This window comes from Bombus fervidus, chromosome 10 (assembly GCF_041682495.2).
Source record: "Bombus fervidus isolate BK054 chromosome 10, iyBomFerv1, whole genome shotgun sequence".
In the NCBI taxonomy this organism is placed as follows: domain Eukaryota; kingdom Metazoa; phylum Arthropoda; class Insecta; order Hymenoptera; family Apidae; genus Bombus; species Bombus fervidus.
The window spans coordinates 5799603-6376318 of record NC_091526.1 but is presented as its reverse complement, the minus strand read 5'-3'; the positions used below and the strand labels follow the sequence as shown (position 1 = coordinate 6376318).

At 34.1% G+C, this 576716-nt stretch overlaps 18 protein-coding genes and 6 long non-coding RNA genes across 53 annotated transcripts; 9 read left to right on the top strand and 15 right to left on the bottom strand.

Annotated features, from left to right (window-relative positions):
* Positions 1-85604: 85604 nt before the first annotated feature.
* On the bottom strand, positions 85605-89277 carry LOC139991657 (uncharacterized). The gene is made up of 5 exons (XM_072011919.1): positions 88053-89277; positions 86841-87707; positions 86631-86756; positions 86323-86532; positions 85605-85753 (listed from the first exon to the last, which is right to left on the bottom strand). Exons 1-5 carry the CDS (start codon positions 89275-89277, stop codon positions 85605-85607), a joined length of 2577 nt encoding a protein of 858 aa, XP_071868020.1.
* Positions 89278-99144: 9867 nt separating this feature from the next.
* Positions 99145-138575, bottom strand: LOC139991318 (uncharacterized). The gene is made up of 12 exons (XM_072011278.1): positions 137930-138575; positions 110498-110603; positions 110154-110379; positions 109095-109583; positions 106829-107741; positions 106148-106261; positions 104880-105278; positions 103968-104314; positions 103350-103865; positions 102804-102916; positions 102501-102708; positions 99145-102407 (listed from the first exon to the last, which is right to left on the bottom strand). Exons 2-12 carry the CDS (start codon positions 110586-110588, stop codon positions 101843-101845), a joined length of 3981 nt encoding a protein of 1326 aa, XP_071867379.1. The 5' UTR covers positions 110589-110603; positions 137930-138575; the 3' UTR covers positions 99145-101842.
* Positions 138576-144379: 5804 nt separating this feature from the next.
* On the bottom strand, positions 144380-145376 carry LOC139991656 (uncharacterized). The gene is made up of 2 exons (XM_072011918.1): positions 144696-145376; positions 144380-144604 (listed from the first exon to the last, which is right to left on the bottom strand). The coding sequence occupies exons 1-2, from the start codon at positions 145371-145373 to the stop codon at positions 144380-144382; spliced, it is 903 nt and encodes a 300-aa protein (XP_071868019.1). The 5' UTR covers positions 145374-145376.
* Positions 145377-148668: 3292 nt separating this feature from the next.
* Positions 148669-149409, bottom strand: LOC139991655 (uncharacterized). The gene is made up of 2 exons (XM_072011917.1): positions 148945-149409; positions 148669-148859 (listed from the first exon to the last, which is right to left on the bottom strand). Exons 1-2 carry the CDS (start codon positions 149299-149301, stop codon positions 148758-148760), a joined length of 459 nt encoding a protein of 152 aa, XP_071868018.1. The 5' UTR covers positions 149302-149409; the 3' UTR covers positions 148669-148757.
* Positions 149410-149448: 39 nt separating this feature from the next.
* Positions 149449-153319, bottom strand: LOC139991403 (uncharacterized). Its single transcript, XM_072011432.1, has 4 exons — positions 153197-153319; positions 151664-153142; positions 151266-151352; positions 149449-150892 (listed from the first exon to the last, which is right to left on the bottom strand). Exons 2-4 carry the CDS (start codon positions 152702-152704, stop codon positions 150812-150814), a joined length of 1209 nt encoding a protein of 402 aa, XP_071867533.1. The 5' UTR covers positions 152705-153142; positions 153197-153319; the 3' UTR covers positions 149449-150811.
* Positions 153320-155106: 1787 nt separating this feature from the next.
* On the top strand, positions 155107-161196 carry Smc5 (structural maintenance of chromosomes 5). 3 transcript variants are annotated; one of them, XM_072011418.1, is made up of 15 exons: positions 155107-155428; positions 155882-155959; positions 156040-156367; positions 156428-156766; positions 156891-157019; positions 157083-157290; positions 157376-157507; positions 157585-158109; positions 158185-158314; positions 158384-158630; positions 158759-159166; positions 159252-159479; positions 159552-159731; positions 159792-159887; positions 159966-161196. In XM_072011418.1, exons 2-15 carry the CDS (start codon positions 155901-155903, stop codon positions 160107-160109), a joined length of 3153 nt encoding a protein of 1050 aa, XP_071867519.1. In that variant the 5' UTR covers positions 155107-155428; positions 155882-155900; the 3' UTR covers positions 160110-161196. The 3 variants fall into 3 exon arrangements, with proteins under 3 accessions (XP_071867519.1, XP_071867517.1, XP_071867520.1); XM_072011419.1 differs by lacking the exon at positions 155107-155428 and adding an exon at positions 155694-155740; XM_072011416.1 differs by lacking the exon at positions 155107-155428 and having other exon boundaries at positions 155654-155959.
* Positions 160312-160596, bottom strand: LOC141445838 (uncharacterized). The gene has a single exon (XM_074111920.1). The coding sequence runs from the start codon at positions 160594-160596 to the stop codon at positions 160312-160314; it is 285 nt and encodes a 94-aa protein (XP_073968021.1).
* Positions 161197-162558: 1362 nt separating the features above from the next.
* Positions 162559-171426, top strand: Hydr2 (abhydrolase domain-containing protein 2). Its single transcript, XM_072011433.1, has 7 exons — positions 162559-163282; positions 168675-168847; positions 169733-169900; positions 170421-170607; positions 170713-170911; positions 170999-171149; positions 171226-171426. Exons 1-7 carry the CDS (start codon positions 163128-163130, stop codon positions 171393-171395), a joined length of 1203 nt encoding a protein of 400 aa, XP_071867534.1. The 5' UTR covers positions 162559-163127; the 3' UTR covers positions 171396-171426.
* LOC139991407 (uncharacterized) lies at positions 165284-175487 on the bottom strand. Of its 7 annotated transcripts, none has more exons than XR_011800833.1 (3): positions 175356-175487; positions 166823-167803; positions 165284-166750 (listed from the first exon to the last, which is right to left on the bottom strand). It is a non-coding gene; the product is annotated as an uncharacterized lncRNA (long non-coding RNA). The 7 variants fall into 7 exon arrangements; XR_011800834.1 differs by lacking the exon at positions 175356-175487 and having other exon boundaries at positions 165284-166400; positions 166551-166750; positions 166823-168255; XR_011800831.1 differs by lacking the exon at positions 175356-175487 and having other exon boundaries at positions 166823-167040; positions 167315-168255.
* LOC139991410 (uncharacterized) lies at positions 168855-169607 on the top strand. Its single transcript, XR_011800836.1, has 2 exons — positions 168855-169442; positions 169477-169607. It is a non-coding gene; the product is annotated as an uncharacterized lncRNA (long non-coding RNA).
* Positions 175438-178195, top strand: LOC139991402 (adenosine deaminase). Its single transcript, XM_072011430.1, has 4 exons — positions 175438-175798; positions 176146-176737; positions 176940-177263; positions 177664-178195. Exons 1-4 carry the CDS (start codon positions 175591-175593, stop codon positions 178049-178051), a joined length of 1512 nt encoding a protein of 503 aa, XP_071867531.1. The 5' UTR covers positions 175438-175590; the 3' UTR covers positions 178052-178195.
* Positions 178196-179464: 1269 nt separating this feature from the next.
* Dsh (Segment polarity protein dishevelled) lies at positions 179465-189174 on the top strand. Of its 4 annotated transcripts, XR_011800827.1 has the most exons (11): positions 179465-180137; positions 180651-180720; positions 181121-181373; positions 181485-181667; positions 181751-181961; positions 182105-182233; positions 182318-182532; positions 182606-183097; positions 183173-183421; positions 187006-187935; positions 188135-189174. XR_011800827.1 is itself a non-coding variant. In XM_072011428.1 (10 exons), exons 1-10 carry the CDS (start codon positions 179977-179979, stop codon positions 187044-187046), a joined length of 2004 nt encoding a protein of 667 aa, XP_071867529.1. In that variant the 5' UTR covers positions 179465-179976; the 3' UTR covers positions 187047-189174. The 4 variants fall into 4 exon arrangements, 3 of the variants coding, with proteins under 3 accessions (XP_071867529.1, XP_071867528.1, XP_071867530.1); XM_072011428.1 differs by having other exon boundaries at positions 187006-189174; XM_072011429.1 differs by lacking the exons at positions 187006-187935; positions 188135-189174 and adding an exon at positions 184562-185919 and having other exon boundaries at positions 179467-180137.
* Positions 185017-187023, bottom strand: LOC139991409 (uncharacterized). Its single transcript, XR_011800835.1, has 2 exons — positions 186072-187023; positions 185017-185652 (listed from the first exon to the last, which is right to left on the bottom strand). It is a non-coding gene; the product is annotated as an uncharacterized lncRNA (long non-coding RNA).
* LOC139991399 (neprilysin-4) lies at positions 189156-196701 on the bottom strand. 7 transcript variants are annotated; one of them, XM_072011422.1, is made up of 15 exons: positions 196170-196695; positions 195885-196078; positions 195189-195337; positions 193980-194125; positions 193194-193447; positions 192855-193112; positions 192575-192777; positions 192169-192348; positions 191876-192087; positions 191525-191747; positions 191104-191280; positions 190840-191002; positions 190484-190693; positions 190298-190404; positions 189156-190022 (listed from the first exon to the last, which is right to left on the bottom strand). In XM_072011422.1, the coding sequence occupies exons 2-15, from the start codon at positions 196069-196071 to the stop codon at positions 189747-189749; spliced, it is 2745 nt and encodes a 914-aa protein (XP_071867523.1). In that variant the 5' UTR covers positions 196072-196078; positions 196170-196695; the 3' UTR covers positions 189156-189746. The 7 variants fall into 7 exon arrangements, with proteins under 7 accessions (XP_071867523.1, XP_071867521.1, XP_071867522.1 ...); XM_072011420.1 differs by having other exon boundaries at positions 196174-196694; XM_072011421.1 differs by having other exon boundaries at positions 195189-195334; positions 196174-196693.
* A 1133-nt stretch (positions 196702-197834) lies between these two features.
* LOC139991405 (mitochondrial tRNA-specific 2-thiouridylase 1) lies at positions 197835-200280 on the bottom strand. 4 transcript variants are annotated; one of them, XM_072011435.1, is made up of 8 exons: positions 200180-200280; positions 199518-199711; positions 199273-199449; positions 199023-199207; positions 198713-198939; positions 198476-198643; positions 198174-198398; positions 197835-198090 (listed from the first exon to the last, which is right to left on the bottom strand). In XM_072011435.1, exons 3-8 carry the CDS (start codon positions 199413-199415, stop codon positions 197938-197940), a joined length of 1101 nt encoding a protein of 366 aa, XP_071867536.1. In that variant the 5' UTR covers positions 199416-199449; positions 199518-199711; positions 200180-200280; the 3' UTR covers positions 197835-197937. The 4 variants fall into 4 exon arrangements, with proteins under 4 accessions (XP_071867536.1, XP_071867538.1, XP_071867535.1 ...); XM_072011437.1 differs by having other exon boundaries at positions 199344-199449; XM_072011434.1 differs by having other exon boundaries at positions 199273-199438.
* Positions 200281-202638: 2358 nt separating this feature from the next.
* Sin3a (SIN3 transcription regulator family member A) lies at positions 202639-219544 on the top strand. Of its 2 annotated transcripts, none has more exons than XM_072011415.1 (18): positions 202639-202778; positions 205273-205556; positions 206252-206425; positions 206626-206778; positions 206852-207186; positions 207277-207514; positions 207582-207836; positions 207922-208320; positions 208414-208865; positions 208946-209420; positions 209488-209734; positions 209810-210184; positions 210265-210434; positions 210528-210722; positions 210996-211205; positions 216617-216768; positions 216861-217071; positions 217158-219544. In XM_072011415.1, the coding sequence occupies exons 2-18, from the start codon at positions 205293-205295 to the stop codon at positions 217407-217409; spliced, it is 4557 nt and encodes a 1518-aa protein (XP_071867516.1). In that variant the 5' UTR covers positions 202639-202778; positions 205273-205292; the 3' UTR covers positions 217410-219544. The 2 variants fall into 2 exon arrangements, with proteins under 2 accessions (XP_071867516.1, XP_071867515.1); XM_072011414.1 differs by having other exon boundaries at positions 210996-211274.
* A 131-nt stretch (positions 219545-219675) lies between these two features.
* Positions 219676-225218, bottom strand: LOC139991406 (uncharacterized). Its single transcript, XM_072011438.1, has 3 exons — positions 224605-225218; positions 223200-223378; positions 219676-222309 (listed from the first exon to the last, which is right to left on the bottom strand). Exons 1-3 carry the CDS (start codon positions 224683-224685, stop codon positions 222165-222167), a joined length of 405 nt encoding a protein of 134 aa, XP_071867539.1. The 5' UTR covers positions 224686-225218; the 3' UTR covers positions 219676-222164.
* Positions 225219-231006: 5788 nt separating this feature from the next.
* LOC139991613 (uncharacterized) lies at positions 231007-249101 on the bottom strand. Of its 2 annotated transcripts, XR_011800883.1 has the most exons (3): positions 248358-249101; positions 232808-233539; positions 231007-232452 (listed from the first exon to the last, which is right to left on the bottom strand). It is a non-coding gene; the product is annotated as an uncharacterized lncRNA (long non-coding RNA). The 2 variants fall into 2 exon arrangements; XR_011800882.1 differs by lacking the exon at positions 248358-249101 and having other exon boundaries at positions 232808-235742.
* Positions 247252-260832, top strand: Csn7 (COP9 signalosome subunit 7). Of its 5 annotated transcripts, none has more exons than XM_072011863.1 (4): positions 247252-247270; positions 257776-258430; positions 258500-258674; positions 260625-260832. In XM_072011863.1, the coding sequence occupies exons 2-4, from the start codon at positions 257783-257785 to the stop codon at positions 260672-260674; spliced, it is 873 nt and encodes a 290-aa protein (XP_071867964.1). In that variant the 5' UTR covers positions 247252-247270; positions 257776-257782; the 3' UTR covers positions 260675-260832. The 5 variants fall into 5 exon arrangements, with proteins under 5 accessions (XP_071867964.1, XP_071867962.1, XP_071867963.1 ...); XM_072011861.1 differs by lacking the exon at positions 247252-247270 and adding an exon at positions 253903-254042; XM_072011862.1 differs by lacking the exon at positions 247252-247270 and adding an exon at positions 254926-255064.
* Positions 250061-257191, bottom strand: Cenb1a (Centaurin beta 1A). Of its 3 annotated transcripts, XM_072011856.1 has the most exons (12): positions 256907-257187; positions 256675-256732; positions 256294-256352; positions 255609-255782; positions 254842-255486; positions 254525-254704; positions 254335-254441; positions 254076-254259; positions 253096-253978; positions 252940-253039; positions 252740-252860; positions 250061-252672 (listed from the first exon to the last, which is right to left on the bottom strand). In XM_072011856.1, the coding sequence occupies exons 1-12, from the start codon at positions 256957-256959 to the stop codon at positions 252504-252506; spliced, it is 2733 nt and encodes a 910-aa protein (XP_071867957.1). In that variant the 5' UTR covers positions 256960-257187; the 3' UTR covers positions 250061-252503. The 3 variants fall into 3 exon arrangements, with proteins under 3 accessions (XP_071867957.1, XP_071867956.1, XP_071867959.1); XM_072011855.1 differs by having other exon boundaries at positions 254076-254441; positions 256907-257191; XM_072011858.1 differs by lacking the exon at positions 256907-257187 and having other exon boundaries at positions 254076-254441; positions 255609-256144; positions 256675-256738.
* Positions 260833-261469: 637 nt separating the features above from the next.
* On the bottom strand, positions 261470-568375 carry Glurb (metabotropic glutamate receptor B). The gene is made up of 16 exons (XM_072011854.1): positions 567582-568375; positions 430059-433916; positions 307200-307342; positions 288128-288298; positions 277666-277810; positions 271979-272230; positions 270896-271070; positions 270551-270657; positions 270282-270431; positions 270053-270186; positions 269313-269471; positions 268195-268361; positions 266907-267283; positions 265898-266049; positions 265607-265814; positions 261470-263896 (listed from the first exon to the last, which is right to left on the bottom strand). The coding sequence occupies exons 2-16, from the start codon at positions 433882-433884 to the stop codon at positions 263691-263693; spliced, it is 6372 nt and encodes a 2123-aa protein (XP_071867955.1). The 5' UTR covers positions 433885-433916; positions 567582-568375; the 3' UTR covers positions 261470-263690.
* Positions 279476-281526, top strand: LOC139991614 (uncharacterized). Its single transcript, XR_011800884.1, has 2 exons — positions 279476-280754; positions 280821-281526. It is a non-coding gene; the product is annotated as an uncharacterized lncRNA (long non-coding RNA).
* Positions 358578-361174, bottom strand: LOC141445844 (uncharacterized). Its single transcript, XM_074111935.1, has 5 exons — positions 360841-361174; positions 359538-360098; positions 359319-359449; positions 359149-359250; positions 358578-358991 (listed from the first exon to the last, which is right to left on the bottom strand). Exons 1-5 carry the CDS (start codon positions 361172-361174, stop codon positions 358578-358580), a joined length of 1542 nt encoding a protein of 513 aa, XP_073968036.1.
* On the top strand, positions 546124-554990 carry LOC139991420 (uncharacterized). Of its 2 annotated transcripts, none has more exons than XR_011800839.1 (3): positions 546124-546443; positions 547255-547508; positions 548226-548399. It is a non-coding gene; the product is annotated as an uncharacterized lncRNA (long non-coding RNA). The 2 variants fall into 2 exon arrangements; XR_011800838.1 differs by lacking the exon at positions 548226-548399 and adding an exon at positions 554685-554990 and having other exon boundaries at positions 546125-546443.
* Positions 568376-576716: the final 8341 nt, after the last annotated feature.

Here is a 576716-nt window from a genome sequence, read left to right as displayed (position 1 = left end):
CGACTTAAGGCCATTCGAAACGGCGATTCATGTAACAAGGAAAAAGTTCTTTGTGTAATGAACCCAGTTGATGGGAGTAAAAATGTGCACGATGGTATCTTGACGTACGACAATTAATTAGAACGAACAGCCGCGGTGCACTAATGACGCGTGAATGATTCGGACCAATCAGTAGTTCAGAATCGCATCCGCGATGGTCGATGATTAATAGTTCGCGATGCGGAAATCGTGGCTCGAGGAGTTTGCGAAAGAATCCCATCTACGAAACAGTATAGTTTATATCCTGGCGTTTCATCACTTCCTTCGGCATGGTGAGTGAAACGCTATGTAACAAGGTAATCGAAGGAATTAGTTGACCAGGATCATTTCGAGGATCATCTCTTTCGAAGTTAAACGCGAGATGAAGTCAAAGGTATTAAAAATGATCGGAGATCATCTAGAGGTCAGAGATCAGAGATCTCCATCTCTGGAAAATGTCCATCGAATCGAGCTTGCCCACTAATTAGTCCTATTGTCGTTTAGATCACCCGTAGAATTATTTTTTGCATATTTAAAAATTAAGTAGAATTAGAAGTTAAATAGGTGCCATTTATTTTGAATAGATCAGATCATTTGTTTGTTACTTAATCTAATCTGGTAACCAGGTCAGCTTTTAATTAGAAACTCTCGTGAAATTGGAAGTCAATAAAGAAAGATTAATTTTAATTAGATTGATTTTAGTCCCTGTAAATGTAAATATGATATAATTTATTCGTAGCAAAAATATATCAACATATTTGAAACTAGATGCATACTGTAAAGAATTGGAAATTTGAGAACTCGCAGGACGAATTAATTTGTTTTTTCCTCTTAACAAATTAATAAAGGAATGGAAGGATTGCAAACTAATAAATACCATTCTTTAACTATCTGAGATTTAAAGATAAGTACTACCCACGCACAGGATCATCCTGGAAATCTTATGTTTAAAAAAATCGAATAAAGATTGATAGATCCATCCTTCTTCGGTAGAATGTTCGAAAGTGACAGCCAGTATGAATACAGCTTCACTCTCTTCTTCTTTGATCTTGCGTCAGCGGCTGCTAATGCGAATAAGCTCTTTTAAATTCGATTAAACAAGTCGGAGCCCCGACGTTAAAGAAACGAACGATCGGCCGAGAAAAATCGCCGTAACGAGGAGCCATTTATCCCATTCATCAGGACACCTTTTGACTTTCATTAAGCTCTACCCCTTTAGAAAATAAACGCGCAATTGAACAAAAATTAACAACAATTAATTGCGGCCGTGTTTAGCGCAGCTGTTTCATGCCGATTGTTGTCGACGGTTTAATTTAGTGGTTCGTAACATTCCCGAGTAAATTTCCTCTGACATCGCACTCTATAATTTATTGCAGCTTTTATTCATTCCGTTTCAAAGAATTTAATCGATAAACGCGGCACATCCCACCCGTATGTTAATCGTGGAATTTTCCACCTGACGACGTTACTACGATGACTCGTGTTATCTTGCAATCGTGTGAAAAAAAGAAAAGAAAAAAAAGATGAACCGTAACGTGTATCCAGGATGCACGCAGTATTTTCTAATGTAACACTCCCACGCACGAAACGCGTGCATCTCGAGCGGGGTGCATTCGATTCATCATTGTCGGTAGCAGACGAGCGTTTCACATCGTTCCTGCTCCAGGCTTCTCTAAACGCGATGACGCCGCGACGAATTCGTTCGAAACGGTTCATTCGACATCACGGTATAGTTACGCCGTTGCTCGATTGTCAAACCAGGAAAGAGTTCACCTTATATACATATGTAAGATAGGAAAGAACGTGCAGCGATTATTTTGACGTTTGATGGAGATGTTTGATGGCTGCGGTTTGGGCTTGATTAATTGGACGCTTGATGGAGATGAATCTTATCTTGTATGAAGATTTTTATTCAGACTGGTATTTCGTTTTCCCTGAAGCTTTTAGCGCACTACGGGCTTATTGTATCCTCCGTTTCGTATCACTTTTATATTGCTTTGTGAAAAACTTTTCATTAAGTTTTGATGGCTTTCATCATATACGTCCAAGGTGTCTTTTTTTTTTGTGATTTTAGCAAAGAATGGAATGAATCAAAATATTCTCTCCTTGCTATATATATTAAAATGTTCTCTTGCGCTCGCAATTCGCCACAGTTAAACTTCAACATTCTGAACGCCTTATCGTAATTGTTTTTATGAATTTCAAGAGATGATCGTTGATTCACTTTGTAAAGTAGAAAGTTAGATTCACTGCACTAGCCTACGATAGAAAAAGCTATATGTATTCCGCGGAGAAGCTGGCAATTTTTCTGTCGCAATATTAACGTGGTGAACGCGTGGCTATTGTATCATCGCGCATGTATGTACTAGCACGATGCACAATAGCGTCCAGAGTACCCTAATAAGTTGGCGGCGCAGTCCGCGCGACTGGCAGGCCACCATATTCGCGCGAGTTCTTAATTACGTGTTTCAACACCGGCCTATGGCCGGTTGATATACGGCCGCGGCGTCGTGCACAGTAATATCGGAAGAAAAATATCGTTGGAAGCGGCGGTAAAACATGTAGGTACGACCGCCGGTTCACCTGAAATACTTAATTGCAACGATAATTATTGGGACCGGTAGAACGTTACCAACGTGTTCATGAACGAACGAAGATTGGACCGGACGAAGGGAAAAAAAATACATCACTTAAGAGGACAGTGGAAGACACGTGTATTATTAAAGATAAAATTCTTTTGTCATCGATTTAACGATTGTCAGATGTAACGGTACAATCGTACAATACGACCAGCTAATAATAACGACGATATTGTCTTTATTATTGCTCGTGAGCACATGAAAGAACGGCAAGAATAAAATGTGTCTCGGTATCAATCATGATCTGTAATTATTTTTTAACGAAGGACGACCCAGTATACATGTGCAGAATTCTTTGTAACCATGTGTCCCCTTCCTCTTTTTCTTCGTATTCTTCTTTCACTTTGTCTTATTTGGTGCCGGTTGAAAGAACCATAAGGGATCGATTGTTTTCTGATCGAGTTGATACATATGTAGCGTAAAAAGAATGATTGTTTGAATCTTACGAGCCGTGCAAGAATTATGTATGTTCCAAGCTTTCGTAGATCAGCTACTCGTAATGAATACAGTTCATTATGTATTATTATCGACATTAATGTCGTTAATTGATAATATTTATGGAGATAAGAGGATGTCTTAAGAATTTTAATCTGCTCTTTCTTATTTGAAAGTTAAATAATTGATCAAGGATCATTGAAATGATCAAAGTCCGTCATATAAGTCACCGACTATCTGTACATGGAGCTTCCTCTCCATAAATTTCAAACCTAACCACAAATATAATTAATAATCGGCATACTTCGTTCTTCGATACAGTGACAGTAGATTAATTCTGGGATTAGAAATGCCGTAAAAAGATTTTTATCTTCGTCCGTGTCTCACTGTAGAAAGCTACGAAAAGGAAATCGAGGATTACATGGAATTCATTGTTAAATTCCAGGATGTGAAATGGAAACATTGGAAGAACAATTCTACCGTAATTCCAAGCAATCTTAACCTACATCACGAAACTTCTATGTAAGTCACGTACTTCTACGTTCTAATCGAAGTTGCGGAGGTGTGGAATGAAATTTATCGTCCGATTCTAGGACGTAAAATAAAAACATAGGAAAAATATTTTTACTATGATTCCAAGCAATCTTAACCTAAATCACGAAATTTCTATGCAAAGCAACTTGTCGTTGAATTCCAAGATATAAAACGTAACCATTAAAAAGTAATTCTATTACGATTCTAAGCAGTCTTCGTTTAGATCAGGAAATTTATATACAATTAAACTAGATGGTATGAAATGGAATTTAGAATTAACGATACGAAACGAGAACATTACAGAAATTTTCCAATTTTTAATACAACCTGGGATTCTATGGAAGATGTGCCAGAAATGCCATGATGGTAGGCGCTTTAACATACAAAGTGCATGTGACCTAAATATACGTTCGATAGTACGCTCAATTTTCTATCAAACACAGCGAGCACAGGTGGAACAAAGGAATAATAGCCGCATTCTCAAGGCCAAGTACGATTATCTTTCGATATGGGTATCGATTTCAGATGACTACCGAGCTGTGTCCGAGCTAGTCCTCCTTTAATAGGATTAACGGTACTTACGGTGTCACTTGTCGGCTCCCCATAAACGAGTTCGCTGTACGTTCAGAAGATATACGATGGCTATTCGTTACGAGGGGACTGAGCGTCAAAATTAACGATTTGAAAAGTCAAGCTTAGCGCCGCTTCTGTTGCAATTCCATAACTCATGCGCGGCGGTCGTATGCGCGCCCGTCAAACAAAGCTTTCAGCGTTTGTCAGCCACATCTCGATAAATTAATGACAAGACATCGATAATCGCCAGCGTTGGTCACGACAACGAGCGACGAAGATGCTTGCAAAATGGAAATTTTCACGAGAAAGTAGTAAGGCTCGGCGTAGACTGTGTTCAGTAGAAATGGATGCGGTGGTCGGACATACACAAACGCGACTATAACGATGAAAGGTACTGAAATTTTTAGGGTCTTCGATGATTTTAAGAATTTGAAAGGCAATAATAATAAAATAACAGAGGATGTAAATACTGCTTTTATCGTGATTTTTATCCTGACTCTGAAAAATGGAGATCTTCAGAGTGCAAAGGTGATAAATGGCAAAATTGAATGCGACCTTTTCTTAGATGAAGAAATTGTAAGATTATCTTCGTTTACAGTGGCTTCTACAAAAAGTAATGCCACATTGGGTTTATTCTACTCCAAGTATATTAAATTTCATATCATTTAACAGTAAAATTTGATCAAAAAATGCTTCGATGGAAGCTGGAAAATAACGATATGTGCCAATATTTTCCGTAGCCAGTGTAGAATAAGTAGTAGGATAATCAAACGAAATAAGAATTTATCACATAATAGACTAATAAAATCCAAATCTCCTGATTGAACTGTCACAAATTTGATACTCTGGTCTACATTTGAAGCAGATAAGAAACCTCGTCCATTTGTCACTTGCAAGAATTAGTATCTGCTTCCATTGACAAAATTTCCAGAGTCAGTATGTCACAGTAGCATGATCGTTATTCTTCTCACGCGAAATAGGTCTGTTGGTTCGTTATCTGGTTGAGATAAGTGGCCAGTACTTAGCAGGTAACGATCTTTATTATCGGCTCTGTTGGAGAGGCAGGCACGAAATTAGAGGACAGTTCGACAGGCCTGTTGGTGGTACTTAATTAACGGCGTGGTAATCGGCTGCACGGCTTAATTGATTTACAAACGTCGTCGGCACCGTGCCGTCACGATCACGATCTCGATCGCTCGGCCGACGGGATCGTGCGCCGACAATTTGTCTTGCTCCTCTCATGACCGGAATCCCTTAACAACGATAGGCGCCTCGTATGCAAAACAAATGCTTGCCAAAGGTTCATCATAAACCAGATCGACAGAGCTTCAACTATTAGAATCTAAATTTCTAGTAAAGCAAATTAAAATCTAAATTTCCATAATTTTCTAAACATCGATAATCCAGTCTTTACTCCGAAATTTTTTTCGGAATTTCGATATTTAAATTTATTAAGAGTTCATGAATTCTTCGTCAAAATTCCTTTCGATTCAATTCAAAGAGCCAATTTTATTCGTTAATTATCATCGATTAATTTAAAATAGAAAAGATTTTCTTCGAGTGCAAGTCGACTACACGCCTGCTATCTGACGAATACTCAATCTCGATTTTCTCGAAAACGAAGCTTAGTAGAAACTTTGTTTTCTATTTTCGAGTTACTTGTGCATGAGCAATCGCCTCCTCTCCTTTTTTACCACGGTTTTGGAAACACGTTCAGAGAATATTGAATGTGGGATGTTAGTAGTTATTATAAGAGCGTAACATATAAGGAAGAACGGCTAAGTGCATTTCTATCAGCGCTCATTACTTTCTCAGAGGAGTGTCAGATCGCGAGTTGAGTACGATAAGCGAGCAATGCATGTCCTATCCTTTTCCTTTCCTCGCGTGGCTTCGAATCGGTACACCAATCTTGCCGACACACGCAGGTTGTCTCGGTCCTCGTTCCACGCGACGATCGTCGGTAATCCTTTGTCGCTCTCGTTGGCCTCCGATCGGCGACGTGTAAACGGCGCCACGGTTAAGGGTCGGTTACACAAGGAGTACTAGAGTTACACTTGGAAATCGAGCGTCTAGCGGCACGCTCGCGCCGCGCGCGTGGGCGTGGATCGCGCGATCTTTGCGCTAGAAAGTCGCGTTTCTTGTGAAGTCTTCGCGTGCGGGGGTGTAGAGCCTTTCTTTGAAGGAAATCATGGTGGTAGAAATTCTCGAAAATTGCCTGTTACAGGTTTAAGGGTAAATTGGAATTTTTAAAGTGATCGTTAGAAATTATCTTTTTATAGGGTCAATGAGAATAAAATTTGTTATTTGTAGGTAGGAAATCATTAAATTCCTTTTTACGACACTGCAATTTCTAAATTGTGTGTTGGATAGGAATTTTCGAAGCAGCCCTTTGAAATCGGATTGATCTTTTTCTTTTTGCGATGTTCGTTGAAACTTTGCACTTTTCTGATAGGAATCGTCGAAACTCTTCGACTGTACGAAAGAATTCCACAAAAAGGGAAAGTTAGAAATTCGGCACAGTTAATCGCTAAACTTAAAGGATGTAAAGGATTCCTTTTAGCTTGAAACACGTAGCATCGGAGCAATCGATTAACTTACCACTCGTAGAAGCATCAACGTCGAGACGCTCGTCGGTGAATGGTCCCTCTCTTTCTCTCTAGAGAAACAGAGTAGAATAGAGGAGGTAATAAGTTAATGGGCAAGTTTCACAGGGTGTATTTTGAGGTGAATGAGGAGGAAATTAGCGGCTCGCCTCGAACGAGTCAAAATGACTTATAAGACGTTCGTGGAATAGACAACGCGCGCGCCTAACGTTGCACCGGGTCCCATTTAGGTTGAAAAGAGATGGAAAGAAGCGATGCCACGAGTGCATCGACGACACGTGGTGGGCGTCGAGAAGATTCAGTGCCGGACGAACGCGCCAAGCCCAAACGGCATTTCATTCGATTCCTACCGCCGCCGGCGGACATTAAACTCAACCTGTTTCAGTTCGATCTTAGCCATGTTACAACTGAGATACTTCCTCTCTTATACGCGGTCTTTACCAAGAAAAAGATTGCCGATCTCTCAATTACTTCGTTATTCAAAGTATTACATATTAAATGTAACATCATATGTGAGCAACAATAGAAGTATTATATGTTAAACGCATGACTCTTCGTGTGTTGAAGCTTCGAGAATCTTGTAATATGGAAATTTTGTAACCTTTGGAATGAATGGTGGAGGGTGAGGGGTCTAAAGAAAGTCGTGATTATATTTGTTCGTCCATTTCATGTTAAATGGTGCATTAAATGGCATTAAAGGTAATTCAATGACTGTCATAGTTTAAAATGGCAAGAGTGTACCGGGGTTTTGTTTGTTGAAGTTTTGAATGTAATAGATATTGCATAGAATAAATGTTACGGGATCGAAGAAAGTCCTGATTGTATTTCATCGCGCAAACCGTTCTCGTTGATTACGTTGGCGATTCAATGGCTTAAAATTGCGAAACTTTATTTTCATTTGTTAAAATCCTCTCTATATATAAATATAATATTATATTATACAAGTTTGTAGAATCTTTTGGAATAAATACAGGAAGATTAAAGAAAGTGGTGGTTATGTTTGTTCATTGGTACCATGCTAAATGCTCGATTAAGGATGATTCAATGGCTGCTACGATTTAAAACAGCATAACTATGGAGACTTCGTTTACTGAAATTATACAATCTTATAAATTATAATCTTATAGCTTGCAATCTTATAAGATGCAAAGTAGGATTATAGGCTTTCGAATAAATGTTGGGAGATTAAGAAAAATTGATTATTCCGTTTGTTCATCCATTCCATGTACAATGGTCGATCCAAAGACTACTTTGGTTTAGAATGACACGATTCTATCGAGACTTCGTCTATTGGAGTTTCGAACGTAATCTTATGTTAAATAGCTGATTCAAAAGCTATGCTGGTTTAGTATAACAGGATTTTATCGAGACTTAGATTGTTGAAATTTCAAACGTAATCTTATTGGATTGAAATTTACAGAAATGTAAATTTGTACCTTCGAGGTAGATACATATAAAAGAATCAACGGAGGTTGTGATTCTCTTTGTTCCCTTACTGCAAGAATGCGATGAAAAGTAAGAAAATTTGCACTTGAATAGAGTCAGAACGTACGGAAGCCGTAAAATGTCACTATAGCGTGCGAAACAAGAGAACTTTGCAGTTTAACGTTGCTACTGCACTAAATTTTGTTCGATCCTATCTCGTCTCTGTATCTTCCACTTACAACAACTAACAACTTCACAACCTGATTGAAATTTTCATTGTCTTCTTCGAATCAAATCGAATACATGTTCATTGGTAGTTACTTTCTTGCTGTATAAAAATTTGCAAAATTTAGAAAAATCCACATTCTAACAAAACACACTATTTTTATCCAGGGACCTCAGTTTATTTCATTTTATAGTTCTTTTGTATAGTAGTCGATAATCGGAACAAAAATTTCTCGTCGTATCTTTGCGAAACATTCAAAATTTAGAACTGTCTATAATTCAACAAATCACTTTGCTCGTGAACGTCAATTATAAATACAAAATGACTCACGACGTCAAATTTTTAATAACGTACAGCCATAGAAAAAATACAGAAACGAGTGATTTCATTGGCGCAACAATGGGTAAAGGGCCTCGTGTAAACAGAAAAGGTTTCCCCACAACGCTGGATATCATTAGCCGTATCCGCGAGCGCGGCAATTTATTCGATAGCCGATCGACTTTTCAGATAGTCGATACTACCGAGCGAACGTGATTTACACGTGATAGAAATAAGAGCGTTACCTGGCGTACTCACACCCAACCATATACAAACACACGTACAGATACTCAATTTGACACAATCTGTTAAGCGGTACGCTAAAGAATTGTGATTTGCTGTTAGCCGTTGTTGTTTAACGGGTGCACGAGCAGAAAGTTTATCCATCTAGCTATTTCGGAATTTTACCACGATGTCCGAATGAGCAATTATTTACGTAGAATTCTGTACCACACTGTAGAGGATTATGAGAACTGTGACACGGGTTTATAAGTTATGAGTGAATATGTTGCTCAACGATCATTCGTGGAAAATTATCCTGCATTGTGGAAAGGGCACGTTACTTGCAGACTGTACACGTTTCTTGCCTGATATTTTAATTATTTATTATATAAGCTAACGCATTGGCAATATCGCATATTAGTTCTATTCGATTAGGTTCTCGAAATTGGATGATATAAAACTGTAAATTAATTACGATTATATCTACGTAAATATATTAATGAGGATATTAAGGCAGATATAGCAGGATTCCTACAATTAGAGTGGAAAAATAATGGTTTCCAGAAGTTTCTAATCAATTTATCGTATTGTCAAAATATAAAAAAAGAAAATAAAGGCATAGTTTGATCGGAAATTTTTGACAACCACCATGTGAAGACTAGATATTATTCCTTAGGAAAAATAGATTTAGAAGAAATACCCAAAGTACAGGGTATTTCAAAAGTACTTTAATAGACAGCTAATTATTTATCCATTATCGACGCAGAATAGAAATTGATCAGAGATAGTATCAAAGGCTCTAAGTAAAATATTTCTCCACCTGTATGTTATTATTACAGGTAATTGCCAAAACAATTTAAAGTTTATTTCCAAAGTAGTTTCTTTCCGCTACTGACAGTGCATCATGCATGAAGATTTGAAACACTTTCATACCAACACTTTCCCTCGACATCACCCTTCTCAAACTTCAATCTAAAATATCCGAGCATACTTGAATCGCAAATTTCACGCACCACGTGATATTATCCTACGATCGTCATCTACGAGGTACAAGAGCACATAGTATATTTCTAGCGGCACGTAAGCAACGTTAAAAAAGGAAGAAAAGAAGAAGAAAAAATGATCGAACGCCTGTGGCGCGTGCATTGTACGTTAGCAGGCCGACGATGGTTTTTTAATTCGAACGATCAAGGTTCGGTCCGAGGGGCTCGATCATTTTTCGAATTCACTTACCGTGAAACACGGCATTACTGTTCCGCTCTCGGGCCTCGCTGCGCGCAACGTATTACCGGTGTTCTCCCCTGGCGAAGATAAATCAGTCGCAATTCCCTCCGTAACTATCGCGCCGCGCGGCTTGATTGTTTCATAATATTTTTCATCGAGGACACGCGGCCCTCTCCAGCCGTCTATTCTAACGGGTATATACAGAGAACACGTGTAGACGATCGAGCATAAAACACTTTGTTCCGTTACCATTTTCCTCCCTGTTTCTCCCCCCGATCAAATTAATTTATTCTACTCGCGGCTACTCGCGTGTCCATTAAAGCTTCACGTTCACGATACTACCAATCGATCGTCGATAAATCGTCGTCTGTTATCTTTGTTTACATCTGCTTTATACGAGCCTTTCGCGGAAGCTGACTGGATCCCGGAGGATCGATGATCGACCGGGCTGGATCGATCGATTCTATTCAGAAACGATCGCTTTTATCGTTCCGCTGCTTGCGATAAGAGACGCAACGATGCGTTCATGGGGACTATCCACGCCTACGAGCTGCCACGAGGCAATTCGTCATGCGCGAGTAACGGCGATCTTTCGAACGCTGAAATTATCTTGATAAGGAAGAGGGTGGTGGTTTGCGTGGCCATTGGGGACGTAAAATGTCGAGAAAGACGTTGAGAGATTTCGTTTAGATGGTTTAAGCTATTATAGGAATTAATAATTATCTTTGGATGAAATCTTATTTCTTAGAGTGGAGGATAGGTATAATTGTATTAATATAATATAATTTCAGGGAAATCGGAAGATCTATTTTAAAGAGACTAAGATTTCATAGAAGATATTTGAGAGAAATTTTCTCCTTACGATACAGAATATACAATAATACACTAATATGCATATAATATAAATAGAGAGTTTAAGGAGCCTGAGATTTGTTAGAGAAAAAGCAGAGACAAATATTCTTGAGAAAAGTTTTATTCTTCGGATTAAGCAGAGATTATGGGGAATATTAGACACGAAAGTGAATTTTATACAAAAACGTGTAACTTGTATCGGATAAAATGTGAAATTGCAAATTGAAAATTCTCTTCTTAAAATGTTTTTGCTAACAAATTAGAAATTCTTCTTATTATATGAGCTGGAAGAAGATTTACATTTCAAGTTTTATTTCCTAAATTTCTTTCAACCCAGAATAATTATATATTCATCTATCTCTCTAGACACACCGACCCCAACATCGTATCCCCAAAATTCGCTATTAAAAACACTTTGCACAAAGTTCTTCGGAGCCGTTAAGTATAAATTCCTCGCGTCGTATGATTCGTCAAAGTCACGTCGATGAAAAATCAGGGGACGTAGGAAGTAAGTACGCGATCGATTGTCCACGAACAGCCACGCTTCAACATCGATACGATATAAATTTAATTACCGGACCCGTTCATGCTCGAGGGAGCAGACCCCGGTGGCCCGAACCAAACAATCACTTTACGTGAAAGTATGAAAATAATTCCAGGACGGAGGAAGCGGACCGGTAGGCGGTATCCCCGGCGTGTGTGCACGTATACGATTTCTCTCTTTCTCTCTCTCTCTCTCTCTCTCTCTCTCTCTCTCTCTCTCTCTCTCTCTCTCTCTCTTTCTCTTTCCCTGTGTGTTTCACCGGCGGCGATCCAACGTGCACGCGTGCCTATTGCAAAGATCGTGGAACGATCCTCCTCTCTCGAGGCTCAGGTGTCTCTTTCACCTGTTCCAAATTCCAGCGATGCAATTTCACGGCGATCGTGCACGCCATTGTGCCGCTCGTATCCGCCATTGACCATTACGTGCTTACGTGTCGCGGATATTTCTATTATTAAATTAATTACACGATCCAGCCGCGGAGTCAAGGATAACGTGGTTGCCCCGCGAACGTGTCTACCGCGGAAGAAATCGTTCCTACGATTACAACGCGCGAATTTTCGATAATGTAAATCCTGTATCTGCCGGTCTCATTGGTAAAATACTATTTTTTAGAGGAATAAGTACACGATTTAGAATCGTCAGTGAAATAACGTATTACGAAGAACGTTAATGGGTATTAAGCGTATTAGAAAAGATTTTTCATAATTTAATACTAGAACTACCGATAGTTGACACGCTATTTCTACCAAAACCAGTCAAAATGGCCGGCCTTTAAAAAATACGTAATAATAGAATATTTTTATATTTATTGATTTATTATTTTCTTACAGAAGCAATTCCATGTTATGTAGTACATTTTTGGTATTATTAATCCATCTGGGACCATGATTCCTAAACGAGGGTTAACACATTTATAAAATTGTCGAAACAGTCGTTTTGACTGGTGTTGTATTTCTAATGTTAGCATCTAGCGATCTAGCGATCAATCCGGAATTTTCCTGATATTTGATATCATAATATTGAATGATACGCAGTAAAAATTGTAAAAACGTGTGGGAAGTTGTAGAAAACGAGGAAACTGGTTAATTGGGGTTCGATAAACAGATTACAGGACCCTTTTACATTTTCACAAGTACCATCCATTTTGACTATTGGTATAAGTAGCCTTGATACAAAATTATTTTAAGTTTGAATACATAAAAAACAAAATAAAATTCATTACATTATTCTTCTAGTTATCGTTGCGAAAGACATTACATCATTGCGGAAAAAAACTATAACATGAAGTAGGAATTTGAAAATAAAATTATAAAACCAGTCGATTTGGCTGGTAGTTCTAGTGTTAAAAGAACGATGATTTATCATAGTAGTATAATTATTTCAAGTTCTTCAAACTTCATTAAATAATTGGATTTGGAGAAAATAATGACGATAAAGGTATTAAACGAGTCCTTGGAATTCCCTATTGTACCAAAAATTATGGAAAAAGATTCAACAAAATAAATTAATTGGAAAATGATTATAAAAGGAATGTTACGATAACGATTATTAATGAATTAAATTATAAATCTATTTATAAAATTCGTGTGGAAGAGTGCTTCGAAAAATTTTAATAATTAGCACGGGTGCGAAAGGGTTAATAAAACTGTTATCCAATGGCCCTTAATGAGGCGCTGGAACGAGCAGCTCGATAAAAAAGAAATCGTCTCCAATTTCATCCACATAATATTGAACCGATACACGAATATCGCCAGCTCATTAAGAATCGGCCAGCCGATATCCCGCAATGATTTACCGGCCAGTACGATGGTAGTATTTCACGCGTTAAATTGATAATCCTCGCACGGGCCGAAGATTACCGGTATCCACCGGCATACTAATTAATTGCGGTTCAATCATTATACCCGGCACTTAATTTTACACGTGGCTCACTCGAATCGAATGCCTGCACTCGATAAACACCCACGATCGTAAAATATATTACAAATAAAAAATAAAAAAATAAAAGAAGCAATGAAAAGGAAATAGTACGATGCAAATAGAATTTTCTGCTTTTTCCTTTAGCTCGAAGCGGGTTTAGCGGTGGTGGATTTGAATTTACAGGCCAGATATATGCGAGCTACTCTTCCTGGATTTTCCTGGCAACGTTAGGCAAGCGTTAAGGTTTATAGAGGATTCTTGGCTTAGCGCTATCTCATTGGTTAATTGCGACTGTCAACCGGGCTTCGTGATTTACGAGACCGTGAGCAACGATATCGTTTCGTCCTTCTCCGGCCACGGCCATCCTAGATTATCGATTCTTCTCGTAGAACCAGTTGGTTAACATGGCCACGAACGCTCCAGCACCGCGATCCCCGTGTCGGGGCTATTTCGCCAACGTAACAAATGTGTAATAATGATTCATATTCGTAGCTCTTGGAAGTCGTGTCACATTATTTCTACTTACTATTATGCGTCGCGGATTTTTGGCGTGCTATGGTCAGCTTAAAGGTTAGAGAAAATGACATTCTATGAATAGGACAGGTAGTAGAAGAGGTAAGAATCAGAAGACAGATATCGTGGATGTATGAAATAAAAGTAAAATTTTATTCACGTTCAAAGAAAAAATACGTGAATTCTAATTCGATTATCCGCTCTCTAAATTAATAATATCCGCCTTGAATCTTCGAAACTTGTGTCAATTAGTCTCCGACCGTAAATGGTATTATTGATATTGAGAAAAAGAAGAAAGAATTATAACTCGATATAAATGGAGAATATTTGACACGAGGAAGGCTTATGACAAATAGCTACGACTCTCCAATAGAAGGTACTAATATCTCCATTTATTTTAAATTTTAAATTGTCCCTTCTCATTGACGTTGGTGAACATCTTTAGCTTAGCTACAAGTGTCTAAGGATTATACTACGTTTAAAATTCCGTCAGTGGATGAGCTTTGAAACGACTGTCCAATAAAATACACGAAATTAATTAATGGAAATACGTATGAAATGGAAGAATTATGCAAATGGAAGTAGTATAATCGGGAATTACGAGGCGGTCTAATATTTCTCAAGGACGATTGTCCGGGCCAAACGAAACTCTTTCGTTTCGTGTTCCGAGACACGAAATAACATAATGGACGTAATATCTTGTGGTGATTGTACGCGTCTGCGGCTCGTACGTCCGTTAAGATGATCGCGTATTACCGGTGAACCCCCGTGGAGTGAAATGGGTCCATTCAAGGGGCATTCTGGAACGGCGATACTGGCAAGGGACTTTCGAGTATCAAAGAGCGCTGTGTTCTTGCATAGTATTCTCATCGGGGTGCATAGACGCTACATAACGAGCCTGTTCAACGAATCCAATGCCTGCCTTTCGACGTATCCCGCTAAACAAATGTTCCACATCGTCGTAATAAAATCGTTTATGCGCCCGCTATTGATCGCGCCGTTTGCCAACGTGTTACGAATCGTGTTCGCGGTTTAACTTCTTTTATTATCTACGTTTTACCGATACTGTACTTCCAGGATATTGACTCCTTTAATTTAAAAGATAATGGAAAATTAAAAGGATCATCTAAGATGCTTCTTCGTTTGCCTAAGCAATCTTTTACATTACTAAAGGGATCACTGAGAATTTTTTATCTTATTTGCTGAACTAATTCTCAATAAAGATGCAATACGAAACTGCGATTATAGGAATTATTATGTAATAGGTGTTACATCTCCAAAATTTATTCGATTTATCTGATGCGTTGTACAGTGACTTTTATCGTCATCTATGAATATCGGCGCAATTTCCTACACGCTTAAGATTCCTTAACATTTTACTTAGAAATTAAAAATTCTTCGCAGTATCAACAGATCAATTAAAAAGTAAAAGTTCTATGTTAGCTCATCTATACGTCGAGGAGCAAGGACAGGATAATTTGAGCGTCTATGACTACTACGTGCGGTCAGAACGTAACGCAACAGAATTTGCACGTTTCATTGGGAGGGGGGGGGGGTGGCGGCGGCACTTAAACCGCGGGTGGGCCCATGTTTCTCATTGTCCGCATGTCGTTCGTAAGAGGCAGAATAATGGGCGCTATCTGCAGCAGCAGTACACCGGCGTTGCAGCATAGTAAAAAAATATAAGGTCCCGGGCCAGATACCACACACTGAGCACTGTCAAACTTTTTTCTCTTATTTTCGCCGCCCCCGCCCCCTCCACTCACTCGTTCCCCTCTCTTTACCCTCGTTTTTGCCCCCGAGAGGCGGCCCTCGTTGTAGCGAAAGAACGTATTACCGGATACCGATCGGAGTAAGATATTGCAGGACAATCGCGGATTGCTTCTTTCATTCGTCCTCCCCCGGGCAATATTTCTCTCGAAATGAAATTTAATAAAGGGCCAGATCAGGCCGGACGATCTGCTACGCGTACCAACGGACGCTCTTTCTCGTTTATTCCTCTCTTTTTCTCATTTATTCCTCTCTTTTTCTCGTTTATTCCTCTCTTTCTCTGCATTTCTCCAGCCAGTTGCTTCCCTTCGACCGGCAGAATATGTTTTTGGCTGTTCCTTGACTCGTCTCCGTTAGCCGGTTGCTGCAGGCGACAGCCGTTTGGGATGTTACACTTAAGAGGATGGAATATCCGTCAACGTACTTGGATAACTTAATTTCTCAGGAACTGGAGTTAATCCAGGAGCAAGTGTTGAAATCTCGATTGGGAATCAAGTAGATTTGTAGATTAGAAATTTAAGAAAAATCTATAGACACTTCCTCAAGGATGAAGAATTCTCTAAAGATGATTAAGCAGAGAATTTCAAAAAACTGTTCAATATATTTTTTAAATAATTGTATTAATCATGATTTCACGTATTGATCAATGTGCCTTCTGAATTTTTCCCCTCCTCGTTTTTTTCCATATTCACATAAACGGTAACAAAACAATCTTTTATTAGCCACGCCTATCAGCAAGAAATTCTAAGTGTTCGGAAAATCTCGTCCCAATGAAATTCTTCTCTTCGTTCATCATTCTTCACGTATCAAACACTTTCTGATCAAGTTATCCTTATTTGTCTCTATTTCTAATTCACAACGAACACACTAGCTACTTCTAACAAAACACAAACTCATCAAGTTCTCTTCTAAGAAGACTATTTCCTCCTCCCTCTCCATATGCCATCTTTTCTTTTAACTCTTCTTAACCGGCAAACATAAGTATCAGAGGAAACGGTTTTGCCACGTAATCCGCGTATCGTGTCGTAACGGATAGAGAATAATGGTCCCTATCTGCCGGCAGTGAGTGTACTTTAATATGACGAGAAAATATAAGCTTGCCGGTCTCGATATGATACCGCACGCTGAGTAAGACCGGCGCTTTTTTCACCGTGCACCCATACATCTCGGTTCCTGTCCATGGTGCACCCGTATTGTGGCCCGACAAAAATCCCTGATTACCCTCTTTGTAGTCCGGGCGAAATTAACAGAGATAAGCTTACAGGGTTTATTTATCGTTATTGTATCACTATTTTACTTTCACACTTCGGTGGCGAGCCGCCGCCGTCGCAACTGTGACCAGTGGATACCGATTAACCCAGATACCCACATAAGAAAATATTTCCTCCTCGAGAGTGGTCCAAGTTTCTTTTTGAAGTATTATTCCTTTATTCCTACTGTTCTAGCTCGCCGCTGATATTGATCCCGCTTTGATCGTTTGTTGCCAATTGTCGGAGAATTGTAAGAGGCTTTGCGAATCGACACGGAGGGTTTTGAATGCACAGAAACGTAATTTTGTAATTTCCAAAGAGTATCGTGAAGCATCGTAGAGAAAATTAGAACACACGATTATGTTTGACAAATACTATGGAATGTTGTAAAATATCGTTATAGTAGAATATCTTAGAATTCTAAATTCGTTCTAATTTTACAACTTTTATTAGCCTCTATACGATACAGAGAAAGTGGGATTTCATTAAGTGCAATTTCTTTTCTCAGAATTTTTGTTCTCATCGGAAAACGATGTAAGAATCTGATTGAACGAACGATTGTATAATGCAATAGAGACGTTGGCAAGTGTCCGAAAATTATAAATTTCAGAAGAATGTTTTAGAATATTTTAGAAGCCTAAAGTAATAAAAAAAGGTTGGACTTAAACGTAAACGACTTATTTAATCAATGAATTCTGAAGAAATATGTTTGTCCACAAATGATTAAGCGAGAATTTTGTAAAAGTCGAGAGAATCGAATAAAGTTCCTATGATTGAAGATGAAAGCTGTAATCGGAGTAACTTACGGTATGCAAAACAGAAACCTCGACAACAAATTATAGCTGCAGGTGCATTCACGCATCACATCAAAGACCTCAACCGCCTCGAGGTATCGCACATCGATTACGAAGGCTTTTCCGCCTGCAGCTCTTAAAAGTTGCCTTCTCGATACCTCCCTCTCACCTCGGATATTAACTTTCCAACTTAGTATTTTTATCGCCACCTGTTTAGCATATAAGTGGCAAGTGGTGTCTATTATCATCGACTAGGCCAGGATTGGCATCTTAACGGTGCCAGAAAATCACTGGTAACGCGGCGCACAGCAGAAAATTCCTCTGTTTTACTATGTTACGACGATAAGTCGCGCCGATAGAGACATTAGGTAGATTACAATGCGAAATCCGTGGCTGGCTCGGTCGATTATTTTTCTCGGGTTCAACAGTCCGCCCAGGGTATCTTTCAGCGATATCTCGCACGCACGAGGTGTCGCAAGAGATGAATAATAACGACCATAATATTGAGAGCGGGTCGTTGGATTTCGACTATGCCTTTAGCGTACGCCATATAAGAGATCGGGAATGGGGTAATTCATTACGAGTCGTATTAATTGGAAAAGCTTTGAACTGGTCTAATAAAAGAGACCATGTTCAGATTTTATTTCCTTTCAGGTTTATCTGTACATAATTTCGTTAAAGTTATTTGACAGACATATTGTATCTGCAGCTTTAGGGAGTGATTTGCTATTAGAGGTTAACGAAATGAGAATAGGTAGAGTTATTTAGCTTAAGAGTTAATTAGGCAGAGTGACGTTGTAACTTACAAATTGGCTATTTATAATTGATACTATTTAGAATCTCAAATCGAAAAATAATTTCGACATGAAACAGTGTCGAATGCAGTGCATTGCAGCAAAGAAAATTTCCAAGTCATATATATTAAAATTTTCTATTAAACTGTATTTACAGCTACTTTATTATACAAATGAGAAAAACGCTTGAACTAAGAAAAATGAATAGATTAAGAGAGCAAAACCTCCGCCGCTTAAACTGAAACTTTGAACGCTGTTAAATTTCGTCGTTCTATTATTATATAAGATCAAATACGTAAAGTTTTCCTGACAATAATGATAGCAATGATTATAAGAAGCTGGGGCACTGATCGCCTCATTAATTTGAAGAAGATAAAAAATTTTCTAAATTGCAACTACAGACTGTCAATGACATGTAATTTGCGACTTGTAAATTTTCACTTGCGACATTAAAATTATTATATCAATTATGCGACGGAACACAGGAAAGAAAAATTATAATAACTCTTATGAAATAGTGTCGCGTCAGTCCCAAAAGCGTTGAAACATCGATCTTGAAAATCGCTCGCGATATTATTATTATATTTTGATATCGCTTATCTTTGACGACTTTGATATAATATCAACTTTGATCGATTTCCCAGCAAGCAGTCTAGTTCGATAGTGCGTCTGTTCGACTGGCTGGCATTTCAACCGCATTTTTTTTTTTTTTTTGTTTCCCCCCTCCTTGGAAAGGTCTCTCACGGTACGACCACGCGTTCGTCTCGCGATTCTTGGAATATCGGACGTCGATTAACCGGGCCGAGCTTGGCGAGTCTCATAAATCGTGGTACGCACGACGCAATGCGTTTACGCAAGAAAGCGCAACGCGCGCGCCATGGCACACGCAGAAAACGTGCACTACGCGTCGGCGTTGCAACTGCGGGCATTGAAACGGGCCAGCTCGACAAATCGGTCGATAATACGATTAGACCGATAATTAATCTGATCGCGATTTTCGATCGATATCGAAAACCGCCCACGCTCGGCCTCGGGGCAAAATCGAGTCGCGTGACGAAACGCCGATGATGCGATAATCATTGTAATCCGCCCAGTTATCTTCGTCATCGGGAAATTATGTCAGGCGCCGATATTAACTGTGACGCGATCTTGATTATTCCGTTAAATGTTGTTTGCACAAGGAACTAAAGTACTACGAAATATGATACCTTTTGTTCAAAGGCACCTTGAAGAATACGTTAGAATCGAAATTTGAAAATTATTTCGTCTGTTGCAATTATAAGTGATGTAAAATGTGGTTGTAAATTTGAAAGGCAGAATATAAGTCATACAATCTGACAATGTTCTTTGTTTTATTTCCATAAAGCTGGTTTAATAAGGAATTTAAGGAAATTGATCACCACTCAACATAAAATCTTAACTTTATGAAACAGATATCGGAGCATATTTTCATGTATAGATACTATTTTCTTGAAAGATGTAATTTCTAGATTTAAGCTTTCAACAACTGGCGTTTAAAATCTCGTATACCTGTAACAATAGTAAATTTATAATGTAAGAACCTTATGTAAATCTAATTTAAATCTATATATCTCTTTACGAGGAGCTTTCTCTAGATTGTAAAGCAAAATTTCTATCCTCTTTTATATTCCACAAAAGATACAAATCAACGAATCTTTCCTCTAGCCGATGTAAATGTTATCTTTCGTTGCAATTTAGCTGCGCACGTCGAATAAATTTTCCAAAGGTTACCGGCAATAGAAAAGAAACACTTAAAATACGCCGCCCGTTAAATGTCTTCATCAAAGACCCCTTCGCAGACAGGTTTAGCGAGAAATTCCACGCACGCGGAACAATCTCGCTTGGAAATCCAACGACAGTGGAACAAACGTTAAGTAGCAATGACATTCGAACAACTCGTGAGCTGCATCGAGTCTGATTCGACGGTTGGGCCGACTTTCTATGTCTGCCAGCTCTGTTATAATTGATTTGTCACGGGTCGCTCGTCTATTGGTTAAAAGTTAATCGACAACGAAAAGTCGAGGTGCGTTCAATACCCGGCGTTTCGATTATTTTCGAAACGATACCGAGAGAGTTAGTACACGCAACGGATGTGTATACCACGACCAGAGTCCAGTGCAGCGTGGACGTTATTATTGCTCGTGTTTCGCAAAAGATCGATCTGCGTGCACGCGTGCGTGTGTGGGTTAATCTGAGGAACCCGTTTCGCCAGAAGGCGATATTTTCCGCCTCCGCATGGCGCCTCCCTCTCTGTCTCTGTCTGTCTCTGTTGCTTTTCTGTTCGCTCGCGTGTATACCATTCCTGCCGCCTGTCCCCGTGGAAAACCGATCGCTGTACAGTTACCGCGATCCTAGAAAATTAATTAAACCCCGCTAGAGATAATCAACCGTTCCCCTCTGCGCTGATAATCGATCAACATTCTGCAAATCTGTGGCTACGCGTCGTAGAACACGCGGCGGTCACGTGTTGTTATTTGCATGGGTCATAAACGATCCGTTTTTCGACCGGAGTCGGCAAAATTTCGTATGAAAATTACAGGACGGCGGGACGGTTATTAAGTGGGGAGAGTGGAGAGATCGATGGCGGCGATTAGAAGGTGAATTAGCCCTTAATAGCCGGCAACGGTCTTCTGGGTCACGTAGTTGATTTTTGTGTTCTCGTTACGATTTCTCAGAAATCACGTTTTAGTAGGGAAAGTGGAACCTTGTAAATGATCTTGTTAATTCGAAAATTTGCCAGTTTTATCGGCGGATAAATTGTCGATAAGAAAAGGATCCAGAATAAAAATTACAACCTATATAGTAGTTATTAGTAAGGTTAGAAATTATGATATCATAGCAGAAAATTTAGGAAAGTAAAACTCTTTTTAATCGACGAATGTTTTTTAGGAAAACAATTTTAATAATAGCAACACACTTTTCACATTTTTCTATTAGAATACATTGAAACTAGGACCAGACACTTTTTCCGAAAATAAATACAATGTTTGTCGTTTAATTCGTTGGTAGCTTGTTGAAACAGGTACATATAATGTTACATGTACGCAACGCCGAGCATGAAAGGATTATAAAATAAAGAAATCAGACTACAATTACGCAACGTAATCTCCGGTTATCTATTTCAGTCCGTAATAATCAGTTGCAAATTATTATTACACTGTGAAAATATCTCGAGTAAATTACCCGAACAATCACTATTACTAACAAATGCGAACAATTCACCTGTCTCAGAAACTGAACGGCATTCCACCGATTATCCCATAAAATACAATACGTGTTGGTATTCAATTTTTAAGTTCCCATGATACCCTTCGATCAAAATCAACGCGATCACAATCATGAGTGTGTCTATTTCAGATTCCATCATTTCGTTGGCTATTATCATTGGATTGCAAATAAGCAAATTGACTTAGACTTAGAACCGATATTAGATCCACTTAGCAATAGAGATCGTATCGGTCGAAGGGGTGGCGAAATTTCTTGGCCGCGAAATCAAACGAATCGTAGCTGTACATTCCTGTGAGATAGAATTTTTATATCTTATTTTACTATTCGATTGTAAATCTCATTTATCGAAAAGTCAATCAAAGCATCTAATCTAGTTCGAAGTTTCTTATGAATTTTTACATACCGAAGCAATTCAATTTTTCAATCGATCGAACCAAGTATTACATTTTTTCCATTTCTAATGTGCCTACAGAAAAAATTGATTTAGGTTAATCTAGTTTTCGTAAGTGCAGAATTACACTGCATAGCTAATTATTATAAAAAGATATATCTTTCATTATTCACATTTTCTTTCAACTAGCTAACTTAAAGTTGGGTAATATTTTCTAGAACAGCCTAGTAATTATACAAGAAAAAGAAGGAAAATTATATCTAAAATATATCTAACACGACTTAACAATTATAAAAAGAAGGCAAAGAAGATTCTAAAATATACTATTAGGATAACAAAATAGAAATAGAAAAAAGTTAAGAAAATTGTATCGAAACAATGACGAAAAGACTATGATTTAGTAAAGAATTTCACTGCTATTAAATCCAATCCCATAGTCTTTATTATTATTGCGGAACGATCGGGGCACACACCGTCACGCGCTTTTCACGCCACATAAAGGCGATCGTTACACGCGCACCGCGTACCTAACGAACAGGCCGGCTGCCAATGATAAAAGTAATCCCCGATCTAGATTACGAGCACAATGGAGACCTCCGGGCGTCTTTCCACGCCGTACGCGTTCGAGCGTGCGCGACCACCGCTTCGTATTGTAACCACAGCGAAGAAACGCGATGGAGACGAGCACGAGCAAATGAAACTAGCGAAAGAGTAGTTGAATCATTTCTAAAGAGATTTCGAAGCTTCCTATGTCGAGATTTCTACGATTAAACGAGAAGAACCGATTTCGTAGCGACCGAAGGGCTGCATCAAAAATAGATTTCAACGCCTCAAGGCCTGCGCAAACGGTGTTCTCTCACATTGCGTAAGGTTCTACTATGCACAACATCGGAAAACAAAGTGATGGAAAGTTGGTGATAATGAATTACATGTTCGATAAAATTTAATTTATGCAAGTAGGATGTTGAATTTTTATTTAAACGGGCCTTTAAAAGTGTGTAGTGCAAAACAAGGTGTAATTTATTTAGGAATCCTTTGTTCATATTTCATACTGATCTATCTGTTTCGTATATGAACTGCTCAGAAGCTGATAATTTATCAGTGTTTTTATAAATTGACAAATGGATAGAAAGTGACGATGTTTAAGTTTATTTTGAAATTTATAATTATTTAGACATATCGTCATTTTGCTATGAACAAACTTATACAAATAAGTTAGTTGTCTTTGAAAAGTTGAACACTAATCACGTACTCGAATGATAAAATTGAAAAATTTACAAGATGTGGAGCTGATCAGCTTTTTTTCAGAGAATTTATCTCGAAATCTATAATTATTTATGTTATCTCCTTGCAACGATCAAACTTGTGCAGTGTAAGTTATTTGTCTTTAAGAAGTTGAACATTAATCACGTACTCGAATGATAAAATTGAAAAATTTGCAAGATGTGGAGCAGATCAGCCTGACTTCCGAGAAATTCACCTGCTGACAAAATAAACATATTTTAATTCACTAACAAGGAACAAACTGATAAGATACGCTTCGAATGACTAATGAACATTAAGAAACTCCTCTCTGCTTTCACACAAAGTAACAAGAATCCATGTCTCTACCAAGGAAACGAATAATAATTTTTTGCAACAATTCTTCTACGAATCCATCATAACGCATATAATTAACGACATCATCACGCATTGCAGAACTAGATATCCTTTTCAACGTATACGTACATTCATGATCGCGTTATCGCGGCTGGAAATCGACTGACTGCAACTTGTCCATCCGATTGCCGGTTATATCGTTTCGGTGCATCGATCGTTAGTCGAACTTTTTGCCACTCGAGCACCGGACTGTCGTCGATTTCCGTGGTCCGGTTGAAGTGCAGCGTGTTTACTTCCTACGTGCGCGCACCGGCTACCTTTTTCCCGGCACAACAGGATCGTGTACAGGTCGCTCGTGCGGAACGACGCTGAAACACCATCGTGGAACACGGGATTACGAACGTAGGAGTTTCCAACAACGCTCGATACACCGTTGTCGCCGCTACGGGAGAATTAGAAATCCAGGGGGATCTGCTCGGTGCACCGTGTTGAATCGATGATGTATTGATATCTCGTTATCCGTGCAGCGTTGATTTCTTTTTTTTTTTTCCTCTTCTCCGCGAACGGTGAAGCGTGGATTTCGTGGCCGGATGCCTGGACGCGATTCTGAAATGGCCATTGTGCGACTCTTCACGGTTTTTCACGGAACGACTAGAGTGACGAACGGTTTCACGAATCGTTTGTTCGAGCGAAGGTGGCAGTGTTCTCAAAGTCGATTCCTTTGCTGCACGTTTCTTGATTGGGCTGTCTATCGAGGTGGATTCGTCAGGCTCATTGTACGATATTGAAGAAGAAGGGTACTTTTGTACAGCGTGATGGCATCGGTGTTTCAAACGTTTCGATCGATACCTATTTTCATGGAGACCTTATAAATTTAGCGCCAAAGATTGAGCACCGCAAATTACGATTCGTGAAATATTAGCTCTGTTAGACCTTGTCCGATTTATTTTTTGTTAGACATATGAATCGTAGGGAGAATGATATACTCTGTATAAGATAAGATCCAACCGGATGTTTTGATTGAAACCTGTTCTTTAATTAAATTTAGCGTCGAAACTTGAGCATTGCAAATTGTAGTTCGCAAGATATTGATTTTCTTCTCGTTGAGATTATGAGTCATAGAGAATAAGATCGGAGGTCTCTTCAAGGTAGTTAGAAATCAATCTCCATTTTTTTCAGTAGTCACTGTGTAATGATTAGCCCCTGACCCTTTAATTATTGCGTGGGTGGTTCGTTTGTTACGCTTCAGTGGAAATTGGTCCACGTTTCTTTCCTCAAGTTGCGATTGTTTTCCTTTCGAGAAGAACTCCTGTCTATTCGAGAGTACCAGAAGCGGGTTAAGCAAACGTTGCTCGGAACATAATGGAAACCTAATGACTTGATAAGCACTCTCGGACAGCCCATTGCAATAATCGTGCAGAAAGTTAAGCTTCACGATCTCTTAAAAATACTCTAACATATTGTAGGATCTTTACTACAATTAGTTTATTTACAATAAATGGATTAAACAGATGTTGATTAAACAGGAAACGATGGTTGTTTAATGTGAACTAATCACAATAACGTATTATAATTAAGACAACTAGATGGTTAATTTGCAACTCTCGTTACTGCGGGTCCAACGCTCTCTCACGCAGATCACACTTTCTCGACAACGCTAGCAGCACACTCTCGACAACGCAATTCGCACTCCCTGACTTCTCGATTTACACTCTCTGACTTCTCAACTAACACTAACTGTTAATTCGTTTATCGTCCCTTAGCAAACCCTTGTCTTTTGTCTTAGCCTCACGTCTTTTGTCTTAGCACCACCACGCACATGTTCCGTAACCGCTTGTTTATAATTCGCCTGACACCCACCAGGCCCCTCGTCCACGATACTACAATATCGTATTCGAAGAGGGATCTTTCTTACAAATTGTTGAGGTTATTAGATGTATGTGAATACAAAGGAACGCGTGGATAAATTGTAAGGTAGGAAATATATATTTTAAATACTGAAGTGTAAATACAAAGTTCGGAATATAATATGAGCTGATACAGATCCGCACGCTAGCAGTGTTACCCTATGACTGACAACCCTGAAGCCAACGTCGCCTATCTACTGTTTATGGTTTGCCTTCGACACGGTTTTTTGTCTATACGCTGTCGATGGCTTCAGTGCTTGAGAAAACTAAAGACCAGATGTAGACTTTTCTTAGAAGTGATGACCACTTCAACACAAATTAAACTCGAAATCCAAAATTAAGCAGCGATCAATGTGCATAACCAATTAAAAAAAAAATTTTAGAACCAATAAACAGAAAGAAATCAATCTATATACTTTCAAATAGAAGAAGGAAAAAAGTGTATAATATTAATGTGAGGCCATTAAAATGGAAATAACTTACAAATTGAGACGTAGCCAGGATTGCACAAGAAAAGGAAAGGAACAAGTAGAACACCGAAATATCGGCCACGAGCGAGTGGCTTGACTCCACTTGCTGGATCGTGGCTATTGCTTCTATATGATTAACTAATTCAATAAACACCGTAACAGTGACAGCGGTGCCTGTACGCAACCGCTCAACCTGTCATTACACGGACGATTATGTCGTTAGGGCATGGAAGATTTTAAACGTGCAATTAGCGAATATCACCCGGACGACATCGTAAGGCCAGCTTCGAAGACAGTAATAAAAATGTCGCTTGAAGGGTTAGTGATTATCGGGCGAACATCTACTCGAAAGATAAATTCTCGGGTAACTTCGTAAAGATTGAAATTTTTCTTTCATCTCTCTGTGATTTTACAAATTTTTACAACACTGTATCTTGTAAAATTTTATCAGAGAACAATATCTGCTCAAAGCATAAACTCTTAGGACAAACTTCATGGAAGTAGACAATTGTTTCTCCTTTCTCTATTACTTCACAAATCAACGACATTGTATGTAAAATGTTTTCAAAAAACTCGTTTCAAGTAAATAAAAATTGGATATCCTTGTGAAGTTCGATTTTATTAATTGCAGGGTTGAACAGCCAGAGAGTGAGAACCGTAAAATAAAGTTCTCTGCGAAGTTTCATTCCACTTGACAGGAGGATTGAGTTATATCAGTTGAAGGAAAATTACAAGGTAGAGAATCGCTCATGTGAACTGATGCCAGGTGGCAAAAATGCGACTGCACTTTAGAGACCAATTAGGAAGCCGCATCTACGCCCGAAGCTTCAACTTCTTTTTAGTTTTGTCTTCTATAGTGTTAAGTGTTAATTAGTGCTAACTTCTTAACCTATGTTAAGCACATCCTTTTTTCTGTCTTTCGTGCTGTCTTTAACGTTACAATTTTATCTTCTCTTTTTCATTGTTGACGCTTAAATTAAACTCGTGGACGTAGTGTTCGTCGAAACGAGGCCTCATTAAATATAGGCTGAAAAATCGGCCGTTGTAAAATTACAAGGTGTTCACACGTCGCTGCAGGCATCGAGTGTTATTTCTAGAATACTCGTTCACGCTCCACGAACTAAAGAAGTAGCGATCAGGAAAGTCCTGTCGACAAATGAAGCTCTAAAGCGGCCTTCTAGATAACAGCTCGTAAAAATAACAAGATCACTCTACGTCTACCCTACATTCCTTATATGTATTCCTTATGTATGTACAAACGCACACTCATATAAGACCAATAAAACGCTCTTTCCATGTACAATGACAAAGCAACGTAAAAGTATCTGAACTCTGAATCGATTTCCTTTTATAGCATCGTATCTATTTTCATGAATTTATTTATCCCAAGGAGGTGATATAAAAAATCTTAGAAAATAATATTTTTAATCGCCGTTTTTCTCTGCATTTCAATTTATGGAGTCGAACAGAAGGGCCTCTGAGAGGCTCGTAAATTGCTAGTAACAAACATATTAAAATATCAAGATTTTTGTAAGCAACGGCATAATCGTCATGCTTTTAGCGTGAAACAGTTTCATTCGTGCCCTGAACAAGCGAACTATAATGTCTACGTAGACGCGGAAGTGCAGCTCATCGCACGATTTCCCGAAAAACTAAACGCATGACGTTCATCGATCATCATGGCAGCTTAACATCTAAAATAACACAATTAGGTCATTTTCATCTTAGAAGCTTTATTGAAACCCGCCAATTCCATCGAACTTTCCAACGATTAATATTAATAAAAATATTTATTCGGTCTTTTATCAGAATTCCTTTCATTTTCAACACCTGTGCTCACATCGTCCATCATCGTCGGAAGGTCCGCAAAGTCCGACGCGGTAAAAGCGGAATCCCGAAGCGGTGATTTATTTGCGGCGAGTGAAATCGTTCCAGCGGGGTTTCGTCACTTTCGCGGCGCAAAGTGAAACGGTACCGGCCGCGTCCCGGGCAAAACAAATTGAAAGGCACGGCCGGCAAATAATAATTAATACTTTCGTCGTCGATGGTTATCGGCGAGGGCCGCGTTCCGGTCATGGCCGACCGCTGATCGACAGTTCGACCGCGGAATGGATCGTCCATAGATCCTCCTCGCGCCGCGATCCAGTGATTTATCGCGCCACCGCCCGCCATCTATCATGCCTGATAGAGCACCGATAACAGACCTCTAGCCAGACCTTGTAAAGCTAGGACTTTTCCCATCGGCGCCGACTGCTAGGGACTCTGCCCTTTATTGTTCTGATAAAACGGAATGGAAACGAACATTTGAAAATTTATGATAAAGTAAAATAGACAGAAAGTTCTTAACTCTAATTCTCAGGTATTCTCTTCTTTGTCGCTTTGGCAAAATAGAAAATTTGGTAGAATGGAAATTTTGTAAATTGGAAAATTTATGACAGAGTAAGATACGTAGGAAAGTGTTAAATTCAATTTTTGGGGGTTTGCCCCTTATTATTTTAACAAGGCGTACTGGAAACCTGTAAATTTATAATAAAATAAAATAGAAACGTATTAGGTCTATTCCTTGTTGATTAGAAGAGACGGTTTTTGTTCGAAGAAGTTTAAAATTGATTTAACAATGAAGATTTTTGATATTACTGGAGTAGTAGACATTGTGAGAAAAAAAGTATGTTTGAGATGCTGTGAAAATACTTATCTCAAGTTCAATTTAAGTGAACTGTTTTTGGTAGATGAATTGGAAGATTAAGAAAGTTGTGTTTTTACACGAAGAAATTATATTGCCGCCTATGTATGATAGAAGCACAATGCTGGTGTGCTCTTATTACCACTCATGCCGATAATCGCAAGCCCATAACGCGCCAAGGTTAAGGACTCTAGGGCATTGCGGTACTGCAGAGATACACGATCGCGATACGTAACTTATTATCTTTTATACGATGTGTCCTCTTTCTATACAGACATTCGCTGGCTATGCGCAAGCGCGAAGAAAAATATGTTGAATTAAATCTCTGTCTCCGATTAAACTATAAAAATGTCTATGTCACTTGAGATATAAAGAGTTTCTTCTAACATTTAAATTTTCAAGTATCGAAAGTTTTCGCTACCCAAATTCTTCGTTAGATCTTTGTATCTTCAAATCTTCGTACCCTTAATTCTAAATCTAAGATATCGTACAAACTATCCGCTTATTCGACTTTGGCCAATTATTTAAGAATACCTCGCTTTATACTCTACAATCAACTTCTCAGCAACAAAGCATCGAAATTAAGTCACCACCAACGGTAAACGACTGGGCAGACCCAACAATCGTCCCACGCGTTCTGTTCATTCAGAGAGACGATATCTACGATAGAGAAACACAGAGAATACATCGTGTCTCTTGATCGCCGGTATTCTTTTTAAAAGGCATCTCGTGGTGTCTGGGCGGTCAACTTTTGCGCCGGCATATATTATCATCGTTCGCGAGTTACCTTTCCAAAGCGCCATAGCTTCGTGACCCCAGGTGTCTCCTCGTGTGCAACACACATTCGCAACAACGTAGCATGCTACAATGTAGTATATCCGAGGTGGAATTACCGTGCGTGAAACGTGCGTGTTCACCGTTTTACTCCCACCTATTGCCGCGATGCATGTAACGTGGCGCCAGAGAATTGAACTTTTCCACGAGATGCCTATCGAACGGATCGATGACTTTCTCGATCACACCTGCGACCTGAGCGAAGCGAGGGAATGCTGTGCAAATAAATCTGCGAAACGATCGCCGTTTTGACCTGCCAACTATCCCGATGATTGGATAATGTGATAATTAATAGGGAATTCTACGCGCGTTATTCGCGATTATTATCATCGTTCGAATTTCTTGAATGAAATCGATAACTATAATAGAAAGTGCAATTATCTATCTTATCTATTTGAACGTTTGAGCAGTCCCTGTCTTTATTGTTCTGATATTTAGAATTTAGAAGCTTCCAGCTCTAATAACATTTCCATTTTTTTCAATTATCACTGAACACCTTTGGGTAGTTGATTTTCGAATATTCGAAACTTTTAACATTCTTCTGAAATCGATAATCATCTTGTTTCAATAAATACATCACGGATTCTGTCTTTGTATGTCTGACGAAGTTATTTGGAAGATGGTTGATCTTCAAAATTTCTCTGGAATGAACTCGATTATATAGGTTTAATCATTCTAATCGTCCAACGCTCCGTGTTCATAAGATATGCCATAACGGATACGAACTCGTCGCAAAATAAATTCATTGCACTATCTAATAATTTACAAAAATCATGTTTGCAAAGACCCGTTCAGACGAATTGTTTCTTGATCTGTTAACTGTAGACGACATAACTCGTCGCTTAGACTGTCAATTTCTTCAGCATAAACATTTCTTTACTGGAATATCGTTCGTCGTTTTATTTCTTTTAAAAATGAGTCGCATCACGTTTGCAAAGACCAACAGTGATTTAACTGAAATTGATACGTCTCTATTAACCTTTAATTCCGTGATAGAAATTTCTACTTAAGAAGACACTTAGCGTACATAATGCGTGGTTAATACGATGTGCAACCCTCTATCAGTTTACCCTGTTGTTTATTTTAATTGTATATGACTAGGCAAAATAACTGACAGCACGCAATTGACTTCCATCGTAGACTTTACGAGGCAGAACGAACAGATAGAGGCGTTACGGAGTGAACGGTGTACGAAACGCTTTTCCTCGCTTCGCGGCAAACGCTTAAGCCAGCGATTTGCCGGTAATTTATTCGCCGGTGCGAAAGGTGAAGCTTTCAAAACGCGTGCATGGTGTTCCACCAGTGGGGAACAAAGCGAAATATCAGCAGTGTCCCAGGAATCTTCGTTTCTTTCGATAGACGACCCCTTGTGGCGGAACGAACTGGACGTTGGCTTATTAAAAAGAAGGTAATCATAGGATTTTCCACATTGTAACTTGCTGAATAGATTGCGAAAGGTGTATATTCAGCGTCGTTTCCGGTTATTAAGATTATATAAGGTATATACAATCATATTTGAAAAAATAACGACACTTCTAAGAACATTGTTCAATTCAAATGAACTACGTTCGATTTGAATCTGAAGTTGTTCTGAGCTAAGTTTCTATTTACCAAAATTAAAATTTATTGGTTTTGTAAAATAATCCTAGTTAATACAATCCTAACTTATTTACTTTTAAAGTATTGTCTAAGCTCTCTAATTTATAAAAACTAGTATATGGCTTTAAAAAATAATCCTAACTTATTTGCAAAATAATCCCAGCTAATGTAATTCTAACTTAATTCCAAAGTACTTTCTAGATATTATCCTACGAATCTAAAGCTATTCCATTTTCTCCTTGAAATACCCTTAGCTTTGCATTCATACGGTTCATTCAGTAAAATTTCATTCTTGTTTTCCTTCACTCTCTTTGGCGAGAAGAGACGAGAGAGGAAAAGAACTATCGCGAACGATCGATCTACGAGCATCCGAGGTATCGACTAGCAACACGGTGCAAAAGATCATGGGTGTTGCACCATGCACGCAGCAAGGTCCACCATAACTTAATCCACGTAAGTCGCCTACACGCCGATGTTGGCGATGCCTGACCCGCGGATCGTTTATTTCGCATATCCACGAGCACGATGGTGCAGCGTGTATTACGAGGCTGTCTCGTTTATTCAAACTCGCTTTCTGCCTCGATTTATCGAACCACGACAGATAAGCCCTGGCTCTGGAAACGCATCAGACGATGCCTTGCGCTGCGATTTACCTTGCCCCGGATCAATGAATCCCAAAAATTAAATAATAAAATCCTAATGGAATATTTGTAGCATTTCTGGTTCTTTCATTTTTACATCATGTTCCTTATATTAGACTATATTTTAAAACTTGGTTCTTATTAAAATACATATACACGTGTATGATTCATTTTGTACAAAACTTGGTAGATTTATCATCGATCGTTGCATTTTATATAGATTTTATTATATACATATTTTATTACATATTCTTTTATATAAGTTCGCATCAACCATAATTGATATGAAAATTAGAAAATCAACAGACATGGACTTATCATATTTCAGTATTCCCTTCTTTGGTATTAAATTGCCTTACATTCTAATATATCCAATAAGACAAATTTCAATTTTTCAAGAATTAAGATTGACTGAAATTTACACAACTCCATCTCCAATCTATCATATTCCAATTTTCTACCTTCTACCTTAATTTACCACCTTTCTTCCCGAACTTCTTCCCAATTCCAAATACTTGTGAAAACAAGTCTCATATTAACACTTCGTTGTATATTGAAATCGCGTTCGTATTAAATTGCTCAAGGGGACACCGTTATCAAAGAAAAGGTGAACCGGAAGGAAGGCGGTAGTTTCGAAACGAGAGTCACGTGACGTTGTAAGAGCTACGAGTCCCGTATTATGCGACATCGCATCGCAGATAGTTTTAGCCCACGCGGTGATCGCGCGACATAGCTGCGAGTGTGAGGTCCTCTCGTGAGCATGGTAATGACGTGACATACACGCACGCGACGAGAAGAAAATGCGTACGTATTAAACGCAGGCACTCTGAGAGGGCACCGCGATGTCACCTGTACATTATGCAATAACTATGGTTGACCCGATCGGGGGCCGGATTAAATGTCGCTCTGCTAAATGCATGCCGCGAATAACTGTACGTGGGACGTTCATTTCGTAAGAGGAAATCACCCACATTCGTGATTCACGGTGTATCGTAAGGACGAAAGTATAACGAACAAGTTGAATTTCTATCGAAGTCTAAGAGTCTGTGATTCTTGGAAAACGGAACTACGATTGAAATCTCTTTCTGTAATTGTGGGAAGATGAAGCTTCATTTAAAATCTCTTTAATGGAACAGAACGCGGATCATCTGTTTGTTGAAGAACTTGAATGCGTTAAAAGTTTCAGAAATGGCAGTTGGAGTATTCTGAATTGAAATGAGAAATGTTCAATTTTTAAATAGAAGCAAGAGTTTGTATTAGAACGTTCGTTAGTATTTTTAAATTTTTATCTGAGAGTCTGTAAGAAGATCTAAGTATAATACGTATGTTGTACACCTGACACAGGGATGATTGATGTTGAACTAGTACTAAACACTTCTGACTTGAAATTGATATACTTGTGTTGCAATAATTACACAAACGTAAAATACTTGTTTTCGACGTCTTCAAAAGTAAAACCATCTCTAAGGGACAAAAACGAACCACAGAGCAAGACACGATCGCACAACATCTAAAGCACGTTCAATTCCCGGTGCGACTTTAATTAACTGAAAGCCCACAAACGACTGAAAAATGAAAGAGCCGCAAAAATTTTATTAGCCTTTAGTCGGGGGCGCGGGAAACTTTAAAGTCTTGGCCCGGCACGATGGCGGAAGAGACGAACGATCGCTTTTTCTTGGCTGCGTGCGATCAGGCAACGAGATTTCGTTCGGTCGATCCCGTAATGCGGTAGCTGGATTCATGGCGCTCCGTGCCGGCGTAATTGCGTGTTTGCCGAGAGGCAAGCGGCGTGCCGGTGTTATTAGTTTCACCTTTGCGGCGCACGCAATCCTCCGGTTCTTTGCCAGCGCCTCTGTGACCACGGCCATGCCAGGAAGATCCTCCCGTGGAACAATAAGGAAACGAAGGGAAGGTGGAGCTGACAGGGAACCGAGATACCAATCCGCTTACCGGTAGGTGTAACGGCTCTTCGACTTTTTATCGATTTCGTACGGACCGAACGGGTCTTTTACAGTGAACCGTTCGAACGTACCTACCGTCGCGACTCATCGCCAAGGTTCATGAGTCGAATTAGGCTTGCTGTTGTTGATCCAGATGCGGCAGGAATTTGTGATACGGTGTTTGGATTACGAAAGATAAATTTAGAATAATTTAAAGAATATCGAAGAAGATAGTTCGTATGTATTATAAGTGAAACATTGTCAAGTTTTTTTACAGAGACGATGGAATTACCTACATAAATTGTAAACATTCTAAAATCGTGGAGTAAATGTTATGATCCAAGTACTATCAAAGTACGACGTTTGTGATATGACGTTAAATTGGAAGTGGCACATCTAATTTTATGGTGATATAAATGTTAGAAAACACGTATTTTAAACATCTAGGATTTCCTGAGATATAATGATGAAAAATAGATTCGATATATAAAATGTTCGGTGTATACAAAATATATCACAGAATCACACACGATGTATATATGGAGCAAAATATAGATCTGTTAAACTAATTTAACATCTTTTCCATATTTGTTGAGAAGATCTGCCACGATCATTCCGTACAACAACCCACGAACACAGCCTTTCGCGATGATATTAATCACGTGTCTAACGACACGATGATGAACGGTTGAATTAACATGCAAATCATTTCGCTGTTAGAACGTGAAAGAAATCCTGGAACCGACGATTTCCTCCGGTTGTCGTCGTGAAAAAATCCAACAAAGAACGGCCGATCGAAGATGCACCTGCGCGAGTCCCACGCAACATCGGCGGGCGACGAGTCATCGCGGAAAAATCCGCTTCACCGCACGTGCACACGTGTGCACGCGGTGGTTATCCCGGAGAAAGGTAAAACGCAGGCGTAACGATCCCACAGTTTTAATTACGCCAACGTGGCCCAGGGACGCGCCCCTGTGGTTCGACACGAAAGCATCCGTCGAATATTTTCCAATTATTCCGCGGCTTAATTAAATATCATTCCTAATGATGCACGTGTCGCGGACCCAGAAAACTAATGGACTCCGCTCGGCGAGCGGCTAATGAAGACGTGGGTCGAACAGACGAAGGTGTTGCGCTTATTAATGACGGTGGCTATCCTTTTTCCTGCCTCGAGATTTTGTCGTCGATTCGCTGCAGAAGGGGAAAAGATAAGAATAATAGACGAGGAAGTCGTAAAGCTTTACTGTTTGCGATTAAATATTGGATAGAAAGTTCTGCCTAAGGTGTGATTATTCTATCTGTACAATTAAGTGGAGATTATATCACCGAAAGTGATTAATAACTGTATTTGTCTAATATCTTTTGCGCCGAGAGAATTTATTGAATGTATTAGTATCGTTTACTTCTAGAGATCCTTTGTTTGTTTCTCAAATTTATTTGTTTATATTCTGAGTTCATTTTGTCTATGTTTCGCGTTTGTTTGTTTACGCTTCGAGCTTCTTTACCTATTTTCTGAATTTTTCTTACAATACATAAACTTGTAATGAAGACTTGACTGAAGATAAGGAAATAATAGGGATCTTGATGGTAAACCTCATCTAACTTAAACACCTAGTGCTTAAAAACAGCTAAATTTCTACACACTGCACTCTGAAATCAATTACGATCACGTGTACTATTTGAGAAATTACTCTGTACATCGCTATATACTTACACCTTTGGTAAAAAGTTTCATAGAACAAAAAGAAAAGAAAAAAACGAAAGATTGAACTGGTCGATAATGAAAACGTTCGAACCTTCCTCGACGGTTGAGACATGCACGTACACTACGAGGCTATTTCCTTCGACAGACGCGTCTTAACCACCGTTCTCTTAAGTCTTAACCATCGTTAATAATTATCGGTGTCGGATGCAGCGTGGCCTTCTTTTCGAAGATCCAAATTCGAAAGGGGTTGGCGGCGCGAAGCCGCGTTCGAGTTATCGGCGCATCTGTCCCGTAAATGGGCTCAGAATTTATGGTCTGGCCTACACGCGCCCGAAATCATTACCTCGACTCGGGCCAGGATATTTATATGTACGACCTTGCCAGCTCTCCACACCCTGTCATTACCTACGCATGTTCAAAGGTTGCCGAGATGCACGCGTTAGTTTTCATGGTTCTGTTCTGTCTCGGACTCGTCTTTTTAAGAATTCTTTTAGATAAATCTCTTAAAAACAGAAATAGTGGACAGATTGTTTAGTAACAGCAAATGTGCATATTTTCAAAGTAAATTTGATTATCATGCATTAAGATATGATATTGATCTTCAATCTTGATTTTATTGAGATTTTTCATTTAAACGCATTTCATGTTATTTTATCATAATAAACTTTTGTTCCATCCCTCTTTTTAAATCTCGGTTTCGCTGATTATGAATATAATTAAATAGATGTTAAAAATTTGTATTGGATTTTAAACATAATAAAACGAAAAATGGAGAGGAATCGTGAGAGAATTAATAAGCTAACGAATGAGCGGATGAATATAAAATTCCACTATTTCTTGTAGCCAACAGGTTACACGCGTGTCATTGATTGAATGAATGAATAAAGGAACAACATAATGCTACATCACATCCCAATGAAAGACGTAGTAGTTATTGTTCTCGGGAAACAATGAATATCAATAGTTTATTACTGCAACTAGGAAATTAATTTTGTAATACATACTCACAATATACCGTTTTTCGTCTCGATGTCAATTTTCTGAAATATTCCTCAACCATCCTGAACCATTGAAAACCATACTCAAATTAATACTCTAGTCCTCCCAGAAGTGTTTCAAATTCCGCAGATACCACGAATTCGCGTGTACATTCTGTGGTGAACGGTGAGACGTTTGTTGGTTAAATTAATAACGAAATGAGTTGATTTCGTTAACTATAGTTGCTCGCTAGACTGATTCGTTATCGCTCGACTGATGATCTCGATGATTCGATACTGATATTGATTCGCGCGACTGACTATGTCTGAAGAACATGATCGTCTATTTATACGACGAGGTCAAGGGAGAGAGGGGTTTAACCGGAAGGTTTGAACTTGTCGCCGGTTGTCGGTTACACGTAGCAGCGAAATTGCTTTGTCCAGAGTTGGTTTATTACATTATGTGCGTCGTACAGTGTTAATCCTCTGTGGCAAAACAACTACGCGAGGCATCTTCGAATCTAAATGTCCTAAGACGCATATGCCGCTACAATTCTAATCCAATCCTGCTCCTACTTTATCATTTCTCCTTTCGGAATAGAGAAGCGAGAATATCGAAGATGTATCCGGGTAGACAACCCCTTAGGATGAATAATAGCCGCCATAATGCGGCGTGCGATCTTGGACAAAGCGCGGCCAACAAGTGTAACGCGTCTTCTGAATACCCCATAAGGTCCGTCTGTCCATCTTTCTCGTGCCTGGCTCTGCTAGAAGCAGCCGTACAGTGACTGTTCGAAAAAAAGTAGTCGCAGTTCTCTGAACAGCGTATAATAGTCGGTTAATGATCATCGTTGAATACACATGCCGTGAATCGCCGTGTGATCATCGTCTCTCGCGAAAGAGAAGGAACGATTTCACTCCTTTTCTCCACGTTACGCTCCAAGAATCTCTCTCTCTCTCTCTTTCTCTCTCGTTCTTTCTTCTCTTTGCTCCGCGTAACCTGATCATCGCGTTTCTTCCTTGTCCGTGTTCTGCAGGCCTCCTACGGTTCTCCAGTTCTTTTTTTTCTTCTCCTTTTTTACCTGGTCTTCTGCTTTAAAAACCGTGTGATTTATTATCGGGCGCCAGACAGGTGGACCGTTCCTATCCGGTCGCGTAAGCACGCGCATAATGGACACCTTGAAGAGGATGAAACGCGAGAGATTCCACTCATCTTAGAGCCGCTAATCGGTCGACAATCAGCTCACCACGGAAGACCACTCGACCGTGCGAATAATCGGCTAGTGTAATCGATGTTCCTTCCATTGGATCATCGCGTAATCTCCGGACAGAGAGGAGAGTTTGATAGACCCGAGGATGTAGATCTGTCTGGAGGAGCGATTTAAAAGGAAAAGAACGGCTTGTTTCGTGAAATTAATAGTAGCTTACTCATTGGACAAATCACCTGGCGTGGCTCGATGTCTTTGTACTCTCGCATGTTCCGATCATTTTTCAAGCTTTCTTAAGGATTAAGGATTTTTTGTATTATTTGTAACATTGATTGTGTTAAGTATGCGATCGCGTTATTCAAATTCCGAATGTTTAACAAATGGCAATTATAATATAAAGCAATGGAATTTTAATTAAATATAAGTGGAAGTGGCATTGGAATTTCAGTTATAATTATATTCATTTCATTCGTATGAAATAGGATTATAATTAAAATATGAACCATGTGCATATGTTTGTTTAAAATATGAAAATAGCTAGGATGAACATTTTGTTTTCCATGTTCTTTATTTTAAATATATTTCCAATGGATACGAATGGGTATGTACGGAGCGTTTGTCATTTGAAACAAGAGATATTAAAATTCCTGAGAAAGATCGGTCGACGTCGACGCCAGACCGATGTCTCAATCATCAAAACCAGTCGTACCGACGTTCTTTCCTCTTTTTCTCTCGCCGATCCTCCGCGTTTTCTTCAACTTTGTAATAATTACAACCTGTGTCGGGCACGATGATGTCGTGAGCGGCACGAACAAAGAGGCCTCGCGGCCGACACGTAAGAAATGCCTCTCATTACGGAGAACCACCGACCCTACGCGTCGTTCCATTAAATAGCACGCGTGCACGTGCTCGTAATTAACTCGTTACTAGCGCCACGGAACCGCTAAACTTTAGAGTTACCATTGAATTAGCATAACCACATAGCTCACAATAGAATTGAATAAAATGACAAAATTGATAATTGAAAGATAAGCACATCAGAATGATAAAATAATTTACTAAATGTTTTACGTAAACAGAAATTATAAATTGTATACGGGGTTGATTAAAAAGAAAAGAAAGAAAAATGAGTAAATTTCCTACTTTTAAAAAGTTCAATGGACGTAAAAATCTACTATAATTGTTCCCTTCTATGTTAAGAAATTTTTCATAAAATTTTACAGTTAGAAGAAATCATACATTTCAATATCTTCACATGCCAAATACCCACATTGCACGCAGTTACGATAATTAATTTAATTTAATAAACCCTCAAAAATGAAATATTATAATCCCGAATCTTTCCTAAATAATTTTAGAATTTGGATGCAATAATTTTTAATTTCAAATAATATTAAAAAGTTGCAATTTCGACTGATACCATTTTTACTAAAAATCACAGACGCTTTGAGAGAGAATTTTTATTCGAGCGCGAGATCTCCCGAGGGCGATTTTATTGAAAATCATTGGTACCCTTCTCTTATCCTATGGGGTCATCGGTCGGCGCGAATCCCTTGGCAGTTAATTCACGATTTACGCAATCCGCTTTCGTAACGGTGCCCCGTACATCTGCCACCCACACGCCTTGGGACAGAAATTATCCTAATGACGGTCGAGGGCTGTTTATAACCGCGTAAATTGATTCCAGCGCCTTGTGGTTTCGGCCCGCTTACACCTTCGAGCAGTCAATCACTATGTCGACTTCCCTTGAAAATCCCACCTCCCAGTTACCGCAAAACACCGACCAGTACCATAACTCCCTTCGGATACACCTCTAGTCGCGGCTAGGAAGGGTAAACGAATTGCAATTCCCACTAGTAGAATTTCCGCTACTGCCTCTTCAGCTTTACTTTTGTAGCAACTACCTTCAGGTGGTTGAAGCATGATAGAACATTTAAAAAATATTCCAATAAAAATCTATGTCTATTTCTACAACACTTGATCATAGAATTAAAATCATATGTAGAAATTTCGTTCCTGTAATTACAATACTATTAATACTATGTCAGATAAATGAATTGTTACTAAATATGTAGGCAGGCATACATATGTAGGAATTATTTAATTGAAAAATATTCCCATGGTCAGGAAACTCTATGCCTTAAAAGATACCTGCAGCTGGATCATATCATCTGATCATATCCACTCTCGCTACCGCTACTTATAAGACTTGTAGAACTTATTAACAAGAAAAATACTTAATAGCGAGAATCAAATTACAGAGATGCTAGAAAAATATTTTTCTAGCAAAATACAATCACAAATAACAATGCATATTAGCCAATAACAACAATTTCAGTTGAAGCGATTCATTTCTTTCTTCGCAAGCGGCGAAAACAACACATCTTTCCTTTGCATCTTTCTCTATTTGAATTTCTATAAAAACCTAAGCCGAAAAATTCAAATCCAGCAACAGTAATATCAGGAAATTTGAAAGATCAGGATCGATATCACGCGAAAGAATATTAAACGGTTCAACTGACAGAACAATAGGTAGGACAGCGAAACAGATCCGGCTTCAAAACCAGAAACCTTTTCTCCGTTGTAACGCAACATTGTTTCATAATTAAGACGCCAAGCCGGTATCTCCAAATCCGTGTACCCCCAGGTACCCCCCGGTTTCTTACGCTGGAAAATTTCGCAACGCAGTGTGTTACGATCGCGAGGCGATCGACTTTCCATGAAACCCGCGGAAAAGAAAATCGAACGGGGAACAACTGTGACCTTTTTGGTGGTAGCACGTCGACAAGCAAGGCTGGATAATTAAATCGCGTACACCAATGTGCGAGACGGTATCGGGCACCGGTATCTCCAATGCCAATACGCTCGGGTTAAGTGGACCGTTCAACGTGGCAACAATTGCCGCGAGACACGCGCGTTGCCTCGGCCTGTGCGTTTCAATCGTTGCTCTCGATCGTTCGGTAGATCCGTTGGCGATCGATACCCGGCGAGACCACGATCGATCAACTTCACCGGTGGCGATTGAAAATTCAAACACATACAACGTGTGTGTTCAACCCTGTACGGTTCAACTAAATCGATCCGAGCATCGATTAACCCTCCGCAGATTTATCGCGGGTAGGGAGAAGTTAGAAAGTGTTTAGAATGTTTCATTAACGTCGATGGTAATAATTTCGTATTCGATGGCACGCGTTGATTTCTTTTGCGGGTTTTACGATTTTGATCTATTGCAGGTTTTACGATTTTTATCTTTTGCGGGAAGGATATGTTTGTTTACGTTTTTGTAGGCAAATTAAGTAGTTCTTTTTACCATTTTCTGTTCTTAGAAATTTTTAACGACAGAAAGACAGGTAGCTTCTTGTCGTGTAATTTCATCTTCTTATTACATCAATTTGAGAATCAGAAAATGTGGGTGTAAATTTATTTTTATTAATATGCAGTCTTGGTAACAGTTATAATATCATAGAAAGTTAAATAAAAATTGGCACGCGTGCTCGCACATAGATCCGGGCTAAATGGAGCGTTCAGAGAGCTGCCTCTCTCGAGTCTCGACTCGGTGGCTACGCGAACTCGTGCGCGAGATGTCGAATGATCGATCAATTCTATGGCGCCGTACCTGTTTCTGCCGTACAAAGAAAAGCCGGCTTATCGCCACGACACGACACAATGACCCGGTGACAGCGGCCGATTTTAGCTGAACACTATTTATACTGTAGTACTGTATCTGATATCATTTCCCTTTCTTCCTATTCTTCGTCAAACGAATATAGCAACCTTCTCTTTATAGACCGTTGTGTGTTTCCATCTTTTTGCTAGGACGTTTCAGTGGGAAGTTATCTTATTGTGTGCACAGTAAATTGAGGTGAAATCACAATTTCTGGAATAAATGGCCATGAGTGATATTTAAGACTTGAAATTTTAGTTGGTGAATATTTTATACATTAGAATTTTGTTCGGTGGAATATTTCGTAAATTCGAAATTTATTCGTTGGGATGTTATGTAAAGTTTTAATTTTGCTTCATAGAATATTTTGTTAAATTGCGATTTTGTTGACATACATTTTTCTTTGGAAGGATATCTTGCAAAGTAACATGTTTCTTCCTTTACGAATACAACTTGCAAACTTACTCTTTACAATAATTAATTTTATACAACGATCCAAGAATGATTAATTATCCTTCTTAATTTATTTCTCGGCAAAAACAATGCTTCCAATAAAAGGACCCTTGAAAACGACAAAACCAACACGACGATATTATTATCGTGTCGTTTGCTCACCATACGAATTACTTGCCGGAGCATTCACGGTACAGCATAAAACACGCGACTCGCATAAACGCTTCCACTCGGTCCACGTCGTATCGATACGCAGAGATATCGAAAAAGATATTCGAATATGTGTATGATATATTGCACGGTTGTCGCGGCTGTACACGGGCCTTGTATTCAGATAAATAAGACACGTTTAACCGGCTGAGACGAGTTGACTCGTGTTTCGCGCGTGTGATGTCTGTAGTTTCGCCGGACTGCTGTTTCAACGAGCCGTCGTTGATGGGTTCATTTGCAATTCTCCGACTTTTTCGACCCAGATCAGGGTGGTGCTGTTTTATCCCGTGGACACGGGTACAACTTGTGTACGACTTTACGAAGTATTTTACTTTTATGTTAAGACGTTTCTTTCTCTGCTTTCGGACTGGTTCAGACTAGCGAAAGACCATTGCTGCTTATGCAGAACTGTGTTACGACTGTTATCGATTTAACATGACCCATGGAGTTCAACGCGGCAGTAACAGATAATAAGGTTAAAGTAACTATTTTATATGACACAATATATTATGTGTTAAGTATTAGATCTGATTTGGGCAACATATTACATTTGGAGCTTAAGGAAAAAGTAGTATTGTGCAAGTAACAGTCTCTAATTTAAGGAAACAAAGCTGTACTATTTCGAACATTGAATAATGTTAGTACACACAACCAATAAATGGATTGAAAATTCATTAAAAAAATTATATTTTCTAATCAGTTCGCTTTTGGACAAAATTGCACGTGTATCATTTTTCCACCCATCCCGTCATTTAACTTTGCTGCGACTGAATTTTTCTATCCCAATCTCGTTCTTATTTTAATAAACCACTTCTGCTGTTCGAAAAAAATCTTTCAGCTCAACATTTGTATTAAAGTTAGTACAAATTGAAATGCAAAATCATTCATATTAGCAAGGATTCTTCCACATTTCTCTTCAACTTGAGAAACTTTTAATTATAGAAAAACACGAATAGTTTGAAAATAATCCAAACAATATTATTCGCTGTCTAATTTCTTTATTATTCACTTGCTTAAAGAAGTCTCTATGGAAATTTATAGCGCGTTTATGCTGACCTATTTTTTTTATTTTTCTCCAAGACAGGAAGACCATCATCCCGTAAGGAGTACCGCTAAGGAGCACATCCGCCCTGCAAAAAAGATCCTACGTTTAGTTTGTATTCCGTAAAACTCGGTCAAATTCAAGGTACGTTATACGAGGGGAAGAAATATTAATAAAAATGATGTGGGACGAGCTTCCTGGGTGCTTAAATGCAGGATATCGACAGTTATGGGTGGAGCGAACCGTTAACCATCGATGTCAATAATTGACATCTAAGATTTGATCGCCCTTTATGGTATTATACGCTTCCACAAAAGGGTGGCCTTATTCCTTTCGAGCATACGTTAGATTCTCATCTCGTATCCGGTTTAATATTTACAAATCTCTGAAAAATCTCTGTCTTCCATGCACAAACGTATTAAAAAAATTTCAAACAATTAGAACTACTGAATTGTTCAGATAGTTCATGACGCTTTTTTTTATTATTAACGATTAATGTATTCGAATTAAAAGAAATTAATTTTATTATCGTTTTCAATTTCAAACATTATAAATTTCATCAAAAGTACTAGCTAAGTATTAACAAATTTTATTGTTAATTAGATGCTAAAGAAAATTCAGAAGAATCCTTTGGAATTGTAGTGCAACGATATAATTCCAAAGGATTAATGCAATAATATTACTGTAACTTTTGATTATAAAGAAAATTTCGTTCGAAAGCTTCTAAATACGATCTTTAAAATATTACGAAAACAGGGGCGATAGATATAATTTTCCTTTGATTATTTTCTACTCCGAATTCCAACACGATCAATCGTATAACAAATCCACCCACGAGCAGCCGATTCCAGATTTCAATACCCATGCAGCTATAAATACCAACATTTCAATCGACATTTTGCCAAACTCTTAACCATCAAACGAAACAAAATTTCTACAGCCATTTCAACGTTTTAGTACCCCAATATTAACACACGTAAGCATACTTATCGTAGTGTCTGAAGGAAGTTTGAATAAAAACAATTTGAATATACAATCCGCCGAATATACAAACGACGTTGCAAGATTACGATCCCGTTGTTACTGCGCAGCTCGTTGAATACATCATGGATTATTATGCGCGATATACAACCGTTCATGTTATGCACCTTGTGCAATGACGCTCGACGATAACGGTTCGAGCAACATTTCTAAAATCACCGTATGAATCAGCAAGGAGGACGACTTCCCTTGAAATCTCCTCGTTATACACTTGCTATTGTGTTTGTATTTTGCTTTTTTACTTCACGTTACTTTAAAATAATGTAAATTTTGGAGGAAATGCTCTTGTCTTATGACGGAATTTCGCTGAGAAATTTTAATAATTGGCTGAATAAATTGTCCTGGCCGGTCAGTTTGTCCCGTATCTTGCAACGCTATAGTAAGATTCCACGAATTTCATGGTTTCGTTGACACTTGCAGAGGACTCTTCTATTTTTTCAATTTTGCCATTATGGAAAATTAAGATAAATTTAGATACATGGATATGAAATTCTATCAGCAATTAATGCATTAATAATTAACAACCATTTTGATATAATTTCATAATTCACTTTTCAATATTTCTATTTTTTAATCGATATTAATTCTCCTTTGCCAACCAAGAATTCAAAAACTTACCACATATTATGCTATCAAAATTATTCCATATCCCAATCACTTCGCTCGTAGATACACGAGCCGATTATTAAATATGTTTACACTTATTCATCGCAATTATCGCAAAACTCAAATGAACCTTACTTTATTTATTATTTTACGTTACAAGGTGCACACGATACGAATGAATTAACAGATCTATAACAGGATAATTAAAAAATAAAAGCAATAGGAAGCAATTAATCGAAGTTTAACATCAACCAAGTGTCCAAACACTTATGGCCACCAGTGTAGATATATCTGCAGATAAACTAAGTTAACAAAGCCATCGAGAAAGCTGGTGCAAAACCAACTTGTTCTCAGCACGCAGGGCACGCCAATTACTCCGAAACGAAAACTACTTATCTCGTACGACTGCCCCATGGACACCATTCTAACCAGGCAATGATCTATCGAGCGAGGCATTTCGTTTTCCCTTCGTCGAGATTCCTCGGGTGTACGGTTTCTCGGTAGCCAGCCACTCGCCGCGCCGGGTCCTGGCGACGTTATAAATCGATAAAGTTCAGATCGGTGCGACGTATCTCGACCGGTTCGAGCCATTGGAGCGCCTCGATTGGTCGGCGCGAAATCCCGCAGACCGGATAGCCGTCCGGGGACAGGTTTCACGCGATGGGTGACACACCGGGCTAATTTATCGCACCTGGATAATTATCTCGCTGTCTACCGGCTCTGGTGCACCCTGGCTAACCAATCAGCAACCGAGCAAGCACCGTTCGCTCCTCCCAGCTGTCGCGGGTCACCAGAGAGCCCGACCGACAAGAATGTGCACCGACGAAGACTCTCGTCTCGCGATTGCGACACCTTACCCAACCCCGTAAATCGCTCGCCCCCGTGTGGTTACGTTTCAAATTGATGTATCGATCCAACGCTACGGGATTAAGCGATTCGTGACGATTAATCGATCGAGATCCCCGTGGATCTACCGCTAGCACGCAAGTCACCAACGCGTGCCGCGGCGATTTCGCAGGTGAACCGGAGGACAGCGTGATGAGGATTGGATCGGCGAGGTGAAAGGGAATTTGGTGAGCTTCGAGCGGGTGTTTTGAGTTTTTTCTTAATTTTTTGCTCTCTTTGTGGTCTTATTGATTTACAGTTGGAATTGACGAGGTTTGAGAACTTTTCTATGGTGCACCTAGGCTACAATTAGAACTAGTAAGGTATCATTAGATTTTTTTAGAATCTCGTGAATCATTTGATAGATTTCAAAAGAACGTTTGAGGAATTCCTTAAAAATCTTTCTTAGTAATGGAAAATTATTAATTAACTAGTAATTTGCTGTTTTTGCCATTACGATTAAATTTCAGCAGTATTAAATATCATTATATTTTAGATTCTTGGATCCATTCCAACAACATTCCAACACTTATATAGAGTAAACAAAACATAGCTAGTAATTTAAAAACGTTATCACAAAACTTTAGGTAAAATTGATAATAAATTTTCGAAATTTATTTAGGCCACTGTATTACATACGAAAAAGAGCAAACTTCTATTGTTTCTTATTATTCTCATAAATTCGCCACTTACAAAAGTATCTACCTATTTAATTTTTATCGCGTAAGCGTTAATTCTCATTTACTGTTAATTCCATTAATCGTAATATTCTGTTCAGATAAGAAGATACTTTTGTAAACGTGAAAATTCCTCCTATGCAACTTGTATTATCTCAATAGATGAATAATTCACGATAAAAGCATCGGATATAAATTCTTGTTCGCGGATCGACCGGATCGACGATAAAAATATCGACGTTCCTCCTGAACGTTTATCTGCATGGTGAAATTAACTCGATTCTCCTGTTAACCAGAGGAGCATTATAATGCATTATACTGCAATGAGGTCCTATCTGGTCGCGGACAGGGAACGTCGATGGTTTAATGTCACAATAGGAATTTCGAGTCACCGGCTTATGCCTCAGACGTCGCCAGCTATGACATAACCAGTACTTTTCTATTAACATCTAAACGAGCTATTCACACGAGCGAACTTCGAGATTCTCGCGACAGAGGAATCGGTTTTATGTTCAGGACAAGATTACGAGGGAGAATTCTCGCTGCTCAGGGCCGGTTTCATCGTCTTTCACGTTTCTTCAAACTCTTCTTACCATATCTTATTAGATTATTTACGAAATCACAAAAAACTAAATTTTTAATATTCCTAACACTGTGAATATTACATTTTAATCTTCTGAGTTTAACGATTTTTGATTGTCAGATTTAATTCTTAGACAGTTCGAACGCTATCTTTAATATCAAAATGATGGTCGTTGATATTAAGAGAAAATATAATTCTTTCCACTGTCAAAAATACGATGTACATTCTCGTCAAATTAGAATTTCTCCAAAATTCTGTCCAGGATGTACGTCTACATTATCGAAATCTTTCCCCAATTTCACTTTATTACCAAATCTTCAACTGTAACTTTATCATTTCTTCAAAACTAATACCGGAAATACCAATAGACGTTTTCTTTGCTTTGACAGATCTTTGACTAAAGACTTCCCCAAGATATCCGAGTTCCAAATACACTGTTTCTGAAAACTCATAGATTCTACAAAACACATAACGATTCCAAATCCTAAACTAGACCATCGGCGGCGTATCTCCTTATCCTTATCAACCCGAGACCTAAACCAACTAACTTAACAAAGCATCGCAAACATTCGCTGCCAAACATAAGCTACATTTACCCCAAGAAACAGCCATTCCAAAAGCCACATGTTAACAATAAACAGCCACGAAATTTACTCTAGGAAGATACTCGAAAACTCGTAGATTCCCCAAGGAAGATTGGAGGACCGTCCCTGTTCCCTATCCCCGTGCTCGTAGCGCTCGTTCTCGATAGCGAATCTAGTATGTAAATATCCGCGAGGCTCGGCTTTTCGCCTGCCCGTGTCGTCCGATCGACCGGCCGAATGGTAAATGTTAGGCTACACGTAAACTCGGGTTGGCTTGTGCGCGAGACCGCACGAGAGCGTTCATATGGCGCGGATCTATGCAAATAACGACACGTGGGCGGGCGGCGTACGAGCTTGAATGAACCCTTGCGCCACGCGGAGTGAATGGATTTGCGTGGCGTTTAACGACCGCGACGAGTTTCGCTTGTATCGTTTGCCGCCACTACCGGAAGTCTTCCGTCTCTCCGCGTGTACAGGTGTGGCTGTCGGTCGTTAAGTGACGGACGAGGGTGGCCTGTGTGTGTCGCCGGTGAGAACGTTCGTAGCGAACTCGGTAGGAACCTCGACCTGTGTTTCTTATTAGCCATAGCATGGCTTTACGACCGTATCTGTGAAATTGAATCGGCCCAAGCAATTTTCAGTCATGAGTACATAGAATCTTCTCGGTTTAGAGAAGATGACTTAACGGGGATGGATTTTGGAAGAAGAGCTGGGAAGAGATTACGAGGGATTCTTGGGAAAATTAATTTGTTTCTTGATTTTACATCGGTGCGAATTTTCTTTCAGTATTATTAACCCTTAATGGTGTCATAATTTTATTTAGAGATTCTGGGGATTTATGAATATTTACATGTTTGGGAAGAAACTGAATCGAACTGGATAAATAGATATCAGTCGTTAAAGAAAAGATTCATGTATTATGCATTATTAAATGATGCATTTACTTCCACCTACTTGATTACAGAATTTGTTAAAGACGCGTTACAGACTGAAGAGTTGGAATACAACGAGAAAACACTTAGGAATAATTTAAATTGAAAATTCAAAGTATAAGAGGATACTAGTGGGAAACATTTTCAAATGTAAATTTGATTGAACTGCAAAAGAATTACACACATTTAAATTGAATACATATCGCGCTAATAATTTCCAATATCTCTTCGTTCTACAAAATAGGAAGCTAATAACACAAGAAGCTGCATCATCCGCTAATCCGACCTATTCACTACCAATTGACCGTACCAAATAACCCAACCGATTTAAAAAAAGAAAACTACCCTCTTACCTCTTCCTCTCAGATCACACTCATCACGGTGAATTAATCCGACGCTAAAGAGACGAGCAGCGGTCAAAATATGCCCCACGAAACAGGTAGCCCTGAAGGCTTTCACGCGTCGCGACTTCATTCTTGACGCGATAGCGGCGAGGATTAAAAGTATAAGGCCGGCCAATCGGTTCGGTTCACCGATTTCGAACCGGTGCTAATCAGTGTCCCTTCACCAACCAAAGGGATATATACCTGCTGCCGTGGTATTCACCAATCGTGACTTTGAACATTTTTCACCTATGCTCGTCTTGGTCACTGGCACCTGCCACGTCGACTCGAGGAGGATCGTCTCGTTGCACGCGATCGGGATTGAAAGAGGATGATCGAGGCTCGAGCGAGTACAATGGCAACGGTGAATCGACGGATCGATCCTCGATCGTACCTTGGAAAGGACAAGGATGTAAAGAGCGGGAAGAGATAGAAGAGAAACGAGGAGATCCGCGGAGGGAGGAGAGACGCGTGGGCGACGGCTTTTGTAACGGTAAATTACCGCACGAAAAGGTGGTAAAAAGGGGACGTATAGTGGCGGGAAGGAAAGGACAGGGTGGAGGAGGCGCTGATTTGAATATCGACGTTGAAGAACAGTGAAGGATCACGAGGCGTGGGCAAGCACGCTGCGCTATAAGGCTGCACCTTACGATCTGTCTTCCTTCTCCTACCCTTCTTGTACAGACTCCATGGGCTCGCGCGACCGCGAGATTTAATGCAGTCACACGTGCTTTCGTAACGGTAAATCCCAGCGCACGCCGCCTGGAAAACGATACCGGAGCCGGAGAATGTCCGTCCGCGCTGTCGGCGGACAAGAAAAAGCCGGATAATACGGGAGGTAATTTGCGATGAGGGAACACGGTGGACAATATTAAAACCGCGCGGTGAAACGGCCTTTCTACGGGGCCGTAAAACCTGTATACACGTTACTTCTCCCTCGCTCTAAACGCGAGAGGCTGCCGGTTTAATTAATTGATCAATAATTTCATTATTTATCGCTGGCTCCGAGCTTCCGCCGTTCGAGGAAATTGCTTCATTCACCGTGTTCCAAGGGCTGTAAAGTAACCTCCTCGATGGCTACTTGCCGCTTTACCTCAAGCTTCACAAAAACACGAGTAAACTAATGGTTTATCGCGGGAAATAACGTGCTTCCGCGAACTGTGATTGCCTCGCTGCAGTTTCTATGCGGGAAATCAATTTCTAATCGTTATCTACGTCCCCCTTGTTCAACGGTCGTGATAACTTTAGATAAGGATATTAATACGATGTTCCGGGCTTAAATTGCTTGTTGCGAGTATATTACTAAGTAATAATTTTCCCTGCATACTAGAAAAATTCACTAATTCTCGGTTTCAATTAACGGTATCAAATCAATTAATAGCATCAGAGTATCAGCATGAATCATAAGGGAATTTTTCAAGAATCTAACAGAAACAGCATGACTGAAAATACAACTATTAAAACCAAATACAGAAAAATTTAACTCAATCCTCGATCCTCAAATTAAACAACAATTAATAACAATAGTAAGTAACTTTTCCTTAAAAACTTCCGAATATTTCCATAAATATTTCTGTTCGTAGAAAAATTTGGGAACGATTCGGCAAACAAAACATGTGGCATCGCGATAAATTCAATAGCCAGCTGATTGTCGTTCGGTCAGGTGTTAACAGCGCTTACTTATGAGTATGGAATCCACGATATCCAACGTTTACATACTGGAGAGTGTAGGATTCGCCTGCGATGGAACCAGCCACGCGAGATATTCCGCGCGCACCGCGTGCTCGCATCTGAATGCAAGCAACCAGTAAGCGCGCATACATTAGAAGGCGCGTTGGTAGGCAGAGAAAGAGGAACAGAGAGACACACGAAGAGTGACTAACAACATTGGTGTTTCCTACGACGGTAATCTAATCTATATATTACGAATTGACCACGATGCTCTCCGCTTTCGAAACGTAGGTATTACTCATAAAACAGCGTAAAAGATGAAAACGAAGCGCGTCAAAAGTTCGAGAATAGGAGATCCCTTTTTGAAGCAATGCCTTTGAACAATAGCGTGTAAAATTCTCTAGATAACTGCAACAACATTTTCCGCTTCATTGTTTGATAATAATTGTTATACTGATCGATAAGCACGAATTTGGCTAAAAAAAGTCGTTACACAGATTTATATAAAGTCGTGCTATGATGATGAAGATGTTATAAGAAAAGTTTTTAGAGTTTTTTATAGCATGGACGTAGATGTAGTTCTCTTCTCGGCAGAAGAATCTTAGATTTGAAAAGGTGCTGGTTTGATTCAAAGTTTAATATATCCAAAGTTTCTTATCTGAAATAATTATCAGTGACCAAAATCACTTAATCTTCCCATCTCTCAGCAGATATCCACGTTCTACATCGATTCCAAAATTTGTTATAAGCCACATTTTAAATCTGTAGTCGTCCAAACAACGAGTAACAATTATCGAACCTACGAAATAAACTAAAAATACACCTCAACACGTAACAAAGAATATTTCAGCCGTAAACGTTAAGAGAAATTAAAGGAACTTGGAGAATCCGATCGGTACATGAATCACTAAAAATCACCGTATCCATGCATCGACATATCCATGAGTTTATCCGAATTTCACGCGGCACGTAACGACGAAATACGAATAAACAACGAAGAAAGCTGATCAACGCATAGATCAGCATAAATTCGAATGATAATGCGCGCTTCCACCGATACACAGGGTAGATAAGCTGGTGGTGTGCATACGTGTTAAATGCGCGATGGCTACGGGTCCAGGTCCAGGTCCAGGTGTCATTCGAGCCGGTATTCGTCGGTGTCCGCGGGACCATCCTCTCTCTCACCTTCCTCTCTTCGCCATCTGCCTTTTTTCTCTTTCTACTGCACTGTGTTTACAACGGCGACGACACCTCTGGTTTGCGCCTTGGTGCATCGTCTCGGGTTACGTTCGCGCGTGCTCCAGCCCGCGAAATATTCGCGACACGTGCAGATTATCGCCACCTTCCTGGCACCGTTTTTCCCTCCAGCGGGAATGTATCCGACGAGGCATTGAAGATTGGATCGAATGTCCTCGACGAAGCATTCTCGGTACGCGCGATTCCCGCTCCTCTTATCTGGAGCTCTTTCTACCTGCAGTCCAGGGCTGGATCGGTGCATTTCAGATGCATTTATGCGCGCATGCACCGCGTCCACCGATCCACCCGCCACTCTGACAGGACTAGATCGTTATATCGGATCAATTACAATGTACACCGTTCGAGAACATGCATCGCTATTCGTTCGATGCGTGTATCCTACCCGGGCAGCTTTGGTTCAATTATCTCTCGGAAGGAAAAGCATAATGGACGTGGGACTCGAACGAAGAACGGGGCTGAACGGTCGCGTGTCTGTCGCACGGTGCAAGATTTTGAAACTAGATCGTTAGATGCGGGATATTTGAGATAAAGTTGAGACAACGTTCCTTTAGATGTTGCATGCTACACGATGGTTATCTCACGACAGGGATAGAATTAAGGCAACGTTGTAGGAAGTCTCAGTTCGAATATCGTTACGGTGCTTGAGATTCGATCCAAATCAACTTTAAGGAAGTACGAAATATTTGACGAACGTTTGAACTTCATTGGGATAGGTTCATTGTTAGTGAAATTTGAGTTGCGTTTGAACCAAATTAAAATACGAGTTTGAATCAAGGCGTGAGCCAAGTTTCCTTAAGTCTGAATCAGGATATGAACGAAGTGTGAATTAGTTTGAACCAGAATATGAACCAGGATTCTACAAATAGCACGTTTTGTATCAAGTTTGGAACTGATTTGAAATTATGAGCCGAATATCGTTATGAAGTACGAACGGAGATACTTATTCTGCTCGTTCAGAATAATATTCTAAATGTTACTACTATGTATCCTTCTAATCTATCTTTCGCATTCCTCTTTCTTTTTGCATCTTACCTTAACGAAATGAGACGGATACTACGATGCAATCACGAGAATATGCAACCAGCTCTGCGTGCAACTTTGCAAGTTTGCATATCGTCGAGACGGCGACGATGACGTCGAGAACGCCGTGAAATCGAGAAGGGATCGCCCGAGCACGTACTTACGCATATCAGCAGATTAAATTCCTCGGGAATCTTCAACGTTGCTGGACATCAGTTTCAGGGGATCGTTCCAGTGACGTTCTTCGTCTCTGACTAATATCCTGATAGACTGTTAGCTTACGACAAACAACACGTATCGTTCATCATTCACCTGCACAGTCCGAATAGCCTAATCGATCACCCGATACTTGACATAAGTCTCAAGCGATCCTTAATCATAATCGTACAAAGTAAAAACTTCTAAGCTTCGTAATTTTAAACAAAACATAAGATTCAGATCAATTCTTATTTTATGAAAGATTTTGAGCAAAACTTGAAGAAGATAAATAAATATGTCAAACTATGGATCCAAACTTCTCAAATATACCTAATTGTCTTTGAAATCTGAAATAAGGGAGAAACTGAATAAATATTTTAGTTTATGAACCTTAGAAAATCAGAAGCCAGAAAGCTCGCCAATCGAGATGGTCTTACGAAACCACAGCTGATAACGATCCTATGCAGCGAATTATATACGATAATAACATAATAGGAAACGGTATCGGTAACACGGCGATCGCTACTCGTTACCGGCTGTTTTTACGAACAAATTTACGACACCGGTAAAAAGAAGAATTTCGAAAGTTCCGAGCCGGGTGACCGGGTTCGACAACGCATTTAAATCGGTTCACAGCCGAAGAAAAGACCGGCGCGTGAAGCATAAATCGCACTCTTCATTGCGCCTTAGTTTATTAGAAATTCAATTTCATCCAGGTTGAATTGGTCGATCGTGTAAAATGATCGGTCGACACACGGGCGCGCGTATCAACCGCGTTTATATAGCTTCTGAAACCACACTCAACGGCTGATTTCTATGCAACGATCGATAGATAACAAAACGATGTAATAACAGCCATATTGTCGGGATCGTTCGACCGTATCCTTCGCATTCTTTTCTCTGTTGCGACCGCGTGTGTAACTACGTAGCACGTGGAAAATTATGATCGATCTCTTCAAAGCTGTTTCAAAGCAATATTATCGTCGTCCAATCGAAAACAATAGTATAGTTACGACAATGGTGACGGCGCGTTTAAAACGCGTTGCTCCCCTTAAAAAGATACGGTGGAATCGGGTCTGGGTCAACGGTGCTTCAATCCCTTCCTGTTTTCGTGCCTTATCGGACCGGAGTCAAGGCTGACACGCTACCCGGAAACCCGAACCCGAACCGCACACGATCGGCAAGATATCGCGGTCGTCGTATTTCGTATTATTGGTGCGACGGACACTGCCTGTAGGACAAGGTCCTCTGCTCCAAAAATAGCGTTTCACTTATGTACTGACTCCAAAATTTTTAATCAGATCCTTCTGAAAGGTTCTTCTTAAAATTTTTAATTTAAATTATTGGGTACAGAGAACTTTTGCTTTAGAATATTGATTGAAAAATTTAACGATTTGTTTGCTACCATTTTGAAAAGTATTCTTTCTCCTTTTTCTTTCTTTTCTTGTGGATACAATTGAGAAAAATTACGGCGATCTCATAAGTTATTAAATTGTACGAAACACAATTTTCTTACGTAAAATTTTAGTTACATTTAATTTCTTTGAAATATCACATGATATTTATCACGTATCTAGCTAAAATAATCTTTACTAACTAACTTCTACTAACTAACTTCGTTATCTTTAGGTTTATAGAAATATTTACTTTTAAAATTCAAGGATTCAAATTCCACAGAAACAAAATTTCATATGCATCAATCTGATAGTTTCTTGAGAATTTTCTCAAATGTGAAAATTGATAAAGAAGAGGTACAGTGTTCTATCAAGGATCTACGCTTGGAGACCTTGGACAGGCTCGAACGCAATACTGCAACTCTGTTATTATTATCACACAATTGTCGCGTCTGAACAAAAGCTAACTAGCGATTGTGAAACAAGTTTGCAAATCGAGGGTCGAGACATAAAGGTTGCTCTATCATCTCGACGAGGAACTTGAATTTCACGTAAAAACGAACCTTGAAATCGGTTATCCTTTGCAACAGGATGAGAAGATCGGTCCTTGACAGAAGGATTTCACGCATGTCTCGTCGGTCCTGCGGGATAACCTACCACATCTTCGAGATCATGAAACAGGAAGGAAATGAATGCGCAGTTCACGCGTGACTCGTCGAAATTATCAATTTCCAGTTTCTAAACCTTGTCGTGTAACAAATTAGTTGGAGCAACAAGCAAAAACAATGCTGCAGCCATGAGCTAACAAGATTTCTTGCTGGCGATGATTCTCCTTCTTAATTTCTTTGGAGAAAGAAATTTAGAAGTTTATAAAACATCAATGGCGTTCAGAGAAAAAATCTTTATTGCAATAAGATTCCTTTCAAGATACTTCTATACATTCTTCTTCAGAAAGTTTCTCCGTGATGCTTGAATTTAGTTTAGTATCTAAATCTTACACCATTGAATTAACAAGATTTTTTATTGCTAATAATTTCTTTCTAGAGTTCTCCAACTTTCTTTAATTTTTCTTTAAAAAAGCTACACAAATTTAATCTTTGGTACAGAAAATTTAAAATTTTTATAAAATATGACGTTGGAAAGAAAATTCTTTTCTCTTTGAAGAGACTTATCTTCTTCACATATTCTTTATAGTCCTTCAATTCAACGTTATTATTTAAAAAATAGATTTAAAAAGTCAGAAGTAAATATTCAGTGATATCATCATCATCATCATCATCATCATCATCATGGAAGCCTTCTCCAGTAGTCAAAGAGCAGCTAGACAGTCGCTAGCCTCTTTGTATATAAAATCGGTGTTGTGTTCAACGAATGAATGCATCATGGCGCATAATGGGCGAGGCTCGCGTGCTATTGCCATAAACCATGATCGTCCTACACGTCCCCACCTGTCGAGGAGACCCAGTGCCGAGGGCGATCGAAGATCAGTTGCAAAATAGCCGGCCCTGAAGCCCGACAAAAATTGAAAACGAAAGGCGAGCGAGGCAAGGCTTTCTTCTACGGACACCAGCGCGCCACGTTCTAAGGTTTCTTCGTTACACCTGAATCATTTGCCTTTTTTCCATCGTTCTCGCGCTCTAGCATAACGGATACGAGTACAGTTAAGAGCGAAAAGTCAACGAGCTCGTTAATTTAATTTACTTCGACGTCTGACTATTCCATCACCGTTCTAAATTGGAATAATTTACACGCCTTATAGTTATTTTATTGCAGCTGTTAATGCTTGCGCGAATTTCGAAAGAGCGCTGCTTAAGACCGATTAGCTTTTTCATGGGAGAATTTTTACATAATTGAAATTTGATTGCTAAAGACGATTCGAGTCGCTTCTAGGAAAATCTTTAATCCTGGCATCCACTTCACTAGCATCGCTGCAATAATATTGGTAGCGTGAAAATTATTTCTCGTATCGTTTTCACAAATAAAAATGGGAAAAGAGGCTATTATTCAATTATAAATATTCATTAAAATTTTCAGAATTTATCTGTGAAATAATTTAAAGAAATAATTAAAGTTTACTTTCAGAGGAGTCTTTAAAAATAATTAAAACATCAACTGAACATGCAAAACACTAAGAGTCCTGAAAGATGGTCCTATCAGAGTGACAATTCGAAACCCACCGCCAATCATTCTGACCTCATAAGGCGCCGTGAGGAAACTTTACACCTCTGTCACATTTTCCACCATACGACCATAAATCTGTGGTCCAGGTTCTTGAAATTCTAATGGACCGGCGAATTTTTGCCACTCGCTGCGCCTCGAAGAAGCCCATTAGTCTTTCAATTATTTTCGCTGCCCACTTCCACCGAAGCAACGTTATGCAATTTAATTCGAATTCTTTCTCTCTCTCTCTCTGCCTCTCCTCTCTCGTTCTTCGCACATACGTTGAACCACCGACTATCGACGAGCGCACACGTTCCATCAACATATTCAATGGTCTATTAGCTGCGCGCGAAAGACAGACGAACCGAGGTCACGGTTCGAGTATAGAGGCCAAAGAAGACGGGGCACCCACACTCCATTATCGATATATCGATAAGCGTATAACCTGCAGAGACGACGGGGCGCCGGAGCCGGTCGACTCGCAAAAACAATAGCCCTGGAAATCGGCCGCAAAGTCATCTTCCGAAATTGGCAGGTGCCTCCAAGCGTCTTCTCTCTTCAGGATCCCGCTGTTACCCTTCCCCTCTTCGCTTCCCCTTGGATTCCACTGTTCTAGCTAAAATCAATATTTAATCGGGCTTCCAGCCAGCTCATACCTGTCAGCCAGGTGCGAAAATCACCGAGCATTGTTTTAACCGATACGATGGATATAATGATCCTCCGCCATGGGGTATCTTACTCTTCTTTTGTTCCGTCTTTTTACGTTGGATATTCTTAGGATCGAGTTGGATAACGATCACGTTGGAAGAACGTGGAAACAGGTAATTGGCTGTGTATCTTCCGGGGATCTAGAACACGTTGACTTCCTGAAATTCGGCGCCTCCCTTTTTTCGCACCCTTAAGATACTCTCCCGTAATTAAGGTGGATCTTTGGAAGTTGATAGAATTTTTATGCGAAGAATCTAGAAAGATTATTGTCACACTATAGCCTTTTTGACGTATTATTCTTTGTATATTTTTATCTTTAAACGAACGCACAGGGAATGGTTAAAACACTGATTTTAGGCTAGTCTTAACTTTGGAGATTTAACACTTTTTCCGCGATGTTATTGTAAATGGGACATATTCGAATGTTCTTCTAACGTTCTTCAAAATAATCCATTGATTTTCTAAAAAATGGTCATCTTTCCAAGATGATATCGGAACATTATAGGAGTATTTGAAAACATTAGAAGCATATTTAGGTAAATTAAATCATCATCCAATATAAATTCCATGAACAAACAACAATAAATAGATAACTTATTGATCCATCGCTACAAGTTTCTATTCTAAAACTCCAATTTCAAATTATCATAATCCAACTTACCAACATCTTCGAATGCTCTACTCAAATTTCTCATCTGCGACATCGGTTTCCGTGCTACCCTCTCGAGCCAATCAGCATAACAAAAGTATCTTCATACCGTTAGACACGTCTCACAGAACGTAATTAGAAGTCGCGTCTCGCGTACGTGTCCCATAAATATGTTAATCATTCATTAAACAAAGTTGATGAATTCTTGCTTTGGTCGGTGGCCATGCAATTTCGTTCGACTCGATATTGCGTCCCCAAAAAGATCTCTGCTTTAATTGGTCAACGAAGAGGCGCCGCTCTTAACCAGAAATCGTGTTGGCGAAAATTAATAAAAAAAAAAGACTGAGGGTGCCACGGTAGCCGTACACGGTATTGCAGCGGCGTACACTTAGCTGCACATTAGTCAAACAATTAAGAGTTTATAATGACACGTCACATAAATAACACGGTGCAACGGAGCTAGGGAGGCGAGGGATGCGTTTGGATCGCGTTAATGGAATACACGCGTACTCCGTGCCCATACATATATGTATGTACACGAATTCGCAATGTAGCACGCGTTCATGGAGTTCAATTCACGGGGCGACCGTGCTAATATCGCGTGGGCGTTCCCATTTCCGTCCACCAGGACGCTTTCCAATCACACCGACCGTGACAGTGGCTCACAGTAATCGTCCTGCGTGTCCGTCCTTCCTTTCCGCTCGAAAATTTAACGTAGAGTAAGGTTCTAGCAGATTTAGTGCAGGCTTATTCGAGTCAGTAGAATATCTAAGTCAAAGTAACATACGTAATTTGTTTCATAATTCGTTAAAATCGATTATGGATAATTTTCCAGTAATGTATATTTGAAAACAAATTAATTAACTCGATATGAGTGAGAAACAGTGAAATATATCGTACATCGACACCTTCACGGTTATAGATCTCCGCGAGAATATAACTTCTACTTGTCGGAAGAAAAGAAATTCTTTAATTGACGTGCGATATTCTCAGTTGCAATTATCGTAAATTAATAACGCGTGTATATTACTTAAATTTTACAAGTTATTCTATTAGTCGAAATACATAAAATCCTAAGAATTTGTATGTACATATATCGGATTGCTTTCTCGAATTTGACAGAACACGCAATCACCGTAACTTAAAAATTCTTCACAGAATAAGCTACTTCAAATCAACACCTACCTCTAAGTTTGACTTCCTAAAGAAAATTCCCAGAATAAACCACAGGTTTCTGCAGAATGAGTTACACGCCCAATCAAACAACACGCAACACTCAAACGTCTCGCGTGAAATCTACGATACACCTTTCAGATGAAAAGAACCATAGCATACCTCGTCTGTGAATCAGTCGAATACCGGGAACGCTCAGCAGTCGTTGTTAAAACAATTTCGAGATAAACGGTGTCCGAAAAGAGCAATTGGTGGCGGGAGAGAAGTAGGAAGTCTCGTTGGCTGGATTCCATCCGCGTTGGCTCGCGGGCCCCATTTCATCAGGGTTCGTTGACCCTCGGTGCGCGCTTGCCTTCCAAAAAACCGGTAATCACAGAGATTATAGGGACTCTCGTTTCATCCCGTGATCGTGATCGATGAATTACGATTTTCGATGATTCCCAGTAATCCGTGCACGGGCTCGTCATCATCCTTTCGGAATTTTAACCCGGAATTCTTTTAGACGGGGGAAGCAACCTTTTCTTTCGCCGATCACGAGACAACCCCTCTCGAATAATTATGTACGTCGGCTAGTGTGTGTAACAACGACAATTATCACGCGCGCGTTCCAATCGTGTGTCCACGATATAAATTGTCAGCGGGAGTAATTAGTGTCCGAGCCTGTTGCGCCCTTGAGTAATTAGCAATTAAGCGGCGCGTAATTGCCTAATTCCTGCCCGTCATCCGACCACGGGCCCGTCGTCGATAAGATCGCCGACCAGCCTCCTCCAGGCAATCGTTAAATGTGTATATGTATATCTGGCTGGTCGATTTCACCGCCCCCCTCCCATCTGTGGGGCTACTACCTACTTCAGCAGGTAGCTGAGTTTTATTTTTTGAAACACCACCGACCGAGTGATGGTTGGTCGATATCGTCCCTCATGCTGTTTATTGGTCTTTGAAGAAGATTAGTTTTTGAGATATATTTATCTTGTTCTTCAGGAACGATATACGTACATATAAGCATCTCAGTTGATAAACCGATTAACTTTATTCTTGTGGATTTTGCAATTTTTGTTACGCAGAAATGTCACAGTTCAACTTTATGATTATAGAATTTACTGATCAGAGAATGATCCGGTTAACAGGCTAATGAAATTCTACATGAAACTTATCAAAGATACTTATTTGTTTTTAATTATTAAGAAATATAGGAGATTTTAGAGTAGTAGTGTTAAACGAATCTTCTTATTAATAATCGACACTTATTTTTCCCAGATAAAATTTAACATTATATTAGCTTAGCCTTCGTATGAAAAAGGTAGTATATAAGAAACAGCATGTGAGATTAGTTGATACATTTGTTGTATTCATCGATCTGATAAATTTTCCTGTCTTCTCTTGATGACTTTATGTAGTCTATTTATTTATAGCGACGTTCATTAGCGGACAGGATAGGTTATAATTCTTACCATACAACTGTTCCTCGCATAATGACCAGTACAGGTTATTTATCGAATTATGCAGATCTCGGCGTCATTCGCGATAGAAAATCACAGCTACACAAATAGAGACTTTATAATCAAGAATAGTAAGAAAATGCCCTATCATACATACTTAAGCCTACTCCACTTGTCTCAAGCATTTTTTCCCAATATCATTCCTTTTCATCCGAGACTCAATTATTACCTACCACTCGATCATGTCAATATCTAATCAATCAACAAGCACACCTGATAGTCCCTTAACCACTAGTACAAACGCTATCATTAGTATTCCCGCTAATAGCAACGCAACACACCTAACACTGTCATTACTATCGCCACTAATATACGGTACACTCGATAACGCTTTAATCGTGGCGATTTACAAGGAACAGCTATCGTGAAAAACAGTCGAGAGTGGGATTAGGTAAACAGGGAATCACGAACGAAACCATACACACCCCCATGTATAATCCATGTGTAACAAGCCCGGCACGGAGAGTCTCGGAACACCGTCGCGGATAATTAGCTCGCGATCGTTCGCGAACCGTGCGTGACAATGAGCCATGAATCAATTTGGTCACGTCACATCAAAGTTGCTCGACCGCTTTGGTGCCGTAGATATCGACCGGTTGGCATTTCGCCTGCCACGATACCGTGGTTGTCGCTTGCAGCGATCGACTATCACGATTAAGGAGTCGTCGAACGCGTTCGCCAGGGAATCGAACGGATTTAATAACCGATAATCGCGTCGATAAGTCGTAGGGTCCAAACGAATAGCCAATATCGAATTTGTATTCGCATATGGGATAAGAAGTAATAACTTTGGAATTGAATAACGAAAAGATCGACCAGCCGGAGAAATATTTGAACACGACGAAATTTATTGAGAGAATTATTAACAAGCTTCGATGTAGGTACGCCGAGGTGGATTAATGAGCGACAACGGAGGCGTACTGTTAAAGTGCGTGCAAATTAATCAACGATCCTCGCAAGGATCGCTGGCCATACGTACACTGTCGCTCGTAAGTATGTAGACAATTTGGTCAATTTGTATTAACACGAATGTTAGTAAAATATATGAATTGGTAATAAAGCGATGATTAAAAGTACTATTCATATTACTCTCTCAAAAAACAAAATCAGAGAAATTGAGAAAAAGAAATCAACAAATCCATATACATATTATACGAAATTTAAATTGTTTATTTAGAATCTTTTCAGGGGTATATCAAAATAAACGATTCGTCGAAGCATTAACCGGTTTTAAATATTATTACTAGGATTAATCACGAATTATTTCTCAATCGATTTAAAGGAACCTTTATGCTATATCGTGATTGGTAACATTCATACTAAAAATTTGTATCATCTTGGTTGACACTCGACTATTCTGTGCCATATATTATATTTATTCGTTGTTCTTACTAGAAATAAATCCATTTTATAAAGTTATCATATCTTTTCATGCTTCTTATTTTATAAATTTTCTTCTATCCATCACTGTAGCTTGAGAACGAAACAAGCTGCGAATCAGTGTCTTTAAATAATAAAATGATTTCACAACGCTTAACATTTATAAATATCTTTTTATCGCATAGTAACTTTTAAAAATAAATCTTATCCTGGCTCAATATTCTACGGCAGCTATAATGAAAAATAAAGTCGCCCTGGGTCTACCTAAATTACATTCTGTCAAAAATAAGCAAGTGTGCGTATTCTTTCGAAGAGTAGCGTAAATACGCGTGCACGCGACTGAGCTCAGGACCTCATTGTATGGTGCGTAGGCACGTTGAAACAGACGCACTCCATTCACTTGGCGCCACATTCATTCATGGCTAGAGCAACCGTGGATATCGTTCGACGAACTGGCCGCGACATTACGTCGTCGACGTAATGATCGTCGATTGACAATGCGTATGTATGTATATGTCACGATCGCTACCGGAATTGCGGGCTTTATTCTTGTCTCTGATAGCTGATTGCGTAGCTGCGGTGAGTACTTGCCGCGATTCAACGCCTGGCTAATGCAACATGCTCTCCCACTTAGTTAGAACAGGGACACTTAATCATAACACTGTGCAAGTATTTAATTATCTAACATCGCAGCTTGTAGAAATTTGTGTCGTTAAAATGTAGCGACAAGGTGTTAAGTAAGGGTAAGTAAATGTTAGAGATATGAGATACTATTAATATTATTAGTATCGTACCCAAGGTAATATTGCAATACATATTTGATAATTTGTACAATTGCTAACTTTATTGTACAACATTATACTATAATATAATTTATAAGTTTACTAATTGTTTCCTTGGATACTATCCTTTTTTCTGTTTATAGAGGTATGCAGATGAAAAGGTATGTTGCAACTCCATTTATCCAAATTCATCGAGAAACAAACAGTTCATAGAACTATCAGGAGTTCTATTGATTATAACTTTTCGTCTACATAAGAGAATTTTACGTCCAAATAAATGAATTCGATCGGGAACTACAATTTTGTTCCAATAAATGAAATTCCGATAAATGGAATTCTAGCGTAGAGTTATCGTATCGAGCACTTCTATTTATACAATTGTTATTTTATGTACAGTATAGTGTTCTTATACTATATTATAATATCCTGCTTTATAATACTATATATCATTATCTTTTTCTCCTACTTCCGAGCTACTTAGCTCAGTCTCTAAAAAAAAAGCGTGTAAAGTCAAGAGAAAAAAACCAACGTGAGTCACTTTATCCTACAATCCGCGGCTTGATATCGTCCGTATAATTCCATTAAACTCCTCCGTCTCGCGTAACTCGTACATCAAGCTTAGAGGTCTATTTCAATAGCCTTATCCGGCTGGCATTATCAATTAACCGAGCCGAGAGCTCGCATAATGCTTGAAATGCTTCAGGTATGACCAGTCTAATTCCTTATCACGCAGAAGTTGACGCCTGTAAAACGGAGCCTGCTGAACGCGTTACCCAGCGCCGTCTCCCTTTCCCTGTCGGTGAATTAAGCAAATTATGTCACCTCGATTTATATGCATCCTTGCGCCCCGGTGCAGCGCGACGATCCGGTTGCTCGTGTGTATTATTACACGTTTACCCGGGCCACGGTCGCATGAAACGCAAGTGGGTGTCAACCGTCTCCGTTTCTTTCTGCGTCACTTTCTCCTCTCTTTTCCACTAACGTTCCTTAGAGGCGACATATCCCTGTTTTCCTCGCAGTTTTATCCTCCTTTTCTACTGGATCAGTGCTCGCAAGGGAATTCAGAACGCCAGTGCGCCCGATCCATGGCACGGATAACCTCGCGCACCCGGACACTAACGGCTATCGACGACCTTTCCTTTCGAGATCCTTATTATTTGAACGCAGGTGCTTTGTTCGCCGGATGGTACCGCGGTGATAGGAATATTCCGCAGTACAATGAGGCCCAAGGGCAAGTTCCCTCTAACGAATCGAATTCGAGATTTCGTTCGATTAGTCCCGGGGTTTTCAGCAAATTGGTCGTGTCTTGTTAACCGAGATTTGGTTGCAGATTAAGAAGCTTTGGGTAATTGATTGCGCTTTAATGCTCCTCTGTATACGAGATGTTGTTAACCACGTACTATTTTTCGAACGATGTGCTTGAGAATAATTTCGAATGATGCAGCATGCATTTTAAGGTTTAAGAAAAAGAATAGCGAATATTTTCAATTTGTAGCTCTTTAAGCGATTGCGACAGAAACTACATAAACCTCAAAGAAAAAAAAAAAAAAGAAACTATCTTCACAAAAAAATTTTTAATTTACCCTCACAGTCCAACAGAAATTGAAATATTCAACCTCTCAAATTAATTACGGTAAAAACTACGCAAATATCCAAAAACCTACATTTACCCTTATCACGTTTCAAATTATTCTCAAAAATTCTAACGTGGCGAAAAAAAAAGCAAATCCAGTCGTCAAAACGAAGAACCATAGTTTAATGAAGCACTTCGCCTATTCGATCGTCAGTGGCCAGTCAGTTAAACGCAGCACTCATTAATTAATTACCAGGATGTCGTCGAGCGTGAATCGAACCAGCCCACTTGTTGCGTTCGGCGCCGAGGGACAAAACGCGTGGAATAAATCGCGGCTGGCTCACGCATCGATGCCGTTGCGTGTCACCTACGTGGATACCTATAATTTAACGTTATAATAACTAGTTGCCGGGGCGCCGCGTGATGCACGTGCATTGTGCACCGCGACAGAGAGGCGAGGGCAAAGCGGCCAGGTAGGTGAGCCACGGAGAAAGACGGAATAGAAGAGAGAAACTCTCGTGGCCGAGCCAACCGATGATTCACACTTCTCCAGTCGAGGAAGGTGTCACTGCTTGTATGCATAAGCGCGATTCATTATTGCGGCCTCACCGTGGCCCACGTGCCACCTCGAACGCAGAATGCAAATCGAGAAAGTCGAGAGCGTCTTTTTCTGCCTTGTGCTTCTCCACTTTGCCCTTATCGACCTCGAAATCGTCGGAAACGACGAAGGGGGTCAAATGTCTTGTCGAGAAACGAGAAATTCAGTTCTGTAAATTTATTTCTAGTGAGTAGATTGTTTGGGGTATTCTATTTGCAGAGTTTAGGAACTCCTCTTGAAATTTTGATTAGTGATTCGGAGAATAGTCATTTGATAGTAAATGATTCTTTTCAATTTTCTTGTTTGGGTAAATACACGTAACTTTGATGGAAAATAATTTCTAGAAATGAATTCAACTCAACTCTTTCAGATGCAGAGTAAATGTTCGACGACAGATAGATACTTTACTCAAGAACAATTTCCACGAATGAAATTTTGTAAAGATAAATTTGGAAATGTATTAGTTTCGTTTTAGGAGGTGTTATGAAAATGTGCAAGTGATTGGAAGCCATAGTTGATGATTGAATTAAAAAGCACGCTCATAACCAACATACGTGGTTCCAAGCTGGATCGAATGATTTGATATAGTTTTATTCTACGAACAATTTTGACATAGTTTCTTTGAATTTCAAAATAATCATAGCGGACAATTCAAACAAAAAATCTTCACGTTTTCTCAATATAAAGTAGACTGTTTGAAATTTAGTCAAGTGAACGAAAGAAACAGAAATACTATTGAATAAATCTATCATGAAATCGCTAATATAATCGTCATGGTATGTCATGGATCGGCGTGTAAATCGGAGATCGGTAGAAATTCATGACTCGACCGGCTCGAGATTTGCGAAGGTGGCGGGAGTCACACCGTAAACCGTACTCCGTAAACTACTCATCATAGTTACTCTGTGTAGGTTGTCGAGCCATTGTCATTATGAAAATGACGGCGTGGTCCGGAGTCAAAGAGTGGTAGTCCCGCACGAACACCTTACCAGATATACTTCAGCGTACGGTACAGCCATAGAATCAACGTGCCAACGATCTCACACGAATTTTCCTGAACAATGATCCGTGAAGAGATCACGACTCAACGTCTAATTCTGTATAATTAAAAATGATTCACTCTGACGTTGATATAATTTTTCTAACAGAGTTCTCGATATAACGAAGATTAGTAAGAAAATAAACTTAGCAATGCATTAAGAAATTCCCTCGCTCATTGGTCACAAAATCTAAATTTGATTTCGAAGGCAAAAATTCCGTGGTTCTTAAAAATCAGAATTACCCAATTTTCAAAGACTAAATTTTATTTTCAATTATCCCTTGATATACACGTATGTATATACTATCATTGTAAAGCTGAATAGAAAAATCGAAGTTAAACAAAACAAAGGTAAATTAAACGAAATTTCTTTCTTTCAATCTTTCAAGAGAAATTGCTAAAACGGAAACCTGATTCAACTCGCGAATAAATCAGATGCAAACTAAATATAATCTACTGAACCTTTGAGAAGAATCCACAAAAAATTAATTGAAGATGAAAAAGAGCGACTTCTACGATCCTATGATCAGACAGTGGTTAATGAGAATGACATTTCGGGATTATCGTCGTAAAGATCACCGAATTACAACGTCTAGCAGAGCATACACGTGGGAAATGTCAGACGTCAATGTTACTCATCAACATTAAAGTCTATTCGCCGGATTGTATATATTAATAAGGAGTTATGGCCAAGCCGCCGTGGAGCACAATTGCGGATCGTGATTCGATACTAGACATATACTTATCACTATTGTTATCCCCCATGGAGGATGTCATCAGGGTCTATCTACGGTATCACGATCGGTAGCTATACGTGTATCGCGAATAAACGATTACGATAACTCGGGATCGATAACGATCTCGTTTATGAGCGACTCCCGGACAGGATCGGCTTATGCGATCCGATCGAGCTTATACAATCGAGGCAAAAGTCGTGGATCCCCGTGGAAATAAAGGTATTTCACGATCGTGAACCGCCTGGATCGGCGAGCTCGCAATCTAATCTCTTCGAACTAACGGCGGGGACAATCGTTTCGCGTTCTCGAATCGTTCCGCGGGACACTTGTCGCGATCGATGCTCATGAAGATCGGTAATCTTAATGGGAACACCCACGTTCGTGTATACGAAGGACCAAGGATCCTGTCTTCGCGAAGAAATTTAGAATGCATATACCATACGATCCGATAGGGCAGGATCGGAATAGCTAATTGCAAATTTACGACTGACTTCGCCAAATTCAATGGTAAAACTGGCACGTTATCGGAGATAAACTGTGCTTTATTCGTCTCTGCTACGCTATTTCACGAGTTTTCTTTGATTTGCTCTGCTCGTTCGGTTCTCGGTTTATCGTTTATTTTAATCTTTTTGAATTTTTAATTCATAGAGAAATAAGTCTTGTGACTTGTCTTTACAGGAATATTAGCACCGTATTATTGTATTTTATATATATATATATATATATATATATATATATATATAATTTGAATATGCGGTAGGAATATCATTCTTGAATATTTTCTTGAAATTTTAGTTGATGATTCGAACGAAGGATAGTTATTTCACATGAATTCCAGCTTCGTTAGACAAATAAAGATATAATTACTGAAAATATGTATGTGCGTAATACATTTCTGTGACGTTTACTGCACTGCATTTATTAAATCGATTTGCAGATAAATTTATTTAAAACGTTTAAGATTATTTCCATTCGTGCTTTCTTTTTAGTTTATTTTCCCTTTGTCCATTTTTTCTTTTCCCATTTTGACTAGATCGAAAGGAAGATCAGTGTAAATCACCCAGAATGCGATCTCCATTGGATCGAAGAAACTGTCAGCGATCTAAGATACGCGATCAATAATAACGTGTAAGTAGTAAGTACTTAGAATGCCGGTATAAAAGGAGAGGTGGCAATGTCGACAGTGTGGCGTATGTCTACTACCGCGGAGGTGGTTTCAAACGTGAAATAATCACGCGTGGTCGAGCAAGAGAAGTCGAATGAGTCACGCCTTGCAATACTGTAAGCGAGTCGCGCGCGCATTTTGTCATCGTGAGGACTGTTAACAGGGAAAAGAACGGTTGATTGCAGAGGAAAAGCAAAATTAATCGATCAAACGAGATACGACAGTATCGTAAGCTACATGGTATGCCATTATCGTGACGTTTGAATCGTTGATTAACATTTTTAGTATCACGACATTGTCGTGTCCGCATACATAATTTAATACGAAAAGCGATATCCTCCGTGACATACAATATATCTCAATTTTAGGTCCTTTCGCTAATAATTTTGGTCACAGTTCTTCCTAAAATGTGATAAAATGTGATATTTCCTAAAATTTAGATTTTCATTTGTTAAGAAGCAAAAAGAGAAATTACTGATAGTATAGAAAAAAAGAAATTCTACTTTAATATATGGGAAAAGTCTCATCTATAAAAGGATTATGCTGATGATCCAATTAAAGAAACCAAAGACAATTTCCATTATCGAAAATAGTTATGGGCAACTGAAAAGCTTTTATCCATTTGTAATGGTTACTCCTGATCAAAATTATTTAAATCTATATATTAATTCTCATACTGTCACATTTTTTAATTTGCTCTTCATCTCTGGGATCATCTAGACGCAAAATACCAAAGAAATCAGTTTCAAGCTGTAAGACTTCTTACACTCTAATTAAAGAGACAAAACATCTTCTTAAAAATATCTATTCGCAACGCGAGTTCATCTGCCAGAAAACGTTCATTGTGTGATGATCGATGCCCCATTTAGGAACAACAGAGCTATCACGTAGAATTGAATCGTTCGCCTAGGAATTCGTAAATCAAGAAGCAAAACATAGAAAAGTCCGGTTTTACTGCTTCCTGGCGCCTCAGTTAGTCCAGACAATGCGTCACACACTTGCAACTGCTGAACAAACGTCGAACAATGCTCCGCGCGTTAAAACAATGCGTCGTTAATGCTTCCCTTGTGTTCGTGACAAGATTTTTCGCTGGTATCTACCGGTAAAACCGGGATTCAAACGAAGACGATGGCGAACCCGAGTTTCTAGGCCGATGCACGTCTCGATCTTCTGTGGAAAGGAAAAATCTCGAGATTCTTTGCGCAGGAGGAGCACTTCCGTAATTGTATCGTATAATTAGGAAGCTTAATGAGCTACTTGCCTCTTCGTGAACTTGTCAAGGAATTGATAGACATTTACACGCGATAAAACGAAGTGTTTCGTCGATCAATGATTTGCAGTTTGAAAGAAAATTTATGCTAATGGTAAAGAATTTCAAGAGCAGGATTAAGAAATTTTTTACTTTAAAAGCTTGAAATCACGCTGAAAATATAAAAATTAGAATACAAGATGCAATTCTCATTATTTATTTCCTGAATAGAGATCATTTTTGACAAAATCGACCACTTACACATATCTGTTGTGACTTAATCTGTATATTCGATGTTTTATTTAAATTGATCTAGCGTATTGTTCGAACTGGACTATGTTGTAATCCATACAAAAATAGGAGAAGTCACCACTTTGCTAGTTTCGAAATAAAAGTTGCCAGTCTTTGCTGATCTTTATAGAAACTACATATCTTCGCAAAAGAATCTACCTACAAACCTTGTAATCTACACCTTCCTCTGAAATATTTGATTAGAGTTGCAAACCACGAATTCACAACCAATCTCAGGTTTCAGAATCTCCGTTTTGACTACGAATCAAAATTTTCTTGCCAGTTGTTCAACATCAGCAATGTATGAAATTGAACGCTACTTTGAAGTCGCACGAAAACGAGATATTCTCAAAGAAAAATTTTCAATAAATCACACCGATAATCCAACCAATTGCAACCTTGTCCCAGCGATAAAAATCTTCCAATTATTTCAGGATATATTTATCGCGTCGAAAACTACCCCTTTGTTGCCAGTTCAGTCAACGACCACGACATGGCAGAAAAAAGGAAAACTAAAATTCGAAAACGTAGTGTCGCATAAAAATTCGCGTGTACGTTTCTGTCGATCGATTGCAGCGATGGAGCACAGGTCTGGAGAAGAAGAGAGAATTATTCGTCGCTCCTGGATACGAGATTTCTCGATATCCCGAAGAAGCACAGACTTCTTGCCTCCACGATTTCACCTCTCCTCCCTCTACTTCCCTTTTCCCTTCAGTTGTTTCTTCCCTTGGTTGGCTTCTCGTGGCGTGCCACAATACACGGAGAGGGTAACCAGGAGAACAGCCATAAAGCAAACGATAGAGAGACAATATTCTCTCCTGTGCAAACAATGGCTAACTTACGGCGATCGTAAACAATCCCCTTATCCGCAGGTCGTTAACGCTGCATAATAATTTTCACTAACTCCCACCGTGTCACTAAACATTATTTCGCGAGGGATCAATCGGGAACAACGATCGACATACTCGCTCGACAATCGTTAAAATCTAATCGTCCAATTTGATTACATTGTGATGAGTGAAGTGATAATAGCTACATCGCTTTTGATATTCTGTCTAAGGGTTCTTCTTGTTAGAATCAGGATTTTTATTAATTTTTAATAAATTTCTTATACGTGCTGAACCTTTTGACTGAACTCTGCACTAATATTATTAATGAAACGCTAGAAATAACGGATAACAAATTGCCAATAAATAAATACTTCTAAATTTTCTCGCATATACATTAGAATTTCTAGGATAAGAAAATCGTAATCATAATTGAAATAAAATTTTGAATTCAAGATATAAAGCGTTAGATTAGCTTTCTACGTTTACCTCGGTTTGATTTCGCAACAGTGTAACAGATAAATCTCAGTGTCTCGACAAATTATCTATCCTGTGCAGAATTAATAACTCGTAATCGTACTCTAATAACCAATTCGCTTCGTTTCATTCCATAAGCACGGACAATTATATCGATCGAATCGTATCAATGCTCGTTGCGATTTAATTGGAGCAGTTTGCTCGGGCTCCGATACGTCAAGGATAACGTCAGGCTCTCAAGCCATTGAAATTCATCGAGCGGACGAGCGACGAATAAGTTAATTAGTCTGTTTTATTAGCAAATCCTTCACTCGGTATAATAACTCGTTCGTGCGTGTGGCAAATGATTGTTCGATCGAAACGAACCGAAAAATAGAACGAAACGAGAAAAACGACTGACAAGACAACGTTTCCACAGGATATCTATAATGAGATCGGTGGCATTGATTCGAGACAAAGTTGAAAATCACTTTGGCCAAACGTTCGAGTCGGAAGGTACGCCTACAGGCTTAGAACAGGCGCGAGTGATCTATTTACGATCAGGTGTGATCTATCGGCGATCGACGGCCGTGGGTGGCGGACATTCGATCCACGGTACTGGATCTCGACGCCGCGCCACGCCGGTGAGAGGTCATTCTGACTCATTTGAGCCACCAACGTGACGTATTGTCCTGCGACAACGTTAACGTTGCACTCGAGATTATGTAAGCGTACATCGTAACGATATGAACATGGATATGAGAAAGTAACGTGTATATGGTAGAAGAATATTGAAAAGTTTGGATTTGAAAGGAACGAAAGTAGGAAAGTAGATACATTCGTTTAAGATTAAACATTTTCCGAAGAAAAGAATTACGATAGGAGGTAATTTTAATCCTGCAACATCTTTCGAGTTATTTCCAATTGAACTATGTTTCTCTATCGTACGACGTTTTGTTAATTTTGAGGCAAGCATATTTGATTTCTTATTTTTCAACGTTTCTCTTAAAATATTCAGTTTCTTTGAAGTTCAGGATCTTTCGATATTCGAGAAATAAAATGAACAGAAATAGAAAGTACAGCAGAACTGTTCTAAATCTAAATCATCGTAATAGAACGTCTGCTATAAAAAAAAATGACATTCACGTTTAAAATATTTGTTTCAATTGTAATTGCATTTGATATTTGATGCTGCACGTCTCGCTATGTTTCGCTGACTGTGTTTTGTCAAGAACCACTACTCCCAGAACGGATAGTCAGCAACACACATCGTCGTCTCGCATATCAAAATATAAACATGTAACCATTTGTGAAACTAATGATCTGTTTCTTGATTCAACAAATTCACACGGTACGCGATAAATAATAATCATCGTTGTCGATACTCATTACGTATTTTACGACATTTCACGGTAAATCGACTAGCAAAATAAACGTCACAACAGAAACGTTTCGACACGTGTGATTTACGAGTGAAACCACTAAAACCAAAAGGTCCGTGCGGTTAATATAAGACATAGTGTAAAATCGAAACTCGTTCCTTGCATTGTTTAATGAATCATTTAGCAACGTTCATCGAGTTCACCTACGTGAACCTTTTATCCGTTGTTTTAATAAGCTTCGTGTATAATGTATCTACGTGGTTTGGGTACAGAGGAAAAGAAGAACGAAAGAAAAGGATTTGCACGAGTGTATGCGTGTACGTGTGTACTGGCCGTGTGGCACAAAAGGAGCCTGCAGCGATACATGGCTCGACGTGGAGCAATATATATCGATCGGGAGGCCGATTGCGTAATTGCAATTAAAGCGATCTTGTAATCGTAAGCCGGGTATAATTAATGAACTGAATCGTGCTGACGCTCCGAGTGTTGTCTATCGCGGCGCACGATCGTGCTGCGGGGCCGTGAGTAAGCGCAATTTGCCATATTGTCTCTAATAATCCTGGCTAATTAGTTTTGTCTCCCGTTTATATCGGTCGCCACGGCGGCGCACCGTGCACACCCGTGAGTCTCTTCTGCCGAGAGCGTTCTACAAACGGAAGAGAAAGCATCGACGCCCACGCGTCCACACGATCACAACGCTGAAAAATTTGGAAAAATTGCCAGGATGAAAGCAAGTGGGGAGGGGGGAGGCGCTGTGCACGTTCGTTCTTCTTCCTTTTCATGCAGCGACAATCGTGAGTGATTAAACGGACACTTGGCTGTTTTGAGGAATTGAGCAACGCGAAACTTTTATCAGCATTCGTTGCACTTATGGAATAATTAAATTAGAAGCGCGGAGAAATATTTATTAAGACGAACCGTTTGACAAGTATAGAGCATTCGGTGAAATAAATACGTACGAGGATGAGATATTTTATTTACCACGTAGACAAGCGGTAGATAAAAAGTTTCTCAAAATATTTAGCAGTATGAGAAAAATATCGTTGGTCGTATAAATTGTTATATTTATCTGTTTATGCGGATATTTCTGGAAGAATTTGCAAAGAATCGTACATTGTTGAAATCCATTTTATCAGTTTATACGTAGTAACTATAGGAGAAAATCATGTTTCATCTTTAGAACGAAATATAACACATTTATGAACATACTTAACTAGATATTAAGCAGGTAGATTACATTGTTTACCAAGTAGTCGAATAATAAATACACGCTAATAAATTATTAATGATAATTTCAACTTCATAAAAAACACGATATTATGACAATTACATAATCGATCCTGAAACTAAAAAATTCGATGTTGGATTACTCGAAGAATTTACGAAACCCTGTTTCTTACTTCCCTAATCGGAGATATCGAACGAAAGCACAGACGAAGAAGTTAAATTGAAACATAAAGGCGAACTAGGAAATAATCAAGGGATCTTCTATCTATGCGCTTCTTTTACAAACAGAGCATAAAACCCGGCCGGTCATAAATCCGCGACCTCCGGTCGCTCGCCTTGCTCTCTTTGCTCTTCGTTCACCTCGTCTCTTTACGTTGCATTATCTTTGCCTTACGTGCAGAACTAATTCCACATCTTCTAATAGACCGTGTCTGTTCCTCTATTTTCCCTCACTCTGCCTCCTTTCTTTTCCTTCCAACGTGAACATTCGCGAGGAGATAAAGGTAATTCGAAGAAACTAGAAAATTGGAAATTACGCGTGGAGAATTTTGAGGGCGCGTTATTCGCTCCCAACGATTCTTGAATTCGTCACGACTACGTTAAATCGAACACGATGTTTTATTTAATTTCGTCTGTCCCAATTTTGATACAATGCCTATATCTTTTTTATACTAAGAGTATATTTGAATATAAGAGAATATAGGTGAATTAAAAGTATTTTCAGAAATAGTTGACGAAAAGGAAATAAGAAGAAATAAAAAGAAAGGCTGGAGAAAACCCGAACATTTGATTATGAAAGAAAACACGTTTAAGATCGCTGATAACAAAGTCATTTATTCGATTGTACCTTACAACCCGTTGATACCGATATTGCAATCATAATTCCTCCAACAAAGGCCATGCACCGAAATCAACAATTCACTGACACGGTTCTGAGTGAAAGATCCTTTTATGCGAAGGCTGTAATAAAGTACGACGTTGGTTTAATTACACATACCGTGGTGGTCACTATGTACGTTTCTGTCGCAACATGAGCCAATAAAGCCTGGGGAAATCTTTGTTAAGGAATCGCCGCGAACCAAATAAATCTCAATACAAAGTCAATTATAGGTGGCAGCTATGGTCACGAGCGTGGGCGTGAATAGGTCGCGCGACGCGTTTACCTCACACGCACCAGACACTTCGTGTTGATTTACAAATTCTAGGGAAGCAAGGTTGGGAAATCTCCATCGTTGACTAACGCGTCCACCGGCAGACACAATCGCGTCGTTTTCCCTTCCCTAACTGCGAGATAAACAAAATTTATTCGGCATAAACAGCTCGAAAGCGGACGAATGAATTTCATTGAGCTGAAATTACGAGGCTCTCGTTGCCAGATTCCAAAATTTTTGCGAAACGAAAAACACAGCTGCATTAGCAAGATGCATTTTCAGCTAATGGACACGTCCTGACTAGACAATTCGAGAATATTTATCGTTCATAAAGCCGACATATCTACGAGCCGGTTCCTAGTTTCGTTGTAACTGGACCTGACTCAAACGTGCGATGGCAAGCGTTGGCAAAAACAGATTATTCGTCAGAATAATATATTACGCGAATGAAATTCGTTACGCGAGTTCCAATCTCCAGAATCGTATGTTGCTACGCGATAACGTGAAATTTTCATGTATGAAGAATCATGTATGAAGAATCATTTTCATGGATCTTTATGTGCAGGAGTTTGTATATTTTAATCCTTAACACACCTAGGTGAAATCACGTAACGGGCCTCATTGATTAGAGATAACTCCCACGATTCTTATGTTTATGACAAAAATAAGATAATACAAATTGATATAAAAATAAACAGAAACAAATAGTTTTGTATCCTTCGAAGAAAATGCTCGCATTATTTACAAGTGACAAAATGTCTGTTTACTACGAAAACACGTATTTGAATATTAACCAATGAATAAATTAAACTGGATTAAACTAAATAGTTGTACCAATATTTCTGTCAGAGTGGCATTAAAGAATATTTGTATTCTACCACGAAGAAGCGTCTTTTGTAAAATCCATCTTTCCAACTTACAACGCGACAGATTAATTATTTAAACAATAAAATTCGGTGAAATATTCGTATGCAGATGTAGAAACAAACAAATGACGAACAGGTCGATTTATTCGTTGCAAATTCGTCGTAAAGACATGCCAAATCCGAGTTGGCACTTGGAACGCAGCACGCAAACAGATCGCGAGGTATTCGAGACGGTGCGGCGCGAGAAGATTTATAACGTGGCGCAAGTGCAAGAACCGCCGCGACTTTCTGTTATTAATTTTATATGTTGCGCAATGCGAACTTCGACTACGGAGGCGTCGCGTTCGCGTGACGATATTAAATAGCTTGACTTTTAGCCGGGATAATTAACTCGAGTCGAACGTGGAATGTTGGGGCCTTCGTTTTATGAAGATACGAGTGAAACGGTCGACGATACACAGTGAAAAGAAAATAGGGAGAAAAAAGGTTTCGTGGCACCCCTTTTGCGCAATTACAGAGATTCCTCCTCCTGATTCTTTCTTTTCGTTTCCTCTTCTTTTTTCTTTTCTTTTTTCTTTTTTTCCTTCTTTCACTCCCTTCCATGTCACGTCGTAATGACGGTCGCATAACTCTCGTGAAACAACTTCTGACCAGGTCCACGAAGACAATCAGATAACTGCGAACACCCGTGTGATCTTATGTAACCGTGCACGCGTTACAACGTGCGTGTGACTCGCTACGAATTGTGATTGTGTGGGTATTACACGCTTTTGATTCCGCTGCCGAGGTTTTGAGTTTCTCTTTGACAGCTTTGAAGATCGCGATAGAGAGACGATGAACGCAGAATATAGAAAACATAAAAAAATTTGATGTAGAGTATATGGATTCTCTCTTTTTATTTCTTTAATATTATATTATTATTCTATTCTTGTATTTATTTATCGTTATTCTTCTCTTTATTCTATCCTATTATTATTTTATTTCTCATGTATTTTATTCTTTTTACACGTGCATATTCTAAAAGTTCAGACGAATGCAGAATATAAAAAATATTCTGAGAATTTCTCTAAATTTCACAGGATCCTACAAGTAATTTATACCAACGTAGACGATTCGTATATCTGAGAAATAAAAAATTAATTCTTAGGATACTTCCTCTCCCGAAATTTCGGCAAACTATAGAATATAAAAAATCCTCAATAAATATGTAATAATTTCGAATGTCTACAATCTTTCAACTAAAACCAAAATACAAAAGAAATAAGGAAACCTTTGTTTTAATATTGAAAAGGTACAAAAGTTTTTGCCAAAGGAATAAAATTTCAAATAAACGATTATCACGGCTTAAGGCCCATTGAATTTCGCAGTGACAAAATGTCATCGGATTAAGAGATTATCACGACGTGACAATCGAGAACGCGGGGGTAATTGCCGCTTGGTCGTGACACAATGATCACGAGCGATAATGGCATGCTTAGGCCTTGCTAGACACTGGACGACAACGTGTGTCGCGATCGACTTGCGTCACGCACGCACGTTGAATAATTAATGATATCCACCGCATTGAAAGAAATAAATGTCGGCCCTCGCGGAATCGGGTAAACACGCGGTGTGGAATTAATTTTGGCGTGTCGCGGCACCGAGAACCTGCTTAATCGATCGTGGAACACGCCCCTTCAAATGTAATTATTCGAGCAATGTAAACCTTCGGCGATAAGGAAAGCGCAACTCTCGCACAGAACACGATATTATCTCATCGAATAACTACAGGTATGAAGATAATTCAACGTGCATGAATCGCCGTGTTACCACGACCGATATCTTCCTTTCCTCGGTGTTTGATTACCAAAGTATCGATGTTTGGTTTAATCGAGTGACACTTGCAAGGGAATTCTAAGAGTGCACGCGGTGCAAGGTGTTTAGATAATACACAGTAAGAGAAGATTAATTAAAAACACTTACATCATCGAGTTGCAGCGTGAATACCAACGTAATCTTGGTTAAGAGATAATTACTTTCAATCAGTTTCGTATTAAACGCTACACATAATCAGGAATTCTTGCGAGAACGTAACGCTTATCACCCAAGATTATAGCCTCTATCCGTCAGAAACTCGCAATAATTGCTACTTGAAAATGTTAAACTACCGCTTTACCTAACCAAATTAAGAGCAAAGATATCAAACTGAAAGCGACCAATTCTTCAAACCTACCTAACACGTCAAGAAACTTACGAAACGAATCGATAATCGAACGAAGGAGCACGTTGTGCAAGAAACGCGCGCGTGGAGAAGTGTCCATGCTGGACAACGAGCCTCCGTTCGAATAAAACATTGGAGCGATCGAAAAGAAAGAGAAAAAAGATAGAATTTCTGCTCCACTTATAGACAGAACTGTATCTGGCAGCTGCTGCGAGCATCGATCGCTCGATCCTCTCCCGAATCGTTTAACATTATAATGACGAGAGGCCCCCGAGAACACTCGTAACAGGTAGGAACATACCACGAGACCTGTTGCGAGAGAACGGACCCCCCGCAGCTTGCGTTCGCCGACATCAGATGTTATCTTCATCTATCCGGGACCTAGAGAAGCGGGCCGCTAGATCGACTTTTCTTCTCCTCCTGTTCGTGCTCGGGCGAAAATATCGCGAGCCGACTGCGCCGCTTTTATCGCCACGATCTTTGGAGGCATCGTGACCACGGCGAAAAAGGGAACCCGCATGTGCGTCCTTGTATCCAGCGTTTTTTGGAGAAATTAATGGCCCCTCTGCTGGTGGACATTCTGTTTTTTTGCTTCTCTTACACGGACACTCTGGAATTCTTGTACCTTATGCAATTTTGCGGTACCTTTAAGACACTTCTTTCCTTCTTTCCTTCCTTTTCGGTTTACTTTGGATTTCTAGATGGGGGAGAGGCTATTTGATGAATTAAGACGATGGTTTTCGGTCCGTTTGTTGTATATCGAACCGTCAGTATAGCGCGCAGTGCGTTCAGATCTGAGCGCTAACAGTGAACGTATCATTTAATTTCGATGGTCCTGTGAGGATTTTATTGTGGAAATTCTATAGAAAGAGTTTAATGATTACAGCGAATTCAAAGAAATTTTGTTTAGTGTGAGGAAATAGGAAGATCTTATGATTTGTCCAACTATCTTTTAATTATGTTGATGGCTGATGATGGAATCGAATCGATGACTGAAGGAATCAAGATAATCGTCGGAGGATGTTGGTATAGTTGAATACGAACTACGGGGAAAATATTTTTCATTAACTTTCAAAAAAAGTGTTATTTCTAAATGAAAGTATCGTTTTTTATAGTGTTGGTTTCATGATTGATTATTTATTAGTTCTATTGAACGATTCATAGAAATGTCTTAGTGGCGCGACCTATCGGGAACTGTATGAACTAACGTCATGAAACTTTATATCGCGTCCTGTAATACCGACGACCTCGACAAAATCGAAGTGTTTCCCACGCCCTCTATGATTAACATCGACGGCGAACATAAGAATTGCATTCAAGCAACATCTTTCAATGGGCAACTGGAATAACTTTACAATACTTGCTGATCCTAGAATTAAACAGAATTAAATGTAGAATTTAATATGTATAATACAAAGTTACCGAAAGTGAGAAACATTTAACATAAAAGGTAGTAATTAAAGCAGAATATAACGAAGAAAATTAATTTAACACGTTGGTCGTTTTTAACAGAGTACTTCGACTAAGTCTTCCACGGGGCCCAAATCCGACCGTCGGTACGCTTTCCGGCCAGAGTATTCCGAGGGATCTCATGGCAGATATCCCAGAGATCTTTCATTTAGTCGAGACGTATACTTCTTGTGAGACGCACATCGGTGATTTTTTCATCTCTAAAATGTTCAGTAGACAGCGTGAAAATATTTGAAAGTGAGGTGAGTAGTATACAATAATGGAAAAACTTATATCGACAGAAGTGACCGGATGGTGGAAACTCATACTACATTTACTCTTAGAAAGAACTATAATAAATGCTCATATTGGGCACCAAACAGCCTCAAACAAAAAACACAGATAAGAAAATTTCGGAAAATTCTCGTTTTCGAATGGTCCGATGTGTCCTCAGAAAATACTGTGCCCGATAACCATCGGAAGAAAACGAAGGAAGTGACCCGCCATTTGCAGATTCGTAAGAATTATCAGGGTAAGCCTATGAGAAGGATGTGCACCCTATGTTACGAGAAGAGGCAAATTATCGCACGCCAAGAAGCGAGAAAAAACGTAAAAGAAATGTCCAATGAAATGTTCGAAATGTTCAAAATCACCCCAAATGTGTTTGGAATGTTTTAACGAATACCATGCGACATTGCATAATGTGTTTTTAGTATTTTTATGTTGTATATTCTATATATAATATTCTATATTTAATTAACTCGAACAAAAAGAGCGTCACCCATATTTGGGTTACAGGATCTCCACGGAAGCATATCCATCATCGGACAACGGCAGCGCAGTGGCTAGCGCCTTAGCTTACGAACGTTCAGAACCCGGGGCTAAAGGTCCTCGAGGCTGTCCTTCCAAACTGGGACGTTTGGTTGGACGGAGGCGCACCTTCCCTGACCTACAGGGTGACGCAGGTGCTCACGGGACACGGATGCTTAGGTGAGAATCTGCACCGAATCGAGAAAGAGGCGACCACGCGTTGCCACCATTGCGATGTAGGTGTGAACTCGGCGCAGGACACGCTGGAATACTGCCCGGCGTGGGTGGCGCCGCGCCACTCTTTCACCGTGGAAATAGGATACGACCTCTCGCCGCCGACGATCCTTGAGGAATTGCTGACGAGCGAGAAGGGCAGGAAGACCGCAGCCTCCTTCTGCGAGCTAGTTATGCTGCGGAAGGAGGCGGCGGAGCGGGTGAGAGAGCGGGGATCCCATCCCGAGAGGATCAGCCGACGAGGGCGCAACGGTGCCCGTGGACGCGCCTACACGGGGCGCGCGAGGGCCACCACGACCTCCGATGGGGGTTAAAACTTAGGTTCTGGACTCTCCAGCACCCGGGAGCCACCAAGCAGTCCGGTTCGAGATCCGGACGACCCCCGGGGATGGGACGCGATGTGACATGGCAGCACACCGCACCATTTGCGGACACATTATGATGCGCGGGGGGGGGGGGGGGCTGGTGTGTCGCCTCAGCGGTTCTCGGGCAGCTCTCGATCGCAAGAGGGACGATCATCGTGGAGGTTTTAGTCGGTTGGAGTCCGACACTACCACGCCGCTCTTCCCCTTAGAAGCGGCGGGTGTCCGTGCGGATTTCCTCAACGAAAGAAAAAAAAAAAGGAAGCATACTCATCACAGATATGGGTGACGTAGCGACCAACGTGTTAAATACAATATACCAAGATTCTCACATCAACTAATTATTATTCGATTCTGAGAGGAGCTTGAAATTTTATTTCATTACTATAATCATTCGTTACTATAACGAAGAATTTTAGATCTAGTACTTTTAAAAGATCTCGAGAAGTAGATACGTTCTAATTATATCGGTTCCTCCATATCGGTTGAATTGAATTCAAGAGAAAAATAAAGTAACAGACTAATTTTGTTCTAATTTTATAACGTTTTGTTCAGCGAGATTTTACTTTTTAACATTTTAAAGTCACGTTTTAAAGTTCTACAAAAACATGCTTCTCTTTAAAAGTCATATATTTCAAACAAAATCTGGTTTACTTCCTTTTCAAATGTATTATGAGATCCATCACGCTAATTCACGAACGATTTTCAGAAAAGAAATACGCTTCTTTTTGCGAAATCCTCTCGCTTCTACAATTTTGCGCATAGTAAATATTTGCTTCAATCCACAACCTATTCATTCGACGTCATATTTCTAGATCCCCCATTCAATATCTACTGTCATAAAACCATATACTTCCTTCCAGCTACGTCTCGGAAACTTCTTGTTGCTGACTCATTTCATATCGCTCGTATAGAAAAGTTTATCAATATCAAATCTTTGCGAACAACATTCCCGGTCGGCTATTTTAAACTTCACGTATTCGACCGAATATTTTCACGTATAGTTCTACATGAATACCGTCTTTGTTAGCGATGCAGCGATAAAGGGTTGTGTTCATTAGGAAAAGTAAGTTCGGTAGCGCGGTTCATCGAAGTTCCATCAAAGCACCGAACTTTAACCCTTTCGCTTCGAGTGCCGCATATAGGCGGCGACCACGCGACGAATCCTGGGTTCGGCACCCCATATGTTACGACCGTTCGCGGAGAGACGCGGTCGCGAGGAAAACGCGTGAGCGAGAGGCGTAAATTCTCGCTACGATTCGTATAATCGACGCCGCGAATTAGTCGTTCCCCTGTTTCGGTTAAGATAACAGAGGTGGTTCAATGAATCTAACACTGTATTAACAGGTTAATATAGCTTGTACATTTAACAATAAATTGTATAATAATAAAAGCGTCACAAATTATTTAGTGATGAATACAGTTAATGTGTTACAGAAATTCGACCCGACTTTACGATATCTCTCAATGAATTCGTTAGACTAAGCGACTTTAATTTCACTCGTCAGACCTCTCGATGTATGTCGTTTGAATCTTCAAATGAGACTGATTGCCCTTAGATCAATCCTTTGTCTTCTCGGGGAGACGACCCCCACTACGCTCGGATCACGCCACCGTTCGCGCCTATGATCACGTAGGCCACCTTCTTTGTGAGAATAAAATAACGGACCGACATCGACGTTTCTGGAACTCGCTGCTTGGTGACAACTATGCGCTCGTCGATACATTGTATATTGTCCGTCGGGCAGATAAGACGATCCGTCTGCGACACTGTAGGACCGCGAGCGACAGTTAGAAATATGGCCTATACTAAGCCTCGTGTCATAACACCATGTATCGGGCATACACCAATGGAATCTATAGTCAATAATATATTTTTTCGTTATCGGCAGAACATTTTCTGTTGATTTTATATATTGGATTAATCACTTCTTAAAAGTTACTCAATGTTGAAACAACATCAAAACGTTTTACGCAATATATTTCAAACATCCAAACGATCGTATACTGTTTCGTGCTAAAAAAATTTGTTAAATCTATTGATAGTGAGACGATATTTCATATACGGTTCTTACAAAAATTATTGTTATTTAAGACTTAGGAAAGCGTATATACAACAACCACGCACACTGTGCGTATTTCTGACGCGCGCTTCCGTTCAGTGACAGTACTTCGGCAGACTGGACTACCGAAGCAAAAGAGTTAAAGGATCTTTGAAGAATGATCACTTGCTGATTTCGCGCGTCTACGCGCTCGCAATTCCGCACGTCCGTTCTCTTACAATGAACACCTGAATCATTAGAATTCTTACAAGTTCTTAAACCTAAGAAAAAGTTCTCCAGATCACTTCTGTTACGACCGTTCGCGGAGAGACGCGATCGCGAGGAGACACGTCAACGGGAGTCGTAAATTCCCGTTGCGATTAAACAATCGACGTCACGAACTGATCGATCCCCTTATTTCTATTATGATAATAGGGGTGGTTAGGTCGAGTTCACACTGTGTTAATATGTATATATCGTTTATTCCAGCAGCCTTGAAAAGATGACTAGTTACACTGATGCGTCGGTGCGCCTTTACATGAGTAAGAAACCCGTCACAGACGTTTTGACTATTACAACGACAAAGACGAAGTGATTTAAGGGTAGAACCCGTTACAGACTTGTTGACTGTTCTAATGACGAAGACGAACTGCCACGAAAGTGACGATGCTGTGTCGGAGGAGAACTAGAGAAAGGTGTGGACCATCGGATTTGTTAATGACATTTTTTGGTCGGGAAAGTGAGGGTAATAGACATTGTTTCTGATTGGCTATTAAGACTGTTGAAGGACTAGGAGGTCTTAGCCGCCCTCGATAGAAAGTTGATAGTAGGAAGCATCGCACATGTGAAAAACTAACTTTCCCGTGTTTTCCCGAAACAAAACATAAACATTAGAAAACACTTTCGTAAAAAGATTTTTGTTCGATCTGAAAGACTTTAGCTAAAATTTTCTGAGATTTATGGTCGGTCCTTGAGAATCTTAAGGGTACGCAATAAGGATGTGCGGACATTTAGCTGCCATCCTGCCCGCGGTGTGTAGCCTGGTCTAGGTAGAGAGTCGGCCGACGTAACAACTTCATTAGGTTTAAGATTTTGTCATTTATACTAATGAATGACCACACTTGCACAGCTCTTGTAGCTGTATCGTGTGATCCAGGAACAGTTTCCGACAATGCAGTCAGACAATTTGGGCATTTTGTAAACGCAACTCTACTTAACGAAACGCGGTCATTCATTGTCGCAACGCTAAGAAGAAAAATAATTAGAAATCGCGATGGAGTAATATCGCAACGCTAATTCTTAAAGTAAATTCAATGAAAATTACTATTTACTATATGGAAAAGTTACTTCAAATATTCTGATATTCTAACTTGCAATACTATAAAATTAATTAAAAACTAACATTTTTGTAATCTAATTTAGAACAATAGAAAGCAAGATAAATTCTGATGCGTATAATTTTCTAAGAAGTTCTAAAAATTCATAATAAAAATTGCAAAAGACAATCGTGATATCATAATTCGCAACTCTAAAGCAAACGCGATTATCATTTTGTTGCAACTCGAATTCAAACCGTAATCATTCTGTCGCTACACAAATAAAGAGCCGTAATATTATTTTGCGGTGAGTACTTGCGTCATCCTGTATGTGAGTGGGACTCCTCCGCGGTCCCTCCAGGCCTCTCAGTTGGGAAGGATGACGCGAACAGATCGGTGCGGCCGTGTGGTATCTTCCTCCAGCAATTGGGAGCGCCACCTTTCCCATGTCCTTCGCTTTGCCTCCCTCCGGACGTCTTGGGCCGGCCAGTCCCAGTTGGTGGGCTGCGTTCCCCCGTCGCCCGAGCCCAGATCCCTCAGGTGGTCGTACACCTGTTGGAATGCGAGGGCTTGCAGTTCGAACGGAGGTAACGCAGCTAGCACGGATGCTGACGCATGGGATATTGTTCTATACCCCCTCGCTATGCAGATAGCGGTCGTCCTGTGTAGCCTCCGCAGCAAGGTCAGGCTGCGGCGGTTGGCCATTAGATCTCCGGCCTGTCCGCCTCGTGTTGCCGTTGTCCTTGTTGTCCCGCCGCTGTGGGAACAAAGTTCCGATGACGTTGGCGAGCAACCCTGATTCTATGTTTGCGGTCAGTGGGGGGAGGGGGGGCTGGTGGTCTCAGCTTCTTCGTGACCAGTCGGTAGAGCCGCCCCCACGGGTCGGATTCGATCGACTCGGCCAGTTCCATCCAGGACCAGGCTTTCGCGTTCTGGATCTCCTGCTGGAGAGCGCGTCTCTTCTCCCTGTAGCCCTCGTAGCAGCAGGAGATCTCCTCTTCGTCGCGTCTTCGCCAGCGCCTAGCCCTTTGGAGTCTTCTTCGGGCCTGCGCGCATTCTCTTCGGAGTTCCGCGATCTCTTCTGTCCACGAACGCGGCATCGAGGCGTCGCAAGCTGCGCTTATATCCTTCTGCAGGCTTTCCGCTTCCTCGTCGATGCCGCCTTCTTGTGTTGCCCGCGCTTCCCAGCTCCACGCGGATACGGTGACCGCCGCCTGGAGCAGGTCTCTGTCCCTTTCCTTCAGTTGCCATCTTGGAGTTGGCGGTGTAGGTATATGGCACTGGGTCCCATGTAACTTTGGAAAACTTTTCCCACAGAGGCAACCCTACTGAATTCGCGCATCCGAGTGATGTTGATCAAGGTGCCTGTTCAGGTCGGATGACATGAAAAAGAGGTGAATTCCCTACCCTTCACATACTGGACAGGCCACTTGATCACCCATTAAAGGCACCATTAAATTGAAAATTATTTGCCGTTGACTCGCCGGTTTGTCACCAATGATCCCCTCCGAAGCGGAAGAATCCGCCACGGCGCCTCCGGGATCGAGAGCCGTCGCGTCAGAGGCTTTATTTCTGCCAGAATCGAATTTAATTGCCATTTTTTTTGGTCCTTGCAACTGATCCAACCATTATCCAAATCATAGCCATTATACGGTCCAAGTCGTCAACAGAGCCGAGGAACGAGTTTCCACAATTGTTATAATAAAATTGAATTTAATTTTATTAGGGGTACATTTCTTCACGGTACCGGTCTTATACCGTTAGTCGGCAAGCCAACAAATAAAATAAAAATGTCTTTCGCTCCTTCGCCGTCGCACTCCGTTTAGCCATGCTCACCGCATCCGGGGGACAAATCCCCACGTTGATGTGGTGAGCATGTTACCGGCGGTACCACTGGGAGGTAGGAGTGCGACTTGGACAGACAGGACCAAAGCCCCACCTGCCCCTGAGTATCTATGACGCCCCAAGGCCCTGCAACATAACCGTTATACAGCGGTCCGCTGCTAAAGGCCTTGAGGGATTGCAATGTGACGCTAAGCCCAGAGGCATATTGCTTTCCAGGTGTATATAAAAAAAAAAATAAAATCGGCTTAAAGGGGAAAAAATCGCTACGCACGACCATCGAAGATCGTATACAGCGAAATCCCCCCCCCATAAGCATACGCGAACTAAATCCAGCAGCGTATTGCTTTCCAGCTCACGCAACTGAGTTCAACAGCGTACTGGTTTCCAGCAAACACAACATAACCAGACGCATATTATTTTCTTAGCACATACGCAGCCAAAACCCGCGGCACATTGCTCTCCCATTAAGGGAGTCAAGCACGTCACTATTACAATGACGGAACATTTGGCAATATTTCTATGAGCTCGAAAGAAGCTCACAATTCCGAGGTAAACCCCCTCATAAGGAATATAATTTTTACTTTCGCCTTAAGAATTGATTTTCAATTTATGAGGCGAGTGTTCTTGAGTTAAAATAAATAAATAAATAAATAAATGACCATTACATAAAATTCAGTCATCCAAGAATATATTACACATCTCTATGGAACTTCTAAGTACATTTGTAATGATTGTTTTAATAGTTTTCTTTGAAACGCCCATTAATTTTAAATTCGCTTCTGTGTTAGGCGTTATTGCCCCTCTACTACCCAAGACCACGGGCAAAACCAAGCCTCCGCCGACGTTAAATCTCCTTTTTAGATACTCTAGGCACGGCAAGTATTTGTCGACCTTCTCTTTTTCGGCTTTAGATAAGTAATCTTTATTCTCGAAGCGAACCGTTAAGTCTGCCACGAGAACCCGTTCCTCGTTTAAATTACGAGGTCCGGTTTGTATAGATTACCATCCACCTTAAGAGTCGGCTCGACAAATACCTCATTATCTTTGTTTTTAAGCAGATAGTCGGCGAGGGTTAGCTTCGCCTCATCATGCCTTTTGATCCTCAGGCCTTTGGTGTATTGGCACAGCCCTAATATGTGACCAAGGGTTTCATCAACATATCAATTCTCAACATCAATTCTCTTGTCGGCCCGTGCCAATACCGTTCTTGTACCAAAGGTGTTGGTCCTGAGTCTCAAGGCGTCGATGAATCTCGATGGCTTGAGTATATTATACTCTCTAAGCCACACGTTGCCAGACTTATTCTTTGAGAAGTCAAGTACCCCTTGCCCTTGACTTCTCAATTCTCCCCATAGTTGTATATGGGAGCCTTTGAGCCTCCTTCTAGCTTTTTCAATGTCTTCCAAGGAAGCTGGACAATTGATCCTAAGGGAGTTAGCCACTTTCTTTAATTTACGGTCCGTATCTTCAGTAAATAGACTAGAGACTGCCGGATCGATCGATTCTTTCATCTTCAAAGCTCTTTTGAGGATACCAAATTTGACGATATGTTCAAATCTTGGTATCTCCAGCCCTCCACAGTTTTTAGGGGCGTAAAAGAAACCAGTGGCAGTTGAAGGCACAAGATGGAGGATGGCCTTTATTTCCTGCCTGATTTCGCTATCTAATAGCTTCAAGACGGTGTCACTTGGTGGACTAATTATTAGGTGATAAATATAACGAAGGAAGACGTACTTCGTGGTCAACTCGATCTTCTGGCATGGTTTCAAAGAGAGTTTTCTGGCTCTCCTGATCACGCTCAGAATCTCGGGTACCACGATACCACAGTGAACACCCTTCCAAGGCCCCATTTTGGCGCCTAAATACTTAAAGGCTTCTTCAGGGTCTACAGTTGGTATATTTAGCCCGTCGAGCCTTACTGTTGGATCTTTGACGAACCAGGTGTCTCTTTTAGAGACCACTTGGAATGTCTGGCTCTTTTCTCTAGTAACTTTCATTTGTAGGCCATTCAAGTATTTATAGAGAGTGTCCACCTGGTGTTGCGCCTCCCTCTCATTTGCGCCAAGCAACACTAAATCGTCTGCGAAAGCCAGGACAGGAATACTCCGACATTGATTGATGTTAATGCCACTGGTTGATTACTCGATCGTCTCCAGCAGTGGCTCTAGGCATAAATTAAAAAGCAAGGGCGACAAGGGGTCGCCCGCCCTGCTTAACTCCTCTAAGGATCTTTATCTCGACCTCCATTTTTCTATTAGCTCTAATTATTTTATTATTATTCTGATACATATTTTTGATTAATTCAATAATAGGGGCCGGCACACCTTTCCTAGCCAGGCAAGGTGTTAAAGCCGAATGATCGTATCAAATGCTTTCGAGATATCCACAATTGTGAATATTCCGCCGTTGTCCCTTTTACTATTACCTAAGGCAGAATTTAGCAATTCTATATTGATTTTACATCCGTTTTCAGATGTAAAACCGTTCTGCTTTAAGTTCAATACGATCCCTTTCCTTAACTTTCTGTCAAGGATGGAGGAGAAAATACGGCCGAGAATGGGACTTATTGTAATAGGCCTCCAATTCTCGACCTGGCTGCTAGGCTTGTTAGGTTTGGGTATCAAGGTTGTCCTATTATTTTTCCATGCGGAAGGATAATAGGAACCGTAATAACAGATGTTAAATAGTTTGGCAATAATTGCGGGCAGGTCAGGCATTACAAGATGTTCTTTCAATAAGCCATCTGGCCCTGCCGCAGCCTTCTTTCTTATCTTTTTTATTCTTTCCGCCACATCCTCAGCAGTTATCGGCGAGAAATAATCATTTAAAGGCAGCACAGAGACTCGATTACTATTTATAAATGGGACACTTGCTGGTCCTTCTTGCCCCCACAGATCTTCGTAATGTCTCTTGATATCAACTGCTGCCAGTGGTTGCCTGGCTGGTTCAAGGTATGCGCGATCGTTGTTAATAACGACATTGGCCAACCTCTTTGGACATTCTTTAAAAATGTCCTGGCAACGTGCGTATAAAAACCGTTTTCTTGAATTACGGTTGTTTCTTTTCAATTTATTATGGGGCTTATTATGACTCTTGTTTTCCTTTTCATCAGTAAGATTATTCATTTGTTTAATAACGCCATTGAGATGTGTATCAATAAATTTATCTATTTCATTACCAAGGGCTTCCACGTTCCCTTGGTTCAAATTAAAAATTTCCTCCAACCGATCGTAAACCTCACTTAAAACAGGAGGTACGTCGGTTGGCGTCAAAATTGCCTCTTTCAAGCTGAGTCTCCACGCTGTGGTAGACTCATTGTCTTCGTTGATCACAGGCTCAATTGAACACGCATTGCCTGGATCAACGAGATTGCACCCTCCCTCTGTTGCCTGATCAGTCTCCTGAGAGCTCATTCCCTCACTAGCCAATTTTAATTTCTTTCGCTGATATTTAATCTGATCTATAAATTTGGTAGTGAGGATCTTGCTTATTTTGACATTTCTTTGAGTTCCCTCAAGAGACTGACTTCTTCCACTTTCCAAATTCTGCTTGGGGGGTCCGTGCCCCCTCTTTTTATATTTCGTAAGGCAGGGTGCGCATGCCTTTCGTGGGTTGAGAGCCCTCTCTGGGTTCCGAAGCTCATGGGACATGCTTCGCACTTATATTCGCCTTCTGATCTTTGACTAGTGCCACTACACTTGGGTATGTGGCACTGAGTCCCATGGAGCTTCGGAAAGCTTTTCCCACAGAGGCAACCCCACTGAATTCGCGCATCCGTGTCATGTTAATCAAGGTGCCTGTTCAGGTCGGATGACATGAAAAAGAGGTGAATTCCCTTCCCTTCACATACTGGACAGGCCACTTGATCACCCACTAAAGGCACCGTCAAATTGAAAATTGTTTACCGTTGACTCGCCGGTTTGTCATCAATGATTCTCTCCGAAGCGAAAGAATCCGCCACGGCGCCTCGGGATCGAGAGCCGTCGCGTCAGAGGCTTTATTTTTGCTAGAATCGAATTTAATTGCCAACCATTGATCTAACCATTCTCCGCAGGGAGGGCTCGCCGAGTGCAAGCCTATAGGGGCTGGCAAACCCACGTTCCTGCAGCCAGGGAGGACCGTCGAGACGAGCGTCCTGCTTACGAGAGTCCTCTATGTACACCGCAGGGAAGGTCGCCGGGAGTATACGTGCGCTGAAGTGCGGCTATACTCTCTCTACGCGGCCTTGAGTAGTAGCGCACCCACGATCCTAATGCGAAGGATGGGATCCGCCGGGATAAATCCGTGGGTACAAAAGTACCACAGGTCCCTGCTTGCGTAAAGTCTCATCTTGGTCTGCTGAATGCTCGGCTAGCAGGTCGTCGAGCCAGCAGTGACGTGGCTGTACATCCACACGGTGGTCCCACCAATGACATAAGTTGGTACCACGGGCGGTCGAGTGTTAGCCCGAAGGGAGTAGCGACCCCTCTGCTCGTCCAAAATTCGAGTATGAACTCGTGGAGGCAGTGGTTGATGGCCCAGATGCTGGCAAGGCGGCCGTTCACGGAACACGGGTGTCCCCCCCCCCCCACCCCTCGTGACTTCGGAACAGTTACGCCGGCGGGTGAGCGGCGTACCAACTGCTCCGGAACCGTCCTGGGAGACGGTAGGGCTTTGGAAAACAGCCCCGTCTGACCTGAGGCGAGCGAAAGCCCCTGCCAGGCTTAGCTACTCGAGGTGGCAAGGTACAAGAGTACCTTGTGCGCTGGTTGGGCGTATCCCACTCCAATGGACCCTAGGGGGCCCGAGCTTAGTGTGATGACCGCATCGAGGTATAAGTTCGTAAATATAAAGAGACTATCTGATCCAACCATTATCCAAGTCATAGCTATTATACGGTCCAAGTCGTCAATAGAGCCAAGGAACGAGTTTCCACAATTGTTATAATAAAATTGAATTTAATTTTATTAGGGGTACATTTCTTCACGGTACCGGTCTTATACCGTTAGTCGGCAAGCCAACAAATAAAATAAAAATGTCTTTCGCTCCTTCGCCGTCGCACTCCGTTTAGCCATGCTCACCGCATCCGGGGGACAAATCCCCACGTTGATGTGGTGAGCATGTTACCGGCGGTACCACTGGGAGGTAGGAGTGCGACTTGGACAGACAGGACCAAAGCCCCACCTGCCCCTGAGTATCTATGACGCCCCAAGGCCCTGCAACATAACCGTTATACAGCGGTCCGCTGCTAAAGGCCTTGAGGGATTGCAATGTGACGCTAAGCCCAGAGGCATATTGCTTTCCAGGTGTATATAAAAAAAAAATAAAATCGGCTTAAAGGGGAAAAAATCGCTACGCACGACCATCGAAGATCGTATACAGCGAAATCCCCCCCCCCCCCCCATAAGCATACGCGAACTAAATCCAGCAGCGTATTGCTTTCCAGCTCACGCAACTGAGTTCAACAGCGTACTGGTTTCCAGCAAACACAACATAACCAGACGCATATTATTTTCTTAGCACATACGCAGCCAAAACCTGCGGCACATTGCTCTCCCATTAAGGGAGTCAAGCACGTCACTATTACAATGACGGAACATTTGACAACCTAAGAGAGTCATAGTTACTCCCGCCATAGTTACTCACTGCTGTGATTGTTGGTCAGTTCATGTGCGTACTCGAGCAATAAACGTTCATTTCGAGCCTACTCACGACCGCGACCGCGAAATTTGAAAAATCGAAAGACAAAACCAGAGATAAGAGCATGCTCTACTCGTGCCAGTTTCACCGTCGATTTTTCAAATTAGATTTCTAGAAACAAGTTGGTCACACGAAAACGAGCCTACCCGACGAGAGACTGTGCCAATCTGCCCGGCCCTACCTACTTATAATTAACAGACACACCAGAAAGTATACTACCTATCTTACCTAGCGCTATATTTAAAAATGGCAAAACAGGCACACCAACACACTCGCTCCACGGTTCTGACATAAACGCTCGGGCGCAAAGACTACACTACTCCTACGCTAGAGAGAACGTTCCGGGACGCCTCCGACACCCGAGCTTAACACACACATGCACACTCTAAGGTACATACCGTTTTTCTGAAATTGACTGACAAAGACTAGTGACCATTGCGCGAAACGTGATAAAACACGTATAAAGAAATTATATTGTTAAAATATATGTAAGTAAACTTGGAACTATAATTGTAATTGACAGCAATATTAACAACGTGATTACACTTAATCGTGTGGATGATATCACAAATTGTGATTGTATTGATACATAAAATGAATTGATATATGTCTCAACATATTTAATATTTGAAGTTGTAACGAATGAGAAAAACGACGCAATTCCACAACCTAACCACACACACACACACACACACACACACACACACAATGTGGAAAATACATCGTGTACGGTACAATTAACACATCGTCAGTCGCTGAGAAATTTTTGCATTAATTATAATCATGGTGCCCAATGTCTTTCTCCCACTAAAGTGACAAGTGGGCAAGTGAATGAAATCCTGAAAATGGGCATGGAAAAGGTTAAATCTGAAAATCCTGATCTAAAAGGAAGATTAGTTTGTCTAATTTCTACTTAACGGACTAATGTATTTTTTATTGTATATTTTATTACTTCGTTTAAAATTATAATAACTCTACTTTATTGATTTAATAAATTACTGAAATTTTAACATTACGAAAAAAGTAGCATGGATTGAGAAAAGACCAAGACTCGATGAAATGAAATAATTGACTCTAAATGTATTGCCAAGATAGAAATAATCTCAGGCAATCTCTTCGTCAAAGCACATTTTCGAAAATGCAGAAGCAATGTTCAAAATTATCGCTTTGATTAGAAAATCTACCTGACGCGAAGTTTCTTCTTGCATAGAAAATTTCACACATTCTTGTACGAAAAAAAAAATGAATTTTAATTCATATTTTAAATTCTATTGAAGTTTATAATATCTGAAGTCAAATTAATGAATGTGACTTAATGTTGTCATAAAATAGAAGATTAAATTGAAGACTATTTATTGTATCATATATTGTATGTGTCGTCATTATCAGTGAGTGACAATTCCATCCTTCATAGCAACAAAATTGGAGGGCATGCAATTTCTCCATAAATACAAAATGCTCAAACGAGATCACTTCAATCTCTTATTTATACTAGAACTCATTGTCTCAGATCAAATCAAGTATATTTATGTCATACATATTCGTATAGATATTTTCCTTTTGCAAATATTTATACCGAATACTAATATACATATTTATAAGTACCATGAATATATTCTCAAATGTATACATTTAAACTAACTATTAAAAAAACTAATTATTATAATCGCGATGTGCAAGAAGACCTATTCTGAACTAATAAATAAATATATTGTTTAGTCGATCGTTCGCGGAGAGACGCGATGGCGGAGGAGTCGCGTCAACAGGAGTTGTACATTCCCGTTACGATTAGATAATCAACGCCACGAACTGATCCATCCCCTATTTCGGTTAGGATAATAGAGGTGGTTGAATTAGTATAACACTGAATTTAACAGGTTATAATATATATTCTTTATTCCAACTGTTACGTTGGGCGACACTCTACCTAGACCAGGCCACACACCTCGGGCAAGATGTGTCGGGATGTGTCTAGCGCATGGGACCAATGGATTTGTTAATGATAATTTTGGTTAGGAAAGTGAGGGCAACGTTCTCTAATTGGATAAGAAGGTTAGTGGGCAAGGAAGAGTCCTAGCCGTCCTCGAGAGAAAAGTTGCTAGCAGGAGATACCGAACATGGTAATAACCAAATTTCCCGCATCTTCCCGTAGGAGACAATACATTTAAAGAATACTTGTAATAAAAGATATCTGTTTAGTCTGAAGGACTTTAACTATGAAAATGCCAAGATTTATGGTCGGTCCTTAAGACTATTGAGGATACGCAGTAAAGGTGTGTGGACATCTGGTTGCCATCTTGCCCGCGGCGTGAGCCTGGTTTGTGTAGAGAGTCACCGAACGTAACAGATATGAAAAAAGAAGTTACTACTCACGGGTATAAAAAATATCCGCAGTCATTATGCTCGAAAAAAAATTCTACATAATACAACCAGTCACCCATGCCAATTCGGACCTTTCATCCTATGGCATGATTAAGTGACTGGAGGAACAGAAATGCATGCGACTCACCATTCGAAGCAGAGGAATAGAGAACGTTACGAGACAGGAACCGTTGAAAATCCAATGGGAGAAATAGAGATTGTGCAAAATCTGTTACAGAACAAAACACGATGAGTGATTGCTAATTATTTGGAAAGTTGGAGATAATGAAAAATAGAAGTTTATTAGATTCGTAACATTAGTAATAATAAAGACTGAAATTCTAATAAACTTCAATAAGTATAAAAACTGAAACTCTAATATGAAATTTAAAAATCTGGAAATTAAGAATCTAATGATTTCTTTACATACGTTTGTCATTTGTTTTGTAATTCGATATTAAGGCTGAACATTCGACCGTTCGCGGGGAGACGCGATCTCCAAGAAGCACACCAACGGGAGTCGATTTGACTAATCGACGCCACGAATCGATCGATCCCTTATTTCTTTTGGGACAACAAGGGTGGTTGAGTAAATATAACTCTGATATTAACAAGTTAATAAATATATCGGAGATGAAAGGACAACGGAGTCACCCGTTGGAATTTTCAATTATATATGGAACGTCAAACTACGAATGAGTAACAACGTGGCTTGTGGGTGACCTTGTTCATGGGAAAAACCTGCTTTTCCGTTAGGCAATATTCGCTTTTCCCATTAGGTAAGTCCGTGATTTTTAAGAGCGACTAACAAACCCAAGTACTGTTTTAAGTACCAGCCATAAACAGAAAATACTTACAGAATTGAAGATTCCGTTAAAAAGATTTTGTTTATGGTGGTTCCTTAAGTTTATTGAGAGTCAGAATTACGGTGCATGGGCCTTTGATGATCAGACCATGAAGGACGACGTACTGACGGTCTCACGCGACGTAACAAGGACTTTAACACTTCATTTATTTTAATAGAAGAATAACCTTAGAAGAGTCTAACCATCAAAAATTTCAATCAAACAAAAAGCGTTCAAAGAAAAATATACAGAATAGACATAATTGAAGTACGATATGTAAAGATACTTGCATTCTTGGTTTTGGAGCCACTGTTAAAACATTCTCAAAGAAGATGAAGAAGCTGAAACAGTGATATGTCTATAATAAAACAAACATAACAACTAATAGCAATAATAAAGACCGAAATTCTAATAAACTCTAGTAAGTATGTAAATTGAAATTCTAATATAAAAGTTTGAAATCAAAAGATCAGTGATTTTTTATGTGCATCAGAAAGCCTTATTGTAATTGAATTTTAACACTTTCAAACTTTATATCAATTTAAAAAGACATTTATAGTTTCTAAATTATCAATCATTTTTATTTCATAATTAACAATAATTCAAACAAAATAGAAAAAATTGAACAAATTGAAATACAATATATAGAAGTACTTACATTCTTCAGCTCTTGGAGAGGCTTTATCCTCTTGAGAGATGCACTGACTTGTTGGACCGTTCGCGGGAAGACGCGATTGCCAAGAAGCCCGCCAACGAAAGTCGTAAATTCCCATTTCGATTTCATAATCGATGTCACGAATTGGTCAATCTCCTATATCAGTTAGAATAATAGAGATGGTTAAACTGATTATAGCACTGAAGTAACAGGTTATAATATACACTATATTCTAACAACTTTATAGTAACAAGTTAAATTGATGACTGGTCAATGAACGGAAAACCAGTCAAGAGATGGTGACTAATCTAAGGATGAAAAACTAGTAAAGTTTGGTGACGATGCTGTCGCAGAGGAAAGCTCTTGATGGGTGTGTCTAGCGCGCGGTACCATCGAATTCGTTGATGGGAATTTTGACTAGGAAGGCAACGATCATTGTCTCTAATTGGATAAGAAAAAGGTTAGTGAGTAAGAATAGGTGCTGACTGCCCGCAACCAAAGATCATCCGTGGGTGGCATTGTACATGGGAAAACTGCTTTCCAATGTTTCCTTGAAAGGGACAATAAATCTAAAGAATACTTCAATTAAAAAGATACCTATTAGGTCTGAAGGAACTATGAAAATGCTAAGATTTATGGCGGGTCATGGAGATTATTCAGGGTCTATAATAAGGATGTGTAAACATCTGGCGGCCATCTTGCCCAAGGTATGGAGTCCGGTTTGTGTAGTGGGTCACCTGACGTAACAGACTCTAATACCCAAACCCAATGTTCGAAAAATATATTTATATATATGTCGGGTTGGCGTTGAGACTTTGGTTTGGGACGTGTAAAGAATCTGCGCCTGGGTCGCTCATCGTCGTTGTACAATCGATGATATCGTTTATTGTCACAAATACAGGATCAACTACTGGACTCAATACTCGAACGATAACGACAATGATCGTGGGGTCGGTATAGCGAATCCACGGCCCACGGGATAACTGATCTACTTCGCTTCAAGATCTCGCTCGCACTTCACTTACTCCTCGTGATACCTGTCCCTCGATTTACTCTGTACTACTCACACACTAGGTCTTTGGCTAGTAAGACTCCAAGCAAGAGTCTCGCAATCCACCCCTCGCTGTCGAGCAAAGCTATATAAGGTGTCCTCACGGCACCAGGTTATCGGATTATTCGGAAACAATCCCATAATGGGCGACAGGTATATGGGCTGATAGAACAAAGGCTACCTGCCAATTGTGTACGATGCGTCACCCTCTGGCGACCATCCGTATGTCGTTAACTACGGGATCGTTAGGTCGTTTATTTCCAAATATCGGCACGGTATTGGCGGGAGGAGGGGGGGTGTAAAAGAAGGGAAATATCGTTTCGATATTTTTCTTCTTTTTCCTATCGAACGTTTATTTAGAAGATACAACTAGTTTTTTACAATTGAAAGATTATTATTAAGAAATTGGGATAAGTATGAAAAATATTAGTTGAAAATTACAAAAAATTTCTCGATATCGAACAAATGCTTATGAATACTGTGAATGCAATGCAATCATTCGCAAGAATTATATTGTGAATGTTCGTTATTAAAATACGAAATATACACTCCACTATTATACTATAGTCGCATGTTATAGATATTCGAAAATATTTGCAAGAATTCAAAAATTCACAACTAAATATCCTTAAAGAGTACTACATAAACGCGCGCGAAACGTTCCTTTGAAGTATTTGGATCTAACTGCGCGCCACCTCTATGAGAAACGTACAAGTTACAAAATTGCAAGTATACGACGTTAACTGTAGCAAATTCACATAATATAGCAAAAAAATTTGAATTTGATAAGCGAATGTTACGATATCTATCGAAATTAGTTCAAGCTATTGTTATTAAGATTTCTAAGTTTCAAACTCTGTCTACACGAAGCTATCGTTAAATTATCAAGATTATCTATATCGCGGATTACCTTGAAACGATAATTCGTTAAAAATTCGTTTGAAATAAGAGAATAATTTCCTATATATTGAAATATTTCATAAATATAAATTGTATGTCAAATATTACCCATGCTCGAATAAGAAAACAATAGAATTGTTCATACATAGCTATCTTAGTTAAAATATTATTATTAAAATGAAACATTACCTAATTTCCATGAAGATTCATCGGATTGATGACTAATTGTCGTTGCGTCCATATATTAATATTCCTGTTACTTATACATTATCCCTGCTATCGATCAATAACTGCACAAAAAATAACGAAGTTAAAACAAGCGTATAAAATAATTAAATGAAAATACAATCAAACTTAAATTTTATTACAAAAGCTTACGATAGAAGCTACCGGTAACAGTATCATTTGGTAAATAGAAGACTGTAGAAAAATTGAAATAAGAAATTTCAAGAAACCACTTAATTTCATTACCTTAATGTTAGACGAATCGTTAAATAAACGCGTATTAATTAAACAGTATTAATAACGAGATATAAACGATAGCAAAAAGGTAATGAAGAAACGACACCACCGAAAACGCACCACCAATAGGTTAGAAACATTACACACCTGACTCGACACAAACCATGTTAGCGGCACGAAATAAGGCAACTAAATGACTCCTCGCACCTTAGTCTTGCTGCGTAACTTCCAAAGTGGTGGGGGGTCACACAAGCCGGTACGGAAAGTTAAGCGATCTACAAAAAAAAACGTAAACATTACCTACGCAGTAAACAAAACATTCGTCATTCGCGCAACGCTTACACGAATATTTCCAAATTTTAAACAAAGCATATGTACATCGCGCAATATTTATATCTTACACAATGATAACATCGATTTTTATAAACATCGTACAATAATTCGTGGCCCTACTGGCAGCATTGAGTATTAAAAACACATTTGTCTAACTTGGAACGAGAGAAAGAAAATAAAGCTACTGACACTGTATATACAATTTCGTCTCTTGCAAAAGGGACATACGAGTCGTACTAAACTGTTCATTCTATTTTCACAACACTAAAGTTTTAAAAACATTATAAAATTATAAATTCTAACATGATTGCAATAGGCTTTCTTTAAAAATGGGTTAACAAGGGAAACCTCGATCAATCAAACCATGAAAGAAAAATCGCGGCACACTCTGAACGAACAAGATCACGATCTCTCGAAGAACTAACGAACCTACACGACACACCCCGTGCACGAGATAACCCCAAATTTCGCGAAAAGCCTAAGGATTGACCGTCACTCGATTCCTGTTTCACCGTTCGAATTGCAGCTACTTAGCTCTTATTATTTGCCATTATTATGTTATAATTATATTACTAATTATACCAGTTATAAGATTAATTGCTTTGCTGTATAGTAAGCTGCCGCCTATGTGTCGTTCGATTTGAGGATCACTGTACGCTTCGTTGCGTAGGATGAGCCTCTTTCGCTTCTGTAAAGAAGGTTGCATGCGTGCAGGGATATTTTGGACGACTTTGAATTGTCAATAACTAAAAAACAAAGCCGAAAAGGCAATTTTTTATTCTTGATTTTCATCTTATTTCGTCTTCATGAATCACCCCTTAAATTTTCTGACATAGCCGAACACCCTGTATATTATTGAATGTTTATTTAAAATGATGATTCATTGAACATTAAGATAACGAAATTAAGTAATTCTTTGAAATTTTTTTGTGTCATTTTTTCTTCAAAAGTATATTTTATTACTAGTATTACCGACAGCAATTACGTTCTTGTATAGAACGTATAATTAGAGGATTTGTTAGGATATTAGCTAAATTTTTACTCTTGAAATATCTTATCTAAGAGAGAGAGAGTGAGAGAGAGGGTGGGGGGAGAGAGGATCGAAATAACACAAAAGAAATAAACACCAAAATAGAGAATCGAATTGATTTCGCTGATCGAATCTCAGGGATTTTACGAATTGTTTTAGGACGCTCAGGAATATATAGGTAAGAAAATAGAAATTGTAAAATCGTTTTCTATATAATTTAATTCAAGAAGGCATAATAAATATTTTCTCAAGGAATAACAGCATCTGTACAGAATAGTACTTTCATCATTTGCAACAAATATAAAATTACAACTATACAATTTGAGAATAAATAACATCGTGATAATTTTATTATAGTAAACAATTTCTCTCGTGTAAAGCTATTTAGGAAGGATTGCACTTTCCAAACCCGAGGCACTTGCTTTGTGTATACGGACTGAAAAGTTTGCAGTTTGTATTTTGTTCTTCTACTATGCTCTATGACGTAGAACAAAAGCCCTGCAACTTCCGTCAAAACGAGCGTTCCGTTATAATAATTATATAATCGTCTAATCTATGCCCGATATAAAAAAAGAGAAAAGAATAGAAGAGAAATTTATCACCACTAAGTACTATGATAAGCGTGTTCGACGTGATGTAACGATGTAACATACAACGTGTTTGATTCTTTTTTCCTTTTTCCGCCAACGTTTTGACACAGGCGAAAACTGGATATACGAACGAATAAACGATAATTTCGTGCGTAGTATAAGAATCTTATGGCTCGATAAAATGGACGATACGAAGCAGCTAAAAATTGGAATTAGAGTGAAAGATTAAAAATACTTTGTGTGTTGATTTCTTCAGTCATTTCTGGTAACAGAATTCAACTTGATAATATAATAATGATTTATAACATTTATGTACTATCGCATGATGTCTGGATTTTAGTCGAATTTAAGCGTTAGGAACATATTCTTTGGATATGTAAGAAAGCAAAAATGCTGTTAAAAAGTGGTCGATATCAAAACTAAAAAATATAGTATGATCCTTCGACTAATCGAAGAACGAATATGATGACGAACTTTCTAATAAATACAAAAATAAATATAATATTTCGTTAATAAAGAAATATCTTACACATCGTGGTGTACCAACGTGTAACAAAGGATAATATCATTTTTGGTCGCACTTTATTAAAATTCAAGCAACCTGTATACGTCTGTGCACGTTAGGATGATCAATAAGATATTTTTAAGAATATTCGATTAAAATTTCTCTTGAAAATTGCAACGAAGTTTTAGAGAATTCTTATGACATCTCAATGTCAATTGTTTTACGTTTTTGTTAAAACTTTCGTCTTTCATTTGTCAACCATACGCGTAATCGATCGTATCAATATAATATTAACATATATTTCTAACAACTTGTTTCTACAAGACGTTTAATGTTATTGCACCTAAATAACAGGAAATTTTACCCGTCTCGAGCTACGTTATCTTATAACGCTAATCGCGTTAAACACTAAAATAAATTGCTTCGACAAGATGAAGCACGCGGTCAGAGGAATTCAATATATGTATATATGAAATATATTTTACAAAAAATGAAGTCTCGATCAAAGTATCTTGGCTTAAATCAATAAATAGTTTTACTAATTGTAATACCATGTATAATAATAGTAACTATTCCACTTGCTTTTCTAGCGAGGATCGAGTGTTATTCATAGTATCGAGTAATTATACTGCAGTCACTTTTCTCGACTCAAATCGACAAATATATTGCATAAAAGATAGGTCAAAAAATATATATGTATACTTGGAACGCAAAGGGAAATACCGGACCCTTTTCCTCGTTTTCTTCTTTTAATTTCATATTATTCTTTTCACGAACTTCTGTCTTCTCGAACGTGTTCGCATAAAGAAGAAAAAATACGTTTTTCTTTTTATATAAATGTCATGGTTGCATGCGTGAACGCTTAATGTTCCATCGTGTAAAATATTGCTATGTTTTTCTTCGGTTTTGTCCTGCAAAAATGCGCCAACTTCGTCACGAAGTATTTAAACGTCGACACGATTGCTTGGAAAGATATGCAGTCTGTTTCGAAGGAAATCGTACAAAGTCCTACATACTTCGAGTATCGAGAATGTTTGGACAGGGAAATGCTGCTTGCGAAACACTTTACGTAAATACGACACTGTATCCGTTTATCAGTCGTTCTCCTTTCGATTATCATTAAATACAACGTATCTAACCGAAGCAGCCTTTTGCTTTTTTCGTTTATTTCTTACTCAGCGCGAAAACAATGGAAATTTCTACTTCCAATAATGAAATACTCCGCTCGATATTATATTCGATTATTAAAATATCTTTAATATGGAAGCAAATAGAGATATTCTAGGAGCTTACTTTCAATTCTTTACGAATCTATGTACGAATGTTTCGTTCTTTTCAGAAATCCTCGGGATTGTCGCGTTAACTGTTCGGTAACTTAATTTTTCTATTACATCAGTCTCAAATGTAGATTGAGCGAAAATAGTTGTCCACCAAAGGATCATAACGGTATTTTCGCTCTCTGCAACTGATCGTTTCTGGTCTTCGTAACTGGAACTGGTAGATTTCATACATCATAACTAAATCGGCAGGATTTTAATCTCCAGTGAATCAAACGACCTATACAATTGCGCATCTCTCCGACTCTAAAATAAGGTTCGAATAAACCACACATTTACCATCACGAAAACCATACTGTTCGTTCGGAAGCACACGCCTGTTTCGGTTCAAACAACAATGGCCACGAACCGATTTACACACTCGTTTTCCTATACGATATTTTCGCATATTTTCCGAGTACGCCCTCGGCGCGCCTATAGAAGTGCATCATCGATTTCTGTCGTGAAATCGCGTGCTTCCTTTCCTGTCAAAGAATCGACACGTGCTCTGATTTCCTATTCTCTGACAGCATAGCTACCCTCTCCTCCGCTTGAACATTGCTGCCGTTTTTATGATCGAGACTGTTCGACATTCCTGGCTGAATGTTGACGTACCTGTGCACCGGTTCGTCCTTTCGTTTGAAATTTTGTAAAATCATCGGCGGACCCGACGAACACTCGTCGGTATTCGACAACAGAGGCCTGCTACTCTCTACATCGGAGAGTCCAGTGCCCAATAACGTGTCTTGATTTTGTTTGTCGTCGTGACCATTGATGTCCAACAAAGGAGGACTGGATATAGCCACGGGACTGGATGTCGACGTGGATGATCGAGTCGTAAAGTTTTCAGGTGACCAGGATAACGAAAACTTTCTGATGTTCTCGTTTAACTGTATCTCTAGTTGTCCAGTGTGCTCGATTTGCACGCTGGCCAAAGGAACGTCTAAACACGGTGATAGAATTCGGGGATTCGTTGCTAGAAAGTCGACGATCTCTGGAGCTGTTGGCCTCTTTGTGTGGTCCGTTCTCCAGCAAGAGTACATCAAATTTTCTCTGTGAAATAGAAAAATAGTTTGAGTTTTTAATTATTAAAATTCGATAAAGGCTGAGTATGACGCGACTAAAGGATGAATAGATTAATCTTACAATTGTAATTTGACTCCTTTCGGAACTCTCAATGAGTTCCCATTCTTCACGTGAGTGAGTACCTCGTTGTTGCTCATCCCTTGGAAGGGGAAGCTACCAAACGTGATGATTTCGTAAAGGAGGACGCCATAGGACCAAACGTCCGAAGATGGGGTGAAGATTCCAAGGCCCAGGGATTCTGGTGCCATCCATCTTACTGGCAGCATGCCTAAAACGAGAATCGTTCGTTTGTTAATCAGCATTCGCGAAATTTAAACCAGTGGATTTTTCTGGTAGATTATAATAAAATCGATATAGTTATACCTCTTCGATTAAATTTGTAATAGTCGTTCTCGTACATAGGTCTCGTCATGCCGAAGTCGCCAAGTTTGACGATGCGTTGAGCATTTACCAGGCAATTACGAGAGGCAATGTCTCTGAAAAAATAAAATTAACCCGTGACACCAAAGCAAGGATAATTATCGTATTGATATTTACACTCTCTGGCAGCCACGATAAATCGAAGTGTCTGCACACGATACATCATTATATTTTATTTTCAGTAGGTATGCGTGCGTTGTGAATATAAAATCATTAGTTGTTAGTAGCGCGAATTCGAAAAAGATATGCGTTTATATAAGTGAATATTAAAAAAGATAGAATCATATATGAAAGAGGTAATTCTGAAATTTAAAATAATACATCTACAGAGATAAAAATGTTTATCGAAAAGAGAGATTTAGAAAATTGATACAACAAAGTCGACCATTTTATATATTACCCAGCTATTAAGACTGTTTACAGTTTTTAGTAGATGATATTTTGCTTATTTTAATCGTTTATCTTAAAAAGTTAAAGTTTTCAACGTACCTGTGAACATACTTCAATTGAGCCAAATAACTGAGAGCTCTACCCACGTCCAATGCCATCGCGGTTAGTTTTTTATTAGAAATCTCATCCGAGTCTTCGTAATTCTGATCGTTCACGAGGTGTCTTCTGGCGAGAAGATACGTCTTTAGATCGCCATAAAGCATGAACTCCATAACGGTTAAAACCGGCTCACTTTTAATGCATACGCCCAACAGTTTGATTATGTTCTTATGCTCGAATCTTTTCATTACTTCCACCTCGCTGAGGAAGTCTAACTTCTCTTCGGTAGAGCTTCCGATTTTTAGAGTTTTCACAGCCACAGCCAGCCAACCTTTTTCTGGGAATAACGCCTCACCACCATAAACCGTTCCAAACGCACCCTCGCCCAATTTTCGATTGATAACCACCCTGTCCCGAGGTATCTCCCATTTATCTAAATCGGACGTGTCCGCGTGAGCAAAGTCTAGACCTAGAGATTGGATGTATTTTTCGTGCAGACGTACTTTCTCTTCGTACCTGTAAAAAAGGAGATTAGGATAAATGGATGCATAAAAATTCACAGTCTAGATTACGTATATTATAATATATTATAATATGTGAAATTTATCGATTGCTCACTTTCTCTTGATGATAATGAAACCAATGATCACCAGTATCCCCAGTAAACCAAATCCAAGGAAATTGACGATCACAAACGCGACTTCGCACGATACGTTGACGAAATCTGCAAGGCCCGCGATGACGCATCGTTGAGGTGGTTCCGAGCCATCATCTGGCATACTATTTGATAACCAAACCAGAGCTGAGACGTTTAAGTCCAATGTACCACCCACGACTTCGTGCTTTGTCTCCGATACGTTAGGGTAGAAGTTACCGACTAAATTAGTTTTGTTATTGACGAACTGAACGATATTGATGACAGAGTATCTCGAAGGACCACCGAAGAATTTGATTCTTCCAGACACCTAAACGGTAATTTAATGGTAAACTAATGGTAATTAATTTTTTAATATAATATATGAAGAAAATAATATTTTCATGATTGAAATATTGCCAGGACATTTTTATATAGTTATTATTAGTGGAATTCTACGGAAGATATGGATTATCGGCATCTTTTGCATAATAGTAACTGAATTAGTAATACAAGAAGAGACAACGCAAGGCAATTTTGCAAATTACGCGCCAGTTTATGTCCTTGTTTTGCGTAAAAGAAAATACTGTAAAATTACGACATATCAATTTGTTAACATTATTACTCGGTAAATATTTTATTTTCTTTCATTTTCCCCTTAAATCTCTGCTCTTGCCGTTACAAAATACTACCTTAGCGTCGCAACGGAAACCTGATAAAGTCGAAAATTAATTTCAGCTGATCCGATTTTAAATGAGCGACGCATAAAAAATTAGCTACTTCCTAAATGCCGATACTGTTATATTTGAAAGATTAGCAATACGATCGATGTACTCTCGACTGTTACAATTATTTACAACTATTTGTTATAAATATTACAATTATTTTCTACGTACCCCATAGAAATCCATTTCACCAATGATATCCGTCATCCGATTGATAGTCTGCTCGCTATGGAGGTCAAAGACGTAACTTTGATTTTCGCGGAGAAGTCGATCCATTGCGTAAGCATACGTCCACATGGCATCGTACGCGAAACCGGCGTAATTCGATGGTGGTTGTTTCTGATCAAAACAAGACTTCTCGTAATTATCGCGCCACTGACGCACCGTTATTCCTTCCTGCATAATTTCATTGTCAGGGGCAAAATATGCATGAGAGAGACCAAGATAGCCGTTTATCGCTTTAAACATTTGTGCCGAGGTACAAGGCACTTGTTCTTCGTTCTCCTTATTGAATCGGTCCGTATCGTACCATTCTGGTCGAAGCCACAGAGGCAGAAACCACACGTAACCCTTCAATCCCAAAATATTGAGTTAGAATTATGGAATTGAGATTTTTTTGATGATCCGATCGTTTTCATAGACATTCATCAGAAGGTAAGATATTGTAGCCTTTGAATATTTTACCAAGTGAAACGAGTCGATTTCAATGGATTGTTTTCTATTTCGAATGTGCCGTAGCTTGCCATAATTTAGACTGTATATTTAAATTGAAAATTTTCTACAAATTTCATATAATTTGATCATATCTCGTTCATTCAGAACGAGAATAGGAATGGAATCTGGAAATTGTATAAAATGACACGTGTCACACAAGTAAAGTAAAAGGTAAAGTTTGTGACTGATAGAAAAGAACTTAAGGAGAGTAACGGAACAACGATTTTCTTAAATATAACACGTGAATTTATTGAAATTGTCGTTTTCTATAATCGTCTCTAACGGTAAAATCGGTGTCGTTTCACGATTTACGTTGCAATATTTCATGATAATACAAATTGTTCAATAAATTGAGCTTGAAATCTGTCTATTTGCTATGCATAGAGATTGACGAGAAACCAATTATAGATATGAAATACGTGTATGTGTTTAGAACGGCTATTTTTCGTGATTAATTATTATCACGAAGAAACTGTCGAATTTGTGTGTATGTGATTTTGATAAAATTCTTGCATTAACTTTATGCTACTATTATCAAAACGCTGTTTCAATAAACAAAGTCAGATAGAAGGAACGAAAATACATATCTACAAAACTAACGATAAATATACCACAAACTACAAACTACCTTACAGCATAAAGTGTATACGAAACTGATCGAATATATGCCAAATATTTTTAAATTATGTTAAACAATTTTTAGTTATGACTTTTTATAAAATTACCTGGACAGCTGTCATCTCTAATCTGTACGCTTCGCACATTACTTGTCTGGCCACTTGATCATAAACATCGGCGATGATGATCTTTGCCTTCTTCTGCTTCAGATCTTGCAAATACTGCGAAATGATAACATTCTTAATAACTCTATCAAACTTAATTTATTGCCTATCATATAAACAGTATACTAATTAATGATTTTTATCTTAAAAAAAACCAGACTCCTCTCCTTGAATATATCTAGCGAATGATAAGAACTAGATTATAACTGTACTAACGTTCAGCCATTAAATTTTTGCTATTCTGTCCGTCATTAATGTCATCGATGCTTATTAAAATTTGTTTTCGATAAGAAAACCAAGGACAAAAGACAAAAAAAATTATCGTCTCAATAAATTTACAAGTGTTGCCCAATGTCCTCTAAGGCTAACCTTCTATCTTAATCGTACGAATAGATAATATTACTCATCATTATCATAATAGCATATGAATATGCATGCACAGTTATTTTCCATAAGTTCTATACGTCTAATCCTTTACCATATGCCATATTATCATTGCGGTTTATTCGTTAAAATGTGTAATTAATTGTATAAATAATCGATAATAATATTTTATTTTATAGCGATATAACAACAACCTTCGTGATTGAAGGATTCCAAATTGAAAAAGGAAAGAATGGTTACCTTAGTCATCACAACTGCCTCTCGTTCCCTTGGAAACTTTGCATTCGCCACAAATGCAATTCCATTGTCCCTAAGTATATCTTGCATATAAGATATATACTCCGTATACTTCTGTCCATCCTCCGTCAACGCAGCTACTCTCTTCCAGCCCAGTTTCTTCAACAGTTGCAAATAAACGTGCTTATACTGCTTGTTCTCGCCGATAGTCCGAAAGAAGTAAGGATATTTGGTACGATCGTTAAAGCTCGATCCTTCGGCGCTATAACTGATGATCGCTGTTCTGTAATGCTTCGAGACACCAACCAAAGGTTCGACCGTTTCCGAACAAGCGGGTCCCAAAACACCAATCAGCTTATCATACTGATTGAGCACTATGTAATCGATGAACGATCTCATTACCATATCCGACTTACATTGACCATCGCTAGCTAACATTTTAAAATCATAATTTGTAAGGATCGTATTGTTCATATTGATCGCCTCCTTCGCCATTCTGGCTGCGATTAATATCGATTTCCCTGAATAGAAAGCTTCGTTCATAGGAAATATCCCACCAACGTATAGAATATTCTTGTCGGCGGTAATCGGCATCCATTCTTTGAGAGTATAGTTCAAATTGTCCTTCAACCAATCACACGCGATTTGTTCTTCGTGGACGGTTTCAGAAAAGTTATTGTGTCGATAAATCAGATCTTCGTACATTTCCCGTGTGAATTTCGCGTGACTAATCGCTTCGAATGCCAATTTCGCGGCGTACTCGAGTTTACTCCAGACTAGCTTGGTTAACCTGTTGGATTCGTATTTGCATTCGATTTCTAATTTCGTCGTGCCACAACGTCCGAATTCGACAGTGACAAAGTCCCTCTCGTTTGGTACCACGCTGCTTGGCGTCCAATGCAAAAAGACCAGAGACCTGAAAAATGAGAATACGCCTTCTTGTATGCGATCAAATACGAAACAAGACGTAAAATGGAGACGCGTATTTTTCGAGACGATCAAATAAAAGCAGGACGACGATGTCTACAACGGTTGGTCGATAATAAAAGAAACGTAAAATGTTTGCGCGTACAGAATGTTTTCGGCGTCTGATTCTATTTTGAGGCGACGTTTATTGCGCGACACGGTCATCGAGGAAATAATATTGACCTTGAGTAAACACGAATTTTCGATCAGCCGAGCGTTTCGTTTGACAACGATAACGAAACGGGCTCGATGTAATTTTCCTTGTGTAGGAAATTAAATATACACGAACATCGCATATCGTGAAAGAATTATGGAAATTCAAGGTGTCACAGGTTTTTTTTCACAATCGTCTCGGCACGAACAAAAGTAAAAAAAAAATCTTGTACGAATGAAAACCGATAATCGGTTAGTTAAGAAAGTATGATTTTTTGTTCAATAAGGCGTAAAAACGCATTTTACGCATTGTACAAACGAATATGTGTGACTAGTCCGTCTTGAAAGTATTACACGTTTTTATATATACAATACATACATGTATATTCTTGTCTGATAAAGTTTTTAATTTATAATAAAACCGCAAATAAAAAGCTCGATATCTGACGATCAGATTAAAGAATTAATCTGTCTCGATTTGTTCATCGTTGTTAATGTTCGTTTAACATTTATTTCGGACAAAAGATCAATTCGATATTATTTCGTATTTTTGTTGCAACTTTTCAATAAAACATTGTATTTATATTATATCTTTTCCTCGTCGTTAGTCGTAAAACGCAAAATCTTATGCAAAATACCTGTGTTGTGCTTCGGATACAGTATTACGCAATGATCTCAGGTCATCAACGTTATAATAGAAATTAAGTATACTTTTAGAAAATGTTTCTAGGTAGTATTATATGGTAATAAAGATTTGCATACCACCTCTCTACTATTTCTCACTTATTAACGTTGGAAACGTAACAATAAATAGATCATTGATTCAAACTAACTCAAGTGTGATAAACCGTGTTAAAATGTATATCAATTAGAAGGGCAAAGAAAGTTAAAAATGAAATCAAGCTTTTATAATATCAAAAATAGAATGACCGAAGATACGGAGTTTATTACGTTATTCGGCATCAAAATAGAAATCATTAATAGTAGTAATTATTTGAAATTAGTCTCGAGATAAATAACTCATCTATATCTCTAAGGTAATGTCGAATTGAAAATAATATCAAGCACTTTCCAGTCATTCGTAAAAATAAAAGTTTCGACTGAGACCAGCCGTAACGTTCATTCATTGAGAAATGTGCCAAATAAATACCTATCATGAGTAAAATTGCGTATAAGCAACAGCTCCTTGGTCAAAGTTTCAGTCACGTATTTCAAGTTCGGCCCCACCCAAGCCACTTTGACGTATAACTTCAACTGGTCGATGTGATCCTTGACAAAGTCAGTAATGTTGCCGTAACTGGTCAATAATAGAGCGCATGGTTTCCCCTGACACCACTCGGGAATGTACAATCCATCTTGACAAAACGATTGCTGGCAGTAGTCAGCCTTGGTGGCTGGATTTATAGTGAAATTTCGAATATTGTCCAACGTGAACTCATCCACATCGAAACGTGCGGCTGTCTCACGTTTAGTGAAAATTATCCAACTGTCGCCAGGTCTCGATAACGCAACGGGAACGAACCAGCCGAAATGACCTGGCGGAGCAATGGATCCGCATTCCTTCACGTCGAGTGAATTTTGCAACGACATCGTGTCCAGATGTGCCGGAATCCAGACCTCCATATTCACCATTGGAACTCTGTTCGAAGAAATTAATGATTTGTCAATGTCAGACTGTTTCTCTTTGAACCTCTCTTGGGTTTGAAATTCGAATGTCTCGAAATTTCCTTGTAAAATTACAGTTGCTCATGAAAGCATTCCAACACTTATCTCAAATTTTAAACTTTCTCTATATTTATCAGATGACATATATAGTGGTTCTTCGGTTTTCGATCGATATTTTTGATAATTGCGCTTTGTTTCGACGTTTCATGACCGTTTCAGTTCACTTCTTCAGGGAAGAAATTTTTAGCGAAGTTGAAAGACTATACTGGAATGCCCTCGAAAAGTCGAAGCAAAGTGCACCTATCAAAGACAAGATGGAAACCCGAAGAATCACGGATGTGTCAACTTCTTGAAATCTTTTGTGAATATATTATATTCATATATACGTATTGTAGGAAATATTTTCCGCTGTAACGAGCTTTAATTTATTATTTAATTTAATAGTAAATATTAATTTAAAATAACAAAATTGTAATTTAATTGTAAATAAATCTTCGTTTTAAAGATAAGTATCTATAGTACAAGAGTAAACTGTATATCTTACTGTTCCGGACTATTGAACGTTATATCGCCAGACAATCTATCGAAAGTGTCGTTCGGCATGAATTTGTCTTCCATTTCAAAGATAGACACTCCTGAATAGCCAAGCACCTCGGTCAAGAATATTTTCATGATTATAGTGGCCAACCTGTGGGTGACTCTTTCAGACACTTCGAAGTTAAGATTCAATGGTTGTCCATCCATGTGAATCAATCTCTTTGGATTGACTTCTGTCAAAACAGTAATCCTCTAATTAATTTCTCATAGCGGTTATAAGTCGGTCGTGAAGCGCGATCAAGGAGAAAAGGTTCGTAAGTGGTCAGACGAAACGTTTAGGCTAAAATTTACCTTCGCGCGTTACCAAACAACGATTCGAGACGACGATCTTCATGATGGTCATGAAGACCAGCATGGTCAGTAGAGATCCAATCCTCAACATTATGATTTTCTTCTCCTGTAACAAACGAATAATCCATTGTTATTTTAAACACTTATACCGAGCTTTGCAAAATTTTATTACTTATTTTACATTCTCTTTTAACGAATTTTTTATGTTTCCTCAACTATCTAGGAAAGTTTTCAATTGCACAAAATAATTTAAAAGGTAGAAATAATCAATTATCGGGAAAATTAATTTTATTCACTATGAAACATCCGCTTCTTCGTAATCGTTTTATTTTTGTAGAAGTTCGATGTTGTTCAAGGCATTCTTTCGGTAATATGACTAACAATTATGCCAATGGCAGTGTATCACCTCCCAAATTAATCACGAAAATAACGAAACGACATAAATACAAATAAATATACGTATAACCAAAGATTCGCAGACTTCCTGACGCCTAAAGCTTTTACGAAATGTACCATCGACGCACACGTATGTATACACACATATATTAAAGACAAATCGCGTTAATACAAAACTCTCTCTAGCTAAATCGCTCCTTATCGATGATTCTTGAGTAAGTGTGGTGGAGTTTCCCGCAATCCGGTTAGCAAAAAGAGTCACCGACTCTGGACTTTCCGAACATTCACTCAATCATCGTGCCGAGGTCTTTATCGAGGTCTCCACCCAGCCATAAATACGTCGCAGAATTTTATGTATTTCTGTTTTTATGAACATAAATAAAGAAATATAATTTGAATAAAAATTTCTTTCATTTATCAAATGTTATAGTAGATACTCTACTCTGGATATTTTATGTCTTTTTGCATATTATATGCAAGGTGTGCGTTTTTTGCATCATAAATGCATAAAAATCCGCAATCTAGTCATAAATTATAGTAAGACTAAATATCAGTGAGCTATCTGCCGTCGCATCGTCTCGGAAATGTGACACCGCTAACATATTCCATTCAAATCACGTATATTTGATATCAAGAAATGTAATCGAAGTCAACCCGAAGCCATAAATATGCATTTCTATAACCAAAAAATACATGTTTGTGTATATTTATACGTGTGTATTTTCTTCCAGTCGCGGGGAGACGCGATCGCGAGGAAACGCGTCAACAGGAGTCGTAAGTTCCCATTATGATTGTAATAATCGACACCACGAACAGGTCGATCCCCTTATTTCTTGTGGGATAATAAGGGTGATTGACCTGGTATAAAACAGTAATTAACAGTTTATAATAATTATATTTTTCAACAACTTAATACTCGTAGATTTGATTCCGGAGTCGTAGAAGCAGAGAGTTGATTGAATTTACGTCGTGTAAACCAGATGACTGCCCTAAAGTTGTAGGAACAGTTGAGATGACTGCACTAATGTTATAAGAACAGTTGAAATGACTGCACTAAGGTTGTAGGAACAGTTGAGATAACTGCACTAACGTTGTAAGAACACTGAAGTTTTTTATTCTCGTGTTATCACGGAGGAAAGCTCGGTATGGATGTGCCTTTTTGAACTAAGAACACGGATTCGTTGTTCACACTTTTCGGTAGGAAAGTGAGGGTAACGGTCCGCGATGCTCATTGGTTATCATCAACGTTAATAAATGAAAATATGAAAAGGAAGTCTCCCGCCAAAGTGGCTCATGGGTGTCCTTGTTTATGGGAAAAACCTGCTTTTCTGTTAGACAAATATCCGCTTTCTCCGTAATTTGTAAGAGCGTGCAATAAATCTAAGGACTGTTTTAAGGGCTATCCATAAACCGAAAATACTTTCACGATTAGAGATTAAGTTAAACGGATTCGGTTTATGGTGGTTCCTTAGGTTTACTGAGGATCTGTGTAACGTTGCGTGGGCCTTGGCGACCAGACCACGAGGGACGCTGCACAGATCATCTTACGCGACGTAACAACGTGCATACATGTAATAGAATTGTGTTGATTTTTCGGTTTTGTACATGGATATTTATTAATACATTACATATATATGCCCAAATATAAAAAAATAAATTAAATGTTCTAATCAAACCTAAGTAAGATAACGACAAAAGTATCTGCCATACCAAGGTAGACAAGAATTTGACAAAGTATGACGCGCATTCCGCCATTCAATGGACGTTCTCTAGTAGGATATAATAAGATTCAGACTGAGTCTCGTAGGTTACAGTCCAGTTAACAATGCAACGGCTTGAGTATAAATAGCAACGACGTACAGTGGCAGTGATCCTACGTCAACCGAGGAACACACTCCCGTTCATAAGTATTAAGACACCTGCTGACTTCATGTTGTGTCAATTCATCTAACGTACCACAGCAACATTTAATCTATCGGAATTCTGTATTCATGCAAAGTTACGACGTATCATATACATAGGAAAAATTTGCTAAAAGTGTTTGCAAGGCTTAATATAGCAAGTTATAATAACTAAAATACGTTGGCTTCTCTTCTACAGTTTTCCAAATCCTACCGAATAATAATACGAATACTGAAATTAATGAAAATAGTAATACACGACACATATAAATAAGAAAAGATTCATTTTAATACTAAATTTACGAGCTCGTTGTTGTAATATCATTTAACGTTCCAGATAAAATATTAATTCTTGGAGGTTTTGATCATTTCCTAATACTTCTTCGAGTTACTTAAATAGTCGAATGTTCATAAATGTAGAATTGAATCATCGCAAGTAATTATAATATCGAATACGAATAGGAAATTTTAGTGAACTCTGCTTATAACAAACTTTATAGTTCACTTTACAAAAATTAACTTTTGCGTGTATAATCTGGAAGAGTAGAGGTAAGCATCCTTCGCTATTAGAAACCTAATCGTATAATTGTAAAGTTTTGTGCTTATAGCAAACTTTATAGTTTACTTTACAGAAATTAGCTTTTGCGTGTATAATCTGGAAGAGTAGAGATAAGCGTCCTTCGCTATTAGAAACCTAATTGTATAATTATGAAGTTTCGTCTCTTCGGACTCTTTCGTGACCGCGTTTGTTTACAATGATGAGCTTAGCAGAAACGCGCGCGTCGCGTCGCCAAGCATCGTCGAAGGTGACAAGAAGCAATGATCGCCACATGCTATTCTTAGCCATCGCTCGGGCGCTTTGACTTTTCAACTCGTGGGCGAATGAACTGCGCCGTTTCTTCTTCTGATCGTCACACGCCATTCTTGATTTCCACCTCGGTCACTTTTATTTTCGATTCCAACTTCTTCGAAAAACTAGGTCGACTGCATAGCTTTCCGTGGAAAACCATGTTCCGTGACTAACTTGTTGTTCAAGCGATACATATATATCGTTGAAACTGTTCGGTGAAATGTAGCCATTCCTGGAACACAATGAGTTATAGCTCCGTTCGAGTATTGATCACCGATCGTTGATTATTGATTGATTTGTGTATCGCGTAAGCGCAGGTTTGATTCGACGGAATTCGTCGTCGTCTTTAAGATATCAACGATCGTGGATCTGTCAGATTGGTTCGTAGATATCTGAAAAATTCTTTTCTTCTGCACAATTCTTCTGATGTACAATTTATTTATCGGTGATACTTTTAATGTATAAAATTGATATCCAATTATTATACTTGTTAACGGTATCGTCAGTTATGTATGTTCTAAAGACAAGAATTTGAAACATTTACTGTAGAATTTTTTTTTTTTTTTTTTTGTATTTTATGTGGAATTCTTGGCATTCTCCCAATCTTTCTTTTATAGATTATTCTTCAATTGCCTTTGGACTTTTATTCGGCACGTCCCTCAGCCAAATATGTTCTCTTACAAGTTCAATATTTAGATCTCTGTATAGCAAATAGGATAATTTTATCTGAATAGGATAGCTGTTTCTTAAGTACACTACTGAGCTATCGGTTCTACTGCCACATTTAGTATAGTATTGTAAAAAATTACCATATATAGAACTTTGTCGCATATTACATTCCAAGTCACTCGTTTTCTTATATATATATAAATAAACGTTGTGCATAAAAAGAACACATCGATTTTTACATAGAATTAGAGCGAAACTTTACAGAAAGCTTTATAACAGCTTCTCTCTTTACAACTAATTAAATTAAGATCGCTTTAAACGGCGATTTTATCAAAATATTAAAAAGTATAATTAGATTAAGGATAAGATCTATCTGAAACGGATAAGAGTGATTTAAATACACGAGTCTTTAAGACTCGGCACAAGCTTCGGCAAATTAGAAGAAGTAGGAATTTTTCAGCGACTTTTGGCTGACGTTAGACTTTGCAAATTGTTAGTACAATATTTAAATATTCAATGTGTCGTAGCACAGTCAATTCACGAACAGAGACGACGCTGGTTCTTCTACTTCGTGCATCATGCAATATGCATCATGAAATAGGCAAATTCGTCAATGGCCTAAACGCTTACGGTGTTCGTGCAAATATTTATATTCGTTAACTTTTTTCGAAAATCGCTCGACCATAAGCCAACTATAGAATTCAAATGTACGAAATGTTCGATCGACGAAGGAATATTGGCAGATCTTTCCTCGATATCGTTCGTTAGATTAATCAATAAAATACTCGAGATTAAATATCCGTACGTGATTGTAAAAATAATTCGTATTCGTTTGTATAACCTACACGACTCAGTGAATAATCCTCGTAAATCTTAGAATCGATAAATCAAGCTGGATCATGTTTACTATTAATTACATGAATAATTTGCAATGTGCTTCTGGTTTCTTTTATTGCATAGAAGCAATTCACGTACAATACTAATTGCACATCTACCGATCTACGATAATAAATCATATGCAACTACATCTGGTATTTCTGTCCTTCTATCCTAGTTTAAACTGCGTACGTTTATCGATTTTTAGTTATTATTAGTAAACGAGACCCTGAATTGTGCGTGACGTAAAACAATTTCACCTTGTTCAGAGAAACCTGAGAACCCCACAATAGTGCGAGCTGCTATTAATTGACAAAAGGCAATGAAAAAATAAAACCTCAGGGACAAGATGAATGCATTTAGTATCAGCTAAAACAAAATATCGAGCTTTCCATTTACATCTTTAATAATTTATGCCGTGCTTCTTCGCAGAAATCCTTTAGAAATTATGATTCAGGACTCCCAATGATGTTATGCTAATCGGTCGAATGACATCATTATTCAAATTTTCTGTAATTTACCCTAAAAATAAAAGTATTATCCTTTTTTGTTGAAATCTGGAAATTATAATTCAACACATCCAACGATTCGTTTAGTAAATAATCAAGGGATGTCATCATTTATATTTCGAGTAATTTGCATTCAAAACTAGTTCCTTCGTAGAAATTCTTCCGAAGTTGTGATTCAGAGTACCCAACAATTCGCTGGGTTATTCTAGTAGATCGAATATTGGAAAAATTTATATTTCCTGTAAATTATTCCAAGAACTAAAGCAATACCATGCTTCTTCAGCGAGATTCTATGACAATTATCCTTCACGACCATCACGATCGAGTGATACCATATAAAATTTTATTTTTATAAAACGAAGGTAGTTAATATACTTCTTCATTGAAATGGGGAGAATTTTGAAAATTACGATTCACGATATCCAAATATTCTCTGCATCGATCAATCAAGTGTGCCACCATATTTATTTCGTGCACGTTATTTACTATACCTAATTTAGGATGAATTGCTTCAAAACGAAATTAGTATACCTTTTTATCAAAATATCTTGGAAATTATAATTGAAGATATAACTAGCTCTACTAATCGATCATATACATTTTTCATAATTTATTTCAGAAACAAAAGTAGTATGAAAGTTTTTAAACAAGTAGTAGTAAAGATTCGCTATACTGCACTATGCGTGCCACCATTTACATGGCCAGGTAACACGCACTAGAAATGAAAATAGTATACATGCTTCTTTGGAGATTACGATTTAGCATGTTCAGTGATTTGCCACGTTAGTCATCAGAATTTCACCATCCAGAATAGCTTATACACCCTCGATAACTAGGCTGAACCACGTATATATGTACTTGACAACGATACCACAATTTATCGGAACTAGCGCAGATATTTTCATCATCGTTACGTCACTCTTGTAGCCTATTATGAAGCAATGAAGAAGGAGAATACCAGTGTATCGACGCGGCATTTCAAAGTGGGCGATAAATGACGCAGGAGACGACGTTTCACACGTAGCGAACCTTGCCCGCAATTTACTGCCTTGAGAGAATTAATCCGGACCCGATCTATGACCCGTATGTATCGTCGATGAATAAAAAATTATGAGAGACTGATCGGGCGATGGAAATAATTCGATTAATTTCTTTATATTTTGTCCCGTCAACCAACCCTCTTGTTCGTCGTATTCTCGATGCGTGATATAGCGTAAAACAGTTGAAACGAGTAAGCCACTCGGATACGTACGTAGTATCGTCTATGTTCCACGACTCGTGATATATATTGAAGGTAAACATAATAACATTTGCTCTAGATTTTCCCATTAAAACGAACGCGTAGGAATGAGAGGCAAACGAACTCCGTTTGGTTGCGGAATTGAATACTTGGACGAGACTCAAGAAGAATTGATAGCATTGATAATATTATATAGAATTGATAATATTCGTATTACAAGGAAATTCAGAATTTTGTCTTAGAAAAGAAAATTAGAGGGAAACATTGCGGTTTCCGGGGGTTATTTCTTTTTGCTTTTCTCGTTTCTCATAGCGTAAAATTTACCGCCATGTATTATAAAATATAGTATAACGTTTTTGCAAATTTCGTTGGTTGTGGAATGGTGCAAGAGGTATTAGTAGAAAATTAATAAAACACTACAGTTTCTGAGGATACTGTTTGTCTTCTTTTCTTTAATCCCTTTTACAGCACAGTTCCATGAAATCTCACAGAATTCAATATTTTTGTAAACGTTAAAGAGCAACACTGTTTTACACGAGTAAACATATCGTATTCTCGATCGATCAGTCTTAATTTCGTTTAGTTAGAAATTTTGCTTCAGTTTTTGCTATTGAAACTATATAGGTATTTGTGACAAAATTAATGTTGCCTTTTACTGAGGTGAATACCGCTTTAATTTTAGCTGTCTATGTAGCGTTAAAAGGCCATTAAATTTTGTCAGGCGTAAAAATGGTAAAAGCTCGTAAATCGATATTAAGGGAAACGCCATATAGAAATCAAAACAGGAGAAAGACAATCGTATATTTAAATTCTGGAATTGTAAATTGCGACTCATTTACTCCTACAGTAAAATCTCGAATAAAAAGAGAAGATTCTTTGACGCCACTGGTCGTGCGAGGATACGTAAATACGTACGCAAACAAATAGATAAATGCGTTCATTAAGATTAGTATACAACCGCGCGATATGTAGAGTTAATTGAACGTGCGAAAGAGAGAACGAAAGGAGAAAAGAGATGGAAACACCATTTCACTCTTCTTCGTGTTTCGCTATAAATCGAAGAAAAATACGAAAGATAAAAACCGAGCGAAAAGAGGAAAATATTAAATGGGATTGTTTTCGACAACCATGAATTTCTCAAGCTCTAGAAACAACTCCAACAAATAGCCAGAACTTTTAACGTACATCCGTGTCATTGAGACTAGCGCGTTTTACGAGTTTGTTCCCAGAAACGTCGTGCACGTCACCCCTAGTATTGTATCAAGAAACATCAACTGAAAAACTGTTATAACGCAATAAATCACGCTGAATGTTTATCACGAAGCTGAGAAATTTCACGGAAAGCCTCGAGAAACGTGGGGGGATTCTGAACTGTTGACCTTCTACTTTTTGATGGTGCGACGTCAACAATCGACTAGAGCGTTCGTTTAGCCTTGTTGCCACGCTGATAACATAGAAAAGCACATCCATGTAAAAAAGGAACATCAATGCATGCGAATGAATTCACAGGTGGCTAATATACATGTTGGACTGAACATGATCTCATTGTTTGACAAATTGCGGTTTGATAGATAAAGCAAAATTGAAACGATAACCGGTTCCTACAGTAGATCTGGTGAATAAATCAGTCCAGACCTCTTCGTTTTTGTTCTTTTCTTTTGATAGGAATCCATTCCGAAATATAAACTCTTTAACGTGTTATATTATTATATTATATTATATTATATATTATTTATGCATATATGTAAAATAATATGTGATATTAAAAATATTCTTAATCGATTGTCGTTACTATTACAATATGGAAATTCTATCTAGCAAGGATTAAATTTTAAATGATTAAAGTTTTCTTTATAACATAATTTCCGAAAGAGAAATTAAATTACAAATAGCATATTTAACTTAATAAAAATAGTTATTAAGTCTGGCTTCAGGGGCATCGTATTATAGTTACAATTTGGGAACTAATAGTAATTTAATTTAAAATTCAAGTGTCTTGAATGTAGTTAACATGTAAATCATGTTGTTATTCCGTTTAGCGACGAAAAAAATCTCTGGAAATGAAATGTAATGATTTTCATTTACTTTATAAATACTGATTGACTTCTCTTTATATGTATGTACATCATCTGCAACTTTCATTGAATTTTCTCAAGAACGTAATGCGTTATTCATTAACGTCTCCTCACGTTATTTTGCCGATTATGGTTTTTAGATTGAGCGAAGTCGCTGGATCATTGATGTAAGATATATATTTAGTTAGACAAAATATACGATGCACGTTGTTCTTCAAATGATATCAAACCGACTCTGTCAATTACGTAGATTGTTCAAGAAACTTAATCAACTTAATTAAGATCGATATATCTATTAAAAATCCCCTCGAAATGGTATAATTCGATAATTTCGTCGGCGTTTTAACGTGTTATACACGCAGTATTTTAACTTCTTAATTAATACTTCATAAAAACGAGAACACGAGTACATCTACGCTCTAAACGAATTATATCCCAGTTTCTTTAAAAAATAGAAAATTGACAAATTCTATTTAAGATTAAAAATCCCTCTTGATAGAATAGAAAAGTGAAACCGTAGAATAAACTAGAATATAAACCGTAGAATATTTACCTGTTATATTTTCTATCTAGCACAACCAGAAGTTAAAAAGTGCTATCATTCGTTTATTGAGCTAAAATAATCATTCTTCTGCATTTTATCTGCCCAGCCTACGAATTTTAAATACGTACATATGTACTTCAACGAAAAACAGAAGTTTCGAAAGCTACTGCGGAAACTAATCGCGCAATGACGTCATTCATCAAATACCGTGTATGGCATCAGTTGAACGGTTTGATAAAGAGACGCGAGAGGCCAAGGGAGAGGAAAGTGAAAACAAGACAACCTTCTTATCAATGTTTTTCCTAACGGAAATGCAACGCCTCGCTCGTATTTATTACAACTGATAAACAACGTGAGCAATTAATATACGCGATGACGAAATTATTTTCGTGCATCAACATTCTCGTCACAAATGTGATTCTGATTGTGAGTAGCTGCCGAGCGTTTCCTATCGGGGGTAGTGTCGAAAACGTTTTTGGAGAACCGCTCCGATCTTTGTTGTAGACGCTCACTGATACTGACATGAACATGATGACACGATAATGGCAATCTCTTCTATGAAAACAAGCGTCTGTCGATTCAATTGCTAATCCTATTACCGAGTCATCGATGCGAGTTGGCATGCGTCACGGTTAGTGATTGCGCGTTACTCGCATGATGAACTATGGAAATCATAGAATGGATGGATCGTTGTCGTTCGTCGGAATCTACTTGAAATATTTTACCAGCCTTGGGACTCAAGCTATGCAAATTTCTATCTCTGCGTATAGTCAAGTATAATAAGTAATAATTAATTAGCGAACAGATAGACGGATGACTGCTCTCGTCGTCGAGGGAGGCCGTTAGCGAGAAGCAGTTTCCCGGCCCGGGAAAAACCCTCGAGGGCCTGCTGCAAATTTAACGATGAATGATACGGTATTGGGATCACTGGATCTGCGACACATGGCCCCATTTCAAGGGTTCAATACCTTTTAGTAATAAACGCATTGAGGTTCTTTCAGCGACAGATCAAATTTCTCTTACATACGGATAAATGGAACAAGGTTCTTAAAAAAAAAAAAAGTTAGAGATTCAATGACAAAATCTCATAGCACATAACAGATGGCATAAGTGACAAAGCAGTGTGGAAGACGAATAGTTACGAAAAATCAACAGAGTGACATCATATATTGTACGTATCTTGTTATTATATAAGAAGAAAGCTTTCCTCGAGTACTATTTAATTTACGTAATTTTGCAATGATTAATCAGATAATAAATTAACCAACGAATACATGAATATATATTAAGAAGAATCAATTCTTTACTGTCAAGTGGATTTTTTTTCAAGTAACAATTACATACAATCAAGATCGAAAATCGTATGACGATCGATAGGATCGAACAGTAAGAAGCGTTTTATAATCTACTTACGATCAATGAACGAAGGGAAGTCAACGAACTGGATACCGTTTACCATTATCAAGCAACAATACCTCATAAGATCGAACTCATGTACGCTGTTAAAATTCGTCGTAATGACACGTAATTATTCCTAAATGCAATTCCTAAATGCATAATACTTGCACGTGTGCGTATTTTCGTGTTATATAGATAAACATTTAATCATATCCATGAAAGTACGCACGAAACAGCCCCACCGTCGTTGTTACTTGCCGTTGATTGACGTCATAATGACACTTGTTTGCTTTAACAGCCCGGTATAAGTACGTGTATGTGTACGCTAATCGATAACGATAAATAGCGGCACGGGCTGCCTGAAAATAGTCCCGGCGATTTCTCAATGAAGAGAGGCAATGAGCACATGTTTGATCGATGATCGACCACACGTATGTACATAATGTAGGGACCATAATTGGGAGAGGAACCAGATAAGTGTTTCTCAGACCATCTGTCAAATGCGCGATGTGTTGCCTTTGTTGGTGCCTCTGTAATCGATAGCGAATTTTATATTATACTTCTTCAAAATTTTTGTGAACTTTGGACCATATTTTTACAAGCTTTCTGCGAATTTTTAAACTATACTTTCACGAGTATCTCTGCGAGTTTTGCATTACGTAATTTTTAGAAAATTTTGATATTTTAAGAAATAATTTGCTTGCGCAATTGCGAAAATTACATATTGTCACTCTATTGCATGAAGAGATACATAGTTACGCTGTTCTCAAGAGATAAATTGTAATTCTAATCATATTACGGAGAGAAGCCGATTTAGCAAAACAACGTAACTTCAATGAAAATTATCATACAACAAAAAGGAAAGATAGACGACGATCCGATATTTTATTTACTTATTTCCACAGCTGTTTAGAAAGATATTATTACATGTTATCATAACAATTATACGTTCTAAAGAAGATAGTTCGCTGAACGAATTGTGATATTCAGTACGTACGTACTTTTAAAATATTTAAGCAAAAAGAAATGTTGTTTAACGACAAGTTCCATCTCTCCTATGATTAGCCTACTTACATAGATACCTCATAAATCCATTACGTTTCTATCACTAAACTTGCGTTCTGTCAATTACAACTGACCCGATTTACGTCAATCGATTCGACCCAGAACCCGATGCCGGTACCAGTAAATACACGCGCGCACAAATTTGCTTAGTCAGTTTTCGACTAAACGACACGAGAACACTGTCAATAATCCCGGCATTTCTCGCGATCACGCGCTACCAGCTCTCCTATCCTCTCTACGCGAGAACGCGACGTCGAATGGCCAAGGTTAAGACCGATAAATCGATTCGACTCCGACAGGCGACACAAAGTCAAGTAAACGGCCGGCTTTTTATTCACAGACGGTGATAATGACGAAGGCTGTTACTGAAATCACCTGTGAGGTGAAGCACCAATTTGGATTACGAAAATCACAGTGCAATTCGTTCATTTAGAACCAGAGGGGGAGGGGGACAGAGAAAGTTTATTATTATTTAATACAGAGTTTAATTCATAGGGTTATTGCTTTAGTACTGGAACTAGGAGAACGATCAAAATGGTCAATTTGTAATTTTTCTGTAGAAATTTTAGAGATTTACAACGAGGAGTATCTTGTTTAATAAAGTTTGAGTTTAGTTAAAGTATAGAGTTTAATAGAATTATTTAATATTAGAACTAGCAAGGGTTTTCTAGGATATTTTGTAAAATATAGATAAAGATGCAAACATTATCTATATATATGCGTATGTAGATAAAAATTTTAAAAGTACTTTAACGTTTCTTTGTTCGAATGCAACAAATAAAAACTCAATTTATGCGAAAACATTCACATTCAACTTCCGTTTCTCATTGATTTTTTAAGATAATTGTTGCCTGAATTTTTCGTATTTTCATCTTTCTCGTATTTCATGTTCCAATACTAATCGCAAAAATATGAAAAATTTGAAATAATACTAAGTTTTTAACAAAAATGAAAAGCGAATATTTATATTTTTATGATAACGATGCCTTAACATAACTAATGTTCGATTTAATTGTCTGATAGTACATATCCATTCCAGCGATAATAACCAGGGATATCGTGCACATATTTAACGTGTGTTCCTCAAAAAATTGACAACCAGTGTTCACAACTTGTTTATAGCGCTTATAATTCATATTGTGGCACTGAACGTTCGATATTATGCCAATTGGAATTATTTCAAACTTCTTACATACTTAATTTATGGTTAATTTCCGTGAATGTGAAAAGACAGTGCGAGCAATGGGGTGACTCGAAAATCTTGGCCGATGATCGTGAAAAACAGTCGAAGGCCTGTCCGTCTGTCTCGACATATTCTCTCGCCTGTTTCTCGAATAGCAATCAACGTTTTGGCTCTAGAGGATCGACGTAATCGTCTCTCAACTGTTTTTACACCACAAAACCGATAAACAAGTTTTTGTGGGTGCAATCGGAATCGTACGATATTTAAACATAAATTAACACCTTTTTACCGTTGACCACCGGTATTTGCGAGAGACGTGATTTTGATAGCCATGGAAGTTCACGTTTTGGAATTGTCGACGTTCGATCGCGAACTGTTTCAGCAAAAAATATATATATCAACATACAGCACAAAGAAAAGCTAGAAGTTGCCAAGTTGTACATTAATATGTATTTATTTTTTGCGGAAGGAACAAAAACAAATACCTAAAGATGTGATGCGTGATTGTTAGACCTGTAGACGTGATGTGATAGACCTGAGAATTTCAGAATATGTATTTTTCCTAATAAGTCAATATTCGTTATTTTGTTTGTTGAAGCTGTTAAAATCATTCCATGAATTTCGTGGTCGATAAACTTTAGTAATCTGAATTTCGGTAATCGATAAACTTTGTTAATTAAATTATTGGAAACTGTTGTTGATACGGTGGATACAGAAATTTGAATTACAATTCGCTGAACTGGAAGACTTAAATTTAAAAATATTAAGTAAATTAAATATCAATCTAATTTAGATATAAATAATTAGATATTAACTAAATTGAAAAATCTTCCATTCGAACAAGTTATAATTAAAATTCTTGAGTCCAAGGTAACAGTAATTCCTTATAATATAACATTTTGCACCGAAAGAAACCGGCTTTCCAAATTATTCGTGACTAAAGAAACAATATCGTTCCAGACGTATCTCTTTTTGTCCCAAGTGTTCTCAGACGCCTGAAACGTGCACACGCCTGTTGTATCCACAGATAAATGTTCGCAGGGGAACACGTTGCGTTTCGATTTATTGATCTGGGCCTTCGGCGCGACCAGATAACACGAATAAAGATGAGATAAAATTGATGTTTTTGCACTATTACTAGCATCTTTATCACACTTTTCGGTAAATCATTAGTATACCTTTATTAACCGTTTTATTATTAATCTCCTTTCGCCATGCGTTCTTTTCCCTCTGACGCACCAACGCTAGAAGGCAGTGAGTGCTTACGAATGCAATTTGCATTACGACAAACATTTCGGAATGTTGGATCGAAGTACGTAAATGGATCGCGGATATTTATGCAAATTCTGATGTTTCTGATTATAAATAAGGAAATGAAATTCAGTTGTCTCATTCATTATATTATCCCGCCTTGGTTATTTCTACATTTTTGCAACTTTAAATTTTCTATAAATGCATAAACGATTTTTTAACGAATCGAGAATTTCATTGTATCCAACAAGCATTGAAACACATTAGTCTGAACTTGCTCGCGGTCGATATTTAGTCTGCGGTATCAGGATTTCATTCGTTCTTTGTGAACCGACAGCGAAGTTATTTAAGTATTCAATGTCGAAATTCTACTTTTACGAGTCCTTCTGATTTTCTATTCTAGAAAAAGTGTAGAAGTGTCGAAGATCTTACTGGAAAACTTTGCGCTTCTTCTTAATAGATTAGAGAATTTGTGTGTGCATATACTTAATTTGAAACATTCTTTTTAGCATTATTTATAAGATAGTAAACGATTCTGTAACTTAAACTGCAATGCATCATAGAATATACGAGGAGGATACGTTCGAGTGGAATTTCGACACAAAAGGAAACAGCGATTGACTTAATGTGTTATTGCATTCCACTGTACGAAACTATTTAGCAACATGTTGACGAAAAGGGAAGCACAAGAATTCAAAACAATAATAAATTCCGATCACGTTACTTCTTTCAGCATATTAAGTCTCGAAGACTGGAAAGAATCAGAAACTTTCATGTATCCTGTGTTCAAAAATCAAATAAAAATTATTCGATCGATAAAAAGTTTTAGTCAAAAATTTCCACGAATCGCAGATAGTTACAAAATTTGATCATTAATCGTCAGGTAGAAAAATTTGTAATAGAGGAAACTATGTCTTTTTTAAATAGATCACCAGTTTATTTACACCTTTATAAAACATTTTTCTAAAAATGTTCAATGCTGAGAAACAGGCTATCTATACGCTGGAGGAATATTTTAATAACAAGAATGAAAAATTCAACAGCGACGGAATAAACGAATTGTGAAACATGCAAAACACAATTATAAATAACAACGAATATTACGTTATTAAAGAAAATAATTAATAAAAATTCTTCTTTCTTCCTTTCAAAGAAAATATCTCAAATCATTCGCGTTTCATGTACGCTAACGTTGCAAAGAAATTATTTCTCCTTTTGATCCATCGGATCGATAACGAACATGTCGCGCAGGAAAACAGACTTGAAAAAAATTATTATTAATTAATCAGCGTATTTGTCAACTGTAATCACGACCCTCGGGCGAAAAAGATTGTCGCGCATGCATTAATCAAGGCCCTCTGAATAACTGCAACTGATTCCACGGAATTGCAGCGGCGAGTATAACTCTCTGTTGTAAACAAGTTTTATATTCATACCAGCATCACGTGTTTCTATACTCTATACTAACGTACTATATTCATCGTGTGTATGTCGCTTAATTTCCTACGTTCTACACAATTGCCAGGAAACCGATAAATAAATACGTTCGTTTCTATTGTAACAACCGACCCTTCAATTGTGAATCGTTGAAATTTCTGAATGTTCAAGGAAGGATACGTCAACGTTTACACACCATAGATATTACGGTGATGCGTAGTAGAGATATTTTCGGTAGTTTACGAAAAGTATCCTTGAATCCGGCCAACTCACCCAGCCGCTAATTTCAACCGTGTAAATATAATTAGAAATACTACTGCAAAGTGGTGGCTTCGATCCGACCTAGAAGACATTGCCTATTCGTTTCTGCTGGTGAAAATGTTAGGATAATACGATACTTGGGTATTACCAATGAAAAAGTTATAGTTTCTCGTTCGAGGGTAATGGTTAAGTGACTTGCAAAATTTCAAAGGTGGAGTAGAATCGAGTTTGAAACTGGTAATCATTGGTACTTCGTTGGTTTTTATGTGAATATATATTAGTGGTTTTATGAAAATATTGTCCAATTATTTATCAAAGACAACGTTTCTAGAGAAAGTTTTAAAAAATAGGTGAACGAAAGGTAATAGTTTCTCTTTGGATGCCTTCTTTCAAAACATCGAAAATGTACTGAATAAATAGCGGGGTTTCGAAAGTGTCCTAGAATTTGCTACTTTATTACTGTCCTAGAATTATAGTTTAAAATTGTTAATCATTGGTACTTTGTTAATTTACTCAAATTATTTAAGCGGTAAACATGTTAAATTGTGTATCGGAAGATAAGAAGGACAACATGGTATCTACATGTTATTTTAAAGACAAATAGACAAAATTTCAAAACCCATTCCATTCGACATACAATTAGATTGAATTATACGGAAATACGAATATTCAAGATTATTAACAGCTGTTTACGACCGGATCTGGTAAAAATACGTTAATTAAAAATACTTGTTTACGATGGTTTTACAGCTAATTATCATAAAACAGCTGTTTATTTGTATCGGAAAGATAGGAATAGCGATATTTATAACTACAAACTTCGCAAACATTCTCGTTAAATTCTTCTACAAACTAAGAATACTTAATTAGTTTAAAAAAGAAACGCTTCCAATTGCATTCTCAAACAATTCTCCATTCTTACGATGAACAAAATTCCCACAAAAATTTAATCACTTGTTTTTCAAATATCTTGTACAACAAATTTACTTCACTTGAATACCTTGCGGTATACCTTTGGTATATAATCCAGATTTCTGTTGTTCAAATAATTCTATAAACATTCATTTTATTAGTTACATATGAGAATTTATTAGTATCGATAATTTTTAAACTGTACCTACAGTGTTCTTAAATTAAAGGTATTATCACATGCATCAGCTTTCCTCTAAACTTCTGAATTATGCAAAACGTTCCTAGAAGGCGTTTCAACCGCTACGACTCCGCTTCAAAAACTTTCTGATTTTTCGGACAAACCTGTTATTTCTTCCTACTCGACTCCATTTTATTCCATCCACTCGAATTCCCTTGGAAAATAATTGAAGTGACAGAAAAAAAAAAATAGTTGGAAAGAGCGCGTGCATAGTTGGGGATTGATGACCACATATACACGCGTGCCAGGCGAGTTGACCGATCGTGAGGGTGTCAAGGCTAAGTACGAACAATGTAGTTCTTGCAGAACAGGTGGACGGAGGTCATTAACCTAGTTTGTGCATACGTGTACAAGGCCTCCGCTCGCGCGCGGCGTGTATCAGCTCGCGCAAGAGGAAAGACGACGCTTTCGATCGACGAATGACAAACCAGTGAGGTAAACGTCCGTTGTGACGCTAACGTGCTCGATTATGAGCATGTGCAGTTGTGCACTCTTGAAACAGCGTGCGTGACGCAACCAACGAGAGAAATATTTGGCACGCGATGCGGAAATCTCGGCACGTGGCACAGCCACGGAGGGATAAATAGATGAAGAAGATACGCAGCACGACGACAGCCCTGCTGCTACGGCAATGTACGTACAGACAAGCATTTGCGTCGAAATTGAACGAAGGACGCGAACCATTGCTACTCGTTTGTAATTTAGGTCAAAAGAGAAATTTTTGGTAATTATTTAGAACATTTTGATAAGCTCGAAATATGTTATCAAGGTTAACGTACTGAATAATTTTTCTCTGTACATATAAGTGTTACTCGGTCTTAGTTTCCGAATTACACTCAAAAGTGTAATTCATAAAAAATGGAGTTGAATTTTTCAGAGGCTCGATTGAAGGACACGTAACAAAAACGACCTTTGTCCATGTTTATCTTTTTGCAAGAAAGCAATGAAATACCGTGGTATCTTTAATCTTTGGTTAACATATTTCAACTTTATTTAGCAGAATATTCAACGTATTATTGTAATTGCACAATCGTTGTAAGTATATCTGTAATTATGTCACGGAAATTATGAAGTTATGAACTTAATGATAAAGACTGTTTTTATAGAACCGATTAATTTTCATTCGACAGTAAATCAAGACGTTGATCAGTTTTTGTAACATCCATCCCATTATACCGTAAAGTTCACTTCTGATTAATTTGACAAGGGTCGAGAGTTTGGTGAGTCCTCCGATCGACTGATGATTTAATGAATAAAACTTCAGAAATCGAAAAGCAGAGAAAAATGATGATATAAGTGAAAAACAATATTTGTTTCTTTCTATTTATTTCAGAATTTACAATTAGTTTCCAAGAACGAACAAGTTGAACGTTAATTATGTACACTGATAATGATATTGAGAAATTTACAAAAACTGGAGGTGATTAGTTTTTGTCAGTATTGCAGCTAGCTGTGACATTCATTAGGATATCATCCGACCTTTGAATATAACCTCGTAATTATAAAAGTAGATGGTGAAATGCCAGAATGTTTTCCAAAAGGACACGGATTGTATCCGGAAGCCTTGGCTTTTATAACTGTGTCAAATTCCTGCCCTTGATAAGCATCTCTTGACGAAGTGAAAAAATAAATATGTTAAAGGAAAACATATCTGTCTGGGGACTACTCGTTCTGCCTCTGTATACTCCTACGAACTTATCAAGTTTATATCGATAATGACGTATCTAGATCCTGAACAATAAACTTTGTTAGAGCTATTTACGCGTAGTACAATGCTTTTGTACTCAACTTCAGCCAAGAAAAGTACAAATTGCTCAATCCTTGATACTTATGAAATGTATCGTACAAGTATGGGAAGAAGCGCGATTAGATTCTGAATAAATTGCATGAAAAACAATGAATCGTAAGATTTTTATCTTGTTCGTCTATTCTTACAGTATACTAGAATCATTGGGAAAGAATACAATTAAATGTTTAACAAAGTTCGAGACTGTTACATTTGTATTCCGAGGAAGACGATAAATTAGAAAATCTGTATTTCATCTTGAGGAAAACAACGAATTGCAAAATCTATAACATATTTATCCAATTAAACTGTATATTAGAATCGTTATAAATGCAACGCAATAAAATGTTGAACAGATTGCAAGATTGTTCTGAGAAAAGTGGCAAGTTTCAAGATCTCTTGTTTGTCTTGAGAAAAACAACGAATTATAAATTCTTTAATGTGTTTATCCTCTTAAATTCTAGATTAGAATCGTCGTAACAACGGTGCAATTTAATTTTAAACACATTGCAACATTATTCTGAGAAATTTCTACTTTTATCTGCAGAAAAAAAGAACAATATGATATTTACCGTGGAACTTCAAGATTCCTATTCGAGATTCTAAGAAAAACGACAGATTTCAAGTACTTCATTGATCCTCGCCGAATCTAAACTAGAGTCGCCACAAAAGAAACACAACCGAACTATGAAAACAAATTTCAATATCTTTATCTTTTACCGAGGAAAATAATCGAAATTTCCACTTTGTTCTACGACAAATAACAAATTGCACGACCTTTGCATTATTCACAAGAATTTCAAGATTCCTATTTGATTCTGCGAAAAATAATAGCGGTCTAAGATTTCTACATATCTAAGAAATCTCCGCAAACTGACAAGTATAATAATACTCGATATTTTAGAAATACGTGAATCTGAGAAATCTTTTCAAGACAAAGATCCATCTCTCCCAAACTTAGCATACTTACATAAATACCCCATATGTCCTTTATGTTCCTGCCATAAAATTTGCATTTTGTTATCGAACTTCTTGACATACACTGAATCCAAACTAGATTCGTCGTGGTTTATATACATCAGACACCCTCGTCGTCAGTAATCACCAGACGAAGAATCGTTCCGTAAGGTTCCTTGGTAATCGATCGCAAAACCAATCGTCAAGCGACACGATAATTGCGGTTGTCTCGGTGTCAATTTAACGATCATCGGCGTGATCACGTTAGTGAATACTCTAACCAATCTCCGCAATAACTATAGTAACGATACGTGGCTATAAAAAGTACGCTTCTTCAGCGTCGTAATCAGCCACGGGAAACGTGCGCGTCGTCCCTGACACGCGTCTCACGTACGCCTTCGACCATCCACAATCAAACCATTTTACGTATACATACTGTGTATTTATACATATATATGTATGAATGTACATACATTACACACGTATATGTAAATCGGATCTATGACCTGCAACTCGGACAGTTGCACCATCGAAGCGCAGCTTGCGCTTTCGTCGTTTCTAAACGACGTGAGCACCAGTTAATATACGTCACGACGTCATCTTCATTGGTCACGATGTTTGTGTCGGAGTTTAGGGGTTAAAAGAAATCACTTACGATCGCCACACTTTTATATGATGCAAACTACCAACCGTTCTTTGCAAGACTCGTGGTCTAGTCGTGCTATAATCTAATCTACTGTTTTGGTACATTTTTTTATATTAACTTCTCAACTGTTACGGACGTCATTATGAGTGACGGTGTATTTAAGCTTCATAAATTTGTTTTCATCGAGGTAAATACCTCTTCGTGTGAATGCGCAATATGAAGCATCGAACAAATTTTAGAAGCATCCGCTGCGCCATTGGTTATATTAATTGGTATTACATACACATGAGAGGTCAGTGATCTTCAATTCGTTAATTCTGTAATTATAATACGCTTTCATAGGAAGACTACGCGTATTTCGAAAGGTCAGATATATCTGTACTACGTATACGTCCAACATATTTGGATCGGCGCAATTTATTTCTTATTGAAATAACATAATTTTGGACGTGTTAGTGATACAGGTACCATTCATCCGCATGCAATGATTCAGAAATACGTTACACTGCGCGTAAAATGTGATGAAACATTTAACTTTTCTATTATGTATATGTTAGCGACTGAGTTACGAATTCTATACACAAATGTCTTTAATAAAAAAAATTACAACGTTAAGACAGAAATTTGAAGATTTGTTTTTACACGATTTAGGACCACGGACAGGATAACATGATAAATCACATTTTCCATGTTTTATAGTAGAGGTTTTTCTAGATTCAATATATTGTCAATCAATTCCATGCAAAGGTATTATATTAAATACGTGTTTTTATCACCGTTCTGAAAATTTAAAGAACATTAATAACATTAGCTATGCAGATCGCTGTTAATTAAGTTAAACGTGACAATTAAATTAATGTTATTCGTTTCTTACAAAACATTTTTAATTTACCACCTACTTCGAATATAATTACTCTCTCTTTTAACTATTTCATATTAAAATTCTTTTTTTCAGTCAGCAAATGATATAAAAGCCAGAAGGTCGAAAGAAATGAGTTCATCGTATCTTCCCTGTATGGATTTCAATATCAGACTATTTCTTTGTAATTTTATAAAACGATGAGCTACAAAAATGGTCGAATGTCGAAAAAAGATAGCATGATTTAGGCCTACAGATAGCAAGAAACTGCGTTTGACGATGACGCACCTCTTTCTACTAGTTTCGTCAGCCACCGTGATCCACTCTCTATCAAGAGCAATTCTTCGTTCGTGTCTCAGTTGCCTATTTCACGCGTTCTTTCATAGTTTTTTCATAGTTTTATTACGCATGTAATAAAAACTTTTAGCTTTAACATATCGATCGCTGTAAGTAGTTTTCTTGGAAATGCTCTGAAAAATGTGACTTGCACTTTTCCTTACCGCTCTCTTTGCTAATCCAGATAAAAAGCACGCATACTGCCAATGTTTCTATTTATCTATGCACGCCAACTAGCAAGCCGTAACAGCCACTTCATAAATTTTCCGACTATCATTGCTCAACCATTACGAGGAATTAACGTAGTCTCGATCGCGGTTCGAAACGCGTTGCTTCTATATTTCAATGGCTTCGAAAACGTTTTCGGATCAGTGAAAGCGTGGAATAAATTCGCCGCTTACGTAATCAGTTACGCGTTCCACAATGGAACGTCATCTATTTTTTTGCGACTCTTCGCAAGTCCGATGCGAGGTTGTTCCAATCCATCTTCTGCAGATTTGTTAATTTTTATCAACATACGTAGGTATTTAATTTAATTTGTATTTAATTTCTCGATTAATTCCAACAGAGAATCTATCGCTCTACAATGGAATTCCAGGAGTTAAAAATTCACAGATAGCAGAAAGATACTATTATTAAATGAACTATTTGTCACGCGACTCTCGTTCAAATAGAGTTCTTATCATACTACGAATTATACTTTCATATTTTATATTTTCGATTCTCACAATGTAGGATTCTTCGCTAAGGCTCTCTTGATCAAAATCTACTTTATCGTAATGGATATAGCTGGTTCCGAATCCAACTAAATACGTATTCCAATAAATAGATGTTATTTCAATATGTATCACGGTTCGCTGTTCATCTTTTCTCTATAATTCTGTGGTTTCGGGAAAATCTATCCAAGTCAATACATAATTGCACAATATCATTCCAGAAAATGAGACTCCACTGTAATGCATAAAACAAGAAAATTCCTCTTCGTGAACTACGTACGGTGCCAATTCATCGTTTCTCAGAAAACCTATCCATTTAGAATTCGATCGTAAGACGTACATTGCCTTGGCGCCTCTAAGCAATCACGTAAAACATTCTCGATTCATATCCGGTCACGGAAGCTGTTGCTCTTTCTTTGTCGCTCTTCCTTGGCTGGGAACAGCATCCACGTCAAAAAATAGCATCGTCATAGTTAGCGTCATCGTCATCGGCTGGTGAGTCATTGAACGTCGCGAAAGAGGGCACAGTGGATAACTCGTTCGAGAAAGTCGTCATCTCGAGTCGCTTACAAAAATAGCAACGAACCTCCTACACTGAGCGAACACAAGTCGAACGTAATAACCGATCTACCGACATAGAAGCTGGATGATTTTTATATAGACCTGGATCATGGACCTGTAGCATCTAAACAGGCGGCAATTGACGTAATATTCGAATCTCTTGCACGTGGAAAGATTCGTTGCCGCATGAATCGCGCAACAAACGAGATAACAGATGACAAGGCGGTCGTGGATCGAGGAATCTATGTAAATGCACATAGAAACAAGGAGCTCCCTGGAAAATCCAATTGTGACGTAACGGCCATTCGATCGATGGAACATGGCGATAAATAAAACAACCGGTTTCCCACTGGGGCGGAATTTTCACGAAGCGATTAGGCCTCTAGAAAGGAGAAGACACTTCAGTTTTGTCTTTTTCAGATAGCGCAGATTCCACGCACTCGATTTTATATTCGCGATGCGATACTACAAAGATCATGACTTCTTGCACTTGGAAAACTGCAAGTTTCTTACAGAAATAAATATTTGAAATTTCGTAGAAAGCTCTCATGAATAATATATCATGTGTCTTGTAAATATTTTTATATTATAACTTTTTATTACATATATCTTTATCGTAGCATATTTATAAAGCTTTCAATGACTTATGTTCATATAGTATTCTTTGCTTGATTATACCCATAGGATACAAAGTTCAACTGTGAAACTCTGGGACAGCTTCTACACGTGAAACAGTTGCTTGTTTATTATTTAGGAAGGAATGTCGTTTTGGTCGTCGTAATATTGTATATAGTTCCCCTGAAATCGCTAGTCGATGTAGATTCGTTTTCGTGAAACGGATTTTAAAAGGAAAAAGAGACGTGGAAATCCCCCTTTCCTCGATAGAGTTAAGAATATCTAATTTTTCTGAAAACTAGGTGCCTATAGGAAAATTTACGATTTTCACGATGAAGACTATTAGTTGTAGGATAAACATAAACTATGTTCTTTTGAAAAATGATTCATCAAAGATCCAAGAACAGACTGATATCGTAATCAGTACCCCGTGTTGCAACACCTCTCGGCAATATGAAAACACGCTGATACTACGCCCAGCAAAACTACATTGTACAACATAGTTACCAAAGATTATTATCAAAACAAAACACTTGAACATGATTTCATAAGGATTTACGTCGATGATTCGAAAGGATTTTCATTTGTTTCGATTGTGCAATAATAAAATCGATGTTTGATAAGAAAATTATCCAAAACATGGTAAAATACAAGGATCACGTTTCACGACACTACGAAACACGCTCATGACACGACTCTTACAATCGCGTTTGTAAATATTACGAAGTTTGTTACATAACTCGAGTTAAATATCGTTAGAACAAATCTTACCTAACCAGTCTCCGCGATATTGGGTTAACTGGTCGAATGAACGAGAAACAATAACTAGCAAACTTTTCCCAAGATGCACGAGTAGTGAAAATGATTTTTCAGTTTCTGTGATAAAGATTTTAATAGGATAGTTGACGATAGTTTCGAGAGTCGAAACAAGTAATTTACACCATTTTGGATTAATTTTTATCAGTACGATAATCGTTATTACACATATATTATAATGAAAACGACAAATTCAGTAATTCTTCATAGTGATAGATTTAGGTGGCGCATTTTTACGATTTGAACAATCTTTTATCACGTGTATATATATATATATATATATATATATATATTATAAAACAATATCATATATATATGGATAAAGATTTGTTTTGCTTTACATTAATTGTTTTGCCTGATTTAATAATTTTCTTGTAACATGGGGATTTTATTACTATACTTGTTATAGAAGAAAATTTATTAGTAGGTATTCATAATTTGCATGTTTCGTTAACAATTGTTAATTAACGAGACACTAGTATATAATAAATAAAACAACGCAAAGTAGGCCTGATCGTGATTCTAAGGAGTTAAAACTCTGATAAAATATTGTGTCCTATGTTGGAGATAAACTGTGCCTGTTCAATGCTAGTATGTTAGAAATAAACAAATAGGTGAATAACAGAGTTAAGAGGCCACCGAAATAAACAGTCAGATTAAGAGATCTCTAATCTCTCGCAGATAGAACAGTATTCGTTTAACATTCTTGCTGTTCTTATGCTTTTAAAACTTGTGTTATGATTTAAATATTTTTTCGATAGAACATAGATAGTAATCGAGAAAATGTATCTTATGAAATAATTCGTCGTTATAGGTCCTTCTAATAAAGCAAATAACAACATGAATCACAACGCTGTATTAATATCAAAATCATCATAACAACTATAAGCTGCAACTTTTTCTATGAAACAAAACTTCACAAATATGGTATGCGATATATGTATAGTACAGATTACATTTAATTGCGTCGTTTGCTAATATCATTAAAAATTGTAACTAAGGAAGAAGAACGTCCGACACAGTAAGAATTGAGCCCATCCTAAAATTTCACTACTTATTGGAAAATACAATTTTTAAAATTTGACGAATTATAACTTTTTCCATCCCGCGTAGGAAATATTAATAAGCATATATTTTCTTGTTTGCACGTAGTATAGATGTAAAATTAGTCGTTACATAATAATTATAAGTCTTACACGTGGTATAGGTTATGTTATTAAAATATTGCTTTAAATTATATTACGATAGATGTAAAACATATTCCAATAGCACATGCAAATGTATACGTTTTTATAGATAAGTGCCCGTTGATGACAAACTAATATTACTAGATTGAACTTCAACTTGATGGATTTAAAAACCGTACGGTAGACGTACAAATTGGACTTGCACGTGCTGCCTTCGACTTTTAACCCGCTAGAATCGCGGGGATACGGCGAACTATGTGTCTAGCTGCCACGAGTAAACAAGTTTTTTGCAAATCATTCACTGCACTGTTGCAAAAGTTTTCTCGTATCTAATAGAGCACCGTGACAATGACTATCGTAGGCAAGGTCGGCCGATTCTAACCGGAGAGACGGCCAAGAAATGTGGGAAAGAGAGAGGGGACATAGCCATGGCAAGGCCATAATAGAAGGCAAGAAAAAGTAAGTGATTTTCAGACGAAGAGAGTATTGAATTTTATTCACAACACAGCGAGACCGCATTCCCCGCCAGGAAATCGCAAACCAACGATTCGAATCCGGATTATTTTTACGGTTAGTCGTGGTCAGCGAACGCCACGTGAAAGTGTAACCGTGAAACGATCTTCCACGCTCTACGCTATAGTTCTTTCCTCTTTTCTCCTTCCTCTTCGGTTAGTTGGTTATTTGACATTCCAAAGTTCTCACGTTCTTTTTCCTTATTCTTTTTCCACGCATGGTTTCGTGAGAAACGGAAACTTCATTGTGTTTTTCTCATAGACGATATGAATTTAGATGAGAATTCGGCTTAAGCTTTGTTCAGATTATTCAATTTGCTTGTACTCGAGTATTTCAATTTCAAATTTAACTTTACCGAATTCAAGTGGATGCAAAATCATATCGAAGATAAATGCGTGAAATTTTATATTTATTAATCCACGGATTTTTATGCATTTATGGAAAATTTAAAGATAGGAAAATATGTAAAGTATCTAAACTACAATACCTCTTATAATGTTTAGTAAGTAAACAAATTTTCTACCTATCTTCCATTTACTGTTATTTATCTTCATAAAAATGTGGATTTGAAAAAGTATTCGCAACTTATTTATTACGTTAATTAGAAATTTTGCAAAATATTGTGCGAGGTATAATTGATAATTTAGAACAATCAAGAAGTAAAAAAACTGGAGATAACGTTACATTGCTTATCAATCATTGTTTATTTCAATTTAAGAAATAACTGGAAGAAGCTCAACTTTGTTTGCAACTTGAAAACGTATTTCAAGTACAACAACAGATTCATGTAAGCAAAGTATTTCAAATTGCTCTTTGTTGAGTGATGTGACTCATAAAGACTTCATGTCGGAATTTGTAATAATTAAGAACGGTGAATAGTATCAAGTTCACGTTGGTAAAAAAAAGTTCCAAATTAATTGAATTCAGGTAACGTAACTAATCTGAACGAAGCTGGAGTTCCATCGAATGTATGTACAGGTAGGGCAACGAAGAAAGGAAGGAACGGTTGGGAACGTTGATATATTCCGTGAATACTACGCGTAACGGCTATCGAACGAAAATATTTGCTCTCGAGATACACGACGACACACAGACTAACTTGGAAAACATTTTTGTCTGAACCATGGAACAAATAAGCCGCCATGCATTGTTAATCGGCGTTGTTAACGCGAAATCTTATCGATCATCTGCGAAACGAGGGCAATTTATGACTCGATAACGTATTGTTTTGCAATCTACCGGACCTGAACTTGCTCTGTTTATGAATCAACAGATGCATAGGAAAGCGGATGCAATTACTACGACACGTATTCTTTGCGTAACTATAACGTACGTCAAACATGGATGAAACTGAACGAAGAGAATCGTTTGATAACTAAGCACAGTCTGTATGTCTGTCTAATAGTCTAATCTTCGAGGGCCATAAATTCTCGTTAACTCTTCCCAGTTCGAACAACGAGTCCAAAGTGTCGTTCTATAAATACAAAATCGTTTTTCATTCGCTGAAATCTATTGTCGCGTATTGTGTTTCCCATACGAAACTTGTCTATGGCGCCGATATTTTCCCGTGTACGATCACGCGTCAAACGCCGTTGCATGTTAAGCGAATCAAATCGTAAAATGTGTGCTACTTACTTCATCACGTAGAAACGAAGCTAGTATAATTCCTTCGCTCGTCCTCGACTTATTCTCGCCCGAGGAAACCCATCAAGCAGCTAAGAACACATCGTACCGTATAAAGGCGCGCGGAATACCGCTATATACATATAGTCGCATACACCTATAGCTTTATTCGCAGCGTGCAAACAGAACGCATCGTCGAACATATAACGTATCACGTATCAATGAAACGTCGAATTTCCAACTGTCAATGTCCCATGGAATTTTATACACCACCGTGTTGCAGCTTTTCTGCTTGTGTTTTATCTAATCGCTTTAGCGTTCGATGCCAGTCACTATTTTTTTCTAGCTCAACACTTATTATATAAAACTCTCCTCACTCTCTGTCGTCTTCGATCGATGTCCTTCCATCCAAATTTCATTCAAATTTTTTCCTCGAAAAATTACGACACACGCGAAAGAACTCGATCGTCCGGCGACAACCCTTAAAACGCGTAATCCCATATATAACAATGAAGTTTTTGTCGAATCGCGTCGATCTTGTCACTTGTCCAGTTAACTGATAGAAAGAGCAAGACTCGATATATCGATCAGACCAACAACACCTTACACGTACATTTACCGCGCGGCTGTTGGCGCAACACTGAACAACTGCGTATCGGTCACATAGTAATAACTAACAACGCTACGGCGTCTGGGAGCGCGCGATGTCTCGCGCAGTCGCGTGATCGCCTACACGACAAATCGGCCGCCTGTTTACCGCCAGAATTAGACAAAACAAAGTAGCTCCACCGATTAAAAGACTGATTGGCTTAACAGGGGTTCAACTCCGCGGAGACGCGCCGCCCTTGCCCGATATCTTCTCATTCTCGTCAACTTTATTCCCGAGGAAGCACGATGGTGACACGTGACTTTCGAAAATATTGTTAACAATGATATTGAGTTTTATACGAACTGTAATTTCTCTGAAATTTATATTTCAATCAATACCATTTATTTGGTCTTGTTTTCTTGTTAATGATTGACTATATTAAAAGAAGAAGACATTTGGTTTTGAATCGCGTATATGTATCGAATATTAAACAGATCTATAACGAAAATATCAAAAGCTCGTTATTGGCAACAACTGATTATCGATAACGATCGATAATCAGGATATTCGTATCGTTCTTTGCGTGAGCTTAAATTTGGAAAATCTGCCATGAATTTAATGAAAATCTAAATTTAGTATTTGGCGTTATTCCACTTAGGAAATGTTTTAACGCTAAACTTAAATCAACTGTTTTAAAAAGGAACTGTATTTAAATTCTAGAAACGATAATTCTTATAAATGCAGAATAATGAAGCTCGTTGGGAAGTCCGTTGTTGAATCATATGGAAATTACTTTGATTGCATATACAATATGATGTTTTGAGGAAACTATTTTCGGCTATATTTTTATTTAAAGAAACGACATTCATATACAATCTAACGCGTCAGAGAAATTAAATTGTTATCTTACTAGGGAGCAATTGGCAAAAAGCATCGAATAGTTATCAATGGATAAAAATGTTCGCTTTGCCTCGTACAATATTTCTCGTTCTGATCAAAGAAAGTAAATGATAAATGACGAGAAAGTTCTTTTTTTTTTTCACTTCTCCTTTGCAATGTGTGAAATGAAATGGTAGATTTGAAAGTCGTCGCAGATTGTTGACGCAGCTTTTGTTGTTCGGTCTGAGTGAAAGGGTAGAGACAACGTTGCTCCGATTGAAAATATGTGAGATAAATTAATTCTTCGTTTTTGCGATAAGTATCTGTTTCACCATTAAAAAGATAAAAAAGTGTCTAATACAAGTAAGTATTTAATAATTTGTTGGAAAATATAATATCGTATTAAATCTTCTTATACAGGTCCATAATTTATCTCTTTGCTAGAAATCCTGTGCTTCTCGTAATACAACAAATATGTAAGATATCGATGTTAAAAAAATAAGTCAACGACTTATTACAACTATTGAACTAAGTTGTTTATGAACAATTTTCTGTTAAGACCATTAAATTTGAATTTTTCAACATGATTAATATGTTTTAGTACAAAAGCATGTGTCTTTTGTTATTGCATCTCGTAGTGAGCGCTAAAATTACTTTAAAATAACCTTCAGTGTAAAAAAGCGTACGACTACACCGCAATTCCATAGTTTTAAGCTTCCGTTACTATGTATCAAATATTTGTTACATCGTTAAAAGCAAAGAAGACTTCTAGATATTTGAATCGTGACGAGACCACATATCGTGGTGTGCATATTACAAAAGAAAAATCTCTAATCTTACGATAAGAAGTAATACAAATATCAGTCGTTGGTAGATTTAATATTATTTTACGTATCGAATGACGAAATAGACGCGTGAATTCATATAACTAAATATTCAAACTTCTCTTTATTGCAATAACAATATCAATGAAATTGTCATCGTTCGAATGTTTTACGATATGAATATTATACGTGATAGTATTTAGTTGAAAGTATCTCTTACTACCTCCGCGTATTATCTCTTGTCGCAATATTAACCTTGAAGAGAATAGATTGACTCGACTCCACCCCATAATGTATCCAATGAAATTGACATTTCTACTTCGAGTGATCGCGTCTGACACTCGTGCCTTGCTTTTCTAACGATCAAAATTGTTGGTTCATTACCATGAACCTCAGCCACGTAAACAAGATATTTCACCATATATGCAAAGTAAAAAACAACTGAACATATACGTAGCTTACATGTAATTTATTTCCATGACAAGCTACGGAAGATAAAAGAAAAACGGTCGCAATTCCCACAAGCTATATGATCGTTTATCGTAAACTTCTTATTGCTGTTAATTCTATTGCTGCGATAATAAACGAGTTTAAAGTCGATAAATTACGTCGTAACGAAAGACCAACAAGGTTTGTATTCGCGATCCTGTTTATCCATAGAACAATATCAATCATCGCCGTTAAACAGTTCATTGTCAACAGCACGTCGACGAAGATAAATCCAGAAACGTTTAAATTGAGTGCGGTATTTATCCCTTAAGCTGGTGGTATCGTTGGTGTTTTGATACATATGCCTAGAACTTTTTATCGTCTCCACGGTGATTACGCACTGCATTTACATTCTTCAGACTCGTTGAGATCGAGTTTGGGAATAAATAACGACGCTTTTATCATAATAGGATTATCTATCTAGCATATATCCATCTTAAAATTCAAATCATATCGTTTTAGAATATATAAAGGAAGAACCTGAAGAACGTGTAAAACGAAATTTCTTATTTTTTAAATTAAGTATTACTGAATGAGAAATCCGAAGAAAATAGTATAGGACTTCTTATTTATTTAGAAATATTAGAAATTAGGATTTCCAATGATTTCTATCCTATATGATAAGTTTATTGATCGATAGATCTATTTACAACGGATTAAACATTAATTCACAACTCACAACTAATAGTTTCCAACTCATAGTAACTCGGTAACTCAACTCTCGACTCCTCACAATTCGACTCTTCCCAACTCGACTCTCAACTTACAACTTGTCTCCTCACAACTTGTCTCCTTACAACTCAACCCTTCAGACGACTCCCCGGTAACGATCATGTAGGCCTTCTTCCCGCGTAACTATTCGACTGAAGGATCGACAGTACAATAATGGGTCTCTTGGCCTATTGAAGTTTCCAGACCCTTTTGGCCTAACCGCACTTAAGCTTTCTCGCTAAAGCTGTTTATGGTTCACCCGATATTTCTTAGACATTTGTCCACGATACTACAATAGTATTTTAAAAACATATTTGTATTTATTTGATAATTATTGCAACTAAATTATAATTCCCTTTCACGTAGATTTGGATATGTGACTATGTTACATAATTGTGTTACACTAAACCAGAGGAAATATATTTTCAAAATTTGTTAAATGTTAACTGCGGTAACTGTCGAACATGGAAAGTATCTATGATAGTAAGCTATCGAGTCACTTTCATAAAAATTTTAATCAAATCTCTAGACATTGAAATTTCAGTGTTACCATATGACGACACTATTCAGTATTAAGAGTAGAATACCCTATTAACATAAATTAAAAGAAAGCGTTGCAAGATAATCTCGCGATATTGTAATTACTGGGCTCGCTTAAATCCCGTCATTTAGTGATCACACTTACACACACGCTTTACCATTTATAAATAACCAAGCGAATGCAGAATCATTACAGGTGTCCGCGCATGGAAACAGCGTATGGTCTCACAGAAGACAGCCAAAGAATCAATAAAGAACACATGCGCCTACAGAATCACGTCATTTCAAAGATCTCGCTTTCATTACATCTGACGAGTGCACACAACGTAGTTTAATAAAAATTGAAACAGGACCAAGATGTACATTATGATACCACCGACGATCTACAAAAATACACATTATTGTTAGAGAATTGAAATCTTAACATTATCAAATTAACTCTTTCGAGAACGAGTTGACATGCCCGAGATAGAATTTCTTTGGGTTTCCGCAGAAAAATTTTCTTCTACCACCAATTATCTTGTATCTAATTATTTTTTATCGCTCGTTATTACTGATAGAAATTTCTAGTAATAATAATAATACATATTTTCTGATGGTTTCATAAAAAAAGACAAAATGTACTAAAATCAGAACCAGCTTCACCCAAAGCAAATGTCGTTTTAATGGATAATGGTTAAAGTAACTGCAGCACCGAACGCGAAAAAGTTAATAAATCAACCGACAGTAAAATTTCCTGAAGAGTGTTCGTATTACCTTTGTCAAAAATGATGAATTCATGTCGAATGTTTGCTGTGAATATGTTTGCCGTGTGCATTATTTGCAGAGAAAAAAGCTCCACCTACAATTTCATAATTAATGTAACATTGAAACGTATTTCATATTCATACATACGTATTTTTTCCGAAGATCGCGTAACGATTTCATTCAGAATGAATCATAATGACTACAATAATTAGACTGTAAATTCATACCTTTTTAAATATAATTAATGAAATAGGATGTACATATTCTATTGATTATATTTTGATTAGTTTATATATTTCTGTACATTACACATCTACATTCTGAACATTTTTGCACCTTTGAATTTTTGGCAGTTTAATAATAATGGTATTACTATAGTTAAATTGTTACCTCGCGTTTCACGAATGGATCGTTTGTAGCACTGAAAACATCCCAAAGTGTCGTCCTCATTTTTCTCGCTCGATTCGTCGCTGTTTCTCACGCCCAAATCATCATCCAAAACTTGATAAAATAGAAAACGTCTGGCATGACATGCGCTTTGTACCAGAACTTGTAGTTTGCAGGAAATTCACTGTGTGAATAAATTATATAGAAATATATATCGAAAGTGACCACGACGAACGTCGTAATAGCTGCGACTGTAATACGTATCATAAACGTATTGTTCAGCAACTCCACCTCATCGCTGATTTCCAAGTGTTTTTCCTCCAAATTCTTCAGCTTCATCACCACCAATGTATTTAGCTACTCATGATGCATAAACGTCTGCGTCGACATATTATCATTGATTCGGATCTTCTTCAGTTGTCGTACAGATTCATCCATTTTCTTGAAGCAATCTTTCAAAATGCACACGCAATTTATGTAGAATATGTCCATGGAAAAGTTGGCCATCATTATGTATATATTGGTAAGACTCCGCACTGTCACGAAAATGCTGTGCTTAAAACAGTTTCGTAGATGGATGGCCAGAAATAAAAAACTTAAAATGTCCTTGGTGTGAATCATTTTAGAAAAATCTTTGAAATCCTTTGTAGACAATATGCAGCTGGTTCTTGACAGATTTTGTATTACTGATAATCGAGCGTCAGTTAACAAATACATCACCACGATCACAATCCATCTAAGAACACGTACATGTTCGTTTGAATCGACTCTGGTATGCTCTTGTTTATTTTCATGCCAATATTTATTTCGTAAATTGTGATCATTAACGAACACACGAAAATAAACACCATAGACGTACAAGAAGCAAAACGAGCCTTCGAAAGTGAGTGTACTTGATGCTCGTACCTATAAGGAAAATATCCGAGTAGCCAGCAAGGATACATCAACGATATGAAATCTGTTGCTCTTAATAACTTTCATGTCCTATGTTTGTTTAGTTCCTCGATTATTCCCGTACCTTTTAACATCATTAAATAGTGGACAAATTCGACATTAATAAAAGACCTTAGTTATGAATGTACCTAGACGACAATTTCTCACAAACGACTATCGTTTTTAAGACGAACACACTTTGACTAATGAAACTCACTCATTACAGCATGAAAAAATGCAGTTCAATAATGAAATATGTGTGTAAATAAATAATGTGGATTGCTATTTCATCGTGCAATGAAAATGCTTTTAACTTGATTAAATATGTGACTTTATTGCGAAAGAAGTAAGACAGAAGTTTCACTAATTGAAGCTTCTCATCAACAAGACTCGACAAGTAAAAACTGCACTAATATTAACAAAAAAGTGGTGATGCCGCACGCCATCTGTAAAAAATGTTGATAAAAATATTTCATTCCTTTTGGTCCAATTTCCTATTACCTTTGTCAAAAGGGTTGCATCTATTACGAGTCCCTTCATCACGAACGCGTTACCTTTTTGCAGCACTTGCAACGAGAACAACTGCAACTAGATTCACGTACATTGATTACAATTTCAATATATTTCTTCCATATTTCCAACATCAATCATCGATAGTAAAATGAGCGTCTCATCTTACCTCCGTCGTCACCTGCTCGTCGGAAGTATGTACAAGAATTCGATGAACGTTGCGGCCAATTTTCTGCATTTGATCCCTGGTAATTTCAACTATCGAAACTGTGATAATTATATGTACGATGTAATAAATCACGAAGCTAAGAATAAAAGTTTGCGATTTCACCTCGGCCATTTCTTTGTGCAGAGATAAATAACAGTACATAGTGAATATAATATAGATGAGCATTATTGTTAACATGGCTTCGATTTGTATGCTACACGTGCTATTCAGTAGCTGAACGACTTCGCTCATCTCGAGATGTTGCTTTTTCAGAGTCCTCAACTTCGACAACAATATAGGATTCTTCTGCATGTGATAGACTCTTCTGAGTAGATGAGGCTCATCATTGACTATAATTTCCTTCACTTCCACTAAAGAATCGTTTATGTATTTAAAGCATACATTTAGCACGTATACGTTGTTCGTGTACAAGCTAGTTAATGCTATAACACCGATTAAAGTATACCAACAAGTGTAACAAAAAATATAAGGTACATAAAGAAAGTTGTATGGAATGCAGAAGATTGGTGGTAACAGGATTAAGATGTCTTTTATAAAAATCTTTTTAACCACTTTACGACAAGTTTCTGATGACAGTATACGAGAAACGTTCGAAATACCATCGATCGCTCGGATCATTGATTGATTTTTGACATAAGCCGAGATGAAAATCACAGGCCCACAAAGAAATATGAGAGTAAATTGCAATTTATATACAAGTTGTGTAAATCCCATAAAAGAAACGTTGATTTGGTACAGAGAAGCAATTACGCAGATTAAATAAATAATGATGGAAATTGTAGAGAAAACAAAATATGATTTCGAATATACAAATTTCGACGATTCGAGTTTGTATGGTAAAAATCCCATTAAACGATTGATGGAGGCACTGGAACTTATTAAAGATGTGTAACTCCCGAAATATGATTTAAGATTTTGATTTGTCCTTCGTTCAAGTTTCTGCGGTCGATTAAACATTTTAAAGACCTGAATTAGAACAATGTAGTTTTCAGTAATTCTTAACGTACAATTTAGTCCTCGTGAAATAAATGAAACTTTATTTTTCGTACGAAGGCTAAGTTCACCTTTGAGACTGTACTTTGTACTGTCACACGAAGAAGCACATCTCACACTGTAAAAGGTCTATATGTTATGGTTTGACGAACAGTAATGAAATTTAATCATTTCTACGCGAATCTATTTCAAACATCTAAAGTAAAGGAATAGTGCAACCAATTAACGGAAAGAGTTTAATAATATTAAAGAATTACGGGTAATATAGAAGTAACAGCATTATCTTAATTGAAACTGATCGATAAGATCAGGTGGCATTAGTTCATCATGTACTATTTATTGATTTTGCCTCTTACTTTTTTTTTATTGAAAATACTAGACCGAAATTAACGATATCTCCAAACAGAAATTTTATTAGAATATTTAGTAGCAAATAAATTATTTTGGTCATTGTCTGATTTCTATAGTCTTTGCATAACTTAGATGATGATAATTAGTACTGACGTCATAATAACATATTGAGTCAAATTGTCACAATAACATATGTACCATTTTCAAAAAACATGACGTAAGTGGGAACATTCGCATCAGAATTATACACTACAATATGTTTCTCACTTCATTCAACGTATTGCTTGACGTCATTGCTGTATGCGTCGATTATTTTATCAGTTTCCTGTACTCAGTGTTGCTCCTAGATATAGTGCTCTGTTATCTCTATCATAGTTTGCCTTTCAGAGCGCTAGTAAAGAATCAATAAAGAACACATGTGTCCCACAGAATCACGTCACTTAAAGGATCTCGCTCTCATTGAGAATGAAGAATGCATACAACATAGTATAATAAAAATTGAAACAGAATCAATATGAATATTGTGATACCTTCGATGACTTACAAAAATAGACATCAGAGTCACAATCGTGCTAAATTAACACTTTCAGGAACGATTTAACTCTTTCCGGATTGAATTTTCTTGGGAATAGGGAAAAATTCTTTTTTCTCAGTTATTAGTAACAGAAATACTTATTTTCTGATGATTTTATAAACGAGACAAAATGTACTAAAATCAGAACCAGTTTACCCAAAGCAGTAGCCGTTTTCATAGGTAATGCTTAAAGTAAACACAGTATTGAACGCGAAAAAGTTAATAAATTAACCGACTATAGAAATTAAAAGATTTCCATCTTACCTTTGGCAAAAATGATGAATTCATGTCGAATATTTCCGCTGAAAATATGATTGTTCTGTGCACGATTTGCAGAGAAAAAAGCTTCACCTGCAATTTCATGATTAATGTAACAATCAGAAAATATTTAACACGTATTTTTCTTTTAATAACTTGTAACGATTCTTTAACGATACAATTGCAATGGATTCTAATAACTGTAATAATTAGATTATAAATTCATACTTTTAAAAATACAATTAATTATATTAATTATATTTTGATAAGTTTATATATTTCTATGCATTAGCACCTACATTCTGAATATTTTTGCACCTTTAAATTTTTGCAATTTAATCATAATAATATTACTATTGTTAAGTTGTTACCTCGCGTTTCACGAATGGATCGTTTATAGCACCGAAAACATCCCAAAGTGTCGTCCTCATTTTTCTCGCTCGATACGTCGCTGTTTCGCACGCCCAAATCATCATCCAAAACTTGATAAAATAGAAAGCGGTTGGCGTAACATACTCTGTGTACCAGAACTTGATGTTCACAGGAAATTCATCCTATGAATGAAATATATAGAAATATATAACGAAAGTGTCCATGGTGAACGTGGTGATAGCTGTGACTGTAACATGTATCACAAATGTATGGTTCAACAATTCCACCCCATCGCAGATTTCCAAGTGTTTCTCCTCCAAATTCTTCAGTTTCATCACCAATAATGGATTTAGCTGTTTTTGACGCATAAACATGTACATTTGTGTATCATCATTCAGTGAAAGCTGTTTCAGTTGTTGTATACATCCGTCGATTTTATTAAAGCAAGCTTTCAAAATGCACACGCAGTTTATGTAAAACATGTCCATCGAAGAATGGACCATCAATATGTACATGTTGATAAAATTCCGCAGAGTCAGGAAAATAATGTGTTTAGAACAGTCTGGTATATGGATGGCGAAAAATTAGAAACATAAAATGTTCTTCGCCTAAATCGCTTTAGATAAATCTCTGAAATCCTTTGTAGACAATATCGACCTAGTCTTCGACCGATTTTCGATCAACAATATTCGAGCGCCAATTAACAGATACATTATCAGGATCACTACCTCATCTAAGAATGCGTACATCTTCCCGTGAATCGAGTCTAGCACGCTGTAGTTTATTCTCGCGCCAATGTTTATTTCGTAGATTGTGAACAATAACGAGAATACGAAAATGAACATCATAGACGTAGAAAAAGTGGAACAGCCCTACGAAAGCGAGTATCCTGAAGGTTCGAACATGTAAGAAAAATATCCGAGCACTCGGCAAAAGTAAGAGTACACCAACGATTCAAAGTCTGTTGCTCTCAATAATATCCATGTTCTACGTTTTTTCAGTTCCGTATTTTTTGACATCATTAAATGATAGTCTCGAAGAAATTCGATGTCAGTGAAAGAACTTAGGAATGAATGTAGATAGACTATTGTCCTGCGTAAACGACTCTTGTTTTTAAGGCAAAGAGATTTTGGATAATGTGAATCATTCATCACAACAGGAAAAAGTGCAATTCGATAATGAAACATGTAAATAAATAATACGGAGTTTCATCGTGATTAAACATGCCACTTTATTACAAAAAAAAATTGACCCATTATAAACTAATTTTCCCCATTTTTTCAAGCAAATTATTTCTTAAATACATTTCATCCATCAATACAGAAATTTCACTAATTGAAGCATCTCATCAACAAGACTCGACGAGGAAAAACTGCACTAATATTAACAAAAAAGTGGTAATGCCGCATGCCATCTGTAAAAAGTGTTGATAAAAATACTTCATTCCTTTTGGTTCAATTTCCTATTACCTTTGTCAAAAGGGTTGCATCTATAACGAGCCCCTTCATCACGAACGTGTTACCTTTTTGCAGCACTTGCAACGAGAACAACTCCAACTAGAATCACATACATTGATTACAATTTCAATATATTTCTTCCATATTTCCAATATAAATCATCGATAGTAAAATGAGCGTCTCATCTTACCTCCGTCGTCACCTGCTCGTCGGAAGTATGTACAAGAATTCGATGAACGTTGCGGCCAATTTTCTGCATTTGATCCCTGGTAATTTCAACTATCGAAACTGTGATAATTATATGTACGATGTAATAAATCACGAAGCTAAGAATAAAAGTTTGCGATTTCACCTCGGCCATTTCTTCGTGCACTATTAAATATTTGCAAATATTGAATGTAATGTCAATGAATATTATTGTTAACATGGCTTCGATTTGCATGCTACAGGTGCTATTGAATAGATGAACGACTTCGCACATCTCTAGATGTTGCTTTTTCAGAGTCCTCAACTTCGACAACAATATAGGATTCTTCTGCATATGATAGACTCTTCTGAGTAGATGGGGCTCATCATTGACTAGAATTTCCTTCACTTTCACTAAGGAATCGTTTATGTATTTAAAACAGGCATTTAGCACGTATACGTTATTCGTGTAGAAGTTAAACAGTACGTTGATGCCGAAAAAAGTATACCAACACGTATAAGCAAAAATAAAATTTATGTAGAAGATCATGGTTGTAATGTAGTACATTGGTGGTATCAGGATTAAGATATCTTTTATAAGAATTCTTGTAGCTATTTTATGACAAGTTTCTGATGACAGTATACGAGAAACGTTCGAGATACCATCGATCGTTCGGATCATTGATTGATTTTTGGCATAAGCCGAGATGAAAATCACAGGCCCACAAAGAAATATGAAAGTAGTATGTAACTTAATTGCAAATTTTGTAAAACGCACAGAAGAAATGTTGATTTGGAGCAAAGAAAATATTATGCAGATGAAATAAATAATCATGGAAATTGTAGAGAAAACGAAGTATGATTTCGAATATACAAATTTCGATGATTCGAGTTTGTATGGTAAAAATCCCATTAAACGATTGATGGAGGCACTGGGACTTATTAAAGACGTGTAACTCCTAAGGTGTGACGACGATGATTTAAGTTTTTTATTTGTCCTTAGTCCAAGTTTCTGCAGTCGACTAAACATTTTAAAGATCTGAATTAAAACAATGTAATTTTTAGTAATCTTTTACGTACGATTTAGTTTCCTCTGGAAACAAGTGAAACTTTGTTTTTCATACGAAGGTTAAGTTCACCTTTGAGACTGTGCTTTGTACTGTCACACGAAGAAGCACATCTCACACTGTAAAAGGTCTATATGTTATGGTTTATCGAACAGTAATGACATTTAATCATTTCTACGCGAATCTATTTCGAGCATCTAAAGCAAGAGAATAAAGCAAGTCATTAACGAAAGGAGTTTCGTAATATTAAAGACTTACGGGCAATATAGAAGTAACAGCATTATCTTGATTGAATTTAATCGATAAAACCAAGTGAATCTACAATAATTCATAATGCACTATCTATCTTAGTGCTCACTTCGTGGATTTCTCAGCTGTGAACCATTATAACAAATACATTATTTAAAATAACAATATTAAAAAAAAAAGTTTGATTAGAACATTTAGAATTGTTATTTTGGTAAATGACTGATTTTTATATTCGTTGTACAACTTAGATGACGATACATAATTAGTATCGACGAGAAAGTGAGTTGTAATAATATATGTATGTATCGTTTATCAAAAACACGAAGGTAGTCGAAAGAAGCGCGTTGATGTTACACATTATCATTAATTTCTCTACTTAGAACATATCTTTTGACGTCACTGCTCTATGCGGCGATTATGTTATCAACTTCCAGTACTTAATATTCTCTCACTTGTTTTACCTCCATAATAGTTTATAGATCAAAAAGCTTCCAACGAATTAATAAAGAACGCCTACAGAATCACGCCACTTCAAAAATCTCGCTTTCATTACATATGAAGAGTGCACACAACGTAGTTTAATAAAAATTGAAACAGGATCAAGATGTACATTATGATACCACCGACGATCTACAAAAATACACATTATTGTTAGAGAATTAAAATCTTAACATTATCAAATTAACTCTTTCGAGAACGAGTTGACACGCCCGAGATAGAATTTCTTTGGGTTTCTGCAGAAAAATTTTCTTCTACCACCAATTATCTTGTATCTAATTATTTTTTATCACTCGTTATTACTGATAGAAATTTCTAGTAATAATAATAATACATATTTTCTGATGGTTTCATAAAAAAAGACAAAATGTACTGAAATCAGAACCAGCTTCACCCAAAGCAAATGTCGTTTTAATGGATAATGGTTAAAGTAACTGCAGTACCGAACGCGAAAAAGTTAATAAATCATCCGACTGTAAAACTTCCTGAATAGTATTCGTATTACCTTTGCCAAAAATGATGAATTCATGTCGAATGTCTTTGCTGTGAATATGTTTGCCGTGTGCATTATTTGCAGAGAAAAAAGCTCCACCTACAATTTCATAATTAATGTGACATTGAAACGTATTTAATATTCATACATACATATTTTTCCGAAGATCACGTAACGATTTTATTCGTACCGTAATAACTACAATAATTAAATTAATAATTTAACTTACAATAATTGTAAATTTATACCTTTTTAAATATAATTAATGAAATAGGATGTATATATTCTATTGATTATATTTTGATAAATTTATATATTTCTGTACATTACACATCTACATTCTGAACATTTTTGCACCTTTGAATTTTCGCAGTTTAATAATAATGGTATTACTATAGTTAAATTGTTACCTCGCGTTTCACGAATGGATCGTTTGTAGCACTGAAAACATCCCAAAGTGTCGTCCTCATTTTTCTCGCTCGATTCGTCGCTGTTTCGCACGCCCAAATCATCATCCAAAACTTGATAAAATAGAAAACGGCTGGCATGACATACGCTTTGTACCAGAACTTGTTGTTTTCAGGAAATTCACTGTATGAATAAATTATATAGAAATATATATCGAAAGTGACCACGACGAACGTCGTAATAGCTGCGACTGTAATACGTATCATAAACGTATTGTTCAGCAATTCCACCCCATCGCTGATTTCCAAGTGTTTTTCCTCTAAATTCTTCAGCTTCATCACCACCAATGTATTTAGCTGCTCATGATGCATAAACGTCTGCGACGACATATTATCATTGATTCGGATCTTCTTCAGTTGTCGTATAGATTCATCCATTTTCTTGAAGCAATCTTTCAAAATGCACACGCAATTTATGTAGAATATGTCCATGGAAAAGTTGGCCATCATTATGTATATATTGGTAAGATTCCGTACTGTCACAAAAATGCTGTGCTTAAAACAGTTTGGTAGATGGATGGCCAGAAATAAAAAACTTAAAATGTCCTTGGTGTGAATCATTTTAGATAAATCTTTGAAATCCTTTGTAGACAATATGCAGCTGGTTCTTGACAGATTTTGGATCACCGATAATCGAGCGTCAGTTAACAAATACATCACCACGATCACGAGCCCATCTAAGAACACGTACATGTTCGCGTGAATCAACTCTGGTATGCAGTAGTTTATTCTCGTGCCAATGTTGATTTCGTAAATTATGAAAAGCAACAAGAATACTAAGATGAACATCATAGACGTGGAGAAGGCAAAACGTTGCTTCGAAAGTGAGTATACTGGTGGTTGATACTTGTAAGGAAAATATCCGAGTAGCCAGCAGATGCAAAAGCAAGGGTACATCAACGATTCGAAGTCTGTCGCCCTAAATAACTCCCATGTCCTACGTGTCTTCACTTTTCCATATTCCTTGACTTTTGCCGTTAACATTATTAGATGTTAGTCATTAGATGTTAAGCAGTCTCAAAAAAATTCAATGTTACCGAAGAAACTTAGCCATAAATGTGTGTAGACTACTATAATCCACAAAACAGACTATCGTTTTTAAGCCGAATACGCTATGTATAATGAAACTCGTTTATCAAGGCGTGAAAACGTGCAGTTCGATAATGAAACGTATGTGTAAATAAATAATTGAATATCTAAGTAACTATGAAGCGTCGTGCTATGAAGATGCTTTTAACGTGATTAAACATGCCACTTTATTGCGAAGGAAGTAAATTTGTTATGAATTAATTTTATCAATTTTTCCAAGCAAATAATTTCTTAAACATATTTCATCCATTAACCCAGAACTTTTCTTCAACAAGACTCGACGAGTAAGAACTGCACTAATATTAGCAAAAAAGTGGTAATGCCGCACGCCATCTGTAAAAAGTGTTGATAAAAATACTTCATTCCTTCTGAACAATTTCCTACTACCTTTGTCAAAAGGGTTGCATCTATTACGAGCCCCTTCATCACGAACGTGTTACCTTTTTGCAGCACTTGCAACGAGAACAACTCCAACTAGAATCACGTACATTGATTACAATTTTAATATATTTCTTCCATACTTCCAACATAAATCATCGATATCAAAATAATCGTTTCATCTTACCTCCGTCGTCACCTGATCGTCGAAAGTATGTACAAGAATTTGATGAACGCCGGTGCCAATTTTTGTCATTTGGCTTCTGGTAATTTCAACTATCGAAACTGTTATAATTATGTATACGATGTAAAGAATTACGAAGATAAGAAGAAAGGAGAACGATCTCATCTTGCGTACTTCGTTGAACAAGATTAAATAGTTGTACATATTGAATGTAATGTCAATGAACATTATTGTTAACATGGCTTCGATTTGCATGCTACACGTGCTATTCAGTAGCTGAACGACTTCGCTCATCTCTAGATGTTGCTTTTTAAGAGTCCTCAACTTCGACAACAATAAAGGATTCTTCTGCATATGATAGACTCTTCTGAGTAGATGGGGCTCATCATTGACTAGAATTTCCTTCACTTTCACTAAAGAATCGTTTATGTATTTAAAACATACATTTAGCACGTATACGTTGTTTGTGTACAAGTTAGTCAGTACGGTGACACCGAAAAAAGTATACCAACTGGTGTAACCAAAAATATAATTTCTGTAGAAGTAGATGATGTGTGGAATGTAGCTCATTAGTGGTATCAAGAACAGAGTATCTTTTATCAGAATTCCTGTAGCCACTTCACAAAAAATTTCTGAAGGCAGTATACGAGAAACGTTCGAGACGCGATTCATCACTCGGATCATTGACCTACTTTTAACATAATTCGTAATGAAAATCATGGAACCGCAGCATAATATTAAATTATAATGCAATTTAGATGTCACTGTCAACAAATTCTCTGAAACAACGTTTATTTCGTACAGAGCGAAAGATGCGCAGGTCAAATAAATAATGATGGAGATTGTAGAGAAAACGGAGTATGATTTCGAGTATACGAGTTTCGATGATTCGAATTTGCATGGTAAAAATCCCATGAAACGATTGATGAAAGCAGTAAAACTTATTAATGATATGTAACTATCGAAGTACGACGACCATGATTTACACTTTTTAACTGATCTTCTCTCGAATTTCGTTGATCGATTATACATTTTAAGAACTTGAGCTAAAACAATATGGTTTTCAGTAATTTTTTATGTAAATATTTAGATTCTTCACGAAACAAGCGAAACTATATTTTTTATACGAAAGTTACGTTCGCCTTCGAAATCGTTTTATACTGTCCTGAAGGAAAAATATCTCTTATCGTAAAAAGTGTAAATGTTATCGTTTGTTGAATAATAATGAAATTTAATCAATTCTACTTGAATCAAATTCAATCATCTGAAGCAAAAGAATAATACAATCCACTAATGGAAGGTGCTTCGTAACATAAAAGGCTTGCAGGAAATATGGTAGTAATAGCATTATCGCGATTAAAATTGATCGATGAAGCGAAATGAAAGTAATTCATGATGCACTATTTATCAATTTTATTTCTTACTTCGTGTTTTTATCAGCTGTGAAATGTTTTTTATTGAAAATATTTTAAAAGATAACAATATCTTTGAAGAGGGGCTTCATTAGAATATTTAGAATCGTTATTTTGGTTATTATCTGATTTTTATATTCGTTACAAAGCTAGAATTAGTATTAATGATAAGTTGAGTCATAATAACATATGTATGTATGTTTCGTTTATGAAAAGTACTACGATAGTGGAAACATTCGTGTTAAAGTTACTCACTAGAATAAGTTTATCAATTCAAATTATATCTTTTGACGTCATTACTTTGTGCGTAGTTTATGTGTCAGTTTCCTGTAGTTAATATTGTGACTAAATATAGTAGTCTGTTATTTGCATTATAGTTTGATAAAAAAAATCATTTTCTATTGTTGAAAGGAATATACAGTTTTGAGTTGGAAGAGAGAAGAGTTCAGACACATTTAAATAAGTTTGTCATTTTTTATCGCTTATACATACGCTATAACCATTCTATTACAATTACACATAATTTAATTATTTTGTTACATATAATCAACATAAATTAATAATAAAGAAACTTCGCAAATTTAATAAATAAATCTGTAATTTTTTAACAAATTGTACAATATTAATAATATTATATAAGGAACTGTAAGTACTAATCATAGAAATATGTATTATTCGTATATAATTTTAAAAAGAAATTATATTATTATGCTTTATATTATTATTTTAAATAAATATGTTTGCATAATTTACATATATTTATATAATTCGCATAATGTTTACAATAATCGTTTACTACATGTTTAAACTGGTTCAAACATAAACAACTACAAGTTGACCTACAACTGTTGACAACTACAACCTATGAATAGTTACATTTTTCGGAGCCGAATGCATTTGTTTTGAATAGGTTATGTTTACTTCTCACTGAAACCCCTTGTGCAATTTGAAGTATAAGTAAATAATTAGTAGAATTCTATGAATTAATTTTAATAAGATATAGTAATTGCTATTTCTTATGTTCTTATCATGAAACATCATATAATAGTCGCTTAAATAGTAATTTCTCAATAATGAATTCATGTAATTTATTTAAAGGTTTGTACAAAGAAACATCATGAGTAATAACGATATTGATAAAGGAATAATTACTTATATTTATTTAGAAAATTTTGTGTAAGTACTGATTAAACATTCTTTTTTAATACTTATAAAGAAATAATAGTTTAAATGTATAAAATCTTCTTTTATTACAGGACTTATGATAAAGTTTGTGTAAAACCTGGTAGGAACTTAAATGTTATTATTGGCCCTAATGGCACTGGTAAATCGACAATTGTTTGTGCGATTGTACTTGGATTGGGAGGTAAACCTACCACCATTGGTCGAGCCACTCATGTCACGGATTATATAAAAAGAGGATGTGAAGAAGCAGAGATTGAAATTCATCTTAAAAATGGAAAAAGCAACGATATTGTTATTCGAAGAATATTTAACAAATCCGGGAAATCTTTCTGGTTTCTTGATAATAGACAAACGGGTATTAAAGAAATACAGGAACTAACAGCAAGTCTTAACATACAGGTATGTGTATATAAGAAATATTCATTTAAATAAAAATTACTTTCACTTTTTAACTTTCAGGTAGATAATCTTTGCCAATTCCTCCCTCAAGATAAAGTACAAGATTTTTCAAAGATGAATGCACAAGAATTGTTAGAAAATACAGAGAGATCTGTTTGTAGTCCCATTATAGTCGAACGTCACAAAAACTTGATACAATATAGGATAGACCATAAGAATTTAGAGAAACAAATTGAAAGTAAGAAAAAGTTGCTAGAATCGAAAACTCAGATTTACGATAGTTTAAAAGAAAGTGTCAGTAGTATAAAAGAAAAGAAATTAATAAAGGAGAAAATTTTACATTTGAAACAGAAGAAAGCATGGATACTATATGAACAAAAACGTAAAGAACTAGTTAAGGTAGGAACACAAAATTATAAAAGTAATGATTACGTGATCGTTACATGATTATTTGGATCTATATTTTTATGATTCAATCATTACTCCATATACGTAATTATTTTATAATTGCTAATGTTTGCAGTTAAAAGACATGAAGGATGCTGCACAAGCTGAAGTGGCACATTTAGAAGCGGAAATAAAGCCTGTTAATGATGCAATAGCAGGAATGAAGTCAGAAATTCAATCGCTTCAAACTTGTCTTTTAGACCATGTAAGATCACATAGTTTGAACAAAAAAAAGATAATATATATTCTATGTTTTTTACAATTTTAGAAAAATAAAATCAGGATCAAAGATATGAAACTGAAGAAAATGATAGACAATATTGTAGACTATGAAAATAATGTTAAAGACTGCGAAAATTCATGCAAGCAAAGAATTCAAATAGAAGAGGCTCGAGATCACGACATTGATATTGCGCAGAAACAAAAAAAAAAACTTGATAACGATTTATTGCTAATGTTAAATGATATTGAATCTGGTTTGTTCTATTTTAATTATGCTATATTTTGGGATAATATATTTTAAGACAATATAAAACTTTCAGAATATACTATATTTTACAGAGGAAATTTTAATGAAACAGCGCCAAGAAATAATATCCGCCATAGAAAAGAAAAGGAATATCATTAATATGTTAGTAAGCCAAGCTTCAGAATCAAAACAAAAAGAAGACCAGCTAAACCTTGAAATTGCATGTAAATTTTATTTAAATTATTTTATTTTATTAAAATTACTTTTGTTGCTTTTAAATATAATAAAATACAATTTTCAGCTCATGAAGCAGAACTACAAGCTCTTAATATTGAAGCAAAACGATTACAATTGTTAAGAGAGAGAAGTGTTGATACATATAAAGCAGTGCAGTGGCTAAGGGAAAATCGTAACAAATTTTCAAATATGATACATGAACCTATATTACTTAACATAAACGTGAAGGAAGCTTCTTACGCGAAGTATTTGGAAAATATCATTCCATTTCGGGACATGATAGCATTTGTTTGTGAAGATAAACAAGATATGAACATGTTGTTGCATTACTTAAGGGACGAGCAGAATTTACAAATAAACGTTGTACATTCCGATCCTGCGAAAGATGTTTCTATGAATCCAATTGTTCCATTGCAACACATTAAACAATTTGGCTTTACTCATTACTTAGTATCGCTGATTGAAGCTCCGAGCACGATCATGAAATATTTAGTGTCTATGTATAATTTAAACAATATACCCATAGGAAAAAATCAAGTTGATGATAACATCGATCGTATACCTAACGATATACGTTGTTACTTTAGTCGTAAGTAAATTGATATACGTTAGTATATTGCAATGAATAGAATTGAGATCATTATTTCTTAATTTTATTTCTTAGAAAATAATGTATATATGGTAAATAGATCTAAGTACACTGGAGAAAAGTCTATCGGAATGCAACCAGTATCGGGTACAGGAATGTTATCTATTGTGTTAGATAGATCAAAAATGTTAAACATTGAAGAAAAGTTTGTTGATATTTTTATTTGATAAAGTTATAATATTTTGAATAAGTTATAATTAAAATATTCTTCCAGATTGAAAGTATTACGAGAGAAGAAAAACAAGGAAAGTAATAAAGTTAAACAGCTTGATGAGCAAGTACATGAACAAAATAAAATGTTAGATAAAATAAAAGCTATCAGAAACAAATATCAGCAAGATCTTCAACAAGTACAAACTCTGAGATCTAAAATATATATAGTGGAGAAAAAAGTTGTAGATTTACAAAATGGGAGAACCACTGTTGAAGAAATAAAAAAATCTTCTACTAAAGAAATAAAGGTTCTATTAAAGATTAAATAATTTTTTGTATTATTAAGAAAAACAATATATATATATATATATATATATATATGTATATATGTATGTATGTATATATGTATATATGTGTGTATTTATAAATTCCACAGAAAATTATGGAGAAGCAAATAAAAATGTATAAGGCATACAATACTGAATTAGTAGAGTCTGTTAAATGCATTATGGACAGTGAGACAACCGACTATGTATTAACATTGCGTAATCGATTTTTAAGAGTGAAAATAAACAATTCTCATGATTTGAGAGAGCGACTCAAGGGAGCAGAAGATAAAGTGAAGCAATTATGCCAGGAATTACAACCTCTGAAGTACGAAGTACAAAGAATTTTTAATCAAGCATTGCAAATTACCAATGGTATCAGTGCCTCGGACAGTGCGTTTGCACCCATAAAAAAGATATTCAATAAATTGCCGCCGACCATAGAGGAAATTAATAATGAATTGAATATCGCGCAAGCAAAAATGTTTTGTATGGGAAATAATATAGACGGAGAAAATGTGAGCTTCAAAAGATTACAGTTAAATATGAGTTTGTAAATAAAAGATAAATAAAAGATGAATTGGTTATCCACTTTAATTTCAGATATTACAAGAATATGAGCAAGTAGAACAAAATATAAACGAATTAAAAGATTTGATTCAGAGTAAAACACAAGAATTACAAAAAACTACACAAAATATAGAATCGTTACGAAAAGAATGGTTAACGTCTTTATCACAAACCATTGAAAAAATTAATTCTAATTTCAGTATGTATTTCTCAGCAATGGATTGTGCTGGTGAGGTTGTGTTGGCACAACCGGAGAATCATGTGAGTTACCATTAAATAAAATAGATGATATACTTATTATTTGAGAACTTAGAAAGATCTCAATGCTTATAGATGGAATTTGATCAGTATGGTCTCAAGATTAGGGTAAAATTCAGAAATACCGACCAATTACAAGAATTAACAAGATATCATCAAAGTGGTGGAGAAAGAGCTGTAACCACTGCTATTTATATGATTGCACTTCAGGAATTGTCAAGAGTACCATTTCGCTGTGTTGATGAAATTAATCAGGTATTCTTATTGAATTTTATACAATTAGCGTTTTATTCTAACATTTCTGTTTCATCACAGGGCATGGATGCTGTGAATGAAAGAAGAGTATTTAATTTGCTTGTGAAAATGACTGGACGAGCAAATAGTTCTCAGTATTTTTTACTCACACCAAAGGTAGTGTATGTTAATCATTTTCTATACAATTATACAAATAATTGACCTAATAACGATATCAAATTTATTTTTATCTAGTTACTACCGGATTTACAATATTCAGAGACAGTGACAGTCCATTGTGTGTTCAATGGAGCGTTCATGATCAATCATACAGAATTTGATACAGAAAAGTATTGTGAGTTCATTGTTAGGGCAATAGAATATACGGATGACGATTAACAATTAAAATGTTTTGTTATGTCTAACTACTACATGTACTATAATGTTTATGTCAAAAATGTAGTTACACAGAATATTACAGATATATTTTTCTGGATATTTGAAACGTGAGTGAATTCTATGACAAAAAAATATATATATACACATATATTTTATTGATACCTTATCATACAAGTATCTAGTCATTTTAGGTGATTATTATTCACTTCCTCCCCTTCTTCTTCTTCTTCTTCTTCTTTTGTGCTTCGGGCCAAGGGAATCCTCTACACTTCAATACATCCATAATATTATGGCAAGTATAATAAGCATTTTCCATGACCTCTTCATTAAAGATATCCATAGTAAATTTTGCTCTTCCTCCACTCTTTCTTGATCTTTTTGTTCCCTTATTTTTACCACCATTGTTCTTGCTGTGCTTGCCGTTTCTACCCTTCTTTTCATTCTTGCCATTATTTTTGGCCATTTTCTTTTTACTCTTTCCTCGCATCTTATCCTTCAGTTGGATGAATTAATACAAGTAGTTTTGTAAAAGATGATTCAAATTACAACATAAAATTCTATATCATTTCTAAGCATCTTAATAACGAGAAACATCGCCGAATTATTATATCATCCTATATGTAAGTCGTTACTAGATACGTGGTTATTTCAATAATGGTTGCTATGACACAGACACATATACACACATCGATAATTTCAACTCTTTTGCAACGATGTATTTCAAATATCTGAGAATTACGACGTAAAAGAGTACATGCGATCGTTTATCAGTTATATCGCATAATATTTCCGTTGGAAGCAAATTACAATTCAAAGTATTGGTTTTTCAATGAATTTTTCAATTATGGGAGTGTCATGCACTCTTTTTAAACTACCTCAAGTATCACTTGATACTTGTTAATCATCAATCTTCATTCATTTTTTCAAAAACATTTGATATATCATATATAAAAAATACACTTATGGACAGTTAAACAAATTGAAGTAACAAATTATTCACGTTTTATTATATTTGGTAAACTGATTAAAATAAGATAACTTTCATAGGCTAAAATATTTTCAAAGATGTGAATGATTTAAATGACATTATCAAAAGAAATCAGCAAATATAATATAATATTTGGCAAAAATTAAATGTTATAATATCTCAATATATCGTGGCTCCCAGGGTAAGATACATGCATAAAACTCGCGTGGCAGTCACTGCGTTAATAATTATTAAAAATATTTTAAAATACGAAGCTGCAAAACCAACCACTCTGCACAACGCGATTTTTAAAACTGTGCAACAATCGCATTTTGTGACATCGACCCGTAAAATAGAAATCGTTTCCGCATCGACTAATTATCGAAGTATCGATCCAGCTAATAGACCGAACAACCTTGACTTTAACCTTAATTATGGCCCAAGAATTCCTATAGTGTTGTCAAATAATATAACGGGTCAGTGACACGATATTTCGCGATTACCTTCGTGAATCGTTCGCAGCCTCGAAAAAGATTCGACCGTGCTCCAAAAACGCGAATAGAATCGTTTTGCCGTAAGGGGACAATGTACGGACGTCCTTATCAAAGTATAGTCGCTTTCCATTATTCATGTGTGAGAAATATAAAAATTTAATTATATAGTAATCGTGGAGACATTCATTTATTTGTTCGTTACAGTGAGATATTTTAAAGTGAAAACTATAAAATAAGGTAAATATCATCGGATACAGAATGATGGAGTTAGATACACACACTCAATTAATAAAAATAATAAAACAAAATTGCTTCTTTCAAAGAAAAAGATTGTACTATAAAATTTTTTCACCACTTACGTATAGTAATTTTAATTTCAACATAACATAATTCAGTAAATTATACTCGTAACAATTTTTGTTGGCATTGAATTATAGAGTTGAAGTGGCAAATGATGGAAGTGAAGATTCTCAATGTAAATAAAAAATATTGGTTTAAAGTTGATATATAGTGACTATAAAAAGTATTCGCACATACCCTTATTTTCCAATAAAACGATAAATTATCAGGTCCCATATTTCATTTTCATAGCATCAAATTTTTAAAATTCTATAAAAGTACTACTAAATGGTACAAAATTTAATATACTTGAGCCTAATTAATTAGTATGTAAATACTATATTACAAATATAATGATGTGCAAATACTTTTTTTGGATACTGTACATGATTTTAGCTGTTCCTAACAATAGCTCTAGGTACTAAATTCACTTATTCTAGCACTTACAACAATTTATATTCTTTTCCATGAAGAAAGATATTTTTTACTCTCTGGATACTTGACATCATTTTTTGTTTAAACTCTTCAGTTATAGCCAACATTAAAATTTATGAGTAAATATTACATGCAAAAATTCAAAGCCAATTTCTACCTTGTATCTGTACATTTAGCGATATAGTTTAAAAAATTATTACGCGTAACTTTTTGAGAGGAGAAAAGAAAGAGAGGAAAGTAGTGCCATATCGCTAGTAGGATTCTAAATAACAGCGAATGCGAACTAACGCCGCGAACCAACTGCGATTCGCGGCATTCGAGACACAACTCTCTGACCGTGTACGTATGTACATATATATAAGCAGACCATCTGAAAATTTAACTTGTGTTTTGGAATCGTCTATCTAGCTGGGTCTGATTTTTTGCTCCCATAATCCGAATCGAAGTTTCGACCGACGCGGACAGATGGAGGTTCCGTGAACTTAACTATGTGTACATTGATAGGCACGCGCAAATCGACCGTCAAGTGCCGGTAAAACAAACGCGGAATACAGTCGCAAACAGTCCTCGCGGCAAGTATCACGTATTTTGTGCATCGCCGACTCAGTAGCGACCGAAGGTCCTTCGTATTCCTCCAGCATACATACATATACATATATCATTGCACAAGGGAGCAACCAATCAACCTAAACATTCCTTTTCGTACGTCAATATCCACTCGGTATTGGCGTGGAACGTAAAAAGGAAGAAATCGAATTTTTGTGGCGTAAGCAACAGAGAACCATGTCCACGGCGCTGTTAGCCGTATTCGCCGTGATCCTGTGTATCCTGTTCAGGATATTAAACGTAAACAGTGCACCGCAGAAGCCATTGATCGTCTGTCAAGATCAGTCATTCCTAACGACGATCCTTAAAATCGCTCCTGTCATCACAGAACCGTAAGTTTTCCAACGATCTTTCTTTTTTCATTTCATCAATTATTTCACTACTAGCAAAACTCCAGATTCTGAATCTCGCTGCATAATGTTCATGGGAGAAAGTGAGGTTAGGTTAACTCCGTACGCCGGATATTTTTCTTGCTTGCATACAAATAAGTAACCACACGTGACAAATTTTACACAATGGACCTTTTATTTTTTAATCAGATTTATACTTGTTAAATTCTCGATAGCGAAATGTCTCGAATACGATTTACCGACCGATAAGCCCGAAAATTCGCGAAACTTGTCAGGCACGATTGAATGGTAAGTTTTATTTTAATCGTTTAGCACGGGCCTGATCTAGTTTTCACTAATAGACAATGACCCTCTCAATTTACGTAATTACATCACTTAATACGCGTTATAGAAAACTTAATGTCAACCCCATTGTACCACGGTCACATTCCTCTGATAATATCTTTTGTAATCTATATAATATAGATAGTAAACCAGTACGTGTCTCTCTTACAGTTTGTCATTCATTATTTTATTAAAAAACTGCAAATATTTATGTATTTTTTCTATCTAACTTCCATCTTGTAAATTAAATTTACAAAAATACGAATGTGCATAAATATCCTTAATCTAGTTATTAATAATAAACACCTGTAAGAAAAGCATAAATAAGTTTTAGTAACCTTATATTGTTAAATACACCTCCTGAACATAAAATATGTTCTCATTCACAAAAATGGGAATACAAGAAAAAAAAGTTTAGTAATTTACTTCAATTTCTTTGTGCAAGTCTGTATTAACTTTAACCAGTTCCTTCAAAATAGTATGCGTTTTAAAAATATTCTTCCGCCATAAAATAATTATAATTATACATCATATACATTAGTGTCGCTATAATCAGTGATTCAAAATTACTGTAACATTAATCCGGAGAAGTATCTCACCTTGTTTAGATATTTACAAATCAAAATACATGTAAAATTAAAATTTCATCTTGAATAAATCTCATTGAAATTTTGGACAAAATTATCGTGAGAAGAGGTAAAGTAGATAAATCGAATCGAGATGATATAATTTGGAAAAGGATGCAGACAGTGTAATCGTTAGCATTGTTCTATCATTTTTAGTATTGCATAATGTCTTGTTCTGCTCTTGGCTATGACCTCACTGGATAAATGGCTTAAGTATGTTTGCATCACATTTATCAGAACACTGCAACGAACTCTACACATTGTTGTTGAGAGCTTATCTGAAATTAAAGCAAATCGTACTTAAAGCGTCGTTTTATTAATACAAATGTCTTTGGAATTACACAGACAAAGAGTGGAATAATCCAACGACCGTATCTGTAAAGAAAATAACAAATTACGGTTCATATCGAAATTTTCAAGGAACCAATAATTCATCGATCATGTTCTGGATTAAAATAAAGAAGGCGTATGCAAGTTGAACTGGTCACTTATATATCCAAACATGAGCTCGCTGGAAAAATGTAGCAGTTCTTTTCTGAAAAAAAAAAAAAAAATGATTCACCGAAACGGACGTATCAGAGCAAGTTGAACGTTCAATGAGTTATCATTACATGAGATTTATGCATTTGATCGTATAACTTTCTACGTATTTTACCGTAAATCGATTTTATATATTAAAGAAATCTTGAAAATATTTATATCAGGACGCTTTTTAAATATCAATATTTCTGAAAGAAGATTACGTGTAATAAACAGGAGATAATTACAACAGTGGTAGATCTCTTAAATAGTTCAGTTCAAGAAACTGAAAAAAAGAACGATTCTTCTGTTCCATTTTATTATTAGTAGAATCGTATTGTTATATACGTTAGGAGACTTATTTCTTATGTTCTACGAAAGACTTAAACCATAGATTATAGCGTGCAAGAAAAAACGTAATTTTTCATGTAATCGCGACCTCATTAATTCCAAGAAGAAACAAAATTCATATATTTACATATGTATTTTTAGAACTTTGTGATATGACACTCGCCAAAGACTGCATTGGTTTCATATTCTTCTGATTGCGGATGCAAATGCTTTCCGTGATATCTTCGATTCCAGAAAAGACGACGTTGACTAATAATAAGCTATTCAACCGACGCATTTCCACAGAGAGACTTCCTTCACTTTATCGAGTGATCGCGTTTCTTAACAATCTCGTTGTATTCGCTTTTACTTTTGTAGAACGAAATCCCTTTTCGTAATGCTATGCATTTACATACTATGGAATCATCTTCAATGGCAGAGTTTCACATCATGACGATCGAAAGTCGTTCCAGTGATCGAACCCTGATTGAACGAGTTAATTTCCAAAAGATAGACAGGAAATTGATAATTACCTCGATTCTCTCAGCCCCTTCTCTCTCCTGCAAACCGAATCGTGTACATACTGAATTGTCAATTACTTACTATTGCACAATTTGTTTCTGGTTATGTGGATTTAACGACTATTGTTATACTCCAATTTCAATAAAATCCTTGTACATATAAGTTATAAATATTGTGGATAATCGTCAGCTTTCTGCGTTGGATATTTAAACATCTGCACTCGGGCAAGCTATTTCCTTTAATTAAAAAATTGTGACAAATTCTTTGTCTTATCTCTTTCTTGTAATTTTTTAGATGAACCTCCCTCGATGAAAAATGATGGCGTAACGTTAGAAAGAAATTTTAGTTGGTAGAAAAGGATGTTCACCTTTTGACCATCATAAATCGGAAAGAAATTTTCCAAAACGATAAGGTGTCGTTCTCGTGATACGTTTTCCCGCGAATAAACAGTCGTCTACATTTATCGCTCGATTTTGATACGTAACAACCTGTCGCACGAATCGTTATCGTAACACATAAAAAAATAAAAAAGCGAACTTAATACCCGCCTTTGATCGATTATACGCTGGTCGTGACTGCAAGCAGCAGCAAATGTTGTAAAACGTACGTAACTTCGTTACATACGAGTACGAAGAGAAGATTGATAGCGAGAAACGTATAATTCCTTCCATTAACGGCCGTCCAGCTTCTAATTAAAAATTTAACGACCTGTCTTATTAATTACATTCGTGTGAATCGTAAAAGCCCTCTCTGTCATCGTGATTGTTTGCGACCACTTGCTAAAAAGAATTCTTATAGTAAAGAAAAATATATCTCAAGAGCAATCTCGTTAAATCGTAAACACATAATTCTATTTATTTAATCGCAGGAGACTTGAAACACTTCACGAATGCATATTCATAATTTAAAAGGGACGAAGAGAATTTCACCTTTTTCTTCGATCAATCTGTGCGCGACAGCGAAATTTTACTCTGTTGCGTGACATTCTGAATTTCATTTACCTCAACACGCAACAGAAAGTCGCGATATTTTAATCGTAAAACGATTTTTGCTCGTTGTATCTTTGATTTGTCAACGATGATTATCTTTATAAGTAATGCTACTTTCCAGCACCATTATTATCATACTTCTAATTAAATGATAGGAAATTTTAAATTACACTAACTCGTAAAGACAGAAGAAAAATACTTGACGTACTTACTGTTGGTTGAAGAGATACGACGAGATTGTAAATTAATACGTTACATGGTGACACACGTTGATCTAGTCGCACGTATATGTACGTAGTTAGTAGCTGGAATCTCGGTCTGCAGAAGTCATTTATATGATTGGCATATGAGATTTCTTTGTAATATATATGCATTACGTGAAAAGTAGAAAATCGCGTATTTCTAAAATCCCAATTTACCAAACTGTATACTGTAAACAATTTTTTCAAGTATATTGCAAAGAAAGGAAGAATCCTGAATTTAATGATACAATTGTAGAAAATATCCTTTACTCAGTATATTCCGTTATATGTCACCGATGGCTATTTCGGTTGTTGAATCATACAAGCAAACTTTGATGATTTCATCATAAGCATTATACATATCTCTTCCACCGACGGCCACATACTTATGACGTGTTGATATCGAAGAATGCTTCGCACGTATCGTATTAGCGAAGAAGTAATTAAAAAGGAATGTCAAACCTGTAAAATTTTCCTTACGTTCGCAGCAATTGGGCGTTCACAAAGAATGTGGCCTTTATCTTTCCTCAAAAGGATAGCACATTACCCACTGAAGTAAGTAGAAATCGATGTAAAATTTTACATCTGATCTACTTTGGTTCGTAAGGTCGTAAATAATTCCTCCGAAAAAGTCATTGTCCTCGTTTGAATAGTACAATTTATTTAATATCTAGGTGAAAAACGTAGGCATTCTTGGATCAGGCTACGATGCCCCTAAGGAAACCTTTCCACAGGAAAATAATAACCGCGATCTTCTTTGCCGTGCCATTAACGGGCCAGGTTATATTTTCCACCAGTACTGACTGCTTGATGCCAGTAATTTTTACGGCTTCGTATATGCTCCACTGATCCACTAGCGATTCTTTCTTTGTACATTGCAACGAAGAAGTTTAATGTTTCGCTGTCACGTTTAACTTCGCTTTTACTCCCGGTAAAAATTGCGTAGAATTGCTACGAAAGAAGAGAAACACACTTTCACGTGCGTTGAATGGTTGTTTCCTGGCCTGGTAGAATTGAAGAATGAATTAAACACGAGCCTGCGTGCACATAGTATACCATAGATCCAGATCAACGAGTCGAAAAAGAAATTGAGTTGCGCGGGTTAGTAAGTCAGAGATGTACAAAGTGTGGAAGAAATTTTACGCTTGGTTATTAACCGCATATACTTATCCCTAAAATAGTTTATGACTGCTTTCGAATTACCACCGTGACCTGTTTTCCATCTTTTGCTACAGTGATTAGTAGTTTTCTCAGTTTTACTTTTTCTTACGATTTTTTACCTTTCAAAAACTGCTTAAATTCTTAAGACATAAAAGCTGCTTAAGTTTCTTGGTACTGCAGGGAAGTAGTGGTTTATGATTAGACTACCCATTCATGCGACAATGTACATTTTCCACAAATTGAATACAAAATAGATTAAATAGAGATCTACTCTGCGTGTTTTGCTTTTACTTATTACGTGATTTTTAAATATTCTCCGTTTCCTCGTGATACTACGAAGTATAAACTGGTAAACTGCAAATTTAGAAGAGATAAATTATATGTAAATATCGGATAATATCATTACACAGTAACAAGGGAAATGAAGTGCTCTGTGTACGTTTGTAACTTCATCGGAAGTAGCTTTGAGATGTAAATCGTTTGTTAACTCGCTACTTATGAACTTTGATTATATTCCAAGCGCCTTCGAGATGTGAATCGTATCGCGAAATTGAAAATGCATCTTGTGTAAGATTTGTTCGCTTGGAAACTAGGTGAAGTTGCCGTTCGTGATATGTTTCAATGATAAAAATATTACATCACGCTCGTTTATGTATTTCAGGTACAAACCAACAAGGCTATGGGGTTTCAGTGGCCATGTACAGACCATCGTCCACAGTATTATTGGTCGCGTCCGTTGCCCTTGGCCGATTGGAGAACGAGTGTACATAGGACTTCCGGATGAGACCACTCTCACTTACGATCTTTATCAACCACTAACTAACGATTACGAAGGTCTGTTCCACTGAAAATTTTAAATCATAAGAAGATACTATGAAAAATTCATATTGAAGTTCTATTGGTTGCAACTGAAAAAAACTGTATAATTTGCTAGTTTTCTTCGCTTATCTTATGTTGAATATGGATGTATGCATCCGTAGAGTGATGTAATAGAGCACAGTTCGATTATTTGTTTTGATGATTGAGTTTTAACTAACGTAATTTCGACTTTGACTTTCTTTGATCATTCAACTCTCACACTTGCAGCTAAAAGTTCAATAAAGATTAAAGATTGAAAGCGCTATGTCTGAAACAAAGGATAGCCTACGAATCAATACAGTCCCCTATAGGAATGCAAATCATTCTGACTCTATCATACCAATTGAAGATTAAAGAAACCTTGACCAGATAGTTTGTTGTAACACGGTATAGATTAAATAGTTTTCGCGATTTTGAAGCGTGTTATAACTGATAAACTTGCTATATAATTAAAGTTAACGTTTCTTGGTAAAAAGATAAGGAGGCTTAATAAAACTAATAAAGTTTAATGGTCGAGTGAAGCAATCTATACGTATATCTATACGGTGTGTGTGTGTGTGTGTGTGTGTGTGTGTGTGTGTGTGTGTGTGTGTGTCCAATCATAGATAGATGATATTCTACATCATGGTATTCTTTGAATATAATTGCAATGAATAATGTCAATATTTAGCATACATATTAAGCTTATGAAGAGATATCTGTTGGTATAACAATATCGACATGTTAATGAGTCATTTGAAGAGTCTTTGGCTTTCATCTAAAGGAAGGAAAATATTAATTTGTTTTAGGAATAAGAATGAACCTCTGTACTCTGCATGTATATCAATTCGATATAATATTTTATATTTTATTTTACTACAGATGATGTAACAATTGCCATCTGTCCTGGGATTTGTAATAGTTCTGAAAGTGTTTATATCAGAACTTTCGTACATTTTGCACAGTGCCATGGGTACCGATGTGCAGTACTTAATCACGTTGGAGTCCTTTCTAGTGTCAAGATCACTGCACCGCGAATTTTTACGTACGGTACGTGTATATACGCAATAGCATATTATTATGGAAATACTAGTACGTTTACAATATTACCAAGCTAAATTAACGACTTTATACTCTAATCATTATTTACGTGCATTTCGACCTTGCAATACTTTTTATGTTGACTTTTATTTATCTGTGTTCAATTTTATTATTTTTTCTATTTATTGTTATCTTTATTACTGAAGAAAGAATCAATTGTAACTTATTTGATTTGTATTCTCATACGTATCATTGTTAATTATGAATTATATTGTTTTATTAATCTGTTGATTGATGAAAATATTACAGAAAAAGAGAACGATGCAGAGAATTTTTTTCTATCTTCCGAAGAAGTTGTCTGGTATAACTTCCAGTAATTTCTAGAAGAACACTATTTTTGCGTGGTTGTCTTGAATGATATATATTAATAGAGCCTACTTTGTGAGAGTCTCAAAGATTTCGAGAGGTTTAATCGAGATGGTGTTAATTGAATTTATGATTGACATTTAGCTCGATCTGCATATTACAGGTCACACCGATGATTATCACATGATGCTACAAAGTTTGATGGAGAAGCATCCGAATACAAAAATAATTTGCATTGGCTTTAGCTTGGGCGGCAACCTTGTGACCAAGTACTTAGGAGAACGAAGATCGAATAAGTTATCTAATATAATCGGTGGCATATCTATTTGCCAAGGATATAATGCCATTGAGTAAGTACATATCATTTTTTCATAAATAAATTTCTTACGAAAAATGATGACTGTGAAAAATGACTTACTTATAGACTTCTTGCTTTCTGTTCAATTTATGTATAGAGGTACAAAGTTCCTACTTAACTGGCAGAATTTTCGACGTTTCTACCTGTATATAATGACAGAATCTGTGAAGAATATTATACTTAAACATAAAAATATCTTGTTATCTGAGGAAGTTAAACAAAAGTATAATCTAAACGAATGGGATATCATATCTGCTGCAACTTTACCGGAACTTGATGAAGCATACACTAGAAAAGTAAAATATTTCTTAACATAGTATAAATATTATTAGATACCAATTTATGCTTCAATTATATTAATTTATATATTAATTATTGTATAGCTCCACAACTTCAGATCCGTGAAAGAAATGTACAAGTGGAGCAGCTCTTTGTTTTATTTAGATAACATTACGACACCTATGGTATTCATCAACGCATTGGATGATCCCATTGTACCTGAGATGTTACTGGAACCTATCAAGGAACATGCCAGTGTGTACTAGCAATCATTATGCATTTACAACTCATCACAGTTTTATAAACATTTTGTATCATTTTTCTGTTTCAGGAACTCGTCCAAACACGTTGTATGTGGAACTGGCTCACGGCGGACATTTGGGATTTTATGAAGGTGGTCTCCTGTATCCAAACCCCATAACATGGCTAGACCGTACACTGGTCTCTCTCGTAGGGTCTCTCACATTAGCACAAGCGGATAAATTATTGAAAGCCTCTTAACGTAATTTAATTTCACTGTCATCATTACTTTGTGAGTAATGCATTCTTAGCTGTGAAGCAGCAACAACTCGTATTTGTGATCTTATTTAAAGATTTTAAATTCGAACTTAATTCGAGCATCAAGGAATTACAACGGATACACGTTAAGCGTGAAATCAAGTGTGCACGATTTCAAGATTCTTGGGATCCTGTTCATTGCAAGCGCGAATTCGAGCAAGCGAATTGAGTTTAAATTATATTTCTTAAGATCGTCTTGAAAAAGTATACATAGTTTCGATAACATGATTTATATTTATATTTTTTCGATATCTTGGCTATTGACGCTTCATACTCGGGGATCTTTGATAAGTCAGCTTGATAAAAGGATGTCATTACAAAATTGTACACTGAAGACGGTTGGCTTTGGAGGCGCGTTAGAGATTAATAAAAGCTCGATTGACTGAAAATAGGGATTCGGATTAAATTTTTAAAAGTTAAGAAAAAGAAAAGGAATGAATCAATTTATGTGTAGATTTTGGAAAGCCAACAATTCTATCAAAGATACTGAGCACGACACTTCTAAAATATGCATAATAAAGAAAGCTTTGTTCGCCCAATAATGGAATCACTTGAATTAATAAACTGCAGGATTTATTTGTGCGTCATACTATAAGTATATGGATCGTTTCACATGATATACACATCTGAGATAATTCTATTACTATATATAAATATTCGTTGTTTGTTTATAACAATAACAGACGCGCTACTTTGCATAAACATATCTAACGTATATTTTTTATACATTTATTCAGCATCTTCGAAGCAACATGATGAATTTTTGGATCCAATTTATAAATCTATATTCTTCTTGTGGTAAAACATCAACAACTATTACATATCCTAATAGACAACCGGTTGAATAATTCTTGAGAAACATTATCTTCTCATTTTTTAAAACACGATATTTTTGTTATACAATTGAAAATTCTTTCTTAATTAGTATTTTAGATGCTGTAGCAACCTATAATCTTTCTCTATGTCTACATGATGAGTGTCATGTATAATCTTCATGAAGTTTTATCCTAGCGACTAATAAAGATGCTCAAACATAAACCAGAATAATATTTCTTGAATGATATATCTCGTGTTAGAGGAAATGTTCATTTTTAATGTTCGTGTTAGTAATTCACGTGATTCCATATACATTGGGCGAGTAAATTCGATATTTGAGCAAATATTACTACTTTCTATTTCACTTAGTGATTCAGATATATCTTGCAAATGTTCTACAATGAATTCTTCAAAATTCTCAGTTAATTGTACAAAAAAATATTGGAGACATTCTTCTATATCATTAACAAAAATATAGAACATAAATAACTCAAATGAGATGTCCTATATATTACAACAAAAAATATAATAATTGCATGGGACGGAGTAAATTCAGTGAATGCTTACGTGACGTAAGAATAATGGAAAAAAAATTAAAAACAAGGGCTATCGAACTTTAACCCAAAAACATTATATTTACATATCTTCTTTCAATAATGTGGGGCAGATATTAACCCATTGGGGATAACGTCTGTGCACTGTACGGAGTATGGACTTCCGTTTCGTTCCCTGCAGCCAAAGTCCGTACGGACCACAGCGCCATGCGGGCATTTTATACATCGCATCACTTTACGTATATTGCTGACACGATATATTTTTATCCTAATTGTGATTTCGGATTTTGTCTAGAAAAATATATCACACTGTACTAGATTATTAAAATGACAAACTAACTGAGGAAATTATGTCGTTAACTAATTTTGCAAACCAGATGTGTTTCAAAGATGTACAAAAACTTGATTCATTCTTAATTCATCTTAGAAATGTAAGTATATATTGCAAAATATCGATCACATGAAAATAAATCGCGAATCTTGCGGTATCTTTGATGGGTTAATTTAGACATAATTTATCACAAAGACAGCATAGTAAACACTATTAGCATGAAACACATACATTAAAGAATATATTTTTTCTATAACTATTGTATATGTTCGTCATCTTTTTGTCAATTATTTATATCATATGCATTTTCATACTAATGAAATTTATGAATTTGTATATCATAAATTGCATTTAAAATAAAACGCAAAAGAATTTTGCGTTTTACCGAATATTAATACTTTTCTCCTGTTTTTTGTTTTTCTGACAAAGTAACTAATACAGTAAGAAGTTATGCTCTACAAGTATATGATTGATTATAATTAAACTATATTATTTTGCATAAAAAGACACTCAAAATAAAATTACTGACATTTTCGAATATAAAAATCTATAACCTTAATTTCAGTTCTTTATATTCGGGACAAAAAGATACAAAAGATGTTGGTCCAATTATAATATCTTTCACAAACTTAAACGTTAATAATATTAAGGTAAATCATCGAAATATCGGTCTGGAACAATTGAATGTATTCTAACTTTCTACGAATATTGTTTGCGATCGTCTATGAACATTCTCATGAAATAACACAAGACAATAATGTTACTGATGCACGTTCGTGCAGTGAAGAATCTAGGTGTAGAATTACTTATATATCATGATCACGACTTTAAGTTATTTATTTCTTCAGAAATAGAACTTTAGCGTTGGTGCAATTATAATTGTTAGATATTTAATAATCATCGTTTTGTTATTATTAATATATTTTGCAATCATAATAATATATTTAACCTTGTATATATTGGTACTAATAAAACTACGAGGGTTTATACCACATTGGTATACGACATGCATACGTCGTAGTTTTTCAGCTATTTATAATATACGATCTATCGAGCAAATGGAAGCAAATAAATTATTGTAAATAACCATAAAATTCATTACCATACGCGCACATTGATTTCGCAAAATTTTGGCAATTCTTTTTAATAACGTCCCATTTGCAATACAACAATCGTTCCATAGCAAATTGATTTTACAACTCTTTATAAATAAGGCTAAATAATAAATATGAAACTATTACGTATATTTTAGAATGTGATTGACAGCCGAGTCAATAGTATTTATATAAACACGATGTGCTTACAATAGAGAGTGCCTTAAGTTATGTTCTGCTATCATGATTCTTTGATCACCTGAACGAGGTTTCCTCATAATAAAAATTCATAATAATTGAATCCTATAAAAAACTAATTTTTGTTTATATGTGCTCAGTGTAACTCGTTGATATATTAGTAAGATAATGAGAGAGGAAATCTTAAACGAAGCTAAATAATCTTGCGAGGTTGCTGCGAACAGTTTGTACTTTCGCTTGGCGAATTAAGCATTTACAGTCTCTCGATTGCAGTTTGTAACGAAATAAGTTGTCTGCACTTTAAATAAATCGTTTCCACGGATAGGTATACGCTTGATAATTTGTGTGGCAAATCCTCGTGTTAGCATTTTATGTGTAACTTTGGAACTGTTGGATTGTGAGAAATTGAGTTTATCATTTGTATAGTATTAGCTATACATGGTGCAATAATTAATGTATTTCTTAAACATGTACTTACATATATTGCACATGTATATTGAACAATATTTTGCATACAATAATACTTTTCTACGTGATGTTTATAACGAAAAGAATAATTATCTATTTTGAAGTCATTACCCTGCGTGTAATTTAATTCAAGGATACACACGATATAGTGTTATCGAATGATTATTAAAAGAGCAATAAACATACTTTTTGCTTCATTAATTACAGTGAAACAGTATGTAAACAAATCCATCGCCCTGTCCAAAAGAAATATCCAATTTTTGGACTAATCGATAAATTATATCGTAAAATTTATCTCAAGAGGAAAAAAAAAGTTTTAAGTCTCTCGATTATCTCAATGCTTTTAATTATAATTAAGCCCCAAATATTCCTATGCTATAAATTTAAATTTATACGACGTTAATTGGAAAAAACAGAAAAGGCAAACAGAGTCGTTTCATACCAAAATCTAAAATAGTAAAACAAGTCCGAGGCGCTGTAATTGGAACGTTGATAGTTGAACAAACATCAGTCTTATATATTCAAGGAATCTATGGAGGTTATTACCAGTGGTAGGAATCGTCTTGGTAGAAAAGATCAGCCAGTAGAGTGCAAACAGTCGAGGCGATCGGATCGCTGGTACTAGCTTTCCTGTGCAACTGAGCAGAGCAGCATTCGCCGGATATAGATCAACGATCATGAAGGAATTCATTTTTCCATTCATAGTATTGCTTGCCTACGCTGCCGCGAATGTCGCCTTTCCACGTGTTAATTATACAATCCTTCGGAACGAAATATTGAAGCACGAAGAACGACTGATGATAGGCGCCAATTTGACTCTAAACGACGATGAAAAGGCCGCCAACAAAGTTCTAATGAAAGCAAAGCAAGAAGAAATGAATGCTGGTTTGTTTGCTGTTTAAAACGTTCATAATGTCTCGAAACATTTATGCTTCGATTGATAGATTATGCGACGAAATAGAAACCTCAATTCTATTCAGCTTTGCGCGTTTAATTTGTAAATAAACAACATGGTATCGGTAATCATTGGAATCTTGTTATTCAACGATTTTACGAATCGACGTACTGTTTGTCTCTCCTGGACAATAAAAATCGTCTGCTGATCCATTTTTCTTTGTTTTCATTCTTACTTTAATTGTCTTCGCGGGGAAAGTCACGCGGATTGAAATGATCTTTTATTGTCTCATTTTTTTTTATCTCCATTGTTTTATAGATCTATTAAATTCTCGCAGGTTTCAAAGATCCTACTCAGTATGCCCCTGCACGGAACTTCCTCGAAGCGAAGAAGGACATCGAGAGATCGAAGGTCTTCCAACTACTTCGTCGTATGCCCAAAGGAGCGGTGCTCCATGTACACGACACTTCTCTCGTTAACGTCGATTACTTGTATCATAACATCACATTCCGCGACAATTTGTACGTCTGCCTCGACGAAGGAGCCGTTAGATTGCACTTCTTCCGAGTACCTGACAAATCATGCGACTGGCAGCTCCTGAAGAAGGTACGCGAAGACCCTAAACAAGGCCGCCAGGTAAACGATATGATCAGGAGCAAGATGACGATGGAGTGTGACAATCCTGCGTTTGCCTATCCAAACGTTAACCAGGCGTGGCGGAAGTTTACGAGTATATTCTCATTCATCGACCCCTTACTAACGTACAAACCTGTTTACGAGGAACATTTCCTCCAAGGTTTGGAAGAACTATACGAAGATAACATAATGTATCTTGAGCTTAGATCCACCTTGCCAGATTTGTACGATTTCGATGGCACGCAGTACCAACCAGAAGATTTGGTCGGTATCTATGAGAATCTTACTCAAAGGTACTTTATTTTTCTTTCTATTCATAGAAAACGTAGCAGCGACCATACTGTTGATGTTCTCTATCGTGTGTTTATTTTGATTAAATCGAGAAATCAAAATTATGTGGGAAACATTCAAAAAACGCAAACGCTTTGATAAAATTTAAGTAAACAGAGAATGAGATCGTGATTAATTACCAATAAATTACTTTACTACCTGCAGATTTAAGGAGAAACATCCGGACTTCATAGGAGCCAAATTGATCTACGCCCCAGTGCGATCTGCTGATTATAAAACAGCGGAATATTATATAAAAACTTTGAAAAGAATAAAAATGCTGTATCCTAATTTTGTGGCTGGATTTGATCTAGTCGGACAGGAAGATTTGGGACACACGCTTGAGTATTTCGCAGATTTATTGAAAACCGTTGAAGAACATAATATTAGTTTCTTCTTCCACGCAGGTGAAACAAATTGGTTGGGAGCTTCTACCGACGAAAACCTCGTTGATGCTATTTTACTAAATACCAAACGTATTGGTCACGGGTAAGAAAAGTTTATAGTATGCGAAATTTTATAATTGCTATTAATGAATAATTATATATTAGCAAGGCAATTAGACATCTTAGTATCTAAAGATTTACACTATGATTTTTTCATGTAATAAATCGTTTCGTATTGATTAGGATATCTATAAAGATTAAACAAATATCGATGAAATCGCGATAAGAATTATATATTTTGAGACATATCTGAGGAATTTGAAAGTTCTTTCCCTATTGAAGAACTCCAATCTAATAATAAAAATCGCTTATCTTATCATTTTATCCAGTTTGTAGAGAAAAGCGAAAGGTTACAAATATAAAAGAGAAAATTTTCAAACATTGACAATTTATAGCATAACTTTCAGAAATTCTTATTTCCATTTTGTATAATTTTTATCTAGATACGCGTTGACCTCTCATCCCTTCCTCTTGGAACTGGTCAGAAAGATGAATATCGCTATCGAAATAAATCCGATCTCCAATCAAGTTTTAAAACTTGTCGATGACCTCCGAAATCACGCTGTTAGACCGATGTTCTCTGGAGGATATCCAGTGGTGATATCCAACGATGATCCTGGATTATGGGGTGTAAAGGGTCTCAGCTACGACTTTTACGAAGGCTTTATGGCACTCATGTCGATGCACGCTGATCTCAGAAGTCTCAAACAATTGGCATGGAACTCACTTGCCTATAGTACTCTGCATGACTCTGAGATGCAGAAAGCGTTACATATCTGGGAAAGAAAATGGCAGACATTCATCAAGGACATAGTATCTGAAAATTATTAAAACCATAAATGAATAAACGACGAATGGTTAATTAATAAATAATTAAACAAAAAGCAACACTAGTTTTTTTCAATAAAATTTGTAAGAAATAGATAATCCTTCTTGTTGCTGAAATGCAATTTAAACGATTCTGTGATTAGTTAACGGCTCGCAATTATTATCACGCGTACAATCGTACGTCCGTTAATTCATGTTTCACGCATGACCGTCTCGAGCATTGCTTAACGCCAACTGATGTTGAATTGTTGATAAAACCAGTTCCCTGCATAATATCTTTCATCCAAAGATAAAGCAACGCGATTTACGCACCACAGACGTTTCTGTGAGTTCTTTACGCTGATACGCGATTTAATTTCATTTAAAATCCCTTTTCTTTTGCTCGCGCGACCGTATAATTAAGTTGACGCTCCGCACTACCGAATTGAAAGCGGAGCTGCCGCACAGTGTCTTTTTCTTTTTTGCTGTTGTCTGGAAAAAAATAATGAATAGAATTACGCTTAATGACGCGGCCTGAACATATGTGGTAATTACCCAACAGTAAAAAAGGCGCGATTCGAACTGTTTGTTGCGTAAGACTACCGAATACAAACATTATCTTCCGCTTTCGCATTATTAACCGCAAATTCAATGGTATAAAAGGTCACGTGGTGAGACGAAAACCTATTGACTTTAAAGTATGTATACTAGTACAATTGGATATAACAATTATTCTCTTTTATATAACTGATCTTTATCAAGGACGATAGAATCATCAAACACTTAATAAGAATTAATAAAACTATAATCAATAAGTTGTTAAAACATATATCAGAGTGCGTTATCTATAAGCAAACAAACAAAGATTATAGGACTATATAAATAATTATGCGACACGAGTATATAATAATACAGAGATATCTATCTTAACTGATTTAATTAAAAGAAATTAATGCGAAAGAAAATATAATTTAAACTCGAAAGTTTATTGCATATGTTATTAAATTTTTGACGTCTGTTTACTTTAGTTCCTCTATCTCAATAAATTAATTAGTGAACTTATAATATTATTTGACTTAAATTCTTCCATGATGTATAATATCAAATATTAAATAAATAAATGAAAAGAACAGATATAAATATGCTTCTGATGAATAAGGTATAATTGAATATCCCAATAGTAACTTAAATTTTGATTAGAATAAAGATTATAGATTTCTACTACAGACTACTGTTAGCTACGTAGAAACTATTACGCCCCTAAATTGAATTTCCACAAAAATATATATAAGTAACAAATTGGAAACTTTGCAGAATTTATTTTTTTCACGAATATCTGGTGTCAATGGGAAAATGCAATTTATTTTTCTTTTTTTTTTGTAATACTCATATGCTTAGCAATACAGTTTTTATTCTACTCAAAATTCAGATACGACAACTTTGAAAACAAAAACGTTACGCATATTGGATTTCGGAATCCTTCGCCATCTTCGACAATGGTGCAGTAATGCCATCTGACGATCAAGCCAGCGAATAGCTGAAATGGTGTAAAAATGAGGCTGGAGATTGTCTTTCTATCTTCGTTCGTTTCCAATCTTCGAACGGAGAGTCGAGTGGAGTGTCGGGCTGACTGCCGCGACTGTGTGTAATGTCGACAAGAATGTTGACGTTCAATTCAACTCGTCGGAAGCAACGAATACGCGTCGTGCGAGTCTCGTGAATAATGTCAACGAATTCCTTATAACTTACTACACGCAGCCGTAATAATGTTACGTACCGTGGAGTTTACATAAACCTGTAATATTCATGAACGAACGATCATCGTACGCGCGAGGGCTTTGGCTCGAACTGTGACGCGCCATATTGGTTTTGAGAGAATTGTTCATATTAGTGGGCTTTGGGTGAATCTGTTTTACTGCAAATGCACGTAGTATAATAAAGTTGAGACGATGGAAGAGACTAAAATCATATATCACATTGATGACGAGGAAACCCCCTACCTGGTGAAGCTTACCATCTCACCGGAAAGGGTCACTCTTGCCGACTTCAAAAATGTCTTGAATCGGCCGAATTATAAGTATTTCTTCAAATCAATGGACGATGATTTTGGGTGAGTGTCACACCGATACGCATGTCCATTGAATGTTACGCATCTATTCGTGTCGTAGTACAGATTAACGATTGTTACAGTGGAGAGGCATTATCTTTCATCTTTGACTCGAGTCAATGCCCTTCGATTTAAACAGTATCCGCTTTGGAATAGACTCACATTTTGACAATGTTATTTTTTCGTTTTCCGTTTGATTGTGACAGCCAATTCGTAGTAATTTTCTGAAAATTGTTTGTACCGATATCGAATCGGTATATTATATTTTTATAGCAAATAATGCATCGTAAATAATGCTTAATTATATTTTTTAATTCTTACTTTATTTCGGAATTTACCACTTGGTAAATTTTCATATTTATCATATTTTTATCAAAATTATCATATTTCTTTTGTTATTTTCTGTATTCACTTCAGATAGCTACTTTTCAAATTTGTATAATTGTTTCGCATTTATTATTATAACTTTGTTTTTTTCATAAAACAAATAATTGGGATATGTTGTTTCCTCAATAGTGTGGTGAAAGAAGAAATTGTAGATGATGATGCCCATCTTCCCTGTTTTAATGGACGAGTTGTTTCCTGGGTAAGATTCTCAAGTAAATTTTATGATTAGTACAATTTGTTTATTTATGATAAGCATGGACCTATTTTATGTATTTTATAGCAAAAAATTTATTTTTAACGTATGTTGAAATACAGAAATATTTCAGTTCTGAATATTAATTTCTTAAGTTATCAATAAAAACTATTAATATTTGTTTTGTGTGGTTATTTCTGTGTCAGTAAAACATAAAAAAATTTTTTAGTTAAAGAGCATGTAAATTTTACTTCATTTATTTCACTGTAAAACTGGAGAAGCATATATAGGATTGTAGCAATATGGAACTTTCTATTCCATAAAAATTTCTTATAAAATATGAATAAAAATTCAATGGAGCATAGAAAGTTTTTAATGAAAAAAACATCAATCTATTTATTGATAGTTGGTGTCTGCTGAAGGCAGCAATGTATCGGATGGTGCATCACAGTGCACAGATTCAGTGGCACATAGTGAGGCAAAACATGATCGTATTGACCATGTGACACCTGGTCACACAAATCGTGGCCCACCCCCATTGTCACATGATGACACTCTAACTGAAACAGAAAGTATTACAAGTAGTAGACAAGGGCATCATTTGCACAAAAGTTCAAGACACCATTCAGATAAATATGAGAAATACAATAAATACAATGGTATGCTATTAGTTCTGTGTGAATCATTCTTTAACTTCTAATTGCTCTAAGTATTACCTTTGTTCGAAATGGCAAAGATTCACACGTTATCATTATTTTTTATAAATTCAGGACTTCGTATAAATGGTCATTCGAAACACAGATCGGGCCATGGTTATGAGACTGCTTCTATTTTAAGTTCAGATTTAGAGACAACAACATTTTTAGAGTCAGATGATGATGCTAGTAGCCGTATAACATCAACTACAGGCAGACATACCAATATGAGTAGTACAGTTGACAGAGCAACTTTAGGTAAATATATTTTATAAGGAAAGGAAGGAAAATAGATCTGAAGATTTAGACCAGGAACTGAATTTTATGTATTTGGATGTTAGAGCGGCGTAGACCACAGAGGAGGAGGCGTCATAGATTACCACCTATGTCTAGAACATCATCCTTTAGCAGTATCACAGACAGTACAATGTCTTTGAACATCATAACAGTTTCGTTGAATATGGATACTGTTAATTTCCTTGGGATTAGCATTGTTGGTCAAAGTAACAAAGGTGGAGATGGTGGAATCTATGTTGGTTCAATAATGAAAGGGTATGTGTTAAACTGCAGTGAATTTTAAATTATATTGTACATAGAGCTCTGTACAATGAATTGTTAGAACAGAGTGTTCAGCAAAATAAAGTCAATATATTTATAACAGCAGCTCTTTCATTTAATTAATTTTAAATGTACAGGGGAGCAGTTGCTTTAGATGGCAGAATAGAACCTGGTGACATGATTCTTCAAGTAAATGACATTAATTTTGAAAATATGTCTAATGACGAGGCAGTTAAAGTACTACGTGAAGTAGTTCAGAAACCAGGGTATGTTTGTTTAATATAGCAATGCATTAAAATTTCAATAAACAAATTACAAGATTATAACACGATTACAAATGTAATTTTTAGACCAATCAAATTAGTTGTTGCAAAGTGCTGGGATCCAAATCCAAAAGGTTATTTCACAATACCACGTACAGAACCTGTACGGCCTATAGATCCCGGTGCTTGGGTGGCACATACAGCTGCTATAAGGGGTGAAGGTTTTCCTCCACGCCCGCCAAGCGCCACAACAATAACTTCAACATCAAGCAGTCTTGCAAGCACACTGCCAGATACAGAACGTGAGTTAAATAAATATTAGATTTAAATCAATTTAAAGAGACGGATGTTTCGTAAAAAATACATTTTGATTAGGACCATTGGAAGAACTTCATCTTACGGTGAATACCGATATGCCAACAGTAGTACGAGCGATGGCTCGTCCTGACTCAGGGTTGGAAATTCGTGATCGTATGTGGCTTAAAATAGTAATACCAAGTGCATTTATTGGAGCAGATGTTGTGGATTGGCTTAATACTCACGTAGAAGGATTTATTGATCGACGCGATGCAAGAAAATACGCATCTCTTATGCTAAAGGCTGGATTTATTAGGCATACAGTGAACAAGATAACATTTTCTGAACAATGTTATTATATATTCGGTGACCTGTGTTCATCTATGAGTAGCATGAAACTAGATTGCGATACAGTCGGACCATTACCTCCGCCGAATGCCTGGGACATGCCTTATTCAGGGACATATGCACCTCATTCTGCAACTGGTTACAGTCCAATGCCATTTAACTTCACTAACGAACCAACTGTATATGGTTATCACCGAGAAGAAAGTGTTCATAGCGGTTCAGGTGAGGATCGCATTTTATATTGCGATTAGCGTAATGGTTATTCAGTATGTGTTTCAAAGTATTATATTTTATCAGGTGGCAGTAGCGCAGGTAGTGAACATATTTGCAAAGAACCTATTCACGATTTGAAATCCTGTTCTTCAGCATCTGAATCTGAATTGCATATTCCATCAGTGCCAACTATGCCAAGTAAAAATTCTGGCAATGGAAATGGTTCGAATGGAAAGAGGTCTAACGGCAGTCGCAGTCGTTCCAGTGGTTCTGAACAATCTGTGCAGACAGGAACTGGTTCAGGAAATCAACAGAACCAACAAGACTTATCTGGTAGTAGACAGTCATTTCGCATTGCGATGGGAAATCCTTGTGAATTCTTTGTTGATGTTATGTAGATGCCGGTGTTGTAAATAGACGAGTTATAAATTTAGAGAAAAGAGCAACATATAATTGAATATTTTCGAATGAATACTTTGACACATTTATCTGACAGATTAAATAAGATCTTCTAAATCGGCGTTAGGTGTATTCTCTTTATCCTTTTAACATTAGTAGAAATCATATAAATAGATAACGTATATTTACAGTGAATCTTAAATGGTATTTCAAAGTATTTATTCGCTGCCCTATTCAATTTATTTCCAGGTTTATATAATTCGTATTTGATGTTTTAACGATTTGTTCATACGTGTCGTTTCAACTTTGCATTCCACTTTATGTTACATATTTGACAGTAATATTTTTGGAAGTTCGTCTCTATTAAATGTATTTTATATTCATTAAAATATTTGCATGTAATATGTAAATGTACATACTAATGTGGTTCAAAGAAGTTGCATCAGAATGTAAGATTTAAATTCAACAAAGAGTAAAACAGGTATTTTTTATGCCATAATAATAATAAAATTTCAAATCATTTTTAGAATATTGATTTTATTAGCTATAGTAGCTGTTGATTATAATTCATTTAATATTCCTTTTATTTTCATTATTTGATTAGTATGAATTTGAAAATTTACATATATACTAAATTATATATACGAGATAAAACTAAAATTGTATTATTATTATTAAGCTTTGCTGAAAAAAAAAACAAGTACATTTTCAATGTTGTGCATGAAATATGCAACTGTTGTGTTGAAGTTTAGCATACATATAGCAATAACGAGCCTAGTACAACTATTATGTACGAGAAACTCAGTATTTAATATCGATAATTCATTATTATTATACATACACTATACTGCACGCTTTACTATAAATATATTACGGTGTATTTGTTGATGTAAAGCACGATCGCACATGAAGTAGAGCACAAGCATGGTCATGTAAATAACACGGTTTATGTCGATAAATATACGTAATGAACATTGCAATAATTCGCTATGTAATGCATGTAAATTATAATTATTTTATAAAAAAAAAGGTACGTATTTTTTTATTAATATTTTTCCATTGCTTGCGTTCTAGGATTGTCTACGACAATGGGGCAGCTATTTCTTTAAAATCGAGAGGATATTATTTCGAAATGTTAAAAGGTTCACTAATTATTGCTTTGCAAACACATTCTTTAAAACTAATCCGCTTTAAATAAAAAGAAGGAGGAAAAACGGAAAAAAGCATATATATGCATGTACAAAGAAAATATGCAATACGATTGTTATTGTATATTGGGCAATTATTGGTGAATCATTTAAATTGAGATTGTCCATGCGTAAAGGACAAATTTTTATTGTATTCCTATTGATTCCAGTTATTTGGTGATGAACAAAAAGAAATTGTTTAAAATTATGTTGTGTGGTATTGCATCACAAAGTTCGACAATATGTAAATAGATCGAATTATGCTCATATTAAATGTGCCATCTTATCAGTGTTAGAAAGTACTGAAAAAGGAACTGCGACATATAATTTATATATACAAGCTTCCCAGGTGTATGCATTTCTTTACTGTTTATGTTCATTGATGTCATCTTATCTAATGAATTATTACGAATTCTTACGAATTATCTTCTGCATCTCATACACACACACACACACACACACAAGCTTATTTAATTTCAACAAACGTTCATTACATTTAATTGCGTCTTGCCGTTGCGTTATTATTATATAAATTTTTATTTAGCATATCACGTTGTATTTAAATAACGTTCTTTTTATAAAATGCCGCTAGAAAATACTTGCATTCGATGCACATAAATGCATTGGCGTCGTAACACTATAAGAGTAATTTCAAATATGGTGTGATGTTTATTCTTACCAAACATTTCACGTTAAAATGAAAAAAAAAAAAGTCAGTAGCGATTTTTACGTTTCTTTTTCTATCGATTTTAGTACTTTTTATATTTACACAAACTATCTACATTGCTTCCTTAATATTTATAAAACGTATATCATAGAAAATACTACCTACGTCTTTTTATATAACATGCAACCATGTTTGAAAATTTCGTTGTCTAATCGTGCAATTTTCCAAAATAACGACTGAAACCTCTTTATTTTCCCCTTTCTTCGGCATCTTATAATTATCGATAAATAGGCACTTTTTTATACTGTCCCCTGTAGAGAATAATATAACGGTATTATAAGAAATTTTTTACCGATTTGATAAGCATATAATGCATAGATTGTATAGGAAAGATTTTGTTGGAAAATTGCGCACTGGCATTTAATCGTTAATTTCAATGGAAATATTTTCATTTCGCTGCAAATGATTATGTAATTCGATATTTAAGAAGGTAGTTTACACGAACTGGTTTATCGATATCATTATGGTACCAATCATTATATATTATTCTGTAAAATATATACATATTTTATGTTGCAGACAGGTTGTACAGTATGTTTGAGAAAGGCAAAATGTGTATTTACGATGTATTGTTTCAAATTAATATTTACAAACCAAGATCCATTTATTATTTGAATAAAAAATGATACCGAGGATGAAAAATAGTGGAAATACAAATTTTGCGACTCACAGACATACTCCGAACTTGGTTTATTTTATTTTCTATTTATTGCGCCGCTCTAAAAGGACGTGCTGCTTTCTGTCTAACAAACGACTCAATTCCCCTTTGCAACTTACGTTGTGCGCATGTGGATTACATCATGTCAAAGACGTAATCGAGTCATTTTTGTGCCTTGTGCTGCGCTGACGATTGATGCAGAGCGGCGTATGCACGAGGAAACTCGTACACTGACTAGCGGTTTGGACAACAATAGCAGAGACAATATCTGTGAGTGTATTTTATTTTGTCACGTCGAGGGACTCAAGCTGATTCCTTTCTTTCCGTATATCTTTGTCTTTTCGAATTTCAAACATTAGTGAGTAATCCGTATCTGAAAGTAATTTTTTGTTTACCTAACTTTTATCATTGTTTCTTTTCTCTTGCTTCGTTCCGTTCCGTTCCGTTCCGTTCCGTTCCGTTTCGTTTCGTTTCGTTTCGTTTCGTTTGTTTTCTCTTGAAAGTTTTCTCTTATTTTAAGTTCCGTTACAGAAACTATTTGTCTACTGTTTTACGATAAAACTTAACACGATGACCGTGCATCTTCGATCTTGTCTTGATCATATTTGCACTCCAATTGCTTGTTTGAATATATTCAGCATCGTACGAGCATTTGTAATACAAATCTACGAATGCGTTTATCACGAGCTATTTAGTAGTGGAACACTTGTTACGTGTGTATTGTCGATAGTTTGCAGTTACTCTTGCATATAAATGATACATTCAAGAAAAATACTAATAACTTCTTGTACCAGCATACATCGTACATTTCCTTTATTTCGATCGTCTTTTCGTTACATCATCGTCTAAATAGTCCCAAATACGCCTATAGTATGTCCTTTTAGTGCAGCTGAATGATTGCCACCCTTAAAACTTATAACATAAGACACACATTTCTATTTTACAGATGAAGAAGACATTTTGGAGTACCAGTTTCTGCATAAGTGAAGATATTTGTTAATGCAATACGTATACGTAATGGTGGTACTATAGGAGTTGAAAAAAAGGAAATTAAGGTATATTTCCACTTGACCTTGAATTGGGTGGATGGAAGTAGCAAACACGAGACATATATATATTTATACATATATATATATATAACAGACGAATTTTGATTAAGCGTCATAGAAAATAAAGAATCTAAACTATATATAATTTGTAATGGCTATACATAAAAGAAGAAAATAGGATTAAGGCCATCAAATTTCCATGTGGTATTTAATATCATTCGAAAACGTGATCTATATAGATTTCGACAGGAAAATAAGAAATGATGGCGAAAAAGCGTGCTTTTTTAACGCAGGGTGTATGTAGATTGAGAAAAAAGAATTCTCGTTAATTCCATATATGTGTTTTATCGATATTTCGTGTTCTACCTTTGTTTTTTTATTTTGAAATAATCGCGATAATTATGTATCATTTTCGATTGTATATCTTTTCACATCGTTCGTCAGTTTAAACAATGATGGATATTTTTAGTTGGGCTTAAAGTTTTTCATTTTTGATCTTAAACATTTTTGAAAGTAAAAAAAATTCTTTTTTTTTAACTGTTTCATTTGTTTTTTTTTCAAATATTAATTATCATGTTATAATATGGCTGTATTTTTAATTATACGGGTATATGAACATCAAATTTACGAAATGCAAAGTGGAAACTAAGATTTTGGTACTGAGGATGGAACTGAGGTAAAGGAGCAAAAAGTGTCAGTATAATACGAGATGATATTTGCAAAATTCCTGATTTATTAGTACAACTTATGACTGCAAATACGTCTGTAATGAAGTGTTAATTCATGCTATGAAAATTAATTAGTATGAAGCATATTATACAATTGTTGTAAGTATTATCGTTTCACCTGAATTTTACGCTTAAATGAAAAAGAAAAATCGAAACTTTTGTAACTATAAATAACACAGAACACTTTTTATCAATCTTTATATGAAAATATTCTATTGGAGTTTTCGCGTTAATTCAATCAAGCAGCTATAGAATATTTAAAACATAAGTGATGATAATTTCACCATTATTCTCCTAGTTTAAACAAACACCATGCGTCGTTGAATTTTCTTTATACTAAATAATTGAGAATTCGATGTATGTACGATTTTATTTTTCCATACTACTTTAACCGATTACTCGTTAAGGGAAGGCAATACGTAAATAAATTGTAAAGATAGGATTATATAATTGGTGAAACACTTTCTCCCCCGATTCTGTGTGTAAGTTTATACGAGTAAGTGTGATGATACTGCATTGTCATGTGAATGCACGAGTCTCCTCCCTCACTATTAGAATTACGAATAAAAATGGAAAAAAAAAAAGAATGGAAGAATATGAAGTAAACCTCGACGAGTCAATATGAATCGAATGAAAGTTTACTCATTGAGACGCATTCGAACGCTATTCCGACTGAAGTATTTTAACGTCATTTAGAGTACCATAGTACAAGGCGACAAGATAGTCAATCGATATCGCATTTACAGACAGATAGTTCATTCCTTGTATTTTTTATCCCTTTGCGAGACAAATGTTTGCGGACTTTTTTATCAAGGCTACGACCGCGTACACGGTGTCGTCGATACTCTATTTGCGATGTTCAACGATTTTTACACTATTTATTATATATTATGCGAGACTAAGAGATTTGTAAAAAGAAGAAAAAAAAAAAGAGAAAACGCGAAGCTGAAGAAAAGAAAGAGTAAGGAAGAAAGTGGCGCATTCGTTAGACCGATAAAATAAACGACTTCTTCAATATGTGTGTTTCGTGGAAACATTGCGAGATGATATGACAGATTATGTATGTCGAGACGATCTTCTCTACCGCCTTTTTTTCTGTCGCGAAACTGACTGCGAAAAAAAAAAGGAAAAAATGTAATGCGAACGAGTTTATATCCATAGTATACACGATTACGTGGATGTAACGAATAATCACAATGGCTCAGATTATTCCGCAAGATCAGGTAAAGATCTACAGGAAGTGTAAGCTAAAATAGAACGACGAAAGAATTCAATACATGTAGTAGTGTGTGGATATACAGGGAAATAGATTGTAAAGATTTTTATGACTGTCTGAAATTATTATTGTCTTTGGTATTTGTCTTACAATTTCATTCTTAACACATCTCTAAACAGCGCAGCTGTTTGAAACATCTACAAGATACTTCCCTTGTGTGATATACACTTGGATCGTCAAGTCGTAGTATCACGCGGAAGCGATACTATTCCCTTATTTATTGTTACACAACCTATTTTGTTAGTACAGCTCGTATCCATGATCGACTACGTTGCGTGCCCGTAAATCGTTAAACGAGAACTTACAATTACTCCGGTTCATCGTTTCCTTCATCCTATTCTTGATTTCCTAGTAATTTCAGCATAAATTGTGTATACTCTACAGCATCAGCTATCATCGAAAGCATGGAACTATAGTTTCGTTAAAATCTTAACATGAATCTGGCAATAGTCTCTGGAACGTAAAGACTAATTTCAACGATTACACCTACACAGTCTAAACTTCGTTTGCTTCACACAATCGAGTAACGAACAATCTTCTTCTTTTTTTCTTGATTACGTAGCTCTGATTAATTTATTCGATCAACGATCGATGCGATGATGAGTTTGGCAGAAATAGATAAGCACACGATTGGTCACCAAACGGAGCATTTGTTAAATGGATTCATAGGTGCGCCCAGCGGGCAATAAAATACTTCTGCGAAGTCCACCGAATTCGATAAGGTGCCGATTACGCGAAACTTGCCAGGTGAATGAACGGCGGTCTTCAACTTGTTCCTGGTAGCTTCCGGTCTCATCGAACCGCACCACACTTGTGCGAAGTTCAAGAAGAACAATTGCTTTCCAGTCGCGTTTATACCTGGCAGAGTTTCGTCAGCATCACCGTTTGCTCGTAACCATCTTTCATAAGCCTAAATAAATACAAAACGGTTTAAGGAGTTGTCATACAAAGATCATAACAAAATTATTAATTATAATTGTTGAAACGATATATAACTTTTGAGGAGTTTGTTGATCAATAATTGACGGAAAAGAAAGAATTTTTTAAATGTTAAAAGTCTGTCCACTTGTTAAAAGAATGGAATACAAAAATCAGACAACCGTGACAGGGTTAAATGTTGTTAAAGAATTGAAGAAAAGCTCAGAAACAAGCTGTTAAAAAAACTAACAGAAGGAAATTGCTTACTCGAAAAGCTTGTTTAATACCGCCGTTATCCGCGATATTCTCGCCCTGGGTATTCATTCCATCAATCTGCATTCCAACTTCGCTCACGATATAGTGACTGTACTGGTCTGAAACATTTAACAGTTTTCGAGTTAGCGGGCAAAAGTTGGAAGGAAAGTTTAAAAGAATCGATGTTTCGTCGATTACCGATAAGGCATTGAGCTCGTTCGTGAAAGCCATAAATAGCCTCGTCTTTCCACCATCTATGTAGATTACCATCCTTATCGAATAATCGACCTTTATCGTCGAAGCCGTGGGTGATCTCATGGCCGATCACAACGCCGATCCCACCGTAATTTAAACTCCGTGGAAAGTATCTGTGATAAAAGGGCGGCTGTAGTATTCCAGCTGGAAACACTGAGAGTGGAAAGTAATTTAATAATTAATCGATATTCCTTTTTATCTTATGCAAAAGAAAAGAAAGGTCGTAGTATAAAATTGTGGAAAGTTTGTAGATCTTTCCCTTTCTTTTGTTCGCGCAATATAAAATAAATTATACTGACTTATCCTATTTTTACTGCGACTATAGTAAGCATTGACCACAGCAGGTGCAGTGTTCCACAGGGTCTTATTGACAGGGCTGCCAAGTCGATCCTGTTCTACCCTGGTTAAATGTTGCAAGATGTTCAACGTATTCTCGAAGTACTTATCTGGACGGATCACGACCTGAAAGTTCATTAGAAATTTAATTTTAAAATAATTTAAACAACGAATGTGTCAATTGTGTTCAATCAAATCTCAAAAAGAGCTAGCTCCGTGATTCTTACATCTTTGTAACGTTCGTTCAACAATTCAGGCTGTAGAATGAAATCAGGATAGCCGATCCTTAACAGCATTGCGTTTACCTTCTCGGTGGCCAGTTCTTTAGTTTCGTCGTCGATCCAGGTAGTTTGATTTAGAAGTTCTCTGAAGGACCGTTGTATATCACGAGTCATGGCCAATGTCTGCAGAAACAAGTATGAGGATAACGGAAATGTCAAAGCTTAACTATGATGAATTATGAACATAGAAAGAAATCTTTACATTTTAATAAAGAGAAAATTTTCATTATTATTATTAAATTTTTTCAAGACGCAATATAAAAGTGATATGGAACAAAAGAGACAATAAATAAACTCATAATTAGTCAAAAAAATACATTTACAAAATTAGTGAATGTTCATTAATGAAAATAAGAAGAGTTCTTACATCGTTTTTGCTTTTTTCGTCGAAATATTTTTTTACGAACATGGAGCCCACAGCCATGCCCATGTTAGAGTTCACTTGTGCTACACAATTTTTCCATCTGGACGGTGCTTGTTCCCTTCCAAACAGAATATAATAAAATTTTTGCTTAGCTTCTTGAAACCGATCGTCCAGATTGTTTACTCTGTGTCTAACGAATCGCCATAGAAGATAATTCGCGATAGTCCTGCAAAGAAAAGGTACTGAAAAATAAGAAATTTCAAAATTTCCAAACTTCTCAAACATTTCCTCAAAAATTACGTTTATGAAACAATGTCTACTTTTTACTATTGTATTTCACATGAAAGATTGTACCGTGGACTAGTTTTCGAGAGCAAATTCACCAAATCTTGAATATACTGCAACGCATAGACAACGACCGGCTCGGAAACATTCGTTGGTCGTGCCAGAACGATCGTTAAATATCGATGCCAATTAATTTGTGGCACCAGTGTCCTTAATTCTCCGATGCTCATTCTTTGATATAACTCTGAAACGTTTCTTCTCTCGTCGGGGGAAGACGTGATCTGTGAAACCCGAAATTAATCGTTCAATAGTGGACATAATTGAAATAAGTCAGAAAATTATAGAAATTACAATTGGCTTACCTTGGCGAGCTTAGTTTCGAATTCTATCAATTCGTCAGCGTCTATAGTAGCGTTTTGCAAAGATGCGCCCAGGAGAGTGGAAATTTTTATTAAATAATCCTTGTAAGCTTTTAAGTAAATGGTATTCGATGGCTGGAGAAAATAGTCTCTTGTAGGTAGACCCAATGATGTCTGATCGAACTGCAATTAAACTTTTCTTAAATTTGATATTTTTGCTTCTCCATTATGTAGAAGTCAAAGAGAAGTATTTTTTAATAGCATTCTCTACGAAAATAGTTTTCGCAAGGAACCGTGTAAAATTATTAAAAGATTTGATATATTATATTAATTTCATGAAACATTCGGTGAACCACAAGATGAAGTAAAATTTTTATCTCGAAGTTGTCGAAAAATTTCGAGTTTCTACCTGTATAACGTACTGGTCGCTGTTTTTAATGTCCGGCGCCACCCATTCCGAAATGAGAATGTCATTATTATAAAGCCTCAATTGTGCAACCAAGAGGAGCCAGTCGAACTTTTCCGGATCCCAATTTGGTCTCAGTATGGGCCATCCACCGAGTTCATCTAGAAGCTGCATAAGCGGCCGTTCCATGCGTTGCTCCAAGATCTCTAGCCACATGTATCGTGTTAAAATTGACAACCACTTACAGAAATATCTGAAGAAACCCAATCGAAAAACAATTTACCGTAGTTCATGCAACTGCGATACAAATATTTAGCCTTGAGCGTCGCGTCATCCGTGTATAATTGCAATCCTTTCGGTATAGGATCTTCGAGAAGCTCTTTCAACACAGAATCCAAAGATTCTCTGATCATTTCGAAGGTATCGTAAGCAGCTTTATCTTTAGGGATAGGATTATGTTTTGCCCAATTGCCACAGGCAAACTGGTAAAAGTCCTCGCAAGGATTAGCGCTCCTATCCATGTACTTCAGCATGATTTTTGCTGCGGCGAATATCTGTTTCTTAAAAAGCGTATGAGCAGCAATTATGCAGAGTAATTAGAGAAACTACGTCACAAGTGTACCTTGAGCTTCTCTGATGGCCCACGCGTTTTCCTCGCCTTTCCAAAACGCGTGGAAATTCGTGCCAGTGTCGTCGTCGTTTTGATCGTCGACGATTGGCAGACTGGTGTCCGAATCGTCGACGGAAATCGAGTGTCTACCACCTTGTTCACCCTCGTCTGATTCGTCCTGAGAACGCTCTTCGATATTGTCGTACGTGAAGAACTTGGAGCGCAGTTCTTCGTCCTTACGCGCGTCGTGCGTATGGTCGCCGTACCTGAACAACATAATTTCTGAAGAGAGCTGATTGCAGGTGTTATAGGTTCGAAAACGTATCACCGGTGAAATTTTTGATATAGCAGAACTCTATTTATTTGATTTATTTGAACGAAATTTTAATTTGTGTCCGATAGAATGAAGTTCTGCCGATCGAATTCATTTATTCGAACGTAAATTTTTATTATGAACGAAAAATCATAAGATCCTCATAGAGAGGATCACTAGATACGAGCTTCGATCATATAAAATATTTGTCCTCCGATAGGTTCGTGTAAACGAAATTCAACTATAATTTAAGTAGAAACATTAAATGGAATTTGATTAATAGACTGCGGATATTTATGTAAATTTATATTTTTACGAATATAATTACAGTAGTGGAGCTTCATCTACTAAACATATATTGCTATAATGAACATTGTACTTTAGATGTTATATATATTTGCATATTCTGCGAATCTTTGCGTCTTTAAATTTCCCATTAATGCATAAATATTCCGCAGTCTATCGAGTAGTATTTGGATAATTACTCTCGATAGTCGTTGCTTTGTATTTCAGAGTTTTCCTTGACCTCATCGGCGTCCACCTCGGTGTAATAATCGTCCAGGAAGTTGTAGATGTCTTCGTCGGAATTTTGATCGTCTGCTTTCTCAACGTTGTAGTCTATCGGTTGATCCTGTATCGAATATTCGTACAAAAATGATATTTTTACGGTGCTTTTTAAAATAGAAAATTGAGTAGTTGGAAGATGAATCGATATCTGTGTATGTAGCGTAGGTATCGTGTCTTTATATCTCAGAGTCGTTTCGGCCATGAAGTAAAAGACGTGTCGAATTTAATTGACCTTGTACGAAACGAGATGATTGGCAGTGAGACGATCGATATTTATACTGTTCACCAGTAACGCTAATTTAATGTTGATTAACTCTAATTAACGTCGCTGCGCACGACACGTTATCCAAAGTGGCTCGTATTCTTCTCGGACAATGCCGCTTAACTTATTATCGAAGACACCTTTGTCAACTCTTTATAAGGCTGTCAAAAATTTCATAATTCGATAGACTGATACGAAACACAGATACAATCGTATGACTATTGATTCTCATTAGCAACTTCCACTTTACTCTACTGCGTCCTTTTGCAATGGAACGTCAACCCTCTGCAATCTTCTTTCGCTTCGCATACGTCTACGCCGTTACAAAAATATTCGACTATAAAAGAATTACGCTTGCAAGATTGCAAAGGATTGAACAGCGCGAATCCGCTCGTTCTAGGCGAAAAAAAGAATACGAAAGAAAACCATCGTTATTTCTTGAAGAGACTCAGATCATTGTTCACAAGTGTCTAACGTCTCGCGATTCTCGATATCGATATCAGATCTGGACGTTATCAGGTCGTTGCCCGTTTACCAATCTGCTTATCCTCGTATCGCGTCGATTCGAATATAAAATTCCGAAGAACGCAAGGTTGAATAGCTCGAGCGAGGAGGATGCTCGAAAATCCTGACGTCCTTCGTTCTTTCTTCGGGACTATTTGTCGTCAATCGATCGATATTATACCGCACGTTCGTAGCTGATGATCGTAGATCGGCAAAGGCGAACGGATGTTGTATATTTTTTGTTTTCACGTATGTATTTTTAGAGAAAATGGAAAATAACAAAGAAGAAATAAATAAGACGAAGAAGAAAAGTGGTATTGGTTAGAGTCGCTTTGAATTTGATTTGCTTTGGATAAAGTACCGCGTCTAGGTCTCTCTTGTGTCGTTGTAGCTGCCTTGACGAAAGTAGAGTCTCCACTGGCACGTAGCTAGTTTTCATTCCAGGTGATAGGATTCTGTCTTCTTCCTCTTCTTCACCGGCCCGCTCTGTCTCGCTGCGGCTGGTCGCTGCTAACAGTTTCTATAAATAATATACTTTTCCTTTCTTCTATATCGCTTTATATTTATATTTGAAACTTTTATAACATTTCTAAAAAGATCCTTTTTCTTTCTATTAGATATAATTTCCATCATGGAGATTGTACAATTTTAAAGTAAAAGTCGAATCATCTCCCTGCCCGTGACCTATATTCAACGTCGTCTCCTGTGACGAGAGTTCATTACCAATATACCTATGTAATCTTAGAACGGATTACATGTGCAACATGGTAGGACAGGAAAACGATTAAACTCGAATATTCTTCCTGCGAGAACAGCCTTGGGACAACTTACTCTAACGACTTGTAAGAAGCCTCAAGAACAATTTCAACTACACCGACCCCCAATCGCAAGATCCGTTTGAATTATTTTCTTCTGACAACAATCGATAAATCACGCCACACATCTCGCACTCTATTTCGCTATTCAGATGTACACGAGTAGCCAACAGACCGGACGTCGTTAATATCGAGTGCATTTTACGAGCGTGTCGTTATGTGTACCATGGCAATAGACTTACGCGGAAAACTCTCCTCGGTCCTCTCGTCCTGCCTCCTTGTCTGGACCAAATACGTACGATGATAAGGAGCCTTGCCGATCACTTGCGATCGCGACAGAGCGATGAAGATTATAGTGATCGGCAGTAACACGGCTGGAATCAAGAGCATCAGTTTCACTCGGAAGCGCCAAGTGTCGTTTCCGCCCATGCACCACCTGTAGTTTCAAATATCGTGTTCTCCAATTGCCGATTCTAACTAATCGATCGATACTTTTGATAGTCATTAGCTAATTTTGGACATCTTACGAACTTTAGTCGACCAGTCTCCTTGTTAATGGCTAACCGACAAGAAGGACAAGGGCCACCGCTGAAGAAGTCATCGTCGTTATACTGATCCAAACTACTCGCGCTCCTCATCTTGTCTGAAAGCAAGTCGACCCCTTCTTCTCAGTCCAGTTGATCTACCTATTCTACTTCATCGTAACACATTGCGCAGACATAAATCGCATTCGCGTATCGCGCGTTTCACCGCGCAAGATCAAATCTTTGCCCTTATCTCACTATACCCCTAGTATACCTGCGATTTTACATTTCTTTTATTTTATACATTATACTTTGCCAAATCGAAGGACACCCGAATCGACATCTGTTTAGGGACACTCGCGTTTTAGTTAAGGTAAAGGTGATCGAGAAGAAACTTTCAAACAAATTTTCGATCGAAACGGAGATCGAAACCGTTTTCAGGATGGTGGCACCGTGCGTCCGTGAAGAAGAGGACCGACTGAAGCTAGTGCGAAGCTTCGATCTCGACACGAATGTTAATGTAACGTTGCGCGTACGGTCAAATTAGTCTTAGCGACATTCGTACGGGAGTAATTTCCATATGTAACGTCGGCGGTCAACGCCAATAGCGAGGGCAACAACAATCGAGGCGGAGCTCTGTACGTGCACGCACACCGCGAGAGGCATTTTACGCGCTCCTTACGTCCAGTTACTCGTCAATCGACCCTAATAACTTGCAGTTATCGTTCAATAACGCGTCGCGCTGTTTTACATTCTACACGTGACCTGGCCGTTATTAAGTTTTTTCTCATCGCCAACACTGATTGCCATTTTAAGATGAACGTAGGAACTTCAAAAGACGAATGGGACAATCGGTAGTTCCGATTTTTCTTCCGTTACGCATCGCATCAATTGTCAGTACCATATAAAACGCGTTTTCAAGTCCTTGTCCGTGAAAATACCAGAGATATCACTGTTTGTTCAAATACGGTGAAATTGCAGGTGGACAACATTGAGTCGTCATGGGATAAAAAGCAAAATTTTGATGGAAATATTACAAGTTGATCGACTATTACGTTGTAAAATTTTCGTTACTTTTTGTTACTTTGTCCTTCTCTTTCTTATCCAATTTTAATTTTGTCCGTGACGAGTAAAACGTTCGAGGTATTACAAAGGTGACCACGATCTATATTGATCATTTCGTAAAATTTAAACTATACATTTTTCTTGCTACAATTTACAAATTAACTCACTATAGATTTGTGATTTTCTTCTATTAATACAGTCTTCATGGTTAGATAAGAAGTTCCAATATACTATATTGCATCCGTAAATTTCGTTTTCTTCGGCGGTCATTATCGTGGTTGCTTGCCGGCTTTGATGAACGTACGAAACTTAAAAAAGAAGATACGATTGATAAGGTCTGTAGTTGAATCACTAGAATGATATTATTTCATCATTTTTTCGATAACGAGACGGATTAACCAAAGATTCCGAGTAGAAGTGAGAAAAACATTCTTTTATTTCTAATTTCAGCTTGCTTCTTTCAACTAATCTTTCTTTGTTTGATGATTGCACAGAAAATGATTTCGTTGTACGTATATTAGTGAATTTAGCGAAGATAAGAATCGAGATCGATCAATTATCGAGACTTATTGATCAATATAAAGGAAAAAAAAAATCTTTAAAGAGATTTTGTACGATGTTTATTTTATATTCAATCAATAAAAACTATATTAAAATGTCCAAATATAATTTCCTTTTTTTTGTTAATAAATTACTGTGTACAATATTACATGCTCGCGTCCGCGATCTGTTCTTGTGTCTCGTTGTTTCCTCGATAATGATCCCTTTTTACTTCTTGGTTTAAATTATAGTACGATGGACCACAATATGAGATTACAGCGCTACCTAGACACTCCTTTCCATTATATAAGGTGATAAACTGAAATAAATACGATAAATGTTAAATATTATTGAACACTATTATACGATAATTCAAAAAGGGTCATGTATAAGAAGCTCTACCTGTCCCTCTGTAAGTGCTCTTAATGGTTGACTAATCTGTATTATTAACTGATTCTTTAAATTTTTATGAACTGTACAAGGTACCAGGGGATCTCTATGTTGAAAGCGCAAATCACAATTTAATAGTCTAGAGAAACTATTAAATTCTGGCTCTGATGATATCCAGTACGGAGTACCTGTTATTACAAATTCTGAATATAGCGCTGAATTGTGTGTTCCTTTTACCTATTGATATTAATATATACATCAACATTTAATCCAAGTAAAAAATATAATTGACACATAACATTTTTTCTACATACTACAATGATGTTATTTGTGTTAATATCTTTCTTATACACATAGTATGCAGCTGGTAAACCACAAATTTTTATATTTTGCCCTATGGTCCAATGATGAAAGCCCATATGCTTTCCCAATACCCGTCCATCATCCAAGTCTACAAAGTCTCCAGGTTTGTCAGATATGTACTATAAATATTATTTAGTTGTTAATAGAAAAATGGAATAATAGCATACATTGAATTTATCATGCTGTACCTCGGATATGAAATTTTGAAAATTTCGTTTTCCCACAAAACATATCCCTCTGCTTTCCCTTTTTAGAGCAACTTTATCCAATCCAGCTTTCTGAGCAATTTGTTTAACGTCTTTCTTCAAATATTCTCCAAGGGGAAACATGGAGTATCTTAATGTTTGTTGAGGTACTTGGCACAAGAAAAATGTTTGATCTTTTCTTGCATCTCGAGCTTGAAATAAGCTGACATCTAGTAAAATAGTCAAACTAATAGGATTTGATTATATGATTAAAGCAAACGTTTAAGAATAACATTTAGAAAATTATATTTACTTGTATCTGGCTTAAAATGTTCAAGATAAGGACCAAAACTAGTTCTGACATAGTGTCCAGTTGCAATAGCATCAGCCTGAAGTTTAATACGTGCAAAGTTGAAGAAATGATCGAATTTGATATACTTGTTACACAAAATATCAGGATTTGGTGTATATCCATTTTCATATTGTTCCGTTAAATAGCTATAAAAATTAATAAAGATAAAATATTAATTAGTAGAAAGATATACAAATATGCATATACATACGAAAAGATATTATTCCAATATTCTTTTACAAAATTGACTTCAACAAGAGGAATATCTAATTTTTTGCACACCCATTGTGCATCTTCATAATCCTCCTCAATCTGACAAATTCCAGTCTCATCTTTGATGTCCCAATTTTTCATGAATACACCGGTGACATTGAATCCTTTAACAGTGCTAATTTTAATACTTTCATGGTACTAAATTATCATTCGATACTAGACGTTTTTATTCTCTTGAATTACCTTTATTTTTTAGAAGCAGTGCTGATACAGCACTATCAACCCCACCAGATATACCCACAATTACTTTTTTAAACATTTTCTAAGTGTCTTAAATTTCGTTTTATTACATATTAAACTTTTAGTATCCTAAACCTTTTTTTTTTCTCCCCAGTTTTATATTATTCCATCTTTATTCATATGTACCGTTAAGGAACCTATTAAATTAGCACATAAAACATTACATGTAAGACATTTTTAAAAGTAATTCTTTTAAATTGACTTAAATAGATATTGAAAATAAATTCATGTGTTAATTTCGCTCAGTACTATATTACAACAATACAAATATTTTCGAACCAACAACATGCAGAAAATTATTGAAAAAAAAATTCTAAACAATTACAAAAGTAAATTACAATAAATTACAAAAGAAATATATAAAGAATATGATAAGAAACAGCTTTTAAACATAGAACTATGCTCAATCGGTTTAACGTGTTGAAAACACGTTGTAAGATCAAGATTGTACATTTAAAATAACTCAATGTTCGAATTTATCCTAACTCGAATATTCATTTAACATTAATCACATGTGTATCGATTACTACGTTTGCACGGCCATGATAGTACATTATTCGACAAAGAATTTGGAAATTTACAAATAATAAAGGTTAAAGAAGTACCGAATCAATCACGTGGTACATGTATACGTATTGAACAGATTGCGTTTTGCGTGTGCAACGAATGAGCGGCTGTGCTCAGCGTCTAACGCGTTTAAACAATATCGAATAATTCGACGAAGAGATAATCAATCAGACTGAATTTGTAATAAAACACAGAACGTGATTTTTCCACGTGCACGTTGTGTATATTGGAGGAATATCGTTTAGACGCTTCCTGTGTGATTAGGAGGTTTCGAGACTCGCGCGTAGGTCGATGCCCGAAAATCGTCGGCCAATCGACGCACGGCTCTCTCGTCGGGAACCAGTCAAGCACGTTGACAGATATGCAACGGCTGGTCGCAGGAGCTTGCATATTTCGAATGGCATTTTATTGTGTGGATAGCAACGTACCGCGTGCTAGTTCAGTCTATTGGATTAGACGAAATTCTCGAGACGATAGACCAGTTTTCGAAGAAATGCGCGATTTCGGTGCAAGTGCAACCCATTTTGCGCAGTTTCCATGACCCAGATTACGATGGGGAGTTCGCTCGCCTTTCGGAACAGCTGTTGGCCGCGCGAAGATGTCGGCCGTGGGGAAACGCTTGGATATTTCGTGGACTGCGCGCGCCTCTTGGCGGCTTCGCCGCCACAATTTTCAGGGCTGTATCTACCCACAACAGATTAGGCACCTAGCGATTCTTCAATTTCATCGGGACGCGACACAACTTTTCTCTCAATAAGCATCTTTTTCGAAACTTTCCTGCGTAATTTTTTCGTGACAGGTGAATCCTGGCGTAATGAAAGAATTTAATAACCGGAAACCAAAGAAATGAATTATTACGAAAAGCATGTTAAAAATGTAATGTGTACGAAATTTTGTATATATCATCCTATCTGGCTGCTATGTTTTTTTTTTATGTAGTATATTATCCGCATAAAATACTTCGTGTTGTTATTCTAGTTTGTAAAAAGTTACGCGAATCCCGTCGATTTTGTGTTAAATCGTCATACACGGTGTAATTAAAATTCCATATGCTTTAAAAATCAGAATAGTATTCGAACAAACGGAAGTTTGAATGTGCGGAGTTTCTATCGCTGTTAACGTTTCAATAATTTATTAATGTGACTTACAAGAAGTTGATATCGTGAAGTGCTCGAATGAAACTTTGGCGGTATGTTGTTCGAGAGTATTCGTGTACTCTCTTTTCCAGTGTATTTATATCTATAGATATTAGCTGTTTTGTAAGAAACACGTTGTATCTTAAATATTAATATATTACGCGTAACTCACTCCAGTTATTGCGAGAGTATTGTCATAAAAATAACGTCGATAATGTAAACCGATATAAAAGCTCGAAACAAGAACTGAAATTGGAAGTTATTTGGATTGGTCGAAATTCTATGAAACTTAAACTATCAATAAACAACTAGAAAGTGTAGTTGAAACGATAACCGTAGGAAAATACGATTTCAAGAAATTGTACGATTAGTAATTGTCATTGTTAATTACGACTGAGAAAGACTATTATTTCGTAGCGATTACATTCCATGTGATTCTATGCCGATATGTTAAAGCAAATTGCAAGTGCGTGGCAATATCTTTGTCGTGGAAAACAGTGGAGAAAAGTAGTCGAAGAATAATCGATGCACAATTAATGAAAGTTGGAAGAGAAGTCTCGCGAGGCCTGCGACACACGTATGCTTTGCAGGAGGTACCCGAGTGGTTGGTAACAGAGACGCTTAGTGGATGAATACGGTCCTGCGCGATCCCCTCCACCTTCCTCATCCCGCTATACGACCAGTCAGTTCCTTGTTTGCCATACAAAATCCAATAGTTTGCCTTGTACCTCGAGAGAGTGCGAGTATGTCTTTTGCATTTGGGTATTTTTTTAAAAAGTGCGGTAATTCGTCCGTGTACTCGCGAAAATGTGCATTTTACTGAGTTTCTTCACACATACGACAAGATTTCGATGGTTCTGAGAGGGAGATCCGAGAAAGCATAGTGAATTCCTGTCTGAGAGACCAGACCGACCGGCCCGTTCAGGCTTCGTCGATTTTTTGGTCGTGAAAAAACAACGGGGCCGAAGCTTTTGTGCGGAAAGTCAGTTTCGACGGCTGGAAAAAGGACCGATATATCGACAAGAAAATCCAGTGTACTGAAAAGTGCTTATACCCGACACTCGAGGTGACTCCTTTGTAAAAGGAGCACCGCAGGACGAATATTTTTCCACTGGAGCTCTCGGGAAAATGTGTTATGTATTTACGTGGAATATTGCGTAACGTCGAGGGCCGGGAAGTGTTTGGAAACGTGCAACACTGACAAACCTCGCTTCGACGACTTCGCAGCACGGGCTGTACGCGTCCGTGCAGCTGGCTTTACCGGCTCTATTTCGTCTCCTCTGTGTCCCAGCGAAATTCCCCGACCGAGGCTCGATATCGCGGATCGAAATTCTGTCCAACGAAGAAACTCCACCGACGCTCGTCTCTCCTCGTGGAAGTGCACAAACTTTCCTACCGATCAAAACTTCGTTTCAATCAACGACCACTTGCTTCACTGGATAACTTCTCCCGAAATTCATTTTGGTGCAAGGACGTTCAACTTCTTTTCAAATGGAAATTGGTATGTATTATCTTTTCCACAAGATTTTTACCATATTCTAAGTCACTGACATTTCTATATCCATGCAAGGTCATCATAAACTACTATGTGGATGTAGACTGTGTTCTATAGAAGCACTAGGTTATAATTATTTTTATAACACACTTTTGTGTTTCAGTGCAACTTTCTTCCGATCAGGAAAATTTACATCTTATTTTGTGACCCGATGTCAGTAGGATTAGACCGATATTACAGTCTTTTACTTTATTATACCAGGGAAATTTACACTAATATGTTTTATAATATGTTACATTAGTGAATGTATGAATTAAAATTATCTTGTTTCCTTGTTGGTTTCTACGCTCATTCTCTTGCTTTTATTCTAGAAAGATGTAGAACGTAGGAAGAAAGAAATTTGTTAGTTTTGACAAATGAGAATAAAATAATGTGTGAAGAAACGCAGTTGTGCTTCTAGAACTGCAAATATCAAAGCGTATATGAAGAGGACATAAATCCTTTATAGCTACATTTTGTTATTGATAAAAAACTAGTTATAGATTCGAATGATATATAATAGCACAACGAAATATTTCTGTGTAGCTGTGAATAATCTTGTAGGGATATTTTCTTAGCATATAAAAAGTACATTCATAAAATATTTTATCTATTCCCATTTTTATAATTTACTTTTATTCTTTGAATGTCTACATTGACCAAGAAGTATAAAGTACAAAGGATATACATGACAGCGTGCCAGGTTAAAATATATAATAGTAATAAATGATTATTAAACCAATAAATAAAACAATAGATTACAAAGGATAGTAGTTCTTAATAGTAAATACAATATCCATTGGAAGAAAAATTACTTTCACCTCAAATTTATTAGTGGCTTTAAGCCTAACAAATTTATTGTATTTTTGTGTGAGGTTATATTACCTAAATATATCTTGGAGTAGATTTCAGAAAGGGTATACTCATATTTAACGTATGATTTATTTCCTACTATTGTCATAAATATAATAATATAATGGAAATGCAAACCACGTGTGTCTTAATTATTTTATATTATGCAATATATATATAACAGTTACGAGTATGAGTAATTCAATTATTTTTAACTGTAAATCGAGCAAGAAAATGTACAGTAATTTTGAATATTCAAAAATCAATTAGAAAATTGAGTGAAACATTTTTAACGGCTTTCTTATATTATTGTAGAGAAATAATTTCGAACATATTTGTATTGAAATCGACGTATTAAAAATCAACATAAATACCAATGAAATTTTCTTAATTTATCATTACATATTCATTCCTTTCACTGAAATGATGACAAAATTTTCACCTTTTCCATTATACTATTATTTTAGGAGTGAAAAAGTTTGATGTTGTTCGAAGTTATGGGAAAGTGCTCGCGCTGTTTTAGATTCCTCGGAAGCTCTGTCACACGATGATCGAGCGCGCGGTGCTTTCAAAATTCCGAACATCGTCGTGTAAATTGAAATCGATCTAGAAAGGAAACATCAAATTTATCGAATGTTTTTTCTACACGGCAGTACAACGTATTTATATACTTACGACGTTAGCCAACGGTAGTGCGGATGCATCGTCGATCACGTCATTTTATCACCTTAAACGAAACAATACCATCACCGAACACTTTCGAACTCTACTACACCTTTTCTGTCTTCTGCTCATGGCGCGCTAAACGCCACGATACCCGCGAAAGAGTTGCTGCGTCGTGTTTTATCGCAGCTTTGAGGATAAATACAATGGTTGTGTATCGCATAGGTTCGATGTTAACCCTTGAAGGCTATCATAAGCGAAATCTCACTGTCATTATTTTTGAGAATATAGTTAAAAATATATCAAGTTGTAAAAATTCACAGAAATGTTTACTATGAGAACATATATGAAGTATCCAAAATCTTATCTATTAATAAGTAAAACAATTTTCTAAATTTCATTTTTTAATTACATTCATAAAAATATGAAGACGAATAGTTATTAATTATAATTAATTAATAGACTGCGGGTCTTTATGCAGATTAATATTTTTGAGAATGTAATTTAGAAAATAGGATCTAGATAGAAAATTGTTTTATCTACCAAATATTATAGAAAACACTATACTTTTGGTATTTGACAAATTTTCTCGTATTATGCATTCTTCAAATTTTCCATAAATACAAAAAATCCACAGTGTACCTATAATAATATCGCCGTAATGTTATTTATAACCACAGGGAACAACAACTTCTTATCCAATATGGAATAGTAATAAAATATTTAATTGCTTTTCTTAAGTTTTCTATTGATATCTATAATTAAGAGGAAATTAAATTTCACTCATGATACGTGGTTTAAATGACAAATCGTATAAAATTAATACGGTACGAAATGCGTTAGTTTGATTTCCTTTGATGGGTTAAAGGTTTTTAGGGTTAAACAAGATATGATTAATATCGGGATGAAAAGAACATCTCTAAACAAGATCTTTCTCAATTTGTAGCATTTCCAATGTGATCTGCGATGAAACGTGTTCGCGGGCTGGACGAGGTAGCATCACCAGCAGCAGCAACATTAAAGCACTCATCAGTGAGTGCAGGAAGTGGCGGAGGAGGTAGTTTGGAGTACCATTCAAGCAGTGGAATAGGCGTTGTTGTACCTGGCCAAGCAGTTCGATCAGTTGCTTCGAAAGAAATGCCGGGTAGCATACAATTTGGAACTGCCCAAGCTCAACAGCAATATACTGGAGCAATTGTAGTGCCGACCGCGGCCCCGTCCCCCATTAAGGTACGTGTTATCTACATTGTAATAACAACAGTAACGAGTAGCAAAACAACTACATCGTTTTTTTCATTTTTCTATGCTTTTTACTATTTTTTAATTGCTTTATATAATTTCAATCTTTTTTTATAGCTTCTTTGTTAAAATGAAATTGTATATTTTAATGTTTCTTCTTTCTTGTAACGTTGTTATTCATAAGTCTTTCAGGTATTACTGGTATATAATAAAGCAGAGTGATGCGGGGGCGAATGAAATTAATCGGCTTAAAAGCGGTCTATCGAATTGAACGTTCTCCTATTACGTTTTTAAAAATTTTTTAATTGTCACGTTAATAAATCTCTACCTATCTCTATCTACTATGGAGTACCTTTATTTGTAAAATAAATATACAACATTATTGTTATTGTTTGATAACATCGCTTCATTTTCATGTGTATATGTGATGAAAATATAATTAAGAAATTTTATTTAATTTTTTGTTCAAATAAGATTTGTATAACTAATTGTTTCACCTTGTATTAATAATAAGATTGGATAATCAGAGAATAATAACATCTATATGTACATATAACATCTATATGTAATCAATAATAATAACTTCTATATGTACATTTTTTTCCAATTTGTATGTACAGGAATATAATCAAACTTGTAAAGATTAGATTTATAGATTGTGCAATTATTATCAATTGTATGTGCAGGGAAGTGGATCTGCAGGACTTACTTCTACATGTAGCAGTAGCAGTGTAAATACTGGTGGAGGTTTACATGGTGGAATAGGTGGTGGGAGTAACCATAGTATGGGTTCCCAACAGCCTACACCAGGAACACAAAGTCAGGTTCATACTCAACAGCAACCAACAATAAGGCATAAGGTTTATATCCAACAATGTATATAAGTTGAAATAAATCACAGATATCGAGATTTATTGAAAATAATAGCTGTATAATTATGTAAAAGCATGGGTTTGTCTTGTATTTTGGATAAAACATTGAAAATCAGAGTTCTTATTAAAATATGATATTTTCAATTAACAAGAGATTTTGTATAAAAATGTTTTTATACCTCTTATAGGTTCATTCTGGCAATGTAACACCATTAGCTTCTACTCCACCAGGCACAAGCCTAGGTGGCGGCAGTGGTTCCCAACAATTTCAGAGATTGAAAGTAGAAGATGCGTTATCTTATTTAGATCAAGTAAAGTACAAATTCAGTGATCAGCCTCAGGTAAATCTATCATTATCAACATTATCTGAGTTACAATAATCATATTTTATTTCATAATCATGTTTAATTTTAGGTGTATAATGATTTCTTGGATATTATGAAAGAATTTAAGTCTCAAAGCATAGATACACCAGGAGTAATAACAAGAGTGAGCCACTTATTTAAAGGGCACCCTGAACTTATTGTTGGTTTCAATACCTTTCTTCCACCTGGGTACAAAATAGAGGTGCAAGCAAATGAGCAAGGATATGCATTTCAAGTGTCAGTTAGTATGCCAAGTCCAACAGCAACGCACACTTGCGCTAGCTTATCACAGCATCATTGCACTGTGAATGTTGGTTCACCTCCTGTTGCAAGTCCACCAACACAACCAGCGAAAGCTCCTCCAGTATTGCAGATAATGCAAGGGTAGGATATTATCAATATTTTATATATTAATTTTTACTGTTTTTGCGGAATAAATCGATAATTTGTATTTTACATGCTATTTGAAATTAGGGGCACAAACATGCACCACTCTCTGGCAAATAATATTTCGAATAATAGCTTGACAGTACATGCACCTTCGCCACCACCGGTACAGGCATACAATAATTCACATGTTAGTGCAGCTCAAGCGCAGGCTGTGAGTCAAGCATTAAGTCAAGCACAAGATGGTATACCCACCAGTGGACAAACTCAACAAAGCCAACCAGTTGAGTTTAATCATGCGATTAATTACGTTAACAAAATTAAGGTTTGTATTCAATTACAGAATGCGATAAGAAATGTAAGATATTAACTTAATTTGTTTATAATTTCAGAATCGATTCCAAGGTCAACCAGACAAGTATAAAAGATTTTTAGAAATTCTGCATACTTATCAGAAAGAGCAGCGAAATTTAAAAGAATCTGGACACATGGGTGGTACGAGTGGATCTGGTGCATCTGGTGGGGCAAAACATTTAACAGAAGCAGAAGTTTATAGCCAGGTTGCCAAGTTATTTGAAAATCAAGAAGATTTGCTGGCTGAGTTTGGACAATTTTTGCCGGATGCTACTAATCAACAGAGTTCGTTGGTAAGATGGGTATTATAAAATTGATATAAAACAAAATTTTACTTCAAAAATTTTTTTTATTAATGTTTTGGTGATAATATTTTAGAGTAACAAGACTGCTACAGTTAACGATCACACAACAATTGTCAAGAAACCATTGGGACCTAAAGCACCTTATAATAATTCGGGAAATATTTCGAGAGACCTTCGTGAATCGGGTGGTACTAGTACAATAGAACGCGAAAATCGCGATCATAGAGATCGTGACCGAGAGCGAGATAGATCTGGTATACGAGATATTAATAGCGTACAAAAATTTGGTCATAACACGGGACAATTGAAAAGAAGTCCATCGTTTTCACCTTCGGTAACAGCCGGAAACTCTCACCATATACAGCATGGTCCACCTCTGAAAAAGCCTAAAGTATCGTCTATGCGTGAATGTGTTACCATAGCCGAAGCTGGAAAATATGGCAGTCTCAATGATTATGCTTTCTTCGATAAGGTTAGTACTTTCAATTTTTTATTTCCATACTATTAGGAAAGTAAAAATGAAATAAATGCATAATAAAAAAAATATGTATTATTATATTCTTAGGTTCGTAAAGCATTGAGATCGCAAGAAGTATACGAAAATTTCCTCAGATGTTTGGTTTTGTTTAATCAAGAGATAGTTTCTAAATCTGAGTTGGTGCAGTTAGTGACGCCATTTCTTGGTCGTTTTCCTGAACTATTGCGGTGGTTTAAAGATTTCCTGGGCCACTTGCCCGAGTCTTCTAGTACCAACGCAACAAATGCAAGTAGCAATTTAAATGTTGAAGCGCTACCAAATAATGTTGTACGAAGTCATCAAGAGAGACCGCAAGGTGATCTGGCGATGGAAATTGACTACACGGCATGCAAGCGTCTAGGGGCATCATACTGTGCGTTACCAAAGTCTTACGTTCAACCAAAGTGTACAGGAAGAACGCAACTGTGTAAAGAAGTTCTCAACGATACATGGGTTTCATTCCCCACTTGGTCAGAAGACAGTACATTCGTAACATCCAGGTTCGTAATTTTTATATCTCTTTTATGTAATATTTATTGTTGAATAGTAGAATAATTTTTTATTGGGTTGGAATGTTTAGGAAAACTCAGTACGAGGAATTCATTTATCGTTGCGAGGATGAACGATTTGAGTTGGATGGTGTAATAGAAACTAATGCGTCAACGATCAGAGTTCTCGAGGGTGTCCATAAGAAAATGAGTAGAATGAGCCAAGAAGAACTTCAGAAATTCAAGCTCGACGATTGTCTCGGTGGTTGTTCGCCTACAATTCATCAGAGAGCCTTGAAGAGGATATACGGCGATAAGGCGGCTGACATTATAGACGGTCTTAAGAAAAATCCTGTAGTAGCAGTACCAGTAGTTCTTCGTCGACTAAAGAGTAAGGAAGAAGAATGGCGGGAAGCGCAAAAAGGTTTCAATAAACTCTGGAGAGAACAAAACGAAAAGTACTACTTGAAGTCTCTGGATCATCAAGGTATCAATTTCAAGCAGAACGATGTTAAGGCCCTAAGGTCCAAGAGCCTATTTAATGAAATTGAAACGTTATATGATGAGGTTTGTAACTGTTTTTCCTCTAGGTAAGTCTATGCTTCTCACTATTTAAGAATAATTTATTTTGCAGAGACACGAGCAGGTAGACGATGGTAGCGGAGATGGTCAAAATAATAGCGGTCCACACCTTGTATTACCTTACAAAGATAAGTCTGTCCTAGATGATGCAGCCAATCTTCTTATCCATCATGTAAAGCGTCAAACAGCCATCCACAAGGAAGACAAGCAACGAATAAAGCTTTTGTTGAAGCATTTTATACCTGATCTTTTCTTCCATCCACGCCAGGAACTAAGTGACGACGAAAGGGATGAAGACGGTAATGCATTAAATTTGATAAATTATTATTTTTGTAGTCGAAGCAATTTATTTTATACAAATATCGCTGTTACAGATGAGAAGGAAGATCTCAATGTAGCAGCGTGTAGTAATTCTCAGTCGGTAACGATGAATACCTCTCCGTTGGGTGGTGGTGGCCTCCAAGCAAATAGGAATAAGGCGCCGGTATCTCCGATTCCGTCTTCCACGTCTATTAAAACCGAACCTGATATCAAAGTACCGATCCATGCGATGTCGGATGATCCTGAAGAAGCGTACACGCTCTTCATGGGCAGCAACAATTGGTACCTTTTTTTAAGGTTACATCATATATTATGTGAAAGATTAACAAAAATGTACGACCGGGCTCTGGCTCTTGCTGAAGAGGAATCACGGTACAAACAGCAGCGTAAAGAGAGCACAGCTGTCGCGTTACGGTTAAAACCTAAAAGTAAGTGTAAAACATAGTTTTGTTTGTACGAAAAAAATGTAGTTCGTTCTAATTTAATATTCTTAATATGTTTGATATAGATGAAATTGAAATTGAAGATTACTATCCAGCATTTTTGGATATGGTTAAGAATGTTCTAGACGGTAATATGGAAAGTACCGCATATGAGGATACCTTACGAGAAATGTTTGGTATTCACGCATATATCGCTTTTACGTTAGATAAGGTTGTAACATACGCTGTGAGACAAGTAAGTATATGCATATCAGATTTAAAAATTTTTTAAATTACTATAATTTTATAATTATAGTAGGATTCTAAAACAAAAATATAAAATTTTTAGTTGCAGCATTTGGTCTCAGATCTTATATGCCAGCAGTGTATGGAATTATTTCAGCGAGAACAACGACAACCAAAAGAAAGTAGTGGTGCAGGTGGTTTATGTGCTACAGCGTACATGAGACTCGGTGCAGAAATGTCGTATCAGCGTAAAGCTGAAAAGGCTATGGCGGATGAAAATTGTTTTAAAATATACATTGTAAGTTTCGATTTTTCAGAAGAATTATTTGGCGAATGACAAAGTTATTGCTACCATTTATTTTAGAAGCTTATAATTCACTGTTATATATGTTAAAAATACTAAAATATTCTATTGAACCTTTGATTCATGAACATTAACCATATGTTAATGTATCTCTTAATTACAGCTGATAATATCCTACAAATACGAAAAAATTATGAATAAAAAAGTATTACTTTCTCGTAAATTAAACGAAACGCGTTTTACATGTAAAACATTTTATTGTTGCAGTATAAGAAAGACTGTAAAATGACAATGGAATTGTTGGATACGGAAGGTGATGAAGCGATGGACAACAGTTGTAGGGAAAGAGAAAGGGAAGGAGTTACAGTATCTGAAAAGTGGTCTACATATGTTGAGAGGTTTTCTGCTCCAGCTGGTCAGACTAGCCCGAAAGACACCCCTACCTTAACAGACAATGAGCCAACAACCAATCATCCTGTGAGTAACGACCAGGCAGCAAGGGGGGGGAGGGGCAGAAAGCGCAAGAACACTGACATTAGCAAGAAGGTATAGGATCCACATCCCTTTTCATAATCATTGCCAACGTTGAAGTTTACATTCATTCGTATTTGATGTCTGTGATTGGAAGTTGTACTGTTGTCATTCAGTGTACAACTAGTGTCCCAAAGAACGAAAGCTTACTAAAAAAAAACTTTCTTCTAATTATTTCGTGTGATCGTACTATAAAATTATACCAGAGGTATTCGTATGTGAAACGTTTGATCTTGCAGTCGGACGCCTTTCCAAAAAAAACTCGGTCTTCAAGAGAATCATTGTTGACTTACTTAAAGAAAGATATCAAAAAAGAAGTAGAAAATATTTTAGGAATGAACATCGCAGCATATAATATCGGTTGTTTGCTAATACGAGGAAGCTATGTAGCCATATACGATCTGCTATCATCAATGCTTTATCACGCGAATGGGGTCAGAACACTGGTTCATGCTTGTCATTATATAGAAGTTGCAGAACTTTGTATACACATAAGCAGAATGAACTAATATTCTTTTAAATGCTAAAAAAAAAAAAAAAAAGAAAAAAAAGAAAAAGAATGGAAAGTCATATATTTATTTTCGTAACGTTTAAAGAGATAAGAGAGATATGATTTTCATCTGAGCGCGTCCATTGTGGTGCTGTAAATTAAGTAAAGAGAAAGATAAGAGAAAAATAGAAAAAGAGAATATAGTGCACTACGAATCCCCATTCTTTATTCTATATATTCGCACTATTAGTGCATTGCAATACCATTACATGTTACGCGAAAAACCACAAATTATAAATTATATTTCTATATTTTAAATATCGATTTATAGTAAAACAACGATATCTCAATAGCAATTTTTCCAAATTTTCAAACGCAAAGATTTATCGAAGGCATTTAGAAGTATACTGCTCCACACGAGTCACTGCTTTGCTTCCTCGTTTTTTACAGCGTAAATAAGTTTTGTCTATCCACGCGAGTTTCTATGCAAGGGTTTATTCTTTCAACCGGTGATATCTTTTTTATTTTTTATTTAGGGTCAAAAGGAAGTTTGTGCGTTCGATAAAAGGGAGGGAAGTGCGCGATATTTACATTTACGTACAAAAAGATTCCAAGTTTCGGTTGTTTTTAAATTTTATTTTATATTTTATTTAATAATGTGGTTATCTAATAACTTCTTTTTAATTATGTTTGTTGTTTTTGTTTGTTATATAAGAATAAAAATATTATAAATGATTGTATAAAGGTTGAAAAGCTTATAAGCTTATAAAAGAAATAAGAATACGTACTAAATTCACTAATTTGCTTTCGTGTTGAAAACATGATTCTCCCGTGAATCTCTCACTTGAAAAGAATCGGTCAACGAAACAAACAAGGAAAATTTTCACATATACAATTAAATCGTACTATACTTTACCGTACTGTCTCTGTAATTGTCTATTTCACGTTTCTTTAGAAAAGGAAAGATAAAATTAACTAGTTACAGCAGAATAGTTATGAGATGAATGATATTAACGAGCATTTAACTCATTTTGCAAATGTACAAAAATGATGAAAAGAAACATCAACGGGACACGGCATACACAAATGAAGTCATCCGAGCAGTGCCATAAATGAATGTAAAATGTTAGCATAAAAGAAAAAAAGGACATAACATTTGATATCGGTCAATTCTTAAAGTTTAGTTCATTTTCATCTTACTATTATTATAAACTAGATAAGATCATAATTTCTAGAATTTATTATCGAGATAGAATTTAAAAAGAAATATGTAAATATTTGATATAAATTTGTACATATGTTTTGATACGCAACTTGGTCGACTGGTAGAGGTACTATGCATCTACTAACTTGTAAAATTTCACCATTTCGCTATCATACATTCGAACATTAGTGAAGCCTTTGGGAAGGAAATATGGATATTGACTCGTGAACACATTACTTCCACGCCACATCACATTATGCAGGGTAATCGTTGCTTTTTCTGTCTTCTGGCCGCTCCAACTTTCAATTTATTACTACGAAACTTCTAATTATGACAGAGTAACTATCAAGTTCACAAAGTAGATAAAGATAAAAGAAAAGATACGCATGTTGAGAGAAGGTGCATTATATGATAAAATATCGTTTTGGACATTTAACAAACAACATTGGATTTCCAAAGGTTGCGTGTGTTATGATTCCTTACGGATATTAACGAAAAAATCTTGGGAAACTTCCGTACTATTAAATTAGGGTATGTTAACGAAGTATTAAAATTGTATATTTTTTAGGCATTAGGTTAGGGGATATCAGACCATTTAGAAGATTTTCAATTACGCGAACACAGTTCGATGTGTTATATTACATTCTTCGAATTAGATTCGTTTGATTTAAAAGGTGTAGTGTGATATGTAAGATCATACTATGCATTGATTCTAGCTTGAACATTAAAAAAAGAAACTGGAAGTAGCGTTATTATTGGCGTGGACCAAGTGTGTTCCTGGCTTAACTGTTGCGCCACTGTGAAATGCAGGTGTATGATAATTCTTTGCTATGTACATATTAATATATAAGTAGTGAAGCAAAGATTATATGGCATAGCATGTAAATAGAAAATCACTTGTATCTTTTCATTAATTCATAGCTCCAACTGAAAGAAACGTAACAGTATGAAGCGTTGATATCCCACGAACTAATTTCGAATATCTGCCAAAGGTTTCACAGTTTTAACTCTCTCGGTTTCTGCTGTTGCTTTTTGCATTGAGAAGGTCCATTACTTTTCCCCCTTTTTTTAATTTGTTTGGTACTCTATTGAACTTTCATTCTGTGTAATTACATTCTTCTCGTGGAAATGGTATAATTCTATCGAATATATTTTTTACAGTGCAGACTATAAAAATTGTTAGTTATTAAAAGTTAGCTCGCATCAAGCATTAAGTTTTAATGTCGGAAGAGTAATTTTTATCGAATCGTTCTTTGTTCCTTCGTAAGTTTCGACGAGTTAACCGATTTCGTTACTAAAAAATGTGCTTTTAATGTTTTGTCGCGTTTAGGATTTCTTTTTCGAAATCAAACAACTATTAAGAAATACGTTGCTAATTTTATTATTATTATTATTATTGTTTGACGTCGAGATAAAAAAATCTACGTTTTGTATATTTTATGGAAAAACAGGTACTATTTCTTAGTTTTCTTTGTCATAGTATTCTGTACAGTTATATAAATACGTTTTTGACGCAAAGTGGATTTTCAGATGCAGTGTTCGCAACGTTGTTTCCTCATTGAATGATATCTTCGTATTTTGTACAAAATGTAAAACATGCATTTCCTGACAAGGCTCTGCATCATGGAATTTTAAGCGCTATTATATATATAGAGAGAGAAAATCTACACGTATCATGTACGTGTATTTATATATTTTTCGTTTATTTAACAGTTCAATACGTTTTTATTAGATAACGTGGCACAAATTTAAATTAATTTAAACGATATATATACATATATATATATATATATACCTACACACATATATATATGTGTATATATATGTAATTGTTGCCACAAAGGATCTGATTTAAACGTTATTATGACATTTGTAATATAGTTTCATTGAGACTATGAGGTCGTATATGCAGACAGATTTTATGTGATTGTTATAAGCTCATATCTCCGTTTTCACTTTATGCAGTGAATTTTAAACTCTATATATATATAAGACATATATATATATATATATATTTTGTAACTGTAATCTGTATATGAAACGAATATACATATAATAATAGATAAACAATAATATTGTATAGAAGAGAGATATTGAAATACATGAACAATGCTTTTAAACATTATTGTCTAACATCATTTTGTACCACTAAATTTATTACTTTGATTCTCCAATGATATTAATTTTTTGTAACGAAAAAGAAAGATAAAAGAATTCTTTGCCTGTGCTTTTGCACAATGAATGAAACGAGACAAAAAACAATGCAAAATGAATATTTCATAATACTATATTTAAATACTTAGTAATCATGCAGAAAGATATTTATTTCCAGATGTTAAAAATTTTATGTTTGTCCTTATATGATTTTTATTTTACATATTTTTTCTCATTTAGCTTCGATTTGTTGTTCTGTTTTATTATTTCAATATTATATCATGTATGCTGAACGTTAAATGGTGATAAATATACACACACATACACACACATATATATGTATATATACAATATATACGTATATATATGTATAGACATATGTATATTAAGAGTAATATATCTCTTTTCTAACACATTTGTATTTTAAAATAGTAAAGCCGCCATATAAGTTAGAATTCCACTCGAATCATATCAATACCACGCCTTTTTTGTTATGCTTTCGATTGAAAAATTTCACTCATCGTCTGTGAATGTACATGGATTGAAAATTGACCTGAAAATGTTACTTTAAGTTCATTTTCTTTCATTTCATCTCTTGTTCGTTTAATTGATTTCATTTTGCTTACACAAAATTATTGGACAAATTTGTTTTATTACTTTCAAGTATTATTGGTACTAAGACTCAATATAGTTGCTGTTACATATTGTTACTATATAATGATAAATTTATGAATGAATATTTCTGAACTAAAATTAATGATTTCATTATAAGGTACTGTTAACACGTAAGAATTGTTACTTGTTGCTAGTCATTTATACAGTATCAATAACATGCTAAAAAATAGTAAAACAACAGATTACAAGATATTTTGAATGTGGTTTATTTTCGCTTATTGCTCTTTTTCATGCATAAACCTCTGAAAACCGTTAAATGTTTTTGGTACGTTCTTTAAAGAACATCCTTTTATGTATCCGTGTTTTCCCAAGTTAATTATTAATAAATTTTATTTGTAGAATATAGTTATTTATTGATGCGTATGCGATTCAGTATGTGTCAGTGTATAATGACAATCACATAATGACATATAACTTACTTACAAAAAATGAAGATAGCATAAAAAGATTTAAATTCCTTTTGAACGAGTACCCTTAAGAAAATTTCGTTTTTCTTTTGTATATAGAAAATTGATTATTTTTATTTATTATTATATATATCTTTCATTTGTTTCTGTATTTTGCCGTAGTTTATTATTTTTACTTAAAATATTTTATTACTTTTAGAAAGAGAGTAAGCTCTATACAAGAGGAATGTTTGTAATTTAGTACAATGTGTGAAATATTGTAATAAATTATTTTGCAATTGTGCTGTAATAAGAGCTCTTAACTTAAGTATGTTAAACTTAGTACTAATTACTCATAATAATACAATGAATGATATCATTAAAATTGTATGTATACATGTATTAAGCTGTACCTGTTAAAAAAGTTAACATGAAACGATTGTTGTAGATGGATGGAAATGGTTGGAGTTCTTTAGGCAGAATCTTGGCAGGACGTAAGCCTGTATTTCTTTACCGTAATATTAGACAGTGGAGGAAAAAAGCTGCAAGAATGATGTCAGCATCAGTGCCTAACACCAATCAACCAGATAAAGCAGCAGGGTAAGTATCATTTAAATCTCTTTATAATTAAAATCATAACTCTGTTGATAAGATATAATATTTGAATGCCTTTCCTTTCTATCTTTCTTTAGATCAACTGACAAAGAAAAATCACTGGATTCTGTGGATGCGCTCCTAAAGCGACCTCCTGGTTTAAGATTAGCAGATTCTGGGGATACATCTGACATTATCAATTCCGATGAAACCCAGTGTAGATTTAATCCCAATAGTTACCAAATGCTTTATATTGCTAGTAAGGAAGCATTCCTGTATAAACAAAATTCTTTCAGTCGTGCCAGGGAGGTATGTTCCACGATTAAAAATTTGTCTTATTTTTTTTAAAATTAACGATACTCATGATATTTATTAATTATTTGCTTTTTCAACAGTGTCATCCATCTGTTACAAAACACTTGAATTCAAAGTTCCATCAATGGCTAGCGGGTTGGGTATCCAAGAATGTCGCAGATGTTCAACACCGATTATGTCAGGATTGGTTGATGGGACGTTATGAAAACTTAATTCCTCATAAAACACGAGTGATCACGGACAATGATCAAACGAGAACGCCTTATCGACAATACAATCGTTATCGAGTGGAACGCTTGCAACCCGATCCTCTGACGGAACCAAGTGTATAATCATACGTCTCTTATCATTTCTTTACTATTCTCTGAGAGCATATTGATAATACTGAGAACTCGTTTCGATAGTCTCATATTCATATTTTCTGTTACAAAAAGAAATTAATACTTAAGAGAGGGTTACATCGAAGGCAAAATCGAGACTGATTCTTGAACTATATCGCGCGTATGTACAACGAGAGAACGTCTTATTTTGCCAACGAAGTTTATCGCGAACGAAGAAGGTGTAGAAGTGGTCGTTAAGGAAAGAAAGTATTGAAGATTACAAATGAATCGTCTATACATTGTGTACTAAACTTATTGCATACAATTTTTAACTAAATTTGATTCTTCAACTGTACAGGTATGGAAAATTTGATGCAAATTGAAATATCGCTGACTTGTTGAAGTTGTTGTTTGTCTAAGGGTTTAGTGTTGAACGTTTTTTCAACATAAAGTACTAAATTAACTATTGAATCAAATGTTAAGAAAGATGATCAATTATAATGAGCGATATTTCTAATTGTATTGAAGTTAAGCTTGTGATCAGGTAATATAAGATATTTAAACATATTGTTTCATTTCTGAAATTCGAGTACTTTTCGATAAAACTAGATATAGATTTTCCAGGTAAGGTTTTACATAAGAGAGTAAAATAATGGTAAAACTTTTGATACTTTATGTAATATCTTAAATATTTAGGAAGACTATGATAATATAATTGTTGTTTATAAGCATATTGCAGATTCAGCCAATTTTATTTTATTAAGTATTTTATTTTTATAGACTTACACAATTGTCATTGAAACATTGAATATCGTTAGTGATTAAAAGAAGCTATTAAAATTTCGATTCGTAGTATGTTATATTATTTAATTCACGACTGTCTATTTATAACTGGAACGTAACGAAAGATTGGGTTATAAGAAAGCTGTATACTTTTTTTTGAATAATAACTTTATATACATGTATGTAAAATATCTTTCATTCGAAGTTTTTAATAACTTACTTCTCTTATTTTTCTTACGAACGTCGCGATCGAAGTTTCCGTTCTCTTGAATTCGGTATACATAAAACTGTACGTATAAATACATGCTTGTACAGATGCATGTGCATGTATGTATAGATATGCGATAACTGAGTGCATATATGTGTACATACATGCATATGTATGTATATATATGTATATATACATATGAAACGAAAAAGTACTAGGCCTTATTTTTTACCTGATCTTTAGGCTATTCGATAGAAAATGTACAATATTAAAGTATGACGGTGTTCCTGTACAGTGCAAAGCTGTTGACAACATTAGAATACGGCGTTTATCGAAAGACATTGAGAGGTATTGACTCACCACGCACGAGATACATATATGGCCATAGATATTATTTTACGTTATTCTTAAGTATGTATCTTTTTTACTAATTCTTTTACTTGTATATTGATATACAAGACACACACGTATTGAACTTGTTGAAAATGTATAAATCATCTTTTATATTGTCGATATCAATCACGATGTTAAATTTTCAATGTTTTAAACTTTCACCAGAAAAGAAGGAAGGATAATACGAAATTGAATGAAGAAAATCGTGCGCGGTGAAAGAAAAGAAGCACATAATACCTTTGCAAGATTCAAACTGTTTATAATAATTGAAAAAGGCGAATTGGTTTCGTTCCAATCATTCAAACAAAAAATAACGTTTAAAATATGACAGATAATAATGTATGCATAAATTTTGGATTGAATACATTTTTATCGTAATTATACAGATTTAGTTGAAATCTTAGCGTCTCTGTTTTGTGGATATTTTGAAAAGATACCATTTTACATACATTTACACAACCAAGTATATAAACACAGACGCACTGTACTGTTCGGCGGTTATGCGTATATTGCAGTTATATAGTAAACTGTGTATCTTATGAAAGATGAACAAAGAAAAGAAAGACCCGGTCTTCCGATGCTCGACTACTCGTGACTATTGATGATGAATGATAGTGTATTTTATCGAGAAATTGCTAATTTTAAAAGTGTATGTCCATGTATCAAAAGTGAATGTACAGGCAATTTTATTACTCGAGATAATAATTTAATGTTGATATATTTTGCACAAATCATTATTAATATTAATAAACCATTAATATTATGGCTGTTTTATTTGACTTGCTATGCTATTTTCAGGTCATAATACAGAATTAACTTGCCCTTATTTCTTAACTACTAAGAATTGAGGTAAGTGATAATTCATGTGGGAAAAAGGATGGATATAAAATAATATTTCCAGCAACATTACTTATTTTTATTAAAAATGATAACATTGGTAATCGTCGTACAACTATAGATAATTTACTCTTCCTGTGTATTAAATATTAAGTGAAATACTGCATACGAATACATTGTCTGTATCATTTTCTACACGTTCTCTTGAAACAGTAAGAGTATTCGAAATTATTAATTCGTTTTTCAGTATCAAGAAAACCAACATTTTCTAGATGAATTGGGCATTACATATAAAGGATCAAATTATCTAATTTTTCAACAAACTTACAATACGATTGATATTGCAAACGTGTAGACAAATTGTTCTATATAATTACTTTTCTATTTTATCCCTTCATGTATATCTATTCCGACACAATTGAAAACAAGAAACAAGATGATCTATCATCATCTGGGTTTTATTTTATCTCGATAATAATATTCGAGATTGTTGCAAAGCAATCACAAGACGGTGTAATCTATGAAATGTAAAAAGTCGATCGGATGGAAAATAATTGAAGTAAGAATCTCTTTGGTTTTTAAGTAAAAATTCGAATGTGACGTTTATAATAATCGAACGATATAGTTATAGTCGATGCAAGAAACATAACGAGATCGTAACCTAAACTGCTGCATTTCTTTCATCAACTATATGTTACTATTGCACGTTATAAATAGTCGATAATGATATACAAAAAAGATTCGAAATAATTTTTCCCTTTAAGTACAAAATTATGGATTGTTCCTTATCGAAATACTGTAACCTATCCTTGCTAATTTTACACCACCTTGAGTACTTCTAAGGTGTTCGTTAACTTAAAAATAATTACATTATTTATTGTTAATGGCCGATGAGGTTCGGTAAAAAATAAATTCGTTCTTATTCGTAACTGGTATTTTGAAATTCGAATAGAAATCAGTACATCGAATCGCCAAGATTTGTATTCGATTATAACAATCGATTCTCGACAACTTCATGGTTACCGATGAAAATATTAAAGTTTCGTATTCGTTTTATTCTTTTATGGATTAAATTATGATAAATGAAAGATATGTTTTCATAATAACCATGAGTACTGGATTGACGTAAATAAATACAATTTTACAAAAAGTAGACAAAGACAAGGCTTCCGAATACTTGAAAATTTCAAATAAAAGTTTACTTCTGGTAAGCATCGTAGCTTAAGAATAAAATTACGAATACGAAGTTTGGATCTTATTAAAGTTTGATACAAACTTGAATCTTCTTAGACCCGATCTTATCCATTTTTCAAAAAATTAAGTGGCTTTTTTACAAATCAGATATTTTTGTATAGACGATTAAAATTCATCGTTAATAACTTATTTCCATAAGATCAATCAGGTCTGAAAAGATTTCATTACATACTTCCTACTATTTTATGCCAAGAAAGTATAATGAAACTTATTATTAAAAATCATAAAATATTGATGTATGTTAGTTATCGCTTGATTACCTTATGATGAATTTTCTATATGAGTAATTTGAAGAAAAACTGCGATTAACTTACGGCTTTGTGTTCCGTGCGTCTTGTCTATTTCGAACGATAGCAGTTCAATTTCCCCCTTTGTTATTTGTTTTACATCAAAATTTACACAACACTTCTATATTCATCATTTTTGTTTTAAGGATTTGTAACGAAATTCAAATTTACAGTGTAAGAAGCTAAATGAGTTTGAAAATGGCGCTACTGCGCGAGATCTTGTTCATAGCGACAGGCAATATGCGCGCGCAGTCTACGGTTTCCAAGCGACGTTGGTGCGTTGTTCGAAGATTCGTTCCGTGTAATTAAGGTAAAATTACTAATTTTTAACAACGTTTCTTGCGAGAATTATCAAAATCTCGTAGATGATCATCTTAGGGAAACTTGTGCATAAAAATATCTTATAAATGTGTTAGTTTATAATTAAAATGTTATTTTATACTGAAAGTCTATTCTAACATTCACGCGCCGATAAACCGATATTCCGTTTACTACATCTAACCAATCTTATCCGATTTTCATTTTATTTATCTATAAATACTACAAATTTGTTAAAAATCTTTAAATTAGATCGATACGATTATGTCGATTTATGTTCTGAGATTGAAAAATTGTTGAAAAACTTCTTATCCTAGCTTGTCGGTAATTTCGATTATCGAAATAATATCGCGGCCATATTTAATTTCAAATATCGAACCGGTATTTGATTTTCTTCCCGCTGTATCTTATACACAAGCGGCGCCTCGTTAGACAGCAAGATGCCGATTTTTGACGTATACAATTATTTAACGCGAATATATTGTGACAGCGTGACGTTTTCTTTTGTAGATTTACGTATCCGTATGTAGTCCGTATGTAGTATTTAATTTGAGTGTCGAATATTCCTTGGAGGAGAGAATGGAGAATCGCTTCGTTCGATGGTGATGCAGTGACCAGGACGGTGACAACACCATAACAACTGTTGTTCGAAAAGGCGTTTGTCATTCAGGTATGTCTGCATCTTTCTTAACTAAGATAATCCATATCTTCAGACGTTTCGCCTTCAATATCGTCCGATGTCGTATTTTGACGACAGTGATATACGTACGCACTCATGGATACGTTTTCACCTGTACGCACGCACCTGTACGTATCGTCAGGACACTTACACCTAATAAAAGAACAAAAAATATTTTTATGTTGAGATACTCAAATAATATAATTCATTTAATTTTGAAGTTTTTGTAATTATAAAACTTTTTCTATGAAATATTTTTAATATTATTTTTCGTGTATTTATTCAATTTTAATTAAATAAATTTAATGAAATTAAATAAAATGAAAGTAAATTTGTAACTGTAAAGTTTTGTTTGTAAAATATTTTTAGTAACATTTTTATAATTATTAAATCTTTGTTGGATCGTTATTAATTTCATTTCGATAATTATTAAATAGCGTAAATGAGCAGTTTATGAGAATAGTAATACTGAATTTTGTAACGTTTCATGAATGGTAAGAGTGCCCAATTACATACTTATAATTTGCATCTGAATTAATTGGAATAATAACTTTATGTGAAACGTTGATTACTTGTACAATAATAAAACTGCGAACGAGATTAAACATTCATTGTGCACTGTTGATAGATGATAAAGAATGTTTGTTACTACTTTTTATCTTGCAGGGTTATTACATATTAGCATAGTTCATTCATAAAGACCCATTTTGAATACATTTCGCTAATTCTATGAGAAATAATATACATCGAATATTAATCGTCCGATTTTCTGTAATTAAGTTGCTGCTTGTTTTACGCTTTATAAATATTTCACGAATATATTAATATATTAAATAAACAATTATATGAATAATTAAACGAACGAATATATTAATGAAAATTATACAATACAATAATACGATTCCTATATAATCGTATGTAATGACAGAACAAATCATCGAAGGGGAAAAAATTGCGATGTACAATTTTCCTAAAAATGTTTACTTGATAATTACGATATCAGTAATTATCTTGTGCATCATGCGTGTATAATTTTAACTTACGTATTCGGCATGAAAATCGTGCCTCGCCGAGTGACAGGATTGTATGTATTCCATCCGCAGGGTGTATCGTAACAATTCCGTTTCGGACGGTCGTCATTTCCGCTCTCGGTTGCTCTCTGTGTTCTTAGGTTATCGGGGTGCATTTCATGAACAATCCTGCGCAACTGTTCAGCGAATTCCTGTAAAATAATAACACATCAAATGTTACAAACTCCAGATTTTCTCGCACAAAATTTACGACAAATGTAGTAGAAATAATAGAAAAATTATTAATTCTATAAATTCGAATTTTAGAAAATTGTACGGTATTTAAAAAATCATATATACTATATACTACATGTAAGGAAAATACACGCGGGAAATTTTTTAATCTTCCATAGAATAATTTTAATATAAATTGATTTAAAATTACGGTTTACTATTACACTTTCTTGTATATAATTTATATTAATAAATGTATTGGAAATAATAGTACTAATAATAACTGTAAATATAATATATTATGTAATAGAATAATAGCAACAATAATAATTATGAATATATTATATAAAAGCAACATAAGAAATATTGTAATCTGTGGTAGATCAGAGTTTGTAGATCAACTTGGAGTAGTTCACGATTAATTATAAGAAATACGTAGAAAGATAGCGAAATTGTTTTGCGATTATCTTTTACGCGTTACGCATGAAATTATCGACGCAGTAAGGGTCAATGCTATCGATTTCACATTTCGAAAAGAGAAACGTTGGAGTTGAGTCTTATACGCATTGCTTTATCATGCATTTAACGAAATACAATTACAATCTTACGATAATGTTCACACTTATGATTTACCTGTCCAAAAATGAAAAATTATCGATGGTGCCATTAAATTTGCTATTCAACAGTTTTCGATAACGTTATGTGTGATCCTTTTTCGTTTTCGAATCAATGTTCAAAATCAAAATCTTGAAAATATTTCTTTCGATATTGAAAGATGGTACTTCTTTATTTCAAGAATTGTTTCGTTGCAAATTATTTGAATTGAAATTGATCAGTATTAAATTACAACACCATTGTCTTCGTTTTAACTAGTTATTAAGACGCGTTCTTTTTTTCATAAGCTTTCTTTAAAGATCATAACTACATTAAAAGGAAATAGTTTCGAAGATATTCCTATTTAGCTTTTCTGATAATTATTCACTCAAATCTAGTACGCATGAATTCACTTCGAATCTTGATAGCAGGTGTTCGACTATCGGAAATTAGTAAAATTTCTCCAATGCAATAGAAAATTCCATGCACAGACCGATAAGCAGAATGATCAATGATCAGAGTTCTCAGCATTTTCTATCTACTCTCTTGATCATCGATTTTTATTCCAACAGACCTACTAATTAAAATATCATATACGTATATATCTTACCTCCGATCTGACTGCAGCACTATTGGAATAGTCGACGGTATACAGGACCGCCAGCAAAGTCACTAAGAGTACTAGTTTCATCCTGTCGTGTAGACGAATTCTTCGAAATGTTGCAAAAGAGAAGATGCAAAGGCTGTCGCCTGTCTGTCGAAACGATGAAGAACAGCAATGAGACGATTCCTCCTTGAAGAAAGCTTCCTCTCTATTGATTTATTCTCTTCGTTCTTCCAGGTGCAAATTTACAGAAGCTCTAATTATTTTCAATTCGAAAATAATTTCGATATGTTGCAATTTTGGATGTTGGAAATGTGGAAAACGACGTTCGATGAATCTCTCGAGGCGGGATGGTCCCGCGCACTGACCCTCACCAGAACCCAGGCAGCAAAGGATCTTGGCTCTGGTAGCTCAAGAAATGTTTCGTGGTCCTCGTTCAAGCGATCTTTATTCGGTATACCTAAGCGTTGTCCGCCTAGTGGATTCAAACAAATGCACGCGTACTATCTCGCAGTTCGTTGTTGAATGATATTTTCCACGGTATTAACAATCCGTATGCCACGATACTTCCGACTTTATACATAGACTGACGCCTCGTATAGAATGAAGAGTCTTGCGAGATGACGCGGGTTTATATAGGCTGAGCTAGTAGCTGGCGGAGCGCGGGTGGGGACATCTGCGTTTCTTCTGTTTCGTTGGTCGATTCGAAGATCGTTCATGGGGTTAATTTCGAACTACCAGTTGATAAAATTCGAGGAAAAAAAGTACGCGATGTTTGTCTTTGGTGTTTGGACATGTTTCGGTGGGATTGATTATCGTCGAAGGTTCGTTCATTGGTACAGTTTGCAAATCTGTGAGTTTACGGTTTTCAGAGGATGAAATTAGCAGCATGATGTATCTCGTGGTCTCGAAGAATTTTTGTAATTTGTATTTTCTAACGTTTGATGAATCGAACGAATGCCTTAGTCTTCGTTTTTCGGAAATGATAAATAATAGTTTGTTAATATATAGGTGTAATTAGGAACGCGATGTTTCTGTCATTTCAGGGAATTTTTGTTATTTATATTCTGGAGTGTTTGTGAAATTGAAAGTGTATTTTATTCCTCGTTCTTTGGAGATCAAAAATGGCGATGTTTGGAGAAACATGAACTAGGAGCGCAATGTTTTCTTTTTCTTTCTTGTATTTTTAGAGAATATTTTTATTTATATCTTCGACTGTTCGGTAAATTGTATGACACGCTTTCTTCCACACTTTGGAAATCATGCTGTGATCGAATCGTAAAGTTTGATCATTGATAGTTCGAAGCTTTATAGATCTGCAATTAGGAGAATATTTTTCATAGTTTTGTTCTAAATAGATGGGACATGTATATTCATGAAAATCGTGTATTTTCGTCATTATCAAGTAAATAGCTCTTGTATGTCGAAACCTTGTTGTGACTATGTTGCATTACATATTGATCGCTGTATTGTTACGCATGTGGAATTATCGACTTATATTTACCGAACGTTACAATGGTTTAATCAGTGATTCAATGCTGTAAAAATATTTGCTTCTTCTTAGATTTCCAATATCGTTCGACTTGTATTATTTTCATGAAACCTATATTCGTCGATTCTAGAAAATTATATCATAAGACAAATTTTAATGTTTAATTATTTTCAGTCTGTCTCGTATAACGTAAACAATTTTTTCATTTTAATTTAGAATCAGTTTTGTATTTGACCTTTATAGTATCACAATTATTCTAAAGAAAAATTTATATTTTTTGGATTTTTCATTTAGACATTGATCGAAAAAATTAAAAAATTTAGAAATTGGAAGAATTGCTAGCTTAAACTTCATTGAATTAAATGAAAGTTATACATTGGTATTATTCCAACGTGTTTTTCAACGTATATTTCCGTCAATCACTCCCTGCAAAGCATTAGTCAAACACTGATTGCAAGCCAGAAAAATGATGACGTCGGTAGAGCATTTGTGTGCTCGTAAAGGAAAGATCAAGCGTACCGAGTTACCGGATCGAATTTAGAGAAATGAAACAGTCGTAACAATTCTATTAAAATCGTTATTCGTGACTGTTTCAGATCAAATAACCTCGATCCTTTTTCAAAGTTCAATGTCATTGACCTAGGAAGATCTCTCTACCACAAACAATATACATGTAGCGAGTTGATAGAATATATTTACCCTCACATACAGATATTTTCATTCTAAAAAATTTTACGCGATAATTTTCGTTCTTTCGTGTTATTGCGAAGAGATACAAAAATTCTTGTCAAAGTTTCGTGACTAATCGAATTCTACTTTTACGCCAGGGTCTGGAAGCGTATAAAAATAAAAATTCTCATATTACTTCTACTTGGATTAAAATTAATTCCAAAATATAAATATCGTGTGTGACAACGCTGTACAAAAGAAATCGAAACTATTCAAACTCGTACACGCCAGTAATTTACTGAGATTTATTTTTTATTTATATACCATAATATTCTCTTTTTCTTAATTAAACTTCTCCGATACAAACACAATTATCTTTAATAGTTAATTTAGCGGTTAAAAATCACCGCAGTAAAACCGCTTTGAACCTGTTTCGTTTAATTTTACGGTGACTCGATCGATTCAGGTCGATCTCCGCGTTCGATCTACGGAACATATTGATCGACCCACGTCGATCGATGATAGCGTTCGTTGTTTATTCGGTGTCGAGTGTGTTGAGGCTTCGCCCACGGGCATTTTAGTTCGACGACAGATAAACGCACGTGAGTCAGAAGTACAGAGGCTTGACGGGGGCTTGTCAGCATCTCGACCAATGGCACACGGCTTTCAACGTGACGTCTGGTCGCATCATACGCGGAGGACACGATCTATCGAGTCTCATTGACTTGCTCCGATCGCACCGTCGATTTCGCATCGGCCATCGAACGTCAACCGGAGCAAACGAATCTCGTGTTTCCTCCACGGGATTCCGGTATCAATGAAACGCGCGCAAGCAACAGTGACATTATTGAATGAACCGATTCTCTTGCTCATCCAACATTACCATACTGTCCTCCCTGTTTCGTATCTTTTCTATCTTGTACTTTGAGAAACTTTCTATTAGATATTTCCCATGGTTTGGGATGGCTTTTATCGGATACATTTCTTAGTTATCACGATGTACTTCAAGATTTCAAGTATCATTCTGAGTCAATAAAATAAAGCAAAATGTAAGGAAAATGTCTTTTTCTTATTATATATATTGCTATTTTTTGTACGTTCATAATCAATGATTGTTAAGTCTTAATATTTACAAGTGGTAAAAGATAAGAACTTCGTAAGAAACATGATACAACACACGTATTTACATAATTATTTGCAAGTGGTGTCTAGATACGCTATAAACATATCATTGTAAAAGAGTTCGGAAGAATTGGTCAATTTTACTAGTACTAGAAGCGATCAAAATAAATTAATACGTAATTTCCCACAAGAATTTTCTCCGATTGTTTGTAAAATATAAAAATAAAAACATTGATATCATCGGTACTAGTTTTATATTTTTCTCACGATCTGAATTCTGTTGCTCATGAAATCATGTTCATTCGCTGAACTTGATTTTATTAAGATATGTTTTTTCATCATCTCATCTATGATGCTCATCTATGATTGCTTCTAAATTTTAAACGTTCTGTACCTTAAAGCGTTCATCGAAGAAACAGAAACACGCGTTCCCGTAAGAAACGTAGTAGAAACGACATTCACAGATAGGAAATCCCAACGTTCACACGTGCTGGAGGAAAACCGCGAGGCCGGCGTTGATATACGATGCAACCGCGCCCGTCTCTACTTCTTTCGGTAGTCTCTCTATGTCAACTTGCAGGTTGCATCACCGGCGTAACGTAAGCGCTAAGAAATTCGGTGAGCGCATATTTTTACGTGTGTGAAACTGCGCTTCGTGTACCGAGATATCGAATTTCGTGAATTTCGCAATGATTACATGTTTCCACAAAATGTGGAATACGATTTGTGCGCGTAGATGTTGCCACCACACTGGTAGAAAACGTCTTGATTCAATTTCATGCTCTTATTCCTTGAATCTAAAGGGACAGCCAATCGTTTAAGTACCAGAGCGATACTGAATTGCTGTTGTCTGTGTTCCTTGTCAGACAAGTAAAAAGTATATTTTAGAGATCTATCCTCTTCTATTCTCTTAAAGGGAGGAAAAGAGATTAAGATTCTTCAGATGTAAATTGTTTTAACTTGACAAGCACGAAAGATAGAGGCTATAGAGACTAGATATAGCGACTATTTTATCTTCTTAAGAATCGGTGCAGACGAGCAGTTTGCGGCAGCGTTACCGTCGCGGTAATTTACCGCTGTGCTTTAGAATAGCATAGATTTAACGAAGCAGTTCACACGTTACGAAGCGGCGGCAAATTGCAGCGGCGGTGACGCTGCCGCAAACTGCTCGTCTGCACCGTGCTCGAGCGAGAAGGTTAAAAATCTTTAGATCTCAATTGTTTTAACTCGACGAGCAGAAAACATAAAGGTTAGCATAACGACTGCATATAGAGACTGTTTCATCTTCCTAAATAGAGAAAGAAGGTTAAGAATCTTTGAATCTCAATTGCTTTAACTTGATGACATGAGATATAACATATATTTCTTTCTTCTAATGGACGATATTACGATATAGATGCGTTTACCATATGTTCGTTTTATCGACACTTTATTAAATTATTAAATTATTATTTTATTAAACTATAAATTTGAAATATTTCGTATCGCGAAATCGACGTGAGATACGAACTCAATTTTAATATTTATTATCGTAGTTCGTAAAAGAACGCTATATCTAATATTTTATATATCGTCGTATCGTAAAACGTTGCTCCTCGCAACACAGTGAACACGGAGAAAATTGTATTATCCGTGCAATCTACGTGACGAAGTATGGTATTACTCGAACCCTTTCAATTTTCCATGAAAAATGTTTCTCGTTAATTCATACGAGTTCCACTAGACAGGATAATCGTTCGTAATCTCTTTCGTCATTTTCGAAAGCTCGTTATCGCTGACTTGAAAAATCTATCCGAGCCGTGGCATTGAATTATTGGCAAGGCCGCTGGTTCGCGTACTAATGATTTATAGTTGATTCGTAATCGTTTTGGCCGGCCTTGGTAATACAATCGGCTGACAGCGTTTTCAGTTGGCTATTCGGCCGAAATAGTTACGTGTGCGTCTTCGGTATGTCACATGCTACGATCGTTTCAGCAAAACTTTCCACGGGACACCGTAACAAGACACACTAGAAAGGTCCCTGACGAATGCCGAAATGCTTTTGCGGCTCAAATAACGCCGCGTCATGTCACCGCGTTGCATGCGCGTGAGCTAATTAACGTCGTTTCGTCACGTTCTGAGCCCTTGTGTACCGCATCGAGCTGTCAAAATCCTTGTCTCGAATCGTGACGTTTCTTGCGACCAATTAGTTAGGATGATCTAATGGTTTAGTGGCTGCTTCTCATCCTAGTAATGTGAAATATTCTTCCACGCTTTTAAGCGTAAGTCGCTCTTTTTCTCGTACCCTCACGTTTTGCGTTCGTTATTATGAAAACATTCACGATATTTTTTAAATCATGAAAATACGTCCAAGTAGAAGATAAAATTGTAATTCGGTTAATTATGAAATTGGTAACCAGACTGCGGATACTAGACGCGAATTCATATTTTCACGAATATATTTAAAAGAGCGGAATCTAGGTGGAAAGTTGTTTTACTTATTAAATATCGTAAGGAGTACGTTTTATATATTTTTGTGTATTGCATGCATTGTTACATCTTGAAATTGCTCATAAATCCGAAATCTCAAAATCTCGACTTTGTAATAGACTTGATCTTATAATAAACAAGGGCCACAACAAATAATATTCACTACCAGAGTAAGAATGTTAATGGACGAATGTTATCAGTCAACGCGACTAGAGGGAGATTACTTATTTCTTGTACGTATGTCGAACTGTTCATACTTTTTATTATACGGAGCACTGCACGAATCGGTCGCCGTGATATTTCAGCTGGTCCTTATAAAACAATAAACAGATGTTTTAAACGAAAGTTGGTCGAGTAAGAATTTATGGATGTAAAAAGGGGACTTTTGAAAGATAAAAAGCATCCTTTTTCATATAATTTTTTTATTTATATTTAAACTGTCAATGATATTGGAGGTTGGTAACCCGTATTTTCCATTGAAAATAAGCGGTATAATACTCTTTTGGCTGGCTGCCTACCGCTCGCGTCGTCTAAATGTATAATGTAACGTAATAAATAACACGGTGTTTGCGAATATTGAGTTTCTCTAACGTTATTTTCCTCTATTTATACTGTACGAGAAACGGAGCATCAGCATACTATTTTTCTTTCCTTTCTTCTTCTTTTTTTTTTTTTTTTTTTTTGCAATCTCGTATGCTCGACGATTTTAATCTTCGATCGAGTTTCTTTATTAGGTACCACTGAAACTCGTTGCATATATAGCCTATAATCAGTGTTCACAATTAATTTCCCATCTCTTTGAATTTTTTCACTGGCCGATTCAAGAGTTCATCTAGTTGATGATCGTTCGCTGATTTAATGCTATAATTTCGCCTGGATGCTTGTGTGACGTTTCAGTTTTGCGGTTGGCTGATGCGAGAGGTTGTGTATTCCGAGAAGCAAATCAGGCGAGTTCATAGGAGCAGTCACGTAATCGGGCCGTGAGATTTCTTTCGGAATTTTCATGGCTTGAATTAAATATAATTGTATCGAGGGAGTTACGTGTGATCGCCGTGCGTACATCCCATTAAACTCGAATAGTCTCGAATGCTGCAATATTTTCTTGTTTCTGGCGTACTCAGGACGCGCACTACCGCTGCAATTTCTAATCAAAATAAGTCGCGCATGGTCTCATCGACCAATTTCTACGTACCTCCATTAGAATCAATTTGCAGATGAATCACGTGTTAATTGCATCGGTGCGAAAGCACATGACTTCAATATTCCCTGAGAAGATGTCGCAAACCTTCGTGAACTTGCACTTTTCTGCTATTGCGATTTCTTACCGCTAGAACTGCCGCGACGATCAAAATGGGGTTAGGTCATAACGGCCAATTTATGGAGTATATCTTAGATTCTTCATAGATTTCCAACAGCGTAACTTTCAAGATCCGAATAATTCTTTTCTACAACACACAGATACAAGCTTATTTTTCTTTCTGCATTATTTTCTTTGATACAACATTTTATATTTTAATAGATTTGAAAATGTATTTAAAAATTCCTAGTTCCAATGTCCACAATCGCAAGATCATGGAAAGATCTGTCTAGCTTTTGCTTTCTCACGAATCATTCTTCGATTGCATAGGACTAAAGATTTTCTAAAGCTGCCCCGAAACATCAGATAAATATATTGGAAATATCTGTGAACGTGATTTCATAACAGGTGTAGATTGTTTAATTTTATCACGCTTGTAAGATAATCCACGCACGAGTAATCTTTATCAGATAATAATTGAAATGATAAAGTACGTTATATCGTGGACGTATCAGAAACTATACTTCAACTACATCCAACGTCTTGTCCTAGTAACGTTCTTTTGCTTATTAAAAGTGCATGGTCGAAATATGAAACACATGTTGAACTATAAGGGACACGTTCACGAAAACTCGCTGCATGACAGTGATCACGTACTGGACCTCTTGCTACGGGGAACTTGCCTGCTGGTTTATCGTAGGTCCCTAATGACGTCAGCATCATCCACGAACGGCAAAGGAATTCTCCGAAAAAGATCCGGCGACTGGTCCGTCGGTGATTAGGAAGAAGTTGCCAATGCTCTTACCTAGTTATATCCACAGGGAGGAAATGCTTGAATGCCACTTCGAAATTACAGTCGATGATATAATCTCTTTGTAATCGCGTTTAAATTGCTCGAAAGTAATTAGTCGCTCTCATTTTTGAAAAATTCCCAACAGAAACTGGTTATTACCCGTTACGTTCGTGTAATTTATTTTGCATTTAGTTACGTATAAAAATTTTTAATAAAGTATAAAGAATGAAGTTTTCAGTTTGTGAGGTATTATTTTTTGTGAATCACGAGATATAGGTACTTTTCCTAAATGACTTTCGAACATTATACGAATCCTTTCTCGTCAAACGTGTCAAAGAGAAATTGTAATCGTAACCTATTTCGGTACCTGTTATAAAAGTCGTTAGTACCTGTCGCCTGTGAGTCGTAAAACTCGTTCGTCACACGTACGTCTGTTTCAAAGAAGGAGCGATATATTATTGGATCTCCCAGAAACAATTACCTCTTTAATTCTTAAAAAAAAACACGCAAAAGTTCCAAAATTAAAAGAAGTATTATTTCGTTGGAAGATTCTTCTCTAAAAGAAATGTTCGTGAGAGTTTGCACATTTTTTTATGGCGTCAAAGTTCTGTAATCCGTAAAAAAGAAGGAAAAGCTCGTTAAATTAAGTAAAATATTATTTTTCATTCAAAGAGACTCGGTAGAAAGAAATATTCCCAAGAGTTGACGAATTTTTATGAATGAAAATTATACACGTGTTCAATGAATAAAATACAGAAAAATCTCCGACTTAATGACTCTTTCTTTCTCACTCTTTTTATCATTTCCGGCAAGCGAACACGCCAAACGATTTATGAGCTCTTTCTTAGGGAAACATTTGGGTTATCGTCTCTCTTTTTTTTCCCTCCTTTTTAAATAAATATCTATGGTTGACGCTCCCCTTTTTTTCCCGTCGTGGACGCTAGAGGAAAGTGCTGGCTTTGAAAATTTCTTTCATCCACCGTTCAGTTTTTAACGCGCGTAAAGCTGTTCCAATGACGCACACGACTTCCACGAAGAAAGCACGCTCGAGGGTGGAAGGTGGAAGCCGATGAAGAACTACGCACTGGCCGGCACGTATCTGTTAGATAACAAGTGATTAATTTCAACACGCGGACATTAATTGAACGTCGAAACTGTGCGTGTGCCATGTGCCTTGAAAAAAGTGCACCACTTAGCTTGATAAATTGTCGATAAAGAGGCACGCGGGTAACACGAGTTGAAACATCGATGCGACGTCGTTTCTTCCATGTTTAAACAAAAATCCGTGTCAATGAATTTGTTTTTGTGAGCAGGGACACCCCCCTCGTATGACCAGTATAAAACAGTGGCTGACGCAAGTCGGTTCTTTCATCGGTCATCGAGTTGTAACATACATTCAGAAATTCTTACCAGGCAGATAATGATTTTTGTACTCTTCTCTGGTGACTCACTGATTTTCTTCGTAGTAACGAAATTGAATTTTATCGCCGAAATAATTGTCGACAAGTACAGGAGGAATGATCGCAGCTACACTTTTAAATCCTTCGCGAAGTTTTAGAAGGATAGAAACTGCAATTCTCATCAATTATAATTTTGCAATCGGTTGCACGTTTCCCCGATTTCTTACTTTGGTTTCATAATTAGGAATTAATAGCGATACAACGCAATAGCACGGCAATAGGTAAATAAGGTAAGAGCCGAAAGTCGTGAATGTATATACATATAGAGATGTAAGTTATCGAAATATGAAGTTTTTTCATATTTTACATCGATGAAACAATAAATTCATTTAAAGTTTCTTATTACGATAAGATCAGTCTCGATTTTATAACAGCAGTACGTTTCTGAAAAGTCTCAGTTACTTCTAGCATATCTTCATTAAATGCTCTCCATTCATCGTTCTCACGAGCGATCGTGTCAGACTTTTACCCTTCCACTAGTCTGTCGGTAGATACATACATGTAAAGAAATCGACGTATCCTCACGAGGAACAGTATCACTCATTAACATATATTTCTTCTTTGCTATCAATGGGTGATTCTTACAAGTATGAAGCACAAGCCCGATAGTAATATATATGTCTGACTACTTTACAGTAGTAAAATTTTAATCATGAATATCTCGAAAAACGTTGAATATGACAAGGTATTTTCATAAACAAATTGACAAAATCTACCAGCGTACGACTGTAATATTTCTCTCTTAATAATATCGTCGAAGTGGAGTTACAAGCTTTGTAACTACTTGTATGACTAATTTACTAATATCTTGAAAAATATACAACGTCTGAATAATGCGATATTTGTATAAACACAATAATGTGAAATCTACCAGTGTTACTATAAACCAGTTATTACCAGCGTACTATAATACTTTTTTTTTCACAAGTTCCTCCTCTTGACATAAAGTATTCAGACTAATGGTTGATTGCCTATTTGATGGTCAGACTAGTAATTATGGAGTAATGACTATCAACAGGCACAAACTCCATGATTATTAGTCTCATCATTTTTCCACATCACTGTGAGTCCAATAACGAATACTTTGGAAAATATCAAACATCCGATCCTACAACGCATCGTTCTTAAAAAAAAGAAAACAATAACAAAATCTACCAGTATATAAAGTTTCAACTAAAAATCTAGATTGCAGGCCTAAATATCTTGCACGTTGCTTGTGAAGCAAGCGTAACAGCTCGAACGAACGAACCAAAGGTTTGAGAATACGTGATCGTTAGTGCAAAAACAATTGCGCGGTGACTAGGCTTTGTTGCGCAATGGTGAATCAGACATTTAGCGAATTGGACTAATTACCGTAGCAGACGGAGTAGGAATTTTCGAGATCCGATAGCCGATCGGGGAGGTAAGGGACAGTCGCAGCGTTGGAAAAGGAGGATGATCGGGGTCGTCTTTGGCCATTCGGTCGAGTAAAGTGTCGGCTGAGCCGCAGACGGCGCGACGCCGTTTATTTGCGTCCGTGATGGGACGTCGGGTCGCCGCACAGGTGCGTCCCACGATTCTTGGCGTTTCATACCATCTTATTCGCTGCGACGTTCGCTACCGATCCGTTGAACGTACCACGGACTTTGCGAGCTCCACCATATACGTACGGATCTATTCGCGGTGGAACAGAGATGCTGCCAAACCTGAGGCTTCGCTGATTTTCCTCCCAAGCCAACGTAAACGTCTCTCACAACGACACGCGTTGTGTAACGACAAGAGGATCTGCAGACTCAGTGCCCGATTTTCCAAGCTGTCAGCTCGAAAAATGAGTTGATGGAATTGCAGATGGTGGCAAAGTTTCCGTTCATCCGTGTAATATTATACCATTCATACCTACAGGCAGTTTCGTTAAGATTAAAATTTTAGAGCGATCAGGCTAACAAATTTGAAATTTCTCGTAGGTTGTAGATTCTTCGTAGACTTTTCATTAATCGTAGGCTCTTTCTGGATTTTCTTTCTTTTTCTTTCAGAGATTACAGATTCTTCGTAGATTTCTTAAAAATTATAGATTCTTCATAGATCTTTTATGAGTTATCGATGCTTCCTAAATTTTCCATAGATCATCATTCGAATGATTTTTGTAAGGTATATGGAATATAAGTTTATTTTTATCTTTGCATTATTTATGCAGGTGTTTTTTATTCATATATCTTTCATTTCAATTTCTTTGGAACAATTTTTATGCTCAAGCCGCTGTCACTTCTAACGTTAATACCATATACACCAAGGAATTGAACATTTCAACCATAAAAGCAAGTAAAAATAGAGTTTGAATGATTGAAAAATCCTTCAAAGGAGCTTGAAGAATTCTTCGGGCTCACTAGTGACCAGTCTTGGTCTTCCACTATCATAAGATTACAAGAAAAGGTTACCTATCACTTTCTAGAAATAGTTGAAACTTAAATTCAGAAATGGTATTTTAGAATTTAAAAAGTTGGATGTTCGTTTAACAAAAGTCTGCTTTCTAGAAATGTTATCGTCGTTGACAGTTTTGTTACTTTCTATCTCGTCAGATATTTCAACGGAGGAGCTTTTCTGTCGCAAATGAGAATGCGGTTTTACTGTTGTTTTATGGCGCATTAAGTCATTGATGTCGCATGATTATTAACGAGATTACGCGATTCTTAATCTACCAATTGTTCTTCCAAGCGATACACGTACGATGTCAGTATAAATCCTCTATCCGGGTAATATAAATTCCTTCCGTGTGATATAAATTTATGGAAACAGGTGGCGTACTATTAAATGTCTTACAATCGTAAATTCCATTCTCTTGAACGATGAAATATGTTCTATATGTTCGTGAAATATGTGCGTTTATGTCTAGAAACAGTTGGAGACATTATTATTTCACTATTTAATTCCCTTTAATTCCTCCTTATTATTCGTCTTATTAAATACATAGGTACATGCGAGTGCCAAGTAAGAACCAATGAAACACGTTGTATTGCTCCATGCTCTTTCGGTAGAATTAGTATTCTCGAATAGTCGTGACAGTAATCACGTTTAGGATAACTAAGGAGACAAAAATCGCTAGAACTCGGGCAGCGTTATTGTATAAAACAAATCACAGGATACTTGTCTCTGTTTACGCGTAACTCGACGAGGAAAAAGATAGAGAGAGAGAAAAAGGAAAAGAGAGAGAGAGAGTGTCTCGTTTTCCAGGTATGGGCCAACGCTATTTTCGCATCCTCCACTCGAAACCAGTCAGTACCGTGGATCCTCTGTCTCTGTTTGTCTTTCTCGTTTCTTGCGTCTCGTGCCAAAGCGATAATTATCGTTAAGTCTGCTACGATCGACGCTCGACGTGCTCGTAAGTACTGAAGAACGGCTATTATATAGACGGCGCCAGTCTTCGTTCGAAATAAAAAAGAAGAGAAAAGAAAGAAACTCTGTGAAAATGTAAGGTGACGCTCGAGAATGATGTTACGACGACGAGATGTTCGTACGCGTAGTCTCGCGCACACCGTCCATCGTAAATCGTCGTATAAGTGGGAAGATTCTATCTCGTTCCATAATAAAAAAAGATAAAAAAGAAGAGAAAAAAGAAAATAATGAAATAGAATCGAAGATTTCGTTTTCGAAAAAAATTGCATTCGAAAGTCAATGGGATAAGCAGGCGCGAATCTGACTAACGACTGGTATTTTGCGTATTTCACTGCAGATTGAAATGCAAATTCATATCTTCATGAAGACATTGTACGTTCTACATATTTTTTACACGTCTAAATTTCCCATAAATGCGTAAATATCAGTAATATACAAGATCGTCATTGTGACTTTTCGTGCAGGCTGTAATTTCACGATGCAATGTCAGGTAGCAATTTCTTACTAATATTCTAGCCTCTCTAATCTCAGAATTATTTATTGATGTATATCTATAGAAATGTACAATATACAGTTACTTATTTATAGCTAAGATAGTATGAGGAATACACCCACGGGAAGCTCTATAAAAATCAGTACCTGTTAAATCTGACCAAAGTATATCTAGTAATCGTAGAAACAAGAAATTCGAAACGCGTTTAATTTTTACGAGTTTGATAATTGCAGCATTAAAGTCTAGAAACAAATATAACGAACATAAGAAGCAAAAGCTAAATTATCTAAAATTATAAGCAATTCTTAAACCTTAAGAACAAATTAATAGTTGATACTTTTCCGTACTGACGTTTTACAGCATACGAAACTAGTCGCAGTAACGAGCCGCAACGAATCCGTAACAACAGTTATCAATCAACTGTATGTCCTAATCAACTAATTTCCAAATAAATTTCCCTCAAAAACGTATCCTGCAACTAGATCTTGTTATTCTTGATTTTCATCTCACTTTCAGCCATAGAATCTCTCTTACCCCATTCTCGTATCGTGAATTATATGCCACTCTGTATATTTCGCGCGTACGCATGCGGCAGCGACATATTAAAAGGTCGAAAGACGTTTTTGATGGTGGTCGGATCCGGTGCGTAATCGCGGGCGAATTTACGCATATTTACCTAGCCAGACGACGAAGACGCCGGCGCCTCAGTGAGTGAAAACGAAGTTTAAAGATGAGCCGGATGGACGTCGCCGACGACGTCCACGACCAAGACGACGACACGTTTCTCTCTTCTCACGAATGATATCGGCAACAGAGAGACGATACCTTTTCGACCCACCAGCAGCGAATCTTAAAGCTGTCGACGTGAGTTGTCGCGGCGCCATAAGATTCTCGTTTTCTTTTCGAGCTTGTTGCTGCTCCTTTTTTTATAAACGATCTCCCGCCGCTGGAAATAATACGATCGTATCCGCGGACTTTTTCTCGAATCCTCGTCGCGGATGGCCGGGGCGAGCGTCCGTCGTGGCGCCAGTTTCATTCTCGCAACACCTTCTTTTTCCTCTTGCCGATTCTCATCTTATCTTATTTGCCTGTTCATTATAAGTTTCTTTCCTCGATCGGTTTTTACTTTTGCACTGTTATTTTTCCTACAGTCTGATGCTTCGCACATGGTAATTTACGATAGTCATACGGTAATAATATATCAGTGAATCGACAAGTTGCGAGTTATAGATTATAGACTTTTTTTTCACAATCTTATTATTTTACGGTAAATAAGATAATAGGGTGAGTTGTGGTTGGTTAAAGTCATTTATAGGATTTATTATCGCTCGATTTATCGCTAAACTCGTTGCAATTATAGATTTATTATTATTTATGTGGTAAGTTGGACGATTTAGTTAAATTAATAACGTTACTAAATCAACAAGTTACTGGTTGTGATTCTAAGGCAGGTAGGATAACAAGGTGAATCGTAGTTTGTAAAATTTAAATCCTATCATTTGTTCTATTACCAAAGTTATCGTTTCTATGAATTTACTAGCGCTAATAAGTTGTCACTTGTAAAATTTCAGTAATAATATTGCGCAACAGGATCCTGACGTTAGAATTACGTTCTCGACGTGCATACATCATATTGATTGTTACCATTCTGCGATTTAGAGTGAAATTGGAACTTAGTCCATTTGATGAGGTTGCATCTAGTTACGCGTAACTTTAAACGCGGTGTTCCGGCAAATCATTAACACGTTGTATGCCACGTGGACCACTTACCAACCATCAATTTCTGGACAAATGCGATTATAATTCGACACTAAAGCGAAATGGAAACACAACCAGCAGAATTGTTTGTGACTCTTCCATTCGCATTTTTCTTATCACTCTTCTTCTTTCGAACTTCAATTTGTCGCGATGATAAATGTCCTTAAATCTAATATTAAACCTAACTTCTTTTTATTCTTCTTTTTCTTCATAAGTAGAATCCTGTTTATCTGAAGTTTATTTCTTGAAACAGAACTAACGTTTGTATCTGACTAAATGCACCGTCATTTATTATTAACATTTATCACCTACTTCATTTTTCATTTCAATTGTGTATCGTTTATTCCAAATTCATTTATCTCAACGTGAATTCCTATTGTTTAAACAAGAAATCATAGACGGCGGAAAAAAGTCAACGAATTCCTATTACATAATGTCTTCTGATAAATTCACATAAAAATTCATTGTACATGAAACAGGCAAGATAGCGTGAAGGCCACATGGACAAACATAAAAAGTCATGTTTCCTATCGTAAACGATAAATTTTAACGTTTAATACACCACCGATTAAGCATGTATCAAAAGTGTCTTTGCCACTTGTCTTAAGCATTTTGAATATGTTGATTGTCATATCTCTTATGCCCTCGATATTCTTTGTTGATTTATTATCTATATTTAAGAAGCATACTTAACCTTATTTAAGAATCACACCGATTAACTCCATAAATTAAAAAATAGGGATAAGAGATAATATTACAAGTATTATTTTCTAATGTTGCTTTCAGAATTCATTATTAAACACGTGATACGTCTACAACGAATAGATTCATAGAAATGACCTATCATCTTAGGAAGATAATAAAAAGTTATAAAATTTGCAAAAAGTTAAGATGATTGGTCTAGTTTACGAAACACTCGTACAGTTGGAAGAAAAATATTTTCTTACGAAGTTACGGGTTTCATATTCGTATAAAAGTACTGGATCTTAACTAATTAATATAGAAATGTTAATAATTACAACAATATACAGATACTCTTTGCAGCCACTTTATGCATATCTTTGAATCTAACAGGTTGTCTCCCCTATTATAACTATGTACAATATATAAAACTATTTCTTCTTGGTAACCAAGTGACATCAAATTGTGGTCTTCGTACGTTACCTTTAAAATCGTCGAATCGCTACGATATGTCTTGCACGATGGCATCAGCTCGTTCACCGATTCTCCGATCCACGTCCTTTGCCGTGTGTAGACGCGCGGTGTGAGTTCTCATCTCGTCGTCGGGGTTGTTTCGTCTGTCCGTGAAATTTATGCGTATCGGCGGGCGAGAAGACGGTATAAGTGTGTCCATCACGTAGGTTAGGCTAAATCGGTTACTCTGAATCAACACACAGCAGAAGAGACAGCCCCGAGAACACGGGGACTCGTCTAGACGCACAAATCGCCTGCCAGCCAGCCGCCACGAGCATTGTTATAAAGACCACCCGCTTTTTTGGAAGCTATAATTAAATAAAAAACGACCACCGTTCTTCACACGTGACGAATGTCTGTCAGTCGTTCGATCAGATTGCAACGGTTTGCCTTCTTATTTTACGTAGAATATCTGACTAAAGTAACGACTTTGAAACTTCAAAACCTCGCTCCATGGGGAACGCTCGAACTACGATAGAAACTCGTACATACTTTCAGCACCACCTGTCCAAATTGCCAGATTTTGTAATTTCGTATTTGTCACCATCCAAACGTCTTTCCAAAGACATAAGGAAATTTTTCTATTCGCGAATAAATAACTATAGATATAGAGTTTTCCAGCGAAATAGTAGAAAAAAATGAAGATAACAAGAGAAGACTCGAGAAGTACATTTTTGTTGATTGTTTCATTGCAACGTTACTTTATAATTAGATGAGTAGTTTAGAAACTATCCTGATCGACTCCTTGAGAAGAAATTAGATTCACTGTGGTATTTACCATTATTTGTGCCATCTTATTGCGACGACTGAACTTACAAAAGTAAGTCGTTTGTTTCTTAAAAATTGGATATTAATCGTGCACTTAAATAACAAAATTAAGAAATAAATAAAAAGCGGAGTTGATCGATTTGGCATGTGACAAGATCGAGTGTGTCTAACATGAAATGGCTAAAAATGAAAGGAATTTGTTAGGTCAAAGTAGTCTGCCGTTCGAGCAAACAGTGACTGGAAATAGTCTCGGAGAACGTAACGATGAATGAAACGCAATTACTACGAATTACTTCGATGGTAGGAGAGCAGTTGTTCTGAATCGAGGAAGCTCGTACGTCTGGCCAGCAATGCGGCTAAATTATCGGCATGTGAAACGAAAAGCGATAAAGCAGTCGCTTGGTGGAGGTCCTGAAATGCTAATCTCCGGGTTTCGAAGTCAACATGGTTCGCGATAGTCGGCGACAGTTCGGTATCCGGTCTTTTCGAATCGCACAATTGGACAGGCTTTCGATTGAACTAGGCAACGCGCTAAGAACGGCCAGCTGTGTCGAACACCGGGAATGTCGCGTGGCTGATGCAACCTGTGTTCGCAATGTGCAGTTTAGTCCAACCTTACGATCTTTCTTGTTGTGAGAAAGACCGTCGCGCATTATCGTTCCGTGATAAAATAATTTCGTAATCGAAAACATTCTTCGAACAAAAATTCTCGCTGCACCTCGTTATCTGTGTGTAGAAATACAGAAATAATTTATTTTTTTTTCTGTTCATTGATAATGGATTCTGTCCATTTTGAATAAAATTCCATTGCCTTGGTTTACAAATAGTACATAATAGTTACACCGCCAATGTTTACGCATTTATGGGAAATTCAAAGTTTTAAAAAAACTTGCACAGAATTACACACAATATCTAAATTATAAAATACTTCTTATGATATTTAGCGCAGAAAATAGATCCCTGAGTAGGTTTCATTTGTTTAATTACGTTCGTGAAAATATAAATTTCTATCGACATCCGCAGTCTAGCAATAATTATATTCTTCGTGGAGTAACTCAATTTCCAATTCGATTCAATGTTCCGGTGGAAAATTCTAGAATAGAAAATCTGAAATTAAGACAACGAGAAATACGAAGAGTTTGTTTTCAAATACGTATCATCCTCTCTTAAGAAATTTTCTTTTCCCTACAGACGAACAACATGATATTGATAACCGATCTATCTTGCCACATTCTAACTACGAAAATAGTACGTCAGTGACTGTTAACATGTAAATATTATTGATCTAGCGGAAACTTCGCATTTCACATGACGCTAATGGTACCGACTCGCGATCGAGAATTACATCTTCATTCGTCTTTTCTGAGTAACTTAGAATCGCTTTATTTTTTATTGTTCATCCTGTTCGATCCTGGCAGTTATAATTTTTCCTTTCACCCTTTAATCGATCGATACATTGATGTAACGATTATGCTTAGCATTACGTGATTTCAATTAAACGTTAATCGACTGAACGAGCGAGAAACTCGTTTATCACACTGATGATACGTGTACTTCGGATACGTGGCTGCGCATAAGAAACCGAAAACATCGTGACGATCGAATCAATTGTCCGCCATTAATAGGCTACGAATAATATCGAATTATCATTTTATTTTTCTCGCTGGCTGGATACACGGATACAGGGGTATGTATCGTCACGGATATCGACTCTTTCCACGAATTCGTCGCATCTTCTACGACTTTTATACACGCCACTCGTACACACAAATGCACTATGCCGTGTGTAATTATGAACGGCCACAAGTGTGTCATGTACAGTTTGTTATTGACTTCGTTGGAAGCGTGTAATCTAATTTCGCGTCAACGATGCAGAATATTCTTAACACATTGTCTAGGTCAGAAATCGCGCAGTTCATCGCAATATTGACCTATTTGCTTGCCCGTAAGTCGCCTTTTATCACACTATGATCCCGTGCTAATGGAATTATAATTGATAATTTCGCGGATCCCGTTATCACCCGATTGGACAAGTTCAGCGAACTCCAGTGATGCAACTTTGATCTTAAGTTTTGGTTACCGATCAGATCGTCGATGGACGGATTTAATTTCCTTGGATTAGTATTATAACCCAAGAGCATCTCTCAATCACAGCAGTAATAATTGTGGAATAGAAAATAAATAAAAATTTTGCTTTAAATGTAAATAATATAAGATATAAAAGAATAATTCTCGTATTGCCACTGTTTCATATTTATGATTTATTTTTTCACTACTTTCATATCGAATGGCGAAATATTATTTCTAATCCTTTACTGGCGGTATAATAAAATTACAAATGATTGAATACTTTTCAAATTAATTCCAAGCCATTTATCTCTGGATGAAAATTGCGAAAAAGCAAATTTTATAGCTGTCTTTCTAAAACTTATCCACAGTTCTTATTCCGAAAACACCTATCTATTATGAAAATATATGTACAATGATGTACATATGGGTAACGCGTGAAAGAAATGGATCTGAGGAAAAGCAAAAGAATGCGAAGGGTTAATAAATTGATGAAGATTGCTGGAATCGGTAGCAGCGCAATAAATCGTTCTAGAAAGCATCACCGCGATTTCCCACGCTGGTTGCTTCGTATCAACCAAATTGCGGTTGCAAACGCGCAATACACCAATGTACTACGTATCGATTGATCGTTGGAAATTGGAGCGAAACCGCAATACAGGTGCACGCGATGATCCATCAGTCTGATGCTAATCAGATCGATTTTCATATATCCTGAAGAAAATGACGTAACAACACAGCTACAGGTGTACGCACGCATGCACGTACGCACGAGTCTTGATACATGAATTAAAGACGCATTTTACCGTTAAAAGGGGGCAATTTACTACGTCGAATTCCCGCTGCGTTCTACTACCAGCGTGTGTATGTACTTTAAAGGCTAACTATGCGTCAGGTGTGTGATTTCTCTTTAAATCACCTTGGTTTAATCACCTCGCGTGAGTTTAATCACCATCGCGATAGCACGAGGAAGTTAGATAGATTTTTTTATACCTTTAAGAAATTTAATCATTATCATCGTGGAAGCATTCGATTGTAAAAGCTCCGATAAATCATGTATTAGATTGGTATATATATTGAGCGTCATTTCCAGATAATTCGATGCATTCTTTTAACTAGTTTCGTTATTACAGGTTTATGAAAATTATCTCTTCTAAAATTTAAAAATCCTTGCAGTGGAACTATTACAGTACCTCAATTTTTTTTAAGTAGTCTATGCATTAAAAAATTTATTATTCACGACGATCAATTTATTATATACAATACTTTGTTAACATTGAACACGCGTGATTTATAGCAAATTTCTCCTGCATTAGCGTGCTTGATAACTGATGATAGACCAATTACAATTTGATAAAATCTTTTTCACACAAAAACAATATAGCGTGTAATAAATCGAGCAATGTTAAAGGAGACGGCGAAAAGTTCAGATCATCGATGCGATCTTCGTGATATTAAATCGCGTCTCTTGTTTCGTAAACTAATTTCTTTCTAATAAATTGGTGACGAACGAATTCATATTAAACGTATGACGTCCGATCGAACAGATTGGCAACAGATGTTCACACGTGGAATGTTCGCTATGCGGAGATCACAGCGAATGACTTTAACTAGGATCAATCGATCGCTATTGGGTTAACGGTTCGGCAGTGCGAAATTGCTAGATCGAATCTGCCTCTACCAACGATAATGCGAATCGCGAGCGTAAATCGCGAATTCCGACGATCTTTTCTCCACCTGATCGTACCTTTCCTTTCCTTTTTATATCATAAATCTCCGTATTCAACAGGTCACCATAATTTAAGATAAGCAAGAATGAAAACCACGTCGAAAATAATGTCGAAAATATCAAAATGATCGATGTGTATATACACAGTGTGCACCCTTATTCAGAAGTAGGAGGATACTTACACATTTTCAATCGTGTTCGAAATATATAAATTGCCAATATTAAATCACCTATCGCTTCCAAATTTTATACAGAATAAATAATCAAATTATGTACATTCTGAATCTTTGAAATCTCCGAATTATAATATGTTATTAATCCTCATAAATTTATTACTCGCTTTCGATAGAATTTTTCATAATTTTTTACAAACATTTGTCGTAATCAAGCAAGTGTTCTCATATTTTTAAACGCAGGTGTAACAAAACGGTATGCGTTCGCATGTAAGAAAGTTCGAAGGAGATGATTTTTCATTAAATCACAGGTGGATCGAACGCGGTCATCGGCGTAGGTGTGTATCGTTATCATTGTCGCACGTTCGTTCCCCCGATTTCTGAGAAACCTGGCCTAAATTCGAGAGGCCCTAAAAACACCTAAAAATAGTTTCATAAGACGGTTGCGTCTGGGGATTCTGGATGTTATAAATCTGTTCGCTTCTTCCCTTTCTCCTCTCGGTTTTCTCTTTCGCGGCCTCTTCTAACGAGAATCGAATTTATAAGTGGCGAAACATCGAACGCGTTTCCCTTTGCCGTTGTTCCACCTTTCCTCTTTTCCATCGTAAGTCGTCTTTCCTACTTCACACGTATCGCGCCTCGTTGACCGTCGATAGTTCAACATAAACCTCTTTCATGATTCAAATTAGGGGCTAAGCAGTGAAATGATATAGAAAAGTATGAAGTAGTTTGCACATTTTCCCTAAATAGAAAAATATATTAAAAATAGTAGATACTTTTCAGAAGATCGCCGTACAAATTGGGAACGTAAAGAAAATGTTCGTGATTCAAAGAGAATTTCTTCGGTATCTTCAGATTTCATAAAATTGTAGGATTTGTATAGGAAAAAAATTGCGACAAAAAGGAATATAATCGAATCCTTGAAATTTTCCTTCGTAAGCGATAGTAAAAAAATATAATTTAATAACGTAAATTGAGTGAAAAGAAAGTTTCAAACAAAATGTTGCGTTGATGCGACATTGGTCCTGAATGGATTAAGTAAAAAAGAAAAATTCTTTTTACTAAACTACTTGACTAAATTATTACAGACATAAAGATTTATTACAACAAACCAATTGACTTTCAATTTGTAAAATTTTTTTATTATCAACACTGTTACTATCGTACAAGAGAATCTTTGAAAGTTATACTTCACAATGTACAAACTCGTACAAACAAATGTGGAAGAGATTTTTGTGTAAAAAGTATTTGTCAAAAGAAGACTATTGTTTTTTACTAATTAAAACTATTTTTTCACTTGGACGTAAGGATCGATCGAAAAACTTGCTTTTCTCTGGATACTGAAGGTATGGGTCTATGGGAGAGCCGACGAAAGGAGCATAGGGAAACAGAGTTGTTTTGTCGCGACCGGTGTTGAGTACGAGGAACCCAGAATTTCGTAAGCCAGCCAGACAGTGTGTGATTAGTAGGGTGAGTAAGCGATACTAATTTCGTCGATCGACCAGACGTCGGACTTTACGGTTCATTCTAATCTTCTACGCAGCCAGTTCCATTCGGCGGAGAATCTACGCACTTTGCGTTATATCGAGAACGCAAGAAATGTCCACATACATAAATATATTTCGACGCCCACATCGAAGTCTTTTTCCTTCGGTGAAAAATCGCTAGATGAAAAAAATGTTGCCGCTATAACTCGAGATTGATCGTTGATCCTTTTGATCAGACTGGGCAAAGTCTTCTACGCACGATCATATGGAATAATTAGAGGATTTATCGTTCCAAAGATCCGAAGACTTTTTCTCTACCATTAGATAGTCTCGTAAATAAGATAAGATTTTTATAAGAGTTTGAAATTAACACGATGGAACTCTTTAGAACAGACGTTTTATAAAAGGAAATTACAGTTCTGGTAAATTTGGAGGTAAAAGCGTTAAGTAATTAGTAGAGACTTAAACTTCAAAAATTTTCGAGTGAAATAAGGGTTGAATAGAACATTAATTACTTTTCGCCAAATACAGATATTGAGAAATTTTAAGAAAACTTACTATTATTTATTTCCTTTTAATATTAACCCTTTGCATTGCATAAATATTAAGGATGTTGATAATATACGAACTATTATTTAGTTCCACTAATTCTACTAATAAACAATTTTTCCTATTGTGTATAAATAAAAATCTATTTTTGAAACATAATTTTAGTTTCTAAAAAGTGTCAAAATCGCTAATTCTGTCGTATATCAAAAATATTTCAAAAAGCATTAAGAAGTATTTGGAAATAAACTAGCGGAAGAAACTACAGGCAAATTAAGTGAAATGATATGCAAAAGCAAAAGATGCGCGTACCGATCGTTTGACGTGTATTACGTATAACTAAATAGCTACGTCTCTTCTGTGCACGATTAAGTTCGTCAGTTCGGTTTTTATTGTCGATTTCGACGCGAAGCTAGTAAGCATAAAGCGGCCAGGGAAATAAAAAGAAGAAAAAAGTTCGTTCGTGGCCCATGGCCAATCTCAATTGTAGTCGTGCTGAGACTTTTTGCAGGCTTGATTTATGACGCGGCTTCAAACCGAAAAGAGGCCCGCGGCCTTATCAATGCTATAATTCATACTTTCTTTCGTGCTGTCGTAAAAAATAAATTGCACCGATGGACGCATCGTATCGGTTAGTTTCGTCGGTTCGCTGTTTAACAATTTGAAAGGAACCCCTTGGTTATCAATGCAAATTCTCTTTCCATTCTTTCTCCCATTTTCTCTCTCTCGCTCTCTCTCTCTATCTCTCTCTTTCTCTGTAATTTGCCCCTAGACTGTGAGGAAAGAAACGTATAAATATATATTCTCTCGGCTAACCTTAGAACTATTGTTCCAAGAGCGAACGTGCAAGTTAGTAAATGGGTTCATTTTTACCGTGCAATCAATTTCTTCTTTGGGTTGTCTTCTTGGAAGTCCACGATCGGAGTAAGTCATTTCGCGGCTCGTCTCGCGGAGCCTTGAAGGTTGCTGGGTCGTTCAGGGCTAATTTGTAATTCCGGTGACGTTGGTTTTCTTCAAAGAACGGATCGTGAAAGTGGCCGTGCTAAATTAATGATCGGGCCGGACGCTTGTTCGTATCTGTCAGTAGAATTAGTGATGCTGGCTAAGCGTGGAATGACATATGCAAACTCTCGAGGCCGCAATCGTTCGAAATAGGAGCTGTTCTAGGCACCGTAGACTGCCTGCCGCCATAGTTACAGATGGATAGAATCGTGCATCATTATCATGCTGTTCGAGCGAGGATGGGATCGCGAATTCCCTTACAAACGCTCTATCCTCTGTCTTTCTTTATTAGAAATCAACACTTTGATATTTTCATCTTTTAATTGGACTTATCATTGTGCATCGTATGCGTTTTCTTCCATTAGAACTGGAATTTTCTATCCGTCAATTCTTCCACATACGTAGCAATTTTTTTTTTATCGTATATTTAAAAAGTTGAATTTTATGAAGCGTAAATTATCACGTTCTCGTCGTGAGGCTCGGTAGTGAGCAAAAAGGAGAGAATGAAAGAAATGCGTGAACACAGTGGATCAATGGCGTCAGGAGATTGCATACTTGTCCCAATGCGTGCGATTGATACATTGACAAACAACGTGCTTTATCAGTCAACGAGAAGGGCACCAATGAGAATACGTTTCTTCTTATCATTGCTATCATCCTCGAGCCAATCCACGGTTGGTGATCGACAACGGCCGTGATGTTTTCATATTTTCAAGCCAATGAATAGGCAGAAGATCACTGTGCAACTGCGATGGCTGACCGTAGTTTCCACTTTCTATGCTGAATACATTTTTTCCAATTAATTTGCAACAAATTGCCTAATCAGTTTTGATTATTCGAAAAAACTGAAGATTACAGTAGAAATTTTCCTTCTTAGTAATTATCCACGTATAATTTCAGTGGCAATCTTGACAAATTAGAAATCAGCATTTTTAATAACTGCATAATTAATTTTTGATGCATAGAGATAATTAATGGATAATTACGTTTTGGATGAGCGATCTGTTTATTGAGATTTTGGTATTTAAAGAAACGCTTCACGCGATGACGTATGTGGTACGTTTTATCTTTACGGAATACGTAAATACACAAATGCTAGCAACGAAAAGTGGAGCATTCACATGTAAGATAGAAAAATTGGTGATAAATTAGTTTGGGCATTCGTGGACGAATGTGTGTGAACACACAGTGATAACTATACAGCGATAGGGTATTGACCCGTTTGGATTAATTTACGCAACTTGGCAAGAGAGCAACGCGTAAATTATGCGTACACGATGCATAAGCGTTTCTTTCGTTTAATGGGAGATTTATCAATCTACGGTTCATAAATTGCGCCGTAATTTCGATCGTTTTCACAACAAATAAAACGTTGCGTAAGTTCCTTCTATCCACATAAAATTTGATAAAATAATGGAATGAGTTGAAAGATTGTGCTTAATTGCAACGCGCGTTCGTGAAAGATATAGATTTTTTCTAAACATCTTTTCTCCTTTCTCCTGCTTTCTTTCTTGATTTGCGTAATATTTGTAACGACAAGTTACGAGGATAAGGATTATTAAAAAGAATACGTATACTTGCATAATCACTGCTTTATGACGTAAAGTTTGTGTATAAGTATGATACATGAATTAGACTGTTTACAATTTTATTACAATGTCGCGCAGCAGAGAAACGATAGTATTTGTTTAACTTGTCTATAGACGTATGTGCCGTAGAATTATTGTAACAACGTTTCGCAATTAGGCAGTAATCGGTGACGATTTTACAATAATCGACAACGTTTCAACAAATAGAAGATTCTACAATTAGGAAATTATACAATTAATGATATTACCATTTTTAGAAAAGAAATTGTCATCTTGGAAGACGTTTCTTATTCGTAATGGAAACAATTTGTAATATCGTTATTTTCCTTTAGTTTAAATGTCCTTTCTTTCTGTCAATTGTACGTATAAAAAGGGATAAAAAAAAGAACTAAGTACAAAGAAGAAGTACTAGAATGAAAAAAGAATTTTTATAATATATGAAAATTCGAGTAATAAAAAATCATTCGTAACAAAGCGTAGAAAAACGCACAGTCACGAAATCGAAAGATTTCTTTGTTTTTTCTTAAAATTACTTTGCGTTGTAAAAACAGCAAGTAATAAAATACTAGTATATCGTAGGTTAAAAAATAGATTATAGAAGAGTTTTGTTGCTGCTATTCGCTTGTGCAACGATGAGTATCTCATTTCGTTAGAATTATGCTTACGCCACTGTAGTCTTGTTTCTTAATTAAACAAGATTCTTATATCGAATAATCGAATACCAGATTCGAAAAAGAAACTATGGTAATACTATATCAAATAAAAAAATATATCAAACCTGAAAATCATTCGCCCATCGTTTTCATAAAAGCTCTCGTCGAAAGAAATTTTACAAAGCTGTGTCAATGATCACAGCTTTGTACCATTGAATCGTAACTATCAATAAAGCCTCTCCACTTAAACAATGAAAAAATATTCAACAATGATTGGTATTGTTTCTTTTTTTCAATTCTTATATAGATTTCTTTTTTCTATTACGTACAAGTAGATTGAAAATCATGCATTATTCTATAAATTTCTCATAAATACTGTTCAACGTAGTTAGTTATATAGTATTAAAATATGCACAAAAGGAAGCATAACTTATTCGTTGTACAAGTCATAAACAAAGAAAACTAATTCAACCGTCCTAAATGGATAAAACGCAGCAAGCCGAATGAAATTGAATTTGTTATAAAAATGCTGTAAATACAAATACTTTTTATATTTTTCGTTAAATAATGTTTCTCGAGTGTTAACTTTAGAGGATTTGCACAAGTAAAGCATTTCTTCAAGAATTAACATCAGATAGCGATCAGATCTACAAGTTTGTATGTACAAATGATTAATTTTTGGCAACAAATTCGATATATATATATGTATATATATACATATATATAATACGGAACTATATAGAATCATTGTTATTCTATTTTGGTAATCTAATAAGTGCAGTTTACAATTTTTTATAAATGTAACTATTAGATAAACTACATAATTCTATATATTTATAATGTCACAATTAAATCGATGCTAATTATATAGCATCGAAATCACTACTTTTAATTAAAAAAAAAAAAAAAAGAAAAGAAAAGAAAAAAGGATAAGTTTCTTAGTACCAGTCGCACATACATCGCTGGTAGTGTTAAGTATATAAAAACAGATATATGTATAAAATTGTTGTTCCACCGCTAGACCATGTCATATCGAAAACGTGTCGGCCATTAACTTGTTCATAATGTAGAATTAAAAACTACTTTGTCACGTATCTTTCGTATCACATAAACAATATACAAATATAGTGGTAATATAATTTACACTTTGCCATAGGTATTCGTAAAAGTTTTTCAAATTCCGGGTTGCATTTATGCTATATGGTATATCTGTTGTGAAATTTGTTTAAATCTGTAAGATCATCTTTAAAATATATACAGAGCGCGCGCACAAATTATTACCGCGACATTTCTTTCTGTATATTTGATAGGAAATCAGGAGGGAAGGTATACAAAAAGATCGGCATCTTAATATTTTATCACTGGACAGCGTAAATTTCCCGTGTAAGCAAAATATAATATTTTCTTCTCTTTCTCTCTCTCTTTCTCGCGCGCGCGCGCAGTAGATGTGATACTTCTCTAGCTATGTGTTATTTTCTCTTTTTCTTTAATAGGAATACAAAATGCTAATAAATTTCAATGAACTTTTGTCGCACAGAGATCAAAGTGTAAAAAGATACGACTTCCACGATGTTGTCTTTGTTTCTCGTCTTCGATCGTTTATATCATAAAGCTTCGGATCACGTTCTTCGTACTTACTTCATTACTCATTAATCAACTTTATTACCCTGCAAGGAACTGAAAGACGACATTTTCGATGTACCGCACTCTTTCTTCTCCTTCCGTTGTAGCCTGCTTTTTAGACTTTGCAAATAAACTTTGCACGTTCTTAAACCTCATTCAGGCGGTTGCGACGGATTGTTACTTTCATTTCGTCGTTGCAGTCGTTCTGGATGAGAGCAAGCTAGCTGGCTGAAGTCGCGAACGACGTCGTTGAAAGTTTCATCACCGCTGATTCCGATCTCCGAGTCTTTCATCTCTTCGTTTAGAAGACCAAGTCTCAACCTGAAACATACATAAAATGAAATTACAATGAAATTTCCTTAATAAAATAAATTTGCTTCGCACTTACAACGTAACAATGTCCGCATTAGCTTCTTTTACAGCTATTGACAGAGGCTTTACACCACTTTCATCTTTGATGTGTTGATCGGCGCGATGTTTTAGTAACAAACATACTTGGGCAGTATGACCTAGATATTTTAAATAAATAACCAAATTTACAGTAAACTTTTTAAAATATAGAATTTATTAACAGAAAAAGATATATACCTAATTCTGTAGCCAAGTACAGTGGTGTTTTCCCATCAGCATCTTGACAATTAATACGTGCTCCATTTAGAATCAGATATTCACAAGACATCACAGAACCCTGTATTAGACAAAATTAAATTATCAAAGAATTTAGACAACAATTTGTATACTTACACTTATAATTGCTTGATGCAGAGCGTTTCTTCCTCTGTCGTTAACATTCGTCCATGATTTATCAGCACCAGCTGCCAAAGCTGCGCACATCACAGGAAGATTGTGTGCTGCAGCAGCTTTGTAAAGAAGCATCTCAGGGTGCAAATTTTCGATATCCTCCTCGTCTGTGAACTCTTCATCCTCGCCGGCAGTCGAGTCTTGGTCAGAACTTAATTCTAAGCTATTATCGATCGTTGGCTTTGGTAAATCGCATCCGAACATTAACACGTCGGATTCTATTTTACACTGTTTCTCCGTCCCCGCGTCTTTATTCTCAAACGTATCTTTCACATCAGATACCTCTGTGCTTAAGGACACTTCGCTTTTTATCGACAGGCTATTCTCTGAATTGCTCGTGGCAATCGTATTGTCCTTGATTTTAGGAATAAGAAGTTCGTTCTCGATGTTCGATTCCGTATTGCTATCGATAGCCTTAGGATTACTTTCGTTTATGTCGCTACGTGGCCGTGCTAAAATTTTCCCATACAGTGTAGAGTCATTCTTTAGATCCATATTCGTGCTATCGTCAGAGCTTAATGAATTTCTCTCGGTTTTCTTCGCTTTATCGACCGAACTCAAACTTTCGATCGACGTATATTTGCTGTCGTCAGAGCTCGTCGAATGATGACCCTCTTTTACAGATGATAACGTTGTTGTTTTGTTGCGGTTAGCATTATCGATTTTGTCGCAACTCCGCGGTCGACGACGCAATTTACGGACACTCCATTTGCGAAAATGCATTTTATCGCGACTGGTGTGTTGCCCAGACGAGATCATGTTGCTTAAAGGCTTCACGAATTTACGCTCTACATATTTCGCTCTTATCCAAGCTTCACGTATATTACTATCAATTTACAACAAAAATTCAGCTATATACTTTGATCAGATTTATTACTTTTGGCAGAAAAGTGAGTATTACTTTTTATATTAGTGTTACGTACCCATTGCATTTTGGAGTAGCTCTAATAATATTAGAAGGTATTGGTAGAGCTTCATAAACATTATTCACTACAGTGTTTCCAAGTTCTGCCATTACTTTTAGTATCTCTGGTTCCCAGTCATCTAATGTCAGAGAACGAACTTTACTATAATGAACCCCTAAACTTCTATGCACTCCAGAGCATTCTGAAAAGAAAAAATTGTTGAAAGAAAGTTTTGAAGAAAATTTAATTATCATTATCGTGAAAAAGTGATTTATACCTATGCAAAGTGTAATTCCAAGATTGATACTGGCCCATCTTGGATTAGCACCACCACAATCACAGCAGGTATCATTTCCAGCAATTTTTAGGATTTGCTCCCAGACTCTATACAAAACAAAATTATGATCTTTTAAATATATATATGGTCTAAATTGAATTAATTATTCAGTACAGTTTTTGATATATACCTTGATTTCGGTTTTGTCTGTTGTCTGTTCGATCCTCTAACATTTTGTGACTGTGATTCTCGTATGCTAACTATAGTACCAGCACCCATACCTCTTTGAATGGCAGCACCAATCGCTTGCTGCATGGCAGTTACCCATGCTAAATAAGCTTCTTCGCTATCAGCTTGTAATATGTGACTTCTATAAATTAAATTTATTCTTTAAAGTTATTTGATTCAATAAAGCATTTAAATAGAAAATTCATGACTGCATAACCAATATAATAAAATAATCTATCACTATATCGAATTGTATTATGATTATTAATGACTGCTCACTTTGTAGGACTTAATACTTCGAAACAATTTCTTCTATCACAGTCAACTACTGGTTTCACAGTGCAGAGACGAAGATCTTCTTCCATAATAGTGAAATCATTATCACCAGTCCTCTTTCTATATACTAGCTGGTGGTCTCTTAAACAAAACCACCTTCTGTTCCACGTTTTAAATGCATTACTAGTGCGTTTAAAGAGGTAGCCTTCCATCTTAGGATTACTAGGTACTGGAGAAGGTATTAAGTCTCTATTCGTAACGTAAATATGCCGATTTTCCATTTCTTTCTCAAGTTTCACGGAATCGGCCCTCATTTTAATTAAGTTCTCCCCGAGATCTTTTAGAAATGGATCCAAATCTTGCGCTAGATCGCTACCTTGATGGTAATAAGTAATACACGCATTCATATAATTAAGTAGAGTACCCAATATTTCGTGTCGCTTACGCGCTTGTATCATCGTTAAAGAATGAATATAATCCAAAGCTGTATGCCGGAAACAGGATCTCGTAGCTGATAAAATATTTGAAGTTTCTTCATACTCTGCTGGTCTGGACTTTGGAACCTGGGAATTTCGGTTTAACGCTATATCTAAGTCTGCAGAGATTTTTTCAAAGTAATGACGAGATTCTTTCACCCTCTTAATGTCACTAAAAAATAATAAGAATGTTATATAAGAACAATAAGAATATCAAGAATGTTACATGTGTATGTATATATGCAGATAAACATGTAGATTACGTATGATTATGTAATTAATTAGTTAAATTACCTTTTGATGAATGAGTTAAGATCTTTAATTACTGTCCTAGATGCTTGATCTAATAAAATAGTATGAAACTTGTTCATTTCTTGTAAAGCATGAATTAGTTTATTGAGTAAGGCCATTATCTCTGAATCATCAGTAAAGTAAAGAGATAATTCCCACAGGCTATTGGCAAATTGGCTGGAAACAAAAAGATGCATAGAGTAATTTTTTAATATTTTATTAAATAAATAGATTAGAAAAATTCTAAATAGAAATAGAGTCATCACATAAATTAAATATCAACATTAAGGGTAATTTGTTATATTAAAAAGTATTTAAAATAATACAAAAATGTTTGTTTCGTAAAAAAATATTTTTATTTGAACATAATATAAAAGATCAATAGGAAGTGCATAATCCCTGAGCAGCAAGTGTTTCATCTGTATCACTGTATATGTTAAACTGGCTACCATATGTATGAGTCATTCTCAACAGAGCTGTAATTCATATGTTTCCTGACTCTTCTCTATTGCTTGGTATCACCCTCTTCCATTTTATCACTGAATATATTTCACTTGAAATGATCAGTAGTTCCTTAATGACATATTTTATACAACCAATCAAATATTTATGGCTCTGTTATAAGTTTCTATTAACCATGATGTAACTCCAATTCATTAATTACATATAATTACAAATCATAACATACCTTTGCTGTCCTACAAAAAGTTTTCCAGTGTCAATCATCTGGCTACAGTTTTTTAACACCTGTAAAGATTTTTATTTTTAGCTATTTTCAAAAAATAGATGATTATCACAATAATTCTTTTGATAGGTATAAGATTGCTTATGTAACATAGTCTACTATAATGTAATTGACAATGCAGGAAACTATTGTCAAAATAGATTGACAGTTAAAATTATTACATTTAAATTCCCTTAGTAATTTATAGTATCAATAATTTATTTTGGAGTAACACGAAATAACATAACCCTTTAACATTACTATATATAATATAATATGCCTAGAAAAAACTTTCATATCTTTTTCACCTCATTTCTCTTTTTTTTATAAATTATTTATGAATACCTTGTCTAATTTTTGTTCGAGTAGATCAACGTTTGCCTCTACTTCCTCGATGCAGGATCTACGAAATAAGAAAGGAATATTCGCAAGATACTTATTTTTGTTAATCAAATGCATTATCAATGTGGTGCATTAAGTGATATTATTCGAAGTAGCGCGTGCATGGAGTGCAACAGAGTAGAGCACGCTAAGCAAACACAGAGATAGAAGCGTAGATTTTTCAAGTGATTCTCACCGAAACTTTGGCGTGTCTCGCAAACATTCCTCGAATTCGATTAAAGGCTTCATTTTGTACTATCCGTTGCCAGGAATTTTCAAGCGCAGTATCGTCCGACGAACTGCAATCTTGAAATTTTTCCGTTCACTATTTCCCATCAAACAGCACGATCATTTGGAAAGACTATTAACATAAACCGTTCGCATTCGCGGAGAACAACACATTCCCCTCTCTTCTGTCAAACAGAGTACAACACATTGAAGTTATCCCAAGTACGAGCCAGTGTTTGTCAGTACTGGCAACATCCACGTTAAACGACGAACTAACGAAATAACTTCGCAAAGAACGTATTGATTCTCTCTTGAAATATGTTGGGTCAAGTTTTTCCTTTCAATGATTCTTCTGTATGATATTTTGTCGTCGTCCGTTCTTCATTCGCCTTTTTCGTAAGACAATAGTTCGTAGAGATCGTCATTTGGTGAAAGTACCATTTCCTTTTCTGTGGTACGACTTGTACGATTGTATTTACATACATGTTTGCTCACTTCCGAACGCATATCCGATAGACAAAGTTATTCGATATTTGTAAACATCGAAAAAAGTAAGTTCACCTTATGTAATGAACGTGTGCTCTGTTTCAATTTTCTTGATTAATAAAATGGATTTTGAATCTCGGTAATAATATTAGAGCGAAGAGTATATGAGGATCGAGCAGTTTCTAACCTATCATATATAATGTTACTTTTAAGTCTGAATGAATTACAAATCTATAAATAGACACTTTATAAGTCTGTGGTTATAGTAACGGATTTTTCTTGGTTATTCTTAGGAGATTCGTTAGGTACCAACACGTTAATTTATTCCACTGATTAATGTTTATTCAACAGGTTCAATATGACTGCTGGAACTACCACAGAAAAGTCAACTAGCAATCCTTTGGAGCAGTTTGTATTGTTAGCAAAAACTGCCAAAGGAGCAGCTGCCATAGAGCTTATTAAGCAAGCGGTAGAGACACCAGGAGTACATGTATTTGGAGAGTTATTAGATATGCCTAATATCAAAGAATTAGAAAATGGACCTTATGTTCAATATTGGAATACTCTGAATTTATTTGCTTATGGGACATATAAAGAATATTTAGAGAATAAAGATAAGGTTTTAGAATTAACTACCACTCAAAAGAAAAAGCTCCAACATCTGACCATTGTAACATTAGCCACAAAGTCCAGATGCATACCATATTCTCTATTATTGGAAGAGTTAGATATAAAAAATGTTAGAGATTTAGAGGATTTAATAATAGAAGCGATCTATGCAGACATAATACATGGCAAATTAGACCAAAAAAATTCACAGTTAGAGGTGGATTACGCTGGTTTAGGACGCGATGTTAGACCTGATGATACAGGTGTTGTGGCTGAGACATTAGCTGCTTGGGGTCAGGCTTGTGATACAGTGTTAGCATGTATCGAGGAACAAGTCACAAGAGCTAACATAGAAAAACAAAAGGCTACTTATCACAAAGAAAGGATACAGAGAGATGTAAGTAACGTGTACTCTGATAAAACACAAATGCTCGTGCTGATAAATTTTTATTTTTTCTGTTGTTAGATTGCTAACATAAAGAAGTCACTTGCTGCACAAGCTGGAGGTGGTGGTGTGCAGGAAGCTGACATGGCTGGAGGCAGTTCTGGATCTGCAGGAAGTGAATCAAGCAGGGAAGCGTTGTCAGCTCCACCGGATGCAAAGAAGAAGCAACAAAAGGTCAAAGGTATTAAAGGCAGTGGTAAGTTCTGGAAGACAATTCAGTAATCTTTTATCATATAAAATGTATCTCATCGATGGCAGGATTGTAGTACGTTACATGTAATCTGCATTAAAACCCTTGCAAGCCTATGTAAAACTGCGATAAACAATGATGGTAATGCAATTAAGAAGCACCAATGTGAACAAAGGGAAAAGTTCATTGTCATATTTTGGCATACCATACAGATTCTAGATGGATTGAATTTTCATTAATTTTAAAAGAGAATCTTGTAAATATATGTAATGTTATATGGCATTATGAGTCACTGTTATGTTTGTTTAATGATAGTTATTTATATGAAGATTTTGTTACATTAAAGTTGCAAATTTTTTTCGAATTGTCGTTTATATTATGTATTAGAGGAAACCGAAAGAAAATGGGAGAGGGTAATATATAAACGAATTTATTAATATTCGTTCTATTTAAGGTAATAACTTGAGTTAATGCGAGGATAAGGTAGCTTAAATATCTGAGACGGAACGAAGGAAATCTATAAATTCATTTGTACGTTGTACCTGGGCCTTAGGTTTCGAATCGGTATTATTAATAAATTTTATATTTTATTATTGACATTCTTGCAAAACTAAGTATATTTTAATTTAGTGACTTTGTTAGAAAAGTAATTCAGTCATTATTATTAAACAGTATAAGAATATTTCATGGTAAAATCGCAAATTTCCTATTTTACTGCACACTAGATTAGCTGTGGTTAAGAAATTAAAATTATTGTCAAAGAAAATTACCAAGCATTATTAAGTAAGTCGTTGTAAACACGTACTTGCAATTAAACTTAATATCGAATTAGTAATCTATTGTCAGCGATTCGAAGCAGACAAATGTAAATCGCGAACGAAACCATGTTACATGTCACATGATACATGGAGAAACACAATTGTGATCGTCCTCACATCGATACCTTAAAAAATGAGAAAAAATGACGAACATTTTCTTATATGAGAGAAGAAGAAAGGTACTTTTATAACAAATAAGCTTTCAAATTTTTGTAAAACGTATAGCGTGTACAAGAGTTTTTTTTAGTCAGGCCAAAGATTTTATATTTTGCGTTTTAAGGTGTGAATGATAACGAAACAGGGATTTGACAAATTTTATAGGCAAGTCTGATAGTTGTAGCAATGAATCTGCATATTTGTTGTTGTATCCGTGCCTACACAGAATATTGTCATCATTGGATGACGTTAGAGTTCAGCGTGATGAATTGCTTAAATGTGTCTCGTACAGTATTAATCGTTTTCATTGTTTCTGTTAACATTCGTATTGTCTTTTTCTTTCCTCCCTACAAAGACGATATATAACGTAGCCGTCATAAGAGGTGATGAAGTGTAACTAGTCGGATCGATCATTGTTATTAAAAAAAGTAAGAGAAAAGGGAAGGTGTGTTTAGGAGGATGTAAACGGTATACGAACGACACGTTGCTTAGTGAACAAGAAATGTCAGTCGAATTACAAAACGTTGTAATTGCTAATGGAATAAAAAGATAATTTATTTTAGCGAGGTTTTTCTATTTCTCTGCACCCTTTAACGCCTTTCCTTCACGTCTGTGTGCTACGAGTGATCGTAAGGCTTAAAATAAATTTGGTTCGTAATATATTCCCTTTGTAGATGTATTTACTTAGCGTAGGATACGATAAATAGGAGTTTAAAATAGATAATAGTATCGATATCAGTTTCCCGTTTCGATTTATGGGAATCTTCCTTATTTTTACACTTTTCATTATTCGTAGATAAGCTTTCTGTATCTAGCTTATTGAAAATAAATGCTACCGGAAATCATGGTAAAGTTTTATTCTGTCCTGGAATGGGCGTTTGTTTAACAGTAGAAAATCTTAATTTATCCTGTTTTTCTCACAATCTAACAATGTGTATAATAGGTGCAAGTCACAAATGATACGCCTAATGGGGATTTTCAGGATCTACTAATCCGGTAAGGCACCATGAACTGAACGATGAGCCAAATTGAGAAGTTCATCTTAGGTGAAACCTCGTGGCGTATCACCAACTCGATCTCGGATTCTATCTGTCTGTCTGTCTGTGTCTACATCGTTATACAAACAGCGCATCTTTTTCTCTGTAATCTTTTTGTACTTTTTGAGAAATAAAACAGATCCTAAAAAGTAACACGTCATTATTGTAAAGCCTCGTTCAGATTGGTCAAGTTAGTTGAAATCAAGTTGTTTGAATTCAAGTAACCTAACTTCAAATGGATATCTAAAGGAATATTACGTTGAAGAGAGTGATTGTTATTGTTAATGTCAAACGTTAACGAGATATAATAAAAATATTATACGTGAAATATGATTTAATACAAAGCTCAGACAAATTTGATTTTGGGAACCAACATCAGTAAGTACGAAACTGAAAATATAATTACTATCATTCCTTTCAAGTTAAGGAATAATTTAAAGAGTCTCAGCTTTTCTTCAAACTTTAACGCATATTTAAAATCGAAGAAAATATGTTTGCATTGTTAAAGTATTTCAAATTATTCGAAACTAAGTGGCTTGATTGACAAAGTCCAGTGAAAAGATATAAAAGAATATTTCAAGTCAAGAAAATAACAGGTTCATACTAGTAACGAAGTTTCTAGTTACTTGAATTAAATTGCTCAAATTCAGATAACTTGGCTAATCTGAACAAGGCTGAAAATGGGCCCAGTGCTCATGGAAATCAAAAGTTGAATAAAACCGTGCCTAACAAGCTTTCTTTATTAAATTCAGGGACAAAAGGAATAAGATAATATGAATGGATAAAATAATTTCCACGATCGTGATTTTATTTCGACGACTGTTTTTCTTTCTCGTTATCTTTCGATCATTTCAACGAATACATACATACAATTTAATGTAACATCATGTAAATTTGTGTCTTTCTACTGCAGTGTTCGTACGTATTTAAAATATCCTTAAATCGTAAATAGTTCGCGCGAACTAGTTTAGAGTCCTCTTTCTTCCTTTCTCGACATTGTCATTGTATCGCATCGTAAAATTCGTCAACGCGTGACATTTTAATCTTGCATTCGAAGTCTTAACTCTTATGGAATTAATTACGGCTAAATTGGTTCCGCACAAACTAATATTTTCGTTTTTATATCTTAATACTTAACGGTATCGTCTTTATGTACCTACAATCACATATTTTCAATGTATTTACATACTCTCAAATCAAATGCAATCGTTCGAACAACAGTCAAAATACATTTACGTTCCACGTATTTGTATCATATATATAGTGGTCACGCTTTCATTTGTCCAGAATTTTCTTATTAAATGAAATTGTTGATTAACTTCAATACTCGGCTATCTGTTGAACTTTTTATCTTATCAAGCATCGTTGTTGAATATGATTTTGCTTTTTTAAAGAAACACAGGGTCAGTGCCAAACGATGGATACTGGGCTTATTTGTATCCAAAGTACAACACGTAAAACACCCTTTTCGATTCTATAAAAATTCAAAACGTTTACAAATCTTTTATACACACGCGCGGAAATAGGTCGACGCTATATAAAACGGTTCAGAACGAATTGTTTGAAGTAGTCGACAACTCTTATTTCTTGAATAATTAACGCTATCGAAAAACAACTACGTACACGAGTTAAATTGGATATGTTTATCGTATGATCGCGACTCTACGAAAAGGAGTTCTTAACGTATGTATGTACATCAGAGTGTCTACGAAACATATGTTTCATCGTTGGTTTGCTTAGATTTTCTCTTTCGTTATGTAGAGATCAAGCGTTAACGTTAGATTAAAATTAGGGCGATTAGATGTTACGAGAAAACGTTTCATGATGTTTCCGATCGATACGCAATCTTTGCATCGTTTTTGTTTCTAATTCTACATGTAGCAATTCCTATAGTCTGCAGAGAAAATATCGAAAAAAAGGAGAAACGATTATCTAAGGGTCTAACGTTCGTCAAGTCACACTTGGAAATTCTTTTTTTTAAGGATATTGTTAGCTGTTAGCTTCGAATCGTATAATTATCCTTTCGAATGACCCATGTGTGTGTTATTTCATTGAATATTTACAGAGAGAAATTTATGTACAGAACAATCGACGAATAATATTCTCGAACGATTATCGTTTTTTTCGTCTTTACTTATTTTAATATTTTTTAATATTTTAATATTATTTTTTTAATATTTTCCTTACAAAAATTCTTAATAGAAGATCGTTTAGATGTAATCGTATTTGGCAACGATATTTTCTACATACGTAACCTGCTTCCTCTTCTTTTATACACAATAACGAACTCGACTAACGATATTTACAATATTTCAATTAATTCAATTAACCGATAAATGGTTCGTGTTAATGTGCACAAACGTTATGAAATGATAGTGTATGTACAAAATAGATTTATGCATCTCACGTGATTATTACGTGTATTACGCTATGATCACAGAAGAAACCAGAGCAGTTTTTAAAACGCCACTTAACAATTGATCATGATCGATAATTATGCGTCTGGCACGGTGCAATTTGTTGCGTCTAGCAGTTTCGTGATCTCGTGTATTTATGGTAATTAACAAAATCGATGTTCCCAATTTCTTAAATACCCTTCGAATATCTTTTCATTTCATATGTTTTATCCTGTTTCTCGATAATTTAATTCCATTTGAGTTACTTTCCTTTTTTTTTTTTTTTTATTCGCAAACAGCATCGTCAATACACGAGACGAATTTTCAATATCGTTTATAATTCGTTTCCAACGTACGATAGCAGAATTTATACGATATTTTTTGCACATTCATCTTCATCCAGCCATAACATCGTTCAAAGCATAGCCTTAAAGAGAATTTTAACGTACGATGCGTATCGATATCGATATGATGAAGCACGTTCAGTCGTATTTACAAAATATCGAGACGTCATATTTGTTAATATCATTTTGCGTCCCTTTAAACTACCACGGGTTTTTTTGAAATTGGTTTCAAAGTCGTCGGCAAAATTGCCGATTCTATGGAAACTTGATGCTATAATGAAACCTCACTCTGATTTACTGGCCCGTTTCCTATTCTCGCGTTGTTATTCAATTGTTTCGTTGTTGTGGTACTTTCCTTCGATTCTTTGCTTGATATCACTGCATTCGAATCTTTGTCGTTATTGGTAGTAGTCTGAGTCGATCGGGAAACGACAGAGGGTGATGGTTTGCCATTTTTCTGATCCTTCAGCTCGTAATCTATAAACAAGTATATCTTTTAATTGAGGGATTTGTAACAAAAACGATTGTTATCAGATTTGTCAAATTTAAGCTCATAATTAAATTGCGGACATTTATACAAATTTATAATTTTATGAACCCATATGAAAAAATAGAACTTAAGCGGAGATCTGCCTCGACTATTAAATATATTATTTAATGAGTATCGCACTTTGGATATCTTATATCGTTTTGCATATTACGTGCGCATTTTTCCTTCTTTAAATTTTCCATAGAAAATCCCTATAAAACTAAAACAATAATACATTCAAATATGTAGTCAGAAGCGAGACTCGCATGATGGAATTAATATTATACAAAATAATCTCTATTCTAATTTATAGCCAAATGAAAATTGACCAGTTCTACGAAAATAGTCCTTGTCGTGATTCTACAATTTCATAATTTAATTAGATATATTTCTTCTACGATATCATTGCAAACACATGATATGATGTAATACGATAAGTATTTTGGAAAAAAATTTGAAATTTATTATGCTAGAGTTTCTCTTTTCCGGAAGAAAAGTAAACGTAGACAAAGATTGTTTTTATTACTAGGAACTTAATTAATTCGCACAAAGAATAAAAATGTTTGTTTAATATAGAGAATAGTTCGGTGTGTTTATGAGAATATATAAAGAACGTTACGCGTTATAAAAAATAATTTTTTAGTAGTTTCTAAAAAACTGTTCTAGGCAACCGGTTGTTTAATTAAAAATCTGTGTTGATAATTAAATGCTTTCCTCGGGAAATGTAGTGTATTAGGGTGTATACTCTAAAGAAATTAAAGAAACGTATTTTCTTGAAAAATATTAAATCATTTGGAGGGATTATTTCGTAAACGATTTTAACGTTGAAGCGAAAATTTGTTAAAATTATTAATTTTGTGATATATTGTTATGTGAACGTAGGATTTGTTTGAATCTAAGTAATCTCTCTTAAACTAATAGACTTTTAAATGTGTTTGGTGCTTGCTGAAATGTCTGTAATTATGAGAAAGATTGTGCATGAATTATTGAAACTTTTAAAAACAATATTAGAGAGAAACAGATGACCTAGATAAAAAGAAAATAGATTGAGTCTATCAAAAAGTTTATTAGAAGGTAGCTGTAGAAAGTAAAGAATGGATATAGAATTATATCTGAATGTCGGTTCAAAATGAAATTATACTAAGAAAGAAACTACATAAGAAATTATTTTTTTGAAAGAATGTTGTGATTCGCTCGTGATAAAGTTAAAGAAAATTAACTTATTGTTAGTTTAAGGAGCCTAACAATCGTCAGTTAGTAACTGTTGTTTCTTTCACATCAAAAGAACTTCAACTACGTTTGAAGCTCGAAAAAAAAAAATAAATTTACAGAGTTTTGACAAAGTGTAATTTATCAATTTATTTCAAATTATTTTTACACAACAGAGTTGATTACTGAATAATTTGTACGAGGCTTTAGCCTTAGTAAAGGATATTAGCCTTAGTAAAGTAATTAGTTTTCCACAACATCTCGCCACGAGAAGACGTGTAATTCACACCATGGAAAGAATTCTAAGTTCTTGAAAAAACTGTTCTCTTCGATTATTGAATTTTTACAAGAAAGCGTTAATCTTCTCAGAAATGAAAGAATATAACAATATGGTTTTCTCCAAATTCTCAAATCACCTCTCAATAATATTTCAAGTCGAGGATACTCACATTCGCTTTGAGTCGAGCAGTCTATAGTAGTGGCAATGTGTTTCTTGACAGTTTTATTCTGGTCGCAGGTAGCCGCAGTCAATGTAACTGGTGCTATCATGCTAGAAGCGTTGGTGGCCGTGACTGCAGAACTTTTTGTCGTGCTGTATCTAGCTGGCATCATACTCTGACGCACGTTCCTGTCCGGTCGTATTAAAATGATGTACAACTGTCGGAAAGTAACGTAATGTTAAAGTTCGCAGCTCATTATACATCTTAAGTTTTGTCGCAGTAAATCGTCAACTGAATTACCTTAGGACTGAAGAGACACGCTATAGTTACGGATGCGGATAAGCTTATAGTGACTGACATCGAGGTGATTCTTAATGCGACATTGTTTCCAGTTCCAAAATACAGCGGCACGAAAGCCAGCCATATCACACACGTAGTATACATCGTAAAACCTGCAGAGGAAACACGCATAAATTTGTGCATACGTATGCAAATTTATTTATGCAACGGAATATTTATTTGTCAGCAGTCAGCAGTTTTTGAGCACAAAAGAGAATACTAAACCAGTAACGTTACCCACATTGTTTCGTCTCACGATTCTCATAGATCCAAGTGAACTATTCTCATTAATGTCTCAAGATTCTGTGTGCTTTCAAGAGCATTCTACAAAGGGAGGCTGAAGTTTATGATTCAAGAGAAGTTCAGTGTTTTAGACGCGGACTTATCGCTCGAACCCTCGCCCTTGAGTTATATTCCAACTTGCAGTCTTAAAGCCTTTCAGACCTAAATTTTGCGAGAGTACCCGGTTGCGCCGCTAATAAAATTTTCTGTCGGGAAATATTGCGCGTCTAGCTTTAACGAGTTCTGTAAAAGGTTGACATAGTTCTACCGTGGAACTTAAAGATATTAGACTTCGATATCACTATGGAGATTCGATACAAAATCGAAACGGCTTGACACATTCGCTGCTACAAAAATGTGACCTGTCAAAAATTGTAAAATTTTTTGATTAAATTATACGTTTTAATTGAAGCGATTCAATATGCTTCGGTAGCAGTGAAAGGATTAAACACAATGGATGGTAGACAAATTTGAAATTTTGAAGACTTTCAAAAATGTCTTTATCCTAAGAAATCCGTAATATTTGCGTCACCATACTGTTCATTGTTTTTTTTCCCGATTTTCTAAGCTTCTCATTGAAACGCACAGAAGTAAAAAGTTATGAAAGAGTTAGTCGCAATAGCTGGTCTACAGGTTTGAACAGGTATACACAGTATACACAGCAATATTCAAACGTATATATACTCACCGATGTGTTTGCTCTCGTTAAAAGCTTCTGGAATTTTTCTGGTAAGAACAGCATACACGGTGCAAACGACGATCAACATGATAGGATAGGCGAAGGCGATCATGTAACTGGCATCAATGTAACTGTTACAAACGAGCAAATTGTCTTCTCTGGTTGGATAATGATGCATCGCTTTAGCTGGATCGATTATCATCCAGACACCGTTAACTAAAATTTGTACGAAGACTAAACCGGAACAAATGATCAGCTGTGATCGTGGAGATATGAAAGATGGTCTTTTGGCGCTGTGTTTGCTCGCATTGAAGATCCTCGATATTCGATTTGTCTTCGTTAAAAGCGCAGCGTAGACGACGGTGAAACAGAAACCAGCGGCAAATCTGTGAAACGATAGGTCTTTAGTAGTTCCTGTGACGTAAATTTACGTACAAATTTTCCTTTTTGGTACATACACGATCAATTCACCGCAATCGTATTTCATGATTTACTGGGATACGTAAGTGGTAATAAATTTCGATGGATAAAATTTTATTTTCTTAGTGGACAAGAAAATTTTGAAGCTCTTTTTCTCCGCTAAAATATCGAGATATATGCTTTGTCGAAGTTTTTCTAAATGGAACCACATAGTATTTTATTACAATACAGTATGTATCGGTTTCTTCTATATACACTGTTAAATGTATTGTATTAAACAGGTCAGAATTTTTAAACTGAATTCTGTGCTTAGAATGTTTGAATTCTCTGCTCAGGCTATTCTGATCGGATGATTTTTATTCGAATGTAATATTTCCTGGAAATGATTCTCTCCTTGCTAGTGTATTAGAATATTTATCGAGGTCGAGATGTAAGCCGAACATTTGTTGAAATTATGTGCTAATCAAATTTCGAATAAAAGATACTTTCCAAACGATCATAATAGCCTGATCATCATTGTAACAAATGTCATTTAATACAAATAAAACAGAAGTTTTCCGAGCGCGAAGACGTTTAAGAAATTGAAGCAGGTGCAACTTTGACCTCTAAATAGATTTGCCGATGTGCTTTATATCCTTCTTTTGATTCTCCGTAATTGAACTAAATTTAATTCACTTTCACCCATGAAATTTCGTCTCTCGATTTTATCAGCTTTGCAGGTATTGATCATGTATTCCCGTTTCCTGGTTAATGTCAATTTACCGGCTCTGTGACCTACTCGTTTCTACGGGGAATTGAATTTTTTCATCGCCCGCAGGTCGCTTCTTGCTGAAGGAAATATGGGCTACGCTTTGTCCTAGGATCTTTAACCCCTTACCTTTGTATACCACAAACGATGTCCGTCGGTCTGAGAACAAGCGTGAACGTAACGAGATAACAAAGCAGAATGCCGGACAGTAGGACGTATGATAGTTCGCGACCAGATGCACGAACTACTGGTGTGTCGTTGTGCTTCAGAAACACACCGCACACGCACAAAGTTATCTGTCAACAGAGAGACGTTCGTGTTTTTTTATATTGACTTTTATTCGAATCTTTATTAGTTTGAGCTATGAGGAATTTGATGGATATGAATATTTGATGGTGAAAGCGTTGACGATAGTTCATTTTAAGAGAAAAAGACAAGAAAGGAAGAAAAAGGTGAGGAGAGAAAAAAGAATGGGTGAAAAGGGAAAAGAAGTTAAAGAGGAAGGGAGTGTAAGGAAAAGAAGAGACGAGAAGAGGAGAAAGAACAGAAAATACAGAAGGTGATAAAAAGAGAATGGAGAAAGGAAAAGAAACGTAAGATAGAACAGAGAAGATATTAGGAGCCTGTCTGGACTTAGATTTATTTGACTTGAAGATATCAGAATATTTTTCACTATTAAATCTTCTTTATTTATAATGCAAAATATATAGATCCCAATTATTTTGATAAAAAATAAAAAGAGCAGGGAGATACCTTACAGTAAAATAGATTTGGATCAATATTTTTAGATCATCGTTACTTTGGATCTCGAGAATGAATATGTAAAATGTGAATGCGTTGATGTTGCTTCAATATCGTTCGTATAATGTGTTTTCAAGATAACCTTAATTCTCAACGTGCAATTTCGAGCTACTATTTTGATATTTACAAAATAATTCGAGTAATGAAAAAACGGGATCGATAATGCAGCTGGTTTTTGTGGCAGCAGTTTTATCGTAGACTGTCGACTAGCCTAATGCATTGTTGTTGAAATTGCATTTTACGCAGTTGAACAGTCGGCTGATGATTATTTTATCGTGTGTATACTGTAGATTGCAGCATGTAATGTTTTTAGAACAAACGATCTTTATCAGGAAACTTTTTCTTTGCTACCCTAGTTCTTATCTCTCCTTTAATTTTCTCTGTAAGCTATTCGTTTATATTTTCCTTCGTAAATATATTATTTCTCATTTAATAAAATTACTTACTAGAATCCCTGTGGCAGAGAAAGACATTGCCCCTATCGCCCATCCGCTTTCTGGTCGCAGGAATTCCTCGGGGATATCACGACAAGCAGAATGCATGTCGTCAGGTACTGTACCTTGACGACAAGGAATACATTGGTTCTCGTCTTTTGGATGTCGTATCTGTTTAACAGACATTCAAATTTCATGAAAAACTCGCCCAAGGCAGATCCGTGCTATATTTATTCTAGTGGCTGCTTGAGAGGTAGAACGCTTAAAGAGAAAGTTCCTTTTAGAGATTCAAAGAGATCTTCTACGCTGCATTGAAGTCGTACGTTGTCTGTTACGTTATCCACGAAGAACAAATGCGCGAATGATGTTTCAAGTAATATAGGGGCGGACCAATAAATATGACTCAGATACTTATTTGATATTATAGAAAAATTCCTGCAAGAATCACTATGCAGCTATTGTAGAGAAAAAGTAATATTCAGAAGGAATTCTTTTATTAAACATGTTGTTTACTGTATGAGAAAACATTGTCTATTCCGCGTACGTCACGAAAATACGTCTATGAAAGGGGATGTCAACTCGAACTCGGTTGAAATATTTTTTCATCTTTGAAAATAAAATTCTATTCCACAGGTTGTTGGGTGACATAAAACTGGAAAATTGGATGCAAACAAATTATCAGGCGTCGAATGGAAAATATTTCGCGTTAAGATAACCGAAACGATCCGTGGAGCGAATATCAGGTTACAAACCTGATATTGAGTGCAGTTGAAGCAGTGCCAACAGCATCTCTCACCCTCGACGTATTTCTTTGCTTGGCCGACTTCGCAGGGTAGAGAACACACGCTTTCCGGTGGCAGAGGATGTCCAAGTTTAAATTGGATTTCTGCAAGGAATATGCGAGTAGGTAGCGAGAGCACAGGTGCTGTTCAATTTCGCGAGAAAAAGACAGAATTGCGAAACGACCAATTTACTACTTACCGGGCATATCCAAATCCAATGTACCCTCGAGGTAATTGCCGACTCGAACCCACTTATACTTGCCAGGTTCTACCTGTTTGAAGTGTATGATGTTGTATCGAGCTGGCCCATCTCCGTTCTTGTCAAATTTGAACATGTCACCACTCAGACCTTCAACGAAATCGAAATCGATATTCGACATCTTTATAAATATTTTTAGTAATCCATAGAACACGAAGTTTTATCATTTCGACGATTTATTAAACTTCCAGTTTCATTTGCATTCTTACCTTCAAAGGATACTTTCTGAAGATATCTTAAGAGCTCCGTGCCATTAGTAGGTTTCATCGCGTCGCAAAGTCCAGGTTTTCCGCCGCAAAGATCTTTGTGCATATCCCTGAACGTGGAATAAAGATCTACGTGTTCATCGAGAAATATGTAACTAAATTGCGGATGTTTAAGCAATAATAACGAAGCGAAGCTTGAACAGAAGTATCTTATATTTGTTATAGTATTGTTATAGTATAGTATTATATTAGTATTATATTTTGCTTTTTTATTATTCATGCATACACATCCACAGTTTAGATGTAACGCTTGTTACGCTTGAAGAGAAACAAGAAAAATTGAATTACCGAAAGGCATAGGCGAATGCCATGACAGCATCGGAAACGAATTGAAGTTGATCCTCGAACGCTGTATTCTGTTTCGTTAAACGTTCTTTGGTCGTGCAGGGTTTCGTATACTTCGTATTGTACGGAGTTACGGATGAGTTCGGGTATTTACATTGAAAATGGTCTTCCCAGAATTCTAAAATCATTCGCAACACGTTCCACTATAATACGTTATATTCTTCATTGAAAGATTTCAATAAATTCTATTTTCTGTTATCTTTTTCTCTAATTCTCTAATAGAAACCCTATGTTTCTTAATATATTCTCGTTTATTTCGTACTTATTTGCGGTGTTACTATATGTTTGTAGTTTCATGTGGTTTTAAAGAAATCGCTATGGGACACACTGAATTCACCTAAATCAGTTATTGCTTGAACCATTAGCTTTGGTGCATAATAGGCGTCTTAAGAGACTAATTGTCTATAATCTGATTGCTATTGCTTACAATTTTTCATTCGAATAAAAAGATTCCGAATTAACGATTTCTATAAGCAGATTATTTTGCGATAATGATATAACAATAAAAGAAAATAATAGACAGCAAAAGTATAAAGCAATTAGTGAAACACATAAACATACGAATGTGTAAGTGTCAATCTCTATGGTGTTATGGAGAAAAGGGATAAAAAAATAGTGACTTAAGTAATGGTAAAGACAGTTACATATAATATATTGACTACATTTTCTTGAAACGTAATCAAATATATATAAAAGCTTTTAGGTCCCTTGATCTTTATTTCTCTAATCATTTTATATCACAACGAAATCGCTTATGAATGACACCCCCGAATGAGGATCGAAAGAAAAAGTCAGCCTTCAATAAAAGTTTGAAGGAAGTTATACTTCAAATTAGATGCAAAATTGGAAGGAAGCATTTTCTGGAACTAGGTGCCTCCTGTTGTTGTTTCATTCAGATAGTTTCGTTAATCATTTGAGCGTTTAGTTTGGTACGATAGATAGATCACGCAGCCCTGGAGTTGTTATTCACGGAAGTTAGAATTAGCGAAGTTTAACGAAGCTCGCGTGTTTCAGTCGTTCGCTTACCAACAAACCACGGATTCCTTCGGTTGTTCTCGACAGTCAAATTCAGGAAGTATTCTTCGAAACCCTTGACAGGATTGGCTTGAGGTTGAACCGATAGAGTACCTTCGACTTCCGGCTCGTTACCATTGCTAACTAAACCTCTGGCGCTCCATCCATCGCTGCCGATCCACGAAAACGCACCGGTTACATTGAGGCGTCTAACGGCTCTCATAACTCCAGCAACTTCTTGATCCGAGCCGAATATTATGCATCCTAAACACACAGACGTTAGTAAAAGAAAAGTTGATCAATACCGTTAACGTTTCCACTTTATTTATACTATATTATATTTTATTCATATTTTATAATATTCTCTGGTATTAGAATGACGAAGTTTGGAGCGTTAAACTTTGTGTCTAGTAAAAGGAATTAACTAGTTGACAAATGAACATATGTGAATTTTTATCAATTATCAACTTCGAGACATTTATTTTGAGAATTTTTTAATTCTGGAGCTCAGACAATTTTCTCCTAATTCCAGCAGCTTCTTGATCCGAGCTGAATATTATGCATCTTAAACGATCAGATGAAAGAAAAGCTAATTGATACTGTCGGAATTTTCACGGACTGCATGATTTGCTAAGATCTACTATCAGGATTATGAACTCTGACAAATGTTCTACTTTAAAAGGAATTGTAAATGAGATATTTAGGTTTTTATCAAATTCATTGAGTTTTAATAGTTCCGTTTTGAGATATTTTAAAAGTGAGAACTGATAATTCTCATAAATGTGGAATGATGGAACTAGTCCACGTGGAAATTATTTCCGATATTTCAGGAAGTTACGTATAATTACAGAAGTTTTATTAAAGAAGACGAAATTCCATATGCATCAATGTAATAGCTGTCGTAATTCTACCTCTTCGTTCTCATTCATGCAAAATTAAATTTCCATTTAATCGTACCTAAGAATAAATCGATAATATATGATTGAATATCGATTGAAATTTATATTACGCAAGAACTAAAGTCTTTTTCAAGTCGCCACAAGAAGGAGGATTTAATTACGTCTCCTATATCCATCTCTTTAGATCGTCACTCTCCCGGTTATTTGAGTTCGCGAATGGGTTAATTATGAATTTTCGTAGAATCAAATATTTGCAATAGATGAAACCAGGTCATTCGTAATTCGAACAAAAAGATTCTTATTTGTAATCAGTCAAAAATTATCCTGAGCACAAAGAGATTTTCCAGCTCACCTGCTTTATAAATAACGCAACATAACTCGTTCCGAACATTCTACAAAAGTCCACAGACAACTAGAAAGATATTTTTTGTTGGTTGGAATCAAAGGAAGTACGACGGTAGAGATACTTTACGACAGGACTGGAATTTAATTTAATGCAATTGCTGCGTATTTCTTTTTTGCTGCCGTCTCCGCTGCTTTTCCTCCCTTCGAGTCTCTGTTTCAGGGGTGACTTAATTAATTTTCTTGAGAATAGAACCTATCGAAACATCATGAGCTGAAGACTGATATAATTTCATTGCTACCTGTATCCATCGAAATACCGGAAACTTTCATTTCTTTTATAGACTATTTTTGTATTCCACTTTTCCCACTATTTTTTTCAATATAACAAGCAGAAATTAAACTTTTCACTGTCTTTCATCAAACTTTATATTTCAGACCAAAAACAATCTTTGATCGTCTATTTTGATACGATACAAAACGCTGCAGATATGTATTGGATCGGTTCTCCATTATCGATTTTCAATTAAGTATTATTCCCTGTAGTATAAGTATAGTTCCCTTCAGAAGTATATTGTCTTTTACCTTCCCATTGTCTTCATTAGTATTTGATCTTCGATAGGTCCAAGTTTCAAAAAGATTGATACAGTAGTGAAAAAAGGACAAACGAAAGTTTAAATCTAAAGCAGTTGTACTTCATATCGTATATTTAAAAAAGAGAGCAATAGCGATAACCTAAATAAAAAAAAATATTAGTTCAGTTTATCCGCAAGCTGTGATTTTCGCAGTTCCCGTAGGGAAATTTTGACTAGACAGTTTTACCAAATTCTAAGCGTTACACAGATTTTGTAAGTTAGGAACAGAAAAATTAGTTTCTAGAAAGTTTCTAGAAAAGGGAGAAAAAATAATTTCTGCTCTCGTAATACTTTTTTGTAATTTCGCGTGAAATTTTCGTTAAAAAAGACAACGAAACTCGTATTTAACATTTAGTCCCATTAAATGGAATCAACTAGTTGACAAATTATCATACTCGAATTTTTATCAGCTACAATTCTACGAAAAGTAAAAATTACTTAATAAAAAAGCAACATGTATTTTCCTCCATGCAAATTAATTCGCGAAGTAAACATTTTCGCAATTTTATTTCGCATACGCCTCGCGTCCGTTCTATCATTTTTCTTTTCGTCTCACACTCTCGACCTTACGTTTCACTGGTGCATTTACGGTGCACTGCTTCTTGACGAAGTTCCGTGTAATCTAGTTCCTCACAAAAAATAACCTTGCAACGAACGAGCTGTTCTACGCGGTTACGTTTCTCTTCTCATGTCGACGAGAAGCTCGAGACCTTAACTCGAGTCTTAAACAAAGGGTGGCGGATAAATGTGAGAATGGATCTGAGATTGCTCGTCGATCAGCCCTGATAAAGTACACATCGATACCGTAGCTGTAACGGTAAGTAAGACGAAGCTGTATAAGCCGAAGTATCCTTCGTAAAAGGGAGCTGGTCAAAGGTTATCCCACCTTTCAACGTTTCGTTCTATTCGTAGAACAGAGTAATTTCAACTCTGATGAATTCTAGGTATCGCTAAGAGAACAAACAGCTAATGAGAAACTGAGAGCTTCAATAGCTAGAAACTTCGGCTCGCGAATACCATTTAAACGTTACGAGACGCAAATTAACCCGTTTACTCGTCAGTTTGCAGAATAACCATAGAATGTCGTGATTCGTGGAACGAGGAAGGTTCACGTAATGGATGAGGCATTGATGATACGCGATTTCAAGCAAAAACGTCTGCAATTCAACCATTGAAAAGTCTTGTTCAAAAGGAATTCTAAATAACGAGCTTGGCTTTTCGCTCGGATTTTTAGATATTTTAGATTTTAGTTAGTACCTGGAAACACTGGAAAAATTGTAACTATAAAGTTACAGAAGATTCGATCTGTCTGCATGCGTGAAAGTTTCTGGTGAAACGACATGAAAATCTCTTTCTGTTTAATCTTTTTTGCTTTTTCATTCTAACGAACTACATGTGCGACGAGTCACGCGATCAACCAAAAGTTTTAGCTCTTATACTATTATTACGAGTATTTTACTGTAGACAGATTATACATTTTTGTACCTTGATATTTTGAATAAATGCATCACAGATTTTAGTCTACGCATAATATACGCACAAAAACTTTTTATAGTAAGTGCCAAAACACTTTTGCGTGCCGCTGTTCATAGGGAACTGTTCATTATGGAAGGATTGAAGAGAACCTAGTGAAAAGTTCAATGCTGTCGAATGTTCCTTGGGCGAAACCCGTTCATACGAAATAGGTTACACATAGTTGGATCTTAACGCCTACTCTCGCGTCACGGTAATTCCAGCTTTGTATTCATGAACATTGAAGAACTTTATAGATTTTTCGATACGTCGAACTTTTCTCTTCTGGAGATGCGCAATGTGCACGGAAATATTCCATAACGTGCGATAAATGTTCGAAGTTGCGTTGCAATATTTTACGACAGGTTTGATTACAAATAAGATTCTCTGATATCGAGATACATGAGAATTTGTATCATATAAATTATGTTATTCCAAATTAATGGTTTCCTCTATTTGAGAGATAAATTGAATAATCAAATATAGGTATGTATTGATTAAATGTTTGCATTGCTGTTGGTTATTCTAACTACTAAAATAAATTCAAGAGTAATATTAAATTATGATAACGATATCGGAGATCACGAAATCAAATTACCTTCCGATCATATTTTTGAAAAGATCATCTATTAGAAAACTGAAAAATATTGAAAATTTTTACCGATCTTAATTTCGTATAAGATAAATACGTAGATAAAATCAAAAAATTTTTCGTTAAACTTTCTGGTTGATTATTGTATTTGTCTTCGATCGTGTCTGTTTCAGAATGGCCGTTTTTGCTTGATAAAGGAGGCGCTCTTTTAATAGAAACAAAACCGAAGAGATTCGGTTTTCTCAGTCCTGTTTCGAAGGAACTGAGAAGTTACGGGACTAGTCGATGAAATTCCAGGGATTCACGTTTTATCTGGGAAAGTATCGAGTCGTCTTAGCTTCCTCCCATTTTGATAACGAAATGGGAGCACGGTTAAGATAAGAATCTCTATCATTCAAAGCTAAAAGACTCTCTCCTTTTTCTTTTATTATGTTCCACCGGAAGCATCTTTGTTTCGCCGTTCTTTCGTTTCAATTTCATGTCGATGGGTCAGTCTTCTCCCCTTCATCTCGTTTCGATCGATGCCTCTCCCTTTAGTAGCGAGCTTTGTCGTATCAAATACACTTTGATAACTCGATAGAAGTTCGTTTGTGAAATACACGCGAATATTTCGTGAATCGAAAATTTCTCTGCAAATGTTAATTATCGTGGAGAGTGCTATCATTGTTGAGAATTCTCTAGATAGTTTTCCATCTACGCGTAATAAATGCATTTTAGCAGCTGTTTATCGAAGCTGCTTTTACGTGTCATTTACAAATTCCTGAGAAGTTATTTTCTTGTGAAATCCTTACAAGAAATTCTTCATTTTGTCGTGCATATGTTTTAATAGCTGACTTCAAATTTTTCTACAAAATATTTTCTTATATAGCGATCATTCTAAATTGTTGAATAAAGATAGAATAAATTTTCTTCGTATATTTTTTGTTGCAATGATTATTAGATTAGAAGAAATATTCAATTCAAGAAATTTTAAGAAATACATGAGGATACTTTAAATCGTAGGATAAAAATAAAGTTCAATTTCTTTATACGTTTTTACTTTAAACAGGCAGATATATAAACACGGGAAATATTTAATTGGAGAATCTTTTCAAAATGTCTATGAGTTTGCAGATACTGTGGACAATTTTAATTATAGAATAGAATTAAAATAGAATATTTTTGTACATTTTTAATTTTAGAAAATATATGTTTCTTGGCAGTATTCAATTTTCTCCAATGATATCAGCTATTTACGTGCTAGGCAACGCGGTTATATGTAACGCGGTTATAGCCGAAAAATCGATAGCTATGTGTTTAGAGTTGTGAGCTTTCCAATTTACGATTGGTTGCTATCGAGTTGGCCAAACCGGGAATCGTTGCGAGTGAATCTTACGATTTCGAAATTGTTTGCCATTAGATCTTTAATTTATTTCTACGGTTTACTTCTGCTCCGTACTCAAAGATAAACTAGCTGTGCAGCTTTTCTTCTATTTTATTTATATATCATTTTGATCACGCCTCCGGTTTCAATATTTTTTTCTCTCTCTAAATATTTCAACGTCACGTGAAAGTTATAAATAAAAAAAAACCGATTTTTACAATCCACGTACTTTTTCAAATTTTGTTTCTTTTTTACGAGGACAAATCGAATATTTCTCACCGAGAGATTTGAATTCCATGCGAAATTCTATTTTTTCTATATTCTGTTATTTAATATTTCGAACAAAAATGGCTTACCTCGTGCTCTCGGTTTGGTTAACAATTTCAAGACTATCTCGTCGTAAGCCTTCTCTTCGGCAACGCCAGAATCTTTCACTAATTTTTCCTTAATGGCGATGCATATGTTGTACTTTCCCAGCAGCTCTTCCAGCTCTTCGAACGCCTGTAACAAATCGAACAGTGTCTCCGTAATCACATTGAATTTCTATTTTCTTCGTTTCTGTTTATCAGCATGTATCGCGACTGCGACCCTAAGCAGACTTTGAAACAACGAGACGAAAGAAGAAGAGACAGCAAAATCTCGTTTCAAAGAAGACGATGCTGAGCGAATCAGTGACTTTGCCTTTGATGGAAAGATGCGCTCTTAAATACGACATAAAAAGGTTAATACATCTCCGAGATGGATTATACTTGTAAATAGCGAGGAAAATAAAAAAGAAATGAACTGGTAGCTAAGAACGTGGAACGAATCTCTATACTGGAATTCGTTTCTCCAACGGTCCTGTCGATTCGTAAGGAAAAGACGAGGGTGTGAAAAAAAGATGGATAGCCTCGTCTAATAAAGATCTACGTTCTTTTGATCGATTCTGATTTCATTCCGGGGGAAAATAGTTTAATTCGCGTCGTCGCGTAATAAGGTCGCTCGTTATCGATTTCCGTTTTACGATAGGTAAACTTTGCCATCTCTGTGTCCTTCCGTGTTGATCGATCCGCCGTTACACGTGTCTGATGTTGATCTCTCGACAGATTGCCGCGATCTGATGATTCGACCCGTGGAAATAAATTACGCGTTAGCACCCGCCCGGTTAATATCGGCTCTTAGATGTCAAATACATCCAACGTGAACCGAGATTAATTTCTCTGTCATCGTTTCGTTCAAACAACTAGCATAAATGGACGTAACGCTGTCGATGATGGCGTGTATCTCTTAAGTAATTACACAGAAATGGCTGCTTGATCGATTCGATACGAGGCTTTTATTGATTTCAAGTGTACACTTATTCGTTATTCACTGCGTTGTACTACTTAGCCTTCTTATAAATCGTGTTCTTGACGGAAGAAAAAGATATCGATTTCGTGAATCGGAATTGTTTGAAAACGTTTATAATGTTGTTTAAGCTTCAACGATGTATTAGTTGTCTTCTGGAGTTTACATTATTATTTTGTTGCAGTATTTAACTACTTTCAACGGTAAAACTTATCAGATATGCATCATTAATAGTTACGTCGGATTAATTCTAATGGTACAATGATTCGATAAATAAAAATAGTAATAGACGTGTATAAAAATATTTTCATTTAAGATTATTTTCATTTAACGAATGATCGTAACTAAAAATATGCCTATATATTCGTGAACAACTGTCCATTCGTAGAAATGGTACACAGTCATTTCGATAAGATACGAATACCAATGTAGAATGGTGAGATAATTCATCTGCCCTTGATACGTTTGTCATAAAAAATCGTGCGATTTTATCTGAAGATGGAAATTCGCATCATGTATTTTTTTCTTTAAACAAATATTCGGTGAATATTCTTTGCCACGTATATTACAAATAACGAACATTATACGTATATTTTATTTTATTTAAAATTTATATTCGGTATAGATTTTCAAATTAATCCCCCGGAAATATACTGGACTATGGATTTGTTTGGGAGAAAATCTGCGATGTTAGCGAATTTTGGTTGTCCACGAATTATAAAACTTCCTATATCCCCGGAATCATCGAATACATTTTCGCGAGAACTTACGACAGGATTAGGGAGATAAAAAAGAGAACAAACACGTGGAACGGTAATTTACAACGTTCATTTTTCTTCGCTCGGTCGAATCAGTTTCTAACGATAATGAAAATGCACACGCGCGTACCGCAACCACGCAAGAATAAGCATTATATTGAAATAAAGTATGCAGCGTAAATGTGTCGCAGCGGAGACCAGGAAAAAAAAAAGGGGGAAAATGTCGTATTTCCATGCATCGTGCAGCGAGAATAATTCAAGCTTGGCAGCAGCGAGTAACGAGAATGCAGAAATCACCGGAGGGTATCGTTAAAGATTCAAGAGAATTATTAGACTAACGTAGCTCGTCGCTCTGCTGTCTGCATGATCCATCTTCCCATTTTCTTCTCCTCGAAACGTAACAGCATTTTACGCTTCTTCCCTATTTTTACGAGCAAGCAATTTTCTCAAATCACAGCGAAAAGGAAGGAAGAAAGAAGAAGTTCCGATAATTCGTCGACGATTTCACAGTCTGACCTGTTTCCTTCCGCATCGATTTAGGACCATATTATACTTATGAGAGAACCGTCATATCGGTTACAAGGAGATTAATGAGATATGTTATTGCAGGACCGTGACTTGCCAAAGCTGTTACCGTAATTGCTCGTTCGAACGTCTTAATATAACACGTGAAGCTGTACAAGTTTTATGAATCACGTTATTTTCATGTAGCTGTTACACAGATGGTAAATTATCAGAAATATTAGCAAGTGTTGGAGTTTTGAACGAGTGGCCAATTTACCATTGGCAAGTAAATTTCCCATTTACGAATGGGAAGTCGTTAATTCCATTTTTGCGAGATATGCACAATAGGAATTGCATAATATCACGCAGAACATTACGGCCGATAAAATGGAACATAAAAACGTGCAAGTGTTTCATAGGAAATGCAAGTGCACGAAACTTCGAGAGAGCAGCCACATGTACGAAAAGACAATGATGATGAATGGCTGTTTCTAGATGATGGTATTAGATGGAAATTTTGATAAATAGTTCTGTCGTTCTTCTTTTATGGAAAGAGGAGTGAATTTGAGTGGGATGAGGAGTGAGATAGTTATCACTAATTGTAGAAGAGAAGGTAGGTAGAATCCGGGAAAGCTAAAGTAACAATTTTAACGTAGAATGAATCGAGAAAACAGACGCAGCTGTAGAATGGAGGTAGGAAGAAGAGAGAAGAAGGGAAAGAAGAACATGACAGCATTGTATTCTTCTCCTCGGTATCTTCCAGGGGATGGTATTTGATTTCTTGAACTTTGGTCAAACGAGAATGTTTTGCAAGAAATAGTTTTAGTCCGAGAAAGGAAGAACAAGAAAAAGAAGTGGTAGGAGAAGAAGACGATAAATGCCGTTGCGTTATTATATAGTATCATCTTTGTTATACTTTGTAGAGAAGATGGTATTTAAATTTTTCGATTTCAATGGAGCTGAGGACATTGCTGGAAAGACGCTTAGAAAAGAAAAAGAGAAGAAGGAAGAGGAAGAGTGAAAGGAAAAAACGAGATGGTAAAGGAGAAAAAGAAGAAGAAGAAAAGGAAGGAGAAAAAGAAGATAAATAATATTGCGTTCTCGTATTCAATACTTTGCAGAGAATAGTATTTAATTTTTCTAATCTCGTTCGAATTATTGTAAGAGTGTCACGGAAAGAGATAGAATTTAGGTCAAGGAAGAAAAAAGAGAAAAGAATATTTAATATCTTTGGTTTTGTTCTTCTTGTATGTACACATGTACATCAATTGAAAATACTGTCTTGTATATATATAGAGTGTAACGTACGGTAATGAAGGGTGTATCTTAAATCCTCAAGAATAAAATGCATTCAGTAACATATACGTGCTTGTGTAGGAAGGAGAAAGAACGTGCATATGTCATTGATGAATCAATATCTAGGTCAATGGCGTTCCGCTGGCCATACACCTGTCCATTGTTCTGTAGTGGTGAAGTGGGTACGTGATGAGTCGCGATAAATTACAAGCGAAGTTGACAGAATGTACTACAATTTGGCTGTCACGGGTATGTACGACGTGACAACGTACAACGTACAACGCACAACATGAGACGATCCACCGAAAAAAAAAAAAAAAAAAAAGAAAATAATGAAGAAACTATGTAATATTTCTAATATTGACTCTAAAATTCTGTATTTTACTTGAGGAGGCAAATGATGTAAATTACCAGTCTGACTACTTTAATGTTTTATTTGCTGCATGTACCATGTACATGTATGAAAGAGTTTGAAGTGGACAGAAGTACGTTCCGAGATATACCTGATTTTATTTTAAAAACAAATTAAATCTATGTTGTAAGTACATAGAGTAATCTGTCGCAATCTATCGAGATCTAACTCGAAACATGCAAGCATTATCGTGCCACGATCACGCCCTGTATTCACGTCCCTTTCATCGTTTTCAATCAGTACATCTCATGGAATACCTAGCTTCCCTTCGCTTTGGATCGCGTGAAAATTCGATTTTATCGTGCACGTGAAAGTCAATTTTATACCATTACAGACATCTGGTTATTATACCACGCTTTGAACGAAGAAGAGGGATAAACGTGAGATGGTTATCGAAACAAGAAAAGGTTATCCTTTCAACCGTGTCTGAGTGAATATTTATCAATCTCGAAATTCCACCGTATCGTGATATTGTTTATTGACTGTGACATTTTTGTAAGATATCCGTATCCACTAGACCATCGTTTAATGAACGATTGTCGTCGCTTTCGTCGCTTTATTATACTTTTTCGTCGCTTTATTATACTTTTTCTCCGCGATACGAGTTTATATTCATCTTGACATAAGATCGTGCTTTCACGCGACACATAAATGGTAATTAGAATACCTTCGAGATACCACGGCCATCAATCTTTTTTTGCGACATGGTAGCACTTACCGGCGATATCAAGATTTCAGAGCTTAGATAGATCAGCGCATTATCGACTTCGAGTCGTTTTAAGCTTGAGAATTCGCGAGATAAGAGATGTCAAAGCTTTTTGATCTGAACATGCCTAGATCAATATTTCTGAAAATTTAAAGCGACGCTTTCGAACCTCGAGCCTCAAAGATCTACGCTTTCCAATTTATCTATTTATCTAAGCTCTCCAGCTTTTGAGAACTGTGCTTTCGAGATTGAAGCTTCTCGACTTTGAAAATTTGGAGATTCGAGTTTTTAACTTCGACTAGAGACAAGCTTTTTAAATCCGCAGCTTCTGTGGTTCTTTAAAAGAGTAGAGTCCTTAAATTTTTAATTTTGACGTTAAATCTTCTCAAGCTTGAGTTCGTGTGTTAAAAATTCTCCCATCTTAAATTTTCGATGATAACGTTTCCTGACTTTGGAAATTCCAAGTTCGTGGCTACTTACTCTTAAAGATTCGAGACTAGATCTCATTAACCACAAGCATTTGACCGTTAGCCTTAAATTTTTAAAGTCAAGGTTGTTCAGCTATTTATTGAATTATTTCGAATAGAGTTTCATATGATTTAGGATAAGATCAGTATCAGTATGGAGTTTCATTTAGTAATTGTCCTATTATTTTAAACAGCGTATACCTGTACAGCAATTTCGTGACGTTAGAGCTACTTTTATACCAGAGACTTTCAATGGAAATTGAAGCAAGAAAATTGGGCCGAATATTGTGTTATAGAACGTATATGCTGCTCAGAAAAATGAAATTCCAGAAGATGGAATACGGAATTAAATAAATGTTCAAATATTTTCTCGAACCACTATATGCCTATTGTTCATGAGAATCCATACGGTTCAATATTCAGAACTGTTGCGAAAATGTATAAATTAATTGGGAAATTATTAACTGGATGCAGTACGTTCTACGTTCTTATGGAATTAGCAAGTTGTAAATTTATATAATCAAAATCAAAGGACTTAACCATAGTAACCTTGCGTATAATAGTAACGTTAATGTATAATTAAATACACGATTCGGCGATATATTTATCGATCTCAGGTATCTTTCTCGAAATAACATCGATAGTCTTCCTGTCAATTTAAAAGAATCTCCTTTGTCCATATAAAATTCAGAAAATTTTTCTACATTTCAATTTATGAAGTCGATCGGTGTAATTTTTCAGTGGCGCAATTAACTTTTAATAACATTAACGGACAAATATCGGTCGACATTCACGCGAATCCGAGTTTTTTTCGATACGAATAAGTAAGACAAGGCTTATCATCTATTCGAAGGAATTTTTTACGCGCAGAAAACTGCATCTGTCCCATCGGCTGGCGTGAGGGTAATGTGGGCCATGTAAGGTCGTTTATTATGTAGCTACGTATTTCGAGAAGAACGTAATTAGGTGTGTGCCTGTTTTCTCTATCGTACGTCTGCTCCCTTCCTCGTTTTTCCGTCTATTCGCGCTGTGCAAAATGTCGCGGGATTGACTATATGCACGCGATTTAACGTGCCTAGGATGAAGTATTTAACGGACTGTAATGTAACCTCGGTCGGTTGGACGGTACCATTCTAATTGCGTTCGTTCATTCACTCGCGCTTAACACGAAGAATTTATTCGACCACGATTTCCCAACTGTGCAGCTAGCTAGTGGAATGTCATGCCGATTTAAAGTACGTCGAGCTCATTAGTTCTATAATTAATTGCACTTGAATTATAATTTCGAAATATACATGTTGGATATGAAAGAAAGAGGAGATCGAATCTAGAGCTTTTAAATATTTTCTTTCATTTTTTTAGAGATTGTTTCAGGATTATGTATGTTCTTTCCTTTTCCAAGGTAAGTCTGTCCTGTTTTTTTAGCATTATCGTTTGATGTCGTTTCAAAGATAATTGTAGCAGATATTTAGTTTGATAGGGAACGTACACGAACAGAGAGATTTCAAAGTTCGATAATTGTTGGTGTACCTGTGTCAACAGAACGATAAATGAACAATTAAATTAGAGGTAGCCGAATGTTCCAAATCAGGAAAATCGATATTGTAGGTATACATAATGCTAAATGGACAAATGGAAGTTTAATATTAATACTTGTGTATATGAATATTATCGTTATAACTTGTATTCGACACTTTTTACTACGTTACGGTAACTGGAATATACAGGATGTTCTGCAACAGATGGTAGAATATTTAAGGGACGCTTCTCTGAATCAAAATAAAACGAAGATGGAGAATAAAAAAGGTATGACACTTCGTCTGTTATTTAATATTATAATATCTAAGAAGCTAGTAAAATATCTCTGAAGCTTGGGAAACTTCTCTAAGCGCCAGAAGATGGATGTACAGTGATTCTCAAACCCTGTATATAACATTGATTAATTGCCCTTGTCAAATATAATTCCATAATTTTGTAAAATTATAGTTCGCTTTTCACTTAGCAGGTGAACTTTCTTTTATCCATCACTGCACATTAAACGGTTAAATATCTTCCTATGATTCTTCATATCTATCCAAACGTAAGTTTTCTTCGAAATTTAACATTCCAGAAATAAATCTTCTTTATAAAAGTTTCAGCATTTCAATCTGCAAAACTTGTCACAAAATTTCTTAAAACTTTAGATGGAGGTCTGGTAGGTAGCGTACGTTGCATGTTATATATCATGTGTCTGATGTAATATCACATGGTTGACATATCCAACTACTCGCTTCCACTGTATCAAACGTAACTTTCAATTCTAGCTTTACCCTCAGGAAATTTCATTCTTCCATTTCTTTCAGTTACAGACGCTAAACGTATTTTATCCTCTTTAGAAATCTTTTCTCTCCATTGAGAATATTGTACAATTAATATAATTAATCCAGCGAGGGTTTACTTCCAAAATCAATGTTTATTACTGTTATTATTCTCACTTTTTGCTGAATTATCCCGATTACTCAGTGGCTTATTATTTCTCGTTTTTCCTAATCTCTCGCTCGTATATTTCTCGTTAAAACCCTTCTGCCATTCTCTTATTTCTTTTTACAATCCCATTAAACTATTATTATCAGAGTGGTACCTCTCTTTTTTGGTTAGATCTTTTTTCTCTTTTAAGCTAAAAGAATTGGAGATACCAATTATCGCGGAGTTCGATGTCGAACGAGTCCATTAACATCGATATTGCAACATGTACAGTTCGTTTCAGTTGCCGATGTATATCGATATGAAATCGTTTATTTACATGCATATATTTACACTACGCTCGCCTATTAATTTCGTTGTTGTGGTACTCTAATGAGATGTAAAGCCGATTTGTTTTATGCACGCACGCTACTCGTTTCGTGATCGTATTATTAACAGGCGAATGTTCAAGATTTTGCACGCGATATGTTCATTTTTCATCTGTTCTCCTCTCTCTCTCTCTCTCTCTCTCTCTCTCTACCCTTTCTTCAATTGTTTTCTTTCGTTCAACGAATTAATTCCGAATATTATGCATGCATGTTACAAACGTATTCTTCTTCTACATTGTTTCGTGAAAACGTAGCGAATTTTATCTTCGTATCTCTTTCCTATTCCTCGTTGTTCCGATATCTTCGTTGCACAATTGCAATTAAAATGTCGTTATCGTCTTTTTCTCCTTCATACGTTACCGTCCTTTCCAGTGAAATTAAAATTGGAATAGACGATTTATAAATGGAGGTACAAAATTAAGATAAATGGAGGAATATAATTATCTGACATGAAATTTATTCGATACGGAATATCTACGTGGAACGAGACTGTGCCGAATCAGTGAAATTAGTTTTAAATTTGAAAATCAACAATGTTACATGTAAATTTATGCCAGTAATATAAAAGACAAAGGAAATAAAATTCACAATTAAGGAATCGTTAAAGAATCTTTTCTCTAAAAATTAGAACTATTAGGGGGAATGATAAGTTCATTCGCATTTTCTTAGGACATTTTCTTAAGCAGTAATTACACGAGATAAGGAATTGAAATAAATAAAGAACGAACGAAAAAGTATTGATATCGATAAGAAGATATTAAACATGAAATAAAATATCTATTGACTTAAAAATTATTATCTGTCGTATATACAAAGACTAACACATATAGTATCTATCATATCGTCACGCGGTTTTAGTTCACGCACGACTAGCGTGAAGGAAAATTTCAGTAAATTCCTCTCCATGACGTTCACTGCTAAGAATAATTCCCAAAAATAACTCAGTCCTCTGTGGTTTTAATTACGCTCGATTAGCATAGTGGCGGTTACGACAGTAATAGGAAGTCGCGGAGCAGACAGGAATGAGTGACGCGCCATGAGACCGGAAGAAAGAGGAGACCGTCCAAAAATGAATACATACGTTGGCAAGTTGCAGCCTAGAATTGTACCTTTGTGATCGTCACGTTAAACAAGGCAACCCGCGACCGAAACAGAGAAAATGAAAGAACCCTGACGACTAACGCGCTCTTGCACGGAGTTATTTGATTACGTATATGTCAGGCAAATGAGATACACTGTAGTTTCTGGTCTGGCGTGAAATATTTGGTGAATTGTGGTCGAGTAGCTTTCACGTTCTCTGGCTGAACGGATGCTAGAATGCAGTTTCGTGGATTTTAATGTAAATTAATGTAACTGCAATTTAACGGTATCAAAAGCACTCCCTATTTTTTATATAATCTCATCCTTCTTTGCCTTTTTATTTAAAAAAATGGGGAACGTGACAGACAGCGGAAAATATAAACTGAGGATGTGTAAGAATTATTTGACAATTTAAAAAAAAAATACATGTACTGATTTACCATTCGTAATGGAGTTTATGGCTTGGAAAATGAAGAACGATGGCAATTCTATTTAAACAAAATAAAATTCGTAAAGTAGAGAACAGATTTATACTTTTGTTATATTCAACTACTAATTGACAATGACAAGTTTCTGAAAATTCGACGAAATAATGTCGTATTCATTCGACTCGTGTGAACAGTACGTTGCGATAATTTGATCATAGAGATTCATTTATTTAAAAATTACAATGAATACGCCATGCGTGATGGTTAAATGGGTATTTTCTGGGGTTGATAGCTGCAGCTGTGATCGCATTGTCGGTTGAATGCATTGTTTCAGAACACTTATCCGGCCGAATCAATCAACTGTTCGTACCAAATTTCACAGGGGCGAGATCGTATTTTTCGCGCGTATCCACTGATTTTCTCTGTGCACATCGACGCGATATATCCCTGTTAATTCATCACTCATCTTCATTGTAGTTATGTATAAGTTCAATAATTATCTTCACGCCGTAATTCATGTATCGGTCATTAAAACGATAGATATTCCGCTTCACGTGACTTACTTTTTGGAAAATGAAAATGGAACGAACGATACACTAGAAGGCGGTTTCTACGAAAATTATCTTCCCATTCATAGAAATGATATAAAAGAGAACAGTGAATTTTTACGAACCTTGTTTATGAATATATGCCGGTCTGTATAAAATGTACGAAAATGAACATAGCTATTTAACGAAAAATAAATACAGCTGTTTAACGAGTATACTTATGATATTTATTTATTATTACTATTACTTATTATTATTATTATTTATTAATATCTAATGGAAATCGCTATTTGGAATTCGTAGAAGCGACTTAAAAAGACCAATGACCTTTTCCCAAATTTTTTACGAAAATCTTCCGACCAGTATAAAATCACACTACACTTTCAGCAATAACATAGAAATTTAATTAATATATACAACTTGTAAAATATCTGGTTTAATATGGAGAAAAACATACGTTACCTTAATTCCGTAATTGCTTTCCTCGTATATAATAGATACGTAACGCCACCCTATATTCCTTACGATGTCCACCATTGCTTTTACTTGATAGTGATCGCTCGGTATTGTACGCGAGAAGTATTCGAAGCGTTGTTTGTTGGACAGTTCCGGGCTGGTTGAGAAGAAGGAGACCTGAAAGAAGTCGGAAGTTTTTATCTTTAATGTCCCTTTGTATTTCGAAGAAAACTATCGAGTATACCTTTCAATCGATCTCATTAATAACGTTCTTATTCAATTCTAACTTGGATTTTCGAGTTTCTCTGAGTTTCTTCGAAACGTTATTCCATTAATTTTGTACAACTAGAGTATTCAAGAACTTTTTATATTTGCCTGAAATATTTTTAATATTTTATAAATTTTTAAAATAATATCAGAAGAATATTTTTGTGATTTTATTTTTAGAATAACTTTCTCATTCCCCTGTGTTACTTGGCTTTTGCAAAACATATAACAAGCATTATGTGCGAGAACATGAGTTATGCATATACATTGCTCTACAAATTCGTCTAGCGTAACTCGGATAGAATTAGTTTCCGTCTCATATGTTTGGGGACAAATGTCTAGTCATAATTACGTGTTGCTAACTTATGCCGCGATTCATCGTATAACATAAAACAACTTCCCAACATTAATCTTTTCCACATATTTCTTGCATTTGTAATTTGAAACCATTATATAAATTTTATTTTCTAAAACAATAGCAGGTACAAATATAGTACGTGTCTCTATTATCCTAAGAATAAAAGCAATAGAGGATGATGTATTTTTCTTGTATTTCTAGGTAATTTGCAAATATTTGTAGGACGCGCGCAAATTTTCTCTGTGCACGTGCATATTTACCCATAATGTCGGTCATTTCGACGTTATATCTCGCGTAGCGGAACGCTAATAGAGATATCGTAATAACGCACGATGAATTTAATTAGGACGTGAAATTGGACTCGTTGAAATTATTAAAGTCTCGTGTTTACTCGTTGTTCACTATCAGGACAATTTTAAGAGGAATCATAGCGATAAAAGTAAGTTAAACTTTCCTTCAGATGAGAGTAGTTTTCGAGATAACTATAAGGATTTCCTTCTAAAATTTCGTAAGTGCGTTCGAAGTTGCCTCCAAGTATTCCGACGAAAATTATCGCGAAGGAAAACTACGAGTAAGCTCTTAGTATCTACCAGTCCTTGTCTCAGATTTTCAATATCCAAATTGTTATTACTTTTTGTTTTCTTGTTAGAACAGAAAAGCTACATTAAATAATTAATAATTTTTCTGTGAAATCGAGAATCGTAGTTTATTGATCTACAAATGTTTATCGTTTTAAAATTGTGTTCACTGTTGTAGGAATTTCACCAACACGATTTTTAAATTTCCAATTATACGGACGCCTATTTCTCTCTGCCTCTCTTTGGATTTGCATAAAATGCAAATACGAGATTGAATATGCTCGAATTGCAAACTCAATTTTTCGTATGGCCACTCCATTGGCTGGTTAAATAGTTATTAAGAATTTTTATTCAGAGGTTACGAAATAATCTTGAGACATTTATTCTAAGTGCAATATTTTTTTAGTTTCACGTCGTAAAAGATTACAGGTCCAGATTACCTCAGTTCATGATTATAAAATTTTCTAAAATTTTCTATAAGCTTTGCAATTTTTATGCATAATAATTCTCAAACTCCTCATTTACTACCTTCTTCGTTTTTATACGAATTTCAGTGACTGAGAGGGTTGCATTTTATTCTTTTTATTTATATTTTTTCCAATTTACTCCCATTCATTTTTTCATTCATATAAATTTGAACGAATAACAGGATTCCATTTGGTATTTCTAATTTTCTCTATTTATATCTCTTCCTAATTTATTCCCTATATTAATTTCCTTATTTACACACATTTAAATAGCCAACAGAATTCTCTTCTTCTTCTGTTTCCAGGTTTCTTTATAATTTTTATGTAATTATCGATTTTTCTTACTAGTGTGTTATTTTTCTTTTACGTTTTTTGACATGGATCCGAATGATCGACCGGGTTCCATTTTTTAACTGGTCTCCGCGATTTATTTCGGTTGAGCGGCTCTTGATGGGCGCACGACATTTTTCGCGAGCAGTAACGAAAGAACGCGCTCGAGTGAGATTCAAGCCCGATCTCCGGCAGGATTTTCGTTCGGTGTTGTATAGTCGTAGTCAGTCCACGGGTTGCGCCCGTGGAAGATGAGTTTATGTAGCGAGAAACGAGTCTGCGTTATCTCCTGTTACGCTGGGAGCAGCTCAGCTTCTCTCCACAACGTTGCACGCCATTTTATCCCAGGCACTTTCTGCGTTTTAGCATCTGGTAAATCCATATAGAATGGACCGAATATATTTATCAATTTCTTTCAGGCACAGATTTTTCTCCATACCTGTTAACTTTTCGCTTAAATATCGCGATTATTTGATTTTCATTTAAAAAATGGAAACCTTCTTATGCGATAATTTACTCGTCATTGATATCGTCATAGTTAGTTAGGTATCAAGTATATAAATTTCTTTTCTTTATTGAAACGATTTAAATCTCCACGAACAAATTATCTTTCAATAGATTGTATATTATAAATTACTTTTTTATGCCTTCAAGTTCCAACCCTTCAGAAACAAAAGATAGTTTGCACAAACAGTTTTTACAATTTGATAACTTTCCAATCGGAGAGTCACTTGCGATTAATTTTTAATTTAGAGAATTCACTCGTAGAATTTTATTTTTTTCGTTATCGAACATGCTACTCTTATGTTAAATATTTGCCAATATTAGTAACTTGTAAAATCTCTCTAAAATTATGGAAACACGATAGAGCGACTTCTTTGATGATGTTAGATATTTGTTTAATTTGCAGTAGTTTCTGTAGATAAGATTTGTATAGGTTTTAACAGTTTTTACTTTTTCAATAAACAATTTAATCACCAGCTCGCAATTCTTTCGAAGATATTTTCTTCTGTTTTTCGAGTTCTATCTTTGACCATCGTATTCCCATTTATCTGTCTTTCCCTTCTGTTTTTGCTCGCCAAGATTGGTTTTTGTAGACTTTTCTTCGATCTTTCCAGATTCATTTTTCCTCTTCGGCCTTTAAGTTTTCCTTGTCCGTTCTTGAGGAACAGGAGAGGTTCAAGTAAGGGTGAAAGGAGAAAGGTGAGATAAATGATGAATGAGAACGGTTGTAATGGGCTGATCTACTCGTTCATGGAACCGATAGACCCGTGTCTTAACCGTAAAATCATTTAATAGCTAGAACAACGAATCTCTGCAAAAAAGGATTTCTAAAAACAGAAATCGATACAAAATCCTCTTTCTTCTTATTTTAAGAAAGAGAACAAGAAGGGAACAAAATTAAAATTTTAGATAACAGCTTTTATATGTATAAATTCTCGTGAATGAAATTTATAGAAAGTGTTGGATGCTTCCGCTTCTTTATTTTATTTTCATTGTTTCAATGAATCAGTTTAGTTCTTATGTCGAAACGTTTTTGCGTTTTCACAGGTAGTCTCATCCCGAGGTTGTTTCGAAATTGCAAATCCCTTTGTGAAGCGACTAAATGACGTTATCGTTAATTGAAACGGACCGGCTGCGCCCAAACCGCGCGAAATTGCAGGCCCCGTTGCAGAGACCTCAATAAAAGCGAAATAAACGAACGCACTCGATCGCTTTCGAGTCTTTCTCATATCTCGAAACAAAAGCTTTCAGCAGTTTCCCGATAGTTCTACAAATCCGTTACCATTCTCAGGTATTGTACTCGGGAGCATATAAATGGCAACTAACAAAGGAACAAATTGCAATTGTTGTACACCTTAGAATACAATCGCTAGATTGCGGATTTTTATGCATTTTTGAGAAGCTTAAAGATACAAGAATCCATGGAATGTACATAATATACAAAATCATAAAAAATGTGCGAAGTATAGTTATCCCTTACGATATTTAATAGTCGAAACAATTTTCTACTTGAGCTCAATTTTTCTTTAATTATATAAAAACGCAAATTTGTATAAATATCAGCAGTTTAACAATCTTTGACAAAAATCTTTATACAATTTTTATAACCAGGATATTTTTATTTACATAAAGCATGTCGTGCTTATTATTTAAATCTAGATAAGTATACAACAATATAAAAGTACAAAAGTATTTTCCAATGAAGTGTCTTTTTTCAGATGCTATACATTTCATTCTTATAATACTAAAGTTTCGCAGTCATAAAATATTCTAAAAATACTCGTAAAAATACTCTTAAATGATACGAAATTTAATATAATTACAATTAGATCTAATTAATTGATATTTAAAAGTAATATTAAAAATACAACGATGCGCAAGTACTTATAACCACTATGAGTAAAACAACATTTAATCATTTTGAAATAGTATTACACTATAATTTTGTATCGTAATGTTGTAGGGTTTTTTGTTTTAATAAAAATGACCTTCTTATAGATCGTACGAATATAAATAATTATGTAAATCCAAACGAAAATTATTAGTCTCTCTTTGTCATTCTTTTTCGTTTCATTATAGTAATTATCATAGAGAATAATAGAGTTTTGTTTCATTTCCTTTGAGACATCTCTTTGGTGAGATTACATCGAATACAAAATGAATTTTGGCCAATGATAATGCATTTGCAAACGATGCGTGTTTGCAGCAGTCGTTTCAAGCTACTGGACACAGTAAAATTACACGATTTTCGATGTGTCAAAACTCGTTGTTCCAAATGAAATCACGAGACCTCTAAAATGCTGCTCATATAATCCACAAGTATCCAATAAGGCCACTGATAGGCCAATAGCGGCGCGACTCTTTACCATTTGCTGATTGTTGCTGAATTACTCGTGTAATTGCAATTCGTATTGCTGGCTTGCAGCGTAGTTATTGGTTTGTTATCTTGTCAACTGCTACTTTTATTGCTGGCTATAATTATCATACGTTCTTTTCATTACGACTTTTTTACAGTTGCGATCTTTTTTAAAACCCAGGAGATATTACACGCAATATTGGAAAATTATTATCCCGAAGAGTATTTCGTTTTTCTTAACGTTAGAACTAAAAATCACGAGTTTTATATTTTTTGATTTTGCAAACTACTGAAAGCATGCAAATGCTTTTGGCAAAATTTATTCTCAATGTTTTTCACTTTTTTTCGCCAGAACTGTTTTCGATGTTCGTAAAGCGCAAAGTTAGTCGTTAGCGAAGTTTTTTACTAATTATTATTAGGTTGTCCCAAAAGTTTTTTTCGTTTTATAAGGAAATAATCGATGCACAATATTTTTTGTTTTATATTATTTTATTGAATTATATATAATTTATTTTGTTCTATTGGAACATATCATACATAACTCAATAAAATAATATAAAACAAAAAATGTTGTTCATCGATTATTTCCTTATAAAACGAAAGAAACTGTCGTCTTTTTTTGTTTTCGACAACCTAATACTTTATTTCTTACTTACCCTCCCGTCCACAACTGTCACAAAACTTAGGGAAACACGATAGGGAAATCCTAATTTGCAACTTTGATGTAAATAACTTTTACAAATTTCTTTCTACATATTCTAAATCGTTTCCTTGTGTGAGACCGGCAAGTACCAATATTTACGAAGGGAAGCGTATTTATTAGCGATCTGACACGCTAGACACGATTACGTGTATCTATTTGTTCTCATTACATCACTTTAATTTCAAACCATTCGCATACTAAAAATCGGTAGTTCTAATATGAAATTTTTATATATCATTTGCAAAGGGTAGAATACGATGAATTGGCAAATATCATTACTTCATTACAGTCATTCTTATTCGCGTCAGAAGTGAATTCGAATCCAGTTATGTAGAAGATTTCCTAATAATATCTGGATCTGATGAAAGTCCTATCAATGAAAGTCGAGGCGTGAATAGGATAAAAGAGAAATCGTAATGATCCTGCGTGAGAGGCAGGTGAATGAGAACTTTGATATAAATGCCGAGACAGGCTATTAGCTGAAATAAAGGGACGTAAAAATATTCACCACCAACGCCGAAACAGTTTTTCTCCTTTGTTTCTTTCAAACTATGCGCAAGCTTTTCATTCCTGTTTTGTCTTCAATTTTATTATTTCGCTCTGAGACCCTACCATTTTTCTCCCATTTTTCACTCGTTCGCGAATATAATACTTTCGTCGAGCTTATTCGAACAACAGCCTTCTTAACTAACTTATAGCAAGTATTCTCGTCCGTGCTTCGAGTTGTGCTAAGATGTTATCATAGAACGATGGTCGATAGAAAGTTCGTTTTAACTACAGAATTTAAAAAGCGTTTAGAAGCGAAGGCAACCGTGTGAAATCGCTTTAACCTGGTCCCGTCCATCCCGGGAACAAAAGACTGAATAACCGTAGATTGTAATCGCTTTTTTGATCGACGAACGAAATGTGAATAATTCTTTAATCTTTCATTCTTCTACGATTTTATTTCTGATGAAAGAGAGGGGATTACAGCTGATGTCGTTTCCGATTGTTTCAACGTTGTAGCAATATTTATAATTAACGGTTGAAGAAAAATTTTAATTAAAGCTACATTCGATGACAACTGGCGCGCGTGTTTCTGTTTATAATTTAATCCGTAATTTTGTTTAAATTTTAATAATTTATTCATTTAATATTATACAATTCGACTCGTCGTTAATAATGTAGCAATTAAAATTTTACGATCTTTCTCGTCTAAGCTTCGTTGCTCTTTATATTCTTTAGCCAGTCACTCGAGATAATTGCCGGTTAACTTTTTCTGCTAGGTTGGAAAGTTTCTTGCGAACCTGTAAACTATCGCGAAGACTAATCGACTACCGAGCTCGAGTAATCTAATCGTTTTCTTGACCCGTGTTTCTTCAGCGTTTCACGTTTTTCTTTATCACTTCATAATGGCCGTTTTGGCTTCCTTGCCATTTCGATGCTTTTATCGTTATAAAGCGCCAGCTAGAAAATAACGTGGCGGCTATTACAATGGCTCGAAAACAATTTTCTCGTCATTTGTCTTTCTCGTTCTACAACTTGTTCTTCCCCTCTTTGTTTCTCGACATTGCTTCCTGCAATTCGATACAATTTTTCAACGCAACACTTTTTCTGATCTTCTTAACCGTGTTTCCAGCAATAAAGTTTAGTAATTTCGAGAGTGACGATGCATTTATCGATTGGCTTCGACAAGTTTTCCCGAGAATATCTGTTAAGCACTTATTAGCAAACAAGCAGCGATTGGATAAAACATTGTACATAATAATTATTAATTATGTAATTGATTATTGTTGATATTCACGCGTTTATTTATGAGAAAGCTAATGGTAGCAAAATACAGGGAATGCATATAATTCGCAAAAATATGTGAAATATCTAAAGTATAATACTTGTTATAGTATTTAGTTAGCGAAACGTATTGATATTTAGATTCCATTTTTCTGGTTACGTTCATAAAAATATGAAATTTCCCGAAAGTTCAAAATAGCCAATTGTACGTGCATATATCAAATATAGAAAGTAATTATAACGTTTAATAAACGAGAAACAAATCATTTAGATCCAATTCCTTTAGTTATATCCACAAACATATGAATATTTCCATAATTTCCATTATTTTCTGGTTCATTTTACAATCCTTCTAACATTACTTCAAGTAACAAAAATCAAATAATAATAAAAATTTCTAGAATGGCAAAAGGTATTGGCACATATCCTTGTTTTCCAATGAAAAGTTTCTTCATCAGGTTCTGCATTTCATCTTCATTCATATTCAATTTTTGGAGTTATATGCAGGTACTATTAAATCGTACGAAATTTATTACACTAGCAATTAATTGTAGCCATTGTATTTATTTATTGTGAACTTCTTCGTTAAACTCTTGTCTGGGATTTTTTAACGAACAAAGATCGATTATTAATTACTAATTTTAGCGGTGTCCAATTTCGTTTGTGTGCAGAACGATCGCGGACAGTTTACGGACTATTATTTATTCAGCTATACTGCAATGAGGAAATTCAATAGCACATTATTGATTGGTATCAATAGCGTCGAATTTGATTCGATGACAGAATGCTTGAATTACGGTATAAACTGATTGCAGAAACAAAGTTTTCTTATTCTTCTAGCGTTTTCGATAAATTTCCGGCCTCGTAACTAATTGTGGAACATGGTCTATATCTGACCGTGTGGACCTTTATTAAATTTTATCATCAAATAAGACTGGCGTTTATTTACTCGTAAATTTCCCCACTAGCGCAATATCGTCTGGTTGTATCTTTTTGTTTCCATCGCCTCGATTTTTGTTTTATATAGATGTATTAAAAGGGATGCAGAGGCGAAACGAGAAGGGGCTAATGTTTATGAGTAAAGTTGGGATTAAAGTCCGTCTTGGTTTAAGCGTGCTATAGCTCGTTGGAGAAGAATAAAATTTCTTTTCGTTACAGCATAATTCTTTGAGCAACGAAGCACGGATATTTCTTGCGAACCAAATAACTATTGATTATTTAGTTATATTTCTTAAATCAATTCGAAATTATAATAACTTAACATATGAGGGGTGAAACATTTTTTAAAATTTTTAATGTAAACAAGTTATAAGTAAAGTTAAATTCCTACCATTATTATTATCGTAGTATCGTGAAATAATCATGTGAAACTCGATAAACTTGCAAGCATTACGAGCCATAGTGCAGATAGAAAGTGAAAATGCTGACGCGGCAGACGGGATGGGAAATGAGTTATCGGGCCCAGTGACAGGTCTGTGGCTCTTTTGGAAAAGCGGTTGCCTGGAAAGCAGAATGTGATCATATTTGGTCATGGACGACTATAAAAACGTGTATGTGGTAGGAGTATGGAAACTATTCAGAAGGGACGCTTTGGCGGTAAAGGTGGTTGTTGGTTAACATGAGTTGTGAGTTGTCCCTAGTTGACACGAGTTGTGCGTTAGTCGTTAAGAGTTGATCAGTTGTATTGATTTAGTTGCTCTAGTTATACTATATTAATTTATTAAGAAATATTTTTAGTTAAATAATTATAGTTTTCTGTTCTATCATGGTAAGTACGTATATAAAATAAAGTCACTATAATACGTACTCATAAAAGTCTGCAAATTCATAACAGAATTTTCTAAATCAATCTGGATGTCATATAATTATCTCATTTTTCAAAAAGAATTCAGCTGTATCATCTTTTCAATAAGTTTCACAATTCTCTCTCTCTCTGTCTAGTCAGTATCTAATCTCTTTTTTAATTACTACAATATTTATACTAAGATTTATTACATATTAATTTTGCCACTACAATTCTCTATTAGAATTAACATCATATTTTCTTAAATTTTTCTTTATATTCTCCAATCTAAATTCTTTCAGTATAAAAATGTAAAGTATACAGTATATAATATAATATACAAAAGTGTATTCTTATTTTTAGAGATATATACTTGTCAAGTATCATGGTTCTTGTACTATTCTTCGCGCGCAGAAATGATAGAACTATGAAATATATTATGTTTAACACTAGCTTCTATTAACAGATGAAGGATAATTTTAATTATCCTAAGCCTCAAAGACGGATCAAGGTGGAGGATTAGTCTGAATTCGATATAACTCACTAGATCGATACCATCATACAATGGCTGTGAAATGCTATTATTGCTGATGAATTACCTGCCTGATGAGACTGGCTAGAACTGCATGTTATCGCGTTTCGAGAGCTTCGTGCAAATACGGTCGATAGAGCGGACGTTCATATTCTCGATATAGAGTACGAGACTTTTGACTGACATATTATGTCTTTTGCAGGTGTGCTCTTTCTGTAATTTCCGTTCCTGAGCTAAGATAAACGTTCCAACGATAAGCCAATCGCCCATTCATTCTCATCGTTACGCTGTCACACGATAAACGAGTTACGTAACATTGGTGAGTGATAAGAATTAAATCTGCGATAAAAATCGTGAATTAAATTACAAAGTTTTTAGTGTCGAGGCATTCACGATATAAAATTGCTTAGTTACTTTCCTAGCCAAAATAATTTAATCGTATTATTTCAGTGATACGTTTAAAGTCTGTAGTAGACGTTACAAGTAAAATGACACTCTGCTGGTCAGACAGTAGTAAGGGATACGAATTAAATCCGTGATATAAAATGAAAATGAAATGTCAAAGTTAACTATGTTTAGAACGACAATAAGTAAATAAATTAAATTTGAGAGGAAAAATTAAATTTCCAGATTTCACGTGTTCTTAGCTATTTTATACAAAATCAGAAATTATTGCAAATGAATGTGTAAGTATAATAATTTCATATAAAGTACATAATACAAAATTTTATATTTATATACAGATGGGTAGATTTTAATATTCATAAATAGAACGGGAGTGCCACAGCCAGAGACACGTCGATATATCGACATTGAGTTACGATTTGACGTCGTGAAAATTTATCGTTTAATCATAAAACATCGATTGTATTTTAAAATGCCTCAATGAGCAGAACGTATATTGGAATATATATAGTTAATGGATCAATTGATATGTCTGTGTATCTATCTATTAGCTTTTGAATTATATATATTATAGAAATTATATCTATATCTATATTTATGGGGTGTATAACGATGTAAAGTGAAATTAACTAAATAATTGCTTCGTTAATAATGATAGATCGACTAATAATGGAATAATTGATATTTATTTCGTGTACTCAGATCCGAGATTAGAGATTGTAAACGATATTAATTATATTAAAAAATTGCTAATAATGTTATTAATTTTATTATTTTAGTGCGACACGAGTTTATAGACAACGAAATAGCTATTTGAATTGCAGATGGTAATAATTAATCGCGTTCAATAGTATCAAGGTCTGGTCTGTGATGCGTGATATTCGATTGTATGATGGTATTAGCCAATTCTGAAATGCAATGACAGGAATAGTTGATAGTCCGAAGGACTTGTTATTCTCATGGGACTTCTGTAAGTTAACACCTCGTGTTTGTTCCGAAGCACAGAATGATTCGATTACGCCAATACATCTTATTATCCGAATCAAATGGCATTTCTGCTAATATCTGTCTCTCGCGAAAGCTGGATATCTGCATGGCACGAGTCCAATAATAGAACCATTGGTACGTGCTTTCATGGGTTTGTAAAAAAATTTAATTAACAAGAACTCGATCTGGATATTTTATACATTTTTGTATATCGCGGATATTTCAATAAATTACTTTAATAAGTAATAATCAGTAATAAAAGTTCACAAAAAATGGAAAAAAACTCCTAAAGATAGTATTAATATCACAATTCTCTATTTTAAATAAAGATGAATCTCAATTGTTTACAGGACTGTTTTACCATTCTGCGTTACTTATTAACAACATTTTAGGAGGAATTGTAACGGAGAAATTGGCCAACTTCTATACATAGTTAATTAACCGTAATTTCCCCCAGTGTCTGACCGAAACAAGGATATTACCTACTAAACCGTGCTACCTACTTTTGAAGTTTCGTTTCGCGTTTCTCAGGATATCTCGTGTCAAATAAAAGAGCGTTGCTGTCGTGCTAATTAAAACGATTCAATTCGAAGTTTTCAGGAAAATAAGTTATATGGAGAAATAGGTAACTTTTTAAACATTCTCTTCCGACGTAATGAACATGATAGGCCTCTTTTCCCTTACGTGTACCTAATAATAGACCAAGTTTGTTAGTAAGCTGGCAGGCATGTGAGGTCAGACGTGCGAGTTTAATAACAAACTTAAATCCAAAGGAGGAAGTTCGCGTCATCCCTTTGCTGACCTCTCGTATAACTCCGAGGGGTGAGAAAGTAGCTACGCCGATAAATTCTTGGCAGTTACAAATTTTCCTAAGTTCATCGCGTCGCTCTCGAACACTGTACTTATTAACCTTCTCCGCTTTCCTTATCTTACCTTTTCTTAACTTATCAAAAATGAAATTATTCCTTTATTACAGACGTTCCATTTTCAGTCTAGGCATTCGCTCTTCGAACAAAATTTCTAATTATTGGAAAGTTATCACTTTATTCGTTCCAAATCATAAATCTGCAAATTGAGATCCGACTTGCGATATAATATATAATATGTATTGTATATTCCAAATAAAAAAGAAAAATAATGGTTCTGTCGCGAATAAAGCTTCCTAATGTTGTGGTTTATTGTCTATAGATTTTTTCCACCACAAATTAAAGACGACATTCCTCGAGTTATTATTAAAATGATCTAAATAGTAATTTATAAAAAAGGTGAATATTTGCGGGGGAAAGGCATTAAAAGGGAAACGAATGAACTAAAAGTTTTCTAAAAATCATAAACTTTATTTAACTAACGAATGTCCCAGTTTAAAGCAGAATACAAATGCTACCTTCTGTTCCATGCACTCCGAAAATTTTCTGAAAGAGAATTTTTATTCGCAAAACGATATTGTGCCGTGTTTTATGAGTTGGTAATTCTCAGGTAGACTGTTCGAGGGTAGGTTGATTTCTATTTACTTCGGAACGTTACCGGAATTCATTCTTCATTCTCAAAGCTCTATTTAGAGAGTATTTTTACACCGTCTTTCTGTTTCACGAGTTTATACTTTCTTTCGAAAATAGACAGAGACGTCTATCAGAAATTACGCGACGAAATTAAATTCACGCGGTCTTTTGCGTAGGATTTATAGCGTTCCTGGTCCAGCTTCCTCTTTTGCAAATCCTCGCAAAATCTCTTTAAAACTTTACGCTTTCGGGGGTTTCACAAGCCGAATCTGTCGAGCGTCGAGCAACAGGACAGAAGTTTCCCAGTTTCGTGTATATTCTCTTACCCCCACAGAGTTTTGATTTATCGTCCAGAGTACTTTCAACCTTATAGTCCTCTCACGGTAGCTTCGCGTGTACATCAGGATCTTTCGTAACTTTGTCCTGTTTTTTTCTCCAGCCAGGAGAAATGTTTTAAAATTTCTTTTCCCTCCCTATTCATATCATGGAAATGCTTGGAATTTAGCGAAGAGAACTTTACCACAACTTCGCCGATTGATCTTCGTCAAAATTTTGACAATTATCAAATTACGTTTCCTGTCAAATTTTTAGAATGTGAATACGAACCCTTGCGTAATTCAATTTATTCAAAAGTTCTTACGTATGTTGCATAGATTGAAAACAAATTGAATATAAAATATGTAGGAATATAAATTGATACTAAAAAATACATTTGGTATATGTACAACACTCGAGTCTCATTTTTATAACACATATACTCATTTTTCACTCTCGATGTACGAGTATATTCTTTATTCGGCTAAAACCGGTTCTTGGTAAATACTGATGAACATAATACAACAGTGGATTTGAAAGAACGATTATCCGGAGGACCATTACGCTTAAACGAGCGTGAATAGGTGACAGCAACTTAGATGAGCAGTGTTTAAAGGAGCATTGATGACCACGATTCGCGTCGCAGAGGCCAATCGCTTTCATCATGCGAAAAACAAACCGGTATCGGATGAAACGAGCAAAAAATGAGACGCAATTGTGCGTACGTAAACGTTCCATTGCTCGTCGATGCATACGTCTTTTCCTAACTATCTACCGAGCCATTGTCATTGTCGTGAATATTTCAGCATTACGAATAACGAGCTGGAAAATCAAGCTGTTGGATACGCATCGAAAAGGGAACAATGGAAAAGTCGCCTTGTCCAAGAATATGTACAGGATAGGAATAAGGTTTGTCGATATATGCTAAGAGGGATGGGAAGAAAGGGTGATATTTGGCGGAAAAGAACGAAGTGAATCGTTGGAATTGGGTGACAGCGGTGGGATTAACGAAGAATGAAAAGGGATTCGGAAATTTTGTCTTTGTCCGGTCCATTTTTTATTCCCAGCCAAGCGTAATGGACAGATTTATGATACTTGTTCTTTATGGGTTTACTCCGCGGTAACTAAGATTTATCAATTTGGGTAGATAAAGGTTGGGTCATAATTTATGTGTTTTCAGACTTTCCTTCTACACGTTAAACACTGACGTTTCATTTGCAGCGTTTACTTTAGCGAATAAGAAAGAAATATTTTCTTAGTTCGTAGAAGTACTATTTAATTTTTACTATTTATTTTAATTACATCTTTTACCATTTACATCTTTTTTTCATGAAATTAAAAATCAGTAAAGGCGAATTATTTTTTTCTATTTCCTATAAATGCGACTAATAAATCCTAAATAATACGTATGTATATGAACCTCTTAGAAACGAAACTGATCAATTCATTTTTTGTTTATTCCTTAATTTCATTGTATCAATGAGTAATTAATGTTTAACAGAAACAGGAACAAGTCGCACAATTGCAAACCTCGTTGATATTAAGGCCGATCTAGATATTCGAAAATTGCCACTTCGTAGTCGATTCATTTAAGACAAGAAACTTAATTTCCTTTCTTTTCTCCACGCAGAATTGTATTTCTACGCCTGTGACACACGAAAGAAATACAACAAAGGGGTCACGTAAAATAGAAATTACGTTGGATTGATTAATACGATTTGTGTGCAAAACTCGAAGACGCATACAGATGAGGAAGGGCAATATTGCACATGGAAACTTGATGTGCCACGGTTTAAAGTCCACTGATACTACTACCTTCGCCACATGATTAATGATGTGAAGTTGTTTATTGCCTCCGCTGAATTTTCATGCTGTTTTATGTATATCTACGGATATTGTAGATTTTTTTCTGCGAAAGGAGATATAGGAAGCATAAAGTAATATCTTTAAATTTCTGTGTGACACTTGTGTCATCGCAGAATTTTCAAATCCATTAGAAGAATATGACAAGCTGAAAATTATAGCGATATAAAAGTTTGAATCGTGGATATTCATAATTTCAAAAAATATAATAAATCTCTTGTAATGATAAATTTCAAACAGAATTTTATGAGCAATGACAATAAACAGATTTACACCACTGTCGATTCTTGGCCAACTATATATCTTCGTCTATAATAGATCCAAAATTTTGACAATCTCGAGGTGTAATAGAAATTTTTATCTGCTTTCTGTTAGTCTTATTAACGAGGAGAATTAAAAATTAAACGTTTCCTGAGTTTCCTCATTTTCGTTTCCTCATTTTGCTTGTCGATGAGATTTATAATACAAAATTAATATCGGATACGTTGTTTTGTCATCTCTGAACATTAAAAAAATAATAATCATATTGTATACAAGACACATAAATGAGTTCAAAACGCATGATAAACCCTTTTTTCGAATCTTATTTACGAATTTATAATTTATAACGTTGGATGAACTAAATCTAATCTATCAACGAACAAGTTCTTCTCATAGGAAACTTAAAATTTTTCACTTCTTCGTCTGATATGCACCATTGTATTCTAAAATTACGTACGAGTAACCGATGTTAAAATGAATCGATTTCGTCAAGGTATTTAATATCTACTGACATAAAGATCCTTTAATACACCATTAATTGTGAAATATACTCTACGAAGGTTTATCGGGGTAGCAGGATATTGCGGTCTCAATGAATCGATACGTTTCCGCAAATCAACCGGCAGCTTTTGAATTTACGAGGTACAGCAGAGGCTTTTATAAACGCCAAGTGAAATGTACAGCCAAGAGAAACAATATAGCGTGGTTAACGTGCCTCATGCACTAAACTTGTTTTTTCATTGTACTTAATACAGAGATATCAATTATACGCGTAATTTAACGATGATTGATTATTATCTGATATTTTTATCGATAACACTCAGATTCCTTATTTTCCGTTTAAACATCGGTTTTTATTTGCCATAGTTTATGTAAATGTAAGCTGCTTAACATAGACATTATATAATCTAGATATTATATAACCGAATTTACAATGTAAATATTCGCAGTATATTATAGGATGGAAATTTCGTCTATTAAAAGCTACACATATGTGTATTATTATTGTATGCATTATATATGTATTGCATTTCCATGTATAACAAGGGAAATGCATCTCTACATGTATGGAGAATGCAGAAAATTTTTAATTTCACGGTCTATAGAAGTCTATTATAAAAAATCGAAATGTTTCGTGGAAATGTTATAAACTTAGAATGGCTCGTTTCTGTTGATCTTGTGTGCATTTTATAACCAAAATTTAGTACGTAAAATTAGAGTAATGCTTCGATAATTTTCTATATATCTTCCACTTTTCATTTCTTTGGTTTCAAGCCTTATATTTTAGTCGGCGATAAATCTAGCGTTAGAGAAGAACTGTCAAACTGCAGTTTCAACAAACAGGCATCTGAATTTCAAATTTCCTTTTACGTTTTCTTCGGGCATGTTCGGTAAATTTATCGCGTCTTTCGTTTTTACGTAATCACATAACAACATAGCGCGTCGATAACAGACCACAATATCGATTTTAACTGATGGTGACGCGAAAGGTAGTTATGCATCCTGTCGGAGGCATTAACCAACAAGAAAATCCACCTGATAGAATGGTTCGCTGAATCTTCAAATTGATTCTGTGAGTAATTCCGTGGAGCAATTCCTGTGATACAATGACCCGACGAAGCGTTTGTCGCCTCCACGAAATGTTAGCTCCACCTCCCATGGAAAATTAGTTCCGTTCCAATACGTAACATTCTCCTTGAAGTGGCGTGTCACGATGTTTTGCTCTTCTCCGCTTAAGTTGCACAAACTAATTGAAAATTCCTCATTGTACTGGTGATTCAAGGCTTGGAAAGATGGGTCGAACATCTTAAAAAGATCTAAAGATGAAAGGGAATAAGAATATTCGAAATAAAATAAAATAAAATATATTTTGTTCTACTGTATTTTATTAATCGCGTTGCTTAGTATTTTTCTCATACATGCAGCTTCTCTGATTATTTTGTAAAATGCATCTATTTTATCGTTTGAAAAGATACATATTTATTATTATTATCACGATTTGTTACAATTAGAAACAAAGTTAAAACAAAAATTTAGGGTCCTCTCAGAGACAAATAATTTGTAAATTACAGATTAATTATCCGATTGTTTCTGAGATGGTAAAACAATAAAAAGCCAGTATTCTCTGGTTCATTCAAAAAAAAATTTCTTCGCCTTCTCATTTCCCGTCAGGATTCTTTAAATAAAAGTCAAAGTTTACTTCGAAGGAGATTCTAGAAAGATGCAAAGATATATCGATGAACCGATGAAGTTCCTGCCACTTAATTCAAGACACAGAACAGCAGTCTCTCTGTGCCGTCGAAATGCAAAATTTGTAGCTTGCTTTCCACAGAAGCAGCTCGTAGAAACGTTCAGAAATTTCCCTCTTCCATTGGAATTTTCCACTCAACATTCAAACTTGAATCATTAAATTTTAATGCAACTTCCAGAAACGTTTTCCATTTTTCTCTTCTGTTCCTTCTTCTTTCTTCAGGCAACGTTTCACAATTTTTCTGAGAGTTAGATTCTAAGATACGTGGTAATCCAACTTCAAAAGGACATTTGTAGACGGCGTTGATGGTAACGACCGGACTACGAAACGGAAGAAGAACGGACTACAAAACAAAGAAGACGCGCTAAGAACGTTCTGAGATAGCTTCTTATGCCGTCGAATTTTCTTTTCATAGCGTGCCATGAGCGTTACTTTCAATCCAACTTATTTTACGAAATATTCGCTCCAGTTTGCTTCTTCCTTATAAATTTTCAAGAAAAAAGGAAAATGATGGAGAATCTGCCCTCTGTTCTCCCTCCTGATGTTATCGACGAAGAACACGTTTGTTGCTTTCGCTCTGGTTAACTTCTATCTCGTACTTTCTAAAGCCAGAAGTTGGTAACTGCGGAAGCTCGTATTACAAACATCCAGTTTGATGTGTGTAATCCTTTTTGCTTGCCCAGGAATAAGAGAAAAGTAGCTAAACAAGTATCGTTGCCACGCGAATGGACTTATTCGTTGGTAGTGATTGCTATCTGGTAGAAATGGAAGAACTATGAGAAAGTGGTGCGTTGGGAGAAAGAGTTGCCGGATGCGTGATAAAGGTTTTTTCTGACCCTAATTTTATTTCGTTCTCTGTATTTAGTTAACTTATACGTGTGCGTTTTATTTCAGTATTTCTTAAGGTAGAAACGAAATTGATTTAGTTTTTACGTTGGACGTGAGCTTTTTCGAGCTAAATTTTAGAATTTAAAATATAAAAATTTACACGAATATAAATATATTTTGGAATATTGAAATTTAGAAAAATATGAAGATTTAGTGAAGATTACGTTACAGTGGCTACAAATAGAGATTAAAATTTCTATTTATTCGAAGAATTGCATCGCGCAACTTGCGTAACAGCCGATTTCACGGCACAGCAATTTTAGGCCGTGGTTTCCTTGAAGTTCCGTAAAGTTTCGCTGAGAACAAAGCTTTGTAGTTCGCTGAAGTTAGCTAGTATTTTCATTTTTTAAAAATTGCAACCGCAAGTCTTTTAACTTTCATATCCTTCTTTCCTGAAGAATATCTATAAGATCGAAACTCTTTTATAGTGAATTTTTTATTCAATCATGTCTCGACTTGGAATAAATATGATCGTGTAAACGTTTTCTCCTAATTTTGCTATTCATCTTTCTACATTGCATAATATGTTATGTAAGTTTCAATCGGTCATACGATTCTTTTAAGGTTATTGCATTTATAAATTAGATCGAATAAAGAATGCCTTTGTCCTTCATTTTACAAAAGCGTTTCTTTCATTTGATCGAATGTGTGATCGTTTCGTCAGTGGCGTAATTTTTATATAGAACTCGGTATTTCTAGATTAGATCGAGTAAAATACTCCTGTCCTTGATTTTACAAAAATATTCGTTTTATTTGATCGGGTGTGTGATCTTTCACTTAGTCATATGATTCTTAAGTAGGTTACAGTGTTTCTAAATTAAATTCTGTAAAACGTTTCTGTTCTTGATTCTACAAAAATATTTGCCTTGCTTGATCGTACATACAAATGGATGTGGAACTCAAGTTGATACAAAGGAATACTTTAAACGTAGTCTTGGAAGTTATAATTCATGGCACGTACCTGCGGTATTCGGAAAAGTCGAAGAAGGTTTGCTACTTGGATGGATGTGACCGAGCTTGCTGCTCCAACGACTCCACTGATAACTTTTCGCACTGCAGTTTTATTGCAGTTGTACTCAGCGCCGTCTATATTGCTTATCGATCCTGGAACATAAATCAAGACACGCTGAAATTAATTTTATAATTAAGTATGCTAGTTTATAACATTGTCCATGTATCAAAACGTTATTATACTTTTTTTATATCGTTCATTTTTCATGCATTTTTATTTACGATTAATTCTTGTCACGATCGTTAGAAAAAGTCGCCGCGTCATTTATTACGACATAAATATGAAATAATAGAAATGAAGATTTTAACTCTTGGGATACATGTATGCATTCGCGTTTAAAGAATGAACAGTTCGAATGTTAGCTTTTAATATTCCCCGTAAAATTCAGTTTTCCATACTTTAGTCGTTCTGTGCATTTTTTAAATTCGGAACGAGTACGTTATCAGGTTTCAGTTTCTTGCTGAATTTCAATCATTATATATTTAAAAGTAGCTTGATTAAATCTGTCGTATTATAGAAATGTTCGTCTTTCATCGTTTGATCGTTTTGTTCGACTGTCAGATACACTGCGAAAAATTATACAATAATATTAGAATAGTACAGTTGAAGGATAAAAAAGGAAAGTTTTTGAAAATGCATTTTGTTTTAAAGTGATACTTTAACCGCCGCGATTTACATATTTTTCTGTATAAAATCGCGAAGGAAATTTATATCGTTCGTAAGTTTACCATAATGAGATTTTTAATGCGATACGAAAAAGAAAAATATATATTTGTTTGTTGACTTATAACCTACAAATTGAATTAACAAAAATTGATAGAATATACAGTAGATGATTTCGATATCGCCCGGGGCTGGAGGGTTATTTAATTTCCAAGGCAGGATTTTCAATGTCAATTTGTTTACGTACGAAAATTATAAATAAATATCGGCACACCGTGACCCACATTTCTCCCCCGTAGTGCGTACAATGTGAGTAGTATGTAAATAGCTTAATAGTGCTGACTCAGTTTTTGCCGTCTATGACTAGGTCATGCGGTGCAAGCTTGGAGTAGGTTAAAAAGCGAGAGCGAGTGAGAGATAGGAGCACGTAACAAAGACAGAAATGGCGATTCGTTACAAGTTGCGGTTCTCTTTAAACGTCGATATCTCAAGAATCATTTTAAAGATCATTCTAAACAGCGATATTTCCCATTTCTACTATATAAATCTCATTAAACAATTGGAAACAATTTTTTAATTATAATCGCATAAATTTCTACTAATTTTAATAGCTGCTAGTATTGGTTTCGAAGGTAATTGCGATAAATGAACACAATTTCCAGCTAACGTCGTTTACATGGAGTCTGTTTGATGCTATTATCTAACGTTGTACACAATAACGTTGTTACAGCATGCTGCGTATTTTAAAAATTATCTAATTTCCAAAGAATACACGATGCTTTTAATTTTATCGGATTTGTGAATCTCGTTCGCAATTTCTGTTGCATTTGAAATGGGGAGAGTGAATCAAATTTCACGTGATCCGAAACGTTTTAATTCTGTCTGAGAGCACGGCCGAAGCTTCAACGCGACGAGCTTGTCCATTTTTTCGGAATTTCCCTTCTCTCTGGTCCACCGCGGACGAATCTAATTTTCAGTTGTGTGTATCTTCGAAAGTTGTTGGAAACAGGGACGTGGTTGCGGTTTAGGATCTCGTGACGGAATTTTTGATGACTTTCTTTTTACTTCTGATTTTGGAAGAGACCGAATTACAATTTTACGCTTCGTTTGTTCCTCACACGGCTTGTCGAACGTGTTCTTATATCCTACGTGCTTGTCTAACTTTTCCTGAAATACGAACGAATTTGATTTGACATTTCATTTTCTTTAACCGCTTGACTTACGATACAAGTTCCAATAGCACATGCCATAAACAACAATAAGGTTGGTTACACGTCGAACCATTTCACAGTTTGTCTGAGCGTTCGAAATTGTGCATATTGCACATGTTTTTTTGATTTGTAAATACACATGTAAGGTAGAACTAATCTTATTTTGTAAGATGTTCGACCGTAGAAATACTTTGCATCGCTGTACGATTCGAATTAGCATCAAATCGAAGTGGGGTCAAACATTGAACAACTTCAAATGAAATAAAATAATGATTGAAGACGAGTACACGGGTGATTTAATTAATTTTTGATAGCAATGAATTGAATAAATTAAATTGCAATATATACATGATCGTCTACGTATTTAGTATCTAGTAATTTGCTATTTATCTTACACAGTATACTATGTGCATATAAAACATTGTATAATAGATAGAAAAATGAATTTTCTGCATTATAAAATTCGTATGCTATCGGCATGGTATTTCTTATTATAGCGTAAAACGTATTATTATTTGTAATTTATAATCGTTGAATATTTTATATCAGCCACGTTTTCTTTCTGTTCAACGAATATGGATCATTTTGCGCTCGAAGCAATTGTGAATTATTTCCAGTTTTGTACATTTCAGCATATTAAAAAGGAAATTTTGTCGATTTGTTTTACAGTGCGTAATGTTAGTCATTCTTCCGTTTCTTGCTTTCACTGTCTCTATGCGGACGAATTATTCCAACGCTTTGCGAAAACCGCTAGGAAAGTACGTTTTTCGATATTACTGCACCGTTAATTCTTTTTCCTTAAGTATTATATTATATAGAGTTGTTAAAGAAGTAAAATTATTAACCAATCAATTTACGCATGTAAAACTTTATTACGATGGAGTTATTATTTTTGCAGAAAATTTCAAATATTTCTCATCCAATATCCTTAAAATGGAAGGTTATAAATTTCAGAAGATTCTGTTGAATTGCCTTAATTAATTCCTATACTTGTGATTACTGTCTTCCAAGTAACAAAGCATGCTGCAAGAAGCTTCACTGCAAGTTAACTTACAAGTACTCGTAACGAGACCATGAATCTTGGAAACGTAATATACTGTCTTCAATAATTACTGTTGTCTGCAGGTTCATGGCGATAATTTCTGTATCGTGTAAATTTGTCTTGCACCATCTGTTAATAGAATAACACTATCAATTACAATGACTGAATGTTCTTAAATGGTTTCTAACAGCTTATTTGTTCTTCGCCGACATTTACGTGACAATAAAATAACGCGAGTTTAAAAACGTGTATTTCTTCATTTCGTTTTCCATCTCTATTTAGTAACACGAGCCTTCAGTATTCTTCACTAAAAACTTCAAAGTCGATGAATATTTAATCTTCTCCTTCTATTAACCAAGAGATTCTCAACAAGAGTGCTGCTTAGTGTCGTTCGAATTAAAGGCTACTTAAAGTACTTAAGTACTATTTCATTTCGAAAAGGATGGTCTTGAAATGTGAACGAATGTTGTTATCGATAAATGATTAATCAAACTGATATCTGTTAGAAACTTGTTGATGAGTCATTTGAGACTCGTACGTCAAAGGCTAATGCAATTTTGTTGCGTAATTTTCTAACTTCGAAGCGTTGTATATCTTCTACACACTGATTTTTTGAATGAATATTTCGGAAACTGAAGATGAAATTTTGTATGAAGCTAAGTATAATATTATATAAACTTTTATTTTTTATTATTAATTTCACGAACTATTGGGAAAACAATAATTTTTAACGAATTATTCCCCCACTTTTTTATTGCTCGTTGAAAATCTCTCGATTTTTCTTGTTAGAAGTTTGTGACTTTCATCAGATATTACATTTTTTTTTCTTTTTTTTTTTTTTTTTTTTAGTCAATAGAACACATCAAAGTGTTTTTGACTATTTTAATAAAGAATTGAATAAATCAAAATATTCTTCCTTATCATACATTAATATTTTTTTGTGCTCATAGTCCAAAGTAATTAAGCTTTAACATTCTGAATTTCTCTTTATATTTGTTTCTCGATTACAGTGAAACTTTGTTTATTCAAACACGCCGAGGGACAGTGTCTTTCGGATAATCGATGAATTTTGTAAATAATACAGGCACTAGTCATACCCACCACTTCCTCTTATTTGTTACGATAATAGAAACTGACATTGGATAACTGAGGCTAAAGGACAATTTCCATTCAAACATTCAGTTGCTTATCGAACGTCGACCACGTCGGAATACGCGCTCGTATAACTGTAAGAATAATAAACGCTGAGCTATGAGTTCACATAACTGACGTTAAACGATAGCTTGTTCGTATAAGCGAGCTACGTATGAATATAGTTCCACTGTACATTGACCCTCATTCCGCGTCATGATGCACTTCTTAACACAATTAATTAAACATTTCGATCATGTTATATAATATATATTAAATATTAACTATAATATATTAAATAGTTACTTCAGTTTCATCTTTTCTGTTGATGAAATATTCAAATAGCGAAACATACGAGCTATGAATCCCTGAAGAGTTTCTCATGCGAAATTAATTAATTAAACCTATCCAAAATTCATAGTGTCAGCTGGCAAGATAATATGACCGCTTTTATTTGTTATTCTATATCAATTCATAGTGATATTCATCGGTCGATTGTCGTCGATCGCGTTTCAAATTAATATGGTAACGAGGACGATTTATGAACCGCGTTGCAAATTGTTTCGTTATTGTGTCGGTTATCTCGGATCGATTAATCAGCTTATGGTAATAACGGGGATGTTTCGCAAAACGTCGACAAAGAAACAAATTCGCGGCTAAATTGACAAAGTCTCATTCGTTTATTATGCGCCGAATAAATTATTACGTTATCGCGCGTAGAATAAAGTGAACGAGGTTTCAATGTTATTTCGTTTCAAACAATATAAAATATTATAGTTTTCACGAGCTATCAAACTTTTAAAACTGTTTAAAGATATTTAATAGGGAACTTTTAAATAATTTATTAATTCGAGAAGAGGATTTTTAGTAAAACAATAAGTGTCTAACTTGATATCTTAAACGAGAATAGTGTGAAGTTTACCCTGAATACTAATATTTCTTTTTAAATTCATAATACTTTCGTTTATCCACCATGGATAGTAAAATTCATAAAACTACTTTGGAATTCTCAGTGACGAGAAACTTTCCCAATGAAAACCTGTGTAACTTATTAAGTTCTGAATACTTGGATTTTTTATAGTAATCTAATGGATATTACGCGATAGTCATATAAAATTTATATTTTTCTTTTAACTGATTACAATATCTACCGAGACTTTCAATGGAATAGAAATTTTTATAATAATAAATAGAAAATGTAAAATGCTTCAGAAGACATTGTTTTTTTAGAAAAAATTAAAATTGAACGTCTGGCAAATACATGTTATTTTGATCATTCGCTCTATTTCTGAGTATCTTAACAGTTCTTTCTTTTTAAAATCATTCATATGTCTATTAAATAAAAGCTCGATTTTCCACGACTGGTTCTTCTGCCTAGCACACTGTTTCGTGTAGTTTCACATGCTACAGTAGCACCTGTTGAATCGTATCGGTTTATATGTATACTCGACCTAACTATCTGTACACCAATACCGGGAACAAATCGCGAGGATGGAAGGACATTACAGCCACCCCAGTTCGTAATTTACGACATTATGCTAAAGTTTCAATGATGGTGCCCCTGTCACATTTGCTTACGGCGCTGAATCGAACCGTGAGATTATATATATGTCCCAGCTGGACGGTTTATCCTAATAGAAAATTCACCACATTGTATTATACCAACGTTAACGTCTCGCGAAGTGTGAAATTTGACAAATTTTATCGTCGAAATTCACGCGAACCGGTTGTTTCGTTAATTAATGATTCGCATTAGCTAATGGTAGTTACGTTGATAGATCGTTTGAAAGATTTCGATCTATGGTTTGGTGTAGATGCTTACAAAAATTACAAAGTAATTACGTTTTGGATGTAATTCCTTTTAGATTACGTTTAGATTATTTTCGCTAATGTGAAGCCAGATTTATTTTGGGATTAGGTTTAATTAAACTTTGAATTAAAGTGCAATTAAGTAGGAGAATCAAGCATAAATTTGATATGATATAATGTAGCAGTTATACAGTATATAGTAATGCATAATATAAAATACAGTATAATTTTAACCTGTTTTGTATGGAATATTTTGATAATTATTAATAAGATAATCGTTACTATTAAAATAAGAAAATTTATAGGTAAAACAGAGAATATTTGACGAAATGTATCTTTGTTTATTACCAACTTTTTTATTTTAGTATTCAATTAAATATATTATCGTTTAATACAATTAAAATTTAATAATATCACAAATACGAATATACATTTAACGTATTTTATTTCGAATCTCTCTATAGTCGGTTAATTAAGTTGGACCCATCGATCGTAAAAGAGCGACTTAAACGATAACAAGCCCGAAAAGGATTAAACTCGTGTTTAACATTTGTAACAACAAATTATTTCGTTCGGTATACAAATGCGATTTTGCAAGCTGTTCTCATTCTTTACGCTTTATACTTCGTAAACCTTGGCAACCTTGAGAATTTCACGATTCATAGCTTTGTATAATTGAAATTGTTCTCATTACCCTGGTTTAAATTGTGCATAATAATTTCAACGTTTTTCAGGCTAACATACTACCAAGATATTTTCAGACTTCCGATGAAACTAATTACTCAACGCGGATCTTTACACTCCCAGGTGTCTAATTACTTGGTGTGCAGATCTTCAGATCCTAGAGGATGTCGGTTACAACGTTAATAAAAAAGTCAGGACCGTTTCCCTTTAATTGTCTCCCTGATTATTTCAAACATTTCTCGGGGGATTGGTAGCAATTACGGTAATAGTAATTTCGTTTAACATTCAACAGTAGAAACTTCTTTCCTTCTTTCTTTAATGTTCGCTTCGAAAATTGAGGATTGTGAAAATGTACATTTCCTTTATTTCAGTAGATCGTAGATTTTATGGTCGTATCGTAGATTGACTCACATAAAAGCTAAACCGATTAAATAACTCTATTGAAATTGAGAAATTTGTAGAAAATGTAGTTGGTTAGTTGGACTTCTGAATGTCTCAATTAATGTGAATGAACATTATCTGTAGCAATTGTTATAGCATTGTACTTAGAATTCATTACAATTTCTGCAGCAATGGTCTTAAGTATGTCTGACTGTATATGTTTCTATTTCATTTCCTCGTATATTTTAATTTTCCTGACAGTTTCATCTTCTATACTTTAAAACCCCTTTGACATGACAATTGTTCGTATTATTAAAGGCTCGAGAGACAGTCTACGAGCTATTGAATATTAATTTATTCACATTCTGGTTAATAAATATATTAAGACCTGCGATAGTTCTCTACATACATCCGGATAATTGGAAATTATCTGTATATACTTTTGTTGTATCTTGAATTAAGATTTTTGTTTTAATTCTTAATTTCCATAGAACGCGCATTATTTCCAAACTTTTGGCCAACATCGTAGTACACAGAATAATTTTTAAGAAATTAATGAAACGTAACACGTACATCACGTCCTCTCCTTTACATTTTAGTTGGAACACCATGTGGTTATATCGTACATTACAAGTGTGTTCTTAATTTGACGTACCTTGGAAAGGAGTTAAGCCCGAGCAGAAGGTCTGCAAGTATAATAACTTTCAATCATCCAGTCGGAAGTCGAAATTAATTAATTAATATCTACGAATTTCGATAGTATATCATTGTAGATTTCTTTCCCTTGATGCAGATGTAAATCGCTCTGGATCTTCTGTATATAAAGATAATCTTTTTAAAAGTATAAAAGTATAAAAAGTGTTTCATTTCTAATCCACTCTTATAATTCAAATAAGATATAAATGTTTTAAAGAAATTGTGAAAAGAAGCAAATCCAAGTGTATCCCTTTCTACCTCTTCAGAAGATAACTCTATAAATATTTAACTCGACACGATAGTCCTAAATGCATATATATTTTAGCAGCAGACAAAATTCCATGAATAAACGTCGTTCCCTTGATTTTACACGGAGAAAGAACACGATCTTAAGGCTCGATAAAAGAATCCTACTTTTATCTCCGGCTTGCTTTCATCAGGACTTGGAATCGATCTCCGACCAGTCCATTCAGTTAGCTGTTTCTTATCAAATTTCAGACCTATAATTTAGCCCCAGGATGGTTCGTGGCCGAGAAATTAGCTGATTTCGCACGATCCTCCTAATTCTCTATCTTTGGGTTCTCTATCGTTTCGATTCCCCACTGATACACACATACACATATAGAAGGATCATGGCAATATTTGTGGAGGAAACTAGCTGTCGCTTCTCTACATAGACAGTGCAAATGTTTACGAAAGTCTTAACATGCGGGCGGTAAGAGGGTTTCCCGTTGGGCTATGAATCTTCGTTCGGTTTCACATTCATTTCCACGTCTGCTCGGTTTCTGCACTTCCTTTTTCTACCATTGGAATCTAACTGGTGAAGCTGAACTGACAGAAGAAACAAGAATATTCCCCGGTAGACCGGTTCCTCTCGATGAGAATTCGTCCCGACTGCATCTTGTCTGATATATACAGGATGTCGGTAAAAAATTGAGTACTGAATACAGATTCGATTGTAAATATCAATATAACAAAGAAAAAGTTCACGTACGATGATGTCATTCGAACTTTAGTTTTGAAACTATGAAAAAGTCTGTTTTATGCCAAAAATTTTGCAATTTACATATTCATCAGCTCCGTAAGTCGTAAAATGGAAAAAATGCGATGATTAGACCGGATATTTATGCAAATTCCCATTTTTACGAACATGATTAAAAAAATGGATCTTTGAAAATTAGAAAATAGAAAAAAGCATTACGTTTTGGATTTTATATTATGCGCCTTCTGTGTATTTTTGCATCTTCAAATTTCCCATGAACGTATCAGAATCCACACGCTAGTGATAAAGTTACAAACACTGTCTTTTAAATTTACTTTGAAATCACCATTATTTGTGTCACATTCTTATGAACTGATAAAAGTAAGAAGCTATTTTGTTCCTTCAGCATCGAGCAGTAATGTATCTATGTAATTTATTTATGTAATTTAACTAAAAAATAGATAAAAAGTAAAGTTGATCAGTTTGGCTTATGAGAGGCATAAATAGCCCCATATATTTTATGACACCCAGTATATATCTCTTCTTTCTTTCTTTTCCTATTCTAGTAGAGTTGTATATAATATACACCTGCAGGCAGTAGCTGCCTGGTAGCTGGCCCCATTCATTTTTTTCATTGTGTAACGTTAGCACGTCTGTTCTCGGACTAAAGAACATCGGTGAAAAAGATTGTCGAGGCGAGATGCAGCATCGAGGAAAACGTACTTCGAAGAAAACCTTTGTAAACCGATGCTTTCTGCTTCCCGTTTTAATTTCACCGAGCTGCCATTTTTCGAACGTGCCTGTGAAGGCTAACGTTTAGGATTTCGATGCTCCGAGAATCTCAAAGAGAAATCTGCGCCGAGACTCGAAAGATTTTGAAGTTCGTGATTGCAAACTTGGAGATTTCAAAGTTGCGGATGCTTCAGGTTACGTACTAGTTCAAAATTTTATAGTTCCAGCGCGCCAAGCTTGCGAGAATTTAAGACGTAAACTTTGCAAAATTCTAGTTTCAAATATAGAAATATAAGAAGTTCCAAGTACTAGTTAAGGTTAAGGGTAAATGATTGAAGATATGCTTCGAATTGACTTGGAAGTAGTTCTCAAAGGAATTTTTTCTGACATTCGAGTATACGTTCGATGCAGTTGCTTAGATTGGATATACGAAATCTTTGAGTCGAGATAAAATACCGGCAGAGTTATCGGAGCACAGTTGCCGGCGGCATTTCAGCAAGAAATTCTTGACTACCTCATTAGTTTGTATGCTGGAACGAGCCACGTTGCATGATGATTTGTTAGAATGTTTTCCTTACGTAATTACTACTGTTCACGACGGTTAAACATAGCATCTACTTTGCCGTGGAGATTATTTCAACGAGTCTTTAAACAAGTTTAATAATGTAAAGTACATAAAATTTATATAAGGCTGATATATGATATAATTGGTGATACAAGTGAGAAAAGATTACTTCTGTATGAAAAAATAAATCAGAAATACGCAACAACATTTTTGCAAAGAATTAAAATTCAAAAGTTCAATTAATTGAATCGTTTATGGAAAAATAAATCAAGAATATGGAACAATATTATTTTGTATATATGCATACCATAATTACATAATGTTGTAATAACAATGTCTTGTTTTCGAGGAAATTCATTTTAAATATTTTCTTGTTAAATCCAGATACATGGCTGCTGTATCAACCAGGCAAATATTTGAAGTTCATTTTCTGAAGAAAAAGGCTGAACTTATCTTTTCATGCCGAGCTATTGTCCATCTCGCTATCAGTTACAGGACAGTCCGCCAATAAATATTTGACTTACAAAGTACAAAATAAGATAAACATAGTAGAATACTATATTTGTTTTCAATTACTTATGTCTGACCAGTAGCGACTCTTTCTACTTGGAAGCTTTTATAACATATACATACTTTACACGATATTGTAGAATCAAGTCAACCAACACGGTAAGTAAAATATTATGTTCTACTTTCAATCAGTACGTTTGACCAGCGACAGGTCTTTCTACTTGAAAGCTTATACGTGTAATTTAGATTCTAAAGTTTGAGTAAGATTTAGGTTAGATTTATAGGATTTCACATCACGAACAAGGTCGACTGAAATTCAAGTCAAAAAACTAAATCCACTCTTGAGACCCTTATCTTACTTGACCCAATCAGACCTATTGAGGGATATCTGTCAGCTTTGATTCAATAGGATTTACGTACTAGAGAATATCATTTCATAGGAACAGGATATGTTCCATTGTGAAGACAAATTCTTGACAAAAAAAGAAAAGAAGGAAGACAATTGATATTGCTGGAAAAATGTGTGCGAAGTTGCAATGTGTGAAATAAAAATGCCTCACGAGAGACACGTATTTTCAGTAAGGTGCAATTTGCTTCAAAAATTATAAAATTAATAGAGAAGCATAGTAGAATATTTTACGATACCGTGGAATTGATTTTTAGAAGATAACATGTAATAATAAAATCATTTTTCATAGTTAATTCGAATAGTTTTCCTACATTATACAATTTTAAACATATGCATTACGCGAGTTATCATAAATGGATTATGGATGTTAATGCAAATTTATATTCTTATGAATTTTAGCTGTGTAGCTAAAGAAGTGAAAAGAACAAACATTCACAATCTAATCTTATGACAATTATTTTAAATAGTTCGAGTTTTAAATTCTAATATCTTATAAATGGCGCATCTTTCTACTTGAAATCTTATACCCATAATTTATACTATAAAATTGGGTCGTATAAAGTACGTTAAACCTACGAAAGTGTTAATTTCTACACTTTGGTAAAGTGCTTGTGTATTTCATAACCAATCGATCAAAGTCTCTAGATACGTGCTAGCTTACGATGCATGTGTATACGCGCATGAGTCATGCAGGTGCATCAATGGAAATACTGTGGCTTTCTTATCCGAAGGACGCAAGATGGATCGACATGTATTCGATTAGGATGGCTATCCTGGAGCCAGCTCAATCTGGCGTGTCTTCCTTCAAGCGATAGGAGACGATACTTTATTTTCATGGATCTTCGAACACGATAATACGAGTTTCTCTGTGCTTTTGGAGGTGTCACGATACGATAGTCACGATCAAAGCTGCTGCTTTGGGAAAACGGAAGACCCAGAGACGTCCCAGAGGAATTGATAAACCTAAAAGTTAAAATGAAAGAGCAGCTGTTGAATACCATGGTATATTTTTCGGTTTGTGTCGAACTCACGATAATATCAATACAATGTTGTTACGCGTTGATATTCGAGATTTTGATACGTTTAGTTGTTCTGAGATTTTTCACAGCGAAGATTTAAGTATAGCAATTCCCTTTCAAGTATACCAATTCAGACTAACTGTAGTTATTTTTTTCTCACACGCGGCATGAATTTTTGGTATTTGTTATGAATGGTGTAACGAATTTGAAATATTTAGGGATTTCTGTAGCCTAAACTACGAAAGACACTGAAACAAATAATACTATTTAGGACTAACATAGTGGTGTGTAGCGTGAAAGTCATGTCAGAAAAGATTTTCAAAAACCTGATAATGGACTAATCATGGTAACAGTGGCTGATCTATTTTATATTGTTTTATAAAGCTAATAGCTGGTCTTGAAATCGGAGTTTAAATAAAGCTTGAAATAAGAGGGCAACTTACTAGCTAACAAGTGGAAATAACACAGATACATGCAGGTAGCAGCGTTTCGCGTGGCCGGTAAAAAGTAGAGAGGAACTATAATGCGAAAACACAATTAGATATGGAATTAGTTCTTAATTAATTTGATTAAGTTTAGTCTGTTACTTGTCTTAGATCAAATATGTGTTAGAACGTAACGGCAACAGGTGAGCAAGAGAAAATTAAAAAAGTAGAAAGAGCGAGGACAAAGAAGGGAAATAAAGCTGGAAGTAAATTATCGATCGAAGGTTGTGAAAGCGCGAGAGATGAATTTTCAACGAGGCCTTTCTGCTGTGGCTTCTCGATTCTATTTGTACCTGTGTGGCTTTAATTTCCGACTCTGGCAGCCGAGTGGCTGATCGAAATTCCCTCTTCTCGTATGGGGGAATAAATGAGAGCGATTCTTAGCTTCCGAGCGAATTCGTGTCCCGTTCGTTCCAGTTCTAAATTTCGCATTCTAAAAAGTAGGGTTGAGGGAGAGCACGGATCTGTGAAACGTCAGCCACAGTCATTGCTCACGCGATTGTTCTCCCATAATTATTTTATCACCCTCAGATAATTATTTTGTCGTCGTCCCATTCGATTTTCGTAGTTTCGCTCGAGAACTCGGGGAAATTAGAAAATCAATTTATAGAATCGAATTGAGGCGTTCGGAGAAACAAATGGTAGGAAAAATGGTTCATTTAAGGAAATTAGATAGATTTAATAGAAGAACAAAATTAATGAAAACATTGAAAGAGTCAGAAAACTTTGGAGTTTCATAACAAAGATTGAAGGGTTTGCAGCAATAGGATTTGATGGATGGAATTATTTGTCAAATGTGATCAATCTTCATCAATAATCTATTTTATCGCTCTAAAAAAATCTTCTCTTGCAGTAGAAAAGCTTATCGATTTCCTTGTCTGAACGTATCAAACGAAAGACACAAAGGATATTGCATCCGATCAAGTTTTCTTAGAGAAACGGTCAAGACTTAATTATGGAGACTATGTAATTAACGTTTGAGACAGTTCCATCCTATTATACCTCGTAACGGGATATCTTAAAGAAGTTTCAAGTATACCAAGCCAGTAATATCGATATAGAGAATTTATTTTTCATGAAATAGTTAGTTTATTTTCGGTGGAAAATAAAGCACGGTGAAATAACGACATAAATGTTTCGATGAATCCTCGCAATAAAAGAATGAGGAATAAATTATATAACGATCAAGCTTCGAAGCTTTCAGCAGAAAGCTTTTTCATTCGAAGCTTGAAATATCAGATGGAATGTTGAGAATTTATTCTAATATTCGGAATAATTCTATATGCCACTCTATATTCTCAATAATCGATAGTTTTGTATGAAAATTATTTCATATTTGTAAGAAGAAAAGCGAGTTTTAACATTTGCTTGCAACAATCTGCACTGAATTCTTCGTAATTGAATTAAATCCAATTACTGTTTAACGTGGTTAATTGGTAAAAAAGGAATGGACGACAAATAAAAAGGTGGAACGATGGGCAGAGAATTCCGTAGAGAAACTAGTAAATAATTCAGTAGCATCGCTCTTGCGGTATAGAGACTGTGAGACGATGACATATGCTACAAATCTCGAGAAACTTTAAATGTTTTTGCAGTGGAATTCTTCTGGCTAAAAGCTTCGACAGATAAACAATGTAAAGTGGAAATGTCGTGAGCGTGCGTGTTTGCTAGAAACTTTGTGTTATAGTGGATAACAAGTTGTTTTTTGGATAATCTTTACAAAAAATAGTGACAAAAATAATATTGTAAAATAATAACCAACTAGATTGTTATTCTTATATAAATTGTAATTAGCTACTTACATTGCAAATACATACTTTAACTGTTTGTTTAACATATATCCGAGGTTTCACGATCTACACTTTACTTTATTGCATCCTAAATAGTACATCTCAAAGGTATATCTTTCGTTACACGCGTAAATGTAAAAAAATTAAAGTCGTATATGAAAGAAAATTCTCAGCTTTAAAAGGACGTACGTTTATGAAGGTAGAAATATTCATTGGAAGGTAAAAGTTGATACAGCGAGATCAAACGTTTCATATCTTATAACCTAGTAACTATCTGGAATATTAAATAATATATAAATATATATGCATATTATGAATCTTTTATTCTATTTACTATGATGTTGTATGTATAATATACGCTAGATAATAATTACAGTTTTCGTTTGGGACTCAAAAGGTACATTCAGTTCTGATAATTAGCTCCTGAATGAACAAGCAACCGCAGATAATTTATATATCTTTGGTTGGCAGTGTCGAGGTAGATTCAAATTTAGCAGCCAATTACTAAGTATGTAATTAATTACTCCGTGGTCGTAAATATTGACGCAGCTTGTGTTAACACGTTATTAATTCTCGTATATCACTTGATCAAACTCGTTGAAAGCTGTTGTTGTCACTTCGACAAATAATTTTCCGAATAATTCAAAACCAATCGGTATACATGTTAATTACTTGTAAAAAAATAATATTGCTCCAGATTTGCAATTTGACCCCATAACATATGGTCAGATACAATAATATCTCACTCTCACCAGTAAAACGATCGTGTTATATATTTGTATTAGTAAAATTGCCCTCAGAGCGTAGATGTATCAAGATCTTCTTTTTAGTCCCTTTAAAATCCTTTATGCTCTATAAATATTTGCATCGTGTTTGGAACATTCATTGTATTAACAGACCGAAGGCGCTAACTCACTGACTCCTTAAATTTACTTTTTTTGAAATTATGCTATTTAATTAGCTTAGAATTCTCTTCAGAAATTTGGAATTCAGATTGCTTATGACTGACTCTGATTTCACGCTGATTTCATGCAATTTTCTATATATTGTAACTGTATGAAGTTCAAATTAAAACGCGAATAAATATCATAACAACATTTTGTTACTTAAATACGATGTTAGGAATTACGATCTATTTGGCCGTTCTTACAGCTAATCAACTTATATTAGGTTGTCCCAAAAGTTCCTGTCGTTTTATAAAAAAGTAGTAGATGTACAACATTTTTTGTTTTATGTTATTTTATTGAATTATGTTTGACCCATTTTATGCTATTACTACAAAATGGATCATACATAAATCCATAGAATAATATAAAATAAAAAATGTTGTGCATCTATTATTTCATTTATGAAACGAAAGAAACTTTTGGGACAACCTAATACTTCCATATAAGGAGAACATTAATAGTTTTTAGATTCTCGTGGAAATTGTACCATTATCGATAGTTGAATCCAAATTCTTCACGTAAAATCAAATTTTTTTCAGAAAATTTCGCAGGCACAAATATGGATTTGAATAAAATGTTATAGAATAACAAGGAGCTCGAATTTTGTCTAGTTTCGGCTCTCATAAATTTTCAGATCGCTTTTTCAGACAGTCTTGTTTTCTGTCCGTACGCATGTTCGTCGATGAGACTGTCAGATTCCACAAAGGATCGTACTACTTTTATGGAAATCGAAAGCGTTTCCATCTCGCCTCGTCTCATCGCGGTACGTGCACAATGTAATTTGAAGTTAGGAGGCTCTCGTAGCTATCCCTCTTATATTATGTAGCCGTGTTATATATTTCAATGTCTTCTTCACTTTCGCGGCTCTTCCCGAGGGAAGAGATTTCCAAGTAGTTATCACATAAGGCGGGTGAAAAGTAGATTATGTTAATTTCGCGCTGCTGGCTAACTCGATTACTTCTAGCTACGCCTACTAACCGCTTTGAACTTGGGATATTGCTATTATCCGTGATACGATCGTTCGCTTTGATAGGGGTGAATCTTCAATCAAGATATAAGTCCAAGCAAGAATAAGTCTGCAAATGGAAAGTTTATGGAAATTTTTAATACAAATTGCCAATCGTAAAAATACTGCGAACTCTGTCAAATGCTTTGTTTCAGCCCAGTTAAGCTTCTATAGTGATTAGCATATGAAAAACGTGTCTGTTTAGAAAAATGTAAGTACATGAAATTCTAATCGTGGATTGCTTTCTTTGAAACTTTTATTTCTATTTAATAATTCGAAGTTTGAACTTGAAATTAAGGAAGTTAATGTAGTCTGCCGTATAATTTTACTTAATAATAAATAATAAAATAATTTTCCTCAAACACTGGAAATTTCATATTTTGAGAAATTACAGAAGAGATCATGCTATAACTTAACTTTTTGTTAATTTGTCAGTTTCATTATCTGTATGTACATGATTTACGTTCAGCTCTCAAGAAACAAATTACTTCATTCTACGAGTTTATTTATTCCAACAAGATGGTACAAATGATAGTAAATTGCAAGGTAAATTTAGAAAATTACGTTTGCAAAATCGCCGCTTTTTCCAGTTTCTCAATTTACAGAATTGATCAATGACTTATGAACTACTCGTATGCTGAAACATTTGTCAGATGATTTAAAATTTAAAATATATTATACGGAAATATGCCGTAGTTCAGCCTTATTCTTAAATCTCTGCCCAGTGAAAATTGAATTTTCAATGGTTAAATAAGCTTATTCTCTGTAATTAAACTTTCCTGTCACAGTATCTTTAGGCGATCGTAAGGAAAATCTGAACGTCTGTTAAAATCCGCAAAATAGATTCCACTTTCATCAAGCTTTCCATAAAAATCGAGGATTGTCAGTTTTCAATAGTTCACCGAGAATTCGACAATGGAGTTCTCCACAATTTTCCTCATCGCGTCACATATTCCGTTCGCTTATTCACGCGACGATCTTTCTTCATTTTTTTCACCGCAAAATTTTTCTCACGGTTAGAAAAATTCACCAGTGAGGAGCGAGCTTTCACGTTCTAAAGAGGGACAAGTCGCGTTAGCGTAAACCCTCGAGTACTTCTCCGACTTTTCTGCCATTGAAAACACTCCATATACGGTGCTTTTTCTCCCCCCACTAAATGAGTTTCACGCGAAGAACTAGGAGAGTTCAGACTTTTCACACGTCGCATTACGATGAATACATTCCCGATTTTAAGTCGAACGCCAAGATAAATGCGGTCACATTCTTGCGGAACCAACTTTTCACTCTGGCTACAACGATTTACGCGAGGCCTCGTTAAAGGTTCCCTCGAATTGATGCAACGTGGCGCCAGTAATTAATTATACGCTCAGAGACTTGTTCTACATAGATACCCGTGTAGGAATGTCTCACTCGGTTTCCCGTTCCTCGTTGGTCATTAAGTGTTATTGCTTCCTTCAACGAGCAAGGGAATCAGACCTTAGGGGATGAGAAATGTGCGGTTAATAGTGGCAGCCGTGAACGTTCCGTTTTCTTAATACATTGCTGGACTGATTGTGAGAGAACGCATGCTTTCGGTAAGAGAAAATGGTGAGAATTCACAAGTGGTGGAATATTTACTTACGAAAGTATGTGTGTGGACATTTCTAGATGAGTTTTATGAATACGTTATCAATGTTATACGGAACATTTTGAAATTGCATTGGGACGATAACACGAACCAGGAGAATATCATGATTACGTTGATAAAGCTTAAAACAACTTTAAAAATGCCTATAGAAGCTATAAAATAGTTAGTACAAGTACATATTTCGTAAAAATCATAAAATCATTTAAACAATTAACTGTTCATCGTATTAAGGATTTTGATATTCATCTTTAACACTTATTATATGCTTCGGATGACTATTCATGTTGTAGAATTAATTTTTTACCAAATATATCTTCAATAAATGTCCTGTAATTTCAATATCCATTGACAGGTTGGTTTCAAATTTTACCAATAGAATCAAAACGGTGTTACGACAGTGCTGATAGAGTTTCAAAATGTTGTATATAACACATAGCGTATAAATATACAATTTTTCTATGATAAGTGTTTAAGTATTTTCGTGAGCCAGTGTAAGTAAAATTTCGTTTTAAAATAGCAAACATTTTTGGCCGAATTTTATATTTTCATGATTGGTACATTTGTTGTGTATTTTTACAAGACTTTATTTCAGAAAAACTCATGAGACTCGATGAATTTATGTAATAATATTTTATTCAATATACCATTATATTACTGTTATATTACGCTACTGTTTCCCTTTTCGTTCATTCTCGTTATTATTTCTTAGTTTTTTTGCCAAAAATTCTGAGAAATGTTCGTTTGCGGTTATTTCAACGTAGTTCGTTGCCTAAGGCAAAGTTCGTTCGAAACGTTTGTCATTCGAAGCGCGATCGTAATTATGCCCGCCGTTACTGGAAGCCACAGCTTAATTCAGGTTCGTGTGCGATGTGTTGAAGTGTGGCTGTTTTTGCGAGTGATAATATCGCGGTCGAAAGTGCGCTGTGGAACAGAGAAGTTGCGAAAATTGCGCGGAGAACGAGTATTTCTACATGTTGTGTCTCTCGTTTAATCGGTCTAGAACGTGTTCGAGTGACCCAAAGAAACAAGAAGCGCCTTTAAAAACAGCAGAGGAAATGTAAAATGCAGGAATGCAGAATGCGTTCGTTTAAGCGATTTAAATGGTTTCGAGGTTTACCGTTCGTGACTAAGAGAGAATAAAATGTCAAGAGCAGAATATTTCTCGCTGATGCAGTTAAAGGACAGCCCTTAGCAAAGACCTTTTGTTCTTCGAAGGGTAATCGATCGATATCAATCGAATTTCTTTCGAAACAATCTACGGTTTCATCTTAGCAATTCTTTAGAATTGACAAAAAAGATAGCCACTTTGAATCTTCAATTAATATCGTGATGTCGATAGAATTTCCCTTAAAATGATTCAAACTTTCACTTTAATAGTTTTATGAGATTTAAGCGAAGAATATTTGTCTTTAATTTTTCAACTAACGAGGTGCGAAAACACAGAAAATTTGATAATGTGAATTGATGGAAAAAAGATTGGAAATCAAATTTTACGTGTACTCAACACTTTAACCTATCAAAGGTTAAAGCGTACCGCTGTAAAGAAATTGTAATTAATAAAGACAAAAGGCGGGATTTGGCAATACGGAAGTTACATAAGTGCAAAATCCAAATTCCGTGTTCTAATAGCAGATATACAGGTAATTTTTAATCCGGATCTTCGCGAGATGCTCACGTCCCTGCTTGAAATTCAATTCACGTAGGAGTTCTTAATGCTCCCAGCGAAATTAAGAACGCTGTATTTGCCCAAACTATTTATCCCTGACAACTAGAACATCGTTTCTCGTATATTCACATCGTCGAAAAAACGTTAATCCTTTCAGTTAGGAAGTTACCATGATAAGCAAAAAATAGATACAACGTTCTTTGTGTATCCGGCAGCATGTTCTATTCTCATGATACATTTCGTTAACTACTCAGTCCGTTTACAGTCGAGGATCGAGAACAATAAATTTTATGCATCACTGTCATTCACCTTAATTCGCAACTCAGCAATCGCGAATTACTCGGAGAACAAGTACGGTATAAGCTGACGATACGGCCTCATATACAAGACCAATGATATAACAGGCTCTTGTTCTGGTTGTTACATGCGTCATTGTTGTGTGACTCAATGCATGAACGCATACAGGAAATTCCTATGAAACAATCGTCGATATATCCCAGATGTAAATGAATTTAACACGTAGCGCGATAGTTAATTATGATCGGCTCAATTTGCAATTTAGGTAGCCCCTTTGATAGATTTGAGTAGATTTGCTATTCGAAAATTTTGGGTGAATGCATTGCGGTTATCGAAATACAGAGATTGCGGAAAGATATCAATTTGGAGAACAATCAGAAATTGAATTTCTCGATTATGGCGAAAAATCATTTTTTAATACGTGTAAAGGTAAAGGACGGAATATTTAAAAATAAAAGGTGAAAGAAGTTTATGATTACGTTTTATGACGAAGTTAAGTTCCGAAGTAAACGGAACTATCGATTCAAGGAAATAGTTTTGTCAGAGATTGATCAATTAGGTGGAACGAACGATAGGGAACGGTAAACGTTGCTTTTTGTAACTTACTCAATTTCTTCTTACCAGTAGATTAGACTTTTTCGTATTCGAACTTTCAATCAGCTTCGACCATTTCTCCCTAAAGATAGTTTTTTATCTTTTTCAAGTAAGTAATCGATTTAGTTCTTTGTTCATTTTCATATTTATAGCATCGAAAATAACTTTTCCAATCTTCTTGACGTACATCCCTAACCACATATATAAGTACGACACAATCTGTAACAAAGAATCCTATGTTAGTGTTTGTTCGTTGTTGTAAGACAGAAGCACCGCAAGTACAGATTTTGCTCTGGCCCTTTTCCACTACACATCTACGATTTAATTACGACACTTTATTCGATACACAGTTAATAGAGAAATAGCTTCTGTTCTACTGTCATTCTCATGTGAATCTACTAATAACATTGCTAGCTATAGTATAAATTGAGACATGTAAAAGTTGAATTGATTAACTCTATTGAATCATCCAGTTTCTGAAAAGTTAAGTTCTAATCATATAGCCATAGCTATAGTATTAAAGTAGAGAAATTACAAAAAAATGAAGGTGGTTAACTACTTAGAAGTTTAATTAATGTAAATGATTATCAGTTGATAATAAGTAGCAATGATAATAATATGTCTAGAAAAAATTATAAAATAGTACAATTCCCGTATATGGATAATGTCTGACCATATACATTCCTATACTCCTTATATACACATATTTTACTTTCCTCGAAAGTTGTATCTTGTATAGTTTAAAAATTCTTTGACACGACGATTGTTCATCCTGTTACATATTAAGTACATTTATTATTACCGATTAAACGTTAATTCGCTAACATTTTATTTAATAATTGTATTAATACCCGAAATACGTTCTATATCGTGTACGTCTAAATCTTCTTTTAACTTTATTATTGAAATTAATGCTATACACTAGTTTCCTTTATATGGATAGAATTTTCACGAAAAAATTGCTAAGTTAACGCTACTCTAAGCTGATCTTTTTACAAATTTTGTCTTATTAGGAATTTGCAATGATTCCAAATTTTTACGAATAAAATTAAAAAATTCTTTTAAATACTGAAATTAAATCTTAAATCAATATTAAAATTCTTGACTTCGTTACTGAGATTTTCTATCATCGTTCATCAATCTGATGCCATAAGCCTTCGTTCAGGTCTAACGTATACACGCTATAGCCTTATATCCATCATCTAGAATATAAAAATCGAGTTCCAATGATTTACCAATATCCGCCTCGGATCTCAAGTGCTTTTACGGAGATTTAGTGGCTTTAATGTCGACAATCATTAATCTCTGATAAGCCACGCAGACGAATTGGTAGACGTCGAGGATACGAATTTAATTAATCCTAAATTACGTGTATGTGCCCAACGATCACCGAAACGCATCAGATTTAACAACTAGTTAGAACACATGTGAATTACAGATGTACGTTTCCCTGTACGTATGTTGGCACAGACGCTATGTGTGCTTTTCTGTGAGAACACAGTAATTTATAGACATTAGTGGTTTGCCCTTCATTAAGACATTGTGCAAATAAAACTTACGTACTTTAACTTTGGTTTGAGCGATGTGTAACCAGGTATATGTATAAATTCACTTTTGTCCACAAATCACTTGGACACCTATTAGTATAACGATAAAAGATATAATGACATAGAATGGAATATAATTTCAGATAGAAATATATGGATATAAAATATACACGCAAATATAATTGTAATTTGAATAAAAAATGTAATTATGAAAATAAGCCTGCAGAGAGTAGTTACTTTAACTACACGGATCTAGCAAACTCGCAGACCCTAGCTACATACAACTATATAGAAAAACCGCTCTATTCGTGCGAAGCAATTCGTTTCGAAACGAATGAAACCTACTACGGATGAGAAAGTTCAGTTTGACTGAAATAACAACGAATTAGCTAGTAAAAATGGATGGAAGCTGGAAGTGCTTCGTCAGAAAATTAGCCAATCACTAAAGCTGAAAAACGAATTCAGTGCATATGGTGGGCTAATGAAATACACGAGCACGTATAATAATAATAATATTTGTCAAAACTGAAAAATGTTATTTGTGTTATTTAATTTGAGAAATATTTAGGTGAAGTCTGATAGAAAAAAATGGTTGTATATTTTCAAAGATTAAAATACATTAATATCTGTAACGTTCATTAATATCCTTGGCGAAATTAACGAAAGATTCATCCGGAAAAATAAATAATATGTGTCAGTGTCCCAATTCTATTTTATGATCATAACACAAAGGCAATTCTGTTACGTGTTCTCTGACTTGGACATGAGTACGTACACGTGCACTTCCTAAAGTACATCACATAGCGGAAAATTGACAATATGAAATGTATGTATATCTATACACAGTAAATAACGTTTTATCCTCAATGAAATTACATGAACCATAGTTTGCGCAGTTCCTGATTGCGTTCCTCTTTGGTTTACATTCCTAGTGAATTTCGCGAGGCTTGATTTTGCTGTTTACTTTTTAGGATAAGGTTGGTTTTCGTTTCGTTAGATATTCCAGCAGCGTGCTCCAGTTGTAAATTGTTTTCTGAAAACCTTTCTGGGCCTTCTACCTTTCCTCGTGCTCAAACTTTTAATTGCCAGGAGGAAATTGAAATTTTACGCGAAATGTTGCTTTTTAATTGGACTAAATATTCGTTTACTATTCTTTCCGTTTGCTAGTTTCTGGTTTTTCGTCCCTGTCTCTTCGAGTATACGCCTACACGCGATAACCAGTCGTGTCAACTGCATGTTGGTCGATTTTTTCACACCAACTCCCGAAGAAAAATTAGTAGCGTATTTATTTCGCACCTTTTTCCGCTTAGCAATAGGTCGACTTTTTGTTGCAGATATTTTTTACCGAAATAATTAAATCTCAAGTTTTCTACGAGTTTCGATCATAAACGCTATTCGGAAATTCTCTCTTCTATTTCTGTCCCTACTTTTATCAATTTATTGCAAAAACAAAGATCGAAAAAGTGGAGGGTTTTTAACTTCTCTAAGTGTAATTTCGGATAATCTAATTAACGTTTACCAACTCGGTCGCGACTAGAAACGTGTGCAAAGCAAAATATTCCAATGTAAATGCACGGTATAACTTGGCAAATGTGGCTAATGATATGGCATTTGCAACTATTTTGGTAATTAAGTGCGCACCAGCGGGTCGATATAATCCTGTCGAGATCCTCGAATTTTTGACGCTTGATTTTAAAACTTCAATTTTGAATTTTTATATTTCAATGTAGATCTCATTTTAGGATACAAGAGATATTTTTAATGTCTTAGAAAAATATTTAATATAGCATTAAGATGAGAAATTAAGCATACTGATAATAATATACTCATATTTCGTTCAAACTTCAGATAATTTTTAACGTTAGAAAACTATAATTGGAAAGTTTTCAGAATAACGCAGCAGGGTTAAAATAATTAAAATCTCATCGTTCAGACATTTTCTGTAATGTAACACCGTACAGAAAATTAATGTCATCACGAAAAATAAGCAAAGGTCCACGTATTTATCAGTGATACTAATTATACAGGTATCATAAGCCTCTGAAATCTGCGTTTAATATCCTGTGAACAGACGATATCAAACCTTTTTCGCCATTCTTCGCCTATACTTTTCATTATCACATGTGTTCAGACAATAAATAGAGAGAATTCGAAAGATAAATTCTACTTTACCCCGAGCACCGAGTACTGTTTGCTCGTTGGTAGACCGTATAATAAGTATCGTATAAAACAACTCTTGGCGAAAGGAGATCGATCGTGCGATTGAGATGTAACAAAACAAGAGACGAAGCAACCGGTGCAGCTCTTTGCAACAAATATCAGATCGATTCCCGGGGTAGTCGTATCATAAATTAAGTTCGCGTCTTCTGTCGGATTCGTTCCGTTTTGTCGAACGAACTGTCGAGCAGCCAAATATTTTGCTTGGAATCCATTTCTATATAACTGGCATGATTGATAGCATCTTTGTTCCAACGCGATCAACCGGTGTCACAGATATGATCCTTCGTAGTCCGCGCGACGAAACATCGGCTTAAAAATATAACGATATATTATCCGGTTCTGACGTGTCTTTTTCACGTTGCCAATGGAATGATGTATGCGAGAAACCATCGCGTCTTTTCCTTCTTTTTTTTTACATCCTCCAGTCGACAATAAGCTCTTTCGACGGAGTTGTTTTTCAAAGTTAAAATAAATCAATGTCCCACCTGGCCTCGTTGGGTTATTTCCTCCTCTTCGCTGTCGGACGAGTTATTGCTTTCTTCTCGGGGAATCTTCTTCGTTAGTCTCATGTTCGATAAAGCTTCTTCTTTTATGGAAATTGTCGGTTTGTTCACGGAAAGTCAGTGAGAGATCAAAGAATATCGGAGATGTGAATCTCGGAGGTGGAACGGGTTGATAGTGTAGGCGAATGGCTTTTTTAAAATAATCTTTTTTTTAATATTCCTTTTTGAAGTATTCTTTGTGAACATTTTTCCTTTGGAAATGTAGGAATAAAAGTATTTTTGGATAAAATATTTTATATAATTCGTTATTATTTGTACAGTTTATTATTCTTTTCAGTAATAATTATAATCGTTCACAAGATTTTGACAGCAAAGAAAGGTGAAATTTTTTTACACGTTGTTTAAGACAATGGTAACTGACTCTAATGATTAAAAAGAAGAGAGTAGTATTTTTAGTGTGATCTTACTGACGATAGAATGGTAATAAGAAATTTTACATTGAAAGAACGAAATTATAGGAAATTCGGTAACGCAATAATAAGAAAATATCAATAATAAACCTTATAGAAAAATCCAGTGCAAGTCGATCATGTTAAATAATGTTACAATTTTTTCGCTGCAAAATTATTTCGCCCTATTTGTTAATAATATAAATTAAATTTTTACTTTGAAAATTGAAATGTTCTATTTAGAGAAATACGGGTGTCTTTGAAATGTCTAAAAAGAAACACACATACACGCACAAATTTGTCTAGTGCCATTGATCCTTAAAAGAGGGTGGATTTTAAAGACTGTTTCGGGCATCAAAAATATTTCGAACGGCTAAGAAGAACCTACGTTGTTTTTGATTTTTCTTGCTCGCGAGTTTAGACTTTTAAGATATTGTGATACAGGAATTAAAACAATTTTTCTGCAGTTCCTTTAGCATTTTTCCTTACAATATCAAGTTGCATTCATAACAAAGCTTCTAATTTCTAATTTACATTTCAATTTTTCGTACTGGGAATTGTTAAATACAAATTTGATTTATAATATTTTTGTTTCGTTACAAATAATGATTACGTCTGCTTTATTTATACATTTTCTTTTACAAAACATTTTCACTTCTCTAGATGTGACAAATGTCAAACAATATAATCTCTAATTAAAGAACTTACCTAGCGTTTAGCTTAGGGGTATGTCACTTTAGACACGTTGATAGGAAATTACACAAGTCGCTGTACATAATAAGATCAATCGATCAGCAACAAAATTCAGGACACTCAGATTCTGTGAAATGGTTAACACACACTCTATTGGATAATTATTACCTACATTCGATCAAAGCAAATTTGTACAATGTGCATCATTAGTACATCTTTTATTTATCGTTAATATATTAATACAATATCGTTTATTGCTCGGCTTATTAATTGCAAGTTCTACCTGCTATATACCTACAAAAGTTCAATTTTTAGTTATTGAAACAATTTCGATATTATGTTATCTGGTACGGTATTATAATATTAACTAGCTAACATTTAATCACTAAAGAAATTATGAGATAAATTGTAAAAAATTGTGTGAAAAGAGAACATTGCTATTAAAAAGTGTTTAATGAAACACTGTAAAGAGAGAGAGAGAGAGAGAGAGAGAGGAAGGAGGGATGAAGGGAAAGAAAAGGAGAGTACGTTTGTGTAGATACCGTTAGTGCACTTATCAGTAAGGCTACCAAGCAGACTCGTACTTTAAACAATAGTAAAGATTAGGTTAAAGTAAATTCTATATTAACACTTCCATAGACGAGCAACATTGGAGAATCCTGCGTTGGTGTGAAGATAAATGCACTGGCGACAGCAGAACAGCTACAGGAATGAGCGTTCTTGTTACAAGTTCCTAATGTGAAGAACTTACTACTTTAAGATAGAAGCTGTTCGTCATATTTTTGAACTTAGCCGTGACTTGAAAATTGTTCGCTTTAAAAGATTGTAATATTTATGAAAGATACTTCTTAAAGAATTCTTATGAACTTTTGGACAATAATCGTAGAACTGTCGTCACGATTAATCTCTGGGATTTTAATTGTTGTTACTTCTTTGTTTTGTCAACTGTTACAATTATGAATTGTCCAGGTAATTCGAATTCTAAAATTAAAGTAAGAAATACGATTAAATTTAATTTTCTTGCTACGCATGTTTATTCCAAAGGTAATTTATAGAAACTCGAGATTAAAGCGAGGTAAATCGAACGCTTCGATCAACATCAGTCAAACGTCATGTCATCGAGTTAGGAATTCCATATTTCGAGTTCAAGTTTCGTCGATATCGAAACACGTTTGCGATTCGATAACATTACTTGACTGTGAAACAAAAGGATAAAAAAATCTTCCTGTGTGATTTCACGATTTTTACTTTAGCTTTTAGCTTCTGTTGACATTTTTTCAACTCGATCGCGTTAATTTATATGTTAAATTATCCTCGATATTTCTCGATTCGTGTTAGCTCTCGTCTTACACATATTGAGTGATCGAATTACTGTGTTAATCTGTATGAAGATTATACGTATAATGAAAAAGCCACAAAAATTAAGATATTTTTTAAATTAAAGTTTTAAGAAATTAAGATTATAATAATTCCTAGCATTATTAACGGTACTTTCTGCATCTTTCCTCCTATGATTTCTACCGTACATACACTTTTTTCACAAGATAAAAATATCACTTCCATTGAAATTTGATAAATCACGCAGATTTCCTCGCAAATCCGACAATTATCGAAGAATCCTGTGACAAACGGAGTCTCTGAGAAATTAAAGCTGTTAAGACGAATAGATTGCGATCGATTCAACGGTTCAGAAGATCGCAGTACGTCTTGCGTAGCAGCTGGGGCCTTCAACGTTCGTCGCAGGATGGAACCAGGTCAGAAACGAAGCTGAGCTTTCAGTCGAGAACAGATATATATATAAAGTGTGAGAGAAAGAGAGAGAGAGAGAGAGAGAGAGAGAGAGAGGAAGTTGCTGTATCCGCTATGAAATATCTTCTCAGCTATTTCTGACCTCGGAGAATGAGCGATTGTAGGAACACAGCGACAACTGAAGCTCGAGCTCAATGAAAGTATTGTGAATTGGAGAGTACACCATAGAACACTTCGCGATTGTATTTCTGCTTGCGATGGCACATCTGCTACATCTTTGTCTGTATTGTCTGGACTTGACCAAATTTCTTCCTCGAGAACTCACTTTCATACTGTGGTACATGGTACATAATAACTATACCATATATAGTTACTATGTGATCGTGTGGATGAAAGTTGACCCAAACTGGCTCGTATCTCGTATGCATACTGCATACAGTACGCTGAACTGCACGCTGTAACCTGGAATTCCTCCTTTTATCTAATGATCCTGCAGGCGGTGAATACGTTGCCAATTCTCGCAGTGTATGCCTCTCTTATCGTATCTTCAGTGTTTGAGAAGTTCACGAAATAGACATGATTACTTCTCCACTGCTGGAGTAATTCTTCCATTGTTTATAGTTTGGAACTTTACTTTAGCGATTTTCATTATTTAGAGATTTTAAGAAGGACGCGCTTATTTTATCATTGTTGGTAATAATAATTTTTTACAATACGTAATTAGAATCTTTCAGTTTGTATGGTTTGCTGCTCATTTCTTTCATAACTTGGAATTTTTCGTTTTTGTTCAATATATGAAATCTCAACGTAGATTTGAGAATTAATTGCATATTAATGCAACAATTGTATACTTTTACGATTGGGATTTTATCAAGCGATTGAAATATTTATTAATTTTGCTGCTCTTCCCTTTCTTTCAGCTTAGAAATTATATTTAAATATAAGAAGAACACGATGGAATTCGATTTGTGCAAATTTTGGAAAATAATTCTTTACGCAGAAAGAGATAATCTTCTTCGGAAAATGTTCGCACTGACACAGTGTTTGAGAACACAAACAGCAGAATTTCTGGTCTGCACGTACTTCTAGCAAACTTAGATTCTGTGCAATAAGTTTGGAGATTACTGGTTATGAGCTAGGTTAGCTTCGACCTAGAGTTTCAGCCACGGGACAACGAGATCCACTTATCTCTTTGGGGATTTTGACGGTTGTAACACAATCTTGTCACCTGCGTATCGGTATTGTGCAAAACAAGTATCTTATTGTACTTCTCTACCCTATCGAATAATTATTTGACAATAGCTATCATTCAAGCAAAATTCGTTCTAATTCAAAATATTCCATATGATGCAGTAGAAAATGACTTTTTGTTAGAAATATTATTTCTAATATTTTATTATTTCACCTATTATTTTATTAGTGTAATAGGACGAATATACAATGATTTATGAGGAAGAAAGTATTGAATAGATCTATTACATTTGGGATTACTTTGATGAATCACATTTATACGGTACGCGAAAGGTCGATAATTAACGGTAAGCAGAAGTTTCTAATTATGCGCTTCAAGATAAATAGTGATTTCCAATTAGCAGATAATTAACGTATTGCAACAGGATGATCAGTATTCTGTAATCTTACCGTTAAATTCGATATCTTTCGATACTGCAGCGGCTCATAAAACGAGTGAGCGATGGATTTTCCACGTGCATTTCATTTTGTTTGTTATGTTTTAAATATATCGAGCTGACCTCTTTGAGAACGTACGTACAGAACGTATAAAATGCTTCGAAAAGTAAAGAGCATACGAAGTTCACACGTCAGCCAATTATTTTCACCAGAGAGGAACCAATTTGCACGGTTCATGAAGTTAACTTGCGTGAGCGGCTTTATAACACATTTTCGGTATTTTTAAAAAAAAAAAAAAAAAAAAAGAAATGAAAGAAAGGAGCAAAAGGTATCGAGACCTGTTAAAACAAACGTAACTCGTTGGCTCGATCGTAACTGCTTTTACGTGTTTTACTGTGATTCGTTAGGCTTTTCATCGATTATTTCCTGAATTATCGTGATGATTTATTTATTGAACGTCGATCGTAGATACGCTACGCTACGATCTCTTGTTCGCAAAACAAAATAATTCAGTCATTCAGGTTTCAAACGAAATTATTTAATTAGCCGTGCGCTACATAAACGATCGATGTACTTAACGCGATCAATGATTTGATTTTATCTGAACCTTTTCATCGTATTCGACAATTATTTGTCCTCTTGCTTTTGTCTCCTGCTTTTGGTTGGATAATCGTTTCTGCACCTTGATTGTATCACATTTTGAAAGCCAGCGTACACGCTAAATTTATTCCCGCTATTCAATCGTGAGCTTAGTTATGGAAATTGAATTTTAACGACTTCAATGGTTCTTCTTTCTTTGAACGCGTGGAATTATCTATTAGCCTAGAAATTTGTTATTTGATTTTCGAGTTGAACATGTATCGTCTCGTCTTTTTCATAACTTAAAAAAGACAAAAGATAGTTGTATCTTTGGTTTGCATAAAACTTCATCAACTTAAAAGCGACTTTTTTAAAGAAGCTTATATTTTTCGATCTTACATCTACGATCTTTTTTCGATTCGATTTTTCATCTACAGTTATGTCATATCAAAATACTGTTCTTTAATCATAAAATGACATTGACTGTAAAATCAGGAAGTTTACGAAAGTGTACTTATCATGTCCTTTCTCTGTGGCTTTCACATTTAATAATAGAATATCTTTTTATTATAACCAACAATTGTTCGAGACCGCATCCACATAACAACTATACGTAACTAAATAATTCGGATGAAATCCGTTACAAGGTTTCTCTCGCAGGAATGTTGCGTATTCTCGACGCAAATGTCACGTTGTTCGCGAGCGATGAAAGTTATAATTCGCCAAACTATATATTCTGTGTGCCAACGTATCGTTGCACGAATGCGCAGAATTTAGTTTTTGAAAAATACAACTTGCAACGAAATACTGTACCGTTTTTTTGTTCAGTCAGAGACACTCGGGGAAATTGCGATTTATCTCCGTTTTTGTTGGTGCGGCACGATTGAATTTCATAGCATGCGTTACGATTTATCAGCCCTTAAGCTCTAATGACTCGTGAAAGAAATCGGAATTAATCTAGCCGAGTTGAGTCAGGTTCCGTTTTATTCGTCGGGACGACACGAAGGTAAAGATAAATCTTTAACAGCGCATTTACCACCTACACTACGCTACATTTTCTTCACGCAAGTATACAGGATTTCCATAATTTACCAATCATTAAACTACGACCATGAGATAATGATAGAGGTCGTCATATGTTATTCATGGTGTGCATGTACAAAAGAAAACGCGATACAGCTGTTATCATTAATCTTCTTTAATGTGTTCCGAGCGCCCTACGAAGAAAACGTTGTATCCAATAAATAAGAAATTTACGATTTGTATGCATTATTCGTTTGTATTTCTACTAATCTCTTAAAGAAATAATGGTTTAGCAGATATGTAAAGTTTCTTCTATTTGCATTCTGACCAATCCTCGTTTCCAAGTTCATTAATTCTTTTCGTATCTTTAATGATACTATTGAGAGGCTATTTTACTCCAGATCTTTGAAGACGTCGATTTTTCTTATACTTTGCACAAAGAGTAACATTTGAAAAATACATGTGCAAAATTACTTAGCCTTCGAGTTTCGTCAAATCATCGAGCATTCTTTGAACAAGAAGAAAAAGTCCATCTTTATCGAGTGATGAAAGATGTCTAAATTTCCAGAAATATGATGTAATAAATTCTTCTCAACTTCCTCAGGTAATTCCACTACGAAAATGTAGAAGACTAATTCATTTGGTAACGTAGTAACTCAATTTTAGTTGCAGCAATGCGAACGAGTTAGAAGACAGACGCAAACAACGGAGAGGTTAATCAGTCAAATTTAATAATCCGCTCTCCAAGAGCTGGCTCGATGATTTCTCTTTAATTATACATGCGTTTGAGGGAAGAATTTTATGAATATTCAGGCAGGTAATACGCGGAAAATTCGCCGAGTGACTCTCAGTGCTACTTGAATTTTTGGCAACGTTTGCTGAAGCTGTTTTTACCGCATGCCCGTAATTGAATAATGTCGTAATAAGTTGAACTTGTTTGGTAATTCTATACCGTGTTCCGATATAATTATGAAACATGCGATAAAGTCACATTTAATTTTTATTAATTCTGGATACACGTCAGTCGTGCCTTTTTAAAGAAGTATTGATATCATAAATAATTTTAAAACGTAATCAAGCAATAAATAAATATACAACAAGAGAATGAACTGATTTGAAAATTTGTATACAACGATAAACCGAAGATAATCTCCCTATTGTTTGCAAGCTATTAGTCATCAATCATCAGGGGTTTTTCAAATTTTGCATTGTTTCATTATTGGATTTCAAAATCGGAGTATAATATTTTCCAGCCATTTTGTTCAAGAATAAAATTACTTTTATCCTTAATAAAATTAATTAATATATTCCGCAAAACTTTGTGAAAAATTTCGTTCTACAGATTTTGGATCTTTTATAAAATATTTATAATGGAAGTATTTTCATTTAATATCTTCATCTTTCATTCAATATCTTTATGTAAGTAGTCATAGTCGTTAATAGAAGTTTAATCAGTCATTTTAAAGAAATTATCAAATAGGATTATTATATCAATAAAAACAAAAATAGCTATCTATCTCTAAAATAATGCATTGAACATCTCCTTGAAATATATTAAAAAAAAAAAAAAATGCACATGAGGTATATTATAAAAGCAAGAATAAAAAAAACAAATGAAATCATAAGACTACTGAAATTATTTGCAATTCCTGTTTTAATGTCACGAATTTAGAATAGAGAAAGAATCGCCTTTCATTGGATTGGTGCAAAGGAAAGTGTCTATTGTCACCACGGAAACCACTTTATTCCGTATTGTGGTTATTTCTTGATATGTACTAGGTGACGTAGTTAATCGATTTTCTTTGTTCATGTTCCCGACAATGCCGTGAATAGAGGCGAATTTCCGTTTTCTTGGGCTTAGAAAATCAATCCGCATCTTGTGCACGTGACATCCTCGCACTTCCTCATTCAACCGCATATCCAAGGTCCTTATGGTTTATGCAAATCTGCTCGCTAATGCGCTTGTTCTTTTAAATCTACATTTATTCGTAATTTAGAACCGATTGAAGAGAGGCAAATACTGCTGTAATTTCTAAACATTTTAAAGCTAAAAATTGTCAATGCAGAAATTAAACAGCAATTGATACAGAATTTAATTAATCTTATTTCACGTATTGTTCTCAGATTTCTAGGATATTTTTCTTCAAATTCTAAAATATTCTTTATTGTTGCAAATTCTCTTTCTTCATTATCCTATTCCATTCTTTTTTTAATTTTCGCGATTTCTTTGAACGATTTTTGAACGTTTATATATCGCTATCTTTATTATTGAAAATTATATTTCTGAAATTTGACTACCTTGTTATCTAATTATATTAGGTTAAATGGATTATCGATCTACATATGCTACGCACATTGATCACGCATCACCTAGTCCTTCCAATATTCAGATGTAAACTTTAGTAACTTTAATTCGGTTTGTTCAATCCAGCGTATCAAGATCGAAGCTAGCAAAGTACCAAACTTCCATTCCGTGTAATAACTCATTTTTACTATTTTCTTCCGTGCTTTGATCTGTCAAACATCTTATTCTTATCACAAATATCAATGATCTATTAATGCCTCAGTGGTCATCGGTAACCTATTTGTTTTCTACTAAATAAAAGATAAATCTCGTGGATTAACAAATTTTCAAGAATGTGAATGACTTAGATAACATCGCGAAAAAAAATGTGCGCAAATACAATATAATATTTTGCAAAAATAAAATGCTATGACGTAGCATATTTGAATATGCTACGGTTTTTAGTACAAAAGACACATACATAAAATTCAACGCGTTAACTTAAAATTCAGTTTCGATTAGAGAATATTCCATTGTTTGAATATAATTCCACAGGAAGTTTGGTTAGTGATAATTCTGTGTAAAATTAGGTCTTCGTCGACTTATGACGACGAGAACTATTATTCAGTCGAAACTTTCTTCTTCGTTAAGAACTCATGAAGCCATATTCATAGTTGGCTCTCATCTGATCGAGAAATTATTTAGATCCGCGAACGTGGAGGCTATTAACGTGGCCGTTTGGTGTATGCGCTTTCACAAAGTTTGCAGCTCGTGTACATCTTTTGCTATGCTTAGCTGCTGCTAGCATTGGTTTTCGATTAATTAGCAAGTCGTGGCGTTTAACCGGATCACGGGGATCAAGCTGCGCGCTTGCAACTTTCAATGGCGCCAATTTTGAAAGGAAGTTGAAAACTACGGTATAACCATATACGAAGAAACTGTTTATCTGCTACAGAGTATCAAAGATATTTCAAAGAAGGATTTGCCATTTCCATGTGCTAATGATTAGAGACCTCGTTAAGACTGCAAATATTATATTGAGAATCCTGTACAAATTTTCTCTTCTTTTTAGAAATATCATTCCTGTATGATAATCATTTTTCTTTCTTTAATTGAGATAATTGTAATTAACTTATTACAATTACAATTAATATGAAGTTAGTAGGTTTACTTGTCATAACTATAATTAATATACAATTTCTATTTTGCATTATTATTTGATAAATGATCTCTTTTGTTTCTCCTTTATTCTCTATTTTCTAGTAATATCAAAGTGTCAGAAATTTCATGTAGAAATTTATTTCTTTTTCATTTCCCTTCGTCGTAGAATTTTCCTCTCACTCAATCAGCCTCCTTTGCCATAAATTTTTCGTGCACTGCCTTTCCGCTCTTTGGGATACATTTCTCGTATTCGAAGTAGAGGATGAAGAAGTTGGCTATGACTTATCATTATTTATTCCTGGTGGAATTTCAACCGTAGATTTCCACACATGTAGACGCTTGTATTTACGATCACAAAAATATGAAAGGTTCTGAGCGTAAGATAGGCAAAATACTTTGACCAGTGTCTAGATGGCCTTGTCGTTTTTCAACGAAGACATTTTCATAGGACCACGGATATCAATTGATAAACTACGGGTCAATATTAATAATAAAGGTAAAAGAAAGGGTCGAAGTATCCTAAAATCACAATGTGAAGAAAATACTGCTTTCCTCTATTGATTATAAGGCAACGAAATTATTTCTGCCTTAAGATTAATGGCTAAGTTTAAATCATTTTTTCATAAAAATATTTTGCAGCTTATTTTTTTAAATTACTGATATTAATTATTTCAATTTCCAAATATTATATATACCATCTGAAATAGCGAAACCATTTCTGTTTCACAATTAATTTTTGGGGTTGAATAATTTATTTGGAAAATATTTTACAATTCAGTTTTCTTCGTGAAATTATTAATATTCGTTATGTTAATTTCTAAGTTTTGAACAGAATCATTATATCTACGTGAAATATCTTCTAAACAACAGCATTCTATCCAATTTCTCAGTTTCCTGTTAAAAAAACGTAACGTAACGAAAACAAGACAGAAACGATTAAATAACTGGTACACAGGAAAAATTTAAATGTTACAAAAGGCTGGAAACAGTTTAAAAAACGTTACGTAGATTGAATTTTAACGTACAGCAGGAATTTTAACTAATCTTTTTCCTTCAGTTGGTAAAATATCCATGAAACAAGTAACATTCCCGTCTCTTTCGTTTCGAAGGGACCGGCGATCAGCCAGAGGCAATTATATTCAAAACATGGACAGACAATTTCAACCTTTTGATTAATTTTAAATTATTTTCCGACAACGGGAAATCATTTTCTAAATAAATTCCTGACAGTTCGATGTTTCGAATGAAATACGCGTAAGTAAGGAAAGTTTCGGTAATTTTTGTCTTTGACGTAATTCTTCCACAAACTCATTGGCAAGTTGAGAATTTTTGTTTTTATAAAAAATTCTTTATTAAATCAATTCTAAGGGAATATAAGAATTATTAGGAAGAAACAAACTGTGCCCTCTACTAAACATAGGATTTTTATCCTATGTATCGGATACTGAAGCTGTTATGTCCCGAGGCTTACTATAGGCCGTGTTCCTAACCGTCGCTCGTGGTACTACAATGTCGTAGACAGATCGTCTTATATGACCGGCGAAATATATACAATGTAGCGATAAGCGCATGGTTGTCATCAAGCAGCGAGTTCTAGAAACGTCGATTCGCCTTCGGTCCTTTATTTTATCTACACAAAGAAGGTGGCATACGTGATTGCCACGTAAAATCACAAGTCACAACTCAGATTATAAAAATATAAGAAGGTTGAGCTGAAACACAACTATTAACTTTCTTATCACACTTTATTATGGACTTAATAATTACAATTTAGTATATACTGAGTTGGCACGTATAAATTACACTTTATATAGATCTAAGGGTAGAAACGCGGTAAAAAGATGTTGACTGTTCGAAAGTTAGAGAATCAGTAAAGTTTAGTGACGATGTTGTGGCGGAGGAAAGCTAGTGATGGGTGGGTCTAAGGACACGAAAAGAGCTGATTTGTTAAGGATAAGTTTTCATTAGGAGAGTGAGGGAAATAGACTTCGATATCAATTGGCTGATTTTCTAGGCTGGTGGGTGAGGAAGGGTGCTAACCGCCCTTGAGAGAAAGTTGCTAACGGAAGATACCGAATGTGAGAAAAACTGACTTTCCCGTATCTTCCCGTAGTAGGAAAAAATATAAAGAACGCTTGTTTTTGGCCTGAAGGACCTTAACTATGAAAATGGTTTTATGCTGGGTCCTTAAGAATATTGAGGGTACGCGGCAAGGATGTGTAGACATTTGGTTGTCATTTTGTTCTCGGCGTGCGGCCTGGTCCCTGATGTGCTTTACGTTACATGATCTTAGGCGCGAACGGTGGAGTGACCCGAGCGTGGTGGGGGTCGTCTCCCAGAGAAGGCAAAGAAATATTCGAAGGGCAATCAGTATCATTTGAGGATTCAAACGGAATGCATCGAGAAGTTCAGACGAATAAAATTAAAGTCGCTTAGTTTAGCGAATACATCGAGAAATATCATAAAGTTAGGTCGAATTACTGTAACAAACTAATTGTATCATCGTTAAATCATTTGTGACGTTTTCATTATAAGTTTAAATATTGTTAAATATACAAGTTTATATTAACTCTGTTAATTCAGCGTTAAAATCATTTGAACTATCTCTGTTATCCTAATCGAAACAGAGGAACGACTAATTCGCGGCGTCGATTATCAAAATCGTAGCGAGAATTTACGTCTCTCGCTGACGCGTTTTTCTCGCGATCGCGTTTCTCCGCGAACGGTCGTAACAGAAGCGTCTTTGCGCGTATACTATTTTCTAAAAAGATGTAATCTTCAAAATTTCGGCTTTTTATTAACATTTAGAATCTCGTGTAACTCGAGAAATAGTAAATTTACAACAAAGAAGAATTTTACGTGGAAAATAATGTGGAGCCACACAACTCTTGGGCTTAATAAATAAAAAAAGAGAAATGACAAAATGTACGAAGTATCAAAAGTATAGTGCTTTTTATTATATGAACGTAATTGATAGCTAAAATTACTTTTGTATTGAGGTTCTATTTTCTTATCTATATTGTGAAAAATATCAATTTGCATAAAAATCTTCAGTTTACCCATCAATATCGATTATTACGCGGTGAAGGTGCATTTAGAAGCGCCAGGTGTATAGCGATAAGAAGAGGCGAGTTTTGTTGCGCGGCTTCACGCTAATGCGAATAGAAGCCCGAGGACTATCATGTGTCCTTTGAGAGTACTCGAGGGAAAAGGTTGCATTATATAGGGTGCTTCCGAAACCAAAGTTTACGAGTTTATGTTGGTTGGGTGCGGGGTAAAGAAAATGTTTGGACAGAAGCCTGAGGAATGCTTTCTCCCTGAATTATAAATACTTTTTGTTCCTAACGAACTTTCGAAGGCGCGCTTCGCCAGTTTAGAACTATGGTTAACAATGACTTTTATAAGTTATATTTATATCCTTATTATTAAGCTGCGAATTTTTATGAACGTAACTAAAGAAAAATTTCATCCTTTGATATAAGACGGCCACGCGGAAAAGATATGCGAAGTCCATTTTTATTCATTTTTCGAATTTTATGTCGCTCGGAGTTGCTGGAAATTGCTATGCTAATTTAACTTAATTAATATTGGTTTGCCTATGAAACTTCCTCTCTCTAATGTTACCTATATGTTTTACATATACAACAAAACGAATATTTAATCCCAAATTTAAATAGAAATATAGTTTTCTTTTACGCCTTATTGATGATATATTGAATTTTGTTAAAATAATTATTTCAAAAAAAAACTACACTTTTTCTTTCGTATATTCGTGACCCGAAGACCGCTGTTACGAAGAGAATAGAATTTAGTGAAACAAAAAAATTCGAAATAAGGAGAGGTTCATATTATTTTGACCTTGAATATAAATTTTGTTTTGGATTACAAGGTTTAGAAACAAAAAAGCTATAAGAAGATTTCTATTTGTGCTTCTTGTAGCCTTCAGCTAGAGCTACACACCAAGGTTAACTTTTTGGTAATGTCCTTTGCTATAGATATATGAACGTGCTCTCTATCATAGCCCTTCTTCTATTGTAGTGTAACACTGTAAGAGTGAGGATCTGGATCAGCATACACTATACTTATATTTATACTTGCACTTATAGCAATACTTATTTCAATATATTTTTCTATTACAAATTCATCCACTCGTTCTTCTATCAGTCAACCTCAACAAATTATAAAGTTACTATTCTGTGAAAGATAGAAAATGCGAGCCCCTTATCATGTTTTTCATACTTTGAAAATAATCTCTGGAAAATAATCTATTATTATTTTAATTAAATACATATTTATCTCTTTAAAAGTCTGCAAGTAATTCTTGTCAGCTGTATTAATGCCAATGTAGCATAAACTTATACTAATTAGCCTTGTTAGCGAAAATAATATTTTTTGCTGATTCGTAAATAAATTTTGGTGACCCAACTAGTCTTTTTATTATAGTACTAAACTTCTCGTAAATGGATAAGCATCCACAGTTTAATTATTACTTGTACTTTTTTTTGCTACTTCCGATGTTGTTTTAAAAGCTTCAGAGATTTATATAATTTTTAAAAGATTTTTAAACGGAGAAGAGTGAAAGAGAATTATCTTAACACAGCTATGGTAAGTAATTCCTAAATAGGAAGCAGTGATTTTTCTTCCTGTCGCGTTTGCATAATTACAGTAATTATACGCGTTAAGTGTTTCTCTATTGTTCTGCAGCTTAATTATACCACTCAAGAGTTTCTTAAAAGTAATTACCCTGATCAATGGGACCCTAAGAGATCGGCTGCATAATTTTCTCATTTGTTCCCACGCTCCGAAGTGCACCAGAATGGAAACTAATCGATACAGTTTGTTCCATGTTGTAGAAAAACTGTCTTTGATAATCATTTTATCATCACTTGCATGTTTGTAGTGATGAAATAATTATGGTAAGATCGATCTTGATAAAACAACCGAAGCAAGTATTTATTTTGTTTTTGGCCTGTCATCAAGCTTTTAATGGACCATTTTATCGAGGTATCTCAAACGTTCCTGTTTCCTCTGTGCATTCATTGGAACTAATTTCTCCTCTATCGAGTTGATTAGGAGACTTATAAATTCCTTTCTGAACGATTGAAACGCATGTTGGTATAGCTGGTGCCTTTCAATCGTAACTTCATGTCAATATCATGATCGATAAAATCATAAACTTTCGCGATAATATTGTATCTTATTGTTTATACATTTATATCATGTATAGCAAAAATTTAATAATGTTAAGAATATTTTATTTAATAATTTGTAATATTTTTGTGTAAATATTGAGAAATCAAATTGAATTATTTGAACATTCTTACATCTAAAAACAGAAAAAAAGCTGTTCGCAGGAGAGTCAAAATTGAAATTATTTTTCTTCAATTCCTAGTAGAAGAGATTAGTTTCAAACGTTTATAACTAGACTAGGAATATTTATGCAAATTCATATTTTCATAAATACTGGTAAATAACTGATACTCGAATAAGATAATAAATCATAATAAATATATACTTGAACAAAATAATCTAATGATAAATACAATAATATAATATCCGTTTAACTTTTCATGTTTCTTATATTTTTCTACTTAAACTCAGTCATATGCCTATTTTTCAATATTTACACTCGGATTTCCGTACATTCCTTTGCTAACGCAATCCTAACGTTCACAATGGCGGCATTCTTTCTGAAAGCATTTCAATAAAACGCAACCCCGTTTGTAATGATAAATCCGATGTAAGAATTGGCTTACCGGTTACGTAAAATAGCTGCTCACATTGCAAAATGCCTACGGGAAGAAACCATCTGTGATGGCGCAACAGATGTAAATCGAAGCAAGAGGGTACGGAATCGAATTGGTTTTTCTCGCGTAAATGGGAGGAGTATTGGAAACGGCTGATTCGATATCCAGTTACGAGTACGTGAATCGACACGTAGCGGCTCGAAGACATTCGTTGCTTGGCCAGATTAACATGACTCGTGTTGCGCTTCTTCACGAATACCTAAAGCCGATTATGCAGAGCTTCGCGTAAATCCTATTACCGAATACCGACATTCCGTGAAAGAAGCTGTCCATTTGGATTTCATTGCGTTGATTTCGATGTTTAATTAAACGAATCATTGATTTTACGATGGAGATTGCCATTTTTTGAAAATCTTTCTTTTACTACGGCAATATTAGACTGCGGACGTTTATGCATTTATAGGAAATTCAACCGTGCAAAAGTATACATTAGGTTGTCCGAAAAGTTTCTTTCGTTTTATGAGAAAATAATAGACGTACAACGTTTTTTGTTTTATATTATTTTGTCGAATTACATACGATCCATTTTGTTCTGTTGAAATAAACACCGCGACATTTCACAGACTTGGTTTCCCATTTGTTGAAGGTGCACTGTTGTAAAAAACACGTTTGTGAAAGAAAGATACTTTTCGGACAACCTAATAGAATTTATAATATGTAAATACGTAAAATAATCCAAATTATCAGTTGTAATATATAGGGAGCGAAACAAGTCTATATTTAAATATCAAATTAATTAAATTAAACAATCTATATTTAATTTCTATATTTTAAATTAACAAATCTATATTTAATTTAATTTAGGTTACCACCTCCTTAATTTTTTTTTTTAACGAAATATAAATTTACATAAATATCCACTGTCTAATTTAAATAGAAATTAGACAAGGAGCTGCTACAGTAGCCTCACGTTAGTTAGCCAAAATATCACAGTACAATTTGCTCCTGTCGAGGTTTTTCATATTAATTTTGATTTATTCTATAGTGGTTTAGATTAATGCTTATGCATACTACATCTATTGAAAGCTATTTTGTCAGTGTTGTACAACTTTCACACAACCTCAGAATTAATATTACACTGAAGACGATAAGGGAATCGAGTCTCGCATAAGGCAGATACCACATTATGTTGTTTAACATGTAAGATCGAACTACAACGAGGGTTGTCTGTTTGTCGAGCAAAATTATTATACGGAACTTGCGTAGTTGAGTTCGAACGACATCCTTATATTAGACTGGCGTTTCATGAAACTTTCATATCAGCGGATTAATTGAACGCAAATAAACACTTTCTATATTATTTAATAGAAATCTCTATTTTAGAAAAATGGATTATTCCATAACACGGACAACTTAATGGATTGAAACGATGTTAAAGAAAATCATTAGAAAGATCTTTGGACTTTTCTTTGATCCAGCTTCTTATCTTAAAGTAGAACTTTTTCATCGATTCTTGGAATTCTTACAATTTTTTTAAGATCACACAAGCTTAATGTTTTTGTTTCACATGGAGTTAAAACGGACACAAATGTAATAATTTTTGTTATGTTAGAAATCAAAATTCTAATGTATTGTTTTAAATAATTTGTGCAGTTCATGGCTGAATTTCTTGTTTAAAAACGAGAAATTGCTATAGATCAACTGTTTTTCTAATAATTTCTAATAATTTTCTAATAACAAGAAAGCACGTAAAGAAAAATACGTGTCGCATATTCTTTCAAGAACTGTATCATAAATCATTTTCATAATGAATGAACCATAGGGATAATCTATAATCTATACGATAAGTTAAAAGTTTATCAACTGGTTTTTGAAAAATATTGGATGAAAATTTTGTTACGCTATATCGTACAATGCCTGGGAATACGCTTAAATAGTTTCTACAGTTTCGAAAGATACACTCTAGAACTTATTACTATACTTAAGAGCTCGAAATTCATGTAATTCTTAAGAGTGTACAGTCAAGAAACAAACTTACATTTTGTTGCTTAGCTCTTAAAACTTTCCTCGAACAATGTTATAACCAGCATAGAATAAATTTTCTAGACAAAATTTTCCATCGGAAATTAAAGGTATTGTAATTTTGAGAAGACACAATGGAATATCTAGGATATTTCATTTTTATTTCATATTCTCCCGAGAAATATCCAGTTTAACGAAATAACAATGAAACGAAAGCTATAGTCGAAACGTGACCAAACTGAGTTTCTCTTTCAACCAAAATCGTAGTCTATGATAAATGAAATTTGATACAATTTATTTCGTGAATCAGTCTGTTCAATCGCGAAAACCGGGATTTATTTCCCCTGATGTGAATAAAATCTCTTTTATTTCCTTGTTCCTCCATCCCTCCCCCTTTTTTCTACGATGATGCAGAGTATCGAAAATTGGTTTAATCTAGGATGGCGGTATCCTTTTATCTCCACATCTCTCTAACGTTGCAATAGCACTTTCTAGCCTCCAATTTGTTTGCGCTTAGTACACTCGCCACCGTTCCAACTTTTGTGTTGAATGTTATTCGTGTATAATCCACGAAGCTCAGATAAAACATTCGAGTTTTCGATTTCCCGTTTAAGGGCAGATATCACGTTCGATGTATATCGACGGATATGTTGTAATTTGCGATTGTTACTGTTTCATCTATTTTCTCCATTTCAAAATATAGATTTCCTTCCGTTTTTATTTTTCAATAAATTAAACGGAAAGATAGGAAGGCAGAAAGAATAGAAAATTGTGATATCAATGTTTTTGTAATTATTCATATAAAATAATACCTTATTGATATTTTATTCAGATATTTTTATTCCTCAATTGTATTATGTTTATTATCTATACCTTTAATTCTCTAAATATATCATTTCAGACTACGACAATTCACCAAATTGAAAAGGCAGAAAATTATAATGTCAATCTTTTGAAAATCATTAATATACTGTAATTATTAATATATTGTTAGTGTACGTAATAATATTTTATTAATATTGTGAGCATTCTCTATTCTGTCTTTACATCTATTGTATCGCTACATCTCCAAATATAATATATTATTCAAAACTGAAGTAATTCCTCAAACCACAAACAGCAACTATGAGTGATACCCAAGATAGTTCTCAGCGCCTTCATACTCACCGCTAATTTCACGCTTAATTATTACACGATACGCGTGGCTCAATGTGTAACCTGTGGAGAGGTCGTGCGGTAAACGTTGCTACTGAATAACAGAGAACCTGCAGCAAGTTTATGCGCCGTTAATAATTACGGCATATAAATGCTAACTGGACTGTAAGTCGAATGCTATCTCGCAGAACATTCTCGTGGTAATTCAGAAGTCAACGTGACCTGTTTCCTTTTGAGTTGTCTGAAACTACCAAATTTCTATCGAAGAGAAATTTTGATAAATATCTAATAGCCGAAAATTGAAATTGTTATTAATTTGCAACATATGCCATAAAATATTTCGAACATTTTTTTCACTTGTTTGATGTGAATTTCGGCACGTGAAAAAAATTTTCAAATATCAATTAAATCGGCAACATTGGATCTTTGGCAGTATAATACAACGAAGAATGCGCGGAATGTATCAATTTCCTATTTGAAAATCGGCTATCGTTTGAGTTTTACTGCAACCCTGTTAATCCCTTCTGTTCTCTTTCTATCGTTTGTATCTCTGGCAGTTGCATGAAACAGCTGTTCTTTTTTGCGTGATTTAGTATTTGCATTCCATTTATTGGGATTTGTGGTGTGCGTGTTATGACGATGATTAAAAATCGAATGTAAAATCAATACGTGCGCTTCTATCGTTTCAATGAAACGCTGTTTTGTGTTAAGCTGTCGAATCGTTTCGTTTGCTTTCAGATATAAAGGAGAAAATGAGAAATTATATGAAAGGCTTCGATTGTTTGAATATTTTTATTTTAGTAATTGTGATATTTTTAAAATATCTAAAATCTGTCATGTTTTGCAAGATTGAAAATTTTAGTACTGAAAGTAAGTAGTTTTATCTTTTAATCTCTTCTCATCGTTGGAAAATTATTGCTGGAAATTTATCATAGAATTCGGCTGATTTTGCCAAATCGAATTGATTTACCTTGCAGCGCGTGTTCCTGCGTTAAAGGTTCGCGTGTTGAGTTAATATTTGACATAGCACGAAAGATTGTGGCATGCAACGAGCAATCTGGAAATTCAATACCAACACGCAGACATCATTAGCGATCATCGTTCCCAAGTGTTGGCAGAGAGAAGACTAGCTTCTGGAACTTCTGTTCTAATCACCATCTTATTAATTTCTTGCCTCATGATTTCTTTAATAGTTGCGTAAGTAAATAAACGTTGCCTCTTCATTGTTGTAACATGCTGGTGAGTAACTCAATTTGTGTTTGGAGAATTGAATCTGAAATTGGAGTTCAGACTAAATTTTAGTGCGAATATGTTTTGTCTCTGTTGAATCACAACTATAATTTCTATTACAAAAGCAAGGTTAATAAGTAACTTAAAGACACAGAAGAAAAGTGAAGAAAATGGCAAAATCTTTAACTCGAGGAAATTGTAGATAAACTTAAACTTTCAAACTTTGAAAAGATTTCTATAGTTCCAAACATCAAATCGCAATACTGTACACATATACATGTATAGTAGTATAGGATAGTGATATATGTAGATAAAGTAAATACACTTATACCATTTTCCTCTAGATTTTCCTTTTATGCATGTTAGGTACCATTTCTTGTACTTTGAGGATCTACATCTACTTTGAGGATAAGCAGCGCAACTGTATCGCTTTCTCAGTCTCTTTGCAGACCAGAATCATGCTTTCAAAAAATTTTGCTTTACTGTGATTTAACGTACAATATTTCAATGGAACTCAATAGCTTTATACATGAAATTACGTTCAGCTCGCATTAAAATACGGCTTCTTTATTTATAGTGAAGAAATTTCTTTGTGAATGGCAAAACAGAAAGGAGTCAATGAAAAAAAATTTCCTGAGAAAGAGAGAGAGCGAGAGGGGAGAGAGAGGGGGGAGAGGAGAGAGAGAGAGAGATTGGAAGATGGAGGTAAAAACGGTTACGAGGCAATTTGAAACTGACATTTTTTCGACTTTGTCGAGTTTCTTTCTTTTCTTTTGACAATACGTTAGGAAGAAAACGATATTCCACCGAATTATGTCACGAATGCATTCATCGTAATTACACTTTCACGACAACTTGATACGACGCACTAAAACGAGCATTGTTTAATAACGAGCTAATTACGGTAAGAAGAAAGGTTATTAGTGGAATAATTGCCATCCCAAAGAATGGTAACACCAGACTAATTAGTCTGTTCTTTGACATATTCCTCGGTGTGTTTCCACGATCTCTCAAAGGCAGTCCGGTAAAAAATGAATCTAGATTTGACGTAGACTGGTTTTTATTTTCCTTTGAAGACCTTCCTTTTCGATTTATTCGATAGAATGGTATAGCACTGGTATGGCAAAAGTATAGCAAGAATAAGATCTTCGATAAGGAACGCTATTCAACTTACTCAGGGTCCAAGAACAAAGGCGATTACCTCGAAGGGGATGCTATTATCGAACTAAGAAGCGGAACTTCCATTTTATCATCTCGAGCACGATGATTTCCTTTCCTAATCGCCTTCCCTCTTGTTTCTATTTTCTTTTCATTTTTATTCTATCGTACAATCGATGAAGCATCGACGTTTCCAGAATGGATAGCTCCACTGTGAAATATACTACTAAAATTCGGTTTGCTTCTACCAATATAAGGAACAAAGCTTCTATTTTGTCATCGCCAGCACTGTAATTTATCTCCTATTGCTCAATTTTTTTGTTTGTTCCCACTTCTTTTTCATTTTTACCACATTCTTTGCATCCGATAAAATAGTATATTTGATTGTAAAATTTTTCCCCGGTAATTTATCACATTCTTTTCGAAGTAAGAAATAGAGGTTTATTTATTTTTCATTTCTCTGTCTTTCTTTATATCCTTAAATCGTGTTCGAGCAAGGATATTATTAGAGGGAGAGTCACTGTCATGAAATGTGGTCAGGAAATTTGTCTCGTTTCCCCCAAAAGCGCTAGTGGACGTAATCACCGAATGTCGGAATGAGTTACATCAAATTTGGTCGAATATACGTCCTTTGATGTCGTTTCTCAGGCTACGAATGTTTCAGGTCTTTTTTCTAGGCTTGGCCAAAAATTACTGGAATGAAGAATTTACCTGTATTTTGCTATTCTTAATAGATTATACCCGTAAAATATTATAAACAATTTATTTTATAATAATATAAATAATTAAAATATTATAGATAAAAATATTATAAATATGTAAAGAACTACGTTATTCTGAATATATTGATTTACAACATTTTAAACTCATTGTCAGTTGTGCTATTTATTCGCAGAAGGATTCTTAATTTTGTTTATTTATTTGTTTATGTAAGAAAGATATAAAACAGTGTAGAAAAGTTTGTTATTTCTAAGAACCTTTAATAAATATATCGAGGATTTTCAAGAATAGCGAAAAGATTTAAATTGTACGGAAACCTCGAATAAGGTTCTATAGTAGATTTTTGTTAAAGTTGAATTAACAGTAAAGTATTATTAAGTACTTCTACAATCTTCGTTGACCATTCTAATATCCACAGGTTGCAGATACTTCGTGAGGAGGCGATTTAATGTTAAACACAAGAAGCACGATAAGTATCTTAAACTCCTGCAACAATGTATCTTAAAAATCGCTTTTTCCCAATATATGGCAAACGTGCTTTGAAGCCTTATTCGAGTTTTTCATTCAATTAATATACACGTTCCTTTGTTTTAATATTACGTAATCAAATCTGGGCTAACAGGAAATGACCCGTTTTGTGTCAGTCTTAAATGTCTACATATTTATTATTATTACACGGTAGTCTTAGTTTATCGAAGCAGGACACGACAAAATGGGCACGACGTACGGGGAATTCTTTTGGGAAGGATTAATTTAGATGTTTGCAGGGAAAGGGAAGAACACGGAAAGGCAGAAATTTCTTTAAGAAACGAGACGCTTCGTGCGTAGCTCGCATTAAAACGAAAGACTTGGGACGAAAGACTGAAAGGAGAAGGAGAATAGGGTTTACTTACGAAAATAAGTTTCGCTCATTTGGTTAACTCTACTTCCAAACCAACTGACTTGACTTCCTAACAGGTCAAAATTGCTCAACTTTCAGTCTTACCTGCCCCTCTGGTTTACGTAAGAAACTTTTATGAAAAAACTTTCCCTTCTTTATCTGGCCATATTTTTATTTTCACGTTATTGCATGTAACGCTTTGAACGTGTCCGACGAAATGTAACAGTAAATTTTAAAAACATTGCCCTCAATTTTATTGCAGGCTATCGCAGTTTCAACACCTGTGTGTTGATCCTCATAAATCACGCGCATAAAATATATCTTTATCTAAACAGTGTTCCAGACATACTCGTGTTCGACGTGTGCCAATGTTGTACATTGAATGGGAAAGTCTCTGGACAACGTTAATGGACCAGGTGATTGATACGATCACGTACAGGCTATCCTGTAATTTACATCGCAGGGTTTCAATATATTTGCTCTATTGTTAAATCTGTCCCTTTTGGGCAATAGAGTTACTGGCAGCTATTGTATCGTACGACGACCTTGTTAGAAATTAAATCTCGATGTCGTGTGTATCTAACTCATCGCTATGTCTCTTTAACAATATAATTGTTAATCCATTATCATCTTCGAAAACTCTTAGTTACACTTGTCCTTGAATGAAAGATTGAAAAATTAAGATTAAAAGATATGTTAAAAAATGTAATTCACTAAAGTCCTAGCAGTGAGATAATAGATAAAATTAGGATAAATATAACATTACTGGAAGAAAATTTCCATGATTTGTAAATTATAAATAAATAAACAGTGCATTCGACTATTATCTTTTTATTTATATTCGATTTATTTTAACTATAATGTTAATGGACGGAATTTAATAAAATAAATTGACCGTAAAAGAAGTTGTAAATAAAATATTGCATTAGCTCTTAATATATTAAGCATTTAACGTTCTAATATAATAATCCTTTTTCGGTAGCCTAACGTAACATTCTTAAAGTGAGGGCGCTCGAAACACGGAAGCCTCTGAGCAGAAGGTATCCATCATTCAGAAATCCTGGTATTTGTGTAATTTGTAGAATACTCGCAGAATCTATGGATACCATAATACCTCATAAAATGCAACGCCGTACTAGAAATTCAATAATTCATGCACAAAATCAAGATACGATTGCACAATTGCTATGAAACTTGCATTAAAATCATTATTTTTATATTAAAATACAGAACCAATATTAAAACACAGAACCAATTATTTTATGCTTTACGATCAATTACGAAACTATTTCTTTTTTTACTTTACATACCAAAGAGACCAAAACATATCATAAATATCTTTTTGACCAGTTTGTTACATACTGTGATCATTAATCGAGGTCCTGTGGCATTGTTTGTGGACCAACACCGACATGTCAACATTCTACAGAGTTTGCAAACGGTCGAGAAACATTTCGGCGTTAACTGAGTCCATAACAGTCGAAACTTGGAAGATGAAGCGTAAACAGGAGTTTTCTGTACGATTTAGTCATTGACAAATAGTTGCTCAAGCATTTCGACAAATTGTGGGAAACGTTGTTTACAAAGAGGATTGTACAAAGTCTAAGAAACAACGGAGGAAGTTGAAACTTTGATCGAAGTTGTGGCACAAGTAGCTAGAAATGCTGTTACGCTTCTATTATTTGGACCCTTGATTAATCGTAATTGTAGAATTTGTTATGCTTCGAAAGATAAATTGCTCTTCGATAGGTTTTCGTAGAATTGTGAAAACTGGTGTCATTGTGAAGCTGAAATACAATGAACGTGTTATAATGGGATTTAAATAGGAAATGTTAATTGAAATTTGTTATTATACAGTCGGGGACCAAAACAAGTGGACAATGTTACTATGCATATATACATATACATGTATACTTAAGATTTATTTATCATATGTCCTCATAGAACATACATTATTTAGTAAATAAACGAAACAAATTAATATTTACATTTTGGTGTGAAAATAGCCATATCTACCGAAACTTTATTCATAGCAATTTCCACTACCAGTCCGCTTATTTTTGTACCCGATTGCATATATTTTATTACATAGAAAAGATGATTTTTTCTCTATAGTTTATTATTATACGTTATCATATTAAATATTATATTATATTATATTACGCATTTATATCGTGTTTATATAGAGGGAAAATGTGATTGGTTGTGGTAATAAAAAATGTCGAGTTTTCTTTTGGGGTTTATACTAATTGGAGGACATCGAGTGCTATCAAATTAAGACTCTGAAATTGTTCAGCGAAATTGAGAATACCCAATCTTCTGCAAAATGTTAGCTATCGAATACATTGGAGAGATCGAGGTCGCTAATTCCCAATTTTACTTTTGTCGTAGGAAAATTACTCTAATGCATGCTAGAATTCTTCTTCCAAAAATGGACATAGTCGATCTGCTAAATTGGTGTTAGCTCTAATCAATGTAGGCAATCCGATGAACCATCTCGATAATCAAAGTATCAATATTTTTTCGTTTATGTTATCATAGTTCCAAATCACATTTGTTTGAAGACAAATTGTGTAAAATATAGATATCTTTTTGTTTATCGAATATCCAAGCTATTTATAACTATCTTCAACGAACATAAAATCATAGTTCACAAGAAGACAAATTAATCTTCCAATTTTTGCAACACTAAAAGCTAGATTTGTCTGAAGAAGAAGAAATCGTATGAAACGTATGAAATTAGGGGAACATTCTTTATTTTTGTTTATCAAATATTCAAATTCTGAATAGTTATCTTCAGCGAGAATATTCTTCATAAAGACATCATAGTTCGTAAAAAAAAAAATTAATCTTCAAATATATCTTCAAAAAATACAAGGAAATTACATAAAATACGTCATTGTAAGAACGTTTTTCCCCCTCAGATATCGAAGCTATTCACAGCTATCTCCGAGAAATACAATCGACAAAAAGAATTGCGCGGCAAGAGCGGTATTATACGATATAGATGATAGTTAATGGTACAAATATTATTATTACAGAATAGGATTCACTAGCAATAAACAATTTCACTACACAATAATAAGTTCTCCCTAAAGACTTATATTATAATAACAATGATTACTTAGTCACTAAATGAATATAATAATAAATTCACAAGGTGATTATATGACTATTACAGAATTTGACAATTAACCGTGACGATTAGATATACTCGAGATGCTAATGACAAAAATCTTAGGTTCAATAACGAATGAACGGTCAACAGGATAGCAAATGCGCTTACTCCCTTGTCAAATGTCCAAGTCGAACTGAGCTCATGTACGTTACTATGTACCCCTCTGTACCCCTTGGGTCAACTATCTTCTTAAGGAGAGCTATACAACTACGTCATATATCTTTTAGACAAAACGTCCATCCTGTGACTAATATTATGTTTAGCGACCACATATGTCACTTCGAATCCAAGCCTACTGTCATAAATCTCGGGCAAACATAATCGGATTAAATCATAAACATAATCATAACAACTACTTCTAAGTTTTATTATTTAAGTACAGCTACAATAAAAAGTCTAGACTAAAGTATTGGGGATTTTCCCAAAAATTCCAAAGGAAAGGCCCCCATGTTCTTTCATCTCCGACACGGCCATCCTGACAATCACACGTCCTCGGGTGTATCTAAAATATTGGGTTTTCTCAACATTAGACTCAATACAACTGACATTATTTACACTTTAACTAAATGTCCAAATAAGCCAAGGATCCAGTTCAACAAAAAAAATTTTGATCGAATGTTCAATAAAAAAAAAAAAAAAAAAAAGAACAAAACTCAGTAACATTATGATTAGTATTCAAAGTGCTAGTTGCATCTTGTGGATTACTAATCAGATTATAATGACATGACAGACCATTCTCGATCTCGTACCTGAATAAAACTCACTTTTTCTAGATCACATTACCACACTGGGTGTATGTGAAAACACTATGCTAGATGTTATGGCAACAGTGCTAATGACACCAGAACTAAATTCTGTAACTGTGTGTTGATCTTGCATGTAAACACATCTAAATTTCTTTAAACCATATTATCAACATTAGGCGTATGTGAAACATTATGCTCCATTTTACACCTGATTACATCACATTACCACACTGGGTGTGTGTGAAAACACTATGCTAGATGTTATGGCAATAGTGCTAATGATCCTCAGGAATTGGTGTACTCATATCGTCATTGTCAATATAACGTACGAATAAGCGAGGTCGCTTAAGGCCTTGAGAATGGCCCTCTGAAAAATAGATGGTGCATTTTTCAACTCAAATGGCATCGTTATATATTCGTAGTAACAAATGCTGTATACTCAGTAGAATTAGGATGAATAGAGATTTGGTGAAACCCGCTGGCCATGCCTAGACTAATAAAGTATCTCGCTTTTTGCAATCTCGCGATTGATCCAATAAGAGGTGGAGGATACCGATCCGCGACCATATTTTTATTTAACTCTCGAAAATCTACACATAATCGATCTAAGCCGTCTTTCTTCTCCACGAGTAACATAGGGCTCGCGAATGGTGAATTACTATACCTTATGATTTTTGCTTTAATTAATTCGCTTATTCTCTCACGTACTATTCTTCGCTCTTCTTCGCTAAGTCTATAAGGATTTCTTTGTACAATGACGTTAGGATCAATTAGCTGGATTTCTAACTGGCCCGTATTTACGCGAGTACGTGGGAAACCCGTCTTTGAATTTTTCGAGAACAGAAATTAATCGACTTTTATCATTACCAATTACATTAGTGTCAACTTCATTAATATCGATTTCGTTTTCAGTAGCTTAATTACAGATATTAATTATTTTTGTTTTACAAATAGCGAGGCTATTTTGTGTAATATTTACGTTAAAACCTTTGCTTAAAATTTCACGACCAATCATTCTATCATATTTTAAATAATTATCAACAAGAACATTAGAACCATGTAAAACCATTAATACATACAACTGACAAAATTTGTGATGTACATTTGTGTACATTTAATACAAGTATTTCCTATTCCTCGCATTACTACCATATCAGTCATTCTTTTGCCAGAAAATTTCACGGCTACGAATTCTTTAATTAGTGAACACTCGGCTCCAGAATCGAAGTAAAATGGAAACAACTCACCCATATGACTTAATCTACCAGTTGGAGCTTCTACTACGCAGAAATCGATTCGACGCTCGTTATTAAAATTAGTTTCCTTTCGGTGTGCTGTTGTTATTGTTTCCTTTCCGCAATAACGAACAATTAGGCGCGACATGACCCTCCTCATGACACTTGAAACAAGACACTTTTGATGATGCGGTTGATCGATTTCCTTCTGAGTTTTGTATATTCTTCTTTTTCTCAATTATTATTCCCTTATGGCACTTCGCTATTCTATGTCCGAGAGTACCACAGTAGAGGCACTTAACCCGGGAGTCAGATGGCTTGTGTCGTTTAGCTTCAGGGCCCGCTGGTGAATTATCTGACGAAGGCGCCGATCTCTTCTTCGCGTAAGAGAAAACTCTCATTTCACTTAGAAATTGATCCTCGGGTTTGATATCACTCGTAAATGCCATTCGTTCAATACGCTGATCTTGTGAAATCAGTCGAAAAAGAACGGAGGCGTTGATTACTTCAGCCATAGTTAAATTTTCCCATCTCGTCTTCAGGAGAGAACGAAGACGAATACCGAAAGCTCCAGTGGTTTCGTCCTTCAGTTGTTGTTCATTGAAAATTTTCATTAGCGCTGAGGTTGCTGTCTCTTTTCCACCAAAACGTGCAGTGAAAAGTTCCTTAAATATTGGCCAGGTAATATCTTCACCTGGAGGGACTGCGGAGGAGTCCCACTTACATACAGGATGACGCAAGTACTCACCGGTCACGGCGTGTTCGGGGAGTACCTTCTAAAAATTCAAAGGGAGGTGACGTCCATCTGTCACCACTGCCAAGAGGAGGAAGACACGGCACAGCACACACTGGAGCGCTGCCCAGCGTGGGAAGAACCGCGCCGCGTACTATGCCTCACCATCAGCGATAGGCTAGCCCCTGAAGCGGTCATAGAGGCCATGACGCCGTCCGCAACTACTGCGAGCAAGTAATGCTAGCGAAGGAACGGGCGGAGAAGAACAGAGAGAAGAGAAGCGACCCCGTCAGAGTGGCTCGCCGAAGAGAACCGATATGACGCCGCGAGACCGCGGCACCACCACTACCGCCGTCATAGAAGAGCGCTGCGAAGGAGCCGTCAAACTGAGGAGGGTCTGGGCTCCCCCTCAGACTCGCACGACGACCCAGGGAACGCGGCACTAGAGGGGGTGGTCCCCCCCCCCCCCTCGCTACCAAACTTAACCAGGTTGCCACCCACAACAACAAAGGGAGACGACGACGAAGTGTTGCGGTAGCATATCTAAAGAAAGGAACCGGGACACTCCTGACAAGCGTCATGAAGACCACCGTGGGGTTTTAGTCGGTAAGAGTCCGACACTACCCGCCGCCCCCCAGAGGGCGGCCAGGCGTCCATGAGGATTTCCCCACGTAAAAAAAAAAAAAGAAGGTAATATCTTCACCGCTCAATACTTGCGTAAGCCAATGCACTGCAGAACCCTCCAGAGCACGACTTAAAGCAGAAAATAACACTGTGCATTGTAAAGGATTTTTCTCCATAATCAGATTGACAGCTGCGCACCACGTAGCTGGGTCAGAGCCCGCGGTTTCAGGGTTAAAACGCGGTAGCGGTAAATTTTTAGATTCCGCACTCAATTTTTGCACAAGCGACTGAATTAACTCGCGCATGATAGTCATATGCTCTTGCATTGTTATAACCGGCACTGATCCCACTTTTGATGCCGAGTTATCATTAGGTTTAAGAGCGTTTAACGAACCTTCATTTGAATTAGCCATTGTTGTTGTACAATAGAGATTATATTTACTGGTATAAATATGGTTTTTACAGAATTTGACAAACAACCGTGGTGATGAGACACTCGAGATGCTAATGACAATGATCTTAGGTTCGATAACGAATCCACGGTCAACAGGATAACTCTTTGTTAAACGTAGAATATATTTTGAGGCAGAAAAAACGTTCGCTGGGACGCTCGGTATATACTGCTCGTAAAGACGATGTGAAAACTCTCCAAGGAGATCGCACAAATAAAAGACTGACGAAAACTTTCCCCTGCTTACGATCGCGATCGTTTTTTGTATACTGGTCGGGCGATACCAACAAAATTCCAATCGCCGTTGCTAGGCAGTCCCGCCTAGCGGCGACATTGTTTCTGTCCGGAGTTTAATTATTAATACAACGCGTGTCTCATAATATTGACATTTCTGAGGGAAACGTGGCTTGATTTGTCCTCGAGCCCGTGCGCCGCTACAACTTTATTTTTTTAAGGAGAACTATACAACTACTTCATACCTTTGTTAGGTAAAAACGTCCATCCCGTGACCGTGGCTACGTTTAGCGACCAGTTGTGTCACCTCGAATCCAAGCCCATTGTCACAAATCTCGGGCAAACATAATCGGATTGAATCATAAACAATTATTTCTAAGTTTTATTATTTACAGCTTTAAGTACAGCTTTAATAAATAGTCTAGACTAAAGTATTGGGGATCTTCCCAAAAATTCTAAAAGAAAGGCCCCGATGTTCTTTCATCTCCGACATATATATCGTTGGAAATTATTCAAAAGTTTCTGTGCAAGTTTGATCATGGTTTTATCCTAACGCAACAATCTCAGTTTTGCTATTGCGCATATTCCTCTACGATATATATTATTTAATGGATTTAGCATTACTGCAAGTATTACGCGTGCATTTCCTTATAATTTAAGTTTGCCATGGAAATGTGACAGTTTCTAACAACGACGATGCAAATTTTCCTGATACGTAGTCCAGCATCGGTGTTTGTGCGAAAGAGTGCCGTGTTGCCTCTAAGGTTTATCTGCTCGTTATCGCGTTTTCTTTTCTGCGGTTCTTTCGAGAGAGATTTAGCGTATTTGAGCGCGAGGAGATGGATGTTCTTCGATCAATATTAGGGTTTTAGGTTTCTGATAATTTTAGTGAACACTCCAAGGTTTAAGGTGTCTGGCGTGGACGACTTTCCACGGTAATTTCATGACTTTGCTGTTACTGAAGGCGGGTGACACGTATACTGCGCAGTATACTGCGGATTTTTATGCAAATTCATATTTTTGAGAATGTAATTAAAAAAAGTATAAAATTATTTTGCCCGCTTAAGTACTATAGAAAGCACTATATTTTGGACATTTTATACAATTTTTCATATTATATGCATTTTATGCAATTTTATACTTTCAAATTTCCTGAAAACGCCAAATGCATAAAAATCCGCAGTTTAACGCTCAACGTATTAACGGGTCGACCACGCTGTTTCGTATTAATTACAATATCAGTTCTTCTGTATCTGCTGATTCATTATTCGCTATTCAGCGTACACAGACTAAAGTAAAAGAATCGAAATATTCATTAAATAAACTTCATAAATTTTCAACGGACTGTGCTTTGGTGAAAAAGTATTATTTTTATCCTTCTATTATCCCTTGAAATTCTATATGATATTGCATTTTTTCATTGCTGTATCCTTTCTTGGCCATTAAATCAAAGCATATACATTTCTTTCTTTCATAAAACATGTAAAAATTTCATACATAAGAGAAAAAGGAAGTATGCGCCAATTATACAATGTAATATACTGCACCTTATTATTGCTTTAATTAATAGTAATGAAGTTTTACTGTGCTCATAATTGTAAACTAATGAGTTGTAGGACGTGTTGGGTGTTATTAAATTACTGTAGTGTTTAACTTTAATAATGTTTAATTTGACGTCGAGTGCGCGTCGATTTAGATCGTAACGTGACGTACGTCGAGCTGAAGCGATGACGATACAGAAGTGATACAAACTTGATTCAGAATCGATACAAACCCTGTACGAACTACTTTCACTATCTATCTGACTGACTAACCGTGCGTCTACCAGCGACTACCGTGAACTCTCTGAACGACTGTGAAACCACTATGATGGACTATCCCGAGCTTTTCCTCGTTTCCCTTCTTATAGGGTGCTGAGGTCTTCGGAAGAGAGAGTTTTCTTCCGAGGTGGGGATGGAAAAACCCGTAGGCAACAAAACAATAAATTTTCTGTTCGAAGGCTTTTTAGTAAGTCTCAGGATTTATTCTTCTACGACTCCTGACTCGGACGTCGTTTCGCGGGCCATGTGGCCAACACATATGTTTCAACCTTACGACTTTCTCTACGGCCATGGGCTGCTACAATAATGTATTCCAATTTCACACTTTAATTTTACTTAATTTTCCCTAATTTTCATGATTTTTTATTCATAAATTTCTAGCTATTTCTTTTTTAAACAAAAAGAAGAAACTCGGTTCACGTTGAGTCAGTAATTTAAATTTCATAACCATTTTTCACACCTTAGTAAGGATTCATTAAACACGATGATTAGCACTCGTCATGTCACCTTCGATGGTCGCGAAGAATGTCTTTCACAAAAATATAGGAGTAACCAGCACGAGAAATCCATTCTGTGATTAATTAAGTCTGAAGGTCTGAAGTTAACTGATGAACAGATCAGGTGTGTCTCTGTTGATTAATCGGCCGACTCGCCTGTTGAACTAATCGATCCTTAGTAGTCGTAGCGTATACTATCGCTTCGGAAACGAAGGTTCGGTTTTGAACATTTCTGGCGATGATATATTCGGTGGCCTCTAATCGTTTGCGCTGATACAGCGGTTGATGCACTGATGTTGCTAAAATGAAACAGCATTTTTTACTAATTTAAATCATTCTAGATAATATTCTTTGATCTAACTGGTCACAATTTTTTTGTTAGCGGAATTATTTCTTGTTTATATAACAATATATTTTTTTATTATTTCTAATGTTATATAATACGATACGATGTTATTTAATACGATAAGATATGAAACACAAGGTAGAAAGTGAAAAAAAGCAAGTCTTTATAAATACGGAAACGTCAGTGTGTTTATTAGTACAAAAAATGGTTTTATAATTGAGTTGATTGATAACTTTCAAGTGACATAAAGTAATATCGGGTTAGTTTTCTCACATACAAATCTTTTCCGACTTATTTTAAATAATCAGATTATACATTACGGGATATTGTGGCTTGAATTCGTAATGATGAATGAGTAAAACGACCTAACTATCAAACAGTGGGCGTACTGACTGCATTCGTATATGTCACATGGGCGTGTGGGTTGGACAGTTTAGTTGAGGCAGCAATCTAGGTTATCGTTAAACATCAGCCGTTCAAACGGACAAGAACATAGAATTACGATTCATTTGCTTATCACAAAGAAAACTAATCGTAGTTGTTGATATTAACTCTCTAATAGGATTTGTATACTCGTTAAGATATACCAGAGCACTAGGTATTAAAATTTATCTGAAATTTATTCGAAATTATTACATGTGCACCGTAAATTAAAAATTTTGTAAAAATTTATTTTTCATAAAAAATTGTTGATTGTTTTGATTTTGATAACAATTTCGGTATAACTGATAGAAATTTTATAAAAAAGCAACCAGATTTTGCATGTCTGAAAGAGTCTGCAAAAGTTAGAGCGAAATTAATTAAAATTCAACCGCGAAGTTATCAAGGGCTACTTACATATTTTTTTTTTATAGCTTTCGAACTAGAGCAAGTAATAAGCCACGCGCACGTAGATAATAATTCGAAAATGGTCGGGATATTGTCGAAAGTTTTCACCTGCTGTTCTAAACGATCGCCTGTTTAGAACCATATTGTGGTATTTATGTTCTCAATTAAGTATCGAGTCCAAAACAAAACTTTAGCAAGGTTATATTCCTCTATTGATCTCATGTTCCAGACATAATTTTCACGTGGAGCGAATTTATGAAGCTATGTTATTAAGACGTGTCTGTGGAATCGCTGTGTTATCATACTTTTGGGAAAATATCAATTGAAGAACTTTCTGGAAAAGTAACTCGTAAAACAAAATGATGAGTCGAGAAAATTGTTGGAGATTTCAGTTCTAGTTTTTAAATATTCGCCACGTTTGAATTGGTGACTTTTAAAGAACCCTGTTCTGTTCATATTTACAGAACAAATAGAAATCTCATAACAAAATTTTTCAGGAAGCTTTTCAATCAATATCACGGATATTAATAATTCTGAATTAGCGATGAGTAAATAAATCGGTTCTTGTACCGAATTCAGTTTAGTGTATAACTTTTTTTTTATTATTTAATTTATACTTTATAATTTGTCCAGCTAAACATTCGGTAAATTTTTCTAGCTAGGTTTATAACTCGAAACTAACTTGAAATAAAAATTTAAAAGTCGTTAGAGAATCGTTCTTCTGAACTTATACGTAATCGATCTAATAATGTCATCTTTAATATAACAGGCATTACCATTATTAATTAATACACAGAAGTAGATAGAAAATTCCTCAGTTACAATTTCATTATGATGAAAATTTTTTTGTCTCAGAGGGTCCTTCGTACAATCTTGATATGATACAAAGTTGATTTTCTTCCTCGTTAACCATACCTTCATATCTGTAAACTTCATAATCATCAAGTGTAGCGAACACTTACTACTATCAGTAAGTTCGATACCATCTATCGATGAGGATAGGTATCTTTTTATCGAGATTGAAGTTGGACAAGTCTCGTAGATACGTTGGTTGTTACCAAGTTTCTACTGGTCTGTTCCTTTTCGTTCTCTTTATTTTTGAAGTAAATACATTTCCTCTACTATTAAAACTTGGAGGTGTTAGCGATGATGTAGTGGCGGGTTTGCGATTGTTTTTTCGTCGTGTTATCGTTAATCTTTTAGACGATTTTCTGGTTTAGACACGGCTTCGTACGAGGGGTTAAAAAATTACAAAACATGAAAACATAATGGAAATTTCCGACGGATACTTAGATACACATGAACGATACCTATCGTTATCCAGGTCACCAGTTTCAAACTTATGGTCGCCGAGGTAGGATGCATTTCACGTAGCGCACTTTGTATGAAGGACATTTACAAAGTTCTATGAATTTAGTTTGACTGATAAGATAAGCAGGTTGGCCCTAACGCGTCTATTTTCATCTTCTTGTGTCCCGTTAGTTCGCTTCTGACAATTTCCCATTGCAGATGCATCACGCTTACAAACTTTGTGCGCTACTGCTTTTTTAAAAAGTGCACGTATCGTTAAACCTTTGTACCTTAAAGATTTTTGGGATATCATCGATCAGTAAATTCAGCAAACATTAAGAACGAATGTTCCTGCAAGAAGATTTTTTGTTTTAAGAAAATAGTTTTTTACGTTCTGATTAGTCAAGTACAAAGCATTAATAACTATCGAATTCAATAGTAGGTTCTTCATTTACTTCCATTTCCATACTTTCGATTGCAATAGATTATATACAATATTATACATATTATATTATAGACAATTATTACATACTATACAGTAGATTACAATAGATCAATTACAATAATTTTATTATCCATTCTCTATTCCTTTCTCATGTTTTATAATCCAAACGTTCTACTCGTCTATATTTTCTTTGTCATCCTGTGTCATCGCTACTTTAATATGAGAAAATCACTCTGAAACAAAAATAAGATGTTGAGGACCAATGTTAGTACAAAGCAAGGAAAGCAAGATGGATATTCTATTATCGAAAAATGTGTCTACTTAAACAGTCACGTCTTTAAATAAATTCGATAACTGAATTCTACTATATACATGTTCTTATATACATTATACATTATTCATTATTGTTCTTATATACATTATCTCCAATTCTTTGAATTTTCCTGACCTTCGGAACATTATAAAAGAATCAGTAAAAAGAAGAGTTATCGTTGAAAATATCAGCGGATTATTCCGAGAAATATTGTCGAAAATCGCGTTGGTAAGCTGGTGTAGATTCACCTCGAATGTATTCAGAAGATTTCTGTCTCAAAGCGCGTACGTGCGTACGTGTTGTTGACCTTGATGGAAATTTCATGGTTACCAAAACGGAGCTCCATCGTGCTAGCTTTACGGGGTCCACATTTCCCTTCTGTCGTCTGAGGGGTGGAATTCGTTCCAGGCCTCGATATTCTTCGTGCTCGTAAAAAGAAAGGCAACCTTAGAGAAGGAAAAGGGATACGAAGGCTTTCGCAGAGCGATATACGAGACACCTCGTTCCTAAGGCGACTCGGTAAAGGAACCACTTTCGATGGTCACTGACAATTGGGCAGAACTAATGGTCAGCGTATTTCTCCCTTTAAATCACCCGGTTTTCGCTTTTCCCTCTCTTTCTTCAATTTTCGTTTTTGTCGATGCGAATGGCAATCGTCTCGCTTTTGTAATGTAGTCGATCGTCGTTGCTTTAGAACCTGATCTTGTCTTATTTATCTGACGGATTAGTACTGTTTAAATTTTCGAGAGATATCGGTACGTATAGTGTTAAGTATTTGGATTTTTCTTTTTATTCAAAGATTAACAGATTCTTTATATCATCTTTTAACCTATTAAAAACCATACAAACGTTTTTCATTATAATGTCATAACTATTTCATTCAACTTCATAGAATAGTAAAAACTGGGTGAAAGACCTAGAGACGAAGGAAATGTTAAACGAATCCTTGAACTTCTTTTGTAATAATATTCGCGATATTATAAGAAACAGAATTTGGTAATATAATTTGATTGAAAAAAATTGCAAGTACAACACCACGTTACTTAAACATTTCGGTTCATTCAACGAGTTAATGATCAATAAACTCTATTAGCGTATATTATTTTTCTTAAAAATATAAGAAATAATCATGTTTCTCTGGTCTTAATAAATTGATCCCTGAAAGGTTTAGTTACTTGCGATTCGGCGGATTAATAATGGACGAATTAAAAACGAAGAAAAAGGAAAGGAAATCAAATTGCACGTATTAGAAAGACTATTTGTTCTCAGATTATTCAGATGTATTGAACATTTGAATTAGGTTAATTAAAAGAAACACTTAAAAAAGTACAAACTGTTAATAATATAAGGACTACATAATCTATCCCCATTTAATTTTCATATCTGTATGTTCAGGTTTACATATATAGAATGATATAAAGTGAAAGAAATGGATGTATGAAATGAAACGGATAATATATTAAAAAGCAGACCAAATTTTAAAAGGTTCTCAGAGCATATATGCGAAAAAGTACCAGAACGAACATTTAACGGCAAGGAAAGAAATATTATAGCTTTCGTTTCGATGAAATTGTTTTTCGAAAGTATTTTTCGGGAAATTATTCTTATGGGTGATTTGGTAGTGAACCAGGTATCGATATGAATATCGGATTGCTTTTCCAGCAATATAGTAGGAATCTTTCAAACTTTTTAGACGAACGACTTTAAAGGATACAATATTCCTTTTTCCCTAGAAATCCCTTTTTCTTTTTTATCGACGTGAACGGTAATTGTCTTGATTTTATAGCACGCTCGTTTATATTCCTGACATCCTGGGATAGCAATAAATATGATGTTCAAAATAACTGAGGGATCAAACTTGTGGCAAATTCAGAAGTAGCCATAGAAAACAGGTACGTATATTAATTTTTGTAAATCTAGTTTATCATAAATTAAACCACCGAAATTCTCCGATCATCCTTCTAAACCATAAACAGAAATATGTGTTAAAAAATTCAATCAAGCTCTTGAGAAGCTTCCAGAATTCGAACCACGAGTTTTCACAAAATTTATTGATCTTCATAAATTCGTTTCGACTGAAAGGATACATGGTCCTTTCAAAGTGAAATACGATCTGTCGAATTGATTTTATTTTCAAGCTACTTCAAAAATTCTGCGCAGCTTCGTATCCATCAAATCCTCGAATTTAGTATATTTTGATCAAAGGATGTTCCATCTTTAGAAATCAAAGAATACTCTCCTCGTGTTCAAATATCATATAACATCAATAACCCGCAGACTTTTTTCAAATTTCGTGTTTTTTCGTAGTCATAATAATTTCGTTCGATTACATTTTTACTTTCTATTGCGTATTTACGTAACTATTGCGTCCGGTGGTTCCATTTTATTTTCTCCGATCTTCTTTGAATACAAGTCGTGGTAAACGAGGAATATTAGTGGAAAAGGAAATTTCATGAGTCGCAGAGCCGGAACAACGTAGTTTCGTGATCCACAAATGCTCGCGTGCGGCTTTTAATATCATCACTGTTCTTTATTACCTCTCTGGATTTTGCCCTCTTCTGTGTCCGTTATTTTATTAAACTACTAGTGCTTCTCGTTATCAACGCGTAACAAGTCTCACAGCGGACTCTCGAAGAAGATCGCGAGTCAAAGATACTTGGAAAAGATGTGAGACTGGTCGCCATTAGAGTCTTGTACTCTCTCTCTAATTGGACTATATATTTTTTTACTTCTATCGTTTCTTATTCAGTTATTTCTTTCTAAACGTATCAGAAAAAAAGGAAAACTGCGTGCCTGTTACATTAGTATTATTAAAAATATTCACACGTCTGGAATTCGAATATGCATACATATAATAATCAGAGACATATTTCTAATACGTTCATTTATTCGTTGATGTTTATTAATTCAATTGTGAATCCTTTTCACGTTGAATTGTATAATGAGTCACGCTCTACTGATCTCAGTTAACAATTATAGTTTAAAATATGATCTATTTTTTGATAATGATGTCACGAAAATTGTAGTTTAAGTTTCCAAGAAAATATTTTCCATGAATGTTTCGAGAAGTAAAGCAAAATCATAAGCCGAGGAAGATTTCAAATATGTGAATGGAGTTTCAATTTATTAAACAGTCTTCATATTGCATAAATAAAGGTTATATTTACGCGTCTCTCTGAATGACTAAAAATAAGAAGACAGTTACACGGTACTTTAGTACTTGCATCTTAGAATAGTATGTAGGTACATTTCAAGATAGCAAGACTAATGAGAAGATCCTCTCGGCTTGTCATTTATGTAGCATGGTTATATATTTCTCTAGTATAGGGCTTTGCTATAAAGTGTAACCCTGTAGACGAGATTTGAGTGTACTTAAATAAACAAGCTGGTCGCGAAACTTGCAACCGGTTCGTAGCGAGAAATAAAATTGCGTTCATTTTATCGCGTTGCGGGCTGTGAATTTGACCAAAAAACTGATACTACAGATATGAAAAGAATAATCTTATAAAGGATTTGTATCTGTATCGTGCACGTTCGAATATTTTGTTATTCAAGAGCTGTGGACAATCCGCGTACTTACTTGATGATACAAAAGAATACGAATACCAGGATCCATTTACGAATATCTTTTAATCCTTTCTCGTCTATGGTCGAGATATTTCGTAAAATAATAATATATGCAATGTAAAATATACAGATTAGAGATAACAAAGAAAATTTTTATGATTTAATATAACAAATATCATAGAATTATAAGCGCCTGAAAGTTTTTAAATTTAATAAAACATGCAAATGGAAAGAGAAAACTTAAATATTCACTAAAATATTAAAAAGAATATTGCATCATAAAGTGTCAGTAAAAGATATTAAATCCTTAGGATTCCCTTCCATTACTGCAATGTTAAAAACCAGAATAAATAATATAAATCGTCTGAGAAAATTGTACATGGTACGTTATATTAATGCTCTTAATAGGTTGAGATGTGAGGTATTCCTCCTTTCGATTGAAATAAAAATCAATTCATCAAACATCTCATAAATATAGATTTTAGCATCAAATCATTTTGACACTTTTTACATGAAAACATATCTCGTCAGAAATATTAAAAATTAAACACCATATGAGAAATTATATATATTTCTTTGAAACAAATAAAATTCTATTGTGAGATATTTCTATCGCGACCGTGGAAGGATTAAAAAATTATTACATTGCAGTCTCCCCTTTGTTTTCTAAAAAGCTATCTAAAATAAATTTGTTCTCCGTTGTCGTCCGTATTTAAAGAACGTGTACAATATTTTTTGTTCGCTTCTGCCAGCAGCTGTAGATCCTTTCGAACCAATTGCCATGCCCGATATGGTATAATCTTTATCAGCAAAAAACAACGAATTGAGGTTTTCTAGGGAAATGATCAATATGTATGGAGGGATTCGACAAACGACGCTTTATTGCAAGCTCATTCTAGCGTCATCCGGGAAGAGAAATGGTAGCACAGGAAAAATGGCACTCTCTTGAAAGCATTGTTTCCAAAACAATGAGCACCAGTACACCCTATTGAAGTTTGCAATAATATAGTGCAACATATTTTCCACGAGCCCTCTGCATTTCGGACACGTTCAGTTCCCCTCGGGGAAATACGCTTTGTGACGACAGGCGTGTTGGAAAACCTAGGAAACCGTCATTTTTACCTTGTCTCCGCAATGCGTGACCGAATATTTTAAAACAATTGGAAATGCCAAGAAATGTTTATTTCTCGAATTTTTTGGGTAGTTTCGTTTTAAACAATATTTCATTTCAAACAATTGATTTGTTACATTTCATGCTGAAAATGCTGAAAAAGTTGATACATATTCGTTAGATTGACATAGGCAATCTTTTACAAAGTTTCGTTTGAAATAATTTCCAAATGATAATAATAAAACAAGACGAACGAATCAGAATTTTATAGAGTTCAAAACTCTTCAAATATGTAGATTACATAAATAAAATAAGAATCGAATGTCAAATAATTATTTGTCAGTGCACAATCTGTGTTAAGTAAATTCAAATCATATTGAAAGTAGGTATTTTGAAATATTTTACCGCACTCTAAATGCGATAAAAATAGATCTACAAAGGAAACCGTAGTCAAAGAGTATCCCATACTTTTCTGTGCAACAGAAATTGTCGAGTAAAACCCAGGGATTCTGTGATGCACGTTTTTCGTAAAGCATTTTCTCTTTTTGGGATGATCGCGCCACTTTTTACTACGGTTGAGTTCGTGCCGGAATGTATCGAAGAATTTCGATTTACTAGCGAAATAAAAAGCGTTTTACCGCGCTCGAATTGTCAAGATAACGGGGAAAAACATTCGTAAAAAATTTGGACAATCCTCTAGTGACGAATTTATCAATGATTTTCTAAATGGCCTCTATTCCTCTATAAACGTTTCCTCGTTATCAAACGAAACAATATTATGTCGAAATTCAAATATTTCACAATTCAAATATTAAATATCAAAATTTGTTGATCTGTCCCTTGTTTTTCTCGGGCGATGTTGCTTTGCAACTGGCCGTATTTAATAATAAGACTGGAGAGGATTATTAATACTTTTGTGAAAAGGTTATTTTGGGAAAATTTAGAGTTAGAAAATTAGAGAAGTCTGTATTTAAATTGGTTAGTATCGTCTTCTCGGGGTATACAAGACAGTGTGTTTGCTCATAAAATAAAAATATATCGATGTGTTGTATCAGTGATTTAAAAGCAAGAATTGCCTGACCAATTTAACGATATTTTATTTAAATACTACACTACGTTATCTGTATCGTTATTACTTTAAAGTAAAAATCTGTCCTTCCTGTATGGTCGAAGAACATTTTTCTTATCTATTTCGATATCATATGTAGTGAAATACTATTTCAATTTCTCATATACGAAACAAGAATTCCAGTTTCTTAGTGGGAATAAGACGTTAGAACGTACGTATCATCAGCGTCATATGACATATACAGGAATGTGTTATACTTAATCGCTTGATCAAACTTTTCCCTGTGACGAAGAAGCAAAATGGAACAAGTTTCCAACATTGAACTTCCACATCACTTCTCTGTAACTTAAGTACAACATCATCAGTCAGACATAATGAAAATATAGGTATCATTTAACATCGACAAGATGGGAAAGACAGCAAGTGATTCGTTTATCGTGACTCACGTATTGCCATCCGTCGTCATGACGAATGACCAGTTTTCTGATATTTCTTCCATCATTCTTTTCCATTATTCCATCAGTAAGCAAGCCCGAGTTATCACGTTTAATAAATATAACAACGGATCGTGATTAATCACGGTCAAAGTTTAACCCGTCGAAATTAACATTTCCAAGATAACTTTTAGAAAAACTGCTGGGTTGTTATAATTCTTCTGAAATTACTGAAATTTATTGGAACATAGGTTTTTAATCGTTATACTTAATGAATAATATATACCACAAACATTCAATCGATTTTCAATTAATAATTTAAATAAAATTGCTTGTCATTGATAATTTAAATAAAAATCATATAATTTCATAATTTTGCTATCACCATATAATTTAGATATCAAGTAACACATAATACCATTTTTAATCGTAAATCGAGCTCTAAAACTATAATTTTTTGAACCAGGATATAAATTTTTGATCGAGAGATCTCGGATCCATGAAAAAATGTCTTATTTAGAGAAAAGGGGAATCTTTAATTAGAAAACTGATATAAAAAACCCTACGTATTAATTTATCTCAAAATTGGGGAACTTTATAATGAACGAAGAGAACAATTTTATCAGAAATGTCTCAAGGGTTGTAACGGGGTTAGAGGAACTTTTTCTTTACTCTTGAAACGCAAAGGTAAAAATATAAAACAGTAGCAATAACTTTACGAACCACCAAAAGAATTATTTATTATCTAAAAACTATCATTATAAAATTAATTGTCGTAAGATTAAATTACTATTAATTTTATTAAGTGAGAAACTATTCCTTTTCTATGAATGATCGATTCTAAAAACCCTTTCTGCGGTTAAATAAAAAGTCCACTCGAACGTCTATTCAATTTAGATAGAAAACACGATCGAAAAATTATAGAGCGAATTCCGAGGGTTCAACCCAAACAACTTTCCCTTCTCTCGAAGCCAGGGATCAAGTTTCGCGTCATCCACGTAGAGGATTCGAGGTTTCCCTGTTTTAAAACATTTGGCCACGTGTACGCTATCGATTACGCGAGACAAAGCCGCCGACCGTGCAAATTCAACGAACAATATTGATACACTGCGGATAGCCATCGGCGTGTTATCGAACCGTTTTTTTCTCTCGAATCTGTCAGTTAGATATTCCACCCTTCGAAGGAAAATAAAACGGAACACCGTCAGCCGCATTATTCTTTCAACTGTAAAATCGTCCCCGGTCTTGTTAATCGTATTTTTCTTCGACGAAGGAGAACAAGGGAGATGTTCTAGCTTTCTTTTAGGGGAGCTCGAGGGTTGGATTGATAAAATGACCGAAAGCTTCTGTCCATGATAGCCTTAAAGCGTTCTTCGCCGTTTGAACCGTATTTCGGGTGTTTCGTTCCGCGATCACTGGCTCGTATAAAGAACTTTCAGGATTATTCTCGTTTCTTCATAAAAGAAAACGTCTTGTTAAATAGAAAAAGCCAAGTCGTTGTTATTCTGTAGGTTTCCAGCATATACGATGTTTTCTCTTCTGTTCAAATTTAACACATTGCAGAATAGATATACGATATTACGATTCATTAATAGTTCATTTTTTAATTGGAATTAAAAGAAGTCGTATCTTGAGAATTTTTCCAGTTTTATTGATTTTATCAAAAGTGCAATCATTGCCATTATTGAATTTTTATAAATATTGTAATTATACTATTTTTTTCTCAGAGTGTACCTTATGAAATTTCCAATCGTCTTCTTAAGTTACCCACAGTTTTATCATTACTTAGGGTTTCTAATAAATTTAAAAAATTTGTCGTATAAATCTTTAGCTCTTCCATTATTTCAACGGTTTGAAAAATTAATTCATTTCACAAGATTATCATAAAATTTTTCGATACACGTGTATCGCCAGTTATTTTTTAATAAAAATTGCTCTTGATTGATAAATAGAATAGTATTTGATAGTATTTTATGATAAATGTATGAAGTATGAAATATTTCCTCGTCGACCCTTGAGACGTTAACAAAAGTATTTAGAGTAGGTCACGCCATATGAGAGTAACTTATGGTTTAATGTTTTCGTTGCTTCGGTTCTCCTACTTTGGGGAAAGAAAACAAGTTATTCGGTTTCTCAAAGAAATCTCTTTTTGAAGTTGTTTTATTAAATATCCTATTGAAGCAGTTTGGAAAGTAGCCCAATATCCGTTCGATTAAATCGCATAATGGAGGTTACGGACACGTGGGATCCATTTGAACCGGTCACGTGATAATGGATCGCGCGTGGAATACATTTACGCACGGCTACTCGATCCTTTTCACCGTGTTATATGCCGTGAACAAAATCTCAACGGAACGACTCGATTCTCGTTTTCTCCGGTCCGTTTTAAAAGCAAAGATAACGCCCATTTCGATCGGCTGCTGCTCTTTTCTCGGAGGGGTGGTTTACTGTGATCGGAATCCTAAGAACGCCACGTTTAAACTTTACGTTTCCTTTTTTTTTTTTATTTTTTTTTTCTCCTCACGAAACAGTCCTTTCATTTGTTGAACGAAATTCTCTCTTCTACTTACAAGTATCCTACCCATTGTGTTTTTACCATTTGCTATCAATTGTTTCGTCGAATTTAAAGAAACTAACGATTCCGCTATCTTCAGTAGTGAAAAACGTATAATATGTTACTAATTAATAAAAACTTTTACGCAATCTCATTTTATTTTTATATTAATTATAATTTTGTTAATTCTCACGACGATTCTAAAATAATAATAATTTTCATCAAAAGTCATCCCAAACTTCTTTCTTAATTATCCATTCTTAATAAATAATTGACTTTATCGAATTTTATTCCAATTTTTAATTAAGATAAACAAGAAGTATATTTTAATGCACATATAAGCAGACGTAAAATTTGTTGCTTGAATATTCATAGAATTTAGATGAATTACGAGCGTTGTTGGGAAATTGGATTAATAAATTTGGAGTGATTTGCAACTCAATTTTATTATAGCGACATTAGTAAACTTTATATGTATGATTCATCTCTACTCGATTTATCTCTACTCGATTCATCTCTATCAATTACTTGTTGTGAACGATAATAATTAATAAATTGATGAATTGATGGACAAAAGCTGATTGTACATTTCCAAGATAACATTTCAACATAAATATCGATGGTTTGTTACATAAATAAATCGATTGCATTGATGAAACAAAGCAATTACAATCATACGGAATTATCTTATCATAAGAAGTTTTCACCCCCTTTCCAAAGACGAATATTATTATCTCCGAATAAAGCAAAAATTGTCAAATATGAGTAATATTACAATATAAATATTAACCAAGAAATATAGTAATAAGTATAGAAATTATTACTGAAATAAAGTAACGAACAAAAGAAAGTTTAAGATATAAGCAGACGAAGCGATAATTGTAGAAATTAAAATTACAATTGGCAAGAGTCAATGAATAGACATAGCATACATGTCAGGAGAGTTGACTATTACCAATATGGTCAACAATTTCTAATACAAAAGTTATTAATTCTCACATACATAAGTATACAAGTATAAATGTTAAATTGTCTTTTCTCCTGCATAGGAATAGTCTAATTATATATAAATTGGAAATGTTCTTATATTTTTAAAAAAATACAATCTGTTTCAGTTTCATCAAATTTCTTTCCAATTTACAATACTTGTGCAAAAGGGAGAAACGGTTGCGAAATTCAGAATTTCGTAAGCTTGGCGCGACTCAACTGTTTCGCTTTATCTTTCCACGAAACGTTTAGGGTTATCGAACGATTCTCCTTCGTGCTCGTGTAATATCAATGTTGAATCTTGAACGCAATGCAGGCTACGCTTCGAACGACGGACGAAATTGCAGAACGCTTCGTTCGAGTGTTCTTATACGCTTTAAACCGACGATAGCATCAGTTAAACACGATAGAGCTCCTCAGTGGTTGGACGAACTGGTAGTAAAAACGTTCGTCACGTTTCTTGACGCTTAACGGTACTAATATACACTTGTAAACGGTAAAAACGCGGTAAAATTCAGTTTCAAAATTAGAAAAATCTTGAAAAGAGTATCTTCCATTTTAATTACGATTTAGAAGAGTCTGTAAATAACTACGTTATTTTTTTTTTTTTATTAGTTTTTCTACTTTTTCTCAATCGTGGAATTATTTTTATTTATTGTTTTCTTTTATTTATACATTATTCCATTTATTATCTTATTCGAATTATTTTAAACGAGGATGCTCTCGCATACCGCACATTCACAGTGACTTAGTTTCTTTATCGCGTGTTACACTATGATTCCCGCGAAGAGATTTAATTTTGTAATTTACGTATCCTTGGAGAGATTTAAAAAATTTCAATGTAGTTTCTTCGTCCTTGTAGGGATCTCATTTTCATGATGAAAAATAATCATAATCGTTTATTTTTGAGATTACCGTCGTTTGTGGAAAATTCTACGTCCAAATGTGTTAAATTTCAGTTCATCACGTTGTTCAATATCAATTTTCAAGTTCAAAGTTATTCATTGAAAAATTAGGTCCATGAAAAATGATTCTTTAAATAATAAATACATGAAAGTATTTCTTATAGCCACTGTATGTGACTAAAATATCCGCAGTCTATGTTTGAGAAATAATTTGCAAGCTGAGACTGTAGAATATTAGTAGAAATGTTTGCACATTAATCCCTTATAAATTTCGCGACATCAATTCGTCAGTGTCAGAAAAACCCGCTTTGTACTTGAGTGCTTCCTAATATTTGTCTAAACTTCTCACTGGCTTTCAAATAGGAAAGCAACGACGTGTGGTGACGTTCAGTTGGTCATTTGTCACCATCAATTCGTCATCTTTTCCATTCCTCGATATTCATTTCTTCCACCGAGTTTAAATGTGGGTCACGGAATGTATGTACGCGATCAAATATCCGTTTTCGAAAGCTGCAGCGATCCTATCAATAAAAAGGAGAACAAAATTGGGAAAGATCAAAGGCCTTGGCTCAATTTAAACAAAATCGCGAAATTTCTCGATCGTGAAATTTTTCAACTGTATGATAATTTTCTCTTTTAATTGATCGAATGAACAGTTCGTATTTTACAATTTTATTTTATAGATTACACATTTCCAGGCTAATTAACCGTTTCTGTTACGTAAGCAAGTTTCACGTAGGCGTAAAGCATTGATTATCGGATTTGATTTATCGTTCTATATATACATAATGATACGAGGTATGTAGCACTAACGAAAGAAATTTCAATTTAATAGGGATATCGAAAGACCCGAACGCATAGAAATATAAATTTGTATAAATGCTTGCATGCTGTTCCAATCATCGTCGTCAATAATTTTCACGACTATTCATATCGCGAATTTTCCTGATAAAAGTGCAAACTTCTTTTTTAAAATATACTCTGCCTTTTTTAGCATTTTATTGTTTTACGTTTTGTACGAGATAAACGTGTCACAAACTGAATGTTTCGAGGTGAACATTGAATAGGAAATATACAATCGCATGAAATATTCAGGACAAGAGCTTTGGAAAAAGCAAAAGAAGTTGCACGAATCTCGTCTCTGTCCCCGTATTTCCCATATCATACACGTAAAACATGTCAGAGTATCATATTCCTCGACATATGGGCTGGAGTACAATGAGAAAGTGGGATTGAAACGATATTCATTAAAGAACTCGCGTATCCACTACGATATACAGATGGAATGCAAAATGTTCGACGATTCTCCAAAGAATTTCAAAGCGTAAAAGTTTTATCGTATTTATTATTCGTTGTTTTCTAAGACGATTTTTTAAACAATTTCTTAATTTTTCCTTTGAAAAATTGCTAAGGTTTAGATATGAAATATTTGTTTTTTATTTATATCAAATATTTTACCATTTATGATATTTTGAAATGATTGAAACGAGTGAAAATCTCTTTATGCTGAAATAATAGATGATATTCATATTTACAGTTATGTTCTCTTTTAGCAGCAATGTGTTGTCACTGTCTCTTTTCAAATTCATTACTACTAATCATACCTGCATCGATGCTACCGTATTTGTAATTATTTTGATTGCCAATCAAATTTCGATATGAGCAGTGAAGAATTTGTTTTGAAATATATTTATACTTTTAATTTCCAAGACAAAATTACACTGCGCATATGGAAATCAATTTTGCTTTGGAAATGCAGCAGAATTACACGGGTATGTTTTATTCTGAAATATCAACAGAATCATTAATTCTATTTGCCTCTGTGATTTTAAATTATAACAACTTTTTAAAAAATAGAAGATGTGAATTATCCTTTTCTTTGCTGCGTAGCCTTCAAATATAAAATATACAAAACCACATCAAAATTTTCTTTCAAGTTTCAATCATTCTATAAGTAAATCACATAAACTAGTATCTATGACTGGTTTTCAGACTTGAAACTTGCACGGTGATCAGAAGAAATATTTGTTGTTCTTCGAACTTGAATCCCGTTTTTATTAATATGTTATGCTTCGTTCTGACATCTTGTGACGATTCCAATCTATAAATCATTTTTTCAAATCTGCTCTGAAATGATTCTACTCTACTAGAAGAGTACAACGTCGTAAAGTAGTACAATGTACGAATAAAAGCACGTTTGAAACGCAAAGAGCCACAAATATAATATATGTCTGTATCAAGTCGAATTAAAATGGGGCGTAAACCGTCGCAAAAAGCTAGATTATATCGTAGGAACGTGTTTTGCCAGGTGGATCGAAAGCTTCGCATTGTCAGTTCGACTAGTTGGACTATAAAGCCGGAAAACTCGCGCGGTTTGGCGCAATTCATTGGAGCTGACAGTGCGAGAAATTCGTGCGCGAAACTGTCGTGGAAAGTTTCGCATCCGATTACGTATCCGCGTACACGCATTTAGAAAGGACTGTTTGATGGCAAACGGAGTAACTTCAAACGAAGTTTCTTACGCTTGGCTGAAATATAACGAGCGCGAGCACAAAATTGAGAAACGATTATAGTCTTTAGGATCTAACGAGGGTATAACATTCTGGATTAGAACACGAAGTAACTGCCTCTCGATTGATCCAGCGACATCCGAATCCTCTTCTAATATCTAATAGAGGTTAATTGCAAATTATACTTTGAACATAGAAGAATATCTAATAGAGGCTAATTGCAAATTATACTTTGAACATAGAAGTTTTAGTGTTTGACCTATTTTACCATTTCGATATAATTCGTTAAATTTAATAATTTATGTGATCTTGCGATACAGTGACTAGAAGAAATATTCACACATGAATCGTTTGTTCATAAGGCCAAGGCGAATATTGCTAAATAGTATGAAACTTAATATACGTGAAAATTTAATCGATTAGTATGTAAATGCTATGATAAGTATAATGGCGTGCAAATACTTTTCGTAGCCAATATATATTAGAACCAAAGAGATTCAAAATTTGGATTATTTGCACGTGCAATTAAATTTTTGAATATGTGACGTTCGTATCTTTTGCGAATGAATTTTTTAAAATTTTGTTGACTATGCAAGCGGTTGATGGTAGAAAGTGATGCAGTATGTATATTATGTATATTAGATCAAAACCTTAATTGAAAAATAGTGGATTCGAACGTGAAGTTATTACGAGAAATTATGCAGAAAGATGAATGGCCGTAATTCTTATTTTCACAAGCAGTCGAATCAAGTTTCTGAATCTTCTATTTTTTTTTTTTTTTTTTTTTTTTTTGTAATTATCAAAATGTGTTCAATGCTACTGTACGTTACCAATGTGTGCTTTGCCTCAAGTACTTGAACAATGTGTACATAGACAATATGAATATTCTCCTTATGGTCAACCAATAATTACTTCTAAAAGATAAATAATTTCTAAGGAATACTTCGACTATTGTGGATACCCTTTATAGGTTCTCTTCCGGTTCCAACTGCTTCCTTATATACTAGACACCCTTGTAGCAGAGGAGAGAGGTATTCTATGACTCTACGGTCTTCCGTTCGGCAATATCTGTCTGGGATACATTATACCGTGACGAAATTGAGAAAAATTTCCACATTCAAAGAAGCAAGCTTACTAAGGGGTGGATTCTGCGAAAAATTCTAGAGAGAATTCCCTTCAAAGAAGAAATAAATTCCAGCAATAAGAAGTTTTGGAAAGACATCGAAAAAGTAATTTCAGCAATAAAAGATGGATATCTCAGAAAAAGAAGTTGCAACAATAGAGAAAGCAAAGGAAGAACACTAAAAAAGGGACACAATCAAAGATAGTAACATGAAGATTTGCAGAAAAGCTATCGCTTCAACAAAAACGACGAACACGAGTCATACTTAGACTGCGGATTTTTATATGCTTGTGGAAAATTTTAAGATGTGAAAATTTACAGAATATGTTATCCGTTATGATATGTAGCAGGTAAGACAAATTTCTATCTGGGTTCTATTTGTGAAGTTATATTTACGAGATTCGCGATATGGAATTCTGTTGGACAGACGTACGATTACAAACAAACATCGACAAATGTGTAAGTGGGCTATAAATTTTACCACAGGCTAACAGTGTTCTTTAATATTTTATTGTCTTCGACTTTTCTTATCGGTTGTTCGGTGTGTAAAACGTACGCAAAGGTGGTGAGCCATAAAAGTGAACGTAGGAGACGTTTTATTTTCCAACGTATGTCTTTACCTGCGACATGATAAATAAAATGGGCGATGGGGACTGTTCATCGGTACTGCAATTTGCAGCAGGTTTGAATGATTTAAAGAAGCATGAGTTAAAAAATTTTAGGAATTTGCACGATCTCAATTGTTTCTCTCTGAAAAGACAATTAAATTATAGTAAGAATATAGTTAAAAAAGAAAATAATTCACTGAGAAGTCCGTAGATGAAGTTTGTTTAAAATTAATTATTATTTCAGTGAATTTTAATGCACTATCATTTCCATAAAAATACCATATTGAGCAATTTATTGGAAGAGATGTGACAAGGATTCCGTAAACGAAGAAATAAAGAATTTACACAAAGCAGCTCATTGCATTTCAACGCTACCTCGTATATCCCTGTAAATCGAACAAGTATTTTATTTTCTCACTTTAATTGTCACAAGATACCACACAGAATAACTTATTCTTCGCGGCCTAACAAACCCGTAATAGTACCATAATTCCTTGGAAAAATATTTATCACGAAACAAGCTACAGAAAAAAGAATTTCCTTATTGTCACGAATAAAACAGTTTCTGTAACACAAATGTCTTCGTTCCATTGTATGGAATTTCAATGTAATTTTATTCTCTTTCTGTGCAAATCGAACAAGCTATTTATGCGCGAGTACTTGTCACAAGGCGCTATGTGGAATGTGATAATCCGATTTTCACATTCCATTCGAAGGACCGACTCTGGGGCAGTTTTCGATCGAAATCTTGGTGAGAATAGCACACGTATGAGGAGTTACCCTCTTACACATTTCTGGATGCGTTCCTTCTTTTCCTTTGTATGGGATTATGGCCTGTTTGAATGTTCTCATAGGCTGAGAAAGGGTCGTAATTTTGGTATAGTTGTCGTGATCATGGGGCACAGGAGCGTCGTTCACGATAAATGTTGGATTGACCTAGTATTCGTGGATCTCCTCGTGGATTCTGTTAAGAAGTTTATCTACGGTTAATCTCGACCTCCATTGAGCGAAGGAAATACAATTCTGCTTTTCTTTCGACGGCAATCTGATTTGTGTTTCCCTTAACGACCCTACACCTTCGCCATTTTCTTCTGAATGTACCCAGTGTAATACAGTCACCTTCTTATAACGGTGTTTGCCTTTTATTCAAACTCTCGTAGGAATTTACCATGAGGTTAGTCAGACAAGGGAATATTATAAAATTTTAAATAACATTGATGCTGTTTAGATTAATAGAATACAATTTCAGGTTCAACTTGATCGACGATAAGTAGAACTACTATATGATAAATAGACTCCACTATTATACATAATACTATTGTATATGATTAATGCATCCCCATATAATTATACATATTTCTACATTATTATACGCATGCATCTAAAATTGGAAGATTCAGATAGAATATCATAATTTCAAGTTCTAGAATTATTAAAATCAGGATGTTCAGTATTTTCTTGATAAAGTTTTTAGATCACATTAGTCGCATAAGTAAATTATTATATGCATAATGAGACAAGTAGTGATTCTATTTTATAAATCGTACAATTATTTGACACACGTTCGCTCTTTTGTAGAATCTCGTGAAGTATTGTTTTCTTAAATTATTAAGAATGGTAACGCACCATATGCTTCGTGCAAAGGAGTTCGTGTTACTTTTACGAATCAATATTGGAAAGCAAATAAAATAGTTGATAAGCTCGTGTATAAATACTGCAGATAATATTCCTAAACGAAGTAGCATTGGCTTTTATGATAAAGACAAAAATAAGTAAGTTACAACCAGAATCATCAAGATTTATCTTTTAATTATCAGTCACTGTAATTTAATATAAATCGATATTTCCAATTGACGAAGATCAACATTCTTTTAATCCTTTCTAAGCAAAGCTTAATGCTCTCATACTTGCAACAATATCCTCAGTCAATATATTACAAAAGAAAAGAAGGAGAGACTTCAAAGATACGCGATGAAAAGGAAGAAATTAGTGAGTATCTCAGTAGTAGTATAGTATTCGGCGATATAAAAGAAATATGTGCTTTAGCGTAGCAGAGAAATTTGTCTGGCGCTTGCACGATCGTCTTTTACTTCTCGTCTCTATTTTTCTCTTTATCTGTTATTTGTTTAGGCGGATCCACAGTGGTGCACCTCAGTGAATGATTTGCCTTAAGTGTTCCCATAGACGTTTCGCAAGACGCATGTGAATGTTCAGTATCGTGAAAATTTTTATCAGATTGCCACGAAGTAGAAGATTTCTTCCTGCTACTCAAAATGACGAAAATAGCTGGAAATATTTTATTCGTTTCTCGGTGAATATTTTATACGGCCTCTTCGCTTTCCGCGTGTAAGTACTTGCTTGACGTAAATAGGCGATAAATTTAAACCCTCTTCGCGATTCTTCATGTAGATTGTGATACTTGAAGTATCAAAGAAACGTGTTGTTCGTTATGTTGTCAAGTAGTTTCGAAAAATATAACAAGGAAAGGACTGTAAGCGATGTAAATTGAAAAACTTTCTTGAAAAAGGACTTATAGAACGAAATGGAAACGAATAAATCGCATTGGAGGTTTTAGTATATATTTTTTTTAACTGAAATAGTTAAATGGCCTTTAAGAAAATATCTTCCTTCCCATAAAATGTAAAATATCAATTTGTTCTTTACAATAATTTTATTTTCGTGATGAATTAATTTTTCTGTCACATCCTTATGGATCCTTTTTACATAAATTAGGAAAAATGGAGTTTTAACAGTTATCATAGTTCCATTCCTACAAACAAGTCCACAGTTATAAAGTGAAGTAAAAGTTTTTTTTTTGAGAAAGACCTTTTAGCGTTATTATGATTGTCTTCATTTGTATAGGAATTCAGGTTTATGTTAATTGTTATTTCCCGAGAAAGTTTATAGCGAATTGTCATTCGTCAAAAACAATGTCCTTATACGGAATGCAAAGAATTTCAGGAAATATTTCGGGAAATATTTCAGGAAATATATACCTAACTTGAACAAAGCTATATGTCTGAAGCATTCGATTGGAATGCGTTCCACCTGTATTTTATCTCTTCCGTCGTGGAATATTTGAGAAATATGTGTCTATCTGTGATGAATATTTCTGCAAATATTTCTTCAGTGATGATTATATTAAACTCACCGATACGATTCATCGTGAAAATATGACAAAATACCTTTTCTATGGAGTTTCTCTTTATGGAATATTGCTGTTTCGTAGAAAATATAAAATATATCCTGTGAAAAGTAATGTTGTGTTATCGAAACAGTATTGAAAATTCTGAAGCTGAAATTTTCTTAAGAAATTGAAAAAATCGTATCATATTGTTTGTCGCCATCGAATATTGAAAAGATAGTGCTTCGATAATTGAAATGTTTCCACAAAATCGTCCTGGAGAATAGCTTCGATTCTGTTTATACCGACATTAAAGTTAGGTCGAAAGCTTATAGCTTCCCTCTTATACCTTTCGGCTTCGATAACCGATAGTTCCATTAAAAGCTCCACTAATGTCCTCGACGTCCAATGAAACAAGAGGAACGGAAGTCTGTTAAGATTGCGGTTACCGTGTACTTTAGCTCGAGAATAATTTTTATTCAGAGTTTTCGTCTTTTATTCAGATCCGATATCACAGCTAATCATTCCATATCTTTGAAAGGAATATACGAAATATTAAACTTCCGATTCCAATACTTCTTTATATTTCTTCAAAAATATAGTGTCGAGTCGATAGAGAAGTAATATCAATTTACTGAGTGTAAAATGTCTACTATGGTGGGAAAAGAATTTTAATCATTGCGTACTCTAAAAAATTGTGAAAAAAGATTCCAAAACACAAAATTCTACAGAATTGGGAAAAAACCTCGAATTTTGTTATTTTAGAACATTTTGGTTAGTTTTGATACGAAATTTTGTCGAAGTTAGATTATTCCATTATTATTCTGCATTAGTATTATCTATATTATTATTCAATTATTATATATGTCGGGTTCTCATTATGATTAGGATTAGGGGCGTGTAATGAATTTTCACTGGAATTAGCCATCGTTGTTGTACAATCGAGGTAATGTTGATTAGCATAAGTGTGAATATTACAGAATTGACAAGTAACCGCGGTGATTAGACACTGATGACAATGGTCTTAGGTTCGATAACGATTCCGCGGTCAACAGGATAGCATAATGTACTTTCCTCTAAAGTCTAAGTCTGACTCTTTGTTGGAAACGTCAAGTATCCACTGATCGTAAAGACGTTGTTTTACTCGCTGATGAGATCGCACGAGAGAAAGTGTTTTCCGTCGCAGTGATGCTGCAGAGGAAAACTATGATGGGATGTGTCTAAGGGTACGAGATCATCGGATTCGTTAAGGAAGATCTTCGCTCGGAAAGTGAGGGAAATGGACGTTGCTGTTAATTGGTTAATTTTTATGTTGGTGGTTAGAAAATGCTAGCCGCCCTTGGGAGAAAGTTGCTAGCGGGAAGCGTCGTTCGTGAGAAAAGCAGATTTCCCGTACCTTCTCGTAGTGGGTAGTGGATTTGAGGATTGTTAGAATAAAGACTGTTAGACCGTTTGAAGGACCTTAGTTAACTAAATCCTAAGATTTATAGCGGGTACTCAGGTTAGCAGAGCATGTTCTGTGGAGATGCATCGACATCTGGTAATCATCTAGTCCGAAGAATAGGGTGCGTGTGTGTGGCGAGCCACGGGGCAGAAACCATTGGAATGTTTACTGTCGAGTGCCGCTACAACTATTTCCTTTTAAGGAGAGCTATACAATTACTCTATACTTCTATTAGGTAAAAACGTTCATCTCGTGACCGCGACTACGTTCGGCGACTGGTTGTCGCCTCGAGCCCAAGCTCATTATCGCAAATCTCGCACAATTATAGTCGGGTTAACTTATAGAGATTAAAGTATTGGGGATTTTCTAAAGAATTGCATCATCTCCGACATATATATATGTAATGTATAACAAATATATAAATAACTGCAACATGTTACAAGTAAAAAAATGACATTAATAAATCTTTAATAGCAAACAATTATCATACGAAAGAATTTTTAAAGTATAGAAGATGAAATTTTCGAAAGAAGTGAAATATACATGAACAAGGAAAATAGGACCGTATATGGTCAGACATGCTTAAAATCACCTCGACACAAAAATTATATTACGCTATGATTATTTTTCGACATATTATTATGAAATTTGCTGGTTTAAATCATAAAATTTTCGGTAAATATAATATCTCAAAATAATTATGAATTAATTATAGAGCGCAACGTGTTACGAAAGAAAACAGAAATTTCATTAATATTGATACCGTATGAATAATAAATTTGTTAATATGTGTTTATAATACGTGATTATTAATGTTAATTCGCGTTAACAGAGCTATAATTAATATCTATATCTGATAAAATTTTTACAATGGATTTTAAAATGATAATTCTGTGAAATCGTGACTGAAATTGTATCATCTTTCATAAATTGCTCATTATCGTGAATTTCAATAGGAACTGCTCAACGAAATGACATTCTACGGGATAAAACTGATCTACAACAATGAAACAAAATACGAAAGTGTGCAGAGAATTTTGTTTCGCGGTTTTTGAGGTAATGGGAGGATATTGGCGAGAAATGGGAGAATATGTCATGTCACCGCGTTTAGAATTTTAATAGCCTGCGCGGACGATAAAACGGTGATTAATCGTTACCTATCGGTGTTTTTCGCGACATTTCATGGATTCTATGTAACATGACGTTTTCCGCCTTTTCAAATAATTGTTTCCTGCTTTTCTATTGATACAGATACAGACTTCATTTAGTTTTTGATATATTTTTTTAAAAAATCCCGAATTTTCACGAACTTGAAATATTTTATAAAAAGAGTATTACGATGTTCAACCGAATAATTTATCATCACAGTCATGCGATGTATAAAAAATATTCTACAGGTTTCTAGATTTATAATATTTTGACGAACGACAGAGTTTGAATTAAATATTATATATTATCTATAAATGATTTATGCGATTGAAATATTAATCAAATCGATTTTTTCCATCCAGAAAGTAAGAAAAATGTAATATTGTACTATACTCGGGAATATTTTTAATAAAAATATAATGTTTCAAGGAAAGCCTACAAACGCCATTTCTAATTGACTTTCATTAGTTACTGACAAAAAAAAAAAAAAAAAAAAAGAATTAAAATTCTGAATGGAATTGCTAATTATTTAGGTATACATTTCTCTGTGAAGCATACTAATCAAAATGGAATGATTGATATCCTGACTTTCGTACGTGCTGTAATCATATTTCAATAAAAAATTCTAATGAGAGAAATTAAACAATATTTTCTGCTATTCCCTCCCTGCTATATCTCATATTCGCATTAATATGTAGAAACTACGACAGACTAGCTGCTGCGAGAAACAATTTTGCATTACAGAAAGAGTGAACTTTTTCGTAACGCAAAAAATGTAATCATTACTCTAAAAGATATAAGAAGCGTAGAGAAATAAAAATTGTGTAAAAAGTGATTTAATGTTAATAAAAATGGGGCAAAAAATAGAACAATAGTTATAAAAGTAGAGTGGAGTCAGTATAGTATTATTCTCTAGAAATGAAGTACTGTTCATTACAAATTAAATAAAAAATATCAAAAGACAGTGTTTAAATGATGAAATATAATCAGTGAATCGAAAACAGGTCTTTTGTTAAGGACAAATATTTAGAGTTCTTATCAAAGAGAAAAGTTTCGTGGCTTTATTAACGAAAAAAGGTTAGAGCAGTGACTTTCGTAGTACATTTTGTCCAGAAATTCGCGTGTTTAAAGAATTTGAATTATTTAAGGAGCTGACGCTCAAATGTCTGCTTAAATATTCAACATTTGCGGTATACTAGTTTGACTGGTCGGTCAAGACGAACGTCATAGCTAAGCAGAATATTCGCAGAACGAACCACATATGGTTTTATGATGTCCTAAACAAGGAACTCAGTGATGCTATATTCAAAACTCATCGGAGAATTCTATTTCAATGAGAAGATATAGTGGTTTCTGGTCGAACGTGATTCGACTTCGAACCAACTTTCATTTAATAGTATTCGTGCATAGACCATTAAATGCAAATAAGCAGCACTGGTTTTCCCAGAATAGTTTCAATTAGTTTGATGGATATCAAATTTATATAGAGGAGTATGTGTATTAAAATATAATTTTAACGGGAAACGTAGAAAATTAATTTGTTTTGTTCTAATATAAGATGCTCAATGCGAATGAAAAATAGAGTTTCCATAAATTTTTTGTTATTTTAAAAAATAGATGTGGATCTCTAAGAACAAGATTATCCCTTAGACATATGATGTTAGCAGGAGATTTACAAAATTTACTGCGTTTTATTTTGAAATGAGGGCTTACGAGCATAGAATACTGAATGAAAATGAGAAGTATTTAGTTTCTGTGAATTCTTCCTACAATGTTATTTCACAGATAGAGAATTCATAAAAATGTTTATTATACTAAAAATATAACTTTAATAGAAGATTTATATTTTGATAGAATATTTATGTATTTTATTGTAAAGTTTAGATTTAAAAACTCGTATAACGTTAAATGCAAATGAGAAGTACTGAGATTCTCTGAATTATTTTTATAAACTTATTTCGATAGATAAATAGGAGATTCGTAAAAGTGAGATTGTCTTCTAGGAATATAACTTTAATAGGAGATTGGGCACACTGAAAACATATAGCAGGAATATGTAATGCGTTAGTACGATGTAATAATACGTTGGAATCGGAGGCGAATTAGTTACAAGTTGGAAACTCAGTTGATTGTTATCTGTCAAAGATGACAGGTGAATAGTTAATCGATCGTTAAGCGTCAGAGTTTCTGGTAGGGTGCTAATTAAATTGTTAGCCATTATTCCATCCGTTGATTATACTTCTGTTGCATGTAGAACAATCTAATTTATTTTTTCGCAAGTAATTCTTTTTCTTTATCTTTCCGTATGTAATTTCTGAGAGCTCGCTAACTCGATTCATTTACATTCCTTCGAAATATTTTATCTTTATAATGTGAAGATATTTGGTTATCTTATAAACAATATGCAATACGTGTGTTAAATGAAAATTACTTTTATATATTATTTATTAATTTACTAACCAACGATATTAACGAATTGACAAGATACAAGTTTTCAAATATACAATTTTTAAATAGAATATAATCGCATCACTCATAATTTGTAAAGTTTATTTGTAACATTTCATTTATTTTATTACGAATTTCAGACAAATTTCATTGCTTTAAATTTAGCTTTCAGAGAAGGATCATTACAAGTATAGATTAACAAGGCTCGATATTTTCATGAATTTTCATGTCAGATGCAAACCGAACAAAGACTGGAACGGGTAGTTCGTACTCAGTAGTTTACGAGATACATGTTAATGAAAATTGTATTCATGCATTGATGCATAAACTACCCATAAATTAGCTACCCTCTTAATGGGACCCTAACAAAAGTAAAGTGCCTATTCACAGAAATCCTATACTGAATAGTTTGAACGTTGTTAGAAAATTTGAATTTCATTCATTGGAAATCGATTCGTTGCGAGTCAAGCAATGGGAGGAAGGAATAGAAATTATAGAATTCTATATCTGTGATCAGGTATTAGGTTGTCCGAAAAGTTTCTTTCGTTTTATGAGGAAATAATGGATACACATTTTCCGTTTTATATTATGTTATCGAATTACGTATGATCCATTGTGTTCTATCAAAATAAAGATCACAACGTTCAACAGATTAGGTTTCATGTTTGTATAAAGATGCATCGTTGTAAAAGACGAGTCTGTAAAAGAAAGACAATTTTCGGACAACCTAATAGTATCATGTACAAATGTATTATGTTTGACGTATATGGTATCATACTTGATATCTATTTGTATTTTACATATTTGATACCTACAAAGTGTGATATTCCATCGAAAACCATGTGTAGCATTATAATATAATTTTTAAATTCTATTTCTTCTTCTCGATGGTTTATTACCATAGAAACTTGTCACGGTACTGTGAATATTTATGCAAATTTATTATGAATATATGAATATATAATATTCATAATATTCATATAATAATATATATAATATAATATTCTTTATGAATATATTATCGTTATAGTTAAGAAACTAGAACTTAGATAGAAAATTATTTTGTTTATTAAATATCATAAGGGGTGCTATACTTTGGATATTTTATACATTTTATACATTATAATATTTTTATATATGATGCTCTTTTGCATCTTTAAATTTTTCATAAATGCAGAAAAATCATTCTAACACTCCATAATGTTTCGTTCCTTTAAACCATCACCTTTTATTCATAACGGATGCTATCTCATAGGAATCATAAAAGCATAGGAAGCATAAAATTTTTCGAAGTTTCCAAGTTCTTTCAAATCTTCAAACTTCTTTTCCTAGATAATCCGTGGCTATAGAAAAATACCTGTTACTAATGTCTCTCATTGTACGATGAAAAGCGTTCAAATATTTTTCTATGCTATCGTATGTGGTGTTAAAGCTTTATGTCAAGAAATGACGTTTTTTTAATAGGTTAATAGAGTTTGTCCATAATGCACCGCTTAAGAATATTTCGCGGAACTCTCGACGCAACATATAACGTACATGAATATCATCCAAAAACAAATCGATGGTCCATGTGACAGGTCTATAAATAATTACCCATTGTCCTACGGTGGTCAGTTTGACATCGTTATTGCAGCTCATCAGTTCGCGTGATAATAACGACGAGTAACGATAATGGCCAGAGGCCTGAGAAAGTCGGCAAATAATTTATGTTACGCGGCGTCGACATGCAAGCTCGATTACGTTAGTATAAGCAATTTTCTCGTCACTGTCTGCGCCTTGTCTTTTGTACGCATTAATCGAATTTCCGTTGTTCCATTCCATCAACGCTTTTAATCACTTTTAGTTGTCTCATATAATTACCAACGAATGGCTGAATTTTCGCGACTTCGCGAACTTCGAATTTCCCACCGTCCTTTTTTACCCCTTGCCATTTCATCCCCTTTAACGAGGGAACTGCACCGGCCATCTTTTACTCTGCTTCTTTACTTTCAACTTCAAACGTTTGGTACATTTGTGCGGTAGATGATGTCTTCAGTTTTAGTTTTTGGTAATTGATAAAACGTTCACCATTTCTGTATCGGAAATGAATTTGATAATATAGTTTTTCATGCAACATATTACAAAAGCTACGGGAATACAAAATCGTCACTACTTTATGGAAATAAAATAGAAATTATATTAGAGAGATTCGTATAGCATTGAGCATTTTGAAACTTTAACGATGCTTATTTCAACTGTGAAAGCAAAATAAGGATTCCTTGCTTTTATTAGTTTTCATTATATTGTTGGTTAAAAATTGCGGTTATTATATCAAATTTAAATTATTCAAGAAATGCCCATCAACCATTGCAGTAGTCCAAATAATTATGTAGTGAAGTACATGGAAAAAAATACAAATACATTTGTTAATTTTCATATAAATAATGATACAAGTTTCTTATTAAAGAAATCAAGTTATTAAAGTAAAGAAACATAATTTTATCAGGTAAAGATATATCAAGTTTTTATTAAAAATATACGCAAATTTTCACGAGGACAGTTGTGGAACTCGTTTCACGAGCAGTTTCTGAAATTGTCATTCGAGGTACGTAACAGGAAATTGTCTTAACTACAACAGTGTCCTATCTGTACTTTGTCGTAAAAGCCCCAAAATTAACAACATGGTCGGCATATCTAGCGTTAAACCTTGTTGTTGACAAGGTTTATAACACTGTCGCGAAACGTGGTTACCTTTGAGCTACCTGGAATACATTTTTAAGCTTTCTGGAATATCTAAAACACTTGTTGTTTCCATGATAATTGAATCATGTTAAATTAATTCACTTAAAAAGTAATTACGCTTTGTATTTGCGTTTTGTTTTTCTTTGCGCTGTTTATATCCATGATCTTTTCTCTTCTCTAGAAGTTGAGTTTTAGTAAGGAACAGAAATTCCACGATGCTTGCGAACTTTCTCCAATATTTAATGCAACCCTTGACTAAAAGTTTTTATTTTTATTTATAAATATATGGAATATTTTTCTTCTTTGTAAATATCGGCCCGATTCTTTTCATTCTCCGACAATATTTCTTCCTAGTTTCTGGATATTTTCTAGTTTCTGAATAGCAATGACAAAGAAATAGGGAAAACCAATGACAGAAAACACGCGTGCAAGATGGCCAAAAGTTTTAATACAAATAGGCTTTTCTTTTCAAATTTTCTGTGAATATATAAAAGAAACTGAAGAAATGTAAGAAGTTTTTATTTAATTTTTTACGTAAAATATATGTTTCGAATTTAATATTTCGAGTGTCTGAAGTTTAGAATAAAGTAAAGTAAATATGAAATTATACGTCCAAAAGTTATATTTAAAAAAAAGAGTTGTATAAAGTATCATATATCTTACAGATTTGCACAGAATGTTGTCAAAACATCTATTTTAATAGACTTTTATTCATCGCTGTATATAAAGGATGAAAATTCCAAAATGTTCCATCTTTGGTCTTTTGTCTTTCAATCCATTATATAATAAACAATATTTTACAAATTTACACATTATTGTATAGGAATATTTTTTTTCTATACCATTGCTTTTATTCTTTTTATTATATATTTTATTATATTGCTTTTATAAATGCCAGAATATTTTCATCTTTGGTTTTTGTATGTTTCGATTTGTCGATAAAATTTTCGAAGAGATGTTAACAGCCACGATAATTATCGGTGCACATTTGCAGGTAAAAGCGAACGCCATGCTACGAGGATTATTTTTCCTTTTGTCCGTCGTTTATTGTCGTGAGTACAAGGGGCAACCGAGGTAACGTTTCAGGAAAATCGTTACGTCGTCTTAATGTCGTGGCTTCGCTATGCAACCTTGTCCTATTAAGATACAACAAACGACATGACGTTGATTATGCGGTCGCTTAATTGTTGGACCGACGGCTGCAACCAGAGATTATTTCAATGACGCTTTATCTGTTCTCGAAGCTGTATTTACTTGATTACATATCAGCCACATTTCTATGAATAGGCATTCAAAATTTTCTTTCTTTTCACAGCAAATAAATCTCTATCTTGTTTTATCTATAGCTGTGAATTATCTTCCAAATTACCTTCTACACCTTAACGTCCTTTGCAAAAAGAATATTGGAATGTCAAACTAATAAAAATATTTTGTATATAACGTAAACTAACATAATCTACCAAAACCGATAATCGGGCTTTTCATCTCACCTTTTATGGGAAGGTTTCCAACTTACCTTTTATGAAATCCACGGCCATTTCGAGGCCGTACGTGTCCTTATCGCAGTCGTCTAGGATGTGTGCTCCAATTTTCACACCTGGCACAATACCCTCTTCGTTGAGCTTATCCAACGTGTAAAGCATCGCCTCGAGTGCCTGCACGCCTCCTTGCGGCATCACAGGGCCACAGGTAACCGTTTCCCCCCTTTCATGCACCATCATTAAACCTCCCAACACCAAGTCACCCTCGACCACAGCTTCTTTTTTCACCAGCCAGTTGCCCGAGATTGGCGTGTTTTGATCCATCGATCGAAATTGCCGGCGACCGTGTCGAATCAGATGATGTGTTTCCGGGTTCTCAAACCGAAAAGGATACGCCCACTCGCGAATCCAGTCATCGTGATTGTTATACCTTTCCTCGCCTATCGATCTACCACCGTCGAAACTTTCGATGAAATCCGTTGATTTCTCACGATCGATGTAATCATCGTCGTTGAAACGAATTTCCTCGAAATTATAATAATCGTCGCTCGGCTCGCGATGGGCCGCGCACATGCATCCGAGCAGGGCAAGCAGCAGAAGCTTCATGACTTCATAGTTCTGAATGGTTGGGCTCTTGAATGGTTGTGGTTAGTCGATGACACGTTTTCCTTCGACAAGTTTGATGTAGTTGAGCTTTAGAGCGATAATGCTTGCTCTTTAGCAAAGTTGTTGAATCGACCGTTTTTGGGAAGCATTGTCGTCGAAACACGATATTCAGTTTCTTCGTGTATGAAATCGCGCATCGTGATGGCGAATGACGGTATCGTGGCCTGCCTGTTTCGGAGAAGAAATTTCCATTTGTTTCACTTTCCAAAGGAGTTGAGCTGAGCATTATTCGATGGTAATTGTTGAAGTTTCGTGAGATTAAGCGGAGGTACGAAGAATGGAAATTGATGCTGTATTGCGGCGAGTTACAGGCCAATGGTGATTGTACTAGAGAGATTTATCAGCATAATTTGTGTAATCGTTCGTTCCACGGTGAATCATCATATCGTTTTCTAATTTTTAATACCTGATTTGTATACTTTCTTCTTTGTTATTTATAATTAATTTTATATTTATTTCATATTGTCAAAGCGTTAAAATACATTTCGATTGTATGTACATAAAGTTTCAAGTTTAGGAAAACCTTTAGGTTCGAAGCATTGATTTGTTGGAAAGAGTGTCTGAAAGCAAACAGTATACGTCGAAGTACATAAATAAAACGTTCTGTTTGGTGTTCATTAAATTGAATGTTCATTAAAATTTGAAAATCAATCAACTACTCATGTCGCGTGTATTTTATTATTTATTCGTGAAGTAAAAGCTTTTCGATTTGCGAATCGTCTCCGACGAGATTGAATGCTCGTAGTTTCATATTGTCGCCAAATCGGCATCGTGAATTTCTCACTAGTTTGCACGTAGCGGGCCCAATGACGCTTTTCAACTTCTCACAATTAATATTTAATATGAAATTCATAAACACTGTTTAAAACTGTTTTCTTTCACTTTTGAAGTTTTTCATTTAGAGAAAAACAAATTTTGAAATTAACACGAAATTAACAAATGTAAGAATATTTAAATTGTCCACCTGGATTTATATTACGGAACAATCTGTTAACTATTGTTTCATTACTCCTTCGCAAACAACATTTTCTTTATATTAAATTTCGCACAGAAAGTTAATTGACACCCACTACTAACCTTTTCTTATAATTTCGTATTTGTTACCTCTTATTTTCTTCCTATTTAACGATACATCTCGATTTAGAAACGAGCTTTTGATGAAACGAAAGAGTTCTGTTTGTGAAATTCTAATACTTAACGTAAATTAACTTTGAAATGTATTTCTCACGAAGGATTTAGTCTTTAAATGTTGAACTGTGTAAACAGATTTTGATTTTTGAAATAGGATAATGATAATTTTATTTAAAACGGAAATAATAATTTAAATCAATTTAAAAATGTTTTGTCTCGAACACAATTTTATTTATGAAATCTTCAATTTCGTGGTTTAATTGAGTACCATTCTTTCAAGATATAACGCGCACGGTAATTGTGTTTTGATGAATATTTTGTTAAAAAGTGAAATAAAACTTACAGATTTCAAAATATATTTCCTTCTGAGAAACAGGGAAAAACCAAGGAGGATAATTTGTTTATAAACCACTTCGATTTTCGTTAGATTTAAGACAAAGATAAGATTTTGGATCAGAAGTCTGAGATCTAATCGATTGATTACACGTATAGTATGGGCCAAGATATAACGATATATCGTAAATTAGGAAACGACGCTGTCTAATATTATTTATAATAATACTACAGTAATATTACTGACCAATTCTATTCTTCAAGATTTCGAATAATAAAAAGGGTGGCGACTAGTGGCTAACATTACTTCAATTACAAATGAAAAGAAGAATTGAATGTTAATTATTATTTTATCAATATAAAACGAGATGGACAAATTGTAATATAAATATAAATTTTTATTTCAACATACTGTATAGATATGATATATTGACTCTACTAACAATTTTTACGTATCTGACAAAGGTTTGCTTATTTATTCATACTTCTGACAATTTACTTGTTATGACACATGCGTTAATTTCATATCTGACTGATTTCACGACCTCGCTATATCGTGGTCTATATTACCTATGGCCCAAATAATTATAACTTTTACATATCAACGGGATCAAAGGCCAGATTACAAGTAGCACGAAAGAAACAGCGAAAAAACTATCGAGATTTTTTGATTGGATAATTTTGCTGGAAAGTTGTGGAACGCGCGGACCAGGCGGTACCAAGACGACGAAAGTTTAAATTGCTTGTGATTTTCATCGGGTCGGTCGCGTCGATAACGACCTGACCCCTCTACGAAACTAATTACAAACTTCGACATGCGGTCTCCTTTCGTGTCTTCCACAGCTCGTCGAACTTCCTTTTTCACCGCGTTTATTCCATCGATGTTTCGTCAGAGCTTCCCGCTGGTAATTTATTACGAAAGCTAACCTGTTGCACGCAGGATTCGCGAATGTTTCGTTCGCCTTCTCTACGAAATTCATTCTCTGACACGTTATTCCCTCCCATCCTCCTCCTCCCCCGGCCTATGCGTTTTTCGGCGATATCTCGCGTTTTTGAAACGCGACAACCGTGACCCAGCCATCGTAACTCGAACTAGATCGTGTTACCTGTTGCATTTTTCTACTGAAGAAACAGCTTTCGGTTGCAGCGGTTCTGACTGGTCGTGAAACGATCGCAGATTGCCTAGAAAGTTTCTCGACGACGATCGATATCGAGTACCTCCGACGCCTTGCATCGTTTCTAGTCGACGTGTTCCAAGTGGCGCTGTCGTATCTTTCGATGGCCACTTTGTCAGATGCGTACAGGAGGACGGTGTATTGTGGCGATTCGAGGGTTTTCTCTCGAGGATTCACTCGACGTGGAATAATCGAGGTGGCTATTGGATGGAAATAGAGGGGTTGAAATGTGGATTTTCGGAGGACGTTTATTGGAATGGTTGGAGGAATAATCGAGCTGGTTATTGAAAAGAAAACAGAGTTTCGTAGAAGAGGTTTAGCGAAAGGTTGCTGGATTCGTTTTATAAATTGTAATTAGATGGAAAACAGGATTTGAAAGGCGAATTCTGGGAAAAATTTTGGTAAAAGATTAATGGAATACTCGAGCTGGTTATTGAAAAGGAAACAGAGTCGGCAAAGGGAATTTTGAAAACCATTTTGGTGGTAAGTTGGTAGATTTGTTGTATAAATTATAGTTAGATGGAGGAAAAAGTTTAAAAGATGGATTTTCGGAGAAACTTTGCTGGTATGACCGGTAGAATAATTAGGCTGGCTATTGAAAGGAAAAAGTGTTCTAGAGGAAAATTTTTATAGTAGATTGGTAGATTTATAGAATATAAATTATAATAGAATTGGGTTTGAAAGGTGGATTATGGAAAAAAACTTTGATAAAAAATTAATACAAAAACCGAGTTGATTATTGGGCAGGAAACAGAGTTCAGGAGATGAATATTAAAAAGAACATTGATAGGAAATTGATAAATGTTTTGTTCATATTAAAAAATGTACTTTCTTGTAGAGTGGAATAATCATTTTCAATCAGGATGATGGATCGTCCTCGGAAATATCTAAGTTTTCTGTTTAAAAAACGGAATTTGTTACTAAACTGTTTTACTAATTTGTTTCTAAGTAAATAATGCTCGTGTGTGGTCAGACAAGGAGTCGAAACTACATCTGCAATTAAAACTATTCTTTTACAATTTTATTCTCCGACAGTATATTTTGTTATTTTTTTTTATTAAACGAATTAAAATTTTAATCAAATTATATTTAAAATTAATTTAACAAAAAATTATTGTACTTTTGTCAGTACATATTTTAATATTTCGCTACTCTTGCCATCTCGTTAATTGTATAAAAAAATCATACCTCACAAAAGAATTGATAATATCATATCACATGAAATGGTTCTTCCTAGTATTTAATGAGCAGTTCAATAATAATCATGCACAAGCAGATAGACAATGAATGCGAAAATTCGGCTTGGTACAATTCCTACTGCTGCATTACCGTTAATGGACACCAATAATTATCTAAATATTCTCATGCTTATTTAATATATTTCGCAATTCTGAGGATTGTAACGATTTGCTTATATGGAAATAAAATATAAATATTTATATCGTACCATTATTCACTGGTCATAAAAAAATTATATTGATTAATCGAATTAATGTTATGTTACACGTAAATGTAATTTGTCCTGTATCACTGTTTGATTATTGCAGACGAGAAGATCGTGAAAACGATAGGAAATTAAATGAATGATTGTTACTAACATATAGATTCATATCGGAATTGGGAGCATGCATATGATTTTTCTAATTTTTATAAAAAAATTATATCATTATGAAATCTCTGATATGGAAATCTATATAACTTTTGGAACTTTCTCATAAAAAGAGTACTGAAAAGTAGCAATTCTCGAAGGAAATTATTTTCCTAAAATCAGTCGAACACAATTTCTCAATAAACCAAAAATATTTTCATTCAACTATATCATGAATTACGAATAAAATTCTTTTCATTTTTTATTTTTACATGAACGTAAATTATTTTTCCAAAATATATAAGTGAAGTATCTAAAAATAAATTATACAGTAAAAACGAATTTTATATTGATAATATGCAACACGATATATACGAACAAAGGACTTTTCGAGATAACTCGGCAAATATCTGTGAATAGAATTGATTTGATTATTAACGAACTTGTTTAAGAAGACGAGCACAGAAGAATGGAACTCCTCCGGTGGAAAATAACTGGTTCGCGAGGCGCATCTGTTCGATCCTACGAGTATGAGACTAATCTTTAAGCTTATTTGCTCGACTAGGGGTGCATGATCTGCGCGATTAATAGGCTCGGTTATCGGTAGTTCGGTGATTAAACTTGTTTTTTCCAAGGGAAACATTAATTACGGTACGAAGGAAATATCAATACAGTACGACTTCGCTTTTCTCCTATTTCTTCGATAATAAAATTTTTAATTAACGAATTTTATACTCTTAAAAGTCGGACCACTTACAAATTCCTCGTGAAAAGAAGCATTTCTTTCTTTTTCCCTTCAGTTTTACAATCCCTTTCTCTTGACTCGGTAAGTGGAAATTACCAACGCGGGGACCTTTTAGAAATTTCCAGGATTCTTTCAATGGCTGCTTCGGGATTATTACACGAACGTGGAAAAGTATATTTCAAAATGGTGTTCTCGCCTTACCCTTCTCGAAATGTATTTACCAGTTCATGATGGAATTGGTTCCTGGATAACGTTCTCGCGTGCGGAACCAGCACCGGCAAATTACAATAAAACCAAGCGGTTGCCGCTTAACGAATGTGATATTTTTCACCGGTCTTCTCTCGTCAAGCTCTATCGTCGAGGAACCCCAGAAGCAATCTTGCAAAGTGGTTCTCGCGTTATTTCATCTGCTAACCGTAATTGTCAGAGAATTATTTTTTCCCTCATTTTCGTTTCCTGTGTTTTTTCAATGACTCTCGTTAACCAGCGTGTTCTCTACTTTTTCTCGAGCAGATCGTTAAATCAGAGATACTTCCTTAGGTGTCTAAATCGTATTCTAAATATTTTTTCGAACATTAGTTTCCTAATATATTGAATTTTTCCTAGTGGATCGAACGATTACACTCTCGAATATGTCATACGATTTAAAAGGATAATTAAATGATGCTTACGTTTCTTCGCGTTGATAGAATTTAGTAACAGAAATTTGACAGAATTCTTCGATAAGACGGAGAAAAAACGTGGAAGCGCGAAAAACGTGGGTTTGATCCTTCCGTCCACCTGTTTGATTCTTCTTACACATTTCTTAGCCACAGTTACGACACCGCGATATACGATATCCTACGTTTTCCATCCGGTGGAGTCTTCAATTTCAAACAGTTTCTCGATTTATGCTTATACAATTCTCACAATAAAACGAAATAAAAATTCCGTACGTCCCACGAAGGGATAGTCAATGTTCTGAAAGTTTCTTAAATTCTTACAACGGTTGAATCACAATGAAATGAAGCCGCAAACACGAGCTGGCATAGAAAAGAATCTCTAGTGACGGTGGTTTCAGTTCCGTTGAGATATCTGATACTTCTCTGTCATGATTTCATGACTTTCCGACATCGTGTCACAGAAAGCCGCTCGAGTAGTAGGAGCACGCGCGCGCGGCTCCGTGCCGTAGCAGCTACTGACTGGCTGTGCGACTGCATCAACACTACCGTCCTGTGAAACGTATCAACCCTCCACCACCCTCTACAATCCCCGTTTGCTTCGTTCCCTACTACCCTACCTTTCTCTTGCTTCTCCCTCCAAACCGTCATCTCGTGTTTCACGCCTACTATTATCCGAAGGCCTCTCTGTTTCTTTCATTGTCTTACCAGCAGCCGCTTAAATCGTAGATCACGATTCCTTTCCTAGGTTAGAGAGAAAAATAAACGTGCTGGTAATAAAAATACAGAAGAGTGGAAAGGCTGAATTTTCTTTATTGTTTTTCCCAGAAAAAGTCTCGAAGACTGGTTCGTTCGTCGGTTGACTACCATCCTTAATCTTTTAAGAAGTACTTCGATAGATTATTGCCGTCGAACGTTAGAAGCTAATCCTGCGATGGCCAGAATTGCGAATGAGGAACTGCTGTGCTGAAGAGGCAAAAATGAAGGAGGATGTGGAAAAAAAGTAATGAGAACGAGAGTGTCTTTTATTCATTTCTCGAACAATCCCTCGGGGGACCGGATGTGTCGGTCATAAGGGTGAAATAGGCCATTGATAGGATCTAGTCTACTTTGCTTCTTCTCTGCTTGAGGATTTTTTTTACAATGGTTTCTTCGCGAAGAAAGTTGGTTTATAGAGACGAGAGTGATGAAAGATGAATTCGAAAATATTAGGAATGAATGGATAGGATGAGTTTTTTTTTTTGAAACAACGCTAGGCAAAATCTGTTAGTGTGATCTTGGTTTCTAAATCTTTGTTCTCAAGTATTCCACATATATTTTACCGCAGTTTATTTACTGGGTCATTCCACCTTGGGTTTACTCTACTTTGCTTTACTCTGTTTTGCTTTTTCTTCATTGAAATTTCTTTTTGAATAGTTTTCAAAGAAAGTTAGTGTGCAGAGGATGAGAGTGGTAAAAGATGAACTGGACTATGTTAGAATATTGGAGTATAACTTAATACGACAAGTTTCTTTTCTACGAGATGGTGTTAGACAAAATTTGGTACTGTAACCTTAATTTCTAATCCTTTGCACGCTAGTAACCTACATCTAGTCCAATCGAGATGTTTATTTTATCATTTATTTTATTTTACTTTGCTTTCTCTACATTTATAAACTTCTCTAGAATAATTCGCGAAGGATAATCTTCCATCTAATTGGTAATTTATCTTTTTCAGCATTGTATTAGGTTGTCCGAAAAGTTTCTTTCGTTCTATGAGAAAATAATAGACGCACAACGTTTTTTATTTTATATTATTTTACCAAATTACGTACGATCCATTTTGTTCTGTTGATACAAACACCGCAACATTTCACAGATTTGGTTTCACGTTTGTATGAAGGTGCACTATTGTAAAAGACACGTTTGCGAAAAAAAGACACTTTTATAATGTTTTATTGTTGTTCTAGCATGCTCAAAAATATAAACTATAAATTTTGTCAAATATATAAATGAATATATAAAGCTATAAACGAATTAATATACAATTCTCTATATTTATAAATATTTGGATAAAATCATAGGTGTACAAGTAATAGGTGTATAAGTAAAATTTAGCAACAGAACTTTCTAATAAGCCTAATAAATTTCTAGGATCTCATTGAAAATATAAGTCTTCGGATTTAACGCAGTTTAGTTATATATGTATATCGTACGCCTGTATATAGTATGTTTTGTTCGAGGAAATGATGGAACTCTGCGCTTTACTGTTTCGAAGTTGGTAATGTATCGAGTTCTCATGAAATTCGGGCATCGAAGTTAACCGGTCTCGTGTACCGATACTCGGCATCTAGTTCTCGAAATAGGAACTATCCGTGAGCGCAAAACTGACGGCAGGCGTCCAATTATAGGGGTGGGTGAATCGTTTAGCTGTGTCAGGAAGACGTGCTATTGTTGAGATAGTACGAAATCTAAGAGCACACACACGCTACACCTTTCAGTCGCCGTCGATCTAGAATAATCGAAGTTCTCGATTGATCTAATGAAACTTTCCTCCCAGCGATATATATATACCTGCATTTACCGAGATTAGATGCGAACTTCTCTTCTAGTTTTATTACCTGAAACTCTGTCTACTCTTTTTCTTTCTCGTTTTATCCTTTCTTATACCATTTTTCTTTTTTAATAGCAAGATCAATCGGGTGACTTTGACCCACTAACGAATCGGATGAATAGGCTTCGATTTTCAACACTTTGGTGGTTTTTCATATTTAGTTTGCTAAAGAAAAGAATAACAGATGTTTCTTACATCTTGAAGATTTAGAAGCTATTTTGAAATTGATACAATTTTTTATGTTCACTACCAGATACGATAAGTTGCAAGTGTTTGGCTTTCAAAGGAAGATAGATGTTTTTTTAAATTTTGTTTAAAACAATAGTAGGTGACTTGATTATTATTTGTTATTGGATCATTTTAAAGTTTTAAATTCGTTCCATTACAAGATCAAAAATTAATCACCACGAAGTAATTCTAAATATGATGGTATCGTTCCTGCAGATTTAATTTGATATCTTATATTATAAATAAAAATATAGTAATGAATTAAAAATAGACAATCAATGACAAACCAAATTATTACGCTTGAAATATCGATTTTCATAATGTCAATTCAATTCATCTTTCCCAGTTAATCAACATTTTTTATCATATTGGACAGTCATCTATTCTGATGTTTTTATTATCGTGTCACATATGCATTACTATATCTTTCCGCTTATGTATTAATCTTTCTTGTATTCGTCACTGTATAATAAAAGTATACTCGACAGAAATATTAACATAATTTTCTTTGCAATTCTCTCGATTAGTTATTCTTCCCACTCATATTGAAAAAAGTGGACAATTTCGATTCGATTTTCACTTGGGACGTATTTCACCGATGAAATTCATTCGATGAAGGAAAGTGACATTTTAAAAATATTGTGGTGAAAAGACGTCAGTCAAGTTTCCATATTTAAACGCCTCTTCGAATTTAGTTCTTTCCCTTCGTTCGCCAGTTATTTCTCTTTTTCGTGAAATTCTAACACATTCGAAGCTGTGAAAATATGAATGCTCTTGACAGAATTTTAAAAACAAGTCTAACATTTACGTTACTGTAATTACAATAATTGTAAAGAGGAATAAAAGAATTTTTAATACTTTAATCGCTTTCTCCATGTATTTTTTAAATATACATTTCATACATATTTTCGGGTCAGAAGATATTTTTATTTCCTGCATACTCATTTTTCAGGAAACTATTTCCGTGATAAACCTTCTGTCAGAACATGAAAAAGAGATAGAAAAATTAGAAAGAAGAAAGGAGTAATTCAATCCAGCAAATTGCTTCCTCTTTTGGTTATTTAATGAAAGTTTAAGATCGATTTCCTTGTTGGAAAATGAATTCTCGTAAAGAAGTCGGAAGTTTTTCGTATCGTAAAGCCAGTTACACGGTTCTTCTAATCATTTCACGTCTAAAAGATTGTGTAAAAGACAGATCTCTGTAAGAATGTGCAAGGTACTTGATAGATAAATCTTAATAAAATATATTACGTCTTTTTCTTGTTTCTCGTTTTGCTATATATTTAAACAAAATCAATTCTGAATATTATATTTTCATAGATAGAAATACGATGGCTACAAGAAGAATTTGTATCCTTGTATCCTTATCTTTAAATGAACGATCTTTTTATTAGGTTTTATATTTCATTTTGATAGTATTAGAATTTAATATGGACTTAATTACTTAGCATAGAAATGTTGTAATAAATAATATAATGGATTAAAAGTAATTTCTGTAACACTGTGCATAGTGCCTGAAAATTACTTTTGTCATTTATCAGACCAATTTTAAAACACAAAATAATTTTATGAACTATCCACAAACATTCTCGATCACCTTTAATAGATTTGTCATAATAAAAAGATTTGAAAAGTAATACTTTTAGAGACACCCTTTATATTTTCTTATTTAAATATTAAACGATAGCCATATCACTTTCCCTTTTATTCTCTCTCTTTCTATCTCCCTTTATCTTCCTCTCTCGATTTAATTAAGTTGGGAATTGGTGCAGTCTTTTACCTTCAACCGCGAAAATGTGTTTTCCCGTGACGAACGATTCGCTTTTAAAAATCCTTCTGACAGCTCGGTGACAGTCATGATGAACAATCAAGTTTTTTAGTCAAGCCGATAAATTGATTTGTCACTCCCTCTCCGACATATCTCTTTTTTCTCTCTGAACTTTTGTCTTTTCTTTTTATTCACTCTTTTTAATGTAATTTAATCGCGCTCGTCGCGTTGAAAAGTTTGAAGGAGAATGAGCGCAAGTGGTATGCCTCGAAACTTGTAGATTAGTATCGTAGAAAATATTATAACTGTGTTATTCGGGTACTATACAGCATCGGTGGTATCGATTTTCGACGATAGAAAACTGCACTTTCCTATATTAAATTTCCTTGTTATATGCGTATGGAAAGAAAATTGTTCCGTAGGCAGTTTGACTTTCTTCTTTTTAATCTTTTTGTGTTACCTTTCGTTTGTATGACTTGGAAATAGATAGAGTTTCCTGAAATTGAAGTTACTCGAACTTTAGATAGTTGGAGTTTTCACGATACGTCCGTTATCCGAGACTCTAACTAAAAGACTCTGACACTAGAAGTACTGCAATGATCTTAATAAGCAGTTCGTGATCTTTTTACGAATTTAAGGAACGAACTTAATTTAAGAATATAAAAATTTAATTTGTAGATTTTCGTAAATTTGTAATTTTTCATAGAAATTCCTCACATTTACAGTGCTGCATTTCTAAAAATTTAAACGATCCTTTGTGTAGCGGCATACGAGTCAACGAAAGATTTGAATCGGGAGATACTCATATTGTTATGTCTTGGAGTGCCAACGTTGTTTTGGTTTGCTAGGTTTAAAGGTAAACAAACTCCAGACAAAACATTATCGCTGTTATTCGTAATCGTAATACCACCAGTCGATACAAATGGACAAACATGCTCTCTAGAACAATCATTATAGCGAGTCATACAGTCGAATAGCGTGCGTAGAGTTGAACAGTAGCATTGAGCGAGCGACGATTACAGCCGGCATATACTATCTCTGTATTTGTATTTAAAGTGATTTTAATATACACTGATTATTACAGTTTTATCACTCGTCTCTTTAATAAACCAACGTATAATAATCCACTTCATTCGTAAAATATATTTTTATTTTTCTCTAATTTTGTGATATCCGTTTGTTAAATCTTTTTTCCCCGAAATGTAAATATTTATGTTTCCGTGTTTTAATCGTCGATGGTTCTAGCGTTATATTTATAGCAATAGTAATTCATCTACAGTAAGAAATTATTGGCCAGCTTCTAAGTAACGTATACAGTAAGCTTGCGCGATGAATACCTGCAACTCCACTGCATCTGGTTTCTGTGAAATTTAGGATACTGACCACACATTCCTCACTGGTATCCCTACATTTCCTATTAGTACATATTGCTTTCCTACAATGTCTTACTTAAGAATATTTATTAATCTTTATAATTATTTATAATTGATATCATATTACTTCAAACATTGCAATTGGTAGAATTCATCAATTAAATAGTGATTGATAAAAATGTTTATAAAACTTCATGCCCATCTTTAATTTATTTTATTTCAACGATTGTCAATATTTAAACTTTTACAAGATAGAGAAAATCGTTGAGTTGTATGGTATAAATTATAACAACTTGCAAACATTATGAAAATATTTTAAGATTAACTTTTATAATATGTACTCCTTAGCGTCGAAAATAAGAGAAACTTGGAAATGTTTAAGAATTGAGTTATACGCATCCTGCTATACCAATTTCTTTTACATTAGGAAATCAATTAGTAATACAGTTAAAAGATTTTGAATTTATTGCTGGAGAGGATTTAGTTATTGGGATTTTTCTACGAAAAGGAAAACAGAACGTATATAGTCAGACACGGTGGACAATTAATGTATGTATATATGACATTGTATTGTATAATATGTAAACCGCTTCTGGTTTGAACATGTAAAATTTTCACAACGTTATGCATACTTAATATTAATTCGATACAACTTATGTATAATTCGAAATTTTGTTTGTCTGTAGAGCAGTAGTTATAATTAATCACAGTTGCTTGCATTGATATATCTACTTTAATACTAATTACAGTTATTATTATCACTATAACATCAAAATCATTTACACTGTTGGACATTTTTTTCCACCATAAAATTTATATTACTTTAATCATTCTAAAAGATTTAGAAACCACCGTGTCTCAGTTAACGCGTTAATGTACTTAAAGTTAATTGAACTAATTAGTATGTAAAGCTATTAAAAATACAATGGCGTTCAGATATTTTTTGTAGCCGCTGTATATTTATTAAAATGAATCGTTTGACGAACAAATTCGTAATCCCTGAATCGAATTTAACTTGGTTAAGCCTAACACGTGTACATACATAGCTGTAACGTAATAAATAAGAAAGGCAATTATACCGTATCGTGGTCTGCCACGATTTACAACCTAATAGCGGTCGTAATAAATATCGCGTAACAATGTTGGCCATCGTGGTTGGCAGTTGGGAACGAGCGTAAAAGACGACCGACATTATTATCTGGATTGCTTCGCGAAGCATCCAAGGGCTGTCGCCCCTTTCTTCCCTCTGCCCTTCTCGCACCAAGGAAACCATCCCTCCAGAGAATCATGGAAGTGATAACTAAGTATATTGGAAAAAGCTTCTTCGGGTAGTTGGCGTCAACTGTGTCCAAACGAACCTTTTATAGATACTTTGTCGGAAGTTTCAAGAAATTCAGTACTTAGTTCGAGATCATTTGAGGTTAAGGTCAGTTCGTAATAGGAATTAATCGAGAACGTATCGATATTTGATGGCTGCTTAAAGAGCTGCTAGAAGAGCTGCCGAGTGGTTAGTAATCGAACAGAGTGAAGGAAAATTAATAGTGCTTCTTGTTGATTTTATCAACAATCTGTCGAAGAGTGTTTAAGCAAATTGTCAGATGGAGTGTAAACGAATTAAAGGATTAATAGTTGACGAAGGAATCAAGCGAAGTTTCAAAGTGGAAATTGAAACTGAATCTCCAGTAACGTTTGTGTTAAAGAACTTTTTTACTGCTTGCGATGTTTGCTTTGAAATATGCCTCCGTCTTTCTTTTTTATTTTACTGTTCCGTCGTACGGTTCTTTCAAGGAAAGTAATTTCCTTGAAACCGTTTTCTCAACGTGTAGTATAGCTTACTATAAACAAGGCCTCTAATTATTTCCGTGGTTAAATTGGTCAATTATCTCGTACTATCAAATTGTTAACATAATTGTATCGTATCTCATTGCGATATTTGCGTCGCAATAATATTCACGTGTTCGAAGAGAGAAATTCAAATGGAATAGACTCGCATGGAATATTGTTAATTTCATCTCGATGAAAAATTTCACGCAATAATCAATTGCACAATGAATTGCAACAATAAAATATCTCCATATTGTATAATTCATTTTGGTTGCTATAAAAATAAAATATTACTTTTTCCATATGATTAGTTTCCATCGATTTTACGGAAAATATTTATAATTTATATTTTATATTTATCTACACAACTGTATGTTATTATAATTATGACCCATATTTTCCTTTTACATTTTATGTTTTCACAAATTTATTAGCATGTGAAAAACGTCACATTTGCATGGTGACTGTAAATTCTATTAAACTCCAAACAATTTTACAAAATATTTTTCGTAAAAGAGAAAGAAGAAAGGGAAGAATAATTTTTATGTTCATGTTTGATACGTAATGACTACGAATAGAAAGGCGAGTGACATACGAACAAAAGTACGACTAGCAACCCTATTCGTTAAGGTCGACCAGAAAATCTGTTCCGGACACGTTAGAAATCGGCTCGCATTCACGCCGCCGGAGGAAAATAGATTAGACATGTTTTTACGTAGTTACTTAGGAGATCCGTAGAGAATGAGGCGAAGTGCCTTCGGAAATTCGTGCCGGAAGACCTGCGCTTTGCCGATAAATTTTCGCAATAGAGGGCGGAGATAAGGGCGTTGTTAACCGGCCGGAGAGTACCGTGTAATCGTGCGTGATTCGCGAAGAAAACTCAGATCTTTTTGTGGAAATCCTTCCTTCCCTTAATCGTACAACTGATCTAGGGTTTCTCGAGTTGCTAACTTGACCTTTTTCACGTAAAAAAAGGAAGCTTTTTCATTGCCGATACTCCTGTGTTTTTGGCCTTCGTCGAGCCTTAATAATATTTGTAATCAATAAATTGATAATAAAACACATTCATATATTTTGTTCTTAATTTTTACTTGCTGATACTTCACTCTGTCTCTGATTGATTGATAATTCCCTAATTTTAATTTGTCAGTCATGTACGCATTTTTCACAAACATTGAAGCTTGCACCTGTATATTCTTCCTTTGTTTTTTAGAACTAAATTGCTGTGAATTCTTCATTCATACTATAATCTCAGATACTGATAACGTTCCACATCGAGTTTCATAAATATTTTTCTATCGCTTGAGTTCTGTTCCATAACTTCTTCAGCCGTTCGATAAAAATCTATCGCTCCTTCGTATGAAACATTGATAGAATAGTAATAATAGTGATTAAGGTAATCGGTATGTTGTACAGGTGCTTTATATGGCTGGGTATCTCGAGAGTTACTGATTTAAGTAGTATAGGCGGGTCCCTAGTCAGACGAGTAGTCTACTGCGTCTTATCGACCATCCTTTCGAAATCCACATTGTGTCTCTTATTTCAGGCCGATTTTCATCTTAACAGACGTACGTTTATACGCTCTTTCAAACTTTAAATAGAAGTTCTTAAACAGGAGAAACTTATTTCTCAAACTAGTTGCAAAATTGTCATATTCCGTGTTAATCAGAATCCGTAGTTAATCTTTGTACCTAGTTACATTGTTATCTTGTGCTCGAATTTAAAGTCTTGTATTGTGAACTTATTAAAAAAAGAAATAAAGACACACTTAGTTTCAATTTTTTTATATTTCTTTAATATCTCTCGATTTTCTGATAAATGTTTTTGAAGCTACTGAAATTTGTATATTTCCTTTGTAAATTTCTATATTCCCCGTTTAATAATAGAGGCGATTGTTGGACACGTCGGAGAAAATTAAGAATCTCCCGATGGAGTGGTTGGAAATTTCTGCCGGCCTCGAGATTCAACGAAGAGTCATTTGCCATGGAATTGCGAGCTCGCTGGTACGATTTCTATAATACACCCGTGAGATAACTCCAGTCGTTAAGCTGTCAACCGTGAATATCTAGTAATCGACTTTCATTCAGTCCGCTTCCTGACGGTTTTCGACACCTTCTCTTAGATTTTAGCCACTTCTTTAATAATTATCCGTCCTCTTTAGACGAAATTCATCTCGAAATTAAACATTGATCGTTATATTCATAATATCTACTGTTTCAACCATTCTTTGACGGATGCATTAATTACTGACATATTTGATATAATGCCTCATCGACCTCGTTAATCCTTTGTGGAAGAATATTTACATTATTCAAATGTCAAAGGATCTGGTGTAATAATTACATTTTATTCATTATATATTTGTTTTCTTCCATCGTTTACAGTGTGCAATATTAAATGGCATAAATTATACGAAGATAGTTCAATTTTGAGTAAAGATCAGGAGAAAAATAGCCATTTTCGGGGGAAGAAGTTGAACTTCTGTAGCTCATATCACTGTTACTATTCAGAGTCAATTATTCATAATAATGAAAATTCACGAATCAGATGGTCCATCGGACTTAAGCGTTATTCAATTGTGTAATGACCACGGTCACGAAGAATCATTTTGAGATTAGTCCAATTGATCAAGTTCCTGATCATAACACGAATAATTATTAGACTGCAGATTTTTATATAAATTCATATTCTTACAAATGTAACTAAAGAAATGCAATCTAATTAAAGATTTGTTTCACATTATAGATGTTATAACCAGACGTTTACTTGAGGAATTTTATATATTTTTGTAATAATAATAACTACTAGTTTCTAATAATTACCAAATATAAAAATACATGAACATCCGCAATCTAATAGCAATCGAAAACTGCGTTACCAAAATTCATACCCGATCGGAAAATAGTTAAATTCGATGTAGAGGATAAAAGTAAAATATGGTAGATTCGTAATAGATCGAAGGAGAAGATCGTAGATTTGACCTCGTTCGAGAGCTACAACTTACTTATTGTCTCTATCAATATCCGGCGGTAGTTGCCGATACTTTTTACTGTGGGATTCGCTACTAGTTTCTGTAAAAGGATTTTTTATCCGATATCACATTTACGTAGGATCCAGTGGAAACAGAACCGGGCCACACAGAGATCTTAGCTTTAAAATTTGAAAATCTAATTTCATCTGAGCGAGGATTTTGACCAGGAATGATCCTTTCCCTCTACGTTCCTTTTCGCTCGAAGTAACCATCCAATATTCCTTGATTTTTCTGGATATTTGCACGCGCGAATCTACGAGAATAAAAACTGGGCGTGTTTCCGCGGTCGAAAGGGGAAAAAGTTTGGGAAAAAGGCTGTTCCGATATTAAGTGGAACCAGCGAAGGGAAGAACTCACTCGATGAGATTCGTTTCTAAGTTTTTACTAAAACTTGTACCGCTTCTGTCGGGATTTCGTCCCGTTGATGTGTTAAATCTTACGAAAGTTGATACCGATCTCATGCATGCACTTTTCGTTCTTATTTCGGAAGAAAAAGATAAGTCTAAAGTATAAATACGTTGCCCATCAGTCTCATGGTACCAAACTTATCTTTTTATTTAACTTTATATTTAGCTTTGAGTTGTACGAAATATTGTAAATATTCATCATATTAGAATATAATATTAGAACACCGAAGATCGTCGCAATATCAAAATATCTTTTGTTTTGATAATTATATCCAGCCACTGTTGAATTGACTCACTATCTTCGAATTTAACAAGTTATCTTCATTTTCAATCCACTTATATTAAAATTTCCCTATTTACTCGTAACGCAATATTAAAATCAAGAGACGAACAAGAGTATAGAAAAAGCTTGTGGTTATTTGGGTTTCAATGGTAGCTTTATTAGTATCCTACGCTTTATTCCAGCATTTGGTAAACATTCCAGTTCACTTCTTCGAAGCAGGCCTGTAAAACGTATTGCCTTGTTTCAGCTCTGAAGAACTGAATAGAAATGTTCACAGAAGATTGGAACGTACACAACTGACTAATAAAAGTACGATTAAAACCCGAAAGTGAAACTCAGAAATATGCCATCTAGCTTTCGTGAAAGTTTAAAATCTAAAAATTGAATACTTCTAAATGTAAACAGTTATCGCATCTTTCTCCTATAATCTTCAAACAAAAAATGTAACTTATTGTGTTCTTCTTCTATAGTCTTCATACAGAAGCAAAATTTCTTATATCGTCGTATATTACACTCAGTATGTTTCGTTTTTACAATAGAATTGTATTACAGTTTGTAGGACGGTTTATTGTTAGCTCGTTACAACCGCTTGACAAAGTTTCCCTTTCGGTACACTTGGCCGGGGGATAAAAATTCTGAAGAAAGTTAGCCGGTCTTTTAATGACTGGAGAGGGTTTCGCAAGGGACGGGTATAAAGAACAAGACGCGTATCCTGAGGTCGTCCCAGAACACGTTGCCTGCGAGTTTATTAAGAAGAGCGTTCGCTTCTTATCCCCTGATACTGTAAGTGAATATTATCCTTTACAACAGCCAGAGACCGGTATATTTACACGATGAGGAAAGTCTACAGGGTTATTTTTTTCACAAACGGGCCACAAACTCGCGAGTAATTACACCCTTTCGCTCTTCTCTCCCTTAATTTGTCCCACTCTCTTTCGCTTTTAGATATTCCGTATCCGTTTGTAAAAGACTTGAAAATCAAATATCTGCACCTGTGAAATTTCTCATAGAAAAGGAAAAAGTTTACGCAGATCGGTATGAGTTATCGAAAGTTTCGCTTAGTAACATGTTTGGCCGATGTTCAAGGTATAATCAACGATCCGGTTCAATAGAGCGTGTTCTTTCTTATCTATAATTACCATAAGTGAGGCGAATTCCCAGACTATCGAGGGTTCGATCTTCCAGTGTTGAGAATTCGTTTAAACGTGTTATTTCGTTAAATATTTGTGGATTCCTAGGCTTCTTGTTACGAAAATGTTACTTCGTTACAAATCAAGATGAACATATAACTCTGAACCTAGAGCCAGAGCGTGTTGTGTACTCTTTCTTAAAAGAATGACACTTTACATAGTTTCCGTACTAAATTTTTCATTCCTTCCAATGATAATTTTTTTGATGTTAATATAATACTATAAAAATGATATTAAGTCCATACTTTGTTACAAGGTTTCTACAATTATAATTTGTTCTCCTCTAAAGTTTGTAAAGTTTTGGAGTCTCGAATTTGAGTTAAATCGATTTTGATGCAACGTTTATATCTTTTCGTCTAGAGTTATCCTGGTCTCGTTGCATGAAAGTTTAGTTTACTGGAAAATTTATCTATTGGTATGGCGAAACATTTTCATTTCTCTTTTACAATATGATATTAATATATCACGTTAAAATTGTAATATTGTAATTGAAGAATCTTTCAGATTATTTATGTAACATTTAATCATTTTATGCGATGCAATATGGAGCATTTAAATATTTTATTTAATTGATATGACAATCACATGTAAACAGGAAGAGAAATAATTTTATGTTATGAAAAACGCATACATATGCTTATTTAATAAATAATAATCGATATTTAGAGGGATTTGCATGTAGCAATGTGGTTAAGAGAATTACTGGTAACTGTAAAAGGTGAAGTAGTAACTGTAAAATATTATTCATTTTCTAGATGTTAAATGTATTGGAGACACGTACAGATATACTTGTATCTTGTAATGCAATTGTAAAAAGTTGTTTCTTTTTCTAGATGTTAAATATATCAAAAATATATTTTGAAAGCAGAATTAATTGTAAAATGTTAAATTTTTCTAGCTGTTTAAATATATCGAATTATTTTCATATTTCAATCTGCGAAAGGAAATTTTCAAGCATTTAATTCGCAAAATTGCTTTAAAATATTTAACTAAACTGCCCATTTTCATGTCGAATTATCCTCTGTATTGTGCATAATTTATTCTATTTTTAATTCCATCATCGTATTTGTGTAAAAAGTAACATTAATTTATATAAAGTACGATGATCATATTTTGATAAATTTTCGATAGGAAATTGTGTTGGTCAGTGGATAAAGATTTATATTCTAATAGCCTTCGTCGATTAACAAATCTGTAGCTTTTTAAATATCGAAAATCAATAAGCGAAGAGGAATGATTTCAGATTTAATTAAACTCGCGAGAGACGCGTCACGAGAGTGTAAAAATTTTAGTCGCAGTGATTATTCTTTTTTTTTCTTCGTTCTCCCTCCTCTTTCGGTTGGATCCAATAAAACGAGTTTAGCGAAACACGACTGAGATTTTATTCAATAACCGATGCGTATATAGTCGATTTCATTGGCACAAAAGGAGTACGCTTGTGTTTGATGTTTCCTCTACATAAACCACCGTTGCGTTTAAATATCCCTGTGTCGAGAGACCATTGATCGTGCAATTCTCCAATCCTCCGACAAATAATATGTTGAAATAGAATACATCAATATACAGAGTGTCGTAAGATTTAAGAACCGAATATTTTCAGTATTTTCTATGGGTTAAATTAAGAAAAAGTGCTATATACAATAACACTCATGAACATATTCGGGCATTTCTAGAGATATTTTATGTACTCTATGTATTGTACAAAACATTTTGAAATTTTATTAGCACTATAACGAGACACAATTATATATGTTGGAAAAGTTTGAAACGAATCTGAAAATGAACAGTAGCTATATATACGATATCACCATTAGACATTAATCCTTCGTTTCAATATGTTTGCTATTTCTATCATTGCAAAATTGACAGCAATGAGAAATTGAACTTACTACCTCGTGAAGCTATTTAGATTTTACATCGTCTCAACGAAACAGTCAACTGTTTGTATTAATTCATCAGATGTGTCAATACTTGTTTGATGTATCTTTATTTTTTGAAGTTATCCGCACATAAAAGTCAAGGACACTGACATTGGAGACGATATTGGGAGTCTTATATGATCTTTTTGATAAATTTTTAAATAACTTATCACTGTACAATTTTTTTTTTTATTTAATAATAACCATGCAATATATCGATATAGTTTGGCTATTGATTAGCTCAAACACATTCTGTATATGCATATATATTCTGCACGCATACTCACGTTTTTTCACAATATACGGAAACGAAAAATTCAATTAAACCTCTATCGAATTGAAACCGTGCACACTGGCAAAATATATAATCGGTTTAAAGCTGGAAAATTTCGATTTATAGGAAACATCGTTAAATGTTTTCCTCGCGAATATAGACGACGAAAAATATTACTTTTTTAACTTATTTGTTTTATTTATTTTCAATTAGAATTTCTGGATTTTTTTGATTTTATCCATTTAACGATTTTTTTTATCATCCGATGGAGCTTGGTCCTCGCGTATGTTTTATAACCGAACAGTCTACTATTTTGCAGCGATAGGAGTTTCGTTTTGTTCAACGAGTGTCAATCCTCCTGTTGATGGCAAATACCGTATTTGCTAATATTTGTTTAAGCTCCTCCATTTGTCTCCCGGGCTTTGCTTCGTGTTACTTTTATCCAAGCATTTCTGATATTTCATCCTTCTTCTTCTGGCTTACAGATATAAAAAGTTTCGTTGCTTATTCTTCGGTTTGCTGTAAAAATCGACTAAATTCACATTTCTGTCTCCGGCCCCAAACGTGTTCGTAAATACAAAGTATACGACCGTTTTTATTTTTTTTTTTTTTTTTTTTTTTTTTTGCATGACTGGCTCTCTGCTACAGGTCAAGTGTCGGCGACTCAACGAAGGATCGTTTGACGAGAGACGGATTCTCTAGTAGCCCGTTTATGGAATATTTCAAGCACCATTCACGTGCTAATAAGCGTAAACGAAAATGTTCTTATGCAATATACTCCTCTGTTCCTCTTTCTTTGACATCTTTTTATTTGGTCTTAATTAACATTCGATCGACGTTAGAATGATAGCCTGCATCTTTGATGTGTTATATGAAAATTTTGTTTCCATTTCGATGGTTAAATCGTCATACAGGCAGAGGAGAAAAATCTTTCTTATTCTGAGCAATATGTCTTCCATATATAGAGTGTAAAAACGTATAAATTGGTATTTTCAGTACGTCTGACTATGAGCCGATTATTCTACTTACCGTGACGTCGCGTCAAAAATAATTCTTAAATAAAGCTTGGTATATAAATTACTGCACTCTAACCTATCATATTTATAAAAATAGTAGTATAAAATACAAGAACACTTAAGTTACTAGTCGATGCTCTGACTGCGCATGAATTATTCTACCTACTGCGAGTATACGAAAAACAATTCATAAATAAAGGTGCTCTTATTGATTATTGAATTGTATTTTCAAAGTTGCTAAAATAATATTCTAGAATGATATATTTCTTCTAAAGAAGAAAAGTTACGTTATTACGTTATAGGGGGCAAAATTGGGATCCTTCAAAAACTCGATAACGCTGACGTATTTCTTTCTTTAACCCTTTAAAGTGCACTTGTTATCTTGTACTATAATGCCACTTCATATCGCGTGGGATTATATAAATTTAATACTTCATTATAAATGCAAAAATTGAAGACTTCTCGAAAAAATATTTTCTATACCATTTTATACGATAAAATGATAAACTGAAAGGTGATACTTTATCTTAATAAATTTAGCGAGCTCCTGAATGGTTTAGGAAGTTTAAATTTTGTATCCTAATTGAGAGTAACATTTATTAACCATTTTTTCATTCATTCAATTCATTTCATTTTTTCAATAATAATTTTCGTAGATTTAGTTTCATTTTCGAGGTTTGACTTTACAATATCAGATTCAAAATTTATTTTATGTTATCAATCGCGTAATTATTTTCATTACGAAAGCTCGTTTAATTCGAAGCTTGAATTTTTTCAAACGTTTGTTCCACAAACGAGATCGACCTCTGCTTTTACGCGATGTGATCCGTGCTGCAAAGTACATTCTTAAAATAGCTGCACAAGAGAAAACATTTGAAAGAACACCTACCAATAATTTATTAGTTGCGAAATGTTAGTGGCGTGCTCTTAAGCAATGCGAATGGAAAAAGAGAAAAACGCTCGTAACAGAAATGCAGAAATATTTTGCTTCTACACGGACAAACCAGAAATTTCACAATTTCTTATTGTTTCTTTTCAATTCTTGTCATTTCTATAAAACAGAATTCACACCATTTGTTCTAAATATAGAAAATTTAAACAAAACGATTATTGTTCTTCTAACAGATTTTCTATAAGCTTCAGTTCGATTTCACCATCATTTTCTATTTGATTTGATCATTTCATGCACTTAAAATGGAACCAGGATCAGAATAAATATCATTTTCGCTACCTCGGTCGATATATTGAACATTCAAACTTGATAATACAAGCATTAACGATGCCATAAATAATAAAACTGATGAACAATTCGAAAAAGCATCGATCGTGGAGAAATAACAATTTCACTAATGATTTATTCGATTATAAAGGACTACAAAGTTTTTAAAAAGGTAAATTGGAAGAAAGAAAATTGTGAAATAAATTTAAAAGAGATACAATACATGCATCTTTAGCAATAACTGTGTTAGCTGGCACAGATTGCTCATCTAGAAACACTCATAACAAATAACTGCATTCATTCCTCGCACGAGCGTTATCTTCGCGTATTTGTGTGTAACCTCAGTCTGGGAATTCGTGTTTCTCAGTGGAAATTAATCCGTATTTAAGATCACCCTCGTTTACACGCGAATAATAACAACGTTCGTATGTAAGCGTAGTGAAAAGAAAGCTCGTAATCAAGAGTTCGTGTTTTCCGATATCGATTGGATATTGGTGGGGAAACAAGGCGAATTGTAGTTAATTTATTCGCATATATCTTCACGTGTTACTGAACCAAACCAGATGTTTCCAATTTATACGAACAATTAGGAAAGTAGTTATTGAACGATTGCTCGTTGCGAATACCTTTTATCACCCGAAATAGTACCTAAACGCATATATATAATTATTTGTCGAAACAATAGCAGTAACGTCGATGAAATTGTTAATTTGTTACTGCATTTTATTTCCAAGGTTTATTGTGTATGTAATGTTTATTGAATAAATGAAATAACAAAATATTTTGTGAATGGGAAAACATTTTTTTCGTGTAGAACTAGCGAAATAGCAGTAAATATACCGACGTATACCTAATAGTAGAATATATCGAAATAGTAATAAATTTATAAATTTATGAAATATTGATATTATCTATTATCGAACTGCTATGTGGTTATTACATTTTATATTCAGAGTTTACTGCGTATTATATCTTTTGTATAAGAAATGAAATAATTCGTTGAGTAGGAAACTTTCCTTTCACGCAAAATTATCTTAGGAAATAGTAATTAGTGGAATGTTCGAAACATCGATATTATCTATTCCCAATTCCATCCTGTTAATGCTAATTAACTGCACCTCGAGAAGTACTCGCATAATTGCATTACCACAGTGAAACAGTTGCTACGTTGTAATTCTACACGTAATTAGAAAATGTAGCTTATTGTCTCGCTTTTGAACACGCTCATTAATATTCATCAGAACATAGGTAAGGGTAACGTGAGGAAAATTACGGATTTTCAAATATTTTTAACACATTGGTAGAATTTCGGAACTAGGTCAGAAAGTTGCATTGTAACATTCAGCAGCGAAGTTTCTATTACACAAATCTTCCGTGATTTTATCTCCATTTCGTTATTAGCTTCAATTCCTGCATCTGTATAATTCACACTGGATGAAAATTTCATTAGGTTCGTGGGAAATATGTAGTTGATTGTTATTCGGATTTTTCAATCATCATTATTCAATATAGGTATGTTTCAATTCTCATCAGCTTTTCTATAAAATGGATACTCAAACTTTAATGATATATCTTATTTGCTAGTTTTTATCAATTCTCTGTAACATTATATGTAGACTGCAGATGTTATGCAAATTCATATTTTCGAAAATATGATTAAAAAAGCAGAACCTTAATGGAAATGTGTTTAACCTACTAAGTATTTTATTACAAAAAACACTGTACTCTATAACACGGTATTTTATATATTTTTTCATATTATATTCATTCTGCGCAATTCTGCACTTAAAAATTCTTAAAACGCATAAAAATTCGCAGTTTAGTTATATGAGTCGGAATATAAATACTCATGTATATATTTTAATCCTCAGTTTAATAATTTATCATTGCATTGCATTTAAATTTATTTGATCACACACATAATTTATTTGCATAGGTCTTCTAATGAATCTAAATTACGTATTCGAAAAATTATATATATTATTTCTTAGATTCTAGAACTTCTTTTCTTATAAATAAAATAAAATTTCAAGAACAGAGTGTTAACAAGACAAACGTTAATGATGGACATTTCAAAAATCGAAATAATACACACTTCCTTCATACAGCCTTTCTCAAAAATGGAAGAAAAGAATGACATGCTTCATGACCTGTGCTTAATGGTACTTTCTTACTGTCTCCATTGCATGTATTCCATTCTTGGACTAGTATTTATTACGTGCCGTGATATAAAAGTTCCTTTTTCTTCACCAAAATACACGTATTCTATAAAAAAGTCTTCTTCATTTTTCATGTTTTGTTCTATAGTTTATGTATACTCTTGGTAGCCAAATAAAAATAACTTTTAAATATTTATAGCGCGAAGTAATGTACGTTTCCTGTGTACAATTTATATACACGTTTTGCGTTAACAAAGGAATGTTAGGAAAGGAAGAATAAAGAGCATAAACGAGAGTGGAATAACAACACTTTCGCGTCGGTATAGGCGAATATCCACATACACATGTTCTAAGTGCTGCTCGTAAAAGTATTAAAATGAAACCTGTTACTGTCTTGAATACCAACGAGATTGCGTCAGCAAATGTAACCAAGGATTCGAATATATAAAAATGTAAGGTGCATTACATCGACCATCACTTCGTCGTGGTGTTAAATGTTTGGGATTGAATGATCAATTGAGCAGAAGTAGTAAGAAACGATATTTCTCGGACGTTGCACTTTCACGGAGTAGACGGTGTTGTTATTCTTACGCTACTGTTATTATTTATTGTAGATTATAGAATGTAGGAAGCATGTATTGAAAATAAAATACAATAAAAATCAAATTTAGAAAATAAGAACACTGATATATAGTGATATACGGAACTATAAATACAGAGAAAGGAAATAGAAAATGAGAATGAACGAAATAATCAAAATATGATTATTTAAGTTGTCAATTGTTGTAAGTAAGTTGTTGTATCATAATTTAAGTTGTCAATTAGATTGGACTGATCTGGACTGGAGACATCAAAAGAAAAATTTCTTTAAAAATGAGTATTATTAGATTTCGATGAGATGTACTTAGAGAGAGTATCCATTCGTAGTAACCTTTAAGCGATGAGACCACCTAGATTATAAATGTAGCAAGTAATAGAGCTAATTGACTGCGTTCGTGATTAGATTTTTATTTAATTAGAAAGTTTATTCGACTATCAGCAAGAGTGCCATTGATTCTTAAAATTGTAATGTATCAAATTTGCCGGAAAATTTTGGAATTTTCTTTGGTTCTGCGATTTCATTCTTTCTAATAATTTCCATTATATTCAGCAACTTTTTTCTATGTAGTAGATTCTTTTCTATAACAGGTTCTGCTTGGAATTGTCAAGCAGATTTTCCAATCAATTTCAATGATTGATTCGATTCAATTATTTCATTTTTCAATTATAATAAGGATGAACTAATATTCTACGTATACATATAACGTTTGTAATTAGTATTATCCTCTTCTACACCTCATTCATAATATGTGGAAATTTAATTTTACAATAATTCCAACCACTGTTAATATTGTATTCTTACTTAAACTAAGTCGATAACATCGCATGTGACATGGAAAAGCTTGTTCATCTGTGATACAAGACCACGCGAGTTGAAGCGAAAGCTTATCGACTCGAGCTTGCAATATGTCACGACTTTACCGACAGACGATATTATCAGGACAATGATATTTGAGATATTGTAGAAATCTTTCCGGAAGCTCTGTATCGACACGATCTTTATCGGAACATCTCTATTTTCCACATCAGATTTTAGAATTTGCAAACTGACTGTCATGGAGGATAAAATCCCAGAATGAGAAAAGAAATCTGCTTGTTGATGCTACATAAATATAGTTGTATGAAATATAGTTCTTTTTAGGATTTTAATCTCACGAATTTCTTATTCACAAATAATTATTTTTTTAAATACTAACTTTAAAATTAAAATAATAACGAATAGAAATTTAAGTAATTAAATTGAATTTAGTTTTCGATATATAAACTTCCCAAAAGCCATATTGGAAAACACTCTAGTTTTCGTTTCTTTCTTTATTTCTTCATGTAAGTACACGTTTTTAATGTTTAATTTTCAAGAAATAAATTACTTACTGACATAAATCCATTTAGCACAAAAAACACGACATAAATGAAGAATTTTAGGGAAAATTTAAAAAATAGTGTTCGTCGTATCACCAATTTTCTATAATATAATTTTCATTTTATGGAGTTAATCAACATGACTCCTGAATGGCTTATCTGACATGTGAATGAAAAATGTTTTGATTAATAAGAAATAAAATTTTTTATTTCTAAGAAAATTGTAAACATAAACGTTACATTTCACACTGTAGATTCTATAAATCATAAAAATAGGGGCAAACTATAACTTTTTTCATCAGATTTGGACCACGAATGAATAAGATGCTAAGAGTAAACGGTATTCATCCTCATATCCGTGGATTAAATATACTTTTCAAACTTTACATCAATATTTGCGTTTTCATAAATCGTCGAAAAAGATATCGGTTTGCCTTTTTCTCTCTTTGCAAAATAGCTTTTGCTATCGAGAAATATCGAGACTGCTCTCGAGATACTGTTTGCACGTCTTGTTCCCTATCTTCGTATTCATGTCGCGCTGGTACTGTCGGTATTCGTATCGAAATCATCGACTGCTCGATTATATACAATGTTTGTCGATTCATCGAGAGTTTCGCCCTTAAGTTACGTCGTGATCCCTTAGAAATACATGAATAATTGTAACGTCCAAAGTAAATTCGCTTTTGTCAAGGATTACGTTGTGTTTCTTGAGAACATTAAACTTTAAAATTCGTAACTTGCATCAAAGTCGGATTGACAGAAAATTGTTTCGCTTATTTCAATTTATTCGTTTCGTTAGGATCGTGACAGTCGCAAATTGTTGTTTGTGTACACGGCTGACAATTTGCTCTAAGAAATTGGACTGTTTCAGATGTTTAGTGTAATAAGGATTAAGTGGAAAAGATCCTTGTTAGTTTTATTAAAATGTGCAATTTAGCCAATTAGGAAAAATGTATCTGTGGCTGGTAGAATATTACGATGCTCATTTTCTTGATGTTCTGTCATCAAATTTTTAAATTGGTTCCAATTACAGTCACAGTGAACTTTCTTTAAAACTTTCTGTGTTTCAAGAAAGATTTTAGCACAAAATTGAGACAATGACTGTTTCGTACTTTCTTTGAACTTCGAAAATTTTTTAAATGTTGGAAATAACAATTAGACCGAAAATGCCTATTTATATAGTATATTATCTTTAATATTTCTAATAAGTTCTAAAGACTAATTCTTTTTTATTTGTCATTTCTTATCACTGGGTTTCTGTCCTTTTATACGCGAAAACTTAAATAGAGAGAACTTCTTTTTTGAGGATATTAAGAAAATATCCCTTGAATTCTGGACGATCTTCCTTATGAAATTCAGATTACATCGGCAATATATTTTAACTCTACATGTGTTCCACTTATTCGATTCCGTGTTCTTTTGAGAACACATAAATTTTTATAGACCGCAGAGAACAGTTCTTGCTTGATACTTACACACCTTTATTATAAATTGTGAACGAAAGAAAAGCAATTCCTTTGAATAATTCTCTTGCTATTTCCTTTGCAAATGATCAGTAAAGAAGGATTCAATTTAGTAATTTCAATTTATTCCTCTTTCAGCGTGGAGATATGTGATATTAAACAATAGTCTACGTTTCGAATAGGGATCATGATTGCTTCGAGAAATAGAGGATCCTAATTACTCAATTCCGTACCAGCGAACGATGTCGTGATATAATGCATATCCATCACGAATGCAAACTGTCTCGTAGTAAACTGACACAGCGATACCTCCGCGATATCGCCCTCAAGAAAATTGAATTCTAAAGAGCTTATCGTTTAAAACCTCCGCAATATTAGGTGCTTGTAGCGCTGTATTTCCTTCGAAAATTAATCTAAAATGTAAAAAACGTTAGAAATTCGATGCCTATTAAATATTTTTATAGAACCAGTTAATTTTTTAAGAATTTAATTTTGATTAAGTTATGATCAAAATTTTATTTATCAATTGTTAATTAATGATGAAACAAGACACGACGTACTAAAATTACAATCGGTTGTATCAGGTACAAGTAAATTTATCGTATATGCAATCAATAACTTCTTACTGTATTTGTGTTAATAACTTACGATTCTACAATGTTGAATATGTAGCATTGAGCACAGAAGGATTAAAGCTTCGAGATTACATAAAGTTCCATGACCAAAAATTGAAAGCTCCATTATGAATATTTCCAGGTAATGCATTAAAACATGATAATAATTCTAAATGTATGTTAATAATCTTCAGAGTAAAATTCTGTAGTAGTGGCAGTTAATAGTCTATCGTGTCTTTCGTGTTTTTAATTTCATCATTATTAATTTCACATGCTATTCGTTCTATTTTTTATTTATTTCATGATTTCGTCTATTAAAGAGCTACATAATGGTGCTCCATAAGCGGGTAAACAGTCCCTATATCTCTCATCCATCATTACGGTAGTTCGTAAAGGTATTTGTATTTTCCATAGATAACATTTACGTATATGTTATATGTGTTACATAAAACATTTGGAAGTTTTGAGTCTTATTAGAGTTCTAATGAAATTTCATGCTTCGTATGACACGTATTAACACGTTTATGAAAACTGAAAAATTTATCTAAAATTCCATGAAAATGTTCAACTGCTTTTGTGTATTTTCGTTAATGTAGTAGATTATTCGTTCGCCTGTGCCATCAGTCGCGATATAATAATCTGCTGTTGTATTGTTCAAAGAAAAAAGTGTACTAGGATGTAAGATATGAAGAATATTTAACCCTTGAACCGTAAAGGTGGGTATTTCATGTCCAAGTTATTTTGACCGACTTGAGTTGCTCGCAAGGGAGCAGGTAGAAAACCTTCTCAGCCCTTGCCTAAAAAAATTATTTGATAAAAGTTTTATGATAACCTTAATCCAAAACATTTGAAGATATTATACGAATTTTTTGGGATTTTTCTAACAAGTGTTACCCACTGAAAAATGCATCGGACACGAAAGTCGGAGTTCGAGTTATAGTTAGAGTATCGTAAAAATGTTTACAGTCTGAGGGTGAACTTTTGACATTTTGAATTTTTCTGGGAACGGAAGTCGTTTATTAGAATCTTTCGTATTCCGGATGTTCGATCACCGCAGAATAAATTTGGTGATCTGAAACTCTGGGCCGCAAGTTATTATCAAGTTGTCCAACGTATTACGCGTAGTTTGTTATGTCGATATGCTTACTGGGACCGATATTTCTACAGTACGAGTGCGTGAAACCCCGATATAAGTCGCCGGAGTTCGATGTATATTGATTTGCTCTTTCACAAACTGAAGTCGTTTCAAATAAAACATTAACTATTTATCATATTAGATTCTTATTACGTAGAATGCATATTACGTGTTGAGAATTGTGGATCGTAATCGCTGAAATAAATATGTAGGAACACTTTCATTACATGTAGAGGTGATAAAATAAAAAATTTTTGTACTTTTATTTAACATATAATTTACAAGATGTTCACAGATAATAATTAATTACAAGTGTTTCATCACTAGTACACCGCCGTTCCTGGTATACCGTACAATATTTTAATATATGTACTACCGAAAGAAGTACATTAGTTATGTTTTGTTTCCTGTATATAAGGTAACGTGCTACCTTTGTGACAAATAAGAAAGCAAATATCTTATAGACCACCTAGCGACACATCGATGTACTATAAACGCAAGAGTATTTATTATTTACTACATTTAAGAGCTACATAACGTGCACCACAAGCAGGTAAAAAGTTCCTTTATGTCTCCCATCCCTTTATTAGCATACTCTGCCTTTTGAGTAGTACTTAATAGCACCATCTAATTCATGTTTTCTATCTGTATAGGTTATATTCGCTTCATGTTATTCGCCGTTTACCGTATTACCTTTTGTGCGGTAATAACGTGTAGATGAAGCAATATTGCATATATTATGTTAACACAATAGTAAACAACTGATTAAAACAACATTGCAGAACATCTTTTTCGTAGAATTAAGAATAATTGAAATCTTTTATTTCGCTGAAATTTTCCAAAGTGAAACTTTCCAAGTCAATCCTTTTCTATTAACAGTATATTAAGGAATCATGCATTTAAAGAATATAGTAAAACATTTTATTTGTTCTTCGTTTTCTATTTTGAGGCGATATTTTGAGTTTGAAGATTCTAAAAAATTATAGGGATGCAGATCGTCATGTTAAAAGGAGCATCTAATAATGGTATATTTATTTTAACGGAAAACAATAATTGATATTTGACACTGACGTATCAAAAACAAAGACTATATATTCTGTCTGCATATTTTTAATACTGTTATAAAACATTGCGAGGACAAGAAATGTATGAAGCAAGACAAATGAAAAAGATTATTTCATTCAAATAGTGAGCGAATAAGTAGTAGAGTGAGCCACTATAGTGGCGCGCCGTAATATAAGATGACATCCGCGAAAGCCACTATAGTGGCACGTTGTACTTAAGTGATTAAATCCATAAGAGGGAAAATATCTTCGCTAATGGTTTCGCTTGTTATCGTATACAAAAGATTTTCGAACAATATTTTTAGAGGATGTTGAGTCGAAAGTTTAGCATAGCGGATTGTAGGATTATTGTGCACGTTAATTAAAATTTTGTGCGTCCCTAATTGTTTTAATCGCCTGTGAAATTACGCACGAATGTAATCCGTATATCTATCTTATTTGGAAAATGCGACTGAATATCCAATAACCTTTTAATTTATCTGTGTTATAAATATTTCCATAGAATTTTAATCCACGTTACACGGCTGCAGAAATTATCGAAATGGAAGATTTTAAATAAGACATGATAAATTGAAATTTTATAATAAACTGAAATAGTTAAAGCAGAAGAAAAGAAACGAAAATTTAAAAAATTAATGCAACATTTCTATATGTTTAGCGTAAAAATTCTCCGAAGTTCACATAATGGTATATAAGTACATAATAAAATAAAATAAAAGTAAAAAATAAAAAAATAAGATAGTATATAATAGTACATAGTAATACGTATATGTATTTCGTAAGGATGCAGTAGGAACACAGGATTTAACTTCCAAAGACTCGCTATAAAATTTCTAGGGATTATAGACTGAAGACTCATTTTCTCCGAAATTGCTGCAACATGCCCGGTGCTTTTTATTTAATATCGATACATCGGTGGTGCAATCGTTATCTTCTGTTACAGTATTTCCAGCAGCGCAGTTTTACAATTGCTGCATCGCCGTCGTGGTTTGCATTCACACGTAGGAAGCGTGAAACGCTCGTGGAATCTATCAAACCGCTTCGCGGCATCGATCGATGCGCACAAACGATAAATTAAGACCTTGGCATTGACAAAATATCTGGGTCGGGAGTATATTCCAATGAACGGTGGAACGAAGCTTTGAAATCGTCGTTATATTTAGTTTAAAAAAAAATCAACCTGATAATTTCACTTGCTAAATCCACTACATCCGGACAAAGAATATAGTAAGAAAAAAATAAAAAAAAAAAAAATGCAACAAAGCATCTTTTGCAATGTTTGTTCGTTCGTTCGTTGTTTTCTGACTTGACAAAGCTTTCTTCCGCTTGATTTATATAGAAAACACGATCCAGACATTCCACGGGATATAATAAATTAGCATAGAACATGGGAGAGAAAAAGGGAGAAGTTAGGAGAAAGTTGCTGGAATTTCACTGTTGCCTCGGGAAATAGTTCGTTAAGAGACGAAATTATCCATACAAAGTATCGCGTCCAGGGTAGCTCGTTATTTCTTTGAGTTACTATTCGCGTTAGGCTCCAACTTTTTCCGCTAGGGAGATGTGTTCAAGTTTTGTAAAGTATCTTCCTCCAAAAACAAACCCGACTTCGCACGAAGGCTTTAAACTATGAGGTAACGATGAGGGCCGAGACTTGTTCATTCGAGAAGTTTTTTAGGAGAACGTAAATGACATCTGTAGTTTTCGTTTCGTTTTAAACAAAAGCAAGCTTTCATGTTTTATTCTTATAATACAACAGAGAGATCTTTCATTCCTCATGACGAATGAAACGGAGGTAAATTGAAATTTAGAGGAATAGATTACATATTTTTAATGCGTTAAAAATTTCTAGATCTTTTTATCCTGTCTATTTATTTTATTTTATTAGTATATTAGAAATTAATTAAATAAAGCAGAAAATAGTGGAGTGTTTGTAATAAAATGCTGTTTTCAATATGCTTAAAATGCCTAAAAGCATAGAAACTCCATTCAGTTTTTTTAGATTTTCTATCATTATTTTAATGGTTATGAAGATCCGATAAAATTTTCTACAATTTATGAAAACAATTTATAAAAGACTTACGGAGTGTAATATTTTCATAGTAAATAGGAGACATGCCTGTATATAATTCTATATTATTATAGAACTATGAATTTATCTTCGTAATACTTTGTTTATTTTACAAATACTTAGGAATTAATTAAATTTGAAGATCTTACATCTTTTTTCCATTCTCGTACCACATGCTACCGTATCATGGATATAGTCACATTTGATGAAAAATATTGTGAAATACTGCTGACATCGAAAGATCAATTGAGATTGGTTATATTATTTGGTTTTTCACTACTTTCGCATTGATGAAAAATGCGTCAAGCAGTTTCCCCAACTGTAATAAATTAAAAACCGAGTATCGGTTACGGAAAAAAGAATAGACAGCTTGTTTTAATCGCTTTTTATCCCTCTTTCAATACCACAAGATTGTCCATATTGACTTTGATATTTATTTAAAACTTCATCCTTTCGGTTCATGGCCATTGTTATTTATCATTTCCGAAGCAATGCATTCCAAAGTAACAACGTTACGTAATTTTGAATTCAATGTATTACGTATAACCTGCATTTGCATATTTGCATTTTTCTTTCTTGTTTTCGATATCAGAAAGCAATTGAAGACCAAAGCTGAAAATCGTAATGTCACATTTTAAAATACAGTATGTTAACAACCAGTTCCACCTTAAAGCTATTTTTGCATTTGATTTTGGGATTAAATATGTGTCTTTGTCCCCTTCATAAACATTTAAAAAATATTAATAACATTAGTTGCGCAAAGTAATTAAGAAAATTAATATTATTCGTACTTTACAGCATACTGTGAATTTGTTACTAATTTTCAAAAGGATTATATCTCATAGAAGTAAAGGAATCTAACAGATTATTCCTTTTTTATACATTTTTATGGTTTTCTTTAGCCATTAAGTGACATGAAAGTTAGAACTTGTCATATTTTTCCTGCGTGGTTTCCAATGGTACTTAACAAAATTTAGATTAAACGGTGATTTTATTCAATTGTTGGTAGTCCTTCGTCAGGTTTTCTACTACCAATTTCGACGGAACTTTACATATTTGCGAAGTGAATGAAATTAAATGGGACGCAAGCTTCTTCTCTTCTTTCTCATGAAAAGTTGAGCCGGAAAGACGAATCTGCCATACGATGTTTCTCCCTTTTAACGCCCTCTTGCGAAGTATTGCTAAAGATATGGAAAAAGTTTCTCGAGAAGTAATTTGTAAGCACTTCTATTTATTACTCGACGAGATAACATTTTCAGGGTCGTTCAGAAGCAGACAAGTTCCGAGTGATATTTCAGTTGTATATCTCAAACATAATATTTTTTTTCCTATTTACATAGAACCAATATCCAAACTCGTAGTTTAATGTAATATTTCTCTTGGTGATTACGAAGAACATCAAAGTTACATATAATTCCGTATTTATAATTAAAATTATTAATACACTTTTTCCAAAAGATTTTCCCGAGCTTAAAGTTTCTTTCGATTCTTACAAATTCCATGACACGAAATTAGTCGAATCTAACTTGCGAAATATTTCGACATTTTCATATATAATTGACCTGCTCATCTATCGATTGCTAAACAAATTTTTATCTACCTACAAATGAAAAGTGTTAAATCATAAAAATTTCTTTTTCTAATAAGTAACGTTTTATGAAGAATTTATCGATCGAACATGTTTTAGAAATTTCTATAAACAATCTATTTCAGTGCACTTTCAATGCACTTTACATACAGATAATTTAACCAATATCTCCTAATGGAATTGTATTTATAAACGACACTCGCCTAATGGGTCGATGACGTTGATGTAATCAATCGAATCGAGTAAACGCTTCGAATCTCTAATAAGCTCCATCCGTCAATCACGCTATTAATTACTAATGGTACCGAGTATAAATTAATCACCATTCCTCAATCAGTAAACAAACAAACACGTGCATGTACGTACCTTTGATGAAATCTACAGCCATTTCCAAGCCATATGTATCCTTGTCGCAATCGTCGAGAATATGTGCACCAATCTTGACACCGGGCACGATTTCACGATCGTTGAGCGTGTCTAAGGTATACAACATAGCTTCGAGTGCTTGGACACCACCCTGTGGCATCACTGGACCGCAAGTGTAGTAGTCCTCTCTCTCGTGCACCATCATCAAACCACCCAACACTAAATCACCTTCTACCACAGCGCTGTGTTTAACTGGCCACGGAGGTTCCTCCGATTGCAGTTTGTGCGAGGAATTATCCATATTACGTAAAGGCACATCTTCCATCGTCATACGAGAGTCTTCGTCATTCGGTTCCAATGACGTGACGACCGTGTCGAAACTCAATAACTGATTCTCGTCGTTAATTAACGAAATGGTCGATGTTTCGATGTCCATTTGCATTTGATCGACTTCAGTCGATGAAAGCATTACATTGTTTGTAGTAAGAAAATAATCCTTCGTAGTTTGATCCATTAAGGTCAGTACGAAGGACGAATTCCTCGAGACAAATTCCAATGAATCGTTCAACGTAACATGCGAAGCGACAGTTGTATCGTTACCAGCTTCTGGCAGCGTGGGATCGATGTTTAGGGTCGGAACGTTGTTTTGACCAACCCCGTCTTTATTCAGTATCAACGTGGAAGTTTCGCCAACTACCGTGCCTTCGGTCTCCATAGTGAAATCACGTCTAAGCTTCGTGGAGGTTCCAATTTTCGACGATCTGGACTTTCGTTCCTTTGAAAAACGATCGTTGATCAGAATCGTGCTCAAGGTGGTAAAATCTTCTGACACTCGATCTTCAGGATTGTCCACGATGTTTTTGCCCCTTTCGACAGGATTAACGTCTTTCGTAGTTTCATCAGCCAACTCGTCGGCTCCTTTGTCATTTTTCAAGGAAGATCTTATGGTTGGTTCATTAGCCTTACTTTCGTCGGTGTTGGTCGGAGTATTTTGATCCAGCAGCTCTATAGGTCTCGAGTCAACAGATTTGTCTTTTCCGAGAACGATTAGGGAACCATTAAGCCGTCGTTGGTTACTTTTTCCTTCGTCGTGCCCGATTGATCTCGATTCTTGGCTGTCTGATACAGAGACGGCTTTATCATTGATTTTCCTACTGTTTGAGACCACTTTATCATTGCTTCTACTATTGACTTTTTCTTCTTCCTTAAAAGTAACGGTTTTAGACACATTTGGTAGTTGAAATGGTATCAAAGACAGTTTCGACTCAGTTTGTTTCTCATTATTTACAAGCAATTGATCAGGCAGTGTATTTACGTTGAAATTCTCGGCCATTTTTCTACCGTGTTGCATCGTTGACGAGTTACTGAATGGATCGTTAGCGTTCCTTCCGGTAACCTGGAAGAGGCCATTGCTCTTGAAGACAAAGCTTCCTTCGGCTAGACTGTTCATATCGTGCCTTAGATGCGTGGAATTCCTTTGAGCCGTAACCGAGCCGCGTGGTGAATTCACGAATACGTTCTCAGACTCCTTTGTCACGCTACTTAGCGTAGACCTTTCCTCGCCTGTCTGAATAGCGCCTTCCTGGCTCTCGTCAATCTCCGCCCACGACGCGTCTAATTCCGTTCCATCAATTAGATCGTTGTTCGTATTCGAACTCATTAACACAGATTCATTGTTTGAATTTCGAGTGTCCGTGTTTAATCGTGAATTAATTATGGTAGGTGCTGTTGATGCAAATTTTTGGTTATTTAGCGATTTCTTCAATTCTGTTTTGTCAATCGAGTTTTCACTTGTATCTTGGATTGTGGAAGAAGATTCGTTTATTGCCTTTAATGTATTCGTCTTTGAATAATTTCTATTTGGAATATACGATTTTACTAATGTTCTGTTTATTGAATCTGGATTTGTATCGTGGTTTATTGAATCAGACTTATTGGTTAATGCGAAGATACTTGTCATTAAGCGTGAATAATTACCTTTTGATGTATTTGCATCTTCTAACGTTGCTTGGTTAATTAAATCTAAGTGCGAATAACTTTCCACATTTGATTCTTCTAATTTTGTTCTGTTAACTGAAACCGGATTTACATCGTTGCCCCTCAAGCTGGATTCGTTACTCGATGTTAAAATATTTGCCACTAAATTTGAATAATTCCCACTCGATGCACTGGATTCTTCCAATTTCGTTCTATTAATTGAATCTGTACTGAAATTATGTCTTTTCGAATATGATTCATTCCTCAATTCTAAAGTAACCGAGTGTACTTTCGTATCATTTTCATTCAATTCTTCTAGCTTGTGCTGCCTTTGATCGACCAAATTTTTTGTGAAATTATCTTGAACCAAATCATACTTCAATTCTTCCACGATATTTCCCTCATGGTTATCTATCTCATTCTCCAAAAAACTCGTCGTTGTTCCATGTGAAGTAACATTCTCCAAAGTTTCGTCTTTAGGCAATGAATCGGAAGCATCACCGGCTAGAACGAAATTCCTCTTCTCTCGAATCGAAGAAGAATAGGTGCCTTTGTCTCCTAGGTCGTCGTATCCTATCGTTGATCTCTGTTTCGGCGAGATTCCATTAAATTCGCGTGTATTCTCCGCGTGACGGCGCGCAGCCATTGATTTATGAGTCGCTGAATGGTGCCGGAAACCCTCGGCTCTCGAAGAATGATGGTTACCGCGTCCTGTCTTGAATATGTCATTTCGTGGATCGCTATTCGAAAGCCTGGAATCACGCGGGGCATACCACGGCCCGAGATTTATGTTTCGACTTGATTTCTTTTTCAGATACTGAACCGATCGTCCAAATCTCTTCTTACCATTCTCGCGTCTGCCTTTCGATTTTCTTGCAATAATCAATTTATTCGCTTTCAAATTCCCATTTAACCTTCTATTGAGAGAAACAGAGAACACAGAGTAGCCAGTTAAAAATCGTTTCTTAATGACTTTCTGTCTGTCATCTTTGCCCTTTGAATCCTTGAAAGAATTAGTCTTCCCTAGACTAATGTTTGGTATAGTTTGCAGGGCATTCGCTTTATCAGATCTTTTTCTTTGATGAGAATTCCTCATTGAACGTTCTCGTTTTTTAACGCCTGTGATCTGCCCTTCGGAAGTCGTCAACGAGTCGTCATCGTGCGAAATCGCCCTGACGTGACCGTAATACGGATATCCTTTGTCCAGCAGCACGCTTCCTCTTCGAATCGCCTCCGTCGTCGTTTTATGTTCCCGCGTCTTAGACGGTTCAAGCAGTCTCACGCGGTTGATCCGCCTGGATATGTTCTTTATCGCGCCGCGGGGTATCCAGGAGGATAAACGCGGTTGTTCGGGAATTTCCAAGCTGAGACTGTTCGATCCTTCAGCAACTTGTTCGCTAGACTCGCTTGCTCGAACGTTACGAGATCGTTCGTTGGGATTGACGAGTTTGGATTGGCGAAGATCGTCATGAATCGACCGATCGTTATTGAAGTTTTCACCAGGCAGATTTATATCGCTGAGCTTCGTAGCTCGCCGTGTTATTGCTTTCGTTTCGCCTTTCGACAAGATAGTATTTTTCTTATTGATGTGCAAATGAGATTGTAGTGGTGTTGTTGTCGAGGTCGATGATTTTGATGAAATTGGAACTGATGAAGGATTTAAGTAGTTTCGCGAGTTTAAAGATGGTTCGTTGGAGTTGTAAGTTCCGTAAGTGGTTTTGTTGTGATTAACCGGCAGCTTGGCGTTATCATAATCGAGCGGATAACGTTCACCCGCTAAGCTGTTACGTAGAATCGACAGCAATAGTGAAACGGCCAGGACGGCCAACCAACCGTTGTTCCACCGCATCACCTGCCTTCCGTGACGAACATATCCTGGTCCTGAAAGCAAACGTAGCATAATAAGTTTGGATATATTGTGGATTATTTGTTGACTTAACGTGGACGTAATTTGAATTATATAGGTTTAGTCTGGTAGAAGAATTAGTTTACTCAAAGAAATGGAAGTGGAGATTGAAAAGAATAAAACTTTCTTCAGTTCTATCTTTAAATTGTATTATTAATAATAATTAAAGATTGACGAGAATAAACTTGTTTTGATATCAGTCTTTGAAGTTTACTATTAACAATTGCAAATTGAAAAGAATAAAGTTTGTTTGATTTCATTATTTCAGTTCTATTATTAATGAATAAAGATTAGAAAGAATATGAGCTCCTTCGTTTCAATTTCTGAATTCCATTTTCAAGAATTAAACTGTAGATATTCGAGTATTTATGAGAAAGTCGTACAAATTTGAAAAATGTACATAACGTATAAAATATTCATAGTATGATATTCATTTCGAAATTTAATGGATGGAACAAGTTCCTGTTAAATCTAGATACGATTATTGCTTTTCGAAAAGAATAATTAAGTTAATAATTTATACATTTTTGAGCTAGAATATATCCTTTAGAATGGATAGCTATCTTTTGAAACCACCATTAGAAGAATTTCATTCACGCAATCGATTTAGATGTCAAACGAAAAGGACATAATATTATTTTGAAACGCGTCATAAAATTAAATTTTACTTCTTTAGTTATCTTGACGAAAATATAGATTTCGATGAACATCCGTATTGTAATAATAAATAATATATAATAAATAATAAAGGTCATAAGCCATTGTCGAAATCATTGACACTCAGTTTTACTAATAGATCATAACAGGCCAATGGAGGTTATATAATCAAGATCACGTGAGAACCATCGTTAAATCATCGAAATCATGTGATAGATCCAAATCTATTTTCGTGGAATTTTTAATTAACCACCTACTATTACGATCGTTATCGGAGTTATTAATCACGACGTATCATCGAGCTAAATATTCGAGCAAATATTGATCATTTTCGAAATTTCGGAATGTAGCCGCATTACTAGAACTCTTGCCATTAAATCCGCATTGTTGGGACGGATACTAAACCCTAACCATTGGCCAGTTAGGTTTGGAATATTGCCATTAGATTTCTTGCATCTGCCAATGTTACGTTATATCTAGCTATATATAACTTTCATTGATTGGCACGACTTCAAACACCATTTTGTATTTTTATGGTTTTATTTTCTTTTTTGTTTGGCGGATGGGGTGGGGGCATTAACGCATTTATACTGATTGATATTTAATTTGTTTAGCAAAGTTATAGCAAAAACTTTATACACAGTTTGAACCAAATTCATTGTATAATATTTTGGATAGGATTAGGACATAACAACATTGTCAACCTGAAAAAATGTACGATTAATTAATACTAGTTTTCAAAGCAACTTTCGAAACACAATCTCTCGAAACGACGCATTATCGTTTCAATGCTGCGCAATAATCCTCAAACTACTGTTTCATAAAATTATCCTTTGAATATTTTACTATCATATTTTACTATCATAGCATAGGATTATAGGTAGGATAGTTAGGACAGATTATTGCCATTCAAGCAACTCATACATTAATTTAACAATACTCATTCCTTTCGCAATTTCATCGTCCATTTTTCGGTTCTCATTTCTCTCATTGCCTGGTTCTCATAACACAGTCGTCTCAATAGCATCAAATAAATTCCACTAACCTAATCAACTTATTTTCCAAGATATGCTTCTACTTAATTCACAGGAATCGTATCTAACAAAGATATTTTTTTTTTCCTTCTCGTCGCAACGACCGTCGTCTTGAACACAAATCGTGACTGGAACTTCCAAACACGCATCCTGGCTTAATGCGTTCGTAACTAAATGCCCATTGAAACGATTGGTATTGGAAGGTTTCACCAGTATCTTTATCGACGAAAGGGATTGCACGATTGATAGGATTGAATCCTACGGAATGAAGCTCATTTCGGTTCGCCTTTGGGAATAGGCACGTCGGAAGTCTGTTACTGGATAAATTGATAGAATCAAAAGATTTCGTGGGAATGAAAAAGTATCAGAAGAACCGAATACCTCTCGTTGCTCGGTTATTGGAAGATAAACGTGACGTGATATAATTTACTCCCAGGAGCTGATTAACTCGATTCTTTCAAGAAGATACTTTCTACGTTAATTAAAGTTTCTTGTGGTGTGATGTGACTTGGTTGGAAAGTGGTTTAATCCATTAAGCGGTGAATAGTGTTTCTTAAGTCATTATGCATGAATGTGTAGGAGTTGGCTAAACGTTATATTGGTGGAAAATGTTAATTACGTAATTCAGTAATATTATAATTATAGAATATTATTACATAAGTCAGAAATATCAAAAGAAATTTCGATAGTTGGAAAAAGATTATATATTCTTAAGAATTTTATAAATTATTTCAAACTCCATAAAGTTGTAGAATTTGGATGAGAAAAGAAACGGCGGAGGAAGAAATATTAAGCAAATTTTTGAAATTCTTTTATAATCATAAGGTTAAAAATACACTATATGGCGCAACTTCTACGATTTAGAATAAAATTTATTTTCTTCCAAAGAACTGCATTTTCTTCAAACTCTGTAAAACTCCAGGATCTGAATAAAAAAAGAAATAGAGGAGAAAGATATTCTTTTTCATAGCCATAATATTAGGAAATATAATTCAATAATATAAATTGAATAAAAAAAAGCTGCATATAAAATGTTACGTTAAGACAACACTGAATCTTAATGAATTAAATTCTTCTTAACAATTTGAACAATAGATTACTATTAACTATACTTATATTTTTTAACTTTACTTATATTTTAATTTTATATTTTTATACTTTAGACTGGTTCACTGAAAGAAGCAAGAAAAGTATAATACAGCTACCAAATATTATCAAAAAAGAAAGATATTGCTTGAAGGCTTGACATACTGAACAAGGTATCGAAAACAATGCGTCCATCAAGAAACATTAAAAAACCTATTTCTTACATTTTTTGCAAACCTAAGCATTGCATTAAAATAATTGAATCTCTCGAATGGGAATACGAAAGAAATTTTCCATCACATATTCAGACAAAAAAAAAAAAAAAACGTACGCATCTATGGGGACAGAAGCAGACAATTCTTATTGTGGATGATAGTGTTACCATTAAAAAAAGCAATAGATATTCGACACATAATCTTTCTGAGTTCTTTTGTTAGACTACCTTCAACAGTAATCAGATAATGGAGCATGATTATTCTGTGATATCCATATATATTTATCGTCCAAGATTATCAGACACCTGCTTATTTTTTTTTTTAAGATTAAAATAAAAAATGTTAGGTTGAATAATAATTTCGTTCACTTCTCACTAATGTTCATATTTCAAAGAAGATTATAAAAGTTATTTAAAAAATGGAAAAATACCGTATTCTAATTGTTTCATAAAAGATATAAATTCGTAGAGAAATGGGATAAGACACTTCTTAATAGTAAAATTTAATAATTTGCTATTAATTTGCTATATATAAATAGATTTTATATGAAGATGACGATACTTGATACGCTGTATTAAAAAAATGCGAATGAACCTATTATTCAATCTAATAGTTAAAATAATTAATTAAAAATAAATCGAATCGCGTTTATTTCTTAAAATCGTATAACTAGGTGTATAATAAAATATTACGACAGGATCAAATTGATATTTAAAAGTATGCAATAATAAAAGTGTTGTCTGTAATCGCCAACCTTGCAGAATTATTTTGATAGATGGCAAGATCCATATCTGCAGATTCTTTCATTTCTAAATTATAATTTGGATTAAAAAGATTCTTTTAAATTTTTAAATTACAATTGCATAAAGAAGGTTCTTCTTCTTAATGGAAAAACTTTTAACGTTAATGTGGGCAATGATATGTAAATAACATATGTATGCAGTATTATATATAGTTAATAATAAAATATACCACTGCTGTGTCTTTTAATGATGTCATTTAAATTCACAGTCTGCTCACCCCATAAAAAGTAGTAACTATAGCATATAGTTATTAATTAATCGTTAATTTACTCGGTTTGATCAAATTCAAGGTACCGTCAGCTACTACAAATCAATTTCACAGTGTTTCATAGTATCTGTCAGTTCCTCGATAAAGCAGAACAGATTGATAACAGAATGCACGTGTTTCGCTCTCGGTGCTCTCTGTTTGCAAATGACTTTAGACAGTTGGCTAGCTCTATAAATGAAACGATACTTATGAGTATGTTTCTAATTAAAGTACTACGGCAAATGTTGATTAACACTCCGTCGAAGCAATTTGACGCTTTAATCCCGCCGGGAACGTGGATTGGACTGAACTAAATATCCCGTGCAGACCAGGAATCGTGTTATCTTGATTAATGAAGATGTCGATGAACAAATGTCATGAGATTAATGAAGAATTGTATAAGTGTAGAATCACAATGAATTTTTAATTCTTATGTTCATTCTGGTTATCTATCGGAGATGAATGCAACTTCCATCTAATTATTCTTAGAAACAATCTTTTTATCTAAATTAAATTTTTGAAAAAACTGATAGCATTCTAATTCTTGTAAGTTTCGAGATTATGGAACGTTTAAGCTATTGGTATAAACTGCTTGAGTTTATATATTTTTGATAGTCAACAAATTTGCTACTTTTTAACAAATAGTCTGGATATTTGTTAATATTTTCCTCAGATCTTTCTTCTTCCTCTCTATTTTAATAAAAGATTTTTCTGAAATTTAAAAACATATATACATACATATCTCTTACTGAAATATTTTTAATAAACATAGTCTATATCTTCATTGATGTTACATACTAAAACACAAAGCTTCTTACTCACTACAATTGATTTCTTTCTATAATTCTTCTTTCTACAATTAATAAAATAATTTTTTAGAATAGTGTAAGATTTAGTGTAAAATAGAAACTCTGTCTCTTTTATCAAAATTAGTTCACAGTCACCATAAAACCAATTCAAGTAAATTATTTGAAAAAATTGTCTACAATTGTCGTTGCAGCTAAAATGGTTAATCTATTTAAACAACAAAAACTCCCACGTGATGCTTTGTAGAAGCATACTATCGCTAGGATACATTTAAAACACAAATGGCGTTTTCTTTTGATGAAGCATATTGGTATGGAACGCATAGATACTATGTGTTATCCTCTGCTGATGGCACATTCGATGTTCAATCAGATCCCTATGTTCTTTTCAAAGAATTTCAGTTGTCGAATGCGTTCTGTCGTCGATAATTGGCCATCGATTGAACTCTATGCGAACTTCATCAGAGTTATTTTTAGAGCGCTATTGTCGAAAGCATCGTGAAAAAGAAGGACGTACGACGTACAGAATTCCCTGCTATTAGATGCATATATCATTAAATATTGTATCATGTATTTCCAGTAGATCCTCGTCCTAATTACTTGTAATTCAAATTGCTGACGTCTAGGCCGTCTTCGAGAACACGTGCTGTTGTAACTTGCTCAATCCCAAATCCAGATAATCACGCCCGTCTGATCATACATATGTACGTATGTATATGCGTGAAACAGATGGTCTCGACAGTCGCTTCGATTTTCTTGTGTTCCAATTAAGGGATTTTGCACCGTGTCTTTGTAAATTATTGTAATTTACTTCAGCACTAGATTGTTCTTTATTTTAATACTCACGAAACATTAATTTCATATTAATGATTTTAAAATGTTTGTTTATTCTTATAATATATAATGTTTTATATCGCCGTATCTTTATTAAGAATTAAATCGACACTTCACTAAGAATTTTTATTCAGCTTTAGTACGATATAAAAGTTCAGAAGTTTTAAGCACCGTAGTTTCTTGTTTAGTTGAGTACCTATAAAAGAATTGTCTAATGATAATAATCTATTAAAATTCATATAAAGTGTTTTATTTCTTGTATGTTTATATTGAAACATTTTGTAGGGTAATACTTTACGATCACCTGAGAGCTTTAGTAGAATTTAAGTGAAGAATTTCTTCCAGACATGTTTAATTCGATACATGAATTGATATTCATAAAGCGCTTTGTTTTCCCTGTGCTTCTATCAAGAAATTCTATACATTATTTTTTATCAGAATTAATTAAGTTTAACGCTATTTAAGTGTTTTATTAATTACGTGGAACAACGTTTAGAATTTTACGTTTTACATTCTCATAAATAATTACTTTTCCACTTGAAAATCCATAAAACATCCATATTAATTTTTTACACTTTCATTAAAATGTCTATTCTATCGTTCTACTAGCAATCAACGTAAGAAGGTTTATCTTGCTTGAACACAGAGATTTTTTCTTTATTGCAGCATCCACGATATTCTATAAAAATTCTTTTCATCAGGAACAGTTATTCGGCTATTTATTTTTCACATTGTTTCTAACGAAAATGCGGCAATACTTCCAATTTGTATGGAAATGTGAAAAACGAAAAAAACTATTCTTCAATAACAATCCCATGGTACAATTTCGAATGTGGTTGTGTTCATTTCACCGATAGGAGAAAAGAAAAACTCGTAGAATAGACTTCCATAGCGACGCAGCATCCTGTGCGTTTCAGAAGAGAATCAAGTAAGGAACAAAAGAAATCCTTAATGCCATGTGAACGCGGGAATAAATGAAGAGCGAGCAAATGAATCGCTGGAAAATAATTGGAGGCAAAAGCCTCTGTTCCCATATTGCGAAACGGAGGATTCTTAACAATTTAAAAAAAAAAGACAATCATCGCTCATGCATTATGATGTACAAAAAATACAATTAATTGCAAGAATTTAATCGTAATTCCTTTATTCGAATCTTTGATCAAATGGAGAGGTCGTTCTGTTCCACAAAACCATTTTACTTAATACTTTAATTTTTATTTGACCTATAAATGAATGAAATACCATTTCTCCGTGAAAAATATTTATTATTAAAAAATAAAATAAATATTTATTTTTGCTCCAATGTGTTACTATTTTATTACTTTCGGCACAAATTGCTTTTATATTTTTATCTCAAAGCTATTCCGGTGAAAAATTGAAAAATCGTGTAAGTAAATTCTTTCCACTTAGAAATAATCTCCTAAGAAATTTGGTATTTTTTAAACATTAACTTGATCTATCCTTTTAAAGAACCCATAGAAACTGATCTATATCGAAAAGTTCGTGTATTTAAATTTAAACGAACTGGATCCAATCCGACATTGCAATTACTTTAATCGAAAATTACTTGTATAAATAACTAAAAGTATCTCGAGCCATTTAATTTCCACTTATATGTTTTTCATTTTAGACCACTTTAAAGATCTCCGCTTAATCGTGTACAGTTTGTATTTTCAAGAGAAAAATTTATTGAGTTCCTATTTCGTAATTGCTGTTTAGTTGATGAACATTTGCCAATCGAACGATTTTTCCGTTCGATAGATTTATAACAGCTTGACGGGAATCTTTTTGTTTTACGAACGATTTCGCGAACTGAGCTTGAGGCTGACTTAAATCTCCCAGACAGACAGCGAGAATGGGCTTTTAATCTCTTCTCAACGAGCGATCTGTACTTACTCTTACAAAGCAAACGAGGTATCGTTAACGTTCCATCCTTTTCGATCGAATCTCTTAAATCGAGAACTCGTTTCAACTCGAAGAAAGAAGAAAAAGTAAAACGGAGGAAGAAGAACGTGGATCTTGAATCGTGCAGTGGTCGCTTGGAAGTTCTACTACCTCAATTCTCTGATCTGGTACAGGAGAATTCTATCACTGGCAAGGAATACTGACAAGGATATATTACAGCAGTTTTAATTGGAAGTTGACGGGCAAATTCTTCAGACAAAGTTTTTATAAACACAGTTTGGATAATTTACAAGTAATGGTTTGTTAAATATTTTAATAACGAATGGTGGTAAATACAGCGATTATTAGATTATGGGTGTGTATGTAATTTAATGACAAAAATACAAACAATATATATATAATTAAAAAAATCGTTGCCCTCGTCCCTTTTCAAGATGGTCAACTTGCAACAACTCACAGATCTCCGTACAGATCATGGTTCCACGAAGTTTTGTACGCTTCAGTGTTCAACATCTTCATAATTCACGCGACTGCGACTAAAAATGGGTGTCGTAAAAAAATAGGGCTTAATGACTTTCGCCATTCTCGCAGGTGCACGCACAGGTATGCCACGAGAGTATTATGTAGAAAAGTTGGAACGCGCAAATACTTCTCATGCCTCAGCAAATTTTTTGCTTGAAATTTTCTCAAACATTCCGGAGATTTTGCAATCAACTTCAAGCACAAGCAAATAATAAAATCGCTTATATTGCGTTTTCAAGCGATTATTAGAAAAAATTCCTGTAAACCTATCAACGAACTTATAATTTAAAAACTTCTTGACGATGTGTCACTCATGAGAGAAAATTGTGAAATTACATCTAAAGTTGTTAAAACTTGTCCGAGAAATGTCAAATAAAAATTCTTTAATCCATTTCTACAACCTGCAATTTTCTTCATAAGTTTTTATTAAAAACTTTATCTACAACAAGCATTAAAATCCTATACGTAGATTTAGTTTAAAAACAAAAAGGACGCCTCTAAAAAGCGAAATCACTAATGCGATTTTATTACTCTTTGATGCTTCTCCTAGTTCGAGCCACTGAATCTTTTCTTCGTCATTCGTTTTATACAGCGATTTACAACCCACGCAACATACATAGCGTCTCGCACTTTAGTGTATAAACTTTGCCAGTATGCTCTGTGAATAAAAATAAAAATAAAATTGCATGTAGCAAAAAGTTGAATAAATGCTTCATTAGAAAGTTATCATAAAAATATGAAAACCAAATCTATATATGTAAGTTTTATTTTATCTACACTTACGTGTGCATTTCGAAGTGCCGTCCGTCTTTATGAATGTAAAGTTATCGGCGTTATATTTAATTTACTGTAAACCGAACTTCGCGATGACTTTGCCTAATTTCTTTGCGTGTAAGTATAATAGAATCATGCTTAAAAACAGAAAATAAGTAAGCCGTTTAATACAAAAATGGTGGAAGTGAAATTTTGTCTGTTTGGCTTAACACCATATCTTGAAAACGCAACCTTTATTCTATTTACTGCAGAAGTGGTATAAGTATATCTTCATTAGTTTTCGATGGATAGTAGAATAAGTGAGAATCGCCGACTCAACTCCCTGTAAAATTTTTACTTTATTCCTCATTATCCGGTAATCAATTCCTTTTTACTTGCAGCATTTTTTCATTAAGCGGCTCTTATGTACTTTATACCAACACGTACCATGAACATTATGTATCTTGCCTTATCCTGTATAAAAACTAAGGGGAAGAGGTTCAACGTACCTACATATTTGTCGCCTTTCATATTTTCGTTATAACATGAATAATGAAGTACTAATCGACTTTTTGCTACCTGACATTTTAGTCCTATTTTCACCCATATACGGGTGATAGAATACACGGGTAAAGTTTGTACAGTAAAATATAGGACATCCTGTTTATTTCTCACAAGATCGTCACTGTATATTTTATAGCCATCCAAACTTTGCATTCCTGTTCCACATTTCTTGATCCTTTTGAGAGGTCCCAGTCCCCAAAGAAGGAATTCAAATTATCAGATCGACTGAGGGAAAAAAGATTATTGGTCAGTACACGTTTCAGTCGTCCATCAAAGTTGTCCATCCTCAGTGGATGGACCGAGTTTCCTTGTCCTTCTAATAATTCTTTTCTTATACGAAAGATCGTGGCGATCGTTTTCCTTCGACTGAATCAGTCTGCGGACTTACTTTTTTTCGCTTAATTCATATATTTGTACTTTGCTAGGGGGAGTAAAGCATAAAAAGGAAAGCAACCGTGATATGTACATATGTGACGTACATACATTAACACGGTCGTTCGTGAAACGAAAACGTCACGTCGTCGCATTAAAGTATTCAGAATGTTTTCATCGCGTCAATTTTACTGAAAAATGGAAGGGAAAAGATGTTTTATTCCCTTCGTGGAATTATCCAAGAAAAAATTTGATCTTCTCCAGGGATACAGGCTCATAATGGTGGTTAACATCAAATTTTATTCCGCGAATTTTGCTTTGCAAATAAAAATTCTTTTGAGTTACCTATACATATATTAAGTTACGAGTTATCTTTTTTACGTAGCCGCAGGAAATTTCAGTTTTTGTAGGTGAGAAGTGGGAATTTTTTACACCGTTTGTGCGCTATTAGAATGCAAATCCCTTTATTTGAATTTAGAATTCAAATAAAGACATTGCCGCTATCTAATCTGTTGTGATTAATTTGTTACGATCCAAGTTGTAATCTAATGCGTAAAAGCAATAGAATCGTGATATTATTTGATAATAACGAATCGAAAAATTCGAAAACTTACAATTTTATGCTTTGAACATTGGCCAGTTTAAATATTTGATATAAATATTAATTTTGAGGAGTTGAAGCAGTATAATTATAGTTATGCAGGTCCTACATATGTCCCAAATGTAATCATAATACGTAAAAACGTATGTGATTATTCCAAATTCATTTGGGTATTCCTAGGAGGATTAACTCCTTAATATCTGCATTGATGCAAAGCTTTTGGCATATCTGGTTTTGATTAGTTAGATCGTATATTAATGGATTGATATAATTTAAATGCAATATATATATATATATTAACTATAACCCTAAACCGAACCCTAACCGACCTAAACCGAAAGCAATGAATAGCAGTTTTCGAAACCTTCAATAATTCCGTAATTATATTCAAGGGCTTTTCTTTATTTCATTATTTTACATGTTTCATTATTTCTCATTGTACTCCGAGCGAAGCACAGAAAATTCTGGTTATAGAAGACTAAATAAAAATTGTCAAATTTAATCTTTGGTTTAGAAGCTTTAGTATACATTTTGAATTTATGTGAAAATCAGTTTAAAAAATGAAGTATTAATCATTATAGCACATTATTCGAAATTACAATTAATCAATCGAAATCATTGTTATAAAGTACATTTTAATAAATACAAATTTCAGAATTTGTCGCAATATTTCGAACGTAACTAAGAAATAAATTGTCGAAAATGTCAGTTTCGTTGCTTTTGGTCATCGTTACTCTGGTCAATTCGACACATTTTTGGGGCAAATAAATTCATGAGATGTAATTAATTACCGTACATGTATACCATATCTCTGTATCCTGTAAATTAAGCGGAAATGTCCGTGAATTTAGCGGCCTGATACAATGATACTTATTCAGTACAAACAACGTGGAATTTTTCCAAATCACGAAGTCGTCAATTTAATTATTTAGTGGACAAACAACAGTTTATGTGGACGTTGTATTGTAGCTACGTCACTTATAGCTTCCATTATGACGATTTGTGACTTCCGTTAAATGAATTAAAAGGATGCTATAATTTACCAAAGCGTGCATGTGCATATATCATTCCACACGAAATATTTCCTGGAATTTATTACAAAATTTGCTCTTTATTCAATTTGTTACATTTTCAGATTTCTCTAACTCTAAATTCACAGCAAAATCATTTAGTACAGATTTCTTTGTTTTACTGTATTCGATAAAATTAATAAAAATTAAATATTTTTTCATTATGTAGCGCTAGTTTTATATTTGAATTCTTCTAATTGAAAATCATCAAATGCAATTCTAATGCTATTTTTAATTGAATCTATGTTATATTTATATAAACATTTAAAGGTATTTACGGGAAATTAGAAGATGCAAAAATGTATTGAATGTGCATAGTCTACGGAAATATATAAAATATGCAAAGTAAAGTATTTGATGGGTCTTATTTCTTTCACCATGTCCACAGATATACAAATTAGCACAAACATATATGTATATTTCTAACTAGTAAATCAATAAACTTACAAAAACTATACCTGCTGTCATGTGTCACCTGAATCGTTCAAAATTTCTCTCACATCGCGTTGCAGCAATTAAAAAAAAAAAAAAAAAAAAGAAAAAATGGTACCTCTTAATATGCTACAACGCTTTCTGGCCGTTTTTTCTTCGTTTATTCATTGAGCATTTTTTATCTTTGAATTTAACAGTGATAAAGTATATTTGTATGTTAATTACAAGGACGTAGGAGTTTTATTTGATGACTCACTGGGGCATGAACTTTATTGAGAGTTCGTGGGCCTTTCATCCATTCGACAGTCGCATACGCTCTGTTTGCGTTTGCTAAAAGATATCTTATTGAGGCGTGGGTAAAATTTGAATCTGAGTGCTCGATAGGAGTCGATATGAAAGGGGTTCTGGTTTCGATTAATACCCGTAACGGGATTGTGGCTTTTATCAATGACCAAATGACGATGGTCGATTTACGACTGTGTAGTGTTTTCGGAACACGTGTTTTCAACCGTACTGGTTTTGCTTACCAAGAGGAAATCGATCGAGATTGTACTCTCGAATTCTAATGAAATTACACGCATCTGTTGGTCAAGCTGATAGTAGAATTTGATAGACGTCGATGAATAGAAATTGATAGACGTAGAATCTGATAGTTGTATGTTAGTTGCGAAAACGGCTTGATGAATTTTAGTTAGAAACTGTAAATTTTCATGGAGAAAAGAAATATATTTTCATATATAACCACCATATGAAATAAGAAGAATGTAGAGCACTAAAAATATCTTTACTTCTTACATTTGTTTAAAAGAATTAGCGATCTTCGAAATTCATTAGAGATTCGATTGATATGAATTTGAAAAAATGTTTCAACAAATATATATAGAAAAATCTTTGCCTTTTAACATCTTGATAGTCGTGTGATTTTTAGAAATTTAGTACACACAATCTTTTATCACACAAAATTTTTTAACTACATTAAGGAATAATAAAATTAAGAATGTAGAAACTTGAGAAAATTTATGACATAGTTTAAAAGATTAAAGATACAAAGAACAGGTTACAGAAAAAACAAAGTGTACAGTTCGAGAGATTTAGGAGAGGTTTAGGAGATCGATGTAACCAGCGTCACGCAAACATGCAATAAAGAAAGCCGAGAACCGCTGTCTGTTCAAAATCTAGACAAAATAAATTTCTACTGAACGCTTTTTGGTAACTTTCCTTCGCTCCTTTTACAAGAATACGAAGTATCGTTTTGCATTAAAAATATCTTTTTACGATCCTCCAACATAGAGGTTGCCAATAAAGTTTTCACCATAATTCTCAAACAAAAACTATCACAAGATTTTGTAAGTACGACGACATATTTCCCTTGAAATTTATTCGATAGAACTTGGTAAAAAGCTATTCCGAGCTTGAAGCTCAGTAAAAGCCACGAATAGAAATTTGTATCGATAGTTTATTGTTTTTTGTGAATCAAACGCTTTGTAGGTGAAAAATTGAAATGTTTGTAATTAAGGAATAAAATTTCACATTCAGTCAGCGAAGAAATCAAGTTTTTCCTTTCAGTGTTTTATAATTAATAATTATAATTAATTTATATATAATAAATTATATAATTATATTAACATAATATAATTATGTGTATAATTTGAAATCTAAATGAATTAACCATTCTTTCTTCTTCCAATATTAATTGAGTTATTAAAATTTTAATAATTGTATCTATGACAAAAAAATTTCAAGATATTTCCAAAGGTCTTTATTTCTTGTACTAAAAAATAGATTTCTAGCTTATTAGTTAAAATGGTCCCAAATTTTGAAATATAAATATCTAGTATTTTCTAAATATCTTACATCAATAATTTAGTCAAGAGAACCCGAGCATTTTCGAATATTTTTAATTACAAAATATCTCACGAAACTTCAGTGGAGCTGAAGAATTTCTGAATAGTTTTATTTTGTCAGAGAAATTCCCAAAGCGTAGTTTTCATCATGAAATATTTGGCAGAACTACCAGGATGATGAAAGAATAATTCACGATTTAATTTTCAGTTTACTCATGAAGATTATTACAATATTTCTTGAGAATGTTGGTTCTTGAGAACTTTGATCAGTCTCTTAGAGAAAACCAATAAAAATAAAAGAATAGCGCGTTGGATTTTAACACCGGTGCGCTTTGTTCCATTTGAGGAAGGAAATTGCTTTAGAAATTTCCTTACTCCATTTCCCAGACGGAATCACGATGTCGTTCGAATCTTATTTCCCCGAACACTCAATCTGTATTCCGAGTATACTCTTCGTCGATGGGAGATCATATTCTTAACTTAAGTTTTCATAAATTCGCACACCAAACGGAATGGCAAAGCCATAGATTTAAATGATGCATGCCATGTGTATCCAATAGTATCATGCGAAAGCATCTAATGCCAGATGCTTCGAATTTATTTTAAAGCTGTTCCTCCAGCTTCGAATTTATCTTCGAGCAGTTCCTTCTGCTTCGAATCACTGCATTTCCTTCTGGTAAATTACACTTTCACTTTTAAAGCTACGCTCCATTTATATTCAGAATTGGCTCTCTTACGAACTCTTATTGGAGGATTGCTTTGCAAATAAATTTCATGTCGATTATCTTTAACAAGAATTCGTTGCTGAAAATTATATTATAGTAGAATTCGTATTTGAATCTAGATATACAAGATTATATGACAAATTATAGTTTTATGAGCATGAGGAAGTTGCTAATTCTAGGAAAAAATACATCAAAGATATACAACTCCTCTGAAATATATTTCTAATAATCCTAAATATATATAATTCTTAATTCGATTCAATGAATTTCTAATACGTTTAAAACATTAACAAAGATATAAAAACCTACTAATTCTCTTTGATAATCATCCAGTCATCCAATCGGAAACCAAGTATTATTTTTTTCTACTTTTATTCACCAAACTTGCGTAATCACTATAAATGCATGTTAAGGAAAATGTTATAGGATCGTTTGCGAGAATACAGCTGCAATACAAAGCCGTAAATGTCTTTTCTACCTCGTTGATTACTCCACACCAAGGTTTACTACGAAAAAGCAACGTTTTTGCATCTGGGTTCTCTTGCTAAATTCTACCTAATAATTAGTTATTAATTTCATTATCCCAAATTTATAAGGATCATTATTTCTACGGTTTAAAAATGTTTAGAATCGGATTATTGTAGTTCCTTCTAAAATAATTTTAAAAAATTCTCTAGTTAGAATAAAAGATGTCTTTAACGTTTCCTAAATGCTGTTAAATTCCTAGCAACTTTCATGGTACATTTTTATAGTGAAATATTTTCATTATTATATAATAGATATTTTTATTACTATATAAATCTGAATATTGAATATGTGTAATCTATAAGATGTTCCTTCTTCTTTAATGTAATTGATAATTGACAAGGTAGTAATAGTGTCTAATCGAATTACAATTTTAAAGGAACAACGTTTCATACAAGTGAATCTACAGTTAATTAGTAAAATTAACCAATAGTTGATAAATTGTTGTGCAAGGGTGATCTAACTTTGCTGTTACCTCAAAAAGGAAATACAATGGACGCCGTTCTAATTAACTTGACGTTAAAAAGGATGCATGATAAACGCGAACCATACTCTTGGATACGAGTGGTGCATACGTAATCCCGGAGTTTAACGCGATAAATCGTAATCGTTGGAAACGGCGTTCTTCGAGGCAATGTTTACTACGTGAGCCTCGCATTAAGTCGCGACGGTGCCAGAACGTGTTCGAAATCTTCAGAGGATTTTTTTTAATTCCACTCGTAACGGGAATGTTCTTCCGGCCAGAGGTTCGCAATTAATGGAATTGAATGCAAATGGATGCAAGGGGGTGCACAGCGGAAGTCGTAGGGAAGCGAAACGATTCAAGTTCCCGAGAAATCTTGAGCTTTAATGGGGAATCGTTCGCACTACCGGTTCAACGACAAATACTTTTCTCCCTGCCATTTATCGGATATTGCTCGGATTCTGATAATGTTCATGAAGTTTTAAGGGATTTTTAGATTTATTTCGTTGGTACACCTTCTCTCTCTCTCTCTCTCTTTCTCTGCGAAAAGTCTTAGGGCAGTTATTAAATGTTGACCACAATTAGATGAAATATCTTGTAATAATTCATTTAACTTGACAAATTGTCTTAGGAAAGTGATAAGGTAGCTAAGATAAAATTTATTTAATTTACCTAGACGAAAGTTTGCTGCCAATGTATTAAGTGTATTAAAAATATAAGAAAATTAAAAATTTCCAATTTTATTAAAAGATGTATGGAATTTAAAATTCACAATCCACACCACGTATCAAAATCTTATCAAAAATAGGAGATCTTATATGATTTTTGAGCGGGAGTGTATATCCGCTGATGGAAACTTAAAACAAACTTTAAATTTTTTATCTTGCTTCGATATATCTTTTTTCACAGGGAACAAACATAATCTGAATAATACTTTCATACATAGATAACGAAGAACTTTTTAACAGAAAATTATTTGAATACTACTAAAATAATGCTACTGAAAGATATGAATATGAGATTTTTATGAGATTTTTAACAAACCATTATTCTTAACAAAAAAAAAGGAAAATCTCGTTCAGAAATTAGCGTAGTTAGTTACATATTCTGTATGCATGTTACACGAATGTACAAAGACGAGTACAAGAAAAGATTGTACATGAGCTTAGCTGCAACGTTAATTGGATTTCCGAGCAAATCCTACTTTTGTTCTCTTAAATATTTTTTGTAATAAATTGTATTTTGCTTCCGTTAACCTATATGTTGACACGGTCACATGGTTTTAATTTCGTCACATCGCTTCTCGTTTGGCGAAGTAATATCCTCTTTTCCTCATATTATTCATATTTGTATTCAATGAAACTACTTAAGAAATTGAGATCTGTTTATGAAGTGAAGGAGAAGATTCTACCTTGACTAATTAATTTAATGTTATATAAATTGATAACAATCATATATTATATTTTAAAAATCGTATATGATATTTTAAATAATTCTCCTTTCTTGTGTATAAAAACCTTTCCTCATTGCAATTCTATAAAATCCAAAGTATAAATAAATGGACAGAAATCATACGCGTAGAGGAAATATTAGTGACAATTTTTTAAATATTATTATCAATTTCTACCTTCTTATTATATTTCTTTTTCGGAATGAAATTTACAATATGATGTAACGGTAAATATATACTTGTAGATAGTACACAGGGAGATACGAAAACGGCGTTGACTTTCAAGGCTGCTACTGTAGGACATGTTTTTCAAACATACGAAACAAGAATTGCTCAGTTACCGACCTTCTACGGTACAGGCGACAGCAAAATCTCGTCGTAGTTTCGGTGAGTTCATTCTAAAATATTTCTTGCAATACAGCTTTTAATATTGAAACTTGTATCTTTTGATTCGAGAAAGTTACACCTTCTATAATTATACGATATAGAATGCCTTGATGATGTTAGAATGTGTTTAGTAATAACTAGAAATGAATAACTATATATTAAAATATTTTATTATGGTCTTTGGTAAAGGAATTACATGTCTTTCAACAGTTACGAGTTACTATTATCTTATTGCATTGTAAGACTAAAATTTGTATAACCTTTGGAAAGATGGAGGGTTGTTCTTGCATTTAAAGATTTAATAAGTTTATGATTCGTTGTTTCTTATATACTCGTGTAGAAATTAGTCTCTTTAGAGTTTGAGTATACTGTATCTGTTAGATCATTTGATAAAATATAGTGGTACAAGGTTCTGAATAATAATTAAAGTGAAAATCGTAAACATAGTAATAAAATGACTGAGAAAAAATAATTTACATAACAGAAATTAGGGAATCTTTAAAATTTATTTAACTAAATTTTCGATATAGAAAATTTCTAGTGTGTTTTCTTTTCCAAAATGTTTTGAAAGTCTTTACCAGTTTCCTACGTAATATTCGTTTTTCAAAATTACAATTCGGCTGTCTACCTATGAGTCGTAAGATCCATTAGTAAGTAGTTGCGACTACAGGGATAAAGGAAATACTATTCACAAAATGCCGTGGGTGTAGTAAGATAAAAAGTGCGAAGAGGAACGAAACTGAAACTTGTCATGAAAGCAACAAGTGCCAAACATGTGTTTCATTTTTAAGAACCGTATATGAAATTTTAGTAGTTTTCTCTTCATTTGCTATACATCATCCTTTTCAATTAGAAAGTAACATTAATTGATGTAGCAGAAAAAGAGTTTCAAGCTTTCCCACTCCCCCTTCAGCAATTTGAAAGAAATAATTAAGACAGTTTTTCAAGTTTATTAACTATGAATAGGAAGTTTATCAGAAATTTATAGTTTTTCATTCACTTCTAGTTTTGAATTAGTAACATAACATCTCGACTTTCAATGTTTAATACATTTTTATCAAATTTTTTATATTTTATATCGCAGCTAGTGTCATAATTACTAAATAAACGAAAGCTTTTCCGTAAATCGTTTCCTCCCATGTTGTATAATTAGATTCGTGTAAAAAAAACTCAGTTAAAAAGCGCACGAATGAAATGTTTTTGCGTGGGTTTATATTTTATTGCAACTGGCACGTGTCTTGTAAATATTAATTAAAAATAGCGGCGCGTGAAGCCTGTTCATTGAATATCGATTTCTAACGGGACATACTGAGAGTACAATAAAATTTTATATCTTCGAGTATCGTAAATTATACTTCATCATATTGTATCATTGATCGTAAAGAAGCTTCACGTTATTAAGAAACATAATGTACTCTAAGAATACGTGTTAGAAATGTTTATGAAATCTTTAATTTAACTTGATCTGTTCGAAACTTCATTACATAGAATAACATTGATAAAAATTTAATTGGTATTTTCTAGATTAATTATTTCATGTACACTCGATACACGTGTCTTTTACTTTTTTATTTATATATATTTCCATTCTTTCACAGCATTACTTTTTGAATTAGTTCTGTTTAATAATCAAACATAATTCATAAACGATTCTTCTTCACGATATTATTTTTTAAATTATTTTTATTTAATGATCATACATAGTTCACAAACAAGTTTCATTAAAAATCGAAAACCTTATTGACCAATTGATCACGTCACATTTCCTTTAAATGCAATCATAACTTTTCAAACGGCATTTAAGCTTTTATCAAAGCATAAAATAGTTACCGAGAATAGTTGACCGAGAAATTCATAAAACGTTAATAAACCCGCGAATCATCGAGTAGGACTAAAACCACATAACCTCGTAACCTCCTTTCATATCGAATTAAAAGCGACCCAGTTTTCTGGAGTGATGGATGTCAATGTTTAAAATTGGTCTCTATGTTAGTGCGTAATCTCGGATCGTTAATATCAGTTATACTTAATTGGTCTTGCATCTACACATTATCAACTTAAAAAAAAAAGAATGTGTTTTTTTTAAATTTGTGCCTACCGACACCATCAACTCAATATTTCCTCGTTAAAATATTTCTGTCTCGTTAAACTTTTATCTGACTGCGTGCTTTCTTTCGTAATATTCATTTCCATATATATGATTTAATTTTTGAGAGAAATTTTTCACTAGAAAAAAGATATCATATGCATATAATTGCCGATGTTTGAAAAGCTATGTTTTTATTGTGGAAGAAATTTTCAGTAAACTTTCCCAGCGCGATTTAATTGCATATTTTTCTCAAATCTTCGGTTTACTTTCCAACTTCTGAAAGTTTTAGTTGTTAATGGTTTAAAAGGTAAAAATGAAAATTTAATTTTATTCCTCTTCCCTGTTTCTTTTAATGTTTGATATACTGTTATCAAGTTTTTAAACGAAAGAGAATATCTCGATTATGTCCGGAAAAAATTAATTTGAACCGTGTACTCGTTAGAGAAATTGTGTACTCAACGAAGAAAAACTGGCTGTTGTCGCCGGATGAAACGCTTCGCCAGGATCGCTACAAGAAGTTTAGCGGGAAAGTTTAAGATTTTGTTATGAGTTGAACTTTTTACGAGACGAGTGCCACTCGTAGATCTTTGCAATTAACTTTAATGAGATAACTTTTTGAATCATCCTTCCTCCCCCTTTTGTGTTTGAACGTCTGGAGGAAGTGAATCGTATTCTATCTACCATCACATATAGCGTATATTACATTTGTCATCAATATCAAAGATATATTCCGAATACTTTAATTCACATACTAGCTTTCCACACGAAGTAGAGATTACAAAATTACTTTGATTAGCGAGCATAAATAGATGACCATCAATGTTAAAACATTTATTGATATTTCGTATAAATTGAATGCTCTTCTTTTATTTTCTGATTATTTCCCACTCACATTCTATGTGTCAATTAATGTATAGGAAAGTGAAATTTGTTAAACTTTTTTCGATGAACGTAACCAGTAATTATCCCAATACTTATAGTCGGCACTATATGTATATCTACGGGAAATTTTAATGAAAATATTGGCAAATATAAAAATGTTTTCTATTCCTAATGAATATATTCAATTATTAGAAGTAGATAATGAATGTATTTTTATCATGATTTTACTAGTAAAATTTTTAATTGCATTATTTGTGAACACATTCTCTTATCAGATTAGTATATACCTAGTAAATGTACAAATTTCATTCACTTTTAAATGGACTCGTACTAATGTAGTAACATACACACATTTACCAAAACAATTAAATTCTGTCAAATTTTCATCTGCAAACAATTAACAAATAGCACTCGCGAAACAGTAGCTTAATTACGTTCCCTAAACATTGCGATTAGAAATGAAAGAAGCCGCAGGAAATCCATCCTGTGGATACGAAATCCCGTGACGTAGGAACCACGTTTGCGAAATATATGTCTAGGATATAGCATAAATGCACTTGAGTTAACTTTAATCTTTCAGCATATCGTGGTTACGTTTCCTCGAAGCAACACACTCTGTAAACTACGGAAACACAGCTAGGAAACGTTGATTGGCCAACTTTAACGATATATGGCTTTGCACCACAACGAATAGCATCACGACGCACTCTAGAGATAAATCTAACTCCTTTTACAAGCGATTAGCATAAGATTACTGGCAACCGCCTAGGACTTAATTCGTTGACCCCATATTACTCTCCTTTATTACGTAAAACTTGAGACTATATGCGATCTCATAGACTATTGCTTCCTCTTGAAACTATCTTCTCTTAGTTCGATATTACTATGAAACCAGCGGTATAATATTGCCAAAGCAATAAGTCGAGGGTTGATTCATTTGAAGATGTGCTCATAAAATTGTCAAAATTTGGTTACAGTTTCTATTTGAGTCTATATTATTATCATCGTTCTTTTTAGGTACTATTATTTGTCGTTTGTTAGATTTAGGTACTATTATTTGTCGTTTGTTAGATTCTACATTTAAAAAATGAATTAATTCAATTTCATATTATTGCATTTTTAATCCAAGCAAAGATAAATCCACAATTTAGAAAGCGCGCGATTTTACACGAAATGAAGATTCTACACTAAAAGTTTTAGTTGAGTAGATTTGAATGAAATGAGGGATGTGGTAATTATGATTCTATTGTTCTGTGGTTCTACATTTGCCTGAAATTATACTGCATTTATCGTATTAAAACTGTAATAAAAACGAGAATCGCAGTGGTTTGCTAAGTCTAGTTTAATATATAATCAGGATGGTCGTATTTAAACAAGCTTCTATCCACCATCGCGCTTTACATCTTTTCTCTTTTAAAAATTCATTTTGCACCTTAATGAACGTGAACGAAACTCAGCACGGAATCGAATTTGCAAGTTTTACGAATGAGAGTCTCGTGGTCGTGTAAAATACACCGCTGTTTTTATTCATAACGGAGAATTCCAGGTAAAGCTTCCGCATTCTACGCCACTTTCGCAAAATACATTTTCTTCTTCCTTCTTTTTATTTCTCCGCGGCTCTGTAATGCCCATTATCATTTTATGCAGATTGCGTTTCCGTGTTCATATAACGTATTTTATCTCAATAAAGATGTTCCCTCTCTCCCGAGTTTGTTCGTATTTCTTTCATATGCTTGGTAATTCTACACGTGTATACCGGATAGAATATAGAATGTTTGAAACACTTTGTAGAATGCATTGAAGTGAAGTGTATGTTATAAGAACGAAGGAACTAATTGCATATATTTGTGTCGACCATGAAAAATATTTATATTTATTCAACACGAAAGTAAAGAAATAATGATTCTAAGTAACTCCAAATTTTAAGTTTACAATAGTATTTTCATATTTCTGAATCTTAAAATTTTCGGACGTTTAAATTTTATATATTTTCAATTTTTTAATATTGAAATTTTTTAATCTCTGAATCTTCGAATCTTCGAATCTTGAATTTCTTAATTTTTGCATTTTGTACCAATGTAAAGACAGAAATTAAATAAAAAAACATGAAATTCATATAATTGTATTTAAAGCTATAAGCTACATTAACTATAAAAAAAAGAACATCATCGAACCAACTGGGAATAATACTCGTATTCCTACACGATTAGATTTCAGCGAAAGTTAACAGTCGTTCCATTTCATCTTTAAAATTATCACGCTGGGACATTAGGTAGCACAAGCAGGTTCACTTTCGTCCAACTAGCAAACCGTCGCATCGTCGGTATTCGTTTTACCGAGCCACTTTGCCTTAATGAAACCGCCAAATTCGCCGTCGTTATTTCTCTTTCATGCACAGTTGCAGAACTTTGTCGTTTATGGGACGTACAGTCATGTCGTTGATGTTAAATCGAGTGCGTGCAGTCGATTAAGTTCCGGGGGAACTCTATTATTAGGTACTGGAACTTTTTTTGGTCCAGTTCGTTCACCAAACTAGTCGTGCTTCTATTACGTCACTTTAGTCGTCTTTCCAGTCGATTTAAAAATCTACTTCGATTCGGATTACGTTCAAATATTTCTTTATCTAAATATTTCCTTATTTTTCCTGGCATCCTACTCTCGTCTAATTGGATTCGCGAATATCTCTCTACGTGGGATGCAGTAATTTTTTTGAACAAACTACTTGTAACTGCACTCGCCAAAACGTTTGATGAATTTTGTATTAAATTGAAGTTTGCAAATCAAGTACTCGGTTTCCTTCCCTATTTCGTATGATACAGTCAATCACAAAAGTTTACATACAACCTTTAAATATAAAATATTATCGTAGAAATTTTAGCTTTATGAATTTTTCTGACACAATATTAAAATGTAACAATTTATTCATTTTCACCTTTATCATACTCACATTTAGTATTATAATAGTAGATTTAATGTTGTATTAATATAGATTCCCCACCTCGGTACTGATAAAATTTGTAATCTCTGGTGTAATTTTATCCCAAGATTTTTGTGAATTGAATGTTTCAATTTTTGAAATTTCTGTTAAAAATCCAATACTATATTGAATGAATTCAAGGTGACTTTCTATTGATATGTAGGTATACATAATATTGTGACATAGTGCGTTTTAATGTCATAATGTCATAATCGATGAATGTATATAGACTTTCCTGACTGACTTTATAACGAAACTAAATGAAGAATATTTAAAGAGACATGGATATGAAGGTAACAAAATTCCAAATTGGTAATTTGCAGTAATTAATCACATTTCACGGTAATACGGAGCTTTTGCAATATTATACAGTTTTAAAGAGAAGCAAGAAAATGAATCGAAAGAGAGTGGATCGAGGTTTTGCTTGATTCGAGACGATAAATTTCTTTGAGGATAATTTTACAAGAAACATTAGGGGTTTTCGTCATTTTTTGCTACTTAATAGTGAAATTAAAGATATCGATATATATGGAAGGTTTAATGAATGATTTAAGCGAAGAATTTCTGTGGATTTATAACGTGAAAATTTGTACCAATATTCGTGCCAAGAAAGTAAAATCTCCCCTTTTCTCAAGATTCAGGGATGTTTATTATAGTACAGAGACATTTTTTCTAAGATTCATAACGATGACAAGGGTGCAAGCGTAAGCACACGGATGTGTTCGTATTCAGGTCAGCAAGCCGTAGAGTCATATTCATTTCAAAAATCTTATATATCTTTCATGGGAGTTTCATTTCCAGGGTGCAATCATATCTCTCGTGGCTGTAATAAATTGTTGGAACTGCAATGCACATAGATTGGGACGAGACAGCCTGAATGAGCTTAGGTTAATCAGAATTTAATTCGAATAATTTCGTTAAAAGATAGTCCGTATCTCCAGAATAAAAAGAAAAGAACTGGGGACTCTTTAGTTTAGATACAAAAAGAAATTTATTTAATCGAATATTTACACAAATCTCTTAAAAAAAATAATTCTTTTTCCTTATTTGATAGATTTACTTTTTAAAGTATCAATGTAATTGTTATTCCCAATGAACGTAATTTTGATATTATCGACAAAAATTTTAAAAAGAAATTGCATTGTACGTTTGGAATTCTCTTCATTCTTTGAACGAATTGTATTGCTTTTCAATGTAAATGATCGAACCTATTGTTGCATTTCTGAATAAGTATGAAAATATTGTAAAATATCGAAATTTATAAAATTTTTCATCATTGGATAACATACCTAATAAGTTTTAATATTATAAAATGTTATATATCATCTAAATAAATCCCAGTATTCCATATTCTACTAATTTTAATTAAAAAAAATTATCTTTCTGGACAATCAATGATTAATCTTTGTATACCATCAATTGAACGTTAGTAATGGACGACTTACAAATTGTATGCGTAATCTACGTAAATCAACGAATATTTGCAAATTTCTCGCATTTCATCCTCAGGATTAGGATTTACCCGAACACATTGAACCGTATCTATAATCCATACACATTGCCAAGAGAAATGCTCATGCAAATGCACCGTTTTGATGTACGACGTGAATACCAAACGAATTTCATATCTAGTTATTAAACCTCTGAGGAATGTTTATTATGGTAAAAGATATATTTTCTTTATAAAATTCTAATCCAAAACCTTATTATTTCACTCTTTTTATTTCTAAAATAATCATAGAAGAATATTTTATAATGTTTTGTCTAACATATGTTATATTGTTTGTGACCATATTTCGTTATTTTATATTATACCAGATGACTGAGTAATTTTATTTCCTTCATGAATAATTTTATAAGTCATAGTTTTCTTCTTCTTCTTCGAAGCTTCATGTCATTAAGAAGGAATTTTTATTTATATCTATATCAAAGTGTACTACGCTTTTGACCAATTTGGAAATAATTTTTCTTTTAGACTTTTCTAAATATTTTAAATATAATTGAAAGATCCATTGATTAATTGCTTCTTTCTCGAAACTTAATGTCATTAAGAAAGAATTTTTATTTATAACTATATCAAAGTATATTCCACTTTGACCAATTTGGAAACAATTTTTCTCTCAAACTCTCCTAAATATCCTAAATATGTATAGTTAAAAAATTATATCACTAATACATCGATAGAAATGAATGATTCTCCATTTAGAATCAATTCATAAAATGTTTATTTCAAACTCCACGTACGTAATAATGCACAGAACGAGACCAGAACGAGCTGCTTACGTTTCTCTCCACTAATTAAATTTCTCACACTGTCTGATTCCAAGCGTATCTTAGGTGAATTAGGTCGGCCACTGTTCTTAACGAACCATGAGTTGCTGACGAACTAATTGTACAGGCTATCGAACATCTTCAGGATCCTGGCCTAAAATCGAGTCTGCAATTAAGTACTTCATGGTGAATGATCAACATTTATGCGCGGCAAGTCATCGTGTTTCTTACACATATACACACACAGTATGTACAGTTATACAGTTGAGGGTGAATTTGGCAGAGTTGAAACTTTAATGAAAGCTATTAAAATGTTTGCGCAGCAGTTATGGAAAATAGCTGACTCCCGTAAACGCATTTGATTATGTTGTTAACTCTGTGTTGATTTTCCCGTATTTTCCACTCGGATCTACCCGGGATTACGGTCTATGTTTGCGTAGTAGATCGTTTGAACAATGTTTCTATATTCTCCTGTATTTTATTTTTCATGTAGAAAAATTTCACTATAATTGGGCTATAACTTTGAAAACATACAAGGAAATTAATGAAAGTTAGATTGCGAATAAAAGTTGGTGATTATAGAATTAGGAGTTCCTCAATATATAGTAGAAAAATAGACATTATCTCCGTTATATTCTGTAATAAAAATTGTTTCGATTTGGAATAACTTACTATAATAAATTTATTCGTAACTGATGGAATGTCTATCAAAATTTAGTCGGTTTTACTTGTGTGGTAATTTAGAAAACACTCCGATCATCAGGTATTGTACCAGTTTAACATAATTTTCATATAAAGTCATTTTTTTTAAATAATCTCGAAATTTACGAATATTTCTGTAGATTCCACAAAATGATGACAATTTTACTTCCAAACTAATATAGTTTCTGTACGATTTCCCTTTTGCAAATAAACAAAGACAGTACTTCTTGTAGTTTTGTATCTCTTATCATTAGCTACAATACTTAAAAGATGGAAGATCATATATCCGACGCTCTTGTTTCGCGCGAAGGAATTAAGAAACACTCAGATAGAGTACACGCTGATCCAGTGTCGTTAAGCTAACGACATTCGATTATCGTTCTTCACGTAGGAAATGTAGATACATCTCCGGCCTTTAAGGAAACGTTACAGTAGTTCATAGTGATAGTGGTCCAATAAGATACTGCACTTTGATCGTTGTACCTGATTAACGAATGCTCTTTCTCTAGATTAACTTAGAGTCACTTTAGGACCAAGTATATTGTTTTATCTCGTACGCTAAAGAACACATATTTACACACATTTAATATCATTTTTTTTATCCATTAATACAAATACATTCAACGAATTTATCTTCTCTCTTCTCATTTACTTAAGATTTAGCTGTCAATATTAATTTTGATATAACAGTTTAAAAATATACAGTGTCAGATAAAGGAATTTTTAAACGTAGCGAGTGTGAAAAATACACATTGAGTAATTTTGTAAAAACTATACATTATGTGAAATGAAATTATAATATAGACGGTACGCATCAGAATAGATGACTATTATACAAATATCGTGAAAAATACGCACTTCAAAAGTTACTAATATTCATGTACACAAGTATCAATTTCAATCTTTCTTCTCCACTGTGTATTTTTTACAATAAATCCTTTTTTTATCACATGGTTTAAGAAGCTATTGTATTAAATACTCTTCCCACTCAGTCATTCCAGCATGTTCATTTCGTAACAAATGAAAAATTGAATGGTCGTGCCGAGTAATTCATTCACTATTTCAAGTGGGAAACATTATTCGTGGAAGCGTAATTCCTATTAAACGGTGGTGTACCGATCGACCATTTCGACGTGGCTCATCGTTCAATGTTCTCACGTATCAAGAGTATTTGTTCAAGAATACTAAAATAGGATTGCATCCGACGTGCTTACTTCTAACCGCGTAATCTTCCCCTGTAACAATTATATAACAGGAAATGAAAGCACAATCGAGGACAGATCGTGATCGAAACTTCGGACGCGGTTGGTGTATGTATTTTATGAACATACCGTAGTTAAAAATTCTTTCGTAAAATTCTACAAATTGTCCTTAATTCACAAATTTTACTTGAATAATTTGCGCAAATTAATCGATATCTCGATTCAACTGCAGATGCATTAACTTTAATCCTTCGCACTCTGAAAATTTTTCACATGAATTCAGCACAATTTTATAGTAAAACCTTCCGGAACAAAAAATTTTGCTTCAGAAAGAAAGAGGTTATAAATACGTACATGTGGATTTATCTATGTGGTAATCTTTCGTCATTTTTCCATTCTTATCGATAGAGATAGAACAAAATAATAACATTTTATTGTTGGTATCACACAATTTTGCAAATTACAATTTTGAATCGTACAAAATCAAATGAAAAACGTGCAATAAATGTGATACATGTTGCATATTCATAGAAACCACGCATGGAGGGTGAGTTTACGTTGATCAAAATTTTCGATACACGGACGAAAGCAAAACTGTGTAATAAGATTGTCAATTAAATTTTACAAGGCTGCCTTGTGTAGAGTAATATTTATTCGCGCAAGAACATTGGTAGTGTCGCTGATGCTAAGGGTAGGGTATTTCTAAAGGACGTTGCATAATGCATAACGTGTTAATTCGACACGTAGTTCGCTACATTGATTAAAGTATACGTTTTACGTTTCTAGAACTTACAACTTGATTATATAACAAATAGTAACATCTATTATATGTTCTTATGTGCAATGGGAAACACGTGTTGAAGATTACAATTTCGGTGACACGTGTGTAACATTGAAGTCCACTAAGGCGCCATGATTAGTATTAACGCGTCGTAATTAATGTTTGTTATGTAACAGGACGTGTTACATTGAAGGAGGACGTCCTTTGTCTTCGTCCATACTAATGGGAACTTGATATCGTCGAACGTACAAATTTCTTAATTGGGTATATAGTGTAGTAGAATTTGTAATAAAAATACTGACAACTTTTGATTGTATGGAACTTGTTCACTTGGATTTACAAATTAATTTTCCAATGTCCTAAGAATTTTATATAGATATATTTTAGAAGTTTGAAAATATAAAAATAGATTTTCTATTCTTAAGTCTTTTGGAATTAGAAATTTAGGAATTATTTGATCATTTTGTTTTGGTTATCATTTATTGAAATTTAAAATAAAAGTTTTCTAATGTATGTAATGTATGTAATTAAAAATATAAAAAATTTTTGAAAACATTTTTTAGGAACAATAAAGGCTAATTTAGAATTACGTAGGCACGTATCTAAATAATGTAGAACGATAATTAACGTTATTCTATAAAGCATAATATGGCGGTACTAAAATTAGTAAATTTCTATCTAAATTTTTGCTAACAGAATTTCAAAGCGTCGATTATATTTTATGCACAGTAATGATGATGATATAGTAATTATTTTAAGTTTGTACAGATGTGCGAGTAACCGCGCAACGCGGCGTTCATTAGCGTAATGTGATTAAAATTAACATGAGATAATTCGCATATTTGCAGTAGAATATACTTTCAGAGGACACGTAATAATGAGTGAGAATAGCTTTATTATCACTGTCGGAATTAGTAACTATGTGATTATTAAACATCAGAACTTAAGGCACTTTTTAAAAGCAATTTATTTCTATTTATGTGTTTCATTAGTTTCATGTATCTCACCTTGAAAGGTTCCATGCATTTCACAGCGCCACAATTTGTTTTTAGGTGGTCATAGGGATTTCTTAGTAACATAGTATACTGCAGTTTCTAAGGATGTCCTTCCTAAACACGCGGTGTTGAAAGCACATTAATATTCTATTACGCGACTAAAGTTTCCACAAAGTTTCCCCTTATATCTATCAAACGCTAAACAGAACTTTGTGAAATTAATTGCTTCCTTCATACATAGTTCTTCGAGAGACGGTTAAGGTTAACACTTCATTAGCGTTATCTTTTCTAAATTTCTATTCAATATGTGCTTATTAATATTAGTACCTCTAGAACTTTGTTTTACCTAAAACTTCGTGCATCTTCCAACGAACATTATAGTCAAACATCTTTCTGCTGGATTAGAATCATATTTCTTAAAAAATATAAATATAACTAAGTAATTTTTTATGCACAATATTTAATCAAAAATATCAAAAATTGTTGAATATTACACTACTAATGTCAACAATACAAATACTATTATAAAAAAGAAGAAAAAGAGTCAAAAATGATCAAAATAATCACATATGAAATTCTAATATCGAGGACATTAATTTTCATTAGCCTTTGACAAACGTAGAAAAATAAAGAAAGTAGCTATGTGCGCGTGGTAAATTATAAAAATTTTAAAAAAGAAAGAAACATAAATCGAGGAGCAGGTATCGCAACAGCTTATAATTTTTGTGGGACTACGGCTATTGTTCCATGCGCTTTCGGCAATTTCGCGTGTTTCGTTCGATAGGAGTCTCAGCGAAATTATCACGCAGCCTTATAGGGAATGAACAAAATTTGTTGCTGGAGACTAGACACGTTGGTCGTCTACACCTGCTCGGCTCCCGATAAGATTATTTACAGCGCGAACAAAATCGTATTACACGCATCTGTGCGCGGAAATTGGCACTTGCGTTGCTAGACGAACGTCCTATCTTGAAGAGTGGAAATCGATTCAATTGGTTTAAGGCAGTACAGGAAAGAAGCCTCTACCCTCTATCGAATCTCGTGTATTGCAAACGTTAATTACTAGACTGCGAATATTTATACGTCTAAAGAAAATTTGTAGGTCCGAAAATAATGCACGTAATGTGCAAAAATATATAAAGTGTCCAAAGTATAATACTCTTTATGTAACATGTAACGAGTAAAACAAATTTCTATAATTTAATTCACAATTTACATAAACATCCGCAGTTTATTGTATAAGTTTTAAAGAAGAAGATAGCTATTTTCTATTTTTCTCAAAAAGAAAAAGATAACAGTCACACATGGACGTTGAAGTTAAAATTAAATTGCAATGAAGTGTACAATTTTTAACGGTTCAACGGTTATGAGCGATAGGATGTTTATAACCTAATTATCATTAAAGAGGAAGTTATAAGACACATAAAAAATTGTGTACTAATTATGATCTTCTATTTGGGCAAGTTTATAAAACTTTGGTACTATCTAATTTATCACGAATAGAGTATATGAGTATCCAGTATCAGATTGTATAAGAAGATATAATTCAGTGGTTTTTCGAGGTAAAATGAACGAGGCAGGATTAAATCTATGACACGATGGTAATTTATCAAAAGTAACAATTTCGAGGCAGTTGGATCCACGAATATATCTAACTGTAGCGGCCTATGACCTTAGAGAAGTTCCAGAGGGTTGAAGCGCATGTGTTGGCCGCATGGCCTGCGAAACGACGTCCGAGGCGAGGACGTCGAAAAGAATAAACCCTGGAACTTACTAAAAGGCGCATGGGCTTTCGAGGAAAATTTATTTTTTTATACTGTTGAAGTTTAACACTATTGAAGTTAAACATCGAATACTTTGATAACACCCTACACGTCTTCCACCTCACAACTATCGATTTTCTCTTGTTCGATGGGATACGTGCGAATTATTATACAAATATTCCTCATGTGTCTGATTCTTGTTCCGTTACATGTTCATGACATCATTTAATAGAATCTTGTTCGTGATTGTAGCTCGTGTTAATATAGAACAAATTATTAGTTAATCTGAATGTACGATACGAACGTAGAAAATCTTCGATAATATCGTCTATGTTCTCCTTGAATTTCATTATACATTTATGGCATTAATTTCCTCTAGGTAAATACAGAGAAACTGAATTTATATCTTCCTATGTTTCCGAAAAATCTAGGATTATACTGAGGCATTTATTAACATTTCCATTATATACATATACTATAATAATTCACTATATACATCTACTATACTACAAATCAAGCGTTTGAAACATTTTATAATCAAAATAAACATTGTTCCGGAGGAAGTTCATCGGTAAATCATTCGTCGAAACAAATATTTGAAATATCTTTTAATAAAAATAGAAATTTCTTCTGAAGAAATTCATGAATGAAATTTTCCCTTGGCCATCGGGAACCCACTTTATCTACAAAGAGTGAATTATTAATAAAATTGAAATCTTTGATAATAATTCGTATTAACATAGGGCAAGTCATCGATCAATTAAAGTACAATAATCTATTTATATTCGCTTTCAAACTACCAAAATATCATCTATCATTCATACGAAAAATATAGCAAATATTTGATAAAGTCGCTATACGTTAGATGTTTCTTCGTTTTCAATAAAAGTATTATCGTCGTGTAGACGACGAACAACTCATGTCACAATGCTGTCAGGCCGAACAAGGATACATGAAATCATAAAACTGGATCAATCGGCGTTCTCGTGTTTATCTCTACCGGAAACGGGACCGTCGAACCAGACGTCCCGATGGAAATAAAAGTCTTCACTTCCGGACAAACAGACTCGTTGCAATCCGAAGATGTAGGAATTTCCTACGCGAAGTATCATTTCTCTTTTTATTGCGGTTGTACGTGAACAACGAAACAGTGGATTTTTACGTCCTGTATGAGATATTAAATTAACTCTGACTTTTCTTTTGTATGTTAAAATTATTTCGTGGTGTAAATCAAGATAATAATTTCTCGCGGATCGTGTGAAATATACATGCTCCGTGTGTGTATTATATGATATCAATTACATAGTTTTTTGTTTGAAGAGGAAAAAAACTCTAGAGCTAGATAAAAATAAGAAGGAAATATATGCTCTGATATGCTCGAAGCTTGTCTATGACTAGATAGAAGTAAAAAATTACACCTAATGGATTTAATTATAAAGTAAATATATAAATTATATTTTATAAAATTATGAAAGTAGGTGGTGAGGAATGTTTCTAAAATTCCACAATGGAATTTATATATTATTGAATTTTGTTTATATAAATCCGAGAGATACACATATGAAATTTTTTAAATAGCAATAAATAATTATACTCTCAGCAAGACTATGAAAGTATGAAATGAGAAAAGTCATAAGAATTTTATAGAAGTAGGATATACGTACTATCAGATTCCGTATAGTTACGGAGGAAATAAATTTCTCTTTGATTCAACAGAATTGCGAGCACGTGTAGACAAGGTAGATATTCGATAAAATGTGAAATACGACGTTATGTAATTCCTTTGAGTTGTATTGAATAATGAATAGGATATTATGAACAGCGTATTAAGCGGTAATCTGACGCAACCGAAACGAATTATTACGCAAACAGCGAACTGACTGAATGTTGTGACAGCGAACGTAATATTCTATGAATAATAAGTTAACCGCATTCTACGGCATCTTTTATGCACTTCAAATTATGCTAAGCTAATATATACATCATGTCACCACGATTTGCGTGACAGCTAATTTTTGGGAATTCCACGGGCAACAAATATTTCCAAATAATAAACATTCATTTAAAAAATGAAATAAAAGGTTTCTCACAGGAATTGAAAAATTACAAAATTATAGTTGCTTAGAATTTTCTTCAAAATGAATAAGAAATTAAGATTGTTTAAAATCTTATTTAAAAGAAATAACAGATTACGATTCTTTAAAATTGTTTTTAAGAGAGATAAAAAATTAGCACAATTTTTAGAATTTTCTTTAAATATTTTAATTAGCACAATCGGTTTCCTTGTGGTTACAATGGAATATAATAAAACGTAAGAAGTTTCATTTAAAGATGAATCAATCTGCAGAAGAACATTTATCACGGACAATCCTGTCGTTCGGCGATTTCTCTTTTCGAAACGATATATCGTTCAAGATAACTAGACACCCTTGTTCAGTAGGTGTATTTTCTTCTTTTTCTTTCTTTTGTATCTTTTTTCGCCTTAAGACAATGCTACCTGTCTGTTCTGAAATGAGACGGGAATTTAATTTATGATGGTGGAAGCTAACGCTTTCATATTTTTCTTCTTGGCTAAAGTTGTTCTTATCATGTTGGTCGAACATGGCTACTATGCTCGTTTTCTTTGCCGAAGAAAAATGACGAAATTGTAACGGAAACGACCGGGATCGTAAGTAAGACGCGATAAAACAGAATAACAACAAAAGGAACGATGCCCCATCTATAGCTAAAGCGTATCACAAATACGTAAAACATCGATTCTAATTTGAAATCTCATATTCCTTACATTTCAATTCGTCCCTGTGTCATGAGTTACGTGCATTTTTTGTAGACGATGTTTTGATAATAATATTGGACAAAATGAAAGGAATTATTTCAATGGATTAATTTATATTTTGTGGAAGTTGGGTAAGATGAAAAGAATATTTTTAAATAATTTTAATAATTTTTGATAAATTTATATCTTCTGAATAGTTTATATTTTTGAAAAGTTCAGTTTTTTACCTTTTTGTGTTCTTTGCACTTTTCTTTGCACAATTTTATTTTCATAGAACATTTTTACTATTTTTCTTTTTTAAATGTCACTATTGAAATTTTTTAAAACGGGAGTTTCAGATTTGCTGTTTTACTTTTCAAACATTCACTCCAGTACAATTGATCTTGTTTGTTATGTTGGCCATTTTCATGCGCTAAAAAGGATTTCTATTTTACAAATACATCAATTTTAGTTAAATTCTACAACAAATTCCAATTAACGAACTTTGTTGTTGTAGAAAACCGAAATTGTGTAAAACAGTACCTATACGTTCTAAGATACTTCATATATTTTGAAATTCATATATTAGAGTAATTAGTGTATTGGTTGCATCTTTAACTATCGAAATCTGCTGGGAATTAATGACTGTCGATATCGTTCCAGTGAATTCCTTTGGGTAAAAGGAAGTAAGAATTGTCGTTAACCCCGCGTCAGATCGATAGAAAGAATTCATCGAGCGAAATAACTCTGCATAAGGTTTCCTTAATCTTCTCTATCAATCAAAAAATGTCTTATCTTGTATGTATTTTTCATTTTAGCTCTTAATTCTTAGGCCAAGATTTTTTTCGCCTTTAACGAATTTCCTAATTAACATAAACTTGTTAGAAAGCAAAATTCTTTGTACATCTGACATATATTTTGCTACATATTACATTTTTGTAGCGTAAACATTGAAGATTTAACCAGAGAGCATTCCAAGAGAATATAACTCGAGAAAGCAATACCTTTAATCTTTACCATAACATTTGCTGTGTATGCTTTCATCATTCGTCCTTCTCGTTCACGCTTCCCCGAGAAAATTTTCGTAACTTGAGACACTTGCTTTATACCGCACTGTGAGATACATTTATCGCTATATCTTTTTCGTAGAAAGGTCAAAAAATGCCATCGGTCATTCCCTTATAAACTTTTCATTTTATTGAACTTTCAAACGTGCATTCGTAAACTTTCTATTATACAAATCCTTTGTCTTTCTATCTCGCGCCTTTCTTTTGTTTCGCAGAATGAAAATTCGGATTATTTAAAATAAGGATTAAGAATTCTGTCAAATTTTGCCAAAGGTATAAAATAGTGCAAAGCGCTAAAAATCGTAAAAATTCTATAAAATAGTAAAATATATGTACGTATTTGACATATAAAATGTGTGATGAGTGACTCAACTGTAATGAGTGGCAGTTTACGGCGTCACGGTACATTTTATAACGCTGTAATTACGTCGTCGAAACGAATACTGCTACCTGCCATTTACTTTGACTTCACTTTACGAATTAGCGTCGAAGTATCAATTAGCGTGTTTGCGACGTTATGAGCATAGAGTTCAAGTAGCCTTCTTTGGCATTATGGCTCCTTCGATGACTGGTGTGTTTATAGTTTAGAGAATCGATTCCCCGGCGTTGAGCGATTTCCTTTAATGTCCTGTGAAGAGACTTTCATTTTTGATATGCACTTTACTAATGACTGTTTGGAGCACCGTGAACTGGAGGAAGCTTTTGTGTTTAAAATTTTGTGAATTAATTACCTAATTAATTTATTATTAATATTATTAATAATAATAGAATTATATTATAAGTATATTATTAACAATTAATAATTATTAATTAAATTAAAATTAATATTAGTAGTAATATTAATATTACAGATAACTTGATAGAATTTTAAAGTAGAATAATATATTCGTGCTATTGGTTTTTTAAAAAGAAAAACATTTGTCTTATCAAATATTTATTTGATTAAGTATGTATATATTTGAGCCATTAGTTTATACAATTTATTTTCTAAGCTTCCTACATTTCAAAGTCAATGTCCAACAATTATGTTTTCATCGCAGTTTATGGATAATAATATAAGAATACCATTTTTAAAGTATGCAAATTATTGGCAACGTAAGAAATTTTAAACTTGCACCTCTGTAAAAAAATGGGAAATGTGATTTTTTCTCTTACAAGGTCCAATTACGTAGACGCCATAGAAAAAAATCTGCTATGAACTAAGTAAAAGACTCTAAGAAGTCTACCTGACCAAATAACAAATATAATAGAAGTCTAATTTAAATTCAGAAATTTTTAATAACTTGCTAATAATCTTTTAAACATGCCTCATCTTCTGTAAATGTCCTAATACTTACGAACAAAGATATACATGATTGCTCGAGGAAACACCAAATGTCAAAATTAAATTTAAGAGTGTGATTTGAAGTATATTTTACATATTTGTAATAATGAGAAAGAAAGAGAATATCCAAATATTTTGGCGATAATGTATGTATAACTAAATAGATCTATAAATTAAAACGAATAGAAGCAAACATCCATTGATGTCTCAAATACAAACCTAAACTTCATCCTACGCTTTGTTACGATAGTGTCGAGCCTACTGCCAAACTGCAAACTTGAAACATACATTTTTTACTAATACGTTACGCCTCTATACCGCGAGAGAAAATAAAGAAAAGAATCGACACTCGAGCAACGTGACGCAAATACCAAAGTCTAATGCACCGTCCTGATATACTTTCGGTATGTTCGTGGAAACGTGATGGTGTTAAAGAAGTCTGTCTTCGAGGAAAATCTAGAACAGAACGCGCAGTATTTCGCGAGCATATTGTATTATGCGATCCTGTTATTCGATTTCTATAAAGATTTTATTTTATTGCGGTATAAGATTTGTAAAAATCGTTATCGATGAAAATATGTTTCAAAATAAAATGAAACTCAGTTTGGGAGAAGAAATGTATAGAGAAGTTTTGTTTTGTTTTTTTTTCTTTTTGTTATTTGGAAGCTTTTCATTATTTTCATTCGACGTATAAAATATTAAAAACATAGACTGCGATGAAAATATAATTGTTGAACGTTGACTTTGAAATGTAGGAAACTTAGAAAATAAATTGTATAAACTAATGGCTCAAATATATACATACTTAATCAAATAAATATTTGATAAGACAAATGTTTTTTTATATTATTTTGGAGTTAAACATCTGTTTTTCATCTCCTTCTAAATTGTAAAAAGATTGAGATATTTGAATAGTATATGCTGTAATAACCCTATCTTGAGCTTCTGTAAAATTTCGTGAAATTGTTAGCTATTTTTAAAAGGTTTATGACTATGAACCTAATACATTGTTTCCATTTTTAATTAAGTCATATTAAAATTCTTTGTTTTAATCATGAAGTGAAATTAAAATCAGAAAATCAGCAATAATATAATTTAAATGAATTCTCTTCTGGTCTCACATTAGCAAAGTTAAAAACTGCTCTTTTGGTAGTCATTGAAAGATTTCTGCTCTTAATTGTATTCCTTTAAACTTTGAACGTATACTATCATGTTCACATGTTTGAGAGCTTTTAGAATCGCGATGCAACACGAGATTTTCTGTTTATATTACACGTCTATGCGACTAAGAGTCAGATAGCCGTGTAGGTTTATAGGAGTCGTAGAATTTTTGGGGTCACTGTTTTATAGCGTAATAACTGAATAGTGGCTGCACCCTATCTTTTGTCATCATTTCCCGCTTAGCGTACTACAGCCAGAAGACTTGCGTGAAGTACTAAAACTGACAAGCAAAAGCATGCGCCCTTTTCTCTGGAAAAACACGAGAAAAATATGATGTGGATCCACTCGATGAATGCACTCGATACGAATTCTCAACGGAATATTTTGTAACCTGTAATAGAAAAACATTTTTCTTGTGCAGAAAAATACAACAAAATCGGTGTACTTCGATTCTATTATAGTTTTTTTTTTCACCATCTTATCTTTTTTAATTTATAAAGTTTATTGGAAATTGAATTTTTGCTTTTCGAAGATCTGGAGAAATTGAGTTGAATTGGCCCAAGAAAATTAAATAACACTGCTTTTTTAGCGAAGTGCTCTCAGTGGCAGTAACATCAAAGGAAAGAACATTCTATAAGTGAAGATAAAATAGAAACTATCGAATTCTATTTTAACAATTTTACAATACCTGGACGTTGAATTAGGAGTACCTAAAATTTTCAGTATTTTTAATTTTTCTAGCCAAATTGAATTGGAACACGAACGAATTTTAGTATTAATTATTTATTAATTACTAAAATATTATACATTACAATGATACAAGAATATTGGAATATTTGTAGGATGCCTTTATGAATATATCACGTACGTTATACCAAGCATTTTGAAATTTCATTAACACTTTAGTGTGGCCGGACTATCATAACTATATTGAAAAATTTTGTACATATCTGAAAATGTACATAAAAACTATAAGATATTTAGTACAATTATATATTTCGTAGAAATTATAATAGTATTTAAGTAATCAGTTATTCGTTATACACATCAAGAATCCTCGACATTCAGTTGGATTATTTTATATTTATTATTTGTTTTTAAATAACTATTTTACGCTGTATATCTGCTATATACTAATTTTTTACTAAATATAATTTTACAATAAATACCTTGTGATTTCTATACAAATCTTCAGATTGGTTTCAAATCTTATCGATATAATTATGACACTCGTGATTCATTATAGTATCAATGAAATTTCAAAATGTTTTATATAGGAGACAGAGTATGTACACAAAACTTTTCTATCGTGAATGTTTAAATAATTTCGTGATACACTGTATCGTAGCCAGAAAAGTGAAATTTCGGTAAGTGGTCGCAATTCGACAACCAGAAACTATACTTTAATATAAAGTATTATTTGTTGAATTATTTTACAATACTCGTTAACACTTACGTTTAATAAAATACTCGTTCAACAATACTCGTTATTTTATGGATGATGATAAGAATTTAAAAACCACGTGCAGTTTACCTTTTGCTATGTCAGTTGATGCAGTCTGAATGTTTAAATAATGAAGCCTTTCATTATGTAAATTCGAGGTCGGGCTTAATAAGATTTGCGAAGTCACTTCAGGGAATGCAATTTAAGCTGTGAGTCAACTTTCTCGAATTTATTTCCCATGCCTTCGTACGTCGAGGTGAGGAAGAAGGTGCACTATCTTAAATTATATAATACTAACGAACGACAGCCCGGTTGAGAAATCAACGGGGAAATCGATTTCCTCTTTTTGCATCGGTTCCGCCATCGTTATGCGACTGTACGCGTTGCTTTTTTGTTACTTTTCCTTGTCCCTTTCTTTTTTGATTTTGTTTTTGTTGATTGTTATTTCGAAGCGGCAGCTCGTTCCATCGCCTGTTAGCCATTTTACGAACCTCGTAAATCCGAATATCGATGTAATATCGAACGAATCGGTTTGTTTTGTTTCTTTTCCCTTCCACCATGAAATATGTTTTCGAATTTATTATAAATCCTGGAAGAAATTGGTAACGCTGCAAAAATTTGTGTTCAATGATTAATAAATAAATCAATCATTACGTATTTTTTATCTTGTGAGCTTGTTGCAGTATTAGAAAATATTGTTACATTTAATTTGGTAACTTAAAATGTAGTATATTAAAGAGTATTATAGTTAGAAATAAATAGCAGATCTCAATTTAGCTTAATAATTTTCTAGAATATGTACGCACATAACGCGCATATTGGTGTTTAATAAAACATATTTCTCCTGTAACTTTTCATGAAATTCTTTCGACATAGACGGTTTTTAATCGAACAATCGCAAATCAAAACGAATTGCTGGCAAAATATCAAAATAAAGAGGATCATGTGTAGGTAAATATTTCTTCTGAATAACACTCTAAATAACTCTTTTGCAAAATAAAATAAATCAAATGTCGAGAGTATTTAAAATGGCCGAAATATTTATTTATCGTATCATCCCCTAATTTGTCATTGCATTCCATTACAAAATTTTCCACGTTTAAGCTTGCTTCGCTATTCAAGCTCGCTAATAGCGCTCCCTCCTCGAATTACAAGATTCATATCGATTTTCACGGGAACTTCGTTCATTTCGCGTTAATGAAAAACGTCACGAGACATTAACCTATCGAAGAGCGTAAAATGGATGCGTCGGTAAATCACATTCGATGAATCTTTCATCAAGAGTATTAAAGACAGCCCAATATCGTTATTTCGATATATCGTTTCGATATACGTATTTGTTTCTTAATTATATGATATCCTGATAATTTAATTAATTTTCCCCGTCAGCGTCGTAGGTTCGAGAAAACGACATCACTAATTAATTGAACTCTGCTGCACGCATACGTTGATACGGTGTGTTAAAACGGCATATATCTCGTGTATAATACTTTTTTTGACGATAGTGTTACGTGGGATCTATTTAATCAGCGACATCGAAAGGAAAATCTATGCTTCCAATTAGTTAATGAACTTCTTCTGTCTCAGATGTTATTCGATACGATTCTCTAAGTAGACGTGTTGATTTAGCGTATCCTACGATTCGCACTTTTCCACGATTCTTCGATTGTCAAGTTTTTTTCATCAGTGAAAAATAAACAATACCTAAGTTACTAATATTTCATTTTCTGATTCTTATTCTGTGGTTCTCCTTGAAATATCTATAAAATTTATATTAAATGTAAAATAATATATATACAAGAGATAATATACGACATTCAAAAGCCAATCTGATTAATTACATTTTCTGAATGGTATTGTATAATAATAATACGAAGTCTCGTATTGATTAATCAACGTACTGAATTTGCAATTCTAATACTCCTTGTAAGAAAAATACGAAATGTGATCTATCATGTCTTTTATGTGTATTTTACATATTATACATAGTAAGTCGCAAAAGTTTACACATATATTCCTGTTGGAATGTAGCATAGTGTAGTATCGTGGATGGATTGCCTGGAAGATATCGGGTGTGTGTTGTCAACGTTGTCATGGATGTTGTCAGCGTATTTAAAAAAGAACCGCTGTAACGAAGTTAGCTAATGACGAACAGTGACTGCGTAAACATAGATTGACGGAGCGATATTATATCAAACGATATCAAACGATATTATAACAATCATACCGTTATCAAACCTACTAGCAGTATACCATTTTCCTACATTCCTTATATATAAAAACGTTAACTTTGGAAATTTTTTGACGCATTAAGATACATATTGTTGAAATGTGACACAATTTATTCATTTTCATCTTTATTTAAAAAAAGTAGTAAAAATATATAAAATATAATGTTTTTATGAAATCATTAATCTATAATGGTAAGTTTAATATCATTGTAATTTTGTAGATCTCCTATGTAAACATCAATAACGTCCTGTTATCTCTTTGGTACTGAACAAGTTAAAGATCTCGAAACTTTTGAAGTAATTTTATCATCAGATTTTTGTGAATTAAATGTTTCAATTTTTTTCGTTTCTTTTAAAAATACATTGATGATAATTTTATTGTTATGTAACTATAACTATTTTTGTGACAAAGTCAGTTTCTTTAAAATAAAATTCGATAAATGTATGTAGACTTTTGTTACTGATTGTACATTCTTTGCATCTTGTCCCCATAAGTTTCCCATAAATGCATAAACATTCTCAGTCCAACAATTGACTATATTCTTCATATCCAACAAAGATTAAACCATGTTAACAGACAACTGAAAGGGGTGATTGTATTCGTCGTGTATACTTTTAAATTTCTCGTTTTTCTCCTCGTCTATTTTCTTTTTTGTCCCTTGTTCATGTTAAATTGCATTTCAAATGTCTGTATACTTTTTATACAAAATACACGCGAACGATTCTCCGTGGAATAATATTTTCTAACGTCTAGAAATTCAGCACGTGTTAGTGGCCGGGACATTATCGTTTTTCTTTCCCATTGAAGAAACCACTCGACGTTTTAACGACGTTATGCTGGTTGATTTATCATTCTTTATTTTAAAATCGTTGCTGACCGATCTGTCAGCGAACGCGTGTGTTTTCTGTGTAATGTTTCATCGTATGTTGTTGCATAAATATTCCAGCCAACCGCGACTTTCGTCGTAAAATCGACTGGAATCCGGGGAAATAAGCGCGCCGCGAATACAAAACTTCTCCTTTTGGAATTTATACGATCTATGAAAATATCGTCGATACTACGTTTTGTTGCGACCGGTTGGAAATATTTCCATAATAGGTTTTCGAACATTTCTTTATCGATGAATGGAAGGAAGCTTTTCACTGGGTTTCATCTTGATCTATGAAAATATCGTCAATACTACATTTTGTTGGGACCCGTTGGAAATATTTCCATAATAGGTTTTCGAACATTTCTTTACCGATGAATGGAAGGAAGCTTTTCACTGGGTTTCGTCTTGACTTTTTAATAGCCAGAACGTCTTCTGTATCGGTCGAAACATACTGGTTAACGTTCGAGAAACCTCATAGCGAAGTCCGTGACGGCACTTAAAAATATTTTAATGTACTTGGAAAGATATCTGTGTCAAGATATTCTGAGTGGCGGACTTCGTCCTAGTGAATTTCGTTTGAGTGGAGTATGTTACTTTAAACCTACCTACTTTTATGCAACTTAAACGGAGAAAAGTAACATGCTGATAAGGTTAGCAACTATTGAGAAAATTATTATTGTTAAATTTTCTAAAAAGTTGCATAAGGTGAAGTGTCAAAATTCTTTGAATAATACGGGCACAGGAAAGTGAAATAGAATTAATTAAAGTTCTTAAAAACATACATGCATAGTAATGCATAGCAGCATTTGGATCAAATTAAAAAATTATGTGTAATCACAATATTTAAATGAAGTAAAATTTCAGTAATATAACTGTGTCCATTTCATTGCATAAATGAATGTTATGAATAAAATTAATAAATAGAACGAGTAAACCGTTAAATTCTCTCTAAAAAAAAAAAAAAAAAAAAAAAACAGCAAGAAAATAAAGTTTGAAGAAACTGTTAAAAAATACAGAAGAAGTCTATATTAACAAAATAAAGTTAGTCATCCTGCAAAATGATGTTTCTTTCACTATGTAAAAGATCACTATTTCATACAAATAACATTCATTATTACATGAACCTTAAATCTGTCACGGATGATGCATGAGCCACTTCTACTGTTCTATTAATCATTTAAAATCAGCAAAACTTTATCGTAAGTAGAGATAATTCACTACAATGTATCAGTAACAGCCTTTTATCTTAATTTAATTCACGAAGTAAGATTACTTATGATTAAATACAGAGTTGCGTCTTTACAAACACGATGTAATAAATCACGAGACCCAGTGGAATTTTTTGACAAAGGGTGTTAAGAAGTCGGCTGGAAAGTATTCGAAGAATGTGAATAAGTTAACTAATTTTCTTAATGAAAACTTTATTCAAGAAAACGAATGAAAAAATATTCGAAGGACGAACATAAATAGTCGTGTCATTCGAATTTGCATGGGTTTCAGAAGATAGCACGAGAGATTGCAATTTTATTGAAATCGAATGAATTGATAGAAACTTTTGACCATTTTTTAACATAAAATGTATTTCAAAGTATATTAAAAACTTTATGTAGGAATTTGTTGGTCGTCAAAAGTGGAAGAAGAACATGAGAGATTCGGCAACTCCATAAATTCAAAAATAAAGAAAGTGATAATATTTCAAATACATATTTGCTAACTTTATCTGGCAATTTACGAATATTTATGTCATTTTTAATTACCAGGATAATGAAATTATTAATGGAAATACAATTAACGAAGTGGCTTGTATAGTCCGCTACACTTGTTGATTTGAATTTTTCGAGATTATTTTAATCTCGACTAGCTGCATCTATCATTGCAATTAAATACACTACAAATTTATAAGCCATATACAAATTCTCCGACAAATATTCTCACTTGATAAAACCATTAATATCTGAAATCTTGCAGAAACACTTCACGATATTATTATTCAAAGGAATACAAAGTATTTAATTTTACAGCAACTTTGTTGTAATCATAATATAATATATCCTTCTATTCGATACCTTAATTCGATATAAAATATAATGAATATATTGTGATACTTTCAATACAATATAGTACCTTGTAATTTATTAAAATGTTTACATAACATGATTAAAGGATGATACAAAATTTATAGTCCAAACAAAGTAATTAATCTCTAAAAGACATTTTCTAGCCAGAAAGATACTGCGAAAGTTTGAATTTATCGCGATGAAGTATTGACGAAGATTCTCTTATTAAATAGCGATCTGACATGTCTCGCCTGGTTTATAAATCTTGTCGATTTCTCTTATAGCACTATACGCCATATTTCACTCTTTAAAATCGTGTCCCTTCGCGATGAATGGCATCTAACGAAAGAATTGACCGTTCAGTTTCACGAAGTGGCTTCTACCGAGATGCATACTTAATAAGAAGTAGATTCTCCGACTCTGTTCTTGGAATTTCAGCATTCACGTATAATAGAGTTATTGGGACGTGCTTCAATATTAGAAAGGCATTGTCAAGCGGTATGCATGGCACGACGATAACTTTCCGCATTAACTTTTTATTTTACGATCAACCCGAAAGGCAGTTCCTCCTAATACTTGCAATTTTTCATTCGTTTTCAATTACATTCACAAATACTTACGACAATCAAAATTTTATCCGATCTTTATTACGATTTTACTTTCTAATTTTTAAAGAAAAGCTCTGGATATTTCTTAGACGAAATTTCAATCCTTTCACTGCTTTGCAATTAAACATCTGCGTAGTAAATAACATGCAATAATCGCTTTCTTTCCCAATGATTCCCTTGATTTTATCTTTCAATTTTTTGAAGAAGTAGTTCGTGTAAGTTCCTTTATTTTCCCATACAATTACATGTATTTTATTTCCGACATATCGAATGTGGTTTCAAGAACGAATCTTATACAAAATCCCACAGTTTTCACTCCCTTCCAATTAGATTTTCGAATAATAGGGTGGCACACAACGATCAATTTCTGTTTCAATTTATTGTTCAATTTTTGAAAAAGTGTTTCGCATAGTATTGAATATTCTTTCCCATAGAATTTCATGTATTTTATTTCAGAAGTATCGAATGATATTTCAAGAAAAAATCTTACCCAAAACTTGTCACTTCTTTCCGATAAAATACGCAAATACTGGACAACTTATAATAATTAATTTATTTTTCAATTGATCTACGAATCTTTAAAGAAAAGCTTTGTATAGGTTTCACAGTGTTTTCCATAAAATACCATAGGTCTTATTTCGAAAGTATCGAATGGGATTTCAAAAAGAAAATTTCTTTTCAATTAGGTTGAAGTATTGGATAATTAATAAGGATTACTAAATATTGGATATGGCAATCAATTTCTTCTCTAATTTATGTATCAACGAATCTTGTAGGAAAAGCTTTGTATACATATACAGCCTTTGCCACAGAATTTCAACCGTTTCATTTCGAAGGTATCTATCGAATGAGATTTCAAGAAGAAATTTCTCACTCGTTTTCTATGAAATGTTCAAGTACTGGTAACGTACGACGATTAATTTCCTTTTCGATTCTTCTTCCAATCTTTCAAGAAAAGCTTCGTATTTATTCGGAAACCATCAAACGAGATTTCAAGCAGAAATTTTGTACGAAATCCCAAATGAGAAATAGCGTTTCTGATGGGCGGAAATTCCAAAAGTGATTGGACTTGAGTGTCTATCTTGAGAAAGAAAGGAAGCATAGGGTGGAAACAAAGGGATGGGCGCAATAGAAGCGTTGATTTCCTATTACTGTCGAACAGTTTGTTTCCGATTGTAACGCCGTAACAGAAGCGTGAGAACGTAAGTCAAGGATCGAGATAAAATCCATCGAGAATAATTGTCGACTATTACCACTTAACGATCACGTGCGAAAAATAAATCCACCCTGTTTTACTTTTCTAAGTTTATTTTATAATATCATCTAATGATATTATCAATAACTATCATTTTAACAGGCATGTTCTAAGTGATTACATATTCTATAAAGAATGAATATTAATAATATATATAAATAATATAAAATAATTATAGATAATAAATATTTTATTAAGAAATAATATAGTTGTAGAAGAGAATAATTTAATAAATTCGGAGATGTAAGTCTTTTGAAAATAGTGATAAATCCATGCTGTTCTATAGGAAACAGAATGAATAATATTAATTTAATTGTTGCGTTAATTTAACTTAATTAACATGTTAACTGCCACGGTGACGTATGCTTTTTACTAATTTTTTTTAAAATGATTAAAATAAAATAGAATTCCTAAACTAAACAATTTTCAACAATGTGAATAATTTGGATAACAGTGTTAGAGAAACAGCGCGCAAATATATTGTCTAAGAATTAAATGTTATGTTTTAATACACTCTATTTCGCTTTATTGCGATTTCCAGAACAGAATACCTAAAAATCATGTGGCAGTCAACGTGTTAATATAAGTATACTTATAGCTGACGTTATTAATATTTTTTCAATATTCACGAAAGTGACAAAAATACATATTTAATCCTAAAATCAAATAGAGGAGTACCTATTTTTACGTGGAATTGGTTGGCAACGTATTGAATTTTAAAATTGCTTCTCGATAAAGCACAGAAAATGTGACCTGTCGTGCTTTTCACCCTCTTCATTTTTAGTACACAAGTGCGGCCAGTAGTTCCGCGTTGAATTTACTCTTATGTACTTCTTCAGTTCCTCTGGCCCTGTTCACTCGAAATTTTTTTCACGGACTGCCCGACAAAGGGTTCTCAGCGATACAGAAGAAGAAGGCAGCAAAACAACGAAGGAAACTACTCGTTAAAGATAAAAGAAGAGAACGCTTCACGTTCCAATTATCTCGCATGAAAGAAAATAGTTTGTTCTTCTTACCTTTTTTATCTTTTTTTCCTATTCCTTTTTTTCTTTTTTTGCCCGACGATTTCAATGCACGACTAATAATACCCTGTAACTATGAATTAGTAGAACAGTTTGTGTTTCGAGTGTACCACCAAGACACGAAAATCCATCTTGATAGAATTGTTTAATAGCTTTATAAACTTGCCGCATGAAAAGATCCCATTCGAGTCAACATTGTAGGAAAATGTAGACATAGTCATTTTCAGGCAGAAACTTCTAAGTAGGTCAAATCACCGGGGAAAGTTATCCCTTTGTGATTCTGTGGACTCTGGATACTGTTTCGCTCGATTATTTTTACTTTGCTTTTGATTCGAAAAGAAGGAAGTTAAACATAATGTTTAATGTGAGATATGTAGTCATATACTTCTAGTGGATCACAATATCCTAATAGGTTTCAATGATTTATTTCGTTTCTTCTCAGATTCTTTTAGTAGAAATAACTTAATCGTCGTAAATTAAATACTAGTTAAATGTGACAGACGGTGTAAATTATATAAATTAAATTTTACGGTAATATATATCTGGAGCAAAGTTGGATTAAATCTAATTAAATACCTAAACATTAAAAATACGTACTATTAAATATTAAATATTACAAGTATCTACTAGCAAATAGTAAAATTAATATTATCTAAATAATATAAAGATAATATCACTGCAATGTTAAATAATATCTCAAGGTAATATTAAATATTAAGATTATCTATTAATAACTATAACATTTTAAAAAATATTTTAACATAATATATTAATATAAAATTAATATATAATTAATTACTTCTATGTAAATAAATTAATAATAATAAAAAATATAATATGATTGATGTAAAAATAAAACCACAGTAATATTAAATGACAAAAGAATACTGAAACAAACGGAAAGTAACACTTTCAAAAGTGAACAGAAATCTATTATCCAAAAAAATGCACGTATTATCTTCAAACCCACAGCCCAATAAAACTGCCATAACTATTTGCAAAGGAGAGATGGAAACTGATATCTCAAAGTACAGGTAGCGAAGAATATTTTTAATAAAAAGATATCGTAGAGTATTCCGTGGGAATAGAATCACGAAGGTGTGAACTTCTATAGAGACTGTAGACAGATGTAAAATATCATAGTAAATAATGTCGGCCGGTCGTGTTCGAAACATACATATTGAAAGACGAGCTCGCGAAGAACTAAAAATCGCGGCTGTTCTCTAGGGTATAGCATCGCGTAGCAAGCGTTACCATGACTCACAATGCTTGCTAGGAGATATATCATCGTAACAAGTACATATATACAAAATGTAGGAGATCTGGAAGAAGAAATATTATGGAACTTTGAAGGGAAAATTTTTTTCATCTTCGTAAGAGCGATCGTGACGAAATTATTCGAGTGAAAAATGAAATGAGTAGAGTCACTAGCACAAAAAACGAACCGCATTTATTATTTAAATGGTTGCTCCTGTTTCGATGGTTTAATAATTTTCTAGAAAAATCGTGAAATTTTTCTTGCGCGGTTTCTCGTTGTTTAGCTTACGAAGTTACTTTCCTGTGAAATATGTGTTGGCGAGATGATGTATACCCTTCAAGTATTTAGGTTAAAAGTATCCATTTTTGTATGTCTTACAAGTAATGTTCGTGTGCTAGTTTTCCAGTTGAAGATATTAATATAATATATTAATATATAGATAATAAATATAATAGATTACTAAAATTTTTCTCGGGAAGTTAGTCTCAAATCATTCGTGTAGAGAAATTAGAATTATTCTGAGAGAATTTTGTACACTGTTTGTATGTACATTTTTAGAACTTCGTGTAACGTTTGGGCTCTATTTTTTAGATTCAGGCTAACTTATTGCAAATATTTCATAGTAGAATCATTTTGTATGATGTAAAATGAGAAACTATAATTTCTCAGCAGATAACTTCTTACTTAAAAAATAGATGTCTCTTATTAATTAAAGGCATATTATATGTGTTATATAATACGTCTATTATAATATTATATTAATTAAAAATGTTCGACACTGGCAAATTCTTTTTAATGAAAGTTTCATAAAATAGGAAGTTCCATATCAACATCATTTATCAATGAAAAGAAAATTAGAAGATTAGACATAACAAGCTTCTTCATTCTGAGGAAGGAAAACAATTTTCATAAAGAATATGGTAATATAGCTAAAAGTGAGGTGACGACGAAAAATTACATTTCTTGACACTATTTTGAAATTGTAGACTAAAAAATCAATAAACTTCATTACTCTGCGAAAACAGAGGCTTCTTCTTATTACGGTATGTTCTTAATGGTAACGGTATGAGACTCAATGGTAAGAAGTAACTTTAAAGGTAACATTACAGTCGGTCTGATATGGAAATCACAATTATTCCCGAACACTAGCATGATAAGAAAGATGAGGACTATTCTACTTAGCAGATAAAAATGTCTTGGTAGAAAGGAAAAAGGAAATGAAAAAAAAAAAATAGTAATAAATGCGAGGGAAGAAAAACTCCCCTAACTCGTTTCTTTCCATTCTGTTCTTTATACATCTTATTCTTCTTTCTCCTAATTTCTTGCTTTTTCTTTGAAACAGTAGAAGAAAGAATTATCCTTGATATGTTAATCATCTTAAGAAGTGGAAATATTCATTGTTAATGTTGAAGCCGGCAGTAGTAATTTTCGTTGTCTTTTAGGGATGTCTCGCTTAAAAGACGCTGCTTTCTTCGAGAAAGAAAAGTCGTGTATTTTCTTTGGTCTGTTTTTATTCTTCTATCTGTGTGTTTCCTTTCCCTCTACTTTACATTTCTTAAGAATCATGTGTTTTTCGTCAGATGAAGTCATTACGTGATCTAAATACGAAATAATAATAATAATTGAACAATTATTAAAAATCAATCCGATACTGATAGGTCATATTTGTTTATGGTTTCTTTTAATTCATAAATTTTCATTAACTCAATTAAAATGAGTTAAGGGAACAGAAGAATTCAGAAGACAGCACAATTATCAAATTTATAGGAAAAACATATTTGTTAATGATTACTCCTTATCACTTTCAGTAGAAATATTATTAAAATTTTTATTAAAATAGCTCCAAGTGTTATTCTCTTTATTCTTATAAGTGAAATATTTTTGTTTTATAAATAGACTTTTCTATATTATTGCATCATGCAGTAGAGATATTATATTTTCTAGCTTCTGTTGGAGAACACATCTGGTTAATGGCGTACGAAGCATGCAAGTATGCTTGAAATAATACAAGAATGGTAGAAACATTTATACGATTTATTTTTACCTTTTATGAGAGAAAAATCCTCATTAATGCTATATCCTCATTAATGCTAATATACAGTATAAGTATACTTGAAATAAAACATGATTAACGAAAATATTTATTATATTTGGTTCAATCGTATTATAAACCTTTCTTACATTCTTTAATGATAAAATAGAAAGAACGTATATTTGTGCAAATTCCATCATAATAATCTTATCAAACGAAAATTTCCTGTATATGAAAATTTTCAATAATAAAGTTTTAGCCAGAAAAGAACTCTACTTTAAACAGATCATTGTTCCGTTTTAATCCTCTTGATATGTTTGCAAATGTCGCATCGCATTCTAGTAAAGTACGCTGCATAAAATTATGCAAATCATAGAACGTTTACGAATTTTGAAATACTCGTACATGATTTTAACAAGCTTATTAGCGCAGGGAATTATTTTACGTTAAAACGGGACGAATTAATTGAATTTCCTTTATTTAATAATTACGGTACTGTGCGTCACACAAGCACGTAAGGTTGTTTCAATATTTTAATCTGTCCGTTTAATTAGAAAATTATATTTTAGTTAATATCAGTTAATTTAATTTTAGTTAATTTTGCGCGGTTAAATTGGCATAATTTTATCAAGTTAAATACTTTGGCCAATGAAGTGTTTATGAAGGACGAATAACGACTGTTTATGAAGTTGATTGAATACTTTATGTGCAATATAAATAGCATTTTCGTTGCTGTTGTGAATAATTGAAAATTTCTACTGATTTCGATATAAAATGCATCGCTATTGCTTATATCAATATCAATCGCGAAACCTAAATTATTGCCATGTTTCTTATGGTTGCTATAAAATCTGTATAATCGATAGAACCAATCACGTAATTTTTCATAAAAGATCAATTCGAAGAGTTTTGTTTCAAACTAAAGTTGTATGAAGTTTATTTATATTCGATTTGTGGAATCAATTTAAAATCTTTTAAAAGTATATGTTCTCAATTTTATGCAGGTTAATATGATATGATATGGCCAATAGTCTCATGAATTTTGAGTAAGTATATTAAATCGATAGCATGTAGAATCAGAATATTAAATGAGAACACGATCTCGAATATAGGATTTCTATTGTATATGTTCTTCTTATTTTATATCATTCTAAAAACAAAATAACTTCGTAATGTACGCGATGTCAAAATATTAGTCATATTTTTCTGTTATAATTTATTAATTATTTAATTGTTCGTTGCACATTATAAAAAAATATAGAAAGACGTACGAATAAATAGTGACAGCTTGACGTAATCAAACCGTGAATACACATAAATCGTACATTTTATGTAGAAGTACAATAATTAAAAGAACTTATTGAAAGAGAGTGACATGATTTCTCGTCGTTTGAACAAAACTATTTGTAAAAAACTATATACTGTGTTTAAATATTAAGCGACTAAACATAAAATTCTTTTTATTGATCAAACTCATAATGACAAAACTTGTCAATGAATTGGAAATAATAATGCTGCAGATAATTTAGTTTTTGCATATAATAATATAAACAGAAAAGTGATATTTTCCTGGAAAATAAATCAAAAGTTACAAGCCTATTTAATTAATAGTAGTAATAGTCTTTAATTTGTATATCTGATAGCTACATTGTGACTATATTACCGAAGCAAATGAGTTCCTTTCGACATAAATTTAAAGAAGAACCCAATTTTATAAATTTCCTCGCCTAATGTTAAAGTCATAATATATATCTTTATCTTTAGTCGAAATTCTTTATTATGGAAAATACTATCATCTTAAAATTCTTTAACATGCAGCGGAATCATGTGGAATCATGGTCTGTAACTTATAACTCCTAGCCATATAGTTCAGAAATAATGATTATATCAAACTGATTCAGTCTCTCAAGTTTATGACATTCTGAAAGTCGATTTTGGGGTTAGATGCAGGGAATTCGGTTCGAGAAGGTTTTAATATCGCATCGATTCGACGGATAAATCGTTTTAAAGTAGGAAGTCGAGGAAGTTGGAAGGGTGCACTCAGAGAAGCAATTTCAGTGTCTTGTCTGACAGTGTTAGGCTTCTACTACTTGTTCAACTTCATAACTGAGTCTTTGTGTGAGGGTGATGGTGGTGAAACTGATGAAAGTAATGTTGTATTACGGATGTTGGAAGTTCTGTTAAAGTTCCTTTGAAATTTATATATAAATTCAGAATCCTGAAGTTCAAGGTTGGTAAGCTCTTAAAAAAATTTAAGAATTTTTAATTTGAAATTCAAAGATCTAAAAAGATGTCTGAACTACAGGAATAGTAAATTATTAAATTTTAATTGAGTAGTTTTCTTTCTTCTTCGTTTATTTTCTCAATGTAATATACAGTTTTCCTTCTAAAAAATTTATACTGCTTGTTTGAACATATAGATAGCATCCAGGCGAAGCAGGTAGAATTTCTTGGGTACGCTCTTAAATTTTCATACGCGCCGAAATTCTTCGCGAACAAGAGAGTCACATAGTTTCTCAGTTTCAGTTTAGTTTACTTGAAACCTTGCCGAGTTTCAGATACATAGAAATTCTACTGTATACACAATATTCTGAATATTATTAATAACAAATTTTTACATTTTATTCCATAAATACCTTTGCAAAAATTTATAAGAAAACATTTTCTTTTCTCCAGTTATTTTTAAACTAAAAAATTTTAACAAGTAATGGTTATTGTATATAAATTATTTAAAATTCTCAAAAAATGATGTATGTTTTGTGGTAGCTTTAGCTTAAAATTTCTAATTAATTTGATTATTATTAAGCTCCATGTCAGAGTGATATTTCCAGTAGAATAATATTTTTTGATCTGGTTTGTAGTGAACAAGCGCTTGACAGAGTTGATTCCATCGATTACAAACCATCAAAGAAACAGAACTGAAAATATCTCCGTGTAATTTGAACCTTCTCAAAGAGATCGAGTAACACGAAGAAGCCACGGCAGTCTCAATTACACTTGGTATGTAGTACTGACAAGGATATCGAGGAGCGATAAGTCACAACGAATCTCACTTTGAATTGGAACTGCAAATATATTCAGTGGAAGCGTAAATTAACTCTTGTTCTGAAATGTCGTGCTATTTTCTATATGTTATTTTTTAATCATACATTCGTTTTCTTACATTTGAAAGCGTTTAAAATCCATTTTCCTTTTAATTTCAAAACGATCGAAATTTCTTTTCTTTAAATTTTAGATCCTTTGAAATTCCTTTCCGATTTAGGAGCGTTCAGAATTTATTCCTTTAATTTTGAAACATTTGAAATTGTTTTCATTGTTTCCATTTGAAAATGCTTTTTTATTTAAACACGTTCGTATTTCTTTCTTATATTTGGAAACTAACATAAAAATAGTTAAAATTCGCAGATATTGCAAAAATATTTTGTCGTTAGCTTTCTAATTACAGTTTAATGATTTACTTCTGTTGCTTCGTTCGAATTCTATGGCACTACATAGATCACCTGGGAGGAGCAGTAAATACTCTTAATTTATTTTAATTACACCTAATCAATATCGTATATGTAGTGAGAAAGAAATGCCAGAACATTCGAGGTGATCAGTACCTTGTGCTACCACGTTCTGCAGGTATCTGACACCTGATCGACCGTTGGTTAATTATAATCAGAAACACATTTCGCATGAATCTATATTAATGAAAATGTGCGAATATTACGCAACAATACTAAATGTGTATCACGTTTCAGCAATCACATACGCTATAAAATCATTAATTAAATAGTAATCATGTATCGCCACGTTAAAGTCTCAGACTTTTATATTATCTCAATTTTAATTAAAAAATTTTCGTATAGCATGTACACAGACTAAAGATAGTTAGATAGCATTTTTTGGACTAAGATTATTTGAATTTTAAGAAAAGCGCAATACGAGATAGCGTAGAAAATAAAAAAAAAAAAAAAAACGAGGGAAATAGAGAATTAACGAGAATTAGAATATTAGAAAATTAAATAATTGGAGAATTAGATAATTAGAGAGTTAGAGAATTGTAGATTTGTAGAATTAGAGAATGAGATAATTAGTGAACCAGAAAAATAGGCAATTATGAAAATAGAAAATCACACAATTAGAAAATTAGGAAAGTAAGAAAGTAAACTGGAAAGTGAGATAATTAATCAATTATAAAATTAGAAAATTTGGAAATTTGGATGTTCAAAACTCCGAAAACTCAAAAATTTCCAATAACGGAAGCAATTATTATTTCACAAATATTCCTAAATCTTGAGACGATTTCAAATGTCAGTATCTAGCTGTACCCAACTACAGTGTCTCAACTACGTAGGACTTTGCTCGTTAAATCAATGCAGGGAATTATTAACTAGAATTTTCGCACGACAATTCCAGGCGTAAGATGTTTCTTGTTCACACTGGACAATAGTTAAACGTAGTTACGTGTTCTTGAAGAGCTAGAGTTAAATAAACGATGTTTAATTTACTCCTGTCGTGTCTTTGTATGCTCGTACAAGATTGAGTGGTTCATTCACCTTATTTTATTGTGCTGAAGGCGTGAAATTCAGCGGAAACGTGGTCTGCTGAGGATTTGAGCAAGGTTAACTAACATAAAGCGCTGTTCAGAAAACTTTAAATCCGGTAAAATTATCGTTTGAAACTGTCGTTACTGTCATCACTCTGCTGCGAACTAAATTTGTACTGCTATCGTTCCATCTAGACGTGATCAAATTTTAATTCAATTAAAAATAAAATAAACTACACAAAATACGATAAATCGTTTCAACTAATTTATTATTTTTAGCTTGAATATAACGTATGAGAAATATCAACATCAAATAAGTTATTTTCAAATAATAGTCTCATATATATCCTAACTTAGAAAATCAAAAATAAAATACATGTAGATATTCCGTAAATTACCGATTGGTGTGGTCCAATCGAAAGTTAAAATTCGCGAGTCTCTATTTTAGTTAGTCGTTTCAGCTCTGAATGTAGAAGAAAGTTAAGAGAATTATTTATCACTGTGCTCTGGGGATCCTCTGTGATTTATGGTCGGTTAAATTGTATTTTAGGGATTTTAGGCCACGAAGTGAGCTGCGAAGTGACTTTCAGATATGTCAGTATTCACATTGATGTTGAATAATCTAAATTATTAAATTAATCATACTAGATTATATTTTGAATTAAAATAAAAATGGTTAGTGTGGTTCCGAATCATTCTTAATAAGAATTTACATTTATTATTATGTATTTATTATCACATTGAATAACTGTCACGATAAATTAATGTGATAGGATTATATAAGGTGATATCTGGAGTATAACTTTGACCGAGGGAAAATCGTATTAAGCGGTTCATAAATCAGCGCTTTTAGAAACATGGGGACTTTTGTCAACTCCATTATGCGGGAAAACATCGCGTGGTTCCACTTTGGCCCATGGTGTTCACAGATTTCTTTTTTAGCTTCTGTCGAAAGCTTCCGATTGATTAGCGTTATTTTTCACGATGTCAGAACTCCGTGTACAAATACGTCGAATTCCTAAACTGCTTACATTACCACCCCTCCTGTCGGAGGTGGCTGATATAGTAGCAATGAAATATCCCCTCCGGAAGCTCGATAAAGTTCCTTCGAGTTTTTGGTCAAGAGTGTTCTGTCACAGAAACAGGATTGTTTCCTTTTACGGATAATATTTCATTTCTGATGTGGGTAAAAAGCTAATTTTTTTAAGGAGGAAACTGAGAAAAGAGGAAGAACGGAATGCAATATAGAACTAGAGATAAGGAATTTAAGAAAAGGGATAGAAAACAGGAAGAAATAAAAGTGAGAAGTAAAAAAATGAGTAAAAGAATAATAAAAGGAAAGAATAGAAGGAAGAAATAGATGAAATGAATAGAAGAAAGGAATCGAACAAGGAAACAGAAGAAGAGAACAGAATAAAGGAATAGGAGGAAGGAATGGAAGAGAGAGTTGGAATGAAAAAGAAAGAAGTGTGAAAAGGATGAAAGAATAATAGGAAAGGTGCCTATTATCTAATTAATATCTGCTTGAAATCTTTTTATACATATATAATTTAAAGATTACAAATCAAGTTTTCTCGTGTACAAAATTTTCAAATATTTTTTCAAGCTTTTGTCTATCTCAAATCTCTAAACCCACGCGAGGATTCAAAGTATTACAGGATAAAAAAAAAAAAAAAAAGAGAAATAAGTAAAATAGCAAGCAAATGAGACGGAAGCATAGTCGGAGAAAGTGCAGCAGCTTTGAACCGTGAAACCACTTTTGACTATTTCCATTTCACAAAATGCAAGCCAGTTAGCCTGTTTAACTTGCCGACTCGCAAAAATATTTACCGAGAAATAAAAGCAACCGCTTCTGTATCCAAAGTTAGTAGAAATCAGTGGAAGTTTTTCGAAAACTTTCACGGTAAATAAACGATGCGACTTAGCGATCGACTGTCGAACGAAGAAACGAGATACTTCGGCGAAGAGTTGCTACTTTCAAGCTTTATAAGGCACTTTCGAACATCACGGTGCACGCCCTTTCGAGCGAAGAAAGAAACTTTTCACTGAGGCAGTTCGAAGAACGAAGAAATTTCGCAATCTAGCTTCTGGTTCTCTTTGCTGAAGCCTGTAAACCTGGTTGCAGAATGATTCCTCAATGCAAGAAGTCGAAGACCGGCTACTGAACTTCCTTTCGACCCTTTTGTTTTTACTCCGATAGAAACAGTCGACCCGTCTTACTTCGTTTGTCGTAACAGTCAAGCGAATTTGTGTCGGGAAATCGAAGCAGAAAAATGCAGACCAAGGAAAAAGTAATGGCAGAGAAGAAAGGTAGAACATAAATGAGTTAAACATGATTTCTAATTCAGGAGGTTTGAGTCACTTGTGTTTGAGGTTTCGGGATTTGAATCGCTCGAGCTCCTTTTCAAGAACGTAGAATTGAATGTGTTTCTTTTGAAATTTCTTGCTTAGTATGTTTTTTATTTATATTCAATCTTACGTTTGAAGAGCAAGATAATATAAAAGAGTAGAATATAAATTCTCATAGGATAAGAGTTATTGAAATTTTTATTAAAAAATTTAGATTTCAATGTAATTTTTCTTGAAATTTCTTGTTAGATATTTAATTTTAAGAGAAAGTGGGTTACTTTTATTTACATATATCCAATCCTATGTTTGAAAAGTCGAGATGAGCCACATAATGTAAATTCTCTCAGGATAGCTGTTATTAAGATTTTTATTCAAGATTTAAAACCGAGGATACTTCTCCGGAGATTTAAATTTTTTCATTTAAAAGGATCAAAAAGATTTATATAATATCACGATATTCATGATACATAATATAACGATCTGAATTTTTATTCAAGTATTTTAGATTGATATATTTCTCTCGAAATTTTTAGTTGAGTATTTAAGTTTAAAAAATATGTAAATAATGTTTTTACCTATATTCAATCTAATATTTAAGAAAAAGGAATAAAATGTGTATAATATATTATAATTTCGAATTGTCTGAAGGAAGAATCTATTTCTTTAGGAAACTATTCATTGCTAGATTCACATGCTTTAACCTATGCGGCGCAGCAGCAGTTTTTCAGACAACCACTTATTGTTAGCATCGTCTGTAGGAGGCGTATTATCGAACTCTGTGCGTGACACTTCAAGTTCTTCTCTGTTATATGGTCTGTAATACTAGCACGCTACCATCGCAAACTATAGTACTCTAGGCAGTCTGGGACCGAGCTTCCGCGTAGTAATTTGATAGCTACAAGTACCCATTGTTCGTAGTTTAAAAGCAAGCTAGTGCTCTTGGATATTTTCTTTCTTTACGCTTCCTACGTTCTTACTATCTTGTAGCAATACAAAAAAGCACATCTCTTGAATACTTTGATCTGTATTAAGATCGGTAATGAAAGAAATGATCGACAGATATTTTTATATATTTCAAATAACATATTGTTATTTTATTAAATGTGTACTTAAGTTGTACTTAAACGTCTCCACAGATGAAAATTTGCAATTTTTTCGGACACTGTAGGTCCCAGGGAAGAGACGGTTTGCAGATTCGTGTTCAGCTCACAAAAGTCTAGAAGAATCACTTATTGAAGGTTGCAGATTAGATACGTGTTGAACAGTGTTATTTATCTCTTTACTATTACGTCAATTTAACGTCAATTTAAGAAAAAGATTACATTCAGACGATCACGTTAAATATTTTCATATTTTCTATTTATCCACTGTTGGAATTCTTGAAATTTCAATTAAGCTAGAACATAACAGTTGTACTTAGAATTAGAGTGATTTGCTTCTAAGTTGAAGAACTTGTGTAATCGTAAAGGCAATTGTTACTCGTCAAACATACCACTACTCGTAGGAAAGTTTTAGGAACTCGAGTCCCTCTCTAGCTCTCTGATATCTCTCGAGCTGCATTTGGCATGCATCTGAGGTGGATAGGTCGTGATAGTGCTACTGCTGGTGTATAAGATTTTTGTCTTCATCCGGATTGCCCTTCTTCTCAGTTACGAATTGTGAAATATAGGACTATGAGTGCCTTCGGACTATGAGGGATTCGAACCTGGGTCTTGAGCGTTCGTAACCAATTATGTTAATCACTGCGCTGCCGTCGTCCGGCTTAGGATAGGGTCTTTATATAGCAAGCCACAAGACAGAACCCGTTGGAAAGTTTTTGCTGTCAAGTGCCGTTACACATCTAATTCTTTGACTTGTATGAACCAATTGTTCTGAGAGCTTGAACTATAAGTTACGTCGGTTTAATAGGAAACCACGACTTTTCGTATAGAATCCTGACAACGTCACGCGTTGTTTCGCATTTTCCAAACGTTCCGCTTCATTTTTATGTACTTCAAAACCCATAAACTCTCTAATTCTATAATATGAGCGAGAACAAATATCATACCCTCCATTTAGAAAGTTTCTTTCTCTTTTCTCTTTTCTTTATTTTACAGGAATATACATAATTTGTTGTTTCGTGCTTTGTTTCTACGTGATTAAGGGAAAGTAGGACAAATGACGAAGAAACTTTGGATTTAATTGAAAGAAACGTAAAAGCTGCCGAGCGCGTTTTATCCCAGGTACAGTTAACAGCTTTCGTTGAATTAAGTCTGCTAGCTGCATTATGCCAAAGACAGTGGACGTATCAGGGAATTAAGTGCACAAGTCTCTGTTTACTAGACGTATATTGCAACGAAATTATGTAGAGTGTGCGCGGAGTCACAGGACAGTATTAACACGAGACACAAAATCATTTACGAAAGAATATTAACCTTGTTGCGGAAGTTGTTCATTAATACTAGGAAAAATGACAATGAACAAAATTGAATATGAAGATTACAAAGAAAAGATACGATAAGTTTATATTTCTATTTGTCGAAACAGATTTTGTCTTAATAGAAAATTCACCAAATTTTCTTAAGAACATTTAATTGATCTAGTTCTATACTTTTGTCATTTAAAATATCGGTTTTTAAAAACAGAATACTTTCAGACGATAGTGTAAAGTATCAAAACGTAAAGTCTAAACGCACTTTGTATCAAGTTAATATCTCGCTCCGTCTGAAATATATGGAATTCGGAAGTTTATATGCAACAGAACGCATACCATGAATACATTGTCAGACCCCACGACCTACATTTTTTACTGGAAACTCGCGCGTCCTAAGTAGGAATAGTAATTTGCTGACTCAACGCTTGTCACTGACCATGTCACGTGCACGAGCTTGCGGCAGATCAGTAAATGCGTATACGTGAGAGATCTGAGTGTGCGATAAGGAAAGAAATAAGAAGCAGCCGAAAATTCTCTTTACACGAACCAATTGAGAAGCTTATCTCAGGAACTGAAAGTCGTACTGGAACGAATGAAGAAGTATTGCAAAGTTTTTGTAAGAAATTGCAAATAATTTCGATATTAAAATCATATGAATCTTTGGTAATTTTTATATATTTGATATTTATATATTTATACAATATTTATATAATATATAATATAATATAATTATGTAATATAGTATATATTTTCATAAACATAACTAAATAGATATTTGTTCTACCTGTCAAGTATTACAACAGGTATTTTTATTAGAATATTTTATACTCTTTTATACAGAATATATTGTATATATTCGGTACATTTGTGCTCTTAAATTTAATTTCATAATATTGTATTTTATGTTCGTTCATACCTGTTTCATACCTGCTAGTAATATCGGTTGGCATCCGCGACTTATGCTAACTTTCTGTGTACATTCAAGAATTCCGTCGGCTAACATTCGTTCGAAGTTTATTCATGTCTCGTGAATAACGCACCCGCCGTTCTTGGATGTATTTGAAGAGCGAACTACGATAAAACGTAAGAGTCTTATGGTAAGACGCTCTGTACGGGGTTGCATTATGCGCGACATATCGAATCATCAGATTTCTCCGTACTGTATACTTTATTTCGTGATTTTATCGTCAATTATTTTGGAATACCGATGTTTAAGTCTTATTTATATATTGCTATCCAATAATATTTTCCCGTCGATAATTGTGAAAATGAAAATCTTTTCGTGGTATTATCTGGTAAGGAGTTTCGTTGAGAGATAGATTTCATCGTCGCTAGCAGGTGTTCATCAGTACATCCGGTTAACTTTATAAGCATATTATTAAAGAAGGTAGTTGGTTCGAAAAGGCTTTAAAATGCAGCAACAGCCACGGGAAGTTGATTTAAATCAAACAACCATAAATTTAGCGCAGCTATAAATTCGAGGATAGGGCAGAGCTGTTGGAACCAGACTGATCAAAACAGCATACCGTTGTTTACTTTTTTATTCGGATGTCGTACTTCTTTCCAGCTCATTGATTTATATCTTAGAGAATTTTTAAAATGTTGAGTCATCTGGTTTCTTAGGGTTCTAAATATTTATCAGTGATGATAGGGAATAATATAAAAAATTGACATAAAATAGAATAGAGCAAATAGAAATAGATATGTATAAATAAGAATTTTAACATTTTTTATTGCAAATTTTCAAGCTATATACTTTAGCTATAAGGTGACACGGTAAGTCACCGTGATATTAGGAAGTTTATTAACTCATAACTCCGAAAATTATAAAAATTTTCATTCAGTCGAGATTTACTATGTTCAGGTATTTATCTTTCCTAATACAAACGCGAACAACTGTTCTTTAATGTAATATATTATTCTGTAAAAAATTTTAGAGTCATATTTTTGTCATACATCTTACTAAACACAATTGAAGGTTTCGCTGCAATAAGATAGCAGTTTCGATATTTAAATTATATGCATTACAAGAGAAAAGGAGGTACAAATTTCACATGCAAAAATGCAAATGTTTATTACTATGAATATTAGTTGACTATGAATTTATAGTACGTTTAGGTAACGTACTTGATTTTTATTGGTTTATATATTTAAATTACTGATAATTGTAATTGCCTATTTCGATTATGAATTCATCGAACGAATTAGATCAAACAATATAAGAAATTTCACTCTTTTCAGAAGTGAAATTAAAACTTCGAGTAGAAAGGACTTGAAACAATCTTTTGAAAATCTAAAATTTTCATTTTTGTTACCTATATTTGAAAATATTGTGTTCGGATATTAAAGTACGAAACTGTGAAAAATTCAAACTATTCTACTATCAATATAACAATGGATTTATTCTACAAAGTGATACAAATGTCAACAAAAGAATAGTCGTGAATAATAGATTGATACTGAATCTGATGCAGCAGTTCTCTTTCACGGCAGGAGAAATCGAACTGCATGTTGTATCAACATTTAATCTTGATTTCTTTGTTTCTCCATGAATGTTGGTCGGTTCAACGAATCGCTTCGAAAGATTTAATAAAAAAAAAAAAAAAAAATGCTCTTGTCAGAAATTCAAAAGGACATGTCTCATAAATACAGATTACGATTTACACTAATATTTTTACAGCTAATTAATACAAATTAATATAAACTTTTGGCAGTTCTGAATGTATTACTATGGAACAGTTTTGAAATTATCGTATTGGTTCAATTATTATTGCAGTGAAAACAAATTTAATCGGTGGTGAGAAATGAAATGACTGATGGTGGGAAATCTGATAAATTCTACTTTTATTTTTAATTTAAATTCACAATGAATTTAATACAATTTTTTAAAAACTAAATATCTAATAATGCATACTATTTTTGAACCTATAATAATTTTACAAATTTCATTCTGAACATTATTGAATTGAAACGCCTGACAATTTTCGAAATATATTGAGGAATAAAGACACAGCTTATGCTAACTTTCCTACTCCATTCATTAATAGATATACTATTAGGAATTTATTTATTTTCTTAGGAAAATTTGGCATGTGTGGAGTTATGTCTGTGTTCTCTATTGTATACTTTCAAGGGAATTGCTTAGTCAGAATATAGGATTTAGAGAATTTTTGGTACAGATTGAATTTTCTTGGGATTCTATTGGTATGATGAATTAAAAGCGGAACATAAGTTTAGTATACATGTATGATACATATCTAGTATTAGGGAAAGTTAGGATGGCTATAGTTTGGACAATTTATTACTCTTTTGTGTGTTGGAGCATACCGTAATTTAGAAAAGACTGTCGCAAGTCTCCAAGTCGTGTATTATTTAACATAAACTGAAAGCTGAACTTCTTCAAATTAAGCCTTTTAATATTCATAAATACATATGTAACACATACATTATGTTTAATCTTCTGAAATATCTATTCGCCAGAATATATCGTTGGTTTCTTAGAAAAGTGTCACAAGCAAAAGGATGGAAAATTATTCATTAATCAATTATTTAACAATATAAAAATTTATTTTTTTTTCAATGTAGTCCACGATTTCTATTAATGAAGAAAAACTTTCTTTGGCTAGTCTTTATTATTGAAGCTTTGAATTGTGATATATCTGTGTTGCTCTAATTAAATCATATAATTTTGTTGTGTGATTATTCCATCGCCATTTTAATCGATAGCTCTCATTTACAATTAGACCTCTGCAAATAATCCAAAAGTTATGCTTTTAGAGATTCGTTACTCCTCCTTAGAACCGACTATATACTTCAAATTCATCGTAGATTTTATGAAGTATCTTCTTATATCTGTCACGTGCTGTATATTCTTTAACCTCATCTTACTTTCATATAAAGAGTTTCATACCTAAATTAAAAGAATAATCTTGCAATGTTAACGTAGATTGTGACTTTGTTCGTTAGAGAAATACACTTTCCTCATAGTTTCGCTTTCTATCGTTAACTCGTTGAATTTCACAAAAAAGCACAAAAATTTCAGGAAACGCATCGATCACCGTTAGATCGCGATTTAAATCGATGAAGCAGAACGACTGACGAGATCGCACGAGTGTAAAGCTGAAGTTGATTCGATTCGCCGGTTTACAAAGCTTTTAAAACGCAGCGCGTATTTCCTCAGGAAGCTGATGGCTTTCTACCAGATGTGTCGTGTTAACACTAACCTCTCTTTCTGTGGAGAAACAGGGGAAAGATAAAACGATGGATGTAAATGAAAGGAAAGGAGAGTAGATGTACAAATTATTCATAAAATGAATTCTCTGATACTAGAAGATATATAAATTATATTTTTTAATAATATTCTAATCATTTAAGATATCTAAATTTTCAAAATATTTAAGAACATGGGGGAGATAAATAGACCACTTATCTTTATGCAAATATTTTTATGAATATGATTTGTAAGAGAGCTAAGTAGAGAATTGTTTTATTTAGCTATTAAATACCATATCGTGTATTTTACTTTAAATACCATATCGTGTGTATACTTTACATAGTTTTTCATATTATGTACGTAATTTCTTCAAATGTGGTAATTTTCTTTATATAATTTCTCTCTCAAATTTTTGCAGCTCTCTATTTTTTATAAATCCATAAATATTCATAACCAAATGTTAAATTTATTTATTACCAATTAAACATTTTATCACACTGTTAATCAATTTTTTAACAGATTCAATTTCCCATAAGTACGTAAATATCTACAATCTAATGATAAGGTAGTTACATTATTTACTTTATTTATTAGTTACTTTCTTTTTTACACAAGAGTAATTATAAAATTTAATATTATATTAACCAATCTTTCTATTGCTAAAATTATCTTCTTGTTTTGCTTTGGAATTAAATATCTCTCTGAAATATAAAAAGAATTTGATAGTTGTTAAAAATTGAAAGATTTTTACGACTTGACAAAAAAAAAAAGGAGATAATATAGAGTCTCTTTGTTTATAAAAATTTCCTCTCAGTTACATCTGTCGCCATCAATCTGAACGTACGAAAAGTTTCAGGGTAGTTCTTCTCCTGCTGTTGCTTCCTTTGTAGCGTGCTTGTAGAAAGTAATATAGATCCTTTGTACGCTTCTAAACATTGGAGAAAGAGAAAGAAGCCGTGACTAGACTTTTATTTGATGTCGATTCGTAAGTTTGAAACGTACGGATCTCAGAGAATGAAAGACGCAAAATTATTATCAGACCTTGTTAAGATAAATTCATCTTTTCTTTCTCTCGTTTTTAATTCATCCAAGTTTCTTTAAATCCCTTTCTCACGTTGTGACGGATGTTCAGGTCAAACGAAACATCTTACCTATAACTTTGAAGCTGAAACTCGAAACTTTCTATTTAGCAATTCGTTCATTCGTTTTATTTCGTCCGTCTGTACATTCCTTTCTATGCTACTATTTAAAATGTGCGTTGCTGCGTTTATAATTGTACGTGGCAATTAAAGTTTTGTAGTTTCGTACGGTGGTAAGATAATTTCCTGTAGCTTCGGTTTATCTTCGGCACGAAGTTTAAACATATTTCCGGATAGCGTCGAAAAGTAAAGAGATTAAATAACCGTCAGGTCGAAGTTATTAAGCCTGTTAACACGATAAAATTTATCCTTACCTCTGCCAACCGAGGGTCATTAGTTAGGTAAAGTTTCCCAATATGCTACGAAGTCTATGAAGTTTCATTCACTGTAAATAAAATGGCACTCATTTTCCTCTGGAAGCCGCTTATTTATTTAAGTCATTTAAATCTGAGTTTATATTGACTCACACTACTTGCGCGATAACAAACGTTCATGTTCCTGATTTTCATGGTCTTTACAAGTTTTTAAGGATTTTGCACATTTTATATCCCTTTTTATAAGAACGATGAATAATATATAAGTTATATTTGTAATTATAAATTTAATCTTTATACTGTTCGCGGTATCAATACAATACACGTATTTATGCTAAAAATTCTCTAAATTGGAATTTTAGCTGAATTCTTAAATTGGATTGGATTTATTTAGCTCTATTAATTAGAAATTCAGTTTAGTTTAACCAAACTGTTTAACTGAAAATAAAACTATAGGATTTTAAACACTAAATTTAAAAATTAAAACATATAGCTTTTGTAATATATAGAGAGGTGAGATAGAGGATTTGGAAATGAAATTATCATTATAATAAAATAAAGTCGTTTTCTACTGGAATAGAAAAATGTACAATTACATTGATAATTATCAGCATGTACTTGACTATTCAATTAAAAATGAAAGAATTTAAAAAGAGATTTGATGTTTTTGGTTGAGACGGGGAAAACACGTGCAGTGCTCCTATATTTATGACACACTTTCCTATGTTCCATCATCCAAGAAATTACGTACATGATGAATGCTTGATAAACGTATGTGGCCCACTTCGCTCGTAAACCATAGAAGCAGAGTACAAGAATGCATAATTGCTCGTGCAATCTCGTGCAGTACACACTTTCCTGATGCACTAAAATGGTTTCTCCACGCAAAAGGGCATTGCTTCGTTGAGTATACGCGATTAACTTCCCATCAAGGATGGTTTTAATCTCATAATCACTCCTTTAACATATTCGCTTTTATGATGTGTGTGTGATGTCGACTCTCAAGCATTATATAAATATTGAAAATCTCGGAACTGAACAAAATTCTTATAATAATTGATACATTCATATTCTATGTTTAATACAATTAACTTAATCAAAATTGAAAAATTTCGAAGGTAAATGATAATATATGTAGCTGGAAAATATCTCTTGAGTGTTAAATACATATTATGTCAAAAATTGTTCTTCACTTCTAAATATTTGATACAAAAATATTAGTTACTGAGCATAGTTAACAATAAAATATGTAAGCCGCGATACGTATATGTCACATATAATAGGAGCATGTTCGAAAAGATCATTCTTCCATATTTTCTTAATATTCTCAAAAAATTGATTACAAATCAAGAAATTCGTTAAAATCGAAGAAGATAACACGATAAAAGCAGGGGCAGTGATTGGAGCGAGACTTTAAACTCTCGGGATCTATCTTGGCCAAAACGCAAGGTCCTTCTCTAATTCAGAACTCGGACGATAGAAGAAGATGGAGGGTCGTGGAACGATAATAGGAATTCCAGTCTCGTAGCGGAAAATTTCACCAAGACGGGGACAAACAACGTCCCTTTACCGAGGGCCAACGTATTTTTTAAGCCCCATCACGCGCCAAGCCATGGGTCATAAAGTTTTGCTACCCTTCTTGGTACTTTAACGAAATGGATTCTACATTATAGTGATCACATCGCAGTGTGTCGATAACACGGCTTCCGTTCTGCCGTTGAGATATTAAGGGCAGTTTTCTTGCTTCGTACTATTTTTATTTCTATTTTTCTTTCTTTATTTTAAAACGCGTTTCATATGTATACTTCACCGACGAGATGCATTCCGACGCATTTCTCTCAGAGCGCAACGAATACATGCGTATTCCCAGCGAAACCAACGATGCATTAACGTTATTCACTTTCCCTCTTATTTTTCTTATTTCTCTGTCTTTTCATATTCCTTCGCTCAGACGTTTGTTTTATTTCCACGATGTTCGGTGGTATCAAGAAAATGTAGCCATGCTTTTACACGATGGGGAATTTATAGAAAACGCGAAGTGAAATGATGGCGGATTTATTGAAGATCGGAAGTAATATTCCCTGAGAATCCGATAAATCATATATCGAATGCCGACGTCGAACAAACATGGGGTGTAACGGAACGATATTTTTATAAACAGGCCTTTGCTTTGCTCGATGCTCTTGCAGAATCGGGGGATTAGGAGATGATATTCGATTGTTTGGTCGCGTCGTTGTGGAAAGAATATCTCGTCATGTATCATGAAAGTAATTCATTGGATTTCTTGGAAATTGCAGGTGTTCCTTTCGAATTTGATAAGTTATATAGGTAGTCTCAATATTAGAAAGTTCGTCGACCAGAACAACGTATTTTTCAGTGAGCTTTAATACTCTGATACTTTTACAATTGTTATTTGATCTTCTTTATCGATAGCTGATAGAGAAGGATTAATAATCTGTATCTTTTCGAAACAAAACTTTTAGTTTATGTAATAATTCCATTGTTTACTTTATACGAAGAAATTTCTTTCATATACAGTATACAATTACTTGCACATAACTTATAGACAAAAGACATAATTATTTCTTAAAAAAAAAAAAAAAAAAAAAAGGAAAACAATCGATCCTAATGGAACGGAGTTGATCACCACATCCATTTTAGTTTACAAGCAAATTGTTTCCCATACCAATATTTTCTATCGTAATCCAATTTTCTTCCGAAGTAATTTGATTCTCTTGAAATTCCTCACAAAACAAGATTTTATCCTCCCATTTTTATCAATCAACGCGTACATTTCACCTTTTTTACTTCTGTCATCGTGTTACATCCAATCGTCTATTGGGAAAGATCGATGTTTACCTTGGATTATTCGAAAAGTTCGTTTGCTCATTTAAAAATAATATGACGTTTCGTCGGTATGTTCGCGAGCATAATTTGCAAAACATAGCTTGGAATTATGTTGGAAACAAGCGTGAAAAGAGCAAGGTGAAATTTAGACTTCGATATTCTTTGCGTCAGGAGATACCGTTTAATTAGTGAGAATATGCTTTGTAGCATTCAGCTATACTAATGTGAAGAAGTTGAACATATTGACATAATAAAAATTGAATATGATGATATTAATTTTCTTACGATGGCTACTGAAATTGTCAAGAAATATTTCTACATAATTTTATGTAGAGAATGTTACTAAAAATGTTTAGAGAAATTTATGTTTTCGCGAAATTAAAGGAATTTGTGTCACTTACTAAATATTGTAAGTAGAAATTTACTTTGAATATTTTATATGTTTTTCGGTTTCATCATGTTCCAGTTTTAGATTGCATAGAATGTAAAAGGCATTCGTAGTCTAGTTACAGTCATTTACGAAAATCTTGAAAGATTTTATAACACAAAGACCTTCTTTGCTTCATAATTCTCTTTAGAAATGCTTTAATTGACAGAACATTAAATAATTTAGAATATCCTACGAGAGGAGAAGCTAAAAACCTAAATATATTATTTGAAATATTATAAACAGAGTAGTAATATAAACTGAATTTATTGAAAAATTATTCCACAGCATCAAAAGAACTCCCGTTATCGATACAGAGAAAAATTGTCTCAGTAATTATATTAAATTAATTAATAACTTCTTAAGAAGTTATCAATTTTTCTTCGGAGGTTATTAATCCATAAAGTAAAAGATTTTTATTCGTTATTTGATCCAAAACATTCACACAGTACTGTACATGTGTCGCATCTTCTCTTCCGCTTTGTCCACCTTGTTACAATTTATTTTGATCGAACTCTGACTGATGGAACTACTCTTGAAGTGCAATTTTCTCTATTTCTTTTTCTCTTGGTACATCGTAGTTTCGTGACCTATATACACATCGTGACTCGTGAAACATTACTCACTTGTCGTCAAACCGAGCTGCCCTAATTTATCGTTGGCTTGCATGTTTGCTTGCAACAAATTTGTCGCGAGATCACACGTTTCAGATGTTTTACGTAAAATATGCAAATTTTAATATATTAAATAATTCTAAAACACCGACACTTCATTCTTATATAACGAAGAAAAATAAGTGATTGCTTTTTCTTTAAAAAATCTTTGGGATTTCAACAAAATGTTAAAGAAGCTGTTATTTTAAATTGGAAGATAATGTAAGGTATATATGTTCGATTTAAGGATAAGGAAATTGTCCTCCTGGACATACGCAATTGTGCCAAATGGAAACGAAGTTGCACGAAAGGTTGCATCACTACTATGCTACTATTGTAGTCTTACAGATGTACACAGAGATGTAAAGGAGCAGCTCCAAAAGGTAATAAGAAGAAAGTGGAGAGTAAAATGAAAGGAAGAAAATTGTAACAATCTCGAATGTGGACTCGACAAAAATGAACTAGGTTTCACAAGAAATGTATTATACAGAGAATACGTTGCTATAATTAAAGGTGGAACTAGAAACATTTTTAAGTAATAAAATAAGAATTCTAAGATAAAAGTTGACAATTTTCAAAGAGACTTATTAAAGAAAATATCTTTATAGATAATTAATAAAGTTCTTTGTTAGTTTCTCTCACGAAAGTAAACATCCAAGACTAAAGTTACAATTTTTAAAGAAACTTGTCAGAAAAGTCTGTTAATATAATTAAAAAGGACACATATGATAGAATTCTTCAACCAAGAAGTTTTCTCGCAAAAATAAAATAAGATCCTTCACCGAAGTTAAAATTTCTTTTCGAACTTGAAGAATTAAAAGTATAGAGAAATGCAAGAAGCGGTATACTTTGAAACAAACTATGAAGAGGTAACGCGAAGTATTTAATGGAAAACTTCGCCTTTTAACAGAGCTAATAAACTCGATCCCATCCCTATAGAAACCCTTTCTTGTCCAGAAACTTTCAACCTCCGTTTCCTTGTTTTATTCATCTCGAATCACGCCTCTCTTGACACATTTGCAGCAAGTAATTTTACAAGAAATCCTGAGATAGAGAATTGCAAGTTTCTGCAATTTAAACAAGAATTTGAAAAGCTTGCTTTTAAATATCATGCATTGTATCACTTACCACTTTTAATTGGGATAAATGCAAGAAGTTCTTTCAATAAACCTGGAAAATTTGCAATTACAAATTATGTTTATGTCCATCATTAAGTACCAATTTTGATTCAGAAGAAAAGTATCTCCTTCTTCATATTAAAAGACACACTGTACCAAAAGATACAACATTACCTTTACGGAAACAGAGATCAATGAATAACCATACAGCATTGTTAAAATAGTATAGAACACATTAGAATTAAAATTAAGAAGAATTATGTAATAGTTTGGTCAAAGTTAGTAATCGATTAGACTCGTAGAACTAAATCATTACACGAACAGAAGTCGCTTCGAACTCAAACTAAACTTAACTAGAACTCAGTCAGAACTTAGTCAGTTAGTATGTATAGGCTTCTACATATATATATATATACACTACCGGCACGGGTAAGGAGAACAGAAAGGTACATGGTCAGACAACCGTGAAATTATTGTTACAAAGATTATACTAATTGGGCAACTGATGTAACCAAGAATTTTTAAAGTGAAGAAGATGAGAATCTCATAAATATAAAACATATTTGACTATTGTAAGGGGAATAGGAACATATGTTGTCACATATTATGCATTATACATATGTAATATACATATGTTAATTGAATAACTTGAACGAGTAGAAAATGTGTTATATCTAATTTAACAAATTTTCAAATATAAAAGATGAAATACTTGGAAGAAGTGAATTATACACCAGTAAGTGGAATAAGAATATATGTGGTCAAACATACTTCAAAGTATTTCGTTCGACCGTTCCATCAATTGTGACAAATCGTTATCCAAGTCACTGCAGTCCACTAGTGTATATCATTTTAAAATGATCAGTTTTCGCTTTGTTGATATTTTTAATCGTTCAGGAAGCCTTCGGAAAAGATGTATATATGTATGAACATATCCGTATATTCAAATAACGACTATGGGTCTCGATACGGATACAGCTACAGAGCAGGCAGCTTTTGACCGTCTAAATCATGTTTTTGATGCATAAAGTGCGATGCACGTGAAAAAGAGCTTGTAAATATTCTACTAGCAGCTTTTCAAGCTCGTATAATCCTTTGAGGAATCTGATGACCAGACTATACGGTGTAACCGATTCATTAGGAAGTTGCGAATGGATGGATACCAAAACGACTATGGATCCAGACTGATACATGAACGCGTGTATCGTGCGTTTGTGTGGTAGATTCGAATGCGCCCCGAGTGTGATTCGGTTGCTTTCTGTCAAGATTTACATAAACCATTCTGCTCAGTAATATTATCCCAATGTATATATATGCAGAAAGCTACTTCTATTTCTGATCATTCGTACCGTTAGAATTGATGAGGAACATATCCTGCTTTTGAATTCATATGTGTTGGAAAGTTAAGTGGAATTATAATAAATACATAAAATAATATCGGGTAAAGTGTTGGATACATGTTTCGTTTAAAGGAAGGAGGATGAGAGATGCTTGAATGGGAGAGTTTGAGATAGGATTCTGTAGTGTTTGATCTGTTGTTGTTGTTTGTTGACTTGTGTATTGCATCTCTTGTATTATAATACAATAGCGTTTGATATAATGGAATCTTCTAATGATCAATGAATACTCGAGCCACTCAGAAACCATGCTAATCAACTCCATATATTGAGGAATACACAATCTTTTCATCCTGTTCACAGTAAATTGATCACCTATGCACTATGCACTATGCTCGTTCCATTAAAAAATCTTTCATCAGTTTTTCAAGCACAGAATCGACTTCCCGTCAATTTCTCCATAATTATATTTAGATCGCTTGCATTAAAAAGGAAAGTCTTTAAAAAACGTGCTTTCGAAAGATTCTTCTTTCTTCTTTCGCTTGCAAATTTCCAATAGAAAAATAAAAATTATTCCGCTATCTAGTCTCAGTAGTAATACGTCATTAAACAATACTGAATTATTAGTATGTGGATATTTATACAAAATTCATATTTTTGCGAATAAAAAGTGGGATATAGGCAGAAATGTATTTTACCTACTAAATATTATAACAAGTACTACACTCTGAATACACTATATTTTTTGTTATTATGTCTGTTCTGTCCATTTTCTTACTTTCAAAATTCCTACAAACGCATAAGGATGCATCGTCTATTAATTATTTTCTGCAACCGAAGCGGTTCTTCTCATCTTTTTCATATCTTCTCCAACGAAATAGTTTTTGAAGCATAACCAATAATCTCCAGCCCTCATTCACGGATCACTTTATCCACTATCTTTATCGACTCTGTTAAACTATATGCATGGCATGGTTTTCTTGAGAACCTCGAGGTTTGAATCGATCCTTAACCTTACGCCCTTCCAGGCACACAACCGTTCGCTTATCGCATAATTATCATTCCGTAGTGCAACGATTACCTTGTCACGAGGATCTGCGAGATCTTACCATGAAAAATAGCTCATGGTTACTCTGAACGAACTTATTAACAAGTACCCTTGTTTTAACATTTCGTAAAATTGGCAATTCCAACGCGATATTTGCAAATCGCTTATCATAATAGAAAATTGCATAAGAAGAACTTATTAGTTGTTTATTAATTATCTTATTCTGATCAATGAACAACTATTAAACAGGACCACCAGTTTACAATCTTTATGATTAAACATAACAGGTGCATATATTTAATAAGAAGGCGGAAAATGTCAGTTTCGGAAATGGAAGTACGAATTAGCCTCAGATATGGTCTTGATATTACGGGATTAAGTAAAAATCATCATTAATTATCCGACTGAACCTTCTTACGAAATTTAATTGGCACAAAAATAAAGCAAGTTAAACGTAGTCCGCTAATGATTAGGCTGCGGATGTTTATTGATTTATGGTAAATTTAAATATGCAAATATATACAAAGCGTTCATAATAGGTAAAAACTGTACGACAAAATATGCAAAATATCCAAAGTAATGTACTTTATTCGTTTAATTAACGTTTAGTGGGCGCAATAGATCTGTATTTCTTTAATAATGTTCAAACAAATATAAATTTGCATAAACATCATTAATCTAATACTGAATTCAACGTCATGTAAAATTAACAAATTAACAAATAAAGTAAAATATTAATGAGTTCTTTGCTTAGTTAAGACGTAACTAGTAATCAATTAATATTCATGAGAATGAGCTACTGAAAAGATGAGGTGATCCATTATGTTGCATTTAGGTATTCTGTAAGTATACCGCTATGCAAGGATATATAAAGTGTGGCGCAGACAGGATGCATAAAATTGGACGGGAGATTACTCAGGATATGCAATTTCAATCCAGGAGGTCATTCATTACTTATTAGGATCAGTTTCTGATGAAAATTCATCGATGGTGTCGACATATGTAATTCTGGCCACGGATCGAATATTAGTTTCTGTAAATTATCATTTTTTTGTCAGTAGCTCAGAAATTATCTTATAATTAATTATAAAAATTATATTATAACTAATTATTATAATATAAAATTTGGAAACAGTTGATGAGAGATAATTCATGACCGTGTTTCTAATTTAAAATAATATAACCTTCCTCTAAAAATCTTCATTCTTTACTTTTTCTACGTACTCTATTCAGAAAGTTTGACTTCTTTTGTTATTTGATACCATGGACATTGACAGGAATATATTGTCTTTTAACGATATAAACATTATTTTTTAATAATTGGTTAGTAACTGTTTATGTTCGCCTTCATTTTCTTGCTTTTTAATGTTGAAAAAACATTTTAAGTAACATTTTGTAAAAATTTCTAAAGAGCTATCAATCTTCCTCTAAAAATTTTTAAGAAGCTATCAATTTTTTCTAAAAGTTTGTATAAAGTTTGTTTCTAAAAATTTCCGGAGACTAGCTACAAATACTTTGTTCAAAATTTCTTAAAGGGCTACCAACATTTTCCTAGAGTTACCAAAATTTCTACGTCTCTCAAAGAGAATAGATCTTCAGTTAATAACATACGCACGATTATCTGGTTGAATTATCAATTGTCGACGATTGTTGTGAAACTCTGCAAGAGCTCGTGATCGAAATGAGGAACGCCGCTGGGGAATTGGTACGGCGATGGAAAGGTAATGAAATAAGGAAGGAATTGTCGCCTCGTATACTCTTGAGTTGATAATTTATTCGAGGAATGAAAGAAGTTAGGGTATTCCACAACTTTGTTCCGTTCACGCTTCATGAGAGTAAAAACGAAAAATAAGATACAAGATGAGAGCTTTTGAAAGATCAGATAGAACGAGAACATGGTGAAAAATATTAGCAATCTGCTATTTTATCAACCTCGAAGCTTTACAGAGCGGAAAATGTGAATTTCGAAACTCGACGGCTTTCCTATTTGTTTCTTTTTTCTTTTTCGTGTGATTCTGATGTTTCCTTTTTTTTTTTTTGTTTTGTTCTTTTTGTAGTTTGTCTTTAGTGTTTTACCTTTTCTGTCGTTTATGTTTCTTTTGTGTTTTAATTGATAATTAATTCAAAGGTCAGAATTTGGTTTCGTTGCAATTAATTTAATTACCCATCTGCATTAAATCTATGTGCTTAACGTTTCAGAGTCTGGATTAGATTTAGATGCTTAATGTTTCAGAGTCTGGAATAGATGTAGGTATTTAATGGATCTAGACAATTAAAATGGTTTGTGCTTTAATGTAGTCACGAATTCTAATATTTTTGAAACGTAGGTATTTTCAAATTTACATTTATTTAAATATAAATATTGGTATTTTCCTAAAATATATGTTAATCATACTTATGATTGATATTTTAGCTTTCAAAGTTCTTTAAATTTTTACCACATTTTCTTAAGATATTCACTGCCATGCAAATTTTATATAGTTTGCCGTGGGAATCGCAATAGATTGAAATAAACTACACCATAACATTTAATTTGTCCAAAATATCATTATACTTGCTCGCTTTCTCTCTGACAATACTATTTAAATCGTTGTTGAAAATGTGTCACTTAATGAAATTTATCTTATTTTAATCATTTTAAAAAATTAAGTAATATAGGAGCAGACAATGTTAAATATACTATAAGGAGACTATGGATGTTTATGTAAACTCATATTTTTATGAATATAATGAAAAAGGTAGAAAATTGTTAGATAGAGAGATATACTTTAGATAATTTATACGCCTTTACTTTTTACTGTATATTACGCGCATTCTATGCATTTTTGCATCTGCAAATTTCCCATAAATGCATAAAAATCTAATTATAAGTTACAAGTCCAGATATAGGATATAAATTTACAATTTCGAGATTCTCCAGAAAATTTCACAAAATACAATACAATAACTTGATTATCGAGCAAACTTGATCTAATTTCAAGATGGAACAGCTTGTGCGATTCTATCCATTCGTTGCCGCACCTCTCTTGCCCGTTAAGAATCGTGGAAAATTTTTCTCTGGAATTACCTCGACGATTCTTATCCAGCGACCACGAGAATTTCACTCCAGAGGAGAAATATTCGGTTGGAATTCGGCTTGGGCGAAAGTTTCGGCCTCATCTGATATAATTTTGCTTTGGTCGAGAGCACGACACCGCAATCAAGAGGAATCTTTCGACGAGAGCTCGAGAACCAGCTTGGAAAAACGTAGTCGAGCTGAGGGATAACAACGAACGTTAAGAGTAGAACCAAAATGGGAAAAGAATAATGGAGCGATGAAGGGATGACAGTCGTAGAGGGTAAACTAAAGGAAGGAAGAGAAGGTAGGGCTATAATGGGAGTAGAGGTGAATATTTTAAAGAATGTAGGATTATAATACTAAAGTGATTGCATAGGATTTGAGAAAAATGTTGAAGTATTTGAATTTCTAATTAATGAACTGTGGGGTTTTATGAAATTTACCAATATAAAGTTACATAAAATGTACATAATATAAAAAATATATAAAATAGCAAGTACTACAGTATAGTACTTTCCGTAACACTTAATGGATAAAACAATTTTCTATCGAAATTTTGTTTTTCAATTATGTTTTAAAAAATGTGGATTTGCATATAAATCCGCAGTATAGTAATTAGTGAAACTTGAGACTGGTAGAAAATAAAAAGTAATTCTGAAATTAAAAATAATTGTAAAATTCTAGGCTTATGGAAGGATTTTGGATATTCAAGATCTTCAATTTGGGATTTATTGCGCGTGTAAAGTCCTCGATGTAGAAGATACATATTTTACGTATATTAAGATTCGAATTAAATGTAATATTTGGATTTAGGTTGAATATTTCTAGATCGTTTGTCTTTCATTGATTTTGACTTGAAATTCTATGTATGTACGCTATTTCGTGTAAATTAAGATCTCCAAGGTTTGAATAGAAAAGATCAGGATTTGTGGCGAATTTTTTATAGTAGGAATTTTTTAAAGTAAATGGAAAATTATGGCTGCTATTGAGGAAAGGAGTGTCGAGGATTTTCCTAGAGTATGTTCTCGTTACATCATCGTTTAAATTCATACTGTGAAATATAGCACTAACAGTTGTGTAAATAAATTCTTTTATATTGACAGCTGTTGAATATGAAAAACTGAAATTATTCTTATCTTAATTTTCAGATCTTTAAGTAACACTCATATTTTAATTAAAGCGAAAATTTATTCGACTCAAAAGATTTTAAAAAGTTGAAAGTGGAAACGTTAGAATTTTCAGTACTGAAATTCTCGGAACGGTAAACGTAAATCTGCATCCAGTGGAATTGACGTTGTTCATAAATCATTGGTTTCCGTTTCCTGTCTTTCCGTTCTGGCTCATTATGCTCAGTGTCGTTGCGAAAGATATATGTGCATTGCTAAAATAATTCATGGAAACGAAATTTCGTTTTCGATCATAGAGGATTGTGAAATAGAAATTCGTTATACCAACGAAAAACTAATCATAGATAGAATCTCTGGTAAATACCTGTATTTATTACAAAAAATCATTACATTCATTAAAAATATTATACAACGTTATTTCTTTTCATACGTGTTAAACATAATTTATTTGTCAAATGAGAATGAACTTCTGATTACTCAATACCTAAACTATGAATCAGATAAGATAGTTTTTAAGTGATAGAAAACTATTGACGTTAAAATGAAACACCAAACAAAAATCAAGCAGCGATATCTAAAATTGATGGTTACATCAGCTCTACAAAAAAAAACAAAAGTATATACTACCTTTAAATTTTTAAATAGACAATATAAGTTTAGAATTTAAAATTGTAGTAAATTTATTCTAAATGAAGTAAATGTATTCTTAAAAAAAAAAAGAAAAATAAAATACAATTATAATATATGTATTCTAAAACAGGTTAAATGCAATATTTTAGACAAGGCAGATTTATTCCGTTTAAAAAATAGAAGTGAAATATTGCCACAAAATTGATGAAACTTTATTATACATGTGCCTTATCATAGAAAGAAAGTTTTCTTCATTTTAATCTCTATTACGATACAATAATTTACTCCATCAATCAAATGTTTTTATTAGGAAAGAGTATGTCACACATAAATTATCTGAATCTTGATGAAATAATCCACACGGTGCATAAAATTGAGTTAATACGCGTTCTCTATTTGAAAAGGGTTTCACATAATTATCCCCATTACGTTTGAGTTCGGTGTTCTTTATGAAAAAATTACGTCTAATTAACGAGATTGCACTTCCATTTCGAATTTTACGAAACCTTTGAAATCGTACCTTGTACTTTGTATGAATTCAATCAAAGGTGAACAAGGGTCACCTGTTCTAAAAGAAGCTCGTTAAATGATAAAAATCGGTGGCTGTCGTGAAATTGTTGAGGAATTATTAACTATTCCTGACTTGTTGATATTTCTCGAGCGTTGATAAATCGACCGTAAACACGGCAAACGATCACAGGAAAATAATTATATCGGATCGTATGGCTCAGTTACGACTAACGATATTAATACGCGTAATTAACTTTACTTGATAAACACTAATAAATCGTGAATTTCGTGATCCTGTACAAATTTACCTATTACAAATTACCTTTGAAGAAGAGTTTTAATTTGCATTTTTGTTTCGTATATTTTACGTGAATCGTAGATGTGAAATGTTGCAAATTATTAAAAGAAGGCTGAATCAGGAAAACCGATGCTTCTAACTTTTTTCTCGTCTTCGTTCTTTCTATTCGAGCTTCTGAACACCAGAGGAGTGGTATCGAACGTTTCTGAACGAGATAGTTAATAAGATTCTTCTTCGCGTAAATTAAATTACACAAGTAAGTCCGATGTCTAGATTTTCGATATTGAAATAAGTTAATGCTTGATTAGAGACGACAGGATTATATGAATAAATTCTTGTTGATTTTCGCCATGTGTATTTTCTCGCAACGTTATCTCTCAGAATGCTTAATGCAAAGAACGTCAGATTCAGGATACATTTAGGTGAGTATACACGTCTAGGGTTTATGTACCAAGTCTATGGCAGGATAGAGGATTATTTAGATAGGTTAATTAATATTTACTAAATATCTGAGATATGCCTTCCTATTGCAATTATAATTATAATAATATAAATGTAATTAAAACAATTAAAACATAAGTCCTCTACGTCTACGAAAATTGAAGAAACAGTTTAATTTAGCGACGAAATTCTTTTAATAATTTTGAACGAAATTTTCACATAATTAAAATTTCAGTGTTTCTGTCCCAAGATTGATTAAATTTTATATATGCTTCCTGCATTAATTGATACTAACTCGCCTTGATATAAATTAGCTTCATTTGTGCTACAATTAAAGATTTTAATGAATTCAAGAATGACAAATTCTCTTATATATATAATATTTTAATTTTCCAATTTTCCAGTAGAAGAGACGGGAAGGTTGTAAATTGTACCATTAATATGTAGAAATTCTATTACCAAACCTGCTACAGTTTTGCGAGAAAATTTGTTAACACTAGTAAATTTTAACAGGTGACTCATAAAATTTCGCTAATAATATTAGTTGAATTGTGTAGCAGGACCTAGACAGCAATAAAGAGGAATCTTTATGAAATGCAGCGACGTATAGCACATAAAATTCTAACTCGAACGGGGTACGTTTTTATTTTTATTCTTTTTGATTTCGCCTGATCTTTGAGTTAAGCCGGTTTAATTAGTTAAATTTCTACCGCGTGGCATGTGCAGATTCCACAGTTGTACCAGATTTGAACAGAATGTGTAGTTACGTACTTGAGTTTGCACTATATTCTGCTCGATTTCTCAAATTGATAGAATATATATCTATTTTATGGCGTGTAAAATCAGGCAGTCGATCGTTTATTTCCATTCCTTCTCCTTTCCCAAGAAAAGTAACGATTGCTTCGAAAGCAATATAGTTAGTAGCAGTTAAAAATAACTTTGGAAGAGGATTCAAGTGGAATTATATTTTACTTTGTACTCTTACATTACATATATAAATTAGAAACGGAAATATTTCACACGTACGCTTTCAAAAGCTCACAGTGTTCAAAGATAAAAGATAATATAGTAGTTGTAAAAGAAATAGATTTTCTTTGTATAATCTCTATCTTTTCTCTTTCTTTGATGCTTTTACTATAAATTTAAAAGTTTTTTAGTAAGTATCATTAAGCTGTTTGCTAAAGAAGATATCCTCTGAATAGAGTGATAGCATTAATGCTTTCTTCATTTCCCAAAGTATTTTCCGCTGTTAAAATGGCTTGGTTTAAAAACATTTCAATTCTCACAATGTCACTGTCTGACTGCATTAAATCGACCATATTCCTCTAAACTTTATTTTCGAAATGTTTTCTAGAAGATTACTCTATACACATATAAGAACATTATTGATTTAATAAAAAAATCGATTATTTAGAAATGTTTAGAAACATTCTATACATTTTTTACACTTCTAAAACTTTCTTAAAAATGTATGGAACAGACACAGATTCTTTCTATTTCTTTTTATTATTGCACGAACGAATATAATTAAATATAATATTACTGACTTTTTTTCTTTTAATAAGGATTGAAAGTTCAATTTTTTATAAATAAATTGCAGATGTTTATACACTTTTGTGATATATAGATGTACAGAAACATTTATAAATGTACGTGAATGCAAAAATATACAGAATACCAAAAGCGAGGTACGCGTTAAGAACACTTAGGTTCTATTTTTTAAATTTTATAATTAGTTCTGTACGAAATTAATACAATTTTCATAGTATTCAGTTGTTATTCTGATTAATATTAAATAACAAAATAATTTCGATGCTGATGTGACGTATTAGTGCAATTATTTCTGTTTCAGCTACTGGTTAATATGACACGTGCAACTGAATTATTCATGGTCGATCAATAGTCGCTACTCATTGATGTCTGGTTAAGTTTAAGCAAAGTGTGAATGACGTTTGACACACTGTCAACAGCATGAATACGTTCGAAAGTTCTACACGAAATTTCTGTTTCCATATTTGTACTTCGTTCCTTTCGTGAAATTCGCTCACCGTTTTACTCGTCAATGAAACGACTCTTTCAGATAGGAAACGTTTCAGGATATTTTCTCTCTTTTCAAGCCGTAATCTGGGCTACGTCTTTACCTTCTGCTTTTTCTATTGAAAGGAATGTTTAACTTGATATTTTATCTCTGCATATTTATTTCCAAGATAAGCACCAGTTCTGCGTAGTAGATTTAACATTCGTTATTTTTCAGACACAAACAAAGAAAGGAATTATAAGCAGTTTTTTATTAAATCGTAATTACGCATTTCAATCGAGTTGTTTTTATTGCACGTTGTATTGTATTCGTATTGTAATTTTGCCATGGTATCCATAAAATAGCTTGACTGGTTCTCTGATAATTCCATTGTCTCATCGTCGGTCAAATTATGTTGGAAGCTCGTGATATCGAGATCAGTATGCGGATAGCCGCGTGCAAAGCTCATGCTGCATTACCAGACCTATGTCACGCGTGTTCGGTGCATAGGGTCGATGCATCAACTCGACATCGTCGATCTAAGTGCTAAAGCTTGTATCTTGCTGGCATCATTTTTTATTTTTTCAGTGATTGATACACCGGAATAAAATAACTCAAGTTCTAGCGCACGATTCTATCTAGCGTACTATATTTCTCTGTCAGGAAGTTACCTCCTAGCTATGAATAGTCACTTCTTATTTGCAAACAGAAGAAAAATCAGAATTGAAAAACGGAAAATTGAACGTCGATATCGAAATTCAGAAATTTCAATGTGGTTGAGTGTTTTATGAATGAAATATTAGAAGATAATGGCATATTAAATTATAAGATGAATAAGAAGGTCTTTTGTATCATTTGTTAGGTCGTCCGAAAAGTTTCTTTCGTTTTACAAGGAAATAATGGATGCACGACATTTTTCGTTTTATATTATTTTATCGAATTACGTAAGATCCATTTTGTTCTATCAAAATAAAGATCACAACGTTCGACAGATTAGGTTTCATGTTTGTGTAAAGAAGCATCGTTGTAAAAGGCGAGTCTGTAAAAGAAAGACACTTTTCAGATAACCTAATAGTTGGCAGAGACGATTAAAGTATCAGAATAGAGAATTAAAAACTTAAATGATCGAGTACTTGTAAATAAAAGATAACAGGGCTAAGTTATTCCGGAATTAAGTCGAAAAAACAAATAAGTTGGATTTTTGTTATCACCTTTATTGTAGTGTTTTTAGTGAAAATTGAAAAGCAAAAATTTAGGTGAAATGTTAAATGATAATGGAATTATCATTTTCAACGGAATAATATTAATAAAACTGGGAAAGAAATAAAAAGTATTTTAAATTATTTTTTAAATAATATTTGCGTAATTTTTACATGGCTTTCAAATATTTGAGATACTGAAATTTCATGTGAATAAATCGTTTGCTTCTTACTCGTTCAATATCTTGTGTAACAGAACGGACTTTCTACTGGATATTCTTGTACAAAGGAACAGAAATATACTTGAAAATGCAAATATGAATACCGCAAGGGAGAAATTTATATCGTAGAAAGATGCAGCTCATGGATTATATATTTGAGAATCGTATATCGTTGTGGTTTTCTATTTTTGAAAGATGTGATGGAAAAATGAAATACACGAAAGAGAAATTGTATTCGAAGCTTGAATTAACAGTTACAAACGTGACGTTATTTTTCATCTTGATGTATTACACAGAAAAAGAGTGTACGAGTGAATTGCTCGACGTTTCGTCAAAAATATCGTATATTTTTTTCATACATATGAGATCAAACGCATGAAACGTTGAAATTTCCAATTCCCCTGCTTAAAGTTCATATACAATTCTATTTGCACCATAATTCCGTTTTAATTCAGTATAATGGTCGTTTCACTGGCTATTTCATTCCTTTTTGAACATGTCTTTAAATTACGTTTAGCTATTTTTTACATTGTTTTATTATTCGATATTTATTTCTACGAGTAACTGTGCAAAAATGATTAAAGAACCCTAACGTGGGAAGAATTTTACCGATTTTTACCGAAATTACAGTTAGTCCCATAATTAACCTTAAAACACTGATTAATTTAAAATTAAAGATTCCTTTCAGAATCCATCGTTTCATTAACTATATTTTCCGCGGCTATCCTGCATATTCAGCTTTTAACGCGGTCATATATGCACTCGAGATTTATTAAATCGATGTAATATTGTGCAATATTTTATTACATCGACAATAGAGATATACACGTAGAGAACTTTTAAACAATTTCAACTAATCTCGATTAAATTAATTATTTTTGATATCTTTTTCAATCGCTTACCACAAAATAAAGTTAGTTCCTTCCTATTTCGGTTGACTGCTCTCTTCGCCGTATGATAATTAAAGTTTTGAAAATTAAAATTATAGTAGAATACAGTTTTTGCACAAAATGGAAATATATGAAGTACTTTCACACAACTTCAACTGAATGGCAGAATTATATTAATTACATCAGAAAATTTTCTTACACAGTTATCACGAAGTGAAGTTAAATTTTTTCTTATTTTGTTAATTGCTTTCTCTTGTATGCTTTAGAAATTAAAATTTTATTTGAATTTGTTTGAATTGAATCGTAGTTCTTAATTTGTATAATAATAGCATTATAATTCTCATAATTCCACAGATACATTCATTTTTGGCTTTCAGTATATCTATCGTAAAGAGCTGTTTCAATATGTCTCTTATCAGCTCTACATTTACGAACAGGGAAAATGTGACGCGAGAAAATGTAACGAAATAATTAAACTACCATAACACATTTTAACGACAACTTTTTCGTTGTCTCTATTTCCACGTGGCTACGTGCGAAATATTTTATAAGGTTACAGCATTTATGAACAGTAGATATTCTCTTAACTGGGAGAAAATATGGTCAAACGTCTTTTTTTTATAATTTTTTTATAATAGAACTAATTTTCTGAAAAGTTTGCGCGGCACATTATTAAATGGGTCCCTGTAGACTCGTACAGACCTATCATGGAACCATCAGTCCTTAACGTTTATCTATAAATATGTTCCCTTGGAAAATACAGGGGAGAAGTGGATAGAATTCAAGTAGAATAAGTCGACCACCAATCGGCCAGACGGTGAGTAGAATAGATCGTATAGGCCATGGTGCAGATTAAGGGTAATATTCCTGTACGTGAGCAGACAGCCAGTGAAGTGAAATACGTGTGCAGGTGATCGAACTATAGCCAACATTCTTTGGTGATATTGAAATTCTTTTTGCGATGATGTTCTGCTTGGTTGGAGATGCGTTTACGATAATTGATTATTTCTCAATTAAAATAAAACACTGACTGTGAATATTTTGGTTCGGTCGAAGTATGGAATATTTTTCATTAAATTTCTTTCCTTCTTATTTGAATTTGTCATTATCAATGATTTTTTGGTAACTTTTATCGTTACATACAATTGTTTCTTAAAAATTAATTTAACGTAATTAGTTTATTTAATGACGTATATCTATTTGTCAAGATTTTTTGGAACTGAAAGTACTCAATTTCTGATGCTTCTCTCTAGACATTTTTAAAGAAGACATTCTAAATTCCAAAATTCTACAAACTCTCAATTTTTTCCTGAATTGTGGTAAGGAAGTAAAAATTCAGACTTCTTTAAAGAATGAGTTAATTATATTAAACAATAATTAAGGGTTGAAAATTTTTCTTCATCATTTATAACTGAAGAATTTCTTACACGCCCACTTACTTCATAGATTCTTTTATAAAAGCTTCCTTGCGAACAATTGGTCTTTATAATTTTGTATCTCCAAAATAAATATTATTCTCAATAATCTTAAACTCCTTTGATATCGATTGGGCTATATCACTACAATATATTTGAAATATCTTAACGATAACGCTAGCGAGTAAAAATTATTTCCTTTTCACAAATGTAAAAATTTATTCATAAACAACGAGACAAGAATTTTATTCGAAACAAATTATATCGCATTAACGCGTTCCTTTATAATTCCGAAGAAAGATGAACGAATAGATGTCTACCTGCCATCAAAGTGATGCTTGATCGAGAAGTTGCACTTATCTTGAAATATTTCCGAGAGATATCCACTTCCTTTGTGACTTGGAAAGAAGGTCGGAATCTAGGCCAGGCATAAGCCGTTCATACTAATACGATTTCGTAGGAATACACGTAGGAACTGATTAATTTAATAACTAGGTCAGATCGCCACGATTTGGAAACTCATTAGTGACACGTGAAACACATGGCTGAAAAGCATCGCCGACGCATAACGATAGCGTTTCCTCTTAATTAGGTTCTATTGTAGAGATATTGGAATTGTTTATGAATGCAACCGCATTCCAAAGTGTTGTAATTATGGGAGATTGCTTTGTATCACGCTTTATATTTAGAATACATCCAGACTCAAGATATCGGATTTTAGACAAGATAAGCAGGGATATATTGCTTCTTAATGCTTTTTCTCTATTTCTACTCTAAGTTTAACTCTTTTATAACGAAAATTTTAATATGTTTTGTCATGATACTTTTTCGACATTATTCACTTCGTCTACTATAGTAATAAAATAAAGTGAAGAATATAAATGAACAGATATCAATGTTGTATAAAATAATATTTCATAAACTTCTACACTTCTGTAACAAGAGTCTCGATATTTCTTGATAATACAGTTGTTTAAAATTATTTATAGTTCCTACCATAATAATAGAATAAAATTGCGAATAGAGGAGAGATATGTAATATGTAGAAGATACGATAATGCAAAAAATAATCTTTTCTTAATTTTTACCTCAAATTGCACGCATTTTTATTAAATAATTAATCGTTTATCGATTTAACGTAATTAAATTTCATTGCGCGAGTAACGCGTTAAGTGTGATTATAATCTCGATACACGTTCATCCGTCAAGTGTTACTTTCATCGTCATTGGCGTGCGGCTTTTATACGAATAAACGTGTTGACACCTAATTTATTAATAATTTAGTAAACTCTCTGCAGAAATCAAGTGTCGTGTTAGTTGCACATATCGTGAACAACATTGTAAAACTTTAATTGTACATAAATTTCCTTATTAAAAATTATGATAACTCGAATTAGATCGTTTTATTAGAAAAATGCATAATAAAAAAATAAAATGGAACTATAGTAATCGTTACAAGGAAAAAGATAATGCTGAATTAATGATTTCGAAACGAATAAAAATACATACTTTTTTTAGAATTTCAAATAGATCTAATATCTTTCGTGATACGGTGGAGATATCATTTCTTTAATTGCGCTATATTTGTATTGCTGACCACGGTGTTGTAATATCTGGGACTCCAGCTACTCATTAGCGTTCATAACTTTTACTAAATATACATTTCGTTTTATCGCGAATAGAGCAAAGGAAAACTAACCTACCAAAATGGGATAATTTAAAAATCCCTTATCCGACTGTAAATTTTTGGCTGATAATTTCTGCTGACATCACAAAGTGTAATTACGATTTAACAGATAATAGTTTACACGGCAAATTATTATTTAAATAAAATTAGTATTGAAACTTCTTCAAAGAATAAAACTAATACATAAAAAAACTACTTGTGATAAAAGATAAAGAATTGTAATTTAGAATAAATTTTATTATTTTTTATTTCACCAATGCATTCGAGAAGAATGTTATTTTACTTCGCAATATTATTTTATTAAAATAAAATGTAAATCCAACAATTCATGGGATATACTATAAATCGAATTTGATCAATTAATATAAGAAACCATATTACCAATTAAATATAATATGTGCAATAAAGAATATATCATAGCTCAATTATAATACATCGTTCTACAATGTTGTTACAGGCAAGTTTTACACACATCGTTTTTAAATTTCATAAATATTACTAGTACCCACTATATCAGATTCTGTAACTATTTACAAGTATTTTAACAGCAGCGACTGAAATCAAACAAACTTGTAAAAAATTTATTATGTTGTGTATGTATAATGTTGTTCCTCGTACAAACATGAATACCAATATTTGTTTCGACAATAATACTTGTTCAAACGAAACGAAGATTCTCTGTTTACAGAACTTTTCTCCCCTAACTCCACAACGAATATATATCTACCCTACGTTATTGCAAAGCAAACAGGGAAGATGTCTTTCGAATGAATTACAGATAAGCTGGAATCTTCAACTAATCTTGCGATTGATTGTGTTTGCTGAATGTAACCAACTCCCATTGTCGTTAGCTAGGTCTATTGTTTGCTATGATACTTTTCACGTTTATTGGAGCAACAAGCGTATCGTCCAATTAAAGGCTCGTTTCTCGTATAGTGTACTAGACTTTCTATAAAGTCGCTCTCAAAGTATCGATAACAATCGATAACTTGCATCCAACTTGTGCGACTAATTCTTGCCTGTTGGTATTTCTTTACATAATAGAAGTTTTCTCGCACGACTGAAAATAACGATTCACGCACCGTCATATGAATAACAATCTTTAATTATTGTTGAACGCGAAGAATGATTATCGAGAAATTAATGAAAATGTCGTAATATGAACTAGATTTGCTTTCAAGAGAGATGTTGTAGCACTCTGGGGAAGTTACGGTTCTCAGTCATCATCAAATTGGTTTTCGTAATCGACTATTAATTAATTTATCGAATCAGCAACTTAATATCTATGCTTATAGGCAAGTCACGAGAGCGTGAATAGTTACACAACAACGAATGCGTTCGATGGTTCACGTTTCCGAGTACATTATTGCAATGATCTATCTTCGTGTACTAATTAACACACTTCGATATATTATTAGTATTTTTGCTAATCAATTAAACCGGAAAGAGAAAATATATCTTTTAATATCTTTTTATGATTTGAATCATTCGACGAACTAAATACTAATTCACATTTAGTTCTCTTAATAAATTCCAACTAAAATTTATGGTCGAAAGCAATTTGATATAACCGATGTGTTGCCATAATGGATGGTATCACAATGGAATGGTAGTGACGGGCTATCAGAAAAAAGCTATCTGACTGTTAGGCTGCCAGAGAAATTTTAAACTTTTCCGGACAAAGACACTTCGTAACGGTCACGTCGATTAATTTCACTAGCAACTGCATTTGACGGCTGAATGTTGCTATATTAAAAGATGCTCAATTCTTAGTTATTCATTTCTATACATTCCAATTCAAAATAACCCGCATATGTACAAGCCTATAAATCAATATATGTAATTCTTTTACTATTTGAAACTAAAAACATTCGAGATCAAGATTTGATACTTTGATTGCTACGCGAATTTTATATAGTTTGTTCTTACATGTTACGTACTACTTACTTAATGTTAAGTTAGATACTTACATGTTAATATGTATACTACAATATACACAGTGTGTACCGCGTATCTTTCGAGACAATTTTTAAGGTATCTCCGATAATCTGACAAAATATTATTTTCAATAAATGTTAATCAGCTTTCAATCGGCTACAAATTGCGATATAAGAAATTTCTCAAAAATTGTTTTCTCGATAAAAAGTTACTTATCTGGACTTTTCCAAATGACACTACATATTTTTAACTTTACTCTATTGTAACTGACGCTAAAATAAGTTGAACGACCTACTATTCTATGACCTTGATATGGCCTTGAATCTTCAAATGTAAGCTTAATCAGAAACAATGTTATCGTTAAAAATTGTTTTATTTTGATCAAATTATACATTTGACATTAATACGTTCGAAATGTTAACCATACCGATATAATCACCGATTATTACAATATAGGACAACACATTGAAGGAAGATACAAAATATAAATGAGCCAAGTTTTTTAAAGTTTTCGAAAGAAGAATAAAGACTGTCACGATAGTAAGGAAAAATTAAAATTGCGATTTCGTCTTTCAGACAGATGATTCATAGACTCCCTCTGGAACGGAAGGAATGAAAAGTTTAATAGGCATGGCTGATAAAGAAAGGAGAAGTTCGTGGAAAGATTGTTTCATGTTCCGGATAACGTTGATAGTCGAAGTAAGTCCGTTGAATAATTCTTTCACGCAAGAATGTACTTTCGAATCTTCTGGTTTGTCTCGCGTGTTCTTTCGAAATTTTTTCATGCATAAAAATACTCCCTTCAACGATTAATTTTTTCTTTTGTTCTTGCTACTACCGTGATACCCCAACAATACTCAAAGAAAATATGCAACCAATTTATAGCGACTGAGAATTTTACATTGGTCTAACTTCTCGCAGAAAAAGGGACGTTAGAAAAGAAGGAACATTTTATCAAATTTAAAAAATTTTTAATACATCATTTATGATTTTAATATATAGCAGTGTATGGAACAAAGTTTCTTCAGTAGCTTTTTAGTTTGCAAATTCCCATATAATAAAGTATTTGAGAAGAAATATTGGAATATTAGAAATATTTGACAAATTATGTACATTATCTAAATTATTAGACTGAAACATAATTTTTAATTGAGGCATTGAGACCAAGAATGGATTAAACTACATTTTTTCTGGGTCTGCAATTTATTTCGATAAGTTGTGTTCATACAAAAGTGATAAAACTCATTTTTTCCAAATCAAACCTAGATAACATAAAGAAAGTACATATGGCACTAAATATTTCATATAGCATTTGCATTTTAAATAGCGAATTATTCACTTTTTAAATGTTTTAGTTGATCTTTTGTCGTTCTCACTACCTCATATAATACCAAAAATTCACAGAAGCATATATTTCATGGGAAATTGTAAAATATTACAAAAACAGTCAAGTTTATACTAAAAGTGTGCAAATAAAATTTATACGAGGGCTGATTCATTTACGAGCGGAAGTCTCCTAATTATTCCTGAATTTATCACGGTCCAAGAAGTTTCCGCATATTTTCACCCACTTTCGCCCACCAACGAATCAGGAAAAGTATTTCCCATCAAGAGGGAGCAAAAGTTCGTGATTCGAGGAGAAACAAGAGAGAACAACAGGGAAAATAGACGTGAATCTACATCTGCGCTAAATTATTAAATACCGTGTATGTATTTTATGCGCAAGCGGACAGGTTCACGATAGTATTCGTATACTTGTAGACACTTTTATGAATATACTATGCGTGTCAGGTAAAATACGAGTACTAATTAAAGCAATTAATTATCCATTGTATTGATAGCATACAATTTTCTACTAAATATATGCTTGAAATAAATATCTTATTAATAATTAATTTAGGTATTATGGGTAATTTCTCTATAGATTTTCAGATTTGTATCATATTTTTTCAAGAACGTGCTCAGATTAATTTTTAATTTTCTAGTAAATATGTTTCTGCATTAAATATCCTGTAACTTTTATATCAATTTTCAAATTGGTTCCAAATTTTACCAATGGAATAATGATAATCACGTCTCATTGTACTGATGATGAAATTTCAATATGTTTTATATAATACACACAATATGGACATACAATTTTCTATGGTGGGTGTTCAAATACTTTCGTCAACTAGTATATATGTTTGAAAGAATAAGTCGGATTTAGAGATTATAGGATTCTTGAATTGTTAATATAGGTAATGGGCGACTAATGTTTACTGGATCGTTAAATCATTTTATTCGTGAGTTACAACGACCAGTAATGGTACTCTGCTTGGATAATATTCGAATCGTTGCCTTGTAACCTGCATGCTCCAACGATGTGTTATTACTTGCTGTACACAAAGCTCCCTTCATAAATAACAGGAAGCTTCCCTTGTATCACGTTCATCTTTGTTGAGATCTAGCTTCACGGGATAAATCCTGGCTATGCGTTGCAGTATAGTTGATTCATACATGGGTTGTGTAGAAGCCACAACGACAAATCCATAAATTGAAAAGCATAACAAAATAATGACGTTATAAATACCGTTTTTTAAATTTACCTTAGAATTCATCATAGTTCGTATCGTCTTCTTGTGATGAATGAACTTGTGCAAGTAAACCATTTGCTTTATGTGAATTATATATTAATCCCTTTACTTTGGATTATAAAATGGTACTGTGGTATAAAATGATGTTGCAATAACTATGTTACAAAGTTTAAAAAGAAGTTATTTTATGTGTATTTTGGATATAATTACCTACTTATTGGTTAATACGTACGTCCCATATGATATGACCTCTATTAATTTTAACAATGTATAGTTTTCGTTAATCATATATTTATGAAATGAAATTAGGAAATTAACAACAATCTGAATTGATTAGTTCGGCTCCTGAGAGGTTCGTATCGCATCCGTGGATATCAAGTAATCAAATTTCCAAAAATTACAAGTCGCAAGATAAGCACCCAATTGTGCCGAAAAATCTCTCAAGAAATCGGAGGGGAAGCCTGGGTGAAAGAATAAGTTAGGGAGTTTCTATTTCCGTGCAAACGTTTTCTTGTCGATGGACCGCAATAAAAACGTCGATGAGGCAAGATATTCCCCCGGGTTTCGCGGCGTCGACGAGTTTCTTTCGAGCCATGCTGTTTCCCCATTGGATCGGCACACAGGGAAGTAAAGCGAATTTGTTGTTTACGATGCCGTGCACACAACCGCGAGACATGTTCGCCACGGGTGGTTATTCGTGGCTTGGAAAGCAGGTACGATAGAATCCGAGAAAGTTATACGATAGATGTCAACCGCAAAAGTGATGATATATGTACAACATGTATGTACAAGGTGCATTAATACGACCATGGAACGTCTATATATTACGTCCTACTAGGTATACTTTACATCGAATCTCGATTTAGAATGTCTATCGATCAGGTTCTTTGTCCTGGTCGATTGTTTCCTTTACTCTTTGGAAATTTCCTCTTATATCAAATGAATTTCCTGAAATTTTTGTGACGGGATATTGTGAAACCTGATTGCTGCATTTTTTTAATAATGGAGAGTTTTTATTCTTATGCTATCATGACTGAGAGCTTATCATGTCTTATAAATTAAAAAGTTAGTAAACTTAAATACTTTATTACTATTCAATATTAAACGAAGAATAGAAAAATTATTGTTTGCTTAGTTGGTAAAAATAATGACTTAACAATTATATTATCACAGCAATGTTTACCTTTTCTGAGAACTTAATAATACTATCCGTGAAATATGTGGTTACCACGCTGAATCCGTAAAAATTAGCAAAGAAGAAAGAGTTAAACAAGATTGGTATAAGGTGAAATTTCACCTATAATAGCCTTCAAAGTTTAAACGAAACGATAAATCGAATGTAGAAGTTGTAACAAAGGAAAGTGAAAGGCAATGATAAAAATTATTTAAATGTAATTTCTAGACGAATTGCGACAGAATAAATTGCTGTTGGAAATTAACAAATCACGGGAAAGTTTCGCGGGAAGCAAGGATCATGATTTTCTACGTTTCTCTAGTTTCAACTGTTGTTGAAATAAGTGAACGATGGGATTAGAATCATGCAATACAGAAATCAATTTATTACTTTCTAGTAAATTTTGAGTTTCGTGAAACCCTTTCTATTCCTCTTAACGTTGCGAGATTTGTAGGAGAATAAGTCGAACGAGGTAAAAGGCTGGGAAAAACCTGTCCATTAAAGATTCAGAAACGCAGTGGTACTTCTGTTTAATTTAGCCATCGATTGCATTCGTCGATTTCGTCGAAAGCATGTACATCAACATCGTAAGAGCTATAGAGAAAGCTCGTTGTCAATGTCTCTGTGAAGTTTCGACAAAACCTCATGATGCTCTTTCATTCCAATTTCGAATCAGCAAGTTGTTACCACTTCAACGCAATTGAATCGAAACGATATCTTGCATTCACCTGGCGCAAATATCTTCGTTATGTTCGATGAATAACTTCTAACCCTATATTTTTATTTGATGCCTGACATTGTTCTCTACTCGATTAAAAAAATATTGGAAGGTTTCCTCGTGAAAAATGGTAAAAAATTGTAAAATGGGAAGTTGTAAAGAAGTATTTTTATGATGGATTCGAAAGAATTTGAAAAAGGTAAAACAATTCATAAGGATAGTGCCTAATGATTATAATGGTTGTTTTGGATAAGCATAAATTGCATTATTCTAAACATAAACGAATCGAGATTCAACTATACAATTGACTAAGACAGTGCTTTTTATAAAAAATAATAGGATACTTTTAAAATATTGCTGTTTTCAAAGGTCTTCTTCTTTTGAAACGTAACGCTAATCCCACTTTTTCTGATTGAGCTGATTTCATGTACACTATCACTCATGAATGTGTAGACATTTTGATCTATAGTTAATTTGTAGTTAATAATACATAAATATTACCAAGATGTATAAACTAATGCTAGTAGTATTTCGAAATGAAATATGTGATTTTTTGACATATTAAAAAATATTGCTGAAATTAATCATGATAATACCTATCAATTTGGAAAAGCCATCAAAGCTAATGCAAATGCGCATTATTTGACATTTACAAATATCGTATATTAATGTTTTAAAACTAATGTTAATTAGTTAAAAATTAATGTTTTAGCAATTTTTAAATTAAATTAGGGTCCAAATATGCAGCTTCGTTTACGACAAACATTTTATAAATATATTTGACTAACTAATTATTTTCTACGAATTTCAATAAATATCGAACTACAGGAAGTGCCTGTTAAACGACACGAATGTTTAAATAGTAGTTTGATCAACCAGATTTGGTATCTGTAATCAACAACCTCCAATAATTGAATCACAATTCGAAGTAACGTTTGGACAAACCACAATATCGCGATCAATCGATTTGATTCTCAACGAACTGTCACAAGTGCAACTTCATTATGGCGTTACAACGCCAAAAACTATGTTTATACCTGTTTCTCATTAAATTTCGTGATTTCTAACAACTTTTTTAACCACGAATTTCTACGCTATCCATAAATATGATCGAATTTTAAAATAATTTTCGCTGCACTCATCATTCCGTTTGCGAATGGTTAATAAGAAATATAAATAAAAATTCGAAAGGAGAATGAGAAAGTGAACGGTGGGATGAAAACCTAGAAGAAAACTCGTTGGTCCATAAATATCGACCAGACTACCAGGGAAATGGTGCGCGCTCTGCAAATGTTCCATGTAATTTGCATCGTTACTTGTTACCACGTGATCGTTTCGTGTTGATTTACACGTTTACAAAGCCTGACAATGTCATTACCATCGAGTGATCATCCTACCGAAAATTATGCCTACACGAAACCTGCCCCAGAACGCTTATGGAACGGTCTAATTTTATCGTGTAATTGATTTACCATGATCCTTCATGAATTATGTACCCATTGACATTCCACAATTTAGTTAATACCAGGTACATTTCCGAATGATAAACATTGTTTAACGATTGCGATTTCGCGTTTTGATATTGTTTACCTGTGCAATTTTTAGGCCCCTGTTTTAGTTCGTAACTAAAGGATTATGACAATAGAACTTGTAATTAAAAAAGAAGTGTTTAAAAAGATTTGGATATCTTAAAATTCAATAATCTAATTTAAAACTGATTTCAATTTATTGTCATTATTTGTGATCTTTTGATGTTAGTCCAGAGTTGTAAAATGACAGAAAAAATACATGTTCGAATAAACAATAGTTCTCAAGCAAGGTACAGTAATAAATTGAACAGTGTCAGTAATTAACAGCCTGTAGCAACTGAATTGTTCTCGCGCTATTGTAATTTCGACCTAGTAGCTCGTTTTCGAGATTAATTAACGAACAAAATACGAATGATCGAATTCTGTTCTGCTCCCATTACGAATACTCCGCAGTGGAGATATTAACGATCTATCGGTGATGATCGTTATAAAAGTGAACGCGTCTATGGACGCTGGCCGCGATAACATAATTTGTAGATACTATTATGAATTTATCACGAGAAACAAGAATAGTCAATGGATATCCTAATTTCCACGCTGCAATCTTTAAAGATCTGAATTTTTTAATGGATCTGTAAGTGGAAGTAAGCAGCGTTTTCTCGGAATTATACGGAGGAACAATCAATATAAGTTACTTAGAAAATAAGAAGAAACCAAATTACCAAATATTTTAATATATAAAGTAATAATTAGTCTGTAGATATTTATGCAAATTCATATTTTCGAGACTGTAATAAAAAGAGATGCAATAGATCTCGATAGAAAATTGTTTTACATACCAAATATTATAAAAAGCACTATATTTTATATATATCTTCGTATTATGTACATATTTGGGCAATTTGACACTTTTAAATTTACTATAAAAGCATATCCGTAGGCTGATAATAGCTTCAATTTTTATATAAAGTAGTTAACTTTTATTAAATGCCTGAAATATATGACGGGCTGAGAACATAGCAATGTATGTGGCGTATGACTATTTTCATTGTTAATAATAAATGTGAAAACGTTGAAGAGTTGGACATAATTATTCCATGTATGTGTGTACAAAGCATTTTGCACAAACCCCTCTCAAATGCACATAGATATGGTAATTTATTGTCTGGCGTTTAATGTTTCATCGTTTTACCAATTTGCAATCGCATTGATTGCATTTTCATCTTGTGACTCGTGGCTTCGCTCGCAATCGAATTAACTTGCACAATCGCTTTTCCATTTTTCAGTTTTTATGTTCATCATCCTATTAAACAGGATCTCTCTCCAGAAAAAAAAGATTCCAATTCCATCGTCTCATTTTTTTATTTCGTTTTATTCTCTATATGATACAAATATAAAAATATATGAACATTCAGTGATAATATAAATATAAAAGTATTGTTAGCTTTCAAAAATTCTAACATACAAATTTTATATGAAGGTTTGTTTTCAGAAAATGGAGGAATTTCCATGTTGTTTGGAAACGTTTCGTGTTACTCGATATTTCGATTATACAAGACGGGCAACAGAACACCTCAGTCGAGAAAGCCGAAGAGCAAGATTTTGAAATGAGATCTTAGAGGAAAACATCCTTAGTTTGAGACGGGCTCATTTCGAAAATTTCACTGTATTTCGACGGAAAAGAGGAATTCTATTAAATTTAGTAAACCACCACATGGTTCTAATAGGAAAGGGATAATCTTCCACCATTATCTTAAGAGTAACTTTACACCTTGGCCATGGATTATAGGGGAAACTTGTCTCATTTCATTTCACATACCTTTTTTCTCTTGTGTTTTTAATCTTTTTTTCTTAGAATTTTAATTTTTTGAACTTAGAAACAGCAAACCGCATAAAAAGAAATAAAATACAAAATTGGGAAATGTACATACGTATCATAGAACTATAGATTCTTTTTTATGTAGTTTTTCAATTAATCCATTAAGCGCCAACGTTTCGTTAACACGAAATTTAATTTTCAATATTTTTCAATTAACTCAGATACGTTTTCGTTCGCTATTGCGTTCTTCATAGTGGTTACGTACGTGATAAACGTTACGCAATTGTGGCTCGTGAAGGGATCTTCAAGGATGCGTTTAATACTATTTTCGTCACTATTTCTTCCTTCTAGATTCTATAGTTTTACAAAATTTTACAAAATTGATGTATTTGTAATATTATAATAAATCATATATATTTCTTGGTATTTAATGGGTTAAAGAGTGGACAAAAATTAACGTACGACTTAGACTGCGCGATTGAAATTATTTAAGAAAAGAAATAAAAAATATTCTAGTTTTGAAAGAATTTTATTTTTCGACAAGTAAACGAAAGTACAGATGATAGCAATGAAATCGTGGATAGTGAAGCATAATAATGTTGTTTCACGATGCAAATACCGTGAAAAGGATTGCATCCGTATGCGTCGCGATGCTATGGACGACACGGAACGTGACGAATTTTTACGTCTCCCGCAAGGGTAGATAACTACGCCGAGTGTCGCTGAAAATACATTCAGTTTCTGGTTGCGTCTCAAAATTTTTCACACTGAGAGAAGACGACGATGGTGAAAACGTGGCTGGATATAGAAACTGCGTATGGCTTGAAGGTTTTCTTTTTCCGCCAAAGCTTCATCTTGTAATTCTGTTCATGCTTGAAAATTCGCGATATTCATCTTCAAAGTTTACCCTGTTGATTGCACATCGAATATATAGTATTATACGATATAAATATATAAAGATTATCAATTAACCGATGATAATAAAGTGTTGGCCATTTACGACATTTCATTTAAGAATAGTTGGAGGTCACAGGTAATTTGCGACAATCACGCTTTTAACGCGTAGTGAAACCTTTATGAAACAACGGCTTGTACCAAAACTACAATTCATGCGATGATTGAGATTTTCAGGTTAATCGAGTTTTTTAATGCAGTATTTAGAGGAAAAAATAAATTTTTATTAAAAGATTAAAATGTTTATTATGCTGTATATCTTTCATAATCCTTTTGTCATTTTATTTATATATATTAAGTTTAATAAAATAATTTTTAATTATGTATCTTCATCATTTTATATTCTTCTATAATACTTGTTATTTTATATTTAGTATTTTTAGAGAAGTATCTACATTATTTACTATCATTATACCACATCAATTAGAATCATCTATATATTGTAGATTTAAGAGCATTAGAAATAGCTTCGTAGAACAAAATTCCATAAATAATTCTAATAACCATATATTTACAGTATTTTTAAATCAAAAATTATATTCCGTCATCTTGAAATCTACAATCTTTTTACAATATTAGGAAATCAAATGATTTGATCAATAGTTCAACAGCGAAAAATGTGAAAGATGAAAGAATTTATTTTGTATTATGAAAGAAGCTTGTGGGATACATATATATTCTCGATATATAAAATGGATTCAATCGGTTGGTGGTTGAGAGATACTGGTATTTTGAAAATAAGGTTGATCGATCCGTATCCCAAGTCGAATTCCAAAGAATAATGGACGTGGAACCTTGAATTATCAAATACTCTTTGAATATTTGAATATAGATCTTAGAGAAATGCGAACAGAAAGTTTCTAGATATGATAATGGAATGCTTTTTGAATTATCCGTGGACCCAGCAGCTTCTCTTAACACTTTCATCCTCGGAACATTTTCAAGACTCTCTTCGACCAAAAAAATTAACAGAATAAGAAATCGCGATTTTTCATCTTGCTGTACTAATACACAGTAGGTGGTCAAATTATTACAAATCACTTCGAAATTTTTACTTATTTAAAAATATATTTAAAACGAAGCCTTCTCTATAAGATATTAAGGATTTTAAGAATTCTACGATTTATTAAGAACTTTCAGGTTCCCATTCATTTGAAAAAGGTTTCTTTTAACTATTTAATTTAATTACAAGTTTTTATTTCATAATTAATTAATACAGCTATCCATCTTCAAAAAGTATGGAATTTTTGCAACGCACTTTACACTATCCAATTATCTTCAAAATAGATGGCCACGTTTTGAAAACTAACTATCAGTAAAATTAAGAGAAAAATGGCTTCAATATAATAAATGTTGCGAAAAGAATTCGTTCGTTTCTGGGATAAAATAGAAATGAATTTTCTCAAATATATAAGACGTCGAGTTCTCATAACGGAGTGCAATATCCGACTCATTTCTGTATCCCTCGCTTCAATTTCAGTGCCTATAATATTTTTCCAATATCCTGTCTTTTTCACATATTAGAAAATTTCAGTTGCTTTCAGAAGTTTACAATAATATTCACGTATGTAATACATATTACGGTCTTAATTTAACCTTCCTCTCGATATTCATTTTCGATTTTCCGTATTGTACGAAATCATTGATACTCGCAGATGTATAGGTATAATTCAGTATGGAACGTAGCGCAAATCTGTCTTGAGGATGCTGAATTGTTTACGTGGATCGCGATATTCCGATAATCGGTCTCTCGGAAAATTGATTTTCATATAATCGATCCTTATCGATAATCAATGTTCCGCTGTACGTTCGTATTTCGCATCTGGATATTTGATACCATGCCGCATTCAACGTACATCGACCATAGAAAGTGGAAAATTGAGAGGATATCGAACGTTCTACACCTTTGCTCTGTAAATCGCAAATGAACAGTAACGTAAAATTTTAGTTATGAAGTAGAAAGAAGTATTAATATTCGCAGCACAAAAAGAGGGGTAGACACTTTAATATTCTTTAGGTTCTATATCAAATTGTAGGTACCGGAAAAAATAATTTACATTTTTCGTTCTTTTTTCTTAAAAAAATCTTTTTTCCCTCTCTATAGGGTATTTCCTGTAAAAATACGTATATTATGTGAAAGATCGTTTTTTCACTTCTTTAAATGTCACATGTGCTTTCTCACTTAAATAGTTTAATGTGTGTTGTCTTTTAGATTACATATAATCTACGAGTCTATTTTTATAAGTGCAAAAGTAATATGAAATACAAATCGTTGTGTAAATTTCGTAGAATTTATCAATCAGTTTTATATTTTGTTTGTTATAATAATAAATACTGATTTAATATTCTTTCCTTAATAAGAAAGTAATTATTTATTATTTATCAACGTCATTTATTTGTAACAGAATAAACTTTTATTTATATTATATAAAAATTATACGATAACAAAGAATGTTGGTAAATATTTAAATGCATTATACCAACAAATATTTGTATACAAAATAATTTTAATTACAAGTGCTTTGTAGAGAGCTGCATTTTATTGTGTAGTTTCACACCTAGTAACATGATACGCTCTGAATTAACTTTAATTCCGTATATATGTCTTAACTCACATGTTTCAGAAGTATAAACGTTCATACAGGTTTTCTCATGAAACTAAACAGGTTCCCTTGGTGTTATTGAGAATATATTTTAGAAAGCCTGAACCTTCAAGTTTTCATAATGCTAAGCTTGAAAAAGCTCCTTTATTTTAGTTTTTACTTTCATTTTGCTCTGTATACGCCACGCAACATATCTTTAACGCCGAACTAGCATCCATTAGTTGATTACTAATTTATATGTGTTAATAGATGAGCTTCATATACCAGAAACGATGCATTAAAAAATAACATTGTTTCAGAACTCTTTAAGAATTCTTTAGAATTTTTGTAAGTTTATCTTCTTTAAAAAAACTTCATTAAAAACATTTGGAGAATTTACTTCACTACACATTGAATTCTATTAACTTCTCAATAGATATACAACACAATTTTCATTTCCTACATATAAATAATAAAGTTTATATAGCTTAACCAATAACTCAAAAATTCATACAGCTTGTACTCCACTTTTCTTCTTACGAATTTTTTAGTGACATTTTTATTTAATTCCTTTTCTTTTTACTTATTCGATATATCGGATTGCATGATTGATTCGATGGTTACGTATTATAGTATATCTGGTTCAATTAGATAAGTCGTAGAAATTGTAGTGGCATTGCGAATTCTTTCAGCGAAGTAAATCACTGTTCAGCAAATATCGACGGACAAATCACAGCGCCTATTCGTAGATCGTGATAAGTCCTTGGAGATTGGTTAAATTAGCGCGGAGTTATACTAATCTTCCCATACTTCTGATTCACCGTATCGCCTTGTTCGATTCCAGAACATGAATATCAAATTTCGAAAACGAAATTTTTCTCCGAACATTTCCATCACAAACAAGAGAAAAATTTATTTGTATGGTATCAGTTCTTCCGTTTTCTTCGTTTGAATCATTGGAAATTATCTTTTTAATTATAGTTTTGAAATGTTTGAATATAATATAAACATTGTATGAATATAATACAATTGCCCAAAATTAAAAGACTTATGATTGTAAATTATACATTTATGAGAAACTGAAATAGGCAAAGATTTTAACTCAATGCCATAGGATGTACATAATATGCAAAAATATTCTAATACCATGGAAAATGTTCTGAAAGAATTCTAACGAATGTGGAATTTTAAAATACCTTCAGAACATAAAGGATGGATTCTGATCTAAATAACTTGTTCTATATAAACACAAATTGAAAATTGATTTATGAGAAATAAGAATAATATTTTGAATTAAAATACTCGATTAATGTGAAAAAATTCGACTAAAGAATCACCCATTGAAAAATCGCTCGAATAATTATGCTGGATCTTGCTAAAGCTATCGAAACTATTCTTCGCTATCGCGTGAGCGAATTAATTTTGTGATAACGCGGGTAGACTAGAATTACATTCTCCATCCTATCCTCGAATTCGCTCGTGTATCACCAACGAGCAGAGATATTCGATTTCGCAGAACACGGCTTTGTTCCAGTGTTGCGATATAATCAAGTTACTCCTTGCTTTTTTTGATATGTTCTCACAATGGAACATTTGCTGCAACGAGAAAATCTGTGTGCCTTGCATTGTTAGAGATCGTGATATTTGCGTTCCAATAAAAATGCTCTGCTTCCGACCTCGCTGTTCCTTTTTCTTCTTTCAATCGATATTCCTTTCGTTACTGCGTTACATTCCGCGAAAGAAACCAGAAAATATACAGAGTGTCTGAGTAATCATGGTACGATCAACAAGAAGGTGATTCTACGTAGAGAAAAAAGTCGAGAATGTGGAATAATATTTTCTCAAGTGACGTTTCGTGGCTTCCGAGAAAATCAAATTTGAAGATTTGTCAAGTACTACGTGAATTTCAATTTGGTTAATATTTAATGGGAGTTTGAATAATTTCTGAGTGAATAGGAGTGAGTAATTGGCAGAAGATTAATCTAGATATGATGATAAGTAGAAGATGTAAATTAAGATTTTTTCATTTGAAGCCTAGTTTTCTTTAGAAATTCCTAAATATTCTACAAATCACTAAAGCTTCGTTAGCTACATTGTTTCAGATCTTAAAATTTCTTCTTAAATCTTTCATCGATTTAATAATTTGAAATTGTGTCTTCTCTATTTTTTTATACGAAAATACCATGTTCTCCCCTAGAGAAGTTCTAAGGGAAAATATCCAAAAGTCAGTAACATTGTCCCAATTATGACGTCACTTAATGTATGACTCATTATGTTCCTTTTTCACAGTCTTCCTATATTTCACAAATTTTCGAAGTCAATTATCTCGGAAACAAAGTGTCGTACGAAGAAAATACCATTCTATATTTTCAATTTATATTTCCACATAGCACCATCCCTTTTCTGATTCTACCATGAATCGATAACAGAATTTTATTTGTTTCGAAACATTTTTTAAGGAAACTTGAAAGACTTAGCGGGGAAACAAGAGACGCTAATGGAGTTTCAATGATAGTACGAAACAGAACTTATTATTGAAAAGGATAACATCGAGTGTAAGCTGTATTCTTCATTGAAATTGAGTTGTAATCCTTTCGCTGCTATTCCTATTTTGATTCTAATTTTCTTCTGCTTCCGGATCTTATTGAAACAGTTTCGATTTAACCGATAAACATCCCTTCCGGTGGCAATGATGTTTTTAACGCTTTTTTACGCAATTTTACGCATAAATTTAAGTCTTGGGAAATTGAAAAGCTTTAAGTGCTTCATCGCAAAGGCCCTTTAATGGACTCGTGCCACCTACCATTTCTTTCCAGTTGGTGTTTCGATTAAAGTTTGTTAAAACTTTTCGGCATCATCGAGGGAGCAAAACCAAGTTGTGAAAAGGAAACCTGAACTGATTTAATCCGTAAAATTTGTACAACGACGCGATATGTAAATTTCCTTTTTCTTTCCGCTTTCTTCGTTCTCTTCTGAATGATAAGTTTTGACGTGCAGATGGTCTGTTAAATAAGACCAGATAATTAAAATGTACGGTTCAGATTGCTTCAGTTAAATGCAGTCACCATGAAGCCCTCTTAAACTTTTGTTAATTAATATTCCAATAACGGAAATTGCTTTTAGAGATAGCGCGAGCTTGTTCGAGGTCCCAGCTGTTGCATTTGCGAATAATTAACTCTTTGTTGCGCTAATTTCTTGCTGGTCAAAGGAAGTCAATAGAACGAGCCTAGGACTTATCGGATGGATATATTTTTTTCTTGTCTTTATCGGTTTAAATCAATATAATCATGTATGCATTTACATTTTCTCTCAGAACATAACTCCATGTTTCAGTAATCGTATTAAATAATAATGTTTATTCATATAATGATGCTTAGTTGTTTCTCGTATTTAAGTAAAAAAACATGTAAAATCTATACAAAGAGGGTTGAAACACTATAAAGTCGGGTAATTTAAAACAGAAGCAGACAAAACAGATATTATACACAATAATATCTATAATATCTATAATGCAGAATCTATAAAATATCTAGAATACCGAAAATAAACAAAATGTTTGCAAAATTAAATAATCCCAAAGTTCCACAAATTTTTTAAATCGACAAGTATTTTCGTCTTGATTTAAGTTTTTAATTCCGTACAAAATTTCTATATCTTTTTAATGAGCACAATTTCACATTGCGTCTGTTCCAGGAACAGTGTAATGTTTAATTTTATTCCAGTTTCGGTTTAAAAAGAAATAAACTAAAATAAAAGGAAAAGAGGCAGAGGGGCGCAAACGTCGTAGGAACTCGCTGACTAAAAAGATTTTGTTTCTTTGTTCTCGACACGCGGATGGTGCAAAACGATTCAGACGACAGATAGGGAGCTGATGTGGTCTTGAAACGTTATTAGGGGGAAGAAACGAGTTTGAGAACGTGACACGCTGGTAATATCGTGACCAGTTTGTTACTCGAAAGTCGAGATTGAAATACATGCGTGGAACGTTGCAACAAGAAGTTCTGATTTGCTAGAAGAAAAAATATAATTTCAGTATATGGAAATGTAAGCCTTTTAAACGTTTTACCTGTACTTGACAGGGTGGAAAATAGAATAAAATAAAATAAATCTTTTGAAAAGCTTATTCTTGGAAAAATATGTATACTGATTTATTAAAGGAGAGAAATATACATTGAGTATATAGAAATGTACGCCTTTTAAATATTTTATGTGTACTTGATAAAATGAAGAATAGCATAGACGTCTTTTGAATAAAGTTTATTTTTAGAACAGTATCTGCTCTGGTTTGTTAAAAGGAAGATATAAGTTCTATTTATATGGAAATGTAAGCCTTTTAAATGTTTTATATGTAATTGACAGGATGAAAAGTAGCATAGAACATCCTCTTGGAGACAGTCTATTCTTAAAATACAGAATTTATCGAACGACATTGTTAGTAATTTTTATGAAAAATTGTTCTTATATAGCTTTCAACATGTCAATATGTTATCAGTGTTTTTATTTTAATTTTTTATTCTTTTTATCCTCTAATTCTACTTTGTTTGTTTCAAAGATCAAATGACTTTTTATTATACGCTAAAATCATGATTGTTAGTATTACAATATGTAAGAAATTAAAATAAAATGTTATATTATCATGATCTATTTTTGTACTTTATTTTTATATGTATATTTCTCTTAAGCTTTACTTCAACGTTCGATTTAATATTTAATAAAAGTGGTTGACTACGTTATAGATAACAGCTATTTCAAATATTAACTTGAGTAAACATTCACACATAATGTAATTGCACTAAGTAATTGCTCTTGATCAGCTACAGGATTTATTTTTCATTTTACAGGTAGAATTCTAATTTCGTAATTTGTTGTGTTAACTTCTGCTTGTATCTTTTATTTTTACTGTTATATGATTAAAGAGGAGCTACTTTGAATAAATCCATAATATCCTACGTTTAATCTATTTTCTCCATTCCTCGCATTCAATTATACATAAACATATAGAAACTGAATTCGTTTCCTAGTGGAGGATCGAAAGCTTCGATAGATTACTTTCTAATTTTTTACTTAAAGGACTCTACCATTCCATGGATCTTCTTCTTGCCGTTTCCTTATATATTTGAAAAATACGTACGTTCCGTGCTCCTTCTGCGAATTAAAAGATATTAATCAGCAAGATGGCCCGATACAGGAAGTTTATAAAATGAGAAGTATAAAAAGACAATATAATTTTACAAAATGAATTTATATCTAATAAGAGCAATGAATATATTACATTATATTATATATTATATATTATATAAATAAATATATACCGCAGAATGAATAAAAATTTTTGGTACAAAAGTTATTAAAATTCTTAGAGTAACAGTTTTAAACTTTCTATTATTCGTCACTATATATATTTCTCTCATCAACTGTTTCAATGTCATGCCACTTTCATTTACTTAGAATATCCATTTTGGTCACTTTACCTTCTCTTTCGCCATTGAGTTCAGGAATTTTTCTCCTTTATTTTCTCCTCAGGATAAACAACCGAGTGCTTTGAAGAAGCTCTTGGGCAAAAATAAATTCAATTCAATAAACGGGGCAGTAAAGGACGTGTCGATATTGAAATGGATAAGTTGGCCTGCTCCCAATCGCTCATATTGGAACTTGGAATGTGTTTCCTTACTCCCTTATTACTTTTCCCCTTGCAATTAGAGTTCGAACTAAGAAATCAAGAAATAATGGCACACTAATGATGAAACGGTTTTGGCAGTCGTGGGAAATTGAGATAAAATTTCGAAAATAATGGTACATCAATAAAGCAACACATTCGACACATGTGAAAAATTCAATATTGATATGAAAAATTAAATTTACAAAATAGTGATACACATAGCGTAACACTTTTGATAGCTATGAAAGCTGAAATTCAGGTATGAAAGATTGAAACTAAATTTAGAAAATACTGGTGCTTTCCAATAACGTAATAAATTCGGGAATTTCTCCTTTCGGTATGAAAAAATACTAAGATGGAACTCTGTAATTTTTTTCATGTTTTCGCCGACCAATTCCAAACTCTTATTTCAAGACAAATAAATTTTTGGCAAATATGAAAAATTTAACGTAGAACGATCGAGGAATGTCAGAAAACTGCAGGAAGTAACAGATATCTTTTTGTGAAACGATAGGAATCTATTCTCGTTTCTTTTTATATTGATCTTAGAAAGGCAGTTCGGAAATAAATTCTAGCTTATCGCCTTCCAACTATCGCGCTAAACGATAATCAATTCGTATCAGAAGCTCTATTACGACAGCTGGAAGCCAGTCGCTGAGAGTTAAAGGAAGTTGATAAAAATTTGTGCATATAAGCATGCAACTTTGATGCGTTTTTGATGGCTGGTATTTCTTTCCTAAAATCCATTTCGCTCCACTTAAACGAAATACCTTATGATTTATGGGAATCGTATAATTTTTTCGTAATCTGTTCGTACTGATATTGCATTAAGAAACTTATGTTCTTTTTTCATGTATCACTCGTGCATTCCAATTGATTTCAAATTTCACGAATATGATCGTAACAGTTATGTTTCATTACCAAAACCTTGTGCTACCAAAGCTTTAAAATATTTTATACAAGACATACGATATGAATATAAAAGTTTTATGTGATAGATGTTCAAATACTTCTATGAGCCAGTGTATGAGTCTGATATTTCATATTTAAAGTCGTATTTAAGATTCATATCTAGCCAGTTGTCACCTTTGTTTCCTCACTTCCGAGGACGTGTATAAAAAGAATGAAAAATATTTGTTGCCTGTTGAGAACAAATTGTCACTATAAATATTCCAAGAATTTCTCTCTTCTGTATGGAAAAATATTGAGATGGAACTCTGCAATTTTTTCAGAGTTTCGCTGCCGAATCTGTAACGCTTATTTGAAGACAAATAACAGTGAAAAATGGCGTTCCACTATATCGTTGAATCTATTTCAAATTTTACAACTATTATAGATAACTGATCGATCGTCGTTTCTTTAACATTTACTTCCGTTCCTGTCCTATTCGTTTCTTCTTTGAAACAGAGAAATATAGTTAGAATGTTGAATACACGTGTGAGATGAAAAGCACGAGAATACTGGAAAAATGTACCGCGGTAGATTTCACACGTAACTTCCATAACCATATTCCTTTCTGTACACGCATATCTACTTTCATATTTGTGATATATATTATAGAAAACATTAACTAAAAAAGTTGTGAACTTAATCTTCGTAAAATACCAGAAAAAAAGGTAGGAGGAAATTGGAGGATAATGGCTATTCTCTCGGTGAGAAAATACGAATGTTTTAATCGAATTCGACAGGTTTTTCGGCTACCAAAATATTATATTTTTATATCTATGAAATGGCAATTTAATTTTTGCAATAAACTTGTGGATTTATGAGTAACAGAAAATTGTAAAGAGTCGGAATATTTTATAGCATCAAATATTCTCCCTGATAATCGATTTGTTTATATAAAATAAAGTATTATAAGAGAAGATGTTTCCTGGAAATATTTTACGATTGCGTAATTTACCGTTTTACAAATAGGTTTTGGTGAAAATTTAAAGCTAGATTATTCTTCACATGAAAGATAAATATTCAGATCATGTTCTAATTGATATTACTACCCTCCGTTGACCCTCATCTTAAGAAATTCATTTCTGACGCATTGGATGTCAACCTTTAATTATTACAAGTCCAAATCTCACTATTTCACATGTAAAATTTAAATGAACTTCAAATTAATATTAAGTCATAATTTCACAGTGTAATAACTTTCTTCACAAGAGATCAAGTTACTTTATCTTGGCCCTCTTGTTACAGTGTATTACAACATAATCTAATTCTCGCAATCTACACAAACCATTACCAAACGACAAACTCCTCTACAAAGCCGTCTTCAGACGAAACGAACTATCATTTTGGAATCACTCGTCTTCAGTATGAATTAACTTCTCAGGAAGGTGAGGCTCTGCTGCTGTTACTTTCCGTCGGATAAGAGTAGATGGGTCTATTTCTTTGGCACTGAGCATATAGGTCATAGCCTTATCAAGCAACCGTAGAAAAAGGAGGAACGTCCTGTGATTGCCACGATGTTCGAGCGTACTTTGATCCATGAATCGAAGATGACAGAAGAAATCGCGAGCCTTCCTGGATTGTCATAGATAAGGGATAGGCAGAAAATTCCAATCGGAACTGAGCTTCAACCGATATTCCAGGGAAATTCGATGGAACTGCAACTGGCGAAAGTTTCCTCCAGAATGAGCGAAAAAAGAGAGAACGTGCCTGGTAGAGGATCCTCGCCGCGTATAGCGTTCGAAATCGGTGATTAAGTTATCCAATGGCCGGGTTAAAGGAATATAGTCCAAGAGACTAAAGATCACCTACGTGCCTTGGTATTTTCTACAATTTTCAATTTTGTAGCGTATCTTTGCATTCGAGAATAAATTTTTATTTTCGATGATATTGTGGATGATATTTGGTCAACTATTTATTGGTGTTCAATCCAAAATTAAATTTTGAAGGGTACGTAGATTACATTAAAGCTTGTATCTTTCATTCTGTAGAATATTTTTAAACTTGGAAGTGTCGTGTTTAAGTATTTCGAAGATTACACTTGTGTAATTTGTAAAGTTTTCTACGGTTGATAAAAAAAGAAAAAAAAAATCGTATAAATTATTTAAAATTTTAGATCATAGAAATGATTATAACAATTTGATCTCTCACTGTACGTATGTATGTATGTTTATGCATTAAATATAAAGAAATAGTCTTGAAGAGTGTGAAAATTTCGAATCGTTTGACCCTAAGGAATTTTATTTAAAAGGTTTAGTTTTGCACGAAACAGAGGCTTTTTGGTATATGGCTGGAAATTCACTTACAGCGCCCACCAGCTTTGTATCATATATCCAAATTGCTTTCCAGTATCAAGCGTCATTTGCATCTCTTTGTATCTAACTTCATTGGGGACGTAATCGTCGATGCATCGCTGCACTTTCAACCGTCGTAATTTTCTCATTTATTGATTCACTGACTCGATTGCAGTTCTTTCTCTTACACAAATTTCCGACGAAATTTTTATATTATTTAAGCAGTAGACATAAAGTTAAATTTATTTATCATTTATGGGGAAGAAAATTCGAAAATCAAAATTTATTTCGATGATTGAAAGTACAAATGGAACAATTAATAAAGGAAATTATTAATCAACAAAGAAATGAAAATGTATACGAAAGAAAATTAAAAGAAATATTTTTCATAATAATTAAAATCATTATTATTTAGACGAAGAAAGAGAGAGAGAGAGAGAGAGAGAATATATTTTGCACAATAATGAAAATCATAACTATTTTTTCTATCTAACTTGTTAAATTTCTGAATAACATTTTGTATTCTTACTTAAGATTTCATCTATGCAAGATAAAATTAGTACATTATCTGTGAATTTTGTAAAAATGTATATATATAATTCTGAAAGCAATTAAGTAATAATAATTTTCCAATATCGTACTTATTTCTGCTTCCCAATGTTTGCAGCCAATTTGACTGTAATTGGTAAAAAGATGAATAACACCCGAATGTTATATGCAAAAATGGAAATTTTTAATGTAAAATATACGTATCATATTTTGCGTATCGTGTAATGTAGGCTCATTCGTTAAAACAGTGTAGTCTGGAGTAAAATTGTTTGTTAAATAACATCAATCCAGAATATAAGTTGATGAAAAAAGGCTTTTCGATGTTGCTCGTTTTAATTCTCTTCATAGGAACAAATGAAAATAGAAAATTTGAAATACTAGTTTTAAGTATAATTTTCCTCTAAAGAAAAGTTATTTTTCCGTCTAATTAATTACAAAGGAAATCTTGTGTTATCATAATTTAGTTTAAAATATAGTATCCTTTTCCAGGTGGAAGTACAAATTTGTTTTACGCTAGAGATGCTTTTACATTTGGGATATTGTTTAATTGTATGAGTCTACGTACTTTTATGACACAAGGATAGATGTTTCATACCAAATCGATTGTGGAACGTGGAAAAATGCCACTGAACAATTAATAAATAGAGAAGACAGAAATACAATATATTAATTGTAAATTCTAAAAGAAAAAATAAAAGTTTTACATTCTGAGTCAATAATGTATAAAATTTCAAAAGCAAACAGATTCTTCGTGTCGGGTGATATTATTAGCTCCCACAAAGAGTGTTCGAAATGACAGAAACCGTCAATCATTCCTTCTTCAACCTTTGGTGAAGGAATACGTTCATATTTCTTAGATGAAATTTGTAATTTTATGAATGGCCTTCCCCTCAATTCGTATTTTGTAAAGTTATTTTGAATTAATAATTAATATTAAAATAGGATCATTAGAAATAATTATCATTGGAATTAAAATAGAATAGAAACCATTATCATATTATATAAAATCAAAACTTGTAAATATTCATTTTTCTTATCTATTTAATTTTCGACGTAATTAACTTTTTAGACATTAATTATCAAATCATTGTAATATCATAAAAATTCAATTCTTATAATATTTCTTCTTTCAATTATACAATTTTCGAAATAATTAATTCTGGAGATATTAATTCATAATACTCAATCAACAAAAACTCGAAGCGTGCGATCCTTTATTTTCCAAGCGACTTAATTTCCAAGATTCTCATTCAAGCATTAAACTTCTCTTTCTCGGCAATATAATCGGTTATTGAGGAAAAATAATTGGTAAACTGCCAATAAACGGTTAATAGCACCCCTCTTTAGTTACACTCTCGAATCACCTGCAAACTTGTTGCATATAATTCCTAAAAAGCTTCTTTACCACTCCCGTAATTTGCTATTTCTTGCCCAAATAATAGTTCTGAAAAGAAAATTAAAAAATGGAGGAGAAACATTTCCATCTATCGAAGGTTTAATCGTAGGAATTCGACATTCTTAACAAACCAAGACTCGTTTCAATTATATTGGCGAAGATTACTTAGGAGGAGATTTTCGAATCGCAATTATTTTCGAAGAATCGAGATAAGCTCTGCATGCGAGTAAGGGAAAAATGGAAATTGGCGAGTCTCCAAGGGATGAAACGTACCACGTCGTTCGAGTTTAGAATGTAGACGCGGTAACGGGCTTCCGAGTGTTTCTCTTGAGCCTTTGAAAAATGGAATTGTAACCTCTCCATTGTAGTATAGAATTCTTGACTCACCTGTACGTGGCAGCCATTCTTCCTTGAATGCTTTTTGAAGCAATCTTTCTTAGGTTACAAGGCCTTCATCTTGGCGAATGGATGAAATTTAACGTTGTACAAGTGCTACGATTCCGTGGACGAAATTTAAATCCGTTTTTGAGAAAATATCTTATTTTATGTCGATTTTTATTGACGAATATAGGATAGCTGAAAGAGGGGCTGTCTTAGAAAAGTGGATTGTGAGGGTTGTAATTTCGCTGACGATGTAGTCTGATTTTATTTCGATGTTTTATTTCGCTGTCAATATTTTATGTCACATTCGAAGATCACAGAGGGAAGATATGGTAAGTCACGATTTTCTGAAATCCAATACCTTGTCGATCGCATATTAACAAAACTCTTTTTATTAAATTTAATTGTGGGATTCTCTTGAAAATATTTACATTAAAAGTATTGATCTGAACTATCTCGAAAAATATTGATTTCAAAAGTATTGATCATCATACTTTACACATTAGATATAACATTAGTCTTTTTTTTCAACACGTTTTAAGACTTGATGAATTTATCATCTATTGCTGACATACTTGTACCAAATAGTATCATACAAATGAAAATCACAGTATAAAAATATGATAAGCAAATTTTTCTATTTTGCTGTTATTTAATGGTTAAAATAATGTATTGAAAATTATTTCTTTATATATTAGTATATTATATATTAGTTTATATAATATGTGTTTATATAATAATATATTAAAACACACCCTCATAATTATTTAATAACATCAAAATAAAGAAAAGAATATAAAATTGGACGTATCATAGCTTCCTCCTGTAATCTTCATTCCTATGATACTATTTTAGTATTCAGCAATTATATTCTTTGCTATGTCTTGTTTCGAGATTCTGACTAATTAGGGATTAAAATTTAACGAGGAACTGTGATGTATTGGTCGTATAAAGTTAGTGGTTTTTCTAGATAGATCTGCGTAGGTAGTAAAATAAAGCATGCTCTTTTATTATACCCTGAAATTTCTTATCGAAATGGAAAAAGGTCTTGTTAAGGTAAAGAACCTTCTGAATCAATGAACTATCGTTCATATATACGTGGACTTTTCGTGGATGAGTTATAATAGCACGAAGTGCACTGTCCGCGATAATGGTCTACTTCCCATTAGATAAATCATTGTGTTCTCCTCGTGTGATGCTCTGTGTCGCTGAAAATTAGCCGTATAAATCTTGGTTAGAATTACATCACCTCGTAAATTAAATATTTGTTCTAGATTTTATTGTAAAATGTATCTCACGGCGTTAATCTTGTTTTTCTTCTTGCAGTGACTAGTCAATAATAATATTGTTAACATAATAACCCATTGTAATTTTATTTAATAAATAATATAAACTCTAAGCTGAACACAAACTGAACATAAGTCATTTATTTTATGCTTTAATTAAATTTTCTATGACGTAAAATTATTATATAAATCCACGAATTCATCAAAATTTCTTCTTGATCTGAAATATCTTATATATACGTACAATATATTTTTAACATTGCGCAGTGTAGTTTTACATTTCATAAATGTAATTTGTATGTACAGTGTTTAATGTTTTGAAAGGATTTAAAATTGAATCATAATAGTGATTGAAAGCTGATTTGCACATATTGTATTTCGTTATATTTTTAAGCATAACTGAAATTTACTCCAGTAATTTCACCTTGTGAATAATTTTATAAATTGTTGATTTCTTTTATTTAACTTTAGGATATAATCCACATTCGAGATTTATTTTATTCCATTCCCAAACCATCAACCAATGATTTACAAGTCCAAATATTTTTCTAGCAAGGACGAATGTTTTTAAAGGATTTGATTAATTACTGATTCGCATAAGAAGTCATTTCTATCGTTGATTCCTTTCTCTCTGCATACAGTAAGAAGTTTAGTGAGAAAGTATATCCAGAATCTTTCTATTTTATTCCGAATCAAAACGAATTTCACTTCAAGATTGATTATACTTCACTTTCGACGAGCAAACGGGGAAGATAATTAATTCGATTTCTGTGAAAGGTATAATTGAGATTCTTTTATGGGAAAGGGGTCAGAATATATTTTGTATAAATGTGATGCCTTTTGAACATTAAAAGTTTAATTAAAATCGCCAATAGAAAACTAGGTTGACACAATAACAGTCTCAAGTTACTCTAATTTCATAGGTGAAATATTCTACTTATTACAAGCACTCTTACTAAACTAAATGTACCGTGAAATTTTAGATTGATAAAACACGTCAATTTGGAAAGAATATGAAAATTCTTGTTAACTAGTAATTTCATAAAAGAAGAAAATGTTTACTATGATGTATTAATTTGTAATTTGAAAATGTCAGAATCGCGAAAGAAATCAAATTTTTCAGAAAATTATTGACAAGGCAACAAATGTCTCGTTAAATGTCATTAAAACAGTCATTCCTCCTTCAATATTCAATCAGATACGATTGAATAAAATAGATAAATCCTAATTCTCCTAATTTATTTTCCTGTATGTTGTTTTCATGCAATAGCAATCTTAATTCAATTTCATTTATTAAAAATTTTATCTAAATACTGCTCATATCAGAAATAATTTCATCATGTAAATATTATTTCTTTGTTTGAGAGCATAAAGTAGTTCGATCATTTAATTAAATAACCTTCTGATTCGTTTCCATTGTACTCTATCATTTTCAGTTGAATTTCATTGTAATATTGTATAGGATCATCTTTTCTATTCTGGATAATTTGCGTAATTTTATAATAAATGTTTAATGAATGATAGGGTTATACGTTAGGGAACATTTGTGGAATAATTGGAAATAATTTTACGATTCATTCTGTTCCAGATCAAAAACATCAGCGTTCTTCAGTTCTAAAAAGTGATGGAGGTTCCTTTATTGCGTCACAGAACGAGACTTTTGTCGCTGGAAGTACAAGTAGAGAGTAATTCCGGTTTTAACGTCTTACATTCCACGCAACGACCCTGCAATTACCAAGAGAGCAATTTTTCCGAGCCCCAAATGAATCTCTGCTACCTTTGCGGTTCGCGAACGTTAGACGTATTAAGAATTCTGACGATGAAGGAAACTCTTCATTATCGGTAAGTGCATTTTGATAATAAAAATTTTGTCAACTAAGCGTATTCTATATCCTTTCGCTTTCGACGATTTAAAAGATATACGAAGCTTATATAAAACTTAATTTATTGCAAGAAATATACGAATATTTTTCTTAATTAGAAAATCAAAGAACAAAACATTTTTCTTGATTATTATCTTATATTGAGCTGAATGACAAATTTTTCCATTTCCTACTTCTTTGCTTTTTTTTTTAATTCATATATTCTACTGTGATTACAGCTGCAATTATGTTTTTTTCTGTTTATAAGTAAATGGGAAAATCCACTTGGAAAAAGAATACAAATATTAAATGGAGAAAGTATAAGCAACTTTCTTCATATTCACTGAATGAAACACCGTATGATTACTATTTGTCCAAATCGTTACAAAATTTTATGAATCGAAAAGAATTGAAAGACTATAAAGAAATGAATATTGATTTTCCAAATTATTTTACTGCTTGGTAATTCCGTAAAATTTATTTATGAGATAGTAATACATACTAATATGTGTAGATTATATTACTGATTATGATATCAATATAATCAATTCTGTATTTGATATAATAAAAACGCAAAAACTTTTCATTCAACTCAATCATATTGTTTGGTAAGATCAATTAAACTTTGCGAAAGTTGGTTCCTTATAGGACTGAAATTAGTGCGCACTTTTCATCCAACCTGAAACTCTTATTATAGGAAACCGATTTGAACGTATTCCTGTTCGTGCCATAAAGTCTTTCTATTACATTGGTTGATGCAGACTGTTACAGCATGTAGCTCTTATTTCTACTAAATTTCTTTTTTTGCATTTTCCTCGATGAGAAAACTTATCGAATCCTACTTAAAGAAAACGCTTAAAATAAAAAGATGACGATCAATGATTTATGTTTCTTTGTAAGACGAGAATTAAGAAAAGATTTCTATATCTTTTATTGCAACTTATTATAACAAGTGATTATGATCGCTATGAAATTATTATTTATTTGGAACTTGAACAAAACAGAATTGAAATTGATTATGCATTAAAATAAATCTCTCTATATTACAAAATATATCTTTATATTTTTAATAATATATTACAAGAGTTTAAAAATTCACAAATTATTAAAAGTCTTAAATCATAAAATATGTATTTTTTATTTAATCCCAGTAATATGATCACCGTATAATAAATTCTCAATACAAAATGTTTCAAAAGAAAAGTCCGATAGATTGTTAATGAAGATAGAAAATGTAGCAGCGGTTTCAATTAAAATTTACGCGGCAATCGCGATAAAAAAGATTCGAAGTTGGTACGTGAAAAAGAAGTTTGAACAAACGTTCTAATTAATTATTCGAATAAACTCACAAACGTGAACACGATGGTCGTAAGATTTATAAGACAGGCATGGAATTGTCCTCGCGCAGCTTGAAATTTAAAACAGACGAATTGAAGCTTAAGAAGATTACCCAGTAGTCCTTGGGCTCGATTTTTACAAGCAAATAGTGATGAAACTTGCTACCGGGTAATTTTACTTGTGGTTCACAATCCTTTTCGATCCTCGTTTTGCATAGAAATATATTTACCTTTTTCTAAGAAAGTGGTGAAACTTGTTACCATATTATTCAATAGTTTTTTTTATGAAAGCAATTCAATTATTTCTCTGTTAGTTGAGATATTTCTCTGTACAAAAAAAAAAAAAAAAACAAAAAAAAGGAGATGAAAGGTGTTCAAAAAATGAATAGAATGAAACTGGCGAAAAACGAGAATAATAATCATTGTCATAGATGTTGCGCGCATAGTCGATGTGACAACGCGAACAAATGTTATTCTTTAGATTTGGCTCGTAGCATTCGAGCAAAGAAAAAGCAGTAACTTTTGGATTTATGGCGCACAGTTGCGTAAGTGGCTGTGTGCCAAGGGTGGAAAAAGGGGGAGCCACAATGACCAGTGTTTCTGGCATTTTTCCGCCACAGAGGAATCGTCACTTTCCTCGATGACAAGTGTGATTCATTATTTAGAGCACCATTTATCCTTGGAATGTACGTGTTTTTGTTTCACAAGAAATTATTGCGCTGTTATACTAATTTTCTTTTTAAATTCAATATTACAATGAAAAGTAAAATTTTTTATGGGGAATTGAATGAGAAATTTGTACTTAATACATCTTTAGTTTATAGGAAACTATTGTATATGTAAAATATAGTATAAATGTAATTTGAAAATATAATGGTTTAACATGGAAGAATTTGTAGTCATATTTGCCTTGTTCTTGATAGATTGATATTTGAGGAAAGAAAATACATCCTTTGACAGGAATTTGAATAAGGAATTTGTATTAGAATTCTTCTAAAATTGTAGAGTATAACCTTAGTATATGGTATCAAGTTGAGTGTCAGCACGAACGATGTTCTTGCGAACTAAAGTTGTAAGGTCTTGAATCATTACCAACAGGTGGTAGAAGGCGAACTTTCTCACTGCAGCTGCTAGAAAATTTCTCGTCGACGAAAGAACTTGATTATGTGTAACTATGACGAAATTCTACGCCAGGGAGCATTCATTATATTAACAACATTATTGTATATAAAATATATTAAGGGAAAATATATATGATCATATTTTTTCTAATAGCTTATGTTTAATTTAAAAAGCTGATAATTAATACTCGTTCGTTTAAACGTAACTAAAATCTGAATTTGTATTAACCTAGAAATAAAAGGAAATATCGAGTTGAATGAAAAAATGCTTCTGTAGCAATTTCTTTCACTTCGCAATTTTTGTTCTGATTTTTTGTTTTAATATCTCGTGATATGTGCGGCTCATATTGGATATCTTGTAAAACGAGATTCTAATTTGTCGCATTCGTATTGTTCTTGCTGCCGAGCTGGAGAATTGAAAAAATGTTTGCAAACAAATTTTTCGAGGATCGTGTTGTGGAAAAATGCCATATTCCACCCACACCCGCTCGTTGGCATAACAACGAATATGTCAGCAACCTACTTCAAAAAAAAAAAAAAAAAAACAAAATAAATACATATGCATGAAATATTCACATGTCAATTTATTTAACTATCGTTACTCCCGTTACATACGAAATATTTATTGTGTATTGCATAAATATAAAATAATTCTTAATATTAGCATAATATTTTATTAATAATATAATAAAAACTTTCAATTTAGATGAAAAATTAAAAATCATAAAAGGAGTTCAAATTTGAAATTTCTAGAAATCTAAAAATGCTATTGATTTTAATAAAATAGACAATTATTCCACGCGTACTTTCATCAATTCTTCTTCTGTATAAATTTGTTATTCTCTTTCTTTTCCTTTACAATTTTTTTCACATTCTTCCAGCTTCGTAAATCATTTCTAAATTTGACAGAGTTCATGCAACATATACTAAAAATAAAAATCAATTTGTGATAAAACAACGCACTTGTAAATGAAACGATGTGAAAAATATTGAGAACGAAAAATATTGAATTATTTATCGTTACACTATTGTAAATTGACAAAGTGGCTCTCACGCCACTAAGTTCTCCCAAGTGCATTTGGAAATTCATGGAATCATTTAACATGAAAGACGTGACACGAATTACTCAAGTTGAATAATATTGTGAAACATTATTCTAGGATACGATTGTACAAATTATTATAAATTATTGTAATAGAATATTCCTAGGAAATACCGTCGTTTATTATTATCTTGAGACATTATTTTGGCGGATTATCTTGAAATATTATTACGACACTATTAGAGGATCTTCCTGTAAAATATCATAATATGACTTTGCTACGAACATAATGAAATTAAACTAGAAATTAGAAGACGAAGTATTCGACAAAATATTTAATTTTCGCATTAAAAAGATAAATTCGTGAAAATTATAAAAATTGTAAATTGTAACAACAATTGTTATGGAGAATTTAATACTACTGAATTAACATGGATTATTATTATTGTCATAATATATATCATCATGAAATACTATCGTCAAAAACTACTGAAAAATCACTCTATGAAAGACTTGCATGATCTCTTCGAAAAATGAGAGAATTAAAATAAAAGTTATAACCGAGGGAAAGTCGACATAATGTTTAACAGCTCCTAAGCGATATGAACTAGTTCATCAAAAATACACGAGCAAACAAACCTAAATCGACGTAACACAGAAATGTCAGCATTCGAGATAAATGCACATTCGCAATTCCCCTGCCAACATTTTCTATAAATGCTCCTATTTACAGAATCTACACCATTTAACGATATGCCAGCCGCTAGCACATGGATAATCCGGGTTTCAAATGCGGAAAGACCGATAACAATCTGCCAATATAATACATACGTTCGTAAAAGTATTTAAGCATTTGGAGACACCTTTTATGGATATGTTGTGTGTTATATGAATCATTTTGAAATTTCGTTAGCACTGTAATGAGATACGAGTGTCACAATTATATTAACAAAGTTTGAAACAAATGTGAAAATATAATGTAGAAATTATAAGATATTTAGTACAAGAATATGAGTCGCAGAGATCACAAAGTTATTTAAGCTTGAAATATCCACTATATTGACAAACTTCAATACTCAATAGAACCATGTTTAACACTTATGATATGCTTAAGATGGCTATTGATGGCGTATACTAATTTTATACTACATCCGTGTCTGTAATAAATATCTCGTACTTTTTATATACATTTTCTATTCTTCTACAAAGTTTTCTGTGGTAAGAGTTCAAATACTTTCATGTACGACCGTACAAGCATGTATTACTTCAAATTTAATTTACAACCTTAATTATTGTTTCTTGGTGTTACGTTGAAGTTCCTATTGGTGGCAGAAATTTGTACCGAGAACCCGTCTGTTGTTCATTTGACGTTTCATTGCGGCAGCCATGAAATTAACTGGCTGGATATAAATGAAGGTTTGTCTTGGTGAAACAATCAAGACGCGTTGTTATTTACGGCATTTCCATTCCTATGGCGATCATGGTGGTTTCATGCGAATTTACTCGTCGGAACATTATCAACTCGACGCTCATTTTCGATTGTTTTCGAGAGCCCCTAGTTATTACGTGGCGTGAATCGAATAATATGAACGCGGCTTGTAGAATTAATGAACGGGTGAAATTACGTCTGCTCTGCTTCATGAATTGATGATCCTTCGGTTGAGAAATTAGTAGTCATTTTACAGTAACGAGAGCGCGAGTGTTTTCACGTGCTTGCACTGTCGTTTCAGTTATTTCTGTAGAATACAAGGAGTCATGCATAAACTATTTACGGTGGTTCACAAAACTATTCGTACACTTGCCATACTAAACTTTAAGCTTTTATTCGTATATTGCGCGTATCGATGACTTATTGCACAAATATTGTATATACATCTTTTGTAAAATGTGAGTTTTTACATGTAACACGTAGTTCTTGACTATAAATATAATTATATATAATAAATAAATATAAATATAATTTCCTTGAAATTGGGGTAAAATGTAGAAACCGACAACGAGTATCTTTGACAAACGCTTTCGAGAATTCGTCGGATTTCTTAACGCGTTTTATACCTCTATTTTATATGAAAATGTAAGCCGACTGAATGGTCTCAATTTTATGTAAGTTACATAAAGCTAACCCTAAAATTTTGAAAGAAGGGATTTCGCCGTTATCTTTAGCAGTTTCCAGGACAAAGTAGTTTGTAACCTTTTATGTGGGTCACCGTGTATTCATGACGATATTACGCCAGTTATATTGGGATTCTGATATGTATTTCTTTTGGAAGATATATAATTTTGCCTCTTCGTTGTTATATATGGAAACCTAAAAATTTTTCTGAGAAAAAGGGATATGAAGATCACGTAAAATAGTGACAACGATTTAGAAATGCAGAAGAAAAGTGGTATACAGAAGTGACAATATCTTGATTATATTGTTTTTTAAATTAGTAAAATTCATTCACCTTTCTTTTTTGAAATATAAATTGAGTGCATTAACTACATTTCTGTGTTATTATTAATCATCGATTCTTTATTCCAACAATGTAAAGAGAAGAATAATATGAAATGTGAACGACACTGTCAAATATTGCATAATGGATACAAAAGTTATTTTATAATCATACTCCTGGTAAAGTAGTAGATATATCTTGATTAGTTTAAGAAAATGGTAGAAATAATTGAACACAGACGAAACAAATGCTTTTAAACAATAAAACATATTACTATATACGCACTCTAGAAGTTGAGAAATTCGTAAAATACTTTTTAACTAAATATGAATATTGTACATTTTAGGAAAATACACTTCGATTAAAAATGGAATTAACTTATACATTTCAATAATAATTTATTGTGTTCCAATTTCATTTTTAATAATTTTATGCAAGAAAAACTAATCGATGAAACGATTAATTAATCTGACATTTCCAAATATTCTACGCAGAAAGATTCATTAAAATATCTTGTTTGTAGAAAGTATGATGAAAAAAGAAGAAATTGTAGCGCACGTGCACTGTCTGTGGTTTCAATCTCGGGACCAGTCAATTTCGAAACATGACTAGTTGTTTCCTGACTTTTCCACCGAAACATTTCAACCATCTCGCCGTATAACTGAATACACGATGTCGAATAATAGACACTCGTTGAAATTGACTACTTTTCACAGGGATTCACCATTTTTGATCCAATAATTCTATCGTTCGGCAGCTAAATAAAACGTCAATTCAAACAATAGTTTCAAAGTTGATCGTGTACGTACCAATTATCGTGCCATAAAGAAGAAATTAATCATTCTTATCAACTTTCTTTGAACATTCGATATCTCAATCGCTTAATATGAGAAAAACAAAGCCTTTAATTGCGAAATTATTGTAATATTAAAAATAAATAGCTGTTTATTCGATAAAGTATTAAAAAAAAAAACCTATTAGTTACGAAATACACAAAACATCATCAAGTCAATCTCTCTATTTCCATTCTTAAAATATTTGGACAAATTAATGAAAGATCAATATTAGTTAAACATAAACAAATATGTTCATTATTCAAATATAATTAATTCTGCCAAATTTGAACAACATTAGCCTAAGTATTTGTCGAATATTAGGCGATGTTATATGTATAAATGAATCTTGTGGTGCACGATTGAGTAATTCTTATCTTTCTTTTAGGTTGGACGAAGAAGCAAGGCAGAAGTTCCGCAGACAAATTCCACTAGCATCAACAGGCTATTCTTTACCGCGTAAAAATCGATGCTGTGGAATTTCTTCCGGATAGTTTCACCATCTGAGGATTAAAGAACCGCTCGTTTACGTCAGTAAAGCGAATCTTTGATCACTAGACTGCGAACTTTTATACATTTATGGAAAATTTAAAGATATAGAATAATAGATGAGAATGCATACGATACGAATAATGTATAAAATATTCAAAGTACAGTATTCTTTATAATATTTGGAACTTTCAATTCTAATATTCTAAATACGATATTTATTTAATGCAATATTTAGAATATTTAGGATTTTAGAATTTTATTTTAATTAGAAAAAAATCTATTTCTTTAGTATTGCTTACAAAAATATAAATTTGCACAATGAGTTTCTTACTTAATCAAGACGATTATTCTATATATTATTTAGGAACTGATACAAATCTCTGTCTAAATCCTATTCTTCTAAGAATATGAATTTACATAAATATCCATAGATCAATAAACATGTTTCTACTTTTTATATTCCATGATTGATTGGGAAAGGAAGAAAGGAAATGTGACAAGGGAAAAGTAGTGCGTCACGATTACGTTGTTGGCTACTGTCGTCAGAGACAGGTTCTAATTAAGAACTTTGGCGTGAAACTTTGTGCCCTGAAAGCGAATGACGTGTCGTTTACAGCGTCAGCTTTTTGTCTCGAAATTCGAAATTTAATTTGTCAGTAAAATCGAATAGCAACGAACTGATTGGCTTGAGCTAAAAAGGTGATAGATCTTAGGACCGATGGAACGGACACGTGAAATGTATAGAAAATCAAAATTATAATAATGTTTATGGTTTTCATTTAATTGTTATAAATTATTAAATATATATTATTAAATTATTATTAAAACATTTGTTAGCTTTCAGGAAAATGTAAAAGAAGTCTTATTGTAATATGCATGGTTTCTGAATTAGAGCGAGATCGGAAAATGAAAATTGAAAAGCACGATTAATTTCTCATAACAAAAATTATTGAATAGTCGGATATAATCTGTAGATTTCAGTTTCAAGTTCTTCGTTATATTTTATATTATTGTTATATTTATTAAAAACAAGTGTGAAAAATTAGGTGATGATTCCATTGTATACACTTTCTCCTGTGAACTCCTGACTGTCTTTCTTCTGTTTTGCATACACATATATGTGTCATCGACATTTTCAGTGTTGTTATCCTCCTCTATCTACTTCGACATTGCAGTAGATAAAAATAGTGGGAACATCATATGTAATCTATATCCTGATACAGATTTAAATAAATATAAATTTATATTCTATTATAAACCATATTTAATGACTCATTCATTTATTAGAATACAAATTTTGAACTCTTTCGAATTTGAAATGCATATATGTACGAATTCTCTCCCCGTTTTTATTATTCACATCATTCTATGCCGCAAGCGTGATACGATATCAGAAAGCAACGAATCAAAATTTTTCTCAGGGAACTAATCACAACTATCACAGAGATTTAACTAGATCAGTAAGACTCCGTTTCTTTAAAATGTCTTTCATACTGTGTTCCTCGTTACGCGAAGTATACCTTCTCTTATTTCTAAGTTATAGTTTGTTATTATGTGGTTATTATTTATGTGGAAAAATCAGAAGAAGAGACGAAGGAGAAGAGCAGAATTTTTTGAAAAGGTTGAAAAATCGCGCGAGTTACGAATTCAATCAAAGAAATGTGGTTATCAGGCGATTCATCGGATTGAAAGCGCGCGAACGCAGCAAGTCGAGCTTAAAGGAGCTACAGTGCAAAGGAACGATTAAACCGGCATTTTGATGGTGGTTTGAGGAAGATCGTGATTTGATGAACTTTCGGGCTAAGCAGATTGAAAGGCAGCGATCCCCCGAATGAATTTCTTGAAACTGTTCGTTTCGTCACGGTTCAATCTCAAATCCGAAGTCCTTCAAGCCTTTATATTTTGTTAAAAGACTAAAACATAGTTTCCTTTTTAAAACTGTTTAATTCTTTCTTCATTTTTGGAAGTTTTTATAATCATTTAATTTAATAGCACTTTTGTAATTAAATATATATATTGATTTTTCTGGTATAGAAATAATTAAATTAAGGGAGCATTATTTACATACAGTTATAAAAGTCTACATATGCCCAATTGAACATAAGATATTATAGTAAAAATGTTGACTTTATGAATCGTTTTGATACATTATGGTACATACTAGTATGTACCATAACTTATTCATCTTCACTTTATTAAGAAAAAAGAAATTAAAAAATATAAAACATAATGATATAAAAATTACATACATTTGATATATCTACATGAAGTCATAAAAATAATAGGCTTTATATTACATATATCTTGAAGAAGTTAAATGCTTTGTAATTTCTAATATAATTTTATCCCAAGATCTTTGTAAGCCTTGGATGCTTTAATTTTTTCAATTGCTTTTGGAAATACATTAATAATTATTGTATTAATGCGTGAGTATAAATAATTTTGTGACAAAATACATGTTTAGTTTCTGTGGTAAGTCAGATATACAAAATTCGATAAGTATATGCCGATTTTCGTGACTGACTGTATAATGTCTATATCTTCCACGAGAAACAAATAATAAAATATTCGTACTACTCTGACACTAATTACTTTTCTTTCCAATTTCTGAAATGATAATTCGTGACACACGAATATGTATCCTACAAAGCAAATTTCGTAATAATATTCTTTTGACAATTTCTGAGCATAATTCAACAAAGAAGTTTGCTTAAAATAATTCCCGTAGAAAAGTGTAAAATCTCGGTAGTTTTAATAATTACCGAGTCGTTGTGCTGGGGTCAGACCATCAGTAAACGACGGAACCACGATCTTATGTCTCCCCGTACCTCAATTTACTCGACCACAAAAGCAGCTTTTCATTCATTAGCGATATAATTAGATTCAGGAACCATGAAGACGATTATTGTAGCCCAGAGCCGTGACAAATGTAGGTTTCTCCTCGAGGGAAGAAATTACTTGGGGATGTTACTCGATTACGGCGACCGACAGAAATTCAATTAACGAAGCCTCACTGCCATATCACATTAAATTCCGTGCAATACCTGATATGGATCCAAATAAAAATAAAATGTTTATGAAATTTATTGAGACTATTGTACAGGACGAAAGACAATTTATAAATTTCAAGTGTCCAAACCAGATGTGCTGTATCGACGTAAATCGATCAACTAGGGAAAACCAAACTTTATTTCCTTAAACCAGCCAAAACTTCTACTTACTACTAAACAACAAATATTGACCGTTTCTACTAATTTTTACCATTATTTTCATTTCGGATTAGCTAATAGGAATATTTTGAAATATTTCTACATAGAATAATTTTGTTCTTTTTTCAAATTTTTTTTATCATTGACTTAAATTCCTCGATTTATGATGTCGAAACATATTCGATATTATATGAGAAAAATTATGGTTTCACCTTAACGAAGACAAATTGTATTCGTAACGAAATATATTTCGAGCGCAACTGTAATATTCCATCATACCTATTCCATATTTAATTTTCACTAACAAGTCGCACAAATAGAAATCAACGCGAGAGGTATTAACAAACACTTCACAATTCTGTTCGGAAAATTACAGGTACGAGACGAAATTCACCACCGAAATACATGTATTATTATTCAAAGCATATACAGAGTCAGTTGCGTTACACGAGTACCGTTGTATAAACTATACGCTTGCCTCAATTAAACCGTACTCTGATTACCATATTTAAGAACAGAAGTTCCGTTTAGTTGCGTTCTACACTGACGATACTTGTCATAACGTAATTTACATTGTTAGCTATCGAATATTCTCTCTTTCGTCGTCGAACGTTTTCGGTCTACGTAGCTGACTTCTAGAGATATTTTCAATAATTAGCTTTAGGATTCTTTTCACGTTCAACGGCGTTTGGTTTTATTACGAACGTTCTTGGCATTTTCATCCACGTTGTATACGTTTCATTATTCGTCCCGTTTTCTTTCGATAGTTCCAATTAACTCATAAATAAGAAACAAAATTCGCACAACGTTCTGTTTATGGAACATTTTATTATACAACCATAAATCGAAAATGTCGACTAAAAAGGAATTGTCCTTATATGACAACTAAATTTTCTTAAGAAATAAAATACAACAGTTCGTATAGTTTGATAGAACAATGATACATACATGTAACTTATAAATAAAATAAGAAACGAGTCAGAAGTGAAGAGTAGAAGGATTAAGAAATCGGTTCAGTTAAAAATAGAAAAGAATGGTAATTTCCTAGGAGGAGAATCAGGTTGATCGTCGTTCCTCGAGCAACAGTGTTTGTTACGTGAAAATTAGAACAATTTAATTTCTTAAGCAAGACCAGTACATATAGGTAGTTCATTTAAACATGATTCTAGAAGATATAAAGATTAAGTGATAACGCATGTGTACATTATTTTTCTTTTGTTATTTCAAAATATTGTTTGGTATTATCTACATCATTTAATATTTCTATATAGATATTCATATTCCAATGGTGCTTGTAACTGTCAAACCTTATACAATTATTTTGTTACTTGGGAAATTCTTCATTTTTAGATTCATTACTTCCTAAACTAGAAATCAGATTAAAAAAGGACTTCCATATTGAGAGAAAGACTTCAGATGTTAATACAATAATAGAATTTCATATAGAAATTGAATTTTATCATATTTACTAATATTACTTATATTTTATAGTAAGGTTTAGAATTTATAAAATCTTATTTCTTATGAACTTCAGTAAAAGTTTATATCACCTTCTAAGAATTGCAAATCGTACTTACAACATTTTGTATATTTCATCACGTATATTATGCACATTTGAGTATACTTAAATTTCGCATAAATACACGAACAACTGCAATTTGTTTATAAGTATAGTCTAACTAAATACATCCGTACAATGAAAAGAGTAATTATCCTTTTTCGGGCCCAATAAACTCGCTCTTGAAAGAGTTTAGATGATTTGTCAGTTTAAAACGTAGAAACCATGTAAAAAGACATGGTTCAATGAAGTAACCTACTGAAAGCGCATTTTGAAAATCCTCGACCCGACGAGGCCGCTCTTTTATACTGTTCTTTGTACTCATTCGAACCAATTTATCGACTACCTTTTATTCTTCGGTACAGTTCGTCCCTCAGAGAAGTTACATCCTTGATAAAAGTTCAAATTACGAGAGATATTCTGAAACTTGAATACACTTTTAACTTTTCAGTCATTTTATACTTTAAATTAACTAAACGACGAAACAGGATCAGAAAACGTTTTTTGCAAATATGAGGATGTATCAGAAATTAAATCTATCGAAATGATACGAATATTGGAAACACGATGAAATGAAAAACGTAGTTCTGCAATTAAGTTACGAACTTTTCAAATTTTTTACTACTTATTTATTCAAGATTAATGCTACAGGTATTGAGAATAATTATCTTTATTTCGTTAAATTTTTAGCTAAAAATTTCTCTAAAATGACAGAATTTTAAGGTGATAGTTTTTTCTAATTTTAGGATTCGATGGAGCACGTAGCTATTACAAATTATTAATCTTTACTCCCATTAACTTTGATTATAGATTTCTTTAATCATTAAATAACAAATTTTTATTAAGTTAATATTTCTTTAAATTCTTAGGTTGGATAAAACACGGAATAGTTTGATTAGTAATTACTACTCTATTCTAATAGATAGTTTGAAAGTAAATGATAATAGTAAGCAGCGTTGCTGTAAACATTTATGGCACGCAAACTTGTAAAAAGTTTATCGATTAAAAAAAGGGTTAATATAGATCCCATTATTGGTGTTCCAACGCGATCGCATGTCGTTAATAAACGATAAATTTTTAATTTCGTCGTTGCTCTCTTTCATCTCCGCTGTTTGATCGATCTACTCGTTGATGATTCGCTTTCACAAATCGTATGTCACTCGTTTCGTTCGTAGCCTCTTGAAAATGTGCACGGTCGACCCGATTTCTATCATCTCCTTTTTTTTTTTTTTTTTTTTTTTTTTATCTAAAAAGGGAGATTGAACTTATATACACACGCGCAATCTCATTGCCAATAACAGAATTTATCGTCGATAAAATTTCTTTGGCCGAATGAAATCGTCCTACTGGAACTTGAAGCAAGTACATTTTATACAAACCTACGTTTTCAAATTGTGGAAAATAAAACTGTTAAGAAAAATTAAAAGTGGTAAGACTAATGGATTCGTGGTATAATTTTCAAATGAAATGTAATTTACGTACATGCATGATAGGAAACGTAATTTTGCAATTTATTGTACAATATACTATTTAATATCCAAATTTTATTAATCAGTATATAATATTTAAAACTTATAGAGTATTTAAATTAATAATTTAGAACTATAGTGACAGTGACAATGTTTCCATAGAATTGAATTTTAATACAAGAGAACACATCTGAAAATCAAAACTAGTGAAATAATTTTGCCTGACAGAGAATCTCGCAATAATTTCAAGAAAACTAGTAGCTAGAACAAAATTGCATACTGTGCGTTACACAAATTGTCGCAATGTCCGCAACAAATATTTTCGAAATCACACGTGTCCATTCCGGAAGAAGATAATTTTTTTTTAATTCTCCAAACACTCCCTGTACTATAATAGAACTCTTAATAGCACTTCAACTGTATCTCTAGCATTTTATCTCCGAGAATTACTTGTTTTTCATCCTCTTTCCCCTTGTTTGCTCATCACGTGTCCCACACACTTTCTTTCCCACCTTTTCTAGTCTCTTTATGCCCTTCTTTATACATCGTTACACATCGTTATCCCTCGTCACACAATCTCTTCTTTTTCTAACCACATACCGTTCTCTTTCAGCCAGTTTTTCCTCTTTTTCCTTTTTTTCTTTTCATAGTAAACTACCTTCGACAATGTGTTTTGCTATTTACCATTGTCCAGATCCTTTTCTTTTCTCTTTCTACTCGCTCTGTCTATTAAGACCACTAATTGCGCAGCGGAATCACCAAACCTCTTGGTTGATTTTCTCGTGATTAATTAAGTTTCCAGTTGTCAGGAAACATAGGGAGATTCCTTGACTCCCTTCGTTCGTGGCAAGTCTTTGACGAACGTAACCACCGACAAAAGTGATTTATCATTTTGTTTTATAGCGGCGAGCACTGGTTATCCGCAGACAGGTCGCGGAAAATCGCGCGGGTACGCTTCCACTGATAACCTTGTCAGTTCCCGAAATTGACTGCCGTTATAACTCTTTGGCAGGCAGCTAGGCCAGCGGGATGATCGGTATTATTCGTGTATTGGTAAAAAAATGTGTGTCGTTGTTTCGTCAAAGTGATGCATCCAAAAGATCGTTAATTTTCTGATACAATGGGATCTACATTGACATTGTCAGAACACCAATTAATGGAACGATAGATTTAAATGTCTACCGTCGTTTTGTCAGAATGACGTGTTTAAAAAAATCGCTCATTTTAAAATGCAGTGTGATGTGTATTATCAAAACAACGATTAATGAGACGATCGATTGTCGGAACACATTGATGCATGAATATATGAAGACAGCATATTCGAAGATAGTCTCATGGGCTCAGTGGCTCATGAAAGTATTTGGATAAATATCATAGAAATTTTTTTATGAATTCCTTGTGTATATTATATATTATGTGTATATTATATCCTTGTGAAATTTGAAATATGTAATAAATATCTTGTTAATTCCTTACACATTTCCAGATTCGTTTTACATTTCGTCAATATAATCATAATAATGCTTTATGTAATACACGTAATATATTCATAAAGAGATTCTATGAATTTTTGAATACTTTTTTAAGCTACTGTATATGGAAAATTGGAAAACAAAAATTTATAGTTATACAAAATTTGATGAATAGGCTGATTAATAAAAGTTTATTCGTAAGTAGATTGCAAACTGCTTACATAAGAAACGTTCGATTCTCGGATAATAAGAACTCAGCAGAATTTCAATAAATCCCTTGTTAAGTAGAATTTTCCAGTTGCAGTTAATGGAACAGTACCGCATACTTTCTTAGTAATTTAAGAGGATATTTGTTTCGTAATGTAATATTCCGATGAAATTCACCATGATGAATGGTAAGTACTCTATCATCGCTATTAAATGCAAATGGATTTTGCCTACGTCTTCGCATGGATATAGGGAGGAAAATTATTTGAATCTACTCCCTTGCCTATCGAGTTATCGCAGACATCTAAATCGAACTTCGTTAAATCACTCGTAATGGATTCTATAGGAATGCCTGCTACAGAAATCAATGCACAGTGTTTTGACCAAAATTGTAATCTGAAAACAACACGAACGTAATTCAACTTTACCCACAGTAGAAAGTATTGGAACATTCGTGGAAACCTTGCATGAATATATTACATCCTGTGCAAAGCATTTTGAAATTTCATTATCTTTGTAACCACATCAGGCAGTATAGAGGGTGATAATCGTAATATCATTAATAATGTTATACTAATATACTAATTTTTCACCAAAAATATGTTTGCAATAAATATTTTGTAATTTCTATATAAATTTTCAGATTGGTTCCGAATTTTACTGATATAATACTAATAAATAGACTGCTGGCATTTATGCAAATTAATATTTTTACAAACACTATTAAAGAAATGAAACCGAAGCAATTGATTGCTTTAAACCACTGTTTTTAAACCAATTTATGTACAGTATTACCTTTAACTAAATTTGCATAATAAAAATCACATAAAGTGTCCAATGCGACATAATTCTTTTACCCAAAATCACAGCCACTGATTTACCATGAAATCTGAAATTTGAAATTTCATTATGTAGTCCTGCATTTCCGATTCGATCCAGGTCCCAATTAAACGATTTCATTTTCACACCCTGAATAACCTGAAAATTTTCCATGTGCCAAGTTATTAAGCAGTTACGCGGAAACTCGTCAATTCTAAATAACACTTTGAAAGTATGTTACTCGACCGAATTCACGATAGTATCACCTAAGCTCGTTGTTTCTTGGAACGCATTACCTGTATATCCACGTTGCATATAATATATAAACACCTGAGCTATTTATACGCGGCTACTCATGAAAATGGTAAGTGTCTTTTTGCATTATGCATCATAAACTTAATGCATTGTGAAACCAACAATTCCGTGCGATAGTTTGTTCTTATATTTGCATTTCCATTACAAAATCATGTGTCATTATTTTACTACATATGTATTCTATTACGAGGTCCCAATATTCGAAGGAAGATGTTTTCGTAATCATTTTTCTAATTTGTTGAAATTAAATTGATCATTGATACTTTTGCTTTCAACAATTATTTATCCTTCTCCCTTTTCCCCCATTATTACCATTAAGAAAAAGAAAGAAAGATAATAAATGAACAAAAAAAGGAAATGTAAAGTATAGAAAATTTTATAATTTTTAAATTTTCAATTTGTCGATTCGATCATCTATACTGCATCCCTAAGAATTGTGGAGTTAACTGATCAATAAACCATTCAATGGGTTTAAGTATTAGACCAACAACACACAATGTCAAAACTAAAATAGATCGTCACACGAAAAAGATAAGAATTATAATTGTCAAACTAAAAATCTTTCAAGCACTATATCTGTAAAATTAGATCTAGAACTATATTTATATCCATAGAATACAATAATATACATAGCACAATAATATTAATAAAATTCTTCTAATTAAAAAATCTTCACTTTATGTATTAATACGTTAATCATTGCGGTAGTAAACATAAATAAATTCCAATTCTATTCGTTTCGATTCTAACCGGATTTTATACTAATCTTACCACAAATCTGAGAATGCAGGTGCCTAATCCCGAGACTAAGAGAATAAACCCATTGTAACCCATACCCTTGTTTTCGATGCGCATTTTGGTAACAATGTCTATTCACTTAACTGCAACTCTGCGAATCACTTGTCACAGAACAGTTCGGCCGATCGATTTGCCGAATCATCCAGCAACGTAAATTTACTTTGAGACCGTAAACACAGATTTATGGTAGAAATTCAAAGACAACATTGTTACTAACTGGTCCGGCTCGTCAGTCAGCCTTTGTCGAAACGTACACGCGTTATAGTCGACAGTTTGCCAGGATTTACCGTGACAATCTGGCGATTGTTTCGAACTGCTCACTCGAACGATTTCGTTGTTTCCTGACGAAGCTTGTAAATCCATTACGGAAACTGTAACTCTTATTGGTTATTATCAGGTTTTGACATTTTTTTTAAAGATTCAACGTATTCTCAAAGATTTGACGAATATTTTTGACCACGAGAGATTTGTTCGTAAATATCGATAATATCGATTTCTCACAGATGATTATTCGATACATTTAGCTGCAATTTGAACTTAAATTTTCGAGAGATTGCAAAGCTTCCTCGCGTAATTACGACAATTTTGAAATGATTTTGTTTTGAATTCATGAAAGCATATGGGCTATAGCAAATGAAATGAGTTAAAAGTTTCTTCGTTTTAGTAGAACAATTAAATATCTATTATATATATAATTCTAATATAATATACAATATAATAATATAATGCATATTCTGTATAATATAAAATAAATATCATAAATAGAACTTCGTTTATCTTAACCAGAGAAAAAGCAGTTCACTGATTCTCCCACTACCTGTAATTTTGCCCAAATAATAAGAGTTCACGTCCAGATAAGTAGATTCTATCAGCAGAAGTTCATTTAATCAGACACTGGATAATATGCCATTCTAGTAAATGAAGTCTCTCGAAATGAGAATATGTAATAATTCTAAAAATCAATGCTATTTCATAATCCGATTTCATAATCCTTTAAAAGTAACCACAAAAATTGTTGATAACATTTTGCTGAAAAATTCTTAAGTTATCATTGCATTTTATAACATCGAATAATCACAGTTTTGCGGTTCGTAGTGGTCTCGACGAACGATCAATAAGTAAAAATTAATAGTAACCTCTAGTTCAAGCGTGGTTCGACGATTTTATCGATTTCGGACATCCCCAATTTCCGCGAATCGATGAACTGGAACTCGCACGTTTCACGTCCATTCTCATCCAACAAACGTACTTTCCCTCGTGAACTTTTAGATTCGTTTATCGTATTAGTTTGAAACACGCAAATCCTACACAGCTAACGATAACATAGAAAAAAGGTTTGTCAATTATTAGCAAAATTTATAAGGTTGTAATTTCAATCAAAGGAACAGTATCATATCTGAAAATTAGGAATTCGAGAATTATGAAAAATGTTCAATATTTCAAAATTTCAATAGAACTGATTTTATATTTTCATTGTACATGTTAGATTGATAACAAGTCAAATTCATTTCTGAGTAAATCTTTGATAATAAATTGTCTATTAATTACTTTAAAAATTTTAATCAATAGAAAAATTATCTCCAATTTAAATTAATAAAAACAAAGTAATGAAAGAATATTTATAATTGTTATTGCCGAATTGAAATCATTCAGCAAATTCTTTAACTTCTTTATTCTAAACTTTATCGATATCATGTTTTCATATTCTAATTTATATACATACATTTTCGAGTTTTTATTCGAACCTAAAAAAATACGTGAATTTATATCATTAATATAAGATGCATCCCATCTTATTGAAATATAAATCAGTGAACTAGTTAGATGAAACTCTGACAGTAAAATCATTTAATCCGCAACAAAAATAATTAAATTAAACTTGTACATACTTCAACCTAAGAGGCTCTCTAAACCATTATCAAAATTATTTAAAAACACAATGGCTACAAAAAGATTTTGTGCACACTCTTACTTTTCAATAAAACATTTTTTCATTACAGTTAGATCTATAAATGCAATAATGAATGCAACGATGTACAAATATTGTTTGTAGCCACCGTAAAACATTTTATTTTCTTTCACGTATAAATGGAACTAAAGCAAAATGGATATTTTATAAAGTGTCAACCACATTAATGGAATAAGCACGATCGAGTGTATTTGAACAGCGTTCAAACCAATAAAGAATGCATTTTCTACATAATGAACGGTTTCGAGTGCGTTTTCCGAGAAGAAGGTGAGTAAACAATGAAACCATCGAATTTCCTTCCATTTGCATTCTAGAATCACTATTCGACAAGAAGGAACGACAAATCGATGCCTTCAATTATCGCGACGCGCCTGTAAGCAGATTTTCTCTCTTCTACACGTAACTATAGTTGCATTCTTACAGGCGTTCGAGCTTAAAACTCCAATTATTTTTTCCTACTAATTAATCCTTCTAAGAGCTATAAAAAGAAAAAGAAGGAAACAAATAGCTGTAGAGAAGTGCAAAAATGGGGACAAATTTAAAGAAAGAAAATTGCCTCAAGTCTACTATTGTCACGAAGAAATTATAAAAAGAATTAATTACCATCTTGAATCGCAACAAACCAACTCAGTTTCCACAAAACTGGTAATATTCCATATTTCTAGTTGCTATTTCGTCTATTTGGCTGCAATTTAAATTTAAGTTTTCGAAAAGTTGCGCAGTTTCATTACATATTTTCTTTCTTCCGATTCTGTTTCGAATTTATGCTCCCGTTGCTTCGTTGTAATGGAACACGATTTTATTAAATAGATTGATTTTGATTTTATTTAATAGACTGTACAAAGATGCACACAAGAAGCGTGTGTTGTATTACACGATTGAAACGATACAAGGTGGACTGGTGAATATTTTTAAAGAATTATCGCCTCATAAGAATGAACAAATACACAAATTACAGATGTACTTACTACACTCACCTTTAGTTCAAACACTGTCTTCCTCCGTCGATTTTCTTTTAACGTATTGGAATAGTTCCATTGTGGCCTTCACTCGCAGTCAAAACATCTCTTTCAGTCTACTTGTCAACGTTCTCTGATAGGAAAACCCACGTTGAAAGATCCTGAGTGAGGAAATTTCGCGATAGAGTGCATTGCTCGCTCGATCACTCGCGGTAATGTAGCTGTCACTTTTGTTCGTTCTAACTGAAATAATAATTCCCCTCCCTATACAAACTTTCAAGAATATTTTTTATTCGACATCTTTATTATTTTTCTTCCCCCTTCTTTGGTTACGACACTATTTCAAAATAGTTTGATTATCGAGAGTCGATATCATTGAATTGTCAAACTATATCGCGAGAGAAATACGAGCACGATTGATGTTTGTGGTCAACGTAGCAAAATTTAATGCCAAAAGTTTCCAGGAGAATTGTCCGATTTCCTTTAATGATAATATCACGGAGATTAGTGATATATGATCGAAAATTACACTTTACAGATCCGCTTGTCACCAATTCTCTTTTATCATATATAATATCGGCAGTGTCACAGATTTTCGTCCAAAAATCAGCAGCTACCTCTTCGTTTCTTTCTTTCTCTTCATTTCGTTCTATTTTTCAGTGCAGTGAGAAATGGAAACATCTGAACGATAAAAAATGATAAATACAATGGAAGAAGGAATTTTCTGATCGAGAGGATTTTATTTAGAAGACGAACGATCACGATCTTCGAGTAAATAAAGATTGAAACACGAGCCTCGGAGAGGAATCGAGCTAGAGTCCAGCCGAATGTAGCAACGCGCGTATACTGAAGAAACTCGTGAAGCGAGGGCGCCGGCTTGAACCGCATCAACCCCTCTTCCCAGCATCCCACGCGTCGCGCATTCTCTTATCAGAGAGCGCCGTTCGGGATTTCACTTAAATCTATCGCTACAGAAATTTCAACGTATACACGGATGAGCTGAAGAATCCTTTAAGGGCTGACAAGTGCTGAGTAATCTGATCTTTGTCCGAACTAAATGTGTGTTGATCGCTGACGAATAGATCGATGAGATGAGAAATTGAACTTTGTACAACCTTTTCTTCTTATCTTTCTTTAGACTATAGCTGGTTTAAATTTGATAGTTTTAAACAGTTGCAGTGTTCTAAGGATTGAATTTACTTCTTCATTCTTCTTCTTCAGCATTCAAATATGTATGTTTTTCAGTGTATAAATTATGAGATAATAAATGGGTTTGTATGCAAAATGAAGGAAGTTTACTTTATGTCCCATCGTTCATTTCCTATCCTACCTATACACCTACAATCTTTTTCCATACTCTCTAACTTATTCCACGTCTTATACTCTATATTTACTGTTCTACATTCCCAGCTGATGTCAACATTCCTACATCATATATTTCTTTCTCCATATCCTATTTTTACTTTCCACATCTCATAATTCCCGTTCCACTTGACAATCATATCACAAATCATAAATCTCACAAACTATTCTCTCTTTAGTTTCACATATTATGTCTCATTCACTCCATATCACACATCGTAGGTATATATCACATCTATAGTTCCCACATCTCACATTTTATATCTCTTGTTCCATTTCCCAAATTTAATATTCTCTATACTTAACATCCTTACTACTTCCATACTTAACATACACAATCCAACATTAACATTCCGTACCCAAAATTCTCTACATTCTATATCCAATATACCCCATACCATTATGCCACTAACAATGTTCGGCAGGCTTTATCCAACGTGACTAAATCCATCTTTAGTATGCTAGCACAATTTCATTCTTTCGAAATAAAACTAAGAGAAAACTCGGAAATTTCCATAAGATGTATTTTTCTTAAAAAAAAAAAAAAAAAAAAAAAACGCAAAATGCAACCTACAAAACGCATAAGAAATCACCTTTTTTCACTAACAGAATTTGCCATCCAACAAAATTGAATCGGTTTGCGCTCTCATGTCGGTCTGATGCTCTAGCTAGCTGGCCAGTTCGATTCGGAATTCTCTATTCTACAAAATGAACATTGTCTCACGCAAACTCCTTACAAAACTCAAAATAAGTCGCTTTCCACAAAATTTCCCACAAAACCCACAAGAAACAGCCACTTCCCAAAACGATATTCGCTATCTCACAAAATAAACTTAATAAACTTAGAAAGTGGGATTGAAATTTAATATGCAACTTTTAAAGTATGAAGTAATAAAGCATTAGTAGTACAGTACATAATACGATACATGTACGATATAGGATATAGGAGATGAGATGGGATAAGATATATGGTTTAAGATGTGTGACCTGAATAATGATATATAAAAATGATATGTCGATGCAATACACAACATGATAGTACATAGATTGTAAAATATGTTTACTATATACCATGATTTTATTGCTAATAAATGTAACGTCGCACATAATGTGAGCGGTCATATTAGTTCAAATTTCGAACTTTTACTAAACGAACTTCCATACTGTCACCTGGTAGAGGAAGTTTAATTTCCGCATTATGAAAAGGATACGAAATAACGGAAAACTGCTTCCACCTGGCACAAAAATTTAATTTCGCAAAGGAAGCTAATATTCAAAATGATGTATCAAGTAAGTTCATACTTGTTTATGATGACACATAAATAGGAAGGTAAGGAAATAAAACTGTATTTGTGTTATATTTGACTCTTCATACATATTATCTTTTATCGTAGGATTGTTACATGATAAATATGGAATTTGTTGTACGTCAGAAACATTTAATTTCATTCTTTCTAAATAATTTTTAATGAAAGATAATATAATAATAAATGGTATAGAATAATCGCATAACAACTAAAAACTTTTGCAATATGTATGTAATTAAGTGTTAAATTAATTTTAATTTGTATTATTATTATTGAGTTATTATAATAGCGGTTACTGTAAAAAAGCTGCATTTGCAATTATTTATAAGTATATCTATTAAAAAATAGGTGACGAATTTGTGGAAACTTTTATTGAAACACAGGATATGTTTTGAATATACGTACGTGAGAATGTCCATTTATTATTAGACGATATTATTATTAGAAATTTTAATATTTTTAATTTCAAATTAGAGAAAAATAGGGGATATAAAATGAGGGATGAAAATGGAAATTTCCTCCGCAATTTAAAACACGAATATATATATATATATATATTCATATATATTCATATATGTACATATATATATGTACATTACATTTATAACCAGAGAATATATTTATAATTAATTTTTATAATGAAAGATGCCTTCAATCAGCGGTTATTTTAATTGGATATTTTTATATCAAAATATTATAAACACTTGTAACAACGAATTCCGTGATTGCGACGCATTTGTAATTTTAATGTGAACAATTTTTTGTTAAATATATCGAAGGCAAAATTTGAAAGTTGTAGATCAAGATACATTTTTGTTTCAATGCAAACAGGAACTTTTTGCGATTTGTATCGTGCAATAAATTTGAAATTATTGCCCTTGTTCTTTGCTTTACATTATACATCGTCTCACCAGCACCATCTTCTTATAGCTCATTAAATTTTTGATTGAAATTATTTTGTTTTGATCGTCCAGCTCTTCCACTTTTCTTCCAACTATTGTAAATCGTTATCTGACTGATGCGTACGAATGGAGTTTTTAATGGCTCGAATAACAAACGAAAAATTCACGTAAATTTACAAATGTTTTCATCAGACAAGCTTTGTTATTACTCTGAACACATCTCTTGATTGGGATGCACAAAAATAAATTTAGAAAATCTGCAAAAAATTTCCATGGCCACACATTTTTATTTACTTGTAATACATTCATTTATTTTTCTTCAGTTTTAATAATTGTTTTTATTTATTGAGTTAAATGGGAAAGAATCAAATTGTAGAATTTGATCGCCATTTAGTAAGATATTACGCAAAAGATTTATCACGTTGGATTTACCAGATAGGCTTTGATAAGCGTATAAACACTGTGTTCCTTGCTCAAACAAGTAGAATGGGTCACTGCCTAGTCAAACAAATAGAGTGTGGCAGGGCTTTAACGTAACAAGTGAAATGAGTCGACGCGTGACTAGACAAATCATAAAGGAGAAAGATAGCTTAAATATATAGTTGACTAAGGAAATTTATAAATTATTTTGTCAATATAAAATTGGATAAAGAGGAATAATAATTAATTGTCTTTTTCAAGTGCAGAAAATAGTGCGTTAGTTTAAATATGATATGTAAAACAAAATTTTCGTTTCAATATCTTTTCTCTAAATTTTGTTGTATGTAAAATAAGAATATTTTAGATATAATGAAATGTTACTTATACTCCATTTTCATTTTAGGAAAATTATAGATTTCTCAAACTAATAATAAAAAGCTGTTACTCAGCCATTTCAATAATAAATATTTATGTGCAGAGTTATTTTATGAAGGAAGTGGAATTTGTATGAATTTTATTCTACTGAATTGGATGACAAGTTACAAGGTACAATCATAACTTATAGTAGCTGTTAAGTAACCTTTAGAAATTTTTATGCTGTGTTTTCAACATGTACTGTTAACATTCCTCCGCAGGATTTGTCGTTTGACATAGGATTTGTAACGCAAGATTCGTCATGAACGATAGAACAAGAGATAGTTCTGTGACAGAAATTTAAAAAATGTTTGCCGGAAACGCGAACGAAATTGTGAAGGCCACGCGATACAACGTGGCTTCATTTTTTCAACCTTTCTGCCCAGGAAACGAAAAACATCCAAGGTATATTGTTTTACCGCAAATCGAAGAGGAAATTTGTGAAAATGAATTTTTCGTATAACGAAATTGAAAAATACAGGAACACAAGTATTGAAAGTTTTAGTATGTTTTTTTCTTCTATCAGCGGACAACAATTTTTGGATAACTATAAAATTTCCGGTTTAATGATTTCTCTATTAAGAAGCTAATTTCTTCCTTCATTCTACATCGATAAATTTTTAAATACATAATTTTTACTTTAAACAAGAATTTCAATTTTCAATTATTGAAAATGTTTACCTTGTTCAATTCCGTCATCGATTATAATTGTTGAGAATTAATTGCGTGCATGTAAGATACAAAACGATTTGACAGCATTTCATCTTCCTATTCACCTATACGATGTAAAAGTTTGCTATCTTTGTCATTTTATTAAAATTTTTGTGTCATGAGCTCTCTCTTCTTCTCGTGTTGTGTTTAATTACATGTTACTACATACATTTATGAATAACATTTCAATGCAGATTTATTCTGCACCCACGTAATTGCAAATAATATATCCTGTAAATTTTATTAAAAGTATTATCCCAACGAATTAATGAAGATCGGATTAAGAGGATATAAATATATAGAATAATATGCTTATTAAAACCTGATGCATAACTGATAACATTTTTATATAATTATACAAACGACATGTTTGTTGCATGTTTTACTAGTCTAAGAATAAAATTACCTACTTATTTCTAGGTATTACGTAGAAAAGCGATAAATTTTGCAGAAGGTTCAAGTTCGTTACGTCACTGACCAAGTTGCTTTTTACCACTAAGTCTGTCTTCTCCTATCTCTTCTTGCTCCAAATAGCATCTGTGCCGTTTCCCATATTGCAAATAAAATATATGATATAGATCTTTTATCTTATAGTAGATAATTTATATTTTCCTTTAATTTAGTTCCTTTAGTTGAAGAATATTAAAAGAATCAAGCAATGACTAAAGATTTCATTAAATATTTAATAAAATAACATTTGAGTCTCGTGATAGAGTATAAACAGAATTCCTTTAAATAAATTAGAGTGGGAGTTTGATAGAATACGTGTGAATTTATTTTAAATCTATTTTAAATACAAATTTTTCTTTCCTCTCGCGGGATAAATAAACTACAAAATGAAGTAATTTAAACGACCATTTGCGCTTCATCCTACTTCACCTTATACACTTTAACAATCTATATACGTAAACAATGTTAGAAAAGGACTCTTCAGTTTTATGCTTCCTTCTGATTCTAAGAATAGGATGATTTATGATTACTCAAGAATGATATTGTTCTTCTCATTGCTAAGTAAACCCTCAGTAAAATAATCTTCCTTACACACGATAGAAACAATCAGCTGATTGTTTCTAGATCTTTGTTAGTAGACGACTTGAACGAAATTCTATAGTCTTGATACCAATGATTGAGAGTTAAAAGTTCTCTTTTGGAAATTTTTTACCTTTTGATTGATGAACGATGATTTCTTACGAGTTTTGTTTGCTTTCTCGGAATCATGTATCGTTTATTGTAAGTTGTAATGATGCTGAAAAGATACAAGATTGATGTAACCAACCATTAATTAGATATTATTAAATATTTTTTATTTTTGTCTTTATATCTTATTATATCTTATTTTATCTTATATCATATTATTTTATTTTAGATATTAAAATAATATAGAATTTTCAATATAGAACTTACTCCTACTTTAATATAAAAGCAAATGCTACAATTATAAATATCTGAGCAAAGACGATACATCTATATTTCAAAGAAATCGGAGTTTAAATCCAATGCTAAAAAGTTCACAGTCTTCGGAGTAAAAATGGAAACTACGTAAAAGCGAGAAAACGGAAACTTAAGAAACATTTGATCTTTTCAAATGATGTACTTGTAAGTCATGAAAATTTTATGGAAAAATATTTCTCCTGATATCCCTTATATAATAATCCTTAAAGTTAGCAAGTTGCATAATATTCTTGAAGAATCGAAATTATGCGGAAAGTTACTTTAAAAGAACTTCGATCTGGCTGTAATAATCTAACAATATTTTGAACATATTTAGCATTTCAAAACGCAATTATTAGAAGGAACGAAATTGGAACAATTGACCATCGCTTGAAATTTAATTACTAGTAATTATATTTGGTCTGTTTAGACCTAGAATGAATTTGGTTCGATTAAATTAAATTAGATTGCATTCAACACAAGATGGAAGAGCTTTCTAGATTTTCCTGATTCTTTTTCAATTTTTGACACTGCATTTAGTTGTCCGATTGTAAATATTGTTTTCATTATAACATCGTCTGAATTAATAAACTGGTGTTTGAAAACTTCTTCATCCCCCGCTTGATCCGATTCTTCTATTGGTGGCTTAATTTTAAATTTAACAGTTTATAAGATAAGTGCAATAGCCTTCTTTTCAAAGAATAAGCAAAATTATACTCTGGTAATTGTTACGATAAATATAATAACTTTTATGACATTTATGTTATAGTATTATTAATAGGAGTAGTATATTTATTAATTTTCCTATCAGGCTACAGTACTTTCGTTTAATGTCTATCTCGTCTTCTAAACTAACTTGATTTTTACATCCAACATTCTTTCATATCATTCCTACTACGCACTTGCTACTGTCGCTCATTTTCTTACAACACTTATTTGTCTATATATATTACAAAATATGCCAAAAAATAAAAAAAATTTAGTACGATTTAAAAGTTGTAATATAAAATGCCCAATACAAAAGACACAAAGACAAAAATCGCTTTAACATAATAATTATATGAACTGATATAATTATTCGTATGAGAGTGAATGTGTTATTACATTATTACTATTGTCATTTTATGATTATTGTGAATTTTTTGGATATTTCATACATTTACTAAATATTAACACAGTATGTCCATCAACTTTTCACAAACATGATTGCAAAGTAATTTTACTATACTCTGCGATTTTTGTGAAATGTGCATTAACAACCCCAATCCTTATAATGGGTGGCAAGTTTTTAAAAATTAGCTAATAGAAATGCAAAAATGTAATTAATATATCTCATTCAAATCCTAATTAAAGGCAAACTGACATCAGTTTGAAAAATATCAAAAATAAAATTCAAGCACATGTGGGTTAAAAGTATGAATCATTGATGCAAATGAAATTTCCTGTGAAATTGAACAGCGCACCAGTACAATTCCAAAGTTTTTGAAGTGCATTAAACTACATATTTCCCCTAAAACAACTCAATCGAACCATTTTCTTTGTGCTTTTTATCAATGTTTTTGATTCACTTGCGATAAATAAGGGAAATATTAAAGGATTGAGAACATTAGAGGTTTTCTGATGAGATGCGTTCGAAACATTTTCGCGATTCGTAAACAGATTAATGGCAAACTGGGAGCTGGCAGGTCGGCGGAAGAGTGGAAAATATGCGAGGAAAAGAAGAACATGTAGCTTCAGTTTCACTGGCTTGGGAATTAATAAAAATTGCCGGCTGCAATTATTGCGCGTGGCTTCATTTAATTTAATTTTAATTTCCCATTTTGATAATGACCTACCCCGGAAGTAACTTGTAATAGAGTCACGTTTTCGAGAGTGTTTCGTAGACGGCGGTATGCAAAGTCGCGAAATTTTCACGTCTCTAAGTTTGCAAATGTTCTGACAACCGTGAAAAGGGAAACGAAGTTGGACTGTAAACGAAGTTGAAGCGTAAATGATACGATAGGGCAGTCCTCATTCTTCCATTTTAAGCGCAACGTGAAGATCAACCGTTCTAACGTCTTGTCCGTTTCCATTTTCCGTTAAACCGATTATTCTTCGCAAAATTGTCCCCCTGATGATGTTTAATTTAAGCTTTCTACAATTGTACTTCGTACTTAATGTGCTGAAAATGACTAACCGCGTGAATCGTATACGATTCGGTATACTTTATTCCTGTGCTGTCTATAGTACTGTAATTCCAACAGCTTCGTTTAGTTTGGTTTTGTTTCGCCGAATTTTCTGGGCGGAATTAATTCAAGTAGAATAACGATGTACAATAAATCCTCTAATTGCAGATTGGTTAGACCTTTTATTCCATTAGCACCATTTACTGAAGAATTTTGTAACTTTCAGGACTTAAGTACTCTCATTTTTTTTTAAATCTCCACAATAATATATACTTATATCTGTAGTAGCGAAAATGCAATTTTTTTTAAATAACCTTTGTATTTTTCTACTAATTTGAAAAATTATTCAATATGTTTCACACTCAAAAAGAGAGAAACAGTTTGGTAGAATTTTAATTCTATGTAAAAACGTTTGTATGAAATATTTAATTAGTGGAAAAT

Bases quoted from the DNA above. Each gene is read 5' to 3' on its own strand.
- Glurb (XM_072011854.1), bottom strand. From the start codon at position 433,884: ATGCGGTGGAACAACGGTTGGTTGGCCGTCCTGGCCGTTTCACTATTG. The intron at 267,284-268,194 runs GTAAGGGGTTAA...ATCGTTTCACAG, and splicing joins ATCGTTTGTGGTATACAAAG to ATTTGCCGCTGGTTTCTGTT. The intron at 265,815-265,897 runs GTAATTCAGTTG...ACTTTCCGACAG, and splicing joins CGTGTCTCTTCAGTCCTAAG to TTGTACATCATTTTAATACG.
- Dsh (XM_072011427.1), top strand. From the start codon at position 179,977: ATGGAAGAGACTAAAATCATATATCACATTGATGACGAGGAAACCCCC. The intron at 180,721-181,120 runs GTAAGATTCTCA...ATTTATTGATAG, and splicing joins ATGGACGAGTTGTTTCCTGG to TTGGTGTCTGCTGAAGGCAG. The intron at 181,668-181,750 runs GTAAATATATTT...TTTGGATGTTAG, and splicing joins AGTTGACAGAGCAACTTTAG to AGCGGCGTAGACCACAGAGG.
- LOC139991399 (XM_072011420.1), bottom strand. From the start codon at position 196,280: ATGAGGAGCGCGAGTAGTTTGGATCAGTATAACGACGATGACTTCTTC. The intron at 193,113-193,193 runs GTACACTTGTGA...TATTCGCCGCAG, and splicing joins GGCCATCAGAGAAGCTCAAG to CAAAAATCATGCTGAAGTAC. The intron at 190,405-190,483 runs GTAATCGACGAA...TAAATGTTTCAG, and splicing joins ACGAGCTCAATGCCTTATCG to ACCAGTACAGTCACTATATC.
- LOC139991402 (XM_072011430.1), top strand. From the start codon at position 175,591: ATGAAGGAATTCATTTTTCCATTCATAGTATTGCTTGCCTACGCTGCC. The intron at 176,738-176,939 runs GTACTTTATTTT...TACTACCTGCAG, and splicing joins TATGAGAATCTTACTCAAAG to ATTTAAGGAGAAACATCCGG. The intron at 177,264-177,663 runs GTAAGAAAAGTT...ATTTTTATCTAG, and splicing joins ACCAAACGTATTGGTCACGG to ATACGCGTTGACCTCTCATC.
- LOC139991403 (XM_072011432.1), bottom strand. From the start codon at position 152,704: ATGTTAACGGCAAAAGTCAAGGAATATGGAAAAGTGAAGACACGTAGG. The intron at 151,353-151,663 runs GTAACAATTTAA...ATGAAATTGTAG, and splicing joins ATCCATTCGTGAAACGCGAG to GTGGAGCTTTTTTCTCTGCA. The intron at 150,893-151,265 runs GTAATACGAATA...GTATTTTTGTAG, and splicing joins ATTCATCATTTTTGGCAAAG to ATCGTCGGTGGTATCATAAT.
- Cenb1a (XM_072011855.1), bottom strand. From the start codon at position 256,959: ATGAAGCCTTTAATCGAATTCGAGGAATGTTTGCGAGACACGCCAAAG. The intron at 253,040-253,095 runs GTAAGTATACAA...TGTCTAATACAG, and splicing joins TGCATCAAGCAATTATAAGT to GGTTCTGTGATGTCTTGTGA. The intron at 252,673-252,739 runs GTAAGTGCGAAG...TGTATGTTTCAG, and splicing joins AATGCGGACATTGTTACGTT to GTTGAGACTTGGTCTTCTAA.
- LOC141445844 (XM_074111935.1), bottom strand. From the start codon at position 361,174: ATGGCTAATTCAAATGAAGGTTCGTTAAACGCTCTTAAACCTAATGAT. The intron at 359,251-359,318 runs GTAGTAATGCGA...AAATTTTGTCAG, and splicing joins GCAAAAGAATGACTGATATG to TTGTATGTATTAATGGTTTT. The intron at 358,992-359,148 runs GTAAATATTACA...AAAAATTCAAAG, and splicing joins TTTTAAGCAAAGGTTTTAAC to ACGGGTTTCCCACGTACTCG.
- LOC139991655 (XM_072011917.1), bottom strand. From the start codon at position 149,301: ATGCAGAAGAATCCTATATTGTTGTCGAAGTTGAGGACTCTGAAAAAG. The intron at 148,860-148,944 runs TGAGACGCTCAT...ATGTGATTCTAG, and splicing joins AGGTGACGACGGAGGTAAGA to TTGGAGTTGTTCTCGTTGCA.
- LOC139991657 (XM_072011919.1), bottom strand. From the start codon at position 89,277: ATGTCCCATGAGCTTCGGAACCCAGAGAGGGCTCTCAACCCACGAAAG. The intron at 87,708-88,052 runs GTAATAGTAAAA...TGGCTTTCGCAG, and splicing joins ATTGCTAAATTCTGCCTTAG to ACGATTTAGTGTTGCTTGGC. The intron at 86,533-86,630 runs GTAATCTATACA...ACTTATCTAAAG, and splicing joins GCCGACTCTTAAGGTGGATG to CCGAAAAAGAGAAGGTCGAC.
- Smc5 (XM_072011418.1), top strand. From the start codon at position 155,901: ATGAGTAATAACGATATTGATAAAGGAATAATTACTTATATTTATTTA. The intron at 155,960-156,039 runs GTAAGTACTGAT...CTTTTATTACAG, and splicing joins ATTTATTTAGAAAATTTTGT to GACTTATGATAAAGTTTGTG. The intron at 158,315-158,383 runs GTTTGTTGATAT...ATATTCTTCCAG, and splicing joins ATGTTAAACATTGAAGAAAA to ATTGAAAGTATTACGAGAGA.
- Hydr2 (XM_072011433.1), top strand. From the start codon at position 163,128: ATGTCCACGGCGCTGTTAGCCGTATTCGCCGTGATCCTGTGTATCCTG. The intron at 168,848-169,732 runs GTCTGTTCCACT...ATTTTACTACAG, and splicing joins ACTAACTAACGATTACGAAG to ATGATGTAACAATTGCCATC. The intron at 170,912-170,998 runs GTAAAATATTTC...ATTATTGTATAG, and splicing joins ATGAAGCATACACTAGAAAA to CTCCACAACTTCAGATCCGT.
- LOC141445838 (XM_074111920.1), bottom strand. From the start codon at position 160,596: ATGCGAGGAAAGAGTAAAAAGAAAATGGCCAAAAATAATGGCAAGAAT.
- LOC139991406 (XM_072011438.1), bottom strand. From the start codon at position 224,685: ATGAAACTAGTACTCTTAGTGACTTTGCTGGCGGTCCTGTATACCGTC. The intron at 223,379-224,604 runs GTAAGATATATA...ATTATTTTACAG, and splicing joins GTGCTGCAGTCAGATCGGAG to GAATTCGCTGAACAGTTGCG. The intron at 222,310-223,199 runs GTAAGTTAAAAT...TTCTTTTATTAG, and splicing joins ACGATTTTCATGCCGAATAC to GTGTAAGTGTCCTGACGATA.
- LOC139991656 (XM_072011918.1), bottom strand. From the start codon at position 145,373: ATGATCCGAGCGATCGATGGTATTTCGAACGTTTCTCGTATACTGTCA. The intron at 144,605-144,695 runs GTAAGATGAGAC...ACGTGAATCTAG, and splicing joins ACGAGCAGGTGACGACGGAG to TTGCAGTTGTTCTCGTTGCA.
- Sin3a (XM_072011414.1), top strand. From the start codon at position 205,293: ATGAAACGTGTTCGCGGGCTGGACGAGGTAGCATCACCAGCAGCAGCA. The intron at 206,779-206,851 runs GTAAATCTATCA...GTTTAATTTTAG, and splicing joins AATTCAGTGATCAGCCTCAG to GTGTATAATGATTTCTTGGA. The intron at 210,185-210,264 runs GTAAGTGTAAAA...TGTTTGATATAG, and splicing joins GTTACGGTTAAAACCTAAAA to ATGAAATTGAAATTGAAGAT.
- LOC139991405 (XM_072011434.1), bottom strand. From the start codon at position 199,593: ATGTTTAAAAAAGTAATTGTGGGTATATCTGGTGGGGTTGATAGTGCT. The intron at 198,644-198,712 runs GTACAGCATGAT...TAATATTTATAG, and splicing joins TTCAAAATTTCATATCCGAG to TACATATCTGACAAACCTGG. The intron at 198,399-198,475 runs GTATGTAGAAAA...TAATATCAATAG, and splicing joins ACACAAATAACATCATTGTA to GTAAAAGGAACACACAATTC.
- LOC139991318 (XM_072011278.1), bottom strand. From the start codon at position 110,588: ATGTTGAGGATTGGATCTCTACTGACCATGCTGGTCTTCATGACCATC. The intron at 110,380-110,497 runs GTAAATTTTAGC...CTGTTTTGACAG, and splicing joins TTGTTTGGTAACGCGCGAAG to AAGTCAATCCAAAGAGATTG. The intron at 104,315-104,879 runs GTACGTAGAAAA...ATTACCGTTTAG, and splicing joins GTGAAATGGATTTCTATGGG to GTGTCTGGAAGAATCAAATT.
- Csn7 (XM_072011859.1), top strand. From the start codon at position 257,508: ATGAACGTGTGCTCTGTTTCAATTTTCTTGATTAATAAAATGGATTTT. The intron at 258,431-258,499 runs GTAAGTAACGTG...TTCTGTTGTTAG, and splicing joins AAGAAAGGATACAGAGAGAT to ATTGCTAACATAAAGAAGTC. The intron at 258,675-260,624 runs GTAAGTTCTGGA...GGGGATTTTCAG, and splicing joins CAAAGGTATTAAAGGCAGTG to GATCTACTAATCCGGTAAGG.